At 41.4% G+C, this 441754-nt stretch overlaps 1 protein-coding gene across 4 annotated transcripts; it reads right to left on the reverse strand.

The window, feature by feature from the left end:
* Positions 1–129880: 129880 nt before the first annotated feature.
* Positions 129881–355322, reverse strand: EFNA5 (ephrin A5). Of its 4 annotated transcripts, none has more exons than XM_082191503.1 (5): positions 349629–353197; positions 171686–171978; positions 141395–141460; positions 140911–140991; positions 129881–134109 (listed from the first exon to the last, which is right to left on the reverse strand). In XM_082191503.1, exons 1-5 carry the CDS (start codon positions 349751–349753, stop codon positions 133988–133990), a joined length of 687 nt encoding a protein of 228 aa, XP_082047629.1. In that variant the 5' UTR covers positions 349754–353197; the 3' UTR covers positions 129881–133987. The 4 variants fall into 4 exon arrangements, with proteins under 4 accessions (XP_082047629.1, XP_082047627.1, XP_082047630.1 ...); XM_082191501.1 differs by lacking the exon at positions 349629–353197 and adding an exon at positions 278815–279065; XM_082191504.1 differs by lacking the exon at positions 140911–140991 and having other exon boundaries at positions 349629–355322.
* Positions 355323–441754: the final 86432 nt, after the last annotated feature.

The following is a 441754-nucleotide window of genomic DNA, read 5'->3' on the forward strand; positions in this document are numbered from 1 at the left end:
TAAAACCTTCCAGATCTAGGACATCTGTGTTCTCTAATAAAATCCAATCCTTCATCCAGCAGAAGGCTGCAGCTTCGTAGTATAACCTTAAATCTGGCAGGGCAAACCCCCCTCTTTCACAAGTCCACCACTCTTAACCACTACACCACGCTGGCTCCCATAGGGATGTTCTATTCATTCATTCATTATCATTATCATTATCATTATCATTATCATTATCATTATCATTATTTTATTTATGCCCTACCCACCTGACTGGGTTGCCCCAGCCATGCCTAGCAGCTTCCAACATATATAAGAACATAATAAGACTTTTAAAAACTTTACTATGCCTTCAGATGTCTTCTAAAGGTTGTATAGTTACCTATTTCCTTGGCTTCGAAGTCACATAACTCTATACCCTCCAACATTTTTCTGCTGGAAATAGGAACATCCTAAAGAAAGAGGGACATTTCGGGATCAAATCAGAAACCAGGACAGCTTCTGTAAATCCAGGACTGTCCCTGGAAAATAGGGACACTTGGAGGGTCTGCTGTTTTTGCCTGGTATCTAAAGATATATATGCAGTGAAAGTGCCAGGCAGGCCTCCAAGAAGAGAGCTTCCCACAAGCAGGGAGATACCACAGGCCTGTTTTCATGTTGTCGCCCTCCGGTCCTCTCATTGAGGAGGCACGTGAAGAAGGGCCTCAGATGCTGATCGCAGCATCCAGGTCTGTTCACATGGGGTTCTTACAGGTTCATCAAAAGGCAGCCTTCATTCTAAGGACATTTCTAGATTGTCACTATTTTTGGATGGAATACTGGCAAATTTAGGTTGTGCAACTGAAGTAGATTTGGAGCAAGAAATCCACTTCCCTCAAAGATCAGGCCTTTTTTACAACAAGGAATGGAATGGGGGAACACACTGGGAAGTTTGTGGTAATGCTTCACGCAACCTTGTCTGGCCTTGCTGAAAACAAGCCAGGATGACTGTTCAGAAAATAGCTGGTGCCATTCAACTTCCCTGGAAACAAAACTGAATGAATACTCAACAAACGGAGCATTTGAGAGCAATCTAAGAATCCCTGGACTCTTCTCCAGCTTCACTGCATGACCAGTTGTTAAGTATGTGTCAGGGAACTGGAACCAGAGAAAGGGGAAAGAATGGGAACTTACCAGGAGAAGGGTCCTTTAATAAGTAGTTGCTCTTCCTCGGATGAGGAGGGTGAGGAAGAGCTGTCAGGAGGTAATGAATCTGAGAGGGGGGAGGTATTTCCGGGGACAAGCCACTCTCGTCAGAGAGGAAGGAGGGGGGCTGGGCTTAGAAAGTGGTTATGCTGGGGAAAATCGAAAAGAAAGCCAGTCGGGAAAACTGACCCGCCATGAATGAGTCAAACTAAATTCTGTAAATATGGCTGGTTTCCCGGACTCTTATCTTCGCTAGCACTCACAACTCACTACTGACAGTATGGCAAGGGTATAAGGATATAGGAAGCTTCCTTCTACCAAATCAGACCATTGGTCCATCTACCCCAGATTGCTGACACTGGCTGACAGTGCTTCTCCAGTTTCCAGACTGAGGAGATTGAACCTGAGACTTTTCTGCATGAAATGCATGTGCTCTATCACCAAATTAGAGCCCTTCTTGAGGTGACAGACTCACCAAGAGGCTACAACTGCCACACAGTGAGATTATATGCAGCCACTAGAAGCACCCCCCCAAAAAAAATCAAGTAGTTATTGTTTTTAAGTGCAAGTCATTTGCTACTAAAATTCTAATTTGTATCTAAACTGTTTAGTGAACATTATTGCAAATTGTACCACTATGTCTTTCTTTACATGCATAAGAGAGCGAGATTAGAATAAGCTCGTGGCAGCTGGTGCATTTTTTATTATTATTTTAAGATTTCCAGCTTCAGACACTAATAAAACTTCTTTGCCTTGCTTCAATTACTAATGAAAAAGAAAATGTCTTAGTTCCTATCAAATGCTAATATGCAATATTACAGTACTTGATTCTCTGCTTGTTGGTTGCTGAATGTGCTCCGAATAATAATTTCCTGGTTTAATGGTTACTAATGATGCCTCGCGCACACATACACATACACGCTTGAGCACACATACACAGCAACCAAATATGTATACTAAATAACTCCACAATGCCAACTTTCTATACTGAATTAAATAAAACAGCTGTTAAAGCAAATTTTCTTATTAACAAACATTTTATTTAGTTACGCAATGTTTGCAGCCTCAGTTGGAATGCTATGACAGTTTGTGTGCTCCTTGCAACAGGTGGAAAGAGGCATTTTTAAGACCTGCTCCCCAGTTTTGCTGCACAGGGAGGCTCTTCCCTGTATGGAAGGAGAATACCAGCACAGTAGACTCCTTTTAATGGTCACTTTCAGTTATTCCAGGTATCCTCAAGATCCTTCCCCCACCTCCACTGGCCATTATGCTGTATTTGTGATGTACCAGTATCTTGTGAAATGCAATGCAGACATACAAAATTCAGTTTTAATGGGCAGGTACCACTTAAGGTAAAGGTAAAGGTACCCCTGCCCGTACGGGCCAGTCGTGACCGACTCTGGGGTTGCGTGCTCATCTCTTCTTCTTTTTTTCAAAAGATATTTATTAAAGTTTTTAAAATATAACAATGAAAAAAATAAAAAATAAAAAGAAACAAAATACAACATAAAAACAGTTAAAAAACAAATAATTTTCCATAACATATCTTCCTTACGCTTATTTCCCCAGACCTCCTCATACCTCCCTTCTTTGTATTCCACTTCAATTTGTTAGTTCAGCAAATCCTTACCATTAAGCTTTTACCCATTTATAAACCTTCTTCTTTCGTATCTCCTAAAGCATTACAGCTGGAAACCCCTTAGTTTCTATCCAACATCCTTCTAACATTCATTAATTTTACAATATTTCTGTAAATAGTCTTTAATTTTCTTCCAATCTTCTTTCACCAACTCTTCTCCCTGGTCTCGGATTCTGCCAGTCATTTCTGCCAATTCCATGTAGTCGGGTTGCGTGCTCATCTCGCTTAAGAGGCCGGCAGCCAGCGCTGTCCGAAGACACTTCCGGGTCACGTGGCCAGCGTGATGAAGCTGCTCTGGCGTACCGGCACCAGAGCAGCACACGGAACGCCGTTTACCTTCCCGCTATAAAGTGGTCCCTATTTATCTCCTTGCACTTAAGGGTGCTTTCGAACTGCTAGGTGGGCAGGAGCTGGGACCAAACAATGGGAGCTCACCCCGCTGCAGGGATTCGAACCGCCAACCATACGATCGGCAAGTCCTAGGCACTGAGGTTTTACCCACAGCGCCACCCGCGTCCCGGGAGGTACCGCTTACACATCATCAAAAAAGGGTCTATCACTTTTTTTAAAGAGACAGGTTTCCATTAAATGAACATGAGCTAATACATACATATAGGTGCATATTTAGAAATATGGGGAAACCGGGAACAATCTTTGTGTAACTTACTGATTGCCAAGTATACCCCTACAGTACATTTGAAACATCAGCTTATTTAGAAAGATCAAAGACAGTGTTAATTAACTTCAACTTTGGATGGAAGCCCAGAGCCTTTTAGAGCAAAAATCAGCAGAGAAAGGAGGGGTCATTGAGGGAGGACTATGCTTCAGAATATTATGACCGAGAAGAATATGGAAAAAATTGTCATGTGACAAAGGTCTTTGACAGCAGAGGCAGTAAAGTGTAGAAAGTGTTGGGAAAATGCTGAAAAGTGCAGACTCATTCAGCTAGCTGACTCATCCTGACTCATCCTCTACTCTAGATGACTCATTCCTTGTACAAATACTGTATCATTTACAGTGCGCTTCCTAGCATAGTCTAATCTTCTTCTGTTTTTACTTTGCTTGTTTGATTCAGTAAAAGTTTTATCATTTACTGTGAAGACTCTGCGTTTTGACTTTGCTGCATGACAAAAATCTGCCCCCTGCATGATTATATAAATATGGAATTGTGAAACAGGACAGGATAGAGAATTATAACAGTGACTGATTGAGAGAGGAGGATGGTCAATATCGGGATTGGAAAATCGGGAAGTAACAAAGAAGAAAGTAGAAAATAAAGGATGGACGTTAGCTCTTGAAATCCAGAACCTGGGAAGTCCCACTGAAATTATTTAATTCGGCCTCTATAATTGGGGTATTGTTTTTTGTTTTTGAATGTGGCAAGATTTGGCTTGATTTGTTATTAGTGTGAATTTTTTTAAAACTGGAAAATGAATAAAAAATATTTATAAAAAAGAAAAGAAATAATATTGAAATAGAAAATACAGTACATAGTTCAAAGGACAGAACATAGTGGGGATGGCTGGCTGGGTAACCTGTGCACCTCCTCAATTTGCTATGCAGGTTCTAAGTTTTGATGGGCAGTTTCAAGGCCCCGCCAATTCTCCCTTTTCATGGCTCTTTATCTTTAAAATGGACAGGGATCAGAGAGGCTTTCAAATATATTAGACTGTAAAGTAGGACACTTGAACACCCATAAATCTCACACCCACCCACCCAAACTATAGAGGGTATTAAAGTTTTCAGAAAGCCCCTTTTCATAAATATGCAGTAAAGTGAATATAAGATACCACCTACCCACACCAAATTATTTTAAAAGAAGGTTTCCTCTCCATTTTTATCTCATTCCATCCCATTTTCTGTTCCATTTCACAAGCTAGATAATGTTTGTTGTGACCAATGCTATTAATACTAATATCAGATATTATCATGCAATGGGCCTGCAGGATATGTGTGGCCAGCTGAAAAAAGAATTAAATAACATTTTGAATTAATGGGGCATAATAAACCAATTTTCTCTATACATCCATTTCAAAATCTCTATTCGAACAAGGCTATCAGGAGAAAAAGAGAGAGTTAAGATTTCCACATACTTGCTCAGGAGCAAGACCCAAAGAGATCTCTAAGCACATATGTATTCTACAAAAATGATATACAGTCAAACCTCGGTTGTCAAATGTAATCCGTTCTGTAAGCCCATTGTCTTCCGAAATGTTCAACAACTGAGGCACGGCTTCCGATTGGTTGCAAGAGCTTCCTGCACTCAAGTGGAAGCCGTGTTGGACATTTGGCTTTCGAAAAACGGTCAAAGATTGGAGCATTTACTTCTGGGGTTTTGGCATTCGGGAACCAAAACGTTCCAAAACAGAGTCATTCGGGAACCGAGAGTTGACTGTACAGTGGTACCTCGGGTTAAGTACTTAATTCATTCTGGAGGTCCGTAATTAACCTGAAACTGTTCTTAACCTGAAGCACCACTTTAGCTAATGGGGCCTCCTGCTGCCGCCGCGCCGCCGGAGCACAATTTCTGTTCTCATCCTGAAGCAAAGTTCTTAACCTGAAACACTATTTCTGGGTTAGCAGAGTCTGTAACCTGAAGCGTATGTAACCTGAAGTGTATGTAACCCGAGGTACCACTGTACTAGTTTAGCTATCATGACTTCCACAAAAGAATCCTGTGATTATAGTATGGTAAATGTTTTCAGAATTCTCTAGCTCGGACAGTCTGCGGACCAGACATTACTATTAAATCTGGTAAATCTATGGTGCAAAAATCTGGGTGGGGTTTCCTGGCATATTTTATTAACAACTGTGCTGGAAGTAGATTAACACATTTGTATCCAACTCAGTCCAACCCAAACTGAATGCAGGGGACCCAGTTCAGACATGTCTTTTCCCAGCGCATCAACATTCTGATTTTAATGGCTGCGTTTGACCTTCACCTGCTGCAGGTTGGCCAGAAGGCAAAAAATGGCTGAGAAAGTTTACTCTGATTGGCTGACCCAAGATGGTGCTGGGTCAGTGGCAGTCATTAAAAACAGCAGACTAAAATGCTGCCAGATCCAGATTCAAACCAGGGATTGTGAAAGTAGCCGGAGGCAGAACAAGGTTTTCTGTCCATTATTGCTCAGCAAATTGGAATGCTGTTTTGACAGTAGGCAAATGAGCCACAATATATCTGCTCATGTGACTCAGCCTATCAAGCTCTGCATCTGATGGCTGATTTACACATGCAATGTGCAAAGGATATACATAGAAACAAAAATGAACATTTCATTCCTCTGCTCTCATTCAAGCACAGTAAATTAGAAGCAATCAAGAATAATGTACGCTCGCATTCTCATTGTGCATCAATGAAGCATCAAGGAAGTCACAGCCCCAGGACAGACTTTGATCTCTCCACAGGTGAGCAATGCTCGTCTTTGATTACTTCCCAGAAGGCTGAGCCAGCTACATTCCAGCCCATTATGTTTACAACACTATATGGGGAAGCGCAGGGGCTTATATAATGACATTTGCATATTACATTTGTGCAGTGCGAGAAGTGTGCTAGGTGCTGCACTGGGGGGAAAGAGATCTATTCATTTTCCAAAGAGCTTATTATCCACACATGGCGGATGTGAGAAAGAGGTACATTTGTGTAGTTGACACAGGTTCTGCCATTAGAATGGGGCTTTTTCAAAATGCTATTAAATCACAAAGCATTGCAGATTCGTGTTAATGGGCCATTTCATCCAAGCAGTACCTTCACACCATGCCAGGAACATAATGCTGCAATCCTAACCATGTCTACTCAGATGTAAATGGAGTTAGGTTTGCAGCCTAAAAAGCTGCCTTTGCCACACGAGGCTGCCACACTATTGCCTATTTTGACTGGCAGCATCATGCCAGCTCACTGTAGAGGTGGAACCTTCTTCATCCAAGATATATGACTGGTCACTGCAGTATAGATCCACCATTAGGATGGGGCCACCGGTTTCCCCAAAGTCCTGGCCCTGTATTGAGTCCACTGGTTGACCTGCGTAGTCTTGCAGACAATCACATGGGGATTGTCATATATTTCAATTAGACCTAAGAATCATGAAATCGGTAGTAATCCAAATTAGGAGTGTGCAGCCACATGTTGCATTTCATAAAACAAACCAATTCAACACAGACCAAGCCAGAGGCTTCCTGGTTTGTCTGGGAGACCCAAATCCACTTTATCCCCCCACTCCCCCCATCAAAAATAGCTATAACTCAACAATCAGGAGTGCCAGCTTGGTCCCGTGACTGTGGGTGCCCAGGGCCATGGGTGCCATACAGCATATAAATTTGTAGGTACCTGGCCCCTTCATGGGGAATTTTGTGGATTCTAGGGCACCCAGGGTCCAAGGGAGTTGGCACCTATGTCAACAATAGAAGAACCAGACTGAAATACCTCTGAAGGTATGAGGGAAATAACATATGCTATATGGGTTACAACCAGTGCTATTTTCCCAGAAAAAGAAGTGTCAGGACTCACCATGAACACCTCCCTCATTCTCTTAGAATAACAATGTCACCCACCTGAGAGGTGCCAGAACTAAGTTTCAGTGATTTCCAGCTGAAAAAAAGCACTGGGTACAGCAATGTCTGAGTGTTTCACCAGACATTTGTTGTTGTTGTTGTTTAGTCGTTTAGTCATGTCCGACTCTTCGTGACCCCATGGACCAGAGCACACCAGGCACTCCTGTCTTCCACTGCCTCCCGCAGTTTGGTCAAACTCATGCTGGTTGCTTCAAGAACACTATCCAACCATCTTGTCCTCTGTCGTCCCCTTCTCCTTGTGCCCTCCATCTTTCCCAACATCAGGGTCTTTTCCAGGGAGTCTTCTCTTCTCATGAGGTGGCCAAAGTATTGGAGTCTCAGCTTCAGGATCTGTCCTTCCAGAGAGCACTCAGGGCTGATATAAGAGAGCAATTAAAGGCATAACAATAGAGGCACCTTCCAAGAAACGTGAACTCCTTTCTTTAACTAAGAAAATCAAGACCTTGTTATACCAAACACTCAGAATGCTCAGTGGAGAGGTTATATTAAGTTTATGTTTATGTTTGTACACTGAATGTGTAAGTTTATGTCTAATGTCAATGGATAGAACAAACACCATTAGACGTACCGCTGGATAAGTGTTTACTGGAAAAACAATACAAATTGTTAAAAATAATAATAGCTATAACTTTGTTTCCTTTTGACAGAAGTGGGTGAAATTTTCAGGCTTCTTAGCCTCTCCAGAGTAGATTGTGCCTACCAAATTACAGTCAAATAGGTGCAGAAGCATTTGTTTATTATTATTTTTGGACAGAATTGGATTAAATGTGCAAGCAAGGCCAATCCTTTGGAGGACTTGCATTCTGCAATATTTCAGAAGGGTACCTGTAGAATATTTCCTGCAAGGGCAGCCATTGCAGTTTTATAGTGGGTGAAAAACTTATCACTTAATCTCCCCAAGCATTTTGTAGGAAATTGACCTGGAAATTACAGACATGAGAGAGGTGCCCATGGGTAAGAAACCTGCCAAACTGAAGACAAATTGGCCCAGGGACTTTTGTGCTATGAATCTTTGAAATTTGTTTTTGGGTGGGAAAAACTAAAAAGGGGTTTTCTTTCTGGTTAAAAACCATTCCCTGTCATTCCTGCCAGTCACAAAGTAGTTCTCTCTCCCTCTCCCTACCCCAATATTAGCATTTCTCTTAAGTTTAGAGGCATACATTTTGCAAAACAGAAGAATTGAGGGCACTGGTAACTTCATTCCCAGTGGGTCACAATGCAGCTCTTCCTCTGTACACTATCCTCATTCAGGTATTTGCTCTCCCCTTTCCCCTATCATCCCACCCTGGAGTTAAAGCATAACAGTAAGCTTAGAGGCCTTACATTGGCTTTCAGCAGGCTCTTGTCTGCAGCTCTGGTTTGAAGTCCAGATCACCAAAGCGCCACATAGGGGCCTTTCTTTGACAGGGCTTTTCCATGCTTACCTTTTACAGTGGTACAGCTGCTGCTTGATCTGATTGTTAGTATTATTTTACTGACTTTGGAGCTAAGCATCTGCAATGTTGAAGACAGCTTCCTTGCAAAACAACATTTGTAGGACAGTTCCAAGCACTTTTACTTGGGTGTCGCGCTACATTCGATGGGGTTTACTCCTGGGTGAGTGAGCGTTAGGACTGTAGTCTTAATGGTCTACAATGTGTTCAGACTTGTGCCCCTTTTATAGACTTCCACCCGTGTCATTCCCACTGAAGTTTATTGTGGACTACAACTTTCCGAACTAGTGCAAGCAATCTTTATTGGCGAAAGCCGAAAGGCCTCTGAAATCTGGAACTAGGGATCCATAAGTATTATTAACTTGTTGAAATACAAAAAAAGTGCAGAAACCAAAATAACATGGGACCACATCGGTTAAAAAAAATGAGTTAGCTCTGCCACATTTTCCCACTGACACAGTGTTATTGTATATTTATAAAAATGATGTCTTGTCAGCCATCACTGCAGTTTTCGAATAGGTATATATTAATGCATTGCTTTCCAGTTTCCCAATGTGAGAGGAAAAGACATACTGACAGCATGACAAAGATAGCCTGAAGCAGTGAGCAGCTGAGATTATCAAATCAAGTCACAAAGCTTACATAATATTTTAAAAATATTTTTGATTCAGGAGTTCTGATGTTTAATTTTGAGTGCCTTAGGCACCACAGTGGGTGTTTAGAAATAGTATCCCATCCTTGTTCACTCTTATACAACCACAATCTAGAAACAGTAACAGCTTTATGAATATATATATATTCCATTTTAAGGTATAAAGTTCTACCTTGCTTTTCTATAAATTTATTTTTGCTCATATTTTTCATAAGTGTTTTTTCTGCTGACAAGCCTAGGAGATTGTAGATGAAGGTCCCCAAATGCCATCGTATGTGAATTAAACAGAAAAGAAACTTATAACAGAATGAAGTTATTTCGGTGTCTTTAAAACTAAGAGCTAATCTACCATGATTTCAATTCACAGTTAACTAAATAGAAGCTCACAGAAGAAGACCAATAGGCAGTTGAACCCAAGTGTAACTGTAGCTTTGAAATTCTGCAGGGTATGGAACATCTTTACACACAGGGTACTTAGATATTTCTAATGAATACAGTGGTACCTTGGAAATCGAATGAAATCTGTTCCAGAAGTCCGTTCGACTTCCAAAATGTTCAGAGAGCAAAGCGCAGCTTCTGATTGGCTGCAGAAAGCTCCTACAGCCAATCAGAAGCCGTGGAAGCCCCATCAAACGTTTGGGTTCCAAAGAACATTCACAGACTGGAACAATCACTTCCGGGTTTGCGGCTTTGGGCTGCCAAAACATCCGAGCACCAAGGCGTTTGGGATCCAAGGTACAACTGTAATCCTTTAGCATTGGAAAGCCAAGCATGGAAACATGAATACAAGACCTTCTCCAACTAGCAGCCCATGAAAGGCTTCTACATGAAAGGTTTCAGTGTATCTGAAGAAGTGTGCATGCACACGAAAGCTCATACCAAGAACTAACTTAGTTGGTCTTTAAGGTGCTACTGGAAGGAATTTTTTATTGCTACAAAAAAGTCAACCTTCCAAGAGACCTGTAGTGCATTTTTTGAACTCTTCCCTTAGTAATGCCCACAACTAGAAACAACTATAATAGAAAGTATAATAATTAGAAAAGGCCAAAGCCTTTGAGGAGCACAGGTTAACTAGGGAAAACTGTACAAATTTTGGGGCCCTTGTCAAATGCCCCAACCTGCAGACCCTAAATATCATCCCTGCTGGGAAGTGTACATGGTTTATCCCCCTATCAATTTTCTCTCACTGTTGCATTCGCAAACCATCCTAAACATGCTTTGGTAGGAGGCAAAATCACCTACCAGTTTACAGCTAATCTGTGAGGAAGTTTAAGCCTGGCCCAAGGTCACCCAGTGAGCTGCATGGCTGAATGGGGTCTTTGAATCTGGGTTTTCCTGATCCTCATCCAACACTCTAACCACAGCACCAAACGGACTGCTTTTCAGTTCCTGCTCTGGTTCTGAGCGTGAATCACATCTTTTGCTTGAAGTCTTAGCTAATCAGGAGCAAAACGGATTAGAAGTACTTTTCACTCCATTAGCAGCATGGCGTTGTTATTCTTTGACATACGACAACATAAAAGTATAATAAATTGAAGCATTAGAGAATGAGCATATCTGAACCTTGGATCATACTGACGCTAAATCTTGGATGAAAAACACTGGAGAGAAAGCTTAAGGCGCTGCTGTAAATTCTTGGACACAACATCAAACACACATTGATCTGACAGAAATTATAATGATGATTCATGACGACGGAGGTTGGGGAGTCAAAGAAAATAATGAGAGTGAAATTAATGGTCTTTACAACTAATGAAATATATATTATGATAATATTGTGCTGAATTTAAAACAAAAATTTCTTGGAAATGTCCATTGATGGCCTTTTTTAAAAAAAAAAATAGCTAATGTGAAAGTAGAATCTATTTGAAAAGTTGCCTTTTTAAAGAATTTTTACCGCTCCTTTCTGCATTTAGAGCCCTCTTTAGGCATTCCTTCTTCTATGCAGTAAACACTGCAAACAACTGCCTCAAGAAGATTTACACATGAGATAATTAAAAACAGTTTAAAACACAAATACAAAAAAAAAATGCATTTAAAGTAAAAATAATTACATTCTGCATTTGTGTAGGGTTTACTCCTTAGCCTTTTCTTCTTCCGAAAATGTCCCGCAAGGCAGCGAGTACGGATTTTTCCTCAGGGTTTACTCCCGAGGGTATTCTACTTCTGGAACTCCCTTGAAACTTTCAAACCATAAAAAAAATCAGACTTCTAGAAGATGTGAGGAGCCTATGTAAGCTGAGCAGGCTCCCTGTTGCAGAACGTCACTCTCTGACTCATTGAGGGGGACACAGGAATGGCCATGGAGGGAGTCTGTCTGGTTTCTTCCCCACATGATGTTAATCACATGGTTACAGGAACACCTGAAGGAGAGATAAAGTATTGGTGCACCCTATAGCCTTCCACAGTGGTGGGAAATCTCTAGACTTTCCATGAGGATAAAGCCTCCCAACCTGCTTCCACAAATGCGCTGCATATAGGAAACCAGTTTCTATATTTACAGAAGAAGATTCAATGGAAATTTCAGTGAGAAGCTCACCTGCTGTCGCTTTGCATTGTGAGCTTTTCAGGAATCAGTGTGAATGCAAAGCAAATAAGCTTGCTCTAACATACTTTCATTTCTTACCATTCAAGATTTACTTCTGTCAGAACAGTGGGAGATTAACAGCCAGATTTCTAGATTCCACCCTTCAGGTAATACAGTGACAGTCCCTGGAACCAAACACTAAAAGCCTCTTTCACCAGAAGGATCTGAGCTCCTGCTGTTCACTTCCTGCAGTGGGGATGAGGGGAAACCCTTGCCGATCAGAAAATCGGAAACGGTTTTACAACCACAACCTGCACAGAATAGAGCAGATCACAAAGCTATGGTTTCGGCAATCCAAAGGCAGATTCTACTTTTGGTAGGGCTGTCATACATCCAGAATTTCCCAGACATTATTATTTATTACTTATTGAATTTATATACCACTCTATACTTGGAGATCTCTGGGCGGTTCACAGTCTCAGGGCGGTTCACAGACATAGCTGGGACGGCCTTTGGAAACATTATCCAGGCGGGAAATTGCTTAAATGTCCGGGAAAACTTGAAGGTATGGCAACCTATGTCGGAGGTGTACACTTTGGTGGATTCCCATAAAAATAGCTCAGAAACTTTCTTTTTTTGAGATTTTGCAACGAAAGCTCCAAAACGTTGGTCGAAACTTTAAAAAAGTTCATCAACCTTTGTGTCTGGATTTTCACTTTTTGAAATATGGCACCCTAACATTTGGAAACTTACGATACACAACAACTAGGCTGTACTGCAGCCTAGTGTAGCCCCCATTGGTTTACTTTGCCTCCTTTTGAAGAGATCTGCCTGGTGCAGGAATTGCCCCAGTGAGAAGTGAAGGCAAATTGTTCGCCTCGTGCATGCATATGGTCCTCAGTCTATAGATTCTGGTTATAGGAATAAACTCCATTTCCTTCTGGTGGCATCATCATCATCATCATCATCATAGTATCCTGCCAATCTGATTGGGTTGCCTCAGCCAATCTGGGCTGGAAATGAAAAGAAAATTTTAATTAATATTACTTCTAGCTTGGTCCTTAGATCAGCACCATACAAGTACAGTTGACTTTGTTGAAAACCAGGGTGACTAATTTGTGGCCTTCCAGATGCAGGTGAACTCCAACTTTCATCAGCCCCAGCCAGCATGTCTACAAGAACTTCTTATAAGCACTAAGCAGAAAAATAATATTTCAGTAAGCACAGAGTAGGCAATTTTGGGAGGGGGGATTAGAAATTGTCTCCCTCCCCCCAAAAAAACTGCCTACCTTTCTGTTTCCACCACCAGTTTTGCTGATTTCACATGTCAAAATTAGTCCCGTGTTTTGGCTGAATTTCAAGGCATGTGAAAGTCTGGTAAATGACCTGTGGGACAATTAGTACAGGAGCTAACTGAATTTACGTTTGTGGATTTCCCTGCCTAACTTGTTTTCCTTCATTCTGTTTCTTAAGTGACGAAGGGTCCAAAATAATATTTTCTTCTTTAGGGAGGCGATCGCACCTAAGAAACTGAACATCCAGAGACAGGAACAAAACAGGTAATGCCTTATTTATTTCTCACAAGTTATATGACAAGGTGTATGTGTGTGTGTGTGTGTGTGCGCGCGCGCACACACACGCGCATTAAATTTAAAAGACATCTTAATTACACAGGAATTTTGCCCTGCAGAGAAGATAAAACATATCTTTCTGTTTAAGAAAAGGTGGAGGGGGGGCGAGCTGACTGGTAAATAGATCTCATTCCACAGTCTGCAGACACAATTAAATAAATATTTGGGAAATCAGCCATGGGGCATGCAGAAAGTGTTTGCAGTCTACAGCTTTTGGCCACAGATTTGAGTCTGCAGGTGAAAATAAATGTTTTTCGAATGAGAAAAATCCTTTAAAAGAAGGGCAAGGATAGAACAAGATAGAATAAAATCCTCTAGCACTTTGTGCAAATGTTGTGTCTCCAAGATGCAACCGAATATTCCAGGAAGAAAATGTGTAGCCTTCCGATGAGATCTAGCAAGTCGGGGCACAACAGATAAAGGGAATACTCCTTGCCAGCTCACCTAGAAAGGAAAAAAAAGGACTCGAGGCACATTATATGGAGATAAGGTTATATTTATTTAAATAGAGCATGGGGAATCTGCCAAAGAAATCTGAGAAATAAACCCAATCAAAATCCTGCTCCAGAGGGTAGGACCCAAACCAATGGATTCAAACACCACGTACATACAATCTGCTATATAAATAATAATGCCATGTACTTAGATTCAAAGCACAGAGATAACAGGTAGCACAAATCTCAACACGATAATTTAATGGGAAAGCCTAGTACCTCTCTGGTTGAGCATACATCTTTCCTCTACTAAGAGCTGAGGGGCAAAACTATGCATTGCACACCCTTAGATATAATTGTAACCTGATGTCTCTTTCTGGAAAGGTAAGGCCACTTCTTGGGGAATCAATTATGAGAAGAGCAGGTTGTTTGTTTCTCTTTCTTTCCAGCAGCAGTTTCTCTAGACAAGACTGACACTGTTACCCGTCTCTTCCTACGGGGCTCCAAATGCAAGTTTGCAATGGGGGAAGCATCTGTTTGAATTGCAGATAAAGAAACCCACTTCATGGTGGTGATGTGGAGCATTGAAACAGGGCAAGGAAAGTGTTAAGCACCCTTTGCTGTCCACTGCCAATTACCCCCCTGAAAGCAATGTCTACGTATGTTTGGCTTATGGCTGCCAACTTGAATAAAACCCCACATAATTGATCACAAGACACAGCACATACACACCATTTGACTAGCAATGCCCATCAACTTTGGGGCCCCCAGGGCCTATCAAATATATATTGGGGGCCAAATGGACCTCAGCCCCTAGGAGCTGGCTTCTATGGTTTGGTTCATCTTGCCCTTGTGTAATTCCACACAACTGGGGAAGACATGAGACTTTTTTAAAAAAAGTAGACAGAGCCAATAACTTGGGTCTTTCCCATGTTATTCAGCCCCCTTCCACACATCATGTTTCTGCCGGATGAGAAAGACCCTTGCAGTTACTCTCACATATGGAATTACCAGTATATTATTCACACAAACTCCCCAAGGATGTGGGATCACCCTGGGACAGAGTTTTCCAGGATACACTGAGACTACGCACAGCTCAATAAGCAGTATCTTTCCATTTTAAGCAGCTGCGCTCACATGGTCAAGCACCCCTGGTCAAACACTTGCCTCCTTTCTAATGGTGACACGCCTCCTGGCCCAACGTTTCCAGCAATAGTTTAGAAATGACCAGCATAAGTCTTTCTTGAATTGAAGCTGCCAGGCACTAACAACTGCCAAACATCTGCCATTTCCAAAGTTCAGCTTCTTCATTACTAGGCATCAGCATCCATCTATGAGAAACTGTGTAAGTCAATGAAAAACTAGGTTTTGATAAGATAATGGGTGGTATGCCACTAGCTTTTACTCATAGTAGACCCATTGAAATCAACAACATTAGGTCCATTGATGTAAATACTTTCTGCAGAAACTTAGCTGAATACCACCCAATGTATTCTCATTCCAGGAAGGTAGACTGAGACAGACTACTGAAATCAAATTGTTCAGAAAAATATATGTGCTGTGGTCACAGTTAGGTTGATGGCCATTACTATATCTTGTGGGAGCAGATCCTGCTGGGATAGTTCAGTTGGTAGAGCATGAGACTCTTAATCTCAGGGTTGTGGGTTCAAGTCCCACATTGGGCAAAAGATTCCGGCATCACATGGGATTGGACTAGATGACCCTCCTGGTCCCTTCCAACTCTACCATTCTATGATTCCATAGTTTAACTATGTGCAGCATGAGGAATCACTTCCTGTTTTCTTTCTTGAAACTTCTAATATCAGCTTCATTGGATTACCCTGTATTCTAGTAGTGTTATGTGAGTGGGAAGTAATTACACTACAAACTCATAGCAGTCTTATTTGACTGTAACTGTCATGGCTCCCCCCCCAAAGGATCCTGGGAATTGTAGTTTCATGAGGGTTCTGCAATCCCTAGCTCCTCTTCCCAATGCTCCGACTCAGTGGGTTCCTGGGATAGAATGAGTGGCTGTTAAACAATTTCAAGTCCGGGTAGATAGATGCAATGTAGCTGCTGTCTCCTCTATAACTGTTTTTCTTACAAACTATCTGTACATCACCACAGCAGATTGTCTTTAAATGAATGAATCATGACATGATCCCAGCTACTTAGCTACATCTGTTATGCAGTAAATTGCCCTGCACACTATATGCATAATAAAGAGGCAGAAGAGGGTATTTGTTCCTAATGCAGGCCTCATTATGTGATGGTACACGAGTAGTAAGGACAGATGGATCGGCTGCAATACCATAAAATTTAGAAATAAAACTTGTTTATATTTGCCAGGAAAGGAATGCAATCAATCAAGTTTTGTGAGAAAATGAGGTCTTCTATATCCTGCTATTTAACTCCCTAGCAGGTTAAAAAACAATGCTTATATAGCACAAATAATTAAGGTGATTCCTTATGGGTGATATTCCCAACTAAAAGTTGGCTTCCAATACTTTTAAAGAAGCCTGTATTTAAAAAAACAGGCTTTAGGTAGTTGAAAATATTGAGTGCCACTGTCATTTTCAGAGGCACTGCATCCTGTTCTAATATTATTTGGGCAGGGAGAAAAGTGAGCACAGATTAAAAGTAAAGAGAGGTGAAAACATTGAAGCATAAGGAAATAGGAGCCTGAATATAAGTTTATATAAAGCACAGGCTGTGTGCACACTAAACATGTAAAACACATTTCCCTCCCCACCAAAGAAGTCTAGGAACCATATACTCCTCACTGAGTTACAATTCCCAGCAACATTAACAAACTACAGTTCCCAGGAATCACAGGGTGTGGCTGTGGGTGCTTTAAATATATTGTGTGTATGCAGCTGCACAAGAAAAAAAGCAGTTTTAACACACACACTGAAACCGGTGTCTTAATGGCCTACTAAACAGTGAGGCAAAAGAGTGTGGATGTCATTAGGATCACAGAGTTTTTGAAACGTCGAATAAATTTATTTTAAAGCAAATGGGATTATTTCAGGCATTTCTAAAGACCTTGCTTAAATGCTCCAAGCAATGGAGATGTATATTTTCTTTGTTTCTTTTAAGGTATGTCACACAATTCTACTGAAAAGGTCTAGGACTAGGGTTGCCATACATAGTCGGAAAACGTCAGAATGTTGAGGAAAATCTGTATGTATGGCAACCCATGTCGGAAGTAAGCAAACTTTGGGCAAAGCCAAAAACAGCTCAACAACTTTAGCAAAATAAAAAATAAAATGTGCTTGGTGGATTGGGCCCCTAACTTGCTGAGGGGAGGTTTAACCCAAAAGGTGCTTAAAGAAGGGGTGCAGGTCCTTGTTGTTTTCCGTAATTCTTCTTCGCAGCAAGATCTGCTCGTTTATAACTGTTTGCAGTTTTAAAAGAAAAGATTTCTTGAAGAAAAAAGGCAGAGTAAAAATGCAAGAGGCTGACACTGGGATTGATGGATAGGAAAAGGAAATCGCTGTTTTAAAAAGCAATGCTCAGATATTAGGGGCAGGGGAGAGAATATGCTGCATTACAAAAATCCGGTATACACAGATGACTCTATCTGAACTATTACAGAATCATCAAGTGTCTTTATGTGTACCTTAGCAACTGCCTTTTCTTGCAGCTGGGAGTCTAGCCCTGGACACCTCAGGGCACAATCCAACAACTGCTATTAGATTACCATTGACTGCTTGAGAGAGCGAGAAGAATGCACTGGCAACTTTAAAACTTGAAATTCTAGTAAGGATAACCCTGCCCTTCTCTATGCATTGCCAGTGGACAGAGGCCTTGTGTGTGACCACTAAGAAGATAAAATGAAGAGCTGGAAAGTGGTTCTCCAGCTCATACAGGCCAGTCTAGGGACATTATTTAAGGCTGGATGTCCCATTTCCCTCATGCTGAACACAGATGGGGAAACTAAATCGAGGCTCGTTCCCTCCTGTGGAAAAGCCAGCACAGGTTAAAGAAGAGAACAGTAAGGGTAAAGTATTAGGGAGAAATAAAGGAAGCTGCCTTATACCAAGCCAGACTATTAGGTCATAAAGCTCAGTTTTGTCTACACTAGCCGTGGCTCTCTGGGGTCTTTCCCAGCCCTACCTGCCAAGGTCTGAATGCACACCCTCCAACACGTTGAAGCCCCAAACCAGGACATGCGTCTTGCCATCTGTGCTCCCACACGAGTCACATGACCCATGTGAGATCGTGGACCCTCAAATATGTGCTTTGGGAGGGTCATAATCTCACAGCACCCAAAAATGTGTGTTTTGGGGCACCGTGTGAGATCATGGCCCCCCAAAAATGTTTTTTGGGGGGCAATATCTCAGTGTGAAATTTCTTGATATTACTTTGCTCAAAATGGCCTCCGTGCTCTTGCAGGGAAAACCTGGTTTTTCTGGGACTCTTGTGGAGTATTGTGGATATGGGGTCTTTTCCATGGAAAACATGTTTTCTACGACTGAGCTATAGGCCTTCCTGTAAATATGTGTATCCTGAAATATCACTTGGAGGGCAAAGGGGTCTTCTTAAGACTAGAAGTTCAGGGCTACTTGGCTTGTGGAATCAGGAATCTAAAAGCCCTTGTGGTCTGTTCAGCTTACCTACCCCAAACTAATCTGCTCATGCGAGTGATGTGATTTCTGTTTCTTTATGCATTATTGAATATAAAGTGGAAGCAATTCTCCAAACTTCTCCAGGGCACGGAGCCTGTGTAGGATCAATCAAAGTTGGGAATAAGGTAGATGGAAACTTTGCCTTTACAGTCACAGCTCAAGTGGTGCCAGTACTTGAAGAAAATAATGGTGCTGCAATCCCCAGAGTTCCCTGTGAAGAGGGAACTTTGGGAATTGTAGCACTATGAGAATTGTAGTACTGGGAGGGAAATAAGGGTCACCTCACAAGTCTCAGCACCCTTAATGAACTACAACTCCTGGGATTATTTTGAGAGGAAGCCATGACTGTTTAATGATAGGGCTTTAAGTGTATAGTGAAGCAGCCTGTCTTACTTAAAAGCCGTTTCAATGTGCAAATATTATGATGGAAATAAAATGTGTCTGCAAGAGACGAAGCTGAAGTGTCTCTCTAAGACCTGCTTGCAAGGCTACCATACTGTTAAGTATTCCTATAGGTGTTCTGAGCAAATAATCACAGCACTTAGCCATTTTTGAGACCCACGGCACGCACAAATGTTGTATGCAACAGAAGCTCAGGGTCACCGGGAGCAAGAGAATGCTGAAGGGTAGTTCAAAATAAATGTTTAAGATCTGTCCTTGATCTGCCAAGCAGTATTCCTGCTGTTCCCAGCTTGTTTTTTTATATACTTTTGCCTTTCATCGGAAATGAAACTAATTTAAATAAAAGGATATGTTTTGCCCTTAGTATACAGAAAACACAATAACCATAGGTTCCAGTGCCCCCATTAGGCTATACTAAGTGTTAAGCCAGAACTTATTGTGCTGTTTTACAAGTGAACAGTTCTTATGTCTTTAAAAAGACAGCTGAATGGAAAATCCTTATTTTTACATGGTAATGACCTATCTCAACCCTTTCGGAGGCATTTAAGCAAATGTTTCAAGATTCTTCACACCTTTCCATCAGTATCACAGTGGAGAGGGTAACAACGTTCAGATTTTTGGGCATTGAATTACAAGAGGATCTGTCCTGGAGTGTCAACACAAGGGGGCTTGTGAAGAAGGCGCAGCAGAGACTGTACTTTTTGAGAATTCTAAGGAAAAACCATCTTCCGCAGAAACTGCTGCTTGCCTTCTATCACTGTGCCATTGAGAGCGTGCTCACTTATGGCTTATGTGTGTGGTACGGAAGCTGTACTACCCGGGACAGGATGGGGTTGTGCAGGGTTGTTAAGGCAGCAGAGAGCATTGTTGGCTGCCCACTCTCCACCTTAGAGCAGATTTATGCCACAAGGTGCCATAGGAAGGCACTGGACATAGTAAAAGATCCATCGCATCCTGGTCACTGTCTCTTCGAGCTCCTGCCGTCGGGACGGAGATACAGGACGATGAAGACAAGAACGAGCCGTCTTAAGAACAGCTTCTTCTCCAGAGGGATCTCGGCCCTGAATGGGAAGCCCGGACTTTGAAAGTCATCTAATCTCCCTTGCTGTATTATACTGTATTGTTTAATTAGTGTTTTTATGGAGCAGCCAAGTAATTTCGTTGTCCCCGAAGGGGGCAATGACAATAAATATATTATTATTATTATTATTATTATTATTATTATTATTATTATTCCTCAAGACATTCCTGATTTCTTTTTAAAAACCTTGTCTCTTTTTAAAAAATATGTTCTAACTTAGGGATGGGGAGCCTGTGATTCCCCAGATGTTGTTTGACTAAAACCTACATCATCCCTGACCATCACTGGAGAACCACATGTTTCTCACCATTGAACTTTATTCTACACACACATATAAACTCCATTTCCTCTGTTATCTTTGCTGTTCTCAAAATTTAGACTTAAAGCTTCACAGGGATAGGGAACATTTTTTTCCTCCCCCCCCCCCTTTTGCAACTCTGTAAAGCACATTTATTGTGCTGTGGTAATTTTCAGCAGCAGGACTGCCTCAGAAGAGAGTTAAGAATTACAGCTGGAATGTACTCTACAAATACCTTTGATTAGAATGCTTCCATCCATGTCAGCTGACTTGATCCCACTGATTTTAGTCGGAACAAGCTCGTGTAAGTGCAAGTAATTTATCCTAATGGTTTGTAGATGCTGTTAGCTCTGTAAAAGGGGGGAGAGAGGGAGAAATGGTTTTGGATTATGTAAGTATGGACTGGGTCATGCCAATCCACAGCTGTGTACACTTGAATGCATTGCGTAGAGCTCCTGAAGCATATACTATAACTATTCACTTCGGTAGAGAAAGTGACCCCATGTACATATGAGCCCCAGCACCTCCAAAAGATAAAATTTGCTGTCTCCTCCACCCCACATTTAAACAAAAAACAATGGAAAGGCTGCTTCTGGGAAGCACACCATCATAGGAATAGTTGGAGAGAGGTTGCTTGCCCTTCGCATCTTTCGTTTCCCCATTCTAAAATTATTGCTCGTTAGGTTCCAGATGTACACATGCCGGCATCTGAAATTCTGCAAAGGGAGAAAGGGACTTTGAAGCTTCTTTCTAGCAGCTTTTCCGACTTAAATAAGGCTATTGTGATGTCACTGCACATATCTGCATAGAACAACTAGGTTGGCCTTAACAGAGATTGGAAGCAATGCTCCCATTTAAAACCATGTTTACTTGAGTCACATGTAATAAGGAATGGAAACAACATACAGTGGTACCTCGGGTTAAGAACTTAATTCGTTCTGGAGGTCCGTTCTTAACCTGAAACTGTTCTTAACCTGAGGTACCACTTTAGCTAATGGGGGCTCCCACTGCCGCCACGCCACCACCACCCTGTTTCTGTTCTCATCCTGAAGCAAAGGTCTTAACCCGAGGTACAATTTCTGAGTTAGCGGAGTCTGTAACCTGAAGCATTTGTAACCTGAAGTGTCTGTAACCCAAGGTACCACTGTATTCAAGATGGGTGTTCCTTCTAAGGATGAGTGGCCGCTTCCTTCTCAGGAAACTGAATGTTAACTTACACATCCTTCAGCTTATCGAAAAGGCCATTTTAAGCTATAGATCACATGCCATTTTAATCAATTTATTAATCAATTAAGCAGCTAAAATGCAGGTGATCAAGTGGAAAAATACAAAAGTGGCTCGCTGCCCTAGCAGCTGCTACCTGCACATCTAATACAGGCCAGCGGATAGACAGAGACAAAGATCAATCTGACAAGCCAAGGTAGGTGTGAGCATGCTGTCAAAACAATCTACTTTAACCCTTCTTTGTTCACAAAACAAAAGTGAAGTTACTGATATGCTACTGATCAACTGTTGTATATACTATACCAAAAGCTGGCTTCCCTGCAGCTCCATGGTCCTGCTCACTCAGCTAGAAACAACCTGGTCTAGGCTGAAGCAGGTCTTAATGCATGGTTGCCTGGCTCTTCCCCAAATCATTGAAAACTGTACATAAAAGAAGATGAGGAGAATTGGGAAGGAACAAGGGTGGCATGCAGGAGAACACAGAACGTAGGAAGCTGTCAGACTACTGGTCCATCTAGCGCCATACTGCATACCTTGACTGGTAGCAGTTCTGCAACATTTCTGGAATATACTTAGAGTCCTGTAGTGATTTCACACTCTTTATTGCAGCTTGTAAAACAGTGATTGAATTGCCCCCCAAACCTCAGGTTTTTATATACATTATTTACACAATGAGTCTTGTCTGATTGGCTGATTCTGCTTCCCTCCTGAAGCCTGATTGGTCTTTTCCAGCAAGCCAATCAGTTGTTGCATTCTAGGATCCTACTTGCCTATTGTTCTAGGATCCAAGCTTAGTACATAACAGTTTCAGACAGGAGGCATTCCCTCCAGCTCAACCTGGAGATGCCAGGGATCCAAATGAACCCCCTGGATGTAAAAGCGAATGCTCTGAGCTATGAGGGAAACCACCGCCCACTTCCCAGAATGCTCCAAAGCATTTTTGCAGATGTGAGAAATAAAGCACAGCAGGCTACTGGAAGTATCCTTGCAACCCTCCTTTGACATCTCTCCTGGCTTGCTTGAGTCACAGTGCCCAATTGGTAATAATCATGAGAGTGGGCCTGGTCACACACTGCCCAGCTCCTCAGTGGGGCAAGGCTCAACCAGGGTGTAGGCCAAGGTGAGGTTCAGGCTTGATACATGCCAATGTTCAGGCTGGATATGAGGCTCTGAAGTTGATCCAGCGAGGAACATTGTAAAATCCATTCATGGTAGTAGCACCAAGTGCAGCCTTAGTGCCACCTATGTTGCAATAACCTGTTGTACTTGAAAGGGCCCGAGCCTCGCTAGTAACTTACTGTGGTGGAGCAGGGGAGGCCCAGATATTCCAGGGCCATCTACACTGGAGTCCTTGGAGTCAGAGAACAGACAGTAGTGCCACATCCTGGGCGTGGGATGGAATGGGGCACTGGCCCCACAATTTCATTGAAAAAAGCAGCACATGGGCCCTGTAGGCTCTTCCCCCATAGCTGTCAACTTTTTCTTTTTCTTGTGAGGAATCCTATTCGAAATAAGGGAATTTCCCTTTAAAAAAGGGAAACGTTGACAGCTATGCTCTTCCCCTTTGATGCAAAGTTGCTTCATCCATCTTCAGATGAAGAGGATGTTAGGATATTTCCGTTCCTCCTTAAAAAGGGAGCAGTGTGTCACAAGCCTGCGTACTTCCTGCTAACAGGGAGTTTCCATTTTGTATATAGCTTTTGTGTCTGTCTGTTGCCTCGACACGAAGGCAGTCAGTCATGTTTTTCCTTTGTTCTGACCAACACTGAATAAAGTTGTAAATATGCTCTTCTGGGTGCATCTTCTGTTGCGGAGTCTGCTGCAAGGGCGTGCACGAGACCTGGAATGTGTCTGAGGCTCGTGTCGCTAACTGACTGACTCTGTTCTACGGGAGACCAATGGATCGTCTGGAGATGACTGTCTCCCTGGCACTACCCCAACAGAGGAATCTGCCCCCTGGTCTCTGACACACACTTCCAATTGGGTTCTTCCTACTCTCCTCCTCCCTCATATGAACAATTACTTCAAATGAAATTATTTCACATTGAATTGTATCAGTTCCATTGGCTTGGGTTTCTGTTGTCTTTTTAAGGAAAACACAATGCTCTTATGAGAACTATGTCACTTCTAGGAAGATTATTCCTTCCCAATTCAGTTCTGACACCCCGCAGTTTGTGTCCTTTACAAGTACGAGCAGCCAGTAGCAAAGATGCTTAGAAGATGCCAGCAAACATCCAAAGCAAACCTGAAGGGAGACTGGGAAGGGGGGACCGATGACCCATCCAGTTTGTGCGAAGCCATGGCAGCTTGTTCAATGTGAGTTATTGCCTTAGGAGCCTTCTCACTTTCTATGACCAACGGCAACAATCCTCAATGCCCAACAAATTCTCCGAGGAAAGGAAAAGCACCAGGAAAACACTCAGCAATTGCACCATTCCCTCTCGTTCTTGTAGAAATGAGACAGCCCTGCAGCACTTGCAAGAGCAGCCTCTGCAATCTGTCACTTCACACCAGTTAAAAATGCACTCAGAAGCAGTTTCTGGTTGTGAACTTGACATTTGCCGAGAAGAGGGGATTGAACTTTTCCATTTCGCTTGAAAGTCAAGCTCCACTTTTCCTTCATTTCAGCACAGCCCTGTTATCCTGTGTATTGAATAATGTTGAGGTGGTCAGCCTCGAAAATACCCTTCTAAGGAAAAGGTGTAAGAAAACCTCAACTATTCAGTCAAAGCAGCCTTTCAAAAGGAGTCCACAGAAGCTAGTCAGCCACCCACAAAAAAAAAATGTTTACTAGCCCACATGTCTACACAAACCCATATAAGGTATCTGTGGCTTGAATGGGGAACTGGGGAAGCAGAACAACATTTGTTAAAGCTTTCCTTTCTCGGACTTAAGGGCTGAATTAACACGATTGATTTTTAATGGAAGCGAGAAGCCTGAAAAACTTTCACCTGGGTACACATCCACATGCTAAAAAAATAAAATAAAATGACAATATGGAAAGTGTGGTCAGAGCCAGAAGTATTTCCAGGATTATAGTGGGTGGAAGAAGCATTTCCAAGTATAATAAGTGATGTCCGTGCTTCCTCTTCTTCCTTCTTAATTGGCTTTCTGAGCTTTCTTAGAAAACACTGGGGGGGCGGGGGGCGGGGGTTTCTAAGAGTTCTCAGAGAAGTTGGATAGCTTAAGCCCAAGGAAATTCCTGCTCACTCTCCATCATCACCTGCCAGCTTCCTGAGATTTTTGAGGACCAACTTTTACTAATTGCAGGCAATGGGCAGGTGGGAAGAGAATGCTTGTCTGTTCCTGAACTAAACTCCACCCCCATCACCATGGCGAAAAGGCTCAGAGAACAATTCCCTGTTGGTGCAAGGGGGAAGCTTTTTTTCTAAGTGTTATAGTTGTGGAGGTGTTAGCTTTGACACGGGACGCTTTCAGACTGTCACTATTTTCAGGTAGGATTCAGTCACATCCCAGCAAATTTCAGGTTGTGCAATTATAGTTGATTGGGAGGTCTTGTGCAACAAACCCAGTTCCCCAGAAGGTCAGACTTTTTGCAGTAAGGAAAGTGATGAGAATATGTGGAAAGTGTAGATTATACTTGCTTTGATCCATCATCATCGAACCTTCCCACAGACCAATCAGAATGAATGCTGATTAAATAGACAGAGTTGTCTACTCTCACCAATCAAGATGGTGCCTCAATAAACAGACCCTTTGAAAGCAACCCAAGTTCCCAAAGGGCAAGTGATATCACCACCCTCTGGGCACACAAAGAGGTCTGGCTATTCTAAATTATGGAATGAATTCCAGATGTTGCAATACATGTCATGAATTTGGATGGAATGCAATGGATTTATTCCATGCTCAGCTTAAACTTGTAAGTAACCTTTCTGAGAGTACTGTAGATGACACATAAGCACATCAAACCAACAAAATAAGAAAATGCCCTTTCTGAAGTGACCCACGAACTTAACCTTCTGTCAATTAGTCATGGACTTTGAAACAACACTGCATAGGCACAGATTAGTTGAGAGGTCTTAGCACCTTTTGCAAGAAGAGAGATAACACTTTCTGCATATGAAGCGATGTCAGAAAGTCACCTTTATAAACAATCGACAACAGCTTTGTGCAACGTTTTGTTGTCTGCAAACAAAGACCCAACCTGGTAACATTCTAAAGTAAAAGGTGTTTTATGTCTAATGGACATGAAGAAAATCACTGTCTACTGAATAAATTCTCTCGGATTGCAACATAGTCATTTCTCCAATGCAATGATGCTCTTTAACCTACTTGATCTAAGCAGGTTATATAATGTTTGGGCATAAGAAAGTTCTCAGCACAGTTGTTCTGGCGCAAAGAGGGGACATAGCACAGTGACAGAGCATTTGGTCTGCATGCAAAGGAACTCAGGTTCAATCCTCTAGGCTAAACTGGAAAAGATAACTGCCTGAAATCCTGGAGAGCCACAGTTGGCCACTGTGTAAATAAAACTCAGCTTCCTGTGTTCCTGTGATTGCTGGTGCATAGTGGTGTCACTTTGGAGAACTGCTAAAAAGAGGATTAATCTGGAGGTGGTGTGTGATAGATAGATAGATAGATAGATAGATAGATAGATAGATGATAGAGAGGGGGAGAGAGAGAGAGAGAGAGAGAGAGAGAGAGATGATAGAGTGTAAAACAATGAAACAAATCTGCCTCCAGCATTAACTCACTAGGTAAGTTCTCCTAGGTAGACCTATGCAAGCAGCTACTTCTCAATGTCAGACCTCCATCTACAATAATGGGAATGTTGTAATTGTGAAGTTCTGTGTGCAGACAAAAAAGTATGCAAATACTTGATGTAGATGATGTTATTATGATCTACTAGATATTTTGGAAATATGTTGGATCACCATGCATTTGTACATATCTCAGGATATCAGAATGATGGTTCCTGAGATCAAAGAGGAGGTATTTTATGTATGTTGGATACAATTAGACACAGTTTTGACCCAAGGTGGTGGATCGAACTTTTCAAAACTGCACTGATTTTACCCACTGATTTCAAACCTCCATGGTGTGTGTGTGTGTGTGTTTCCCCTTCTTAAAATCCTGGATACAAGGCTGCAAGTTATTAATAAATTTGGAAGTAATATTTTTATGGAAAGCACTAAAATCTGTCTCAAACACACATAGTCTCTAGTATGCCCCAAACATAAGCCTGATCTGTACTGTACTGTATACAGGCTCTATTGTGGTGTTAACCACATATTCCCATAGTGACAGAAGTTATAATGGAAGAAACTTTATTCTGCAATCAGATCTTTCTGCTTTCTCATGCCCCCAGTTTCTCAATTAAAGTAGACACAAGGTCAAATGTCAGTACATATATAACATTAATTTAGCAACAGACTCAGAAACCTCTAACAAAGTTTTGTCAAGAGTTCAACAGCAAGTGACAAATAAGGTCAGGTATTCAAGCGGGACTAAACCACCACTGAAATCCTGCAGGTTTCAAAGACCTCCAGGTAGCACTACTGATGTTGAGATGAAAACATTGTCCTGGAAATGTAAACCAAGGGTGAAAAAACTTCCCACACAGGTCAGTTTGTGCTTTAGAACAAATAGTTGTTCAATCAACTTTTTGTGCAGCCATGAATATGATTTCTTTCTATTGTAATGTGTATGTTTTTGCTAAAAAGTTTTTTTTTAAAAAGAGAGTTGTGTTTGTTTGACTTTTTGCAGCTATCTTTCTTCGTTAGGAAACTTTCAGGATGTGTTGGTAGCCTCAGAAGCTGCGCAGTTGACATGGCAGGAAGTGGGAAGAAGGCTTGAAGGAAGACACTGCACCTCCTAAATTAAGAACAGTGTGGATGAATACAACTTGGTGTAGGGAAGAGCCATCGCTCACTTATAGAGCATCTGGTCTCCGTTTCCATCCCTGGCATCTCCAGATAAGGCGGGGAATATTCCCTCTCTGAAACCCTGAAAAGTCCCTGCCAGCCAGTGTCGACAATACTAATATAGATGGACCAAAGTTCTGACTCAGTGTAAGGCAGATAGTGACGTAGTGTGGCTTCTGAGTTTGTTCAGATGCTGATACAGCTCTCATCATAATCATCTGCCGTGCAGACCACATGGGTCATTTAGCACTCTCATATGCATCTCATGCATGGATGCGGGACCATAACTCTGTGGCAGGACACATGATTTGCATGCAGAAGTTCCCAAGTTCAATCCCTAACATTAGTGAGAAAGGTAAGGTAGTAAATGGTATCATCATATAAAAAAAACCTTTGCTTGAGACCCTGAAAAGCTGTCACGTGAAACAATGTAGGACTAGATGGGGCAATGGTTTGCCCGAGCATGGTAGCTTACTATTCTCCTTAAAATGGTCCATGAATTCACACTAGTATAAACAGCACAACCTAAAAATGTTGGTTTGTGCATGCCTGAGCACAGCCAGGCACTGACTTTAATGGCAGTTCCCATTTCTGAGGGCCCCGGGGGTGGGGGAAAGACAGAATGTTGCCTATGGGATTTCATGTGCATTCCAGATTGGATCACTGATCTGTTAAGACTAATGTTCTGCCTACAGCAGGGACCATAAACTAATGTTTGAAAGAAAGGTAAGAAACATCAAAGAGGTTATTTGTTTGCTCTGAAACATGAGACTCGATTACCTTGTCATTATCTACCCTTGCATAGATAAAGCCATTAAAAAAACCCAACCCAGGTTGTAAAAGGTATTGGGATATGCTTGAAGTCATTGTTATGCTTAAAGAAAAAAATAAGGGCCAATGGATATTGCTACTAATCTGATAAATTCATTCTGTATTCTGTACCATGGATAAAATTAAGCACAAAATCGTTTCTGACATCTCTCCAGTCAGGGCAATATCTTACAACAGTAGGCTTAAATGAGATCAAACACTAGAAGTTTCATCTCATAATGATTGGACTGAATGGATTTAAGGACTTTTTGAACAAGTACGATGTATCACATTTTAAAAGGGAAGGACCGCGGTTTTTTCAATCTTGTCAAGTCAGACACTTTGACATGGAATAAGGCATGAAAAAACAGGTAGACAGAAGGAGGCTAGTAATGTGGTTGAAAGGAGAGGCTTGATTAAGAAAGAACAATGGGTACCTGATATCACACTGGTTGGCCCAAGCTAAAATGTTGACAGCAAAATCCTGGAGAAATGGTAATCTCCCCAAAATCGATAAGTCGCTAAGAAAAGTGTAGGACATGGTAGGACATAAACAAAATCACATGTTATGAGCAGATTTGATGAGGAAGCATACAAAAAATTCAGACTTTGTAAAACTGATGAGGCAATGAAAAACATTTGTGGTGTGATATAACTGGTTGATATCTGCTTAAAATAAGATATTTGATATGATATGTGAACAAACCATGTATGATTTAAACATACAGTACTTTATTATATATATACGCACACAGAGAGAGAAGAGTACAACACTGAATTCCTCTCCCATGTTTCTTTTTCTGTAATTGTGAGCTATAAAAATGCCTCTTGCTGAAGCCCACTATGGGCGCATTCAGACAAGAGGAATATTGTGTCAGTTTTCCTGATTATAATGCCAGTGCTTCTGCCCCATTTTCTAACCTTTCTTTCATGCTGTCGTGCCTGTTGCAATATGGAAATGTGTCTTTTTCACTGATATACACTACCAGCATGTTGTGCTAAATTTCATTCACACCAATGGGCATGGTGTGGCACAATGACAAATGCCACAACATCGGACAACATCACTTCTCCCCCACCCTTTCCACACGTGTGTGCTTCTGTTCGCCCATGATTCACCTAAGAATAGGGCAGGAAGGAACTATATGCTGGTATACTGCCCCTAATTTTTCCACTCTACCCCCACAATTTTCTGGGTTAATGGGATTGCCAAACGGATTATTTCTGGAACCAATTAACATGGTTAATTTCTGGATGTGGCTGTTATATTGTGTGAAAACTCAAATTTAATATGGAAATTAACCATTAGAGAAGCAGAATAAACCACTGTGTAAATGCAATCTATTTTACCAGGTGGAGGACACCCTTTTTAGTGGAGATACCTCAAGTTTAGAACTCCCACACACCCTTCTGAGATGCAAGTTCTTTTGAATTTTGGCACCAGCTGAAGACTTTGTTACTTGCCCATACCTCTGTTGGAGCTTACTGCTATGAGGAATGTTCAATTTATTGTTGGCAGGTTATAATTTATCTGCCCTAATTCTAATCTCCTCTAGAAGGTCCATGCTGGTTTCAGCAAAAGAGCAAATAAAGTCTTCCAAAGTGCAGGACCAGGTGATTTCTTTCTTAATTTTGCTACTATCTTGATTAGAATCAAAGATAACACTGCAGCACATTTTGCCAACGTTTTCCCTTGTTTGTTTTCCACTCAGAAGAGCTAGTCTTCTTGTTGCTGTTGTTGTTGTTGAGGGTGAAACTTTTGACGTTCTTAGTAAGAGAGTTACATATAATTAGAGACACTGTGAAAGAAAAACCCAACAATTGCAAAACAAACAAACAAACCCATGATAAAACAGAAGTAGTTGTGACAGCCCTGAAGCCAACATATTTTGCCTGCATTGGACAGGGTTGCGCAGCTTATCCAAACTTAGCTGGATCACCGCAAAGTTCATGTTTCCCTTAGCAACTATCAATCCCATTTCGGATGCCTGTGGCTTTGGGACGTGTATCCAAGTCATTTAGATTTAGGATACAGTCCTCACAAAGAACTTGCTGCAAAATGGTTTCATTGAAGTCTTGTTGAATTGTAGCTTCAGGCAGCAACCCACAAGCCATTTACTACAGAAGAGGCCTATAAAAGTCAATGAGACTGCTACAAAGCAAGTGGTTTGTGGACTGTGTGCTCTTCATTCTTTGGAAAGAACATGCAGCGTAACACAATCCTTGGCTTTCCAAAAGGGCACTCGGTTTGCAGTGTTCTTTCCCCTCTGGCAATCCTGATCTCTACAGTGTTTTTCCTAATTTCATTTAGGGATTTCTGAGATGTGTTAATGACATCATGCCTTACATTAAGCTTCCATGTTAAGGTTAGTCAAAGAGCATTGCCTGTCCTTTTAATTTCAGCCATGACCTTCTAGCTGATGAATGCCATGAAATAACTGGAAATGCTATAAAACAAAATATATGGACATGGAATATAAATTTCCCTACAAACGATTGTACAAGGTTATTTGACTCAGTTTTCTCTCGAGTTGGCAGAATTTTGTGAACAATAGTGGATTTTGTATTTTTCTACGTAATACAGCTGGCATCTTGCAGTTTTATGAGGTGTCTGTAACTGCCTTGTGCCAACAAAGTAGTTTTCTCCCCCTTGCAGATTATTTTCACTGATGATAGAAAGAGGGGTTTTTTTTCATCCTGAGTGCACAGAAATATGGATCCTAAAGAAACACATTAAACTTCAGCAGTCTATGTTTTACATGTGGCTAATTGTGTCAAATGTAGCAACAAAAATTGCAATAGCTCCAGGAGCGCTTTGCACAGATGGGAAAGTACATGCAAAATGGCAGCCACACAGACTCTCAGAGATGTCAAATTCTCCCACTCCTATAAAATTAGACCGAGATACAATATTGTTTGCTAGTTTTCTGGGTTATGGGGAAAGTTTGGATTGAACATCTTGTAAGGACTTTGATACATCTCTTGGGTCAGTTCAACAGTCATCATCACAGATATGTCCTTGCATGTGAAGTCTTTTTTCAGATGTTATCTGAATGTGTGGAAGGGGGAATATGATCATGTGTTCCTGACTTCCACATGTTCATAATGTCCAAAAAGCATAGAGGCATTGCATCTAGAGGGCTCTGACCATATAACCAAGAACCCCACGAAAATGGGGTTCATGTCCACAGCTATAGACACAGCAAATCTCTTCAGACATCATGAATGCACAGAGGTTAGAAACATGCAATTCTCCAGCTCTATGTGTCTCTGATAACATTGGAACAAGGCTCTAACTTAAATTGATTGGGCCTCAGAATAAGAGCCCAGTTCATATCACTCTTATTATTATATATTAAATTTAGATACCATCCTTCATCCAAATATTTCAGGACTGTTCACAAGACAAAAATATAGGATAAAAGCGCAAATAAATAGAACAAAAACAAGGCAATACAATAACCTCCCTCGCACAGACGCATTTAAAAGGCCATAGACTATTAATCAGCAGGTCTGGATGAAGAGGAACGTTTTGCCTGGTGCCTAAAGATGTATGATGAAAGCACTAGATGAACCTGCCTGGGGAGAAGATTCCAAAATGGGGAGCCACTGCAGAAAAGGCTGGTTCTCAGATTGCCCTTCCTCCAGACTTCTTGTGACTGAGGCACACGAAGAAGGGCCTTAGATGATGATTGCAGGGTCCGGGTGGGTTTATATGGGGAGAGACAGATTAGTGAGGTATTGTGGTGATACATGAGTATGTTCTCCTAGCTAGATTTGAAGACTTACAAATTTGTATTCACATGACCAAAGAGAGGTAAGGCATACCCTTCAACATTTCTCTGATGCAAAACCAGGAGCTCCCAGCAGGTAATACTGAACAAGATGGACTTCCCCAGTAAGCTTCCCTTACTATATGCTATGATAATAGAATGCATTGTTGTTGTTGTTTAGTTATTTAGTCGTGTCCGACTCTTCGTGACCCCATGGACCAGAGCACGCCAGGCACTCCTGTCTTCCACTGCCTCCCGCAGTTTGGTCATGTTGGTAGCTTTGAGAACACTGTCCAACCATCTTGTCCTCTGTTGTCCCCTTCTCCTTGTGCCCTCAATATTTCCCAACATCAGGGTCTTTTCCAGGGAGTCTTCTCTTCTCATGAGGTGGCCAAAGTATTGGAGCCTCAGCTTCAGGATCTGTCCTTCCAGTGAGCACTCAGGGCTGATTTCCCTCTCCCAAAGCTAAAGAGACTGGAAGTTGCTAAGCCAACTGCTGTGGTTGGCAATGATTTCTCTCTTTTTGAATGGAAGCCATTGTTCCTCCCTCATTTGTAGCTGTTGGTCCTTACTTAAAACCACAATTATGGCATATTGCCACCATCCAGCCGTGGACATGGGAGTGGGTCATAAATCATATGCAGCTTGCCTTTCCTCTCCCACCTTCCACCCCTGGTATGCCATATTATAGATTTTTAAGTGCCTTGGGAAAAGTTGAACCAAGCAGTTCAAGCAAAGATTACAGTCTGATTATTAAAGAGACATTATTAGCAACCCCCTTTACTTACAATGAAATGGCGAGCAAGCTTTCTTTCTTTCTTTCTTTTTGTTTAGGGCCAAACTACACATTATACTAAATGCATAGCTAGGAAGCATGCCAGTTTTTTTCTTCTTCTTTAATTATAGGCGCAAGGCCCCTGACTTGCTGCACTTAGCCTTGAGAGAGAGCAGGGGAGACTTCCATTGGCACCAAAGGGAGCTTTCCCCCTACTAAGGATTATTGCGGGGGTGGTGGGTATACTTGTTGAGGTTGCAGCTGGAGAGAGGGCTAAACCTCTCGTCTCCTTGTGTTGCAGTCTTGATGCAAATCATGGGCTCTCACATGTTGTATCAAAGAAAAGAAAAAAATGGTGTGCCTCCTAACTATGCAACGAATGTCTTTATTTGCCCCTTATTTTGTCTGGAATGCAGAGGTCATTGCAAACTGCATTTCTGCTGGTCCTGCATCCAGCATTTTCCAGTATTCTTGATACTCACCATCTTTCAAAAAAAAAACCCTTCAAAGACCAGAAAGGAACTTCGGTTTTACAATCCTCTGTTGTCAAAACTTTCTTTCCACCTAACATGATATATTTGTGTCTGCAAGCCTGTACAGGAAAGAGCGATTGATGCTGCGAGAAATGTGATTGTTGCTCTTGCTGCAGCCGGTCCTGCTAGCAAAGAAACAAGCTGCTTTTGGAAACAGTATTACACTTCCAATGCTATCTCCGGAGTCCTCCTCAACTTGCAAAATGTCATGACTTATGCAACCATGTGCATGCGTGAATTGAGTTTAGAAACCTTGGAATGTTTCTCAGAACCAGAAGAATCTTTATTTGCATCAGCCACTAGCCAAGGTAATAGAATAAAATAAAATGTACTGAAGATAGAGGTAAAAACTTAACTATAGAAAATACATTTTGGGGATTTACATCATCAAATAATAGATCTTATTCTAATTGCCCCCGCTAAAAACCTTGCAGTTTTTGCTGTCACCTGATCATCTTGATCTGCCAGAAGAAAGGACACAGTAGCAATGGTTGAGTGACCCGGCATGGACAATAATAGAGGGGTGATAACCTCACTCCTCAAATCTTTATAAAGAGTGCATGAGCCACTGACTCAATACTGCCATCTCCACAGGGACATAACCGTTTTTCCAGTGGAAAATCAACCCTCAAGTACAGCCGAATGTTTTTCAATGTAGCTCCATGTTCTTCAGACTTTCCACATTCAGGGAAACTTTTCTGCTGCGTGTCTGCCATGCATCCTATGTTCCCTGTGGAAGATTCTAGAGCATGTTCTCAACTGATGAGCTTTCTGGATTTATGTGAACTGGGACTGCACTTGGAACAGAGTCAGCGTTCTCCCGGTGGCTGTGCATTGCAAGGAATGTTAAACAGTGGTAGACATACTATCACCCCCAACAGACTCTTATAGAGCCATAGGCAGAGACGGATTTAGGACAGTGCAACTGGTTCCTCCCCACGGGGCACCGAGCAAAGGAGGTAAGTTCTTGCCTCCTTCCCAAAGCCTAGTTAGCACTTGCCCAGCTTTGGGAAGGAGATGGAAGGGCTCTAGACCCCTGCCTGAGCCCTCGTGCCTCCTTTCCAAAGCCTGGCACCTTGCTTACCTGCCTTTGGGAAGGTGGCACAAGGACTGGGGGTGGGTGTCAAATTTTGGCCTTGTAGAGGACACCATATTACCAAGGTTGGCCCCTGCCATATACCCCTGCTCTAGATACTTACTGTTCATGTGGATTTGTCTTTCTTTCAAGGCTTTCATCAAGCAGTTGCTTAAATGGCCCCAGATCAACTCTTACAACTAATTCCACCCTGTTGCTTGGGCCTTCAGGTTGCTATCAAAACCATTAAGTCCATGAAACCACAGTAGAGTTTGACTACCATACTTGTACTTTTTTATATTAAAAAAGGAAGGAAGGAAGAAAATAAACTGATGAAAATGCACATGGAAAATCAGATGTGGAATGTTTCCGATGGCTTTCCAGTGAGCTAAATAAAAATAATAATTTCTCATCAGTTTTTTGAGTATGTTCAGAACTAATAGAGTGCAGGCCCAGATTAATGTTTGGCTTTTAAAATACAATTCTAATCATTACTTGAAAATAGAAAAAAATATAAATTCTTTATATGCTGTTCAGCTCCCAGGAAAACAAGTTTCTCCTTCAAAATGCCACCAGCTTGTGGTACTGTAATTTGTAATGGCAACTTGGGCAGCAAAAATATGTGTAATGATGTGTTTTTCATATAGTAACAGTAGGAAGTCATTTTTATACACTTCTAGTGAAATATACATTTTAATAGAGTCGGATAATCTGGCTCTTTCTCTCTCTTTTTAAACAGCCAGAACACTGAGGGATCTCCAGTGGATTATTAGTTAGTAATAGAAAATCTAGCAGCTGCTATAATGAGTGATAACTGGAATTATAGTGGAGTACTGTAATAATTTGAGTAAGATGCATAGGTTGTAGTTAAATGATGTTCAGAGTTCATGATTAATGGACCTCAAAAGACTTGAAGATTCACTTCAATTAGGATTGAAAGCTGAAGTTTTTATCCGAATGCTATCATTCCACCAATCTAAACCCTGTTACAGGTCCATGTCATTATTATCTGCTGTAGATTCTCTCTCAAAAGAACATTGCAGCTCCTATGACTCGCCTAGATTTAATTAAGTAGGGTTGGGTGGAATGGTGGTCTATAGCCAACAAAATATCACTGGTTTGTTGATTTATTATTCAAATACATTAGTAGTGGGGCTTAAAAGAAAAGCTACCAAAACAGCATAAAAATAATCCAGTGAATGTGGGTGTCATCCAAGCTGCTCTGGGGTTAGTGTCCCAAATCTGGGGTACAATCACTGCAGGCCTTCTACCTAATAAGAGCAGAGGAACAAGTGACATCATCATATGGCAGCAGAACCCAGAGAAGAGCCCAGTTACTCAGACCAGTGAGAAGCCTGGCTCAGAACCTTTATAAGGGCTTTATTTAACAATCAATATTAACTTACACAGCAACACACTACATTACACAACCTTACAAGTATTTCCCTATCAGCAATATAGATATGTGGACTTAGCCCCTTCTCATGCTAAATAGCTAGAATATGCATTTGCTAGGTTTGACTACTAATCTCCCACAGTTTCCTTGCAAGTGGGTCCTCTGCAGCCCACTCTTCAAGAAGAGTTGGGCAGAATTTCAGCCTGATATATCCCTCAGGCCATGAGCTTCATACCTGATGCTCCATACCTGGACCAGTCAGAGTCAACATGGTACTTCCATATATTGTTGGACTGTAACTCTCACCAGTCACAGCCAGCGGGACCAAGGGCCTGGGATTAACTGATCTGAGAAGATCACATTTGTTATCCCTGGCCTTAATGTATAGTACATAAATGTGTCACTTATTGGTCCAGTTCATACATTTTGACATCCAAAGTGCGGTCGAGCAGCTGAAATGAGTATCACATGCTCCTTGCCTCAGCTGTTCTCTTGCTTCATCCCAACCTCCTTGGTACATTGGTTCTGGTTAACTACAGCTCCCCACTACTTCCAAAATAGGGAGCTGCTGTTTAATGTCAGTTTACTAACCAGGATCCCAAACCACAATTTCTTTGTTCAAACCAACCACTGCGTATAAAGCAAGCTTAGTACAGTCACTTGGCATCCCAATTTAAAACTATTCATGTGATGGAGACAATATTTCACTTTCTAATGTAATGTTTCAAGACTTGCTGGGGAAAAGACAGTCAAAAAAGTCAATCACATCAAGTTTAAATTAAATTTAATTTTCAAATGTGAATAGCAAGTTCAGACAAGTTCTTGAGTCACATCCATTCTAATTTTGTCACAAACCCTCCCTGGCTCCTCAACAAAGGTTGTCCACACACAGAATGATTTCTGACTTTGCTTGTCAGAGGCCAAAACTTTCCTCATGCGCACAGCTTTTGGAGTCCAATCTGAAGCTCACAGCTTGTCTTTTGTGTGTCATATTCCATCAGGAGGCAGTGTGCAAATAAAATATTTCCATTTTAAAATCTGGGGGGGGGGGAATGTTACAAAAAGCTTTTGGCATTTACAAGGCTCAGACAATCGCACTTACACCCTCTAATTCTCTCCACAGCTAATTTCTTATGTTCAGTATATACCCTCAGCAGGAAACCAGGAATAACTATTAAAGGCGGGGGAAGAGAAGAGTGTTTCTGCAGCATAGCCATTAGTGTGTGCCAGTAACAAGAAGGGAACATGTTGTGTAGCAATATTGACAGCTTTTAAAAAAGAAATATATGGCAAAAAAAAATCAAATACTAAAGTTCAGATAGAAAGAATTCAAACATCATTTCAAAAAATACATTTAGAACTCTGTTTGAAAAACGATCACATATGTCATTATATAGACAATTATTACAACTCTTTGCATAAATCAGCTATTTCCAGCTCTTGTTTTCAATGGATAAACAGGGAAAACAAGTTAAAATCAGGGTTGAGGCCCTACAGAAGTTTCGGAAACATTTCCCTAAATGTGAAGCCTGTTTTCCTCCTCCACCGTTTTTCAGCACAAGAACAAAGGAAGCTGTCTTATACCAAGTGGCATTGAGGACTCCCAGACTGCTGGTTTGGAGAAACGTTTACATCCATGCCAAGGTGACTGGCTTTGGAGTGGCTCAGGAATTCATGGCTACCACAATGACCATTAGGTTGTCCCAACATGTCATCAGCCCAACGCATCTGGCAGGCCACACTCTGTATCTTGTTTTCTCAACTGGGCAGCAAGAAGGTGATTTGAAAGTGGGGAACATTGACATCAGTCCCTTCTCATGATAACATCACTTCCTGTTGAGGTTAAGCTTTCAGCATCTGTCCTCCTCTGCAGAGGTGGGGAATCTAATGGGTTTCCATATGGCTCTGAAGGATCTTTTTTCAGCTGATACGACTTGTGCTCCTGTTAAAGCCCTGGGCAGCCTCTGGGACATCTAAATGACTTGGGCCATTGACACGATCCCCCCTGAGTGCCATCTCCCACTTTGTGGAGCCCGTTTGGCTCTTTGGTATACGCCAGAGAATAGGGTGAGGAAACAAGTTGGGATGCAGCTCAGAAACAAATGGAGGAAAACTCCAGTCAACTGCAGTCAAACACTGGTGAGGGCTCCTCATCCAGCCTCCCTAGTGGAAGTGAAGGCGTTTTCTGCAAAACAATGCCCCAATGAGGCTGCACTTCAACCCAAATGCCTTCAGCATCTTCCTTCACTGATCCACTGGTCACCTTTCATGCAGCTGCAGTGAGCACTCATTCTTTCCTGCCTGACTGTGCCAACTCCCAGCTAGGAGGATGGCAGTGACCTCACATTCAGCAGCAATGTACAAATTAGGCATGTGCAGGAGATCCTGGCTCAATCTGTAGCACAGTGGTACCTCGGGTTAAGAACTTAATTCGTTCTGAAGGTCTGTTCTTAACCTGAAACTGTTCTTAACCTGAAGCACCACTTTAGCTAATGGGGCCTCCTGCTGCTGCCATGCCGCCAGAGCCCGATTTCTGTTCTCATCCTGAAGCAAAGTTCTTAACCCGAGGTAATATTTCTGGGTTAGCGGAGTCTGTAATCTGAAGAGTATGTAACCTGAAGTGTATGTAACCTGAGGTACCACTGTATGTCCATCTGAAGTTCTCAGATAGTAAAAGTGGGAAAGAACCACAGCTTGTGGCTTTTGAAAAGTTTCACTAGCCAAAGGGGTACTACAAGGGGCCAATGGTCTGAGTCAGAAATGAAAAGTGGGGGAGAAGGATTACACCTTCTATTCCTGCCCTCAACTTCCCAATGTTCATCTGAACTTGTGTAGCAAGCATGAGAGGGTTATCTACACTAATGCAAGTTTTGTTTAACAAGAGCTCTGTTGTTTATATCTTCAGAAAAAAATGTGTGGAAGCTGAATGCATGGCCAAAAAAGTGCAATTTCTGTCTCTGTCCGCATAGAGGATCACATAAACAGGTCTACAGTACAAGTCTAGCAAATGTTATGATGAATTGCTATGACTAGTGACTTGCATTCCTTTCCTCTAAAAGGTATCCCTTACAAAACAAAAGTACCTTTCTCTTTCTATAGTTCATGCTCAAGAGTTGCTGTTTCAAAACTAACAAGGAAAAACAGGCTATGCAAACTTTGAGTCTGTTGTGAGAAGCATCAAGTAGAAGAATTAACTTTCAAATACAAGTGAGCATTCTTCCACAGAGAGAACAAACCATTTCGCTGGGATTATGTCAGCAATACAGAGATGAAACGCTTTGTTGCCAGTGGCAAATTGTGGGAGCAGTTCTGTTCATGTGGAATGGGAATAAGTATTTACTCAGCGTAAACTATTACTCAAGACATAGTCTTTTGAAATAGCACAGCTCTAGGACATGAAAATCTAAACTGATCAATCACACACAAGTCTTCCGAACAAGGCAAGGTAGAGATGTAAGGAAGAAGAAAACCAGCCAGAGGCTGCATGGTTTAAAAGTGAAAAACAAAATACTTCCAGCATTTAGATTCCCTGACATGGAAGCATTCCCACAAATCACTCTCATATTTGAAAATGTGATGTCAGCATGTTAATTACATGGTGCTTTCTGCAAAAGAATACAGGTATTTTAAAGCTGTTCTCAGCTACCACACTTGCAGGAACATCCCTACATCCCAATTTCTAAGTACCCCCTAACTTTCAGGGAGGGTTTTCAGGGGAGTTATTACAATGAAAATGAGGGCTGGAGAAGCCCAAATAGTCTACTCTTCCACATTCTACTCTTCTGAATATTCCACTTTTCCGAATATTCTACTCTCATGCCACACTCACACCACATCGCTGTGGGTTTGCAGTGGGTGGAAATCCCCTAAAATTCCTGCATGCCAAGGTTTCCCCATAATTTCTGAAATTTGTAAATATGGGGTTTGATCAATAATAATAATTTTATTGTTTATACCCCACCCATCTGGCTGGGTTTCCCCAGCCACTCTGTGCGGCTTATGGCATATCTAAAAACACCAAGCATTAAAAACCTTCCCATACTGGGCTACCTTCAGATGTCTTGTAAAAGTTGTGAAATTATTTATCTCCTTGACATCTGAGGGGAGGGGACCACTAATGAGAAGGCCCTCAGAAGCCCAATGGATTTAGCAAGACCTAAAAAAATATGTCAAGCCAGCTTCCATAGCAGCTTAGCTTAGAGATGTGCCATCAAAGAACTAAGAAAGATGATGGCAGAGTCATTACCTTGACGAAAGGTGAGACATTCGGTGTCAGACAAGATGGGGGGAGTGGAGTTCTTCCTCTAGCTGTGTGTGAGTTAGCAAAAGGCAATAGCTAAGTTGGCAGGGGAAGTTGCCAGGGTTACAGAGGGAGTGATGTCACCACAGGGAAAAATAAGTGTTTTTTACATGAGGCTCATTTGGAGCAAGGGTTTTTCAGGAGGAAGAGGAGGGAGGAGCCAAAACTCCATGTGCACTGACTGGGAGAGGCTGCCCTGAGAGACTGGAGAGCATGGCTGGTTTCTACTCCGGACCCAAGCTTCCTGAAGGTATGAGAAGAGCAACAGAAGATGCTACTGGGGTATCATGTTCTGCACTCCCTCCACTTAAACTCAGGTGCAAATATGTAGGGGGGGGAGGGAACACCCATATTTCTTGAAGACACTACAATCACTGCTGTGCCTCGTTCCAAAGGAACACAAACCCTGGCCAAGTGCCAAGGCTCCAGGAATCTTGTGTCTGCTCAGTAGAGATTGGGGTGGCCTGTAAGAATATATTTCAAGCACTGTGATACCACTTTAAACAGTCATGGCTTACCTCCCCCAATAATTCTGGGAAATGTAGTTTGTTAAGGGTCCTGAAAATTGTTAGGATACACCTCGCAGAGCTACAATTCCCAGAGTTCCCTGGGAAGAGGGGTTGGTTGTTGTGGCTTTAAAAGAGGATTGGACAAATTCATGGATGATAAAGCTATCAATGACTACTCTGCCTCCACGGTCAGAGGAAGTCGTGCATCTGAATACCAGTTGCTGGAAACCACAGAGAGAGGGCGCTCTTGTGTTTGGGTCCTGCCTGCCACTTACCCACAGCCATCTGGTTGGCTACCATGAGAACAGGTTGATGGACTAGATGGGCCATTCATCTGATTACATAAAATGCAGAAATTAACAGGTATGGAAAGTTCATGAAAACAGAAAAGGTGCTGTCTGAATGTAACATTAGGCTTTTGTCTAACAGTCTGCCTTTCACAACCTTAGCATTGTAAGTATTTATACAGGGATATAAGTCATGCATGATTCAAGAGCATACCTGTTTCCCCACAAAGAAGAGACAAAATCTCCATTTTTGCATATCTTATTTTAGATTGTATATCTAAGAAGACTCCAACAGAACAAGAAGGAGACTGTGAATCTCATAGAGAATAACCAGTAACAAAATTCATTGTGGCAACATGAAGCTGAGTGCTGTGACGTACTGCAAGTTTCAGAACAAGTTTTATCACAGCCAAAGCAGCTCGTTTTATTTTATTTTATTCTTACATTGCTTCATTTGAAGAAAATGGTAATTAGCCATTGCAAATTATCAATTGTCTTGGGACACTTCTTTCACTAAATGGTGTGTTCTCATCTCAGCTGGTCTTCCTCAACCACAATCCGCAAATGACAGTTTTTAAATTAGCAGCCACTCTATTATCACAAAAGCAGACACAACAGACAAGCTTACGACGAGAAGCTGGACTGCATTGTCTTTCAGAAGGGAGAAATGTATAACTTGCAATGAGGACCCTAAAGAAATATGACGTTTCTCACATTTCATAATAGAGCACCTATAACTCAACAGATTGAAGCAAGACACTTATAGACATTTATGCACAATCTTTGGAATTTTTACTGTCAATTCAGTGAAGACTGAAATTCTTTGAAGAGCTTCAAATTTAAAGGGTGACAATATATTTGTTGTTGTGGGATTGACAGCTGTGGCCTCTGACAGCAGCTTTACTTTATTATAAAGATGGCAGAAAGATGTATTTTAGTACATTTATTCAAGGTAAGGGGAGATTCGGGGGGGGGGGCTAGCTGGGTTTTTTGCCCTGGGTGAAGCTTCCAGAGGGGCGCCATTGAGGCTCCCAGCCTGAGTGTGTGTGCATACACAAATGCACGTGGGGTCTTTAACTGAGTCTTTGACCCAGGTGAAATAAAACCTAGTTTTGCCCCTGGGGAGACACACGACAATTTCTTGAGACAACCTTGCACCTTTTGTCCAGTCTCAGACTTCTGGTGCTGACTTTGAACTTCCTAGTCATGCTTTTGGTGATCTGTACCTGTAGCTTGACCTGTACCACTCCAAGCCTTGAGTAAAGATTTCTTTCTTATTAACGTGTAAGAACATTTGTAGCATTTGGGTCAGACGCCCCACCAGCGAGTAGAAGGTACAGCTGCTGTGCACAGTGTCCTTTCAAAATCTCCCCTATCCATGCCTAAACTCAAACACTTACCCTCTAAGCAGATGTTGTTGTTGTTGTTAAAAATGAAAACATGAAATATTTGCATGTACAAAAGTCAGCTATAAATAATAGCCAAATAGTCTACTCTTCTACACTAGTTAAGAATTTCCACCCTCCCAAACAAATATCTGAAGATGTTCCTCAATTTACTTTGTAGGCCACAATAAATGAATTTGCAAATAGATGTGCAGCACAATCCTAAGTATTTTAGCTCTCTGGGGTTGACCCCTTGGCTAAGTTTGCAGTCCTAACCTCACTTACATGAGAATAAACGCCACTGGATTCAATAAGACATACTTCTCAGTAGACACAGTTAAGATTGTGCTCTAAGTGTGTTTAAAAATGTGACCTGATAGTTTGTCTCCCAGGTCAGTTCACAAACTATTTAACTATTTAATCCTGACTACTTGGGTGTAATTTGATCCCATCAAATAAGGAACCACTTCCAACCCTTATCCCATCACCAAGTAAGAGCTCAGAATGAGTCACAGCAGCTGTGATCCCATCACAATATCACTAGGTATGACGTTACTACAATGTTGCAGTGATATTACAAGCATGTACTGCACACATTACAAGACAGCTGGCACCTATAGGAAATCAAACAGCTTAATTCAAAGTACACTTGATTAATTGATTTGCACATCAAGCTCTTCACAAATACCATTTTCTCAGTTTTGGCACTCTTGGGGCTTCATTTAGTCTTGTCGCATTTGCCAACAGACTTGCAGACAAAAATATTTCCACAGTTTCCCAAAAGCAATCTAAATAATCTTTTAAAAAATAAACCAATCGGGACTATATATATCGTCAAAAATGCATTATTGGAATGCTCATCCTACAGCCTTGCTTCTTTCTCTTTTTAAAGTAGAACTTTGCATGTTGCCAATTGAGTTCATAGCACTGTATGTGCACCTCAGGGGGTGAAGTCAAACCACTGGAGAATCACAGCGCCTGCTGTGGCTGCAGAGACTGGTAACTCGTAACTGCTGCCTCCCACATTGCTTTTGCTGTGTTAGCAGCACCATAGTGATCTCTCTAGGGCACAAGTCTGGGCAGTGTGTATGGAGGTCCTAGGCTCCCCCAGATGACAACACACCCCTCTCAGCCTCACTGATGTGAGCCAAAGGAAAGGAGAGCAGGACATTTAGCCCCTGCTTGGTTGCAGGAGTTGCTGGAAGGAGGCATGCAATATGCCATCCAACAGCCTTAGGGACTCCATTCTGGATTTGTGTAGAGTTTATTCCTTAGCCTTTTCTTCTCCCCAAGATGTCCTGCAAGGCAGCAGGTACAGATTTTTCCTCAGGATTTACTCCCAAAGCTTTTCTCGTGAATAAGTATAGCTACAAGGCAATGGAGGTTTAGGATCAGAGTTTTCCCTCTCCTGGTTGGCTCCCTTCCCAGGCTGAGAAGCTCCATCTGCACCTCACTTTTCTCTACAGCAAGTGCAGAAACTGCCTTCTTGATTTTTGGACCCACTATTGGCCTCATCTGCTCAATCCACTGAAGATTGTCTTCGCATGCAGGGAAAGTTCCTAACTCACAGAGGGTTTGAGACCCATCAGATATCCTCACCTGGTTCAGCCTGCCAATCAAAGTCGTTTCCCATTGTGTGGCCACTGTCACATGCTGATCACTTTTAGGAGCCACAGGTTGAGAGCTGAGTGCAGGATGGCGACCAAAGGTGGTCAAAGTACCACAGAATGTTTTAAATCAGCTCACTTGTAACTTTCTCCATTGAAATGTTTTCTTATGTTGCAACTATCTCATTTGTAGTAAACTTCAGGCCATGGGCTCATACACAGGAACATCAAGCAAATTGTTTCCAATTGTTTGGTTCTGCAGTGTCACACTTCATTATTTGCTGACGTTAAGCAATTGTGACAACCTGTTAGAAAAGGAAATTTACCCAGCAAAAGGTTACACAAAGCTGGTAAATCACAAGTGCAGATTCTACACAACAAGACATATTTGGTCATAAACATTACATGTCTAAACACATAGGGCAATGTGGACATCCAGGAACTCTAGCAAAGGATGCTACAGTGGGTTCAAAATAACTGAAGGAAGACACAGCACTTGTCCCCAAGAATTTCAGAGCCAGGCTAGGCTCTACAGTAGACTTGGCCTGGATGGTGGAATTCAAGGAAGGTATCTCTGCAAAATATGGTCTTCCTTCTAGACCATTGAAAAAAAATCACAATATGATTTATAAGAGTGGATTAATACAATAATAATAAATCATAATGAAATGCACCAATACAATAAAATGCCATCAAGACAGCAAACAAGAAGATTTAAAATGGGCTTCAATAGTCAGGGATTAACGTTGGGGAAAAGTTTTTAATAAACAACAAACTCTGTGGTGCCTGCTGTATTGTGGGGGGAATTCATTCCACAAAATAGGCACCACCACACTGATTGGTATGTATCTTGCTTTATATGCAAGGTATGCCTGGGCATTGATAGATGTAGAAGCCACCATCGAACACAGACCTAGATGTGTGCCTTCTGCTGCATGATAACCCAAAGGATCGCCGAAACATTTTTACACCTTTCAAGGCTTCCTCCAATAATGAAGCTGAATGTTCAATTAAAAGAAGAAATCAAAAAAATGGGGGAGAAGGGAGCTGAAATATACTCGGAGTCCTGTAGTGATTTCATGCTCTTTATTGCAGCTTGTAAAACAGTGATTGAATTGCCCCCCAAACCTCAGGCTTTTATATACATTATTTACACAATGAGTCCTGTCTGTTTGGCTGATTTTGCTTCCCTTCTGGAGCCTGATTGGTCTTTTCCTGCAGGCCAATCAGTTGTTGCATTCTACGATCCTACTAACCTAATAGGCTGATTAACTTCCTCCTGGAGCCTGATTGGTCTTTTCCTGCAGGCCAATCAGTTGTTGCATTCAGGATCCTACTTGCCTATTGTTCTACGATCCAAGCTTAGTACATAACAGTAGCAAAAGTCATTTTAGGGCATGATTTGAAAAGATGGTGCCTGAGACTATTATATTATAGGCTGCATGCAAACCACACATTTAAAGCACATTCCCCACCCCAAGGATCCTGCAAACCAGGGCTTTTTTTCATCCAGAACTCACCAGATCTCAGTTCAGGCACCTCTCAGGAGGGTGCTATTGCTATTCTAAGAGAAAGAGAGAGCTGTTTGTGGTGAGTTCCGACACCTCTAGTTCTACAAACATAGCACTGCTGCAAACTATATCTTAACCCCCTTCACTTTAGTACAATTCCAAGCACCTTTAACAAGCTAGAGTTTCTAGGATTCTTTGGGCAGGATGTGTGTTTTAAGTGTATAGTACATACACAGCCTTAGACATACGCAAGTGAGCTTTTTCTAAGTGCAAAACAGATTTCAAGTGACTTAGAGCCAAGGGAACAGATTAGGGATGACCATTTGCCTTTGAAAATGGGAGTGCTAGATTCCAACTTAAATTTTAAAATCCTAGAATGTAATTCCAAAAGAGAAATAAAATAGCTACACTAAAATAGGAAGTTGCTATTTTCTGTTTTGGAACTTATACAGAGCACATCTGATTTCCAGTTTACATATGCATCATAGGAAGACATTAGCAATTATCCAGAAATATTAACTTAGCTGTCTCTGTAAAATTCTCTGTGTGCTGTAGCAGTCTACAGATTATTGTACACAAGTGTGCTCTGGCAATAGCATGACAGGTAGCCCAGGAGAGGGGGAGGGGGAGGGGGACACAGACAACTGCTAGCATATTACATCAATACAGGTAATAAAGTTGTAATGTCCTATCAATAAAAATATGGATTTTTCTGAAACCACTTGGGTTACAGTATACACAAGAACTAAAATAAATTGCATTGACTTGAATGAACTCTAACGTCACGACGCTACCAATCATATTTGCTACTCCATAACTGTCTTGAAATCAAACAAGGGATTAAAAAAAATGTTTTGACCACATCATATAACCATCAGTCACTCCGCGTACCTGGAAGTCTCTATTTGAAGGAAGGGAACTAGCAGAAGGCTCAGCAGGGAACTCTCAGTCCTCTTGCACACAAATTAGAAAAAGAAGCTGGTTTGTAACAGGAAGGCCTTGAAAGGAAGCAAATGTGAGAAAGCTGCTGTGGGACCTCACATTCGAGAACCCCCACCTAGACTCTTTGCTTTAATGCTGTACCGTACCGACTTTGAATCAGAACGCAAACCGAACAGCCTGGTTCACCGACACAGCAAGACAAATTATGCTTACCAGAACAACACAAACCTATGAGCTTCCAGAAAAGAGCCTGCAGCCACTTTGCTTCTCCTGGGTCATTTTGGCTGCATCACCAACCAAGGTCTGGTTTAGTCAGTAAATGGTCTGGACCCAGGCTTCTGGTTAAGCTAGAGCTCATGGTCAAGGAAGAGAGAGCTTAGCCACAAGACCACATTCAGGTCACATGCTAAGCGGCAGCAAAAATAAAAAGCAGACTGGGGAGGGGCTAAGCAGTTGCCAGTTTCTCTCTGGGAGCTCCTACATACATGTAGACCCAGAAAGCCATAGTTTGGCTTACCATGTCATGCAAATGAGGTGAATGTGTGTTTAAGGTAGTGCTTTTTTTCTTTAAAAAATTGTTATGGGGTACTCTCATTTTGACTCAAGAAAATCACCATTTTATAGTTCAACTCAGGGAAAATAAATACAGTAAATGGACAAAAGTACAAAGAACTTGTATTACCCCATATTACAGAGCTGACAGTTCACAGTAACGCTCACTTCCGTCTGAGACTCAGGAAACACCGGGAAAAGAAATGAAGCCACCATCAGAGGAGCTAACAACGAAACTGACCAATCACCGTGCTAGGTTCCAACTCCTACTCCACACATTAAACGCTTGCTTCCATCTGAGACTCAGGAAACACTGTGACAGGAAATGAGGCCGCCATCATGGTTAGCAACGGAACTGATGATTCACCATGCTAGAGAAGAAACTAAACCTTTTTAAAAAATTTAGTTTCTTCTCCCGTTAGATTCACAAAATGTTTAGGGGTATGCGTACCCCTGCATCCCCCCAGAAAAAAAGCACTGGTTTAGGGCAAACTCAGAGAAGAACGAAACACGAGGGTGAGTGGTTGTACTGTTCTACACACACACAGACACACACACACACACACACAAAAGCTCAAGAAAGACTGTGAACCTTTCTCCTTCTCCCACCCCTCATGCCATAAAAGCTCATCAAATCCCCTTGTACCCATCATTGTCAGCTAGGGATGTAAGAGAAGACATCCTTTTCCATGCCACCTTACATTTGTCCCATGAAGCAGTTCCACTGCAGTTTGCCTTCTACCCAATATAGTGGTACCTCAGGTTACATACGCTTCAGGTTACAGACTCTGCTAACCCAGAAATAATGCTTCAGGTAAAGTACTTTGCTTCAGGATGAGAACAGAAATCATGCTCTGGCGGCATGGCAGCAGCAAGAGGCCCCATTAGCTAAAGTGGTGCTTCAGGTTAAGTATAGTTTCAGGTTAAGTACGGACCTCCGGAATGAATTAAGTACTTAACCTGAGGTACCACTCTGGGGTTAATTGACTTACCGTCCTCTATGGCAAAATGGTGTAACTTAAATAATTCACCTAACTGGGTGAGGAAGCAAATTCCATAGGTTAACTATGTGCTGTCATTCTTCATCCATAAATGCCTAGCCTAATTTAGAGGACATCCTTGGGATATCTTACAATTCACCCAGCTTTTATCAGATTCATTGTCAACTGGGCACTACATGTAATTGGTGCAGGAAGAGGTCTACAGGCTTTTGTGCATCTCTGTCAGCTCAGCAATCCAGAGGATCGCAGTCTGGTCCTTACTAGAATGGTACAACAGAAAGTAGATGCCATTCATCAAAAGCATCACTCCCGACCTATTTTTTTTTAATCTGTGTGTTTCTCCTGTGCAATAACTCACAATTTCACAAGGAATCAGGATGTCAGGGCTCCTCATCAGTTCATCCTGATGGTACTTCGGGATGCTTCACATCAAGAGTTGTCCCCTCCTGTACTAAGGATGCTGGGCCTATTCTACACCTGAGAGAATGACTTCTCTCATACCAACCTGGCCTGTCTTTAAGATCAGCTAATGGTGCCTTCCTGGTGGTCCCTGTGATGGATGTTGTTAAAATTCCAGAGGCCTGTAATAGGGACTTTTCAGTGGCAGCCCCAGAACTTTGGGATGATCTCCTCACTGAAATGTGCCTCACCTCAAGGAGGCAGGTGGAGATGTACCTCTTTTGGAAGAACGTTGGAGGTGTCATTAACTGACCTGAGTGTATGGTGCCTGCTATCTTAGGCCATCTTGTTATTTTAGCTTATGCCAAGTTCATTTTGTGACGGTATTTTAATTGGTTTTAGAAATATGTATTGGTGTGTTTTAATATGTTGCCTTCCATCTGAGAATACCACTAAAAATCACATGTGCCTGTGACGGATAGTATAGGTATATTCGTGTGTGACTACTGAAAATCAATGTTTCTAAACTTAGCCTTACTTAGACAAGCAATATTTTCTTCAAGGTTTGAGAAATTACAAGCAGCATCCAGCCGCTCTTAATGTACCGAAATCTGATCAGATAAAAATAAAAGCATAATCATCATAATTAAAGGAACCCACCAGAGAAAAAATTAAATGGTAAAAGGCTTAAATAAAGCTGCCATGGGTGGTTTAATGGCTCTTGAACAAATAGAAATCCATTTTAAGGAAAAAAATGAAAGGAAGGAAAGCAATATAGGTAGCTTAGAGAGAGCAGTAGCTGCCTCCTACTAATCAGCAATAACAAAGACTTAAATTAAATGATTGCTACTCCAAGAATAACAATAAGGACAATTTTTAGTATCACTTGAAACATGAATTATTAATGCCTTCAGTGTCTCGCTACAATATGCCTCCTGTCATACTTTGCTTCAGCCTATCCATTAATAATATTTTTTCAAAAAAGTTTGATGAGGTAAATTTTAATTGTAAAAGGTGGCTGTGGGGAAAACAGGCTCTCTAAAGACAGGCTGTCTAAAGAGACTTAACTTTGGCATGACCATTCACAGGGAGAACCTAATCCACCCCTTTCAAGCTTTCTACCTTCAGGGAACCCTTTCTGTACCCAATAATCAGCAAAGGTACCCATTCTGCTCTTCAGCTGCCATGGAATCTTCTGTGTATACCAGGCCCAGTATACCTGAAGGAGTTTCCACCCCCATCGTTCTGCCCAGACACTGAGGTCCAGCACCAAGGGCCTTCTGGCGGTTTCCCCACTGCAAGAATGTTTAGGGGTACTCTCATTTTCCTACTCATATTGAAATACTGCCCATCAACGAAGCCAAACTTAGATTCACAGAATGTTTAGGGGTATGTGTGCCCCTGAGTCCCCACCAGAAAAAAGCACTGTTGGAGGGTATGGTAGGATGTCCCAATTTTCATCAGGAAAATGGTGGAGGGTATGGAGCTATGCGACCCCCAAGCCAAGGAGATATACAACCTTTAGAAGACATTTGAAGGCAACCTTGTCTAGGGAAATTTTGCAATGTTTTATTGTGTGTGTGGAGAGAGAGAGAGAGAGAGAGAGAGAGAGAGAGAGAGAGCTGCCCAGAGTGACTGGGGCAACCCAGTCGGACAGGCAGGGTATAAATAATGTTTATTATTTTTTTAGTATGGAATAGGACATCCCTATTTTCATTGGAGAAATGCTGTAGCAAAAGGGCAGAACGGGGTCTGCTGGTAGATTTTTGGGGGGTGGTTCAGTAGGTCAGCCAAGGTTTGGGGCTCCCAGCTGTTTGACAATAGCAAGGAGAACAAAAATCCTTTCCCCACTTGTTAGGCTCCTGAAATGAGGAAACTGGGAGCAGACCTTCATGTGAAAAGTCTGTGAGTTCAGCTCAGTTTTGGTACTGAAAGCAAATGCCTAGTCTCAGAATGTGCTCAGATGCTGTCTGTGTGTCATTCACAGCTGACTCTGGCTGGTAGATTTTGGGGTCCTGTTCATAAGTAAAGTAGATCAGACAAGTGTGAAGTCCCTATTAGATCCCATCCCTGCACTATAACACACAATCACGTACTGAGGCCTCTTCCTCCCCCTGTGTAAACAAAGAACAAACAGGGTTTCTTTATGCCAAAGAGCAGATTATTTTTATTTCTGCCATATTTGTCATTGGTAGATGTCAGGGCTGCCTCAGGTCTCAGCTCACGAAAGACCAACGCCAAGTTCTTCTTATATACAAGGACGTTTATTGCAGTTCATAGTAAGTTCCACAACCGAGGCGCGCAGCCCCCACGTCTGTTAACCTTAGACGGTAGAAGTCCCCTCTGAATCGGTCCCTCCCCTACACCAGCTTAATAGGCTTACGCTGCTCCACCTTTTTCTCTCTTTCCTTTTCCGCAGGGTCTTTCTGCCCGCCGGGGTTCCGCCTCTCCTGGATTCTCCTGAAGCGGAATCTCCAGACTGCTCTTCCCCCCTCCTGCGGGCTTTGGGACCTGGCCCCTCCTCCTCCGGACTCCCTGTTCTTCCGCGCGCCTCCTCATTTGAACTTGGCGCGCGCGCCCAACCTCTAACCTTCCTTTTGACAGTTATGCTACTCCCCTCACTGCCCTCCTCCCCTTCCGGGAGAATGGCTTGCTCTGACCCCTCCTTGTTCTCTGCTGCCGGAGCTGTTTCCCCTGACAGTAGAGAATTGCTGTTCAGCAAGAAACCAAGCAACGTCAAAGGAGAAGGTTATATGTGTGGAAATATTAGCATCACGGATAACGACAACTCACTGCCACTCTTACAAAAATTCCATTCAAAATTTAGATTTTGAAAATTGTTCCTTGAAATGAAGAGGAAGAAAATTGAAAAAAATAAATAAATCAATAAATAAATTATAAATAAATTATAAATAAACACTAAAATATGTTAAGTTTTTGAAGTGTAATTTGGAAATTTATGTAATATTGAGCAGCTAATAAGGGTGGGAAATGAAATAGAAAGATGGTGGGGTGGGAAGTCCCTTTTAAATTGGTATTAAATTTGAATTAATGTGATGTTAAATCTGTTATTTAATTTATTTTTTGAAAAGCAATAAAAGATAATGGGGAAAAATGTGTTCCCTGAGAAGTAGGCTACATCCTTAGCCAGTGCACTGATCACTCTGAAATCTCAATATGTTTCCTTTCCAGCAAATGTCTCCTCTACCTCCTTTCAGCTGATGATCCATTGCTGTCGCTTATCTGTCTGAGAGTCCCGTAGGCGAGAATGTCTGGGCTCCTACTTGGAGTCGCATCAGTTTTGCTCCAGGGTTGCCGCAGACTGAGCTGATTTCTCTGACATGCACAGGTCACCTATTGCTTGGTCATGCAGAGGACACTCTTCCTTCTCGAGAGATTCATCCTGTTCACTGCTAGGGATAGACCAAAGGTACAGATGAAGATACGAGGGCAGAGGGAGCATTGGGATGGCTTCATTTGCATTAATCACATTGAAATACAGGGAAGTACCACAACGCTCGCAAATGATAATGTAATACACACAGAGAAGGAGACAGACGATGTCTCATCTGGCTTCAAGTTGGAATTTCACACAAGAAAAATAGGCAGAGAAATTGTGCTGGAATATAAAAGATAGCTGTCAGTCTGATTTAAAGGCTAAGGAATACATGAAATTCTTTGTTCAGCGAGTCCTTGAGGGCTTGCTAGTAAAACACAACTGGGAGCCCAGCAAAGGTAATTTTGTGCAGCTTTAATTATGTACTCAGTACTTGGAGACTGGGTGAGAATCTCTTTTCCCTCTTTTCCTTTTTTTATTATTAAAAAAAATACACATAAAACCTGCTAGAATTCAGTTTTTACAGCTTGATGGTGGATTACAGGTATACAGCCTCTGCAGTTTGGTGCATCAAAGTGTAATGTTGTTGCTCCCCCTCCCAAAAAAAGGGGGCATTTCTGGGAGAGAGAAACCTATAATTGAGAAACCACTGAAAAATTAAGGCAATCAGGATCATCTGCTACCATTCCTACTGTCCGCTTTTAATCCTGATAAAATATCCACATTCAGTGAGGCTAAATGTGAAATTCATAGACCCAAGCCCTCTTCAGAGACTTTAGAGAGCAGCCTTGTGAATGGGTGGAAAATATTTACTTGCACAGGGATCGAGAAATCCGTCTTTCAGTATGGCAATAACTGTCCTTTGGACCTCCCTGCCTGTTGATGTTAGGCAGGTATCCTTGCTATTTTGATCTTGGCTTAAATCACATAGGCATCCTTCACATGTGCAGAAGAATCTCCACTGCAGACATTCAGTCTCACAATTTTATTTTGGAGCTGGCCCCGGAGAGGGCATGGGTAGTGTGCTCCTTGTCCTGTTCCCTGGCTTGTGTGTAGGATCTGAACACCAAAATAAGAATCGTACAATTGTAGAGATGGAAGGGACCCCACGAGTCATCTAGTCCAGCCTCCTTCAATGCAGGAATCTCAGCTAAAACATCCATGACAGATGGCCACCCAACCTCTGCTTAAAAACCTAAGGCTAAAGTTACAGTAGTTTTGCCTAACAGGGATAAGCTATTTCTTCTTCAGAGAAACAGTCACGAAACGTTTCCCTACTACTTAAACTGTATTTTATTTGATGTGGCTCCCTCTTTGGCAGGGACTAGTCATCTAGGCCATTCTGCGTGCCAATTTCCAGCATTCTCTCGGCCTGTTGTACGGTTTCCTGCTCCAGCCTTTAATCTGAGCATTCACTTCTTCCATCAGCCCCCAAATCATGTGGGAGAAAAACCCCTTTGCTGCTCTTTTCCTGCCTTTAAAATCATAATGCAAAAACATCATGGAATTCTAGAGTTGGAAGGGACCCCTGCAATGCAATAATCCTACCCACAGCCATCCCTGTGTGGGCTCAATCCACCAACCTTCCGGTTAACAGCCAGATGCGCTAACCCATTGTGCCACATGTTTCAGCATGTAGGTGCTCTTCATGGCAGCAAACCTTCATTCTGGAAATGCTAAAATGGTTTCACTTTATCCTGTCTCCATTCAACCCTTTCTTTAAAGATAGGTAAACCTAGAGATGGGAAGGCCTGGGGGGGAACGGAAAAATGGGGGGGCTGTTTTTTTCCTGTTTTTCTCCAAAGCCATTTTTTAGAAGTCCATGAGAAAAATGACAAAGAGGAAGAAGAAACGGAAAATGATAGCAGTAGTTCAGAAATGAGATAAAATAAACTGCATGTATATGTTGTGCCTTCTGATGTTTTTGTTTTTTTTTTAAAGCACTACTCAAAGGGTAGACCTTCTATGGAGCTTAAATATTGAGGTGGACCTTAACTTTATTTGCTGTTGGTGCTAAGGGGCAAATCTGATTATTATTTATGTTGATGGTTTCTTGCTTTTTTATTGCTTTTGAGGGAAAGGGGGTGGTTACCTGTTTTATTGCAAGCATAATACTTTTATATACACGCAGTTTGTAAAACTACTCCACACTGAACTTTTTTTCAAAAATTTCCATTTATTCCAGAAAAAAACAGGGGGGGGGGATGTTTATTTCCTCATGGCTTCAAAATTTCCAGAAATTTTACATCTCAAACTCCTTATAAAACAACAGCTTATAATTGTGTAAGGAGCACATACTATACCCAAAAGCGATAAACAAACAGAACAGGATTTTTAAAACTTGGGCATATCCAGTGATTTTTAAAGAAGGCTTCTTTCCTTTGACACTCCAGGAGACATGGGAAAGTAAGTATTCAAGAAACACACACCTTTGGACCTGTCCCCGTTGTGTGGGTTTTGCATTCAAGCCTATTTCAGGAGCTTACGGTATAACAAGGCAATCTCTGCTGAACATCTCAGCAGAGAATCTGCAATATCTATATGTTTAGCTATACTTCTTAAAACACCCGTGAATTTGCAGGCTTAAAGTCTTGAAGGTGAAATCCCAATATATGATTATATAATTGTTGAAATAAATCCTGTAATCCATCTTGCTTTAATGTGTGTAATGTGGGGTATGACATTTACTCAGTACTCTAGTTGCACAGGACTCTAATAGGATATCCTCGTGTGGCTAAATGCAGCTTTTCATTCCTGCTTCAACACTGGTAGTATAAAACGGCCAAAGCTGATTTAGAGAATTTGTAGTTGTATATGTACATTCCATAGAGCATGTGAGTCATTAGTTTAAACTTTCTCTATTATATCTTATAATGCAGACTAATGCTAAAGGATTCATAGAGACTTGCTTTAGTATGGATGTGTTCCTTAGGCAGACTACATAATATGATCCTGTTGGATTAACTTGGATTAACATTAGCTTGGCATGGAATGTTCTCAGGGTTTTTTTAAGTTGAGTTTATCCACTTCTGAACTACAAAATTGCCAGGAGAAGGCAGTTTTTGGTTAGATTGATAGCCACAAAATCGATGGAAATGCTACTGAAGGGTATTCAGGAAATCTTGCTTTCAACCTCAGAGGCCTTGGCCCCCTAGAAGCCCAAATGAAACTACTAGAAACAGAACGAAAAGAAATCAAAAGGACTTTTCTGCCATTCGAAGTAGCTAATAAAATGCAGTTGTGCAATATAACAAAACGCCATAAAAGAGGTCATCTCCATTACATATTACCCTCATGATGGTAGTACAGTAGGTATTCAGGTCATGCATATGGGGGCCCAAAGTGGGGGAATGGAGGAGTGAGAACACGTCCCCCTCCCCATATACCTGCACATCCCAGCTCCCTTCAGACCTTCCTGCCCTGAGAAAACTAGTCAGAAATGGGATCCTAAATGCATCCAGGTGAGCACACTTAGAATCCTCCTCATAATCAGGAAGCCAGATGAGGTGAGAGCTCCCAGTCATGGGCAGGAAACTATGAGCCATCAGATGAATGCATGTAGAATCCACTTTCAGACCTTTTATGCTTGTCCCTACCCACCTTATTCCACACTCATCCAGGTAACTCCATCAAATCATTCCTGAATCTGCAGCATTAAAACAGGGATGAGCAACTGCACTGGCTGCCCATCAGCTACCCTCTAATTGTCTGGGACATCCCAGATTGACAGAAGCCTCTCATCCCAATCCTGAATGTCCCGCTTTGGCTCCCGTGCTCTGGCCACACCAGAGTGCAGGACCAAAATATGGGTGTGTGTTTTCTGTCCCACACTATGGCATGAATGGGTTGTCTCGCACCAGAGCATGGGACCAAAAAATGAATGGAAAGGAAACTTACCTAGACCCTGTGCATTGCTATTCTTCCTCCTACTCCCATCGCAGCACTTCTGGAAGCTTCTGGAAGTGCGGTGCTGGATGAGGTACAGAGGCCACGCAGGCCAAAGTGGCTTCCCCCTGGGCCGCACTGGCCAGCACAGCATCTTCCAAGGCTGCAAAAAGAGGAGGAGGCCATAGAGGTGGGCCAGGGAGGGGGCAAGTGGGTGAGTCTTGATTTCCTCTCCCAAAATGTTAGCAGGTATGCCATGTATAAGGTCTTGTTTCTGAACAACTCAGGACCAGTTTACCACAAAGACCACTTGCCCTTGCATAGGCCTGTAAGGTCACTTTTGGGGGAAACTTTTGCATAGCGCTGCACTCTGCAGAATGACCCAGAATGGCCCTGCAGCATGGTGGGATGCTCTCCACACATGAACCATACATGAAGCACCATCCGTCCAGCACTTCAAACAGCTTGCAAAGACATGTATTTTTGCCCATGTTTTCTCTGACCTGTGAATCTGGACCCTGCTGTGTGACTGAATTCTTGTTTTTAATCTGTTTTTAATAATACTCTTTTACTGGTTTTTATGTTGTGTCCCTGTTTTTATGACACCATTGCTCATATGTTGTATTTTTGTATACGGCTCAGAAATGTTGAAACGTTAAGCGTCTTAGAATGCAAACACAGAAATAAATTCATCTTGCTTACCCTAACTGGCAGAGGAGTCTTGCAAGTGGTGTTTAATCCTAAAGTTGTTTACTAAGAGATAGTTCCACTGATTTCAGTGGGGCCTGCCTTCAAGCAGACCAGGTGTGCATACAATTACAAACCTAGAAATAAGTCTGGCAAAGTTTGTTCTGCCTGCCAGTAACATTTTAGTAAAAAGAGGGAGATGCCCTTCATAGGCTGCCATAGCTGTGTGGGGAAAAAGTAGTTGTGCAGGTTCTTCCCACCTGATCACTGCCATTGCGAGATGACAATTGTGTAGAAATGAATGGTCCCTGCCTGCATAGTGCCAGACCTTTTAAAGATTACATCAGCGGCGTGGAATGAAGCTATAAGCAACTAGTTCCCACACTGCTGCTGTACTCAATGTATGATGGCCACTTTGAAAAACTCTTTCTTTCTTTCTTTCTTTCTTTTTTGGTAGAACTATAGTTGAAAAGGACTAGAATAAAAGCAGGCTGCCGAGTGCAAAACAGTCAAAAGAGATGTAGTTCAAGCATGATATTTGGGATGCATTCAGCAGAGAAATCAATTGGCCAGTTACTACAAAAGATAAATTAAAGGAGAGTGCCCGTACATATTCTAGCATATTCAGACAATTGGTGAAATACAGTTCTTACTGTATGAAGTTAATTCTGTTACTGACAGTCCTAACCAGCTGCATTCTGGTGACTTGGAGCGGCCACTGAGACCCACATAACACTGGTTTTGAAAGATCTACATTGGCTCCCTGTACGTTTCCGAGCACAATTCAAAGTGTTGGTGCTGACCTTTAAAGCCCTAAACGGCCTCGGTCCTGTATACCTGAAGGAGCGTCTCCACCCCCATCGTTCTACCCGGACACTGAGGTCCAGCGCGGAAGGCCTTCTAGCGGTTCCCTCTCTGCAAGAGGCCAAGTTACAGGGAACCAGGCAGAGGGCCTTCTTGGTAGTGGCACCCGCCCTGTGGAACGCCCTCCCACCAGATGTCAAAGAGAACAACTACCAGACTTTTAGAAGACATCTGAAGGCAGCCCTGTTTAAGAAAGCTTTTAATGTTTAACAGACCACTGTATCTTAATATTTTGTTGGAAGCCACCCAGAGTGGGCGGGGTATAAATAATTTTATTATTATTATTATTATTATTATTATTATTATTATTATTATTCAGTATTAAGAAGCTAATGGAGGCTGTCTGGGAAATGCAGATAAAATTCTTCTTAGGTATAAGATGTGCAACTAACTCCAATTTTGAAATACAGTATCATGCACAAAGCACACACACCCCCACTTCAGAATAGACCAATTCCCACTGAAGCCCCAAACAATAAATTTAAAACCCCAGAAAGACATTTGTAAGAACCTCTGAAGGACACTGAAATTTGGTGCTACACTCTCTGACCTCTAGTATCACATCAAAATAGTTAGAAAAGATAGCTCATCCATGAGGAAACAATATCAGAGGCAGCAGAGTGGGAAAAGATCAGGAGCTCATCACCTTCATCTGAAACTGTTGAGAGGTGAAATAAATATTGTCTTGCACAGATGTGTACAGGGTGTGTGTGTGTGTGTGTGTGTGTGTGAGAGAGAGAGAGAGAGAGAGAGAGAGAGAGAGAGAGAATGCACCCCAAAGCCTAAAAGTAAATCTAATACCCAATAGTCTAGAAGCTAACGAAGGCTGCCACATTGATCTGAAACAAAAATCAACACTTTTCTTGTTTGTTAAACTCCCATATCTCCTAAAAGAAAATTTCAAGACTCCCTGTACCTTCACTTCTCATAGTGAAGGAATTGCCAGAAGACCCTCGGAGGCGGACCTCAGTGTCCGGGCTGAATAATGGGGGTGGAGACGCTCCTTCAGGCATACTGGGCTGAGGCGGTTTAGGACTTTAAAGGTCAGACCAACACTGAATTGTTCTTGGAAACATACTGGGAGCCAATGTAGGTTTTTCAGGACAAGTGTTATATGGTCCCGGCAGCCACTCCCAGTCACCAGCCTGGCTGCTGCATTCTGGATTAGTTGTCATTTCTGAGTCACCTTCAAAAGTAGCCCCATGTAGAGCACATTGCATTTGATATACATAAGATGTCACACACATCCCTCCAAAGGTGGTAGGTGCCATTTTCCATCCTCCACAAATAATTTATTAGTCACTTACTATATAAAGAGTGGGGACGTGGGTGGCACTGTGGTCTAAACCACTGAGCCTAGGGCTTGCTGATCGGAAGGTTGGCGGTTTGAATCACCACAATGGGGTGAGCTCCCATTGCTCGGTCCCAGCTCCTGCCAACCTAGCAGTTCAAAAGCACATCAAAGTGCAAATAGATAAATAGGAACCACTCCGGTGGGAAGATAAACGGTGTTTCCGTGCGCTGCTCTGGTTTCACCAGAAGCGGCTTAGTCATGCTGGCCACATGACCTGGAAAAACTGTCTGCGGACAAACGTTGGCTCCCTCGGCCAGTAAAGCGAGATGAGCGCACAACCCCAGAGTCATTCGTGACTGGACTTAACTGGCGGGGGTCCTTTACCTTTACCTTTTTATGTAACGAGTATAGCATACCATAAGGTCAAGGGTTAATCCTTAAGAGAGAAAACATGTCCTTTATTTTTCCAGAGAAAACTTTAATAACAACAGCCCTTTTTAAGACTTGGTTAATTGATGTTGGGAAAGATGGAGGGCACAAGGAGAAGGGGACGACAGAGGACGAGATGGTTGGACAGTGTTCTCGAAGCTACAAACTTGAGTTTGACCAAACTGCGGGAGGCAGTGGAAGACAGGAGTGCCTGGCGTGCTCTGGTCCATGGGGTCACAAAGAGTCGGACACAACTAAACGACTAAACAACAACAAATTGAGCATATGGATGCAACCCCATCCACTGCCTTCTGTTATCATAGATAACACTATGATCTTAAGATCTTAAATACAGTCAGAAACCCTGATTGCATCAGATTTAGGATTACATGCACATGATTCCCTTATATCTTCTGCTGAATGCGTGATGGTTGTGGTGGGATCATCAGACCTGGAAAAACAAATGATATTATTCCATTTCTGCCTCCATGTGTTCAGTGAATGTGTGAAAAGGGGCTAATGCCTGCTGTATGTTGAGATGCTGGAACCGGGAAATACCGTATTTTTCGCTCTATAAGACGCACCAGACCACAAGACGCACCTAGTTTTTGGAGGAGGAAAACAAGAAAAAAGGTATTCTGAATCTCAGAAGCCAGAACAGCAAGAGGGATCGCTACGCAGTGAAAGCAGCAATCCCTCTTGCTGTTCTGGCTTCTGGGATAGCTGCGCAGCCTGCATTCGCTCCATAAGACGCGCACACATTTCCCCTTACTTTTAGGAGGGAAAAAGTGAGTCTTATAGAGCAAAAAATACGGTATTTTCTATGATTTCCTGACTTTTTTTATTATAGGCTTTTATGCACTAAAACCACAGCTACTTGGTACAACTATAACTTATTTTTAGCCTGCACAAATAAGTGGATGCATCCTATTCCCTGTGCCCTAGGGCAGAAAATGATGTGGAAAGTTTCTACATAACTTTCCACACAAATGTGGTCCCAACTATTTCATATACAAGCCGATCTCTTTTCTTCTGTTTGGCAATGAAAAGCCTACTGTAGGTTGCTGTGTGCGGTGCTGGTTTTTTGTTGTTGATGATTTACCACATTTATTTATTTAAGATATATTTAGCCCACTTTTCAATTTGTAATCAAATTCCCAAAATTATGTTTCGCGCTGAAGTTTTTTGCCAACTGCCCAACAGCTAGACACAGCTGTGTTCATTTATTTTTGACTCAGCTTTGTGCATTTGAATTAGGGAAGTAAGAGCTCCCGCCCAGGCAGGATTTAGATTTAGCCCCAAAATTAAGAGCAAAACTGAAGAGCACTCAGGAAAAAAAGTTGCTTGCAATTGCCACCCTCTCCTAACCCATGAACCTCAAATCCCCTTAGCTGGGAATCATGGGTGTTCTTCCACACATGGTTGCAGAACCAGCTCCTATGTTATTTCTATCCCTTCTCCCCACCTTCTTCTTCCCCTCCTCCAGCAGAGCAGTGGGGAGGCAGGTCTCAGTCCCCAGCTCTCTCTTATGGGACTTCCAGACTGTTGCTATTCTGGGGTGGAGTTCAATCACATACCAGCAAATTCAGGTTCTGCCATTACAATTGATTGGACAACAAACCTGCTCCCCCAACAGATCAACTGTGCTTGGGAGTAGTGGTGAGTGGTGCCTGGCACTGGTAGGACACAAGGCAGGGAGGCCAACACTAGGTGGCGCCAGAGCCCATGACAGTCAGGGCTAATTAATTCTAATTTTGACCCCATCCTTCTCCTTGCTCTGTTCTACAATGATGAAACTGAGAATAAGGGCTCGTCCACATTTCCATTTGTTCCATATTGCAGGTATTAACATTACACAGCATGAAGCAACTGAATGCATAAAAAAGAACTCCTTTTGGAATAAAACATTGTCCAGACCCATTAGATTGATTCAAGCTTTAGCTGCAGAACTTTATTCAAAACAGAACAAGTGCATCAAAGATACATCCAAATAAGTCCATACAATACCTTGTGCAAGTTCAGCACAGGCTCACCATCTTCTTAGAAGTAAAATAACTTGTAACCAGAGCTGGGAAACATAGCTCTCTCACATACAGGCTCCATGAGCCGGCATTCCAGCCCCACAGCTATGCCTGGAGAGGCATCTTACTCCCACTGATGCCTGAGAACATAGCTGCCCCCCTTCCAAGATGCCAGATTTGCAATTCAATACCTTCATCACATGTTCAAAGGTAAACATTCAGGATTAGAGCAGAGAACATTCACAGTTCATTATCAACTAGTTAAAGCTCAGTATGCTGCTGTGGAAAACCCCAGTGTTAGGAATACACATTTAGCCATTCTCCATTTCAGTGTCAATTGAATGATTATACTTAACATGTCATGCCCATAAAGCATGGGCCAAGCGGTTTTGCCTTTGCCCCACTTTTAGTGCTTTCCCCCAGCACTAAAACAGAACTAATGGCAGGTGGACTTGGAGGAATCAAGATTGAGGTTGATGGGACAGTGCCCCATCAGCCTTCCACTGCAGGACTGCTCTAACTTGCCAGAGCTAACTCTAGTGACCTACTTCCTATTGTGCCAGAGCAACACAAGTGCCCTTGGCCACAGCATTGCACTGTAGTTTTTAGTTCTGTAGTTGGATGTTACTCCAGCCAAGGAACATCAGCTACTCTGCATCTCCAGACTCTCTTAGCAGGGCATCTACCTTTGTATTAGTCTAGGAAAGTGCTGGATTACCAAATAGGCAGTGTAGGCACTGGCCTATGGGCCCCATGCCCTTTAGAGGCCCTGTGGCAACAGATCAAAATAATACAGATTTGATCTTGAAAGAAAATTGCAAGCAAGCTTTCTTAGTTCAATGTTATTCCACTAGTGCACATGCACGAGGAGGACCCCAATATTTCAACTGCCTAGGCCCTAGAGGACTCTGCATGGCTTAATCCAGCACTGGTCTTGGAGTATCCACTAGGATATGCTATTTCCTTTTGGTCCTACCTACGTATGCACCCAGACTGGTGTTGGGTTCCCCAAGCACAAGCTGGTGCCAACAATTTTACACAGAGAATTATAAGTCAGGTCCCTCAAATTTTCATTTGTCTAGCAAAAATATAGGCCATTACACTTGCTAATTGGCCTAGGGGTGAACACTGTCTTTATATAGATTTCCACAACCCGCACCCCAGCCACCCAAATAGACTCATCACTTGCGTGAAAGGCATGTAAGTAACTGCAATTTGTTAGATGAGTTGATTTGATCGTTTGGAAATCCTCCTATACCGTATATGAAAAAAGAGTGTCAGCTGGATATTGAAAGGCATAGAAAGCTCTATAGGAAATGTTAGAAAAGCATAGGGCTCTTAAGTGCACACCCTAGGAAAATAGATACTTTAAGATTGGATCCCTGCCGTATGAGCTTTCCTAGATGATATTGGTAATTTTACAAAACAGTACAATTCAGGGACCCTATTGACCAGAAGTCACATAAAATTTATCTAAACTCTGTAAAATATAATGTATTTTATGTATAAGGTAAATGATTGAAACTAACTGAATGTCAAATGTTGCCTCAAATTGGGTCATCCATTTGGAGACAGAGCCTAATAATTCTGCACTGAAACAATGTGTGACACAGTTCGTCCTCTTTTTTAAAGTGGGATTAATTAGTAGGAGCATGCTTTTTGATATTTTTGAACCCAATTCTCCTATTATAAAGCTGAAGAGTTGCTAAAGAGATTTCCAGAGTATTAAGATAATTTAGAGAGGGGGTTGGGAATCACAAGAATATAAATTTGTCGTGAGTAATGACTATCTTTTTATAGTAGGTTAATTTGCAAAGAATATTCTATATACAGCTACTGAAGAATGGTACTTAATGTAGTAATTCAATATTTACAGAAGATTGATTGATTGATTGATTGATCGACCGGCTGACTGACTGACTGAATTTATTTCTAGCCCATTCTATAAGCCAATTGTATCTTTGGATAGCTTAGGGCAGATGACACCACTATACTTTTAAATCATATTCACATTTAAAACACATGAGTTCCCCCAAAGAATCCCGAGAACTGAAGTTTCCTCCTCACAGAGCTACCATTCCCAGCACCCTTGAGTAAAGTTTGTTATGTTAAAACTAAAGTCATGTGCATTGAATGTGCTTTAAATGTATAGTGTGGATCTACCCAAACTAAAAAATACAGTTAAGAAACAGAGGTTTCACTTTCAAGGAACAATAACCACAGATTAAACTAATATGCAGCCCAGCAAAAAATGAGGAAAGCCTGCTGGAGCTGGCCAACAGATCATTTGGTCAAATATCCTGTTGTCCCAGTGGCCAGCCAGATGTCTTTGGGAAACCTGCAAGTAAGACGTGAGCACAACAGCACTCTCTCCACCTGCAATTCCCAGAAACAGCCTCTGACATTGGAGGTGGAATATGGCAACCGTGGCTAGTAGCCATTGATAGCCTTATCCCCCATGATTTTATCTAATCCTCTTTTAAAGCCAAGCAAGTTGGTGTCCATCACTGTGGAGGTGAATTCCACTGATGATCTGTGTAGATCCCTGTCTCAGAATTGGACAAATTCATGAAGAGTAAGTCTTGTAGGCATTTGCCATTAGGTACATCTCATTTGCCATTAGGGACGCGGGTGGCGCTGTGGGTAAAACCTCAGTGCCTAGGACTTGCTGATCGTAAGGTCGGCGGTTCGAATCCCCGCGGCGGGGTGAGCTCCCGTCGTTCGGCCCCAGCTCCTGCCAACCTAGCAGTTCGAAAGCACCCCTAAGTGCAAGTAGATAAATAGGGACCGCTTTATAGCGGGAAGGTAAACGGCGTTTCCGTGCGCGGTGCTGGCTCGCCAGATGCAGCTTTGTCATGCTAGCCACATGACCCAGAAGTGTCTTCGGACAGCGCCAGCTCCCGGACTCTTGAGCGAGATGAGCGCGCAACCCTAGAGTCGGTCACGACTTGCCTTCGGGCAGGGGTACTTTTACCTTTACCTTTTTACATCTCAAAGGGATTTACTTCTGAGTTGAAGCTGACACTGTAGATATACCTTGGCTATTAACCATAACAGCTAAATGGAAACTCTGTGGGTTTGATCCAAACTGAGTCAAGCTTAGAGCAGAACCATTGAAGTCATCGGGACTTTTCTTGCTGATTTCTGTGCATTGGAAAAGATACAGTAACGAATGGGATATCGCCAGGTCCATTGCATTTGTGTAGACCACAAAACCCATGCTGGTTGGCCCCATTTTCTTTCCATTTGCGGTGCAGGCAGGTGCAACTCCAGTAGGGGTTCATCTGAGAATCTGTACGATTTATGGCAACTTGATGAATTGATTCTTAGCCTAGAGAACATTCAGTTTAGCCATTCACGGGGCAGCCATTCCTCTGCCTTTCAGAGGGTTTCCGTGTTCAATTGGGGTTCTGTGTTTGTTAGCATACACCCCACAGGCAAAGTGAGATGAAAGGAGCTAGCATCTCAGAAAGCAGATTCCTGAAGGCAGCACACATAGATCAGTAATTAAAGTGTGGAGTCATAAATTTCTAACTTCGCCAAGAAATAGGAGGGTTAGGTTACACAAACAATCAACCAAGGCAGAAAAACACCCCTGAACACCAATATACACATTTACTCAAACAATATCACAGCCATTGGAAACTTGGTAACTAATCGACTTGGATTAATGATATGTTGCACGTAAATCAGCTGTATTGTCAAAACACTGCTCCTTTAATCCCTTGTAAATTATGGGGTTTATAAAAGCAGATTTTTATGGATCACTGAATATTGTTTAAATATACATATGGAATGGAGTTTAAGTGCTAATCCGCTGCCATTTAAATAAACCAAGTATCCATCATTGGACTCTGTTATGTCCCAGCACCTAATCATTTAATAAACTCACAGCTAGTCTAAACTCGTCTATGCTGGAATCCAATTTTGGATTTACGCTTGCATGTTCCATACTGCAGCACAGAATATACTGTTAAGACCCGTGTTGGTTCCTTTCCTTTTTCTTTTTTTTTAACTGTTTGTTTTCATTTAGTTTTGTCCTACTGGCAAGCTACACTTTATAGACCAATGGAGAAAATAGATCTGCCTGACAATATTTGCACTAGGTGCTTTGTAAATGAGATTGTATTTTATTGAAAGCTGAGTCCTACATCTGCTTTGCTTTATCAACAAACCATGCAAACATGCTGATGGTTCCAGTCCAGAAATCTATTTGTAGACTAAGAGGAAATGCAGAAGGTTCACGTAATTGGTAAAGGGAAATCCATATGTGCTCTTCGATTGGGTTTTTTTTTGGGGGGGGGGTGTTTTCTTTTTTTACCCATGACTACACCGTTCTACTCTTTAAATGATGACGTTTTGATGTTGAATGTTAAACACAGTCTAATGCTGAACACAGATGTTACTGAAATAACCTTACATGCAGTGCTTCCAAATAAGTCTTTGCCAGTAGCTATCAGCATTTATATTACTCATTCCTGATCTCAGATCCATCTTATTCATTCCTGGTTTCTACTCAAAATCTAGATCTTGCAGCAGAGGATGTTAGATGTGCTTGTTCATAATTGAAAGGGCATCTTTAGAGAGTCTTGAAAAGGGAAGTTGGAGCCACCCTTAACCAGTTCAACATTTTCCTCAGTTGTGTCATAGGGAGGCAGAGGACAAAAGTAGCCCCCATCTATGAACTATGGCAGGCTGAACGTCTCTTGTGGATATGGATCTTGTGACTCCTGTTCTATTGCCTTTCTGCTTGTTCCAGTGGAAGATGGAAACTGTCAGGAAAACCATCCTGTATCTGATGATGACAGTGATGTTGCCTGAGAGTAAATACGTATGAGACACCCCCATCCAAAACCCCCCCCCCTGCTCTTTAAAATCAAACCATACATGTGGACTATTCAAATGTCAGGGTGGTTGCTTTCTTGATTAGCCTGCCATTTAGCCTACCATGCAGGGATTTCTTCCTAGCCTTGGTTCTATATTTCTAGGAGCCTACAGTGCTACTTTTCTTTTCTGTCTTATTTCTTCAGTCAACTTTGGAGCTGGAAGAAATCCCACAGTCACACTTTATTGCCCCTTGCCAAATGTTGTCTACATGCAGATATCCTCCATGGCTGAAGGCCTTCCACAGATCACCAACTCCACTCACAGAGGACCCCTCTCACTTGGAAATACTTGCATCCTGTGTCCCTAAACCATTTATTCACCTCTACACTTTAGTATTCTAATATTAAAAAGTAAGAATACCAAATCAATAATAATGATATAGCTAGGCATGTACCTGATTAGGCCCTCTGAAGAGACAATTCTATTGCCCTCTTCAAGAATATACCAGTTTTTGTTTTTATTCTCTCAGATACAGTCAGATAAACTGCAGTCCCTCGAATCAGGGTGCACTAATAGCCAACAGTTCAATTCAGATATATTTTAGTGTTAACTGGTCTACAGTTAGCCAAGACAGCTTAGGACGGTTCAGTAATAATGAGCACTACAAATGCATTTTCAATATAGCAAATTAGTGGTATTAATTGGGCTCCTAAGTGGAGGCCAAGCATTTCAATTTTACAGATATATAAAGCACTGTAATGCTTTGCTCTTATTTAACTGCAAAGTATATTGATTCATTCATTTGCTGGGATTATTTAAGAATACACTTCAACTGTATTGTACATTCACACTGAATAATAAGTGACTGACACACACACACACACACACACACACAAGATCCACATCCACATTTAATTTCAAATGGAAGATTGAAGCAAGCTCACATCTAGAATCCCGGGAGAAGAGAAGCCTAAAGGAGGCTCCCTGGAGTGCCTCAAAGCAATTGTCAGTGGGAAAAACATTCTACATAGTTTATTACCCAGAACAGAGCTGATTGTTCAGAGAGACAACACAGGAAGGACAGTGACGCAGCTGGAATGCAAAAGATGAGACTGACAGGAGCCAAGAACACACCTGCTGGGGGTGAGAAGTATGCAGGTCTCAAAAAGAAGGAACACTCCAGGACCTTTAAAAGGTGGCATGGTATCCTGCCAGTCAACTTATTGTCATAACCTGCTATTCACGGTAAACTATCTAAAGTGTGCTCAGTACCTTGGACAGCTAGAGACTGGTACAGAGGGAAGACTTTCTTGGGGCTCTAGGAAGTAGTGTGCCACCTGTCCTCAGAAAAACATGATTGTTCTACTTATGGAGAAAAATGTCCCCTGTCCTGTTCAGACCTCAAACAGGACAACTTTTTCATGCATTTGAGCTCATCCTCCTCCTCCTCAAAACTGTGTGGGCAGAGGGTTGGTCCGGTGGGAGGAGGAGAGCAAGAGCATGAGTGGGAATTTCTGCTGGCAGAGAGTGGTTCATTACGAGCAGAACTAAGAGTGAAAGCGAGAGTTATCGTAGGACACAGATAGGGGGTGGGGTGGGGCCGGAAGGAGGAGTTTGAGAGAGAGATTTTGTGCAAGCAGAGGGTGGGTTGAGGCAAGCGAGAGGAGGTGTTTGAAGGGGCCTTGTACGATGTGAGAGAGAGAGTTTTTGTGGGAGGGAGGATGGGATGGACTTGGAGAGTGGAGTTTTGCATGGGTCCACTCTGTCCATCCGGTGAAGAGCAAGAGGAATTGGGAAAGAGAGTTTTTGTGCAGGCAGAGGCAGGTGGGTCGGAGAGTGAGTTCAGAGTTCACTTGAAGTCTTAATTAATAATGGTCCATTTGCAGAAACCGGAATCAGGGAAATGGTTGCTTAGAAATCTCACTAGCATAGTTAGTTTGACCACCATCAAAGTAGATTAGCAAGAAGAGTTATATTTTAGTTCAAAGGGGAAAACATAGAAAAGCAGAGAAGTACATAGTCAGGAAAGAAGGTCAGAAGGTTCTGGGGTGGTCAACTTTTCACCCCATAAGCATTCTACCATCAAGTTTTCTATAGAACTAACTGAAGAACAGATATATACATTACTTGATTTCACCATCTGAGAGTGTCTTTTTAAATGTGAGTAATCATGGAATAACAGCAGAGACATGTCACCACATGATACCATTTCCCTGTAAAAAGTGAGAGATTCCCTGTAAAAAATGATCTCAGAAGACCTAGGAATTCATATGCGGATCTACATTTTGCAGCTGGTCCATGTTCTAGTCAGCTACTCTAAAAATTCAGCTAAACCATTAACAAGTTCAGCTGCAGTGCTGTAATTTCTAGTTCAGGGCTATCTCTAATTTTGGTATGGACTCATAAATCAGCCTGGAATGCTGGAAGCTAAATCCAGACATGGACCAGAGGTACATGAACCTTAACAAATCTTTGAAACAATCTGGCTTTTCCCCCTGTAGAAGAATCTCAAATCAACCCACTCTGTTTTTCATTATGAATATCAACCAGAGTTCCAATGGGAACTAGTTCATTTTAAGAAGATGGCAAAATATTAGACTAGGAGACTGCACATGTGCTAAGTCATCCTCTGAGTTATGGTTATGGCATTCACGAGTAGGCCTGCCCAACACTCCCCTACAAGTAAATGTACGTAAATGGTAGCCAACTGCTTGCATTTTAAATATTTATCAATAAAAATAAACCTACTCCTGCCAGATTGATTTTGGGACTATTAGAAAGCACCTTTAAAATGATCTCACAAATAAGTCTGCCCACAGAAGTATCTATATAATTTCCTTTGCATTAGAGGCATGCCAGTAAGTGCTTCCTGGAAGTATGTGTAGCCTAAATAAAGCTTGGAGATTTCACCTTTGTTCCTTCTACGTGCTAATGCAGAGATATAAAAGCCAATGACAGTATATGTGAACCAGAACATGATCAACATCAAGCCTCTCTTTTGTCATTTTCTTTTTAATACAAAACCCAACAAAGCCAAAATGTCCATGCTTAAATAGACATGGATCCAGACCAAAACATTAGGTTGGAATAAGGTCAAGCAGAGAAATACTTAAAATTGCATCAGGAATGTTCAGTGGCTCTGCTCCATCTCTGAGATATATCTGCTGATGGAGCCTATTAACTGATCTCTATATAAATCTGCAATTTATACCATTTTATGGTGCTAAGAACTTGGTTTCTCTATCTTTTATTTATCCTGTAAAGCTTTGTTGAAAAAATCTTATCATACAACAGTGTTTGTGTGCAGTGGCCCAATTAACATGGCCAAGGAAGATGGGAGTTGAGGGCCAACAATATCTGAAGGGTCACTGCTATACAAAAAAACATGAATTAAGTACCCCAAGGTATTATAGTGAACATGCTGGCCTGGTTTCTTTGGTAACTATGAATATTAAAGACAGCAAGTGAACCTGAAGTCTCATCCATCCAACTATTCAGTTGTTGTTTTTGGACATTGTTGTACCAGTGAGGACACCAAATGCATTCTTCTTCTTCTTGGGCCCAAAGCCTGTTGTCTTTTCTGCATGCCTCCCACATGCTTCATCTAGTAGAACGTGAAACTTATGTTATCACCTTTCTCCATTATGCCATTAAAGTTTATCCACTTAGGCAGCAAAAGGATTGCTATCTGTTCCGCTATATGTGCTGGCCATTTCCCCAAAGATGGATTCATACAGTGATCTCCCAAGGTACGCCTATTGTGCTATAGGTGGCAGTGAAGGGGGGAGATTATCCAGGACAAGCAACTAGAGTAACTCTGCACTGCTGTCCAGCTCTTAATACTAACACTCATCTGTTAGGAAATGATGCTCATTCCGATCTCTGTGTCCAACCAAGGTCACAGGAACATAAGAAAAACCTTGCTGGATCAAGCCAAAGGCCCATCTAGTCGAACACCCTGTTATCACAGTGGCCAAACAGATGCCTATGCAAAGCCCACAAGCAGGACCCAAGCTCAAGCACTCTTTCCTCTTCTGCATTTCCCAGCAACTGGCATTCAGAAGCATACTGCCTACAACTGCGGAGGCAGATACACTGCCATTATGGCTAGCAGCCACTAAAGTCCTTATCCTCCATGAATGTTTATAAACCTCTTTTAAGGCAATCCAAGTTGGTGGTCCTCACCGCTTCCTGTGGGAGCGAATTCCAATAGGTTACATGGAATTCAGCATCCTGATTAGAACACTGGCCAGCCAGATGCTCTGAGAAACCCCACAATCCACAAGGCATGAAGAAGACAGAATTTCCTCCATTGTATGTTGCCAACTCCTGGTATTCAGGGGCCACAGCTACTGTTTGGTGCTAAATGTTGCGAATTTCCCCCAATCCCATTTCAAAGACACATCACCACATCTTGTGGCAGCAAATTGCATAAGCTAATTATCTGTTCACAGATACATTTGTGCCCACACCAAAGAGGTAATCAGTGAGGTCTGGGCTGACAGCACTTATTACCATTAAATGGAAGAGGAGCATTTAGCACTGAACATCTGCTCTGTCGGCAAACATCGCTCTGTCGGCGAACATCCACGGCTGCGCAGCTGTGGAGGGCTACCTCATTTCACTGGATTGGTATAACTGGATCCTGAATGCTATCTCCCTGGAAAAGTGTTCCAACCAAAGTTAAGCACTTTTCAGTGCTATTAAACATTATCTTCAATATGCTCAATTGAAATTAATGGGACTTAAATTAGGTGGACTATGTCCCAATTTTGTAGAAGACCCTGTACATATCAGTCCTTTTAATCAGAAACACTTATAATTATTTCCCAAATTTTCATACCTTAATATATAATATCATTCAGTCAACAACCAAAATGCTTTGAGACAGAGAATTCACTTCTATTTGTGTGCGCTTGTATATGTATCACTATGTGTTTCTGCATATGTATCAATTTAAAAATGAAAATACAAAAAAGAACACTATAATAAGGTTTTTATACAAAATTACAAAGCATGGTATTATGTTTCACTTTTTTATGCTTAGAATTTTTTGAGCAGCACCAGGAACAAGATTTATTCAGCTTTATTCCAATCTTCAGGAAAAATAACTAAGCGCAACCCTATATCTTCTATGACACCTTTAATGTGGTTCTTCGGGATTGTAGATTTTGGTTGCTAACGCACACAGAGAGGGGAGGATAGCGCTGAAAAATCAATACAACTGAATGAAATACTCGGCCACAAGAAAGCGCAAATCTTTCACAGTTAAGGGCTGAAATTTACAGTCTACATGCAAATAAAATCCCCATATAAATGAATGATAGATTTACCTTGGCAGGAAACAAAAAGACAGGGGCTAAGAATAACTTATTTTAATGACAATCAGGAATATTATGTGCAAAGGTGGAATGTGAAGTGAGGGAAATAGAAGGATATTTTTCTGCAGACAGCCTTTGAGAAAACACTCTCCATAACATTTGGTGTTGTAGAGACAACAAATATTCTTGCCTAGGAAATCCTGACAGATATGTTTCCTCTGCAGGAAGGAACAAAGGCAATAGCCAACATTGTGAAAAGGCCATGGTGGTTATGGGTGGTGGCTGTTGCCCATTGGGACTGGAAGAATGAAAGGCCCAGCAGTAGATGGAGCCAGAGCCAGTCACATGCACAACAATGATCAATAACAGTGCCATTCTCTGGACTGGACTGGATGTAAGTAAGAAGGGAGGCAGGTGGGATATGTGGCTAAGAGGAGACTCAGATTGGTGGGGCAGTTATAGGACTGTATCCAGCATTGCATGAGCTTGTGCAACCTATATTCCCCTTGTTAAGTATAATTGGTTTAATTGACACTGAAACGGTGAATGCCTTTGTATTGCTGAAAATTCTTTAACATGGGGATTTTCCATGGAGCTATATTAATGCCAAGAATGGGCTCTCTGAGCTTTAACTGAGTTGTTAATTAACCATTGTTGTTTCCTGCTAGCTAGCACGTGAGTGTTTAACCTTAGATCACATGGGAGGTTATTGAATTGCAAGTCACCATTTTGAAAGGGAGTTTCCAGGCATGGCCAAACTTGGCCCTCCAGATGTTTTGGGACTACAGTTTCCATCATCCCTAGCTAGCAGGGCCAGTGGTCAGGGATGATGGGAATTGTAGTCCTAAAACATCTGGAGGGCCAAGTTTGGCCATGCCTGCTTTAGTCTTTGTTCTCAGACTCTGTGTGAGTGAGGATGTAAATGAACCTCCCCAGGTAAATAGCCCAGGCAGGATGTAGGCTGGAATGCAGGCTGTGGGGAGAGACAAGCCTCTGCTTCTAGGTCTGTTGGAATTATTTCATATTTTGTAAGATGCTGGTCCTATGCCCTCGACCAGCATAGCTCTTGTGGAACTGTTTGGATGTATCATCTGATGTTTCTGTTTCATTTTGAATAATGTTCTGCAAGTAAAATTTTGAACAAGCTAACAGGTCTAGACAATGCTTCTTTTCAGAAGCAATCAGATTTCATGCATCCATTTGCTTCAAATTATGCAATATTAATATCTGCAATACCCCTCCTTTCTCCGCCCAAACCCCTCCCACCATAGCTGTCAACGTTTTTAAAGGGAAATTCCCTTATTCTGAATAGGATTCCTCGCAAGAAAAGGGCAAAGTTGACAGCTATGCCTCCCACATTGTGAGTGGGTGGGTGGCCTCACCCACAACTGGATAAAAGAATCTTGAACTGCTTGCAAAAGGTTCCAGTTTGGAGCAACTCCTTCCTCCTCCTCCGGCTACCATGTAAGACACAATCTGCAGTGCTTGGCAGGCCTCTGTGAAGGTAAAGAGGATAGTTCACACTGTACAAGGGGCTACAGGAAGGAAGAGAAGGGGAAAATTAGTTGTTTGAGTTGCCTTCTGCTTGTACAATGGTGGAGATCACTCATAGTTTATCTTTTTCTTATTAATCTACCTTGTGCAGTACATTATACATTTTCATGTATCATACTGGGAACTAATTTTGAGAAAAATTGAGGTGCTAAAAGAAAAGAAAAGCTTATTTAGGGTGTGTGTGTGTGTGTGTGTGTGTGTGTGAAAACATTTGCCCAGCCTATGTATTCCAGGCTTGCTGGAAAATTGGGACTGTCTGTCCCCTACCTCTAGGTCTAAATTTTCAGCAACCTTAATTTTACCTCTAACAACCTGATAGGCAGAGAGCCGGGAGGCTGTCATCTGCAGAAGGGTGCAATGCCTCCTGGCTTCACAGCAGGGAGGTGATAGGTCTCCCTATGATTGACTGACAGCGAGGGAGATCGAGCAGACTACCATATGTTCCCTGAAAGGAGGGAACACCAATTTGGCGAATAAATCACACACATTTTTCACATTAACTGTTGCCATCGAACAATTTTCACATTGAAAATGGCATTAACAAAGGGCATGTGCATTAGCTATGGTGATTTACTCTCTACCATATGTCTGTTAAGTGACATGCTGTTTGTGTGGGTGACGGTGCTATATGTAATAGTATGTAAACAAAACACTCATGAAAAGGAAAGAGAGAAAATAAAAGACTGAATGCCTGCCAAACCGAAAAAAGGAAGTGAACAGCAGGGAATGAAATGGCTTTCTTTCAGATTTCTAAGAAATGATTACCAATAACAGAGGGTGGCTTTTTTTTTTTTAAAGGTCCTCAGCAAGATATTACTTGGCAAACTCTTCTTGTAGGTAGATAACATGCACAAGTATCAAAGGATGATTGGAGTGACTTGCATTGAGTGATCCAACAAACCCAATTGTGTCCAAGAATACTGCAGGGTCTTTCATGGATTTCTACTAATGTTTTTCCAAACTTCAAGAATGTCCTGTCCCCCCCAATTTCTGGATTTGAGGCACACTTTACCCTTACACACAATGAAAGTTTGTTTTCAGAGTGTGCAAAGATAAGAGGCACTCATCCTCAAAAGAATCTTGCTGTGCATTACAGAATTTTTCAGAAGCAGCGTTCTTGGGCAAATTACCTCATGCCACCAATATGAGGTTCAAACAGTCCTACTTGCATTCCATACTGCTTTCAGCCATCCATTGTGTTGTGTCATTGGACCCACTGACACTATACATCTAAAGCAGTATCGTATCAAATCTGAACAGCGATGGCTTCCCCCAAAGAACTGTAGTTTGTTAAGGGTGTTGAGAGTTGTTAGGAAACCCAATTCCCCTCACAAAGCTACAATTGCCAGAGTTGATTAGCAAAAGGATTAATTGTTATAGCACTTCTCACAATTTTTTGGAAACAAAAAAATCCAACACACACATGTGTTTCCCTTCTGCCCTACAGCCCAGTAACTGGAGGTGCTTTTTCTACTAGCAAGGCTGGAGGAAGACCAGGCTAGCCCCATCCAACAGCCAGAGCCGGAGCAGCTGCCTTGATGTTCTTCCTGGGAGGCAGTAAGTATAACCTCTCAGTGGCCCTTTGTCTTCATCTGGTGGCAGAGGCCATATTGTGCTCTCCTCCTTAGAATGAAGTGCTCCCACCTATATGAGAGAAGGGAGGAGGCATGACTCTTAAGGTGGCACCTGCTGCCCCTGATTTTTGTTACAGATTTGCATTCAAAGTAATGAACAGTTTCAGGCCAATTGTAAAGAGTGAACCCTAAACCTGTGTGAGAAGACATCTTAATGGTGCCATAGGAGTTTAGACCCACCTTTAATACCAACATGAAATGCAGCACCTAAAAAAGAATCATTTATTTCTACATCTCCCAATATGGCAGGAGCGTGGAATCCTTGGCCATCCAGATGTTGTCCAACTACATTTCCTAGCATGCTAGACTATTTGCCTTGCTGGCTGAAGCTGATGTTGGAGTCCAGCAGCAGCTGGAGGTGCATATTCCCCATCCCTGTTCTGCAGGGGGCATAGGGATGCTTGATATGCAGAGTGTCCCAGTTTCAATCCCTGTCATCTTCAGTGAGACAGGTGATATGGCAGGTGATATGGCAGAACTTTCCATGGAAGCTTCTGCCCACATAGAGAATTTTGCACTAGACAGACAAATAGTCTGATCCGGCATAAGGCAGCTTCCCATTCCACTTTCTCCCTCTGTCTGCCTAACTCCTTTCCTTGCTCCCAATGGCTCTGGATCTGCTAGTATGACCCACCTTGGGTCAATTCACAACCCAGTTGTTGGTAGCAACCTACCAGCTAATGATCAATACAGTCAAGCAGCCTTCATCAACCTGGTTTCCTCAGCTGTTTTGGACTACCAAGTGTCCAGCTGTTCCAGCTGTCAGGTGAGTTGCAGCCCAAATCAGCCATAGAGCACCAGAGTTGTGGCAGCCTCACTGGAGGTCAGAGATCCTGAACCTTTAAAGAGCTTTCTTTTCTTTCACTGTTTATATACCACTTAATTACAATGGTCTCTAAGCAGTGTACAGTAACTCAGTATGATAAAAATCAAAACCAGTTAAAATGACAGGGAAAATAAATAAAAAGTTCAACAGGGTCTGTTTGACCTCAACTGGAAGGGGATTCCATAAAATAGTTGATGAGAAGCAGAAGTGGAGTTTTCCCTATTCTAACATTACAGGAAGGCAAGGTGCACTTGCTACACAGTGCCCTTTGGACTAGCAATGAGAGGCACAGAAGTTTTGCCTAATGCTGAATCCGAGTGACATATACCTTCCTTTTCCCAGAACACCTCCAACATTCCTTCATGTGCAGTGCAATGCCAAACCACAGGGAGCCCTTCTCCTGACGCACTGCCAACAGCTGGAATCAAAAGAGAGAATTGTATCAGCACAAACCGCAGGAGTATCAAAACCTAGCAGCACCTTCATCCATAACCTATCCCCATTCATCCGTAGCCTGGATAAAGTGCTGAGATAAAGTGAATAAGCTGTGCCTGAGTATTCTCAGAAATGGTTTTAATAATTCTCCTTGAAGATCTTTTAAAATGTGCTCGAGCTCTTGTAAAAAACACACAGCCCACCAACGCCAAATTCAGCAACGTAATGAGATTCAGCAAGAAAAGCTCACAATCAACGCCAGCTGTTGCCCAATTAAACTCAACAGTTCACAGGTGTTCGCCTGAGAATACACAGTTTTGCCGAAGCCAATCTATGTTCTTAACAAACCCTTCAGAGAGGGAAGGGGGAAATGAGATGTGTTTGATAGGGTGATCTCTTTCAAAAGTTGGTTGTTTAAAAAAAAATTGTACGTTCGTGTCAAGAATCTGATGCACAGCAACCCCCCCCCCCTTCAATTAATTACAGTTTAGTAAAAATGGAAAAGTCAGCCTTAATAGCTGAAGCCTATGCCTTGTCATTCTCTTCTGGGTGCTTTGATTTTCCCTTAATAGGCTTTGGTGTCTGTCTCAGGTGCCACCTCTTTATGCAGAGCTAATATATTCATTGATTCACATTTGGGCTGTGTTTACATTATACAGGCAAATAGTGCTGGCCACTTCTGTAGGAGAGTTATATTGGAGCTAGGTTTCTAACTTCTATAGGGTGCTCAAACTTATATATTGGGCCTAGAGTGTTTACCTCTATATGGTGCTCAAACTTCCCTTATGTGCCTTTCCCCCCTTTATTATTGGTTTGCTTTTTGGAGATAGAAAATATTGAGGTAGGAGAGGAGTTAATGTGTGCCAAGGCATCTATTTTCAAGATCAGTGGGCACAAGACCAGGCCAGAGGTCTATCTCGTTCACTTCCTGTTCTCACAGTGGCCAACTAGATGTCTATGTGGAAGCCTACAAGCAGGACTGAGGGCAATAGCACTCTCCCCACTAAATTGAAATTTAGAGACATACTATCTCCAGCAGTGGAGGCAGATCATAGCCTTCATGCCTAGTAGCCACTGATAGTCTTGTCCTTCAGGAATTTGTGTAGTCCTCTTTTGGAGCCATCGGCCACACTTCCACTTGTTCCATACCTAGAAAGCATGGGTCCAAGCAGTTTTCCACTTGTTCCGTGCTTTCTGGACATCATGCCCTCCATTTTTTTCTGATGGAAATAGGGGCACCCTATTCCGTATTTAATTTATTATTTATACCCCGCACATCTGACTGGGTTGTCCCAGCCACTCTGGGCGGCTTCCAACATATATAAAAACATACCGGTAATAAAACATTAGACATTTTTTTTAAAAAAAACAAAACCTTCCCTATACAAGGCCACCTTCAGATGTTTTCTAGAGGTTGTATAGTTACTTATCTCTTTGGCTCTGATTCAGCAGTAAACAACAGGTTTACTTGGGTGAATATAGTGGGGCAAGTAGAAGTATGGATGAGCCCTAGGTTGGTGGCCTTCAGTACATGTTATGAGAATGATAGTTTAAAGAAGTACTTTCTTTTGTCTGTATTCATTTAGTGTACTCAAGCCAAAGAGAACTGATTAACCAGTCACCTGAAGCAGAAGCAGTACTTTTCAGCCTACAAATGAAGTAGTTTTCAGGATAGCAGTCCCCAAATCCATTGTAATGCTGTAGAATTGTAATTCCTGGAGTGTTGTAGACCCTGGTTGTCTAAGTTATAGGTTATAAGGATTAAAAAGTGGTCAGAGTTTTAAGTTAGCAAATGACTGAGAGAGTTGTTTTCATATCGGCCTCTGTATTCATACCGGTTCACTTTTATTTGTGTCTATGTACAGACAATTGGTGAAAATGCTAAGAGACATGGGGTTAATGTTAAATAGAAACTCATGGTATTTATCCTTAAACTTGAGATGAAAGCACTTCACCCCACCCCACAATGAAACGCTGTTCCTATGTGTTCTGCTTCCAATTTCATTTAATAATACTTAATAATAATAATAATCTTCAGAATGATGCACTGCACTTCCTTTGATCTTCAGCTCTCAAAGGTACTTTATAATCACATATTTCCACCACACCCTAATGATGTCGGAATCAGACCTATAAACACATGAGATTAACACTTGGCTCTATGAAAACGAGTGGGAATTATTCAGCCACTGACTTCAGCGGAGACAGGAAGCTTTACCTTAAATAGGAAAGAAAATTTAACTGTGTTGAGGAGATTTTTATGTTCTTAGTGTTTCTGCTATGAATTTGATGATGCTAGAAAAATCAAAATAGTAAAAACATTGTAGTTGTATTAGGGATTATGAATAAGATTGAAATGTAATTGGATTAAATAAGATTTTGGAAGCAAAATTAAATGAATTTATCTTACCTTGAAATCTAGCATGTGAGAGGCCATCTAAAAAGTATAATTGGCTTATCAAATGGTTTATTTTTGAATTGTAATTGTAATTTGGTAATGTTAAAATGTGATTTATATTGGATATATGTAACTGAAAATTAATTAAAAAATGTTTACAAAAGAAAAAGAAAACTAGGAATAGAATCAAAACATAACGCTCTTTGGAAATAATACTACAGCACTTACGAACTCCAGGAATTTGTACTCTGCGCATGTGCAGCTTGATCTATGAAAGGTTGCTGGGGTAGAGGGATTGTACTGCCTCTTGAGGCAGGGAAGGACTTTGGTAACAATGGTACCCTGTGTGAGGCTAAAATTTGATGCGCCCACCCCCTGACCTTGTGCCACTTTCCCAAAGCTGGGTAAGGGAGGTGACAGGCTTTGGGAAGAAAGCGCAAGAGCTCTGGGTCCCACAGCCCTCACACCTCCTTCCCAAAGCTGGGCAAGCACAAACTAGGCTTTGGGAAGAAGGAATGAGGACTCTAGGACTCTGTCAGAGCCCTCACACCTCCTTCCCAAAGCCAAATGATTGCAGTTGAAGCACCTTACTCATCTTGACCAAGAGTGCAAAACCAGGATGCCCCATCCTGAAATGAGAGCTGTCTGGATAAGACCTTCAACTGTGCCACAGAGAAAATGTGAAACATATACATTTATATCCATTAGGGATTCGTATATAAAGGAGTGTGTGTGTGTTTCTTTTTGAATATTCTTCCCTGAGATTAAAATACACAGACAAGCAGTCATAGGCTGCCTTTCTGTATTATCTTGCTAGGCAGTCTCAGAGCAATGCTGCTGATCCTATGGGCCAAATTACCATCCTTTGGAACTTGCAAGGGAACTAGAAGTTCAGAGAGGAGATGTTTAGAGTGCTGACCTTGCCGAGAGCGGAACAGCTTGGAGTGCAGCGCACAGAGGAATAAATGGCAAATGAAAACTGGATTATTGTAGGGGAGAAAAAAGGGGAAAATGAAAGAGCATGCAGGGAAATTATCAATAGATGCCTATTATCAAGAGCCTCATTCAGAGAAAGCCTCAAGATAATAGCGCACAGCAATAAATATGTGCTCTTTCCGATGAAAGGGGATGCAACCTGAGCAACCGAGAATGTCATTCATTTCCTGTCAAGTTCTATACAGGAGGGGCTGAGCTCTTGCAACAAAAGTGTCAGAGGGCTCCAGGGCTTGAACTAGGAAGGAACTGCCATGGCCTGAGGTTGGGAACGAGCTTTGTAAGCGACCTGGGAATGTGTGTGAGGAGTCCGCTTCAGGGACAGAAGGAAACAGTGCAGCGCTAGTGATTGGCAAGCAAAAGACGGGCTAGCCAAACCAAGTTTAAATATGAGACATTTGACAAATTACGCTGACATTTGTTGGCCGGTTGGGGTCATTAATTATTGTTATTTAATGTGATTTTTAAAAAAAATATTTCAAATATGTGGTTTACTTCTTTGTTTGCTTCAGAGGGGGGTGGTCTGGAAATAGGTGGGGGGGTGTCACCCAATTGTCATGCTCAGTTCCTGGGGAGGTTTGGACTTACAATGACAATTCTTCCCTGAAGGCATAGGTGCTATATCTAGGGGGCCTGGGGGGCCTTGGCAACCAAAAAATTTCAACTGTGGGTGCTGGGCTGGGTGACCCAATGCGTCGCATGTCATGACACCACATGTCATGACATAGGTACCATTTCCATGGGGCCAACAGAAGCCTGGCAGTGGAGGTGAAGGCCCCAGCCCAGTTGCGGTGGCCGCGATGGAGAGCGAACAGAGGCAAGGCAGCAGGCAGCAGTGGTGGGTTGAGGCCAAACAATGTCGTGCACACATGATGGCTTGAGTGACGTCATGACATCACAGCATGTGCATGCGCGTAATCTGGGTCCCAAGTCAGCACCTCTGCCCGCAGGGGTGGGGAACCAGTTAGGATCGTCTGCATTATATTACCATAGTTCTGTTCTTAACTTCAGGGCCATGTTTAGAGAGTAGCAATGGATGAGGACAGTGAGTGGCGATGCTGCCAAAGAGAAAGGATATGGCAGCCATGACAAGCAGGGTCAGACCTCTTTAGTTTATTAGCTTATTTCTATTTCGCCTTTCTCCCAAGCTGGGATTGTGTGTGTGTGTGTGTGTGTGTGTGTGTGTGTGTGTGTGTATGATGTTTATTGAATTTCCTTCCCCCCCCCAAATTCTGTGTGTGTGTGAGAGAGAGAGAGAGTGAATGTGTGTGTGTGTGTGTGTGTGAGAGAGAGAGAGAGAGAGAGAGAGAGAGAGAGAGAGAGAGAGAGAGAGAGATGTTTTATTTGAGACGGATCCAGTGCTATTTTCATAGAAAAAGATGTGCCGGAGCTCACCATAACTTTTTAAACACCATGATCAGCATCCCAAAAGAATGAGCTGGACTGCAAGAGTTACAACTCAGTGATAAAGTCCTGTGGGCAAATGGGTGGGCCTTCTAGCATCCTGAGCTGTGTGTGTGTGTGTGTGTGTGTGTGTGTGTGTGTGTGTGTGTCAGAGAGAGAGAGAGCGCGCTTCTCAGGATGCTAGAAGGCCCACCCACTTGCTCAGAGGGCCTCATCACTGTGTTGTAGCTCTTGCAGCCCAGCTCATTCTTTTGGGATGCTAATCATGGTGCTTAACAAGTCTAACTCAGAATCATTGCCTAGACAAAGAGACTGGATTGGTGAGCTTGCTCTCATACTTTCTACCCTCAAACCTACATCAATACCAATTGCCCCCATGGCACTCCAGTGGTCAACATCCTCTGCACCTAATTGTCAAATGGGAAGGTCTCATCCTGCTGGCAGAAAGATAGAGGGCAGAAGCTGCTCTAACCTCTCAGGCAATTTCACAATATTGCACTGCCACAGGAAAAGCTCTCTCTCATGTCACCGCCAACCATGCCTCAGATGTTCATGGGACTGAGAGGTGCTCAGCCAAGGATCTTAGCACCCAGGCATGTTCATAAAAGGAAATACAATTTTTCAAGTAACCTGGTTGGGGGTGGTTCATCAGATGCCAAGGCTTCCCCAAGTTTGGTTCCCCAAGTTTGGTAGGCCTGTTTCCTACATGTCCCTTCAGTTTAAAATACCCACTATGTATTGCTGCTTTTCAAATCTGTCTTGTCTGTGTGCTTCCTTGCTTACAAGACATTTCTGGCTGTTTTATTTCACCTTGTTTTTGTGACATTCACTGTGATGCTTATTTTTCCACTTTTTTTAAAAAAAACACCATCAGTCGAGAGGTTTGATATAGAAGGAAGACCCCTGCCCCCAAATTCTCTTTATCTATCTGGTTTCAGTGAGAAAGTACTGTCAGGGGACTAACTCACATTCTGTTTGAGATAAGTTTCATGGGCAGTCTTTCCCGTTCTACTAGAGAGCAGCAAAAGACATCTGCAATGGTCAGTAATGCACATAGTGATTTAATTGAACCTCGTCCCCTGAACTAAGACCCCCCAATTCTTGGCTTCACCCTCTCCCCCCACACACATTCCAACTCAAGCAAGTTGTAACAGTCTCCTCCTGAGCCAGGGACATCTGTTTGCTGTGACTTTAATTTTTTTTTAAATTGCATAGTTTATATGTTGTAACTTACAAAATGGTCCTTCTTCTGGAATAGTCCCAACAGAGTTTGATATAAAATGGGTACCACAGCCCAATTCATACACAATGAACACATCTTAACGCAGCACAAATACATTTTTCCACGACACTATAAAAATGCCACGTAATTTAATGGGCTGCATATTAATGTTATTGATTTTTCACAAACTCAATTACTTTTAATTTGAGTGGAGGAGCAAGACATTAGGTATGTCATCTTATTAATGACTTGGATGAAAAAGTGGCAAGCATACTTATCACATTTGCAGATGACACAAAACTAGGAGGCAGCTCAGAATTATCTTGATAAATTGGAGAAATGGTACTGGAAATGATTTATTGATATTACACAAAGGGAAAAAATATTAGATATAAAATATAAAGCTGTTTAGTGTTTGCATGCTTCCAGTGACCAAGAAATTATAGAAGTCTGCAAAGAATCAGTAATAAATTCTAATTTAATTGTATCTGCATTTACATTGAGCAAAAGTAGAATTTAAAAGGCAAATTTTAGGCCTCATTCACACCATACATTTAAAGCTCTATGATACCACTTTAAACAGTCATGGCTTCTCCAAAGCAATTCTGGGAGCTGTAGCTTGTTGTAGGTGCTGACAGCTGTTGGGAGACCCCCTAGTCCTCTCACAGAGCTAACAGTTCATAGCAGAAGCACCAAGTTCCACCCAACATTGGGATGGAACATTGACATACACATGTGACATCACGTGCATTGGGAGGAGGCCTCAAGACCCAATGGGATCCTCTGCCAGCATGGGTAGGCCCGGTGGGTCCCCTCAAGATCAGCCCCTTCCCCACATACTTTTGGGGGACTGAGCATTGGCCCTATAATTCATAGAGTGGTTTAACAACCAACTTCTTCCCAGGGAACTCTGGGAATTGCAGCTGCCTTTCCTCATATAGAGCCAAGGGCAGCTAACAGCATTCAAAACACACAGCATGCAAACAGAATTAAAACCACAATTTACAATTAATTAAAATAACACCATTTAAAGATCAAAGTATCCATCAGTGGGACAGAAAGTGTTTTAGACAAAGAGGGCCATTTCCTACTCCCTCTGCTCTGAGGACCTACAAAAATAAACGTGTCTTAAACTGATGTATGAATGAATATCATGAGGAGGAAGTTCAAAAGAAGGATTTCAAACCCTTGGTATTTTCTTGCAAGGTTAGGGGTCTCTGAAGTCTCCTCCCCAGTCTCCCCACATTTGGACTCTCAGTATATTTCCTCATTATGCCCCCACTTTAGTAATACAGTCGTACCTCAGAAGTCAAACACCTTGTGACTCAAACGTTTTGGCTCCCAAACACCGGAGTGTTTTGGTTTGCAAACGTTCTTTGGAATCTGAATGCCCGGCATGGCTGATGCAGCTTGCGATTGGCCGCAGGAGCTTCCTGCCGCCAATCAGAAACCACACCTTGTTTTCCGAATGTTTTGGAAGTCGAACGGACATCTGAAACGGATTCCGTTTGACTTCCAAGGTACAACTGTATGCACAAGGAAATTAGTGGAACAGGAAGAATCTTCACTAATACTTTTCTTTACTTATCCTAAGGCTACAATCCTACTTGCCGGAAGTAAGGTCCATTTAACCAAATAGGAGTTACTTTTGTGTAGCGACCTACAGCATTGTGTTATAAAAACACCAAGGTCCAAGTAAATTATTAAGTTATTAAGGTCCATTATCTACTCCAACAGTAATAGAAGAAATGGAGCTCATTCATTAAGACCCAATTTGGGGAGGGGGGGTCAACTAGCAAAGTGAGGTCTCTTTGAGATGCTACAATGATACCCGAGGTTGTTTGGTCAGTTAGTTGCATGGACTGACCTTCACATGCTGCTTATCTCAAGCAGCCCTCATACTACTTTGTGTAGACTAGCTCTAAATTAATAAAATTCTAAAACTGATATTTACATCCAGCAATTTTTTCCCACCCCCCTATGATAAGGAAGCCCCATGAATCCTTTCTATCCAGTTAATGAAAACATTTGGGGAAAGCTTTCCCCCTCCTATGTGGTGGGGGGAGTCCCTTCATTTCTAGCAGACCACTTTTATAACATTGCTGGTGTTGGCTTGGATCCCAAAGTTGCTTAAAATACCACAGTTTTAAATGTAGCATAATAAAAAAGTAATAGCGGAACATTTCAGTAGCACACTTCAAGTCGTCAAAGCACTTAACATGCCCTACCTCAGTAACATTTACAACACTACAAATGGTTGGCCAATATTATTAGTGGCATGTTGAAGATATAGAGAGAGATGCCGAGATAATGGCTTGCATAAAACTTCCCAGAAAGCTTACAGGTGATTTGAGCTCTGAAGTGGGGGCCAGCCTGGCTATTAAGCAGAGTGTAGCAATTGCCTCAGGAGGCTCATGCTGTGAGGAGGTGGTAGTGGGAACCTAAGAAGGGCCTGCTAGATCTGTCTCATAGCCTATCTAGTCCAGCATCCTATTCTCACAGTGGCCAACCAAATGGCTGTGGGAAACCCGCAAGCAGGACTTGAGCACAGGAACACTCTTTCCTGCAACTAGTAGATGCCACCACTACAGCCTGTCATTCCTCCCAGGTCTCCTGGTAATTCAACTCCATGACCTACTTCAACTGCCAATTTGAAGGGCTTAGAACTGAGGGTAAGGAGGACTATCCTGTCCTTTTCTTCATGTGGCAAAATTTCATGGGAGGACCCTGCTGAGGACTTACATTACATCCTTAGCCACTATGCTACACCAGCAGAAGTAGAAGGAAAGGTGGCATTTGTTGGATTTTTACACAAGCAGGCATAGACATAGGACAGCCTTTCTCAACCTGTGGGTCCCCAGATGTTGTTGAACTACAACTCCCATCACACCTAGCTAGCAAGGCCAGAGCTCAGGGTTGATAGGAGTTGTAGTCCAACTACATCTGGTTGAGAACTGCTGCCATAGGTGATGCTGGACTGACAGCAGCCATGTCTGTTCAAAAACACCCATATGTCTCAGTGAAGAGAGAGCAACTTTGAATATTTATAGTTTTGCATTGCAAGGAGTTGGGTGTTTCATTAATCTGCATTATTGTTGATAGAGTAGGGCTTTGGATTTACCTATTAATGTTCTTATAAATCTCATTAATGGATGTAATAGAGGTCTTCTTAGCAATGTGCCCTAATTCTGCAACCATAGCAATAGAAAGCATTAAACTGTCTTGAGATAATTTTCAGGGAAAATAGTACCTCGGTGACTAGGAAGAGAAAATTTATCACAACATTGTTTTATGTCTTTATCTTTATTAATGCTGTATTAGCATTGATATTGCTCCTGTAGGGAATTACCATGTTCAGAGAATGCCTCAATAATGAAGAGGGAATTTATTTACTTGTTCTTATTAAGGTACGAAGCATATTTGTAATGACTTGATGGAAGGAGCCCATTCTGATTTAAAGATCGTGATCTTGAGATGAGTCAGGTAAACAGTCATTTCAGATTTACAGCTGACCTCAAGTTTCTGCTTACTTCAAAAGTCGTTGCTAATTTAGATTTTGTTATTAGCATCTAAGTTGAATCTTTGGCCAAAAGAATTTAAATCACAGCAGGAGATATCTCCTAGGCACTGCTGTTGCTGCGGCCGCCAGGGTCCTTGATACAATTACACACTCTTATTCTCATTTATTGCAGTGGGAATTTCGTACACATAACTGCATGTGGGAACAAATCCATACTTTTTAGAAAATCACACTCTCTACCCTGGTGCTGCAAATATTGGTCATGTTGGTGTGCTATCTTCCTACATGCATCAGCCCAAACAATACATCCATACTGTCAGCTCTAAAAGGTCCAATCACATGAGAGGAAGGTGACAACTGTGTTCTGTTTCTTCTTCTCCATACTGGTAATAAGCACTGCCAAACCTTGACAGATTACCTGTTCTGAGTTGCAACTGCACTTCCCAACTGAACAATGGGAAGTGTGTGCACAGCTTGGTTCTGTGGTGTAGAACCACACATACAACTTCCATTCCTGGTTCCTTATCAACTTAGGATAGACAAGCTAGTTAAGTGAGGTTGACTAGAGACTGCAAACTATGGGTAGATAGACTGAGACTTTGATCATCACATGGAAGTTATAAGCAGATCATTTATAGACTTGCCATGGAATGAGGAGGACATTTCCACCCTCTATTCTGGTGCAAATGTAAGAGAAGACATTTTAAAGTACACTTTTGTTAATCACAATAATCATTCACATAATACAGTGGTACCTTGGGTTAAGTACTTAATTCGTTCCTGAGGTCCATTCTTAACCTGAAACTGTTCTTAACCTGAAGCACCACTTTAGCTAATGGGGCCTCCTCCTTTAGCTAATGGGGCTGCTGCTGCGCCGTCGGAGCACGATTTCTGTTCTCATCCTGAAGCAAAGTTCTTAACCCGAGGTACTATTTCTGGGTTGGCAGAGTCTGTAACCTGAAGCGTATGTAACCTGAAGCGTATGTAACCCGAGGTACCACTGTAACTCTAAAATCTTTTGAAGTGTGTCCATTGCCAACATCCGAAAAAGCAGGGTAGATACTTGGCCCTGCCATAGTTGAATGATCACCTAGGCCTAAACCTGATGTTATGTGTGGCGATTCTCAGTCACGCAGGCCCCCTGAAACTCTGAAACCACCAATCAATGGGAAGGATAGCTTAGAATTACATACCTGGAGCTTCTCGCTGGGGAAAGAGGCCTGGTTGCAATAGAGCAAGGATGGAATCAATGGGTGGATATCAATGGATATTACAGGGAAGCAGTAAAATGTGAAGCTCTGTCTGGGAGCAGATGTTACATGGTCATCTGTCAGGATGCTTGAGTTGGACTCTGAACTGTAGCATACCCTCCAACATCCAGGGGATCAGAATTGGGATGCTCACTTTTTGGTCAGCCACTCTGGCACAAGCCAGCTGATTCTTCCCATTTTGCTGAACCCATTTCTTGAATGTGAGGCATTTTCCACAAGCATTTGAAAAATCTCGCAAAAGCTCAACATAAAGCAGGTACAGATAACTAATAGCTACCTCAGTAATTATGACTGAGAGAAGGGGCATAAATATTTCAAATCAGTAAATAAAATAGATTAAACATACCCTCTCTGAAAACCAGACCTCGGGAAATGTTTTACGCCGCTTGCAGCAGACACTTCGATTTGCAACTTGGGATGGTTTTCCACAAGAAAGGAATTGCACAGTAGTGGGGCTCCCCCCCCCCCCCCGGCCAGATTTGGCTAATCCAAAAACCAGTCAGAGTCTCTTCAATAGTATTTTACTGATTACAGCAATGAGATATTTGTTATGCCCAAATTCTTTCCTTAACATTTATTTGCTAATCTATTCCCTTATTCCTATATAAGAGGGACAATGACTAAATTACTAAAATAAAGAGTATTAAATATTTTTTTTTATTTTTTTTATATAATATTTTTTATTGCTTCTTTCCAGGCACAGATATATAATCAAATATACAACAAAAGCAACGTTACAGAAAAAGAAAAGAAAGAGTTAGAAAAGAAAATATTCATCTTTCCAAAACAATTTTTCATGATCAACCGGACTTCCCCACATCTTCCACACCCTGCATTCTTTACAATAAAAATAACAGCAAATTGTTACCTTGTTTCATGCGTTTTTTGTACTTTCAACTAATTATATTTTAAGTTTAAGGTACCTATTGTTAACTTACTTTTTTCCCATGATAAGTCCTAAAAATTACTCTAAACTTTGGTATTTTCATAGTTATAACTCAATTTCCCCCATCTTCAAATTTTATTGCTGAAGCTAATTTTCTCCAAACCTAGCAAATTCTCAACATTCATATAGCTTATAATATTTTTGTAAATAGTCCTTAAATTTTTTCCAGTCCTCTTCTATTGTTTCTTCTCCCAGATCTCGGATTCTGCCAGTCATTTCAGCCAACTCCATGTAGTCCATCAATTGCGTATGCCACTCTTCCAGCGTGGGTAAATCTTGTGTCTTCCAATGTTTGGCAATAAGAATTCTTGTTGCTGTAGTTGCATATAGAAAGAAAGTTCTATCCTTCTTTAACACTTTCTGGCCGACAATGCCCAGGAGGAAGGCCTCTGGTTTCTTGTGAAAGGTATTCTTGTATTCTTCGCCATATGAATATGCAGCAAGAATATGTGATTTGTTCATTATAGCAGCTGTGGAAGCACATTGGAGAGAAAATGCTTGGCTTGCTATGCTGGACATAAGCTATTGAAGTATGTATAAACTTTGTAGACAGTGCTTTATGTTGTTCTGGTATTATTCTTATTTTAAGAGAAGACCAAATTCCACACACTTAACAATGCTAAATAAAATCATGATATGGCAAGAAAAGTTTGGTCTAAGCTTTCCTTCTACCTGTCTTTTACAATAAAAATTAACTGAACTTGTGCCATGTTGCCAAAGGCTGCACATTTTGACATCAAATACCAGATTCCTGGCAAAAGCAGCTATCCTTCAAAGCAGGCCTCTTCCAAAAATGATTCTGGATTTTTTTTTTGTTGCAACTCTCAGCAGATTCAAGGATAATCTAATGTAACATTTAAAATGCAAGTTGTATTACTCATAATCATAATAATAGAATTTCTCTAATGTCCTTCAGTTGACAATCACAGGGCAGTTTATAATATGAAAACAAAAATACATTTCATAATAACAAATAAAAACAATACCTCCACGCAAAGGCCTTGGAGAAGAGGAATGTTTTTTGCCTGACACCTAAAGATATGTTATGAAGGTGCCAGGCAAGTATGCCTTCTTTGCAGCCTTCATTGCCACTAGGTGAGCTTGATGAAGAGCCTTCGCCTGTGTTTGACTGCATTCAACTGGAGTTTTCCACCACTCATATTCTATCTAGCCATCTCCCAACTTGTTTCCCCGCCCAAAGCTCTGGAGTATACCAGGGAACCAAAGAGACTCCACGACGCAGGAGAGGGTGCTCAGGAACGATGATGTCAATGGCTGCTGCAGAAGTCCTCTTGATAATGGTCTCCTGATTTTCATTCTGTTTTGTTTTAGTGTGCATCTTTTCCTGAAGTGGAGAAGAGTAAAAACATGGGCTAGGAAGCTAGCATTCAAGGTTGCCATAACCTGACTTTACAGCACAATCCTACGTATATAAACCTTAAAGGTCATTTGCATTGAGTTGGAACCCTTTAAGTAAGCACAAAACTGCAACCTAATGTCAGACAAATGAAGAAGGCACTTAATTCTGGAGAATTTGGATTTGAAGTATTCAAAGATCTGAACAATAGGAGAGTGACATATGGAACATCTCTATGGAAGGTCCTACCATTCACAAGATAACATTCACTAATAACTGAACAATTTTTAAAAAAAAAAAATGCATTGTGCTTGGGGATGGGAGGGATTGATTGGGCAGAGGTGTCCTTCCTCCCAGTTCTTCTGAATATGCCAGGTTCTTGCCAGTCATATTCATGGAAGACACTCAGCTAAGAGTGATCGCCAAAGCGGAAGACCAGCTACTGCCAACAGAATGGTGCAAGTACTACTCCATTGGTGCAGCACTGCTCTTTGCACCCGCTAATCATGCTTCCTATCCATTCTTAAGGAAATCAGCCCTTAGTGCTCACTGGAAGGACAGATCCTGAAGCTGAGGCTCCAGTACTTTGGCCACCTCATGAGAAGAGAAGACTCCCTGGAAAAGACCCTGATGTTGGGAAAGATGGAGGGCACAAGGAGAAGGGGACGACAGAGGACGAGATGGTTGGGCAGTGTTCTCGAAGCTACCAGCATGTGTTTGACCAAACTGTGGGAGGCAGTGGAAGACAGGAGTGCCTGGTGTGCTCTGGTCCATGGGGTCACGAAGGGTCGGACACGACTAAACGACTAAACAACAACAAAGAAATAGGGAGATGGGGCTGAGCCTGTCCTAGTTCCATTGAATCCTGAGCTGTTCTCAGAGTCATCCTGCAATAGCATCAGACTCTATGCAGGCCCAATTGCTGCACCAGCTCCAGGCTGGCAAAGTGATCTTACTGCCCAACCTTCTTCCCCAGCTTCTGGAAAGCCTCAGAGAGGAGGTTTGGATTGAAGTCTAGTTCATTTCCAAATATGATATTGTGGTGAGTTGTGGGGCAGGGGGGGGGGAGGGAGATAGGCTGTACACATGAGTCCCTTCTAATTCCCAGATCCAGCAAGGTTTCAGTTGTTGGAATGGCTAGGCTATTATTGGTGAGATAATGGCCCCCTAAGTATGGGTCATTAGGGTAACAGAGGAAGTGGATTTGTGCCAGAGGACAAAAGAGTGTGGAGGCTCCTCTTTCACCTGGTTTTTGGTGAGAAGGAGAAGAGTCAGAGGTGAGAGAGAGCGCTGGGTGAGAATCAGGCAGAAGGCAGGAGCCTGAGAAGGAGAAACATGCTTGATTTCTGTTTGAATCCAAAGCTGTGGCTTGGGAAAACTAACATGCTGTGAGCCCCTCCATCATAGGCTCAGGCTGTATACATGTGTAAATAAACTATATAAATCCTAAAGACACCACAGTCTCTGCTGCCACTCATTCCAAGAAAATTGAACTCTGGGTAAGTGCCTGGAACCGCTGGAATCTTGCACCACTCGGAGATTGGGTTGGTGTGCAACAGTATATTAGAAAGTTGTTTTGTTTTACAATAAACAACTCCTCCTCACCTGACCATTCCCATCACCTGATACAGTTGATAATATAGGACAGATTAAATCACTATTTACCAGGGTTTCCTCCCCCAATGGCCCTTCTCGGGTCACTGATGGTGTTTGTTAGTTGTAGCAGTTCCATCCTGTTGCCAAGAAAGACTCATATTTTTCTCCTTTTAGCAACCTTTTAACTTGACAGGTTCAATGTAGCTCCAAAAAGAACATGACTGTTAAAGACAAAGGCCACTCTTACAAGTGACACTTAAAGTGGTTTCTGTATTTCCTACATCAGTAAAGCAAGCAACATGGACTAGAATGTAGTATATCTGATTTTTTTTTTAAAAAAAATGGCTCTCCCCTGCTCCCACTATTCACAGTGAGTGTTCATAGGCAAGGTCTCATCCTTAGAAAGGATCCCTGGGAAGATACTTGGAAAGATAAATCTCAAGCTGCCTCATCACTGTCTGAAAGAGTATGCCCCATTATTCTTTTCTTCTTTTTTCTGTAAATAACTTTTATTGGTTTTACAATTTCAAATTCAACAATTTTTTTCCATCAAAAAAAGGGGGGGATAATGAGAAATGCAAAATATCAAACATGGAATATAAGAACAAAATAAAAAATAAAAAACATCTTTCCGGAGGTTCTCTTTAACCTCCTGACTTCCCTCCATTTCTTCCCTGGTTCATTGAATATATATATTATTTTCTGCATAATTATACTTAAACATCTTTTTTCTTATCCTTGTTATTTTATCTTAATTAAATACCATCAGTTTTTATTGTTTCAGTTCAAATTTCCTTCCATAAACTTTATCTTATTTTAACTGCTTGCAAGTGTTTAGTCAAAGCCTGCCAATGTTTCTACTTGTTTACAATATTTTTGTACATATACAGTAAATGTCTCCCATTCTTTTTTTTAGATTTCTCAATGTCATTGTCTCTGAGCTTTTCTGCAAGTTTTGCCATTTCTGCATAGTCCATCATTTTCAATAGCCATTCTTCTATTGTTGGTGTCTTATCTTCCTTCCACCTTTGGGCTAGTAAGATCTGGGCTGCTGTTGTTGCATACATAAACAGTTTCTTCTTTTCCTTCGGGATTTGATTTTCTGTTATTCCTAGTAAAAACACTTTACCAAAAAACCAGAGTATGCCCCCATTATTCTTAATGAGTAAAGATTCCTAAGAGGGGTACAGGCCGTCAAGACAAATTCCCAGAAACTCAGAGTCATATGAAGATTTGGCTTTGGTGGATAACATTTGTGGCTTCTCTTCTGCTAGGCATATGTTGTTACAATATTTCATTCTAAGCAGAGATGGTAGCAGCACAGGAGATATTTCTGAGGAATTAATCAGAGGTTCATGGGTCAGAAATGGGGGAGCTGAATGACATCACAAACACACAAAAACAGGACTTTGCACAGACAGGCTAAAAGAAATTGAACCTTTGTGTCTACAAAATACATATTTTTCTTGATGGATAGTTCAACCATTCTGAACTCTCCAGCTGAAAGGAGTTTCCTTTTACTTAAAAAACACACACAACCCCAGCCCACATCTGCTTTGAATGCTAAACTCTGGACAAGCACATGGAGATTTAAGGTTAATCTTCACATAATCTAAAACACCAGTTTCTTGTCTTCTCCAAGATGAGGCAGACATCTGCCATATTTGGTGTTTAGTAACATGGTGGACAAGGAAGACATCAGCTCACTTGGAATGATGAAACATTTTTAAGAAAGAAAGAAAGAAATCATGGATAATTCTAACTATGCTTATTATAAATCACAAAAGGAATGTTCTTGCATATTATGTCAGCTTGTTGGCAGACCTTTCCATAGCCTTTAATTTTAGCCTAGTCGTGCCCATGTTTACACAAAAGTAAAATTCAGTGGAGCTTACTTCTAAGTAAACATCCATTGCAGCATTTGAGAATTCATATGTCAACTGCCATTAACAGAGAAATTTGAAAACAGGTTCTATCACATCCTTGCAGGGTAAATGGTTTATTATTACTATTACTATTATTATTATTATTATTATTATTATTATTATTATTATTATTAATAGAGGAGTTCTGTTCTCCAGATTAACTTCCATGCATCACCTATGCTAAACTCAGGCCTGTGTTATTAAGATATACTTCCCACTACAGTAATGGTGCTGTGCTAGCAAGCACCATTTAAGACAGTAAAACATACTACTTCGCAAGGGCTTGTCTGAAAGTTGCTAATAAAGGGGAAGTCTGGGTTGAAACTGATGTGCAGAATCTAAAAACATCATTGGGTCTCAAGTGCATTAAACTCTATCTTCTCAAATGCATTTGCTTTGTATGATTCAGCCTGCTTATAAAATATGGATTTCCTTGGCCCATGCACACCTCTATGGGGCTCAAGTATGTCTTAATATGAGGAGAATTACTTGGGATTTACTAGAAGTAAATATTAAAAGAAATTTTACTTTCTTGGGCTCTATGATCACTGCAGATGGTGACAGCAGTCACAAAATTAAAAGACGCCTGCTTCTTGGGAGAAAAGCAATGACAAACCTAGACAGCATCTTAAAAAGCAGAGACATCACCTTGCCAACAAAGATCCGTATAGTTTAAGCTATAGTTTTCCCAGTAGTGATGTATGGAAGTGAGAGCTGGACCATAAAGAAGGCTGATCGCCGAAGAATTGATGCTTTTGAATTATGGTGCTGGAGGAGACTTGAGAGTCCCATGGACTGCAAGAAGATCAAACCTATCCATTCTGAAGGAAATCAGTCCTGAGTGCTCACTGGAAGGAAAGATCCTGAAGCTGAGACTCCAATATTTTGGCCACCTCATGAGAAGACAAGACTCCCTGGAAAAGACCCTGATGTTGGGAAAGATGGAGGGCACAAGGAGAAGGGGACGACAGAGGACGAGATGGTTGGACGGTGTTCTCAAAGCTACCAGCATGAGTTTGACCAAACTGCGGGAGGCAGTGGAAGACAGGAGTGCCTGGCATGACTAAACAACAACAAATATTAAGTATAGTGATTTAATTTACTGAAACTGGTAATGCTTAAATGCATTGCTGCATGTTTAATTCTGGAATGTTCCCCAATAACTCTGGTCACATGGGAGGTATCTTATTACATTCTCCATTTTGTTTTGGGTGTGAGTGACTTGACTGCAATGGCTGCATCTCCATGACCACTGAAGAAGAGACACTGTTAAATAATTCTCTCTCTCTCTTTAAACACAATAGAGGAGAGGAGTGCTGATATTTCTGTGTGAATGTATGTGACAGAAAGAAGTACAGAAGTTGATGTTCTCCCAAAGAAGCAATAAGGAGCAGTCTGCTGGAAGGAGAAAGTGGAAACCTTACAGAAGGAACTGCCTAGCTGGTTAATATACAGAAGGCTCAGTGCAAATACTGGAAAGACAGAAAGCCACTGTTTGAATGTTGAAGGATGAAGCTGTAATAATCAACTAAGAAAAACAGCCCATGCACAGTATTGCACATGATTTGGCTTCCTAGCCGCAATTTACCTACTCTGCCAACAATAGAGTTTTGGTGAGAGGCTGTAGCTCATTAGGAAAGCATCTGCCTCCTAATATTCAGGTTCAGTCTCCAGCATCTACAGGTAGACTTGGTAGAGGCCCCTGTCTGAAACCCTGTGAAGTCGTTGCCAGTCAACATAGACAATAGCTAAATGGACCAATGGTCTGGCTCAGTATAAGACAGTTTCCATTGTTCCTATGTAACTAGTTGCTTGGGATGATGCACAGACAGATTTTCCTTTCTGCTGAGCGAACAATCATTGCCAGATACTCCTAGAAAAGTTTAAAAGAGTTACAATAAATTTCATACTTGGCTACCAAAACCCAAGCACAACAAAACATACACATACTGTGCTAGTTACAAAGGATGCGTGCCTGTGTAATTGATGGCTTTTCACTTCAAATTACAAACAGGCAGTGAGTTTGGTGTGTGTGTGCTTTTAGGGAAAAGCTAAAAATCATAAAACAAGCTGACACAGAATGATTGTATTTAATATCTGAGTACTGGGACCAAAGACAAAAATAGCACAAACTGCTTGACTTTTTAAAAAGCCAGATTCTTAAACTTGATTTGTACAGAAATATCCACTTGTGTATCTGTGCTTTCGATAACATCATTTTTATAGCTGGACATTGTTTAAATCCTTGCTGCTAACCAGTCCTATCTAGATTTTTCAACTGAAGCTTTTCGGCTTGTCTCTGAAACCAGCGACTACCAAAATTATTTCCACTTTCACAGTTTTAGGTTGTTGAGCCTTGCAGAGACTGCAACACAAGAAACTGAAACCAAATAAAACTCGGCTTTGTGGAACATCGGCAAAGACGTGCCATTGTTGGAAGTTATCTAAAAGCAAACAAATACAGTGGTGCCCCACAAGACGAATGCCTCACAAGACGGAAAACCCGCTAGACGAAAGGGTTTTCCGTTTTTGAGCTGCTTCGCAAGACAATTTTCCCTATGGGCTTGCTTTGCAAGACGAAAACTTCTTGCGAGTGTTCCGATTTCCCCCCCCCTTTTTCTAAGCCGCTAAGCCGCTAATAGCCTTTTAGCCGCTAATCCACTAAGCCTTTAATAGCCGCTAAGCCTTTAATAGCCGCTAAACCGCTAATAGCGCTAATCCGCTAAGCCGCTAATAGGGTTCCTTCACAAGACGAAAAAACCGCTAGATGAAGAGACTCGCGGAACGGATTAATTTCGTCTTGTGAGGCACCACTGTGCGTCAGGAAATGTAAAAATGGTGCAGATTTGAAATTGGTTTGGGTGTTTTAGGCCACCTCTCAATAATCACATGAACCAATATCCTCTACTCATCTTCATTTACTTTTTAGAATTGAATTTACTGTGATGTTTCCCTTCAATTTTCATCTGGTGAAATAGTCTCAAGAAAGGAAATGGTAGTTGCTGACTTGTGCGTGTACTGTTACACTTACTGAGTGACGATCTTATGTTAAATGCATAGTTGCCTAATGGTTTATTGTGACTGGTTGACTTTGCACAAATGGGGAACTCATGATAGGATATGCTGACATGAGGGACAGGTCCAGGAACTTGTCAGTCTGGGAAAATGACATCTTCTAGCTAGCCTGGCAATGTGGGAAGTTTTGAATTTGGGATGGAGGAAGTGGGGTAGGGAAATCTGTAAGTTGTTTGAAGGAGAAGCACCCTGGCTCCTAGGCCTGCCTTTGGGAATCTGAAACAGGGTTATGTAAATCAACAATGGAAATGGAGAAACATTATTAGAAAATGGGAAGATTAAAGGATTTATTTTATAAGATGCAACCTAAGGTTGGAATTTACAGAAAAATCAATGTCTGCACATAAGGAGACTGTGGAATTGCACACTAAAAAGAGAAGGATATTGACAAGCAGAGGTATAGTTAGCTGAAAGAGCAAGTTCCAAAGCACTGGAAAAATACGGGTGAATAATTTAAAATGTGAATTTGCAGAATGTCCCATTTGGGACCCTTTTAAAAAGCACTTGGAAAATATATAGTCAATCCTTTAATCACCTTCCTTCAAGAAGGTCTTGGGGTTTGTTTGTTTTTTTGCTTTTTAAGCTACATGGGTATCTTGACAAATAACTACAGAAGTATTAAGTCAAAAAGCCTTCCCTGATTGATATCAAAACTAGCAGCAATTATTAATAAAATATACATTTTTACTTCTGAAGTGTTGTACCAAATACATTGCACATAAGATACACAAGACAATGAAGAAGGTCCAGTGTTTCTGCCATATTATTTAGCAACAGCAAAGTATCACATCTCAAAGGCTAAATTTATGATGGCATGTGTTTTTATAAAGTGGAGTTTGCTTCAACAGATATTTTAGCAATGTAGTTTCTCGTATCTAACAGAAAGAACTAAGAAACAAAATACAGCACATTATCTCTCTGTACTGGAATTAGGAATTCAATTCAGTTTCTGTTTAAAGCCAAAGTTATTTAATTTGCCCTTTCCAAAGCAATATGTTAGCTGTAACACCGCTATGTTTTTAGATTTGCACTTCTCTGAATTTTGCAGTACAGTTCTCCAGACAAGTAATGTGTACAGAAATACATATACTCAGTCCTTTTTTTCTTTAAAAAATGTTTAGGGGTACTCTAATTTTCCTACTCATATTTAAATACTGCCCTTCAATGAGGCCAAACTTAGATTCACAAAATGTTTAGGGGTATGCATACCCCCAGAAAAAAGCACTGCATATACTACAACAAAGTGGGCACAAAAATGCAAAAAATACCATTTAAATTTATTAGGGGAAACAGCTTTGCAAAAAGATGTATATCAGGCAAGATCCAGTACAAATATGTCTCTATTAAGAGTTGAATCTAAAATGCTGATGATTTTTCATGGCTTTGTTTTTTTTTAAAAAATCACAAATTGATGTGGAAATGTGGAGAATTGAATTTAAGATTGGAAAAATGAAAACAGATAGTGTGAACCTCTAGTTGTAAGTTTGTTGGAAGGTCTCATTTCTGAGGAACTTGCATCTCCTGCAAATCAACAACACAGGTATATGTCTGTATATTTAAATATTCAATTCTAATTATCCTAATTAAGAACACGCATGAACTTTTAGGAAGTGTTATTTTTTTATGTGAAAGGAGTAGCAAGGGCCAACCCTACCATTAGGCAAAGTGAGGTGAGCAACTCAGATAGCAGCTGCTGTTTCTCCTAGTAAAGGTAAAAGTTGCAAGTAACGGTTACCTCACAGCAGTTAATATCCTGCTTGTCCTTTTAACTGTTCCATCCTCTTATGTTCCTCCTGAGATGAACCTCTTCAACAACAACATCTCTCAAGGCCAGCTCTTGGTTTGAAAAGGCCCTTGGCAAGGTGCCCATCTGAAGCCTCTCATAACTCAGTATACTTCAGTGCCATGGGCTTACCTGGGGCAACTAGTAGATTACTATCAGCCACTATTTAAAGTTCCCAGGAATCTTTGGCATGATTGTCATTGGGGTGGTCCAGGGCATTGTGGGAAACTTCAAATGGGAACTCATAGCTCCCTAGCGTGGAGGTCCCAGTGTACCAGGAGACCCTGCCAGGGAGCTGGGACCCCATCAGTAGCCTGAGTGCACTGGGGGGCTGGTCAAATCCACCCTATACATTTAAACCCTATACATTTAAAGAATCCTGGGAACTGTAGATGGCTAAGGGTGCTCAGACCTGTGGCTCTGCAAAGAGTAAACCCCAGTTCCCAGGAATCTTTGGGGAAAGCAGTGCATGTTGGATGTGCTTCAAACATCTGGTGTGGATGTGACCCATGTCTGCTTGCATTTCCTACTGTTGATGCAAGCAGGACTCTTTCCCCATATTGCAGGCAGGAGAAGAGGGGGATGAGGGGGACCAGAGCAGGACTTCAACCTTCTTTTTCCTCCTCCTCCTTTTCTTCTTCTTCTTCTTCTTCTGGCAGCAGAGCTGTTATAAAGATATTGTGGGTTTCAGCTTGGCAGCTCTAACTGCAGACAGTAGAAATGTGTCTGGTGAATATATGTTAACAAACATCTCTGTGATCTTGAAGTCTTATCCTGACAGCCACAGCAGCAGGACCCTTTCCCATTCAACGTGGCTCGTTATTCAGCTTATACATTGCTTCATTCAGCTGAAAAGAGTCTCAAAGTGAGGGCCCCACGTGAGACCTTAGGATGCCTCTGCTTCACACAGGCACCTTCACATCAGGACTACTGAGTGGGGCTTTGTACATGGGCAAGCTTCTTAACACGGGCCTGCATCAGGCCTTCTCCAGGCCAAGGGAAGAGAGAAAGAGTAAATTTTGGAGGCTAGCCTGTCCTTCAGGAAGCCATCAACAGTTCATTCAGTGTGCAGACTCTGTCCCAAATTCATGAGAACTAATGCTACAGCAATAAGAAGTGCCTCTTCTTGTGGCATATTGGTCTTCTTTGCTTGCTGCACCAGGAAGTCTCTGCATCAGCTCTCAGGCACCGTGCCTTCAGTTTCTGTTCTATATTGCAAGCCGTAGTCTGCTTCATGTTCTTTATTCCCCCAGATGCCTTTTGAATTGAGGTTCTTGTTGATGAGGCATCCTCTATGTAGGTTCCTCTTCAAACTTTCCACTTCCCAAGTGACTTTCGATGCAACTTCAGAAGGAGCTGCAAAAGGCTGGCTCCTGTGTCATTCGGGTGATGTCAGAACAAGCCCTAGGAGAGAATGCCTGTTAAAATCTCCCTGTTAATTCTGAAAGGGATGGGAATTTATTCAAAGAACTTCCTGTTCACTGGACACACGAGACCAGTTCTGAAAAATATTAATTTTGCAAGTTACTGCAGTGGTGATAAAAATGACACCACCGCTGTGTTATTCATTTCATGCAGACCAACTTATTTGTGGCTGTGAAAGAACACACCATTTGAAAAGCTCCTTCGATATATAGCTCTTTTCTACTCCTGGCCCCTTAATTTTGCTCAAGTTGTTCTGCTTCCTATCTGATAAGATTTTCGGCTCCTTTCTTTTCCAAGTGCTTTTTAAAAAGAAACCTTCACTCACAATCCCAAATTGGACCCAACTGCCCCAGGCAATTAAATTCCGGGACCTCAGACTGAGTGTTGGTATTTTAGCTGGTTGATTAATAGCATCCCCATTTAAATGGTCACGGCTAGCCTTTGAAGCCATTAACACCCCATTAAGATGAATGGGGCAAACCATGTGCCTTTTGTTTCAGGCTCCTTGAGTGGGACAAGGCACAAAGGCCCAGTTTAATGATTTACAGGGAGAAGTTTCAACTCCAGTGAAGAAAAATACAGAGGGGAACTTGAATATTCAACAGTGCTAAATATTTATATTGTTCTGTTCCATTTGGAGCGGTTTTATGTATTTAATAATTGTAACGATTTTCTCATTTTCTCTGTTTTGAGAATTGTATTTTCTGTTGCTGTAACCCACCCTGGGATCTTATGGCGAATGGAGAGTAAGACATTTTATACTCAAACAATGAAGTAAAAATAGCCTGTTGCCCTTACAACACCTGGAGAGTCAGTGTTCCCTTAAATGATCAGGTAATTGCACTAACACAGTTTTGCAAACTGTCTGGGCTCATTGTCCCATGCATTTCAGGGGAAACTGCTCCAGGGGAAGGAAAACACAAGTCAATCTAAAGGCAGTTTGCAGCATTCTGATGCAAATAATTGTCTGTGTGAAATTCCCATCTAGCATCTTCGCTGAGCAAAATAAGTAAAAGCAGTAGTTAGCTTTTTCTACAGGGAAAACAGCACAGTGGATTTCTGTGCCTGCTGGTGCTCTCATATATTTTTGTTTACAGTTATAATAATCTTGTCCCTGCATGCATCTCCCTCCTAACAGGCCAGTAATGATGCGATGAAATTCTAGCTGAAATTAAATGGCTTGGGTCTTTATCGGGAGTCACTGGAAATGAAATATGGATGCTGTTACAAGAAATGGACTCCTATCTGAAATACCTTCCCATTTGAGGTGGAAGGTGTACTACCATCTCTTTTACAGATATGTGGTCACTATTTCCATATTTTCCGTCACCACCACCATCCTGTCGAAACACAGAAAAGTAAAGGAAAGGAATGGAAAGATTTCCAACAAGAGCCAATAGAGAGAGGAAATGACTTACCACGGTCTTAACCTGTGCAATGAGGTAAAAAGTTCAAGATTAAGCATATTATGTGGATGATTTGTATATTTGATTGTTTGTTGATATATTTATTTATTAAAAGCATTTTTACCCCTTAGAAATTCTCAAAGAGGTAAACAGACTACAATAAAATGTGCTACAAACAACTAGCAGCCTTCTACTAGGTGTCGCTTTATAATTCAAAGAGATTTTTTTAAATCAGCGGAGTTTTGAAAAGTCAAATCCACCATCTTGATTCAAACTGTTGTCCTAACATAGATGAAAACCTTCACATTGGCCTCGGGAACCACCATGCAAAATTTGGTTATGACCTTAAGCGGTATCAAAGTGCATAGTGGACAAGCAACTTTCCGTCAGTAAAAATGTAAAGCAACAATGTAAAATCCATATGGGTTAAGCATTTAGCTTTGTTTGAATATACCCATTGTTTTGCTTCTGAAACAAGTGTGGCATACTACAGTGGTGCCCCGCAAGACGAATGCCTCGCAAGACGGAAAACTCGCTAGACGAAAGAGTTTTCCGTTTTGGAGGTGCTTCGCAAAATGAATTTCCTATGGGCTTGCTTTGCAAGACGACAATGTCTTGTGAGTTCCTGCTGGGTTTTTTTCCTCCCCCCCCTTTTTCTAAACCGCTAAGCCGCTTATCAGCTGACCCGATCAGCAGATAAGCCGCTAAAAGCCGCTAATAGCGCTAATCCGCTAATCCGTCAATGGGCTTGCTTCGCAAGACGAAAAAACCGCTAGACAAAGAGAATCACAGAACGGATTCTTTTCGTCTTGCGAGGCACCACTGTACTGGATAAATGACATTTCCAAGTATCATAGTTTTATCTAGGACCTAGGACTTTCCATCCATTAATTACTTGACACCACTATACAGCCTTATCTTTTGCCCATTTTTAAAAAATATGCCACCAAAAGCTCTTCCAACAGCTCAGAATTTCAGGTCTGCAAGGATTCTGATGTAATACCTTCCTGCTGCTTTTATATTTGGCTCAAGATGCTGTTAACCCTACCCCACAATTACTGTGCGTCCAGATTCAGAGGCAGCAATGGGGATAGTTCTCTTGTGTTCAGTTCCTGCCTGTTGGTTTCCCACAGGCATCTTGTTGGCCACTGTGAGAACAGGGGGCTGGACTAGATGGGTCACTGGCCGGATCCAGCAGGCTCTCCTTGTGTTCCATTTTTGTTTTGACATTTCCGTTTTTCTTTCATTATGAAGCCGCAAGGAATCCATCAAGAGAAATGTTGCCCTGCCAGTTCTAAATTTCAGATCTGCAAGAATTTTAACATCATTACTTTCCAATGCTTCTATATTTGAACAAGATGGTGCTAACTGTGAACGCCTTCCATTACTTTCCCCCTTTTTGTCTTTCAGTGTGAAGCATCGGGGAATCAATATTTCCCCACAAGGTTTTATGCAAAATGCATAATGTTAAGGAGCCATCTGAATTATCACCGCATATGGTCCGAGGCCTAGGCATGACTTGGTATCAGAAACCTCATGTTGATTATCAAACAGGAATGCTCTGCTGCCTCACCGCATGGGTAGTAGAGATGGGCTAAAACTGGCAGAAGTTATCTCTTCCCTCCTAGTTTAACTGAATCAGACAGGGCAATTTTTGTTGGAAGAGTCTGCTGGCAATCAATATGTCTCGGCTTGCTTCTCTGTGCCTTGCTGAGAGCGGGAGAGAGAGCTGTTGGAAAAGAATCAAGACGTGAAACTTCTTCAGCTCTAGTTTAAAGCTTATGAAAGCAAATGATCTCCAGGGCACTAATCCTTTCACCTTGGTAAACATGCAATGAATTTAAATGAACACAAAACAGAGAGGCTCCTCTTTCCCTCCTGCTCAAGCATCCCTCATACCTTAAAGGCTTCAGACAATATATATGCCTAGCAGGACTTTCTGCTAGGGATGCCCTACACAACTCAAGAGGAAGGGGAGTGTGAAAGCAAGAGTCCCTTCGAGGCAACTGAATGTATCGTTCTCTTAAAAACCTTGGCTTATCTCCTTTTACTCTTGGAATATGTTTTCTTTGGCAAGGGTGCCTTACTAAATACAATGAGATTGTGCGAATCCCGAATGTGATTTTATTCTGTGATTCTTTTCTGACAGAGCAATATAGCAGAGCATAAGTGTTTAAAATACATACTGTGAAGACATATTTATTTCAGCATTTAGTTAGATGCTGGGCAGGATTTTTCATTCTTGCTGTTCTTTGTTTTAATGTCATCCCCACTGATTGGGAGTAAGCCCCATTGAACTCAATAGGACTTACCTGTGAGTAGACATATATGTGTCTGGAAATCACGCTTGATGTTTTTATTTGGATAGTTGGATTGGGTGCCTTCTGTGCTGCTCTTTTCATTTTTCTATGATATTGATTGTGAGCCACCTTGAGAGAGTGCCAAACATGACTTTATAGTCCTGAAATAAATAAATAAGGGGCCATACAGAGTATTTTTTTTATTTAAAAAAATCTATAGAACTAAATACAATAGTCTGCTTTGCATTGGCACCAACTGAAACATGGCACAAGAGAGTTCAACTCTGAAGCACAAAGCATAGATAACAAAATGTGTGCTGGCTTTAAAAGGGAATTAATCAAATTTACAGAGAACAGGACTATGAGTGGCTACCAGCCATGATACCTAAATGGAACTTCCAGAATCAAAATACAACTGAACATGAAATTTGAGGGACAAACAAAAGTGAAGGACCGTTCCCTTTCCCTGACCATCCCTGAGGCATCTTGCAGAACACTGCTGTAAACAGGACACTGAACTAAAACAGAGCTGGAGAACCTGTGGCCCTCCCAATGCTATTGGACTACAACTCCCCTCACCAGTGACCACTGACAATCCGTTGATTAGAGGGCCACTTGGTCAGATGTTTTTTATCTAAAAATTTATAAACTGCATTTTTCTTAAAAGATATCAAAGCATCTTACAGCATATAAAATGCAGTAAAGCACTCTGCCAATATCTCAAAAAACATAATAAATAAATAATACATCAGTATACAATTTTTGGTTAACGGGGGCAGGGGGGGAATCATATTGTGAAGGCCTCCCCAAAGTATACAATTTTCAGAAGACATTTGAAAGACGGAAGGAACAGATTCTGCCGAACCTCCACAGGTTCATCCAGGGTGTGGGGAGATGCCCCTCTTGCCTTGCCCTTGTATATGCCCATGAGAGCAAGAATGAAACAGAGCTATAACAAATTTGTAAGACAATGACATATTGCACCTTACAAATTGTCCCAGGTTTATGGAACTAACACTGAAATGGGACCAACTGCAGTGCTATTTTTCTAGAAAAGGAGATACTAGAACTCATCACGAACGCCTTCCTTGTTCTCTTATAATGGCAATGCCACACACCTGAGAGATGTCGGAACTCAGTTCCAATGAGTTCCAGCTGAAACAAAGCCCTGGGCCCAAGGAAGAGCTTGTCATGAACTGCCAAGGAAATTGGCTTCTAGTAACTCAGCATTGGTACCACATCGAGTAAGATTTGAAAGGTTTTTCTTATTTTCTTACTTGTTTATTCAAGTATTTATAATCCACTTTCATAGAAGTGTAACAAGGTGATCTACGGCATACAAGATTATAATGAAATCAGTAAATGCTGGTAAGTTAAAAAAAAGAATCGCACTGCAAACACCTGTCTAAACCATTCTGTTTTCAGAAGGCATCGAAAGGAAGGCAGAGATGACTCCTCCTGAAACTCTTCTGGGAGTTCTACAGAGCACGGCCCACCCTATTAAAGACTTTGTCCCTTGTGATGGCCAACCAAACCTCAGAGGTGTGGAAACCCACCAGATATGCCCCATCAGAGGATCTCAGTGATTGAGGTAGAGAATCAAGGGGTCAGGTGCTCCTTAAGATACTTTGAGCCCAATATCTTTTGGGCTTCGGAAATTCACATAAGAACCTTAAACCTGACCTGAGAGCAAATTGGCAGTGTCTTAAAGTCTACTTGTTTTTAGTGCACTTCGTTAAAGTGATATAACTTTATCAACCGGGCCTTTCCTAGAATAATGCTTTTGGCAGGGGAGGCTTTGAATTGTATGAACACTGTTGCCTTTCTTTTTCTTTTCTTGCCTATTGTTGTAGGCAGCCAATAGATTGAGGTGATGCTGGCAATTCCGACGAAAGCTTTCATCTCTGCAAATCTAATACTGGGTCAAAATAAGGAGAGTTTTCTTTATGCGCCAGACAGCAGCTCAAAAATGGTATTTGATTTAGGTTTCCAAAGGTTAGAAGTGAGACAAGCATGCAATAAACATTTTGCAAAAGCTCAAATCAAGCATGCTACCCTTGAACTGCAACAATGTTAGAACTCCTTCCTATGCGAGGGTCAGTCTGTGAACTTGTTTACCAAACATTTTTTCCCATGAACTGCAAATCTCATTCGATGTACATGTCCTAAGAGTGGGAAGGAAGATGCTATGAAACTGAGGCTATGAACTGAACTGAGTTTAGATGAGAGATATACAGCTGGAACCAGACTTCGAAAGAAACTGACAAGCATCCCTGTGTCACCAAAAATTGCATCATTATTATTATTATTATTATTATTATTATTATTATTATTATTATTATTATGCCACCCATCTGGGTTAACCCAGCCACTCTAGGTGGCTCCCAACAAAAAACAGTAAAAACACAATGCATGGAACTGGCCAGCAGAAAAATCCTCATTTAAATTACTCTCTTTTTTGCAGGCTAGTGACAGTTAGCAATTCTAAAGAAAAATATCAATTGGTATATTGGCTAATAGGAACCTGCACTTATTTCACATATGCAGGTACATGAATGTATACAATGTGACCTTCAAGTCTGCCCTTTATTTATCATCCTATAGATTACACTTTTATCCCTCTTTCCTCCAAAACTCCCAAGGCAGCATACAAGCTCCTATTCAGCTCATTTTATTCTCACAACAACCCTGTGTTTGGGTAGAGAGATAGTGAGTGGCTCAAAGTCACTCAAGAGAGCTTTGTGGCTGAATGAGGATTTGAGGCTGGGTTTTCCCAGTCATAGCTGGACATTCTAGCCATTATCCCATGCTAGCTGTCTGCGTGAGTATCCCCAGATCTGTGTATCAGAGGGCATAGAATCCCCCCCCCCATACAGAACAGCTCAAAATGCCGAAACACCTTGTGTTGACCAGGTACCCTCCAGATGTTTTGGACTATATGACCATGCTAGCTTGAGTGGATAGGAGCTGTCATCTAAAACATCTGGAAGACACCAGTTTTGGAAAGTTTAGATCAAAGAATTCTGTGTACCTGATGGTGATCTTCTGATTGATTACTTCCTACTTCTTCCACCCCTCACCTTCACATCACATGTTAAACTTAATTTTTTACAGACCTAGGTGCTCCTCCTTAAATAATCAAGTATAATTTCCTAGTGTCATATGAGCAACAACTCTAAGCAAAAGATGGATTCACTGGAAGTCTGGAAATGGAGGGTGAGTATAGAACACAAAATGTTATTTGCAGCTTGTTATATTTCAGACATGTAGCAAGCTAACTAAACCCTAGCCTACAACAGAAATTACATGGATCAGCAGAATGGAAACACTTTCATGTTGAAACTCTCTCTAAGGTTCACAAGTTCCAGCAATGGACCCTCTAGTGCTCATGTAAAAATAGGACAAGCTAGGAAGTCCCAGTTCTGGTATATAACGGCAGATGTCGTGTTTCATGTAAATGGACCATCACTAAGCTGGAATGTAATTCTATGCAGGTTTAGTTCAATAGGGCTAAATCCCCAGTATGTATATTTAGAATTGCAGCCCAAATATAGGAGAGGGGTTAGCAAACATCAGCCATAATCATAAAAGTTAGAGTTTAAAAAAGTAGAATAATTGTATTTTCCTTTTCTTGTCTCCAGCAGACAAAAAAGGAAAATGAACCAGAAATGTATCCCTGTTACATTGCTCCTGCTGAGTGCTAATAGGTCTTGGAATGAAATTGTTTTATTAATTTGATTAAGTTGAAGGAATATCTAGGGTCTCCCATGAATAATTCAGATTCTCATCATATCCTCGGAAGTCATATGTAAAACATTGTTATACCTCAATGGTCCCTTACAGTCTAACCTACATTTAATTTTCAATAATGTTGATTTATAGTTTTATAAAGGCAAATAATAAATATAATAAATTGCCCCCATATTTCTTGATCCCAAGCTCTATAAAATAACCCCTGTAGTTTTACATTTCCAGTGTGAAATATTAAATACATAAATCAAAACAAGATTATTTTTCATCTGGAGGTGGAGACCAGTTGCAGAGAAATGACAAATTCATTTTGGTTAAAATGAATGTTTTAAGGCAAGTTCTCCATAGAGTGTCTACCAACTCTAAAAATGAAACAAGCGATGTTGGGTTATTTATTTATTTATTTTAAAAAAAACTAATAGCCTGCATTTGTTGGGTTCTCTATGAGAGATATTTGTGTTCATGTAATACAATAGGATGATTCCCCATCTTTAAGGCATAAAATGACATGTTTCCAATTCATTTTATAATCCCTTATTATTAGGAATGGGGCATTTTATCTCTTTTTTTACTCTCACGCTTAGCAATGATGTCTCTGTAGCCTGGTACCAGACTGGCATATTAGTTACCTGAATGCTGTTGTTTAGGTTTTCCTCCTTTTTCTGCCTTAATAATGGTGCACTAACCAGAAGAACATTATAATAAGACATTTCCAAGAGAGGTTGAGCTTCTAATTTCACAAGCAGATCCATTTATAGTTACACGCGCAACATCTCAGCCAGAACAAGAAATATTGTTTTGCATCCTTGATTAAAAAGAGTAAAACTAATTATAAGGATTCATTATAACATTTAAATACCTTTCAGCTCTCGGAGTGCTTAAAATTTTCTGTCACCAAAAGCTTTCTGGTGGAATGATGAAGCCTGAATGCAAAAGGCTTTGAAAGCCCATGAGTGAATGAAAGAGTGAATAGATTGAGCTAAACTAATGGGTTAGGGAGTCTCGGGATAGCTGCACCCACCTAAACATCCTGATATTGGAAATCTGAACTCAATCCATCCATTGAATTAATCTCTCTGAGGCTTTGTTTCAAAGCCAGTGAAGATTAAATTTTGACAGCTAGTATGAATAGAATTCTGCCCATTATCCTGGACATTCACATGCTCTTTGGTGAACTACTCACATGATCACAGCCATGGCATTAGAGACATCCAATACTGATGTATTGAGCACTTGTGAACAGGAACAGATAGTCTTTCAATTCATGCTCATGCTGCTACAGCCCTAGCTTTCAATTAAGAAAATGACTTTTCGGGAAGGTGGGGGTGACCTTTTGAGATTGCAATCTTGTACGCAGTTACATGGGAACAAGCCCCATTGGACTCAGTGGCGTTTACTTCTGAGTCTTCTTTTGGGAGCATACATAGCCGAGTAAGATTGTCTTCCATGAAAACAGTCTTAATAGTAGACCTGTCTAGGGTTGCACTGTAAATTTCTCAACCTAACAAAAATGTAAAGCACAGAGCCCACATGCTATTTTGGAAATTTCTGGGGAGACAATAAACTTTTTTTCCTTTGTGCGTAAGTGCAAGAGAACAAATCATATTATTATCCATCCGGAAGGGGAAAGAGGTGTGAAGAAATATCAAGATACCATTTCTGCTGTAAGCAAATAGGATCCCAAAAGCTGCTGTCACAAGATACCACATCATACTAGTAGAGACAGCTGGGGCCGTCATTAGCCGTAACAGGAACTCTAGGGAAAATCCATATATTTAACAGAGTTAAATGGGCTACTGTCTTAAATCCGACACCTTTTGAATTTTGTTAGATAGCTACAACATCTGGATAATTATGCATGGATGTTGAGCATGTGGCCATCAGTATCCTTTTCTTTTAGCTTGGAAGTAGAAAAACTTGAAGACATTAGCCTGTTGATCAAGTGTGCAGTCTTGGCGGTGGAAAGGCTGCAGCACAACATTGCAGAAGTGCTGCCTAATAACAACCCATTTCTGAGGGGTAAGAAGGTGAAGTCTCCCAAAAGTATGACAGAGGCCGGTGGAGACTGTAGGGCTGGTCACTTTCCCCTAATCCAAGCCAGTGCAAACGGGATTGTGGCCTAAATGTGTTTTCAGGCCCTCTGGAGGTTGATTTGGAATAGTAGTCTCTGACCCACAAAGCATGAACCAAAACTAAACCTAGAATGACAAATTAACAGGTGGGGTGAACCTGTGACCCTCTTGGTGTGGCCCCAGCCCATAACACTACCATGAGCATCTCCACCCCCATCGCTCTGCCCGGACACTGAGGTCCAGTGCCGAGGGCCTTCTGGCAGTTCCCTCGCTGCGAGAAGCCAAGTTCCAGGGAACCAGGCAGAGGGCCTTCTCGGTAGTGGCACCCACCCTGTGGAACGCCCTCCCACCAGATGTCAAACAACTACCAGACTTTTAGAAGACATCTGAAGGCAGCTCTGTTTAGGGAAGCTTTTAATGTTTAATAGGTTATTGTATTTTAATATTCTATTGGAAGCCACCCAGAGTGGCTGGGGAAACCCAGCCAGATGGGTGGGTATAACTAAATTATTATTATTATTATTATTATTATTATTATTATTGATGTTGATGATGAGCTATGGGCCCTTTGCCTTTAGTTTCTATTCCCTGGGCTATTTGGGGGCCACCCTCAATCTTGATGCTAAATCACGGCACTTATCTTGCAGTTTACATTTATTTCAGGTAATTTATCAAAGAGAAACAAGACATGAATAATGTTTACAGCTGAAACTGAAACCACAGGCCTGGATTCTGCAGATTAAACTGCATCTCACCTTGTGTGCTGTATAAACTAAAAAGACATCTCCCTATACCTGTGGATAGACAAGCCATGATGGTCCTCTATTCAAATGCCATGAAGGTGAGAACAGTGTCAGGACTATGACTAGATATACTGCCCCAACATTCCAATTCCAGTGGCCATGAAAGTTGTCTCATGTCACATCATAATGCCTGTTCCTCTTTACAGATTCCTCTAAAGATCTTTCTTAGCTAGAAGCAGGACACGCTCAGACAGATATAGCCTAATGATATTTTACCTTTTGTCTGGGACATCATCTAGATCATTTGACAAAGAAATAGTTGGAATATTTTTGCTTCAGCCTTTTTTTTTAACTCGGGTGCTACAAAGGCAGATTATGGTGCATAAGTGACAGCTTGCTGCTTTACATATAAGCTTATAGCATTGGGCCTACACGACAATGTACCTTGCATAACGGTTAACCAGTGATATCTCAAGAGTGGACTCTATGGGACTGTAGTGCCAATCAAATTAGCAACTTGAGTCCATTGGCACTGCAGTCACATAGACCACTCCGAATGTTTCCTCAAATTAGCCATTGGACTCATTCCATTTTAGAAGGGAAAAAAGTGTAATAAACAAAATAATTGATCGTCAAATCAACAGCTATACAACACTGACCTCAAAACAAGTCTCTGTTGAATATTTTATGAAGATGCTTAATGAATACTGCAAATGTTTATAATGCATGCATATATTACATTAAATTCAACATCTGGTCCTTCATCGAGTGTTTTCAGCAGCCTTAAGTAATTTCCCTTTTCTCTGGACTTTTTAAAGAAGACTTTCAACAGATATCTTTTGCTGACTTTAGGAAATAGCAGAACAGTAGAAAATGGAAAATGGGATCTTTCTCTTTCTGCTCTATAGATATCCTTACCAGCTGTTTGGGCATTAGCCCCATCATACAATGTGTTTATCTTTCCCAGCCTTATGTTTGAATTGCTTTCCTTTTACACGAGACTCTTATACCAAACTTCAAAGTAGCTTCCCCTCCATATGATCTTCTTCCCCTTCCCCCTCTCTTTACAGCTGCATCTAACTAGATTCAAAGATATTGGGTTTCTACCAAGACACATGGTTAACATTTGAGAGCCAGTGCTCTGCCGTCATTTAGAAAACTGCTTTTAGAAGCAAGAAAGAAACTATTTGAAGACAAGAAACTGGAAGAAGACAGTACTAAATACAGCTTAGCAATGTCATATTTAGTTGCCATAAATTTGCTTGCCAGAACTGGGGATTTACAACGATGTAGGGAAGTTGCCTTGTTAAAAGGTTAGACCCGCAAGAGAGGATATTTCAGAAAACATGGAAAAATAACAGCAATCAAGAATTGGCCAAGAATGAAGTAAATGCAGGCTGGCTGAAATAGTGTTTATCTATGTGGATATTCTTATCAAAGCAAACTAGGTGCCCTTGATAAACTGATTGATTATTGATTATTATTTATTAGAACTTACTTTTGCATTTATTATTTGTACATCATCAAATGGTCCCAGGTTGCAGCAGTGATGCTGGGGTCACTTCTCATGGCCTGGCACATGGGTGGATCAAATCACACAGATCCTTTCTGCATAATCACCTCCTACCCACAGACGGGCGATGACCAAATGATAAGGTCCCACATCCCTGTGATGGCAGGTATGGAAACATTACAGCAGCACCATGCAATGAACCCATGGAAGACACAATCTCCTACACTGTTGCTTAAGAAAACAGTTCCTTTCGTCACATCAACTGGGGAGCAGAGGGTAAGAACAAGGATAGCAGCTGCTTAAGATCACTCCATTAGAAGCTGGAAATCAAATGTTGATCATTTATCTGGACAACTGGAAGTGAAGAGCTGAATCCATGCATCGTTTCTATTAGTCTATATTTTTAAAAAAGGTAAAGGACCCCTGGATGGTTAAGTCCAGTCAAAGGCAACTATGGGGTTGAGGCATCCATCACACTTTCAGGCTGAGGGAACTGGCTTTGTCCACAGACAGCTTTCCGGGTCATGTGGCCACCATGACTAAACCGCTTTGGGTGCAACGGATCACCATGACAGAAACCAAAGCACATGGAAACGCTGTTTGCCTTCCTGCTGCAGTGGTACCTATTTATCTACTTGCACTGGCATGCTTTCGAACTGCTAGGTTGGCAGGATCTGGGACAGAGCAAGAGGAGCTCACCCCATCGCGGGGATTCAAACTGCCAACCTTCTAATCAGCAAACCCAAGAGACTCAGTGGTTTAGACCACAATGCCACCCGCGTCCTTATTAGTCTATATTTGCAGAGCAGGAGGATAAGAGTACCAGATGGAACAACTCCAGAAGGTGTAAGCCTGCCCAAGTAGGAAGGATGCCAAACGAGGTCACTTTGCAGGCCTTTTCTTTCAGATAATATGCATTGTGTGTGTGTGTGTTTTCCCCATAGCCCATATTTTCCGAGTAAGGTTAGCCTTCCTCTAAAGTGACAGGGATCAAATAACTCAACAAGAAAAGCTTCCCAATCACTTAACTCAACAAGGAAAACTTCCAAATTCCTGTTTCAGCCTGTAATGTCAATTAGCTTTCATTAATCAGTGACAACCAATCCTCATATACCAATATACAGCCAATTGCTCATGTTAAACTTCAAAGCAGTAGCTATAAATCCTGAACAATGTGACATTTGACACAAATGAAGCTTCAAGCAGGTTCTGTTCAAGCAACTAAGTGGCAGAAAGGAGACATTTAGTTCTGATTGTATGGAATTTGGTCTACATAGGAAGTTTATACATCTCACTGCATGGAACCGTGATTCTTCACCAGAGGGTGGCAAACCATGAAGATTTATTTTAGCACGGGAGGGAGAGACATTCTATATATCGCACATTTGAATCCCTATATCTTTCTGGAATGAGGACCAGCATGAAAGCATGCATAGTGAGGTGGACTTAGATTGTTTGCTTAAGTCTACAGAATGGGAAGTCCAAGGGAGGTGTGATACTTGAATCAGAGGTCTTTAGAATCCATGTCAGCTCCCAGTTGGTACAATGGATACAATAGTAATGTAGTTTACATGATTAAACAAAATAAATGGGAGTGAAGTACTCAGAAGGCCTTCTTGCAGTTAGTGGTAGAGTGGGTGAGGTTGAATAAACTTAATTCAGAATAGATGGAGGGGATAATGAAGGGGAGTTTATGGATTCACTGGTTGGAAATATGCCTTTCCTGGATAGGGTTGTACACCTCTTGTAAGGACCAGATTGGGAGGTTACTACTTGAGCTGACATCATTCATGGATGATCAGCTTTGGCTGATTTGATGGTTCTGTCTACTGCTTACAGATGAAGACTTGGGCACCATCACTCACTGTATGGTGACAGAGTAGAGACAATTAAAATGTGTTCTACTGGCATTGTATATGGTTTGGATGCTATAGATGGTTTGGTTACTGCAACTGGGTTGAATGATCCACTCTGGTAGTCACTCTGTTTCCAGGCCCAGTTGAAAGTGCCAGTTTTTAAATTTATTGTTTTTATTACATTTTCTTCTGGTGAGGAACTTCTTCAAAATTCCATCTCATTAACCACCAGGAGCAGGGCCATTTCTGTAGTGGCCTCAGTGTTATGGAACTCCTTTACGAGGCTGCTAGAACATACTCCTCCCTATTTTGGGAGTTTCCCTGTTCTTTTAACCTCAGCCAGTTTAAATCTGGACTCACCTATTGGGTCATTATGGTCTTGGGAAAATCATTACCATTCTGTCTCAGCTTCTTGTTCATGCAATAATAAATAACTATTATGACGATGAGAGACCTCACTCACAAGGCTGTCACATTCAGCAAAAGGTTTTCAGAACATCCTGCACATTAAAAGAATTTTCTTAAGGAAAAGCAGCAATGATGCCATGAGTCAGATGTCATCAAAACATTATTCAATTGGGGGGGGGGGGAACGACAGCAAAGCAGAATCAGTCAGCTCATCACCCAAGGTGAAATAATTGGGACCACACTTTTAAAAAAAAAATAGGATGAGCCATGCCTTTAGTCAGACACAGACAACAATGCCATTTATGAATCTTTGTAGCACAGCATGTACCATTTAGTTCACCAAGGGTGGCTCACACCCACTGTGACAGACGCCTAAGCCTTGTACAACTGGAGCTCATCAGGCTCTAAGAGAAATGAATAAACAAGGCCATAAAGGTTTTAAAAGCTCAAAGTTGCTATCTTGTTAGTACAGGAAATCTTGAGTCATTATGAATCTCTCAACAAAGGCTGCTACCAACTCTGCAATGAAACTATAAATGTATTGTGACGCTTGGAAGGAGACCACCCTGAAACAACATGCATTTGTCTACTTGGTAGTAGTGGAGCTCTTGGGTTATATTAGATGGTGTATTCCTTCAAAATGGGGTAAGTAATTGCTGCCATTGGCAGAGGTGGGTGTGGGCTCTTGCTTATTCTGCTGAGTGTTGTCCTAGACTTCTGCACTGACAGCACAACAACATTGTGATAATATGCAAACCAACCAACTGGAAGGTCTACAACTTAGCCTCTCCCAACATACATTATGCCATCAATCATTATGCCATGGGACGTGGGTGGCGCTGTGGTCTGAACCACTGAGCCTCTTGGGCTTGCTGATCGGAAGATTGGCGTTCCGAATCCCCGTGACAGGGTGAGCTCCCATTGATCTGTCCCAGCTCCTGCCAACCTAGCAGTTTGAAAGCATGCCAGTGCAAGTAGATAAATAGGTAGCACTGCGGTGGGAAGGTAAATGGCGTTTCCATGCGCTCTGGTCTCATCACTGTCCTCCGTGTGCCAGTAGTGGTTTAGTCATGCTGGCCACATGACCCGGAAAACTGTCTGTGGACAAACGCCGGCTCCCTTGGCCTGAAAGCAAGATGAGCGCCACAAGCCCATAGTCGCCTTAGTTCTCTGAGGATTGAAAGTTAAATCACTCTTTGAACTGTAGCTCTGTGGGTGGAAAAGGACTCTAACAACTCTCAGCACCCTTAGCAAACTACAGTTCCCATGAGACTTTGGGGACAGCCATGGCTGTTTAAAGTTGTCTGATACTGCTTTAAATGTATTGTGCAGGTGGGACCACTTGCTTCCTTCAGAAGAAATTATATAGGCAATGCTGCACGTCTGTAGCCACAAGATAAATTAGAAGATTACAGAGACTAGTCAACAAATCTTAGAGCTACTTTTGGGCAGCTCAGCCCCATGAATCTAACATAACAGTAGCGCTGCAAGAGGTGATTGATGCCATGACACCAATGAGTAATTGATGGCAGTGTCCGTCTGCCCAGGGCATTGCTAGGAAACACCCCTTCTTGCAAGATGTGAACAGACTTTGTTTATGATAGCCTCTACAGTTTTGATAGGACTCAAAGGCCTCTGCTATAGGATGTTATAGAGGCAGACTTTCCAAGTCTTCACAAGAGCATTTTTATATGTTCTGACAGCATACAGCTGTGCCTCACAGACCAGCTCTGGTTGGTTTCCAGTGGTGCAGTGTGTGTATATGTATTTTATTGGAAACCAGCAGTGGTATTGTTTGGGATATCTCAGGAACCAAAAGATCAGTGCCGTTCTGAAAGGTTCAGTCCCCATCTTGATTCACAGTGAAATGTAACTGTATCCAAACATTGACAAAAAAATCCCTTCCCCTTGATCTCAGGAACCATCAAATTATATTGATGGTATCTTGATGAGGTGTCCAAATACATAACAAACAGACAGACAAACAAATAGGTTTCCTAAATGTGTCGTAGATACATAAGTCCTTTGAAAGTTTGGTTGTATGGATTTGTGTGAAAAGGGATATGGCATTTCATGTGCACAGGACTCCTGAAACATGCACACAATCCATCCTGAATATGCATTAAAATATGTTACCCGCTTATACCAGAACAATGGAAATATATGTTAACGTGATACATGAACTCTCACTGGAGCTATATATGTATATAGAAAACCCATGTTAACTTGGCTGAAAGTCTACTCACATATAGTTTGATCATGAGGTAGAAGATGAACTGCATTAACCCGCTTAAACAAAGCTCCGTTAAATTGTGGAAACTAAAATAAATCAGCAGCCCCATCTACAAAAGCAGCAAAGATCTGTAGCCCACACAGCTGCTGCCAGCAACCAACCAACTGCTGGCAGACTTCCTCCCACTCGAGACTTTTAAAAGGAATCCTCCCTTTGGTTGCTGCCCACAAGAGCAGATTTTCTCTCTTGAAAAAGCCATTAATCACACTCAGTTCTTTGTACTGGTGGGGTGGGGGGTGGGGAGGTAGAATATCCCCAGATAGAGAACGAATATAGCTGAAGGAAAAAACACACCTGATTTTAAGCTTAAACTAAGAGAAAGCTTTCTGTTTTGTTTCTTGACGAAATATCACCAGGGCTTAAGCTTTTGCCATAAAGAGTTGTTAAGTCCCTAAATGTATGTAAGTGGGAATCATGCTGTTGATCTTTATTCCACATGGTAGCAGGAAATAAATCGGAAAAGATCCCCCGCATCACCTCATCTTCTCTCCTGAAACCCCAATAATAGGCTATGCTGAAAGGGAAGAGCACAGATTATCTCATCAAAAGATGAAGATCCAATGGAAAAACCATTTCACCCACCACAGACATCCGAAGCATGTTCTAAAGCAAATTATTGTTGACACTTGCATACTCCAAACATCACTGTAATAGTTACAAATATAGTGTGCTCTCTAAATGAAACATGACTTTAACTTGCAATCATTGGGCATAGTTTAGAGTGGGATGGCTGCTAGGGAAGGTGCTGGGCATGAGAGTCTGGTGGTGGAATTTCTCTCATTATGATGACTTCAAACATAAATGAAAATAGAGATTCCGGAGCACTTTTCCCAATCTAGAGTTCTCTAGATGTTTTGGTCACCATGCCTGACCATTGGCCGTGTTGGGTGGATCTGATAGGAGCTGTCATCCAGAGGGAGGCAGGTTCTTTAGAAGGTTGGTTGGTCTGTTCCAGAGAGTAAGAAATCATAAGGGTAAAGGTAAAGGGACCCCTGACCATTAGGTCCAGTTGTGGCCAACTCTGGGGTTGCGGCGCTCATCTCGCTTTATTGGCCAGGGGTGCCGGCGTACAGCTTCCGGGTCATGTGACCAGCATGACTAAGCCGCTTCTGGTGAACCAGAGCAGAGCATGGAAACGCCGTTTACCTTCCTGCTGGAGCGGTACCTATTTATCTACTTGCACTTTGACGTGCTTTCGAACTGCTAGGTTGGCAGGAGCAGGGACCGAGCAACAGGAGCTCACCCCGTTGCGGGGATTTGAACGCTGACCTTCTGATCAGCAAGTCCTAGGCTCTGTGGTTTAACCCACAGCGCCACCCACGTCCCAGATACTCCTTTGCAAGTGTGTAGGTATTGATAAATCGATCACTGGGGCTGAATTTAAACACTCTTCTTTCAAATGCCAGCTCTTGGAAATGCCACCTGGGAGCTGAACTTTCAAGGTCAAGTGTGCAATATTTTTTGGAGGATGAATTGAGGGGGAGGACTCACTTGTGTTCTAAACCTTTTGGAGCCAGACTGCGCTCCAAGTGTTTTTGTGACTCTCTAACGCAGAGATTTAACCAGCAGATGAGAACAGACAACTTTCAAAACAAAGTTCACACAACAATTTGAGACATTTCACAAGGGACCACCTCTGTTATGCAGGCAGAAAAATCAGGGACCTCTCATCTCTTATGATGAGAGTACACGATAGCCTTTTCAATTCTGGGCTCAGTTGAGCTATAGGAAATTTGTAGTGGGTCATTTCCATTTAAAATAGACTAGATCCGCAGACACCAAGCGCATAAAATTCTTAATAGCTGTTATGATGTATCCTTGCTAAAGCCACCAACAGCTCAACAACCCTGAATCCTCTGCCTGCTGACAGAGATGAACTGGGAAGAAACAAAGAGAGAGGGAGAGAGGTAAGGCACGCAGTGCTTCTGTGCCCTCTCAGAATTGCCGTTCATCACTCATTCTTTCAGCGGCTCACTTGCTCCTTTTCTGAGGGAGGTACCATCGCCTAATGAAACAATTAAGGTCTGACAGTTTAAATATGCTCTTCCATTCTTTTCAGGCATAAGTGCCAGCCGTCAAGACAAACTATCCCCACTGCTGTGCTATCAGCAGAGTCGTTGCTGGCCCAAGATAGAGTGCCCTAAAAATAAAAGCCATTCTCTGTGAGGAACTTCATCAAGTCAGGTCATGTCAGGCCCTCAGGGCAAACAGCGCTGAACTCATTTTATTATTCTATTTTTAAGCACCAGCTCCTTGCATTATTCCGTGTGCCCTATATAATGCCCACAAAGCTCACCCGCTGTGCTCAAGGTTTAAATAATGAACAACAAAGGGTTCTATCCCAGTTTATATGCATATTTTTGAATGCAGTTTGGGTAGTAGGTTTTATCTAGACCAAAAATGGGGAACCTGTGACTCTCCAGATGTGGTTGGACCAACCCTCTCGTCCCTGACCATTGACAATGTTGGCTGAGGGTAATGGGATTTGGTGGAACACAATCTTACTCGGATATGAGTGATGGCAAAGAAGAAGAATGGAACTTGGTGTCCCAACAACATCTGGAGGGCCACAGATTTCCTGCCCCTAACTTTGAACTTAATTAGGGTGCAATGCTGTATACATGTATCTGGGGGAAAGCTTCATTGAAATTCAGTGGGTCTTACTTCTGATTAGGCATGTGCAGGACTGTACTGTTTGTTCCACTAATGGCCAGGATTCACCCTGGCTGTAATTAAGAGCCATAGCTGAGTCAGTACTCCTGTCCAAAAGCATGTAAGTGCAGCTGTTACTGAGATACGTGTATTAGACAATGAGTCTTGCTTCTATGCATCCTTTCCACATCTGCAGTGTATAATTTTGCTGCATGTACAGAATGGCTTCGCCAGTTGTAGTGATAAAGTATACTGATTTTTTAAAAAACAAACAAACATAACTTTATTTTAATTTTTTTGAATATTACCATTTTCTGCTTCTCAATATTCCCGCCCCCCATCAGTGTTCCTTCATGATTTCCCTGTGAAACATGGCAGTTCAGGCAAAGAAAGGCAATATACCCAGGGAAAATAAGCAGCTCTGCATTGAACATTGTTCTGAAAAAATGGCTTGTGTTACCACAATTTCCCATACAAACAAGACCCACACCTATTTTTCACAATCACTATGCTGCTGATGTACAATATATCTATATCAAATAGTTTCTAGGGTGCCATATGTGAACGCTCTTATCATCTTGGCAGTTTTAAAGGATCATTGTGACAAGTGGTGCATGTATGCATCTGTGCATATAGCATAAAATAGGATTCCTCTTATTTTTCCAGAACTTATACATTTGTGCCAATTGACATGTGATGGCTGCAGAAGCTTCAGCAAAGCACCGCCCATCATCTCTGCCATGCAACCAAGTCATTGGCCCACCTGTGATAAACTGAGTGAGAAAATTCACATAACCCCTCGTAGACAGCTGACTGTTGATGGTATCTAATCACCAAGTGGTTGTTGAAATCACCACCTAACAAGCTTGTGTGAATAGACTCTCCCCCATGACTCTGTGACCTCTAAAAGAGCTGTACATTAGCAATAGTATTTAAGCTACAGGAGTCTAGTCAAATTCCTTGGCTTTTCTTTTAAGAAAAACTTTTCAGTCCAAGAACTGAACCATCTAGATAACACCTAAGTGAAACAGTTTGTATAGATACTGAATGCAGAAATGCCTAAGCACAACACACTGTTGTTGTTTTTAAAAAAAGCGAAACAAAAAACTGAGTCAAATTGCAAGCTAGTAGGTGACTTTTTGTCCACTACACTTTCTCCCTGAGGTGCTAGATCAAATGTTGTGGGTTCCTGTTTTTTTCAAAATTTCTCAGTCGTTAACAAAAACCCTTTGCCTGCAGCCAGGGTGTAGACATTTCATCCACTCCTGACAAGAGAGCTGAAGCAATCACAGGGCAGATGAAAGATGGGCGAATGGTGCCACAGATCTTGTGAATACTTGTGCTCATGAAATACAGTTATAAAAGATAATAAGGACATGGTCAGTATTTGGCATGGACATGTTAAATAATTACAGATCCCTGGCAGACAGGTGTGTCAGTTATAAACTAATGGAGACAGAGCTGATGCCTCACTTTCAAGGGGAGGGGAGCTGGACTAGCAGACTAGAATTTTCTGTTAGCTTTAGGCTTTTGCTGCCACCGAGACATATGAAAACATAAGAGCATAGCTGGACAGTTTGGCTTACGGAGCTTACGGAATGCATGGGGCAATATTTAGCAGAAGACCAAACTTAAGGGGGACACTTCTCCCAGTTAGCAAAACTATCAGTGTTAAGCTGGGGGAGGTGTATGGGAGGAGAATTTATTGGAAGAATGAATTTTGCATCCTACATATGATGGCAGAACCTAACTGCTCCTTGGTATTGTAATGCAAAATTATCCAAATGAATGAAATTACCTAAGTACATGTTGCCCTGATGCTTTCTTCTATCGTCACTAGTTGAACTGTGTGCTTATGCTAGCTATTACAAGACAGAAGCGTAATGTGCCCTTTTACTGGATGCTGCATAAACAGCATCCAGCTGTTGAACAGTTGGCTATCAGAAACCTTCGCCATTCTACTGCTGATCACCCAGACATTTATCCGTAGATCCCAGGCTACTTTTTGCCCATTCCTGACCTAGAGGAGCTACACTGCTCCATGACCAGGCGAGTAAAGAGGCTGCAAAATGAAATACAGCAGGAGGGGGCGGAAAGTCCACCATCGCGTGGACCCCGTAAGTGGTGGGCTCCTAATCCACTGAATTTGTCCATGCAATCTGTTCACCCACTTTGTATACATAAGAATACCAGAATGGCCCGTCTAGCCTAGCATCCTGTTCTCTCTATGACCAACCAGGTGCTGATGGGAAGCCCAGAAGCAGGAGCTCAGCACAAGAGCACTCTGCCCACCTGTGATTCCCAGTAATGAATATCCAGAAACATACTACGTCTGACAGCTTGTCAGTATTGCAGAGACCACCACCACCAGAGATGAAAGTTTTGCTACTTGTGCCTTACTTAATAGGCTGGAGTAGGGTTTCTTTCTATTACTGGCAACACCTAGAACTGGCCCTGCCTCCCTCTGCAGTGCTTCAAAAGAGCTCATTGAGTTACCAATTGCACCACCTTCACACAAGGGGAGAGCGTTGCTATCTGAGACTTACCAGCCAAGCCAGATGATGCTCTTCCCTGTTCCAGCCAACACCTGAGTCTGAAGACTGCTTCTGCCACCTTCATCAACCCCTTTAAAGGGGCCCTGCTGCTACCACCAAGAACAGAACCTACTTCATTTTGTTCTTACAGATAAGTTTTATCAAACAATTGTGATATGTTTGATACTGATGCTGTGTTATTATTGGTTTGTTTATTTTATTTTGATAGGTAATAAGTAAAGGTAAAGGACCCCTGATGGTCTAGTCAAAGGCAACTACAGGGTGCAGTGATCATCTCGCTTCAGGCCAAGGGAGCCGGCGTTTGTCCATAGACAGCATTCCGGGTCATCTGGCCAGCATGACTAAACTCTTCTGGTGTAACGGAGCACTGTGATGGAAACCAGAGTGCACGGAAATGTCATTTACCTTCCCACCACAGTGGTACCTATCTATCTACTTGCACTGGCATGCTTTCAAACTGCTAGGTTGGCAGGAGCTGGGACAGAGCAACGGGAGCTCACCCCGTTGTACAGATTCAAACTGCTGATAGGATTTATATGCTGCTTAATCATAAAACTGTCCAATCAGTTTATATATTATATACATTAAACCTACTGATAAAACCAGCTGTTAAAAGAAGTTGACCTAAAACTTTCAAAATATTAGTAAAACCACTAGTGTTACAAATAAAATTGCATGTTAAGATGCATGTCACAAACCTTGGTCAGCATGCCTAACCATAGCACTTTTTCAGCAGGTGCCAGAAACTATGCAGCTGTTATTATGAAATTATTTTGAATTGTCCTGTATCAGCATTTTAGACAGTGATGTATTTGCTCTTGGGTTCCTGGTCATGCTTTGGCGTGAACCACTTTGAGTGTAATGTGGAACAGCAGTATACAGCTAAAGTGCCAGTGACTAACTGCACAGGTGGGTGCAGTTCTTCTGAGAGCTTGGGCTGGCTCAGAAAAACTAGCTTGGGTAATTTATGAGTTAATGTGACGCTGAATCTACCGCAGTCACAGCCTGTTATAAACACAAACTGTCTACAGGATTGTGCCCTTACAGCACCCTTGCCCTTGCAATAGCCTAGCAAGCACAACAGTTAAATAGTTTAGCTACTGAACATCTCACAGTCCTCCAATGGAATGGTGGCATTTCAGCCAATGCATGAGGTTTCCGGGCTTGTGTCCTTTTACTGTGACATCCCATGAAGAGATTTGCAAATATGCTGTTTGACAGATTGTTTTAGAAGAGGCCTGCATTGAGATGAGTGTTTCTGGAGTGCCGCACGGCACGAGTGGTTTCAGCCTCCCAGCTGTGCCCCTCGACAGATGGGGATGGCGGACGATGCATATGATGTGACAGCACAGTATTAAGTTGAAACCGCAATTACAGAACGGACTGGAGACGAAAACAAGGCCAGTGTCCATCTGATGGAAATCACACTGGATAAACATTTATAGTGAGAGGTCAATGAATTCCACTTTATTTTTGTTTTTTGAAACCACAAGTACTCTAGCACTTGGAGGTCATCCTTCGAAGCTACTAGGAGCAGCACCCCCCGCCTTTTGCTTGCCAATCTTGCCTAGCTATGACGCAGAATGTCTCAAGAGATGTGCAGCCCTAATCTGCTAGCAGGGTGGTGAAAACAGGCCTCCTTTTCTTCCTTGGCCTCTCAGTGAATGAGAGCCAGGGAGCAGGAGGGGAGGTCTCCTAAAATAAGCAAGTATAGGGCCGAAAAACCAAACGTTCAGTTTTGCAATGTGCCCATATGCATGACATCCTCGTGGAGCAGAGGAATATAAAAGCAAGACACCTGTTTGGTAATTCCTGGTTAAAGAATGTGGTGGGAGAGGAGGAAGTATTATCATTTACAGTGGTGGCTTTTCCCCAGAAAGACTGGTGGGTTGAAAGGCAGGGAGGCCAGCAGCAGGCAAAGAGAACTGATTTTAGTTTTACCCCCATCTTCTTCCAAACTGAGTCCTACAAGCACAACACTGAGGAGGAGGAGGAGGAGGAGGAGGAGGAGGGGGAGGAGGAGGAGGAGGAGGAACTTGACAGCCAGGGATGCTGCCTGGACTGGTCAGTAAGAAGGCAGGCAAGTGGGTGCTGTCTGAGGTAGACTGGGATTAGTGGGGCAGTGCCTCATTTGCTCTAATGGACCATCCTCTACTGCTGCCATTACTGCTCCATGTATATATACAGGAAATATAACACCACAAAAAGTCTGATCAGCCTGTGATAAAATGGCTCTAAACTGGGATCTAAAAGAGATCTAAGCTGAAACTTGTCTTCACTGCAATCCCTAATAAATTGTTTTCTTCTTCAAAAACTTCCACTGCGTTCTCAACGTGCCGGCGTTTGTGCCGGCTTTCTATTCCCTTTCACAAGACTTACTGGCCTACTTGAAAGACAGTGCAAAACTTAAAACTTCAAGCTATTGTAAGGACTTTCCAGTCAGTTGCTCCTGAAGAGAATGCAAAACAGCAGCTCCCAACTCTGCTTCAGACGCAAAAGCTGCCCTGAGAATTTCGGGACTAAACCCTTGTGTTCCAAAGCTGAAGGTCACTTTATTGTTGAAACCCTTGAGCCTCCCCAAATGAAGTGCACAGGAGGTGATGATGAAATACAGAGCAGCTAAAGCTCCCGCTTTTCTATGAAGCTGTGTATATCCTGTCTTACTTGTCGGTTGCAGCTGAAGGAGGAAAGGGCAGGGGCGGGAAGGACGGAGCCCCCCCTGCTGTTCCCGGTGGGGTTTCCACACTCAGTGACATCACTGTTTTGTCCCGATCTCGTTATCTGTTCTTGAGAAAAATACCTTTAGTATTCATGGATGCAAAAAACAAAACCCACCCCAAACCCCTCACCATTACACCATCATAAATATTCATAATGCTATGCAACTGGGGGCATTCCATTTAACCTTTTGGCAAAAGTTCTTTGGAAAGGACAAAGGTTTGGAGGAAATTTGGCTAATGAGAACGGCACACAGGAAATGCAGTCAGGCTGCCCCGCTGAAAACAAATGCCAGATAAGCTGTTTTAATAAATAAAAAAAGAAGTGGAGGAAGGGAAGTGCAACCACAAGCACAAGGAACGTCTAGACACTCATTTGCTCTGCCTCTTTAGCCTTATGTGGGAATAGCTTCCTAAGTTCCATCTCACTGCCATCCCCATTGCCTTCCCACTAATGTAAGATGAAGGTCTAAAGCCAATGTAATGCCCTGAAGATGTCTTGTGTACTATTTTCCATCAGCCCCAGCCAGGACAGGATAGGATGATAGGAGTTGTAGGCCACAGTATTTGGAGGGCAGCACCTTGGCTACTTCTCTGAAGTGGGTAGCTTTCTGTATTCATGGAGGCTGCAGTGTGTTTCAGAGTCCCGGAAAAACCAGGCTTCTTAAACCCACAGGTGGCCGAACTACATGAGTCTCAGACCTTGATACCCAGTTGCTGTTGGGCGATGCACACCTCTGCTTGCAGGTAATGTCTGCATGACAGCAAAATGCCTGCATATGATTTAAGTCTTCATGATAATGAGATAATGATAGCAAGAGTCACACGACTGCAGCAACAGGCAAAGGAGCTGTAGAAGTAGCCTGGAAGCAAAGTAGTCACGGCACTAGCAAATCTGCATTTTGAAACCTGGATCTGCCTTGAGCCCATAGAGAAGTTATTTTTTCCTTGTTTTCTTTAACAGCAAAAGGATTACACTGCAGAGGCCCTCAGCCCCACATCTGAGGTCTTTAATGGGACTCCCTGATCCTCAGGAGATGTTTCTTGGAAGCTGGGATTTACAGTGGAAAGAGTATGGGAAATTTTCTTTGTGTGCTTGTTTGGATAGGATCTAATATGTTGGAGTTGACAATATAAGTGTTCCCTGACATTTTTTTTTAATCTGGGATCTCTCATTCACACAAGCAATTCAGCAGTTGACATTACCAGTGAATGAAGATGCTTCTGCAAAGCAATCTTATGCTGCCACAAACAAGTCAGTTTCTCACTCAATCAACACAACGTTTAAAAATCAGGCTGCAGAAGGGATCTGAACACTTCTGCCAATCCCACACAGAATGTTTTCCTCCTAGCCTCTTATTTAAATGGAGTGGGTGTTACACTTATTCGTAGGGGACTTAAAAGAGTCTCTGGGGAGAACAATTATACCAATGTACAGTCATCTTGCAGTGCGGCATGTTTCCTTGGTATTAAAGACGGCATTTCTGATTGAATGAGGCCCATCTTTTGTCCCTCATAGTAGCCGATGAAAAGACTAGGATACAATGAGGGACTTGACAATGCCATGAACTTAATTGCCCCAGGGATATCTCAGCAGGCTAAGTTCTTCCACAGTCAAAGCTGCACATTTGGGGACAGGATGCAAAGAAGGACGAGAATATTCTACTATATAGAGGAGCAGCTTCCATCTGCTGAAGCTTTCCTTACCTTGGTAGCTTCCCAAAGTTCTCCAGCCACCATAAAAGGTACTTGAGCCCCATTTTCGCCTTCAAATTTAGTCCCTCTAGCTGGGGAGATGGACCAAGCTATTTTGCAGTCCTCGTTTCATGTATTTTAGTACAGAACAAAGGGAGAAATCATTTTAGGGTTCATTCAACATCTTGTTATTGGTTGAGGATTTTACCACTTGAGTTAGGAGCACAAGAAGCTGTCAGAACTTTAGTTCATCGGTCTTGCTATTCATACTGACTGGAAGAACCTATCCAGAATTTCAGTTTGGGGTCTTTCCCAGCCCCAGTGGGAGATGCCAGGGACAGAGGCTGGAATGCTCTGTGTGCAGGGCGGATGCACTGCTACTGACTCATGGTCCTTGCCAGCACTCTTGAGTTTGGGGACAGTTTTATTTTCATTGATCTAGTTCTTTTTCTCAAAATACAGGAACTGTTTAGATAAGTTTGAGAAGGGTAGCCAACAGTGTAGGTGGCACCTTAAAAGATTGATTCTTGCATAAGCATTTGGAATTTCCTTAGATACATGAGGTAAAATCCTAAAGTGGAATGTGTTTTGGGGTGGGTGTGTTAAACTTGGGAGCCAATTCTGTCATACTTCTAATCAAAACTCAAATTTATTTAAGTAACCATTGCACAGAAATAACTTGCACTAAAACGATTGATCACTGTTGCTTTGCTAATTTAACATATGTAGTAGTGCAATCAAACAAACATTTTGGTCTCAACTGAGTCCTAAACCACTACTTCATTAAAAAAATTAAATTGCTTAAATATGTTTAAATAAGGCTTTTTAAAAATGTGACTATGTGCAAAGTGGGGGGGGGGAATAGATCAAAGCAACAGCTTAGTTGACCAAAAAACGTAATTTAATGTTGCCTATTGTTTTAGTTTGTAAAATGAGTGACTGTTTAATTATAATAATGCTGGTGCTGCAACTGGTTTAAAGAATATAGATGCATTTCTCTCATTCACAACTGTACAAAAAGAGTGGTTCTTATGTTACTTTGACTTTGCTTCCATTATACTGAAACACTGATTTGAAGGGCTTACACTGTGTCAAATATAACTGATTTTTTTTTTAAGAGTACTTGAGAAATACTAGGTATCCAGCTGACATAATTGTATTTAAAGGAGGCATAGCAAGGCTTCTGTTAGCAATGTACAGATGGCTTTTTTCATTTACTTTGGAAAAAAAAACTCCATGTATTATAATTCTTATTATTTATTAGTATTAGTAGTTTATTTACTTATTTGATTTTTTTTACCTTCAGCATGAGGTCCCAGGGCTGCTTGCTATTTAGAAATGCAATATTAAAATTAGATAAAACAAATTACAGTCAAGAGAACAGGGTGGGTCCTAAAATATTTCTGTATGCATGTATCAGGTGTCAAAGGCCGTGGTAAAGAGGTGCATCTTCACCACAGTGTAAACTACACAAGGAAAGTGCCGGACACACATATGTGGGCAGTGATTTCCACAGCTTCCAGCAGGTTTGTGGTCCTCCAGATGATGCTGAACAACAGCTCCCATCAACCCCAGCATGCATGGCCAATGGCAAAGGATGATGGGAGTTGCAATTCAGCAACATCTAGAGGACCAAAGGTTCCAGACACCTGGCTTAGGGGCTGCCATATTGAATGCTCTTTTCCAGTCTGCCACCCCACAAATCTCTTGGTATAGCTACCAAGAGAGCGCTATCAGTTGAGCTTAAGTCAAGAAGGTCTGTAGGGAAGGAGGCAGTCTCTCAACTATTTCAGAGATTATCATAGCAACTATGAAAGTGGCAGACACAATGCATATGGTAACACACATTTTTAAATACCCATGCACCATACACTTCTCAGAAACCCGAGTCAATCAAGATTCTTAACATACCGTACTTACATGGATGTTCATAGGTGTGTGTGCATGCAGGCCTTTTTCTATACTTTGTGTTTAATGCGTACACACACACATACACAGACCTACAGATATGTTCATTTAAAAATATTATTATTTTAAATCACAGTACTTTACTCTGGTCTACATTTGGACCTTCCTGTTATTTTAAAATTCATAACCATGTAAAAACTTGTGCAGTGCTGCTCTTTGCTGCACTGCACAGTGTGATGATTAAAAAAATTAGGCTGGACATTCATAAAATTATTTACACACAAACACACACAATCAGCGGTTTAATATCTGCACAAGCAACACGTAGGGAAGAATGCCCACCCCAAGGTAGTTTTATGAATGTGTACAAAACAGCTATGCAGAATACATAAAGTAAAATACAAACAAAGCATAGAGAACTATTTACTCAAGCATATTATTACTTTAAAACTCACCTTTTTCTTTTAGTTGAATAACATGAAAGAAACTGGAGATCTAATTGTAAACAGAATGAAGTCTTCATCATCAACCTCAGAAGGGGGTACGTAAAAGTAGCCAGCGTAGCCTTTTTATTACTGCAATAATGTACCTAGCTTGTTTCTTGTTTTTCCTCTTGTTTTCTTGTCAGAATTGACAGGCATTCTTGTGCAGGCAGGTGACAACCAGAACTCACTTGGATAATCATCACAGGAAAAACGGGATGTTATAAAGTGCATTATTGACTGCAGAAGTCGCCTGGCGTACAGTATTCCTCTGCAAAGATTATGAGTGACAGAATTAGAGACGGTACTTTCACAGGAGAAGAAAACAGATCGAGCTTCTTTTCGTGAAATGCCAATGAAGCTTTGATTTTTCTTACCAAATCCTAAATGAAACTACAGTCCTAGTGCATTAAGCACTAAACACTGAAATACACCGTGCATATTATCATAACCAATAGTTGCAGTAATCAAAATGTCCAGACATCTGCATGCGTAACTGGAAGATTGGTTTCTGCCAGTGCTTTGATTAGGGACATATCATTGGAAGTACCTCACAATAGTACTCTACTTTTCTCCTTACAAGGCAAGTTGTGGTCATCTGAAGCTCTATTTTTTTAAAGGCCTATATTACCTAGGATTCTGGTTCCAGCACAATCTTTATCATCCATTAAGCACTAGCTCTTGCAAACACCAGTCCAAATGGCATCATCATTCTTCCTTCTTATAAAAGTGATCTTAAACTGACCACTTATATTCTGAGGAAAAAGCAACACCAGCTTCCTACTAAAAGAAAAATCACCCAATCCAAAGCTGGTATTTGCCCTGCAAAGCTGCTATTTGCAGTCAACAACACCCTAGGAGAAAAATAGCAGTTGGGAGAAGGTTTTCAAACTGCAGCTGGAAGATCATTTGACTGCTCCTTCACACTGGGCAAAAAAGACCTGAGTGCTGCAGGGGGAAGAGCAGTGAACCCAGACAAAGGGTTTTGTTTTCTGAAGATTTTTTGTTTTTTATGCACTCACAGTAATAGCCCTATGCAGAAATTCAGATTGCATGAGGGACCTATGTGCATTCAGCTGAATATCAGAATATGATCAACATGTGTTCAAAGGTACACATAGGGAGCTATGCAGACATTCAGGAGAGTAAATGTACATACATCAGGGAGTGGGGCCTGACACAATTCTGAGGCCCTCGTTTTATATTAAGTCTACACAATTTGAACATCTGCGATTGCCATTGACAAAAAGGTTCAATACTGCACACATTCTTTTAGTTTGCTTGATTCTTCTATATCAACCAAGCAACTTAGTTCCTCCACCTCATCTCAACTTTCAAACATTGGACTGCAATTCTAAGCACTCTTGGTTGGAAGCAAGTTCAATTTTTAAAAAAGGGGGAGCTCAGTTTACTTCCAAGCAAATAATGCTTAGGATTATCCCTTATAATCAAGGCACTAGATCCTACAAGGCCTCTTTTAGCCACGTGGGAACAGAAATGTTGGAGGTCTCACTGGAGACAGAGGAACGGAAAAGATGAGAGTGAAAACTACTAATACCATCCTCCATCCAGAATTCAAAGTCCATTCTCCACCCAGGCAGTGCCTGCAGAGCAATGACCAGTAATTGTGAAACTCGCAGTATAATTTGGGGCTATTATGTTAAGACAAACCAAACATGTGTCATTTATAATCTTACATTCACACTTCCAGAGACAAAGGTTCAGCACACCAGTACTTTTGTGTTAAACATGCATACGCCTCTCTTCCTCTTCTCACTAAGCTGTCACTCCTAATTTGTAAAGAGAAGTCACAGCAAGTTATAATTAGTACTTGCTGCCCTGTCAACCAATTAAATGTAATAAAAAGCTTTCATGGCGGTTAACGCTAACACGGGTGTAATTAAACCTTGTATTTTGAAATGCAGAGTGTGTGTATCAGCTGCCTTTTCTGTGTGTCACCCTTTCAACCTTATTTTTCAGGTGAAGTTCTTACACACCCTTCAGATCCTTCGCAATCCATTTCCCAATTCCAGCATATCAAGGTCTTCAGGAACTTGCCCTAGCGGTGGTGAAGGATATGTAACAATTGCTGGTGGAGTGGTGAATGATGGGAGGCAATTCCTTCATCTTCGTCACAACTGGTACTGGAACCCTTGTGTCAGTCCTCATTTCCCATGAGCCTCCAGTCAGGTTAACTCCTCAAAGTTTGTTTGTTTTTTTAAATGCCAAACATTCCAAAACTCTTATTTTGTTTTGATTAAAAATGGATGTGAAAAGGTACCACTCTGCACTAGCATGTTGTGTACTTGCATGTTGCGGAGATGTACACAGCTACCCAAGCTGAACTGATCTTTGAGGGATAGTTCAGCATTCAGAATTCACTTGGAGGATGAGTTGAAGAGAATACGGAGGCCATGTCTGCAGATGCGCTGGGAATTTTCCTCAAGACCACTTTTGAAGCTTGCAGAACCCAAGGGCACTATGGGTAAAGGGGAGCCATGTGTTGTCTGCCCTGTTTGCAGTCCCTTAGACCACACCATTCCATGGTACGAAGAATATGGTGCTTTATACCAAGTGCTCAACACTGGGGGGAGGAAAACTGGACAGAGAACATCTAGATGGATTTTTACCACCAGCATCTAGGATAGGAGTGGGGAACCTATGATTTTCCAGATGTTCTTAGTCTGCCCCATCAGTTCCAGCCAGCATGGCCAGTGGTCCAAGTTGATGGGAGTTGTAGTCCCGCAACATCTGGCGAGCCTCCCCCATGACCTAGACAATAGTATGCATTGTCACACCAGAAAGTTTATAATTAAATAGATGACTGGATTGGAAGTGGGAGGGAAGAGCAGAGAATGTGACAGTAGCCAAGGTACAGATCTGGCCGGATCCTGGCAGCTATGGCTCCAGCCATTTAGCCCAAGCAGAAAGTGCATTGTAACTGTTTCGCAGCTGTGAAGTGCTGTATTCCTTGCAGCTTTCCGCTGCCCGAAAACATTTATAGGCTGGAGGACAGCTGGCCCTGAAACAAAGATGTCACTCAGCAAACAAAAATATAGCCTGAAAGAATCCATTAAAATGATGAAAATCTTTAATTTTTTTTATTCAGATATAATTGTACGGACACGTGTATATACAAATACAGATCTTATGGGTTTGTTTGTTTCATTTTTACAATTTCTGTTAAGTTCATATAATGTAAGCATTTCAAGAACAGCACTCAATGAATAAGTGCAAAGAAACTGCAAAAGCAGGGCAGTACAAGCACAGGACCACACTGAGCTGGACTTTCATACCCAGAAGGACACACAATGAGTGGCTTCAATAGGGTGTCAAGAGTAAGTATGGAAAACGGATTTTGTAGACTCATGGGTAACCTCCAACATGCCAGCATCTATTAAACTGTACAGACAATGGCAGCAAGTCTATTGTAGGGAGATTTGTCTCACATCTGAAAAACTCAGGGGTGAATGCATGGGAAAAACTTGGTAATGCCAAATCAGAAACAGATTTGCCCATTCACTGCTCCAAATTTTAAACAGGGTGGGGGGGGAGAGATATATTTAAAAAAAGAAACTTGCCAGGGTTACAGAATGGGGAGGAAAAAGAACACATCTGATGCAGGGCATTTGGGAAGTAAGACTGATGAATACACATAATCTGACGGCAGTATGAATGAGTTCCATATTTTTCAAAACTGACACAGCCGCTGCTTTGATAAAGCAATTGATAAATATCAGTTTTTTTAAAAAAAAAAAAAACAACCAAACACATTCCCTCAACAGCTACTGTTTCTTTCCCTCAGCAGTGGTTACACAGGAAAGAAAATTATTTACATATGGCCCCTCTCAAATTTGTTGGCTTTATTTTTTTGGTGTGAGGGCACTCCAGTCACTGTAAAACGTCACATGTGATGCTGGCAAGGCCCCTTTTGAAACAAACCATCCATGAAAAGAATTTTTTTTAAAAGACAAAGAATCAGAAGGAAAACCATCCTCGCAAGAAATAAGAATAAGAATCCCAAAGCCATTGAGAACCAACATGCTAACTCAACCCCAAAGGGGAAGGTTAAGCCTAAACATCACAGGGCTCCAACGTCAGGACATTAACACTGAGGACAAAATATCGAGCATCAAATGTCGCACGGCTCCAAGTCTTGACATCGTGAAATCTTGAGCGTCTGGGTGCATGGGTTTCATGGGTGAGTTCTGAATGGTGACTTGTTGCGACTACTTGCCATTTGGTTCTCAGTCGCCACAGTGAATGCTTCTGTCATATGATCAGTGGGGGTGCGTTTTTCTTTTATTTAATTTTTAATATCATGAAAGTCTATTTATTTTCTCACTTACAAAAGACATAAGAATCAAATTAATACTTTATTATCAAACACTATATACAACAGAGGCTGCTAATAATACAGAATTTAAAGAACAAAGCATTTTGTTTGTTTTAACTCGTCTTTCCTTTGCCATCCAAGAAAGTACAGTACAAAACAATTATTTCTAAACTAACACGAAATGTTACCTTGTCGTCTATTAAAGGATACACAGTATCCACCAAACAGATCAATCCTTATTTCCCCGCTACCCTTTGCAAAGCCCTCGGGCAAACTGGGAGGGGGTGGCATAGGGCACACTTGCCTGGGCTCAGGGGCTGCCGTAGCGGAATTTGGCTCATCGGACTTCACGCCGGGGGACAAAGGCTGCTGTAAACTTCCACACTGGCATCTTTTTCAAGATGTCGAAACGACACGCATACACACACCAGAGAGATTCAAAAAACCTTTAGACGTTGCTCATTTGGCATGATTGAGATTGCCTGATGCCATTAAGTATCCAAAGCAGAGGTCCTGCAAAATTACTGCCAACAAGGATTGCGCTGGATGTTGAGCAGTTGTCAGCGACTTTTGCTGTAAGGCAGTGCTGCCTTTATTTGTTAGGTTAGCAGTGCACTGTGGCAAAGCAAAGGGCTGAATTCACTGTGGTGAAAACTTTGTGTTGCTAAAAAAAAGCGTGCTCTCGAGACAGAAGTGAGTCCAGTTTTTCATTACTTATAGATGAATTATGGAAAACAGATATAGTCATCCTTAGGACATCAAATCAGTACTACTCATGTTTGCAATTGGCATGGAACCATCTCAGGGACATTATCTGGTGTGCTCCACAGCCATGACTTTTTCACTATCTCCAAGGTCATTACTTGCTAGCTACCTGTGCACTGCCATTTCTGAGATATATGTGCACCAAGTGCATTATACTGAAGAGAGAAAATTTATTTAATGTAAGGACAGTGCCATCTCTCCACATAGGCTGTTAGTGTGCGGTATTAGACGTCTCTGTGCTTTCAAACACAGCCCATACTGTATGGTATCAGGCAAGCCCAGAGTGCTCTAAATTTACTTTCTGCTATTTTTGGATCGTGAAATCCTTCAACTTTTTTCTTTTTTAAAAAACACATCCTGCTTTCCTCTCTTAAACAAACAAACAAAAAACATTCACAAAATGCTGTCCATTTGCATCATGATTTAGTATTAAATTACACTTTTTGTTGTCCTGCGGAATCTAGCGCATTCTTGTAAGGCTTTGTTCTCAAGAGTTTGCGGTAAAAGTCAACTTTCCAAAACAATCACTTCCATGATGTCTACTCAATCTCCTGCAAGTCAACGCCTGCCTAAGCCAATGGAAACCCACAAGGAAGGCATTTCCTGGTAAATGGTTTTTATTAGTCCCTAACAAAGTAGTTTTCAGGTGCCTAAGGGTTCAGCCCTGATTCCAACCAAACAAGACAGCACCCCATAATCCTCTTACCACTTTTATCATCTTTAAATAGGACAAGCATATATAATTACTTGGTATATCTAAATAATGCATTTTCTATTCTAGTGGGTTTTCAAAAAAATATTTAGTTCAAGGTCTTTGGGAGTCCACCTACGTATCCTCCTGCTGATAAAGGTATTTCTTCCACTTTTCAACTGTGTTGGAAAGGAAGAGAGCTACAAAACCAATGCTTCAATGTTCACTCCAGAGTTCAACACACTCTTCCTAACCTTTTCCTTCTCCCTAACCCACAGCCCTCTGTGACAAGTATCCTGGTCCCTTTCTGGCAGGAGTTTACTCCAGTGGTTGCCAAACTTTCAAAGGGAGGCAAATCATGAGCACCCTGGAGATTTTGCATCTCTGACCATGTTTTCTCCACCCGGTGCTGCTATCATCCTAGCATGTACCATCACTTAAAGAGTGGTATCGAAGGCTACCGGCTAGTAAATCAGCCTTGGGAAAGGTCACTTTATTCACACAAAGAAGAAGAAAAAGGAACAGAAAATGCCTCTTTGCATTTGAAGAAAAATTATTGTAGCACCATGGTGATCTGTTTCAAAAGAAAAATAATCTGGTGTGCACTATCCACTTAGAGAGATACCAGAGGCACTCACACCCCAGCGAAGCTTCCTCTATCTGACCTTGCTTGTGTGCTAGCTTTCCTCAGTAGCCACTTTCTTCTCCCCTGATGACAAGAGTGTCTGTTGTGGAGCGTAAGTTCTACTGTGAATGATCTTTCAAGGCAGTTGCATACAAAACAGTATCTCTTTCCCTATGAAAAGCCTGTTCATTGATAAATTCCTGGAGGGAATGGCGTTACGCTATATCTGTTCTCAGTATCTCCCCTCCAGTCCTGACATGGTGATACAGTGCCTTGCATGATCGTCTTACAGCACTCAACGAGGAGACATAAATATTGTATCGGAGTGAGTAAAGACTCCTCTTGGTTTTCCAAACAAGTTCCTTATCTTCCAAATGACTGCACCTGCTACTATTCTTCCTTCTCCACATACAGGTGGGCCCAGAGAGCTAACCGAGGCGGTATCTTAAGAGAGGCTGCAGAGAACGTAAGAATCACTAGTGTCAATATTGAAATTTGGCATTTTCATTTGGAGTCCTTTTATTTTAGAAGGGGTCAAGGAAAGCCACGGGGAAGATCGGGAGTGGCAAGAGGGTTAGTTATGCCTCTTCAATTTTTGCTCACAGTTCAGGTTGCAGAGGAAGAAGGGGAGGAGATTGGGGAAGGGAAACAAACCAACATCAGCAAAACCAATATAATGTCCCATTCTGGGGATGAGCAATTAAGCGGATCTTTGATGTTCCAAGACCCTGATGTTGTCTGTGACAGATTACTATAATATGTGCTATAACGTCAAAAGCATTGCCAGGAGGAACAGGAGGGTTGCCAAAAGCCGACTGGATATCCTCGGTCTCTGTGCTGCGTTCTCACCACGGGACGGCTCAGCAGACTCATGTACGGTATCATCTGTTCAAATGGGGGGGGGGGGAGAACACACAAATTCTAATGAAGCATTGCATCTTTAATGAGCCTCGAGATTACAGCTCCAGCATTTCAGTACAATACAGAAAATCAGATTTTGTTCTGTGTGGGGCTTTAAAAACCACAACACCCCATCATTTATACACATGTGATGCACAGTTAGCATACAGTTCTCTCCCTCTCTCTCTCTCTCTATATATATATATATATATATCAATGTGAGCAAAAAGCTGCTAGCTGAAATACCGGGCATGTGTTCAATTCCTGGCATAGTCTTGTGCATTAATATCTCTGTCCCAGTTGCATTACCCCCAAATCAGCATGTGCTTCAACTCAGGTGGCCTATGTGAAAGTTATCCACGTGTCATAGCGCAGTGGCTGAGCTTGTGGCTTTGCATGGGTTATGTCCCAGGTTCAATCCAGGTAGGACTAGAAAAGACTTCTGTCTAAAACCCTGGACAGTTGTTGCCAATTGGTGTAGACCAGCCTCTTCCAACCTTGGGTCCCCAGATGTTGTTGGACTTAAACTTCCTTCATCCATAGCTAGCAGGACCAAGGATTGGGGAGCCAAGGTTGGGGAAAGCTGGTGTAGACGATACTGAGCAAGACTGATTTATACTAAGTTAGCTTCTATTTGCACTGAAGCTTTTAACCCTGTAATTATTCATATAGAAAAGAAATAAAAACAGAAAAGGCCTGTAAAGGATGCAGTTGTGTTTGCAACTTTTAAGTGTACTGAATTTGTGGTTTGTAATATTAACTCTAATGGAGTTGTGATTCTAATTCTAAAACTACTGATGAGCAAATCTGTTTTTCCAGAATCATAGCATGCCTATTTGAAAGCTTTAGATTGACAACACTGTCTTTAAGTTACTCAACACCTGAAGGCAGCCCTGGTTAGTAAAGTTTGATGTTTTATTGTGTTTTTACTATTTTGCTGGGAGCTGCCCAGAGTGGCTGGGGGTATAAATAAAATTATTATTATTATTATTATTATTAACAAGCTCAGTGGGTCTAAAAAATCAAATTGAGTTTCACTGACGAACATAGCTTTAATTGTCAAATATGTGGACAGTGATACTGACATTATCAGGGTCACTATATGCAATGGACAAATGGTAAAGGGCTGATAAAAACCTTCACCACTGATTTTTGCTGAATACCAGAATGGAATTAATACAATTTCTGGTGAATTACAGCTAATGAAAAATAACCAACATTAAAACTTTGAGAAAGCCAATACCTATTAGTAGTGAAACAGGTGGAGCAGAATATTATATTTCTCTTTTGAACACATCTCAATGATATCACAAAAAGTCAGATGCAATTTCAGGGTACATGTCAGCTATTATTAAAAGAGAAAATATTACTCATGTTAATTTTTATTGAATATGTCAGACATACTAGTTGGATCAGTTTATGGTGTCAGAAAAATTTTCAGATTCGAAACACTCTCTATACTGTATATGATACTTCAGGCTAAATTTTTAAAGCAAGTTTTATGAACTTGCATCCCTGAGTAAAATCCCTAGTATAGTAGAAGAACTTTTCTAAAAAAAATCCAAATACATAACACATTTTGAACTGACCCCTAAGTTACTTAAAAACTCAAAGTGCATTCATTTGTTGATTCATCTGAATTAAGCTAGCAAAAGCAAGGCACTGGTTTCAACTCCAGTGCTTAAAATCTCACTTTAGTCATAAAACAGATCCTGGATGCATGAGTTTATTTATTGATGTATCATGAACATTTAAGCCCTGCTTTTCTGTTTTAAAAAAGCTGAAAACAAGACAATAGAAACATAATAAAATACAAAATTAATGGCAGGTAAAAGACAAAGATAAGAATGGCAGATGAAACAACTTACAAATAACCACACTGGGAAGATTAAGAACAATTTACAAAAACCACAATGGGAATATTAAAAAACAACAACTAAAAACTTAGTGGGTCAAATGTCAGCTGCAAGAGAGAGGTCTTCGCCCACTGGTAGCAGAAAAGAGGCAGATTCACTCTTGCTAGAGAGTATCAGAACCTCAGAGATGCCATCTTGAAGGTTCTCTCTTGCATGCTGGCTAAATGCAACATAGATTTGGCTTGGATGGGGAATAGTTTTTCTCCAGGTAAACTTAATGAATGGGCAGACTCAAATGGAATCCCTTTTAAACATCCTGGTGCTTATGTTCTTTTACGGGGTCTTATTGGAGCCCTCACATTTTTAATATTGTATGGGCCCACCAAGATTATCTGCTTCAAAGCTTCTCCAAGAAATCCCTAGCACCTAGAAGTACTAATTCACACTAGAGAATGAGCGCTGATGATGTCTTCTTCAATGTACTGCCACATCCTACATTTTAGGAGGCAGAATGAAGTCAAGTTGCCCGTCTTGTCTTAATGGTTTATTAGAGAGCTAAGCAGAGATAAACCATGAATTTAAATGGTAGCATGTTATTGTTGATTAAACCGCTGGTGTAAACCCTCTCTGAAATTACTGCCCTAAAAATAAAATTTAAAATGTTTACTTTGTGAATTATGAGTTTCAACTATTCAGTTTCCGCCTTATTTATGATTTTGTACAAAATGTATAGAACCATAAATTAGATATAATTCCAATTATTAAGCAATGATGGGTAGGTAAACAAGGTGGTTACCCAAGAAACATCTATTACTGTGGGAACAACCAACTTTGGAAGTCAGGTGCGTGGCTGCCAGCTTTTTAGGTTCATTTCAAACCCATACAATGTTATTTTTTGGGTGCAATAAAATTTCAGTTGCCAAAGTTTCAGTTGGCATTAAATTCCTGGAAGATTGCTGTATATAATTACTGGTTGATGTTATTAAATTGGCTGCTGCTCCTATTTTTATTTATTCATTTTAAATCTTATTTTAATTGGAATGGGTTGATTTTAACTAATTTTTGTTTAAGTTACTTTGGAGGAAAGGTGGTGGTGGCGGAATAAAAGAAGAAATTTGACTGCTGGGCAACTGCCTTTGTCCCCACCCCACACGTAAAAGACAAAAGGAGAGCACACCAACCAGACACGTACACTACAATACTAGCATGTTAGTACACAGTTTAGACAGCATGCAACAAAACTCAGTGGGACTGTCCCTGTTAATGAAGCAGCATGTTAATAGCAAACTGTTAGTGAGCTGGGAATTACGATCAAATATCTTCTCAGGTAATCTTGTGAAAATACTCTGTGGATGGGAGCTGACCCTGCTCTAGATCTCTGTACATGCTGCAATGTGGCTTCTCCATTAACTTCAAAGTTGTTGTTGTTGCCCTATACCGGCAACAGGGATGCAGAGGTGGAGTTACCTTGTCATCAAAGGTGGGAGGAAGGCTTTGATTGTATGAAAACTTTCTCATGCAAAAGAAGCCTCTGCGTCAGCGTAAATGTGCTTTTCATTTAGGCATCTCCCTGCACCACCTACTCTTCTTCTCTCTACCAACATTTTGCATTGTGTTTAGATACCACACGCTAATGACTCATTAACATGGTTTCGCCGCTCTTCTGCCAAACAGATTCCTGGGCATTTTAGGGTCTTCATGCTCAGAAGAGGAACATTCTTACTGATAAGGCTGACAATGAGACACATAAGGCTGACAATGAGACACAACTGCTCTAGACTTTTATGGAAACTGAACTTTTTGCATAAGTATTTTGCCTATCGATACTGAGAAGTGTGTGTTGGAACTGGTTTGATTTTGCTTTGCTATAACACATTTGTGTCTAACGTAGTATCTTAATCATAATGCCTTGCAATTGAGCAGCTGCCATAGTACATCTGGGGCCGCCTATATGCTTAAGTTTCAAGCAGTTGATAAATTCCAGCCGAAGGCACTTCCATTATGAAAAAATGACATCTAAAACAGGATAAAAGCATTTTTAAAAGTATTTAAATTCTCATTTGTGAGTGCAAGTAGTAGTCTTTTTAAATAAATGCTTTAAATATAAGGTGGACAGTAGCCGGCCAACACAAAGGTTTTGGCTGTAAGAGTGAAACAACAGCAACACCCTGATATACCAGCGTGATGAAAACCAATGTCACCTGTGTCCTGTGTCAGGAGTTAAATGCACTATAATTACTCTGCATTGATAAACAGACTTCGGCAAATTTGTCAGGATAATGATGGCAAGGGGTCCTTTCTCCTCTGGTGAGTGAATGAGGTGGTAATGAAGCTTTCAGGTTCTACCTATTGTTCACAATGGATTAGCTCATATTCAAAAGTTGAAGGGATAGATAAATGCATGTTCAGCTACTTTAAAACTGTTAAGAAAAAATGGAAAGTGTAGAGAACTCAGATTAAAAACAAGGCTCAGATAATGGAAGGTGGAGCTTGATTCTCTCATTCTTCTCTATGAAGTCATTGAGACAACTGAAAAGTCCTGTCCCCCCCCCACTGAATTTCTACTCTCTGCTAGCACAGGGGTAGAGAACCATTGGCCTCCAGGCAAAATTAGGTCTGTCATGTGCCCCAGTTTGGCCTGTGAGGCTGTTTTTCCTAACCCATGCCCACTTGCCACACAACAGACATCATATGTGATGTCTGGTGTGTGGCAGTTAGATATCCAGCAGTCAATGAAGAATTTGGAGCCTTAAAATGCACTCGAAAGTGAAAGATAAATAACTTTTCATTCACCCTTTTAAAAAAGATAATATCTGTTTCAATACTGGTAAATGTGTGTGTACATTACTGTGGTGTCATAGTAGGACATGGTTGTAGGACCTAATGCTTGCTACCAATCAAGGCTTGTGGTAGCTCGTACAAATGAGACATAATTTGTAGATATGTTGATCAGACTGAACATAGCTCGTTACGTTGTAATTTGAGGGGGCAGAGCTTAAAAGGAAATTTAACAAACCGCAGAGCATCAGCAAATATGCTTTTCAGCTACTAAAATAATTTAGGAATGTGACACAGTGGTGCGGGGTGGGGATTATATTATTATTTTTCCTTTGAGGTTTTTGGGAAATATATATTCTTTCAAAAGAATGTGATTTTTGATAAGTTCTGTTGCAATGCTTGTGCTCTGCTACTAGGTGTCACTATAGAGCTGTTTGTGCGCTTGAGTCAATGCAGACCTAAGCCTTTCCAAGCTCCTTCTTGTGTATAAAATCCATTTTCTTCTTTAATCACGGTTAAAGCTGACTTCAGCATCAGATTTAAACATGGAGAAGCTGCTTAGCAGACCATGGTTAAGAGATATCCTAGTTAGCATCAACTGTGGTAAAACAACAACAGAGAATTCACATGCAAGGAGCAATGGCTGGAAGGAAAATGTGCAATTCCATGGGCCACTTCTAATCTCTTAACAATGATTAAGTGACCGGTGTGTTATATCTGCACTGGCTCTTAGAGACAAATCAGTAATAGAACATACAGCACAAAATAGTTGTCCCTTGCAAACAGTTGCCTCTTCATTAACTATCTGTGATAGGGACTAGTTCCTTAGGATAAGACTATGTTTCTTTTACAGGGCAAGAGTATACTCAAGTATGGTAGAATAAATTTTCCACCCCACAGCCTAGAATACAAATACAATTATCAACTAGCCATATAGGCTCACTCTAAGATTCTGTATTTAATGGATAATGATTAAAATCTCTCATGTAAAAGCAATGTCCACAGGCACGTTCATGTTCAGTAGACAGTTTAGCTTTCAAAAGTTCTTTAATATTTTCACTATAAAAACAGAACTGAAAAAAAAAAAATGTGTTTGCAAGTAATTATTTGAAAAAAAGAGTTTACATATATTTAGTTGGCAGAGTGCATATATAAATCCATGCACACATAAAACATCTATAGAGATGCATATTTTAATGAGCTCCAGCTATAATTATGTACATTGGTTTCAATGGGGACAGTTCTGTTTAGGCTTAACTCAATCCCATTGAATCAAAGAAATTTAAAAGCATTTAATTAACAAGATTGCACTCTAAATTTACAGAGCAAAACTTCCAAATGTATGTATATCTTATTCATATTTATGAAAGCATTTGTACTGCAGGCAGTCTTTTAAAGCATACATATATATTCCCATCGAGATCAGCCTGAATAGTAATACTCATTTGCACAAGGATCTTTATGAACACTTGTAGACAAGTCTTTCACATATGCTATTAGTTTAAAGGTACAGAATGATATACAGCCATTGTTCTCATTTTAAAGCCTGAAATAATTTTGATTTTAACCAGTAGAACTTATTGCATATTTGTTCTACCATATAGATCAAAATGTGACACTTTTGGAAAGGTAGCTTTATTAAATTTATAAGATTCTGTCCACCCATTGGACAACTGACCTATCAATGATGTTATGGTCAATTGCTTGTTGTGGGCAGGGAAACCACTGGTTTAAATGCTTCTAAATACATAGATGTGTAAACATGTAAACAATATCGAAAGTATATAAACACACACACACGTTTCCTCTCTTAATTATTTATGTCCTGAATGGATACAGTGGTGTTGCGGCAACTTACTGCAAAAATGGGGTGGGAATGGGGACAGAGGAACTGCTAATTTTTAAAAAATTGGGATGCCATGTTTGAGTAAATAATTTGTCATGGAAAAAGCATACTTTGCCTCCCATCCATTGGACAAGAATACTAGCACTAGCAAATGAGAAACACCATAAGCAATATTAGCATTGCGGGAAATGAGTAAAAGCAGAGTCATTTTACCATGCAAACTATGCAGAGAGAAAGAAGGGAAGAGAAGCAGACGCACCAGAGGATAGAGGCATTTGTTAAAAGAGATTCTCTAAGCATACTAACCTGCTGGTTCTAATGAATTTTCTACTTTGTCGTTAACATCGAAAACACGGTCATGAACACCTATAGTTTTCATACAGTTGTCTATAACAAAAATAGAGATAACAGCCAAATATGTTAGTGAGACACCCTTAAATCCCCCATTTTCCTTTTTGTTGTTGTTGTTGCTCTATGTGATTTCTATTTCTATTATATGTATGTATCTCTTAGTTGTGGCATGCTTCCAAACGCCACAATAATTGTCTTTTTGTACAACAGTCTAAGAAACAACAAGTTAGCAACTGCTGTGTACTTGAAACAAATAAGAGTAAAAGCTTTGTGAAAAATGATAAAAAGATATGGTGAAAACAAAAACAAAAAAGCCGCTATATAGAACAGATACCACACAGGATTCAAGAGTAAAAAAAGAAGTTTTTACTGCTGTTTACCAGACCAAACAAAGCATGTGCTATTAAGCCACCCTCTAAGCAAGATCTAAATAACTTACTTGCAGGCCGTACAAAGACTTTCAGCTTTAGACAGGACCTCCTCCCATTATCAGGGATTGCAGATGCTGTTGAAGAGAAGGGGGAGGAAGCATAGTTACTCTTTGTCCTACAGACATAATGTAGTACATTCTTCTTTTCCTAAGATAACACATCTGCAGCACATTAAAAAAGGAAGAAAGTAGATGATATGGGGCAGTCTGAATAGCAATAAACTGAAGCTTCAAGGCCACGCCACTGCTCTTTTTGCAAAAGAAAGAGTGGCGTAACAACTGTGCAAAGTAAGAAGCCACAGAACCCACCCACCAGACTCTACCCTTGAACCCCAATAAGACCCAGGCCAACAACAACCATAGCAACAGCAGTAGCAGCAGCAACAACAACAACAACAGCAAACCAGCTTGCTTCTACAAATTCGTTCTAAAAGCCAGTCTGCATGGCCACTTTTGATGTAGTAAGGTGGGTGCAGAAAATCATTTTCACATGCTAACATACTAAATAATAACTACCTGAAAGCTGCAGTGACTTAAAAATTCTAATGGGAATCATTTTTTCCTGCTGCTACGGAGTATATTTTTCAAGAACTACTGGTATGGGGCTGGATGAATGGAAGAACTCCTTCCATTCACAGAAGGGACTGCAATCTATTCCAGCAGAGCATCTTCCTGGCTGAATTTAATATACAGTGGTACCTTGGGTTAAGAACTTAATTAGTTCCAGAGGTCTGTTCTTAACCTGAAGCACCACTTTAGCTAATGGGGCCTCCCACTACCGCCGCGCCACCGGAGAACGCTTTGTGTTCTCATCCTGAAGCAAAGTTCTTAACCCAAGGTACTATTTCTGGGTTAGCGGAGTCTGTAACCTGAAGTGTATGTAACCTGAAGCATATGTAACCCAAAGTACCACTGTACTCCTTCTTCTGCCAGAATTCCCCCCGCCCCATGCTCTCTCCCACACTGTTACAAGGAGTTCTCCGACCCTCCAGAGAGAGGTGCCACAGTGAGAAGGAGACCTTGACAAAGTATTTCTCCTCAAACAGCAGGAACACACTGAGATTGGAGTTCAGGTCACAGGAGCTCTGTATCCAAGAAACACAATGATCCAAATATGTGTAAAATATGTCCGCATTGTGGCAAAGAGATGCAAAAGCCAGGATGAACTTGCCCTGAACTTTGGGCTGAGGCTTGCACTAAAATGGTGTGGAATTGCCACAGAGCAAATAGTTACTTCCACTGGGGCTGGGAATGTAGTACAGACATCTGGCCCCACTTGTGCGCAATCGACTCTCGTACGACTGCATATACGCGTTGCACCAGGAAATCAATCAATCAATCAATCAATCCTAAGCTGAAATGGCTAAAGAGAGCTAGAAAATCCTTGTAGCTCACAAGGATACCTTCCCCAGAGTCAGAACAGGATGCCAGTAAGCCAAAGGTCCAGGCTCCAAAATGGCACATGGGAGCTCTTGCTGCTGCTGCTGTGCTACCCCGCTCAACAGCTGTTTGGCCGGAATCTGTATGTACTGCAGTAGGCTCCCCACTTACTCTCATTTTGCTTATGTGGGGTGGGGGCTGGAACGTAACCCCCGCATAAGTGGGGAGTCACCTGTATTAAGAAAAGCCAGTTAACTGTTGAAGATTCTGATTATAAAGTTACTAAAACTGTGGTCCTTCTTCACCTCAATAAAAGTGTTTCATTTCTTCATTACTGGTTCTAGGGGGTAATCCTGTGATGCCGTTTAAACACTGGAAACTCTGCTACATTTATGAAATCCCTGCTTTCAGCAAATCACGAATCTGCTTTCAGGAATCATGAACTGCTAATACAGTGGTACCTCGGGTTAAGTACTTAATTCGTTCCGGAGGTCCGTACTTAACCTGAAACTGTTCTTAACCTGAAGCACCACTTTAGCTAATGAGGCCTCCTGCTGCCGCCACGCAAAGTTGAAGCAAAGTTCTTAACCTGAAGCACTATTTCTGGCTTAGTGGAGTCTGTAACCTGAAGCATATGTAACCTGAAGCGTGTGTAACCTGAGGTACCACTGTAATTATATGCATTGATGTGGAAATTAGTTTGCCTCTAAATTAACGCATGTGGTAGGTCATATGACTCATTGAGTGGTCCAAATGTGCACATTTTTAGTCATATGACCATGCACCACAGGGAAATGGAATCATGGTTTGTAGCACATCCAGATGTCAGTCTGTCCACCAACAGGTATATTATTATTTGAGGATATAACACTGGATGAAGATAAGTGTCGTACTGATTGTGCTACATAATTAACCGCTGCTGTTGCTTTTATAATGCTGTAAAGAAATGCAGTAAATGAAAGGGGGAAAGCCCAGGTGAGTGAAGAGCTTGGTGGTGGGTATTATGAAAACAATCCATTTGTTTGATTATGGATGCTGCAAAGAATCCAGCTGCCCTGTACTAGACAGCTGGCTTGGAGAGGGTTCGGCAGACAGCGCCCACGAGACTGGTGCTAAAAAAAGGCCTTTGTGATAAGGCGCTGGTAAAAGGCACCGAGGGATAGTATTTGTGACAGACTTGAACTGGAGCTCGATGACAAAAAGAGATTAGTGGTTTGTGTACACAGCCAGCCAATAACCAACACACTAAGCCTCAAGGTAAGTGGAGCTTATAGGGACTTTGTGAAGACTTGCTTAAAAAAATACGTGTGGCTTTATTAAGCAAGTGTTCTTGTTCCAGAGCATATTCCAAGTGCTTCCACGATCTCAGAAGATGCTAACTTTGATAATTTTGTCTTCATTGAGCATGCATGATGCCCTTATTCAATCTGCTGCTCCTTTGTATAGTTGATTATAGGTAGACATTAATTTACTGCATCTTCATTATTGATATATGCAGATGTAGACGGTAAAAGAATTATGAACCGGCTCCTTCAGACTTTAAATCATTGTTTCCATTGTTTCTGGAAAAAAATGACAAGTTCAAGGAGGGAAGGGAGGAACACAAGAGAAAGAGGGGGTGGCAGTTCAAATAGAGTAAGCCAGCACTTGTTAGAAGTGCCCCCCTATCTCTTTTAATCACAAAACAAAACTGAACAGCAATGGTGCTTTCCTGCTCTGCCTGGTACTCACTGACAAGCAGTTAAGAAGTGCTAACAGCTGGCTTGGCCGTAGGCTCTCACTAAATCAAAGTTGGTAAAAAAAACAACCAGCAACCCTCTCTCTACTGACATTTACAGTAACTGATGTGTTACAGGGCACTGCATTGCACTCTGTAGGGGCATCCAGGAAACTGTGTCCTTCCTGTGGCCCCTGATGAATATACAAATCCTTCTCAAGACAGGACAGGATGCTTAACAAAATCGGAATACTGTACTCCTTACCTAACAAGCAAATTTGCTTGCCCTGTTAGCCTAAGCAAAAATGAGTATTTGATTATTTCCTGCTCCATCCAGACTTTTAATTGATTTTTACAAATGACAGCCTACATACTCAAAGGCAGGATGTCAGTTTTATGCTCTTACTTTGGAAGCTATTATTTGCCTTTGCAAAATAAAGGCAGCATGGATTTTGCTATCCTATAAACTACCTGGTGTATTTTTTCCTCTAATAAAACAGAAAGGCAATCGTTTCCATCTGCTCTCTTTATGATTATAACCCGTTTTACCACAACTAAAGGGAGAAAATGCACAAACTGCTGACAGATTAGTGCTTATATGGTAGCTTTGCCCCTGCATATCATGGGATAGTTCTAATCTTTCATGCCCAAATAGTAGTTTTGCATTCATTCACACACTCCTGACGAGCTCTGTGTTTGTTTGTTTGTTTGTTTGTTTGTTTCTTACTACTTTTCACAGAGTATATCTCCAAGAATAAATGCAGACCCCTTTCACTCTGAATGATGTCAGGTACCAAGAATAAGATTGATATCCCTTTAGTAACTTGAGCAGGGTGATTTTGAGCTTCTTCCTTGCTTTGTTCTTCTTTTACTTTGAAACAAAGCTACAATAATTGCATTTAAAATGCATTAAGCAATCCACAAAAATTAAACCACTACCAGGCATTGCTAATCCACATTCCAAAATGCTAGCAGATGCTAAACTTTTCTAATCAGAAAAATAGTATCTTGACAAATTAACTGATCTCTACCTTTATTAAGTATTCAGAATCTGAGCAAGCACTGATTCCGTCTATGAACCCTTATTGATTAGTGAATTCAAGGTACATCTGCAATCAGGGGTGCTAACATGGATCTTCTGCATGTCAATTTAGCCAGACACCTCACCCTCAAAATCAAGTACAAATGTGCACATGCTAATTTAAAGACATATGCAAATTTAGAAACAATGAAATACAAAGTGGCTACACACAAGCAATCAGATGTCTTAAAAGACAGAATGTCATCAATGGAAGCTTTCACCATAATTGTCTTTCCATGCTTAAAAGCCTTAATCTGTTGAACTCCTGCCTGCCACACAGCTGTTATCACACAAGAGCCCTGCTCTCCCACAATGCCAACCCTAAATCATGCAAAGAACTGAGGTTTTGTTAATTGCAATCCAGTTATGTTACTGAACAGCTTTCATCAAATTGATCTTAGGCTAACAACCTACATTCAATACAATACCAGACATGATGTTTCAGGTAGGATGGGGCTAGTCAGAGTCAAAGCATATTTAAGATGTTCAGTCAAGGCTCAAATGCCTATGCATTGATAAACAGTTTAAAGGCAAGCAGCTAATACTATAGCAAACAGTCTTTCTTTCTTTCTTTCTTTCTTTCTTTCTTTCTTTCTTTCTTTCTGAAATAACAATAATTTGACTCTTTGACATGGATATACCTATTTAAGTCCCCCAATTCCCTCTCCTCAATAGGCAAGAAAGCAATTAATCACACCACACTCTTTCCCCATTGTGCTTCCTGAATCACACTTTCTCAAGTACAATGTTGCACACACCCACAATATGGGTATATTAATGGTGCACTTTATTTACATTTGCATTGGCAAGAAAAATGTTTATTGTTTACAGGGGGGGATACACTTCTTGCATGAAATTAAATTGGAGTTAGAAAGAACACACAGGGGGATTCAACTAATGAGCTTCAGCAGCAGCAGCCCTGTGCAAAAACTTCCCCTTTCAACGGGGCTCCCCCCCTCCCTTCTCTCTGTGTCACCCTCTCAATTGATTTTGCAAGGGCTCAGGAGAACCCCTGGAACAACATGTGGGGGGGGGAAGGAGGGAAGGATTGATCCATCTGGCAAGCCAGCATGCTTGCATCAATGGATCAATTGCCTTAGCATGGCATTCAATTCCTTTCATGAATTCCTGTCTCTTGTTGCTACCTTTTGCTTTGGGCTGGATACACCCAGTCACACTAAAATCCTGATTTCTCAACTTTTTTTGGACAACAATCATTTTTCTACAAGAAAAAGAACTTTAGGGCGAATCAAGATTTCCTTTCCCATTGTCTGGAAAAGGGCTATCTGGTTCATTCGAAAGCTACTTTTTAAATATTCCCTAGTTCATATAGAATAATAAAATTGTAGACCTGGAAGGGGCCCAGAGAACCATCCGGTTCAGCAGGCCTATCTCCAACTGAAAACATTAACTATCAGTCACTATATTTGACAAGCCTAATCAGTAATAATGGAGACTTTCTTTTGACTAAGCTGGATGGGGGAAATCAGAGTCTATTGAAACTCTGTAAAACTAGCATAGGTACAAAATAGCAGTAGTGTCTTTCTGGCCTTTTAGGCACTAGCAAAGCTGGTGATTAAGATAAGTGGATGTCAAGGGATAGACAGAGATATTTTTCTGCCCTCTGTATAACTTGCATCTGCTTAGAAGAGAATAAGAACAGTACCTGCTCTTAAACAGCACATACTGTATTTGCTTAAGCAGTTTCCTCATTCCAAGATACGGTAACTTGCTTGCAAGAAACTTTGAGCAACATTTTCTTACTCTTTTGTATAAAAGGTAAAGGTACCCCTGCCCGTACGGGCCAGTCATGTCCGACTCTGGGGTTGCATGCTCATCTTGCTCTAGAGGCCGTGAGCCGGCGCCGTCCGAAGACACTTCCGGATCATGTGGCCAGTGTGACGAAGCTGCAGCTGGCGAGCCAGCACCAGCACAGCACACGGAAACGCCGTTTACCTTCCCGCTATAAAGCGGTCCCTATTTATCTACTTGCACTTAAGAGTGCTTTCAAACTGCTAGGTGGGCAGGAGCTGGGACGGAATGACGGGAGCTCACCCCGCCGCGGGGATTCGAACTGCCAACCATATGATCGGCAAGTCCTAGGCACTGAGGTTTTACCCACAGCGCCACCCACGTCCCTCTTTTGTATACCCAGGTCCTATTGTAAGAATGTTTCGTGAAGAGAGATCATACTAAGTTACTCTTCTGTGAAACACTGTCACAGACAATTCAATTTGTTCATTATGTTGTTAATCACTACTGTATATTCCTTACTGAATTCTGCTTTTGTCTTTTCTTTGTATATCTGCTGCAAACAATTTGCACTACTGAACAGCTAATCTTAAGGGCTCCCTATTATTCCCTGTTTGGTGTAGTGTCACAGGCCAGATGTAAACCCAACGTGTTAAATGGTGAAACTGACCTAGAAGCACCTGCTTCATCTTAAAATAACCATGCAGAATTATTAGCTCCATTAGGATGTCATTCCATGCTGGGAGAGTGAAATCTGAACCATGAGATTTTTCTCTCTCTTGTCATTCTAAAAAATAGCTGTCTACAAGACTGGAATAGATACCCAGAAGTCACAAAAACCAGTCAAGCGGTCCTAGTCAGTCTGCAAACTTTGAAGGCACAAACACAAGAACAGAGCCAACTCTATCCCACTACAAGCAAGTCTGAAAAGGATGTTCAGGCAGTTTTCTGCCTAAGTTATAACGACAAGCTCTTTGGGGTGTGTGAAAAAAGTATTTATAGCAATGATTTGCCTTTAGCCATTTCAAGCACAATACCATTGACATTAGTCAAATCCAAGATCCACATAACCTTACATAACCCTCAAATCTTAATTCTGATAGCCAGAAGCACCAAAATATCCAATACTCTGTGTCAGCCCCAGAGATTTGGGAAGTTTCATTTTTAAGAAGCGCCATCTGCTTCCTCCTTTGTAAAGAAATGAGTTTGTGTGGGAGCATTAAAAATGCAGTTTCCCATTATGTTTGCCATGGGCAATATTTCTCAATTTGCGGGAGTCAAAAGAAAAGAGAGCCTATTAGTTGTTAGCAGAGCTGAGCCTTTCCCCTGTAGGATTTAGTGTGATTTACAGTACAACACAAATGTATGTAGATTAGCCAGGTAAATGCAGTATTAAGCATTAATATTCTTCTCACAATGCAAACTAAAAAAGTTTCACATTTACATAGACACTATTGAAAAGGTCTACTGAAATTTAATGAACCAACAAAAAGTAAGTATGAGTATGATACACTTACAAAAGGAATTCTGTACATTGAAACTATTTTTTACAAAATTAAAAATCATAATGCAGAGTATTTCTACCCACAAAGAAAGCTCCATCTCTCAGAAATCTGCACGCTTTAAAGATTTATCTGGATTGCCATATATTGATTCCCATTTCCAACCCAAGAATTAATTGTCCAGTTGTGTCTAAATCTGACCGCTCATAGAGACTTAAGTCTTGTACATTCATTACTTGGCTCATTCTTGAAACTTGCTTTATCAAGCATGCATCCTGAGTAAATTGCTTTCCTACATAGCCGTAGGAGGTGACTCAACTTGCTGGCAACATTTGATCTCACCTAGTCTGCCATATCTCAACATTTAATCATCAACAGGGTCAAGCTACTGACAAAGCGGAAGATTTTGAATGTCTTAAAGCAAGAGACAGGAGGATGCCAGCTGCAGATGATACAGCTCTAACAACTACTGAGAAAAATGCAAAAGCATTGGTAGAACATCTGCCTGACAATGTTAATTGAAAAAAATGTTTTAATAAGTAATGCATTTACTACTAATAATAATGATGATGAATTAATTAAATATGTGCACTCCCTTTCATCCAAAAATCACAGGGTGGTCCACAACATAAAAATGAGAACACAAAATACATAATTAAAAGAAACAAACAAACCAGTAAACCCTTCCCACAAACAACACTCACATGCACATGGGAAACTGATTTATCTGCCTTCATCAGCTTTGATACGGAGTTACTGAATGCGCCATGCAACTATGTTCTACTGCAGTACTTATACCTGAGGAGATACTGCCTCCTCTCTCCTGAAAGAGGGGTGTAGTGAAAGTCCCCTAAGATACATTTGTTGGTGTTTCAACAAGAACATAGAATGAAACACAAAACAGAACTCACATGCCTTAAGGGCGGAGCATAAAGACAGCAAATACCCCAGCTCATACATCCCATGGGGCAGGCACTTAATTCACATAGCAGAGGAGCAGCACAATCCCTCCCCGCTACCACATCAATAGCATGAATTGAGTATTGCGTGTCAAGGCCCCCAAGCCAGCCCCCCAGAAGAAATAAATTCACACAGACACAGATTTTGGTTTAAGGTTAATGGGCAAAATTTAGGCCACAACTTTATTGATTACAGCAAATGTGAGTGGTATTTGCTTAGGCATTGGCAATACATTCTATCTGACTCCTCCCCACCTTGCAGGGAGTCAGGATGGGTAAACCACCCAAAGAGGAAGCCACATTGGGGGAACCCGCCTGCAGCTCGCCCCGGTGTTCCCAGAGGCCTGGCATGGCCCTAGCCCCTCAAGCGGACTTTGGACAGGATCCAGGCCCCAGATTCCTTTATCGGAATACCCTTGAACATGGAGGGGCAGGTGATGGCCAACCTCCCCTCCCCCCCCCCACATCAATAAGCCAATGCCTAACCTTATGAAGTTGTAGCGGTTGCTAAGAGGTAGGCAAAAACCAAGTGGCCAGTGCCAATCTGCCAAATGGAAAAATTCCTACCCCCCCCCGTCCCTAGACAGGCGACCAACCAAAGTCCAAAGCAAGGCCAGAGGGCACCTAAAACAAAAGGGAGGGTGGACGGGTGTTCGGCAACGTGAAGCAGTTGCTCAGCACATGTCACACTGCTGCTTTCATAACCCCCCATGATCACCCTATTGAATTGTGATTGACCAAAAGAGGCATGGGGTGATCGTGGTGCCACCCTGGCATAAAGGGCATCACTCCCCCCACAGCAGGGAGGGGAGAACGGTGTTGTGGGCCCACCAACAACCAGGACCATCCTTTAAGATGATCCTATTTCCCACAAATGGTAGACTGTCTAGTGCACATGTGGGCAACCCATGGCTTGCATGCAGCCCTCAGATGCCTTTTGTGTAGCCCACCATTGGTGCCTAAGCTAACACTGCAATCCCATCCCCTGGGAACCCCCTCAGGGTGATTATGTTAGAAAGAACGCACTGGGGAAGGACATAGCTATATCCCCCAACACAACTGTACTATCTCAGTCCATCAAACACTTGAGGGGCTGTGATTTGCATGTGTAGAGAGAGATGAATCCCCTCAAGTGTTTGGCAGGCAGGACATTACTGGAATTATTGTGGGTGAGTAGGTGCTGGGGAGGGACGTACTCACTCCTTCCCAGCTCACCAAACAGTGGGTTTGGTTTCCATGGGTCAGTTGGTATACAGGTCATACTGCAACTCTTTTCTTTGGAAATTGTGTGTGTGTGTGTGCTGACTGTATTTCTGTGTATGTGTGTTAATGGTTCCTGAGCTCCCACTTCTGCGAGTGGCCCTTGGAGATGAGGGCTTGCTCACCTCCAAGGGCTGGTTCACAAGCAAACATTATCAGCATACTGGAAGAACTCACACTGTTGAGCTACTACAGGAATTAAATGCCCAGGGGATATATGATGTAGGTCTCTAATTTTACACTTCCCCTGGAACATTTCAATGACAGTGTGACTTATAATGTCCCAGAATCAGAAACGTAGTTAGATAACTGTCAAGTTATTTTAATCTATTAACAGTGCATAAAGGTACACATTTTTTTTCATTTTAAAAATGAAATGCTAATCCAAAGAAATAATAACTCAATTTTAATTAATTTCATCTCGAGACAAGATAGGACTAAATCAACTGATGGACATATCATTGTCACATTAGTAACAGCAAATCCCTATCATGTGTGCTATCATGCAATTTGCTAGGGTTAGATTATATTTCTGTACTTGATAAATCAATGGTTTCTGTTTAACTCAATCTGTTGATTGTTTGATTATAATAATGACCAGTGGCTTCCCCACCATTATAAACTTTCACTTTCATAGATTAAAATGGTAAGCAACTCAGAAACAATTTTTTAGTTCACAAGGTGAATTCTGATAACATTTTGCCTTTATCTACAACTACCAAGTGCATAATCAGTTAAAGCAGAGCAGTTAACAGCAATTCTACTGCTGTGTTATACCAGTTTACAGGTTGTAGGATTTGGCATCACTTTGCTGATGGAACAGAAGATGCACCACCATGACAAATATATCAGGAGTGCTGCCCAGACTTCCCAATGGAGTGGCTAAAACAATATGAAGTAATGAGTAGGATGTACACTTCCACTATACTCACTGTACAGGAGTTGTATAAACTTACACCCAATTGACAATACAACTTTATACAAGCTTGAATCTGGCACAATTCTACTCCTGCACTGCTGACCCTCAATACCGTGACAGATCATAGGTGTCAGGAGTCAGGGAATCCAATCTCCTCAAGGTAGGCTGCTGGGAGAAGATAAGACAGGAAAAGTTCTTACCAAGGTCTTTTATTCAATCTCCACCCCCCCATCTCTCCTCAATTGTCAACATCACCACCCACCTTACGGTGGCCGCTTAGGGCCATTTGTCTTTGAGCCCTTTGCTCTTCTACTTTCAATGCGCGCCAGGTTCTGGGAGAAAGGGGGGGGTCTGGAATGCTTTCTAGTGATAGTGTCAGCCAACTGCTCTGGCTCTGCCTCCCACTCCTCTTCTTCCATTAATTCCCAACTTTGTCCCTCATCTGCCTCTGACCTGTGACTTCCTGCAAACCACTGTTGTAAATCTATACTGTCTTTCTCTTCCCTGGAAGGTTCACGCTGGGGAGGAGGGGTTCTCCACCATTCCTCCTCTGTCCAGTCCCTAACACTAGGATACATTTCAACCTAGCACCCAATATATTTCGCATAGAGACTACAACTCAGATGATAGGGTATGTGGCAGTGATCTCTCTCTCTTTCCCATGCTGTGCACACTTTGAGCTCACAAGAGGGAACCCCATATGGTGAGGTTCTTCTGGAGTTTCATAGGCTACTTATATCTAGTTGATTTATTTGGTATAATTTGCAAGCTTAACTTCTTCCAACCCTGAATAATTTAAACAGCACTATCCCCAAAACAGTTCTTGAAATGGTAAGTGCAAGTTCAGCTGGATCAGAGCAATCTAGTCCAGAATCCTTTTTCTTAGCAGCAAGCCATATGTCTTGAGGAAGCTCACTAGAAGGGAATGAAGCCAATAGCTCTCATCACTGTTATGCCTTCGCAACTCATATTCAGTAGTCTATGATGGTACTTAATCATAATAGCTAATAGCCCAATAAATATTGTTCATGCATTTGTCAAAATCCTGCTTTAAAGCCATCTAAGCTAATGAACATACTTACTTCTTGTGGCAGCAAATTCCATGAATTATGTATTTGTGTGAAGTACTTTTACTGCCTGCCTGAATGTACAGCCAATCAATGTCAGTGGGTGACCCAAGTTCTAGCATCATAACAGAAGGAACCTTTTCCTCTGGTCACTGTCTTTATAGACTAAAAGGTAACAAACAGTTCAGACTTCCCTTGTAGTGAAGGTGCTCCAATCCTGTGATCCAACCTTTAATCTTCTATGTTATGAAAAGCTAAATGAATGTATAGAATGGCAAAAACTGAATAATTGTTGATATAGCAATCTGAACAATTGGCAAGGCATGAATCGTCTTAGAATAGAATTGTAGAGTTGGAAAGGACTCTGAGAGTCATCTAGTCCATGAATCACAGCTAAAGAATCCATGACAAATGGCCTTCTAACTTCAGTTTAAAAACCTCCAGTGAAGGAGTCCACCACCTTCTAAGGTAGTCCGTCCCACTATCGAACAGCTCTTCTTTAATGAAGTCATGCTGATTCTCCCTCAGAAAAGTTCTTTTTCTACAATATGTTTAACATACCAGATTAAGTAATGCTCTCTAAAAATTAATCTGGGTGTATACCTTGGTAGATGCTCTCTTCTTGAAGCATGTTGTGAAGGAAAATTTAGAGGTAATCGTATGTCTATCTATCTATCTATCTCTATCATCTATCTATCTATCATCTATCTAATAAAATTTAGTTTAAAAAACTCTTCCACAATGGATCTTTTAAAGAACTCTATTGCATGCCCACTGGCTTTAGTAGTTTTTTAAATCTTAACTTGTGAACTGGTTCTAAACTTCTAAATATGTTCTTATCTCTTGATCAGGGAAGGCCAATGCAGATGATTTATTTAGCTTCAGTGTAATTTCCTTGTCTTCGTCAATGTTCCTCTTACACCTTTGTCATTACTGTCCACTGCTTGTCTCGTTGGCTTCCTGCTTTTAACATATTTGGGGAAGAAAAATAAATTGCCCAATTCTCAGCAATTTGGTCTTTACATTCCTGCTTGGCTTGCCTTACTTGAATTTGCAATACAAATGCCAATGGTTTTCTTTCTTTCTTTTTTCATTTGTACATTTACAAGACACAGTTCCTAGTTTCCTTGATTGTTCTGTTTACTCACATTAGTGTCATTTTCGAGAGTATTTCTGTGCTTAAGCTAAAGTATGTCTAAGAAAATAAAAGTTTACTGTGAAAACCTATATATGTCTACCCAGAAGTAATTCGACTGAGTTCAGTGGGACTTATACAACCATGTGTACAGAATGGCAGGCTTAAAGAGTAAATTTAATTCAGCCCAGAGGTAAGAGCACAGAGGAAGAGTGGGTTGGACACTGCATCCCAAACCCTGCTACTTGCATCAACCAAGGCAGAAGATGGGAACAATTTTTATTTTTATGTTGCTGTGCCATCTGTCCCTGGCAGGTGCAGCTAAGAGGCCTAGATTGGGCCCCTCACAGGGATGGAGAATCCTAGGATACAGTGGTTCATGTCTGGCTGTGCTCCACCCTGGCTCCACAACACCTTATATTGCGGCTCTACCATTGCTACCACCGGCAGTAGCTTCTCAATGACTACACTTTGAGCAAGCTAAGCTGGGACCTTTCCAACAGCAGAGCCCGGTGGACAGATACCTCCTCCATATTCTAACCCAGGGGTAGGCAACATAAGGTCCAGGGGCCAGATGCGGCCCAACTGCCTTCTCAATCCAGCCCGTGGACAGTCCGGGAATCAGCATGCTTTTACATGAGCAGAATGTGTGCTTTTATTTTAAAATGCATCTCTGGGTTATTTGTGGAGCATAGGAATTCATTCATTTTTTACCCCAAATATAGTCCGGCCCACCACATGGTCTGAGCAAAAAGGCATCCCTTAGGTTTTATAGAACAATTAAACAACTTATCTGAGCATCCATAAAATGTAAGGTCAACTATAGCTCTTTTTTTTTAAAAAAAAAAAAAGAGTGTTAAAGGCTGGCAGATATATTCCACACATTTTCAATGAACCTCAGATTTCCACTTCAGTTTTCTACCTGATTTTTAAAAAGTGTACTCTTTGTAAAAGTGCACACACCCACACTATTAGAACTAGAAGAGGCATCACCCAGGAACTGCTTGTACACATTCCTATATAACTCTCCACGCTCACTTTTTGTTTCTTTCTAATGTGCCTACATTTTTCAAGCAATTCTGCAAATGAATTCCTACAGAGAGAATACAGGGCTTTTTATTTTAAACATGTCAGGAAGAATGTTTGTCCTAAAACTGAGTTGTAGGAAAAGAGCCCGTCTGAAGTGCTCACTTCTTTCTGCAGAACTCAAGTGACCATACCCTTTCATTCTGAAGTGAAAAAAAGGGAAAAGATTATTACTATGCTACTTTGGGAAGTCAGCCCTCCTGTAAGCGATCTCCTTTGTTATGAATATGGAACAGATGGAGCTAAATCTATCTGCTCTGTAGGAACAAAAACACTTACAACCTAGCTCTCTCTATTAAAGACTCTACTTAGCTCCTTTATACCACTAGCTTTCTGTGCACCGCTGTGAGGTTTTGACTTTATAGAAAAAGGGACTTCATAAAAGCAATAGCTCTTATTCTTAAACCAAAGTGGCCTAAGAACTGCAGAAGACGAATACGGGAGTTTAACCCGCATGGCTCCTTGGAGATATGCAAATATTCAATTACTTTCTCTCTTCTTCTTTTTTTAAGCTGGAGGAAAGATTCTGAAACAAAAAGGAATATCCATATACGCTACAGACTTTGTACCAAAACAGTAAATCATGTGGGTGATAACATACAGCCCACATTACTAGAAGGTCAAGAATAGCTCCATTGTTGAAAGTCAGGAAACCAGGATTTAATTTGTGTATGTCAGGATGAAACAAGATGACAGTCCTTCAGCCGAAACCTTATCAAACTCTCAAAGTGCATTTAGTATAATGCAAGTGAAATGTGCAATTAGGCTCCCATCATGCATACACAAAAAGACGCTGTATTGGATTACTTCAAAGAGCTGAATTTTTCACCTTTGAGCATGTGTGTTGACTAACATCTGAATACAAGTCTACATTTATTAAATTAACAAACTGGAAGTAAGCAGCTGAGAAGCAATACACATGCTTATTTTGTTTTCATCTGTAATGTCAAAATGCCCTGAGAGACCAGAATGGATATCAGTCCAATTGCCTAAATATAAATAAGAACTACATTCATAATTTCCCCCAACATTTGTCACAAAAGTTTTAGCAATGGATTAAGCAAAGCAGTGACCTTGTTTACCAATTAAATCTACCGTATTGATACATTTACTGCCAGTCTCTTGAAAATAATTGAAAAAGGATTTGAAGGCAGGGTGCTTTAATTCTGACTAGATCAAGACTTCAGGCAAATTTCCCCCTGCCAGGGAAAGCACAGCTTGCCTGAAGTCGTAACCTTTGTTGGCGGAAGGGAAGTGGCCTTGAAACAGATCACGAAGCAGATGTTTAATGTCAAATCAGAGTCTAGGGATACATAGGCTATTGCAAATAAAACTCTTCTCCTGTCTGCTTAGTCTTCCCAATTCCCTGCCATGTGAAATATGAACTCGCCAACAAATGGCCAGTGTGCTATGCAGCGCAGCGAGCAGAGCGACTGCCACAGCTGAGCCAAAGACTGGAAAATTCCATATATTTTGCAACATTTTCATTATCCTGCTTTACAGCCGTGGATTCAGTCATAAGACAATGCAGTTATCCTGCCTATGGAAGTTGAGAAGGATTGCTACTGGCATCTAATAATGGATGAGCACCAGGCTTTAACCTAAACCTTTAGATTAAGGAGTTTGGTCATTAATCTAACCAAAAACTTTTATCCATTGCCTGGCCCAAACTATCTGGCAGTGCAAAATAATAAAGTGCCATTTCCTAACACTGACCTATTTTGATACAGTGAACCATGGGGATGCAAAACCCACACCTAACTTAACATAACGGATGGGCCTTGTTATTTATTTTCTAAAATGAGAAAATCAATTAATCATGGAATTTGTATATTTAACCTTGGAAGCAATTCCTCTGATCCAGATGTGTGGGAGCTGCTGCTCTAATGTTCATGAGTGTTTTAGGAAATTCTGATTGCTTTATTGTACAACATTTTACAATTGTAATTGTGTTTCACTGATTGCTTATAGATGCCCTGGGAATTTATTTTGATAAATGACAGTTCAGAATGTTCAATAACTAAATAAATAAACAAATATTGGATGAAGTTGCTTAGTAGAGAAAGAAAGCTCTCTGATGCAGAACATTATTCAGGAATTCTATTCTGGAACAGAGAAGGAAGAGTTCTGCAGGGTAAGAATATAGGAACAGAAATATTACATGCCATATGCCCTGCCTCATTCTTCCCCACTTGCCTGCCTCTGCCTCCTCCTCCTCCTCCTCCTCAGTAATAACTACAATCCTGCACTGAGAAGGAAATATGATAAAGAAAAAGTGGAATAAAATTGGCTTAACCTTTACTTTCCAAGATGCCAAATTTACTACAGGCAATCATGTTTGGTACATTCCCCAGCAAGCATTTTGCGTGAATAAGAAGCATTTATATATGTGCACTGGCGGACCAAAGCCAAATCAGGGCTCCTAGGTGCATGCAGACAGATGTTTAAGGATTTTGTGTATTCGCTGCAGAAGACATAGTTGTAACACTGGTATTACTCACAACAAATACCAATGCTAAATGAAGTGCAGAGTGATTCTTGGAAAGCTGCATTCTATAACCTGGCTAGTTCTACTTATTCATATGCAAATCTTTTAAATCAAAGATGAAACACTTGTAGTATGTGTGTTGGATACAACCCACTGAACAATTTTATCCAGCCCCAGCAGTTCTACCAAAGTTTTAATTGGAAGGACTAGTAAAAAAAAAAAAATGTCACGGTGAAAAGAAAAGTGCTCTCAAAAATTCTGATACGTATATTCCTCACTTTAATATCATACATTTCTCCGAGTTCTATAGATCATATACTGGCTGATGACTAATCAAAAAGTTTTTATACAAAATGACCACTACATGAAGGTTGAATTGTGTAGTGCAGTAAAGTATGGGTTTTTTTTTAAATGTCTGACTTACTGTATAGGAATCAGTCAACTCATACTCACTAAACACAACTGAGAGTTTTTCAGCCCACAATTTGGACTGCGCGGGCACAGAATTCTGGGTTATATCCAGGTGTGCCCCTCTGTTCAGAGAAGGCACTGTGGCCCCGAGGAAGCTTCTGTCAAAGGATGTAAGAAGGATCTGCAGGATCAAGCCAGTGGCCCGTCTAGTCCATCATCCTGCTCTCAAAGGGGCCAACCAAATGTCTCTAGGTCCCACAAGCAGGACCCAAGCACGTGAACACTCCCTCCTTGTTTCCAGTGACAGGTAGATATCTGGTTTCCCCCCGAATCCTCCCTTTCTTCTGCACCCCTTATACTACCTCTCATGGTGCTCTGAATTATTCCCCAGGCCCCTGAAGCAGATTTTCTTTTGGGGAAAGGGGGTGCACAAAGAGCCCCAGAGAGAACGGATCTGCAAAAATTTCTCCCCTCCCTTTTCTGTCCATGGAAACCTATACCAGACTGAAGAGAGAAGGGATACAACCCAACTTTTATTTTATTGTCAGAGTAATAATAATAATAATAATAATAATAATAATAATAATAATAATTTATTATTTATACCCCGCCCATCTGGCTGGGCCTCCCCAGCCACTCTGGGCGGCTTCCATAAAAACCAAAAATACAATAAAATATTACACGTTAAAAACTTCCCTGAACAGGGCTGCCTTAAGATGTCTCCTGAATGTCAGGTAGTTGTTTATCGCTTTGACATCTGCTGGAAGGGCGTTCCACAGGGCGGGCGCCACTACCGAGAAGGCCCTCTGCCTGGTTCCCTGCAGCTTTGCTTCTCGCAATGAGGGAACCGCCAGAAGGCCCTCGGCGCTGGACCTCAGCGTCCGGGCAGAATGATGGGGGTGGAGATGCTCCTTCAGATATACTGGACCGAGGCCGTTTAGGGCTTTAAAGGTCAGCGCCAACACTTTGAATTGTGCTCGGAAACGTACTGGGAGCCAATGCAGGTCTTTCAAGACCGGTGTTATATGGTCTCGGCGGCCGCTCCCAGTCACCAGTCTAGCTGCCGCATTCTGGATTAGTTGTAGTTTCCGAGTCACCTTCAAAGGTAGCCCCACGTAGAGTGCATTGCAGTAGTCCAAGCGGGAGATAACCAGAGCATGCACCACTCTGGCGAGACAGTCCGCAGGCAGATAGGGTCTCAGCCTACGTACCAGATGGAGCTGGTAAACAGCTGCTCTGGACACAGATTTGACCTGTGCCTCCATGGACAGCTGTGAGTCCAAAATGACTCCCAGGCTGCGCACCTGGTCCTTCAGGGGCACAGTTACCCCATTCAGAGTACATGCAACCCAGAAGATGCCACTTCAATATGGGGTGGTTGGCCAGTTTTTCAGTTTAGCAGAGCCAATCCTGTGAGGAAATAGTAAGGATGGGAGTTCATTGGACCACAGCATGATACATACCTGCACTGAGCAAAGATAGACTACAGTGTTTTAGTGAGCTAAAAACATCCATCCATTCCATGCCATAAAAACTGGCAGCATCAGAGTACCTGTGAGAGGTCATCTAGGGAAATGTCAGGTAAAGAGGGCATGCAGGAATGAAGGACTCGGGGCCACAGTGGGCACCATATGGAGACAAAGGAAAATAGCCTCCTTGTGGTAAGTGATGTTCCTACCCTTCAAATAGCATATGCAAGCACTTATCACAGATATTGTAAATTATGATCTTCCAGTACTTCTAAACATCATGGCCCTGGCAGGGATCATTTGCCATATGATTGCTGTTTCCAGCAGTAGTGCCATAAATGATCATAATGTACATACACAATCTATTGAAGGCAGAGGGTATTTTTAGTTATTGATGTATGTGTGTTGTATTTCAATTAGCTCATACAAGGCTGTACATAATTGATTCTCAAAATCTTTTCCACACATGGGGGCCTTAATCTTACATAAAAGGCAAGCATGGCAAAGCAGTTAATAAAAGAATAATGCACAGGCAATGATCACACAGCTGCAAGGTACAATGGTATGCACATTCTGCAACTAACACTTAATGCCAGCCCTGTACCTCTTCAATATGTTTTTCAGCTGAAACTCCTATAATCCGTTACCATTGCACAATGACAAATGGGGAATACCATCGCCATCATCTGTAATTACACTGACCTCCCTTTCCTGGTGAACTAGTACAGCATATTTTCTGATAGGGTTATTAGAATGGGTGTCAATTGCATTGATAACCATATCTAACACATCTAAAAGGCCCGAAATATTATTAGCAAACTGCCCAACACTACGAAGGCTGGGTGTGTGGAAGGAGGGCCCAATTATTGCAGGAACTGCTAAGGGCCATGCAATGTTTCTCTGTATCCTCTACCTACCAGAACACATTCTTGGTGGAGCGGTTAGACTTCCAGAAGTCTCATTTGCACTTAACGCTAAGTCTTAGGCTTATGTGCCAGCTCCATCCCCACTTCTCCTCCAGTGTGTTGATGAGGAAGAGACTGAAGCTTTCATTTCCTTTTTCAGATTAACTGCAGTTTACCATTATATCCAAATCCTAACATGTGTTTAATCTTAACAACATTTTGTTGAAACAAATCAGCTTCAGGTCTCACGGTTTGAAGATGGTTTGCATCGACAAACCATATCTAAGCCACCGTTTGTCTGGATTCAGACATCACAACAAGCTTCAGTTAATCTAAAATAGAAGGGAAAGCTCCCAAAACTCCTCATTATGGCTGTGCCGGAGAAAGTGGGAGGGATGTGAGAACAAAGCTTGCGGTGCCTTGTTCTTGCAACACTAATCCTCATTTCAACAACATGTGTGAATGCAGCCTAAATTGTGTTTTCACTTGCACTGTTGTACTGCATACCCAGAGGCAACATTTCATTTCTCCCCATATGAGCACACAACATCAATTCACTTCTGTTTTAAAAAGGAGTGCTTTTGGGAACACCATTTAGATGGCCGCTAGTCATCCACCAGAGCCTCCTGACTCTGGATCCTAGGGAAAGCGGCAAGCCTTGGCCCTTTTTAACTGTGTCCCAAATTAAAACCAATTTACTTTGTCCTATGTAACTCACTGTGAGCTGCTGCAAATAAAGTGTCAAAAGCAGTCCCTATCTGCATGACCCCTACCCTTCTTATGTAAATCTGGGACTGTCCCTGGAAAACAGGGACATTTGGAGGGTCTGCACTGCACCCAAGGCAAGTTAAGATCCTTCAACATCACCAGGATATTATAATCTGGTACACAGATATCTCAAGTCACTATAATGGAGGCGAAGATCTGAAAATTGGATATTTATGTATCTCTCCTTTGCAGTTACATGGCTGATTTATTACTCTTTTTCAAATGGCATTACTACCCCAAGTCAGGGTTAAAATAATGAAAACAAAACAAAAACCCAGAACCCATTTATTGATATGTCCACCAAAATCTTTAGAGGAACAGGTTTGCTCTGTTTCACAGTTTCTAAAAATGATGCTGTGGCATTTAAAACTGAAGTTTATATTCCTACACTTTCTCCCAGAAGAGTGCTTAAAAATAGGCACACATTAGACAGTTCAACAGACCTTACTTTCCTATCACTGAATTCATCAATTGCCTGATAGCAATCGAGAACTTACAGCTCGTCCCTGGATTTTGAAGTGCTCTGTGAAAGAGAAACCTCCCCATCGCAGGGCTTCTACGTTTTATGCTGAATAGGATTCTTCTCTTTTTCAGTCCTGATAACAGACTTACCAGGTTTCTCTAGGGAACTACACCACCATGGCAGATTTTTATCATGCCCTTTTCTTCTGAAATATTTCGCTGAAAATAATTGGAACGTAATGATCCTTCAGAGGAGTCGCAAGACAAGGGGGGAAAATGAAATAATACTGAAGAATGTCATGTTGGAGACTGCATTTTCATTTTGCAGAATCTTCAGATGTCCAGTGGGAACTGTCAAAGACACGGATCAATTAATTTTCTAATCTCTTCATAATGAGCTTCTTCCTACCTCCCACCTCTTGTTTGTGTCTTCTGTAGCAAGCAATTTGATCTTTATGGGTTTGTTTTGATCATCTTCTTTCTCCCTTTCAAAACTTTTCCATTGTCTTAAAAACAGAAAACATGTTTGAGAGCAGCAGGAGGAGGAGGGAAATGTGAATTCGCCCTAATAGAATTAAGCATACTAGTAATGTCTGTTCTTTAATCCAACGGAACAATAGAGATAAACCTCTGAAGCTTGTATGTGGGGAAATTGATTTCTGCCTGTAGAGTACATGGAAAGTGTGAAGGTCATATTGACAGCCTGCCCTGCATTGCTCTTAGGGCCAGCTGTATTCATTCTGACTTCTTTCTTATCATTCCCATCAGCTCCACACATTCTGTCCCATTATTCATGGATTGCTCATACAGAATTGGTTGCAGAGGTACAGAATATTAAATGTCTTCTGATAGTTTTTCCTAGGGGCTGTAAAGTAGGTCTCTAAAACATTCTCAAGAATGAAAGCTCCAGGAGAAGGGAGAAAGTGAAGCTATATCAGGGGTAGCAAATCTGGTGCCCTCCTGATGTTGCTGGGAACATAATTTCACTTGTCCCTGACCACTGGCCATGCTTGGTTAGGGCTTGATACAAGCTCTAGACCATTACCATCTGGAGGATACCATGTTGAAATCTAGCACTCTAGATCTGCAGCCAAAGATGGCTGGTCTGTTTTTAAATTAAGGCTCTCTTGTTTCCTTGATCTCCTTACTCCCTAAGCTACCCAACTCACAGTCCCTCTCAATTTTGTACTGCTCACCTGTCTCTATTTCTTCTTCTTATTGGTCCTGCAAATCTTATGCAGCTCATCTGATTCTTAGGTCTGTGTTAATTTTCTCCATCCTTCCCTGCCGCCTCTTTGCCCTCCCTATTGTTTCTACCTCCCTTTTCTCCTATATTCCCATTTCTAATCCTGCTGCGCCCTTTCCTTTAACTATTCCATTTCTACACATGCTTTCAGTTTAGAGCATGAAGGCCAACAGGAGACCCAACTGATTAATTTCTAAAATCAAAGAGTTCTGGGGTTTGTTACAGAATTTGATTCAACTGGAATTTTGCACATCCCCCCCCCCAATAGTGAGTGCAATCGATGCTGCTGGAGTAATCAGAGAGAACACCCTGAGCCAGTGCTGAAACCTATACACAGCCAACGGCAAACAGGAATCGGTTTTATATATATATCCTGAATTGCATCCTGGAAGCCAATACAGAGGAACTTAATCTAGACAAAATGGAAGCACTGCTAGTGGAAGCTAGTCTATCCATGGAGGTAAATTCAATCTGTTCAATCTTTGGAGATCCTCCACCAGGTACTTTTGCAGTCTGAATTGAGGTGAGTGGCAATGGGGGAGAGAGGCTTCTTAGCTGCGGTGCCTCACTTTTGGAATGTTCTCCCCAGGGAGCATCACCTGGCACATACTTGTGGTTTTGGTTCAGCCTTGCTCTGCTTTCATAATTTGCCCGCTTCTCTGCTCAGAAGGAATTAAGTCATCTTGCGTGTCCATTTCATTTCTGTCAAACAATTGACTGATCACTCCCATAGTGATAAACTGCAACTGAGTTAAAATAAATGTATAGTAAACTACATTTACCCTCAGGTGAACTGTTGAAACTGTTAATCTCTATATAAGCACCAATAATTACTGTTTTGTTTCCTGTAGAAGGGTGGGTGGGTGTATTCCAGAAAGCACTTTAGCAGCCAATCTGCATGTTAATAAAACTTGGAGAAACATTTGTGATTAATATAAATTACGAATCCCACTTTTATGCCTGTGTGTGACAGGGACTAATTCATACAGCTTCGCTTGAGCTACCACTGTGTATTTCAAAGTGGGAGGGTTAACATTGTGCTATCTCAATCCTGCACAGTTCTGTTAACAATTTACATGTGCAACTGGGGGTAGGTGTGGGTGTATCTTAAAAACAACCTTACTTATGAGGTTTTTACATATTATTTTGAAAACTGGGCAACGGGTGCTTGCCTGTGCATGCAACCTTAGCATATCAGCAGAATGCTACTAGAGTGCTTATGTTATGGGTGCCAGCAGTCCCCAGTCCCCAGGCTCCCATGACATTTTAATGAGAGGGCCAGTCACCCACAAAGTGTGGCATGGCCGCACATGTATGCCACGGGGGATGCACACACTACGCCATGGCACCCTGCTACATGCATCACCAGAGGGTGTGATGATGTTGTATGTGCATGCCAGGGGGCATGATGACATAGCACATATCCCATGGTGTGTGTGCTCGCCCCGGTGATTGCACATAGCCCTGGGCACCTGCGGTCACAGGGGCAAGCCAGCGCCGTTGCATCTTGCTCATATGTGATGCCAAGGAACAGGTAAATGCCCCGAGAGTATGGTGTTTAGGCTTTCTTAAACAAACTTGCCAACAGTGGCAGCAATTGCCTACTAGGGCAGGTGGAGCGAAGGGCAGGGCAAAAAAAAAACATGGCACCTAATAGCAGGGAGTGCTGGGCGTAAGAGGAGCCAGAAGTCACAAAAGGTAGAAATGACAGAGCACAGGCAAATCGACTGTGGTGTGGATCCAGCTAAGTCACTGTGCATAGGGAACAACTCTCAGCAGCACAATAGTAGTTCTCTCACTCCAGCTCCCCACCAGTCCCTTCACTACACTCAAATGTGCTCAGAAGTCTTGGGAGAAAGTTTTGGGGGAGTGCTGGAAGATAAGAGGGGAGAATACCATTGTGCTCAGGGACGTCATTGCATGCATGCAATAATTTAGTTGGGTCCAACCCTCAGTGTTTAAGTGGTGGTAGAGGAGGAAGAGAGAGAAACAGCAAGGTTGGGTCCTTGGAGAGAGAAGAAGGGGAGAGGCTGAGGGGAAAGAAAGCCAGGCTAGGAGGGAGGGGAGAAACAGTGAGGCTAAGGGGTAGGAGCTAGACTAAAGGATGGGATGGGATGGGATGGGAGAAAGAGAGCTTCCCTGTTCTGCATTGTACAAAAACAACTCATTTTCTTGGTCCAGGCCAGGGACAACAATCAGAGCAAAATTGCATGGGTTATTTTTAAGTGATTCCAGTGGATTGGTCACGGGTGTAGGTCTGGAACAAATCACTTTATGCATATTGTTGATATCATTTCAGCCGGCATCTATTCCACATTACACAAGGCATACAAGCATTTCAGCAGTTCATTCAATTAGTGCGTTATCTCAGAAACTGAATTACCTAGCGAGAACACTTCTCATCTCCACAACAAGAATGTAACAGCACTATCATTTCCCAAAACTGGTTTCATTAAAAGAATGTCTGGTTTGGCAAGTCCTCACTAAATTCTTGCAGGGTATATAGTACAATACCTGTACTCACATTTCATATCCTGCCAATTCTATTATGATAAAGCAAAGGACTCCCCACAGTACAGTAATACTAACCAGTTCTAGCTATGAAATGATAAAACATCATAACTAATTTGTAGTACGAATTTAGCTAGGCTGATTACAGGATGAAATCCAGCAAATACACTAATTAATATAAAAGGTAATGGGACCCCTGACCATTAGGTCCAGTCGTGGCCGACTCTGGGGTTGCGGTGCTTATCTCGCTTTATTGGCCAAGGGAGCCGGCATACAGCTTCCAGGTCATGTGGCCAGCATGACTAAGCTGCTTCTGGCGAACCAGAGCAGTGCACGGAAACGCCGTTTACCTTCCTGCTGGAGCGGTACCTATTTATCTACTTGCACTTTGACGTGCTTTTGAACTGCTAGGTTGGCAGGAGCAGAGACCGAGCAACGGGAGCTCACCCCATCGCGGGGATTTGAACCACCAACCTTCTGATCGGCAAGTCCTAGGCTCTGTAGTTTAACCCACAGCACCACCCACGTCCCTCTAATTATACATCTAATCAATAAGGGCAGAGGTTTACATGTTTTCACAGAACATGCACCAGTAAGCTTAGTTTAGCATATGTTCATATATGTGCCTATGACCCCACTTTGGATGAAACTTGGCTGATTAATTTTGTAGTCAAGGTCTCGATTTTCTTACCGGTATATCTAAAATAGGCACATCTTTATATCTCGCCTAAAACTCCTGTTGCATTTGTTGGTTCTCACAACTTAAATCTAACGTTCAGGAAGAGGAAGAAAAAACTCTTTCCCCTTTGACTTTTTTATTAACCGTGGAAAGAAAACTATTCATTCAGCCACAAAGGCCAAGACCTCTTACAATATACATATGAGACAATTCTCAAAGATGCACATTACAAGCACAGCCCATCTCCTTTCTATACACCCTGTTCCATTGCGTTAATGACACTTGAATTTTTAACAGCAGGAATCCAAATAATCTCTTTTCAATTAGTTATCTGACAGGCTTGCGGGTGGGGGGTGGGGGGAAGGACCTGCAGAAACAAATGCTAGCACTGCTTTGGTTCATATCTCCACTCTCTTGCACAGATATTTATTCAGTCCCAAATTATGCAACAGCTTTTAACACTCCCTTTGAGGGTTTTAAGAACACTACCGACATCAAAATCTATTAGACAGTGGTGATTGTTCCAGCTTTTCTTTTACAAGACTAGCACTTAATTCTTCTAATAGCAACCAGTCCTTTAATCTGCACACTAGATTAAGCAAAATTCCCTTTTAAAGGTTACCTTGTCTGTCTGTTTAATGTTTCATGAACAAAAAATACCAATAATAAAATAAAAACACACATCTATCAAACTCTTCCAATTACTCTGATTTCACTCAGAATGTCGAAAGCAATTTGGGTGAACCAGCTATCAGAGTCAGGATTCCTTGAGTCACTTGAGCAGCTCAACAGCTGTCAGGGCAGCATCCTTGTTTATGCTGATCAGATCTCCACTAAAAAGTTAAAAGGGCATCTAGCAATAAAAACAATACCCTGAAGTATTATTGGGACATTAAAAAGCTCTGAATCTAAATAAATTTCCTTAGTTAGTTTTCATTCCTAAAGGTCAATTCAGATGTTCCTATATGTGAATAAATTGGTAAACACAGTTCTCTCAGATCACAGTGGCATGAGGCCCCCGGAGGGGGAAAGTGTTCCACAAATCCAGAGGAAATTTATATTATCCCAAAAGATAACAACAGAATAGGTCCAGTTGCATTTGAGGTTCCCTTACTTGGATCACAGCCAACAAATAAATTGTTAACACACATGACTCAGGGTCAAATTAGATGCGGATGCAACAGCCATACGTCTGTCTCGTTCATTTATACAGTGGGGGGTAGCAGAGTTTATTGAGCACCTTCCCATGCTTCAGGTATCTTTCACCGATCACTTACGGTATCGCAGGTAGGGAGGGAGAAAGTGCGAGCCATAATAGTGTGTTTACGTTTCAGTAAGATGGAAGTGGGAGGAGAGGGTTCAGTTTTCACTTTTGACTTGTCACATGCAGCATGACTCACAGAGGAGCACCTGCTATTTAGATGCCATTTTGCAGTTTCCTAATCCATGGGATCAGGCCCATGCGTATCGGGGGGCAGCTGTCGCAGGCATCAGTGGGCTAAGCTGGCTGCGGCCTCCCCACTAGGGATGGCTGATTTTGTGTTTGAGCTTATAACTTTATTCTAACAAGACTCCTGCTCCAGGCCTCAGACAAGCTCTACATGGGCCTGGATGGCTATCTAGGACTGTTTGACTGGGAATATGGCCAGTGCTATCACTGATCAAAGGAAGAAACATGTATCCCAAGGATGAAAACAACAGCAACGGTCATTGACACAAAAATGGAACATCATTGTTTAAGATTATGCACATGCCAGCAACCCAAATAGAACCGATGGCACCTCATCCAGCCTCTTAGTTTTGTGTTTAGTTCAACAAGTTGGCAATCTAGAATCAAATTAAGAGCCTATAACCTCTGAAACAAACAACTGCTTACCAAAGAGTTCTGCGTCTTAAAAAGACATGCCAGTAACTCAAAAAAGTATGTACCGATTCATAATCTTGTACATTCAAATAAATGTGATAAGAAGGCAAAAAAATCCATCACAACGTCCTTGAGGTTTTTGACATTTAACTGTTAGATAATGCAGTGAATTTAACAGTCAGTAAGTTTCCAATGATACGTACAAGTTCAAATTTATTTGCAACAAATAACCTAATGTTTGTTTAATCCTTTAAAAATCTGTTCTTTTGGGGAATGTTTACTGGAAACCACTGAATAGTTCATACTACAAAGATGTAGTTCAATCATATACAAGAATTACACAGATATGCTGTAGAAGATGTGATCCAGTGATATTTTGCGGTGCGTGGAAAATGTTTTTTTAAGACTTTAAGATTCTGAAATATGGCGAAAAAATTAATCTCACCAATTGGAATGCCAAAATGCTGCTGCTAAAAATATATCATTGCATTCCTAATTTTGTGCTATTTTACCTTTCATTAAAAAAGTAACTGCAGCTTAGATAAAGAGCATAAAACTCTTGATATTTCAAAGTACTATGAAACAATTACGTTAATGGGAACCATTGACAGTTAAATGATTCTACTAAATGAATGTTATAGAAAACACAATGACTATTTTAAAAAGAAAAATATTGAATTTAACCACAAATTAGAAAAAAAGGTGTTACAAGCACTAGGGTGCATTTTTTGTATTAATTCAAACAGCAGCGAAGTGCTGCTTATATAGTTCAACGGATTCTGTATTTTCTAATAAGCAAGTTAGTACATAACAATGAGATTTTTTTTATCCTACTTCCCTATGAAAGGTCTTGCTGCTGCCTGGGAGTGCACTGCTGCCACACTGGGTAAAGAAACCCTTTCCCAGAGAGAGGACATCAACTGGGACAGGGCTGGTGCTCAACAGCTATTCCTGATATTTTGAAGCACTTGAGTTTGTACTGAACTGCATTAATTGTTTAAATGAATCGGTTCGTTTTTAGCCTTCTTTACATGCTACTTCGTTTATAATATTCATACAGTGATTGGAATGTCTGCTAATTTTTGATGCAATTGTTATTAGTGTGAGCTGCTGTTAGCTCAATGTTTGTTGTTGGAAAACAGAATACAAATATTAAAAATTAAAAATCAAATGGTGGTTTTGACTAAACAGTTTGTACATGCACCCTGCAATCCTGTGGTTTTGGGGAGGGAGTCCCAGAGCCCATAGGGCAGAGCACATTTTTCTCTGTGTGGGTCAAGATAAATCTGCGCTCAGAGATGGAGCATCAAGTAATATTTTTAAAACCCCTTAAAGGATTTGGCAGACTTAACCTGCTCAAGAAATTTCCCTGCAAATTTCAAACACTTGAGTGAAAAGGCAGGGGAGGAAAACCAGATATCCATCTCTAGATTTCTAATTATGGTCAATAGAGGTAGAACTGAGCTTTGAATTTAACAGATCAGAATTGAACCCAAATAATGAATCAAATCAGAATAATACAGAGCAGATCTTAAAACAGATGAGGCTGCTTCCAGACGCTACATATACAAGAGGAGCTTTTTGGTTGCTGCACACACCCAGTTATACCTCACTTTAAATTTCCTTGGCTAGTTTAATTGTTCGTTAGAACTTTCAAGCAGCGAAGTTCACAATAATACCTAACCTATTGCTCACTGCAGTGAGATATAGTTCTGCATCCCTTTAGAGACACAAACTCTCCAAAGTCAAGGGGGATGTTTGCATAAGTGAGATCGGTACCATATGATGTAAATTAATTCATTTCACAACCATCTCCACTTGACTGGGATTCCTTTCGTATTTACTAACAGGATATGAACCAGAGTTTAGTTCTGACATGTTTTCACATGACACATCTCCGAAAGTAAGCAGTGAAACAATTCAACTGTTACTGTTCCAATTTATTTTCATTACGCTTTGGCACGTGGAGAGAGTGTAAGATTGAGAGCGAGCACACAAAAGTACAAAGAGGTACGTTTTCTTGCGATGCCTGGTTGCTTAAGTAGAAGAAGCATTCATGTATTTCAGCAAGAATGAATTTCCCTATTTATTTTTAAGAAACATGAGACTGAAGGCATAAAGTAAAAGAATAGATGCTACCAGTTTAGTGAGATAATGGTTTCACCGAGGAAATAACAGCTGGAAAAAAATGGCTACTGCAGTGCTGAAACTAATTGTAAATTATTGGACTCTAGATGCGCAAGGTAAAGGAAAGGAGGTCTATGCTAAAGAAGAGCTCATTTCATTACTTTCGTATGCAGCTAAAAGGCTGATGCTTTTTCTGGGATTTGTTTCTCCCACGGCATCACCTAAAGGCCATAGCAGGCTTCAAATCTCCTTGGGGGGGGGGAGTGCCTTGATAGTGAGGGAGTGTGTGCTTGTTTAAAGGATACAGGTGTGTGAAATCCTTCATAACTACAGTGGTGCCCCACAAGACAAATGCCTTGCAAGGCGAAAAACTTGCTAGACGAAAGGGTTTTCCGTTTTTGCGTTGCTTCGCTAGATGAATTTCCCTATGGGCTTGCTTCGCAAGACGAAAACGTCTTGCGCTTTTTTTTTAAAGCCGCTTGAAGAGGCGCAGTTGCGACGGACCGTGCTTCGCAAGACGAAAAACATCGCAAGATGAAAAGACTCGCGGAACGAATTATTTTCATCTTGCAAGGCACCACTGTATTTGCTTGAAAACCTGCTCCCAATGCATTTTGCATCCCCCCACATGCTCAAAGAAACAGCTGTTCTGAGTAAAAAGTCTCCTTGACTTGGTGAAGATTGCCATTTATCTCGAGACATTACTATGCTCAATAATGCTGGACTGTGGTATTTGCAGATATAGCATTTGGAACATTTCTTCACTGATGACCATTTTTGTGTCGCCAAGGATATTGCAACAGCTTCTTTGAAAAAATGAAAGAATCTTGCATATCTGGAGTGGATAGTCTGTTACTATACACTTTCTGCAATGACACTTTGCACGTCTCCAAACTGAGAAGCAGTTCAAATGAACATAATGAGGTTGCGTTCACAAGAACATTAACACTTAAGTTTACAAATGTACTCTGCACTTTTAGCAGCATCTCCTGCTCCGTTCACAAAGAATAATATGAAGTAAAGAACCATCAAAGGGGAGTCATACTGACATTTCTTCACTGTTACAAGCATAGAGTTCACTCTACATCAATCCATCAAAATGAGTGTAGCTACTATTCTATTGAATCAACAAATGTTTGGGGACATCTCTTTGCACCTGAATGCGAACCTTATAAATGAAAAGCATTGCAATAATGATATTGTTATTTAAATGCCTGTGAACCAGATTGTATGTGGAAGTAAGAGAAGTTCTCTTGAATAACCTCAATGGTGTTTCTTTATTTCACATGAATGCAGCTGGACATGCAGTTTCATGTGGGGAAAGGCAGACATATTTTATATCTCATTTTTATTCCCATACTCCTGATGATTTTATCTAGGGATCCCAAGATCTATAAGTATATACTCAAGACACATCTGTAGCACATACAGACTGGCCTTTTGCGTAAGTGAAAAACTGCCATGGTTTCCTCCAGCTGCTATACAACATTTTATAAATCTCCAAATACTCACAGATGTAGAAATATTCCCGGCCTGGCCTGAACTCAAATCCTAATGAGAACGGAGTGAAGAGTTGAAATTTTTCTGAGAACTTCAATGGTCCATTCGGAGAGTGAGGCCGATTGCACTCCCACCTCTTGAATCCTTTGGAAGTGTGATCACAGGAACTGTAGCCATCAAAGTTCACCATGTAAAGGATGTAGCGTTCAGTCTTATCTTCTGACACTGAATCTTCATAATGAGGACAGAATACATCCAAATAGTCATTGATGCAGACATCAATATGGTAGTCACCCCGCTGGAATCTAAAAGGAAAAACAAAACAAAACCAGTTCAGGAAATCTTCATGACAAAAAAATTACTTAAAGTCACAAAAAATTAACATCTTGATCAGGATTCACTCCCTCAGAAAAAGCCCTTCACAAGGACTTCCACTTGTGCAATGGGGCTTTCCCATCCCCTGTATTGGCTCTGTGTTTGTGTTTCATGAGAACCCCCAGGAGGAGCACACAAGGGAGAGGAGAATTGTTCCATCAGGCAACCTGTTATGTCTGCGTAGAGGGAACCTTTGTAACAGTGCAATGTTGAATACTGCCCTTGGGGTATTTCATTTGTCAAAAGCATGGGAAATAGCTCAAGAAATATTTCAAGCCATAAGTTTGCACTCAGTACCCTTTAACTGAAGGGCCACAACCAGTTCCTGTTAGGATTGTCCTACTCTCCTGTAGGATCCTGGCAGAGACACATGCCTGACTGGCATGATATCAAAAGGCATCAGCACACTTAGGGATCCACAGACTATTCACAGTTTGCGTAGCAGAACTCAGTAGCACAGCATTTTGGCTAATCTGCTTTATTTACATATAATACACTTGGAGCATTCTGACTTAGCTCCTTCCTCTTTCTCATCAGACAGCAAAGAGAGAAAGAACAAAGGACAATAGTCCCACTTCACGAACACAGTAACATAAACATCCTGTCTCCGTCACTTCCCACACTGTGGAATGAAAACATACACCGCCATGTGACAGACAACAATCCCATGACTGCAAACACAGAGCAAGACTCCTAACAGTTCTTGTTTGTATCCTTTGCCCTACAATTGCCTCCGGATCAATATATTCTATATGGGGGGAGGGGGACTGTGAGAGAAACTCCGTTTCATCTCTCTTTATTAAAGAGAAAAACCAGAAATGCTATACATACGTTCATACAGCACAAACACCAAATGGGAGATATCACTTCTGTACCACAACCAAATCTCATTACAGGCACATGCATTCATCTTTGCTTTCTCTTTGCTGCTGGCAACGTTTAGTCAAGATCCAAGAAAGCAAAGTATACCTTTGAAATATTTTTGAAAAGCAATGTTACTCCACTGCCAAAGTGCATAGAAGAGATACCGCTGCTCAGATAAAAGAATTCTAGCCTATGAATTATCAGCACTCACCTGACAGTTTGGAATGAGAGCCAGATGAGAAAGGTAGTACAAGGCACTTTCACTGATGCGCTTTTATTATCAGCATTGGTAAGCAGTATTAGCTGCAGCAGTAGTGAGGCTGTTTTTACTGTCATTGTAATAGAAGTGCAGGAGCTTAGTGCCAGGTAGGGCCAACATATTTCTCGCCCAACTCTCAGCTGCGTACTGCAGGTGGGAGTTGTATGCACTGCATATGGAAGCTTGCCAGTCACCTGAGAGAGTCACTTTCACACACAGCCCAGACGCAGCAATTTAGTCCCACTGAGTCCTCTCTACCTACTACTCTCTACTCACAGGAGTGCATCTTTACAGCAAAACACTCTTGGAACATGAATCAAACATACATTCACTGCAAAGGTTAGAGACATTCCATGAGGTAACTGTGCCCCTGAAGGACCAGGTGTGCAGCCTAAGAGTCATTTTGGATTCACAGATGTCCATGGAGGTCAGTTGTGTTTCCAGGGCAGCTGTCGACCGGCTCCATCTGGTATGCCGGCTGACACCCTTCCTGCTTGCGCACTGTCTTGCCAGAGTGCTCTGGTTATTTCCTGCTTGGGCCACTGCAATGCGCTCTACGTGGGGCTACCTTTGAAGGTGGCATGGAAACTACAACTAATCCAGAATGTGACAGTTGGGCTGGTGACTGGGAGCAGCCACCGGGACCATATAACACCAGTCCTAAATGATCTACACTGGCTCCTAGTACGTTTCTGAGCACAATTCAAAGTGTTGGTGCTGACCTTTAAAGCCCTAAATGGCCTCAGTCCTGTATATCTGAAGGAGTGTCTCCAGCCCTATCATTCAGCCCAGACACTGAGGTCCAGCTCCAAAGGCTTTCTGACAGTTCCCTCACTGTGAGAAGTGAACTTACAGGCAGCCAGGCAGAGGGTCTTATCAGTAGTAGTGCCCACCCTGTGGAACACCCTCCTATCAGATGTCAAGGAGATAAATAACTACATAACTTTTAGAAGACATCTGAAGGCATTCCTGTATCAGGAAGGTTTTTGTATTTGATGTTTTATTCTGTTGGAAACCGCCCAGAATGGCTTGGGCAACCCAGCCAGATGGGAAAGGTTTGAATGAATTAGTAGTAGTAGTAATATCATCAGTGAAAGCTTTATTTTCACAGGTATCGCATAATGTGGACATCTGTTAGCAGGAATATAAAGTTAACACAAGCTGTCTTGTGAAATAGTGGCTCTAGACCACACTGTATACCTGCAGCATATATACTTCCACAGGGACGTCGGTGGCGCTGTGGTCTAAACCGCTGAGCCTCTTGGGCTTGCTGATCGGAAGGTCAGCAGTTCAAATCTATGCAACGGCGTGAGATCCCATTACTCTGTCCCAGCTTCTGCCAACTTAACCATCCAGGGGTCCTTTACCCTTTTACCTTATAGTTCCACAGAGACAAGCATCGACTTCTACCAGCTATTCTTTCCACGCTGTACTTATTCTTACCACCACATTATCCCTACCTATGGCTTCTATTCCTCGACAGCAGCCACTGTAAAGTGCAGAGATAGTAATAAAGATACCGTGACATATTTAACTATAATGTCCCTTTTCACCTGAGGCACATATTTTAAGCACCTGATGGACCTGAAATCTGCCAACTAGATACTTCCATCCAATTTAGGGCGGTGAGGCGGGGGGAAGCAATGATCATTGGGTCTTCTCCAAGGATATATTCAGAGCAATCTATTCATCTCCTACAATCATTTAGCTACCATAAAATAGGTTTTTAACAAAGGAGAAATTGTGTTTAGTGTACGAACAAAAGCCTGCTAAATCTAATTCTGGCCAGTGCACATCACCACATGGTTTTCTCTTGAAAAGGGACTTTATTTCAGAACTCATATCTGCCATAACCACTAAGGCAAAGTAGATGAGGGATTTCCATGACTGGAATTCCTAGGGCCTATTTCTTTGACAAAAAGCAGCAATGAAGATTCCTGATACTGGACAGGGCTGCCATATAACAGAGAAGGAATTTAAAACCTTTCTTCCTGTGATTTCACCCCACTGAAAATTCTAATCCCTGGAGCTATTTGCCCTCTGTGTTCCCTTGAATTTTGCCAATGGGGATTTACAGCAGGTTTGTTGGAGGAATGATAAATTTCAGAAAGAAGATCAGGACCTCTCATATTATGAGTTAATCAAAGCAATATTTAGAAGGGGCAACGTACCTACTCAAGGCTGAGAAGAAAGAGGCAACTTATTCCCATCCTTATTTGGATATTTGTATTAAGTGTGTGTAAGTACTAAAGTGGATGGCTACTAATTAAAGCTATTTGCTAGAGAGCTTATACATTTTATATTTCATTTTATTAGTATCAGGCAATTTTAAATTCTTGCCAAAAACCCAGACTATTTAAATCATATCTGAAACTTGAATACAGTGGTACCTCGGGTTACATATGCTTCAGGTTACATAGGCTTCAGGTTACAGACTCCGGTAACCCAGAAATAGTGCTTCAGGTTAAGAACTTTGCTTCAGGATGAGAACAGAAATTGTGCTCCGGCGGCACGGCAGCAGCAGGAGGCTGCATTAGCTAAAGTGGTGCTTCAGGTTAAGAACAGTTTCAGGTTAAGTAAGGACCTCCGGAACGAATTAAGTACAGTGGTACCTCGCAAGACGAATGCCTCACAAGACAAAAAACTCGCTAGACGAAAGGGTTTTTTGTTTTTTGAGCCGCTTCGCAAGACGATTTTCCCTATGGGCTTGCTTCGCAAGACGAAAACGTCTTGCAAGTTTGTTTCCTTTTTCTTAACACCGTTAATACAGTTGCGACTTGACTTCGAGGAGCAACTCATAGAACACAGTGTGGTAGCCTTTTTTGAGGTTTTTAAAGACTTTTGTGATTTTTGAAGCTTTTCCAAAACTTTCCCGACACATGCTTCGCAAGACGAAAAAAATCGCAAGACGACAAAACTCGCGGAATGAATTAATTTCGTCTTGCGAGGCACCACTGTATATTGATTAGCAAACAGAAAGCCTAGTTTACTAGATCAAAGCTAAAAGTCATTATTTCCTCCTCAGAAACCCCAACCTGAATTCAAAGGAAATATTTTTAACTTTCAGAGACTACATTTAAGGTATACTATAAGAAAAATAGCCAGCTATCAGAATGAGATGAATGTTTCAGTTCAAAACTAATTTACCTGCTCTAAACCAAGACTGAAAAGTGCAACAGTGTAGGAAAGAAGAAATTAGTTTACAAACATGTTTGAGAAGATGATTAAAAAAGGCTATAGAGCTCCTTCCTCACATTTTGCTAGAATGCAATCCGTATGCTCCTCTATAGTATTCACAGAGGCTACAGATTTTCCTGGTTTTGTCATTTAAGTCCCAGTCTTGTAGATCCCCCTAAACAGTATGCAAATGAGTCCCCAAATGTCACTAGGTTGGGCAACTAACTTCTTACACGTCTACTCCATGTAGAAAGCTCAGAATACACACACCTACTCAAAGCTAGCTGAGACTATAATGTAAGGAAGGAATAAGTCAGTCTTTTCTTAAAAATGAATAGGCTAGAGAGCTAAAATAAAATTCCTGAACCGCAAGTGTTTCCCCCCACTCCAAATAATGCATTTTGCCTCCTTACATTATCAGTTGCATACAAGAAAACACACTGCTATTCTTCAACCCCAATTAACCTTTACATTCAGTCAGGTGACGTTCATACAGTGTCATGGAAACTTGCACGCTACTGAGTTAGATAATAGGCAGTAAAGCTCTAAAAAGGCATGGCAAAGCCTGAGACAGTTAAGTAGCTCCTCAGCCAAGGCACCTCTGCAGCAAGCAAATAAGAATTCATATTGATTCCAGGCCAGCAAAGATTGGTTCAGATCATCAGATGTAAGGATACTTGCTACTCAGAGATCTCCTATTTGTTTCAGCTGCAGGAATGCTGAATATGGGGGGCTGACACTTTCAACCAAAGAAATACTCAAGACTGACAAAATGTTTTGAAATTAATTCCTGTGCTCTGGTGTTTATCCATCATTACAAAATGCAGGCACGGCTCGTACCATGTGCATTTTTTCATAATTGTAATTCTGAAGCATATGCGAGTCTTGTCTTGAATCTAATAAACTTTGTTGGCTATGGCTATAAGAGGTTTGCTTAACTAGATATTTAGAATGCAGTAGCATTTTTTGCATGTTCCTCTCTCTTTCACTTCCCTCCGTTAAAAAAATAAACAGTATAAAATCCCGGCATAAAAAATAGCACCACTGACACTAATTGCCCATTATCATATAGATGGATAAAGAACGGCAATAGCTTCTGCTTGTGGCTTGTCCCATACAAAGAATATATATTAGTCATATTCTGTGTTTTAAGGTGCATATGCTAGCAGCAGCACCTCTGTTTCAAACTGCTCTCTATTTTCAGATATCATGGAAGAGTTTTCTTTACAGAGAAGGGAAAATCCTCCTGTTTAAACACAAGCACATTATAAGTATTAGGATGGCATTCTTTCTCAGATCTCAGAATGTTCAGACTGACAAATCAGGTATGTGATTATTCACATTTGAATTGGGTAACAATACTTTCGCCCCTGGGGGTGTCAACTTGAATAAAATATTGGGGGAGCCCAGGTAAGGCCCCACACAAATAAGTGATCACATGACATGGCGTACACACACACACACACACACACACATTTGAATAGCAATGCCCATTAATTTTTAAGGGGGACCCCTCAAAAATATTTTATAGGGGGGCAAAGGGACCTTGGCCCCTAGGAGTTGACTCCTATGTCTCGTCCTAACATTGCTAATTTAATTAACAGCTGCCGTGTGAAAAAGTTATTACAATATACAGTTGCACAATTACACTGGGCAACAATTTTTTACTTTTTGAATGTTGTCTAGATTTCTACAACTGATTTAGGGTATTTTTGCACTGCTGAATCAGGAAATGGCATCCAGGTCAGGTCAGGTTTACTGTAAACTGAATGGTGGGCATTGATAAAGGTAAGTACACGTAAATTGCATGTTGCTTCACCATTTTTCAAACTTCAGGGCTAGAACTTCCATTTCTTGGAACTCCTGGAATGCTCAGTGGCAGGGAGGTCTCTCTTCAGAGTCCAACAGTAGTCAGCCATCATGACTGCGTCCCAGCGACCCTGATACCTGGTCTCCATCTCTCTCATGTCCTGATGGAATCTCTTCCCCTGCTCGTCACTCATTGAACCCAGGTTCTCAGGAAACCGGTCCATATGTGAAAATAGGTAGTGCATCTTGACGCTCATGTTGCAGCCCAGGTTTCTGAAAGCAGTCAGCATGTTGTTGACAAGTTCTGTGTAGTTTCTGGCCTTATTGTTGCCAAGAAAGTTCTTCACTACCAGAACAAATGCTTTCCACGCTTCCAGTTCCACTTCGTTCATTGAGTTTCCGAACTCTGGATCTCTGATGAGCTGACGGATTTGAGGACCTTCAAAGATGCCAGCTTTCAACTTCTCCATGGTCAATCCTGGAAAAGCCATCCTTGTCCAGAGCCTTGGTGAACTGCTTGATTAAGCCGAGCTTGATGTGCAGCGGTGGGAAGACTATTCTGTCTCTGTCCACCAGAGGGTCGTTGATGACATTTCTTTCTTTGCAAGGCACCAATTCCTCCCACACAGGCCAGTCCTTCTTCGTGTAATGCTGAGCACAGTCCCTACTATCCCACATGCACAGAAAACATGGGTACTTGGTGAAGCCAGACTGTTGTCCCAACAAAAAGTTCACCATCTTCAGGTCAACACAAATAAATCACTTATGCTGATCATAACCAATTTTCTTCAGCACATACTTCACCGCTTCATAGTTCTCCTTCAGTGTACTCGAGTGAGCCAGGGGTATAGAGGCAAACTGGTTGCCGTTGTATAGCAGAACACATTTCAGTGATCGCTTGCTGCTGTCAATGAACAGTCAGCAATCTTTGGGTTCGTACTGTGGCACTCCAAGCTTGAGCAGAAGCTGCGCAATATCTGCACAGTACACCAAGTCCTTCTCTTCCGAGAAAAAACAGAGGTACTCTTGATGCCTGTTGTGGAAGAAGCTGATGCGAGCACTGTCAGAGAGGAGGTTTTTTCCCCTTCAATCTGGATGCCAACAGTTCGGCAGAGTCCTTTGACAAGCTGAGGTCGCGAACTAGATCATTCAACTCCTTTTGGGAAAATGGATGTGGAGCATCATCTTCAAGAACCACTTCTTCTTCTTCATGTCCTTCAACACTGGAGGCATCTTCGTCACTAATGTCAGGAAGTTCTCCGAAGACAGGCACTGGAATTTCATCACAATGAGCTACAGGACGACATGCTGATTGAAGATCAGGATACTTGAGGCTGCTCCGGTTCTTTCTGTTGATCCCAGCCGCACCAATTTATGGAAGATTTTGAGGTTTTATGACTTCAAACTGATCCCTTTTTGACATAATCACCCAGACCTATCGGACCTGAATACTTCTTCTCATTAAAATAATCATTTCCAATCAAAACAATTATTCGACATGGCATTTTACCCCCACCAACTTCTTCTAAAATGCTCCACACAAGCGTACATGTGAACAAAAACGTAAAAAAAGACATGTGGCCATAGCTCAAAAACTTGACCTGATTGAGCAAAACCAATGTGATTTTTGGATTCAGCGCATCAGATTTGTCCTAAATTAACTGAAAAAACGCAGACAACAAATTTGTTGTTGACCAGTGCTATATATCTTACTTAAAGAAGTTTTTTATATTAAACTTACAAGCCTATCATAAAACACTGAAGGCTGTGTCCAACAATGCCACCTGTGGAAATTGCCAAAAACTGGTTTATTCCCCCTTACTGTCAGCTGAACAAGACTATTAGATGCACTCCTAGGATTATGTTTAAATGCATTTCATATATAAACCTACATAAAGTGCTGAATCCAAACCCTTGGATGGCAGTGATGGGATTAATAGTGTGCTGTGGATACCACCACATCCACAACACTACTGCTCACACCTTCCAAGGTGGAAGGTTGGGCAGAGGAAGGAGCGGAATTCTCTTTGCTGTGCCAATGAAAAGGCTCAGATGGGGCCTGTTGCCTGCATGTGATCTGCACAACATAGCTGTCAACTTTTCCCTTTTCTTGCGAGGAATCCTATTCGGAATAAGGGAATTTCCCTTTAAAAAAGGGAAACATTGACAGCTATGCTGCACAGGATCCAGCAGGTCCTGTCCTGGTTCAATCCTACCCCTTTCCTCCAAAATGCCCTATTTTAGAAGTCCCCACTAGCTATCATAGGCAGTAATGTCTGTCCACTATTTGTCTGGGCAGGGGGCATCTCTGCCTCAACCAAATCCACTGTAGTACAGCATTGCTCTGCAAACCACCCATCTCGTAGCTTAGTTAACAGACTGCCAGTGGTTTATAGATTACTTGAGGAGTATATGAATTCAAACCCATAAGTCAGCCAACGTTCAAGATACACCCAAATACCACCCAATGTGAGCTCTCAACAGAAGAATCATCACTCCATTATTCTTTTGAACAGCTCAATACATTCATTTTCATTTTTCTCAATACGCTCTCCCACATAATGATTTAAAAAGCTAGAGGTTAGTAATTAAGCTTGCTGGAGGATAAAACAATTTATTTAAAGATATTGCAAAAATAGTGCTTGCGTCTATCATTTGGATGCTGAGAATTTATACAAAAGCACTATTTCAGAAATACCCATAAACAAGCTCCTTTAAAGAAATCATGCCCCTTTTGTCAGAATTGCCATGCCTCCCAATAAACTGTTCACAGGCAGTGCTGAAAACATCATTGATTCCAACTCAAAGAACAACGGAATAATCAGACAAAGTATTAATTTCAGTTCTATTCACTTTTTTAAAAAAGCAATGCATTATTCTAGTTGCAGAAGGCAGCATATTGGAAAGGTTCCATTTGTTACTTAAAAAAATAATAATCAAGTAGGACAAAACGAATAAATTAGGGTAGTGAAGTACCAGGATGATGACCATTGTTAGATCGTCTGTTTTATGTCCCAAGGTAGTTAAGAATGTCTTGTACCTTCTTGTTAACACGCATTGAATCCCAACTTGGAAGAAAGGCAGGATATAAAGTAATAATAAGACCTCTACAATAACAGTACTAAAAAGTCACGCTCAGGCCAGGAAAGCACTGAGACAGAGGGAAAGTTTTTCTTTTTATCATTAAGTCCTCTCTATTCAATTACTATTTATCTGGGTAATTAAACACTGGGAAAGGATGCCAGGCTAATTGTTAGATTATGATAATTACCTGTCTCTGCTGTGCTGCAATGATCAAAATAAAACATGGATACAGGCATAGAGCTGCGGCTGCTCTGTAATCGTCAGGCTTCCATGGGAAACCAGGCCGTTTATTACTTGTTCATTACAAAATCAGACAGAGCAACTTATCATTTGTAACTTCTCTCATCCACCCCCCCTTCACTTGCTCTGCTGGAACAAAACTCCCAAAAGGTTGCGCCAAAGCTGTTGTCTCTGATTGGCCCACTTCCATCACAATTACACAGTTGAGCAGAATCAGGTCCCTGTACTTGAGAGACTTCATCAGACCTGAAATTACTGCCTTATAATAGACTGCAACGACCTATCACATTTTCAGGAACAGCCAAGACTATCTTGCTACCCAATTTCCATTGTGCCCACGAGTCAAAGATCTAGCTTCACCCTCTTATTCCTATTGTAACCCTGCACTGGCACCTGAATGCTTCAAATTAGTTGGATCATATAAGTGGGATGCAATCAGCAACAATGGAAGGGTGGAGGGGCGGGTAAACAGTAATGATTTATTGCTGAAAATGAGCACTAAGATCCCTTTCTATCTCAGTTCATAGAAACCAGTCTAACGATGGATCAGCTTCTGCTATGATCACCAAGCTTTTAAGCAGTTAAATAAAATCCACTTCATCTTATCAAAACTTCAATCCAGCTTCTTCTTCTTTTTAGAATACTGAAATATAAAACACAAGGCACACTATATGGAACAATGTGCACAGAGTAGCATGCACAAAAGTGGGGTGCCATTGCCTGCTGTCCCTTTCCATAATAGTGGGCCTCTCATACACATTGCAGTGCACAAAGTAGGGCCAGGAATAGCCCTGATATTAAAAGCTACCCCTAACTGCTCATAGGAAATGCTACCAGAAACCATTCCTACTACAGTAATACAAAATGTCTACAAAAACAACAACAACAAAGGGTTGCTTCATTTTCATATCCAACAATTAAAAAACAACAACCTGCCAATGCTGGGCAGTCAACCAAAGTCTGCCTACTCTATCTACTAGGCAGACTGATTAAAGCTGGGCAGCCTTAATTTTATGCATGTCTCTGCCTGCAAGAAATATGCCAATAATGCAGGAGCATCCTCTGTATATTTCGAACCAAGAGACACCTGTATTATCCTTTCTTGCACTGTATTTAAAGACAGAATCAATTGAAGAAGAGCAGCAACTCATAAATGTTAACTCATAAATAAGAGCCCTGGGTTTGAACAGAACAATAATGATCAACAGTGGTGACAGAATCATGGGTGGGTGCAACAGCTACTGGAAAGCTTTTAACATGCTATGTCCTTTTCTCATCAAAACCAAGCTACACTGCGTGAAAGGACATGCAAACGAAAAAAATTAAGCTAAGTATAATGATTTTTAATGTAGTTATTTATCAAAAGGTGCAAGTTTGTTTCTTGAATTATCTGTGGTTCAATCCCATACCTATAACTTTTCGTACAGCTGGATCTTGTATCACAGCCAAACACCGCAGAAAGCAATATACATAAAGAGATAATGTAAGCATAAAAAATTACTCTTTCCATAACACACCACAAAAACAGTCAACATTTACTTCCCATCTATAAATCTAGCCACTTTAGTACCAACTGGTCAAATACAGGAACACTTTTATGCACTTAACACTCTTATCTTCTCATGAACATCCCTTCTCTCCCTTTCCTCTCTTCTTTTGATCAAATGGTACTTTCCAGAAGCATGTACAAGAAAGGCAACCGCTCTTCAATGTAAACACACATAAGCCACCTCTTGATCTTTGGGACTTCTTGTCCCATCCTTAAGAAGTGTGTGCTTGTCCAGGCCGCGGGGCTTCAGGAGAATAGTTGTGCCAAGGCAGATGGATGATAAAGCAAGAGGGCAATCAGGGGCACATTCATGCTGTGTGACATGTCAGAGCATCGATTCCAAGGAGATCAAGCTCTCATCCTCAAATTCTCCCAGCTCCAATAGCTTTAATCCCTGCAATGGCAACCTCTACCTGCCTATTGATTTTTCATTGCTGTGGGCATTTAGCTTAGTGAGGGGGATGGAGAGAGATGGGAGGGGGAAGAGTACACGACAAGCTCTTATTCTTTCAAAGGCATCATTTAGACTTATGAGCTGAACTTTAGTATCGATGGCCCGAGTCACATAAACTGCAGGCAATCACACCCAAGCAGATACTGAGGTCCATCAGCGATCACTTGCAGTCTGTTTCCAAACTACAGAAACCCAACATCCAAGTCTATGCCAGCTTCTTTGCCAGGCTGATTTACAGATATGCGCTCTCATGAATTTCAGTTCCCAATTACTTCCTTCACATTAGTTCTATCCAGTAGTACTTAGGGTCTGACTCACAACATTTATTCCACTTTATTTTTGGCAGCAGCAAGGAAGCTCATAATTCACCACCACAGATTTTGCTGTCAAATGCTAGCAGTGTTTGCATGCCTAAACCACGGCTTAGTGCTACATCAGTGAGCCCAAGGGAACCATCAAGCTCATATACTCCCCCCCCTTCCTGCACAGCTGGGAGGAGGAGCTTTGTAGAGTTGTTTCTTTTTTTTAGCTACCCTAAGTTCCAATCTACCTTTCTCCTACTGCTTTCCATCTATATTTTACCCAGATTTAGGTATTAGTCAAATGTTCTTTTCAGAAACGTTCTGCCTTCCCGGATATCATGTGCTCTAATTAGGGATGGAGGGCAGGGACAGGCAAGCCTGCTATTGAATTTCTGTTCATGCAGTGTAGATAACAATATTTAGCAATCAACAGTGTATTACATCCTATCACTTTAGAACATACTGGTATGCATGTATATAATTGTCTCTGTAAATATGTACATAATTTGTTATTTTGGCCATTGAGGCACACTTCTAAGGCTGCAGTCATGATGTCTATTTTTAGGAGAAACAAATAAATGTGTACATTAGAATATTATACAGAGGGGGGAGTACGTGTCTGAACCCTACACTCCACAACTAATTATATCATAGCATAATACAAAAAAATGCAGTGAACTGATATTAAGTCATTATAACTCTTTGATTCCTACATTAAAACGCCAGTTCTAAGAGTTAATTGAGAGGCACAAAACAGCAAAAAGGAAAAAGCACCCATGGGTATGGTGCTAAACAATGCAGACATGAGCTGCATAACATGTGTTGACCATGTGTCTAACTTAAGAGCTACAGTCCATCAGATTTGATGGAATGCGACAATGATTGGTATTTGTTAACCCTGCCCCGAGGCATTCGCTGACATCTATTAATGGTTATGGAGAACAATGGCCCATCTGCAGAAAGGTCTTGCTTTTCACACTCAAAAAGCCAAAAGGAAAATCACTTGCACAACATTCATAATGACCTTCAGTGCGATTGATTCATATCAACCGTAATTCACATTGCCTTTCCCTAAGCAATTTACACAGATACCGGCACCAATAGCTTTTATAATTTGTATTTCTACTCTTCTATACAATATTATTGATGAATGAAAATGAAGCAAATACAACAGGAAAAAGTCTATTAAAATGCTTTTCTGAAACTTACAGTAATTAGGTTCTCAGGTCCTCATTTTAACATTGCATAGTATGTCACAAAAAATAATGACTGTGACTGTCCACATATACATCTGTGCAACAGATTATATCATATATGTATTAAGAAGCCTTGTATACAAGTTTTGAAAACAAAAACTAACCAGCTCCCACAACATAAACCACAGACAGCATAAAACTGGTTAACTCCAATCTTGCACAATTGCACACCTTACTTAAACATTGACACCGGACATTTGATTGCAACAAGAAGTCAAGTTTATTAGCTGTTCTTAATGTTCCACCAACAAAGATGACTTTAGTATGTTTCTACCTGAAATCCTGCTTAAAAATATTTTCTTCCAGTTCCATGCCTCCTCTGACAGATCTGCTGGCGCATAAATCCTAAGGTATGTCCCCTTACCATGTTCATGAGACAATATTTTAGTTCCAGCCCACTTTCAAGAATGGGGCTGGTTTATGGAAGGCCATATGGAGTAAGGAGTAAAACTCCTTTGATTGAACCACTTCATTTTGGGTATGCAAATATTCTATTGAATCCTCATGACTTCAATGACACACTAACAAAAATGTCAGCAGTAATTCCTCTGAAGCACATCTGTAGCAAAATGTTCTATGTAAACTACAAGTAATGTGCATATTTTTATATTGTATTCTCATATGTAGATATGATGTAAATAATATACGGTGGTTACACACAATGCTAATTACGTGTGAATCATTGTCTTTACTGCACCCATTTTTATTTATAGGCTGCACTTGTAGATTAAATCCAGGTTTGATTTCCCCCTCAGTGAAATTTGCAGCATTAGAGGCATGAACATAAAATCTACCTTCAACAGTTTTCATCTGTTGAATATTCTGCAATGAGCACTAAATTCCGCCTTCCTAGAATTGCTTCCTGCTGTACAAGATGAAGATGACAGAATGCATTTTGGGACACGGCTCTGTATGCAGAGCCCAGTGATACTCTTCGGGCCTTGCTGGTTCCCGGTCTCTCTCCAGGCCTTCTTCGTTCCTAGCCTCTGAATAATTATTTTAAAAATACCATTCAATCATTGCCCCCTTAGAAATGAGGAATTGTTGCACCCAGAGCATGATTATAATAGTAGATTGCCACGAGGGACAAGCATTCAAGATATTTTTAATGGAAATTATGTCTGGGTCCATCACTCACCTGAAGTTTTAGTTGAAACATTTGTGAAAAGGTCTTAAAAACTAGAGCGTAAAGCATTTCCTGAGCAGCCACCATTATGTTACCTCCTTTGCACAGTAAATGTACATTAGACTTTCCAAGTGCTGGCCAATCAATGATCTTAACCATGACAACCTTTACGGCTTAATTTTGCACAGTGTCACAGTTTGAAGGCCCCAAGAAGTTGTCTCTTTGCTGCCTAACACCTGCTGTGGGAATTTTACAGCACAGCACGCATAAGCAAACCTGTTTTACACCTGCTTTCCTCAACTAAAACCCAATGGTAACAAAAGATCTGCAGAGTCTTGTTTGAATGATAAATCTCCTTCAATTTGAAAACTACAGGGAGGCAATTAGGTCTTCCAAGTTCCCAGAAGCAAAAGACTCAAGACTTTGGCCTTCACCAAACCTTTAGGCAATATATTCAGCAGATGGAAGTCTTTTTATATCCTCAACTTTCTTCTATGAAAAGGACGTATTACTTTATAAAGGGCATTTGTTATTTTATATACGAAAACCTTTTTTCTAAAAACTTCCATTGCTCATGCTACCCATCCAGATGTGGCATGCTCCTTTGTGGAGTACAAACATTGAAAGGCCAGTTTGATTAAGGTGAGATGGGTGACTGCTCTCTCTCATGGCTAGAAAGCAAGAATTGGGAGCGATCTCATCCACCCACCAAAGTGTTCTGCAGTTTGATCTACATCCCCACTTAAACGATACACCCACATGCCTCTGGTTGATTACTGCAGGAAAACTAGAACTCTGCAGGACCCTGAGGCCAACTGCTGTTGGTCCCTATTGCACCCAGCAAATTTTAAATTATATCCATTAAATACATGTTATTGTACTTTAAAAGAAAAAGGCAAGCCAGACATACAGGCAGATCACACATTTCAATTCATGAATTTCAGAGCATCAATCAGGTGTTTAAACTCAGCTGTTATTGTCAAGTCTGGAAGGCTCTTTCTTTTGAAAGACAGCAAGTTCCTTCAGTCTGAGTTTAATATAAATAAGTATGCACAAAATCAAGCACTTCAAGGGATAAAAAGAGTCCTAATGACAGCAGGTGGAGTTGAATACAGACTATCGAAATACTTGTTGGCATGATTCAAGAGTGCTCAAGGCCATCTGATGCTAAGGGCCATATGAGAAATCAGCAGAGACCTAACCTAGCTAATTGTCTCCCCTGATTGTGACGGCTCTGATTAGAAGAATAATCAGCTCTCAGCAGCCTGTAGGCAAAAATGCCATCCAAGGGTTTTTCCCCCTTTATGATGATGCAGAGCAGAATTCCAGATCTCATCATTACTGCACTTTTTCAACACATTAAAGGAGTTTCTATATGAACAAAGAAAATAATTCCCTTCATAATTAGCTAAAATATTTTGCTCCTGGTTTTGCCCCCCCCCCATTTTTCTTTTCTGCAACAGCTTTCCTACAGAAAAAAGAGATAGTGTCTGGATACTGATACCCAATTTACTTTCCACAGTCACAAAACATGCTTGTGTAGCTCTCATGATGAGGCGCATCATAGTATAAGGAGGCTTATTATCTGTGTCTACTTATGATTAGATGAGGAGTGCAAATGTGCTCCCCACAGGGTGTGACATTAAAGCAGTTGCAGGTATAAAATTTAAAACACTTCCCACATAAAAAGATGTTATGCCTACATAGAGCGAATACCCTACCAAGATTGGGAACAAGATTGGGAACATTTTCTCATGTGCATTTTCAGAGATGTTTAAGCATTATATATTCAGTACAGGCCATGGCCGATTTATGTGCAACCAATTGACGTGTGACATCAACTGGTTGTGTATCGCGACGACCCAGAAGTGGCCAGAAAGAGGGGTCGAATGGGGGCGGGGGTAGAACAGGGTGTAGTGGCCCTGTGTGTATTCTGTCATCATGCACAATGACCCAGAACACAACCCCTGCACAAATAGAGGGTTGCCTATGTGTTAACACTAACTATGGGCTTGGTCAGAAGCTAGGTTGCTGTGTCCCACCAAGACTTTCCTGGTAACCCACCAGCTCTCCAACCCAATTTGGCATTCCCTATGAAGCTACCGGGATGCAGGTGGCACTGTGGGTTAAACACAGAGCCTACGACTTGCCGATCAGAAAGTCAGCGGTTCAAATCCCTGCAACGGGGTGAGCTCCCGTTGCTCGGTCCCTGCTCCTGCCAACCTAGCAGTTCGAAAGCACGGCAAAGTGCAAGTAGATAAATAGGTACCGCTCCAGCGCGAAGGTAAACAGTGTTTCCGTGTGCTGCTCTGGTTCGCCAGAAGTGGCTTAGTCATGCTGGCCACATGACCTGGAAGCTGTATGCCGGCTCCCTCGGCCAATAAAGCGAGATGAGCGCCGCAACCCCAGAGTCAGTCACGACTGGACCTAATGGTCAGGGGTCCCTTTACCCTTTACCTTATGAAGCTACCAACATGAGTTTGACCAAACTACGGGAGGCAGTGGAAGGCAGGAGTGCCTGGTGTGCCCTGGTCCATGGGGTCACGAAGAGTCGGACATGACTAAACGACTGAACAACAACAAACAACATGAAAAAAAGGACAGAGCACTAGTGGGAACTACATGCTGTTGCCACCTTTGGCTTCTTTGAGTGGAAGGGGATATAAACTGAATTACCTAATAATGATAGTGATAGTGATGGTGAGGATCCTCACTGTGATGCTGAGAGATTTCAGATCACCCCTTCCCCATCCTAAAGTTCAATAATCACTGAGCAGGAAAGCTGGCAGTACTTGATCTATCCATCTGTCTGTGTGTGCGGTAGAGAATACGGATTTTCCTTATGAATTTGGCCTTATCAAATAAAATTAAAAAAAAAACAGAATCAGAAAACCGTAAGTAGCGCTGAAATTGTATAGAATGATACAATGTCTAGGGCTTCAATCCTAACCCCATTTACCAAGAAGTAGACTCCACTTGATTCAATAGGATTTAGTTCTCAGCTGGCCTGCTTAGGGTTGTGCTGTAAATTAACATCTGTAAATGGGCAAGCATTACATGTAACTTGAAGTAATCTTTAACTAAAATCTTTCACAGGTAACATATTAAGACCCATTAGTGATTTTTTTAAAAATTTAATCCCTTCCCAGTTTGTGGCTTCTCAGTTCAGTTCAACCCTTTATAGCTTTTATTCCTTATCCCTAGAAAAGCTTCCAACTAGAAAAGCAGCATATATTTTGAGTTTTGCCTGCTTGTTATTTTTCTGCTGTACTTTACCTCTTCTGCTTTCAGAATATAATGACTTCATCTTTCCATTAGTTGTTTTCAACAGGAGAAAATCACAAGTATTCCTTTGAATGCAAAGTAATATGCCACAACAATTATGGTTTCTAGGCTAGCAATTTCATGAAGCACATCTTGTCATTTTATCTTGCAGCATGGCAAGCTTGTTACTCTTTGTATATTTACCCAGAAATGTGTAGTTGATCACACATAACCGGGGGAAACCTAACACAAACTGGAGAGAACATTCTTTCTTCCCTTTGCAGCCCAACATCTTTTTGCAACGAATGCAATTTAAGTTCAGGTGCTGCATCTGTTTTGACAGAAAGGTGATGCATGACCTTTCATCATAAATAATTAAAGATTTAAATCATTAAGATTAACACAATGACGTGCTGCTCGGCAATTTTTACCCTTCTGCCAAGCGATCAATTGATACTGTAATGCTAACTACCGTATTTTTTGCACCACAACACTCACTTTTTTCCTCCTAGAAAGTAAGGTGAAATGTCTGTGCGTGTTATGGAGGGTATGCCTACGGGTGGCATGCCTACGGATTTTCCTCCTCTAAAAACTATGTGCGTGTTATGGTCAGGTGCGTGTTATAGAGCGAAAAATACGGTACATCACAGTAAGCCATGAGACAGCTATAAAAAGGTAAAGGTAAAGGACCCCTGACAGTTAAGTCCAGTCGCAGAGGACTCTGGGGTTCTGGTGCTCATCTTGCTTTACTGGCCGAGGGAGCCGACTTTTCTCTGCAGTTTTTCCAGGTCATGTGGCCAGCATGACTAAGCCACTTCTGGCAAGACCAGAGCAGCACATGGAAACGCCGTTTACCTTCCCGCCAGAGCAGTACCTACCGTATTTATCTACTTGCACTTTGACGTGCTTTCAAACTGCTAGGTTGGCAGGAGCTGGGAGCTTACCCCGTCGCAGGGATTCGAACCGCCGACCTTCCGATCAGCAAGCCCTAGGCTCAGTGGTTTACACCACAGCACCACCCGCGTCCCATACTTCGAAGTTACACTTTGAAGCTATACTTCAAAGTTGTATTTCTTAGCTATACTTCGAAGTAAATATGACACCCTGGAAGCAGAATTTGGTAAATGAACCTGGAAAATCATGCATTGAAATAAATACCAGTTCTCCATTATTCATTTCTTTGTTTGTACTAATAGTCAGGTGAGTAAGGACGGACAAGGAAAGGAGCATAACCAACTTCTGGTATCACCCTTGAAAGAATCCCCAATTTGACCAGCAAACAACATGGTAAAGTATCTATACTTGGAAACAAATAGGGAGTTTCTATCTCCAACTTTCTCTCTACTTTCCAGTGTATGATACAAACATGAAGAAGCATTTTATACAGTAAGCCCACCCATAGGTGTTAGTTTACCACTGACAGGAAATGTTAAAACAACAACCCCACAAGCAAAAGGAATATCACTATGTTTATTTGGACTCAGCTGCTAATGCATGGGTTGCTAAAACAGTGCCTGTAGGCATAGGTGTGTTCACAGAGGCTTTTCCCTAGTGCCCACTCCTTACCCTGCTGAAATTAAACTCAGAAGAAGCATGTTCAATGTTAGAAACTGAGATACGAAAGACAGGAGCTAAACGGCACCTTGAACCTAGGCTTTTGGCGCAAAAACGGAATCTATAGGCACACCTTTTTTTGTAACAAGAATACAAAGCTAAAAATGAATGAACTGCAGCTAAACTATTATGTTCATTTTTCACATGGTCTAGTCCTTCCCCTCCCCACCCCCTTAATATTCTTAAGAGGGTCTCTCCTCCAGTCTTCAGAGAGTAGCTGAAAGTGGGGAGGCAGAAAAAGGTCCTGCTTTCCTTCCACTCTGCAGTTTTAATCTGAACTCTTAGGCGCAGTACTGCGCCCAGAGCTCAGAAGCTGCTCGCGCTAATGAAATTCCCTGTTGCAAAATGTGCCTAGAACAATGAGAGTTTCGAACACTGAGCATGCTCATGTAGCTCTTCCCCTGCTGTAATCCCCACCCTCAATATTCCCTCTCCCCCTGCAACGAGGCTGGGAAAAAAGCCTTCCACTGGCTCAATCAGATGGCTTTTTTCCGAGGCTAATGGAAGCAGGCATGTGGGGGGATCTTCCTCAGACTGCAGCAGGGCTGACATGGTTGAACATTGCCTCTCCAGTTGCACACTCCATGAGAATCACCCCCTCCCGATAAAGCTTGGGAGTAGGGCAGTGAGTGTGTGTTCATGTGCCTGGTTATAATGAGTAGGGCTGGGTGACATGTTGATATATACCATGATATATATCGTCCAAAACTGGTTTGAAGTCCATATTCTGATATTGATTTCATAGTTTTTGACCTGGCAAATAGATCACAAATCATGTTGTGTGTTAGGGCTAGGCAATATATCATCCAAAACCGGTTTCAAATCCATTTCATGATATTGGTTTCATGATTTTTGACCTAGCAATATATTGCTAATCATGATGTGTGTGTACGTGTGTGTGCTATGCAAAAATCACAATGTGGGAAAAACCGTGAAGCTAGCCAATGCCTCTACAAAGCTCCATCCTTATTTCAGACATTGTGATATATCAGTATATCGCAATGTTTAGCTGGTGATATATCGTGATGTTGAAAACCAGATATTGCCCAGTAAGTGTATGATTGTGTTGAGTGTGTGCTACCACAACCGTTTCTCTGCTTTTCAAACATGCCCACAGTCCCAAAAATATTGGCAAAGCCTGTGCAAATGGGTTTCTATCCTGAGGAAGATCAGCAGAAATGTATGTTTAAACTCTGGCGAAACGTATTGCCAGAAACAGAGAAGGAAATAGATAAATATGTGGAGGGAAAGTAATTCAGACTCTGTTATAGACCTAGTATGTCAGGAGCACCGCCTGTTTTCTCCCAAATAAAGCTCTTAATTTTCTTCCCTGCCTTAAAGATGGTATGCAGGCAAAAGCTTGTTTTATTCCCCAATTCTTCCCTCCACACAGACATACAGGGATTTAAGAAAATCAGTGGTGTCTCCTTGCAGTTAGAGCTCAGAGCAATTTAGTAATGGAAATTTTCTTCACTTCACTCAGTGCAAATTGCTTTTCCCCCCTCACAAGATCCCCAATGAACTGTAAAAGCCATCACTTTGGTCCAGTTAGCATCTGCATCCATTCAGAACCAGCATAATAGAGACCACAATGATTTATTGAAGCAGACTGTCCATTCTTGAAAAAAAATTAAAATAAAAAGTCACCCATTTAACAGAAAAGAATGCCTCCAATTGCTCCCATGCACATTACATTTTACTATATCTAATGAATAAATCTGAACCTATTGACAAACATAGGTGAAGTTCCATTTCTTTCCATATGCATAGTCATGCTGCAGACTCCCACTCCCCCAGCATGAAATGTACTAAACACAAGGGGTGATTTATATCTGCACCTAATTAAACAATTTTTAGAAGCTGTCCTGGCCCAGATTTGGCTTCTAATGACTTGTGGGTGAAGCAAGCCAATGGAAAACATCCATATGAAAACATTATGTGACAAAAGAAATCTTGGTTTTTCTTAAATCCTTAAGTTCTTTTTTAAAAAAGGAATCCTTTCACATGATTCGTAGGTATTTTAGCAACAATAAGTAATTTTAGTAACAAGTACTAAAGTAAAATCAGAAACATGCAACTTTCAAAGACAACTGTTGGCTTTTAAAGTAACTTGTCGGATTGTGAAATGGAATATTTTGAAAACAGTAGACCATAAAACATTGTATCATGCAATCCTTGCTACACTCAGCAAAACATTGTTGAAATATTTCCATGTGAAACAACTTTCCAAGTAAAGGAAATTCCTTTTGTGGCAGATTTACTCAAGCTACATAACATTAGTAGTATGCTAATGTATTATGTACCGGTGCATCAGGGCTGGAGAACCTATGGCTCTTGAGATGTTATTAGACTCCAAGTCTTGTCATGCCTGATAATTAGCCCTGCTGCCTGCAGCTTCTGGGAGCTGGAATCCAACATCTGTAGGGCCACATGTTTCCCAGCACTGCCTTAACACTCATGGAAAGTCTTTTGATCCAGAGGATCTCTCTGCTAACCAAAGGGAAGTGGAGGAATTGTTTTGTCTAGTTAGCTTTTCACTTGCAACCCCATCCCATGTCAACTTCCACCAAATTCTCTTAAGCTCATTTTAAAGGGTTGTGGGGACTATAGACCGGAGAGGGACAATTAAAAATAACCTCCCTCCTCTACTCCTGATAGCAGAGGCATCTGCTGGCTCTATAACCCTTTCATGAGAACAAGGTCAAAAGTTAGATTGCAGCCTATGTTTCGAATGCCACAAAATGGGACCTTTGCCAAAGCAGTGACATCCACTTCTCAGTCTTGAATCTGCACTTAAAAGCGGGTTGCTGGATGAACATTATTTTTGATCAAAGGTCTGCTGAAGTTTCAAACAAGATTATGTGCAGTCAAAATGTAAATGAGCCAGGGCAGTGCACCAAAAACATTTTCAACAGGGATATGTTCAAGTTGTTGCATTAGCTTAAAATATATTATGGTGACTTAACACCAAGGGAGTAACTTCAGTATTCTCAAGACTGTAGGAAGTATGAATTTTGTATTCCTCATAAAATAAACAGGCTTGGAGCTTGGCTCTTTAAAAATACAGGATTTATAATATTGGGAACAAACACATTGTAGATAAGTTGCTTGTGCTCCATGTTAGATAAGTTATGTTTTCCTGTGAAGTAAACAATTTTAAGCAATTAATTTATTTTCCTTTGAAAACCAACCCACCCTAATATCAGGTGCAACTTGTTTTTGGTGTAAACTGCATATTGAAAAGAAAACTGGGTGGGTGGGTGTCTAAACTTTCTTAGAAGCAATACAGTCTCTGGAAAGATCAGATAAGAGGGTACATCCTACAATATGTGAGCACACAACCATAATTTTGTTATCTTTAACCAACAGCATTCAGAATAATAATAAGGGCAGACTTCTTTAGGCAATTCCTTTTACATATTCAGTGAATGTGTGACAGGAAAGTGAAGAAATGCCAATTGTCTAAATCCCTAATACAGTAGTGCCAGCTGGCCACTCATTTAGGAGCAATGTGAAAGGGTGTGGGAGCATATATACAACTTCTCTCATCTGTATGAATGTAGGACCTTTCACGTTCCTGCTCTTTCATTCTGCATTTAATACATATGCTTGGGGTGTCTAAAGAAGGCCACTGTGCCCTGTGAATCATGCAAGATGTGCAAAAGCAGTGGCAGCATAGATGGTGCCCTCCGAGTTATTAGACTACAACCCCCATCATTCCCAATCAGCCATGCTGACTTATGTACAGTGGTACCTCGGGTTACATACGCTTCAGGTTACAGACTCTGCTAACCCAGAAATAGTGCTTCAGGTTAAGAACTTTGATTCAGGGTAAGAACAGAAATCGTGCTCCGGCGGCGCAGCAGCAGGAGACCCCATTAGCTAAAGTGGTGCTTCAGGTTAAGAACAGTTTCAGGTTAAGAACGGACCTCCGGAACGAATTAAGTACTTAACCCGAGGTACCACTGTAAATTATAGTTCATCTGAAGGGTACCATGCTGGAGGCTCTTGCTCAAATGTAAAGAGTTGAGAAGAGACTCAAGGGCATCCTGATCAAATTTGCAGATGACACCAAATACAAGATGGGGGACACCAAATACAAGATGGGGGACACCTGGCTTGAGAGCAGTACATGTGAAAAAGATCTAGGAGTCTTGGTTAACCATAAACTTGACATGAGCCAACAGTGTGGCGCGGCAGCTAAAAAAGCCAATGCAATTCTGGGCTGCATCAATAGGAGTATAGCATCTGGATCAAGGGAAGTAATAGTGCCACTGTATTCTGCTCTGGTCAGACCTCACCTGGAGTACTGTGTCCAGTTCTGGGCACCACAGTTCAAGAAGGACACTGACAAACTGGAACGTGTCCAGAGGAGGGCAACCAAACTGGTCAAAGGCCTGGAAACGATGCCTTATGAGGAACGGCTAAGGGAGCTGGGCATGTTTAGCCTGGAGAAGAGGAGGTTAAGGGGTGATATGATAGCCATGTTCAAATATATAAAAGGATGTCACATAGAGGAAGGAGAAAGGTTGTTTTCTGCTGCTCCAGAGAAGCGGACACGGAGCAAGAAAAGAAAGAAGATTCCACCTAAACATTAGGAAGAACTTCCTGACAGTAAGAGCTGTTCGACAGTGGAATTTGCTGCCAAGGAGTGTGGTGGAGTCTCCTACTTTGGAGGTCTTTAAGCAGAGGCTTGACAACCATATGTCAGGAGTGCTCTGATGGTGTTTCCTGCTTGGCAGGGGGTTGGACTCGATGGCCCTTGTGGTCTATTCCAATTCTATGATTCTATGATTCTATGAGATGGATTTGATATAATCTAAAACTCTTTGCCTATATAGGAAGGTGTTTCTCAGGCTACCTGCCCACTTAATTGAATGAGTCCTATGATTTTAATTTCTGTGAAGATGAATACAGATAATTAGGAAATTATATGGAATGCAATGGCATTCACTTATAACTCTTGAAGTTACACTTCAGAAGGCTACTATAAGATTCCCCCAGCATTATGTCTGAAAGAATAGTATTGCACTGTGTGTCAAAAATGAAAAAGCAATGTTTCTGAACACGTTCAAGCAAAGCGCACAGTAAAGACAAGACAATGAGATGCATGAATGACTGAATTTCAGAATTAAACCTTTTTGCACTCTAGAGAGCATACTGATCTGCTAGTATACTGTCTTCCTTCTATTCGTCTAAATTTATTTTTGTTTTTTTAAAAAACATTTACTACACTAATAAGAAATCATGACTGGTTTCGAAGGATATAAATACAAGATGAATTGCAGCATCAGTACAAACAAACAAATCATTAACTAGAAAGAATAAAGCAAAAGTACAAATTGATTTAGAAGCAGAATACGTCATAAAGCCTTAGTTTACAATTACTGTGGGCCATGCAGGTGCAATTAAAAGGATGCTCTGTGATAGCATTTTATTCTGGATGAGGCCTTTTCAGGAGAGGCATGTCAAGTCAGTGTCTCTCAACAGAATTACATCCAACAAGCAATTACATGTAGACATGGCCCTCTTCTGCCAATCAGACAATGCAAAGACCTTTTCCAGACCCCACTTTAACTCTATGCCTGTTACAATGTAAGAGGATTGATTTGTAAAGTGCTAGAGCATCTGGTTTTAACTTAGCTACCGCTTTGTATATATTGACGAGGAAATGTGAGCGTGTACGTGTGTGCAAGCATATACTTTTTTCTCAGTGAAAAAGAACCTGGGGCTACAAATCCCAGGAATGTAGGCTTCAACCTTCTTTGCTCCACATCTCCCATTATTGCCTGCTGACTATTTATGCTCACAAGGGAGCGTGAACTATCCATGAGTGCAAAATGGATACAGCACAAATTGATTCAGTAACATCACAGAGACATGTATGAATAATGAGATTCAGTAGCAGTCTGTCACACAGAAAGCATATCGGTCTAACTGATTTATTGAAAACTTGACTTGAGTAAAATCTAATTCATCAGAAAGAACGTATATAAGTAATCTAGTCTTGGTATGCTTTTCCTTCATAGGTGCTTGCTGGCAGAACACATACATTAATTGAAACAGAGATGACATTTCAGTTTCCATATGGTGCTTCCAGAAGAGAAGTAATGGGATAACAGTGTGTACACACACACACACACACACACACACACACACACACACACACCTTGGGTTTTCCTCCTAGGCACTGTTAGAAACTGGGATAGAAAAGCTAGGAGACAAATGGCTCCTGAACCTGGGTTGTGGGTGCCAAAACAGAATGTCGAGTTGCCATGGCCAGCAACACTTTTTATTTATTATTTTGATAAGTATGAACTAATACGCAATTCCCATAAGTGACACATTGTTAATTGTTAAATTGTTAATACATGTTTAATTTGGTGTTTACAATAAAAAGATTGGTACCATACAGCAGTTTTCAAAACACTCTTACTCTTTATTGTTAAACTCCTTAACATATTGCCTATCCTTAACACAGGCATAGGCAAACTTGGCACTCCAGATGTTTTGGGACTACAACTCCCATCATCCCTGACCACTAGAGATGATGGGAGCTGTAGTTCCAAAACATATGGAGGGCTGAGTTTGCCTATGCTTGCCTTAACATATACTTCAATACTTCAAAGCGCATACATTTCAGTAATCCTTGAGTGTCAGCCAGGCACAAGAAATGGCATCCAGACTTTTGGAGGTACTCACACATGGAGAATCTTTAGGTGGAAAATGTGCCTGGCACCTTGCTAATTTTGAACCATGCTCCTAGGCTAATGTTGGGGTCTCCCAATTTTCCTGAGGGATTATTAAGTCCCTGGATATTATTTGATTACTTATAGATGAGAGAGTAGGACACGGGTGGTGCTGTGGGTTAAACCACAGAGCATAGGACTTGCCGATCGGAAGGTCGGCGGTTCAAATCCCCGCGGCAGGGTGAGCTCCTGTTGCTCGGTCCCTGCTCCTGCCAACCTAGCAGTTCGAAAGCATGTCAAAGTGCAAGTAGATAAATAGGTACCGCTCCGGCGGGAAGGTAAACGGCGTTTCCGTGCGCTGCTCTGGGTCACCAGAAGCGGCTTAGTCATGCTGGCCACATGACCCGGAAGCTGTACGCCCACTCCCTCAGCCAATAAAGCGAGATGGGCGCCGCAACCCCAGAGTCGGCCATGACTGGACCTAATGGTCAGGGGTCCCTCTACCTCTACCTAGATGAGTACTGAAAACCTGTAGTGTCTTTGTACTCTTATTTTCAAATATACATGCATGGCCTACTAGAAATAAGCTAAGTCCCCCCAAAAGGCAGCAAAAGTTTGATCTTGTATGAAATTCCCAAACCCAACTATGTGGATCCAGCACCCCACAACTTGACTGGGGGCAGCCTGAAATGAGGGATGGGGGGTGGAATCTGGTTTGGTTCATGTGTCAATGCAAATCTACCTAATTTTCACTTCCCCAAAAAATATAGCTATGCTTTGAAATTCACGCTTCTAAGAATTTTCCAATGCCATTCTTTAACTGATAGATGTACACGTTCATGAAAGTAATGTAGAAAAATGCACATATTAATGAAAATAAGATACAGAAAGTAGTATTAGAGAAAATGGTGTATAAAATGGAGAAATGTGCACTAAAATGTTGACTTTTTTTGTGAGGATTCACAAACTGATGCAGAAATGTGGAGAAATGAACTTAAGATTGGAAAAATGAGAAACTGAGAGAAACCAAAACTGACAGATTCATTCATCCCTATCAAAAATTTCCAGCTCTGTAACTCATATTTTCTATTATAATAAAGTTTCCGAATCTAAACAAACCACCAAATTTGTCTCAAACTGCAAACTTTTCTTTATGACATGTGCCTTAGATAGCATTAAATGCATTAAATGAAGGACCGGAATTGTTTATGTGAATAAAGCACATGGGATTTAGACCGGTGAGTTAATTAAGTTATGATTCAGTTTCATCAGGAGAATAATATTCCTATGAAAAAAGGGCATTTTAAAAAATTAAATCCAATAAGAAGAATTTCAAAAGAAGAATTTCAGATGAGTGGGTTTTTTTTAAAAAAAAAAAAGGCAAAGAACATTCAGGCAAGCCTCTGTTACCTGAAGTTTGGTGTGTCCTTCAGGACCTAAATTTCTTGATTATTCAAACCCTTCCAAATATTCTGAAAGTTTGCATACACAAGACTTAGTATAAAGGAAATGAGAAGCCATATCGCATGTTGCTAATATTTTTTTTTAAAAGCGGGCCAATATGATATAATGGCAGTTGTATGAATAAAAGTGGCCTGTGCTCTGAGTTTTAACCTTCTTCCCCCTTTTTATTTTCATAAAATGCGTAGCAAATAAACACAAAATAAAACACCTGCTCCAGTCAACTTGGTGTCGCTATTTTAAGGTCAACAGAAAGCCTTGTCCACAGTCAGCCACCCACATCGCTGAAAACCACAATGATAAGATTCTAAGAAAAATGTGCTTGCAGGCCATAATGACAAGGTCAACACCTGTGAAGCTGGGATTTTGTTGGAACCATTTTGATGAGTTTCCCATATGCCGCTATGAGTTTTCTTTATTACATGTTCAATATCAAATCAATTTCTAGTACAGCATTCATGGTTAGATTATTAAAAAAACAACAACATGAAAGTGTTAAATGTGCCTGTTTTTGCTAAGTTTACACTATTTGGCTGCAGTGTTATATTTTTATTCCAGATCACACAGGAAGTCCCTTCCAATATGTCTCCTATCCCAGAAAGTCAGCTGTTCAATATTTTTCTCTTCACATGCTTGAGTATTTGATTTTACTTGCCAGATTTTCCTCTAAGAAGTTACAGTGGTATTTTCATTTGTTTATTTCTAGAACCTCTTCATACATTACAATTCACAATAGAACAAATGAAGAGCAATACATATATATTATTTTCTTGAGATGAGTATATAGTATGAACAGCTACTACTTTACATTGGGGGCCCTGAACTGTGAACTTGCATATAGAAAAAACCTAAGTCCATGAACACATCATTTAAAAATTGCATTTTTTTATTAGTGCGCAATCTTGAAGTAGCCTAGCATATGCAACAAACAAAAATGTGTTTAATTCATACTAGATAAATAATAAAACAAACACAACTATACAGTTAGACTGACAGAAATTTTAACACACTGGGTGGAATCCCTCAGGACCTTCCATTTGTGAAAGGCACTTGGATTCAATTTTTGCAGCCCCCCTTTCCCTTCTTCCTTACCAGTTCTTAGGTTCCCTACTCTGAAGAGATTTCTGTTCACACCAGTGGTGTAGCGTGGGGGGTGCAGGGGGGCCCGGCCGCACCGGGCGCAGCATCTGGGGGTTAGGGTTAGGGGGCGCAAATCCATGGGTTAGGTGGCGCAAATTACTTGCCTTGCCCTGGGTGCTGACAACCCACGCTACGCCACTGGTTCACACAAAAGGCTGCTGGAAAAATATGCAAAAATAATCTCCCTATTCTGTTCATGAGAGCACCCCTGTCCACGAGTAGATCTCAGCTCATGGATCTCTGGATCAACCTACTGTCTCCAATACAACTAGACCTGAAGTGTAAGTAACTATTTTTAGAATCTGCCCTAGGAATGCTTATCTTGTGGATATCAGGCGTTGGTCACCCACTGAGAGTTGGGTGCTTCTGCAAGCAACTGAGAACATTCACCCAGGGCTTTCCTGATCATTCATATCAGCTCCTGGCATTCCTGGTTACTTTAACTGTAACTTTATATACGTGTGTGTGTGTGTATGTGTGTGTGTGTGTTTAGAGTGTGATTTTCTTATTTTCTAAAAAAGTGAATTTAGAACTTTTCATACACAACTTTAAGTTTTCTTTATTTTAGTTTTTTTTCCACTATAACATGCTTTTTCCCTTTCTTGGGAAATGAAAGATAACACTTCATTCCTAAGTAACTATGATTTTGAATGACTCGACCTGCTTTAAAGACGCAAGGGTGCAGTTGTGCTGTGCGATATATCTGAGAATAAACTGCCTTGTTGGCAGATCTCCCTTAAGTGTAGCTGTAATTTTCTTGCATGAGGTCCACTTTCAACCAATCCAGAAAAGGCATTGTGTGGGAGAGAGAAAAAAGAGAAGGCTTCTACATGAAGGGAAGTTATTCAAAGCAATAGATTAAATGCAAATTTACTGATGCAGCATATGTATTAAAAAAAGCAATTTTTTTTTTACTCAAGAGATGGATACCCTTTGTCTCAATTCAGATAATGACTCCATAGCGTTTCCATAGAAAATTCTACATTGCCATGGAGTTCTATCAGAACTCTCTAAGTGAACATAAATCTATTTTAATCTGTGGTTCGGAATTCCAATTTTTTTCTGTTCATAAACCATAGTCTGTCTCTCTAACAATGTTAATGTTTCAGTAACCATGTACTAATGTATGGGGTGTTAGGAGACAGGTGGCGCTGTGGGTTAAACCACAGAGCCTTGGGCTTACCAATCAGAAGGTTGCGGTTCAAATCCCCGTGACGGGGTGAGATCCCGTTGCTCAGTCCCAGCTCCTGCCAGCCTAGCAGTTCGAAAGCATGTCAAAGTGCAAGTAGATAAATAGGTACCGCTCCGGCGGGAAGTTAAACAGCGTTTCTGTGCGCTGCTCTGGTTTGCCAGAAGTGGCTTAGTCATGCTAGGCACATGACCCGGAAACTGTACGTCAGGTCCCTCAGCCAGTAAGGCGAGATGAGCGCCGCAACCCCAGAGTCATCCACGACTGGACCTAATGGTCAGGGGTCCCTTTACCTTTAATATCTCTTGTGGAGGACACTCCTTCTGGGGTAGCTTGTCCACCTTTAGTCCCCACCTTGCATTCAGTTCTAACCTGTGGTTCCTAGAAGCTGTCAGCATGGGAAATGGCTTCAGGCTAAACCAGGCTAAACCGGCAAGCTAAACCAGGTGAGGGTAGCCAATGGGTCTTAATCCCTCAGTGAGCTTGCGACTTCCCCTGCATGAGAAGACAGGTTATGGCAGAGTGAGCAAACAAGACCAAGAGTCTGTCCCAACAGTCAAGAAGGCAGTTAGTGCACATGCTGTAATGGGAAATGAGGGTCAGATGAGGATCGTCAACCTGGGAAGATAGCCCATGTAGGAGAAGGAAAACTCTGATCCTAAATCTCCGCTGCCTTGCAGCAATAATTCATGAGAAAGGCTTTGGGAGCCTTTCAAAAGCCTATTGCAAAAGAAAAAAGGAAGGTTGGTACTTCTAACTCAATTTGAAGCTATAGTATGAAGATAATATTATGTAGGCAAGGCTGTTTTTTGGAAGTCAATTAGGGAGGGGAGAGCGAGATTCTATCCTTATAGTACGTCAAAATATCTGATCAGTCTTATTTAACATCAGAAAGAACCTGTATCTACTGTATCTTATGAAACATTCTGAATCTTACAGAATTCTTTTCATCCTTCTGTTTGTCTCTGATACTTATTGGCTTGGGAAAACTGCTGAAGGTTTTAAGTTTCATTCTGTACCTTTAAACAAGTTCAAGGTGGAATAATAAGGTGTTTATGAGACAAAACTAATGAGTCACAGAGCAGAAGAAAATGAAGCTTGTTGTTTCTCACTTGTCACTGCACAGTTTGATAAGAAATCAACTCATGCCAGGAAAAATCCTTTATACGGCCATTTCTAAACTATAATTATGTCAGTCAAAGTTATTTTGAGTAGGGGGCTCCCCTTCTAGAGGTGTCTTTGAAATATTCCAGTGTTGAGCTATCACAGTCCCACAAAATAAGGAGTTCCCCAGGGTTTTTCAAAAAGTCCATTAAAAACTCTCTCACACACACATCTTTTTTGTTTTTTAACACCAACTTCAGAATCAGCAACTCTGGCAAACCCATTGTGCTGAAATTACAGGTTCAAACAAGATTAACAGTTCACCTTCCAGCTAAAGTTTACATGAGCAGCTCAGTAAAATACGTGCAGCCCTGTTTGGCTAGTGGACAAACCAGAGTACGTAAAGAAGTTTAACAAAATACATATTCAGTCACCTCTTGCTAATTCAATAAAACTAAGCAAACTACAGAAACAAAGCAAGAATTAAAATAGGAAGGGCAACATATTTTTCCATTCTCTTATTACTTGACAAAAACTGCTACTCATAGTCTACCCACAATAAATAATTACAGTTTTTGGTCTTCTTGGCTCCTTAGGTAAAAAGATCAGCAGAAAGCCCTAAGAAATATCAATGTTAAGTTGGTGTATGGATAAGGTTCTACTGTACATGACTGCCATATTTTTTAGTTAACAGAGACGTATAAGAGACACACCGTCTCTGACTTGCATGGACTTCTCTCCTCTCTAAAACAGAAGGAGAAGCCACTGTTCACCCCATATTTGATATAGCTTCTCATCAATTTCTTGTTTTTCTAGCTTCTCTAGGCCACATGACACCACAAGCTGGAGTGATTGCAACTTTCAGAGGTAGGCAACAGACGCTGCTAGACTGCAAACACATCTCATTTCCCATATCCTTCCTCCTGAAACTTTTTTTACCTCTGGAAAATGTGCCCTTTCCCCCTCTCTCCCAAGCCTTTTGCAAGCCTCTTCTCCCTCTTTAAGATCAGAGTGAAAGGGTGTGGGGATATTCTGGGAAATTTTCCTGCAGATTGAGGACATCAAACAATCTATCTGCTTTGCATGATAAGAGTAAACAACTCCACACGTTTTTTTCAGAAAGGTAAAGGTGATGAGACTTACAAAAGCTTCAACAGTATTTAGACAACCCAAAAATTAGAGGGGGAATCCCAACTTGGTCTCCAACAGAAGTACAGTGGTACCTTGGGTTAAGTACTTAATTCGTTCCGGAGGTCCATTCTTAACTGTGAAACTGTTCTTAACCTGAAGCACCACTTTAGCTAATGGGACCTCCCGCTGCCACTGCACGATTTCTGTTCTCATCCTGAAGCAAAGTTCTTAACCTGAGGTACTATTTCTGGGTTAGCGGAGTCTGTAACCTGAAGCGTATGTAACCTGAGGTACCACTGTATTCTTTCACCAGAGGGAGTATTGCTGTATACATAATTTCTTTGGTGCTGTTCCTTCTAATTCTTCAGTGTGCCTTTTAGAACTGCAACTCTTTAACAGATCGGAAAAAGTTCTTAAATAAGTCTCAATACCTTTTAAAAAAATATTGCAGGTGTGTGTGTAAGTTTTCATGTAACAGCTCTTTATCACAGTAGTGTGTGTGTCCCTCAGAGGCATATTTCAGATATTTCCAAATTCTGTTTCTCACTCTGCATTCCAGATGTAACCGTGCTTCCTTTTTTAAAAATTTAACAACCCTTTATGACAGTGAAATATGAAGAGGTGATGATTTCCTCTGAATTAGGAGGATGTTAACAATTAAGTGTTTATGTGAACATTCCTACACTAATGCAATTATAACTATATTCCACAAAGGGTGCTAGGAAATAATTACTCTGATTCTCAAGTGATAGTTCTAAGAAAATTAGATTCTCAATCTTAAATTCATTAGGTAGGTTCTGCAACTCTGATTACAAGCCTCGGATTGCAACAGTCTTTTTTAGTAATAGTTTCCTTAGTCATTGGAGTGTAAAGTCCTCTGCTTTGCCTGACAATGACTGAAGGCCAACTAGGATTACCAGACATTGCTTATTCCAGACTCTTCCAGTTCACGAGATTCCATAAGTCAGGCAGCCACTAACAGGTGCAGAACTGCACCTTACTTTGGTGGCTTTGAAATCATCCCAAATTAAATCTTAAAGGCAACAAGATTTTTTAGCAAAACACTGCAGTATTCAGGATCCTAGTCTTTTTTCTTTTTCTTTTTTCTTTTTTATGAAGCTGGGAAGAGTCCATAGACCACACTACATACTGGTAACATCCTTGATCAATCTGCAATAGATGCAAACAGTTTGAAAGATAATCATTATGTTTAAGTTTAGTCAACTAAGTTTATCAGCTCATCTTTGCTAAAAGCTAGGTGAAAACAGCCTGTTTTGCCAGGATATCTTTTTTGTGATTCACTTTTCTTTTACTTATGATTTGGATATTTATATCCTTCCTTTCTATGATAAAATCAAACTCAATACATTTGTGAATCACCCAGTAGCTGTAGCCATCCCAATTTTGTACCCTTCCATTCTGTTGAATACATGAAGTTAACAAGTGAAACTACAAATGTTTTAAAAGGAATGTATGACATCCCATGCAGATGCAGCTCAAATAGTCTTAATGGGGCAACTTAATCATACTTAATTCAGGATCTTGGAAAGTACAGCTTATAATTGCAGTATTACCTTTGGCTGACAAAAGCCTGGCCTACGAAGGGCGTATAGTATGCTTTGTCTTCTTACTGCATGAGAAAGTTTAAGCCTTTTCCAATTTGGTACATTTTTCTGCAAGTAAGTAAGCTTAACGAGCTTCATCTAGTTAACAGCTCTTAATGCCCAAGGAATACTCTGTGTTTCTCTGAGCCACCCAAGTCACACCTAATCACATTACCAACTAAGAAAGCTTATTTAGCAACTAAGATAGTTTTAGGAGGTTTACCCAATAGAGGAACTCTGCCTTGGTTTTGTACTTCCACCTGAGTTGATGGGAGCTAATAGAGGCTTTTATACATTATTGTACATTCTACTCCCATTTCATCTATAATTGTGATGGGTATCAACCTGGGCCATAGCTAGGGGGTGCTGAGGTGGGGCCCCGCCAGGGGCACAGGCGAAGGGGAGCACAAAATTGGCTTAAAATATGTCCATAAATATGTCTATAAATAAAAATATTGATTATTGCCTCTGAAGAAAAGGTTTTAAATAAAAGGTGAATTGAATGGGTGGTTGGGGGTTGGAGGAGAGGCGGAAAGAAGAGCTAATTTGTCCATGGCTAGGGGCACAATCTGGATGGTTCTGCCGGGGCACAAGATCACCTAGCTATGGCTCCGGTATCAACACACTTCATCAGTTTCTAATCTTTTCCACTGCTACTGTTTCCTCCCTCTCATCTGATTTTCACCTGTCAAGTGATTTAACCTTCTTATTTCCTTCCCCAGTGTATTTGATTTTTTTAAAAATAAATAAATCAAAATCTAGAATTTAAAATAAAAGCTTGAGTTTCAAGATTCAATTGTTTTGAGTTTCAAGCTATTCGAAATGCTAAATCTTGAGGAAGTATAATTTACTCAAGTTCTATCCATCTTTGTTGCCACATTCAGAATTGAAAAATTGCATACAAGGGAAATTTCAAAAGGTTTGGCTTTTTCCATTACTTAAGCACTATAGTGAACAAAGCTGCAATTGATTATGGTTTTCTTCTGTGTAGCTCTTCCAATTGTATAGAGGCTATCTCAGAATTTGGACCTGGGAATTGTTACAGCTACTTTGAGGCTGCAATTCTATGCTCACTTACCTAGGAGCAAAACCCACTGAATTCACCGGGGCTTAATATTTATATATGTAAGATTGGCCTGTGGTTTAATTCACATTTATTGATAGAAAGATTTTGTGTTTAATAGTAACACGTTTCTGCTCAGGCGGCCAGTGAAGCTCACAGTCCAATCAACTCTCTGAAAAAAACCTTTCCTGCCATTTAATCCTATAAATACAGAGCTAAGACTGTCTCCAAAACACTGTTCCAAAGTTACTTGTTTTTGGTGTGCTGCTGTATTTGAATTTTTCAAACGGGATCTAACGGCACATCTCTTATGTTGCTAAATCAAAGTCGATACTGTAATTGCTCTCCAACGAGAAATTCTTTGTTATCTTTTAGTGGCTATCACTCTACACTCCCCATATTAAACACACAGGTACAAGATGGACTTAGTCATTAAAAAGAGCTTGCCAAAAGGATGTTAGCACAAGGAATGTGTCAGGTGACAGGGTAGAGCCTCCAAGGACACTGGGATCCGTCAACCTTTGTAACTATATCCTGGTGGCCTGTCATGGTAAAGTTAATTAGAGACATCTGTAGCATGGAGATCAAGCAAAGGCACTAGTGGCAGCTTATTTGCACTAGAAAGGTACGACTCATGTGGGAGGTAAAAGGAATAGAATCACCAACAGATATGGATCAGTAACATGAGCCTGAACAGTTATCAGAGCCATATTCACTTCTGAAATACAGCTACTTGATTCAGTGATGTGAATGCAGAGCTGATGAAAAGAGTGAAATACACTGTTAGCAAACACTTTGATATGCTGGAATTTTAACACTGTAAATGGAGTTCTAAGCCACCTGCCAGCACTTTTCATGGAGTCCATTCTACACTGGCTTACAAGAACTTTTTGTGCTTATCTTTCCCTTTCCATTGTTCATTCAGCCCTTGTTTTTTGTAGCACATGTTGGCTTTCTTCCCATGATAAATCTGGAAAGGCAACGCTGGACTCCTAAACAAGCTTTGTGCAACTCTTTCTCAGACATTGCCAGATGCTGGATGCAGCTTATGGACCAATGGATTTGCAGAGCTGATGCCATATTTCATTTGTATAATTCATTCTGTCATCATGGCTTTCAGCACTGTGGAAATAACCAGGATATTGCTGCCAGATAGCACAAAAATTGCTAAGATGAAAATAATAAATAGCTACCAATGCAAACAACATCTGTTGAATAAAATATAGTAATCACACACTAGTTAGGACAACTACCTAAAGACTAACGTATTTCTATGTGGTTAATTAAGCCACCAACAACTATACCTGTGCATTAACAGAAATGTTACCTATAAAACCCTAGGTGTCACTAACCATTATAGTACCACTGGATTATTTTCTAACTCATGATAGAAATTGAAAGAGGTTGCAAAGGTTGGCCAAATGTGACCTGCAAAATGTAGTTTAATCTGGTCCTGGTATGCTGTTTTTATAGATGATATAGATAGATATAGATATAGATATAGATATAGAGATTCAGATAAAAGAGATTGCAGTCACTATTCCGTAAATCATGCATTGGAACCATAAAGCACTGAATGTAAAGAACCATACGAGTGCAGAAACAGACTTCTACAGAGAGAGAGAGAGAGAGAGAGAGAGAGAGAGAGAGAGAGGAGAGAAGTTTGGCACTGCTTCTGCTTTTATAACATTCATAGTTTTTGCAAACACTGGATCAGAGTTTAAAATGTTGCCCAGAACTGCATCAACATAGCAGATGGCAATATATGTTTAGAATATACACAATATACCAGATGCTTCACAATAAGATATGATTAGACACCAACATGTTCTACTGGATTGCACTGAATGTTTGCATCAAATTCTTTCAGGTTAGGCTTATGGTAAAAATAAGTGGCCCCCCCCCACCCTGAAGTATGTCACAAATACAGCTAACCAATATTACCTGGGTCAAACTATTGTTGCATCACATAGTAAAGTAATTGAGTTCCCTGTGGCTTCCTAACTTTGCCTAACAAGCCATCAATCAAAGGAAGGTATTTAGAAGAAGACAAACTGATTGGTTGCAGTGGGATTTCTGGACATTTTAAATGATACCCAGTGAAAAATACATGAGAAAGATTTCAAACCTTGGGAAAAAATTGCCTGACAAAAGCTATGACAGATAATGCCATGATAGAAATACTACTCATTATGTCATATTTAATAACCCACTGATGCCACATTACACAGCTGTTTCTGTTACGCAGTGGTGCCAAATAAGATTTCTTATTTCTTAGCTCCTTTTTCTCCCTAATTAATGATGAATAAAATAATACCAGCAGCAGCGTGACTGTGCAGGATATGAAGACCTGGCTGTAACAGGGGAGGGGGAAGAGTAGGGGGGAGAGTCTAAACAACCAGACTAGTAATTTCCTTAAAATTTATGCAAAGAATTCTAACTGCTTGCTCAAATTCATTAATAGAGAATCTGTTCCCACAGGTTTACATGGAGTAATTAGCAGCAAACAAATACTGGTTGAGATTTCTAATGTGCAGGTCCGGCTGTGGGATTACACACAAAGGTTTTGTAAATTTCAGAAGCTATCCTCACAGATGTCTGAGGGGAAAAAATATTCAGGCCACATACTGGATGCAGCCAGAACCCATTAAGTAGTTTAGGATTTGTTAGATTCAGATTGTCAATAAATGTTGTGGGGAAAAGTCATAAAAACGGATAGAAAATATATATAATACAGAGGGGGGCCGCACATAAAAATTGTAGTTTATACACAGCTTGTAAATCTGGAGTGGGGAGTGGGGATGATACAAGAGGGAAAGAGTAAACAGGCTAACAAGAGTTCATCAGTCTTAATAAATTGGCAGAGTCACATGGGCTTCCTTCTGGAAACAACATAGGTCCCTTAGTATCTAATTATTTTTGGGGAAAGGACTAGGGTTTTATTCCTCCATTAACTTTGTCAGTGCTACTGTGAATCATTCTTCATTAGTCAGCATTTTAAATGAAATATTCACATTTAGATAGCTATACCTTCTTACGCTCACTGAGATTTTTTTTAAAGAACACTTGGACATATATTTTCACGTGCTAAGAACTATTTTAAAATGACATTATATAGTAACAGCTTTTATTTTCAGGTTTACTAGCCAGAAAATGAAAACTGCAACACTTTAAATGGAACCCCGTAAGACATAAAACTGCTAAGAAAAATGTCTGAGGATAGAAAAACAAACAGGACATGTCACTTGAATACTATGGATTTCAGTAATCAGATGTAAGTCGCTCACTGTCATATTTTGAAATGACAAACTGCTTTCCACACCATGTACAAGATTATACCAGACAGAATTCTCAGCAGCCAAACTCATGGAGGAAGAGCACTCGGGATTATGTAATTCTTTATCAGAAGGAAGTAAAGATATACAGAGGAGAGGTAATAAAAGGGAGGCATTTATTCTACTAACACTAGTATTTAAAGTACATTGCTTTTTATGGTCAGGCCAACAGTGCATTAACAGTCTCTTTAACTTGGTATCTTGTGCACCAGAGATGAAGAAAACTGCTTTTATGGTACGGCAATTAAATAAATAAGCCATCTGTAATCATAGGAAAGAAAGGCAAGCAAATACAGTAAAATAGGCCAGGAAATTGGCTGATTCTTCCCATTCTGGTGCTAATTATCACATGGTTTTGGTAAGTAATGCTGAGCAGACTACTAAGAAATACGAATTCTAAAACAACCCTTGAATTCAAGCTGGCTTCAGCAGGCAAAAATAGGACAAAAAAATAATTCTTAACATTTAAGACAAATAATTTCTGGGGTGAGTTTGCCCTGTATGATTGCAGATGTGTTAACCTTAACTGAAACGGGAAATGAGTTAGTTGCACTCCTTTGGAAAAGAACACAAAATGTAGACAGTGAACACCAGCAAAAAAACAAAACAAGTTATAGCAGCGCTACAAGGCAAACAGGAAGGAACACAATGGAGAGGCAAATAGTTCACCACCACCTTTTGTTTGAATTGAAAGTTTGGGTGGTGATGGCAAGGAATGTGCTCTTATGGATAGTCTGTGCTGAAACTTTCTACAAAATCTAATTTTTAGACATTATTGGATCTCTCCACTGATCCTGCGCAGCCACGTCCATTGACGTCATCAGCCAAAAAGAACCCTTCACACTGCTCAAACACACCTTGAACTCATTTGTGTTCAAGACCATAGTCAGGATATATATATGTATGTTTGTCATTGCCCTAATGGAATGTAACATTAGTATGCTAGGAAATACCAAATTAATTTACATTGAAAAGCAGTTCCTTTCATTATTGTGTTCCTGGCTTCCCTACTATCCTAGGGCTTTTTCAATCATTGGTTTGTTTCTTTTTAAAAAACTGAATGCTCCACATACACTATTAGTAATTTGCCAATTAATGATTTTAACTATCCCTCACATATGCACACGTGTACATACACACAAATCAGTAGAATATAAATATTTATGTTTGGCACATACATATTTTAAAACAGATTAAAATATTTTTGGCATTCTAAGGAAACATTTAATGCCAATGAAGGTCATGCACCCATGTGCCTGAAGAGATGAAGGTATAGCTGGAAACAGAATCCCTAGCACATGAGACTTCTTCAGCTGCTTTGTAAGAGGTTTAAAAAGTTTTTTTGAGGGGGGTTTTCCATGATATTCCTCCCTCTAGTCAGACCTCCATGGCCTCCTCTTGCAGTGTTGTGAACAAGGATTCATACCAGAAGACATACACGACTCCATCACTCTGACCCTCTACAAGAATAAAGGCGACCACCATGACTGCAACAAATACCATGGGATCTCTCTGATGAGTATTGTGGGGAACGACTTTGCCCATGTGGTTCTCAAAAGACTGCAGCCACTCACTGACAGGGTCTATCCTGAGCCCCAATCCTATTTATAGCTCAGAGGTCAGCGGTCAACATGATCTTCTCACTGCGTCAAGCTGCAGCAGAAATGGTGAAAACAGAGACACCCCTTGTACGTTGCCTTCACAGACCTGACAAAGTCCATTGACGTCATCAGCCAAAAAGAACCCTTCACACTGCTCAAACACACCTAATCTCCACACGATGTGTCCTTCCAAGGGAACACGTGTAGCACTGTGAAGTATGATAGCTCATCCAGTATGAAAAGTGGTTTTCTCGCCCCAACTCTCTTTGGCATATTCTTATCCCTGTTGCTCTCATATGCCTTCAGCTCAACTAAAGATGGTGTGGACATCCATTCAATTATATTAGCAACAATCCGCCATTCTCCCTAAGCTAGCATGTCCTGCACCTCCATAGGTAGCTTGCAGTTTTCAGGTACAGCGAAGGATGCCATCCTGTTGCCATTGTTGAAGTAAGATTCAGCTGCCAGTCTGCTCAGATGCTATATGTGTATTTGCTGGGGGGTTCCATCTTGTCCCAACAAAATGCCTTGGGTAGACCTTGTATTTAGTTTATTGTAATATTGCCAGCATCATTCATTCAAACTGGTAATGACCACACTGGGTCTTTTAGGTTCCAATGTTTATACACAGTTATAAACATTGCATGCAGTAGAGAAATAATGCATGCAAACAAACTGATGCAATGTAAGTTTTCAGGTTATTTAGCAGAGCTACTAAAATACAGGGACTGGATCTTCAACTGTAGTGTTGCAGTGGCCAATCGTTTAACATACAGTGGCCATGTCTGGACCACCACATCTTGGCTTAATAAGCAGAAATATGAACAAGTCTCATGTACCCGCATGCAGCTGCTTTGCTTCTCCTTTATAGTTGGTTATTACCTGCTGTTACATTGGAATCTATAAGCTTTCAACCATGGCTTGTTTGTGAACCATAAACCATAGTTTCCTACTTCAGACATACTGGAAAACTACAGTCAACTGTGGTTTGTTTCCTTGCTTGCACAAATGAGGAGCAAACCGAGTGCAACAGGCTCATTCATATTTTGGCCTATTAAGATGAAACATGATTGCCCAGACACAGCCAGTGATAAACAGCCTTGGATCCATCCACTTGTTTGCCACATCAGTTGGTGAATGCGTCAGTTTAAAAGGAAGAAAACAACAGAACGTACACAAAGTTTTCTGTGCCAAACACCTGCCCCTGATTTCTTGCCATGCAGACTCTCCCTCCCTTTCCTCTCTAAATACCTTGATACTGGGCAAACTAATTAATAATGCGTCAGCTCGCTCATGATTAGTTTAACTCGGAGCTGCCAAAGTGGCTCTGAGCAACAAAAGGAATTCCTGTGGGTCTTGTCATGACATCATTTTTACAATATAGCTGGTGATGGCAGAAAATGAAGCTGGTATTTATACAAGGGTATTACAGGAAGGCCCTCCCGCACCAGGCTTAAAATGACAAAATGTCAGCTTCAATCATATGCCAGGCTTTGGTCTCCCTTCTGTAACCTCTTTCTTTTTGGTTGCTTTCTTTTTATATAGGTATGACACTAACAGAAAAATAAATTGAAAAGAGCACTGAGGCAGAGTGTATTTCACGCACTGGTGCCAATGTTTCATATCTCATGAACCTCGGGAAAACAATTCATCGAACTAATTAGTTTACAGTGTTTAAGCAGCTTGTTTCCCGTCTTTAATCTTCTTTATGTAATACTGTGAACAAAGCCATATTATCTTTTGACTTTTTTCCCCCCTCATACAGTTTAACAAATATAATCTTTTTGTTTCTGAAGATTACTTCATTTAGACATCAAACTGTCTCTTTTTCTTCTCCTTTCCAGGGCAGAAGATAAACAAGGTAGCATAAATTCTGGTGCATTTCAAATGGCCTCACACATGCAAACAGTACTGAAGCTCTTTTCTTGTTAACGAATCCACCTCAGTTACTTATTAAGCCTCCCCACCACCACCCAAAAAAACCCCAACAGCAACTATTGTAATATGAAACTATGCACAACGCCACTGGAATGATGAGTCTCCTGCCATAGCTGCTGCTACCACTTCAGTCAGCAACATCTCCCACTCCCTCACTTAACCCTGACTATTAGACAGACACAAATACATGTTCGTATCTGTACACACACACACACACACACACACACACACACTTCCTGTAGCATCTGCACAACCAGGAATGTGGCAGCTAATTTGCTAGCAATACCTATGGGTTTCTGGCTGAATGTAAGAATGGCACATACTTCTATACCTTTACTGCTGCAACCACCACCCAAAGCACCAAGGACGCAACATGTATAGCTTTGGTAAGTACTCCCACAGGTATGGTGCTGAAACTGGTGAGGACTAAATAACGAATTTCCTGCTTGGAGGGGTTATCATGGGTGGGGGCTCTTCACTGCTATTGCTACAGCCATGAGAGCCATGGGAGAAAAAAAGAGAGGATAAAGCCAACAACTTCACACATAATGCTTTTATTAGGACTACATGCTTCAATGGGAGCGAGGAGAGTTTAGAATGTAGAATAAAAAAACAAAGGCTTTTATATCATTATGTATAATAACAATAATAAAGTTAATGATAATAATAAATGATTCATAATAAGATTATATTAATCATATATTAAACTAAAACTTATATTAAACTAAGATATTAATCATATGAAGACTGAGTTGTTAATACAGTAACTACAAAGGCCATGGCCGACAGAAGACAGATTGGAATTGCTACTTGCCCAAGAACTTCCCTCTCCCTTAATCTCTCTTGTTCATCTACTTTGCATGAGATAAGCATCTTTATAGAGAAAAATTTGTCTTGGTGATACAAGGCTTTGACAATGCCATTTCTGGATACTTATTCCTGCAATAATGACGGAATACCCAATTTAGACACTTATTTCAGGCATTTTACTCCGCATAGCATTAAAACAAAGTCCATGCTGTCAGCAGTATTTCCTGTGCTGACTTTTTGCTTGCTTTAGAACTGTTTACTGTCCCATAGTGCCTATCTCCACTAAAGTTCATTCTGTCCTTAATTGTCAGACAGATTCATGGTAACTCTTAATTAGTACAGAGCAGGTAACACAGCTGTGACTTTGTGAGCCCCAAATACTTTGGAGATCTCTGACCTAGCTTGCTCAGGTGACACTTCCACTATCCCCCAAGGTTAATGAATGTAACGTCACAAAAAAATACTAGCAAGTATGCAGACGATGTAACTGAAGATACCTGAAGTCATATAGCTACTTAGGGAATTAAGAAGTGACTGGAGAAGGCTTGCCTTTGAATGCATGAAAGGTTACAGAACTAATTATGTCAGTGATTGAATTACTACATTCTAACATTCGTTTTAGTGAAGGCTAAAATAGACATCCTAAAGAGATGTGTTTTTAAATGTTATCTAATAGAAAAATGGTAAGCAGGCTTCGTATCAGAGGAGACATGTTTACAGTCTTTGTATAAATAAAAAAATGTTGATTCTTTTAACCAGGGCAGAACGCAACACATTATTTTACAGGAGCATTCATCTCCCATGAAAGTGGGAGGATGTTGGGGACGGGGTGATGAGGAGAGTTATGACTTTCATGTAGAGGGTTCTTTATAGTCAACAAGGTGGCAGTGTGGCCAAGGGTTATCCCCATCCCTTTCTTTTTAGTCTAACCCATAAATGAGGAACTTATAGGTCTCCATAGGTTGTTGGTCTGCAACTCCCATCATGCCTGGCTGGAGATGTTGGAGGCTGGAGCTTCCAGAACATCCAAGGGCAACAAATCCCATCATCCTTATTTCAAATAAAACGACAATCACTGTTCAGTAATCCAAGCAAATTGAAAATGAGGGTTTATGGGACTGACACTATGTTTGCATGGGACCAGCCATCTTTCTTTTTACTAGGAACGCCTATTTCCATGTATTGTCGGGGCATTCAAGCTCTTATTTCCGATGTAATCAACTGCCAAGCAGTCAAGTCAAGTGACAGCATAACTTTGTTTTAAGGGTGCTGGCGGACAGATTGAAACTTTATCCTTCAATTCCATCAAACATTTCTCTAAAACTCAGTTGTTTAACAGGCCTGTTTGGAGGCTTGACAGTTTCCCTGTTCCGTTGTTGAATTGCTGTTTTAAATTACAGAGCTTTAACAATGCAGTTTAATGTGTTCCAGTCTTCATCTGTATTATTTTGTTGTCTTTTGATTTTAAGATTTCCATAGGCCAGTTAGGGATGTTTACCAAAAATGCTAAGAGGCACACAATTTTTCTGCATAAATAAACTAAAGAAATATCATGGTTCCTGGGTAAGTAGATGTGTTGTTTCTGGACAAACCTATTTGCTGAGAACACACCCTCCCCTTTAAAAAGGGTGCACAGAGAAAGGTTGTTGGGGTGGTTTTTTTGGATGTTTAAAGTATTTATTTTAATAAAAAACCACCCTACTTGCCATACATCCAGATTTTCTGCCTGGACGCCATTTTCGTAGCCCGATTCCTGGATGTGTCTGGTAAAACCAGACATATGGCAGCCCCAGTATATGGAAGCCTAGCAAACAGATGTATTTTGGAAAACAAAAGGCTGTTCCGTAGAAAATGGTCATCTCTCAAAAGCTATTCTAAAGCAATAAAAAAAGGCCCACTTTGCGCAAGCAATTTTTACACACTGTAGTTTTTAACAAGAACATGCCACTTAGGGAAGTTCTACATCTTTGGGGTTGGATCTTAATTTGTCCTTTCACAGATGGGCTTCTTCCACTTCTGGAAGGGACTTTGATGTAGTAGAGGCTTCCAATAGAATTACTGCCAGTTCCCATTTCTCCTTACAATCCACCATGCCACCTCCCACACTGTTCGAGAAGGTGTCTCAAACTTCCAAAGCAGTTTTTTTTAAAAAAAAGCAGGGGCAGGGGCAGGGAAACAAGAGGCTGCATGAGAAATTCATTAAAATCACCTTCACTTTTTAATGGTTTTAGCAGGTATTTTAAAAAGGTTGGTATGGGTGCCCTTTAAAATGACAATATGTTCAACAACTCCCTGTGAATACAGGCAAAAGCCACAAAAACAAAAATGTTACAGAGATTTACGAGCTCAGCAACCTTCCATAGAGCACCTATTCTTACACTATCACCATGCATGTTGATAATAGCAAATATAACATCAATGGGCTCTAAGACACACACACCAGGACATGCCCAAGGCTGTGCTTATAAGTAATTCTTGGAACAGCTTCTCACCACAGTGCAACCCACATCTTAACTGTCTTCCCTCAAAAACACTGTCTACCCTTGAAGAGAATGATCGCTTTAGGGGCTGAACGACCAACTCTATTTTGTATACTTGAAAATGAAACATAATATTTCAGTTTTGTAACAGAAGTCACACAAACATTTTACCATTGTATAAATGACATAACCTGACAGACCCTCAAGGAAACCATAATCAAAGTTAATTGTAAGACATTCAAATTCTCTTCTTTCAGGTTTATCTAAAAGAAGAGCCTTTGGATTTTCCATTTGCTGTTTGCAATTTGAATCAGAAAGGCAATTAATTAATTTTCATACCGCCCTTCCGAAGACCCCAGGGTGGTTCACAACAGAAAAAAATACAAATTGTGAATACATAATGAAACAAAACCAAAAAAACAGTCACATGTATTTGCAACGCTTTGCGAACAGACACATACACATAAATGTTATTGCTCTCTCTCTCTCTTTCTATTTCTCTCTCTCCCTGTGTAAGGAAAAATAAGAGAATACATTTTCAGAGACGTTTACAAAATTCAGTCAGACTGATCAACTTACTATCAGTCGTATCATGAATACGAAATTGTTCCTACAGAAGCAAAAAAAAGTAATAATGAGAAACTTGATTCTTATGACAATAATCTGAAACCAGCATAAGATGGAATTGGATGGATCTGTTCATCCCTAGTCCTAACACATCATCAAGTCATTCTTCAGGACCAGCATAAATCTTGGCAGACAATTTAAAGCAGCCAGGTCCATATATTGTGTAATCTGTAAAGCAAGAAAGTTGCTCATTTCTGTAACAATGGGTGAACCCCTTCTTCTTCATAATGATGATGATGATGATGATGTATTTTGGACTAAAATGGTGCTAAACTCTTATGGATTGGTATCATTACCCTATTAAGCTAATCAAAACAAATTAAGAATCCTCTATAATAATTATGCCAACTTTCAGCCCAGCTGGATGGCACAAAGCTATAGCGGCTTATCTCACAGACAAGTCTGCTTATGATGCTTTCAAAAGCAGAGCTTCTCACCCCAGCACAGTACAAACAAGTCACTCAGTAATGAGCCAATCACTCAGCATGGTGCAAGCAAAAATAAGACACTACTGTAGTGCTCACACAACAGTCCAAAAGAGCAACGTGTAAATCTGTACATAAGCAGTCATTTGCCTCTTGGACTTCAATATAGTTTCTCTGGTTTTATTCTGATAAAATATGAAATGATGCCCCCCCTTTATATATATTTTTATATATAATTTTAGGTGCAGTTAGTTGTAAACCATTTTGCATAGATGTTTTCTTGGGGGGAAAGAATATACTGTACTATTACCTAAACAAAGGCTTCTAATTTCAGGTAATTTCAGGTAAATCCAGCTACCAGGCAGTATTTTTTTATTATTTTGTAAGTTGCTTCGGAACTTCCTTTGGCTGTGGGAAGTGATGAACTGATTTATACCCTAATTAAACTGTTTTATATCCCATGCCAGTTTATTCAAATAAATTATAAAGACTTATATTATTCCTTAATATCTTTAATTATATTTCTACTATATGGAATGACTGAAAAAAATTGAAATAAAATAAATATGGAAAATCAATGACTACCCAAGTGAACTTGCTTCATTTACAGGACAAAGATATTTTCCTAACTACTAGCTCTGCAAACTCAGCATGGCTTCTAAAAGTCAAGCTGTGCTCTTTTGAGGTCACCCATCTTCACCAATGAAAACATTCTGAAAATATAAAATGTGTAACAAGGATACAATCATCATTGTTGAGATCCTTTCGGAGACTACCAAAATGAATTCGAAACCCAGCAGAAAAATATCACAACTCCATGCAACAAGGGCATAGAGCTCACCATGTGGTAAATTAATAAAGTACCTAACTATTTGTTAATTACATCCTTCCACCACTCATCATCCCAAGTACCTCTACTTTGTGACAAGTATCATCTCACAGTATGGAAAAAGGAAGATTTCATGATCACTATAATCAGTATTTGCTAACAACAGAAACAAAAAGCACCTTGGTAAGTACTCTTACTTGAAGCTATCTTTGTGGAGAGAATTTTAATAAATGTACACAAAGCACTGAAGACTCCTTGTCTGTTTTAAAGATCATTATAACCTCAGGTCCAACACAGGAACCTTTTGGCTTTTTAAAATGAGTATTTCATACGTTCTTCTCCCAAGACAAGACTTTACTCCACGAGAAGAAAGATGTGTCATTTCAAGTGAATACAAATTACAATAAGGTCAGTCCTTCAAGTCTCACTTTTCACAGGAAGAAAGGCTTCACTTTAGCAAATGCCTACAGCTTTGCTACAAAGATGAAGGCAACCATAGATAAAGAGAAGGGCAAAAATTAGAAATCTGCCTACCAGCAGAGAACAGAAATATGCTCAAGAATTTGTAACCAACTTATTATTATTTTAGACAGAATTATTGTTTTACAACCAAATACAGTTGCAAACTGACAAAGGCTTATAAAAGTTGTTTCCCCTCTTTTTCTTGATGTCTACTGTATCTACAGAGATGTAGTGTAAGATGAATTACTGATAAGAAAATCAATTAAAGGTTTCAGCAGCAAACTAGGAAAGGGTAAATGGAGTCTCGACTCCTACAGCAACTTTAATTTTCCTGCTTTAACACACATTTTATCCATACCACTCCATTTTCTTATTCACATACTTATAGCATGATTTAAACACTGTCAAGTTTAGCACAATTTCCCAGCATTTTAAGCATTACTTCTTGTGAGCTAATAATCTCAAAGTCTGTATTTGACACTCTAATTTGCTTGCTTTATTTTCAAGATTTTCCCAGCACGACTAAGAATCTTGAAACATGTAAGCTTCTGAATCTTGTAAGCTTATGAAAGCTAGTAATTTTACAACATAACCCAGGTCAAAGCTAAGGCAGACCCACAGAAGGCAGTTGGGGAAGGCCCAGGCACCAGGCATGCTGTTCCACTGACACTCAGATCCAGTTCCTGAGGGCTGCAGATACCTATACAGTGGTACCTCAGGTTACATACGCTTCAGGTTACAGACTCCGCTAACCCAGAAATAGTGCTTCAGGTTAAGAACTTTGCTTCAGGATGAGAACACAAATCGTGCTCCGGCGGCACGGCAGCAGCAGAAGGCCCCATTAGCTAAAGTGGTGCTTCAGGTTAAGAACAGTTTCAGGTTAAGAACGGACCTCCGGAACGAATTAAGTATTTAACCTGAGGTACCACTGTAGTCCTTTCTCCATTACTCCAAGCATGCAGCTGCTTAGTTATGCCTTCTAACAGGGTATGATGAAACCTGTGCTGGAAACCATCACAAAGAGGTTACTTATGCAAAGAAAACTCAGGGTCCCTCCACACCTAGGCCACTGCTTGGAGATAGCACAGGGTATTTATTATTTTTACCAGATACAAGATCTTGAAAACATAGAACAGTTCAGGATGATCAGTTGTTCAGGTGATGATCAGTTGTTCAGGTGATGATCAGTTGTTCAGGTGATGATCAGTTGTTCAGGTGATGATCAGTTGTTAAGGTGATGATCAGTTGTTCAGGTGCCTCCTGCTAGCCTTTTGTAGTGGTTAAATACGAGTCAGTCCTTCAAGGTGGACACTATTCCACACATTTTCTAGTCCTAGTCAAAAGCTTACTCCATGAAACCACCTGCACAGGAGCTTGGCCTATAAAATTCAAAGCACCATCCCACTGAAGTTTGGCCAGTTCTGTGTGCTGCATAAGACACACAAACATTTCTCTACATCCCATGGAAAACCATGGGAGCTGTTGGACTGATCTTCAATCATAAAATGTTACTTTGCTTACAGGATCACTGAAAAGATTTATTCCTTTGGTATCTACAACAACCTTCAGTTATATTTGCATATGAAAAGAAATAACAGCTTGGCAGTTAACTGCTACAGGTATTTTTCATTAACCTTAATTGCTTATTCTATCAGTTTGTTTTTCTATGCCTGCTACTTAAAATAATTTCTTCCCCAAGTACGACACACGTGCCTGTTTTCAGCCACCCCTTGCACAATCCCTGACATATTTTCACCATACAGTTCTGGCTGTCCTCTTTTGTAACTAACAGAAATGGACAGAAGATGAGAAATTACAAACCCAGAACTGATGTGCATGACTGGGTTAAAATTTCTTTGGCAGAACTCTTCATCCAGCTCTGCTGAGTGAATATTGAGTGGTGACTAAACCAGAACCTAAATACTCCCCAACCTAAATGCACTTTTATCTTTCCTGAAAATTTCCTTCCCTCTTGTGCCAGAATAAACCATGTTTACTGTAAGTCTTATTGCAACAGTGGGGGGAAACAAGACTATGGGTGTCCTAAAGTGGAAATATTACCCAATCTGGCTGCATCAATCTTCTGTGTAAAGAACGACACACAGATCACAAAGCAAATAAATCCTGCAGAGTATGTTGGGGAGACTAAGCAAACCAAATAAGGTCAGTGTTTTAGTACTGCCTTGTTTTGAAGTCATTATGCAAGGGATATTTTCCCCAGTGAAACTGCACTAATCAATACAGTGACTCAGCACTGTGGCAGTCTATTTAATAGAGACTTCTGTTTTTTCCCTCAAAATGCCATACTTGAGCAGCTGATCCACTGCAAGAACAATCAGCACATGCTGTCTTTATCTACTACCTGTATCAGCTCAGAAATGTGTACAGTGGTACCTCTGGTTATGAACGCTTCAGGTTATGAACTCCGCTAACCTGAAAGTAGCTACTCCTGGTTGTGAACTTTGCCCCAGGATGCAAACAAAAATCACGCGCCAGAGCGGGAGGCCCCATTAGCAAAAGCACACCTCAGGATAAGAACGGTTTCAGGTTAAGAACGGACCTCCGGAACAAATTAAGTTCATAATCAGAGGTACCACTGTATTCCTACATTGTGAGATCTTTTGTTTGTTTAGTTTCTCTGGAAAAGAGCAAAGTGTTGTCCAGAACAAGGACAGACAAGAAGTGGAGAGAATGGATGCTGAAATTTGTGTATTTTACTTTTCATTTTCCAGCTATGACTTACACAAATATAATTCATGCTTTCTTCCCTACATTTTATTACCTCTCCAACTAATATATTACCACTGTAATATGTTTTAAAAATAAAACTTAGTATTCTGTGATGTGGTAAATCACTCATGGTCTGAGTAATTTTGGGAGCATTTTCAAACATTTAACCAAATAAACTAAAAAGAGAGGAAAGAATCACGGAGTGATGTAAATTATGAAGGAATAGTTTGATCCATTTAATCCTACTGGAAGAATGAAGCTGTTTAAAGAATCACAAAGGCCTTTCCTTTAAAGCCTAAGAGCCGAGCATGCATTTCATACTTCTCTGTGACAGCTGATATTTCAACACATTTTATAGGCACGAAAGAACTTAAGAAGAGCCTGTTGAATCGGGCCAATGGCCCACCTGGTCCTGCGTCCTTTTCTCACAGTGACCAACCATGTGGCTTTGGGAATTCTGCAAACACGACCCGAGAACCTGAACCCTCCTCCAGTTTCCAACAAGGCCCAATAGGTGCAGCCAGCAAGGAACATCGGAAGCTGCCTTAAACAGTGTCACATAGTTCAGCGTTATCTACACTGACTGGGGGTTTATCCATACTTTAACTTTTGCCCTGCTCTTTCCAGGCAGAGGTCTGAGCTAAAACGCTCCACGTCCAAGCAATTTTATTTTATTTTTCATATACTTTGCCCTGAGCTTTCCCCTGCTCTTTAAAGCTGAATTGGAGCAAACGTCAATTTGGGTTTTCCATGGGTTGATGTTCACTCTGATTGAGAAAGGTGAGTATGGATAAGCCCTGACAGTGGCTTTCCAGTGTTTCAGGCAGGAAGTCTTTCAAAGTCCGACCTTAAGATGTTGAGGGTGAAACCTGGGACTTTCTACACACAAAGCAAACGCTCTACCGTATACCTGTAGTAGTTCACATGAACTGACTATGGACTGCGAAACAAGGTCCAGCATCTTTCATGCCTCGTTTTACACAGGAGTTTCAGACCCACAGATTTCCTCAACAGATTACCTGCAGGATATCTGGCATGGACAAAATGTTTGAAAACTGCTTTTATATGACAGCAGTTTACAGCACAACACTGTTCTTGTAGATGTGTTTGTTATTAGTGCATTACGGCCGTATAAAGGGAAAATGGATTTATGGCAAGCAAAGGTACCGGTACTTATTAACTCTACATCTTATTTGCATACTATCAGCGAATACATTCACTAAAATGTAATATTACTAAATATTACTAAAATTTGTGATATTCCATCCATAACCAACAGCATCAGTTAATACACACACACACACACAGAGAGAGAGAGAGAGAGAGAGAGAGAGAGAGAGAGAGAGAGTGTGTTCAGGTTACAGACACTCCAGGTTACAGACTCCACTAATCCAGAAATAGTACCTCGGGTTAAGAACTTTGCTTTAGGATGAGAACAGAAATCGTGCTCCAGCGGCACGGCGGCAGCAGGAGGCCCCATTAGCTAAAGTGGTGCTTCAGGTTAAGAACAGTTTCAGGTTAAGAACGGACCTCCGGGACGAATTAAGTTCTTAACCCAAGGTACTACTCTCTCTCTCTCTCTCTCTCTCTCTCTGTGTGTGTGTGTGTGTGTGAGAGAGAGAGAGAGAGAGAGAGAATGAAATACCCTTTTTGCAAAATGGTTGAGCTATTGTGACAAGTTTTTGTAATACTGCTGCTTTCATACACATACTGAAGGATAGGCTCCCACTAATTTATGCAATAAATCAGGAGCATAATGGCTTGATCAGCGCAATTTGTTTCACCTGCTTCTGCATCCCTATGACTTTTATGACAGACCAAAAGTTGGCTAGTGCACTTGTCAGGGAACTGACATCAGGGGAAAGGGAGTTGGTAGGGCTCCCAGAGACTGGGAGAGAGTCAGCAGCCAAAGCAGGGACCAGTAGGGGGAGCGAGGGGTCTCTGGAGGAGGATCTCAGTAATGCTGAGAGAGACGCAGCAGCCCAGGCAGGAAACAGCAGGGGAGAGAAAGGGGTGAGAGACACGTCCAGCGAAAATAGCGGGGAGGTGTCAGAAGCAACTGCAGGGAGACCCATACTTCGTCGGAAACTGTCACGTCGTGAGTCCAGGAGACGCGTTTCCGTTAAGGAGCTTCTTTGCTGGAAGCGCTTCCGCAAGCAGCCACTGTCAGACTCTACTAGTGACTAGAGCAGACATGTCTGAGGAGCTCTGTCACACACAGAGGTTTGTGGGGCCGCACAAACTCTGAGGGGGCACAATTTTAAGCACAAGCAGCTAATCAACCCCTGACAGCAGTCTGACAGTCTTTGTACGCTGCCTGTGCAGGAGAAAGCCATCATGAGCGACCCAGCCGGAACCGGAGAGGCAGGGGTTGGAGCTGGTCCAAGCTTGGAAGAAAGGTATCAAGCTCTGGAGGTCCAACTTGCGCTGCAGACGGCGAGGCTCGAGGAGAGAAGGGCTCAGGATGCAGACAAAAAGGGGAGAACCACTCAGTTCCCCAGAAAGGTACCAGGATTGGTGCAGAAGTTTGGGGGGGACCCCAAGGATTACCATGCCTTTAGGACAGAGATGCAATATGCCCTGAATGTGCAGTTTGAGGAGTTCCCTGATGAGGAATCGCGAGTTGCTTTCGTAATTGGGCATCTTGAGAAGGGGGCGCGGGACTGGGTTCGACCCCTGATGGCAACGCACAATGATATCCTAAAGGACACTATGAAGTTCTTTCGTGCAATGGATATCATGTTTTCCAGCGATATTGAGGAAGGGGTGGTGCGCAGACAGCTAATGGCTTGCAAGCAGGGAAGCAGATCTGTCCGTGAGTACTGGACTGAATTTACCATGCTGATTCACAGATTGGGGTGGGATTTATCGGCAGCCCCCATTCAGATGCTATTTGAAGAAGGTCTTTCTTCGGCTGTGAAAGACGAGCTGTCCCGGAGCCCCAGGGCGGTGTCTATGGATCAGCTGACCAAATCTGCGCTGACCATTGGAGCGCGCCAGGAGGCAAGAGCCTTGGAGAGGCGGGAAGGGAGAGGGGAACGTTGGAAGGAGTTACGCATTCCAGACATTCCTGAGCCAGCTTTCCCGCCGGCAGAGCCGATGGAAATCGGAACAGCCCGCGCGCGCGCAGTTTCAAAGCCCAGTGAGGGGGCGAAGAAGGAGGGAAAAGGAGCCCGGAAATGCTATCTCTGCCAACAGCCAGGCCACTTTGCCAGAGTCTGCCCCCAGAGGAAGGAATGGCAAGGGATGGTGGGAGCGGTTGAGGGGGGAGAGCAGGGAGAAACGGAGCAGGTAAAAGCCAACGCCTGGTTGCCACCGTCAGGGCACTGCAGCCAGGCCAAAGAGCAGTAAAAGTGCCCGTGCCAGAAGCTCCTCGACCTGCTCTAGTGATTGAAGTGTCGCTAGAGCTGCAAAATGGACACCCCCTAAAAATAAAGGCGCTGTTGGACTCAGGCAGCTCCTGCAATTTTATGAGCAAGGAGTTTGCTGCTGAACACCAGATACAGACTATCCCTTTAAGCAACCCCCTGCAGGTGACCACGATCGATGGCAGGGAACTGTTGGGAGGAGGAGTCAGCTTGCAGACCGTCCCAATGATAATGAGGGTGGCAAGGCACACAGAACTGATAGCGTTTAATGTGGCCACCTTGGGAGGCGCTCCCATTATTTTGGGAATGAGCTGGCTAGCCCTACATGATCCGCTGGTGGGCTGGCATCAAAGAGTGGTTTCCTTCGGTTCAGCACATTGCTTAGAACACTGCAGGGGGGAAAAGGGGTCAGCAGGGGCCCAAGCCACCCTGGCAGGGACTGAAGTAATGGGGAAGGGGAAGGTGCCACCACAGTATGCTGATCTCAGCGACGTGTTCAGCGAGAAGGAAGCTGACCAACTACCCCCGCATAGGCCCTTTGATTGCCAGATCAATTTACTCCCTGGAGCACAGCTTCCTGTAGGCAAGTTGTATGCCATGTCAGACAGGGAAATGCAGGAGTTGCGAGCGTTCATTGACAAGAACCTGAAGAGAGGCTTCATCAGAGAGTCCAAGGCAGCGGGGGGTAGCCCAGTGTTTTTTGTGGATAAAAAAAACACGGACAAGCCGAGACTTGTATGTGATTTCAGGCGGTTAAATGCAGTGACAGAGCCGGCGGCTTTTCCTATGCCCAGGATTGATGATATTTTGACCAGGGTGCGGAAAGGAAAGATTTTTACAAAGCTGGACCTAAGGGGGGCGTACAACCTGATACGTATAAGGAAAGGGGATGAATGGAAGACCACCATGTTTACCCCTTTGGGGGCATTTGAATACCTCGTTATGCCTTTTGGATTACAAACAGGCTCCGCGTGTTTTCAAGCCTTCATGAACCACGTACTGGGGCCTTTGCTCTACAAGAATTGCGTGGCCTTCTTAGATGACGTGTTGGTGTATTCGGAGAATGAGGAGCAACATGTGAAAGACGTCAGAGAAGTGTTGAGCAGGCTGCAAGCCAACAGGCTGTGGGTGAAACTGGAGAAGTGTCAGTTTCATACCAAGGAGGTGGAATTCCTGGGGTACCGCTTGTCAGACAAGGGGTTGGCCATGGACCCCGGCAAGGTTCAAGCGGTGCTGGAATGGAAAACACCCAAAACCAAGAAGGATGTGCAGAGGTTCCTAGGGTTTGGAAACTTTTATCGTAAGTTCATCCGAAACTTCGCCCACCTGACGGCGCCCATCACGGACTGTCTCAGCAGTAAAAAGAAGTTTGTTTGGACGGGGGAGGCGGAGCGAGCGTTTGAGGAACTGAAAAGGGCCTTCGCCTCTGATGAACAACTTCTACATGTGGATTTACAAAAAAAGCTGAGGGTCGAAACAGACGCTTCTGACAGAGCCATAGGGGCGGTGCTTCTTCTGCAGCCGGGGAAGGAGGAGTCAGAGTGGCGACCGTGTGCCTTCTTTTCGCGAAAGCTGAACAAATCCGAGAGGAACTACACGGTGTACGACCGGGAACTTCTTGCGATTCATGAGGCCTTCCGGAGATGGAGGCACCTGCTAATTGGTGCACAACATAAGGTTCAAGTGTGCACGGACCATAAGAATCTAGAGTATTGGAGAACTGCGCGAGTGCTCAACCAACGGCAGTTGAGATGGGCCCAGGAGTTCTCCAAATTTAACTTTGAGATTTGTTACGTGCCAGGCCCAGAGAACGTTAGGGCGGACGCTCTCTCACGCAAACCTGAATATTTGGAGGGGGAGGGTGCACCCGAAGAGACCCATGTCATTCCCGAGGACCGCTGGGTGTGTGGGGCGGCATTGGTGGGGCAAAGGGAACTGGTAGAGGGAACGGTGCAGGATGAATACGCCCAGGACAAACTCAGGGGTCTCAGGAGGGAGGGAGACAAACCCGGGGGTTTTGAGGAGAGAAACGGGGCGTTGTACTACAAGGGAGCGTTATATATACCTGAAGGGGAATTGAGGGAAAAGGTACTCAAGCAACTGCACGATAGCCCCACAGCAGGGCATTTTGGGCAACACAAAACCATGTGGCTGGTTACCAGGGAATTCTGGTGGCCCAAGGTCAGGGAAGATGTGCGGGAGTATGTGAGAGGGTGTGACCAATGCCAACGAGCCAAGGGGGAGAGGCGGGCACCGGCAGGTTTATTAGAACCACTACCCACGCCGGAAAGGCCATGGGAGGCAGTGGCAATAGATTTCATGACTGATCTGCCCAGGTCCAGAGGGAAAACAGCCATCATGGTTGTGGTAGACCTGTTAACCAAGATGGCCCACTTTATAGCCTGCTCACATGCGGTCACAGCGGAAGAAACCGCTAAATTGTTTGTGGAAAATGTGTTTAGGCTGCATGGCGCCCCCTTGAGGGTGGTTTCTGACCGAGGGAAACAATTTACTTCCAGGTTCTGGAGGAAGCTCATGAGCTTATTGCATGTAGAGGTGAATTTCTCAACTGCCCGTCATCCAGAAACCAACGGGCAGGCGGAAAGAGCTAATGGTGTCCTCCAGCAATATTTGAGGTGTTATGTGAATGACAGAGAGAATGATTGGGTGGAGAAGCTGGCGTTGGCAGAATTTGCCTACAACAATGCAGAGAACGTGTCCACGGGGATGAGCCCCTTTTTGGCTAATCACGGGTGTCATCCCCGAGCCTTCCCAGGGGGGGAAGGGGAGAACTGGAGCGTTCCAGCCGCAGAACAGTTCGTTGAAGAAATGGAAGCGATCCATCGCCAGCTCCAACTTAATTTAAACAGGGCGAAGGAGGAATATAAGAGGCAGGCAGACAAAACCAGAAGGGAAGGGGAAAGCATTAGGGTGGGGGACCAGGTGTGGCTGTCCACCCAAGGGTTACCATTCAAAGGAGGTTGTAAGAAGTTAAGACCCAAGAGGCTGGGCCCATTTGAAGTCACGCAGCAGGTCAACCCAGTGGCTTTCAGACTCCGGTTACCGAACCACATGAAGCTGCACCCAGTGTTCCACAGGTCGTTGCTGTCACCGTATAAAGGGGACAGAGAAGGGAGGGTCAATAGGGGACCAGCTATGGAGGAAAAAGAACACAGCTACCATGTAGCGGAGATTCTCGATTCCAGGTGGAAGGGAGATCAAGTAGAGTATTTGGTAATGTGGGAAGGGGAGCCGGAGTCGGAAAACACCTGGGTCAGGACAGAGGATGTAGATGACGAGGTTTTGATAGAAACTTTTCATCAGAGATTCCCTCGTAAACCTCAGCCAGTGGCGAGGTTCCGGAGGGAATACTTCGCCACCACCGACGAAGAAGAAGAGTTGGAGGGGTTCTCTGATTCCGAGGCGGAGGAGGATTCAGCGAGCCGGAACGAAGACCGATGGAGGGAAATGTTTGAGACGTCGGAAGATGAAGAGGATTCTTTTCGGGGTTTCAGCTCCTCACCGCCCAGAGGAGAGAGTAGGGGCGGGGGGGAAGGGGGCCCTGGAGGGGAGGTGGATGTCAGGGAACTGACATCAGGGGAAAGGGAGTTGGTAGGGCTCCCAGAGACTGGGAGAGAGTCAGCAGCCAAAGCAGGGACCAGTAGGGGGAGCGAGGGGTCTCTGGAGGAGGATCTCAGTAATGCTGAGAGAGACGCAGCAGCCCAGGCAGGAAACAGCAGGGGAGAGAAAGGGGTGAGAGACACGTCCAGCGAAAATAGCGGGGAGGTGTCAGAAGCAACTGCAGGGAGACCCATACTTCGTCGGAAACTGTCACGTCGTGAGTCCAGGAGACGCGTTTCCGTTAAGGAGCTTCTTTGCTGGAAGCGCTTCCGCAAGCAGCCACTGTCAGACTCTACTAGTGACTAGAGCAGACATGTCTGAGGAGCTCTGTCACACACAGAGGTTTGTGGGGCCGCACAAACTCTGAGGGGGCACAATTTTAAGCACAAGCAGCTAATCAACCCCTGACAGCACTGAAACAACATTTTAATGTCTCTGCAATAAGCGATCTGCTTACCAGTCAGCAATAATGCAGCATCAGATGTTTCCAGACTCTTCACTGGGTCTCAGTAAGAAGCCTTTACATTGAACAAGAGAAATCAGGACTCTCCCAAGATGCCATATCTCTCTGGCCTGCAATTCATCCTCCTAATCCCAGATAGGTGCAACATGACTGTTCAGTGATGAAGGACAGGCACTCTCTCTTGGGTCACTGGGATACAAGTTCCAGACCTAGTACTGAGAACTAGTTCTAGGCTAAGCAGGAAAATAAACACATTGAAAAGGCCTTTTGGATAACAGGTGGCTCTCATCAGCAAGGCTAACTACAAACAGCATTAATTACAACACATTCAATAACCTCAACAATAGTCTACGTTTTCTAATATGGCGAGGTCTGTCTCAAACTGCTTACTAGCAGTAGCCTAACACTTTACTCCATATTGTTGAGAACTGGAAGTAGTGAAAAAGAATAAAAAACAATACGGTCTTGACACAAAAGAGTTGCTCACGTTACAAAAAAGCAGCTGAATCTTGTATTTACAAGAGGTCCTTGGACAGCATATAGCTATTACTGTTGAACAATGGGCACATATGTCTGCAGATTTAAGAAAAGGGGGGGGAGGAAAGACTATCAGCCTTCGTTGTAGAAAAAACCACATTCAGAATTCCTTTCTAACAAACACCCGTAGAAATACTTGATGAATGGGCCCTGAGAGAGCACTTCTCATTGCCCTAGCATGGAATGGCTTATAGGCATACAACACTCCATCAATATAGAGAGCTGGCAGAATGAGAGGCAGGAAGGATGCTCACAGACAGCATGCATCTGCTTACTAATCGCATGGAGTGCCTCAATTCTCTCCCCTCATTCATCGCCTGAAGAAAGTTCACCATATAGCAACACACCATCAACAGATGGCCCCTGGCTAACGGATTACTCAAGAGCAGCTTGTTAATTTACCCCAAATAAGCAGAATTACTGTCTTCCATTTGAATCCAAAATCCAGATCTGGGGTAGCAGTTAGGGTGCTAATATATTTACAAGCTTCTTCTTTTTTTAAAGTTTGATTTTTTTAAAAAAAAAAGTTACTGCATACACTTCCACAGCATAAGTGAGGCATTTTCTATTTATCTATGTTTTGGAGATAAATGCTACATGAAGTGGATTTTGAGACATATGCTAATTAAATCATTTACCTCCTACCTCTGTTTTCCCCTCTAGGAATCTTTTGCATTGTACGTTTTAATTTACAGAATTAAACTTTTATCACCTTTACCTTATGGCTGTTTAAAAGTAACAGCACCGTGCACCATTCTACTCTCATAAACCATGTAAAATATCCATTAAAACCTAATAAGCATTTAAAAATAATGTAGCTCATATTGTAATATTTGAAGTTTTCTAGCAGCTGAAAGCATCATTAACTTAAAGGTGTCCGTTTTCTTGAAAACCACATTTAAATTCAGAATTGTGCTTACTAAAGTTCTCTTAATACCAAGGTTAAAAAAGGGAGGGTGTTTTTTGTTTGTTGTTTCTTTGTTTTAAGTAGATTATGTGGACATCCACTTTAAACTTTTGCCATCTTTTTAACAACACTGTATGAACCCAGTGATTTTTTAGTTACAGTGTGTGTGTGCGCGCGCACGTGCATATAGTCAAATTATACATCTAAAAAGTGGCAACAATTTTCATTGTTCTCTATTGGGAATTTGCACAAACTCCTCAGCTTACTGAATGGTTATTTAAAAAGATCTGCGAAATAACATTGTCAATGAAATTAATATACTTTTCAAGGAGTCAATAGAGATCTCAAATAAATGGTCTGTTTATAAACTTTTGATCCATACATCTTTTAAAACTATTATGGAATGCTGTGGAGATCTCAAACTTAAACCTAACTTTGTAGAACTACGTTAAAAGCTATTTTTTTCATAAAATAAAAAAGTATTTAAGAAAAGGTTTGTAAATCAAATCACACCAGAAGAGCAGGTAAGGAAAGAGACACATTTGGAAGTGAAGAACAACATCACATACTGAAACTCAAGAGTGAACTTCAAGTCGTCATTCTTCTAAAGGCAACTCAACCATTGTTGGCATGGAGGGAAGGCTTCCCTCTTTCACACCTACTCATGTAAACCCCTTAATTGAAGTAGATACATTGCTTACCTGAAAATTCAGCAAGCTGCATTTGTTGATTTGGTGAGACTGGCCATTGCTTCATCTCTTACAACATGTGGGCAACACATAGTCCTCTGAAGCCTTTCATGTCTGCCCAGGTACCCAAGCCACATAAACATAGCCTCTCCTTCCGTCAAACTTTTGGCAACTGTAAAGGGGAAGAAGGCATGTGGGAGAGAGAACCCTGCATGCCTTCTACCCCATACATGTGGTAGTCCATCAGACAGTATAATTTATCCCTTCTGTGGTCCACCCTTCACCCTAGCTGGGAGCAGCTAGTATCATGCTGGGTGTCACAGGCGGAATCCCTGCTTTCAAAGCATTTTCCTCATCCTGCATTCATAAAGCACTAATTTTTCATGTGCACTATAAAATGAAAGCAATATTAACAAGCTGTAAAGGTTTATCACCTTTACTTATCTATTAATCAGAAGAAACATGCAAAAACTAAAGCAGGCTTTAGCTAGCTGCTTCTGCTTGGTTGTTGTGTTTTGTTTTAATCTGATGGCATTCTGACACATCTAGTTTGGTGGCATTGCAGAATTCTTTGACATCCAGTCAGCTGTGCCTAAAGGTGCCATTATTTTAAAAGGCAGAAATTTAAATTACAGCCATTGAAACTTTTGCCAAAAAGACATTAACTTCCTGTTAGTTCAGGCTTTTGAATGGTTCTAGACTTAATAAAAATCACTCTTAGGCAATCCTGATGGAAAGCCATCAGAGCTATTTTTCATGCTTATGGAATTAATGTTGAGAACTATTTTCTTTCTCCCCTGGTAGAGTGAAACAGCTGCTCAAAGAAAAAGAAAAAGAATTTCAATACAAGCAATGGGATGTGTGTGTCATGTTGCCAATATGGCTTGTTCTTACTCTCAATGGTATCCATTGTATAAGAAGTGGTTTGGTTTGGAAATAATACCTTACAGCTCTTCTTTAAGGGCTTTACAGCTCTGGGCTCACGTTAGTCCTTTTTGGAAGGGAAATTCATTAACTCACCTGCTGTTTTATGATGTCTCCAATGAAGTTCTACTATTACTGGCTTTTGTTATTTTAATTATTGTTGTTTACTGTTTTGATAATTTAATGCAATAATGTTATTGTATTACAGTGCATTGCTGTATTGTGATATATTGTATTTTTATGGTAATCTACTCTGGCAATTATTTTTAATAGAAAAGGGGGTTTGAATATTTTAAGTAGATTTTTAAAAACCCACTTGTTAAATAAGCCTTTGCATTTGTGGGTCTGGTGAATTCGAGGTTCATTAGGTATAAACTTGTTCTTTATGCAAACCATCCTATGAGCGGATATCTTTCTACCATTCTACAGTCTCTTCTCAACATGTCTGCTCTACCAACAGACATATTTGGTGATACAGTAGCACAGGCCCAATGCGTGTGGCAGTAATAAATGCCTCCTTTACCAAGGGTTTCATGCCTTTGATATGGAAAGAGGCAGTGATATAGTGCCTGATCCTGGAAATGGAAATCTACTTGAGTAGGGATCACTTTTGGTTTTTAATATTCCCATTGGGTATGTGCATAAGTTCTAGTAATGTAGCTCCAGAGCTTTGGATGAAAGTAATGATTGAAATCCCTTCTAGACTGGACTTCAGCCTAGTTTCAGCATGGAAACTGCCTTGGTCATCCTAGTGGATGATCTACAAAATGGATAAGAGGGTGTGTAGGCTCCTGGCAGGGTTTGACACCATTGGCCTTTGGAGTCACCTTGAAGTGATAGAAACTGGGGCCATGGTGTTGAAATGGGTCTGTTTATTCCAGGGATTTCTTACCACACAGAAGGTAGTACTGGGGGACTGCTCTTCTTCCCCATGGCATGTCACCAAGGAAGTTTCATTAGGTTCCACCTTATCCCACTGTGCTATTTAACACATACATGAAGCTGCTGGGGAAGGTCAACTGGAAATTTGGTTCCTGAAGTCATCGTGTACCCATGTTTATCTTTCACTTTTATATGAAAGGAGGCAGTTGAAATGTTGAAGCACTGCTTGACAGTTCTGAAAGACTAGGTGTGGTACAACAAGCTGAAACTCAGTCCAAACAAGTTACCATTGGTAGATGAACCATTTACAGCTTTCCCTAGTTTAAAATGGTACGCCAGCTATGCCCTTTGCTGATGAAGGTGGACCTTGGCATGGGCGTTCTTGCTTCAGTGACTTCCAGATTAGACTGCTGTAACATGTTCTATACAGGGCTACCCTTGGAAAATGTTTAGAAACCTCAATTAGTGCAGAATGCTGTTGCCAGAATGCTGGCAAGAGCTAGGCGGTCTGATTTATCGTGCCATTTCTTTATGTCTTGCACTGGCTGCTGATTAGTTCCCAGGTCAATTCAAGGTGCTGGTCTTAAATCTTCAAAGCCCTTGTTGGCTTGGCACCTGTCTACTTTAGCAACTACCTTCCCCAGATGTTCCTCTCCATATGCTCAGATTATCATCTGAGACTCTAAGTCCCTCAATGTCAGGAGATGTGGCTGGTGTAAATTAGGGGTACAGCCCCTTTTCTGTTGTGCCATCTACCCTATGGAAAATTCTGTCAAGTGGCCCCTTCACTATTTAATGAATTCATAATAAATTTATACCTCCCTTTCCAAGCAAGCTTCCCCACAAAGCAGCCACACTGCTTCAGGAGGTTGGTGCAGACCTGCTTTTTTAAAAAAAGACCTTTGGTTAATCATGTAGTTTTGCTGCCTCAGATCTGTGCTATTTTTTTCTGCTGCTGAAATTTGATATACAGATTGGATATAGTTTTTTATTATTATTATTTGAATGTCTATTGAGAGTTTTGTTTTAGGGATTTTTAAAAAACTTGTTTTATTACTATTTGTTAGTCACCTTGAGTCTGTCAAAATAGTCAGGATAGAAATTTTAAAAATAAATTTGAATAAAATAAATATGTATTTTCATTGCAAGCAATGATGTGCTTGGGAGATGCAAAATTTGCCTGGAAGCTAAGAAAATCCAAGCTTAGTGTACAAAAATAATTGGATGACTCAAGTGATATTTAATTCATTATTTTGATTTAAAATGCCTGTACTGTTATTTCCTGATGACCAAGCTCACACTTTTTAAAACCAAGGTACTAAAAGTGACTGCTACATGTATTTTTTTGTATTTCTACATGCATACAGCAGTGTGCTGTTTATTTTATGGACTGTAATGTCCTTTGGCTTAAAGTGATCAATTTTTTCCATATTTTTTGATCTACTTTTTCACTCAAATCAATTTCATTTTTTCTACTATTGCACGCCAGAGCAGCCACCATAACAGTTCCAATCCCAATCAAAAGTAACCTGAAGCTTCCCCCACACATTGTCTGCATGAAGCACAGAGACTTCTATCTTGTACCCCCTTTCAATTTTAGAGGAAACTATGGTGCAGTGTTGTGCTTGCAGATATTAACACAAAATCTCCCTCTTGGACTACTGCAGTGCACTCTACGTGGGGCTACCTTTGAAGGTGACTCAGAAACTGCAATTAATCCAGAACGCGGCAGCTAGACTGGTGACTGGGAGAGGCCACCAAGACCATATAACACCAGTCCTGAAAGATCTTCATTGGCTGCCAGTACGTTTCCGAGCACAATTCAAAGTGTTGGTGCTGACCTTTAAAGCCCTAAATGGCCTTGGTCCTGTATACCTGAAGGAGCGTCTCCACCTCCATCATCCAGCCCGGACACTGAGGTCCAGCGCCGAGGGCCTTCTGGCAGTTTCCTCACTGCGAGGTGAGGTTACAGGGAACCAGGCAGAGGGCCTTCTCGGTAGTGGCACCTGCCCTGTGGAACGCCCTCCCAGCAGGTGTCAGAGCAATAAACAACTATTTTACTTTTAAAAGATAACTGTAGGCGGCCTTGTTTAGGGAGGTTTTTAATGTCTGATGCTGTATTATTTTTAATATTTGGTGGAAGCCGCCCAGAATGGCTGGGGAAACCCAGCCAGATGGGCAGGGTACTAATAATAATAATAATAATAATAATAATAATAATAATAATAATAATTAACACAACTAGTATCAGACAGTAGTTTCAAGCATGGTTAGAAATGTGGTTGTGCTAACCATGATCAGTGTTAGAGAATCAAATTTAGAAGCGCCTTCAGAAGTCATCCAGTCTGTGATCAACCTCTGGATGCTAGAAATCTACTCCTACAACAAGCCTGAAACATAGTCACCCTGACCTTACTTAAAGAAGAGCCCACCACCTTCTGAAGTAGTCTCATCCACGGTTGAACTTGTACTGTCAGGTATTGCTTCCTAATGTATAGTCTAAACCTTTTTATTGTAGTTCAAACCTACTGGTTTCAGGTCCTATCTTAACTGATTTCAGTGTAGCCATTAACACCGCATCACTGATAGCTCTGAAACAGCTGAAAAGGGACAACAGAAATACCTGGGGAAAGGCAGGCGGGAAAAGATAAGGGAAATTGATATGAAACAGTGATCTGTGTTAAAGAAGTAATTTTACTGCTTCCCCAAGTCCTTTCCCTCCCCACAGCTCTGTAAAATATTTTTTTGGGGGTTTAATAATTAAGTCACATTAGATGTTTTGCACAGGAAGAAAAGAGATACATGGAGGTGCTCTGCCTTCAACAGAACTGGGAAAATGACTTATGCATTGAAACAGGAAGACCTTAACATCTATGTGCATTTCATGTGAGCATGGGAAAAGGATGGAGATCCTTCTCAGCCTTGCTTGCTCCATTTGGGTTTTCTTGTGGTATTTTGCGGAAGGTAAAGGCCAGTATTGGGAGTGACATTTATGAACACAAATCGCAATGCTGAAAGGTACTTTTAAAAAAAGAAAGGAAAGGAAAGTGAGTGACACTGTAAATGGCATTCCCCCACCCCAACTTACTTTAAACTATTTTAAATAGCAAATTAGCCTGGCGCAGAGTGGATTTTTTTTTCCCCTTACAGGAGAGATGAAAGGTTAACTGTCTGAGAGAGAATAATATGTTTGACATCTATTTAGGGAAGAAAGGGTTTGTTAATAAAAGCAGAGCCCCACTTGATGTTCCTAATGCTTCTTAGTGTTTGCATACACTTCCAAATAATTAGGGAATCTTACACCCCCTTCTTTCCTTACAACAAAAAAAGAAGGGTAGGAACCCAGAATGGAAAATAAAAAAGCCATTTCAGACCCCAGTGCCTTGTTTGCTGGCTTTGACAGAGGTCCTTGGAGGTCGGAGTGACTGACAAGTCTTTGGTAGCTGAGGGACTGCAGATAATGCACATACCATCTTTTGAGACACAAGAGCTCTGAGTGCTACTCACCATATTTAATAGGGGAAGGAGAGGCAGTGGTTGGAACAATGCAGCAAGCAGGATGACTCAAAGATTACAAATAGCTTCCTCAGCCAATTAGTTCCAATTAGAAAAGCAGGAGGGTACTGTAAACCTTGCAGACAGCAACAAGTGCCTCCCTTAACTCGCTCTCTGGCTCTCACAGAGCTACTTTGGTAACCACTTTCTAGAATGCATCTCTTAACTGGCCAAGAATACTTGCCTCGGCTCACCTGAGAGAAAATGTGTTGTACATGTCACTACACCAGTAAAGTTCCTTTAAAAAGGCAATTGCAGCTGGGTGCAAAGGCTTCAGTTTCAATAACCTATGGCTCAGACTGGGATTTCATAAAGTGCAACTGAGAGAAAACCACAGTTTAAATAAAATGAGAAGCAGCATTGTCAACAGAACCCCATGCTGTGAGCGCACAACGGTCCTAGCAGGCAATCTTTTGAACAGGATAGCTAGGAAGAGCGAGGGGGTGGCATGCTATTTCTAGCACTAACACTCTGGATTTTGCAATATCTGGGTTATATTCCCTTCATATGGATTGGTAGGCACTAGTTTTTCTTTGCAAGTTAATAGGATGCAATTACAAGAGGAAGTTTTGTTCCTCTCATAGAATCTGAGCATGCTTTCCTTCTCTGTCTTTCTGACTAATAACATCAAACTATTGCATTAAGCAGACTTTACATTTATTGAGGAAAATATTACCTCCTTTGGTGTGTCGTTACATTAGCTTAGAGGCTGTGCTTTTCATTTTGCACCAAAAAAAAGTACTCTCATTGCACTGAAGTGTTAAGCATCAGTTCCTACTTGTTTCAGACTATTTTTCCATCCTTAACTCCCACACACAACTGGAGACAAGTAGCAGCATCAACTGCTATGTTGAACTTCAGGTGCCTGATGAAGACATGTTAAAAATAAATAAATCAGCAGGCATTTTAAGTAAGCTTTTCTGATTTTCTGGTTAATTTTAGCAAATCAGTATCCATTTTGTATCACTTAGAAACTACGGTGCTAAGAGGTATAAAAATGTCTGAAATAAATAAATACAGAAATTTAACTTCATGTTATGCAACACGTACCACAATGGTTCTCAATGTGAGACATAAACACACTCTGCCCACGTGGGCGCTACACATATTTTAAGGTTTCCCCTGTTCCTGGGAGGCTTGCTTAGACAACACTGATATATGACATGTCTAGGCAACAGTTGGCCATGCATTTATCTCAGGACTGGCATGTGCAGCCATAGGCACATCAGGCATTCATGAAAGATGCAAGTGTCCATGAAAAATGCAAGTATTCAACCACATTCCACAAACACTGCCATTTTTATCAGCCAAAATGACATCACACCAGTCATATTCAAACAATCAGAGTGCTCAGTGTTTTCTAGAATACATTAATTAGTTAAAATGTTTTGGGGATACCTTCACCAAGAAAAGACAAAAGACACTACTATGAAATACAAACAGCATTATTCTACATTTAAAAAACAACACCTGCTGTTACCAAGGGAACATAGGAAGCCCTCTTATACTGAGCCAGGCAACTGGTCCATCACATTCAGTGTGCCTTGCACTAACTGGTAGCATTTCTCCAGAGTCTGAGATGGGACATTTCCATCCCTACCTGGTGATGCTGAGAACTGAACCTAAGTTATTTTAGGTTATGCTTTGCTGCTGAACTAGCATTTCATTTATAGGTATTGAAAATCAACCAATATATTTAAGGGTCAGTTACTTTATAAACAAATCATGAGTAGATGGTTGAAAAAGTAGTTTCATTTAGGTATTTACAAAGCAGAGAAGACACGTTAGAAGTGTTTTCAGTTCAGCAGCGCTAAAATCTAAACTAATGAAGGGAAGAAAGCCTACAGTGTGTTTCTTCCCACCCTGCTTTGAACGATAAACGCTGTTCTGCTGTCAGTACCAAGCTAGATGAAGAGTGCAGCTATGACACAACACAGGCACTTAACTTTTACAGAATTTTTCCAACTGTGGCTTCATTTTCCATCTTTGGAAACCTTTTTAAAAGGAGCCCTCATTTAGTCACAGAGGGACTGCCAAGCCATTTCAACGTCAGCAATGACCCAGCCGTAATCACAAAACACACATGTAAATACCAGGTTTCTTCTGAGCCAAGTTACTTTGATGCTTCATAAATCACAAGGCTATGCTGAAGTAAACAGAAAGTGTTTTCACAGTGTTCTGAAACTATATTTCTTCACACCAGCTAGGTGTGATAAGGTCTGCATATAGCACTGTGGGCTTTTCACTAAGGGCCATAGATGGAGAAAGGCCACACAAAAGCCCTATTCATGGATTCCAAAGAATATAAGGACTTAAATCGAGGAGGGGGGGGGTATCCTGACCTTCAGAGGGACGTTCCTATGGGAGTTTTGAAGTGCATTTAATTGAATGTGCTTACAAGTCCCTTCCGTATCTTCCAGCTCTATGTGAAGCACATATGCCCACTGCACGCAGAAACATTGGAGGCAGTGGCTGTGTGTACATGCATGCTCCTTGCTCCACGATCGATTTAAGCCCTCACAAGTTCTTTTGCTTTCGTGAATAGGACTAAAATGGCCCAAACCTTCCAGGAGAAATTGCAGATAGTCACGAATGTGTTAAAATCAGAGGTGCGCACAGGCAACGAGGTCCAGTTCAAACCCTAACTCAGCACTTGGGAAAACAGCAGTTTGGCTTGGAATGATTCAGAGACAGGCTAACTTGGGAAACCTGACTTGGGAAAACAGAAGCTGCATGCCCCTGCTGCTTAATATTATGGGAAAGTAAACCAAAAATGGCTAAAACATTTTTCCCTTTTTAAGAAAATTTGATAATTTGATATTAGCAAGCCTATTTTATCACAGTTATTAAAATGTTATGTGTTAAGTGTATTTAACTTAAGGCTGCTGCATCAACCTAGATTTTCAGTCATAACTGTGAATTTCCTTTGGCAGATTTAGCACCGACCATTGCTTTTACTTAACTGTAACGGTTTGTTGTGAGAAGTCATGACTACATGCATCTTTGGGCTGCCTGCACTATGCATTACCTAAGCCAAAGGAATATCCCCCTTCCACCTATCTGTAATGTGAAGGCCTTGCTCTTAAATGGTGCTGCCTGAGTTCAGGGTGGGAGCTGTTCAGGACAAAAGTAAAAACTGTTCTGAAGACATGGCTGAAACCCCGATCCTTCCCACCAAAAGGCAGAATTCTTCAGTGCTAAAGGGGGGGGACCTAGGACTGACCTCTACATTCATAAAGATGAGAAGAATTTTGGGCGTGAAAGACCTGAGTAGACATGCTTCTAAAATATGTCTATTTATATACATTATTTCAATATACCCTTCATGCTACCATAGCATTTCAGTGTGTCGACATGACTTTTCGAAAATGCTATCTAGAGACTGTTCAAAGCACATGATTGAATAACATTCCTACACTTCTCCACAAATTCAAATCAGTAGTCGATGAACATATTTCCAACAACATAAACAAAGAGCATTAGACCAAAATTATAAAATCGTTATATTAGTCCTACAAGAAGAAGAATGAGGCTTATTTATTGTCTGTAATCAAATTTTTAACGGTGCAAGAAATTACCTACTTAATAAATTCATTTGCATTCCTCAGTTCTACACTTTACTATCAGCGTGGTGAAAGAATAAGTATTGTTAAGCTACAATATGCATTTCAGAAGTTCCCACACTAAGGAATGTAAATGGAATGTCAAGCAGGATGGTACTTAAATACTCCCACCCTCACCATATTTAAGACTCTCATTTAGCATTTTATCTACCTGTTTAAGTGACAACTCTGCCACATAGCTATGGAGAGGAGCAGGGTAAACATCACTCTATAGTAACACGTCCTCCTTTAAAATATTTTTTTTTAAAAAAAATAATAATGACAGAATGACTGTGGCCTTGAATCACAGTACCCTCAGGTCTAGCTAGGGGCATGTTATTCAGATCCTATTGAATGAAAATAAATAGTTGAATTACCTGAAAATAAGAATTGGTAGCACTCTTCCAATTAAACATTACAAAGCTTTTCCGTAAAAGAATTGCGTTTAAAAAAATGTAGATATGAGAGTTAATGTACTGCTATTAACTTTTGTTATTATAGTGTGATCCTATTCATGCTCACTCCGAAGTGAGTTGCATTGAGCTCAACTATATATAGGACTCTGGCAAGAGACGTAAAACTTGACTGCGTAGGCACATCTCTAGCTAAAGGGCGTTCTCCCAGATATACTTTTTCTTGGTTTTTAAAGCCACACGGAGGGACAGAAGGTATATACCACCTAATCCTATGAAGACTGAGGATCTGCAGAGAAATCGGTTTGTAAGCTGTAGATTCTAGGTCACAAACCCCCAATATCCCCTCAGCCACTTATTTTTCCAGCTTAGTCAGTGCCTTCCCCACAGAGAGGGACAGATGGCACCAAGCAAGCATATCACAAGATAGATATATTTTTTTGTAGTAGTGATTAGTCTGGATTGGAAAACAACATACGGTGAATAATTTGCTCTCTTTTTTCTCTTACTTGTCTTAACCCAAACACATTGACCTCCACCAAAGTCAGAGGTCCCAAATGTGTCCTTTCCCCTCAGACCTTTCATCTGCTCCTTTCATTCCATTCTCTGGGCACGGCACAAAGGTCCTTAAAAGCTATGGCATAAAATAGCAACATACGACAGCTACCATGTGGAAATGAATGAATCACACAGGTCAAACTGGAGCCCAAGCACAACATCTGGGAAAGCCATTCATCACTAAGGCAGTGCTGTGCAGACTTGATGAGTATGTAGCTGTCACAGATATGCAGAGCCTTCCTCTTTATCTCCATCAACACATGTATCATCTTTCCTACAATTCTAGCAATGAGGCACCTGGTCTCTAAAGATGGGTGGCAACTACAGTAAGTTATTGTCCAAACTATTCCAGCTGAGCATTACAACTGGACAATGTTAGCAAGCTTCCCTTTGTATCTGCCATTGCATCCTTCTGGACAGTCTGGAATATTTATTTCATCCATAGATTTGGGTTGTGCTAATATATATCTCGGATCTGGTTTGGAACCTTCAGAGCAAATCTGTGAGGGCGTGTCCTTGCAGGTGTTCCACATTCACAAAGATTTAGTTAGTTACAACCCTATGTTTTTATTGATTCCCAGTTAACATGAAAGCAATTCAACATCTGCAAAAAATAACTACGTGATCCAGAGAATAAGCAAGCCACCGGTTTCCATGAATACAAAGAGGTATGTGCAGGAAATGTGACCATCACAGAAGGCTCACTAGCATTCTTCTTAGTTTTGCATGAAAAGTTGGGTTGCCCAGATAGAATCATGGAATTGTAGAGTTGGAAGATCACCCTGAGCCCCATCTAGTCCAACACTCTACAATGCAGGAATCCTGCCCACAGCCAAAGGCTACAATGCTAACCATGTCTACTGAATTCTGTACAGGCTTCTTCCAGGCTAAGTGGGGCTAAGATAGCAGCCTAACTATTTTTACTGCTACAGATATTCACTTTTTGGGGAGATTGATTCTATGGTGAAACAAGCCTTGTCGCTCGATTCTTCTCACTCTTTGTTCTTTCCAGCTGAGTTTCCATTCAGCTGCCCCTGCAGTTGTGTGCAAATCTTTGGAGTTATATCATCCTTTCCCTCCAATCCGAAATGTATTTTTCTACAAGCTGCCAGAAAGGTTGCTTTTCAAAACAATGCCTCCTGTGTATCCTTTGCTCAACTGCATGGGGTTCCTCTCAGTTCTGTAATAGGATAAAGATGGTACAGCATTGTTACAGCAACAGTATTACTCCTTTGAAATCTCTTGCCAAAAGATTTTAGAGTGCTGAAATTAACGTTAGTTGCCCACAGCCCGTAATGTACGTTCTGGCTGCCATTCACTCACATTTTGATACAATACCAATTTGAGCAAGAAAGAAATCACCAGAAGTCAAAGATAAATGCACAGTATTCTACAGAAGAGGAAAAAAAGAGACCTGCCTGTTTGATCAAAAACACCAAATGAGCCTAGCTACGCTTTCCCCAACTTCTTTGGCAGGAGACTGAAGTGAAGATAAGAGAGCTTACATAGCATAATTCACTAATTTGCAGAGTTTAATGCAAAAGATGCACAAAAATAAACCAAAAACCAGATGGCACTCAATTGTGAATGATGAAAGAAGACTGGATGTCTCTCACTTTATTATTTCGTGAGAATTTTAAAATTAAATTTATAACTGGCAGAAGCACAGTTTGCCATAGTTTTCAGGATACAGTTACTTCCTTCTCTTGTCCCGAAGTCCAGCAATATATGTATATATTGACTGAAAACATGTAAAGGGGAATCTTGGTCATATCAAGACTCCCTTTTGTCATCATTTTAATAAATATGCTTAAGTGCTGCTGTACACAGGTAACCTGGGCAAAGTGGGCAATAGTCTGAAGATAGCATCAAATTAAAAAAACAGAAGAATGGCAAGTTGCTAATGCAGTGGTGTAGCTCCACAAACAAGGGCATGCAATTCTGAACCTAATTCCCCAAAAGTGGTGGGGTGGGGGCAAAGTGGCTAGAGAGAATTTATCATACATCTCTACTGATCACATTAGTTCACTGGAAGTGAATTCACTCAAGCAAGGCCAGTGTAATAAATAACACCCTATTAGTTTTTAAATCTGATCATTAATTCTGAGCTGTCTGACCTGAGGTGTCAGGCACAAAGGCCCATAGTGCAGAATATGCCCCCTATGGATACATTCACCACAATATCAGTATTCTAGACCAGTCTGAGCGAAACCAGTTTACAAAATGTAATAAGCAAGCAGTTGGGTACCCTACCTTAACTATACAAAACGTGAAACAGCAGGGAGCCCGTCTAGATTATTGAATTTCACTGGCAGCGTCAATATTGACAAGAGTCGCTGAAAGCTGAGAATTACCTTATCCATTTTACTAGATAGACTGAAAATTGGTCAACAAGTGAAAAGAGGAGAACAAGGCAGATGGCAAAAGTGAATGGTGTTAAGAATTTTGTTGGTGTTAGGTATAAAAATAATTTGTTGCAAATTAGGTTGCAAAATGTGACAAAGATTGGTGTGGAACTTCTAAAACTATGCAAGTTGTATTACATACTAAAGGTCTCGACCTTCAACATCACCAATTTTTTTTTTAAAAAAAGGTAGCAGTGGAAAGGCTTGTCAATGTCTGAGACCTGGAAAGACACATCCCACTCAAAACATACAATACTGTGGTAGATGGATATCTACCAATAGATATCTACTGTGATAGATAGACTGATCTGCTAAACGTCACCTGCCTAAGCTTTGTGCACACAAATAGAACCGTGAGTTGCACTCTCATTCTTTCTTATCCCACTTGTTCACTCAAACAGAAACCTGTACTTCACACCTGCTACAGTTATATTGGACACACTAAATTTGTATAATTCATCAAATATTATATTTGATATTTAAGCTAAGTCAGTCAGACCCAAACCTCAGAAGAAGTCAAGTCCAGTTTGCCCCTAAGCTACAACCTTATTATTAGTGGAACTGCAGTTCTGAAGATTAATAATATCTACCTGAACTGTCTGGTCAAACTATATCCTTAATGTTAGCATTCAACTATCTATCCGACAGCTAGCTGTAATAGCTAATCACATGTAGTCAGTCCCATTAAGAGGAAACAATGAAAACAAAGTAGCAAAGATCACATTCTACATGTAGCAGAGTTAACAGTAGCAGAGTAAATCCAAAGGCTTATAAATGAGTAGCTTGGCATGTTACTCAGCCCAGCTGTTTTAATGAAATAGGTGCACTATACATGCAGATATGTATGCTGAATATCTGTTTATGCTGAGATTTCTACATTCAACTCACTTTGCACAGTACACAAATAGTATATATAGAGCCAAGCTCTATTTTAATCACTCAGTAGCTCAGCGATAGACCTCATGCTTTTGCATACAAAAGACCACAGGTTCAATTCCTGGAATTTTTAAGTAGGGCTGGGAACTATTCCAGTCTGAAACCCTGCAGATCCACTATTGACCAGAGTTGATCAGGGATGCAAAATGTGTGGTCTTCTAAATGTTATTGGACTACAGCTTAAAACATACTTGGCCATTGGCCATGCTGGATGGGCTGATGGGAGTTGGAGTTCAACAACACCTGGAGAGCTGTAGGTTCCCCATGCCAGTTCCCCATCCCTGCTCAAGACAATAAATGCTAAGCTAGATGAATTCAAGTTATGATCTCATATATGGTAGCTTCTTATGTTCCTAAAATCACCACCCTCCCCTACGAAAACGATTTTGAAGTATTATTTTAAGAAATTATATAGTTTGACTTAGAAAATGTATGGAACTGGAAAACCTTTTGCCAAGCAAGTACTGCTCTATTCTATTGGTCAGACCACAGCTGGAGTACTGTGTCCATTTCTATGCACCACAATTGAAGGAGGATATTTACAAGCTGGAACATGCATAGAGGAGGGCAACCAAGATGGATCCAGGGTCCGGAAACAAAGCCTTAAGAGAAACCATTGAGGGACCTGGATATGTTTAGCCTGGTCAAGAGGACACTGAGAGGAGATATAGAATCGTGGAGTTGGAAGGGACCGCGAGGATCGTCTAGTCCAACCCCTTGCAATGAAGGAATCTTTTGCCCACTGTGGGGCTTGAACCCAAGAACCTGAAATTAAAAGGGCTGTCACATGGAGGATGGAGCAAGCTTGTTTTTTTTCTGTTCCAGAGGGTAGGATCTGAAGTAATGGCTTCAAGTTACAAGAAAGGAGATTCCATCTAAACAATAAGAACTTTCAGAGGATAAGAACTGTATGACCATGGAACAGACTCCCTCATAAAATGGTGGGCCCTTGGAGGTTTTTAATCAGAGGTTGGATAGCCATCTGTCATTAATGCTTTAGCTGAGATTCCTGCATTGCAGGGGGTTGGACTAGATGACCCTCAGTGTCTCTTCCACCTCTACAATTCTATGATAAATCTAAGGGGGGGGGTTAAAAAAGGAGAAAAAAATTAAGAACAACAATAGCTTGTGGTCAAATTAAATGCTGGAACATAAAACAACATACATTCTCTTGATCACACTGTATATGCATGTTTTATTCCCCCTTCCACTTATTTTCCACTGCATATTTTGGGTAGAATTCATCAGACACTGGTTTTCTGTGTTCTCAATTCATTTCAATAGGGTTTGTGTGAGAAAGATTCTACCAGTAATCTACCAATGCATCTCACTCCATTCATGTGAAACAGAAAAGCTTTTCTACAAGTTTATAAGGGAAGACACCAATATGCAGATAAATTGGTACTATGAAAAGAACAAAAGGTGCATTTCAGAGCTGTGTATAAAACAAAGTAGTAGGGAATAAACTGCTGGGCAAAAGATACATTATTTTCAATCTAAATGCACTGTCTGGATTACAAAAAAAAAAAAAAACCTTACTGCCAGAGTAACTGGTAAGTAAGTGGATTATATGCCACCTAATAATAATAATAATGATAAAAAATAAAAATGTCATACGTTGGATTTCCCCAGACTTTACCAGGATTTCAAATTTGGAACAGACATCCAGTTGGGAGGATTTCAAAAAGCAATTGAAAAACCACTGGGTTGTTGTTGTTGTTGTTTTTGGCATTTTTGTAAACAAAAAAGCTCAATTTCAGTGGTTTCCTATATATTAAAAAGGCTCAATAATTTTGGGAATTTATAATAATAAATTCTTTATACCCCACCCCACCCTTCTGGATGGGTTGCCTCAGCCACTCTGTCCAGCTTCCAGCACATATATAAATAATAATAAAACATCAAACATTAATAGTAGCAATCTGATCCAACATAAAAAGTCACAATAAGTCAGTCTTTCTATCCTCCTCCTGATAAGGCAGTGTGGTCAATACTGCTACAGCACAAAGTAACATCTTTTATTGATAATTTTAATGCTGGGGGTGGTGGGTTGCAAACCATGAAGTGCTATACAAATTTTGTTAAATGAAACAAAGTAATATAAATGCCTATTTCTTATCTATAGCAAGCCAAGTCCACTGCAACTCGAATGCTGCATTAAATACAATTATTCAAAATATGCCTTAAGGTTACTTTAACTACTACTTGTATCTAGGGATACCGTTCCGTTTGAACAGCCTAAGAATGTGAACAGAATTCTTAGAGGATGAGGTCAACACTTGTGTGCTTGACCCTTGACCCTCCCTTGCTGAAGGCAGACAGAGGTCAGTAGCTGAGTGGGAAGTGGGGGTGGTGATATGTGTTTACTTGAGAGAAGGGAAAATACTAACATATTTTAAAGCAGCTGTGGTAAAAATCCTTACTGGATCATCATAGTGGATAATTTCCAGACAGATTATAATACTCCATTTTTGCATAAGGTGTTGCATGGAATGTAGAAACCCAGTTATTATTTTTTTCTGAATTAAATAGATAACATGGATGCATTTTTGTTTTTTTCATCTAGTTTCAGATTGCTGAGATGGAATTGGTTGCCCTGGCAGGTTATCTATGCCAGGAATGAGACAGGGAGGTAAAGGTAAAGGTAAAGGGACCCCTGACCATTAGGTCCAGTCGTGACCGACTCTGGGGTTGCGGCACTCATCTCGCTTTATTGGCTAAGGGAGCCGGCATACAGCTTCCGGGTCATGTGGCCAGCATGACTAAGCCGCTTCTGGCGAACCAGAGCAGTGCACGGAAACGCCGTTTACCTTCCCACTGGAGCAGTACCGATCCGCGGACCTTCTGATCGGCAAGTTGTAGGCTCTGTGGTTTAACCCACAGCGCCACCCACGTCCCGAGACAGGGAGAGTGTGCCCCAATTGGTTCTGCTGGATGTCATAGCAGCTTTCAATACTGTCTGTCACAGTATCCTTCTGGGCTGCTTGCTTCAGATGGGACCCCGAGAAAACTTCCTAGAAGATTGTGGTGCAAGAAACTTCCACTTGCTGTCTAGCAGGATTCCACCTTGCTGTTCAATACATACAGGAAACAAATAGAGGGCATCACCTGGAATCTTCTGTCGTCAATATGCTGACAATATGCAGATCTACTTACCCTTTACATCTAACTCTGTGCAGAAGCAGTGGGGATTCTGAACCACTGTCTGAAACTGGTGATGGGCTAGATGAGACTAACAAACCAAAACTTATGGGATTACTGTAACATGCTGTACATAGCCTTAGAAGACGGTTCACAAACTTCTGCTGGTTCAAAACACAGCAGCAAAACTCCTTAATGGGTGCTGGCACAACTCTTCTTTTATACCAGCTGCTGTGGCTGCTAGAACATTTCTGGGATCAGTTCAAAGCTGAACTGCTCTGGCAAATTCCATCTGCTACATTTAGGGGGAGAGGCCATTCTGTGTTTACCATCGCCATCAGAAATATGCTCTCTCCTTACGTTGTTTTTGTTATACAGTACTTGTTTTCTTGTTTCAGGAACCCTTTGACCTCCCTTATGCAATTTGGTTTTTCCTCCCAATAACTTTTTTAAAACTTGTTGTGCTTTTCTGTTTTCAAATTGTTATATTGTCATTAAAAAAAAAAAAGTATTGGGTTAATTGCTTTAGACATTTCATTAACAAGTCAAAAGGAGGGATAGGTAAAGGTAAAGGGACCCCTAACCATTAGGTCCAGTCACGGACGACTCTGGGATTGCGGTGCTCATCTGGCTTTACTGGCCAAGGAAGCCGACGTACAGCTTCCGGGTCTTCCGGGTGCTTTTGGCAGGTGCAAAAAACAGTACCGCATACATACCTAATATAAATGGACAAGGAGTTCCAAAGTCTAGATGCTGCCACACTGAAGGATTAATTCCTTGTAAGTGCAGAACAAAGCTTTGACACTTGGGAAAAAATTAGATCTGTTCTTAAACAAAATTATGTCTGAAATAAAACATGAATGTGCCCAGTGCTATCACAAACCAGGGCTGTTAACAATGCATTTTAAACATAATGAAAACTGTTTATTTGGCAGTTTTGCCTAGTAAAGGTAAAGGGACCACTGACCATTAGGTCTAGTCGCGACCGACTCTGGGGTTGCGGCGCTCATCTCGCTTTACTGGCCAAGGGAGCTGGCGTACAGCTTCCGGGTCATGTGGCACCATGACTAAGCCGCTTCTGGCGAACCAGAGCAGCGCACGGAAACACCGCTTACCTTCGCGCCAGAGCGGTACCTATTTATCTACTTGCACTTTGACGTGCTTTCGAACTGCTAGGTTGGCAGGAGCAGGGACCGAGCAACGGGAGCTCACCCCGTCGTGGGGATTCGAACCACCAACCTTCTGATCAACAAGTCCTAGGCTCTGTGGTTTAACCCACAGTGCCACCCATACATAAATACAGTTAAGTTTCCAATAGAGGAACTGCGTGCAAATTTAGGCTCCCCCACCTGTCCTTAATCTCTGAATTATAGTTAAGGTATGAGCTGATCTATGTCTGCATCAGCCCTGTGTCCCTATTGACAAGGTCTCCCTCTGTGTTTGTGTGATGATTTTCTTTTAGCTCAGTTCAACTACCAAAGTTCAAATATATCCCATGTAACGTGAAAGTGCTCACATAACAATAGATACTACACACAAAGTGTGGAATGAAGGTGAATGGGGCGGGGGGGGGGGGTTGAGATCCATTGAAGGGAACAGGGAAGGAAATAACTTAGTTCAACATCAAAGGGTAAATTAATAATAATCCTTCTTTCAGAGATAAGTATTTTTTCCAAATTCCTGCTCCTCAAACTATCCAGAATGTACAATTACGCGTGCACGCACACGCACACACACATTATAATTGCAAACAAGAAGAGCATGGTGAAATGTATCTGTGCATTTCTACTAAAAATAATCAAGCATAGACACTTTAAATATTGTAGTATACAACATCAAATTATATTTTTTGCCAATAAATGCATCAATGTTTAAGCTGAAACATGTTAAACAATAGGCCCTGCCCTCAAACATTCACTCCTAAATATATTAATGGTGTGAGCGTTAATTTATAAGGCATTGTTTTGTTACCTCTGAAATCAAAACTTCTGTTTACTACACAGGAAGATGCTTTACTTAATATGCTTGCTGACAGATGTGTCCCTCCCCACTCACCACACCTGAGTCACAGGTTTTCCTCCTTTTGTTCAAATTACTGGAAGAGGGTTGTGGGGGGATAATGGAATGATGTGGGATTCCAATGTGTAGTTTTGAGATAGCTGTAATAAGTTTGAAGCTTATTAGGAAACTTGGATAATTGTCTGAAAGCAGTAAGTGATGAGACAAGGTTTGTTGGGAACACAAGAGTATCGGAAATCAGTGGGTGGCTACTGATGAAATAAATTTAGTGTCTATGAATGATTGACTTCTTTATGTAAGGAATCTGGAAACATTTTTGGAAAACCACACTTCAGAAAACTGTAGCACTCTAAAAATGTCACATTATGCTTTGCATCCAATCAATAATTCTAGAACTAAGCACTTGTATGTAATAAATAACATTTTGGCCACTAATTTCAAAAGAGAAGATCTGTCACTTGGCAAATCACTTCTACAGTTTGACTTACAGAATTTATCAGGGTTTCATTTTGATGTCAGTTCAAATGTAACAGCAACCTATGGTTTGCTGCAAGTAGTGGGAACTGTAACACAGAGTCAAATAAAAACTGGAGGATTATCTGAATGCAGCCATGTGCCTTGGTAATAACTTATTGTGAAATACTACAAACTCTGGTCACAATATGAGGAAATATATCTTAGGAAATATATTAGTCTGCTATCATGCAAAGAAAACCTTGATTTGAGAAGGAAATGCTAGCAAGGTAAGATCCTAAACCTTGCACTTTTCCTTTGGCGACATTTGTGGAAACCATCAATAAATTTGGAGGAAGCATTTAAACCTAGCATCTGAAAAACTGGCCTCTGGAGCTTTGTATTTATGAAACTTATACTAAGAGTTCTTTATAGTTTATACTTTGTAGTATGGCACTCTCTCAAAGGAATCCTTTAGCAGCCAATATGACAGAGATGTCCATTACCCAAATGGACAGCACTCTGTATTGATCACTGCTTCACTTAGCAATCCCATTTGTCATCCTATTGTTTCTGCCCTGATTTGCATAAAACAAAAAATGAGAATTTATTGGCTAATTTAATCTATGTACAAAGCACAACTGAACTTTGTGTAATTTTAAAGGACACAGAATAACAGAATGCAGTATGATGGTTCCACATGTCGTTTTAAAACACACAAAAAACCTTTAGGAAAACTTACTGTCAGAACTGGGTGAAATTCTGAAACAAGCCAATCCTAAAGATGCGTACAGTAGCTTGCACTTACATTTATACACACATGGGGGGGGCAGAGAAAGTCAAATGTCACATAATCCTTTCTCCACAGATTTGAATAATGCCTTGCTTTTCTTCAATCAAGTGCTACATTAGGAAAAAAGCCAAAACATCCATGAAAACAGAAGAACTGCCTAATCAGCTAGTAAATCACTTAGGGAGGACTAAATGCAATTAATTTGGTCTATGTCTTGAGATAGTAGCAGCCAACGATTTCAAACACACTGTACCTTTCTATATAGCCTTTCCATGGAAAATTTAATTAGCCACAAGAAAAGCAATATTGAAACATTTAATATCCCTCCCACAATATTAAATATAACCTTCCATGTCAGAAAGATATAAGATTCAATGCAACGAAATAAACAAACTTCTTTCAGACCTGAACTGCATAGTCATCAGACAATAGCCAATTATTATACTTGCTACTGGAGTCTGACCTGCATTTTACTCAGGATTTTTCTACCTATTTCCATTCGGAAAGTCATCCAAATCCAGATTTCCCCTGAGAACACTTTTATGATGCTATAAAGACTATCAACCAGAGATGGAAATGCCGCAGCTCCTGAGATGCAGACAGAACTATCAAATAACATTTAATTGTCAGATGACATTGTGTGGCTGGACTTGAATTCTCATCTCCAAATGTTATCTGTGCAACTGTCTGTGGAGATAAGGTGGTGATGATAGAAACAGATAAAACCAATTAAACTTGGAAACAGCAAATGCTGCAAGATGCTTCTTCCCACAGTAAGGTTTAAAGACGTAGTAACATAAACGCGCAGCAATTTGACATCATTGTGGTTTGATTTAGATTCAGATTCAGATTTGAGACCTAGTGCAGGTTTTACATGAAGTGCACACCTGACAGCTTATTTTTCATTCGGAGTCAACCTGAATTCAGTGGTCTGAGTGGGTAAGATCGGTATTTCCATAGGCATTTCAAGAAAGGCACTTCTTTCCCAAAGGCTTAATACAAAAGTAAGCTGAGAGAGGGGGGGGGGGGGAGAGAGAGAGAGAGAGAGAGAGAGAGAGAGAGAGAGAGAGAGAGAAATAGGATATTAAATAGATACTTTTAAATGCTAGTGGAACTCGCTAAGGGAGGAAATTTAGAGATTGAAATAAAAGTAGGAAGTGATTGGATTATAGAAAGGACACTTGAAGAAGTTATCAAATAGGAATACACATTCTTTTCACACTGTAAAGAGTAAACCCCACAGTCATGTTTGAACACATCCATTCCACAGAAGCCCTCTTTTCATGGATCCCTCCATGTGTTCAAACCAGCCCTGTCCTCTAACCTCTGCACACTTGATGGAACATTATAGAATCACAGAACTGTAGAGTCTCCTCTTTACCAGCTAAACATACCCATCAATCAACCACTCCTCATAAGGCTTGGTTTCCAGACCCTTGCTTATATCAGTTGCCCTCGTCTACACATGTTCCATTTCTTATGTTTCACCCCATGGGCAGAGGGTGGAGCCATGGACAGTAAGTATCCTCACACTACTCTCCATGTGTTAATTGAACAAGCATGAGAAGACTAGTATGTGCAATGAATATAGCTGCTTTATGCACACCCTATTTTAACCAGGTTTTTGTTGAAAATGTATGTTTAGCCTTTTTTTAACCCCTCACATGACTAAGAAATGGGAAATATTTACCACCACCTCCTTTAAGAAAAAAATAATCACCTGGGCTGTGTTTTCTGTGATGATTCAATCCACATATAGTATAAAATTCAGATGACTTTGTACTGAGAACGTTATACTGAGACTTTATACAGAACAATTCTGTACTTCTACAGAAAAGTCCTGAATCCAAAGCACAAGGATACCACTATGTGTTGCTGTTTTTAAAGTCATGGCTTAACTAGAGTTACTCAGTCTATTTAGTTCAAGGACTAACCTATGCTATTTGGCTTTTCACACTAAAGCATTCATCAGCTTCCTTTTAGCTCTGTAATGTTTTGTTCCAAAGCTATGCAGGATGGTTAGGAAATTATGTGGCCTCATACAGATGGCTTGACAAGATATGCTGGGGAAGAGAGATGATATAATGGAAACAGAGGAAATTCAGAAAGAGGGAAGGAGGGAAGCTGGAAGTCTGGGTGCATGTGCTATTACAGTGGACTTGCTCCATAGGCACGTCATATATACAGATGGGGAGTTTTTTTGGGGGAAGGAACAAGTCTCTCCTTTAAGTTAAATCCCCTTTGGGTACAGAAGTTAATTTAAATGCCGTAATGATAATTCTTTTCAAGCAGCAAATCTGAATTCATGATTTTTTGGGGGAGTAGGAAGGTACTTGCATTTATTGTTTGCTCAGCAAGAACATTTCCATTCTCTGTGCTTTCCAACCATTAAAAAAAATAATCCTGCCTCTAAAAGTACCAGGTAGAAAGGATGTTGAAAGCGTAGAAAATTTTAATATTGCAAATTACATTCACACAATGCAATGGATGGAAATTCTTTCCTCGTGTTCTTATTGACTTTTTCCTTCATTACACACACAGTGCTAGTATAATGGGAAGAGTCAGGGAGAGCAGTCATGAGACACCTGTATGTTCAAACGTTAATGTAAGTATAGACTAGTACCACTAATAGGGGAAGGGGAGACAGTCAGGTTAGCTTTCTTTTATTTCTCTACTCAGTTAGGGTTACTTTTTCCACCAGATTATTTCAGAGGATGTGTCAGGGTGTAATGACTTGGCAAGGCATTACAAGAACGAGTCGCCCTTCTTCTCTGGTCCCCAAGTGTGTTCTGTTTGATTGTCATTAAATGTAACCCAACCAACTGTGGGTTGCTTGAGTGCTGCACACCAGGATCAGGGAAACAACATTTTTAATAGCACAAATTGGGACTTCCCCCCTCCTTTCCTCTGCATGCCCTGTACCCTCACCAAATGTGTTCTGGAGGGTTAGAAGAATCTCCAGGGTAGATGGTGGAGGTGAAGTCAAGGAGAGGAGAGGGAGGAAAGTAAAACAAGCAAAAGAACATATTCCTAGCATGAAAAACTGCTCTTGGGCTCTAGGATAAATTTATTGTTGCAGCAGAGAGGCAGCAGCCTGTTAAGGGGGGGGGAGGTTCCCACGCAACAACTGCGGAACAGTTGCAGCTTTATTTTGCAATAAAATTACCAGGTGTAAACATTCTCTATCTTCACCCCATTGCTCTGTAATTAAAGTAGCTCATTTCCTGCTTACACATTCACTCTTTAAAGCTGTTCTCAAGGCATGTTTAAGCCTTAGAACTCACCACTAAATACACTTCTATCATAAAAACCTCACAAAATATTAAACCAGTGATACAACTTTCAGTCCTTCATTACTAAGCTTTCGGCGTCCAGCCTACTGACATTTTCCATTCACATAGCTTATTGCTGGAGGAACCACGGTATGCTGAACGACAAAATACACATAGGTTATATTGGATTTTTAAGAACTATGTGTAAATATCTTTATTAGACCAACCAAATCACAAAACAGCGTGCAAGCTTCAGAGTTACCGAAAGCCTACACCCTATTGAAACTGAAAGTCTACAAGCTATGTTGTGATGGCTTAATGAAGGTATTTTTTTACTTACTTACAAACTGCATTTACATCCCACCTTCTTCTCCAAAGAGCTTGAGGTGGTGTACATGATTCTCCTCCTCCTAGTTTAATCCTCACAACAAGCCTGTGAGGTAGTTTACCCTGAAAAAAGACAGTGACTGGCCCAAGGTCACCCAGCGAGCTTCATGGCCCAGTGGGGATTTGAACCCTGATCTCTTAGGTTCTAGTCTGACATTCTAACCCAGACTTGGCCTTCCAGATGTTTTTGGCCTAAAGTTCCCATGATCCCTAGCTAGCAGGACCAGTGGTCAGGGAAGATGGGAATTGTAGTCTCAAAACATCTGGAGGGCCGAATTTGAGGAAGCCTGCTCCAACCTATTGCCCTAAAATGGATTCTGGCATTTGTTATGAGCCGACATGGTAACTGTCAGTTATTATATGAAAGTGGCTGTGCAAGAGAATTTCCATAGCTAAGAACTTCCCCCTCTCTCCTCCTTGTGTACATCTTGCCATTTTTATTTTTATTTTATCTTTGCGGTTTTGAATACTGCATGAGGTTGTAAGAACACTGGAAAAAGAAAAGAAAAACTGGGCGTAAGATGTGCTAGCAGCAGCGAAGGAGAAACTTCTTTTTTGATGCTTGGCTATTGGTTTGATGAGAGGCCACTGTTCAAAAACAAAGGAAAGCTTGGTGTCAGAGGTAAGAGACAGATTCATGGATGTGTCTGAATGAAGGCGGGAATGGTGAACTCTAGGACGTGGTGAGAAGCTTGCCTGCTGAGCTGCTTGTCCCACCCACTGTTGAGAGAGAGATAAAGTGCCATGTCTACTGCCAGAAATCAGAAACAACATGTGTGAGGTCAAAGCAGCAACCACAGCAGCTAATTCAATCTTGTAAACACATAGAGGATCTAGGAAATCAGAATGGTGTCTTGCAATACATCCAGCATGTTGTTTATTGCAAAGTTTGTGAAATTAAAACTTTTTTTAAAAAAATTCAAATCACAGGCAGCAGATTCAATGTAGAACTGTACAAGATCTAGAAAAAATGGGTAGTGTATTGGAATGCACCCAAGATGTTCTTTGTCACAAACTTTATACAATTAAACTTTTGTTGGTCTAGTTCTTCAACATGGTTTAATTATATCTGCCTGGCTATAGTACAGAAGTTGATATTGGCAAGCAGCCTGAAGCAAAACCCAGACAAGACTGAGGTAATTAGCGTCAGTAAGGTAATGAGACATAAGGGAAAGGAGACAAAAGGGAAGAAATGGACAGGTACAAAAATAGAGGCTTTAATACTATCCTCTGATTTTGACTTTGGAATGGTTCAAGATGGAGCGAAAATGGTGATGGCAGTGGCCAGAAATGTGGGGGGGGGGACTGGGAGACATCTGGTGTCTGAAGTCAACAAAATGGCACCTCCCCCCATTCCATGTACAAAAGCCAACCAGACTGCCCTCCATTGCAATTGAAATAAGCAAGCACTCTTAGAGGGCATAGGTTAGGCCAGATGGCACACAAAGCTCTATCAACTCCCCACTCCTAAACATTTGCCACCCAAGGCAGCTGCCTCACTCTGCCTCATGGTAGGGTAAGGCCTAGCCAGGAGCACTTTTCGCAAACTCCATCAGACAAAAAGTCTGCAGCATTTCATATACAGAGACTGCTAGTCTTGCTTTCCTAAACTTTAAGACTACTGTAATGTGCCTTACATGGGGCCACTACTGTTGACTGGTTACAGGCTATATCAAGAATGCCTTGTCCTTGCTGTGCATAAACTTCACTATCTATGAACCACAGGCATGACCAACACAGTAAGTTTTGCTGTGCAATCAGTGGTCCAAAAATCTCTATCCCAAAACTCCTATCAACTCAAGACTAGTGTCGCACCAGATGACCCTGAGGCAAATTGCCTAGATCATATTGATGTTCCTATCATGTTGAGGTTTACTAAAGTTTCTCCTGAAGCATTGAACAACCATTTCTAACCTGGGGGGGGGCAGGAAAGGGGAGAGACAAGAAAATATTTTAAAGCAGGTGTTATGCTACTTAAAGCCACTATTGCTATATTCATAGCTGATAAGCTATGGGGTTTTATGTCCGGTTAGCCAGGGACTGGCATTGGCAGCTATCATTCATTTTTATTTCCCCAGCCTCCTGTGTAACACAAATCTAAACACAGTTAAATGCACTGTGGCAAAAGTGCTATATAATATTGTTCCTTAAAATAAGCATAGAACTTGATTGTTCACTAAAATAGGTGAGATGGAAAGGAAACTCAATACATTACTACTACTGAGATCACCTGAGAGAAACGGTCCCCTTGTTCTCGTTTATGTGGTGTGCACTCTCCATAAACATGAAACAAAAATAATGAGCCATTGTCCTTACCTCCTTACCTTACTACTTTGTCCTACATGTTCACAGAGTACTCATAGTATTTGAATGTAGCCCCCATAGCCCCAATAATAGTTAGACAGAAGTACATATGGGATAGTCATTGTTATCTGTGTACATTTTTGCAAACTGTTTTAGGAAACGTTGTTTGAAAAGCAGTCTATAAACATTGCAAAACAAACAAATGACTTGTGTGCATGCAGGCAGCATTTGAATGAGGATAACTATATCTATGAGGAGCATTTGACAGTTTAACAAAAATAAAAATTATGATCTCATAAGCATTTGAGGGGTCTAGGTCTTAGATATTTACAAATTATACATTATCAGTCAAATCCTAGCTTCTGTTTCACTACAAGCTGATTAATTACAACCAGTAGCATCTGCCCAAGTGAAACACAGGACCAGACAAGCTGAGGTGACTTGGATCAAAACTTGACTGTATGGATAGACACGCTTGAGGAAATCTGTTGAAAACCTGCTGTTAATATGTCTCATTCACAAAATGTGCTCTCGGGCTCCAACTTTCATCAGCATTAAATTAACCCACATGTTTAAAGGCTAAAGGGGGGTGGGAAAATTGAGATCCATCAGGCCTACAACTGAAGACAGGTGTCAAAAAACAAAAGATTTCAAATGATAAGAGCCAGAAAAAGAATTTAAAGTAGAAGTGTCGATCACATCTTATACAAAGCCTAAAACAGTATTGCTCTAGATGCTATTGCAGGAAGAAGCTTGTTATATAAAGATACCACTGAGAAAATATTAAACATTGACTATGTAAGATTTTGATTTTCTACTACATTGAAAGGCATATTCTTTTCTCCATTTTGGAAAAAGCAGCAGACACTGGCACCGTATTCAAAGGTTTCTGGGTAAAGCCAAACAATGAATTGATATATGGTTTAGTACCTGGCATAAAGTTAAAATGGCAGCAGTAAACAAAAGCAAAATTCAGGGACAGCCTTAACTGGCTGGCTAACTTGGCAGGATGCTCCACTAAAATCACTGTGTAGGATTGCAACTGTATAGCCAAATCAGATTACTGTACTAATTTCTTGGAAATAAATCCCAATGTATTTAATGGGACTTGGCCCCAAGTATGTGAAAGACTGCAGGCTTACTGTGAATAAAACTGGAATCTTTTAATTAATCCACCCCACACAATTATTACCATTACCACCAAACTATGTTTGGAATGCTGTTCAAAGTTCTGGCGAACCCACACAAATACAACAGAAGCGACCAACTTCAATAGCAAAGGCTTGGAGAATCTTCTCTATGAATAAAGGTGAAAGCAGAAGATTAAAGCATCATAGAATTGTAGAGTTGAGAGGGAGTCCAACCCCTGCCATGCAGGAATCTCAACTAAAGCATCCATGACTGATGAGTATCCAACCTCCGCTTAAAAATCTCCAAGGAAGGAGAGTTCATCACCTCTCATGGGAGTCTATTCCACTGCTGAACAGCTCTTACCATCCAAAGGTTCTTCCCGGTGTTTAGTTGAAATCTCCTTTCTTGTACCTTGAAGCCATTAGTTCAAGTCCTACCCTCCAAAACACAAAAAAACCCAAACTTGCTCCATTTTTCATTTGACAGCCCTTTGGGTATTTGAAGATGGCTATCATATCTTCTCTCATTCTCCTCTTCATCAGGCTAAACATACCCAAGAGGCTAAATACCTAGGAAAGCTAAGAGGGCACATAATAAAGGTTTCTCTAATTATACTAGGCGAGGAAACAGAAAAAACAAAGTGTCTCCCATAATATGACAGTTTAAGACAGACACAAAGTACTTATACATACAATGCATATCATGTGTAATTCTCAGCAGTGATGGCTACAAGGTTAGATAGCATTAAAAGGGGACTGTACAAGTGTTTGGAGGTATATCAATGGCTATAGGCCATTCAGTGGAATCTCCAGGTTTAGAGACCTTATGCCTTTGAATACTAGTTACTGGGGGGTGGGGGGACACATCAGTGGAAGACTATTAGTTTTAACCTTTGTTTGCTATGTTTATCCTGTGCTATCCTGAAGTATCTGGTTTAACATCATGAAAAAAGAACGGTGGACTAGAGAAAACACCACATAATTCTGAGTGAATGGAAGACCCAATGCTGAAAATTAGCACCGTTCTATGAATGCTTTATTTAATTACAGAAGGATGGCACCGCTGGCTTGAGCCAAAAACAGCTGGAAACAGAGAACAGTAGTTATCAATCTGCATGTTAAAATTCAGAGAAGCAAGAAAACATCACAGGGAAATGTATCAGTCCTTGATGGGGGAGAGGCAGTGCAGAGCTGGCAAGAGGAAAGGGAGTACACAAAAAGGGAGAGGCCATGGAATGCACTTGCTATGTCCATGTTGTTACAGGCGTTCCAATGCATCTGCCAACTTGGCTAGGATTTCCTGGCAACGCTTATTTCACAATGTCATTATGCGGAACTAGGAGAAGAACATGATAAAGAACTAAGTGTTCGTTTGTAGCATCAGATCTTTCAGCCACAACATTTTTTTCTCACTGGCCTTCAAAGGGCTAAGTTAAAAGAATTTGCACAACCAGAAAAAAAGAAGAAGATTGCAACATGCTAATATTCATTGCACAATTTCCAAATAAATATGAACTCATATAAAGAAGGGAGGATGAGATGAAATGTAAGTGAACTTTCAGGCACTTACAAGAACATTCCATTCAGAAGCCAATTAAATGTCTACACCACTTCTAACTTTGTGCCTAGTTGCAATCCTCTTTTCCAGTTCCAGGATGAAGAAACAATCTCAGATTGTATCCCTCTCCATCCCTCCCCACCCACCCCCATTTCAGTCTGTCATCATGACATAAATTACAATAAACATATATAGAAATGGTGGGCTAATAAAATATTTTTGTGGGCAGTTCATTGTGGTCCATGGAAGAGACTGGACTGAGAAGCCTACGGAAATTGAGAGGTGAAGTTACAGAACTCTTTTCCATGGAAAAGTGATTCATTGAACTAACATCCACACACACACACACACACACACAAAAAAAAAATTGGTTCTTCATTCTGTTAAAATGATATGAAGTCAAATGCAGGTACAGTGGTACCTCAGGTTAAGTACTTAATTTGTTCTGGAGGTCCGTACTTAACCTGAAACTGTTCTTAATCTGAAGCACCACTTTAGCTAATGGGGCCTCCTGCAGCTGCTACCACGCCGCAGAAGCCTGATTTCTGTTCTCATCCTGAAAGTTCTTAACCTGAAGCACTATTTCTGGGTTAGTGGAGTATGTAACCTGAAGCGTATGTAACCTGAAGCGTATGTAACCTGAGGTACCACTGTAGTGAAAAATAGATGCTGCAGACTATAATTTGTGCCAGGACTGGCTATTCAGGCCACACAGAAGCACTACTGCAGCACCCAGTATTCACCTCGCTTTTTATGCTAGTCTGAAAAACAAACGCTTTTGCTTCTGAGACAAGTGCTTACTAGAAAGGAAGCAGAGAAGAGGACTAACTAGCATTCAATCAACACAGCTCAACAAAGCAGAGGAAGTCTAGAATTTGCAAAGGAAAAACAAAGAGTGTTGAGTACTTGTACTTAAGTTTTTGTGTTTCCTATGAGAACTACATTGAGCAGAGCAAAACTCTTGAAATACAACATCCATGGGAACCCTAAACACCTGACAGCCAATCTGAACAAGGAGAATATACCTCTAAGTACCAAACCACAGCTCCCACGCAGCCGAGTGACAAGTTATTCCCTAGGAGACAGGCTCTCTTGTAAATGTTTGCATCACAGAACAGCGTCAGTTGGGAAGAGTGAATATTTATATCCACCTAAACATGCTGAAGCTATGACTTAAGCCTCCAAGATATGAAGAAAGTAAGGGTTTTCAAATGCAAAACCATTTTAGCAATTTAAAATGAAATGTAAAACCATCTCTCACACCTGCACATGCAATAAACTTATCCCCAACTTGGCTTATGTTCTGAAGAATGCTTTCTGCTACTATTTCATTCATTCAAAATACAGAAATTAAGTGACAGGAGCAATCAGTTGAAAATGTGAACTCAATTATCCAGAGCCCCATTTATTATGATTTCCTCCAATTTTCAATAATCCCATGCACCCTAATAACTATTATGTCTTTGTGATCACACATCAGGGCATTTATCGATCATGCCTTCCTAAACTACATTGCCATGCTTAACTAACATCTCCAGGTAGCAGTTTTGAACATACAGTCTTGATTGCCTGCTAATGCCTTGCTTTCAGTCTTCAGTAAACAGGGAAATAAAAGCTGCTCATTGAGCTGCTCATGTTACCTAATGCATCAAATCCACATTTTTCACAAGTATTACCTGTTTGTCGAGATAGCAGGTCTTGGCATGCAAGAGAGGGGTATGTTGATTTTGTGATCTTGGCTGCAAGCCAAACATGCTTAATCCATCAACTACAATTTCAGAAGCCTTGTAGTTGTACAATTCCAAACTGCTGCTATGAAGTGTGTTAATTGTTTGCTTTGTCTGTTAGCTAAAATGAAGAAGAAAAAATAACGTACAAGGGGGAAATCCATCCACAGAGTAAATATGCTATGTTCCTCCCCAAACTACACTTATGGTGTGTGTGTGTGTGTGGAATTCCAGCATAAAAGCAAATAGGAAGGGGGGGGGAGATCTATAGATATCTCAATGCAAAAATGCACAATGTAGTAGGGACTGCTTTCTCTTCCTGCTCAGCTCCCAGTTTTACTGACTCAGGAGTCAGGATTCAGCTACATTAGTAAAGAAACGACAATTTGAATGTGCTATAAACATGCAACACCAGATGGCTCCAGAGAGCAGAAAAAAACTAAAATGCAATTTTCCATAGAGATTATTTTTTTCCTTTTGCTATAACGATCTGTTTTCTGACTTATTTATAGCGGGGAGTTTCCCCCTGTGTCAAGAACCACACTCTGTCTGTCATACAATGAACACACCCACACATCCTTGAACATGCCCACATTCCACTGGATGCCAGTATGGACATCCATCCTCCAAACTGTTCTGAACAAAGCAGAGGAGCAAAGAGCTTTTGTCTTCAAGCAAGTGAGACAGTGCTTTACATAAGTGTCTATTTCCCAATGATAAGGAGGCATATCTGTATCAATTTCTGGAAGCTGCCCTGAGTGGCTAGGGTAACCCAGTAAGCTACGTCAAGTATAAGAAATATGGAGTTGTTGTTATTTTATATTGCTGTTGCTGTTTTATATCACCATCATCATCATTTGTGGTCCTCCCTTTTTCTGCTCTTTTGGATGTAACAGCCAATTTGCTCTCAGCAGATGTTTTCTAATTTACACTCTCAGCAGTTTTCAGAATTCCAAACGTGCCTGCTAGCCAAAAGGTGACAAGCCCCGAGGATAAAATCACTCACATTTCCTCTAGGTCCCACTGAAGATTCACACTATGGAGACACAAAACAGGGTCTTCTCTCTGGTGGCACCCTAACCTTGAAACACTCTCACCTTGGAGAGTCACTTGTCCCCCTCATTTTACGTGTTTAAATATCAGTTGAATTTGTTTTTGTTGACTCAGATTTTTGTGAACTGTGATTAGGCCATTTTAATACCTAACAGCTACAAAGCAGTGATAACTGAAATGGTGTATGACTATAAGATCTGGAATAGAGACATTACAGAGTGTGTACATTACACAGGGTTGCAGAGTATCTACAGCTTTACCAAAATACCACCTCTCCATCAGACTTCTCTTTCAATTGTTATCTAGCTGAAGCTATTCTATCAGGCTATAACAAAGGGAGAAATGGAACTGCAAGGCTTCTCTAACCTGTTGAGAGAATAGGTCCATTGGGCTATATCTCCCCTTCAACACTCTCTCCATTCAAGCTGGCTTTAAGAAATAACTTTAGCTTAATTAATCCTCTGCCCATCCCTCACTATTTATAAACCTGCAAGGGTAAAAATTCTGCATATTAATTCTGTATAAATAAACTAACATGCAGCTTTCCGGAGATTCCTCTGGAACTAAGCTATAATTTTCAAACAGTAATGAAATGAATGACATATATACTTTCTGCAAGAACAGACCTTATAGGCAACAACTTACCTGAGAATCACATTCACTGACTTCCCTGGGGTTTGTACTATATAGGATTACTAATGTTTATGCAATCAATATTCCTCCAATCTTGTTTTTCTTCAAATCCCATTTTTTTACAAAATCTGTCATTTTGACAACTTAAGTGTTCCTCTTCTCTCCCCCCCCCCTTTACCTCTGTTCATACAGAAAACAAGTTAACAAGTACCTACCAAGGAAAGATGTATGATAATTGTAATTAACAGTAGTTGTGCACTTGTGGGCTTTCAGGTAACACAGAAAATTAAATACTAAATAGCTCTTTAAAAGGTTACAACAAAGAGGTCTCTCTCAGAAAGCTGCCTTTGCCCTTCTCCTGTTAGTGCAGGAACTACCTGCCTCAAAGCAATTGAAAACTTGCAGCTTCTCTTCATCCTGCAACCTGGAGAAAGCCTTACAGACAGGAGTCATTAATAGGAAATGGGGAGGAGGAAGATAATACAATAGCCATTCTTCCTCCCAACCCTGGTGATGGTGCTGCATCTATTTCTGCTGATCAATTTGACCGCCTCTAGCACATCTGCTCAGGAGCTGAAAAATGGCAATTGTCCTCTCTGAATTCATAAATAAAGTAACGTGCAAGCTGACAAACAACTACAAGGGGAAAATATATGTGCCTTTCATAAGCAAGACAAATCACTTGTTCTTACTGAATGCTTCCAGCAGGAGCTCACTAATTCGGTATTTATTTGCAAAGCATATGCACTGTGTCCGAAGCAGTACATTAAGAGGGATTTGAGCCATCCGGTCGCTTTGATTAGCTTATTCAACTCAGAGTTACCTAAGATTCAGTGGCACACTTTTGAAATAAGGGACTGTTTATATGGAAAGCAGCTTACCGATGGTTCTTAGGATTTATTGGTGCTTCTTACTCTGAACAATTCTTTCAGACCGAAAAACTAAGTATGAGTTATGAAACACAGCAATAATTTAACAAAAGGTTTCATGTGCCCTCTTCTTACCCCAATGCTATTTTAAAACAAAAACACTGCTAGATGGTATTTTGAAATTCTTTTTGATTTGGTCATGAGATTTTCCTTAGACCAGGAGATGCCTGGATTGCAATAGTCTACCAGTTTAATCATAAGCCTCTTAAATTTGAGTCTGGTAGGCACCCAATGTCTTAACAGCACCTAGCAGCAGTTGAATTCCTTCAGTGATGCTCCAGGCAAAGAAAGAGAATCAGGGAGGGAAACATTAGACATAACTTCAAATGAATAACAGCACAGTCATCCTTCTCAAATCAGCAATGCAGATACCACGGATCACCCAATGGCAATGATACCTTAACTGGGAACCCTGATCTTTCAGCTTTCCAGAAATTAGTGTCCAGTAGAGGACCTCAATAGATGACTAGGAAGCAGCTGAAAAACAAGCAACTTTGAGGAATTTTCTGCTTGAATCAGGAATGCTTCCAATGTTACATGTTTCCTGCAGATTCTATGGAATGTACTTTTACACAGAATAAAACATACAGCTTGTATGCACATGTGATGGTCATGCACATTTAGTATCTCACTGTGTGTACATTTGCCTGGAAGAAGTGGCCAGGGACAGGAAATCTGCATGCTTCCCCTTCAAAAAACAAAACAAATAACTGCTATCCAAGCAGGTAATTCATCATATTGTCATCTGTCTGCCTTCAACTACAAGATTTCAAGCCAACTCCAGCATTCCTGATAATTAGATGTGGACCCTATGACCAGCAGGAGCCTCAACTGCCATAACAAAAAACTAGTTACTCTTGTGCCCTTCCAAGTCTCTCTCTCTGCCTGGGTGTCAAGGGTGAATTTGCCCAGGGAGTTTCTGTTGATAAACCACAAATATGACAGGCATCACAATACAGAATTAAGGATAACAAGCAACTTGAAGAGTCATGTAGATTTAATGTGTAGTATCACAGATCTGGAAAGGAACCAAAAAGCCCTATTCAAGTATCAGTTTCTGATACAGTTGCTTCAAATAAGTGTGCATTTTTATGTTCACAGTATTCCCTACATTTGTCTAAGCAAGAAAGGGTGATAACCTGTGGGGCTCCAGATGTTGCTGGACTCCAACTCCCATAAGCCCCAACAAGCATGACCAATGACCAAGGATAATGGGAGTTGTGGCATAGCAACATCTGGAGGATTTCCCCATCCCAGCTGTCTTAAAATCAAGACATATGTGGATTTCTTACTAAAGAAATATGTTTATCACAAAACTGATTCAGTAAGCAAGTAACAGATTTCCCAATGGATTATACAATTTCCCCCTTCCAAAGAAAAAACAGAATGCATTCCAAGTCACAGCATTCAAAAGAGACTTAGTCAAGTCTCCTGCTTCAAAAACAGTCAACCTTTCATACAGTTGTTCAGAAACTTCCAGGAGTGTATATTCTATACAGTCCAGAATTAACTTGTTCTTGATACCTAATTAAAACAGATGTGTAAAGTTCCTGGAAATTTTGAAGTCAAGGGGGGGAGGCAAAAGCATTCCTGGATTACGAAACAGGAGGGACCTACAATATGGAGAAAAACAGAAAAATATGCCCTACTTACATCAAGTAAACTTCACTATTTTAATAGCAAAACATACTCAGCAGTACCGTATGCTATTGGAGAAATCTTGGGGACCAGTTGCTGGAAACCATTGGAGGGGAGAGTGTTCATAGAATCATGGAATTGTAGAGTTGGAAGGGACCACAAGGATCATCTAGTCCAGTGTTTCCCAAGGGGGAAATAGGTGAAAATCATGTAAATGGGGAGGCCATAGCACGAGGCTAGGAGGCCACAGAGGAATGTGAGAAGTGAAGGGGGGATCTTTTTTTTCTTTTTTTTAAAATAATAATCTTGATTTGACTGGCTATCCACTTGAAAATCAAAGCCACAAGGTCTTTTCAAGTGTGGACACTGCACCACGTGTAGGTTTGCATTACAAGTAAAATAATTCTCTAATAGTGAAGGCTTTAACTTTACTATACAATCATTTGCAACGTGTGCCACAGCACGGGTTAAATGCACTTGTGGCTTGTGGTATGTCGGCCAAACCATAAGACCAATGAGGATCAGGATTTCAGAGCATCGCTCTAGAATTAGAAACAAAAATGTAGAACAAAAATGTACCAAAGCACCTTTGGTACAACACTTTATTAAAGAATCACACACGGAAGATGATTTAACATTTTTCATTCTTTGGGCTTACCAGGGACCTCTAGATCAAACAAGGAGGGTCCTACATCAAAAAGAAAGTAGGTTTATTTTTCTCTTGAATACACTTCATCCTTCAGGGTTAAACACTGAATTAGATTATAGCCATTTTCTTCAGCTATATATTGGGCAAACCTTTACAATCATATAGTATGCTTGTTGTAACATTTTACTGTTTGCAGCATGTCATTGAGCAATGTTCCTTTAAGAGTGAATGAACATGAATTATCTGCACCTGTTGCCTTAGTTAGTGTCCGTTCCCCCCCCCCCTATATTGTACTCATACTTACTGGTTTACCTCGACTGAGAACCTATTACGAATAAGTTCTATGTAGCTGTTATATACAGTACCAGTATGTGCATTTATTATATCCTTGAATGTTTCTTTGGAATTTGTGTAGCTATTATATTACAGAGTGTCTATGCTTATATGATTTAGAACTACGCACAGCTGATGAAGCCCCTTCAGGTGAAACAGGGGAATATCCAGGAATCCTTGTCTTGTCTGCCTGTGCCAGCATCTACCAGTATCAGTTTCTTTTGTCTACCAACTTTATCATCTTCATTAGATACTTAGAAGATTATTTCATGTCACTCTTCTAAGGAATACGTCAGGCAGAAAAATACAAGAGAATTTGAAGAAATTAGAAATGAATGTATTACAGCACTGACAAAATAGGATATGTAATTTGTACATACTGGACTTGGTGGTCAACTGTATAAGCTACATTTTAATATATTATGTCACGATGTTGATTTTGACACTATGAGAAGCTGTATCTAATTTTTGAGAAGTAGTTTCTAGTAAATAACTTTGCAATTGTTATCACACAGCCTATTACATTTATGTGGGTTTTTTTCAAATGGCTATCCACTTGGCCAATCACAAGTGGGTAAGTGAGTGGCCCACCAGGGCCTAGAACTCCTTTTTGTCATGTGTGTTTTCTTGGAGCAGTCATGGATTGTTTCCGGTGGGAGAGGGCAATCACTGAGGCTCCCATTTTGACCGGTACAGCCCGCGATCCCAAATCCCCATGTTGGCTGAGTGAGGTGGTGGGGTGGCAATGGGTAGGGCTGGGTGAGCCGGAGCTGCTTGTTGCTGCCACCAGTTCTGGGCCCGGTGGCAGCCTGGGCCTGACTCTGCAAAGTGCAGGGTGCAATCCACCCCAGCACCTAGCCGAACAGGGCTGTCTGGTGCTAACTTGCATCTAGTAAATAACTAAGTGTCTACTTAGAAGAAAGCCGCACTGAGTTCAGTGGACCTTATTCCCAGGTATGGGTGTGGGGGGCCATAGTGTTTTATCTAGACAGTCAGGGTTCCTCCAGATGGCAAGATCTTTTTGCACAAGGTCAGTGAGGACCACTTGCTTTTAAAATTCTCCCATATATACAGAACTCCCTGTGTGCCCGTGTGGTGTAGTGGTTAAGAGCGGGAGACTCGTAATCTGGTGAACCGGGTTCGTGTCTCCGCTCCTCCACATGCAGCTGCTGGGTGACCTGGGGCTTGTCACACTTCTCTGAAGTCTCTCAGCCCCACTCACCTCACAGAGTGTTTGTTGTTGGGGAGGAAGGGAAAGGAGAATGTTAGCTGCTTTGAGACTCCTTCGGGTAGTGATAAAGCGGGATATCAAATCCAAACTCTTCTTCTTCTTCTTTTGGACTGTATATGTAGGTTTCTCCCTCTGTGTCCAATTAACTGGGGTCAAATAAGTATTGTTTCCTTTTTATAATACATGGAAGACGGATCTCCCTCAGGAGGTTCTGGACTCTCCTTCCTTAGAGGTTTCTACGCAGAGGTTGGATGGCCATCTGTCATGGATGCTTTAGCTGAGTTTCCTACATTGCAGGAAGTTACACCACAAGGATGACCCTTGGGGTTCCTTCCAGCTCTGTGATTCTACGTTGTTCTGCTTCAACAATATTTAATTATGTTCCTATCATTTTATGTAATTGTATTTTGTACGAATCATAAAATTATAAATAAAACATGTTCTGTTTACAAACAAACCATTTTAATAGCTATCTTTCTACCGGTAGGAGAGGAAGCATGGGCATAGCCAGGATTTCTGTTAGGGGGGCAAGCTTTTGTTAGGGAGGGAAGAACCTCAAATTTGTATTGATTTTTACTTATTTGGGGAGGGGGCAACTGCCCCCCTGCTTCCCCTTGGCTACGCCCATAGGGGGGCCCACAGGAAGGAAACAAGGTCAAAAGGGAGCCACAGTCAGAAAAAGGTTGGGAAACACTGATCTAGTCCAACCCACTGCAATGAAGTATTATTTTTTTCCAGCATGGGGTTCAAAGCGATGACTCTGACACTAAGAATATCACGCTCTACCAAGCTGAGCTATTGCAGCACTCAAATATGGGATGGACACACCTGTTCCCCCAACACTTTTTCTCAATCAGACCTTACTCCCGCTTTTTCTAAACCTCCCTGTGATCTTCAGAAGAAGGGCTGTATAGAATTGTAATACACAAATAAACCTAAGTCCAGCTTATTTAAATCGGAACCACTTTCCCTTCACCAAGCAGCCCAATCACTTTTTATCTTGCACAGTTATTTAAGCAGGGACTATCAAACTGAAATTAAAAAGAAAGGAAAGAATTAGAATAGAAGGAGAAGGAGGGTTTGAATTTTGACTTCCATTAGGTCAGCAGGTTAAGAGTCAATAACCCTAGTTCCATTTCTTGCACAAAGCACTGCTTATCAGACAAGGACTTTTACATTGTTTCTGCAAGAACACACACACACACACACACACACATAATGAAAAAATAACTCCATATCGTTTCAGGCAGAATTGAAAATAGAATTCAGCTTTCTAATATGACTAAAGCAAATCTCATCCAGTCAACCATACAGCCTTTCAAAGCAATTATGCAAAATCTTTTCATTTGGCTATGCTGCCTGCTGCAACTATAGATTTGATAACACTTTTCATGCTATGGAGAGCACTTAAAACTGCTATTAGCACCCACTTCTACTCCTTTCCTATCTAGTGCCTGATTCTACACTAGGGGCTGGCAGCCAAAGAGAAGAGAAGAAAAGGGGGGAATACACATACTTCTCTTTCTTTACTCCTAATGTACAAGTTCTAGCATAAACAAATGATTCTGGTTTCTTGGCATATCATGGACAAACTAACCCAATAACGTAACAACTCTGCTTGCCTACACATTTAGGATTCACATGCAAAACAGGCACACAGTGATTTTATGGTAAACATCCACAATCCAAATATAGCCAAAACAGTATTTGAAGTTCAGCTCCACTTCATGTACAGTAGAAGCAGGCCGAGAACTGTAGAATAAAAAAATGTCATGCATGTAAGCAGCTTACCACATGGCACTCTCATGAAAAAAATATATTCCTCTACCTCACAGCAATAGCTGAAAAGGCTTTTCACACAAAGAGATGGTTCACAACAACATGCTAAGCCAAACCTTGTCTTAGGAAAGATTGTGAAAACATGTGAGTTTGCAATCCCTAATCTTACAGCACAGGCATATTTGAAAAAGGCAGCAATGGTTATACTGCAGATTTGTTGTTGGTAAGGAACTAAATGATTCAGAAGTAAGGACAACGTTTTTAAAAGCATTACAAATCTAAGCAGCAGAAATGACAATATAAACAGAGGTCTCCTACATTGCCTCAAGTTGGTTAAAATAAAACATATTAATTATAAAGCTTAGCATACCATTGACTTATTAGTCGACACTGGTTCATAGCTGACTGGAAATTTCAAGACTGATTTGCTTGTCAAACAGGCAGCACCATTACATTTCCTTGATAAAGCCTTAGGACAGCTATTCCCTTTCTCATCATCCAGTTGGATGTCATATGAAAAAAACTGTACAGCCACTGAAGCAGAGAATCATCTGCCATTAGTTTTCAGCTGCTTTCACTATAGGTGAAGATGGTAAGCAGCAATAATGTGTTTTTCTGCAAATAAAATTAATCTTGCAATCTTAATGTGATGTTTTTGATCAAGTTGTTTCAAAAAAGAGTTTTTTTGCATTTTATATACTTTTTATCCTTTTTTGGACGAAGCACTGAATTTTTTTATGGAAACTGGACATAACTTGTGTTTAGCGACTTGTTACAAAAGGAAAACCTATATATTGTAGTAACAGCTTAATCTGTTCTCCAGATTTCCAGCCAAGTGTAATGGCTATTTTAACTGATCACCAGCTGAGAAAAATGCAGAGCTGTTTTTAAAGTCTTATTTTTAAAAAAAGAAAGAAATATTTTTAAAGTATTACAGTTTTACAAATTTACGCACTACTAATCTATCCAGACAATATATTCATAATAAATTAGTACCTCTTACAATGTATTCGGATAAAGGGTGTGTCTTCCACAGTCCAGTAATTATTTATAAAGCTGCTATGTCAAGCATCATCTATTAGTTAGGCTTAAGACACACTTGGATCTGTCAGATACGCCAAGTGTTGGATGAGTAGCCAGCCACCACTTCTCCTGCTAAAGTGCTAACCTGCTGTTTAACTGCTAAACAGTTTCTTTACTGCATTGACAGCCACAAGCAGCTGTTGGGCACTCTTCAGCTTTGCAGCACAAAGAAAATAATGGGCATGGCTCAGTGCAACTCAGTTACCAAATCTTTGCATTCAGGAAAATGTGTTTCAGACAGACTAGAATTCAGGTCCTTGTGGTGCAAGCCTCATACCATTCAGTGAGACTTACTTCTAAGTAGACATGTGTACATGAGTTGGTGTATAGGATTGCCCAGTTAATCAAGAAGACTTAATTTCAGTATGCACTTTTGAATAAAGCAGTAGCTCTAATACAAAAGATTAATGTGGAGCACAAAGATCTTTTTTATGTGATACAAGTATGTCTAAACAGTTACACTATCCTGTTGTAAGTGCAGTGTGTGTGTGTGTGTGTGTGTGTGTGTGTGTGTGTGTTAATATGTTATTCTAATACATGGGTAGGCAAACTAAGGCCCAGGGGTCAGATCCGGCCCAATCGCCTTCTAAATCCAGCCCGCAGACGGTCCTGGAATCAGTGTGTTTTTACATGAGTAGAATGTGTGCTTTTATTTAAAATGCATCTTTGGGTTATTTGTGGGGCATAGGAATTTGTTCATTTTTTCCCCCAAAATATAGTCTGCCCCCCCAAGGTCTGAGGGATAGTGAACCGGCCCCCTGCTGAAAAAGTTTGCTGACCCCTGTTCTAATACTATGCAAAAGCAATTAATAGGTACAAGTACCGTGACTGTATTTTTATTACAAACTTATTACCTAATAAATCTTGGTAAATTCAGACAATGAAAGTATTAGAAGTTGACCACTGGAAGATATCATGTTGATCTAAGGCATCAATATGTGCCTGCTCTATTTCCAACTATAATTTTGTACTGAGAAATAAGATTTCAAAAGTACTTTGCCATATAAGCATTTTATAGGTGGAACTAAGGCAGGACAGAGAGGGGTCAAGGTTTCATGTTTTGTTCCCACATAAAAAACAAGAGATACAGTATGCCAAATGTCTGTAAAAACAAAATATCATCATAAACGTTGGCAATCTCTCTCACAATCTCAAACATTCTCTATCATTGTTATTTTTCAAAATGAAGACTGACTGTATTTCCTTTGGATACATGTTCCAGAAGTCTCTCAACACATTGCCTTTTTGCAACAGAAGTATACTCAGAAATAATTTAACACACACAACGAAAAACATGCATCACCATACCTGACCCTTAGTCACCACCAAGCTCTCCCACACAACCTCCCACTTTCCAAATAATTCAACTAAAAACAGAAAAAGCAACTTCTTGAAAGAATTAGAAAATAACTAACACCATGGAAACACACCAAAGTTTTTCTTAAAAAAACAACACAACAGTATAAATGCTGATACAGAAACCTATCTATAAATTCTAGGTCAGAAGCTACTTTATAAAGAAACTTATTCAAACATTATCACATATATTAGAAACTGAAAGCTTTTAACACAATATTTCTGCTCATTTAAAATTAATGATTTCCTCCATGGGTTCAAACCAAGACCACACCTATTCATTGGAAGTTGTAGCAAATGAAGTTGAGTGAACATTAATGAATGAGTGAGATCTGGTCCTATTTAGTGTTCCTATTTAGGAACACTGACTAATCTATAGATACATCAGAAGATAGTTATTAGGGTTCTGGTAGCAGGTGACAAGCAAAAAAATTAACCCTCCCCATATGTGGAAGCTGTGGATACAAAATGAAAAGATCTAGGACAAGGCTTCCTCATAAGTCAGGGGATTTTTTAAAAAATCCAAAGAGCTTTCTGCATACAAAAAGCTAGTAAGTTGAGGTATGTGCTTTTAACACCATGTAAGCTTCTATTGGGACGCGGGTGGCGCTGTGGGCTAAAGCCTCAGCGCCTAGGGCTTGCCGATCGAAAGGTCGGCAGTTCGAATCCCCGCGGCGGGGTGCGCTCCCGCTGCTCGGTCCCAGCGCCTGCCAACCTAGCAGTTCGAAAGCACCCCCGGGGGCAAGTAGATAAATAGGTACCGCTTACCAGCGGGAAGGTAAACGGCGTTCCGTGTGCGGCTCTGGCTCGCCAGAGCAGCGTTGTCACGCTGGCCACGTGACCCGGAAGTGTCTCCGGACAGCGCTGGCCCCCGGCCAATAAATGTGAGATGGGCGCACAAACCCCAGAGTCTGTCAAGACTGGCCCGTTCGGGCAGGGGTACCTTTACCTTTACCTTTAAGCTTCTATTAAGGGTTAAATTAAGAAAGTTAACAATTTTCAGGGGATCAGTAGGTCCATTTGGAGTTGCTTTTTTATTCTGACACATTGGTTTTCTATGCCCCTATGAATCTGTTCAGTCACAATAACTAGACTTTATTCTAAACATTTCAAGAGTAATGATCTTCTAACTGTTCCTGCAGAAGCTCTTATATGTTCATGAACCCTTTCCCAACACTCTCCACCCCAGTTCTCTCTTGGATATCAAGTTATAAATATGATCAGGACAAAGTAATGTGAACCAGCCATTTGTTTAACATAGCTAACCCCAAGCTGTTTGTGCTTTTACAAGCTGTTAAGCTCCATCATTATATCAGAGTCTCCAGGAGCCCAAACAGAAGAAGGTCACGTCTTTGAGAAACTGTACACTCCTTGCTTTGTGGTTTACCCTCTTGGGTTTGGTGCAATATGACCTTTGACATGACTTGGGGCTTGAGGTTAGAAGGCAAAGCTGTTCCAGCAGATTTTGAGGCCAATAGCAGTGTATCAGCAACCCCAAGACATAGTTGCAAAGTCTGCATAGGATATAATTGTAACAGGTCAGTAAGCAGGATGCTATCCATTAACTTATTCTAAATACTTTTATATTATACTTCTAGGACAGTTTACAAAAACAACATAATACATAATACCAAAAAATGCCACAAAATAAGAAAAGCAACATTAACGTTGCATCTAAAAAGCTCTGGAAAATAAAAATGTTTTCATTGGCACTGAAAGCACAATAAAGTAGGCGTCAGACAAACCACATTGGAAAGAGCGTTCTAGAACTGTGGTCCCACCACCAAGGCTGCTCTTGTAGCCCTCAACCTCACCTCAGATGACCAGGGCACCACACAAGGCTTTTCTTCACTGTAAAGAATGGGATTGTATCCATTTCCTCTCCCCGAAAATCTGATCTCGAGTTTCATTTACTATAGCCTCCAAGTAAACAGTTTTGTCCATCCATTTAAAAATAGTCCTTTGGGCCACTGAGAGACAGAAATTTCACATATGTCCTGTCTTATTTGATTATATATCCTGCTTTTGCTTCATATGCAAACTGCATGCTCAAATCTACTAAAGCCATGAGCTGGGCTGAAAGTTTGAAATAGTTCGCGTATGTTAACCACCATCAACACTTCAAGCAAAACAATGCAGCCAAGAGGAATGCTATGTCTTGCTTTGGCTATTACACATCTTGTTTCTTTCAGAGCTCCAAGAATAAATGAGGAGTGATGCACTAGCAAAAGATAAAGAGGGAAAGAAATGCTGGAAGTGATTGCTGTGAAATATTCACAGACAATTTTTAGAAACTCTCATGTGCAAATGGATAGGGAGAGGTTAATTATAAGTGACACTGTATAATTTCTATTGAAGAGAATCCCGAGGCATGTAAAAAGAAAGGTTACGCTGAAGTCTAATAAAACATTGCACTGGAATGCTTCTTTTTTATATACAGAAGGAAGCTGCTATTGTTTTCTGGCTGGCTAGGCAGCTGGCACGACACTTTGACCTCCAACCCTGACTCAGCAAGGAGCTCATTTATGACCTTAGTAGAAATCAATCAATTAAATGAGATCATTCAGGAGAAAATCTCACAGACTGTTTGTCTTCTACCCACACAGCTATCCTTCCATTCCCAGACACATGGTGGCATACCGGTCCAGTCAAGCCGTTCAATTCACTTGCCTTCATAAACTCACCATTTTTCAAGTACGTTTGATAGGTTCTTTCCTTCAAATTCAAAGCTGCTTTCAGAGACGTGTAAGTGGGTGCGAGCTTTCTATTCTTGCTGTGGATTTGATTAATTTGTGGCATTCATGTGCCTATTTCTATTCAGACAATGGAAATAGACTGGTTTCAACTCCATCTACAAGCAATTTATGCTAGAGACATTTAGATCTAAAGGAGAACAGGGGGTTTTCAGAGCGATTTCTAGCTTATGGGAAAAATCAGGAAACACAGGAAATAAAAAAGAGGGACCTATTTTTTTTAACACTATTACTAAAAAGAGGCACCTACTTTATTTTTTAATCATTCATTATTACTAAAACACATAGATAACTAGCTGCATTATCACAGGGAACTATTTTAAAAACATACAGCAGAACCATCAAACCTTAAATGGGGATGTACAGAGAAACTTTTACTCCACTGAAGAGCTCAGCATGTCATGTTCACAGCACACAAAATGGGCAAGGCTTACTTATGAAATAGGCCAGGCCTAGGCAAATAAGGGACGTGGGTGGCGCTGTGGGTAAAACCACAGTGCCTAGGACTTGCCGATTGTATGGTCGGCGGTTCAAATCCCCGCGGCGGGGTGAGCTCCTGTCCTTCGGTCCCAGCTCCTGCCCACCTAGCAGTTCGAAAGCACCCTTAAAAGTGCAAGTATATAAATAGGTACCGCTTTATAGCAGGAAGGTAAATGGTGTTCCGTGTGCTGTGCTGGTGCAGGCTCGCCAGAGCAGCGATGTCACACTGGCCATGTGACCCGGAAGTGTCTGCGGATGGCGCCGGCTCCCGGCCTCTAGAGTAAGATGAGCGCACAACCCTAGAGTCTGTCAAGATTCTATGATTCTATGATTCTATATGGTGTTTCCTGCTTGGCAGGGGGTTGGACTCGATGGCCCTTGTGGTCTCTTCCAACTCTATGATTCTATGATTCTATGATTCTAAGACTGGCCCGTACGGGCAGGGGTACCTTTACCTTTACCTAGGCAAATAAGCATACATACCCCTTACCAATTGTCTTCTGAAAGTCTTTCATAGGCCTAGGGTGCTGTTGTGGAACATGTCATGGGAATATCCCAGATGCAACAATAGCCCACGTTATTTGGATTCACTGTGATCTACCAACTTTCATCGATTGAACTGTGTGAGGCAATGCCATGGCACCCTAACGGAGGTCAGGCAATCTGCTTCCCCACTGTTGCAATATACAGAGTAAGTCACTTTGATGTGAGCTGGTTTGTTATTTTTTTAAAATTTCCCCTAAATATATCACCGAAGAATATACAGTGGTACCTCGGGTTACATACGCTTCAGGTTACATACATTTCAGGTTACAGACTCCGCTAACCCAGAAATAGTACCTTGGATTAGGAATTTTGCTTCAGGATGAGAACAGAAATCGTGCTCCGGCGGCACAGCAGCAGCAGGAGGCCCCATAAGCTAAAGTGGTGCTTCAGGTTAAGAACAGACCTCTGGAATGAATTAAATACGTAACCAGAGATACCACTGTATAATGACTTGCATTACTTACAATAAGCCAAGCAGACTATTGACAAAGCAATATTAAAGGGGAAAAGAGTTTTTAAAAATATTACTTATTATAGTTCTTACCTCCTTCCTTGCTTTAATTATTGTTATATATGCATTAAAAAATATTAACTGAATTATTATGCATCAGTATATATAATCTGTGGCTATGAATAAACAGTTGTGAGCAATTCTGTAATGAACTTGTTTGCCCCCAATAAACCAAGATCACAGAAAGTCCAAGATTATCCCTAATCTTCTCTCCAACATTTTTTATTTCAGTTACTGCCCTAGCAAAAATGTTACACATCCTGTAGGTTTTGAATCTGCACAAGCTGGGCCCTGAAGAAAGTGCTCTTTAAACAGGTATCCTATGTACAAGGGATAGGTGATCTGTGGCTCTCAATATCCTGCTAGACTTCATCAGCTCCAGGCAGCAAAACCAGTGCTCAGGAATACTGGGGATTTTATTTTAACACCTGGACAGCCACAGATTCCCTAGAGCTGTTATATACAAAAGCATTAGAATAAAGCACTTAGCCCAAACTGTAAAACAATAGATTCTAGAATTCTACCAACAGAAAGAGTATTTACTTGCTGATGGTCTGTAATACCAAAGTTATCTACTTTTGCTGCTGCTGCAGTAGCAAAACTGCATTAGTATTATTATTTTTTTAAGACAGATGAATGGTACGGAAATGGGTTGTTTTATTAAATCTACAGATTTAGTCATTTTTATTCATTTTTTTACTAATTGTTCTCAACTGTTAAAGTTTTTATATTTTTGGCATGATCAATGGCTTTTACAATTAAATTTTATTTCAAATGAAATATATTGACCTGAACGTTGGACTGAATACAGTGGTACATCGGGTTAAGAACTTAATTCGTTCTGGAGGTCCATTCTTAACCTGAAACTGTTCTTAACCTGAAGCACCACTTTTGCTAACCTGAAGCACCACTTTTGCCGAGGTACCACTGTATGTCATAAGACTGATAAACTGTGGTGTTTAAGATGGACACAAAGCAGGGCTGCAAAACGTACTTCTTGCAATAAGCTGACCTCTCAGTTTACAGAGATGCTGTATGCTTTTCACTTCCTTAAAAGGCTGGCAATTCACTATGGCTGTCACAGTAAGCAAGTTAGTAGTATAATCTGAATGGGCCAACTTGCACACTTTGCTCTTCCCCACTAGCATGCAGAAGAAACAAAACCAAGCCCCAAGGTTTAGGGTTGCATAGAAATCAGGGCTTGTGGTTTCTTTTGTTGGCTGTATTACAAGGAAACATTTACTTGTTTCTGATCCATTAAAAGTCATCCCTTGTCTGTGCTCAAATAGGGAAATGAAAATAGTGGCATGCAAAAAGATCCCAGGTTTAACCCTGGTTTCTCCAGGTATGACTAGAAAAGTCTCTTGCCAATCAGCATCAACAATACTGAGAAAGTTGAGCCACTGGCCTGACCTGGTATTAAGACAGCTTCCTTTTTCCGTGACTCAAGGCAATATTAAAATAATGAGGCTTTCCAAATTTATGCATTTTATCAGTACATTAAAAGCAGTATTAAAATAGTACAAATGCAATAATTTAATTCAACAGGAGTAGGAAAATGAGGAACTCTTTGAGGTTAGGCTCTGTTTTGTGTCTATTGCAAAAGTAGCAGAATTCACAAAAGTATGTGTAATAAACATATTAATCCAAACATAATAAACAGTGGCAAACTATTTTTTTTTCAACAGCAAGCTATTGACAAACCATATGCCTACAATTAAGAGTCTGTGTAAGTGTTCCACAGATGTGTGTGAGGAATAATTCAATAAATTCTCTTCTCTTTCTGTATGCAGCTCTCCACAAATTTCCTTCTTGGACCTCTGTAATCACCCAAGGAGGAGAAATTAAGAAAGCAGCAGCAGCTCTTACCAAACGCTGCTGCCATGTAATGGCAAGTTGAGTTCTGCATGAAGTTCCATTTAAAAAAAACCTACAGCCTGCAGAGTTGCTTCTGTTTACATCTGCAAGAGTGTGAAATTCTGCAACCTTCACTTTGCTCTTAATCCAGCAAAGGGGCAAAGAGCACTGGAACTCACTGGGTCAAGCTTTCAAGCCAAGGCTCTTGCTGATAATCCTCACTGTGATTTCAAGCTCTGATCACATAACCAGTGAACTTTTCACTGTGCTGATAACTTGCTGTCTTGGTAGAGTAAAACATTTCCTCCCACACCCACATCATTTACCAAAAGGGAAGAAGAAGAAGAAGAAGAAGAAGAAGAAGAAGAAGAAGAAGAAGAAGAAGAAGAAGAAGAGTACATAGTCTCCGAGAAATGGAATGAAAGAAGGCTTTGTTCATTTTGATGGTTAAAAAAAAATTAAAATGGTAAAGTTATCTGCTACCTAAACAAATAGCGTATAAACCAGACAGTTTCCCCCAGGCTACAAAAATAAGCTTGAATAATCATTCAGTGGAACTTTCCTGATCAAATTGCTAACACCTTTTGTAACCTCACATCCACAGGGAGATAGTGTGGAGCTCAAGCATAGAGAGAGGACTCAGAGCATTCCTCCCGTACAGTGTAAGAGGTTTACCTTATTCCCAAGAGATGAAAGATCTGACATTCTTTTGCAGCTACATAATGTAACGGATATACTCCCATCTGGTAACTTGTTCTGGATCCCTGAAGAATATTTTTTTCCCCTTTACTGCCCATCTCTGGAACATCTAGAAGGGAAACCTCTGTGGGAGAGGCTGTCACAAAGAGAACTGCACTGAAAGGGATTTTAAAGAGAGATGACTGACTGGCGTTGCCACATTTGGGCTGCATTCTCCACCGATTGCTGCACAGCCACAGATTATTAAACAATAATACCTGCTTCTTTTGGAGATGGAAAGCGTAACTGAAAATGTTTCACCGGCAGCTGTTTGATCTAACAAAAAAAGGGTAGACGAGTACAAATTGACTGTAAGAGGTTTCTTGTTCTTTCATGGTATTATATTCATACAGTACCTGGCTTTAACTAGCAATGGCACCCCCTGCTGGCTTCCACTCTGAACTTCCTCACTTTGTTTCTGGCTCCACAAGCATCTGATACAGCCCGAGCCAAATCAAAGCTACCAGGTCACAAATCATTGTTTGCATCAAATCTCCATCCAAAGCTGCTTCACCCAAGCCCAAACTCCCAGGTATCCCATCAATCCTGTGCACTCAGCATTCACAGCATCATATGTGACAGAAACAGACGGATCTACTGTATTTTGCTGAATGCTATGGAAACCACTCTTGCCAACAAAAAAATGGGGCTTTCTACAACATGCATATGAAACAAAATATCTGCACTCACCACATGCACAAGAGTAAACTGAATTTCCGACACAAGTGCAGTATCTAACCCATGGGGTAATAGAAACCCACAATGACAAAAACATTCGTCCAAGAGTACAGATTTAGAGATTTTCAACAAAGCACAAAGGGGACTCAAGTTTTGACCCAACTATTTTCGTTTGTATTTAAGTCACAAGGGCTGTGGAGAAATGTAACCAGATTCACAGTGATAGAGCTGCTTCTCACATAGGATTTTGTATTCTTAGCCTGAAAGCTAAGTTTAAAAAAATATAAAGGGATGTAAGCAAGTTTGAAACACGGTTTCTCTGTAATATACACAGCACCTGACTCCAGTATTGCTTATTGCTAATATAGATGCTTTTTTTTTTAAGTACAAAATGTCTAATAAAAATCAGCAAAATGTATTCTGGCACTGACGTTGAGTAGGCAGGAAGCTGGATTTCCTATTTTATTTTTATTTTTTAAAAAGCACTCATCACAGAGATCTCAGAGCTTTCCAATGTACAGAACTCTGTACTTCCTTTACACTTTCCACCTCCAGAACTCTGGACTAGATTACCCTCGGGATCCTTGCCAATTCTATAATTATATGAAATGCTAGAAGTGAAATCCTAAGGACACATACACAAAACTAAAACCTACTGAAATCAGAGGGACTGCCTTCTAAGAACACTTGTTTAGGATCGGAGAATAAAAGTTCAAATGGTACAGTGTCTATCATTGCTTGGGAGGGGGTATTAAGACAAGGGCAACTTTAAGTCCAGTTCACATCCATATTTACGTAGCTTAGCCATCAGCTACCAAAGAATTTGAGAGCAACCTGCTGTTTCACAACTTGCATTGATACTGCATAACAACATCTTTCTGCCCCACAACTACATTTCCCCCTTTTCATCACCACTGCCGTAGTAACTCAGCGCTCTAACAGAAAATATGGTGTAACACAAGCAGCGAGATTGTTTGAAAGCACATTCCCACCATCATCAATTGGAAACGCTTACTTAAGGAAAACTGCCGCTAATATGTTCCAGTCAGCAATGTCCCTAAGATGACAAAAACCAAGTGTAAAAATATGTGTCGCTTAACCTGATGGCAGGAGCTTTGATCATCTTTCGGGACCATTCATTCTTCCTTCTCATTGACTGATAAACCATCCCATAGTTTCCTGAGCAAACTCTCCACCTGTTAGTCACAGTGAGGCAAAACAAACCAGTGAAGCTTAAGCTGTACAAACCTCCCTAAAACTATACTGGTTTCCATCTAACCTAGGAACGAGCAGAGACAAAGTGAGTGGGCAAAAACTAACAAACTTCTGGCCTTAGGATTCTTGCTACAGTTTCCTGAGCAAGGGGAGAAGACTGCAAAAAGACAGGCTTATGCTATACCGGCTTCTAGTGATTACTGAGCAGTATGTAAGCTGAAAATGCCAGCAGTCTCAATTGTTTATTCTCACTAAAGAATGAATAATGGAAGTGAGCAAAAAGGAAGCCAAAGAGGTTCAACTGTGCCCTGTGCTTACAAAGTATTCCATGCACATTTGACCACTATCACCATTAAATGTTGTTGCAGAACACGCATTTGAACAAGACCAAGTAAACTTTAGTATACCTTGTACTATCTGAACCTTACATTATCTATCAAAAGGTCTAACTCAAGGCATCAACAATTACTGTCTCTTTATATGGTCAGTTACAAGAAAACGTCGGCTCCCTACTTCCCCAACCAAACTTCTAGCAAGACAAAATTAGCAAGGGGTGTGTGGAGTGGAATGCTACTAAATCAATTGGATTGCTTAAGGTTCTATGTCGCCTAATTTCCTCACATCTCCCATATTTTAATGCTGGCATACTTCCAGGACTTTGCAGTGCCAAGATTACATATGTCACAGTCCATTTCATTGCATGGAATAGCAGTCTAAAGCTTCCTTTCAAGTTAATTAGCTATAATAGTCAGTTGGGGGGGGGAAGGGGGGGAAACCTCCAAGATAATGTGACATCTAGTCAACAAATTTATAAAACAAGAGAAATTGTTTTGCAAACTGGACCGCGAAACACATATCATCAGTCAATATCATCCAATTTTGCAAGAAACACAAAATAAGACTGATAAATGAAAACCACCTTCATTGGGTTTAAGCTAATACACCATTAATATGAAAAGAATTTGACAGTTTACATAAGGGATGTGACCTGGTGCCAACAACCTCTGGCTTCTCCATTTTCCAGATGGAAGGAGATTAGTCTAAAGCCTTTATTCTCATAAGAAGATTTTCCCCCCATGGAAAAACTATAAAGGACAATTCTGTTCCAAACTTCAAGTCTCCTTCACAAACGTCTACTCAATTCTGGTCCCTTACTAATGCCTATTAAAAGAAGCCCTTGGGCCTGAAGCTGTTGGGAGAAAAAGACTAATGCAAACTCCACTTTAATGCCTGCCTTTAAAAGATCTATTGACAAAAGCAGTGGGGAGAGTTTGGACCAATGTTAACTTAAAGAAAAAGGTTGGTGAGTTTCAATTGTGGATGTGAACGCCTGCTTGAGTTTGATCTTGATGGGCTTAAGGCAGAGAAAAGTTAAGCCTACTTGCATATTAAAAATGCATTAATTTTAAATTCAGTATGTACCATTTCTCTCACTTTGATTTATAAGCATCACTGGAAAAGACTTTGAAGGACATTCCTGTTTAAAATGGTAAAGAGCCACAGCACAGGACACTTTCTCTTCTTTGAAAATGTTAATATGAAAAATTGTCCATTGACAAAGCATGACACCATGTCCCATTAATCCTTAAATACAGTAAAATGGAAAACTAGAGTCTTTCATTGGTCTGTCCAGTGGAAGACATGGGTAGTTAATCAAAGAGAAAACATCTCTCAGATGACTTATCTCTTGCATACAAAAATTCATAACTAGTACATCTAATCAGACAACACACACACACACACACAATATTTATCCTTACCACATCACTATGCAAAAACAGTTGCAGAGCCAAGCAAAAAATTATCATCACCAAGAAACATGGTCTTGTCCCTGAACTTGTAGTTAGTGTCTGAAATGAAGCACAAGTTAAGGAGAAAAATTCCTGCTCTTTTCTCCAGAATGAAGACTAAATCTTGGAGGAAAGAGGGCAGAAAACAAGTCCTTGCCCCCCAACAGTAGCTAGAGAAGGCCAGAGCCTGCTCTGACTTTGCACACAGTAGGCACTTACAATCTGGAGTAACCACTGGGTATGGAGTGAACCTAAACAGTTTCACCTTCCCAATCTAGCTCAGAGATGCCTTTGTGAGTAACATGCACCCTGAGTGTCTGTTGTGAGCACAGGCAAAGCTACATAATTCTGCTTCTTCCTTCGACCCAATGTCCACTGGATGCAAAAGCAAAGCAAGCCCATCAGCTTGCTTTTACACTCAATTGACATTGTGTATCTGACAGGTGCACAAATCTCCACCTTCCTTTTCTAGCTTCCAGTTGGAGGTCAGAGGTTTGTCATGGCTCTACAAAAAAACAAACAAACAAACAAACAAATCCCACATTTCAGCCAACCTGTTGGACTGTGGGGGCAGAAAGTTTCGTTCCTTCTCCTCTTCAGCTCCAGGCTCAAAGGAGGCATTAGATTTATCTTGTTCTCCAAAGCTTGACTCCTGTTTCACCGTGGCAATAGAAGGGGAAGCAAAATTACTGAATCCCAGACATCTACAGGGAATTCTGCATGCCAAGTTCCTACACGCAGTGAGAGCAATTTCTCCCTTCTATTGGGATCTTCAGTGAAATTAATTGCAACTGCGTACGATGCAAGAATGTTCAAATATGAATTTTGCAGAAGACCTCTACAGTTGATTGTGCATTTTGTGACTTCTAGTGCATGGAGACATTTGTCCCTTAATACTCATAATAAAAATCACCCACTAAATGCACACTGACCCAGCCATTATAGGACCATCTTGAAATATTAATCAAACAAGTTACTCAACCTTAAGTAACTTGAATGAAAGCCAAAAATTAGCTATATTTAGCTTGCTGTAAGAACAGAACAACTGTCAATTTTACCTTCTTTTAATACACCCCCACCCTTTGGAACAACCTTTATAGATAAAGATAATTTTTCATTCCCAGCTTTATAAAAGGAAAGATAAGCGTACTCTAAATCCCTTCACAATAAATGTGCTCTTCTAAAACCTAATAACTGATAAAGTTATGGCAATCAGATAACCAGTTTAGAAAATTGTTTAAGGAAATGAACACTAGTACATCACAGTACTAAACTTCCCTTTAATTGATAGTGTGCTTTTTTGTCAACTGATCACTTTTTAAACAATCAAAACCTGCAGTTTTATTCATTAAATTAATTTAGAGGTACACTAAACATCTGGGGGTAACCCAGTTAGTAATGTTAGTAATCCAATAACACTTTTTACAAAATCCATGTCCTGGGGGGCAGGGGAACGTTCCTTTGTTATTTCTGTTAAGTGATACCTGAAAAAAATGTTGCCATGTGGAATGGTTTTGTTCAGTGCTCCAGCCAACCCACCATGCTGTCTTCCAGGATACAACATTCCACTCCCCACCACTCAACTCAATCCCACTTTACACTTGCACACTGATACCACCCTCTAGCTTCTCAGTGCACCTCACCTTGGAAACACTACCAAGGCGGCCTAGTCATGGGTCAACACTTACTGGACAACACCCAGCAGTGACACTATCAATAAAGCCTCCCCTGCCAACCAAAGGGTCTGAGATGGTTGAACTTGGCAGATGCAAGCTTAAGGACAAACCCTAAATGGTGTGTGAACGTAGTACTAATACCTTGAACCGGGTCCAGTAGTAGCTCTAATGCAACTTACGCCCTTGTTTGTACTCAAGAAAGGCCTTTCCTGCAATATAAAGCTGATCTCTTTGATCAAGTGGAGAAAATCATTTCCCCTACCAACAAAGCACCTGGTATTCAGTGATTTATTGCTATGGATTTTCTTCTTCTGCCATGAACAAAGACTTTAACAACAACAACAAAAACCCCTCTTAGATTGCAGTGATAGCAGTTCACAAAATGAGCCTTCACTCTCCATCCAACTATCACGGGCTGATTACATAAACTAAAAACTGACTTTTATAATCATAACCGTCTCCAGGGTTGAAGATACCTTTATCTGTTTATCTGTTTACACTTATGAATTACTATTTTTAAGTGCAGAGTGGGAAAGATATACTGCAACAGCAAAATAAGCATTCAATAACAGGGAAATCCTAATGTTTCTTCAACTATCTGTAAATACGTGCAATAAGAGGAAGAGGAAAAGATACCATTCCAATTATTGTTTAATACACATTAGATAAGAGAAGCAATGTCCTCAATAGAATTTCAGAGGAAGCAGTATAACAAACAGTGGGTTTTCCTTCACTATGAAATGTTCTATGGCTGAGAAGTACAGGGGGGAAAGTATCAACTCTTTACAAACTGGTGTTTTTTTTCTATTGGAAAAGCAATCCTAATCCCTGATCTGTAATGCTGAAGTGTTTGGAGTGGGTAGAGAATTCAAAGATTAATAAGCCAAGAGGTATGAGGTGAAGAGGGTACACAGTTGGGGCATATAGCCACTGCCACCTTGCCCACATCGGCTGACTGTATAAGCTGAAACCATCCCCTCAGACATTGGGTACTTCATCTGTAATTGCAGCAACTGCAGATCATTCTGAAGTCGAGCAACTTTAGCCTCAAAGTGTGTAGACAACTAGTCATAACGGAGACCCTTCTCACACAGTCAGATTCAGTAACCTCTGGACCAGAGGTCAGCAAACTTTTTCAGCAGGGGGCCGGTCCACTGTCCCTCAGACCTTGTGGGGGGCCGGACTATATTTTGGGGGGAGAAATGAACGAATTCCTATGCCCCACAAATAACCCAGAGATACATTTTAAATAAAAGCACACATTCTACTCATGTAAAAACATGCTGATTCCCAGACCATCCGCGGGCTGGATTTAGGCGGCGATTGGGCCTACTCATGCTTTGGACCTTCCAAAACAACTTTGCTGGCCAGCTACTAGAGGATGCAATGCAAGCTGCAAAATGAGCCTGCTTCACAGTTCACCCTGCCACAAGGTACACATGACTGTATACACTACCCACTTCTCAACTAGAGCCAGGGCTTTTTTGGCTGCGGCTCCAACCTGGTGGAACACTATGTCACAAGAGACAAGGGCCCTGCAGGACTTGACATCTTTCCGCAGGGCCTGCAAGACAGAGCTGTTCCACCAGGCCTTTAGTCAGGGCGCAGCCTGACTCCCTCCTTTGGCAATCTTTACAACACTTTAGTTTATGGTTGCCATCAATTTTGATTTTAATTAATTCTTATGATGTTTTTATAATGTTGCACTATTTTAGTGTTGTTAGCCGCCCTGAGCCCGGCTTCGGCTGGGGAGGGCGGGATATAAATAAAATTTATTATTTTTATTATTATTATTATTATTATTATTATTATTATTATTATTATTATTATTATTTTCAGCCTCTGCATGGATACTTAATTTACTCAGAATTACCGTCCTGAGGTTCCCCAACCATGCTAGAGATCCCTTCCCCCGCCAGCTATGTCCCAGATCCCATTTGTAATTAGAATGGTCAATATTAGAACAAAATCTTTGTAAGTCCCTGCTACCTGCCCACACAGACCTATTTGAGCACTGTTATCTGGCATTGCCAAATACAACTGAGAAATTTGGGCCACAGATAATAAACTAAGGCCCAGTAGTAGGCACATCCCACACTGTCAGGCGGAAGATTTTAATGCCACCACTCCTCTCAGTGTCCCTTACTCAGAAGAAATGCTCACCAATCCAAACCTCCACCCTCCCAGGCTCTCACCCTGGGGAAGAATCAAAGGCCTAATGTCCACAGTGCCTAGGCTAAAATTCTGTATCCTTGCTGACAGGCAGGGCACCCTTCCACCTCACCAAAATCATGTCCCAAAAGGGTTGCCTACCGCTGAGCCTGTCCTTAGGCAGGCTCTGGGCCACACCCATATCTCAGCTGTAAGCACTCAGCCAGCTACCAAACATTACCACACACTGCAATCAGCCCAACTCTCCAACTGATGCAGACAAAACACAAACACTCATTTCTGTCTGGGAGAGCAGGCCAGGCAGGGCCCACGATAGTGCCAACCAGCCTCTCCCTGTTTAGCCCTCCTGTAGGTCTGTTCCCCTCAAATAAATGCATACAATAAAATAAAAATAGTGGGTACCAGAAGACATGAAAGGCACTAGTTAGCAGTTTGACATTTCTATGCAGATCCCACATGTATACATGAAGAAACGGTGAACATTCACAACCGTAATATCTGCAATAATACCATCTTTCTAGTTATACTGTTTTAATTTTACAGCTGTAATGAGAAAGAAATGCAGAGACCCAATTAAGCTTGAATAGAACAGAATTTCCTGACAAATCCCAGCTCAGCAATTTCACACTGGAGCCTCCCTTTGTTGGGAGTATGGCGAATGAGGTCAGGAACAGAGTCTCGTGAGAGACTGAAATTATATTCTATTCATTTTGAATGTTGCTATCTTTTCATTTGACTTTTTGTGTAGAGACTAACCTGACCTAGTCAATGTGTCTGTATCTGTCTTGGGTGATCCATAGCTAAGTATCTATGTTAGATGGTGTAGTTAGGTGTAAGCCACGAAAGGCCTGACATATGAGAGAAAAATATTATCTAGGACTGTAGAACATTGATGATACCTTGAAGTGGCTTTGGCTGGGAGCTGCAAACAACAACACAAAATATTTTGTCACTTTTTCTTCTGGGTCTCAGGCATCTCCTGAGTACCAGTCTGGCCTTGTCAAACAGTTTCTTCATTTCAATGAATAGGCATTGTAGTTATATAAAAAAAATCTGGTGTAAAAGTTGTCAGGTGCAAGTCCCTGTCTGAGAAACAGGAACAAATGTGCTCATTGTTTTCATCATCTGAATTCACATACTTTGAAATACTGAAACAGTATAATGCCACTTCACATCAATTGTGTGTTTCGCACCATTGTGTTTCAAGTGTCAATGCAAAAGGCAGGCTATCCGTATAAATTAGGCTACAGAGTTCAGGCCTTAAGGAAATGCATATTTGTGTGCGTAAAACAACCCAGGGGGATAATCCACTCTGTAAACAGCTTCATCTGCCAGACGTATGGCATGAGAATAAGCAAATTAAGAGGGGTGGATGAACACTTATGTGCTTACAAAATAAGAACAGGTGCTTAACCCACCCTGCATGACATTCGTTTTACTGAACACCCAGCACGATGGAATATGTAGTGTGGGTGAGTCGTTTCCGGCCTGGCAGGAGGCAAATTGGGCAAACATGTTTTCAGGATTTCTATGAGCAAAAGAAAATTCATAAAGTCAACTCTTTATGATGTACCTAACTTTTAGATTAAACTCGGCAAGGTGCCTTATCTTGAAACACATCATTGGTCCATCTAGTTCAGAGTCTCCACTCTGTTCGGAAACTAGCTCTCCAAGATTTTAGGCAGGAGCTTTTCCCTATTCTACTTGAAGACACCAGGGCTTGAACCTGGAACCCTGAACTATGGTCATTCCCCAAGGATTTCATACACCTCTCCAAAACTGAATCAGAGAAATCATTATGATGAAGGACTATTCGTTATTTTAAAACAGTCAGTTTTCTGTTTGTGGTTTTTCACTGTTAATGCTGCAGTTACTTCTTTGCAGTTACTTCTAGAGAACTCAATTCAGTGCAACTGACATGCAAATTTTTGTCTACCAATAGTTTAAGACACACAGTTCCTCTTTTACCATCAAAGATTTGTGACTTGCCCTTGGTGAAATTATGTCAGACTACATCTGTAGAAGTGGTGCTCGATTTCTCCTTCCCAAGAACATTATGCAATCTTCTTGGCCAGGAGCTCTAAATAACCTCAGCCTCCTTCTTAGACATTGAAGTTATACTTGTCACTTGGTATTTGATTAAACAGGGAAGGTAGACGCTCTGGTATAGTGGCAGACAATATAAACTGCTCCACTCCTTTAAAATGCTGCATCATAAATGACCAATAAGCAAGTGGAAGTCAGCATGCTAAAAATATTAAGCTCCTAGCCAGTCCTCACAGACACTTGCAAGATGGTTCACTAAGTAACAAGCATCACACAACTTTCCCACCGCTTCCAAGCAAAACGTTTTTTCACCAAGATCAGCTTATTTCCATTTCCGATGTCCCCAAATTAATCCTGTTTGCTCCTTCAACCTTCTCATAGACAGTGTCAAGCCTTAAATTTTACACTGTAAAGTAATCATAATATTCTCTGCTTCATAACAATACTTGAGAACTGCAAAAAGATAAAAAAGTTATCAGGCACACAATATGTAAGTTAATACTGTTTTATACCATAAATTGTTCTGCACTGGTTGATGGCTGCTGTAATTACTAGGTCAACAAGGTTTGTGTACCTGGCAAAAGAAAAGTGCTTCAAATTCGGAAACAGAAAATGCAGAACAAAAAAAGTAACAATTTGCCAAGAATACATAGAGAAAATTATCAAATATACTAAGAATGCAAATGGATACATGTCACAAGCCACTGCTTAACTTGAAGAGAAGTTTGCTCTTTTGAAGTCCTGCCAGAGACCTCAAAGCTGCAAATCAGGCAGCTTCAAAAAAAGTTGTAAGAAAATAATAATAATAATAATAATAATAATAATAATAATAATAATAATAATAATTTATTATTTGTACCCCGCCCATCTGGCTGGGCCTCCCCAGCCACTCTGGGCGGCTTCCACAGAAACCAAAAAACACTAAAATATCATACATTAAAAGCTTCCCTGAATAGGGCCGCCTTAAGATGTCTTCTGAATGTCAGGTAGTTGTCCATCACCTTGACATCCAATGGGAGGGCATTCCACAGGGCGGGCGCCACCTGTGGATCATAGCTCCACTCGTCAATAGGAATAATATTACAGATGTCAACAGAAGCAGGATCATACCCATTGTGCCTTCTAAGAACACAGCTCAGTTCTCAAACTGAATGCCTTTCTTGTTATCCTGAAAGCTCAGAAAAATAATCAAGGCATTTTTCATGTAAGCAAGCACACTCTGTTCTAAAGCAACATTGGTAATAACATGTGACAGCAAAGAATTTCACTTCTGAAGCAGAATTTGCTTGGAAAACGTTGGTATCTTTTCTCCTCGCATTATGACAATGCACAGATGATCCACCCCTTCATTTTTTTTAAAAAAAGGGTTATTGAATATAGATAGTCTATTTAAAATCCTGTAGTGCTATGGGCTGTTAAACAAATCTGTAAAGTTAGATTTCAGAATCTGTGAGCTACAGATTTATCGATTAAAAAGAAAATACTTTTTGAGGATAGTTGAACACCCTACTAGCTTATCTGAATTTTTCTCAGTGACATTGCTATCACATAATAAATGTAAATTTAATATTTATTTCTTGTGAGGATACAAAGAATTGCTCCAGACATTATCCAAAGCATTGAAAGAGATCATGAATAACTCTCTCCCCACTGGCCATTTTCACGTGTGTGTGTGAGAGAGAGAGGGGGGGAGGGAGAGACAGCGCTTATCTTTGGATACGAACAGAACAAGACGCATATGAGAGGAAGTGTACAGCCTTTAGTTCCAATTACTTAGAAATAAGTAACAGTAAATATTCCTAAGAAGTAAAAGGTAACCACTGTCAAGTATAGGATCAATCCAAATTACCAAACATTTTCACATGAGGGTTAGGTGAGGGAGATTGGTTTTTCTGGTATCCAAAACCAGACTTGCCAAATGAAAAAGATTACGGGGAGCTTCATAGCTCTTCCTGCCACCGCCGCCACCCTCTCCGCCAGCGCAAAAGAAAATAGCAAATCTAAACAGCAGCCTCTTTCTTAGAGAACCAATGTGAGCTCAGCTGACATCAGTGGGATTTATAAAGCTATAAAATTGTGTGCCGGCTGTAAGAGTGCTCACTGGCAGCTGTCACTATGAACTTGTTGCTTACATCGGAATCTTCCAGTCTATACCTTCCATGTAAGCGGCAAAACCCTTTCTGTGAATATGACTGTCAGAAAACGCAGTTAGAACTTCATTATCAAGCCCTACTCTGTGTGGTGGTGGTGGCAGCAAAGAAATTCCTCACTGGTTACACAGAGTGCCTCAAATGGTTGAGGGCATTCTCCAACCCTGATATGCATGTTCCTGAGAGCTCCTTCACATTTTCTAAGCACTTATAAATAAAATTGCTTATATCTGCTACAGAACAGATGCCAAGATTATAACAGATCAGTTTAAAGTTGTGTCTAGAGCTTGTGTTTTGTGTTACCGGATGAATTTCAGTTGTTGAAGTGTAAGGATATGGACATGGTTCTTGTACAAGCATGGCCTACCAACTGTACTGTTCAACCAATATTCATCTTGGCTCCTAAGCAGAGAGATTGACCAGATGGGCTTGGGAGGTGGAAATTATGGAGCCATCCCAGCTGTCCTTTCACAAAGTTGTGAAAAAAGTTTTTTTAAAAAACTCCCTTGTACCCAGAATATTATAAGAACTGTATTCTGATTACTAATATTCCTTCCTAGGCAAGATATTTAAACAGGCGTGGGTTGTACCATCCAGTGAGTCCCTGACCAGAGGGAGTACTTAAAATCTTGAAGTTTGAGTCATTCTGGGAAAACTAACGGAGGTGGAATTAGAAAGAGAGTAATTGGCATCTGGGTTTCTAAATTGGGAAGTGAACTTAGATAAGGGTATAACAGCTGCCTTACACAGTACAAATTTAAGTAGGTACCTAGTGAAGGATATTGATAATATTTAGTTTTATATATTTCCATTAATATACACTGTACATTAGTGCATAATATACTGTATGCTAGCATATAAACACAAACAGGCACAAAGGTGCCCTCTTATTATTTATGTATATATGGTTTATATGCCAAAATGGGCAGATCGGCAGAGCAGAGATGGTTATAACCCCGTATCTGCTCAACAAGATAATCAGTTAGTCAGGGAGTACTGTTTCTACTTTATTTTTATTTATTTTTTTAAAAAAGAAGTTGCACCTTCCACTAAAATTGGTGGGTCTTTGAGGAGGGAGGAAAAAATTTTCAGGGTAGGAATATGAACCCCTTGAATTGTGGATTTAGCCATCCCCGTCCTATAGCTCAATAACCTGCCATCGTTTCTTAAAAACTGGCAAGGCAGCTCTTCCACATTTGCATTGCCATCAGTGGATACAGGAAGTAGTAACTTTCATCATTTGCTGTTGTAGAACAAGAGTCATAATACGTCATAATACAAAAAAATAAAAATGTAGGCACCGTTCTAATAAACTGCCTGGGGAGGGGGAAAAGCCTGCTATCACCTTTCAGTGGTTTTAGCCAAATCGTAAAGTCTGAGTTGTGCAGCACACCAGGTCTAGAAAATCTTGTAGGCACCCTTGCACATTTCAGAAGGTTTGGTGGTATATGAAGATACCAACATCTACAGTTGGGTGACAGCAGTGGGAGCTGTCCTTCGCAAGAATTAACCAGTTGGTTTCTTTTGAGACTTGCCGGCTTTGTCAAATCTGTGACAAAGGAAAAGATGGGTCAGTTCCAAGATAGTCTAAAGTTAAGAGCAGCCAGCTGTGTGATGGCAAACACCAACAGGCAAACCACTGAACAAATAAGACGATAATCAAAACCAAACAAATTCGGAGGACTAGGCAATTTTACATATTTGAGCAAAATGAAGGGAAACAACACACAATGGCCCTCCACCTCTCACTTCTTTTTTTAAAAAAGTCTTAGCTACAAAGTAGACAAGCAAATTGAAATAATCATCTGAGAAGACTCTAGGTCAGAAAAGCCACAGATCACATCTATGCTGTCAGAAATCAAAACAAATAAGATAAGTCTTCAGCACATGAAGACGCTTAGAATTATGGAAGAATCAGAAAAGTTAGTAGCCAAATAAAATATTTTGTGTCCAGTATAAAAGTGACCTCATGCAGATCTCCCTGTTCTTGATCTCTTCAACTTCTCCTTAAATATTCATTTCCCCCCTTAGCCAGTTACACTGTACTGACACTAATCTGCCTTGAAATTGGCTGATTCTGCTCCAGCCAAAGCCAAGTTTCATCTGGTTGTCTTCGCTCCAAACCCAGTCTATGCTATATGGCAGAGGTTATTATTAAAAACTATATATTATGTGCACATGCTGCAAGAGAGTTCCTAGCTTGCAAAAATAACTATTATATCTATTTTCCATTCTCTCAAGTCAATGAGAGAGATTGGTAGTGGTGAAAACCTCGTATGGAAATTGTTCTCTAAATCCATTATTAGCCATAAATGCCATTTAGCAACTGGCATCATACCTATTTAATATTTTTCCCCATTTTGTTTTGTGGATGCTAAGGTGGGGTAAACCAGGACGGAGTAAAGAATGCAAGGTCCATTGACATTATGCTGAGCATTAACCACAAGGGCAGAGAAACAAAGGATTCACACAATCAATTACGTCTGGTAGTTTAGTTTATTCCTTTCAAATGAGCAGGTGCTTTGGCTCCAGCAGAAGGGAAAAGATTCTTAACACCACTCCGTTTTCTAATGATACAAGTATCATTTGACCAACCAACTATGAATCAGCATTCTTCCCCCTGCACAAGAATAAACATTCCCTTTTATTATTACTAGATTAAGTAATATAATACGGGTTCTAAAGCTATGTGAGAAGCATGAAGAAATGAATTCTAATTCAATATATAAATGTGTATATACTAGCTCATACCTCTGAGAGAGTCCTTCCTGCCCACCTTCTCTTCCTGAGCAGATTTTCTGGTGAGAGGTATAGAGCTTTAGGCTGTGCACATATTACTTGCTTAAAATACAGCTGGATAGTTCTTTTTTCTCTCACTTTGCATCAAAGCTGGTGTAAGGGGAAGTGTTTCATACGAAACCATTAGACAGACACATGATATGGATTGTGGCTAATGTCATGTCCACAAAGCTTCCCAAGCCAGCTGTGGGAACACACGAGTAAATGGATGTGAGTCCACAGCTTCATCTCAAAGCTAAGAGACATGCAGAATCTGCAACTTTTTTCACTTTAGATGAAACCCCTCAAAGTGTCCCGTAACTCTTGGAACTGAACAAATAACACCCAGCTTTGAAATATATGTATTGCTTTAGTTCCCACCCTCATTTCAGATCTATTTGCATACAGTGGTATCTCTGGTTGCGAACGGGATCCATTCTGGAGCCCCATTCGGAACATGAGCAGAACGCAACCTGCATCTGCGCGGGTCATGATTTGCCGCTTCTGCGCATGACGTCATTTTGAGCGTCTTCGCATGCGCGAGTGGCAAAACCCAGAAGTAACCCTTTCTGATACTTCCAGGTTGCCATGGGATGCAACCTGAAAAGACGTAACCTGAACCGAACATAACAAGAGGTATGACTGTACCTAACAATTTACAGACTATATTGAATGGAAAATCATCTGTCACACTTAAAATGCAAAGGGGCAAGTATGAATGTGGGCATGCCAAAGTGAGCAGGAGTCCAGCACACAATTGTGTGGCAAAGCAGAACATAATGCAAGAAGTACAGAGGTAAGGACCAATTTGGGGGGGGGGGGAATCAACTAGAAAGTTAACTGGAGGTAGCTGGCACTCATCAACAACATCCCATAAAGGTAAATTCCCTTTACCTTTACCTTTACCTTTACCTGTTCCCTGCAGATGGTCAGATATGACACACCAGCTCTACACAATGAACTGGATCGACTCATTCAGGTTTCACCCAGGGATTCAGAAACTGTGCATGCACCCAACTGGTCTCTGAATTCAAGGCCCCATGTGATATACTGTGCACAAGAACCAAAGGTCTTGCATTATATAACCCTTTCCATCACGGTGACAGAGGCTGTGCTAGTGCTGTAAGACAAAAAAGTAATGGAGACAAAGTTAACAAACTCTAAAAATAAGAAAGGTTATTATATAATCAAAACACAGAGTTGTTCATAGGAAATCAGGTCCACTTAATTCTGCCAAAGACGTTGATCGTTTATTCTGGCATGACTTACACAGGCTGATGTGCTGACATATATCACTGATCTGAACTTATGCTATGCTATCGGGGCTCCCAAAGCCCATATTTCAGTTCAACAACCAAGAGCTTAATCTGTTTCCAAGATGGATTTCTCTCCTTACATCTCAAGCACATTTAAAACACTGTTCGAGAAGCATGGGATTCTTGAAAGGGTGGGTGGGGGTTGAAAGAGAATCTAAGATACCATGCTGATCGCAACAAAGTTATAGGCCAGTGTCAATGGCAACATCCCCCATCTCTATTAAGTGTGATTATTATTTTTACTACAAGATGCTCTGTTGAAACAGTTCTCATGAAGTCACCAAAACACACTTTACTGCTAATCCATTTTTTAGAAGCTGTCTGATACAGAGAGATAATTTTAAATATAGTGATGTTAAGGGAATAAACTTTGGACCAAGGGCATCCTGGTTTAAATCCCATTCCAGGCATTAATAAATTCCAGCCTTCAATAAATCGTTGAATAAACCAAATAACTAAGTTTATGCTAGCCACAAACACCACTGTTTACCTGTTACAATACACAACTTAGCTTTATGAGTAAGTCAACAAGACTTACTAGCCTTTCTGCTCATGTGATCAAGTCAAGGTGGTGGTAGGGGAACCAACAACACAGGAATCTACCTTCTTAAAGTTTACACACGTCAATAGATAATTTGGTGTGTGAATGTTTCAAACATTTATCCCCATGAATACAGTGATTTTAGTATGGTTTTGTGGTTACTGATAATCAAATGGCAACACACAGTCAAATAAACACATCTTAAAGTACCAGTCTATTACACAGAGATTCTCTTTTTCAAACAATATATGGGATTGCGCAAATGTTGAAATCCTTTTCAATAAATATACTGTATATGTAACTTTACCTTCACTGTACAAACTCATGTTGATAACCTAATAAACTTAGCTAAGTTTGCAAGTGATTCAAAACTCCTGCTTCCACTAAGCAAGGCTGAGCTTTTCCTCGAAAAATTAATAATAATAATAATAATAATAATAATAATAATAAGAAGAAGAAGAAGAAGAAGAAGAAGAAGAAGAAGAAGAAGTTATTTCTACCCCGCCCATCTGGTTAGGTTTCCCCAGCCACTCTGGGCGGCTTTCAACAGAACATTAAAAACAGAATAAAACTCCAATCATTAAAAACTACCCTAAACACAGCTACCTTCAGATGTCTTCTAAAAGTCAGATTGTTGTTTATTTCCTTGACATCTGACAGAAAGGCACGACTACAGAGAAGGCCCTCTGCCTGGTTCCCTGTAACCTCACTTCTCGCAGTGAGCCTCACTTCTCCCAAAGAGGCATTTCAGAAATTTGGACATTTTTCTTTTTCATTGCCCAACAGTCAGCCTTAGTTCTGATCCGCTTACAATTCATAGCAATCCCCCTTCACACACACCCCTCTCACACTATGGCAAGGCGATACAGCAGGAAAAGACTTTACAGTACTGTGCCTGGCAATCAACTCCCTTCCCATTAGCTACAGATAGTTTATTGGATATAGCATAATGGAGAATCTTGGTTTTAAAACTATTGTTGAAGTTCTCTTACACAGTTGGGTGATTTTATGAATATAGTAATAACTATAACCTTTAGAATTCAAGATGAGAACAGCAGATGGAACCTAATTAAGAGAAAAATTATTAGTCTTCATAAGAAGCAGGAAAAGTCAAGGTACTTTAGAAAACGGAGGTCTTTTGTGTCATTCCGTAATTGCAGAAGCAGTTTATCGGATAGACTGTAGGGCTCTTTAAACATTACCCTAGTCATACTGGAGCCACTTTTCTGTTAGCAGTTCTAGTGGGGGCTGAGGCTAGATCTAAATTACCAACAATGTGGGATAATTCTGAGTGTTTTTCCCAATTGCATGACCAAATCTAATGCAATTGGACTGCACCAATGCTTGGAATGCTTGCATGTTAGTGCAGCCGTATGAGAGATGTTCATGGAAATGCAATATATTAAGCCACACAATTTACGTTCAGTGGATCTTGTCTGAAGCCAAAATTATGTACAGTATAGTCAAAAGCCACTGGGTTCAATGGCAGGTGAGATAACCAATATCATCTTTTTTTTCTTGAACCCCTTTTTTGCCATGCCCGTAAAGCTGAATGCACACAAGTTAACTTTGTGGGCTTAATAACCAACACAACTACAGTAACAACTAGGGAAAACATTAAAACGCCTCATTAACAGGCAGGCAAGTGTCCAGAAGTTAAAGCTTGAGAATCCTGATATCTAAATGCCAAATAGCAGAACCGGAATACCTGGGTTGTCCTTCCCATCTTAGCAGGAAAAATTTTTTCATTGTATTTCCCCCCCCCCCATTTTATCTCTGTTTTTAAGAACATGTATCAAAATATCCGTTGGGCTTCATGGAAACCCTCTGTTACCCTTTCCTGCTCAGAACTGATGAGCCATACTTTAAAAGGCAAAAGTGAGTAACCTTGCGGGGGGGGGCATCCCCAGGAAATCTATGGATTTGAAATCGCATTTCTTCCTTTTTGGTGGGGGTGAGGAATAATCCTGTTTTTTATTGTTGTTGTTGTTTTTGTAGAAGTAGAAAAAAATATGGAAGCAAGAGACCACGGTAGGTAATAGTGGATCTCACGTGTGTGTGTGTGTGTGTGTGTGTGTGTGTATCACACCCACCCACGTATAGGCAAAACGACACTTGAGTGTAAAATAAAAAAACAGTAAAAATAAACACGCTGATAAAACAGCACCGATGGGATAAGAAATAGTAAAGTTGTGCAGAAGTAAATATACACTGACAAGCTTACTCACCCAATACATCATTCCACACATCAAAACCAGGCCTCATTAAAAGATAGAAAAGTACTAGGATGATCTACACTTCCAGGGATTGCATCACCGTGCTTATTGTTTAAAAAGTCATGATTTTCAGAGGTTTGAAGAGATTCACCAGGAAAGCATGTGATAATTATTTGATGGCTTTTTATTTTATGTATTCAATTATTTTTTAAATAATAAAAAACTTGTATCATGCCTAATTTGTGAAAAATTCGGGGCAGCTAACAAGTCAAAACATGAGAACAATATATTCGATGTAAAACAATTCCGAAGTTGAAACCAACCACAAAAACCACATATAATCTGCCAAAGAGCTTTTTTGGACAATCACATCTTTATCAGCCTCCTGAAATCATATTGCAATGGAGCCTGATGTGCCTTGCTTAGTAAGTCATTCCACAGAGTGAACACAGCTACAGAGAATGTCCTAGCCCTGCTTACTATTAGCTGTGTCTCATGAGATATAGGGATTTGGAACAGGGCCTCACATAATGGCTGGGGCATGCAGAGAGACACACACACACAAAAAAGGCAGTTCTTCAAAAAAATGAGTGACCAAACCATACATATTTCCCAAACTGTGAATGTGCATTCATTTCCCATTGTGTTTACATACTTATCACCATACGTATAAAATCACTGCAAATGCCATGAGTTCACGGGAAATGATTTCAGCTCAAGGGGTAGCTAGCCATATGTTCAAATTTATTTATAGTCCCACATTATAATATTATTATGATTCATTAACAAAAGGAACGTCTCCAGGTTACTTAAAGACAAACTTGTAACTGTCTCAAGAAAACTTGACATGGCAATACTTTTCTGCTTTGTACAGGCATTCCAATTTCAATTCCCATTTCCCTTCCAGTAGTTCCACCCCAAACACGGAATAATCTGCCCCTTTCTTCCTACTCATGACACCTGAAAACCTAAAGTGAAATGACAACTGCCTGTATTGGTTTATTCTTCATTAACTGTTTGCTTTGGATCAAGTGAAACCGGCAAGGAAATGGACAACTACTCCGTTGGGAGAAGAGTCATGTGGGACAAATTAGAAGCTGCTGCATGATTCTGGAGTAGAGGGTGGAGAGGGGGAGTACATGGCTAACTGGAGGCAGCTGTCAGGATGTGGATTTTATGTTTATAATCTGCCTCCACCCCACTCCCAAATTCCTTGTGGATATTACGAGAGAAAGTGTGAGCCTGACCTATGAGGAGAGCAGCTCCGGTCTTCATCATAAAGTCATGAGAACATAACCTTACCTACAAAAGGCAATTGCCCAGCCAGCAAAGAAATACAACCAAAACAGGTTTTATATGCCTTATTCTTCTTCGCATCTTCTGATATAAATACCATAATATATTGCTAAAATTGCCTTTAAGGAAAAAAGGAAGATACCTCTTATAGGCTAAAAGCTTTGAATGCAGAAGTTCCCAGCTCAAATCCTTATCAACTTCATATACGATGGAGGGAGGAACCCTGTTCAGAGAGCACTGCTAATACTGGCCTAGATCAGGCCAGTTAGCAGGACCAGCGGTCAGGGATGTTGTGAGTTGTAGTCCCAAAATAGCTGGAGACCCAATTTTGGGAAACACTGGCCTAGATGAACCAGTAGTCCAACTTGATATAAAATAGTAGCTTCCTAGATTCCTGGGGTAAAATCTACCCACCAGCAGATGAACATCGTTGGTAGACAAGCTTCCACCTTTCCCCCTGCAGTCTTGATTATGAAACTCTGTGGAAGATTTGGGGAGTAAATAAGGAAAGGTAATCTGCTTCTGGGACACAGGATGTCACCCCTATGCACAGCATAATGTATGACGGGCAATGTCTTCTCATGTATTTCCACCAAACTTCTTTCAGAAAGAACACACACTACTTATTCACTATATTGCTGGCATTTGTCTTGTCACGAGAGACAATGGAAGAGTGCACCTTTCAAAATATAGCTGATTAACAGTATCCATTTGAAAGACACTACACCCATCACCTCCTGGCAAATAGAAGGGGAAGAAATGGAGGCAGTGAGAGATTTTACTTTCTTGGGCTCCATGATCAGATGGTGCAGATGGTGACAGCAGTCACAGAATTAAAAGACGCCTGCTTCTTGGGAGAAAAGTGATGATAAACCTAGACAGCATCTTAAAAAGCAGAGACATCACCTTGCAGTCAAAGGTCTGCATAATTAAAGCTATGGTTTTCCCAGTAGTAATGTATGGAAGTGAGAGCTGGACCATAAAGGCTGATCGTTGAAGAATTGATGCTTTTGAATTATGGTGCTGGAGGAGACTCTTGAGAGGCCCATGGACTGCAAGAAGATCAAACCTATCCATTCTTAAGGAAATCAGTCCTAAGTGCTCACTGGAAGGACAGATCCTGAAGCTGAGGCTCCAATACTTTGGCCACCTCATGAGAAGACTCCCTGGAAAAGACCCTGATGTTGGGAAAGATGGAGGGCACAAGGATAAGGGGACGACAGAGGACGAGATGGTTGGACAGTGTTCTCGAAGCTACTAACATGAGTTTGACCAAACTGCAGGAGGCAGTGGAAGACAGGAGTGCCTGGTGTGCTCTGATCCATGGGGTCACGAAGAGTCGGACACAACTAAATGACTAAACAAGAACAACCACACCTTTCTATAAAACATCCAAGGTCTTCTGCCTATTAGAACATATGAATATTACAGAAGAAAAACCTATTGCTATGGCTAGTGGCTAATGCAAATAAAGTTTCTATCTATCAAGGAAGCAAGGAAGCAGAAGAAAAAACCACAGATATAAAACTTACAGTGCAGTTTGTATACTGTCCACATCTGACGGTATAAATAATAAATATTATTATTAGTATTACCTTTACCATTGCTACGCATAACAGTGTAATGTAAACCAAATATCCAAGCAAGCGTAATGTTTAGAATGCTGCAGCAACCTACCCAAAGGAAAGAATAAAAGTGAACTTATTTTCTTCAACCACAGTGAAAAAGAACAAAAAAAACCAAAGAAGTAAATCGGGTTCAAACTGCAGTGACTTTATGCAAGTGAAACAAACCTATCAAAAGTAGTTTTTCTTTAACAGTTCAGATGGTTTGATTTTCCCTGCTGGGTGAACAAATATATGAATTGGATATGCTTCACAATGCATCCATGCTTCTTTCAGTTCGATGCAGACAAATAATAATAGTATTCATCACTATACTCTGTACCTTAAAGTTTGCAAGATTCTTTAATATGAATCTTAACCCTTACACTTGCAAGCAAAATATTCATAAGAGCAATACAGACATTAACACTGCAATTCTATACAGAATGCTATACAGTACTCAGAAGACGCACCAAGTTAAATGGGATTTACATTCAAGGAAGGTGCATAGGATTGCAACCTAAAAGTCATGTGCAACATTTCTAGGGAATGTTTCTACATTTGCATATCTACTTGGAGCTTCAACAATAGGCAAAGCATTTAATAGAATCATAAAATTGCAGAGTTGGAAGGGACCCCAAGGGTCATCTACTCCAACCCCCTGCAATGCGAGAACCAATCATTTGACTATCTAGAAATCAGATAAATTTTCTTAAGGTTTTTTTTGTGGGGGGCGGTATATAGATCTTAGAAATATGCCACACAAAGGGTGGGAAAAGAAACTCTTTTCTCCCGAAATGAAAGATTAATTATCAAATTGTTGCAAAAATAAAAGATTTTATATTTTCAAATGTGTTTTTTTTAAACTCCATTACTCAAATTCCCATATATCTCTCGCACCAAAATTAAAAGGTTTTATTTCCAGTGCTTATTTCGATGAAGTAATGTAATAATATGCATAAACAAGAAATTCATAGTAATTTCAACTGAAAGAATTAAGCGGTTTTCCCCTCACACATAGCTAGAGCAGACCTGAAATTAATATTTTACATCTCAGTTATTCCCATGAAACACAGATGTTTTTTTAAAAAAGATATCACCTTAAAGTGATTTGCATCAGGAAACAAAACATAAAAAGCATAACATGATGAGAGCATAACAGCCAACAACTCCATCTATAAAAGCTGGGAAATTACTGGGTGCCAAGCATCTCTGGATCTAGCCATTTCAAAGTAATTAAACATATTTAATTAAATACTCAGCTGATGAGAAAAAAGAACCCACAGATTGCATCTCTCTCTCTCTCTCTCTCTCTCTCTCTCTCTCTCTCTCACACACACACACACACACACACACACACAGAGAGAGAGAGAGAGAGAGAGAATTAGGAGGCTGAATTCTTTGCCATAAATGAATTCATACTTCACCATCAAAATTATCAAAACATTATTTATAGTTTATATTTAAAATTTCTTCATAGTAACAAAAAAAGATGAGGGGAAGAATTTGAACTGACAAATCAGAAGGGTCTTGAAAAATAAAAAGGGAGTTGAAAAATAAAATCTAACAACACAGCTTTGACAACACAGCAAGTTATTCATCAGCCTATGGAATTTTCATAACAAACTGAAACTTGCTCAAAAATAATTTGCAGAGATGTGTTATTCAAGTTATTTCTTGAGCCAGAAGCAGGCAATACTACTACACGATCTCAGGGGAACTTGAAGTGAGGCAGGATGAAGACGGCAGCAGTTTAAAGACTGCCAGTGCAAAGATCCAAAAACTTTTGTACTTATTGCAGAGTGGGAAGTAGTCAACCTTACAACTTCAGCACTTTGCTTTTTGTTTTACTGCCATTCTGGGGAAAATATGTTCCTGTACCAAAGGTCTGGTTTATTTTTTCCACCTCATGGCAGTAAAGTGAAATTACACAATGGAAAACTATAACTGAAGTTCAAAAAGTTATGCGGGAAATTACTTTACATTTTCATACTCCTTACTGTACTTTATCTGATGCATCCTTTTCCATATGGCATAAATAATAAGGATAATTAGAATTTTGTCTTCTCCATTAAGTAACTAGTAGTAATCCGTTATCTCTTTCCCCCACCCCTCCAGCAGCAAACAACAATTCTCTCTTTTTAGGCTCTGTTTAAGAACAAAATATGTCATACATCTCCTTCAAAAAAGAGCATGAAAGACACTCTTGGGGAAAATAGTGTGTGTTTGATTCTTTAATTATAATAAAAACACTGTTTTTGGGTAGAGATGGGCAAAAATTAAAAGTGACAATTCTGCATGTTAACTACTAATTTTATTTAAATTATTTTTTATTAAGTTGTAGCTAAAAATTCACATCATAATTCAAAACTTCAGTAAGGAAGTCTTACAGAATCTATATTTATAGCATGCTCTTTTAAAATATACTGCTATTTATTACTTTTCAGATGGAGAAACCTGTCGTAGAAAACTCAAGTCTTACACTTTTGTGCAACCTCGAGCACTTATAAGCAAACATGTGAACAAGAATTCGAATAATGACCGAAACCTTTGCATAGTCCCACATTTTATTAAAAATTTCTATTACTGAGGCTACAGCTTTTAAATAAAGAATTAAAAGTAATTGTGTTCATGCCAGCTAGGGCTGCCTCACTTCCCTTTTCCAAAGGCTTTTCTCCTTTGATCTGTCCATCTCTGTTATTAACAGAAGCTGCAGGGGCAGCAAGTTCAAGTCAAAATAAGGTAAATAATTCCTAAGCAGAAGGCTGAAGCCAACGAGCAGACAGACGTCGAACGGCGTTAAAAATAAAATCTTAAATTGAAAGAATAGAAAAGAAATCTACTCGGGTTATAACCAGAGGTCAATGGATTGCATCGTTAAGAGAACTGCCTGTCAGCATCAGGGCAGCCATAGCTAGTCCTAAGACTGCAACACCTTTCGTATGTCTGCCAACTAATTCTATTACCATAGTTCTTTCTTATCCATAGTGAACATCTAACTGATAGAGTAAGTGCACATTCAAAGTATTCTTTTCAAAGTATCAGCATTATTGCTCCACCCACAATGTAATTTAGAAAATGACAGAAGCGCTCGTATCATAAAGATTCGCAAAAGGGGCAGACCCGAATTTCCTATTAATTTATGAATGATATGTCAATGTTTGATGATAAAGAAAGAAAGAGACAGCAATTGCTACTTTGTTACCACGACAAAAATATCTTTCCAACTTTCTCATTATGAGGTAATTCACTATAAACCAAGCAATACTTCTTTATCCAACTATCGGAGAGTTTCATGGTAATACCAGAAGGGGGGTTATTAGGCACCATGGTTTCTAAGCGTAACCAAAAGAATACAAACCTGTAATAGATTTCTCCTTACATCTGGTCAGGAAGACAATCTTTTCCCCTTATAACACAAACTCTAAGTTGCATAAATCAATCCACATCATCCCTAGGAAAGAGCTCATGCCACTTATTTTACACTTATTTTAACAATCTATAGAGTAGAAGGGATTTTTTTTTTTAATTCTCATCTTGCAAAAAAAAGAGTAATGTCAGTTATTTTTACTTACTCTCAGAATCATAATTCTTTTTGCCAACGGAGGCTACAAGCCTTTATTTCATTTCATATTTCCCCTTGAAACAGGGTTACATAGACAAGAGAATAAAAGTCACTGTCCTATTGGTATACTCATCCATTTTAAATATTTCAAAACAGCAGATTTCAAGGAAACTCATTTGATGTTTCAGACATGAACATCCAAGGTCAGTAACAGTTAGCACAATTATTGTGTAGCTAACTGTATGCTATTGTGTTTAAATTGCTGCATTGCCGACACCTTATACAGCAACCTTTAAACATCTAAGAGAGGAGGAAAGAAGCAGGGTATTATTTCAGAAACGAAGGGCGGGGGGCTGAGGAATATTCTAGAAGCGCAGATTTCGATCTGTACTCTCTCAGTCCCATTCCCCTTGCGCATTGCGTGCCAAGAATACCAGAGGAGTTGTACAGAGACTTTCATGATGACGCAATGTATGGTCACGAGGCACAAGCACTTATCCCATTCGCCCACTCCCCACAATATTCTGTCTCAAATCATTTCCATACTCACACAAGCATGAAAGAGGGGCAATGACAGATTCGTAACCTAGCACGAAATACCAAAGAAATGCTCCTATATGCACTGGAAATTAACCCTTTATCAACTTGCACGATTTTCACACAAAGCAAGATGGGAGGAGGCGCCCATATATGCAGTTGCGTTTGAAACACACGATGATAATTTGGGAGGACAGAAAGAAACAATGATAAACTATACAGAAATATTTGGGTAGGGGATCTTATTATATATTGATTTATACACGCAAGTGTAGATTGTTTCCACTTCACATTTCACTGATAACAGTATCTGCCATTAAAGTCCTGATCTTCTTAGAAGAAAACATGATCTATGCTGAACTAGAGTGATTAATATCCCAAAATCAAAACAAATATGAGCTCAAACTTTCTTTTAAATCTGTTTTGCTCTGCAAGACAATTACTGGAAAATACTAACTGTTTCGTTCCGCTGCAAATTTTTTCTCCACTGAACATAGTCTAAATCACAACATTATGAAAACAAAGCAAATTTATATGAATCACCTACATACAGGATCACAACAGATTTACACTAAAATTAAACTACTTTAAAAAAATAGCTATAAACAAAAAAGTTGATGGAGATTAACATTAAAACTGATAACTTCTCAAGTAAAACAAAGAATAATTTTAGTGAGCCAACCAACCACTACAGACAAAGGAAAGCTTATTAGGTATTTTGACTTCATTTACTGCATTGTGTACACACCCTTTACTGAATCTTACAGTAACTTTACTGGGATTCCTTTCACTTTTTTGGTTACCTGTATACGGTTGTATGAAATTTATCAAAGGAACTATAGCTTAGAAATTAAGACAACTGCTTGCAGAAATTCCAACCTAGTGCAAATTAATGGATCGCCAAACTTAGTACCTCAACATAGCTCAACAGCTATTCGGACAATTCTATTTTATCAGTTGGTCTAGTCCCAGATATATTAGAAAGTCAGTTCTTGCTATAAGTGCATATATATTGAAGGAAGAACCACATTTTTCCGTGTATAAAGACTAGTTTTTTTTTACCAAAAAATTGTGTTTAAAATTGGGGCTCCTCTTATACACGGGTAGTGCTGTGGGGTGTTTTCTTAATTTGGAGTCCCCCAAAATAGGGGGTGTTTTGTACATGGGGGCATCTTATACACAGAAAAATATGGTATATTGCAAACACAATGAGATCTACTTAAGTTTAAAGGTTTTAGACAAAGTATCAAACATGCCTTTCACCTTCCTAGCACACATGAAGCCTAAACGAGGCACGATGGTAAAAGAGCAAGGGTGAAAAGAAAAGTTTTTTTTTTTAATGCAGAATTTCACTTGACAAAATAAATACAGATGGTCAAAACTGCAAGGAGTCAATAAGTCATTGTAAGAAAAGAACACCTCTTGGTGTTTTCTCTTTCATTAAGTAGGGTGCAGTGTATTGATACAATGGCTGAGAAAGGAGGAGAAAAAAAGAATACATTTTCTGTGTACTAGACTGTAAAATTAGCACTAAAAACTACTTAAGGAATGAGTAATGCACTAAATGGTGAAGTGGAAAAATAGAATTACCCGGATGAAACTGTTAAAAAGGGGGGGGGGTACTTTTTCTTGTTCACAAGTTCAACAAGCCTCATTTTCTTCAAACCATAAAAAATATAAGTAAAGAAATTTTCCGAGATAACTTGGACTATATAAGCATAATAAATTGTCTCTGCAATAAAAAAATGCTAATAATGGAAAACCTTAGGAAATGCAGTTTTTATTGGTTTTATTAACTTACCAGTATAAATTTGAATTATCTCATTTTGTTTATTTGCTACTTACTCATTTCTAAGTGCCTCTGTACTAATGAAAATAAAATCTCAAGTGCTTGATAAAAGCTCTGGGGCTGGCTGAAACAATTAGAGATTTCTTTTTTATTTATACAAAGATGCTGAGCGTCTCACACATGAACTCACACTCTACTGGGTTTTGGGGTTTTTTAATTATGATGCAACAGATAAATTTTATTTCTTCCGAAAATTCTCATAAGTATTGAGCAAAACATATTGCTTCGTATGCCAGTATATAAACCTGGCAGTAAAGCCCATTTAATACACTGCCTCTGATGAAGTCTGTATAGACAACAGCTGCAGTCCTACACTTACTTACCTGGAAGTAAGTCACACTGAACTCAATGAGGCACAGTTTTGAGTAGACACGTATAGGACTGTGCTATACAAGTGGAGGATGAAAAAGACACCTTTCTCCTTTTAAAGCAGCATGCTACAAAGTCAATTCATCTTCTTTTTTTCAACTCCTTGTGTTCACGCCAGATTGCACTCACAGCAAGATTTTTTACTAAAATCCTATTTCAGCTGATTCCAAGCTATTTAAAAACTTATTACTCCCTTCAAGGGCGTTTTTATTCAAAACACTTCAGGAGTTAAATTGCCAAGTTAAAATCAAAGTAATGACCCCAAGCAGAGATTACCGCGTCGCAGAGTAAATTCATATAAGGGAGTGGGGGGAGAAATCAGACTGCAAAGCATTTCCTGCTAAAAGATACCATACTGATTGAATCTTGTTCTGGCACTAAGTATTCCTTATGGTTCTAACAGCCCATCACTCACATTAAGACCTTCACAAAGAGAAAGATTACTGAACGAACCCAATCAGAACTTTGCCCTCAGAGCTGTGAACGCCTCCGATTTCTCAAGGTTTCCAGACCACTTGACTGACTGTCTCGTAAAACATAAGGATAATTAAACTGACATGAAATAACGGCCCTGTTTAAATTCTAGGGGCAGTTTGTCTAACCTTTGACCCCCTCAAAAGACCACAGTCATTCCAGCACCTGTCCATGAATCTTATTGCTTAAAAGCATATGTACAGTATAAACATCTGCAGGTCATATTTCTGTTATACGTTAACACAAAAATTGTCACAAGAATGAGCATATCCAAATTATTAGCCTGCATTAAGCTGTGCTCTTCACTGTTTAAAATTCCTGAAAAGTAGGAAATGAACACTCAAAACTTGGCTAATGACCTTCATCATCATTAAGCTATTTGGTTATATTATTTATACACAGACTATTGAAATTCTATTTACTGCTTGTTTTATAACTACTATAATGAATATCCACCATTCAGAGTAGCCCTATCAAAATAAATGGGTCTACACTGAAAACAGCTTACTGGATATCACCCTGTAAGCAGAAATGTGAAAATAAACGATAAAAAAAAAGATTACAGCATAAATACTTCGTCAAAATTTGCATTTACTTCCTTAGTTTCACATGAATACACAAGAAAGTTGACAAAAATCACAATCTATATTCTGTAATTTTAGAGTTGGCTATCTACAACAATCTCTACAAGACATTATGTGATTAATTCCATCCATGTAAGTGATTTCAAACAAATCAAAGTGAATTATTTAAAGTCAAAGTTCTCAAAGAAAGCAAAAAAAATAAAAAGTATATATGTCAAGGGAAATGAATATTCAAATTTGATCCAGAAATCTGGAATTCGTGTCAGTTATAAATTAAACCCAATTAGCTACGGGGTTTTTGGACTTAATACAGTGCATTCCAAGAGGTCAGACTGACATTTTTCAGTCTACCATTCAAAGCCTCACATTCCTCAATATGCAAAATTAGCAAAAGCATCCTATATTGCTTTTCTCTTTCTTTGCTTGATCGAGCCTTCCTAAAATGCAAACCATGTCTAAAATTACTATAAATTAAATTTAAATGGAAATCAAGGCTTAATTCTTCAAGTCTTAACATTCTCTTTGTTCCTGTTATTATGACGATTCCCAAGACAGGGATTTCCTTAGCAGCAACATTATCGAGCTGCTGCTTCATTCCAATCAAAATATATAAAGAAACCTGGTTCATGAAAAGCCTGAAATGGCTCAAGGCTCAACAGTTCCTTATCTGTTGTTGGATATTAGATGCAGGTGCTGTGATCATGCAAGTAGCAGTTCCCAAGGAAATCATGGCATGCATGTTCAGCATGATCACAATAATATATTAGGCTTTATCGAATACTCTTAAAATTCCCTCATTCCATTGCATTGCATCCTCCAGTGAAAATTACCTGTATCCGTGGCGTTAACAATGCTACTTCTTAAAATTGCCAGGGACACTTTCCAACACTGAAGAAGAGAAGCACATAAGCTTCTGAACTAGAACAAAAATTGAAGCCTCACAAGAGTTGCATAACAAAGTTAAACCTTCTGCAAAATAGGAAGTTTAGTGAAGAAATGGCTAACATTAAGAATCCAATCCAAACCTCACCAACGATTAGTAGTGGGTTGGCAATCAATTGCACAAGAATGGAAGTCTTTACAGAACCTGGATCTGCCTCTACGACAAAGGAATATGTGGACTCTCTCTCTTTCAACAAAACAAAACCTTATCATTTACGTTCTTTGAAAGGTACTGCTAAGCCTAATGCATTTCATGCTGCATGGTGGAACTTCGTCACATATGTTACTGGCCATCATCTACAGCAAAAGTTCTTGACAGTATCCCTGGAAATCTGGAAACAGTTTTGAATTGCTCCCCCGTCTTCAGTTTATTTATAAAATGGAAATCCCCTACCCCACATGCCAAGTTTTCTGTTGAAAGTGTTCTGTTACCAGATCTGGGTAATTTCTCTGTTATCTGTGGTGGTAAATAAAAAAATACCCTTTGACAAAAGCTTACTGATTTTTCTACTTTGCACTATGGGTAATAGTAGTGAAAGTGACCAATATTAATCAAAATGGATCCTAATCTTCAAAAACTGCTTCTGCAGCTTTCCCAGTCTCTTGCCTCCTCAGAGGTGCTTGCCAGGAGTCAAGTATATATGAGTGCTGGCATTTGCCAATATCCCCTAAGGAAAAAACTTCCATATTACAGCTGCATATTGAGGGAGTGCTTACTGCAAAAGGCCACTTTAAAATGTGAAATATTGTGTGCTGGGGTCAGGGCGGGGGCACTTATGCAACTCATCACGAGCAATATCGCCAAAAAATGTCCAGCAAGTTAAGCTGACGGAACTGCACTCCATGATGCACAATGGCAATGTTTTCCATAATGGAGGAAATCCTAGTTTCAACACTGGGAAATGAGAGTATCGTGGCGATTAAAATATATGAACTTTACATCAAGTATCTTCATTAGGGTAGTATCTTGTTCCTTTTGTGTAACATCAAGCCTGGAGAAGATTTATGGAGAACTTGAAAGCTTCCCACACTTTTGTGACATTTTGGTTGGTTGCAATATTACCCTAACAATTCTTTAGAGAATACCAAATAACCAGGGATAAAAACAAAACAAAACAGAGGAAGAAGACCTTCGACACCTAAAAATGGCAATTAACTTTTGGGAGTTACATGCCCTTCACAAACAACCACAAAGTAATGCTACTGAATTTGGATTCTACTTACTGTTTCCTAGGTACATCAACTAAAATTAATATACAGATTTGTTAATATAAAATATGTCTCATTTTGCTTTACCTCTGTTTTCTGTTTCACAGGGGAGCTGTGTGTTCCCACATATATTTTATATTTTAAATGAGAGGGATAGCAGCTATTGGTTGTTTCTTTATCCCAGCAGCACTCAACACAACCTGAAATCTATTTTGCAATTAGCACAGTCCAATCAAATTAACTCTACAATCTCTTCCTTCATTCCATTTAAGGCTATTGCAAACAGGAGATTTGGGGGCATCAATATTATAGCCAGATTCCTCCCCCAGCCGAAACATCTTTTTGCTTAACATCCAGTCCAAAAAATGTTTGGGACAAATTAGAAAGATTGCTCACTTCTATGTGACATTTGAGGTAATCCTAATAAATGTATCAGCCAACATTTCACACAGTAGGCTATTATTTGTTAATACAAATACATTGTTTAATGGTCAAGAGAATGCATGTTGCAGTTGGATAATGCCTTTGTCAAAAAAAAATCAGGTATTTTTGCACTAAGTTCCAGAGGCATAGCTGCTTTTGCTCTTGCAGCAAAAACTATAAAAAGTATTGTAGCACCTTAAAGAATATAACTAATTTATTATGGCAACTAATAATAATCTCTTAAGTAGAAAATGTATTTTTGATTGATCGAGTATGTCAGTTTGCATAAAACCTACAGCTAATTTTGAACACAATAACATCGCAATAGCATTGCAACAAGATATCAGAAATTGGGCATTAGAATATAAATTTGCCTCCAGACACATTCTTCCACAAATGTAAGGGGACCTTCAGATCATAGAAGAGACTCTAATTCAGCAGAGGCTCTCAGCAGGAAAGGGGGGAAATACAATTTTTACAGATCCTCCATGCAGCCCTTCACTTCACTCCCCACGATGTTCCAAAAGGTTCCCTAACCCTCGAGAACAGCTTTTCAGAGACACAGGGGGAAGGAGAAATTAAACTATACCATTTCACACTAAAGTATGAACAACTACAGTAGCTGATTGTGCATCTTATAACAGCAAAGCCAATATGCAAGGAGAAATAGGATGTCATTTGCATCATCACAGAAACAAATAATTGACACTCATATCAATTCTATTGCAATAAAACCGTATCTCTGAAAGCCTGCAGTAACTGAGATAGTTGCATTCATGTTATGCAATGCTGGTTTGGCACAAAGCATGAAAAATACTTTACAATTTGGCTGTAACACTTTTTAATAGTAGCAAAATGAACAGTCTGCTATTCTTCGTCCAAGACTATACATGTACTTTTCTCCACAAAGATGATATTATCCCGACTTGGGAACTCGTCATGTTTGAAGAATCTTTCAGACAAGACATTGAGGACTAAGCTACTAAAGGAAAGGGAAAGGAAAAAAAGTTGGTTTTGGCTACTTTACCTGGGGCAGGGAGATTCCGTTACTGCAATTCTATTTCCTGGTTACCCAAAATATTAGTACTTGTTGTTTTTTAAAAGAATTATTACCAAAGAGAATTACTGAAATTTGAACACATCAACAGGATATTTAATGTGCTTGTTTACAGAAACCTAACACTATTATGGTTCTCGAAGCTACAAACATAAGTCTGACCAAACTGCGGGAGGCAGTGGAAGACAGGAGTGCCTGGCATGCTCTTGTCCATGGGGTCACGAAGAGTCGGACACGACTAAACGACTAAACAACAGCAACACTATTATGAATAAATAGCCTTTATTTAAATACACTTTGGGCATTAACCATTGTATATAGTATTGGAACCATGCTTAATAAACCTTTCTGCCCTCTTACAGATCTAAATTCAGCCAGGAGAATCTCCTAAAGTTAAATAAACCACATGAGATCAGTGGCCCTGCCAACTCTTTGCTAATCTTAAGAGGCAATTTATACCTAAAAGACATTTGTAAGTTTACTATTTTATCAAAACATATGAATGCAACCGAGCCAGATGCATTCATTAAGTGACACTAAACATAACTTTTCAAAAAGCATTATGCAGGCAAGCTGGTGAGCAACAATGAAAATTTATAGTTTGGAATCTTCTATAAGCACTTCTAAATCAGTTTTGAAAGAAAATTGACTGGTGGGAAAAACAATAAATTATTCTGACAAAATAACACTGTCTCTGGTAGATGAACTAGTTCTTCCTGTGCTCCATCAGAACAAGATAAGCTAAGTAATGAGGGGTCAACTTTAGCTGCCTTTTTCAATGTGCTATACTACGCTACCCAGGCAGATGTTTAAATATGTTCAACTCTTCTCTCACAATCCCCCCTCCTCTTTTTAATTATCCTTTCCATTCTCTCTCCCTTTCCTTAGCAGCCATATAAATGTTTTCTTGGAAACTGTGCATCCTTTAATGCACAACCAAAGTAACTGAGCCCAATAAGAACACTTAATAATAATAATCACAGTTCTATAGGAACAAAAGTAGGACAACGAAGTTCCAATAATTATGGGAACAGGAAATTCTATGTGATGTTAGGTTGTATGGAACTTGAAAGGAATAAAGTATGCTGCACTTTGCTCCCACCTATGTGGAACCAAATTCTTGAAAACATTTTCTTTCTACCGGATAGTTCAGTTGGTTAGAGCATGGTGCTGATAACACCAAGGTTGTAGGTTTGATCCCCATGTGGGACAGCTGCATATTCCTGCACTGCAGGGAGCTGGAATAGATGATCCTTAGGGTCCCTTCCAACGCCACAAATTTATGATTCTAAGTACATTAATATTCCGTTGCGCAGTTTTGCTGGCAGCATTCTTTCTAGACAAAGTAGATTCCTTTATGACCAAATGAAATAATGGAAGTTATTCAGAACTAGGAAATAAAGAGAAATTTGGAAACTCTCCAATCCCAGTTGTACTTTAAGCTGCCTAATTTCTGAATGGGTAATTGCATATGGGGGGGGGGCTTTCTGAACCAATGTGCATTCACTCTGTACAGATTGCGTGCATAGACAAGCCTGAAGATCACGGAAAGATTTGACGCTTGAGTGAGTCTAACAGTTGAAATGGCAAGGAGTGAAGGTGGCACCATTACAAATATATCACACTGATACACAAGTGGTTTGGGCTTTGTCAGCGGTCCATCTTGGCAACATTTCACAAAGCTCTCTATATTTGCTGGCATCCAGGATGCAGAATGTGTCACTTAGCGTTTCCCTCCTCTCCGAATATGTGTTACCTGAATGTCCACTTCATCCACACAAGGTAGATTCCATAATGGTTTGTATATATTTCCAGTGAGACATCATAAGAAAATTACAAGGATAACTATGTAAGGCCAAATAAAAAATTAAAAAATACAAAAGTTCCCTTGCAGATAGCAGATCCATTAGAAATGGCAGCCAAAGAAATGTAAATATGAACTGTACTCCGTAAGTAGGAGCTAAAGAGGCTGAAATCAGTTCTGCAATGCTTCCATGTTAACATGCAAGAATATAATTCATGTGCAGAAAAATACCTATAAGCTTTACATACAGGAAATATTATTTTCAGTATTTTGCTGTATGAGCACATTTTGACAATGGGCTTATTAGTATATAACATGGTCTATTTCATGCACACACGTCAAAATTAAATATCCCTACTTATGAAAGAGAAATATAACAATACTGACGTAACAAGCGTAAGCACAGGTAAGGTTTGACACAAATTCTTTTAAGTACTTTTAAATGATATACAATATACTAATAACTTTCCTGTGAAAGTTTCTACGTGAAAATAGCAATCCTAGCTGTTATAGGGAAATCCAACATTTGACACCACAATCGCCTTTGAGATATGTGACTTTTATAATCCCTAGTTTGGAATAACAGGAAAAATGACTGAATACTATGTTTCTTACGGCTTCCTAAAATGTCACTGAGAAACTTCCAACTCCTTCCTAAATAGTATCGTTTGCACTAGGAAGAACACAGATAGTGAAATGTGGGAAACAATATAACCCCTTCCACCAGTGTGGATTAACAGGTCCCGGCAGTGATGGCAGCACTGAAGAACAAAGCACTTCAAGAAGAATTACTTCCTATTGCAGAGGATTATTGCTAGCATAGCTGTTTTGACACAACAGTAGCTGTGCCACTTTTTTCTGATCCTGCTTCTCCATTCAGGCTGTTGTGCATAATCTAAGTCAGAGCATCAACCACCCATAGCACACTACCTCTGGGAACCCCTTATAGAAAATTTACACAACAAAGGCTTTTCACATCACAACAACCTAGTCATTGAAAATTTTAATTCTTCATAGGCCATCTTTCAAGTGCTCTTTTCAAGACACAGAAGTATAGTAATATGTTCAAAACATGGAAGTACTTAGCAGTTTTGTGGAATGGCATGTTTAGTTTCACATACAGATTTTTGGATCTATGTTCAAACATATTTCAGAAGATTTTAATATTATTATTTTTGACTAATTCTAGTCTGATTTTTAGCCATCAGCTCTTATTTAAAGAGTGAGAAGTTAGACGTCATGGAGTCTGTTAGCTTTCAGCAGTTTGCAGAACACACTATGGTTTGGTTTGAAAACATGCTAAGCCAAACGACAGCTTCACCAGAACATGCAAGCTCCATGAACGGAGCTTTAACACCATTCTGGTTGTTTTGTTGCCACACTGTGCTGAACTGTGCCACATTTTGGATTAGTGTGATGTTTAGTGGGTTCATGGTATAGCTCTCCTGAACAAACCACAAGCCATAAATCATAAGACAATCCCACTCATGATTAGTATAGACATAGCTAAGCAATGAGACTAGGTTAAGATGACAGTCTAAACTAAACTAGGGACATTATTGAATATTTTTAATGGATAACAAGATAATAAAACTGTGATATCACTAAAACAGGCCATCAAACTTTAATACCCATAAAAGCATATAAAGAATAATGCACTTTCCTTCAGGGAGATCAATCTATGTTTAGGAGCACAACCATTGCTTGTAACCGCATAAACTTGTATCGCCCAGTGTTTTGTAGTTTTGAAGAAGCCACCATTCTTTTTTCCATTCTAGTGGGACTAAAGAATCAAACCGGGATGTTACCAAATGGCGTCCCTCTACTGACAGAAGGGTAATTGAGCCAGCAGAGGCTTCTATCCGTGGATCAGAAAATTAACAGAATTTTTTTATATTCACCCTCTTCCCTGCATCCTCCTCCCTCCCCACCACCACCACAAAAAACCCATCTGCTTCAAAGGTTAAAGGACCCTTCAGATCAGAATGGGAGATAGGGACTACAGTACAAGGGGAAAGGCAAAGAGGTAAAAGTAGCCTTTCTCACATTCCAAGCGCCTCGCCTCCGTCTTCCATTGGTGAAGAGGCAGCATTACATACAAGGTAGTTAGCCGATAACAATTTAGGCTCAGAACATGTCTCAGGAACAGAATTATAACCTCTACCAGAGAAGAAGCATGTGTGAAGGTAAAAGCAATCCCAACAAAGGCACACAAAAGGCTTTGATCTCCTTGTTTGCAACCAGCAGCTCAACCCTTTTGGAGAAAGAGATCAGAAAGTAGGACATATCCCTACGGTCTCATAAGTGCCAATAAGTAATGAGACGTTACCTAGAGCAATCAAGTGGACAGTATTAACAATGCACTCGGCCCACACCCGGCCACAGTGGAAGTACAGAATAAAAAGCAGCAGTTATGCACACTGTGTTGCAGTTGTGATAAGAATAGAGATATATTTTTCCCCATAATGGTAACTTTAAATAGGAGAAATGCCTTGTGGGTGAAAGAAGATTGCTGCCTGTTAGACAGAAAATAGGAACACTGTATGCTATTGTTACAATGCAAGTGGAACACACATCTAATGGCTATTAATACTAAGCCTCAGTTTGATGTGCAATGCACAGCAGACTACTTCTTTAGTCCATGCAACTAAAGAAGTAGTATTCATACTACTTCATCCTTCATGCAATACTACAACAGCCAGTATTTTGAAACAAGTCAGAGACGCCTTTAATAATAAAAAAAGCTTATTAAGATATTTTATAGCACCATCATCAGAGAAGCTGAAAGGATTTGTATTGCTTCATTAAATGTTACGAGGCTGTCTTTTCTGTGTGAAATATCATGTCATATACCTTTTCCTACCATTTTTAGTATTGTAATAATCTTTGTATTATTTCTTTTATTCATCCTTCATTGTTCTCCATTGGTATTTGTTTGTTTGTTTTACTTGGCAGAATTAATACAGGAAATGTTAATGAGGCAAGATTATTAAAGAATGGGGATAAGTTGATCTGGGATCTCTACACTATTCTTCCCAGCAAACAAAGAACAAAGCATTCATTTTCACAGCACAGAAATAATAAAAGTTATTAGCCACTTTATCACCTGAAGAATTGTCACAGAGGGAGCATTTAGCATACAAATGCCTATATCAATACTACCTCTGTGTAAAAAGGTAATCCAAGCAGACATAGAGTTTAGAATAGTATGATTTCCTTAACACATACCCCTTCATATTTAGAATATAAACTCATAATGATTAGTTGCTAACTCTTAGTGTTATCACATTGTACCAAATTATACAAATGCATCAGCTTACATTAAAAAATATAAACAAAAAGCAAGCAAGACCTGTTTAATTATTCCCATCATGTATTCCACATAATTAAAATGGAGATACCATCTTATCAAATATATTTAAGTATCAGCATTTATTTTCACAAGAGTTGAGAGTGGCTCTATTCATTATGAGGTCTCCAGTAGATGGTTTTAAAAATCAAAATGGTATTTAGCTGTGAAAGACAAATCTATTGAAAAATAATAATTTCAAGGTTGCAATGTGGTAGCTGGAAATCGCAACCCAGAGACTTGTCAATTCCTAAAACAGCTGTTTCTTATTCATTGTCTCTATTAAAGCACTCACTTTACTTACTATTTCAGTACAGCATTCAAAAACAAAGATGTTTTTGCGTGAGAACCTCAAACTGGATTTCTGCCCCTGAAACGGGACTTCTAAAGGGGACTCTAGAAGATTTTGAGGCTACACAGTGGGACTTGCAAGGGCTTGTTCTGGTTATGCAGAGACAGCACAGAATACAACTGGAATGATTTTTCCCCACCGTTCATAGTCAACAACAGAGATTTGCTTCAACTTTAGTTTTCAGTACAGGCTTCAAAATAGTTTAGAGGTGAATAATATTCAAGGAGTACTCTTTATTTTTTTCTAAAGAATAAAATTTCATTGGGGGTGGAGTTTATGTGTCCTAAAATTACGCTGATTCTCCTTGAAGATAAAATTTATGAGTTGCCTCCTTAATCTTTGGCTTTTATTATAGTTAGATTCACATAATCAATCATTATTTAATTGATTTCTTACCCATCCTTTACCATAAATTCCCAGGGTGGTGACAATATAAAAATATAGTATTAAAAAATTACTTAAAAGAATTATTAATATTAAGCCTTAACATGCCCTCTGCTCCAGATATGTAAATATGCCTACGATTTCAGCATGCAGCTATCAAGATACAGTGCATTAATGTCTTCATTTACAAATAAGTTAATGAATGGTTCCATATAAGAAAGAGTCATAGGTTCCAGCCATGCCATCAATGATATACAGTCCTTTTTGATAAGTTGTTAGTAGTAGGCCATTATGTTCTTGTCCTCACAACCAAAGCATAAAGGGATTAGATGAATTCAGTTGCCATACATTAATTATTTCCAGTTGTTAATTAATTTTAGAATAAACTAGCCACAACTGGAATAAACAATTTCTAATACTAGTTTAAAGCCAATTGTTACATCTTCCCAGTTTTTCCATTAGTCATATGACTTGGCAGGAAAAAGTCAGAAGTGCTGACTCCTTCACCCCCCTTCACCCCCTAAATATAACTCCCAACAAGATGCTAGAATCAAGACCTGTTACTTCTGATGCCTTTCCCTTGGTGGGCATGCACACGCAATCCTGTTGTGTCTCAGACCTCTCAGCCTCGATAGGCTATACCAGCTGGAGCTGCCTCACTGCACATTCGCATCAAATTACTTCCGCTTTTCTAACTTTTCCACTTCTGAGCACGATCAATTATGCACTAGAATAACTGAGGCCTGGCTCGGCAATGTAAAATGTAACATAAAGGCCGATTATGAGTGTAAATAATTTAAACACATGCGTGCCATGTTCCTTTTACCACTGATATGAAGCTATTGGAATGCAACTCATTGCTAGAGAAGACTCAAGTCTCCTAATGAACAGACAGATCCCCAACTCAAAGGTGGAAATGACCACTACATAATTTAGCCCTTAAGGCTAGTGCAAATGATTGACCTGACAAAAATTAAAATGTAAATTTTGTTAGAAAATTATTCAAACAGCAAATTCCATTATTTTGGAACTGAAAGGGGCCAAATGCTATATGGGAAATCTGCAATACACTTGCACCACAAGTGCAAAACTGTGGGATAACACAAAAATGGGAAACAAAAGAAGTGTGATAGTCTTCAGTACAACACATGTACTACTTTACAATAATATTAGAACACAACCAAGGCTTCTCCAAGAAGCCATATTTGGAGCAAGGGAGTGTTTAGCATTAACATTAACTATTCTTATTCTTGCACATGGAGCTCATATTTGAACTATCAATACGTACAAAAAGTATGGTTTCCAAACTCTGAATAAATCTTGTTTTTAACAGAGGATTCTGGGCTATGCCAATGATTCATTGTGCAAAGCTACCCTAAAATTGTGTTTTTAAAAAAGGCTCAAAATAAGGGTCTTGCTCAGACAAAAGGTAACAGAAGAACAAGACTGAAATAATGTAGGATTAGTTCTGAAACACACATGGTTTCATTAGAAACACGCACCAATTTCATGATTCAGCATTTTGAATACGAGCAGCTTACAGCAAGAAGCACAGTGTAGCTACAGCTCATGTTGTTTTAAAACAACTTGAGGATATTTATAATGAAGTGCAGTTGAGAGGGATAGATTTAAATTACACTTTCTGTTTGCTTTTGAAATCCACTAATAACATGACATCGCAAATGGAATGTTTCCATTTGAAAAGTACAGTTCACGCTTCAGTAAAATTCATTCTGAATAAGGATGCTGTAAGCCTTGCTGCTGTGGAGTTCCATCAGACAGATCTATTTCATAAGTGAGGTTCGAGCGGGGAATGAATAAAAGAGAATAGAGGAATGCTAACAACTTGAAGAACATTAGCTTTACCCTCCCCCTGCCCACCACCCAAAAAAAGAATGTATGTGTGGGGGGGGGGAGACTGGGGCAGGGGGAGATATGTTTATGAAGCATTGCTTCCGGAAAGAGTTGGGGTTTGGCCATGCCAATTTCAAATGGAGCAGTAGTAGTTACTTAGAAAGAAAGAAAAAGTTAATGGCATCCATATGACAGCACCAATCAGCATGGCCAGAGTCAATAAACAATCATGCACTTTTTTTTTTACAAAACCCTTCCATTATTCGCTGTCGGTTAACTATTTGTAATTAAGGAAAAGGGATTTCACATTTCTTCTTGTTAGATTTATCTTCAAGTGGCATCTTCAATGCAATAGGAGAACAGGTTGTACAGAAGCTCACAAGCTTTTTCATTATGAACACGGCAAAGCCTTCTTCTTTTTTTGTACATGCTAGGGCTTGCTTAACCCATTATAGTGTTTCTTCAAGGCCATTTCGCATGCTTCACATGTATCCCAGAATTATCTGCACTAATATACTCTGACCAAGAATATTGCCTCAATCTAGCAAAGCCAGTTATACTTAATTTCCCAATACAGTCGTGTTTCATGAAGTCTTTGAGAAACAACATAAAGGACATTTCTGTTGCAAAACAGACAAGAAACTGGCCGACTGCACATATGGATTTGGCATATGCACAAATGCCCTTCCACTACAGAGAGATCCACTGACCTTTATCAATATCCTTTCAAATACAGAAAAACTGAGATGGCCCTTCTTGTATGCAAACAATTCTACTTAGTACAATGCTTAATTTTTTTATCTACCTTTTATTTTATGCTGAGTGAAATACAGCAAACAATCCCCCTCTTAGCAGTCCCTTTAATCCAACACATTTTTATGTGTTGTAATGAGAGGCATTTTATAGACGTAGTAATTATCATGGTTTTTAAGCCTTAGGTAATAGACAGCCACATAGTGAGAGGGTTCAGTAAAGGCAAAGTTTCTAATTAAGTAATATAAATGCATTTCCACTAAACTCCACATAGAGAGAATGACAGATAAGACCAAATTTGTAAAGCCAGCCACCCATGGGATGAAAGGAGTTAGTAGAAAGCCCATGAACAAGGTGACTGTACGCAGAAAGGCCTGCAAAGGATAAAAACTCCACTGTAAAGTTACACATGTCCACTTTAGCAACATATTCCTAAATGCCTTCTTAGCATATAGGTCCATCACACTAGACGTCTTTGACAGTGTGCTCTTCCTCTTGCTTATGGGGCCAATGCTAGCCTTCCTTCCATGCAAGCTGACTGAAATAAAAAGACCAACACAGGACATGGTTGAGGTGGGGCAAAAACTATTCTTGCCACAGACACTGGTGACCCAAAGGCTGGTGTGGTGATAAAACAAACTGCTACACAGTTGAAAAGCATTTTAACAGCCAACAGACAGCTTCATGAGTTAGGGACGTTTATAATTCTGATGGCAGTCAGTGGCGTAGCAAGGTCAGGTGGTACCCGGTGCGGAAAACTTCTTGTAACACACACACATTGAAATTATTAAAAGAAGGAAAAATAAGATACTTACAGTTGAAAGTGTTGTTCTCTGGTTTATTTACTTAACATTGTGAGCATAAGCACTTAAAACCTTTTTTTCGCGATGGGAATTTCTTATTTTAAAAACACATATTTTTGCCATTTTGTCACCCCCTCAGTGATGACACCCGGGGCAGCCTGCACCCACCGCACCCCTCTTCCTACACCACTGATGGCAGTTCAGACAACAGGAGGACTCACAAACAGCAACAGCCTCTTCCTAGGGCTGTTGAAGTATCCGAGTTTGTCCTTCCATGGCCAACAGCAGCTCCAGAAGGCTAATCTGGATCAGGACCATAACCATGATGTGTTACCATGGGTAGGCAGACCAAGGCCCAGGGGCCGGATGTGGCCCAATCACCTTCTCAATCCGGCCCGCAGATGGTATGGGAATCAGCGTGTTTTTACATGCGTAGAATGTGTCCTTTTATTTAAAATGCATCTCCGGGTTATTTGTGGGGCATAGGAATTCATTCATTTTTTTTCTTCAAAATATAGTCTGGCTCCCCACAAGGTCTGAGGGACAGTGGACTTGCCCCCTGCTGGAAAAGTTTGCTGATCCCTGTGTTATACCATCCCTCACTATTGAACAAGGACCCTGATTCAAATCAGAAGATCCTACAGCCTCTATTAAAAATTAAAAACACAGAGATCCCACGTTATTTGCTGTTGACCCAGAGTCACATAAGTAAATTGTTTATATGGACCCTACTAACTCCACAAAAAACTCCAAACACTAGACTTACCCAAAAGTAAACAATAAGTGGCACACATGCTTTTAAGGCAATTTAATTATTCCGTTGTGTTAGGCTGCAATCCTATATACACTTCCTTAGGAGTAAGCCCCATTGAACTCAACAAAACTTACTTCTGGGCAGGCATGTACAGGATTGCACTGTCAATTTCATTTTCAGACAAGTATTTCCATTAGGAGGCCAGTGTTTTCAAAGAATACTAAGGAGTCACCCACATCTGAGGGTCCACCAATATCTTCACCTTTCTTTCTTGGGATTTTTTTCCCCCCTTCATTCTCCATGTGCGTGCCAAAGTCTGCCTGCCCTGCTTGTCTGTAAGATCGCAAACAGCCTTTAATATTTAATTCGGCCCAAAGCACAGAGCGTGCTCAAATTCAATACAAGGAAATGCTTTATCTCCTCCATCACAGGCTAATAATCTGACAAACCCAGAAGCACGAGGGAATCGTGGCAGGTTTTGAGGAAATGACGTGTAGGTGCTTTAAAATATTTTTTTGCTGCAGTTTAGCCAATAACTAAACAAATAAGTAAATGAAATATAAGTGAAATCTGATTCACAGTGCTTTCCACTAATCCACATTTATTCTAACATAGCAAAAGGGCAACTGAAAGGGAAACATGAAAGAAAAGCATTGCCCAAGGTTAATTTTCTTTTTTTAAACTGAACAGGCATTACCTGAGGCAGAGTTGCTGAAGAAATTAAGAGTAATATTTAAAATTCTTGAACAAAAGTTTACTAAAACTGTGAAATCTTCATTAGCATTGTATTTCCTAAACATACATTAGTTTATTTTTAAAAAAAAAACTTAATCAACTGGCAGTTGTTTTGTGCTTATTGTTTTTTTAATCTTTTTGACAGAAGATGCAACAACTATAAAAGCAATTGCTCTTTAATACTGAGATTTTAAAAGAACTACTTCAATTGTATGTGTGCAATAAGAGAGGACTCACATCTGGTCTTGTCCTTCCTCTTCTATCCACCCCCCACCGTGGCTCCCCCCCCCCGCCCCCTCTACTTGTTGTTCTGCCTAGTCAACATTATTAGCAGTCTCTTCAAGCAACTAAACTACTTGAAGGTTTTCTTGCAATTAAGCAATATATAAATCTTGTTAAATAAATGAAAGTATAAATTTCATTATTACACTGTGTGGTTTGGTTGTTGGTTTTTAACGAAACAGTGTAATGTCTTCTCCCGTGTTCCTCTACAAACTTAAAGAGTTTATATGAAACAAGAAGTCACTATATTTATTAACACCTTTTAGGGCACAATTGCCTCTTCAAGGCTGTGTACAAAATGTCATAAAATACAACGAAAACAACAAATGATAAAATAACTATCTAATTAAAACTACTTTACGTCCCCTTAAAATGAAACGGCAGCAGTTAAACCATCAAGATAAATTTTAAAAAGGAACTTCAATTAATAAATAGACAGCAGAAGGCATTTGTAGAGGTGGCAAGTCTGGGAAGTTTGAATCTAATCAGGTTATAGAAAGTCCTTTCAGCTCAAAGCATCTAGAATGACAAATACTGTAGCACAGCTTCCAGCCTACATTAAAGCTTCTAGCATCTGGCAGTGGTATATACTGTGAAGCAAATCACAGCTCAAACTCAATTCACCAGTACAGAAATGGGGGGGGGGGGAATGCAGAATGACAACAATCCAATAAACTCTGATGGAAGGAAAATAATAAATACTCCTTAAACCTATTTTTAAATAAGGGAAGATTTCTTGTTTGCCAAGAATGAGCGTATATCACCCAACTTTCCAAAGTTATTCTCAGATATCCTAAATGTTACAGAGAGAGAAAGTACTCATTTCTCTTCAGAATAAAATGAGACATCATATCGGTTTTAGATCATTGAAATTAACAGTTTTAGAAACTGAGAGGTCAAAGAAAAATGCAAGTCAATTCAAAGACTGACAAGAAAAGGGGGGGGAGTTTTATTGCTGCTACTTGTTAGGGCTAGTGGGGCAAAAAGGAAGACAACCAACTGGTGACATGTTATAAATAAGAAAAATGCTTGATGAAAATTAGAGACCAACAAGACATGATGTGGAAGGAGAGGGAAAGGTCTAAAGAAAACTTTAAAAATGAGAAAGCAGCGGTAAGAACTTTACAAAGACATGAAATGTAAATAATAATAAAAATCACTTATGAAATATATTTAAAATAATATTGTTACAGTCAGTTCTCTCCAATGTGTTTTTTGGGGGGAGAGTGACATTAGTATGGTGTTTGAATGTATTACTAAACAAGTAACACACTTAGGGTATGGTCTGGGAGAAGGGGAACTCCATAATACAAAACATCTCCAGTTATTAGGAGGAGCGCCTGCAGCATGGCGGAAACTTGGAAGGCTACCATCATTGTACAAGATGCTCCCTCTCATCTTGTCACTTGCCTCAGATTCTCCCGTAATTAAAGGTAGCCCATCTAGAAGGAAAATTCTGATTCTAAACATCTGTTGTCTTGCAGGATATCTCTGGTAGAAGAAAAGGCTAAGAAGTAAAGCCTACACAAATCTGAAGCAGAGTTCCTAAGACCGTTGGATGGCACCCAGTACGCATCCTTCCTGCAACTCCTTCAGCCAAGCTGGTGCCAAACATATTGCTCTGCTTCCCTTTGGACCATATCCACAAGGCTAAGATGGGGGCCTTGTTGTCTGGACAGCCCAGGACCTCCATATATGCTTTCCTGGTTTGTGCCCTAGAGAGGTGTTGTTTGACTTCACCCCTAGGCACACTCCATTGTCTCTCAAGACAGACGGATGTCAACGAGTTGGGTATCATAGGATGTAGCAACTTTGAGCTACATCGCTGCATATATTTCTATTTATTGTGTAAGTAAAGAAAAAAAGACTGTTTATACTTTTACATTAAAAACAAATAATAAAATTGCACAATTTATGTGCACCATACATGCACATTTTTGCTCACAAAGTAGTAAACCAAGACTAGAATTAGTAAGAAAGTAACAATGCAATTCAAAATATGTCTACTGATAAGTGCACACTATTGTGGTCAATGGAATTTAGACTTAGATTATGTATGTAGAGAATTGCAGCCCAAGTGTTGAATATATTTTGATCCCCCACCCCCATATCTGTTGTCTTTACAACCACCACATCCAAGAAGAAATGAACTTATATTTCCATTTCTTCTAAATTTTCAGATGTTTTACATCTCTAGCTGGTAGACACTTTTATTCAAAGCCCATTTTCATACAAAACAAGGAGTTGAGGTTGGAGTTTTGCATCAAAATAAGCATTTGGGCTTTATATAAAATTAGACATGTACCGGTATAAAGAAATAGGTCTGATATTGTCCCAAGTAGTTTGAGCCTTAGCTGGGTAGGCATGAACAAAATTCACTTATCAGCTGTCTGGGGGCATTTGCCCCCAGCCTTCTGTCCAGCAAGGACACCCAGCAACACAGATTCCTAACCCACAAGGTCTGGTTTCCATTGCAGTTTATGAAAAAGCAAAACAAACAAACAAACAGCAGAAATCCCAGACAGTGGGAATCAATCCCACAGTTGCTTACTTTCATGCACTACAAAATTGAGAGAGCCTCTCTCTTAATAGTCATCTGCAGCGTGCCAGCATATGCCAGGAAGAATCAGTGGCAGCCACAAATGATGCCTAGCCAAAGAAAACCACCACACACATGCCAACATTTGTGGACCTCTGCGCCCTTAGTAATCCCCAAATTGAATTCTAAACTTGCTACAAGTCAGCTCCAGAAATATAATAATCATCTTGAGGAAACTGCTGAAAATAAGAGAAAAAGATTGTCAGAAACATGTGTCCCGTACAAAATTTGTGTTAATAGTGCAGTCTGATAAATGTCTGCTCAGAAATAAGTTCTGCAGAGTTCAATGTAGCTTACTTCCAGTTATGTGGATACAGGATTGCAGCCTCAATGCTGTAAATGTTGCATCATTGAGTGTTTCACTTGTTCTGTTCTATATTAAAGACTGTCCCAGCATTGAATTTTTTTTTTGGCGGGGGGTTGCATACATGTAACCCATTTTAAATTACTATTGTCAATGATTGTATAATAATTTACAGCCGAGAACAAAATAGGAGGTTTCATCAAAAAGAAAACAACAAATATGACATAAAGTTTGGATGCAGGATATGCAATACTTATATACAAATTCAAAGCAAAATTGGGACATGTCAAATTTTTACTTCATGCCAGATTGTAGCAAGAGGTAGCACATCAAGCTTGGACCTTGCATATTTGATAACTTCGTACAGCTTGATTAGCTAATTATTATATAAATTTGGTGAGATACAATGCATATGGGAAAACAACCTGCAGAAAAGAATGGAGAAAAGCAAAGCTGGATATTCTCTGTTTCATAAGACAACATTCAAACAACCACGCCTGTCAGTTTGAAAGAGTCTAATGAAACATTATCTGTAGTTGAACCAACTGTCTTGCTGTATTATTGTCTATGTAACAAATGTTTTCTTAGCCACTGAGTTAAGGTCAAATAAAGGCACATTTAGAGACAAATGAAGGCTCAGGGGCACTCTGCGGGAACCATAACCAAATGCAAAAGGAGTGACATGATTACTGAGCTTCCTAAATTATATTGCAAGTAGTAAAACAAGAAAACTAGTTATAGCTAAATGTATCAATTCCTAAACAATAGTTTCAACATATTTACAATTCTGAACCCATTATTATTTTCATTTATGCACCCCTTACTATCTGGAGTTCTCAAGGATAAAAGAAGCAATACTATACAAACTTGCTTGGGAGTAAGTCTTTTTCAGCTTAAAATCAAAAGTTAAAAATTGCTACGTGAAAAAAGTAACAATAGAACTGCAGGTGAACAAAAAGGGTTTGTGCACCTGTTGGAAACATTTACACAGGAGCAAGCAGTTTCTGTTTATCCTGGATAGACACTTAATTTAGCCTCATATGTTTCTGATGTAATGTGAAGTAGATTCTAGACGCATACAGCATTACTTAGGCATGCTTAAAGTTAAGGATTACAAAGAAGCATTACTTATTGGTACATTTGCAAAGAAGGGCAAATATTCCAATGAAGTGGAAGGGAATTTGGGAAAGTCTATTTGGATCTGGTAAACAACACATAAGCTTAACAAGCCAATGTCCTTCTATTTATGGATCCTCACTCTACAGTCAGACTTATTCACTACTTCCAATCACTTTTTACTTAAAAAGTATAATGGATATATCATAAGAGCCAAAATAAATTACTCTTTCTCAGCTAAACATGTCAAATATTAACCTTAATTAACAGTAGCATAAAATGATTCTTCTGGCAAGAGAAAGTTCATCGATTAAAAATGTAGTATATGTCCCTCCAGATGGAGAACAAATGTTCAGTTAATAGTTACTCTCTATATTTTATAATGAAGCACTGTGCAGCCAAAATGAGTGGCTCTCAGGAGTCGCTACTGCAATAAGATAATGATCAAAACTACTAGGCTAGCTTTCAAATGTTCTCATCCCGTCTAAAATGATACTTGTGTGTGCTAACAGGACTCTGACTAAAGAGACTGCACAGAGTTCTAACTTAGTTAACTTTAGCAAAGAAACAACCATCTTCTTGAAGTACCCTATACTAAAAACAACGGGTTTTTAAAATCCTCCCTTTTTCCCTTATGTGAAAGGATAACCAGTTCCTACTCCATGAACTCTGAGTAGGCCACAAAGCAGTTATCCAGTTGTAGCATGAAGAATATCATTTTTATTGTGAGATTATTTCTCTCTTGCAAGAGATGAAAACTCAGCATCCCATTAATGAGAACTGCAAATGTAAAATAAAAAATAAAAACATCCCAAACTCATAATGTGAACTGTATAAACAACTAACTGAATTTATCATCCTTCTAGAGAGTTGTGAGTTTTAAATCTAGTTACCTATAAAAGAATTAACAAATTTATCTTTGATTAGCTGTATGGAGCACACACACACACACACACACACACACCATGCCATTCCTTTCTTTCTTTCCTCTCTTATTTCCCCGCCCCTTCTTTGCTCCAGTGATCTGTTGTTCATAGAACACTATCTGCCCATGTGCAGAACCTCACCCATCTGGGCTGCTGAAGGGCCCTCAATTCCTAGTCCTGAATGGTAATTGTCTCAGAGAGCACCCTTACAGGCATTTCAAGCATCAGGGCTTATTAAAATCCTGAAGGGCAGTAATCCCTGAATGCCACTAAAAAGATCTCCAGCTGCTACCGTTTATGAAGTAGGCTTGACAAGAGAGAAAAAAGGGGAAGGGGGTGCAGAAGGAGAAAGGAAGAATTTAGAAAAGGGCAAGTTATCCAAACAACTCCCTGTTGGGGAGGGAGGTGGGGGGTGGGAAGAGTCATGTTTTATCAGCTTAGGTTTTCTTGCCTCAGTTCCCAAAAGGTATTTTTCTCCCCGCTGCTTCCCCTTTCCTCACAGCACACAAAATACACACTCTTGTTAAATCTTCTTTGTATTTTCAAAGATCTCATTAGATATGGAGGCAGGAAGTCTAAAACTAGGTGAAGAAGACAAGAAAAGAACAGACCAAGAAGCCAAAATCAGAACTGAATCTTGTTTCTTCCTCAACCACTATCATTAGCTCCTATAAGTTGTTTATGTAAAAACATCCCCCCAAAAACAAAAACCCACCCCTGTTTCTGTATGCAGCTCTTTCCTCACTCTTTTGAAAAGGTCTTTTCATCTCATTAGGGTAAGCTGATTAATAAAAATTCAGCAGTTTACTCATGGCTCCTTCAGAAAGAGGTGCAGCAAGTTGAAAGATGCAGGCGGAAGGTTTTTGTGTTTGAAGACAATGTATGCGATGACTTCTTAAAACCTTCCTTGTCATCCTCCATTAGAGACAGTCAGACACCTTGGATCAAATTCCTCGGACAAACACTACTTGGCTACACTCCTCTATCTTCTATTAACTTTCATGAAAGGATTCAACCATTTCAAAGTGCAAGGGTTTTTGTATATGCGTTTTGTAAGTCATCAAAACAAGGGAATGCTCCCATTTTGACAATTATTTAGACATGCCGCTGAAAAGGCATTACTGATAACATACCAGAAAGGGGGAGAACACAGAGGAGGATTCTGATGACAAATAAGCTAGTATTGGGTCTAATAAGTGGGATATATCATTTAAGAAAAAATAATATTCATCTATAGAAATTTCAATGACAGTAAACCAATTTCCTCCAACACTGGATTTATATGTTCATGTGGTATGTGTGCATAAACATTTCCTATATCTGTTTGGAAAATAATATTTTCTGTGAATCAGTTATAATTATATCCCTGCGGTAATCTAAGCAGCACACTAAAAAAAATAATAGATTTATTACAGATGCCAACCATCTGTATTAGACTAAAATCAGCTAACATGGATAACAGCATTTGTAAAGTTATTCCAAAGTATGCTGATCATTTAATGATATATAGGGAACAGGACAGTGATGTGTGTGATTACTCAGCAGTAAGTTGCATCATGTTCATGGTCTTGCTCCCAGGTAAGTTTATATAAGACTGAAGCTTTAAACACTTAATATAAATTGTTTAAGATTCTGAAAATATGATATGAAATTTCTCAACTGAAAGACGAAGCAAGGGTGCTGATGGGCAGCCATTAGCCCCTCAATGGAAGTCATCAACCAGGCTCTGCCAGGCACAAAGGGAGGTTGCCAGGGTAACGGGGGGGGGGGGGCTTTATGTCACCACAGGAAGAAAGGGTACACTTTTACAATAGATGCATTGGGAACAGGGGTCGCTGGGGAAAAGAAGCAGGAAGTGGACAGAACTCCATGCAGAATTAAGTGCATGAGACATGTCGGCTGGCTGTAGCAGGCTGTTACAGAGAGACAGAGGGATGGAGTTAGGATGCTTCTGAATCCATTGCTGCACTGCTGGGAAGGACACGCCCCTCTTGGGGTGTAAATGCTGTGAACTCTCTCTCCATAAACTCAATTCAAAACGCATGTGAATAAGCCATATTTCATAAAGACAGTAGCCTCCGTTGTGCCTCATTTTCCCCAAGGAAACACAACACTGGGTGAGCGTCTGGAAACGCCACTGGAATTTTGCTGCTGCTCAGTAAAGATTGGGGTGGCGTGTAATCAATCACAGGCAGCAAAAGTAATGTAAATAAGGCATGCAACATTTTAACCACAAAATGAACTACATATTTCCATCTGCCATAGTGTTCCTGACATGATGTACCGAGATACCCATGCCAATGTAAAAGCTACTGTATCAACTACCAATTACAGATAGGGGTTTGCATCATGTAAATGGATCAGTTCACTTATGTAGAGTTAGCACAAAACTACGTCTCAGGTTTACATTGCACAGAGAGTCGCACAAAACTGAAGTTCATAGAAACTCCTTGGCAGCCCACCAATAATGCTACACCCAAGGGTCAGGGTACCCTGCTGAATGGGTGTGCTATGGAACAGGAGGCCAAGAGGAAATGGGGAGGTGGCAGAAAGAAGTTAGCTTCCCTGGTCATACACAGCATTCACCTTCAGGTCCCTCTTCCATTCCACCCCAAAGCAGCTGTCTCCTCTGACCCTTGGAGAAGCCTTTCTGGGAGGCAGCCGGGGGGGGGGGGGCTGGCAGATTTCCAGATCCAAACCCATGTGTTACAAACAACGTACTTCAAAAACATGTTGTTGTATTTACCTTTTATGGATGGGGGGAATGATGAACATACACTATTGTGTTTGTCTTTTTCTTTTTAAAAAAATTAACATGCAGAGGAGAGCAGCAACATCTCTTGAAATGCAAGAAGGCGCCGTATTAGATAACTTTAAACTAGTGAGTTGGTTGAAAGTATCAACATGGCGCAAAATCTGTATTTAGCTCTATTGCTATCATCCTTTCTCCTCCAGCAATGGACATGCTGTCTCAGCCAGCCTTCTAAAAACCTAGATGGGTGACTCTTCAACATGCTCCACATTTTTTATTAGTTCACTGCAAAGCCAACCTGCCACAGGAAATTTATTGAATCTATTCCAATCAGTCCCAGAAACTGATTAAAATAATCTGAAATGGAAGCTGCTGAACAAATGGATGCTGTAATAGGTTTGGCACCTGTAAATAAATGAGATTCCCCCCTTTCCTCATGAAGTAAACCTATTTCAACCTGTAGCACATGTAGACAGTTGAACAGGTGCATTAGGCTATGCAACTCAATACCACCGCAACATGCTTCTGCATACATTAGCACAATACTCATGCAAATATGTTTAATAAGCACCCAGATTATTTCTATCTTTGTTGACTTTCTGAGTAGAGTTTGTAATTGAATCACTGTTCATTTAAAACCAGCAGATTTCTATAACAGATTCATTTCCTCGAAGACGCTCTTGTATGTTTAGGGGAAAAACACAAGCACAATAAATTCCTGGCAACTAATAATTTTTGTAACAAATCAGTATGAAGGTATCCAAGGTTTAGAAAATAATTCTGCCATGAGCTTAGCAGTATTATGTCTGAGAAATACGGAAGGGCCCACAGTTCCTTCATGACACCTTCAGAAAACTGAGTTAAATTAAGACAAATCATTTATTTATTTTAAATGAGAGGGAAACTAATTAATATTGGATTTCCATGTTTCACCCTTCAAGTTGATTTCTCCACTAGCAGCTGCTGATGCATGAGCATGACCAAATATGCCCACAACTGTATCTGAGCAAGATAAATGAAACTGGGATTTATTTATATGCGTCATCACCTAAATTAGTTTCTTCGGTCATCAACACACATAACTCCCAGAATCACAACTCACTCCTATGCACACGTGTAGTAGACAAGCAATTTCTCTTTGAGAAAGTTCTGTTTTAAGGTACTGTATGTGGCACTTCAAGCTGCTGTAGAAATAAAAAAAAGTCACTGCAAGACAATGCAATTGTGGAAGGCAGGCATTCAAAACTGCAAGACAATGCAATTGTGGAAGGCAGGCATTCAAAACTATTTCGCACACCATATGCCAGTAACACTTAAGAATCTAGACGCTTTTCCAGTGATCCTCTAGATTAGGCATCCCCAACCTGCAGCCCTCCAGATGTTTTGTCCTACAATTCCCATGAACCCTAGCCAACAGGACCAGTGGTCAGGGATGATGGGAATTGTAGTCCAAAACATCTGGAGAGCTGAAGGTTCGGGATGCCTGCTCTAGATCCCTTCTAATCTGAATCTATAGCAAGCCAAACACAATTCAATATGTTTGGTTTGACCCAAAAAGGCATAACTGTAATAGGCACAACTTAAATACAAAATTATAACCCATGTACCACCGTGGAGTTCCGAAAAATGGATAACGAATGCCCTTCTTGCCATATTTGCCATGCACCATGTACAGCTACTCCTGGATAGCTCAGTTGGTTAAAACATGGTGCTGATAACACCAAAGTCACAGGTTCGATCCCCTTAGGGAACAGCTGTGTATTCCTGCACTGCAGGGGGTTGGACTAGATGATCCTCAGGATCCGTTTCAACTCTATAATTCTGTGGAAATATATGGCCATTTCATACAAGTGTACAGGATCATCACACCACATTCATAGTGTCTTTCTCTTGGATGTGCCACAAAATTCAAGCACAACTACACTGAAAGGTTACTGAAACTTTCTTGGACTGACTTATAGTAATAAAGATTAAGCTAGTTTGAGGGATTTTAGTTCAAATTCTAATCTGGCTCAGATTTTCTGGGGTATGCATGTGCTTTGTGTGTGATCTATATTTCACTGCAAAATTTCAAGGTAAGCTAGTAAATTTAACTCATAAAAATTAAGCAAAGCAATTGCATCATATCACAAAGCTTTTCCCAGAAGCATTGGTAAGTTCCAAACAACAGTAAGACATTGGTTAATAAACCGAAAGTACCGGTATGTAGGTAAGCAGCTATCAACACAGCACATTTATGGCCCAATCAGGTAAATGACAATCATGTCCATTAAGGAAGAGGATACTAATGCCATTCATCTGATGGGACTACTACACATGCACAGCTGCAACTGCTGGATCAAGTTTGGAAGTCATGTGTGTGATCCTACACCCACATATCATTCTATATACATATGGCTTCTACCGTATGTACTTAAATACTGAAGCATAAATACTTGAGACTAAAGGTATCTCAACTAGTAATAAAGCTTGTGAGGATTTTCTAATGAAAAGCTGGTCCTGCGGTTGCAAGATATGATCAAGCATATATACCTTTGGTTTGGGTGGGTTGCTTGTGAATTCCTCATTTGGTATTTTACCTATATCAGCCTCTCTCTCTTTTTAATCTTTATTCCATTATCAGAATAGAGCTAGTTCACATTTCTGAAGGAGAAAGACCCATAGGCTAATACAGTGGCACCTCGGGTTATAGACGCTTCAGGTTACAGATGCTTCAGGTTACAGTTTCCACTAACCCAGAAACAGTACCTCGGGTTAAGAACTTAAGGATGAGAACAGAAATCATGTGGCAGTGGCGTGGCAGTAGTGGGAGGCCCCATTAGCTAAAGTGGTACCTCAGGTTAAGAACAGGTTCAGGTTAAGAATGGACCTCCAGAACAAATTAAGTTCTTAACCCGAGGTACCACTGTATATTAGGAACTCAATTCCAACAAGATTTTCTTACCATTTATTCAAAAGTAGATTTTAAGACTATCAAAGCAGTTTGAAGAATGTCAGATTTTTGTTTGATTAGAAAAAACACACCTTTTTTAATGCCATAAATCTTCACAAGGAGGGTTTCTAAAATATAGTGACATGTAAGTAACAGTAAGCAAATAAAGCACGGAAAATATGCTTGAGCTGTTTGATTCTTCTTCTTAAATGAATATACACCCGGTTGACTTTCCTTATACTTCCAATTTTACTCTACAGAGTTCTTTGCACGTATGTCACAGCTATATCAATGTGATACCAAGAGGGAGTTGTGGAAAGGAATTAACTGTAAAGCCTATTCACTGCTCTGGCAAAGCTATAATATAACTCCCCTACATACACACGCGCGCACACACACACACACACCTTGACAACTGCCAAAACTGTGATAAATAGGGTGAAATGGGCCCTGTGTGTTGCAGCTAGAACTGTACGTGCAGCAGACTAATTCCACCTTTTATCTTAAAAGTTCAGTATTTGTCTTCTACACTCAGGTGAAGAGAATTCCATACACAGCATCCATACCTTACCCAACATTATGAGCAGGGCTGCTACATATGTCAGGGGTAGCCAACAGCATGCCTTGCAGATGCTATTGGCCTCCAACTCCCATCAGCATGGCCAACAGGTTTGGAGTTTTACTGCAAGGACACCTGGGAGGGCACCATGTTGGCCTTTGCTAGCACACTGCTTCATCTACACCATTGCTTCTGGTCAGATATGGCAGCAGGAGACACATGGGGCAATGGAACAGATCAATGGATCATTCATCCCTTTTCCAAAAATGCCCATGAAACTTGAAGGTTTTGGCAATATGAAAGGCTCTGGGTGTGATCGGGCCTGTGCAGGGGGGGGGGTGCAGCCAGGTACATGTGCCCCAGGTCTCTAGGGGCTAAGGCAGCTAGGGGGCCCCTCCAGGGAACAGTTGCTTTTTTAAAGTTTATTCTAACTCCTGCTACAGGCATCAGACAAACTCTGCCCAGGCCCGCAGGGGATCACTTGAAGATGCCAAGAGTAAAAACTGGATGGAAAAGTTTTATCCATGGTAGTAAAATAAGGTGCAAAATATAAAATTAAATACTTTTTCCTGTATGCTTATCTACATAAAGAAACACATACACAGTCATTTTAGCGTTTTCTTCCTTATTTATAGAACTCATACAGCACACTACTAAAGATTTCATTAGATATGGCTTCGGTGTCAAAGGCACACAACGGACTGATTTACCAACAGAAGGTACACTAAAATCTACATATAAAACACTGCTAGTTCAATAAAAAAATATTAACAGCAAAGGGCTCACTGAAAAACAAATGCATCCAAATTTTTCCAAAATGCCTACTAAAAAGGCCATGGCAGCTAATATTTAAAAAATGAAATGGTACAGTACGGTTCTGCTGTAAACAATAAAATACAGTTCATTCTGTAATATACCTGCAAGAGAAAGGGAACGTGCTTCAGTGCTGTATGTTGTTAAAAAGGACACAGTGGACTAATGTTGTGCTAATGCTCTGTATAAAAAAAGTGTTCATGACAACTGAATTATTTACAATCATAGTGCAAGCCAGGCTTGATAAGAAAACCAGAATACACAGAACAGCCATATTCACTTTTCATCTTTTTAACTGACATCATATAATACATCTAATTTGCATTGGAACAATATTGTAGCTACATATACACATCATATGATATCTATTGATATATTTTGCTTTTAGTTCATATCATTCTTTGCTTCCTTCCCTCCTTCTCTGAATTTATGCAAGTTTATGATGAAACACTGAGACACAACATATGTCTCATCAGTAAGAATCTTTGATGCATACTTTATGAATTTCACTTAAATTGTGCTATTAAAATGTATTACCAAGATGCGTTTAGTAAAAAGCATTCCTGACATTTTTTATGAAATCTCTCTGGCACTGCATCTAGGAGTTAAATAGAACATTCCATGCCGCCACCAGTTTTACAGAAGGATCATAATTATCGAAAACAAGAATTAATAATATTTGACCTGAATTTTCTTCAGCATCCCATCCACATTTGCGCTGATATCCTCTACAAGTATTTGAGATGCACGGAAACAAAATTTAACTCAAATGCTAACTAGGCCCCCAGCATGGAACTACATCTACTAACTGCTAACTCGGATAGAGCCACAACAGCGTTCTCTGTATGTTGTTGGGACTACAACTCGCATCTGCCACAGCAGACACAACCAATGGTCACAAATGATGGGAACTGTAGTCCAACAACATCTGACATGCTCCATGTTGCTACCCTCTAGATAACTGTGCTAGTGCAGAATCCCTTTTGGAGTCAGGTGCTGGTGTGCATACGGGAAAGTAGTCAGTGAAAGTTGATCCAGAAGCAATAAATGAAAGGTCGCTGAAATCTTCAGTCACTATGGGCTACTTCACTGCTTTATTTTAAAATCTAAAACCATCATCAAGGCTCCCCAAAATTTCAACTACCTTTACAGTGAAATCCTACTGAGGCCTACTAAGAAATAAGTCCTATTGAGTCCCAGGTGAGTGTGCACAGGATTGCAGCATCACAACAACCTTCTATAAAATGTATTCTCAGAATGTAGTTCAATGAGGCTTACTTCCAGGAAAGTGGAAACAGGATAGTAGCCCATTTTAGTCATAATTCATAATAATTACTTCGCAGTGGAAGCCTTGGTAGAGCACAAGAATTCTTAATCTCAGGTTTGTGGGTTCGAGACCACGTTGGGGAAAAGATTAAGAGCGGTGGACTCGTAATCTGGTGAACCGGGTTCGCTTCCCCGCTCCTCCACATGCAGCTACTGGGTTATCTTGGGCTAGTTACACTTCTCTGAAGTCTCTCAGCCTCACTCACCTCACAGAGTGTTTGTTGTGGGGGAGGAAGGGAAAAGGAGATTGTTAGCCGCTTTGAGAATGGGGTGAAAGGCGGGATATCAAGTCCATAAGGATTACTTCCAACTCTACTATTATATGATTCCATGAAATAATGAAGCATCTGACAGCACACTATATCATTTGCAACCTTATTTGCTCAACAACCCCAATTAAAGTTTTATATGTAGGGGGGAATCCAATATGTTATATTTGTCATCAATGTAGTAAGGCTAATTAATATTTGTAAACAGATCAATCAGTAATGTAAGATGGGTCAACTCAAGCAGCAAAAAGTGGCACTGCATGTAACACATTAGTGATTAACATGCAGTCGTACAATTGAGACTTGCCAAGATTGTATGGCCTTGATAATCTACAATTCTCAATGGTACATTACATGAAGAAAATATAGGGTGCCTATTGTTTTGTTTTTTAAAGTAATTATGCAGGACCAAACCATCATTCATTTTGGCTTTTTTTTAATCACACTATCTATTGTAGTTATTGCAGCCATTTCCAAAGTCCGTTATGGGGGCCTAATCCAGCCCACTGGTTGGTTTAATCCATCCCCGTTGCAGTCCTGGGGTAAAACCCTTAAAAAACCTCAACAACTTCTTCCTTTTTTTGCGGGGGGAAATGTATTACATAACCCAAAACTGAGGTGGAGGGAAGTCAATAACTTACATGTTTGTTTTTGTTTTGTTTTCTTATAATTAAGTTATGTTGTTCTTATTATTGGTTTTTTTCCATGAAGAATTTATTTTCTGTACATATGTGTGTGTATGTGTGTATGAAAATTAATGAAGAGAAATAAACAAATAAAAAAACCTCAACAACTTCAATCCTAAGAAAAGCTGAACAACCTTGGTTGGCCCGTTGGTCGGCCCTCACAGCCCTTCACTTCATCAAATCTGGCCCTCTTTGGGAAAAGTTTGGACACCACTGAATTACTGTGTAAAGGCTATGAGTATTCACTTTCTCGCTTATCCTTCAGCATTGAATACACTATTGAATCAAGAAAAAGAAATGTTTCATCTAGAATCTAATAAAAATCCAGATAAAGATTTGGACATTTCTCACACCTATAACTGACTGAACTCAGCCAAAAAAATCTATTACATATAAAACTCTGAGTCTAACACCCAAGACCAGCATATATGTAAGCACACAGCTACAAGGGTGTGAGAAGGTAGCAATTCAGCAAGAATCCACCACAATGGTCATCACCTAGTACAATTAGATTAGGAAGAATAGGCACCTTTTTGAACAGCTGGATTTTTATAATACCAGCCAACATCAAAGGAACAGCTTCATTGATTTAAATGGAAACAATACCTGGAATTATTTTGACACAATTTATTCAATGGAAGCAGTTAAAAATTCAGGCTGCAATCATAAACATACTTGCTTGAGAGTAAGCTCCCATAAAAATACTACGATTGCACCATTAGCATTAACATTAAGAGAGAATCAAGTTGCTTAGATGGGAAAATGCACATTTTCAAGCACTGCGGGCTTCTGAGCAGCTCCCACTAATTTCCACAGCCTGGAAAGATCAAATATTTAATGTCACTTAGGTGTTTTATTTTGGCATTCTGTTCTCAAATAATATAACATGCACATAAAGTAATTTTAAGTGTGGACTTCCAAAGGGGTAGTTGTGTTACTCAGTTACAGGAAAAAATGAAACAAAAGAAGTATTGTAGCAGTGGGGGGAAATTAGTCTTTCAGATGCAACAATGTTTTTACAAATGGGACACAAATATATTGATTGCAGTGTTTGTTAGTAAAATAACTAGTTTGCATTTACTTTCCCAACAACAATTTTATACTGATACAATACGCAACAGCAGTGCTGCATGTATTTTGTACATTAGCAGTAGTTCAAGGACAAAAATAGAGTATACTGTTGCACACATATTCTAGGTTTTTCTAGTCACCTTTCGTACTGTAGCCTCTTGCACACATGCACACACATACAATGCACAAACACAAAGAGCTGAGTATCATCTGTATTGGCATTTGATATTACCTAAAAACCACCAGAGAAAAGGAACTTTCTGCACAAAAGCACTTTTTTGCAAGCAAATCTTTTGAGATCCTAAACTTTTAGTATGATCCTTACACAGGTCTACTCAAAAGTAAGTCCTATAAATACATAAAGAATTGCAGTCTAAATGGAACAAGATAAAAAGTAGAAATAGGCTTGGCATTGTTTTCTACAGATGAAAGTCACAGAAACCCAAGAGCGGTCATATCGCCATTCCAATGGATGAGAAACAACTAAGCATCTGACTTTGTGTTTTAATTCAACTATAACATCCTTCACATTTGCCCCATTAGCGGTCTGTATGATTACACATGTAGACAGCAATTTTATACAAAAGCTTACACCAGGAGCTGTGCATTCAGGATAGCCAAGTTGGTTGGAGTGTGCTGCTGATCACACCAAGCTTGGAGGTTTGATTGATCCCCATATGGGACAGCTGCATATTCCTGCACTGCAGGGGTTGGACTAGATGATGCTCAGGGTTCCTTCCAACTCTACAATTTTATGATTTTGTGATTCAGAATTGTGGGCCCAATTTTAAGGAACTCCCTTTCTACTAATGTCAGACAAACCCCCTTACTATTGAACTTCCAGCTTTTTCTTTTCCAGCAGGTATTCTAACAGAACTCTAATACTTTTAATTTTTGATCTTTACTGTACTGAATTACTTGTACATCACTTAGAGAAGGGGTAGGCAACCTAAGACCCATGGGCCACAAGTGTCCCCCGGGGGTTGTTTAACCAGCCCACAAGTCGCCCCCAAACCGAGCTGCCTGCTAAGCGAGTCCCCACGTGCTGTGCTAAACCGGCGCGGCATGGGGATTCGCTTCCACAGCACCGGAAATCATTTCTGCGCAAATACAGACACCAGAAATCACAGGCGCACACATTCATGAACATGCACAATCCGGTCCACAGAGGGATCTCCGCTGGAGTGAACCAGCCCAGGCAAGGTAAACCTTGCCGACCCCTAGTTTAGAGATTACGGTGATTAACGGGAATATAAATTGCTGAAATAAAAATAAATAAATATTAAAGACCCCCAAAAAATGCATTCAAGAAGAAAAATGATCTTCACAATTCCACTAGTTTCAATGGGACTAACTCCAAGAGAAGTAAACAAAAGATTGCACCCTTAGTTGACTGGTCTATTTTTAATCTTAGTCTACTAGTTTTTTATCTATTTATATAATCTATCTGAAACACAGCAACCATACAGGATAGGATAAATATGGATTGGGCGGGGAATCTTGAAATCACCCCAAAATTAGCTGGTTTTTATTTTGTAGAAAAAAGCAACAGCAAATCAGGCAGTAACCTGATACAGCTTTATCGAGTCAAATAGCGTGTATAGCATGAATTTGATGGTTTTCTAAAATGCCAGTCTGAAAATGGTAGCAGCCCAATATGCAATTAGTTGTTTTAATCGTTCCCATGGCAGCTATAGCTCTGCAAGCACCCCCTGCCTTTCCCACTGTTAGGGGAACCGTGCTAATTATGGTCACTGCAGCCATTGCATGGTCTGTGCCAGGAGTGATTGGCAGCCTTGGACACCAGAAATTAAAATAAATATATAGCTTGTTTTACTTTCATAGTCAATTATTGCCCAAATGACTGGGAGAGAGGAACTACATCCCTTCCCCCCATTACTAACATTACAGTAATACATTCCTTAGTGATACTAAAGTTGGTGCTTGTTAAAAAGTTCAAGTAATTGATGATAAAGTCAGCAAGATAAACATTGTTCCACTAACCCCCCCAAGAGCATTATACATTTCAAAAAAAACCAGCTGATGGGAAGGGAAGCTCCATAAACACTTATAACTACATTGGGCTATCGTATCCCTTTAATTTGCCATTCAGTAATATTTATTCAATATTTAGAAGAAATTGTCTCTGCCTGCCATGGCAGCTCTTCTAGTTGTTGAGGTACTTTTTCACCTAATTAGCAACTGGGAGACACACTTTTGGCAGCTCTTTCATCCCTATTATTTCCTGTTGCTTGGCACAAAAACCCTGTCAGAAGCAACCACCACTTGTACTGTACCCCTCTTAGTGATGGATCACTAATTTTTAATAAGCCAAGCTACCAAAGAATGGTAAAAAGATGTAAAATGTATTGAACCAACAAGAGTAAACAAATAAAGGAGGCTGTTGCCATAACATGGAGTCCTAGAACTTTTTCTGGGCTCTGCTTCTGGATGGGTTTATCAAGAGTAGCACAATCAGGAAACAATAGCGCTCACATTGATGCAGAAGGCAGAAGCCTGTTTAGACAAGTGTTTTGATTTCTTGTTGAAAAATGTATCTCTCTTTCTATTTAAAAAAAGGCTACAATAGCAACAGCATTTTTCTTGCAAGAGTTTTGCCTTCACAATGTTCATTAAGTTATCCTACAAATTCTTCTCCCAGGAAGAATTACCACAGAATCCTAACCCAAGAGGGAGAAAATCTATGCAGCAGTTTACAAATCCCCTAGATACATCAAGCATAATCCTTAGTAGTAGGTTTATTAAGTTGTATTGTTGACCATCATGCTGAAAGCTTGCAAATAGCTGTGGAATCAATACTGGGTTCAGCATCTAGCTGTCTTTCATATCAGTAACATAAAAAATATGCAGTTTGCCATTCTGGTGGCTGCAGGGGACTTTATGTGCCAATGCAGCAACCATGCTGTGCTTATGTGTCAGATTTCAACATCTCTCTCTCTCTCTCTCTCTTTCATGAAACAACACATGCACATGCAGTGCTGATAGATCCTGCCTTATTAAGCCCACTATGGCTAAACAGGCAACAGTTTTAAGATTTTAAATATGTGGGTATCTCCTTTTTTTAAGTCCAAAGTAGTGCTAATGAAGGATTCTGCAAATACTGACATCCACTCTATAGGAATATATCTAATGCCATATCGGTGATAACCAGCATATATTTCTATATTATCTCAACAGTGAATCCACTGAAATGAATCGTGCTTAAGTTTACATGTTATTAGCCTCACAAAATACTGCAATGTTGCCATTTTAGTACTGACAGAATTATCCATATTCACGAAACAAATGGCAAACTTAAAGGCTTGGACCAAGAAACTAAACAAAGGATATTGCTGTAAGGTGGTACTTTATAAAACTCAAAAACGTTTGAGAAACAAAATGTGAACAATTGTTTTGGTAATTATTTATTATGAACAGCATATATTATGCATCTTTTGGGAATTGTAAAGAAATAATGTGTTCATTCTACCAATGGAAAGGACCTTCTGTTCTTGGAAGATCCAATTGTGGATCCAACTCCTGCAAGACAAAAGAAATTCCCCCTTCCTCCTACAAAATCCAACACCTCTTCTAACACTGTTCAATAGGGCACGGGTGTGGGAAGGTATATGCAAAAGACACCTTCCCCTTCTCCAGCCGCTCCCAACCCCAGTGGGAGATGCCACCCTATGGGAAATTTGGATCCAAGGCAGAAAGAATATTTCTGAATCTGAAGGCAATTCCATTTTTCAACATGAACCAACCTTCAACCATTGCTTGAGTCCTATACAAATCAGTAAACAATGCAACCCAAACATATACTTAATTATGTTCGCAAAATAAGCTGACCTGGAATGCAAAAACTAGATAAGTGAAATATTGACTATTACTCTCTTGTTCAATATTCCTCTGCCTCTAAGGAAGCAGCTCACCACCAAATGTTACAACACACTCCAATAATTGGAATAATAAGACAAACCCAAAGCAAAGTATAAGATGTTAAAAGCAAAACCATCGTATTATTTTGTATAGTGTATGGTATAAAGTAGTAGTACTTCTGTGCCAGAATAGAGGCCAAGGATTCCATCCAAATTTGTATGTGTGAAATTGTACTTTAATATTCACTGTGCTCTAGCATATTAATTGCTATTCATATATTTAAAAATTAAAATGTTGTTTCCTTCATGATAGGAAATAGGAATAATGGGGAAATTTGCCGAGTATGCAGAAATTATGTCCAATGTTAAACTAAAGCCAGTTTTACTTGTTAAAAATATATGTATTCAAACAAAAAGCTAACTAGACAATGAAAACAGCATATTAAACACAGAACAAGATGACTTTGAATTAATATGCAGCGCTAAAGCTATGCTATAGCATTTTAGTATGGTTTCAGCAAACTCAAAGGCAAAATAGAGACCTCATACATATACTGTATTGTATAATTCAGAACACCAAACATCTAATGTTTTAGTCTATGTAGTCTTTCCATTCCCCATTTCACTACTCACAAGAGCTGAATAGAATAGAGCCATCCAAAATGGAGGTTTCAAAAAGAGCTTGACGTGAACTGAATTAAATTGGAGAGTAAAAACTAGCCTTGGAAATGGCATCAGCAGTTTGGCAACACAGCTCCTTGCCTAAGAATTGTGTGTGCGCACACAGGCATGAACACACATGCACAAATTGGAAATCTGTGGGATTGGTCATATAATACAAAATGCATATAGGAGTTACTCAATATCTGTTCCTTCTAAACTGATGATAAATTGCCTAGCAGTATTTTATATGGCTCTGTTAAGAGCCAGGAGCTACAGGACAACTTACTTTTTGTCTCAGTGTTTCCCCATCATAAACTGCCCCCTCGCTTGCCCCAATCCAGTCCAGATCCTCAAACTTCTCTTTAAACTTCCAAGCTCATTATTTTATTTTTAAAAAAGAGGTTTGGGGATTACACGCAAGAGAAAGTCAAAGTGAAGTCAGGGAGGGGCAGCTGCAGGTACATACTAGTAGTATTTTCTCTTTCATCAACTCTTGCACTTAATTCCCCAATCAATGTATGCTTTTAACTCAGGAATCGATATAGGCAGCAATTGAACTGGGTACATACAAGTCACCCCCAGGATCTCCACTTATTGGTGTAGTTTTAATAATTGTTGTTCAGTTATTTACTGTATTCCCGAGCACTTCTTTCATTCACTGCATTTTTCAGAAAGATACTGGATTTCCCGCCCCCCCCAATAACTTACAGAAGACAAAAGCTCTTCAGTCAAAAGATAAAACACCAGCAGGTTTTTACTTCAAATTTAGACTCTGAACTTTTAGTAAGGTTTAAGAACAAAAATTTGACTTAAATTTTATTTTCCGCTGGAATGACAAATAAGAATTTGACAGTACATTTCCATCAGTCAACCGTCAACTATATCAAAGATGGCAACACAGAAAGAAGACATTATAATGTGTCTTTATGATTAGTGCTGTAATAGTCACTGTAAAAGGAGAATGGTATTTATTTTATTTTCAAGTAGGTCATACTCAGAGTAAACCCACCAAAATCAATCAATTTCAGTTTATCTATTCCGAGTTTGACTTACTTGTACATCACACATTAGTTCTCATTTTTCTGCTTTTGAGGGGACAAAAGTATGAGTACTTACTTATTCTCTAGTTGATTCTGTTACAATGTATACAAAGCTCATCCAGTGCTATTCAGATGTTGGAAGATGAACAATGTGAAATACTATTTTTGTGTATGATGATGGGTATTACACTCGAGTTATATTTCAACAGTTGTAATATCACTAGAAAGTGGTTTTAAAAATATTTCTCTTATAAACTCAGCATCTAATTTCTCAATGACTACACATTTAAACATAAATGGAAGAGAAATGTATACAAAAGGAAATTGTTCTCAAAAGTAAATACATCACTGTCAACCTCTGAAAAATTAGGTTAAAACAATTCCAGAAGTTGAATAAATATATGCCGAATAGCTAACATATAAGGAACTGTTTATTTGGCATTTTAATACAATCTAATAAAAATAAGTAGTAATATGAGCTGAATTTATCATCTTGGATAGTCATAAGTATCTCTAAGTACTGTTCCCACCTAGTAATAAGAGAATCGCCCCATAATCTATTCTTGTATAGGTTTTATAATACTAATAATAATAATAAAAGTTCCAATACTTTAGCAATGTAATGCATTTTATATTGAGTCATATTTTAACAACCAACAGTGGCCCATAGTTTCATATACATTAGACACTTACTGATGACAGCAAGATACAAAATAATGAGAGAACAGCTGTCAATTTAGGATCCCAGTCAATAAATAAAAGTCGTGATGCAGCCAAGGCGAAGCACTCAAATCCTGTTGCTTACAATGGTAAATATTCAAAGACTAACTCTTCTACTGAAACAGAGCTATGAAAATCACTGGGATTTAGGCTGCAATCTTATACTCACAATGAGTAAGCTTCATTGAACTCAATGGGGTTTACTTTGGGGTAGACCAGAATGGGATTGTGATGTTCAGTATTTAACTTTTGTTGAACTGTGCCTATTCAGTTTGTAAACAAATAAAAAGCATACCTGAAATCCAAGTTAACAAATATTCCTATAAAAGGTTTGGGTCTTAAGAAATGAGAATACTTCGTCAATTTATATTAGAAGCATTATTGCTTCTTTTATTTTTCAGTTCTGTATCTCTCTAACATTACATTTCCCCTTACAACAGTGTCCTTGTATGTAGCCATGTCTCATCTTTAAGTCATCAAAAGCAAAAAGGTCAGGATTCCTGATGGACTCGCTGCATTCATTTGTTTTCTCATCCCAGCATAAGCCGGAATATTGAGGAAATGGACAGTAAGGAGCATATTTGCCTGTCTGCCCCTCACAGTAGATTAGGCTGTTGTGTCCAACACAATGACGTATCACCATTAAGAATTTGCTTGCTTCCTTGCAAAAGAGTAAAATGGGAAAATAATTAGGCAGGTGATATTTTTTCATCCCTCTAGTCAGTACCATCTCCTTTAAAGAGGAAGGCACATATAGCTATGGCTCACTGGATAGGTTTCCAAGTGAGAAGCTGAACTGTATGGGAGTCCATTTTAAAATACCAAAGGCCTTTCAGGGCCACAATTTTCAGGGCAACACAGTCAAGTAAACCGCATTCAACGACCTACTAAATGCTTTCTCTTTGCACTTTTAATCACAAGAAATTCACTGATTTTGAGATAGCAGTCCCTCCAAATTGTAGTTGCCAATAAAATTAGCATTTGAAATATTAATATTCCTTATACATAAATAGACTTTCTTAAGAAACTAACACTGCAACCCTATATATCTACTTCAAATAGAGACTGCAATCCCTACAACACTTAAGATAGTGGGACTTTAGAGGAAATATTAATAGGTTCATACTACACAAAGTTAGGTCTTCCCATTTAACCACAAAGGCTTTTTTTTCATACAATAGTATTAATAATACACAGAGAAATGATGTAGGATTTGGAAATAAAATAAAGTAGAACCCCTCTGCAAACCACTGGGCTGAATATTTCTGAGAAACTGCCAAATTCAGTTAAAACTGAAAGCATTCAACAGCAATAGCATTTCTGAAAGCTAACCTACTTTAAGGCCTGAGTTACACAGTGAAGGAATTAAGTGCAAGGTTCAACTTAAGAATGCACTTAAGTCCATTAATTTCAGTGAGACTTGGATCAGGAAAAAACTCCTATCAAATGTTTGCAAGGCCCTCTACATTGCAACAAAACCTACAGTGTTTTGAAGATGATACATGGCACATTTTACACTTATGCAGTCTCCTTCACAACAACTCTGATAAAGCAATATTTGTGGCAACCAGTCTTAGTGTATCTGACAATTTGATTTTATAACTGTCTAACTCAGAATTAAACCCCACTGAGTTTAACAGAACTTACTTCCAAGTGTGCATGGGATTGCAGCCCAAGACTATAATCATACACACATTACGCTCTACTGAATACAGTTGGATTTACTTCAGTGTAAACATGCATAGGACTGCACTGTCCATTAGATAAGCGCCATTTGGCAAAATTTTATATTTCTCAAAATGCATAATTAAAAGTGTAATTTTTTTACTCAAGCTTACACGTGCACCAGTGTGGAAATATAATTAGTTTTTATTTATAGGTATACAAATATTCCTAGGTTTAATGCATGTTTGACTTTAACGTAATTACTTATATAAGCAAGCAGTGTTAGCTAGCTTTTGTACATTATGCAGCCTGATATAATCTAGATATTGCAAATGGGGAGACAGTTGTGCAAAACACAGCACTAGGGATCGTAGACCATCTGCAATGTCTGCTTGACACACTAAGTATTTGAAGGATAAAGCCCTAAAACAGAAAATGATTTCTTTATGCAATTTTCGGGAAACATAATACTCATTTGCTTCAGAAGCCTATACTTCACCTCTCAAAGCTGCCCAATCATTGTACAAGGGTTCCAAACAGCATTCAGCTGTTCTACATACAATTCTTCAATGTAGACGTTTTAGCCATAAATACAGCTATAAAGTCTGATGTCCATATATGGTCATTTATAGTCACAAAACTATGTACATCATAGTTTTTAGGACAACTTGCCAAATACTTCCTAAAGTAAAATCACCCAACCATTTTAGAAATTACTTACAATTACTTTCCTGATTAACCGCTACTATTAACTGATATTAGTTACAATTGTATGTATTCAATTAACTTACATTAGAAAGGAAAACTAGGTACAATTATTCCAAGATCTGCTTCTCTTTCATGATGAAGAGTTTTACTAAAATATCCAAATACTACTGAAAAAATTATGTCTATCCTTCATATGTATACGCTGACCATATAAAAACTTAAGTGTACCAACTTCTGCACCATACTGAGGCCCATATATATAGCAAAATGGCTTCTTTCTGAAAGTACTTAGTGATAAGTCATTTATTGTTCATCTGTTTAATTTGAAGTCTTTTCTCTGATGCTATATTTGATGCTTGGATTATATAAAATCTAAATATATGAGCTTTTTGGGAATATACATTAAGCTTCAGAAATTGCGCACAAAATATTAAGTGTTCTTGTACGTAAATATTTTGCACTTGAATTACTTCTCAAAAGTTTTTGTGGTTTTCCAAATTTGAAGTACAATACATTAAAAAACAGTATTTTCTTTGTCAAGTGATAGCCATCATCTATCACTCTGCAATTTTTAAGAGTTGCCCAGTTTATTAATTTAAAAACTCATTCTTGTAACCTATGATGGCATCTTTTAAAAAATAATACCATTATGGGTGCAGTACTTCTTCACCTTAACCATGAATTATAAAAATACATGGCAAGTTCTCTTAACTTTTAATATCTTATGAAGCAAGGTTTTTCAGGTTCAGTAGAGCAAACAGCGAACATAAAGTATGCAGATATGTTAACAATTCTAGAAAAGAAAAGAAACTAATTATATTGCGTTAATTATGAGCTTATAGTGACTGTGAAAGAGCCTTATAGTTTAAAACACTTTCAATAGTACAGTGTTCTAAACCCTTAGTTTCAGGAATTTATTCCCACATCAACCTTTAAAAAGTTCCATAACTCATTACTCTAGGGCTATTTTTTTATCTCCTCTCTTACACACCATTTTATTGGCACAAAAGTTATCATTTAAATGGGCGTCATCCATGTTCACTGGTTTAAATGCTCTAGTTTTGACCCCAATGTTCCATGGATTATTTATAGTGAAGTATTGTACCTACATCACATCTTTAATTAATACCATAACAGGCAGAGAAGCAAACATTTAATAGGATGCTTTGATTTTCGCAAAAGAGCAACATGTGCAAGTCATTTGGTCAAATTCAAAGCAGCAAACATTTCCGTTTCACAACTACAGTAGGGGAATTTGGTTTATTATTTCACCATCTTCAACAAATACACTTCATTTTTTAACTTTTATTCTAAGATGGGACAATCACCCTTAAGAAGAGACATATTGGGAGGGAAAGCTTCCAGATCTCTGCCTGTTGTAACAGTTGACCAGTTTTACTTGTGGCTGCAGTTTTCTCTTTGATATGATGGGAGAGAGGTGGCAGGTTTTGATAACACAACTGTTAATAACTGTCACCAAGAAAATTAAGTAGCAGGAACAGTATTAATTGCCACACACACTACCGCATTAATGTTTGTTTTGCTTGAAGTACCCCACACAAAATTAACACGCCAAACTGTCTACTGAACTCAAGGTACTTAACAAGCAGTTTTTAACTTTGGCATCATATATTCTGAGGCCATTCTCACATACAGAGCAAAACAGACTTTGGCAGGCACCACAGATCTATAAAAAAACATGACCTGCGACAAAAATCAATGTGCTAATCTCAATTCAAGCAGCCAAATCAGCAGCGTAGCACAAAGATAACATAAAATAAAATGACCAGAAACTCACTTGAAGTAGCAAGATAGGTTTAGAAGAGCTAAGAAAAATTACTTGTCCACTTTAACAATGCAACCCCCTCTCCAACAAAAAACAACAACTCCTAAAGTACTGAGGTGCCTTATTCATACTGGGGCAGCACTGGGAAAAGATTGTAATTTCTGCTACTGAAAAGGGGGAGATGTGAGCAGCTCAGCAAAACTTCCTAATTCAAAGAAGATCCATCCATGCAATCTTGATGGGAGAGTTTAGAAACAGTAACAAAATAGGTTTTATTTGCACTTACTATATTTATTGAAATGCAAATAGAACAAAGGAACACAGTGAAAGTTTGTTTTTACACAATCTTAACTGGATACTTTGTCCTAAATTAGTTTTATTATTAAACATGTCTCCCATAAGAGAACATCCTCTCTCAAGCTCTCAGTATCATCAACTCTCTGCATAAAGGAGTCTAGATTCACAGCAGATTTCCTCCGCATTGTGAGAGTATCACCAACCATTGGACTTGAATTTGCTCTGACAGCTTGAGACGCCCTTTTCCATTAGAAACCTGCAAGTCTAGGGATCATCTGGCTGCACTGAAACATTTCAAACTTGGGGGATATCATTACTCAATTAACCCAAGTCAGCTTATGAGTAAGATTCATATGCTCTTACCCCAGGCAAAGAGATGGAAAGAAGAGTAGCTGGAAAGCAAGGGAAATACTTCTCCTTTACTGACTCTAACCCTGACACAGAACAGGTGCCACATGTGGCTACAGGCAACCACAATCCACAAAAAACTAAGTCTAACGAAAACAGAACCACTCTGGCAAAAGTCGTAAGACGCTGAACAACTTTGATGTTCTCCCTGTAGACACTTGCAAAAAAAAAAAAGTTCGCTAGAGTAAAAGGATTAGAATTTCTCTGTTCTGTAAAAAAAAAGATCTACCAAAAAAAAAAACCAGCCCCTGGTAGCAAGGTACTAAGGGAAACACACACACATATCTATCACAGGCACACGCTTCCTAGGTGTATGAGTTCACCTATTTGCTCTCAGGAGTGATTCACGACAAGTTAAGAGATGCGTGCCTAAGATAAGAGGTGCATTCCTTAGGAACGATCAACAGCCAAGGGTTGGAAATCAGCTGCGCTGATGCAACCCAGAAATAACAAGGCGCAGGGCGATGCCTCCGAAACTACAGAGCAGGGAGGAAAAGTTTGTCCCCTTCTTCCAAGCAAGGGTTTCCCCCGCAGGAGGATGCCCAACGGCTGGGGCTTCCAAGGGAGAAGGCAGCCCATCATCTCCTTCCCTTCCTACATCCGATCCTCGAGTAGCCCGGCATCCCTGAGAAGCATCGGCGGGGCTCGGCCTGAGAGCCGCCTTCGCCCTCCTTACCTGGGGTTGGTGCTGTTCCAGTAGACGGCGTAGCGGTCGGCCACCGTCTTGGAGCTGGGATCCTGGCAGAAGACGCACATCCAGAGCACCAGAAAGAGCAGCGTCAACATCTCCACGTGCAACATCACTCCCGGCCAACGAGACACACACAGACACGGCGGCGGCAGAAGCAGCACAAGGGGGGGGGATCGGGGGTGGGGGGAGAAAGAGAGAGGGGCGAAGGAGGCAGACAAGGCGCTCCTTTCTCGAAAGACAGACGGCGACAAGGAGGAGAGAACGAGGGAGGAAGGAGACAAAGCCACACCGGAGTCACAAGACACCAAAAAAGAGACACACACAAAGAGAAGGGCGAGGGGCCGCCAGGAGATTCCCCCGCGGGGGGAAAAGCCTGCGCCGCGGAAGGATCCTCAGGGAGTCTGCGCGCCCCGGCCGGGGGAACTGGGCAGCAGCAGCAGCAGCAGCAGACGGAGGCTGAGGCGGCGGCAGGAGCTCCTTCAAGGCGGCGAGTCCTGTGGCGAGCCCAGGGCGAGACATGCACCGGCCCGGCCCCCGTCCAGCGCCCACGATGGGCGGCCCCGCGGGCCAAGCCTCCTTTGGCCGGAGGGGTTTCCTTTCGCCCGCCCTCGCGCTTCTTTCCCTCTCTCCTCTCTCTCTCTGAGGCGCCTTTCTTCTCCTCCTCCTCCTTCCCGCCTTTTGGCGCGAGGGGCTCTGAAGGGATCGCTCCGAGGCCGGCTGAGGAGAAGCGGGCAGGAAATCCTCGGAGGAAACGGGGCGGTGGGGGGGGGGGAGAGAGAGAGAATGAAGAGGAGTGAGGAGAAGTCCACTTCTGAGGCGCCTCTCGCTCGCTGGAGTTGGGGAGTTGAGGCGCCTCGCTCGCCTTCCCGTCTCTTCCCCCCCCCCCTCTTCCTGGGTGACGGACGACCAGCAAGCGAGAGGAATCCACAAGACCCAGACCGGACTGGGGGGCGGAATGCCGCGCAGGAGTTGGCTAATCCTCAGGATAGGTCAGCGCCGAATCGCCTCAGGAGCGGCTTCCCTCGCTGGGTTGGAGGGGGGAGGAGGGGGCGGCTGAGGGAGAAGGGAAGGGAGCGCGCGCGCCCCTCGCCAACTCCGCCGCTGTTGCTTCGCGGTGCCGGCGCCTCGTCTGTCGGAAGGCAGGAGTTGCTGCTGCTGCTGCCCGAGCCCTCTCTCCCCAGCCCTCCAGGCGAGGCGAGGCGGCGGCGGTCTCGCTTCCTTTCCGCTTCGCCAAGTGTCTCGGGGAGCCGGGCAAGGTCCAAGTCGCCCCTCGAACGTCAACTTTGCAAAAGAGAAGAGGAGGCGGGAAGAGAAGGAAGAAGCCTCCCTCGCCGACGACTACATTCGGGCGGGAGGCACCTTCGGGGTCTGGCCCGGCAGCAGGCAGCTGCTCTCAACCGTCTGCAGCAGCAGCAGCAGCAGCGCCGAGAGAAGCGGGCAAATGTCTCTCTCGCGACTCCGGCGAACGAAGGAAGCAGAACTCGAACGCAGAAGCAGCAGGGATCGGAGAACGCAACGAGGAATGGAGAAGCAGAAGTCAACAGACTGCCAGAGAGGAGGAGGAGGGGGGGAGAGAGAGAGAGAATTTACGAGGGGGGAAACATATTTAAATAGTCACGCCCCCTTTCTTTTCTTTTTTTTTGCAACGACCGGCTTCTTCCTCGCGTGTAAATCCGGCGGCGGCAGCCTAGGCAAAGCGAGGCGGCCGGCGGGGTTGGCGGTGCCTGCGCGCAACAGACAGCTGCATCGATGCCTACACGGGATGTGTCCGGAGAGAGATATATATACACATCCACATGCGTCTGGGTGTCAGGAGACGAATCTGGAGAGAGAGAGAGAGAGAGAGCCTCCCTTGGTGGAGGTGCGGGGGTGCGCGCCCGCGCGCGCACGGAAGAGGCGCAGTCGGCTAGCTGGGAGCAAAGGCGCTGCTGCTGCTGCTCGATCATGTGGGATTTTTTTTGCATGCAGTTTACTTGCGAGGTTGGCGGGGGGGGGGAGTGAGCCGGAGCAGCCAGTCACGGCCCGGGCTGCTGTTTGCTTACAGATGCCTTCTTCCCCGGCGTTCTCTCCAAGGCGATTGGGTTCTGTGCCTCGGAAAGGGGCGTGGCCTCTCCCCGGCGCCCCGCCCCCGCGTTCCAAAGAGACGACACCCCGCGCAAGCCCCGCCTTCTGCAAAACCTGACTAATTGAATTACAAGGAGTGGTTCCCTCGGTGCCGCAGGTAACCGTTTCCGCGCGGGAGACGGCGCAGGATCGAGTTGGGGGAGAGAGATCTTTTCCTTGCCTGCGAGATCGGGGGAGCGAGTGGTTACGAAAGCCGCCTCCCCAGTTCCAGTGGACGGGGTTGCGGCATCAGCTGCTGGAGGGAGGGTGGGTGTTTGCGAGATCAGAGGGGATCTAACCACAGGCTGCAAGTCTAATCTCGCACACGGTGTATAATCAACATTTTGAAAGTTTAGCAGTCTGGAAAACAGACTTCTGAGCTGCTTTGTTCCGCTTTTAATCCTCTCCCCCCCCCCCACCAATGCTTTTCTGCGCCGTTGAATGACGGGTCGGCAGTGCGGCTTTAAATTAGTTTATTTAAGGGGTTTATAAGCGAGAGATGGGGTTGCCCTGCTTGGGTAGCGCAGTTGAAAGCAAGATCCACGCAGCCGGAGAGACCTCTCTGCTAAGTATTTAGCTGAATGCGGCAAAGGGATTCACCTGAAAACCTCTTTTCCCCCTCTCACATTTATTTGCATCGAGAGAAGTAGAAGCCAGGGGTCCTTCTGCAGCTATTTTTCATTCTTAAAAGGGCATTCGCCTCGCCCTCCGCCAGCAGCTGCCCTGCTTACGCTGCGCTACCGGGAAACTAGCCCAGGTGACCTTCCTCCAGAAGGCAAACGAGAGGGCTGTTTACACACGAATCCGCCTTCGCATCAAACCACACCCTGCTGATGCCCATTTGAAAGGTGATCGCCAGTGGCGATCTGCAACAATCCATGAACAGGTTGTTCCGAGGAAGGCGCTCCCCTGAGCCCCCTTTGAGTTAACCTTTCATCCTCCTAAAACTGAAAAAGTGGGGAGGAGGGAAGAGAAAATAGGGGAAAAAACTTTGGAAGAGAGACGCACATTCTGGTGTCCGGAATCTTTGAGGTTTGAGGTTGCCTTCCTTCCTTTGAAACGGCTGGCTTTTAATTTGAGGCGAAATGTTTTCCAAGCATGATGTGGCTGTATCTGCTGTGGTTTCTTCAGCAGATGAACAAAAAAGAAAAGAAAAAACCCACCCAAGCATCATCATACTCTCTCGTCTTTCATCCGCTTGGCTCCCTACTCTGCTTTCTCTAGGCTTTTCAGTCGTTTGAAAGTGCCCAGACTCCCTCTAGTGGCAGATTTTAAGGCCGCACATTTATTTGCTGGGCATTTCTTAATTCAAACCTACAGGAATTTTCGCGACGCTCACAAAAATCACTGAATCTGTCTGAAGGCTTGGGCTGGGAATCCAAAAAGTTCTTCTCATTCCTGCTTCACCCACTCACCCTCAAACGGTGCAAACAAAAAAATATCCCAGGACCAAAATGTCCCTGCATTTTGTCTTTGCCCTTAATTGCTCCTGGAAAAAATAAAGAAGAAATTTATGTTTCCCTATCATTAAGCAAACTTTTTTGAATTAGGTATAAGCACTACATAGATGTCTGTCTGTGGAAGCATCTTTGTTGCTATCACAATAGTTGCATGCTGTGGTGTCAGCAGTTAAGAGGGAGATGGGAACTACGTATCAAAATAGGTTGCATTATTAGTTCCAAAATATTACTGGCACTGGTAATTTTCCTTTTAGGAGTACCTCCTAAAACGTAGCCACAATAATGTCCTGTGCCCACTGTGCCTTATCTCATAAGAACACAACAGTTAACCTTCACAGTTGCACCACAACAGCCACTTTCAACATTATATAACAGGCACTGCCTGTTTTAAACAAATTGAAGGCAGTCCAAGGCCAAACTGTAGATCCAAACACGACAACAGAACTTAGCTACAAAGACAATAGTTGATAGTGCACAAGAGCATTTGGTTGCTTATTAAGAAGTGCTTTCCTTTTTTTTTTTTTTTCATCAATGGGACTGAATCCAAGTTTTGAATGCATGTGCCATGGGGCAAAAATACTGTTAACAGTATTTCAGGGAGAGGGCTCAAAATTCTTGTCATCCTTCTGGATTTAAAGCAGGGGGAGTGTGACTCTGGTGTAATATTTTGTTATTGTTGCTTGTTCTTGCTGTTCTTTCATTACATACAAACACATGCCCTGCATATATAAAAGGATCAAATAAATAATAAAGTAATGTTTCAGTTTTCACTAACAGGTGTTAAAGTGAGAAAACAGACTGCAAGAAAAGTGTCCCAGGTCTATTTTGCACTTGTCACTGAATAATGTACAGGTACAGTACAGACAGAATAACTATGGATCAAGTAAGCTTGAGTTCTTTCATTTTTTTAAGAAAAAGTCAATAGTTATTAACGGGACTATTGGATTAGCAAATGTCATAACAAAAGCAATTCTTGTGGGTGTATTGACTAAAACATCCAATCCAATGTCAGCTCATCTGATCATAGAATTGTAGAGTTGGGTGTCCCCTCCCTTGGTGACATTAAACAATTATTGATGTCAAAGTTATAGACTATTTGTGCATGCCAATAAACACCTCCGACCTTGGTCTGTAATTAATGGAATCAAAAGATCCATGAAGAAGTGGTGTTTTTTTTAAATTTCCAGGATTCACATCCGTTATGCAATTTGAACTATGCAAACAAATATAATTTGAACTATGCAAACAAATATAACCCAATAGTCGTGTCTTCCCCCAAAATGCTTATTATTATCATCATCATCATCAGGGAATGTTAACAAATGTTCTGATTCTGTATAAAGCATTGAAAAGAAGAAGAAGCTTGAGACTGGTTATTGCCAGGGAATTTCAGGAATGACACTGAGAATACCTTTAAGTCTGGAATGCATTGCCTTTGGCTTGTTAATGGATAATATAATGCATGTTACATATAGCCAATATAAATTCTGAATAATAAATACAAGTGGTACCTTATAGTGAGCCAGACCACTGGTTCATTTAGCCCCCATAATCTACACCGACTGGTAAAGGTTTTTGCAGGATCTCAGGCATGGGATGTTTTCAGTCCTGTTAATTGAGTTCCTTTTTACTAGAAATGCCAGAGATTGAACTTTTGCTGTGTGCCTCACAGGGATGCGTAGTTTGTGTTTTACCATGAGTTATTGGTCTTTACCAAACAAAAGTAAGCAAAACTACACGACCTAAGCCACTGAGCCAGCTTCCAAAAGGCCAGTTTTAAGGACTATTTCAATTAACAAATGTCAGGATGAGAATTGATTCATAGATCTTTTTTTATGTAGCAGTCACTGCGAATTGACATTTAGAGATAATTCCACATGTGTCCCGTAGATGTCCTGACATGTTTTGAGACAAAAGATTACTATTACCCAGAAATTCATTGAGCCAGAAGCTGGAAAGTTCCTGTTTCGTGTTAGTGCATACCCCAGCCTTGCCATGTACCAACATGTTCTTAAAAAGTAAACGTAGAATTGATTTCAACTCTTAAAGAACTGTGAAGTGCATCTCTCTTGATGGAGACTTCCAAAAACAGACATACACAGACTTTAAGAATGGGTGGGGGGTGGGGGGAATATTCTCTTCCCAAAATCAGTTTGATCATTTTTTGTGCACTGACTGGGCCATTAGTCATTCCTATTATTATTATTATTATTATTATTATTATTATTATTATTATCATCATCATTTTCAAAAACAGGAATATATTTAATGCCCCTCCCCTCCCCCTGTCCCACTTACAACTTCGTACCAAATACAGCATGTACAGTGGTACCTCGGGTTAAGTACTTAATTCGTTCCGGAGGTCCATACTTAACCTGAAACTGTTCTTAACCTGAAGCACCACATTAGCTAATGGGGCCTCCTGCTGCTTCTGCGCCACTGGAGCACAATTTCTGTTCTCATCCTGAAGCAAGGTTCTTAACCTGAAGCACTATTTCTGGGTTAGCGGAGTCTGTAACCTGAAGTGTATGTAACCTGAAGCGTATGTAACCCAAGGTACCACTGTATACATACACCATATGACTTCCCTTCCACACTGTTCCTAGTTCCTTTGCTTTTCTACTACTCTGTGTAATCCACATTTTAAAAAGATGTGGTTTATCCATTCTTTCCACTCCAAGAAGCTGAATGTTGCGACAAAGTTTTCTAACCTCTTTTTGCTACATAATATGGCAACACTCGGGCGAGAGAGAGGTGCTCTTTCTGGGGGTTTTTCACCAAGGACCTTAGAGGACCATGTGACTTTTATCCTTTGGTTTGACTTTAACCTACTTAAAAGTAAGTACCACTGCCATTAAGTCATATTACTTGGAGCCAAACCCAGACTTTTAGCTATACTTAGTAAGAACCAATACAGAAAGTCTAACAATTTTTCCTTTGAGATTGTGGGTATTTACATTCTTTCGAGCTGTTGTAAATGCTTTAGCAGTATATAATTTTTTTTTTAATAAACAAAATGAATAAACTGTTAATGGAATATTTTAAACCACAATAAAATATAGGTGTAGTTTCATGAAGGGCCAGTGCATATTTTTAATGCTTACAAGCCTACAAAAGTCTGCGAGTTTTTATATATTGATCCATTTTTTTATCTCAGTCCATAATATTTTTTTTGACAGTGGTTGTGTATGTTAGATGCATCATACCCATCATCTTAACATTTTATAATTAATGCTACCATTCCTTTTAAAATATAGTTTCAGAAGCTTAGTTTTTTTACTTTTCAGATTTTAAAGGATAATTTGGTTCAAAATAAATGTTTTAAAGCTTTGTTGAAAAACTTTAATGAAGGTTTCTTTTAAACAGCTGTTTATGATTATTGATTTTGATAGCTCTATATACATTTGAAATGGCTGTTTTTATGGCCTTAAAGATATGGGGACATCCAGTGTCTGAAAACCTGTTTTGAGTCCCTAAAGCTGTTTCTAAAGAAGGCCTTTAGAAAACAGCTTGAGAGCCAAGGTTTGAAAACTAATTGTTACATGGCATGGTTAATAGTTATAAATCCTCCCTCCTTTTATTTTTAATACATTGTACTTATAGCTTGTAATTAAAGAACAAAACATGTTTAAAAGTATTTAGGAAAAATGCTTTAGGCTAAACATTACAAGAGCTTTCTTTGTAGCGTGCTCGTGGGCGGATTGCAGACTGCAAATATTAGTGAGTCAAAAGTTTTTATTTCATTAATTACCTTTTTTGCGCAATGTAGTCCTATACTGAAATGAAAGGCTGGAGGAGATTGGCTTCTGAAGATCTTGTGTCCCTGGAATTCAGTCTGAGTCAATTTGAACTTCAGGAGGAGGAATTAAGGACAGGGACAAGAGAACAGAGTCTGCCTGTAGCTCCTTGGTGTGTACCTGGGAGGGAAAGCATGGTAATTGGACACTAAGGTCCAAGGATCACACAACTGGTCATCTGAACAACTATGATGTGCAGCAAAATGACTTCAGCATTGCTCTTAACCAAGCTATCTTGTGAACCAGTATGTGACTGAAGCTGCGTGATACCTCCTTGCCTCTAGCTATTGCCTCTTAATAATGTTATATCTTTTTCTTCTTGACATGCAACAACGGCAGTCTGCCACCGCTACTACAGCTGAGACATGTGTAATATATAAATCATAAATCCATTTCCAAGGGAACCTCCAGAAGGCATCGTTTGGTACAGCTGCTATCTTCTAGTGTTTCCTGGTCTCCTGGCATCTTTAAAAATTCTGGTCAATGGAAGAACCACTTGGCCTGGTCAGAGGGCCAAGTCTCCTGGATGTTGACAACATATGTGTGCATTGTTAGCTGACACTTATAAATAAGCTTCAAGATTAGCTCTTTGTTGGACACAGGACATGAGCCCAGTTTCAAGCCATGCATGCATGTTGCCAAGCCTAGAAGGCTTGCCACCTCATCACATGTACTTGGCAGACTATTGTGATTTTTAGTGGGGGTTGTTGTTTAGTTGTTTAGTCATGTCCGACTCTTTGTGACCTCATGGACCAGAGCACGCCAGGCACTCCTGTCTTCCACTGCCTCCCGCAGTTTGGTCAAACTCATGCTGGTGGCTTCAAGAACACTATCCAGCCATCTTGTCCTCTGTCGTCCCCTTCTCCTTGTGCCCTCCATCTTTCCCAACATCAGGGTCTTTTCCAGGGAGTCTTCTCTTCTCATGAGGTGGCCAAAGTATTGGAGCCTCAGCTTCAGGATCTGTCCTTCCAGTGAGCACTCAGGGCTGATTTCCTTCAGAATGGAGAGGTTTGATCTTCTTGAAGTCCATGGGACTCTCAAGAGTCTCCTCCAGCACCATAATTCAAAAGCATCAATTCTTCGGCGATCAGCCTTCTTTATGGTCCAGCTCTCACTTCCATACATCACTAATGGGAAAACCATAGCTTTAACTATACGGACCTTTGTCGGCAAGGTGAGGTCTTTGCTTTTTAAGATGCTGTCTAGGTTTGTCATTGCTTTTCTCCCAAGAAGCAGGCGTCTTTTAATTTCATGGCTGCTGTCACCATCTGCAGTGATCATGGAACCCAAGAAAGTAAAATCTCTCACTGCCTCCATTTCTTCCCCACAGGTACTAGTATATATCAATAACACATCCATATGGAGATAAAGCTTAATATACACCAATAACACATTTCCTACCCACACCTCTGCAGTTCACCAAACCTCGGTTTACTATATTGTCCCAATTCATGTTCAGCATCTCTAACTCAGAGATGTAGGACTTGTAGTCCTCCAGATGTTAGGGGCTAGAGCTCTCATTATCCCTACATAGGTTGGAGCCAGTGGTAGGTGAAGTCCAACAATATCTGAAGAGCTGCAGGTGCCCAATTCTTAGTCTAACTATACATAGGCCTCAATTTTGCCAGACACTGCGTTGCCACTGAAACTCAAGAAAACAGTCAGAGGAAGAAGGCGAGCTGGTTGTGCCACCATGCCAAAAGTTATTTTTCAATGAAGGCAGAATATCTGCAGATCTGAAGTTCTCTCCGTGAGTTTCATTGGTGGTGGAGCAACATAATTTGTTTATCCAGTCTGCTTGGAAGCATGTAGGGACACCCAAGCAGAAGCAAATAGCCCTTTCTATCTTCTTCATTTGAATTTTGAAAGAGGCGCTTTAGTAGATGTTCACACATCATTTCAAAGTGAAACAGTCATCAGAGCTTGTAGAACGAAAGTGCTGAATCAGAAAGAGTAATTGTGAGATGCGTGAACATTGTGAGGCTTCTCGGAACATTAGAGCACAACAGTCAAAAGCTGTATAATGACTGACAAATTAAAACAGGAGGCTAATTAAATCACAAGGCAGTCGTCTTAAGGAGTAAAAGCAGTAACTTTTACAAAGTTGAGTGTTTTTCTTTACAAGTACATATTATTTTTAGCTTTACCTTTGCAAAATCCATCATCAGAATGAGATCTGGATGAAGCAGTCAGTAGCAAATAACCACACCGTACAGGACATTTCCTAAGCTTCCAGCTCCTATTGCAGTATAAAGGCTTTTGTTTTAAGAAACAACTGGTGTTATCTACTGTGCAAATATTAGCACTTTTTCTGATAAAAGGAAAGGAGAGCAATCCTTTCCACAATATTTGTTTGCCTCCATTTTTTAAGAACAAGAACTAGAGCAGTGGGATAAAAATAATTGCATTAACACTTTCTATGTATACATTGAACATTACAATTTTTATCTGCTGCATATTAAGCTACAGTTCATAGTTACAATTTTACCAATAGACATTTATCTGATACATTTATCTGTTTCCCTTTGCCATTCGTAACATTGTTTTGCCTTATATGCATAGCATAAATCTGGTCCTTCCCACCCCCCCTTCCCTGGGCTTGGCTGTTGTACGTTTACCAACAGAAACAATCTTCTTGTGCCTCAAATAATAAATGTTCCATTGACTTTAGGAGAGTATTCCACAGTATTACATACCAAATATTGAGCTGTGTGTGTGTGTGTGTGTGTGTGTGTGTGTGAGAGAGAGAGAGAGAGAGAGAGAGAGAGAGACTGACTACATGTTAATTTGTGTGTTTTGGGTTTTTTTTTACTTTTTCTTATTGCATTTCATTCTTTGTCTCAATGCTAAAAGCAATTCATCTTCATCCATGGTGTTTAAATATTGTATTTAATTTTATTCAGAGATACTCTCCGAAACCAAAGTGCTCAAATGTGGTTTTGTCTCTTATCTCATAAGGCTCTATTGATGTGACCTAGCCCTTGGTGATTATGTAGTTAGCCTACAGGGGGATAGAAACAATTATATTAAGCTCTATGCACTTCAGCTAATGCACCGGTGAGGTCATCAACAAGGAAATAGTATTAAGTGCATTTCTCATATACACCACAGTGAGGAAACAAGAAAAGTTTTTTAAAAAAATAAAAAATTATTGAGTACGCACATTCAGCCTAATTATTCTGCCTCGACTATGATTTTCTGAAAAACTGAGGTCAGACATCTCTTGTAGCCACAACGCCTCCTGCTTGGAAAATTCATGTAAATTTATACACAATGACAACAATATTGTTTTCTGAGCATTCAAAGCATTTCACATAATCTGGAAAACCCTTTGAATATTTGTTTGGTTTTTTGTTTGTTTGTAAATTAAGCCAGGATAATTATTCTCCTATTGCAGAGCATAATGGTGAGACCCACCTCTTTTGCTCAATTTATATTGTTCTATTTCATTTCAAATGCTGTCAAGTGTTTTATAACTGTAATGCTTTTGTTTGTTTTTATCGTGGTATGTTTTATTGTTGTGTCCTGCCCAGGAATCTTATGGTAAAGGGCAAGTAAGAAATCCTATAAAGATGAAAGAATACATTATGCAAGCCCACTGACAAAAACAAAACAAACCCCATGCCATTTCAATCCAACATTTAGCGAGGCAAAATGTGTGACATGATATCCTTCTGTTTTGAGAGTTTCCCTGACCCTATTCCGTTTCATGTGCTGATTCTGGAGATATGTGTAGGGATAGCTCTGCCACAGTGACCCAGGCAGTGGTCACTTCAGGAATCAATTGCTGTAATGTGCCTTGAATGCTGCAAGAGGTTCAAAATCCAACAGCTAGGTTACTGAATGGAACTCCTGACTATTGGACAAACGTATAACACCACAGCATGAGCTGCCAATTTTCTGCTGGGCCACGTTTAAGGCATTAGCCCTAAACAACCTGGGACCAAACTATCTGAGAGAATGCCAGATCTACCCAGTCACTAAGGCATGGGTAGGCAAATTAAGGCCTGGGGGCCGGATCCGGCCCAATCACCTTCTAAATCCGGCCTGTGGACGGTCCAGAAATCAGCGTGTTTTTACATGAGTAGAATGTGTCCTTTTATTTAAAATGCATCTCTGGGTTATTTGTGGGTCCAGCCTGGTGCTTTTACATGAGTAGAATGTGTCCTTTTATTTAAAATGCATCTGTCAGGGAACTGCCATCAGCTCAGAGGCGAGGGCAGCTGGATTACATGGAGACTCCAAAGATCGTGGGAAGCAGCACTTCCTCAGCGGAGGAGGGAAGCCACACCTCTAGTGGAGAAGAGATGCAGGGCTCAGAGGATGCAAGAAAGAGCCAAGACACCGTGCCTGAGCAAAGAGGGGGGAGGGAGGTCCCCCTTTACCGAAGACGTCCTTGCGCAATAGGTTTACGCGCAGAGAGGGGAGGCATCAGATGGGGGTCAAGAGACTACTCTGCTGGGGAAAGTTTAAGGGCTGCCCACTCTCAGCTTCTGCTAGTGGCTGAGCAAGACATGGAATTGAGGCGTTCTGCACTGTAAATGTTTTTGCACCAATAATAAAGCCTTTGAAAAGACCAGTGGGGAAACTGCCTGTTCGCTCTTGAGCAACCACATAACAGGCATAACAGCATATCTGGGTTATTTGTGGGGCATAGGGATTCATTCATTTCCCCCCCCCCAAATATAGTCTGGCCCCCCACAAGGTCTGAGGGAGAGTGGACCAGCCCCATGCTGAAAAGGTTTGCTGACCCCTGCACTAAGGTCTACGGAGGCCATCCTGTTTGTGCTGCAGTCCCCTACAGCTCAGCTCTTGAAAAGAATTCTGTTGTGGTGTCCAGTAGTGGTCAGCGAGCATAGCAATGCAGGTGGGTCAGTATTGCTTACCTGCCTTCCCAACTCCCCAGTGGGGAACACAGTGCGGTCCATGTGCAGCGGCAGAGCCAACACCTGCACTGAGTTCCTTGTGCCTAGGCCCTCTCCCTTTCAGAAACCAGAAGCAATGGGAAAGGAGATGAGCCATGCTGCCCTGCCCGTGCCCCCCTGCCTACCACAATTGGTGGTGTGCACTCTTTAAAGTACCCCTCCCCCCAAAAAAGGAAAGAAGCCGTGTGCGAATGGTGATGCAGTTTTGAACTGACGGTTAATGCTGCTCAGTTTATTGTTTCCACTCCAATTGTATTTTATTGTGAAGCACCTTGAGACGTTTTAAAAATAGGTGGTATATAAATATTTCAAATAAATAAAACGGAAACTGGTAATGTGGTAGCATCCCTTTATGTACGATGGGGTGGGGTAGGAGAGCTTGGGGGGAAATCCACATCAAATTTTCATGGCCCTGTAGCAGCTATGGTGACTTATTTACCTGAAGTAATGTATTTAGGGGACGCGGGTGGCACTGTGGGTTAAACTATGGAGCCTGGGACTTGCTGATCAGAAGGTAGCGGTTCAAATCCCCATGATGGGGTGAGCTCCCGTTGCTCGGTCCCTGCTCCTGCCAACCTAGCACTTCGAAATCACGTCAAAGTGCAAGTAGCTAAATAGGTACCGCTCCAGCAGGAAGGTAAATGGCGTTTCCATGCGCTGCTCTGGTTCGCCAGAAGCGGCTTAGTCATGCGGGCCACATGACCCGGAAGCTGTATGCCGGCTCCTTCGGCCAATAAAGTGAGATGAGCGCCGCAACCCCAGAGTCGGTCACAACTGGACCTAATGGTCAGGGGTCCCTTTACCTTTTTAATGTATTTAGTGTTAACTCTGGCAGTGTAGACTCAATTCTGAGCAAACTAAGCCTCCTGAGGGGTATTGTGCTCTAGGAGGCTTAGTTTGGTCAGAATTGAGTCTACACTTCCAGAGTTAACACTAAACACATTACTTTGGGTAAATGAGCCACCATAGTGAGTAGAGGTGCCAAGAAAATTTGTGTCCCGGGATTTTTAGACTCTTCTACCCATGTACTATCTGAAACCAAAGGGGAACATTGGTTGCCAGATGTGAAATATATTGGCATTATTTTCAGCTCCCCTACCCCACTAATGAGGACAAGGAGGAGTCAGGCTGCTGCTTATGTCATTGCCGCACAATGAATATAATGTATAATTTTGACCAAGGACCACCTAGTGAATTTATGGCAGAAGTGTAATTTGAACCAGGGATTTTCTCTTTAGCCAACACACTCAATGAGATGTAGGTACTGCAGCCCTGTAAAGAAGCAGTGTAATGTTCTGGGAGCCAGTCTGATGTATTCTACACACTTCAAGACATTTTCAAATGCAGAAGTAACTTGCAATTGCACTGCTGTACTTTGACATTTTAAGGTAGACAGTGACCTTTAATCCAATGTCTTTGCATCAAGGAAAAGAATGCATGCTGGTCAAAATAATGTATGCGCATCTCTAAGGCCACCGAGGAATAACTATAATCAGATATATTAATGAGTTATTCATTTTTTAAAAAATTGCTGGCATATAAAACATACCAAAGTAGTGTCCTATTTCCACACACAGTCTTAGGAGCCTGCTTTCAGATTTATATCTCTCTACTCTCATGTTTAAGGGTGAAAACTGATTAAATCAAATGTTTGGGTCAGGACAGATTCATGCTAATTTCAGCATTACAACAGTGACTGCATTCACCAAATCAGTATGTCTTTTGCTTACATAACTTTAAATCTTATTATCACTATTTATCTGCAGATAACATTCATTTCACCCCACATCTGTTATGTGTATCTCTTTCATTAGTACAATGTACCCAATAATACCACTTGTCTTCATTACAGAATATATGCTTCCACTCAGAAGTAATTGCTAGACAGCCATAGGAACTGACGCATCCATAATCCAATATTAATTAACCCACCAGATTCCTGATGCTGGATTCTATGCAGATTTGAACACCTGTGCTCCACATCTGGTCCCGCAGGATCACAGAAGTGATACTAGAAATCGTGTTCTGGTCTGCCTTACACTGGGATCCTCTCTGTGTGCAAAAGGGCAGTATATCTAACAGAAGTTAAAACAGGCAGAAGTTAATGGCCCACAGACTGTCACACTGTATAGGAATATGACCATGTAAAAATAATTTAAACGTTTGTACTAGTCTGTCAAATTTCTTGGCTTCACCAACAAGAATCCTAGTGAGAGAATAAGAGTTCATATCTGGTCCTTTCATCTAAATACAGTATTTTTCTAGGTGAAAGATAATTCTAGGAGCACCTGCTGAAATGTAGAAATAATCTCATCCATCACAACTAGTTTATCTTCCTCCAGAGCACTAACATTAACCACCAGCATTACTTCCATCTTTTCTGAATTAAACTTCAGCTTCTTTAACCTTGTCCACCTAAATCACAGCCTCTGGACACTTGTTTAGAACTCAGACAGCTGCTCCTTATTGCTTAGTTAATTAAATGTAGAGCTGAGTGTCATCCGCATTTTAATCAGGCAATTCAGATGTATTAATGGAGGCAGTGGTTTCAGTCTTCACCTGGTCTCAAATTGAATAAATATCTTTAGACCACCAAGTGGTAAAACTGGGGTGAGGAATCTGTTGTCTATCAGATATTGTTGGACTATGAGTCCCATCAGCCCCAGCCAAAATGGCTAATGATCAAGGATGCTAGGAGTTATAGTCTGGCAACATCTGGAGGACCAGTGGTTCCCACCCCTGCAGTAAAGGGGAAAGCTTAGTGGAGAAATGGAAAGCTGGTAAGATGTGGTGGTGGTCACCTCACTCTTCAGAGATCATAATATTAATATAGTCCTTTCCACATCTCCTCATTGAGCTGGAAACTGCTCTGGGTAGATTTATCATGACACTCTGTGGTGGCATGAGCTACACCTGTGAAAGGGAAGAGAAGGGAGCAAGCCAGCTAACATAAGCTCCCTATCTGTTGCTCCTTTCCTGTGGTTCTCAGTGTTGCCACCAAAGGAACTTCTTGGCTATCTCTGTTAAACCTGTCCTTTGATGATGGAGAACCTACCCTGTTGCCTTCCAGATATTGTTGGACCACAGCTCACATCAACTCCAGCCAGCATGGCCAATGGTCAGGGATGATGGGAGTTGTAGTCCATTAACATCTGGAGGACCAAGGGTTGGACACCCCTTCTTCTGTTACTACAGACTTCCTTATTAGCCCAACACATGACCAACAAAACTATTAGGTAATGTGGTGAGATATTTTGGTAATGGGGTGAAAATCAAGGCATGAGACCAAGGTTAACCCAACAACATACAGTGGTATCTCGGGTTACATACGCTTCAGGTTACATACGCTTCAGGTTACAGACTCCGCTAACCCAGAAATAGTACCTCGGGTTAAAAACTTTGCTTCAGGATGAGAGCAGAAATCGTGCTCTGGTGGCGCGGCGGCAGCAGGAGGCCCCATTAGCTAAAGTGGTGCTTCAGGTTAAGAACAGTTTCAGGTTAAGAACGGACCTCCGGAACGAATTAAGTACTTAACCCGAGGTACCACTGTATTTAGGAAATGGTGGTGATCATATGCTTTGAACAAGAGCAGGAAACCTGATTTTAAGAAATTGTATTAATTTAATTTGGTTTGATTTGTAATTATCTGGAAAATTAATTTTTAAAAATTTGGGGGGGGGGATAGATTGCAGTCTTCAAATGAATGTGATACAAGCCTGCACAAAACCTATAGACCTTTTGGGCTGTGCAGGCTTGTATGTAACCCCTTGGAAACTAAACTAGAGAAGTTAATGAAGGAACTAGACTGGCATCCAACACACAAGCAAGCCTCACCAGTGAGAATGTAGTCAAGCAAAGCGCTGGTGGTCCTCCTGTCTCATCCACTGATACCTCTTCTGACCCATGAGTTTGGAACTCTTTCGGCAAGTAGAGAAACAGCAATTAACATGGTAGAACATTATCACTTTCAGAGGCTGGCAATGAAAGGACTGGAAGAGTCAGACGTGGCAATTTGTTTTATGATTAATCTTAAAAACACACATTCAACCACGAATGCTGACAGAGACCCAGACAAAGGTGAATGGAGATTAAACCCGGAGCTTAGCTCTGAGACAGATCATTAATAACTGAAGCCTATAAAATAAAGTAAACAGCTACAAAGGAAGTAAAGTCAATGCACGTCAGAGGTTACCCCAGCTAAGGAGTGGTGCAATGTACACAATGCTTTTCCTCTTTGCACAAGGGGGGTGGGGAAGTGAATCTCACACTCCAGGCAATGCTAATATTAAAAATTGATGAGAATTCACAGCATGCAAGGTTTTTTTTTCTTTCTTTCTTTCTTTCAAGGAATTGTTAAATAGTTCATGAGAACTTGGGAGGAACACTCCATTCCAAATGGGAAATTTCTTCAGAAGTATAATTTAACTCAGGCTAATTTTTTTTAACACATAAGAGATGTGCATTGATTGTTGAATACTAAAGTGATGTGAACACCTTTGGAAACTTTTAACGCCTCATAAATAAGCGATGAATAAGGAACTAAGCCTACACACACATCTAATGAGCTGCCATGCTGCAAGTCATTGTCATAATCAATGATGATTATCATCTTGCCTCCTGCTTTTCTGGGCTTCTTTTCACCGTGTTTTCTAAAAGAGGAGCCATGATAGTCTACTGCAGCATAAACAATGAAGAGTCTACAAAAACGTATGCCATGATACATTTGTTTGCCTTTAAGGTGCCGCAAGACTCTTAGAACAAGGTATATATCAAGGATAGATGCACTGGGGTGGGAGGATAAGACATTGTCAATATTTGAGCCAACTAGCATCAGTGCTGGACTTTGACATTGGCATACCTGATGCAAACAGTAAAAATGACACTGGTCTGCTCATGTGTTTAAATACTACACAGAAACAAGGAAACTATAAGCAGGAAAATAGTGTGTATGCACATTCAAACACATAAATGAAAGCATAAAACAGTTTTATGGCCAACTCTGAGCTGCACCATGTGAAATCTCACATCACTAAATTCAAGAAGAAGAAGAAGAAGAAGAAGAAGAAGAAGAAGAAGAAGAAGAAGACCCACCATCCAGCTGGAAAATCAGTCTAACTTCCATAACTGTCAGAGATGCTTCAAGATCCCAGCTCACAGAGGATCACGCTAGCCAGCGGTTACTTAGTAAAAGTCTTTATTGAATTACAGTTTCCATTCTCAAGCTGCTGCGTGCAGCTCTACGTCTTATGGGTTAGACCGGCGAAGCTCCGTCTGAGTCTCCGCCCCCTGTACACCAGCTAAGTACCCTAGCCTTACTCCACCTTTTCCACCTGACCGTTCTTCTCTGGGTCCCTCTGCCCCCCGTGGTCTCTTCCTTTCTGGACGCTTCTGACGCTGACCCCCCGGACCCTTCTGTCTCCTTGCGTCGGGCTTTAGGACCTGGCTCCCTTTCCAGGCTGCTTACTGCGCCACCTTCCTGTGTATTTGAACTTGGCGCGCGCGCCCAACCTTCCACTTGCCGCCTGACCGTTTCCTCGCTCCCCGATGGAGGTGTGGCCACTCCTGACTCATGCCCTCCCTCCTGCTGCGAGCTGCCAGAGCTCGGTACATGGCGCCCTTCCTCTCCACTACGTTCTGTTGGTGATGCTGGCCCCGATTTCCAACTGCTGCTCTCTGAGCCCCCTTTGGACCCTTCTTCCTGGGGTGTCCCCCTAAGCTCCCCCCTTGCTCTGGCCACTGGCGCTCCTTCCTGTGAATCTTCTGATTCACTGGAAAGACTCGGAGATCTCGGGTCGTCGTCATCACTCATCTTTTCTTCTGCCTCCTCCCCTTCGCTCTCTGTTTCCTCCCTTGCCCTCGCCTCTGCTCCTGAACCCCTGACAATAACTATTGGCATTATCAGAAATTTAGGTGGATATCCAACAAAGTAAACCCGTTAGTGCAAGGGCTTCTGGTTGCACAACAAAAATAACTCTCCCTCTCCACGTGCCCCCTAAATGTGTTTTGGGCAGTAGCGTGCAGTGAAATTTTCCATAGGCGAACAGTTGCGGCCAGAGGTGCCAGCTTGAGGTTGTGTGTGATGTGTGCATGATGTTGTGATGTCTGGACATCATGTGTGTGAGCAGTGACAGACAGAAGCTTCTCGGGCTTTGGGAAGGAGGTGCCAGGCCTCTGACAGGATTCTGGAGCCCTACTGCCTCCTTCTCAAAGCTGGGCCAGCTTTAGGAAGGTGATGGGAGGGCTCTTGGACCCCACGGGAGCATCGTGCCTCCCTCCCAAAGAATTTACTGAGAACATTTAGAGGACTAGCCGAGTCCCCCTAGTCCACTGACTGCATGACACTGGGGGTTCTGCAATTCTTTGGAGCTAATTTGGGGGTGGTGTGGAGGCACGTGGGAAGAGAAGGAGGGGCATTCAAGCTGTGCCAGTGAAAATCCTCATGCTAATGAAACTCCTTTATTTGGCCATGCCCACATTAGCTGATATAAATAATCTCCCTCACTGTGAGAAGTGCCAGGGAACAAGGCAGGGGGCCTTCTCAGTAGTGGCTCCTGCCCTGTGGAATGCCCTCCCATCAGATGTCAAGGAAATAAACAACTATCTGACTTTTAGAAGGCATCTGAAGGCAGCCCTGTTTAGGGAGGTTTTTAATGTTCAATGTGTTATTGTGTTTTTAATATCCTGTTGGAAGCTGCCCAGAGTGGCTGGGGAGGCCCGGCCAGATGGGTGCGGTAGAAGTAATAAATGGTGGTGGTGGTTTCTTTAAGCCATAATACAATTACTCACAATGCTGCAATAAATGTGAACATCACAACTAAGTCAATATACACAACCACTAAAACATGGCAAAACCCAAACACATTACAGCAAACAAAATACTGCCCACGTACATTAAAACAGCAGGCTACCTTGTTATCAGGTGGTGAAAATACAGGTGGACTCTGAACTTCCCTGGAGAGAGAATTCCTGAGTTCTGTTGAAAGGGCCTACTCCTTAACCTTGCTGTTGTAAACCTGACCTCAGTGAAAGAGGAAATTCTGAGCAGGGCTTCCGTTAAAGATTACAGTGCACAGTGGAGTTCAGAAAGATGTTTTCTTAGATACCTTAGGTCCAGGTCTTTGGTTTGCACTTGGAAACCAATTTGGTTGCCCATGGTGTCCCATGATCCTGATGACTTGTAGTAGTAGCAACATTTTTAACCTAATTGTAGTTTGCAAATGACCTTCAAAGGCAGTCTCATGTGGAATATGTTACCTTAATGTTTGAAGGTATGCCTCACGGTGGCCAGGTGGTCATCATTTTCAAGGAAGTGAAGCATCAGATAAATGCTGAGGATTCATTTGCCACAACCAGCAACTTCTGCATGATCTTGTTTAATGGATAGGAATGTTTACAAACTCATCATTTAAGGTTATTCCCACAAGGCAATGTGACCTTGCCCTTGACAAGATGTCAGAAATACACAGAACAATGTGTGCTTATTTCACAGCTATATAATAAATTGTAGGGCTTGAAATGTGGGAATTCTTTGTGCAGTTGGTAGTCTCAAAGTCAGTCTGATAATTATCTCTGTTGGCTCCCCCCCCCCTTCTGTACTGTATTCTTACACAATTAAAGTAATGATCACGTTTGCATTGGTTTCTGGTGCTTAAATTCAATCCAATTCAAATAGCTGCTTTACGCTTCCAAAACGATATCAATAGCATAATGATTTTATATTGTTTTTCACTAGAGAAGGAATGGTGTAAAAATGACTGCAATGTTTACACATTTAAACACAGCAAATTCTTCTTCTGAAAATAATTCATAGTAGTTTGTCCCCATTTTACAAAAACATACACACTTCTGTGTACTGTTGCCTCATTTGTGAAGATAACCTTGAGTTAGTGACATTGGAGTAGGCTGGGAGATTAAGGAGGAAAATTATTTTCTAGCTCTAAACAAACCAAATATACTTTATTTTGCACCAAAGCTTTTATCAGTTCTTGCTTTATATAAAATCAATCCAACCCTTCAAAGTTTACTTTTTCCTGGGGCAGAGGGGAGGTAAAGTTTGCAATGGTAAATATATGGAGGAAATCACTATAATTGATCCTTTTTATGATAAGTCTGCATTATTCATAAGACAAGTTCTGTATTTTTATTTTATTGGAAAACTGAACATCTGGATAGTTTTGTAAATAATCTGTTCAGAAGGGTGAAGTTTGTGACATGGATTTCAAAGATGTACACTGAACGACTTTCAAGTTGAGGGTGAAAATATTGTCAGAGGGTAAAAAAAACCAAGCCCAAGCATTGAGGTTCTTAATAATTATTGATTATTTTGTTAATTGCCATGTCAGTATGTTTTACGTAATATATTAAGCAAAGTACAGGTCCCTGCCCAAATCAGTTTACAGTCTAAATTGGGGCAGTGCAGAAAGGAATAAATTACTGTAACAAAGGATGAATGTGAGGATAAAATGAGTGGCAAAGTTTCCTAGTTTAGGGAAATGACAGAGGAAAAGGATCAGGAATTTAAAATGTATCATCTCCTGACGTTTTCAATATTCTCTTGAGCTATTCAGATGCTCAGCAACATACACAGGAATATCAAATGGAAGCTTGTGATGAACAAGGAAAATTGCCAACAGTTGACAGCAGGGAAGGTGGAAACTGGAGCAGCCATAGAGTGGGGCAGAGGCAACAGATGAGAAGCATGTGGGAACATACTGGTGAAAAAGCCACAACATCAATTGACCAAAGGTCACAGAAGAAGCAAGAGGCAGAGCAAGGTTGGATGGGTACTGAGCAGCGCTGGAAGAGACGCAGTGATATTTCACAGGGGGAAGTCCACAGCAGAGAAGTCAGAGGCGGAGCAGTTCTTAAAGAAGCCAAGATCAAGAAGGAGCCCATGGCTCTGAGGCGAGGAGTCAGCCCTGGGGTCAGAGAAAATCACCGAGAAGGATGAAAATATTGTCAGGGTAGAAAGAAGAAGCCAAGGCATGTATTGAGGTCAGAAATGAAAGCTGAGCTGGAACTGAAAGGGATATATGGTAGAGGTGGACAGAAATAATTTCTAATGCAAAGAAATAGTGGGTTGGGATGTGAGGAGACCTCCAGCGAGAGGGCAACATCAGTGTTAAAAATTCCCTAGGGAGAAGTTTTAGGAAGGCAAGTTTTGGAGGGAATGAGAGAGGAGACTATCCGGCCCATGGGTCAACGTTTAAGCAATGCAAAATTGAATGTATTACCCATATTTTGTGACACTGCATACCATTAAACAAACTATAATTACTTCTTACTACCTTTGTGAAATATTTAGGCTGGATTTCTATATGTAGATTCACTTCTGAGAAAACAGACACAGGGTTGCACTGGGCTCAAGACATGATACATTCCGTTTAGATACTTCTTATTCAGCCAATGCTGCATAGCAGTTAGAGTGTTGGACTACGACCTGGGAGGCTGGGGTTCAAATCGCCACTAGACCATGAAGCTCACTGAGTGATACCTTGGGCCAGTCTCTCAACCTAACCCACCTCCCAGGGTTGTAGTGAGGCTAAAATGGGGAGGAGAAAAATTATGTACCCCACCTTGAGCTCCTTGGAGGAAAGATTGAATGTAAGTGTGTATAAGGTAAAGGTAAAGGGACCCCTGACCATTAGGTCCAGTCGTGGCCGACTCTGGGGTTGCGGCGCTCATCTCGCTTTATTGGCCAGGGGTGCCGGCATACAGCTTCCAGGTCATGGGGCCAGCATGACTAAGCTGCTTCTGGCGAACCAGAGCAGCGCACGGAAATGCCATTTACCTTCCCACCGGAGTGGTACCTATTTATCTACTTGCACTTTGACGTGCTTTCAAACTGCTAGGTTGGCAGGAGCAGGGACCGAGCAACGGGAGCTCACCCCGTCGCGGGGATTCGAACCGCCGACCTTCAAGTCCTAGGCTCTGTGGTTTAACCCGCAGCACCACCCGCATCCCTGTCAAGTGTGTATAATACATAATAAATTGAAAGATTAAGCAAAAAAATGGCTTTCAAATGGCTTACAAGCAAAACAGAAATAGGAGTAGGGAGAGAGAAATATACATACGGTATCTCAGATCTCTCCCTCAAATATTGTAAAAAATCTGGGATGATCCAATAGGCCTGGATTCCTAATAGCAATCTACAATTCAGTGTACAAGCTCTTAAAAGAAACTGGTTAACCTCTGCCCCTTTGAAACGAGAGAAGCTGCGACACCAAATATGATGGGCTGAAGTTTCAGGTGTGATTAAGAAAAAAATGGCCGTCTGTGACACGCATCTTTTGTAAGCCACTTCGGTCAGAAAGACATCCCAGGAACAATAGAGTGCCTTTGTTCATATATTATGCATGCACCTGCGTGTTTGTGGGGGTTGATGGGAGGCCAAAGGGAATTGTAGTGCAAATAGACCAAAAGAAGTAAAAGCTATACTGGCAGACAGAAAGCTTTAGTGTCGGCTGCAGGAGCTGCTGGAACTGATACTTTGAGCTAGGGTTTCTTAGCATTGAAGCTTCTTTCTCCTCTTCCTGAAGCCTATTGTGTAAGCCAAGTTATAGGTTTAAAGTAATTCAAAATCCAGCCTTGTGTCACCTATTAAACTAACAGATGTAGATGCACAGCTGGATAAATTACTATCCGCTTCAACAATGCTTGATTCATCTGCAGGAATTGAGGTGTTGTGTGATGGTTGGGATATTTTTTTCCCCATTGGCGTTTTCACTCGAGACACACTTTGCAAAGCACTAACTCTCTCTTTGCCTCTCTTGGCCTTTTGTCTCTGTCAGAAATTTTCTATTAAAAATAAAAGATGTTCCTAACAAGATGATACCAATTTGGGAGTCAGCACCAAGAGAGGTAAGTTTCATGTGTATGTGTGTGATTTCAGATGGATCTCTTGCCATTTAAATTGGACCAAGAGTTGCATTTTTTAAAAGAGAGAGAAGAGAGAGAAATATATAAAATGACTACACCAAGTTCTTGCAAGCTTTTAGAAAGTATAAGAATTCCTAGCATGCATATGAAGGGACTCTTATGATGTACACACAAATTGCAATAAAAGGAAGGTATTCACATAGCATTCCCCTTACTCTGCAAGAATCCTGTGCATGTTTACTCAGAAGTAAGCCCCACTATAGGGCTTACTCCTAGGTAAGTACTAATAAGATTGCAGCCTCTCTTTTGCAAACAAGAATGCAGTGTGTTCACCAGCTCCTAATGCTCCTCTAAACTCCTTGTTCCCTCCATGCTCACACTCACAACTTGCTAGCAAGAGAAGTCAAAGACCTAGGCCAAGTGAAACATCCCAGCTTCACCTCTCACAAGTGATGATTCTGAACTTTCAAGTTTAATAATAATAATAATGATAAATTTTATTTATACCCCACCCTCCCCAGCCAAAACCAGGCTCAGGGCGGCTAACAACTGATATAAAAACAAATTGATTGAAATACAACTTAAAAACAAGATTAAAATACATTAAAACGCAGCCTCATTTCAATGGAAACTCAAATCAAAAACTTTTTGGGGGATGAAAGCATCAGGTCTTCACCAAGGCTAACTATCCAGACTGGTCCTACATGGGCCTGAAAAAAAGCCAGGGAAGTCCCCAAATAGGAGTTCCATCACAGGAGGAGAAAGGAAAAAAGAAAGAGGGGGAGGGAATCAAATTGATTCCAAGCCAAAGGCCAGGCAGAACAAGTCTGTCTTACAGGCCCTGCGGAAAGAAATCAGATCCTGCAGATTGCCAAGCGAGGGGTTCTGCAGGAAAAGATCAGTGTGCACAGAGCATAAGCTAGATTCTCTGCTGCATCCACAGCCTTTGCCTCCAGTATGCTGCTGTCACCCAAAGCAAAAGAGAGGGAGGAGGCAGTTGTACAACTTATTTTGCTGTGCCCATTTGCAGGCTGGTACTGCCAGCAGCCTGGGTCAGGCTCTTCTCTAGTAAACAGATCAGCATTGCATCCAGCAGGTTAATCACCCGGTCTGCTCTTCCTGCACCCCACCACCAAAACATTGGGGGGCTTATTGAGGCTTATTCTTGCTGGCTGTAGCACACACTCCACCACCTTTTAGGGTACAGCGGGGACCTCTGCAGCACTGGAGCCCTTGCCACCCCACTCTGGCAGAACATGGAAGAGGATACCTCTGTTGGATCCAGAGGCATCCCTTGGCAAAGAGATTTATTGGTGCCTCTGAAGCTGGGAGAAACCATGGACCAGAAACTCAAAAAGCTTGCTTTTTATCACATTTCAGTGACTTCCTCTGTGGCCATTGGGGTCTGCTCTATAGACACCAACTCTATGGAGCTGAGGACAGCTCAGCTCCCCCAATGTAAGTGGGGATGGGGCTGAGCCCCCTCCCACAATCTTGAGGGGCAGCAGCAGCAGAGAGCCTCATTAAGCTTTCCTGAAGCAGTGAAGGGGCTCGGCTGGCCTACCTGTGGTGGCCTCCTCCCTGTGCATGTGATTTCACACACATGTGTCGCACATGTGACATCATTTGCATGCGACAAGCGCCCCCCCATGTCGCATGGAACTTGGCACCTCTGGCTCAAGTCTGTGCTGCTTTGCCTCCCCAACTTCTCCTCCTCCATTGGTCCATCTGTGCACCTGCCTTCCTGCCTCTCTCCTCCCACTGGCTGCTTTCCCTTCTGCCTCTCCCCCCCCTCCACCTTTCCCTCCTCCTGCAACTCTGGCCTGCTCTCTCCACCTTTCTTCCCTCTGAGCCCCGCTGGGTGTCCCACATACTTCTAAAAGTGCCGCTGGCCAACTGGGGAGGCGGCTCCACAGAGCTGTTGCAATGGCCCATGCTGCCCAGAGGAGCCTGCCCACCTCACCCAGAGCAGCAGAGGGGCAGCCTGGGGAAGATGCAAACAGGCTAGCAGGCTCCTGATGACAGTGGAGAGGTGCAATTTTTGCCGCCCTGGGCTTGCACCCTTGGTGGGGGCCAAGCTAACCAACACCTAGGTATATAGCTGACTGGATCCTAACTCACACCTGCATTGGATTTGGTATTATAATTGCTCTGCTTAAAGATCCTTTTTGCGCCGTTAGCTATCAGTTCTCTCACACTCAGTCAGTAGCAAACAATCTAAGTCACATGTGACATGATCAGATAACCCCATACTTCGTTAGATTGATTTTATTGATTTTGTTTGCAAGGCTCCATGTGCAATTGTTGCCTTCCCTTTTCTTTAATAAAATTCTTTGAGTTTTGACATTCAGCTTCATTGGTCTTAAAAGTCATTTCTCTGGCATTTTTCACTAGAATCTTGCCCACTAATGCTATTCTTCCTGATATACAAATGTTTCATACAATTTTGTTAAGGTCTGTGCCCATTAGGCTTTGGAAACATAAATCCAAAGCTGCTCTCACTTTTAGTATTTTCCTAGACCTGGGCAGATTAGGGTGTGGCAGCTGGTTCATCTTGTCTAGGGACAGCCTATCATAATCCTTTGAAAGGGTTGTGGGACTCTGGTACAAAAAGGGAATCTGCCAGTACAGAAAAGTCTCACAAGCCTTCCAGTATAGCAAATTTGCTGCCTGGCCACGTTCTGTTCCAGAAGGAAATGGCAACTCTCCACTCCTAGAGCTGCTATATGTCCAGATTTTCCTGGACATTACCGGGATTCCAAAGGTGGAATTGGCATGGGGGGGGGGCGGATTTCTGAAAGGTGGTGCTTTATCCTGGATCTTAGGCAAGTCAATCTTTTCGGTGTTCCCTTAAAAAAGCTCAACAACTTTCAGGGTGTCCTGGTTTTTACTTTTTGAAATATAGCAACACTATCAATCCTGAATTCACCAAATTCAATACGAGACAGTGGCTAAAGTGCTGAGCAAGCTACCTTCAATCTCCACTCAACCATGAAGTTCACATGGGTAAAGTCATTGATCTTACGGTTGAACCTACCACACAGGAAGCTAGTGAGACTGAAATTCTGCTTTGGGAGAAGGTTAAAAGGTAAAGGGACCCCTGACCATTAGGTCCAGTCGTGGCCGACTCTGGGGTTGCGGCACTCATCTCGCTTTATTGGCTGAGGGAGCCAGCATGACTAAGTCGCTTCTGGCAAACCAGAGCAGCGCATGGAAACGCCGTTTACCTTCCCACCAGAGCGGTACCTATTTATCTACTTGCACTTTTGTGCTTTCGAACTGCTAGGTTGGCAGGAGCAGGGACCAAGCAACGGGAGCTCACCCCGGCCTTCTGATCGGCAAGTCCTAGGCTCTGTGGTTTAACCCACAGCGCCACCCACATCCCTATTGGGAGAAGGTTGGGATATAATAATTATAACCCAGTTTAGGTGAATCAGGAGTAAATGGGATGGGAGCAATCCATCAACCATCCACGTTAATGAAAAATAACCTCACTATAACTGGCTTCATCTGACAACACCTTACCATGCATATCCTCCCTCCTAATACAGGAGGGTTTGTTTGTGCAGAATATGTATTGTAACAATGGTGGGAAAAGGTGCAATACCTCTCACTTAAATCCTGAAGCTAAACATTGCAGGTGATGGCACCCTGCCATTGTATTCTTTTGGAGACAAATGAAAGAGACACGACAAGGCTTGATTGGCACAGTGCAAATTGTCCAAAAGGGCAAACGGCAGTTTGTTGGCATCACCCGTCAGGTGACTCAGTGCCACACAAAACTTTGCAGGGCATAATAGATTGGTCCACTTCAGCCCCTGATAAACATATCCTACAAGATGTTTGGTTTCCACCACCCTCACCTTTCCTCACATAAAGCTTACTACAATACTTTCTCCCACGATTACATATTCCTCATTCATTTTAAAATGCCCACATTTTCCAGACTGTACCTGACTTGCATCTCTGTAACAGTCTGCGGAGGAAAATTACTTTCAGTAAATGTCAGTACGGAATGTCTGGTTGATTCTGCAGTGTAACATTTTGTCTCTGCTAAGCCAATTTTTTAAAAAAAATGTTGGATGCTGGAAGCAATTTAGATCATATTATGCTGAAAACAAGTTCAGGGGCAAGTCAAATGCCACTTGGACCAGAGTTGGCCTTACTGTCAACATCTAAACCAGGGGTGGGACGCTTCAGGCCTGTGGGGTGAATGCAGCACTCTAGATTGCTCTGCCTGACCCTCTGGACTCTCCCCTGGCCACCTCACCTCAGTGACCCCGCTCCATCCCTTCCTCAACTGCTTCTGGATATGTCCTTGAACTATGATAACCTTTCTTGCTTGCCAGAAAGAAAGATGGAGACGTGTGTAGGAGTAGAAACTTGTAGAAACTTCTGGCTTTGACATGCATGGAATGTAGTCTCCTTGTACCAAGCTAAGAGTCACAATTGCCCACGCTTGCCTCTGGCCTCATGTGCTTTTTGGCCACCTCTGGCATGGGGCCTCCAGAAGGTTGTCCATGAGAACACGCAGCCCTTGGGGCAGTAAAGGTTCTCCACCTTGATCAAGGCTTTAAAAAATAGTGGGAGGACTGATCTGCAGCCAAATCACAAATGCATGATTGCTAGAGAGTCACAAATGTGGGACTCTACGATGTCATGTAAATAAAACAATGTCTCCTACTCATCAAAAGCCACCCAACATTTTCCGGCTTGGTAACATTTTGTAGATTGTGTAAGAGCCTCAGCTGGTTCCCACTGGGCACTTCAGTAAAAGTGTTCAGACTATTACAATTATCCTCTTCAACTGCTACTTAGAGTGTAGAATTCCTACTGTATAAAACAATGTAATTGTGTGTGTTTACTTTATTTTAAAAATCGCTAAGTGGTTTACATAAAATAGTATAAAACATTCATTAAGAATAGTGATAGGCATTAGAAACAGCTGACATAATACAACTATCAAAATATAGATAAATCAAAAATTTTATTAACAAATGTACATAATAAAATCACAGGTCTGGTTAGGCTACCATAAACAAAAGAGTTTTCAAGTGGGCTCTCTTGCCATAGGAGAACTGTATAATGTGCTTGAACAGTCTTCATTATTTCAGCACTTATTGAGGCTGGGAATTACATTTACACTGAATCAGAGTAATGTCTTATCTAAGCCTACTACGGCAGTACTGCTTCAGGATTTGGGGCACAGACTTTCCTCCAATAAGTTTCTTCACTGTCACAGCAGGCAGGAAGCCAAAAACACACTCAGATTTAAAGCAGACACAATGCATCCTTCACTTATTTGGCTCAGAGATTCGTTAGCTGGAGATTGCAGGGCTGATATGACATTTATTTGGTTATTTAAACTGCAGGTGTGAGATCATTTGCTTGTCTTTGGAAGGGGAAAGAAGTATCATATTATCTCACTATCCTCTCAGTCTGTTTCCCATCATTCTGGCACAAGGGGTTTAGGGCTGTAGAGGTGCTGCGTTTAGGGTCTCACTTTTATATGGCTGCTGCACTTAGGTTTTGCAAGCAAATGTCAATTTCATTATATAACGTTTGCCTTGACATTTGCTTGCTCGCCCAGCAAGGGAGATGTGTGCAGAGGCAGCTTCTGTACATGGATTCCTTTGCTGCATTTGGAATCATGTATGCCTCCTTGAGGGATGCAGGTGGCGCTGTGGGTTAAACCACAGAGCCTAGGACTTGCTGATCAGAAGGTCGGCGGTACAAATCCCCGCAATGGGGTGCGCTCCCGTTGCTTGGTCCCTGGCTCCTGCCAACCTAGCAGTTCGAAAGCACGTCAAAGTGCAAGTAGATAAATAGGTATCACTCCAGCGGGAAGGTAAATGGTGTTTCTGTGCACTGCTCTGGTTCACTAGAAGCGGCTTAGTCATGCTGGCCACATGACCAAGGGAGCTGTATGCCGGCTCCCTCAGCCAACAAAGCAAGATGAGCGCCGCAACCCCAGAGTCGGCCACGACTGGACCTAATGGTCGGGGTCCCTTTACCTTTACCTTATGCCATCTGAACATGGATATTCATCGGGGTGGCATCTCTGCATTGCAATGAAGCTGAAGATACAGGACATCCAATATGGCATTGGAAGGCCAAGTAAGGGATAGAGGAAAGCCACAACATTTAGAGCTTCTGAGTTTAGGGGGGACGGAATAAGTCAGATGGAACACAGAAGTTTATTTTTTAAATTATATATAGTGTAAAGGCCATGGATAGAGAGTAGCATTTTTCTCCCTCATAACAGTGGAAGCAAAGGGCATCGAGTGAAGCTGACTTGCAGGAGATTCAGGACAGGCAAAGGTAAGTAGTTACACAGCTCGTAGTTAAGGAATTTTCTGCCAGAAGCTGTAATGGCTGTTAGTTTAAATGGCTTTGAAACTAATGGAGGATGAGTCTATTAATGGTTGTAAGTCATGTTCTGCTACCTACGGATTGAGAGGCAACATTCCTCTGAATTAACAGTTGCTGTGAAACAACAGTGGGAGAAAGGACCATTGACTACTATTGGATAAAGGCTGCTGGGTGAGATAGGCCTATAGTCTACGCCTGAGTCACTCTTAGTATGTTTTTATGACATTCAGCAATAATAACACAATAACAGAATTACATACGTGTTGTTGTTGTTTTTAAAGAATACTACAGTTGTACCTTGGTTCCCAAAAGCTTTGCGAGTACAATGTTTTGGCTCCTGAATGCCCGACGCTGCTTCCGTGACTTCTGATTGGCTGCAGGTGCTTCCTGCAGCCAACTGGAAGCATCACCTTGGTTTCCGAATGTTTTGGAAGTTGAGCGGATTTCCGGAACAGATTCCGTCTGACTTCCAAGGTACAACTGTATAATTGCCCAACTGGTCCAGACCAAAGATCTAACTCGACACCTTCTCTAGCTCTTCTTTGGCCAGACAGATGCTTTTGGGGTGAGCACAACAACAATGTTCCCCTGCTAATTGATCTGGTAGTCTGCTTTTGACTGAGGATAGAGGAATCATATAGACAAATCTATACTGTAAATCTAAGCTACAATTCTATACCCAATTACCTCAGAGTAAGCCCCATTGAAATCAGTGGGTCTTACTGAGGAATAGGCATATGTATGATGGCGCTGTAATTCTTTTTACAGGCAATCTAACCCCATAGATACATTATATCATTACATATTTTTTTGGGAAGGGAATTCCAGAAGGTAATTATGTATCATATAGAGAACTATTTCCTTTTGTCATCCTGATCCTTCTGCCAATCAATTTAATTGGATGACCTCAAGTTCTAGTATTTTGAAAGAAGGGAGCGAGAAATTTCTCATCTCTTGAGCTTTCTTTCTAGGGAAGATGCCCTGATCATTTTAGTTGTCCTTTTCCTGCATCTTTCTTAGTGGGGAACTGAGCATCTCACAGGATTCTAAATGCGGTTTCACTATAGCTTAATATAATGACCTAACACTGCTTTCCCTTTTCATTTTAATTCACCCAATACTTTGCAACATGGACAGCACAAACTTAGGCATCTCTACTTGGAAGCAAGTACTACTCTTTTAAATGGTGCTTCCTCTAAGATAAGTGTGCTTAGCCTGAAAGCCTTAGGTGGCAATCTCATGCATACTGCATGGAATAATTATACAGTATGATGCTATATCATATAAGCTGCCCACAAACAAATTGGAATGAACACTGACTTAAATAGCCCCTGAAACAAATCAGGATAAATGCTCAATAAGCAGGTCATTTGAAAGTGACCAATGTTCCTCAACAACTCACAAGGGGAAAGGGGGGCAGTATATAAAAAAAGATAAAGGACCCCTGGATGGTTAAGTCCAGTCAAAGGCGACTATGGGGTTGCGGCACTCATCTTGCTTTCAGGCTGAGGGAGCCAGCGTTTGTGCACAGACAGCTTTCCAGGGTCATGTGGCCAGCATGACCAAACTGCTTTTGGTGCAATGGAACACTGTGACAGAAACCAGAGCACACAAAACGCTGTTTACCTTACCGCCGCAGCGGTACCTATCTATCTACCTGCACTGGCATGCTTTGAAACTGCTAGGTTGGCAGGAGCTGGGACAGAGCAATGGGGGCTCACCCCGTCGCGGGGATTCAAACCGCCGACCTTCTGAAGAACAAGAAGAAGAAGAGGAGGAGGAGGAGTTTGGATTTGATATCCCGCTTTGTCACTACCCTAAGGAATCTCAAGGCAGCTAACAATCTCCTTTCCTTTCCTTCCCCACAACAAACACTCTGTGAGGTGAGTGGGGCTGAGAGAGTTCAAAGCAGTGTGACTGGCCCAAGGTCACCCAGCAGCTGCATGTGGAGGAGCAGGGAAATGAACCCGGTACCAGCGGCGTAGCGTGAGTTGTCAGCACCCGGGGCAAGGAAAGTAATTTGCGCCCCCTAACCCGGGGCAAGGCAAGTAATTTGCGCCCCCCCAAACCCCTAACCTGCCGATCTGAGGTGAGTTGCCGCTGGCGCTGCCACCCAAACCACGCCGCTTGCCCGGAGGAGGAGGGGGGCAGAGAGGCGAAGAAAATGCAACATGGCCCAGCAGCAGCAGCGGAGGCGGGGCTGTGAGGAGGGGCTGCCTGGCGCGTCCTCCGCGGCCCTGACGCACGGGGCTGAGAGCCGCTGCCTGCCGGACGCCTTCAGCCCGGGCGCGCGCACAGCTCGCCGGCTCCACGAGACGTGGGGCTCTGTTACAGCCTGCGCCGGAGGCTCTTCGGCGACTCCGGAGGCAGCGAGCGCGCCCCCCCCAGATGTTGCGCCCGGTGCGGCTGGCCCCCCTGGCACCCCCCACGCTACGCCACTGCCCGGTACGCCAGATTACGAGTCCGCTGCTCCACACTGGCTCTCAGCAAGCCCAAGAAGCTCAGTGCCACCTGTGTCCCATATACTTTTATTCACCCATGAAGGTGAGAAGCTGAGGCAAGAGCAAGGGCTCTCCTACAAATGCAGAATCCACCCCACATCCTTACAGACCAAGAGAACATAAGAAGAGCTTGCTGGATCAGACCAACAGCCCAGAATTCTGTTCTCACAGTGGCTGAAACCCGCAAGCAGGCTTCAAGCACAACATCCCTCTCCTGTCCTGTAGTTTCCAGCAACTGGCATTCAGAAGCATCTCTGTCTCCAACTGTGGATCCAGAGCACAGCCATTGTGGCCAGTAGAGATCAATAGCCCTCTCCTCCATGACTTTGTCTAATCCCCTCTTAAAATTGATGGCCGTCACTGCCTCCTGTGGGAACAAGATCCAAAATTTAACTATGTGTTGCCTGAAGCGCTTTCTTTTGTCTGTCCGGAATCTTGCAACACTTCGTTGGATGCTCACAAATTCTAGAATTATGAGAGGGAGGAAAAAAATTTCTCTACCCATTTCCCCTGTGCTGTGTATAATTTCATGCCCCCACTTACTCACCTTTTCTCTAAAAAGTCCTGAATGCTGCAACCTTTTTTTACAGGAGTGCATCCTCAACCCCTTGAATGGATGCAGTTTCAAGCAAACTACAGTTGCTTTAAATGTATGGTGTGCACACAGCCCTACTTGTGTGTCCCCCCCCCCCCGCCCTTCCCAGCTTCGCATGCACTGAATATGGGAGCAGCTCTGTCTGTGTAGCAACCATGTTATCCCCACACCGGCATAATATAAATATGGGATTACTCTTCCTATGGCTGGATTGGTGCAGGGCTTTGTTTTAGTGCCGTCTATATTTCGTCCTAAATAGTTTTAAAATGCTGTCGCCTGCCACGAGGCTTCAGAGATAAAGCAGGTTAAAAGTGGAACGGAAATAAATCAAAGCCCCAGCTCAGACAATGCAGAGCTTGTAAAGCCTATCTGGGGAATAATATATGGCCAATTTTAAAAACCTCTTTGGGCAATTTTGTTCAAATAGCAGTGTCATGGGCAACTCTGCAAAGAGGTCATAAACACTTCTTGTAATTGCAGCCCTCATCGGAAGGAGGCAATTAGGCACGCAGATAAATGGTGCAAGTAAAGGAAATGCACGCTGGATCAGCTTTCTTGCACAAGTGACTGTATGCTTTGCTTTCCTATTTGCTCTTGAAACATTTGCTCTACAGCAGAGAGGTGGGGCCTCAAGCCCAGGGATCAAAGCCAATCCAAGGACCCTCCTGGTCCTTGGTTCTCTTCCCAGGTCCCACTCTGGTCCTGCTTCAGATCCCTAGTGGTTTTGCCCAACTGGAATTCAACTCTCGCGCACACACACACACACACACACATGCGTAGAAAGCCTTTTAGCCTATTGTACAAAGATGCAATTTGTATTTATTGCCAGTGTGGTGTAGTGGTTAAGAGCTGTATTCTCGTAATCTGGTGAACCGGGTTTGTGTCTCCGCTCCTTCACATGCATCTGCTGGGTGACCTTGGGCTAGTCACACTTCTCTGAAGTCTCTCAGCCTCACTCACCTCGCAGAGTGTTTGTTGTGGGGGAGGAAGGGAAAGGAGAATGTTAGCCACTTTGAGACTCCTTAGCATAGTGATAAAGCGGGATATCAAATCCAAACTCCTCCCCCCCTCTTCTTCTTCTTCTTCTTGTTCTTCTTCTTCTTCATTCAAATGTTAAATTTTGATGTATTATTGCATTTTGTGCAGATCGTGTTGATCAGATGAAGGACAGGCTTCGTTGGCACCCATCTGTCTCGAGAGATAATGGAGTGACCTCCCTGGGACGCAAGCCTGGACAGGGTGCATGGATGTCCTGGGCTGTCCAGATGACAAAACTCACCCTCCTCAACCTTGCTAACGTAGTCCAAAGGAAAGCAGAGCATTACGATGGGGGGAGGGGGACAACAACAGCCCTGTCCATTTTTCCTTGTTTATATTTTCACTGTGAGGTCATGGCCTTCTCTGCTGATGAAATTTGAGGGCGCTGACCACAGCTGTGGAAATATGAATGAGGTGTCAAATTAAAGCACAAGCCATAAGGATTTGCATGCAAATAGTGCGGGTGGGGAGAAAATAAAGGACAAATTCCTAAAGTGAGCACAAGCTAGCTATTACCTATCAGTCCAGGAACCTCCCAAGCTATTAGATTGTCATGGAAATCACAATGACAGAGAGGACAGATTATTGAAACAAACACATGTTAATTCTAGGCATCCCGATATGTATGAAAGCTTGAGCATACCAAGGTGAGGAAATGGGTTAGGATGAGTTACATAGCTGATGAGTTGGCTGACAGACAGGATTCAATAAAGAAGGAAAATATTGAGGTCTGGTCTACAGGTCACATGGACTGAAGTGGGAACAAGACGGCAGCCATTTTTTTATGTATATATAACCACACAGGAAACAATGTGCATTCATTTCCTGAATCATGTCAAGAAGTGTTTTTACCCGGGGTGATGGAGGTGCCATTCCAAGCTGCTTTGAAGTTTAAAAAAAAAACAAGAAAGAGACAGCAAGACCTCAGTTCACCACATGCTGGCAGGGCTGATGGAAATTGGAGTTCAACAACATCTGGGGGGGGCACAAGGTTGGGGAAGGCTGGCTTTCCCTGGGACAAAAATAATGCTTAACCTGTACCATATCTGCATTATCAGGTACAGAAAGAATCTCGCCAGAACACACACAGAGAATTCGTAGCTAATGTCTCCTTCCAAGCATAAATGAGAGGAGAAAATGGGAGAACTAAGCAACAAAAGTTGAAACTCAAAGTCAGTTTTCAGACTCCCGTAATGACTAGAGACAACGTGACACCGGAAAGCAAAAATAAAAAGGCCATCTTCTAAAATGGCATCAGGTGAATATAATGTCAGAGTTTCTGTTATGCACCTTTTAACTTGACTTTTCTTACAGAAGGAAGTTTGCTGCTGTTGTGGAACTGAAGGTTCCTAGCTGCACAGTGACATAAGGAACGTTAAAGAAGCAGATTAAAAAATCCTTTAAGATCTACGATTAGGAATAGAGGAATAATAATAATAATAATAATAATAATAATAATAATAATAATCTCTAGACAGCAGCCAGTACTAAAGTCTTCAGAAAAGGGATTGTTGGAACCATGTTTTTTAAATTGGCTGCTTGAAACCCCAGGGGTGCAAAGCATTCAGAAGTGATTATCTCGGATTCTGTGAGAAGTTTGCCTTTTGGACATATTGGAGGGCAAAGGGCAAGGAGAACAGCTCTGATCCGATGTACCGTGCTTGAAACATTCAGTGTCAGGGGTTAAAGGTTGGGATCTAGCCAGATTAAAAAAAGGGAAAGAAAAGCAACAATAGAAGATAAAGGAAAGTTTCTCTCAACACTAGAGAACCAATTTAAACCATCAGTTTACCAACAGAGTTTGCCAAGTATTGAATATAACAAAACAAACAATTTCTGCAGAGACCAGGGGTTTTATTTTCTAATCATGTAACATTCAATATCCGAAACCCTATATTGCGTAAAGTTTTTAAAATACCTTCTTTAAGCGTTAATGATGGACCAACTGCACTGTGGCTTGCAGTGAAGGAAATTGAGAGGACCACAATTAAATGGGTTATTTCAAGCATCATGCTAATTGCCATTCATATATAAACCAATATGTACCAAATAATATTAAGGATCGCTTACATCTTTCAAGATGAAATATCTCCCAATGTAATCAATGAGGATTTGGCGTTGGAGGTTTGAGGACAAGGGAGAGATCAAATACTGCATTAACCTGCAGATTCTGTATTTAAATGAAGCTAACTCCCATTTCCAGTTTAATTATAATTCCTTTTTTTAAAAAATCATTGACTAGAAAAGTGCCAAGTTAATTGGACAGTAGTGTGTGTGTGTGTGTGTGTGTGTGTGTGTGTGTGTGTGAAAAACCTAATTACTGTTTGTGCTTGGGAACTATCTTTCCTCCCCAAATTTAATCAAACTCTTAGGATTAATCAATGAATGTTTCTTTAATCAAGCAACAGTCCTACTTACGCTTCTTTTGAGAAGATGTGTTTAATCACAAGACCCACTAGCCCCTCTTCAAAAGAACATGATGGGGGCGATCACTGGCTCCACTCCCATTTCCACACACCCAGATACCATTGCCACTCTACCTCCAGACGTTTGTGTTTCGGGAAGAAGGTCTAAACACAGAAGCTATGTGTGTTCAGGTGAAAACGTGCAGCCTTCTCCGTGTAACCAGGAGCCCAAAGCATGCAGAATCCCCGGTGACACGGAGAAACCTACACTCGATGCATTTTGGTTCGGGGTGGCATAATTCGTTAGCATGTGTCAGGGAACTGACATCGGAGGAAAGGGAAGTGGTAAGGCTCCCAGAGACTGGGAGAGAGTCAACAGCCAAAGCAGGGACCAGCAGGGGGAGCGCGGGGTCTCTGGAGGAGGATCTCAGTAATGCTGAGAGAGACGCAGCAGCCCAGGCAGGAAGCAGCAGGGGAGAGAAAGGGGTGAGAGACACTTCGAGCGAAAATAGCGGGGAGGTGTCAGAAGCAACTGCAGGGAGACCCATGCTTCGCCGGAAGCTGCCACGTCGTGAGTCCAGGAGACGCGTTTCCGTTAAGGAACTTCTTTGCTGGAAGCGCTTCCGCAGACAGCCACTGTCAGACTCTACTAGTGACTAGAGCAGACATGTCTGAGGAGCTCTGTCACACACAGAGGTTTGTGGGGTCGCACAAACTCTGAAGGGGCACAATTTTAAGCACAAGCAGCTAACCATCCCCTGACAGCAGTCTGACAGTCTCTGTACGCTGCCTGTGCAGGAGAAGGCATCATGAGCGACCCAGCAGGAGCCGGAGCCGCAGGGGGTGGAGCTGGTCCAAGCTTGGAAGAAAGGTATCAAGCTCTGGAGGTCCAACTTGCGCTGCAGACGGCGAGGCTCGAGGAGAGAAGGGCTCAGGATGCTGACAAAAAGGGGAGAACCACTCAGTTCCCCAGAAAGGTACCAGGATTGGTGCAGAAGTTTGGGGGGGACCCCAAGGATTACCATGCCTTTAGGACTGAGATGCAATATGCTCTGAATGTGCAGTTTGATGAGTTCCCTGATGAGGAATCGCGAGTTGCGTTCGTAATTGGGCATCTTGAGAAGGGGGCGCGGGACTGGGTTCGACCCCTGATGGCAACGCACAACGATATCCTAAAGGACACTATGAAATTCTTTCGTGCAATGGATATCATGTTTTCCAGCGATATTGAGGAAGGGGTGGTACGCAGACAGCTAATGGCTTGCAAGCAGGGAAGCAGATCTGTCCGTGAGTACTGGACTGAATTTACCATGCTGATTCACAGATTGGGGTGGGATTTATCGGCGGCACCCATTCAGATGCTATTTGAAGAAGGTCTTTCTTCAGCTGTGAAAGACGAGCTGGCCAGGAGCCCCAGGGCGGGGTCTATGGATCAGCTGACCAAATCTGCGCTGACCATTGGAGCGCGCCAGGAGGCAAGAGCCTTGGAGAGGCGGGAAGGGAGAGGGGAACGTTGGAAGGAGTTACGCATTCCAGACATTCCTGAGCCAGCTTTCCCGCCGGCAGAGCCGATGGAAATCGGAACAGCCCGCGCGCGCGCAGTTTCAAAGCCCAGTGAGGGGGCGAAGAAGGAGGGAAAGGGAGCCCGGAAATGCTATCTCTGCCAACAGCCAGGCCACTTTGCCAGAGTCTGCCCCCAGAGGAAGGAATGGCAAGGGATGGTGGGAGCTGTTGAGGGGGAAGAGCAGGGAGAAACGGAGCAGGTAAAAGCCAACGCCTGGTTGCCAGCAGGGCACTGCAGCCAGGCCAAAGAGCAGTGAAAGTGCCCCTTCCCCAAGTGCCAGTGCCAGAAGCTCCTCGACCTGCTCTAGTGATTGAAGTGTCTCTAGAGCTGCAAAATGGACACCCCCTAAAAATAAAGGCGCTGTTGGACTCAGGCAGCTCCTGCAATTTCATGAGCAAGGAGTTTGCTGCTGAGCACCAGATACAGACTATCCCTTTAAGCAACCCCCTGCAGGTGACCACGATTGATGGCAGGGAACTGTTGGGAGGAGGCGTCAGCTTGCAGACCGTCCCAATGATAATGAGGGTGGCAAGGCACACAGAACTGATAGCGTTTAATGTGGCCACCTTGGGAGGCGCTCCCATTATTTTGGGAATGAGCTGGCTAGCCCTACATGATCCGCTGGTGGGCTGGCATCAAAGAGTGGTTTCCTTCGGTTCCGCACACTGCTTAGAACACTGCAGGGCGGAAAAGGGGTCAGCAGGGGCCCAAGCCACCCTAGCAGGGACGGAAGTGATGGAGAAGGGGAAGGTGCCACCACAGTATGCTGATCTCAGCGACGTGTTCAGCGAGAAGGAAGCGGACCAACTACCCCCGCATAGGCCCTTTGATTGCCAGATCAATTTACTCCCTGGAGCACAGCTTCCTGTAGGCAAGTTGTATGCCATGTCAGACAGGGAGATGCAGGAGTTGCGAGCGTTCATTGACAAGAACCTGAAGAGAGGCTTCATCAGAGAGTCCAAGGCAGCGGGGGGTAGCCCAGTGTTTTTTGTGGATAAAAAAAACACGGACAAGCCGAGGCTGGTATGTGACTTTCGGGCCCTAAATGCAGTGACAGAGCCGGCGGCTTTTCCTATGCCCAGGATTGATGATATTTTGACCAGGGTGCGAAAAGGAAAGATTTTTACAAAGCTGGACCTAAGGGGGGCGTACAACCTGATACGTATAAGGAAAGGGGATGAATGGAAGACCACCATGTTCACCCCTTTGGGGGCATTTGAATACCTCGTTATGCCTTTTGGATTACAAACAGGCTCCGCGTGTTTTCAAGCCTTTATGAACCATGTACTGGGGCCTTTGCTCTACAAGAATTGCGTGGCCTTCTTAGATGACGTGTTGGTGTATTCGGAGAATGAGGAGCAACATGTGAGAGACGTCAGAGAAGTGTTGAGCAGGCTGCAAGCCAACAGACTGTGGGTGAAACTGGAGAAGTGTCAGTTTCATACCAAGGAGGTGGAATTCCTGGGGTACCGCTTGTCAGACAAGGGGTTGGCCATGGACCCCGGCAAGGTTCAAGCGGTGCTGGAATGGAAAACACCCAAGACCAAGAAGGATGTGCAGAGGTTCCTAGGGTTTGGAAACTTTTATCGTAAGTTCATCCGAAACTTCGCCCACCTGACGGCGCCCATCACGGACTGTCTCAGCAGCAAAAAGAAGTTTGTTTGGACGGGGGAGGCGGAGCGAGCGTTTGAGGAACTGAAAAGGGCCTTCGCCTCTGACGAACAACTTCTACATGTGGATTTACAAAAAAAGCTGAGGGTCGAAACAGACGCTTCTGACAGAGCCATAGGGGCGGTGCTTCTTCTGCAGCCGGGGAAGGAGGGGTCAGAGTGGCGACCGTGTGCCTTCTTTTCGCGAAAGCTGAACAAATCTGAGAGAAACTACACGGTGCACGACCGGGAACTTCTTGCGATTTATGAGGCCTTCCGGAGATGGAGGCACCTACTAATTGGTGCACAACAGAAGGTGCAAGTGTGCACGGACCATAAGAATCTAGAGTATTGGAGAACTGCACGAGTGCTCAACCAAAGGCAGTTGAGATGGGCCCAGGAGTTCTCCAAATTTAACTTTGAGATTTGTTACGTACCAGGCCCGGAGAACGTTAGGGCGGACGCTCTCTCACGCAAACCTGAATATTTGGAGGGAGAGGGTGCACCCGAAGAGACCCATGTTATTCCCGAGGACCGCTGGGTGTGTGGGGCGGCTTTGGTGGGGCAAAGGGAACTGGTAGAGGGAACGGTGCAGGATGAATACGCCCAGGACAAACTCAGGGGTCTCAGGAGGGAGGGAGACAAACCCGGGGGTTTTGAGGAGAGAAACGGGGCGTTGTACTACAAGGGAGCGTTATACATACCTGAAGGGGAATTGAGGGAAAAGGTACTCAAGCAACTGCACGATAGCCCCACAGCAGGGCATTTTGGGCAACACAAAACCATGTGGCTGGTTACCAGGGAATTCTGGTGGCCCAAGGTCAGGGAAGATGTGCGTGAATATGTGAGAGGGTGTGACCGATGTCAACGAGCCAAGGGGGAGAGGCGGGCACCGGCAGGTTTATTAGAACCACTACCCACGCCGGAAAGACCATGGGAGGCAGTGGCAATAGATTTCATGACTGATCTGCCCAGGTCCAAAGGGAAGACAGCCATTATGGTTGTGGTAGACCTGTTAACCAAGATGGCCCACTTTATAGCCTGCTCACATGCGGTCACAGCAGAAGAAACCGCTAAATTGTTTGTGGAAAATGTGTTTAGGTTGCATGGTGCCCCCTTGAGGGTGGTTTCGGACCGAGGGAAACAATTTACTTCCAGGTTCTGGAGGAAGCTCATGAGCTTATTGCATGTAGAGGTGAATTTTTCCACTGCCCGTCATCCAGAAACCAATGGGCAGGCGGAAAGAGCTAATGGTGTCCTCCAGCAATATTTGAGGTGTTATGTGAATGACAGAGAGAATGATTGGGTGGAGAAGCTGGCGTTGGCAGAATTTGCCTATAACAATGCAGAGAACGTGTCCACGGGGATGAGCCCTTTTTTGGCCAATCACGGGTGTCATCCCCGAGCCTTCCCAGGGGGGGAGGGGGAGAACTGGAGCGTTCCTGCCGCAGAACAGTTCGTTGAAGAAATGGAAGCGATCCATCGCCAGCTCCAACTTAATTTAAACAGGGCGAAGGAGGAATATAAGAGGCAGGCAGACAAAACCAGAAGGGAAGGGGAAAGCATTAGGGTGGGGGACCAGGTGTGGCTGTCCACCCAAGGGTTACCATTTAAAGGAGGTTGTAAGAAGTTAAGACCCAAAAGACTGGGCCCATTTGAAGTCACGCAACAGGTCAACCCAGTGGCTTTCAGACTCCGGTTACCGAACCACATGAAGTTGCACCCAGTGTTCCACAGATCATTGCTGTCACCGTATATAGGGGACAGAGAGGGGAGGGTCAATAGGGGACCAGCTATGGAGGAAAAAGAACACAGCTACCATGTAGCGGAGATTCTCGATTCCAGGTGGAGGGGAGAGCAAGTAGAGTATTTGGTAATGTGGGAAGGGGAGCCGGAGTCGGAAAACACCTGGGTCAGGGCAGAGGATGTAGATGACGAGGTTTTGATTGAAACTTTTCATCAGAGATTCCCTAGAAAACCCCAGCCAGTGGCAAGGTTCCGGAGGGAATACTTCGCCACCACCGACGACGAAGAAGAGTTGGAGGGGTTCGCTGATTCCGAGGTGGAGGAGGATTCAGCGAGTCGGAACGAAGACCGATGGAGGGAATTGTTCGAGACGTCTGAAGATGAAGAGGATTCTTTTAGGGGTTTCAGCTCCTCACCGCCCAGAGGAGAAAGTAGGGGCGGGGGAGAGGGGGGCCCTGGAGGGGAGGTGGATGTCAGGGAACTGACATCGGAGGAAAGGGAAGTGGTAAGGCTCCCAGAGACTGGGAGAGAGTCAACAGCCAAAGCAGGGACCAGCAGGGGGAGCGCGGGGTCTCTGGAGGAGGATCTCAGTAATGCTGAGAGAGACGCAGCAGCCCAGGCAGGAAGCAGCAGGGGAGAGAAAGGGGTGAGAGACACTTCGAGCGAAAATAGCGGGGAGGTGTCAGAAGCAACTGCAGGGAGACCCATGCTTCGCCGGAAGCTGCCACGTCGTGAGTCCAGGAGACGCGTTTCCGTTAAGGAACTTCTTTGCTGGAAGCGCTTCCGCAGACAGCCACTGTCAGACTCTACTAGTGACTAGAGCAGACATGTCTGAGGAGCTCTGTCACACACAGAGGTTTGTGGGGTCGCACGAACTCTGAAGGGGCACAATTTTAAGCACAAGCAGCTAACCATCCCCTGACAGCATGCTTCTTTTCCACAGTTGATTGTGCCGAAAGCAGCTTGCAATAAACATAAACTTATCATCAAAATTACAACTTCACATTCCAAAAAACCCAGCATGTTACGAAATACTGGCAATCTCAAGGAGGGGAAAATCAACAATTCAGCAAACATAACATAAATATGTAAAAGTCTGGGTGGATCCATCAGGGATGGGGATTTGGGTCCCTGCTCACTGTCGTCGTCCCCAATATTATGGCCATGTGTGGAAAGTAACCTCTGAAAAGGGCTAGTATAGTCCTCTGCACCATGAGTTCTCCTACCTCAGAGTTAGCTGAGGCCATCCAGATGTTGCAGTTCCAAACATCCCTTACCATCAGTCCTGTTGGATGGGAGTGATAGGATTAAGAGTCACCTGGAGGGCCACAGATGCCTCAGTCCTGAAGGAGCATCTCCACCCCCATTGTTCAGCCCAGACACTTAGGTCCAGCTGCAAAGCAGCTCCTTCATTGTGAGGTTACAGGGAACCAGGCAGAGGACCTTTTCGGTAGTCATGCCTGCCCTGTAGAATGCCCTCCTGTCATATGTCAAGGAAATAAACAACAATCTGATTTTTAGAAGACATCTGAAGGCAGCCCTGTATAGGGGACTTTTTGATGTTTGCTGTTTTACTGTGTTTGGTATTTTCATTTGTTGGGAGATGCCCAGAGTGGCTGGGGAAACCCAGTCAGATGGGCGGCATATAAATAACTTCTTCTTCTTCTTCTTCTTCTTCTTCTTTCTGCTGTCCCTCATCATAATGGGGAAAGGGGAACAAACATGTTCCTTCCATCAGATAATCATGGCAGCAGCTAAAATGCAGTTATTGTGGCAAAACGTCTCAGCACGTGAGACTATTGTGGGTGCACAGTTTGTATTTTCCTAATACCATTGCACCTTAGTTTTGCCATACATTACTTCTTCAAGTGCACTCAGAGAATGTGTATTGGCTTCTCCTGTTCACACTATATCCCCTCCTCTCCCCCTTTTTTAATAGGAAGAGTCATTCTATATTCTCTTTGGGAAAGATTCAATTTGGGATGAAAAAGAACAGTGATCTTGGTGCTCACTCAAATGGTAACTCACCCAATTAAGCACTTGGGTTGAGTTGGACTATGAATATATTATATGTACAGCCAGGAAAGGATGTTCCAGTTGCTATCAATCACTTTCTGTTTCAAGGTATCCTTGCCAAGACATGCCTGTCTCAAAAACGCTGCTTTTCACTTTCAGAGTTCTACAAAAAGCACCATTTGTTCTGTTATGACAATCCTGCACTGGCCTTTGTATGCTTCTTGGTTGACATTTAGCACAACCAGTCCTTGCAAATCGCATGGCACCTGTGAAAAAATCGTTAGGGGTGCCAATTTTTTCATGAGTCTCTGCTTCTTTGCCTTCGATAGCAGCCTGATCTGAAGACGTAGCAAACAATAATGCTTAGCTCCATACTACCTGCTGATTCCTGCAAATCGGAAATCACTTGTTAAAAGCTGTCAAGAGCAAGCGAGACAGGCTGGTGGTTTTTTTTCTTTTTCCCCTGGCCGACTGACAATCTTACAAATTGCACAGATCCCCTGTATAGTCATGTAACTGTTTGGGGGACTAGTTAACATAGGCAGCGTCCGGTCGGATTGGACCAACAGCCAATGCAATCCAGTTTTCATTTTCTAAGCTTAACTTGTCAGATATTCCTTGGAAACTCACAGCTAGGGTGCAACTGTGAAGCTGATGGCGTTATCTGATTGTCGGCGCCTAGCATTTCATAATCCATGTTGGCAGAAGATGAGACTCTTAGTCTCTGGGTCGTGGGTTTGAGGCCTATGTTGGGCAAAAGATTACTCAACAAACACACAAGACGTAACCGGCTGTGTTCTTAGATAAATAAGGTATACTATTCATTGTATCAAATCATAAATTTCAACAGAAGTAACTCATAAAGTTCAACAAGCGAACAAAGCAGAAGACCCAGTAGATCAGATCATTTTCTAGTCAGTTCATGCATAAGGTCCATCCGTGTAATCGTGTCTATTCCACCTGTCTGTTCATAAGGTCCAAAGAATTCCAGGATTTCTGGAATATTGGCCTTGTTTCGCCATCCTGGGCTTCATCAGTAGTTAAAGCTCATATGCGATATTACAGGACAGTGGATCTTATGGCATAGTAATAGCTTACGTGACCATAGGTTGGTTGGTTTGTTGTTGTTTTGCTAGGGCAAAAGATTACTGCATTGCAGGAGGTTGGATGAGATGAGCCTCATGGTGTCCCCCCCAGCTCTACGATTCTATGAACATGGAGGTTTTGTGCTGAACACCCACCCCCATGGTGCCCTCCAAATGCAGGAAGAGTACTGTTGGTGCACACACGTACACATTCACACAAATATACACTGTGCGATATCTTTATCCCTCCCTCCCAAACTGTTTCCCCCTTGTTTTAGAGCAAACTGCACAACACAAAATGTGGGGAGCTTCCACCTGCCCTTAATGTCCATAATGGGGTGGGGGTGGGGAAGGGAAGGACCCTGGCTCCAGGTTCAATCCAGAGCATCTCTATGTACAGTTGAGCAAGACTTCAGTCTGAAACCCTGGAGGGGCTCTGTCAGTCAGTGGAAACAATACTGAACTAGATTGGCCCATGATCTGACTTGATACAAGGCAGCTGACTGTGAACACTTAAGAAAGAAAAAGAAAACACCCTCTTCCACTGTTCTTCTTCGAAGAAACAGAAAGGGATACATATATAATCCCTGTAGTAAGATTGCAGTTTATCAGACCGCCCCCCACGCCCCACCCTTCTGTGTTAAGGACACTCCCATGAAAATGATTCATTCACGAAAGGACTTTTATGATAGTGCCGAGGTTCAAGTTTTCAGCTTTTAACATTCTCGCTCTGTGCATACTGATCGCATTACCTCTGGGAAAGCTCTTATTAATCTCGGTGTCAGAGCTGTTTCAACAAATCTACTGTAATAATGAAAAGTCATCTTATCACATTTTCCTCTCAGTAAATTTACTATTCTTTGATAAGGTTGCAAACAACTGGTAAGTAATTGATCTGTAATTAGTGTGGCAACTGCGCAAGATAGACTGCGCTGGGATTTCCTCATTTATCTGCCTAGTGCTGTGCATTCTGCTCGGCAATAAATTATTCAGCCTCTCCTTTAAATACAAACGGTTTCATGCAGCCCCCATTATTTAAGGCACTTTCTGAAGGTGGGAATGCCATTTAAATTTCTGATTATCTGTCACCAATGGAATTCTTGTAGGAGAGATCATTTTTCACACCCGACTTGCCATGCACTTACTTAGCATGCCATTCCCTGCCTGATTCTTTGAATGGAAGACTAAGAGGGTCTCTTTGATCTGTTCCTGGCTTGCCCCATTTATCACTTGGCTGCACTAAGCTTCTTGATAAATGTCATTTCTTGGAGCTCAGCTCTTCCAGAGCTACCCCGGCTAAGGAGGCACCACCACAATACAGGATAGTATCGCCGCATTGTCAACAGAGAGTTTTCCATTACTTAAAAAAAGCTCTATCAGCCACGATAGTTTATAAGAATATGCTATGTGCCAAAGCTCAAAGAATGGCCCTTTGACCTGATATTTTCACAACTTGGGACTTTGATCACTAGACAGTTGGCCTTTTTCAGTACTCGGAACAACTCCTTGATAGATATTTAAGGAATGACTTGAGGCCATCGGACAAGTCATGCAATGCCCAGGAGGAAAAGCACTGCCAACCTTGTGGGAATACCCCACACTAATGCTTCATAAGGTTTGGGGAGGCAACAGGTGCTGGCTACTACTTCCTTCTGGCAATGGAAGCCAGTATTTCCCATCAAGTAGCAGCTGTTCATTGTCAGCAGCTGATTCACAGGGACACATGCCACTGGTATGTCCTCACAGGCGCTGTGAGAAAGATGGCCTAGGATGTTTTTAGCAGGCGAGTCTGAATTCTGTTTTTCATTTCCCAATGTCCACAATGCAAATGTAAAACCTGCGTAAGCTGTAACACTGGGTCAGTTTAAAATGAGTAGTCATCTGAAAAATATTTACACCAAAGGTTCAAAGACTCTGAAAATGCCACATATGTATGTCTTATGTGTTTAAGGGGAAGGGTGTGGAATGGAAAGAAATAAGCTATGACAGGCACATCCAACAGGTAGATCGTGGTCTACCGGTAGATCACTGGACATCTGCAGTAGATCACTGGTAAAGGGGGTAAATCACTGCCAGTCTTTAACTGTGAGTAGATCACATACTCTGTGAGTAGATCACAGTCTCTTGGGAGCTGGCCACCTCTGAGCTATGAGAATCACTTTTAGGATATTGTGGGGTGCATATAAATAGAAGTGTGTGTGTGTGTGTGTGTGTGTGTGTGTGTGTGTGTGTTTAAGAGTGAGGGAGAGGTTTTAAAAGCATGCCATGTAGGAATATCTCTAGGCTTATTCACACATGGCATTGAACACAGGTACAAGCTGTCTCTGTGCACGGGCAAGTGTTTGTGTGGAAGAGTATACATTTGTTTATTTGCACAGCTCTGCTTTTGTGTGCACAGACTGTACACCTGTGGTACATGTAAGATGTGAACACCCATTATAAAATGGGACAAGGGGGGTCTGGAGAATCATGAAGCCAAAGGGTACAACATTATTAATGAGGCCTATGAGAAGAAGCAAAATCTAGACTGGCAGGAAAATTGACAGAGCTGAGGGAATATGAGAAAGGAAAGTTGGCTTTTCGTTTGCACAATTCTTTCTTCTTGAGTGATGACAGTTCATTTACAGGAGTAGCATTTTTAGCGTTACTCGGTTCCTTCTTGCAATATTCTCTTTTTCACCTGACCAAAATCATTTTGCGTCCGTTGTAAGTATTGCCACTCTTCTCCCTTTTCCAGTTCATTATTGGTAAATGTAATATGTGTGGGTTACACTTCGGTATCCTGTGGTGAGCACCACTGTCAACCACAGATTAAGTTAAGACAGCCATGTTTTTCCCCCACCCACCCCCACCCCCTATATCGGCTTCTTGCATTCCTGAGTGCATGAAGATAGTTATTTATTATTATATCATGTTCTTTGTTTGGATATCACACTCATATATGTATCCAGGATGAAAATGCAAATCTTTCTCCCAGTTTGAGCTCCTTTCACAAGTGTCATATTAAAAAAAACCCTGTTAAAAGCGGCTTTTAAAAACGCATTAAAAATTAAACAATACCATAAAAGCAAAATTTAAAATGCTGCAGTGCAGTATAAGCAGATAATAAAACAGCAGAATGCAGCAGATTAGCAGATTTAAGAGTCACACATGAAAAGTGAGCTAAATTGTAAGAGATTTTGGAGATGTCTGAAAAGAAGGTGCCTAGCAGATCTCTATGGAAGTGGCATTCCACAGTTTTGGTAACATGTGCATTTGATTTCACCAAAGGATGGGGCAGAGAACAGGGCCCCTAAAGCCAGTGATTAAATTGTGGACAGGCTCATATGAGAGTAGATTGCGCGTGAAAGTGGCGGGAAGGGGCAGTTCTTCCCTCCCTCAGATGAATTGTAATATGCAGTCCCTCAGCTTGCATTTACCCAAAAAAAGGGGGGGGGTACATTTCTAGCATTTGTAGAACCTGAGATATGACACAAAATGTGCAGGTACTATTCTTGTTTTTTTGTGAGAAACTAGCCCGCTGCCCCCCTTTTCACTATTTTACATCCCGTGACAATGGGAGACAAAGTAGAGATGTGCTCCAATCTTCAGATCCCAGATGACGTTACGAGTTCTACCTTTTGGACTAGTTGAAGTGTCCTGTCATTGCAACTGGGAGGGGATAACTGATGCCTACTAGCCTGTTTTCTCCAGAAATTATCTCCTCTGGCAAACCAACCACAGCTGGTAAAAGTCACTTCACACAACTGCTGCTGCTTGAGAATCCAAGAAAAGCGCTTAATCAATGAGCACCCACAGACTACATACCTGCTCCTTTATGATGTGTGCAATCCCATCTAGAACAAGTTGTATAACCACTCTCAGAAGACTAGAATTCCTAACCACAGTATCTCTGGATTAAGGTTCCATTTGGTCACCTGTATGCAACCCTGAACTGAAGCCAGGCACGGTTTTGTCACCGCTACTGCTTCCCTGGGACCACGTGGCAGAACTGAATGTCATTAGCATACTGATGAAATGGGAGTAGCATTCATCATTTCGTGTTTTGAACGTGAACCAGCTTGGCCAGAATGAGAAGCAGATGTGCTCGTACTGTGTCAGATTTCAGGTACAAAACCCAAGGAGTCAGGATGCAAAAATAAGAATGTGGGGGACACCTGTTTAACAGTCCATTGGTGCACTGTGGAATAGAAGCATGGGGCAGGGTGGAGTTTAATTTATCAGGTCTTATTATTCAGTGTGGTGGTGTTGAAAGCACAGGCACAATTCCCAAACCAACAAGTGGAGAGACTCTTAACACACACATCCCTGTGCTAATGGTGTGGGTGTGGGTGTGGGTGTGAGTGAGAGAGAAAGAGAGAGAGAGAAATTAAATGAAACCTTAATGATATGCACAGTAAATCAGTTATTAGGCCAAAGATGCTTAGAATGTGAAATTAAATGGGGGTGGGGGGAAGCTTTGAGGTCTAAACAGTTCAAGCTGCTTTGCCCTTTGCTGTTTTCCCATTAGATTTAGCTGAATCTGGTGCATTTCAGATCTGATTGCATGGAATATCTGCCCTTCTCTGGCTCCTTTGGTGTTGCTTGTTCGGAATTGCATATCAAAGTCAAACAGCTGTAGAACCTCATTAATCGGCACAAATGGAAAATGGCAAAGAGGAATCCCAGGGTGCTTAATGAATGACTGATATGTGGTGTGTGTGTGTGTGTGTGTGTGTGTGTGTGTGTGTGTGTGTGTGTAGGGAATCCCTCCATATGAGCCAAGAGGAGAGCTATGAGCATCACCGCCTGCCACAGAACAAACAATGGCGCCTGGGAGCGAGATACCTTTGTTAATCCTAGACAACTTCTTGTGGCTAACCAGACTGGGCAGAACTATGAAAGCATCATTCAGACCATGCATAAAACCACCAAATGGAGTCAAAGCAGGCTCTGTTCCCTTTTCTTCAATGGCATTTAAGAACAAGCAGCCATTCTCCAAATTCTTTATTATATAACGTTTACAGACTGGAAAGTGGCTGCACTAGCCTTGGGCTGTTATCTACTGCTAACACTTTCACAACCCACTTTTCCTCCAGAGCGCTCTGGTTCTGTTCCTCCCCATTTTATCTTCACAACAGCCTTGTGAGTTAGCTTCCACTGAGAGAGACTGTGACTAGCCAGAGTAGACCCAGTGGGTTTCATGGGTGAGCAGGGATGTGAACCTTGGTCTTCCAGATCTTAGTCCAACACTGTAACCCCTAAACCACACTGCCTTAGCTTTCTGTTAGTAGTCAGGTTGTGGCAGCAACTCTTCTGCTTCTCTACTAAGCAGAAATTGGTGGGGTATGGGCTTTTTTATTTCAGGGGGGGAGGTACAGTTCTCAGCTACGTTTACTGGCTTGCACTTGAATATATTCAGCATTCCTGCTGCACAGAGAGAAGAAAGTATTTTGAAGAACATTTGCTATGCTTAGTTGTTTATACCTTTTAACTGCCTTGGCAATGTAATTCCATATCTAACCATCACTCCCACCTTTTTTTTTCTTGGTTGTTGTTTTTTAGAGCAGGCAATGGGATTTGTGTTTTTTTTGGAATCCACTGTTTGCAGTAATTGTGTATGGAACTAGTGGAGAAGCCAGAAATGTAGGTGATCTTGAGGAATAACAATATACAGTTTTAAACATTGTGGGGTGGGGTGGGGGATATGCACGTCTCCTTAAATGACATCCCCTGGGTTTATATATTTAGATGTGTGGTGCTGTGGAGCTAGCAAGTGGGATTTGAGACTAAACAGAGCAGGATGAGTCAAGCTTTTCCTTCACTTTTACCAGAACTTCTGCAGCTGCTTTTACTGTAAGTTCTTTTGATGGCGATTAATTTTTGAAGGCTCACTCACACATCCAAGTCATTACTTGATGCTGCAGTCAACGAGGAATGAACACAAGCATGAAAAATGGCCTTTGGACAAATTGGAGTTGTGTTCAATGCGGACATGGCATTGGCAAGGCAAAGTGTCTACCATTGTCTCGTGTGTGTGTGTGTGTGTGTGTGTGAGAGAGAGAGAGAGAGAGAGAGAGAGAGAGAGAGAGAGAGGGGAGAACATGCTTTCAATCAATTTGTGGACAAAGAAGTAGATATAGCCCCTCAGCTGTTAATCTTTTCAGCATGGGGATCCAGTTGCCAAGAAAGCTATGAGGTCATGGCTAGGGCTGGGAGATATCAGCTTTTCAACATCACAATGTACCATCAGCCAATACATTGTGATGTTGAAAAGCAGAGGGAGGAATGATCTGCATCGGCCCCAGCCCTGTGAGGTACTGGGGTGAAAACACCATCGCACCTGTGGGAGCTGAAGTTTTGTCCAGACTTTAACTTTAGCAGAAGTCAAGGTTTGTTCTTGGCTTACCACTCATGGCTTGTTTGGGGAACCAAACCATCAACCTGATATCGGACAACACAACAGGCCAATCCACAGTTTGTTTCCCGGTGGCAGCCATGTTTTTGTTTTATTTTATTGCATTACATACCTACACTCTGCTTGTTCATGTTAAACCATTGTTTATTTTAACTATACTTTAATATATGTGAGCTAGGCCATTGTAGCAAAGAAAATGTTTCAGTGGACACAGTGGCATATCATGGGTTGCCAGTGCCCGGAGCTGCTCAGAGGGGTAGGAGAGAGGAAGGGAAACAGACAGAGTATACATGTGCACTCAACTGCCTAATGGGGCCCATGCCACCCAAGAGATCGCAGCCACAGAGATAAGAAAAGAAGAGAAGTTCCGTCGTCTGAAGAGGTAACTTCCTGGATTGCATAGAGAAGCAGTTTCAACAGAGCTCAACAATGGAAGCACACATCTGTAAAGAGGCAGCACCATGTGTTGAAATTTTGCTCCCCTCACAATTTTGCACCTGGGGCAACTGCCCGTGTGCCCCCTCCTCACACTACGCCACTGAGTTGACAGGCATCCAATAGCTGTTACAAAAGTGTAAGCAAGTGCAAAAGTGTCAGTCAGCAGCTGGTTCACACACCTGAGCAAGGGGCATATAGCCAGTCACTGAATTATTGTGATAAGGGTGGTTTTCAGGATAAGCATGGTGGGCATCTTCCATTTCTGGGTTCTCCAAGTGAACCCAAAGTACAGCAGGTTGGCTGCCACAGCCACAGCCTTCTCAGAGGTTACATCCCAATTGTAGGATGCGCTCCCCACAATAGCTTTCCTAGCACCTACTTTTTCATCCTATCTCATCTGCTTTACCTTGACTAGGGTTTTTGTTTTATGTTGCTCCTAGTTATGTTATTGTTTCTAATAGAGTATTTTGTTTTGATGTATCTGATCTGTTTTAATCTTGTAAATTGGAATGCTTTTGAAGGCTGGGGTCTAACACCCTTCAAAATTAATAATAATAATAATAATAATAGTAATAATAATAATAATAATAATAATAATAATAATAATAATAATTCTATCAATTATATCAAAATACTGCAATACATCAAACATTAAAAGCTTCCCTAAACAGGGCTGCCTTCAGATGTCTTCTAAAAGTCTGGTAGTTGTTGTTCCTGTTATGTCTTGATATAGAAGGCTAAGATACAGATTGGCAGGCTTAACACTAGACCATGTGGATGCTGAGGGGTTCTAAGAGCACACGAAATAACATTTCCCTTAACTTTTCTCCCCTATAATAAAACTTTCCCAGTTCTCTTCTACTGTACCTCGCATTCTAAGTGCTTCATCATTTTCCCCGAATCCTTTCCAAGGCTTCTTAATTTGTGTCAGCCGAACTGAACATGATGGTCCAACAGAGACCTAAACAGCGTTGCGTGGAATGGTGGCATTATTTACTCCCCATTACATCGATGCAATTTTTCTGCTAATTTATCCCCAAATGGTGTGTGCCTCCCTTTCGCAATGCCATTAAACAATTCAGACGCAACTGTCACATCTACTTTCAAGGAAAGATAATAGGCATTGAAATGTGCATGAAAGTAAAACAAGTTTTTGTATGTTGGGAGGACTGAGAATTGGTAATTAAGGGGTTTCTTTGTCTCTAAGTCCCTAACTTAAATCAAGCTCAGAATAGTAGTTACTAAGATTTGTTAATCTGTGTTATCTGGGGATTTTATTATCAAAAAGACAAAAAACAAAAATCCCAACCCATTTGTTTGGAGATCTAAACAGATAGATTAAGGGCTGGAAGAGCATGGAGCTTCCACAGAGGACACTGCCAGTCAACGGAAATGAATGTTAGGCAGTGGTAACCGGCTTGCATTCTCCGCAGAAAAAAACTGAATGAGCAGAGTTCCCAAGTAGAGAATTTGATTTATGGACTATCTGTAGGTAAATTCCAATGACAACTATATCAGAGTTTATTTTTCATGTTTTATATCAGTTTAAGGGCTAACATATGTCCAGATTTTCCTGGGATTTCAAAGGAGGAACTGATGTCCCGGGGGAATTTCCGAAAGGTGGCAAGTCAATCGAAAAATTGTGTTTTGGGGGGCTCAACAACTTTTGGGGTGTCCTGGTTTTTACTTTTTGAAATATGGCAACCCCACATCAGCTCTCCCCCTCCAAGCAATATAACCAAGGTTCCTCATTGAGAAGATCAAGAAATGGCAAACAAACATATCTGAAATATGGTTTGCATTCACCTCTGCTGACATTCTCCTGCAATGTGTGGCCAGAGGAATGTATTTAGAGTTTTCTGGAGCACTCTCTTGGTTCATGCAGGGTGACAGTGAGACTTCACAGGTCTGCCAGGATTTCATGCATAGCTGTCAACTTTCCCCTTTTTTTAAGGGAAATTCCCTTATTCCAAATAGGATTCCTTGCAAGAAAAGGGAAAAGTTGACAGCTAAGATCTCATGTGAATCTGTGCAGAATATGCCACAGAATCCTCTGCGTAGCAGTTTCAACTATCAGAAAATCTGTATCATTCCTATGGGGCCTTTCTGTAAACCAAACCATGAAGAATTACATATTTGTCAGTACAGACCTCTGCCTCCAGTTAGCCATAAAGTCAAATGTAAGACCCTAGATGTGAGAGGCCTTCCTCTTCATTCTGGTCATAGCAACACCGTACATTTAAAGCAGATGGTTTTCCCCAAAGAATTCTGGGAACTGGAGACCTGGCGGGGGGAGGGCTTGCAAACTACAGTCCCCAGAATATTTTGCAGAAAGCCATGTGCTTTAAATGTATGGTGGGGAACTGGTGTCTGAAAAACAACAACAACAACACTAGATTGAGCATAATTAGTGAGCGATCCATTTTGATCAGCCTTGGGGTTTGTTTCATTGGGTGTCAGTTAACTGAGCTGAGTTTCATTTCCATTGATATTGCAATATATTATGCTGTAGGAAACATTTTCTTCTTAGAAATGTAGGCTAGATCTATGCGCTATTATGTGACACCACGGTATAATAGCAAAGTGACAACTGGCAGATAATAAGCTTGGTTTCTTAGCATTTTAGTAGGCTTCTCGTAGCCCAGAAAAGTTGTAAGGAAGGCGTGGCAAAGGTTTGGCACAAAGTTTAAATTTACGGTTGTTAGGGCTGAGATATAGGCAGCCGTTACAGTAGAATCAGAGGCCGGATATCAGAAATCATGCACTAGGACCCAGCGGTTATGCCAAGAGATCACAGATGATGGATTCAGAACCAAGGAAACACAGGAAAGCCCCCAAAAGAAATCAATCCTTCATACAATTGATTTAATCATGTGTTCACAGCTAACAAAAGATGTGCTTTATAACCTATCCACCACCCCATAATGCACATGTGGTGATAGAATGGAGTCTAAAGCAGAAAATGTTGTCTGAGGAAGCCACACCAGGGTTGATAACCGAGCACAAATCAAAGCTGATTACATTAGATACAGAAGAGACAAGTAAGAGGGGATTGCAGCGAAAAGCAGCAAACATACAGGCCAGCTATTTAAGTGAGAGAGAAATGAAGTCAAATTCAATGACCTTTATTTTCATTAGCTCTAAATCTGATGCCCGGACAGTGGAATGCACTAATCTCACCACCAGCAAAATCAAGAAAGGCATAAAATCTTCCCAGGCCGGTGAAGCTAAATGCAGCCAGCCTTCCATTTAATCTTCCCCTCCCACAGTTCCTTTCCAAATAAAACTCCAAATCGCCTGATGCTTTGTCAAGGACTAATAAATGAACAAGAAACTTGCAATTCAGTAAAGCACTTAAAAATGCGAATACTTCTGACAGAAAGAGAAGTTCACTCAGCAGAGAATTGTGAAACACTGGGGGATACTTTTTCATATTAACAAAAAGAAGCACTTTCCCTCCATATAAATATTTGCTTTATTGGAAAGCTTCTCAGTTCATTGTTACACCATTTGATATCCCCCCGCTGAGTGATATGGGACTATTATTAGAAAACATAGCAGCAAGGGGATTTAACCGAGTTCCAGCACAAAAAGGTCTGCTTCCATTTTGTGAATGCATAATTATGAGTACTGTTGGTTGTCTTCTTAAATTTTCACACATAGGGTACTAATTTACACTTATATCGCACCTTCCATGCGAGTATCTCAAGATACTTTGCATGTATTAATAACCTACATCCAATGGTGATCTTGTCTATTTAGCTCTATTTTATAAAAATGGAAATTCAGTATAGAAATGTATAGATTACTCTGAATTATGCCTGCTCTGTAAGGCCTAGAAATCTTGACTCTTCCCCTCAAGCCAAGTGCAATGATCTACTAACACTTGTTTCATGAACTACTAGTAGATGAGATAAATGTAGCAAATGCTTCACAATTTGCTTCTCTGTTAATCTAGCTTGTCTGTTTTCTGACCACCTGGTATCACAGATGGGGGAGCTTCCATGCCAGCAGCTCTGGGTACCAAAAGTGTATAGCCCTCAGGACCTGCTCAATGCATTTACTGCCTGATGCGAATCAGCAAAAGGCATCCCTATCCAGTCAAGAACTGTGCATAGAACCCAGTGCCAGACAAATTACTGAGGAACTCGAGACAGAAGAAAACCCCATGCAGAGACCTTCTCTGGCTATCTTGTACCTGTATTTTTGGAAGCAGTAGGCCTCTGAATACCCGTTCCTGGTATCCATCATACAGGCTGGACACTGAGGTCCATCTCCGAGGGCCTTCTGGCGGTTCCCTCACTGCAAGGTAGATGTGAAGCTACAGGGAACCAGGCAGAGAACCTTCACAGTAGTGGCGCCTTCCCTGTGGAATGCCCTCCCATCAGATATCAAACAGCTAAACAACTATTTTACTTTTAGAAGACATCTGAAGGCAACCTTCTTCAGGGAAGTTTTTAAAGGTTGATGTTTTACTGTGTTTTTAATATTTTGTTGGGAGCCATCCAGAGTGGCTTGGGCAACCCAGTCAAATGGGCTGCATATAAATAATAAGAGTTGTTGTTGTTCCTAGAAACTGCAAGTCGGGAAAATGCTGTTGGACTCAGATTCTGCTTGTGGGCTTCTCATGGGCATCAGATTGGCCAATGTGAGAACAGGATGCTAGACAAGATAGGCTTTTAGCCTGATTCAGTAGGCTCTTATGTTCTTATGCCATATCACATATGTCCAGTTGTTAATCTGCAGTTCTACTCAAGACATTCAGTCGATACCTAGCACTGATTACTGCTGAACAACATAATATAGTACAGTCACAAAGCTGCACACAAGAGCCCTTCTTCAGATTCCTTTAAAAAAATCCATGATGTGCACTCCACTCATTTCAGAGGCTCAAGCTTAATGCTGCTGCAGCCTTGCTTATTACTGAAGCACACTTAATGATCCTGCCCCCTTAGCAAGGAATGCATTCAGCAATCACAGACTGAAACAGTGAGAATTTGAAGACTCTACGGAAAATAACAATGCAATTCTATCCAATGTCTCTCAGAAGCAAGCCCTCAAGTTCAATGAGACTTACTTCTAAGTAAGTGGGTGTAGGACTGCAAGCTAATGGGGCCTTTTGCTATTTTTATGAGTGCCCTAGAGAGCTCGGCTCAGGATCTGAGCTGCCCAGAATCAGGACCAAGCAAGAGAGATTAAAGGAAAGCATTGTCCCCCTTGAAATGGCACTTTCTGTTGTGAAAAATGACCTTCACCAAAACCCAGTGCAGCTCTGCTTTTAACCACTTTATCTAGTAGATATTTCTTCCCAAAGTGGTCCTGTACTGTAACACCTAAATTCTATCATGTCCTGTGTTAAAAAGCTCTGACTCTGATGAACCTGTGATATATCTCTGATCTTACCACATAGGAAAACTTCTAAGAAATGTCAGTGTTTTCACTGTGCTAGAAATTAAGATTGTAATTTTTACTGTTAGCTTTGGTGTGTTCTAATACACGTCTACTCAGAAGTAGTCCCCATTCAGTTCAATGGGGCTTATTCCCAGATTAAGTTGTTTCAGTATGTTTTAGGTTTTAATGAGTCTCAGTAATGCCCAGTTGTCTCTGAAGAATGGTAATAATGAAATTGTTGTTTCTTACCTTGTGTGTTAAGAGATGCAGCTTTGCGAATTAATTGTAGCTATTGTGCCAATATATATTTGAGGGGAGGGGAGCTGTATATATTTCCCGGGATATAGATACTTTGAGTGTGAGCAGATAGTGGCTAGATTCCAAAAGGATGTCAGAAAAATATGTCACAACAGGCCTGCCATCAATGACTTATTGTCAGGACCACAACATGCTTCCCCTTGTATAAAGATATATTGAGTAGGGGAGGAATACAATAGTCTCTTAAGAGGTGAGTGAAATTGAATGATCCAGCAGAGCTACTGACAAAGGGAGCATGTAAGAAAGCAGCAGACATGGCTTGGTATTTTCTCATGCCACTGTGAGATCTCAGCATGAGATTTCTGATTTTCAGGATAACAGTAGATCAGAACTCATGCACAATGGAAAACGGTTGCTCAAGAATAAGCCTGTAATATCAAAAGGCAGTGCCAAAGAATGCTCCAACTACCGCACAATTTCACTCATTTCACATGCTAGCAAGGTTATGCTTAAAATTCTACAAGGAAGGCTCAAGCAGTATGTGGACCGAGAACTCCCAGAAGTGCAAGCTGGATTTAGAAGAGGCAGAGGAACCAGAGACCAAATTGCAAACATGCGCTGGATTATGGAGAAAGCCAGAGAGTTCCAGAAAGACATCTACTTCTGCTTCATTGACTATGCAAAAGCCTTTGACTGTGTTGACCACAGCAAACTATGGCAAGTTCTTAAAGAAATGGGAGTGCCTGATCACCTCATCTGTCTCCTGCGAAATCTCTATGTGGGACAAGAAGCTACAGTTAGAACTGGATATGGAACAACTGATTGGTTCCAAATTGGGAAAGGAGTACGGCAAGGCTGTATATTGTCTCCCTGCTTATTTAACTTATATGCAGAATTCATCATGCGAAAGGCTGGGCTGGATGAATCCCAAGCCGGAATTAAGATTGCCGGAAGAAATATCAACAACCTCAGATATGCAGATGACACAACCTTGATGGCAGAAAGTGAAGAGGAATTAAAGAACCTTTTAATGAGGGTGAAAGAGGAGAGCGCAAAATATGGTCTGAAGCTCAACATCAAAAAAACGAAGATCATGGCCACTGGGCCCATCACCTCCTGGCAAATAGATGGGGAAGAAATGGAGGCAGTGAGAGATTTTACTTTCTTGGGCTCCATGATCAGTGCAGATGGTGACAGCAGTCACGAAATTAAAAGACGCCTGCTCCTTGGGAGAAAGGCGATGGCAAACCTAGACAACATCTTAAAAAGCAGAGACATCACCTTGCCAACAAAGGTCCGTATAGTAAAAGCCATGGTTTTCCCAGTAGTGATGTATGGAAGTGAGAGCTGGACCATAAAGAAGGCTGATCGCCGAAGAATTGATGCTTTTGAATTATGGTGCTGGAGGAGACTCTTGAGAGTCCCATGGACTGCAAGAAGATCAAACCTCTCCATTCTGAAGGAAATCAGCCCTGAGTGCTCACTGGAAGGACAGATCGTGAAGCTGAGGCTCCAATACTTTGGCCACCTCATGAGAAGAGAAGACTCCCTGGAAAAGACCCTGATGTTGGGAAAGATGGAGGGCACAAGGAGAAGGGGACGACAGAGAATGAGATGGTTGGATGGTGTTCTTGAATCTACTAGCATGAGTTTGATCAAACTGCGGGAGGCAGTGGAGGACAGAAGTGCCTGGCGTGCTCTGGTCCATGGGGTCACGAAGAGTCGGACACGACTAAACGACTAAACAACAAAAAAACAACATCAAAAACATGGATGGGCTTCAGAATAAATTCAAATGTTTAACTGTTTGTCACCAAGAGGCAAAGTAAACAACAACAACATGTGGTTTAAAGTTGAATAGGTATTACTCATCATCTGTCTTAAGGGCATCTCCAGATATCATTTTTACTGCGTATTCATTATGATTTGTCCTCATGATGTTATTGGGGCAGTCACACACAATCCCATTTTCAATACTGTTTGTGCCTGCAAAATTTTGGGGACTGTGGTTGCAGTGCTTCACTGCAGTGCATATCCCATAACTTCCTAGGAAAATCCCATACCTTTTATGCCACAAATATTCTGTTTTATTGTTGTCCCTTTTTTGCCCTCTGGATAGCAATAATGTAGTAGCTGTTGTAATACACTGTTAGACACTATCCTAGGACGAAGTGGCTCCAAGCCAGGTAAGGTGGGAAAAGTCCTGCCCCCTCCTTCCTGGAGAACAGCATCAATTAGTGTCACTTTGACAACATAGTTCACTTTTTAAGATAGTTAATTGACCAGCTAAAGTCATTATCTTATAAAGAGACTGGTGTGACTGGTTCAGCAGGTTCTTCTATTAGATTCATTGATACAGTTACACAGATAAACGTCATATAGAAAGCCTGGAAGGGATCCACCAACATTACCCCGACCTCACACACCCCTCTCAATCATCAACATTGGGATTCTAGAGGATATTTAGCCCCATAATGTGCTACTGGCTTTTACTGTTTCCCCAGCCCGCCCTCCCAATTCACAACTTTCCTTGGGGTATGAATACCATAAAGTCTGATTGATTTTCAAGCATTTCCACACTCAGATTTACTATTTTATGATATCTCATTAGTGGCTTTTACAGCTAAGATGTTTGCTTAACCTTCTTCCCACATGGTGTTAAATCCATGCTGTTTTAATAGCTGCAGGTTACAAAATCAGATCACTCTTTCGGAATATATGTGAGGTAAGACGATCCAATTTGCCAGCAAGTGAGGTTGCAGTGCCTTGTTAAGTCACTCATTTTGATGTTTACTTCTTCTAGAATTGCTCCCAGGGGGTAGATCTCCTTTGCCCCAACCAGATCCTGAATTTGCACTCCATAAACTGCTTCACCCTCTCCACCAGTGACTGCTTGGGGGTAAAGAGATTCATTTCTAATTCTCTTTACACTTTCACTCTTTTGGAGGTCAGTTTATTTGGACTGAACTTTCTGCATACTGGAACTTTTGCCAATCTGATGCATTCCATACGCTTTGGATTACAACTCCATGGGTCTCATGTAGCATTACAGTGGTAACTCGGGTTACATACGCTTCAGGTTACAGACTCCGCTAACCCAGAAATAGTACCTCGGATTAAGAAATTTGCTTCATGATGAGAACAGAAATTGTGCTCTGGTGGCACGGCAGCAGTAGGAGACCCCATTAGCTAAAGTGGTGCTTCAGGTTAAGAACAGTTTCAGGTTAAGATTGGACCTCCATAATGAATTAAGTACTTAACCCGAGGTACCATCTGGGTAGCATCAGCTTGGCAGTGCCTGGCATATTGTATAAATGACAACCACATCATAAAACCATCCATATCTTTCCTGGGCTCTTAAGAAGATCTGACCTATATGTTTTTGTATGGCAAAGATAGTCAGTCCATACTTTCTAGTAGCATCCTATAGAGTTATCTATATTGATATAGGGTTCCAATGCCTTGCTGTGGCAACTTCTCCTCCAGTTGTCAAATGGAAGGAGGATGACTAGACTCACCAGGAGCTCTTCAAGGTGTTGATGTAGTTTCCTCAACTTGTGAGCTCTGTGACTATATTCCTGACGCAATTATCCCTGCTGCGATTGTAGAGTGGAGCAAGTACCCACTGTGACTACACCTGATGTGACTGTTGCTACTATGACTATATCTTATGTGATGTGAACTGCTGAGTTTCTCCTCAAGTCCTGGAGCCTTTCAAATGAGGATACCAAGATCATTTCCGATCTTCCTCTTTCCTTATTCTTCTGCATCTGCTCTGCCTCCTCACCACACATAAACTTGGTTTTGGCTTATGACTTTGTAAATTTTGGGTTACTTTTCAAAATTTTCAGTTAACTTATTATACATGCTGCCCGACACTGAGTTTTGTTTGGCTAATCATTCAGGATGATCAATGGGAGCAAATGGCATGCTCCAATTTCATTTCTGGGAGTATCAATGTTCCCAGCTGAAAGGTTTAAACCAAACTAAGTGTCAGAGAACAGAGGCTTGACAACCATATGTCAGGAGTGCTCTGATGGTGTTTCCTGCTTGGCAGGGGATTGGACTCGATGGCCCTTGTGGTCTCTTTCAACTCTATGATTCTATGAGAAACAGCCCAATATACCAGTAATCCTTTAGCCAGAAATCATTGTTCCCTCAATTTTTTTTAACATGCAGTTTGAAGACATGGAGATCTACCTTAGAGCCTAATAATAATAATAATAACAATAATTTATTTGTACCCCGCCCATCTGGCTGGGTTTCCCCAGCTACTCTGGGCGGCTTCCAACAAAGATGAAAAATTACACTAAAATGTCACATATTAAAAACTTCCCTGAACAGGGCTGCCTTCAGATGTCTTCTGAATGTCAGGTAGTTGTTTATCGCTTTGACATCTGATGGGAGGGCGTTCCACAGGGCGGGCGCCACTACCAAGAAGGCCCTCTGCCTGGTTCCCTGTAACTTGGCCTCTCGCAGTGAGGGAACCGCCAGAGTTAAGCTGGAGCCTACCATATGTGTTGGCCTGGTTCCAAACTGAGGATCCTCTGCAGCAGCTTTGAGAAGAAAATTAAATTAGATTTCCCAAGCACAGTTCACCCACATAACTTCTAGTTAGGTCCCAATATATCTCATTCTTGTTCCCTTATGATGCCAGTCACAGAAATAGTTCACCCATCCATGGAACCTTAACTACACAGTAGGATGCTATATCTCACCATTTTATTTATATGCCATGTTTGCACACACAATCGTGCTAAAAGTGGATTACAACAAAGTGAACAGCAACGCCTCTCAAAATCAAAGCAAGAACTCTTTCAAATCAGGCATAATAAAACTTCCACACAATAGCAAATATAACAATATACAGAAAACATTTCAATCAGCAAGGCATTAGCAACAACACACCTCCTGTCAATAACCAAAGCAGCAAGAAACCTTCACAGTACCACTTTTGTCTGAGAAACACCCCTCCCATTACGTTGCGCACAGTACCCCTCCTGTACCAACTTCTTATGACACTTCCAAAGGCAGCAGGTGGGATAGCTGGAAAAACCCTTCCCATGATGTTGCTTCCATACATTCAACTGGGTGAATGCATCCTGTCCACTTGGCAGCCAAAGAGTTGGGTTCCTGGAATGCTTGGAAAAGGGGTCCCTGGGTATCTGCTCTGCTTGCAGAAGGTTCCTGGTTCCATCCCCAGCATCTCTAGGCAGACCTGGAAACGGCTCCTGCCTGAGAACCTGGAGGGCTGCTGCCAGTGACTGTAGACAATACTAAGTTAGATGGAACAGTGGTCTGGCTGACTGGCAGCTTCTTATGGGGTCCAAAACCAGATGTTGTGAAGTAGACATGGTTAGGGAGTTTTGCATGTTTTCAATTCTGCTGGAAGAATTGTGAAGATTTAAAGCTGATGTGGAAGGTAAGACTAAAGCAAAAATATTACTGGTGAACTGAGGAGCTGAGTGATTGAAACCTATCCAGATGTGCATATTTAGATAGTATCTGCCTTGCATCACGGAGGCTGTAAATAGCCCCCACAAGGGCACTGCCAGAAGGCTGAAGTGTTTACAAGATTCCAGATATTTTCACCAAGTTCATCATTCCCGTTGCCACAACTGCTGCTGTTATTGCGGGATGAGCTCATTAAAGCCTGAAAATAATTTTGTTTCTGGATCTTTTTGCTATCGCAGACAGTTCCTGAGAGGGGAAATGGGTGTGGAGCAACATGATTTTTAATGTAGGCTTATTACACGCCATTATACTGCCAAGTCAGAAGAGTCCTGAAAGGTATGTTTATAAATTGCTAATGGTTTCTCTGCTGAGCTGCAAACAGCAACTTCTCACTGAAGCATTTAGTAACAGGCACAACTCAGGAGAGAAGGAATACACGAGGGAAGCGAAACCCTTCACTTCTTTCAGGAGTGTTTGGCCTTTAAGCTTCCAAGCAAAGAAGCAGTTCAGGTAGGCTAGAAGGAAAATCACTGCAGCAATTGCTTTGGGCATGAAGGGTGAGAGAAGCAGCTCTCTCTTCCCATCAAACCCTAGCGAAAGTGAGGCTTCCCTGTACTTCGTGGATTAACCAGTTTACCTCAGTGGTGGCTTTTCTTGCTGTGCTAGCATGGTTATGTGGTGCATGCTCTGGTTATCTCCCGCTTGGACTACTGCAATGCGCTCTACGTGGGGCTACCTTTGAAGGTGACCTGGAAACTACAACTAATCCAGAATGCAGCAGCTAGACTGGTGACTGGGAGCGGCCGCCGAGACCACATAACACCGGTCTTGAAAGATCTACATTGGCTCCCAGTACGTTTCCGAGCACAATTCAAAGTGTTGGTGCTGACCTTTAAAGCCCTAAATGGCCTCGGTCCTGTATACCTGAAGGAGCGTCTCCACCCCCATCGTTCTACCCGGACACTGAGGTCCAGCGCCAAGGGCCTTCTGGCGGTTCCCTCACTGCGAGAAGCCAAGTTACAGGGAACCAGGCAGAGGGCCTTCTCAGTAGTGGCGCCCTCCCTGTGGAAACCCTCCCACCAGATGTCTAAGAGAACAACAACTACCAGACTTTTAGAAGACATCTGAAGGCAGCCCTGTTTAGGGAAGCTTTTAATGTTTGATGTATTAGGGTATTTTAATATTTTTTTGGAAGCCGCCCAAAGTGGCTGGGGAGGCCCGGCCAGATGGGCAGGGTATAAATAAATTATATTATTATTATTATTATTATTATTATTATTATTATTATTATTGGGTAACTCGCAACCAGGCTGCTTCAGACACAATGCTAAACCATAGTTTAGCAGTGTGAGAAGAAGCCAAGCCATTTCCCGCCTTTCATCTTCTGGAGAGCCCCTGAGGAGGCATGTGGAAGCTTTCACTTGCATTATTAAATAATTCCGGCTTCTGTGGAGTCTGAACCCAGACTAACTATGGTTAATCTTTACTATGGTTAGTGGAAACAATAAAATGTGAAGCCTTAGTTTGTGAAGCTGGTGTCTTTTCAGACCACACTGCCCAGGCTTGTGCCCCAGGGAGGTCACTTTGGTGTCGCTGACATGGTGGTTTGACTCACCCCTGGAGGTGCACTGCATTGTCTCTGGAGAAAAATGGGTGTCAACAAAAAAATGAGGTTAACTACCAATTAGTGCCATCATTTAGGATGACACTCTAGACTGCAGTCAACAGGGACTTCCGGGTTGGCGCCATCGCCGAATGGCAGACTCCCTCCGAGCTCCGGAGGGAGTCTGCTCGGCAGGGGCTGGGTCCTACCGCGCCGGCGACGCGGGGACCCTTAAAAACCATGGGCATGGAGACCGTGGACATGGGGACTCGGCTGGTACCGTCAGCGCCCTCCCGACTCGTGAAGGAGCCTTTTTAAAGGCTACGGATCGGGTGCCAGGGAGCGGCGTGGTACTGTGAGTCTATCGCTTCCCCTGCCGAGCGCAGCCGCATGCCATTCGTCGGAGAGCGCTGGCTTCTTCTATTTGAAATTAGGACATTTAACAACAACCCGTGAGTAATTGGGTAACCGGGTATAAAAGGAGGGAAAAAAGGAATTTTTTTTCGGATTCGGCACGAGCGGGGGGGATCTAAAAAGGAAGTCAGTCCCCTCCCTGATTGTAAACATGCTAAAACAAGGACTGAGAAACCAAGATCAATTCAGAAGTTTATTGCTGACAAAAATATCAACCCCACGATGGGATATTACAAGAATTGTGCTGGAGGAGAAAAGTCGAGGGTGAGAGGGAAAAGGCAAACCCCCCCCCCTGGGAACCGGGGCGATTCGGAGAACCTGGCGGAGAGAGATGGAGAGTTTGACAGCTGTCAAAGTAGCTGTCAAATCTTGAGAATACAAAGAGGACTTGGTTACAAGTATTTTGCTGGTTAATTTTGATACAATTGGACATAAATATGGATACAAAATGTCGGGGGGGGGAAAGAAACAACAACTTGACTTTTGGATTAGAGGACACAAAGTTACTGCAACCCCCCTAGAGGGGCTTTGGGACATTACAAGTGGCGTATGTGGAAAACTACTCTGGGAAGTGTACTGGTCTTAGCTCCTGGGAAAGTAGCAAAACTGAAATATTGTTTTGTCTACAGAGGTGACAACACAATAGAATCTTTCTATTGAAGCAAGGTAGGAACTGGACGTAAGTTTTTGTTCCTGAATAACAAACCTCTGTAGAGATACTAGATTTCAGAATAAGAATGGTTTTGCAGCTGAACAAGATAGAAACCTGAGAAAGTGAGAAACAAAAGAACAAAGGACCAACTACACCACGGAAAGAACAATGGGAGGAGCAAAAATGACCAAGGGAAATTAAAGGCCTCTATTAGACTGGATTTTTGAAATTAAACATTATCAAAACAAGCAAATTTAAAGAAAACCGGCAAGATGGATTGAGAAAAATTTGGCTGTGGACTTGAGACCTCCAGGCCAACAACATACAGACTGATGGACATGGGGAATCCAAACCGGGGAAGGGAGGGGGAATTCTAGAATCCAAAGGCTATGTAACCAACTTTTGGAATCTTCTTCTATCTTCTATCTTCTATCTTTCTATATAACTTTGGTATTTTGATTTGACATGTTTTGGAAAAAAAAGGGGGAATTCGTGGAAGGAAACGGGGTAGATCTTGGGGGGGGGAATCTTTGTTCTATTTTGTTAAAGATGAGGAGTGATGTTAAGATTGTAATTTAAATTGGCTAATAGGTATAACATATTAGGTTTAAATGGGGAATGAGAACTTGTGGAACCAACGTAGGGAAAGGGGAATACAGTCGGGAGGGGAAGGAGGGAGTCCCAGAAAGAAGGTTATGAAAAGAAGGGTTTAAAATTGGTTTTTTTCTTTTTCTTTCTTTTTTTTATCTTTTCTATTTTTTCTATTCTGTTATTATTGAAAATTTTAATAAATATGATTATAAAAAAAAAATAGACTGCAGTCAACAGAAAACAGAAGCAAAAACTTCCCAATCCCTTTTTCCTTGCAATCACACTGGAGGAGGAGAGGTTGTGGGTGGGCAATCAAACCCAAGAGAGGCTAGGCTCATTCTCCTTAAAACTAAACACTATATATTGTACAGTGGTACCTCGGGTTACAAACACCCTCAGATTACAAACACTTCAGGTTACAGACTCTGCTAACCTGGAAGTAGTACCTCGGGTTCAGAACTTTACCTCAGGATGAGAACAGAAATTGTGCGCTGGCGGTGTGGCAGCAGTGGGAGGCCCCATTAGCTAAAGTGGTACCTCAGGTTAAGAACAGTTTCAGGTTAAGAACGGACCTCCAGAATGAATTAAGTTCTTAACCTGAGGTACCACTATATAGCATTATGTCTGACCCTCAGTCAGTTGTATCTTGACTGGGCAGAAATCCGCTCTGGTAGCTAGACCATAGTGGAGGTACAGCCAGAGTACTGACTCCTTTTCACCTTCTTTTAGTAGAAATATTATTCATTAAGTACCAATATTTCCCACCTTCCTTCCAAAGAGCTCAATGTGGTTCACAAAGTTCTGTTCCCTTTTTATCCTCAGAACATACTGTGAGGTATGCCAAGCTGAGCAAGAGAGAGAGGTAGAGTGGCCCAAGTTCATCCAGCAAGTTTCATGAACAGAGTGTCCAGCTCTCTAACCACTCCACCCCACTGGCTGTTATGACTTATCATATGGTGGGCTGGAAGGATTGTATAGCATCACCATTGAGCTTTTCTTAGACTGTGTTTAGATGTTACAAATCAATGCCACCAGTGATCTACATTGTCCCATTTGATAGATACAGCCTATTTGGGTGCTTCAATGGGCAATCTGTTTAGAAAAGTTGCACTAGGCACCCCTTTGGGACATCTTAAGGGGGGAAACTATCAAGGAGACTGCATAGGCTCAGTTTTGCAATGACTGTTTGTACCTCCGTGTAAGATTAACTACCATCTGCTATAGCAAAGAATCTTGGAGCACCTTAAAGATCAACAAATTTATTATAATAATCCTTCATGGATTGCAGTCTACTTCATGCAACTGATGGACTGTGGTCATGAAAAACTATGCCAAAATATTCGTAGGTTTGCCTTTTAAGGAGCTCCAAAAAGCCTGGTTAAAGGTTACAGCTGGCTGTCTCAGTGAGCAAGCTAAGAAAGCTGTTCAGGAACTTCTACCCAGTACAGGGAGTGAATCTCAAGGTGGGGAGAAAATCTCTGTGCACAACAAAAGTCAAGAGAAAGTGGTGATATCTGGTGTTAAGCTGGTTCCATTTCTCCTCAACAGGTAGGATGTGAACCCCGAACACAATGTTGACAGCTGGTGAAAATGAACACAATCTGGATGGGGCTTCAGGTGTTTGTGTTTGCTCTTGTACCTTGTATACCAGTAACATTAAGACAGCGGGGCAGATCCATTCTAGATCTCCATTGAATTATACAACAAAAACAGAGGCGGCCTTCCAGAAAACACCAGTCATGTGGTCAAGGACATGCCTGGGTGTCCCAGAAAAATGCCACCAAAGAAACAAAACAAGGCACAAGAGAAGCAGCTGGTGGACAAAAGTCCTGCACCACTGGTTGACCATCAGTAGGATAGTGGGACAGAGTGGGAGAGCCACCTCCTCATCACCAGCATCACTGCAGCTTTTCTGGGTGGGGGTGGGACAGGTCAGCAGTAAGGCTGTGATTGTGTGGGTGAACTGGTGGGAGCATTGGATTGGTGCATCCTCTGGTGCACCCATGCAGTCCAGAACTTGCTGCTGTCCTGCTTCTCCCCAGCTCTGTCTGGGTATGTTGCAGTGACACCGATGTTGTGGTGGGGACGGGCGGCTCTGTCCCTACACATGAGCCGCCACTGCTCACCACCACCAGCAAGAGGCCCAAGCAGAACCGTGGAACCAGGTAGAGTAAGCAGGATTCTCATTTACCCTACAGCAGGCTGGTGAGTCAGACCAAAATAACTTGACCAGAATCCCACAGCTACATCCTTTTTCATTGTTCTAAGACCATTCATTTACAATGGGTGAGCAGAATCTCTGGGGCAGTCCTTAGTGCAAATATTCCTGTAATAGGTGCCAGGGACCGTGCTGAGGAAGGCTGCACTGAGGAGGAATGGTGGGAGCCTCCCCCTCCCCTTGCTCCTGATCAGGACCCTGAATCTTCCCAGGAGCAGTGGGACAGTATAGATTTGGAACAGTGGTTTGCCGAGGGACATAGTTCAGAAGACCGAAGTTGGGAAGAACTGGGTGGTGAACAGCTAGGAGAAGAAGCACTGGGAGAGAGAGAGATAACAGAATCACTTTTACTGGAGAGCATCCATCCACTCAGCCTAAGGTCAAGGAGGGCAGATAAGGTGGCCGCACAAAAAGCACAATGGTAGTGAGATCAGGTTGCAAGACGCGGAAGTGAAGTGGGTGACTGGGGGGGAGCAGGTGAAACCCTTAATTGGGAGCACCTTCATTCCTAGAAATGGATTCTTTGTTCTCTCACTATGATCATTAACATTTCTAATTGGTAAGAGACCCCTTCACTTTGTTTTGCTTATCTACTGCCAAAAAGGGGGAGGAAGTTGAGTCCCTGAAACCCGACAATAGGCAGCATTTTTACATTTTAACCATTAGTGATTCTCAGAACTGACTTGGGAGCCATGTTGAAAATTCTCTCTCACCTAAATATACAAAAATCTGAAGTCACTCCCAGATTACCTGTTTAATGAGCCTTCATCCTGGTTTCTTTGCATACATGGTGGGGAGGGGGGTTAGAGTATGTCAACTATTAAGCATTCATTGTGACTTGTTTGTAGGAAGTTTATGCAACATTGCATCAAGTTGTTGTTCCACACTTGCATTTCTCTGTCACTTTTCTTATTGCAAAAGGTCTGATCTGATTTGGGGGGGGGGGCAAGTTTGTTGCTGAAGAAGACCAAATTAACTATGGTTGCACAAATTTCCAGGATGTGATTGAATCGCACAGTGATTTTCTAGATCCAAAGCCACTTGCGACTGCCTCAGTATTAATCGGACCTGCCCCATCCTGCAGCAGGCTATTGCTGGTTTGTGGTATGCTTGGAAAATACCCATAAATCTGTATTTAGGGTTAAGGAACACTTTAAAGCCATTTCCCTGCCTGAAGGTTTCGCTGTTGCTGTATGTAATATTGATATCAGTAAGTGTCTGCATTTCCCCACCCCCCTTCCAAAACAGAGGCATCCCTGCTGGAGCTGCTCTGCTAACCTGGAATCGGCTATGCCTAAACAATTTCCCATTAATTTTATTTGAAATGCAAGAAGGGTGCCTAGACTTGAAGCATATTGTATCCAGAGCTCTAAAAGATGCTGCTTCAGGGTATCAGTGCCTTCATGCTGTTATTCTGCTGCTGTTAGCTGAGTGCAATCACTTTCTAATTTCTAAAGCAAGAGAGGGGGGTGGACAGCTTTGGCAACAGAGTAGGGCAGGCTCAAAGAAATAATCACATGGCAAGAGAGGCAGAGGGAGAGATCAGAAGTATCTTCTCCTCTTGTGGCTTCCTCTCAAAACCTAACTATACTTGATCTCCAGTTGGGGAAGAAGCAGCAAGCAACGCCCCCAGTAGGCCTCGAGAAATATCTTGTTTGTGCTAGCTACCAGGAGAGCTGCCACTCTTAACTGGCACAAATGCAATTCAATCAGAAATCCTGCCGTTTAGGCATTGAGGAATTAGAAAACAGGGTAATTAATACTTCGCATTTGTATAGCACTTCTGAGTATTTGCTGCACTCCTCAAACACTGTTTCAGTAATCCTTAAAGGGAACCCAGTAATCATCAGCATTTGTTTGTTTAACACATTGATCAGCCACGGTTCAGATGAAGCTCTTTGCACAGCTTACAAAATGAATGAATTTTTTTTTATATAAAAAAAAATATCACCACAGAGCAAAACATAAAATAGCAAGCACAACCCTAGTCCAATTCACACCTACAAAATAAAATGGCCTAGATTAAGGCCAGACCACATAGACGATTTCAGCAAGTGCCTAAATGACAAGGGTTTCTCCAGGTCTGCCTATCTGCCTGTAGTTCAATCACATGATTTTTTTCCCACCCCATGTAAGTGTTGGAGGTTCCGTACGACCGAGCTGAAATAGCTCTCTTCCACGACGTACTTCGGAATCCATCAGGCTCTCCTCCTCTGACGGTGATTAACGACCTAAGCCTTTGATGAGGCTTCAGGCACGTTTCCCCACAGAGTATCTAAGCAGCAGAAGGGCGAGCAATATGTGCTACATCGCTACGTTTATTTCTAACTATGCAGGACAGAAAAGAATATGCATCTGCTCTCTGTGAGAGTCAGTGAACAACTGGAACAAAGAAACAGGAAACCAGTAACATCAACATCCGTCTCCCATCTCCCGTGAGACTTCCAACAGTCTGGAATGTAAACAGAGTCTTGTGACTCCAAAAATTGCACAGTGGCATAAACAGAAACCTAACAGTAAGACCAGGGTACTCTCTTATCCTATACCTATATTGAAGCGGGCAGTTAGTAATTTTTTTCCTTTGAATTGAGAAGGTAACCACACAGTATGCTTTTCCTCTTTCTCTCTTTCACTATAATCCTAAAAATGCCATTTTCTGATTTTTGTATACCAAATAGGGCTCCTACACTTTATAACTTACATGATAAGCTATACCTGCCGAAATCCCCCCTTTTCATAGCTATTTGTTGTGTCTCGCTTTGCACCTGGACACCCTAACACCACATGCCAATCTGTGACTTTTTTATATATAAAAAGTGTGTAAGAAAACCTATATCTAAATATGTGTCACATCATCCACGACAGGTGTTTCCACAGAGCTCTCTGCCTTTCTCAGCATCTCCCTTGGCCTTGAAGAAATGGACTTGTTTCCTGAGAACCATGTTCTCATTACACCAAGCCCCCCCCCCACACAACACCCAGCACACAGATAGTGACACTCTGTGAAATACATTGGATAGTGCCCCTTACTAGCGTCATAGCTATTTTTGTTTACTGAGCTTATTCATATTGACGGAATAATATGACACTGGATCAGCTCTTTATGTTTCAGCACACAATAAGTTAAAAAAAGGAAGAAAATGGAAGGGAGGAGACAAAAGAATTGGCAAAGGATGAAGCAGTGTACAAATTTGATGCTCGGCTCTCTGAAACAATTTGGCAATAAAAAATCAAATGTGACAAGAAATTAATCCATATTGCGTTCTAATTACCGTTTGAAAAATGGAGGAAGTGTAAGATGTCGGAGGTACTTAACTTTGAAAGATGACTATTATGAAAACTTTGTATTTACTACTTCGGGTAAGAACATTTACAACTCTTTGATATAAATTACTTCAGTAGCTTTTCAGATGGTATGCACAGTGACAGCCCCTGCACTCATTGCCTTCAATGGGATTTCAACAGCTTAATTGGGTGCACAATTACCGCCCCATCAACATGTCAGTCTAGTACAGGCGCCTCTTATGCTGTATCTTGGCATGTGGGGGGTCACTTAAGATTCCAGATTTCTGCCATTATTCAGAATTCCGAAGCCACAGCTTAATGGCTTTGCATGCAGAGGTTCCCTTCCCAACATCTCCACATAAGGGCTGGGAATGCCCCCTCTCTGAAACCCTGGAAAGCTGCTGCCAGTTATTGTGCATGATACAGAGCTAGACAGGACCGACCCAACCATGAGGCAACATGAGGTGACTGCCTCGGGTGGCAGAATCCACGGGGGCAGCCGATCCAGCCTCCAAAGAATGCATCGCCTGCTGCTGCAGTGACGCATTTCCTAGAGGTCAGACCTGCCACCACATCGACAGCCCTCCACCCATAAAAAATGCTGCCTCTACAGCAGTCTCTTGGCAAAGAGGAGGAGCTGCTGGTCTCCTCTCCTGCTTCTCTCACTTCGCACACACACACACAAAATCTGGCAGTTCAAATGCAGCTTGTAACTTTGCACTTACATGACAAGCTATTGCCTTGAACATGTCAACTCACCTATGAGGTGCTCAAAAACAAAGCAATAGAAAACGCATCCAGCTCAACACACCCGAGTGACATTAAGGTTATGAATCAAGTTGACAAGAGTCTGCTGACACCCGGAGTATCAAAATGACCTGAGACAGGACCTTGAGGAAATAACTCTGCAATTTCCTGCTGAATGGCCCAAGTACTTGGGGAAGCACCTTCCATTCCCTGCTTGCTCTCGTGGCATTCTGGTGGCTTCAGCATGGTGAAACTAAAACACTGGAAGGGAAAAGTCAGTTTAGAGCAATTTATAGATTAAACATCTTGAAATGGTTATTTACTGACTCAGGCAGTAAACTTGCCACCCAAGTTTCCATTTGGTTAATTTTGACTTACGCGCTCAGTTTCAGGCATTCTTTAGCTGCAAGAACCTGTCATGCTTGACTTATGGGATTGAGTAGGAACAGGGTCAACAGCATGGGGCACCCAGCTGGACCCACCCAGGGGGGAATTTCCAGGGAGGGAGCCATGCTAGTTACTCCTTAGGGACCAAGGGCCAAGACAGACATCAGGATCAATACATCCTTGCATTTAACAAGCATTTTTTAAAATGCAAATAGCCCTTGAAAGGGACTGATAAATATCAGGAACACAGCAAGTTGTGGTGGTGGTGGTGGGAGTTTAACCCTTTCCTTCTCTGCTGTGGTCCTGATGGAAATTATTTATTTGACATTGATATTTGCCTTGGGAGGAAATACTCCTTTGGTGTTAGTGCAAACAGCAACTTCAAAAGAGCCATTTTTATCAGCAGAGAATGAAAGGGTTAACCCCCCTTCCCTTTTGCAACCTCAGTAATGTTCATTCACATGCACCCAGTTTCTGCTATTTACGTCTTCTGTTTTTAATGTCCACATTAAACACAAAGGCACATTGTGGAACCATAGTGATTTGGTTTTAGCCAGGCTAAGAACTGAATGCCAGATGTAGAGAGCATGTAAGCAATGAAGAGGAAATATAGCATTCACTAGTAGTTAGTGGACTCTGAAAGGACCGATCGCATCCAAGAGGTGTAGTCAGAGGTGCTGATAGGTTGCATAGAGATGATAGTTTTGCAGCTCTAAATCTGCCAACATGATGAGGATGCTCAAATGACACATTACTCTTACTTTCTTTTATTTAACTAATTGCCAGCACACCTTCTCCCCCATTATTAATGGGACCATAGCACACAATATTCCTCACTTCCAAAATCAGCCCACCTTCAGCTGTGAGGCTAAGGGATGCTAAGTGGTCTAAACCACTGAGCCTCTTGGGCTTGCTGATCAGAAGTTCAGCGGTTCGAATCCCCACAACAAAGTGAGCTCCCATTGCTCTGTCCCAGCTCCTGCCAACTTAGCAGTTTGAAAGCACACTAGTGCAAGTAGATAAATAGGTACTGCTGCAGCGGGAAGGTAAACAGCGTTTCCGTGCGCTCTGGTTTCCGTCACAGTGTTCCGTTGCACCAGAAGCAGTTTGGTCATGCTGGCCACATGACCCAGAAAGCTATCTGTGGACAAACACCGGCTCCCTCAGCCTGAAAGCAAGATGAGCACCGCAACCCCATAGTCACCTTTGTCTGTACTTAACTGTCCAGGGGTCCTTTACCTTTACCTAAGGAGAATAGGTCCAGTCAGGGAAGGCATACCTCTCCCATCTGCTGGCATCCCAGGAACAATCCTGTGACAGTAATTAACTAAATGCAGGGGGAGAGCTATGGTTGCACAATACACATTCAGCATAAAGTGTCATTCGACTCCAAGATATACTGGGATCCCTTTTCATTAGACTGCTAAGCCAATAGTTTCAATGGCAGCATAGTTACTCTGATAATCACCCCACATAGCTGGTCCTGGAGGTTACCACGGTCAATGCATGGTGTCAAAAAGTCGCAGAGAGATCAAGAAGGAGAAAGTTCACACTCCCTTTGTCCCATTCCCAGTAAAGCTCATATCTGACCTCCACGGCTCACAAGAGGTCCATGCCCCCCTCTCCTCTCCTTCCAAAGGATGTGATAGTCCTTGCTGTATTGCTAAGGTATGTTTTAGGACGTTCAGCTAGATCAGCTCAAAGTCCATAAGGAACACCATTTCAGATAAAACCACAGCGGACCTTGCCACCAAACTCTGCCAATTTGTCCTTACCCACAACAACTTCAAATTCGGTGATGACTTGTTCCTTCAGATCAGCGGCACAGCAATGGGCACCTGCATGGCCCCACAGTATGCCAACATCTTCATGGTAGATTTAGAACAACGTTTCCTAAACTCCTACCCACTCAAACCTCTCTTGTACCTGTGATACATTGACGATATTTTTATCATCTGGACACATGGTCAACAGACCCTGGACACCTTTCACCAGAAATTCAATGATTTTCACCCCACAATCAACCTTACAATGAATCAATCTATGCAAGAAATACATTTTTTGGACACTACTATAAAAATACAGGATGGGTGCATAGACACCACCTTATACCGTAAACCAACTGACCGACAAACATATCTACATGCCTCTAGCTACCATCCCAAACATACCAAACAGTCCATTGTATATAGCCAGGCACTACGTTACAGCCGCATCTGTTCCAATTCTACAGACAGAGACTCTCACCTAAGAGATCTACAGCAAACCTTTTCAGAACTAAAATACCCAGCAGATGAAGTTAGACAACAGATCAACAGAGCCAGACTGATACCCAGAGAGAACTTGCTGCAAGACAGACCCAAAAAAGAAAATAACAGAACACCTCTAGTCATCACATACAGCTCCCAAGTTAAAACAATACAACGCATCATCAGAGATCTACAACCTCTCCTGGACAATGACAGTTCTCTTTCTCAAGCTCTGGGAGGAAGACCTTTCATTGCCTACAGACAGCCACCCAATCTTAAACAACTCCTAACCCACAATAATACTACAACCAGACTTAACACGGACACTGGCACCAGATCCTGCAATAAACCCAGATGCCAACTTTGCTGCCACATACACCCGGACAACACCATTACTGGCCCCAACAACATCACACATACCATCTCGGGACTATTTAATTGCTCATCGTCTAACATTGTGTATGCCATCAAATGCCAACAGTGTCCTTCAGCTCTCTATATTGGACAAACAGGCCAAACCTTACGCCAAAGAATAAACGGACATAAATCTGACATCAAGAATCACAAAACAGAGAAACCAGTAGAACACTTCAATCTCCCAGGACATTCTATACAAGATCTCAAAGTAGCTGTTTTACTACAAAGGAATTTCAGAAATAGACTGGAAAGAGAAGCTGCTGAATTGCAACTCATTACCAAACTTAAAACCATGGAGAGACCTGGTCTGAACAGAGACATTGGATTCTTATCTCATTATACATGACTAAGCCATTTCTCACCTTCTCATCCCTTGCCTTTTCCTGTAAGACCTATTACAGTCGTTAAGAGTTGTCAACAGGCTCATCTCAGCTATCTGCCAATCTCCCATTCCCACCACCCTTCTGAGTAATACCCCTCCCCACCTTCTCACTATATAGAAGGATCTGGCAACTTCTGTTTCAGTGTATCTGAAGAAGTGTGCATGCACACGAAAGCTCATATCAAGAACTAACTTAGTTGGTCTTTAAGGTGCTACTGGAAGGATTTTTTTTATTTTGACTATGGCAGACCAACACGGCTACCTATCTGTAGCTCAAAGTCCAGTGCTTGCTCAAAGAGGGGAAGCTATGCCCTCGGCTCCAGGGTCCCTGTGTGCTCAGGAAGCAACACTGAAGGATTAGGAAATGTGAATTCTACACAGCAAAAAAAGGGGAAGTCATCAAAGTCTGAAACTCAACAATCTCCTGTTATTCAGAATTTATTGTAGCTGACTTTGTGTCTTAGCATATAGGTCTTTTTCCGTTTCCAAAGTCTAGTAAATATTGGAAGAAAATAAACAATAGTCATTACAGTGGAGGAAGTAGATTTAATGGGGGAAATCCTGTTAAGAGATTAGAATTCAATTTCCACTCAGCCATTTAACTGATTTCCAATTTCCATTTCCTTGTATGCACTAATAACCTAATTTGTGGTCCTGAAAATATACATTGCGGGTAATGTAATTTTTACTTCAAAGCATTACTTTATGAGAACTCTACCTTTAGAAATACAGGCTCAAAAATACAAGCACAACTTTCTATATTTGGTAAGGAACCTTTTATCGTGAATATTAAATTATCCTTTGAAGCACTTTTTCAGGTTTTGTGCACTTCTACAGAAGTGTTCCTGTCACCTTGCACCTGGTCACATTGACCTTAGTGCAAAAACAGGTGCAAAGGGCGGCCTTTGAGTCTGATCTTGCTCAAAACTGCAAATGAATGGGAAAGGAAATTTGTGTCACATTTGTTTCATTGCATAACTGTAGCTGGCCAGAATGGCCTCTTACTTGGTACAGCAAAGACTGCCTGTTTTAAGAAACAAACACACAGGACAGAAACTGAAAAAAGAGATGTGCACATGTCACACCTTTTCCTTTCATCCCATTGCATTATAAACTTGCTGGTGGGGACAATTTTGTTTCTTTAAATCTTTGTATAAAGGTAAAGGGACCCCTGACCATTAGGTCCAGTCATGGCCAACTCTGGGGTTGCAGAGCTCATCTCGCTTTATTGGCCGAGGGAGCTGGCATACAGCTTCCGGGTCATGTGGCCAGCATGACTAAGCTGCTTCTGGCGAACCAGAGCAGTGCACGGAAACGCCATTTACCTTCCCGCCGGAGCGGTACCTATTTATCTATTTGAACTTTGACGTGCTTCGAACTGCTAGGTTGGCAGGAGCTGGGACTGAGTGACGGGAGCTCACCCCGTCGCAGGGATTCGAACCGCCGATCGGCAAGTCCTAGGCTCAGTGGTTTAACCCACAGCGCCACCCGTGTCCCCCAAATCTTTGTATAGCACATAGTTAATTTTAGTTGCTTCATAAAAGAAATACAGAATGCAGAAATAAAAATGGTATCCATTGCTGCCCCAGCGGGCTTCCGATGGTGCAACAGGACTTTTGTTTCATCTTCCCACCCCACCCAACCAAAAATTTGTAAGGGAGGGTTCCCCAATCCTCCGGAGCTGATTTTGAGGGTGCATTGGGAATCAGGAGAGGAAAGACAGGAGGAGAGGGAGTTCCATTGCACATGGAGGTCACTTGGACACAACTTATTATTATTATAATTTATAGAATGTATATACCGCCCTATACCCGGGGGTCTCAGGGCGGTTCACAGAATAAAATCAAGATAGAAAACCACAAAATACCTAATAAAAAGAAGAACAGCAACCTAATACTTCCCTCCCCCCCCAAAAAAAAAAAACATTTTAAAAGGGCATAGGATATAAATTGGGTCAACCAAATGCCTGGTTAAAGAGGAACGTTTTTGCCTGACACCTAAAGGTATATAATGAAGGCACCAGGCGAACTTCCCTGGGGAGAGCATTCCACAGACAGGGAGCCACTGCAGAGAAGACCCCGTTCTTGTGTTGCCAGCCACCCTCCAAACCTTTCAAGGAGAAGGCACACGAAGGAGGGCCTAGGAAGATGATCTCAGGGTCCGGGTAGGTTCATATGGAAAGAGGCGATCCTTGAGGTATTGCGGTCTTGAGCCATTTTATTAACAACAACATGTGATTATTAATATGCGGTTACACTGTTTCTCTCCCACCCTTTCTAAAAATAAAGGGTTTAATCACATGTCACTGAACACTGCAAATGTCAGCCTTGGTCTTGGCATCTGCCTATGGTGCTAAACCTGCTTATTAACAGCTCATATTTGGATGGTTGCCAGTCCGTTGGCTGAGGAGACCTGGATCCGGTCCTTACGCAGCGTATTTAGCTCTGAAGTCTTAAAGACAAACTCTGCCCTCTGTGGTACTGCTGCATATATGATGTGGTTCCTCTTGCAGCAGTAAAGCTACTGAGGGTTTGGATTTGTAAAAGCTGTAACGGTATTTGATCATTAAGAGGTATGCTCTCTGATTTATCCATGCATGTAATTTCCCTTGACAACCCCTCGAGGGGTGGGGTCATTTCACCCTGACATGAAAATAGACATCAATATGGTTTTATGTGACCTTTCGGGAGTGCCATATTTTGTCAAGCTGTTCTTTCATTAGGGCTGAAACTGTAAAGAAAAACAATAGCCTTTTCCCTTCAGAAAGCTAAGACTTTGGAGATGACTATATAAATAATTTCCCAAAGTAAAAAAAAAGGGAAGACAATTCTTGCTTGTTTACCTTCAAATAAAAATCCTCTCAGAAGAAAAGCAGCCCTCTCCGCCCACCAAAAAAACCACGAGCAAAATGTGCTCCATGATAAACAGAGCGCTGAATTTCAGGAGCTTCCTGCCTTGATTGCCACTCTGAGATAAAAATCATTCCTCACACTTTGAGACAAAAGTAAATGGCAGTTTGCAATGTTAAGAACCCCTGTGGAAATAAGATGAAATGAGACGAGGCTTCCAGACCTGTGAGAAAAATCAATCTGATGGAAAATTGACAAACTTGTTTAACGTGTCGGCACAAGATCCGAGAGCTGACCCGTAGAGACCTCCACTTAGACACACTGTGAAGTTACTGTCAGTTCTCTTAATCTGTTCAATTACACAACAGGATCTCAAAGGGGAATTTTTACCAAACATCACTTTAAATTAACTTTTTCTCCTCTGTGTTTTAAACCCCCAGCCTTACCTCCCATCCCAAATAATGCTTCTCCAGCATCTCTAATAATTTTTTTTCTAAACCCAATTGCCTGTCAATGAACATTTTACATGAAGATCAATTTCATTTTTTTTTATTAGTTGGAGAGGAATCTACGAGGCTTTATTTTTTCAAAACAACAACAACACATCACATCAAAAAGATGAATTTCAATATTTCATGACAAGTTTAACCCCGGTGCAACATTGCTAACTTCTCAGCTTTCACTCATATTCACGGATGGGAAAGTTATTAACAAACAATCCTATGCATGCCTACTCAGGAGGAGATCCCACTGAATTCAACAGGACTGACTTCTGTGTAGACATGCATAGGATTGTGCTGTAACAATTTCTGCAGGGTGGATAAAATAAATGTCATTTGCCGGCGCTACAAGGCAAAGTCACAGAAGAGTCTGAGAGAGAAGGAATAACTGGTCTGGATTGCTCCCAACTGCTTCTGAGTTTCCTACTATTTTTACATAAATGCTCACTGGGCAAGTGAGGTTCTGAAATCAGGACTGTAGTCCTATGCATCAGTTACTGAAAAGTTAAACTCTCCTTAAAGAATGAGGTTGTAACAGTATTGAAAAGAAACAGTCCTGGATTCACAGAAACAAATTCCACACCACACGTTCCATGAGATGAGGGCATTGGAACGGCCACATCAGATAACGAATCAGAAGAAACCTTGGCTACAGCTTGTGGTTAGTGAAGAGAGCACATAACTGCGAATCTAGGTTTGAGTAACATGCCAGGACAAGCCTTGACTTAGCTTGCTGTGGCACTGAAAGGGGAAGAACCAGGGAGGAGCAAAAGGGCTGCAGGCTGTTCTGCAGGAACCCACATGTCCATGCCATTTCTGTAAGACATACAATAACCCCTTGTTTTATGTTTGCGTTGTTGTCCCTCCTTGTTTGTACCAGGGCTGACCAAAGATGTCTGTCACCTGAGGTGAACCACAAAATGGTGTGTCCTCCTTCCCACCAGAGAAGAAGGGATGAGTGAAGATCAGGAACAGGGGTGGTGGTGGTAAAAATTGCTCTGGAGATGTCCTGCCCCTATAGATCCTGTTGTCTGAGGCAGTCGCCACACCTTGCCTCACGGGTGAGCCAGCCATGGTTTGTAGTGAACTGTAAGCCTCTCAGGGAGCCTTTTTAAGGCAGAAGAGTGGGCTAAACATTCTTTAAATAATAATATAAAAAGAGGAGCACATATAAGCACCCAGTGACTCTAGATGTGAAGAGATTTTGTTTTGTTAATCCATCGTGATCTTTTTGCTGATATTCTTTGGCTCTTCGCGGTGCAGTGTACAGGCAGGAGCAGAGGAAAGGTATCATAGAAACACTTGTACTTTGATTACAGTGACAGCACAGCGATGTCTCGGGAGGAAGTCACAACCAATACCAGTCCACTGAATTTCTGCAAACTGTGTGGACAGGTGTGGGGTACTCCAGTACGCATGTCCTACAGGGATCGGTTGCTCTGAAACAGTCTATCTAGCCAATTTAAATTGCAGCTGCCTGAATGTTCCCCAGATGGAAAGAAGTGCTTTATTCTAGGGGCAGCAGACAGATAGACAGACGTGTGATATGATAACAGTCCTGGCCTTCAACCAGTGGAAATATTTAGCTAAAAGTAGGATAAAACTAGACAGCCTGGAGGAACCCTGAAGAAAAGGAACAGCTGCAGGGCCTTCATGAGGCATAATGAGCATAAAAGAACTTTCCAAAACACCTGGATTACAAAGCACCTCTGATAGCAATGGAAAACTCTCCAGGCAGACGCAAAGTGTTCTCTCTCATATGCAAAGCAGCATTTAGATTTTCACATCAACCTATATGCAATTTGCTGTACACACAATGTCTGTCCCTTGGCCGACAGACTTATATTGGCTGGATTGTTTCAATTAATGTTAAAAAGCTGCTTGCCGTATTTTCCTTCCTAAAATATTGCTTCCGTTCAGCAATATGGTTTGACCTGACTATACTTCTAAATAAGATGGAGGAAGAGTTCAGACATCTTGTTTGTTGCAGCCTTGTGGCAAAAGAAGTAAAATGTGACTGGAACATAGCTGTCAACGTTTCCCTTATTTTAAGGGAAATTCCCTTATTCCGAATAGGATTCCTCGCAAGAAAATGGAAAAGTTGACAGCTATGGACTGGAATTGTCCTCCGCTGAAGCTGAGGGTCACTTTAAATGACTCAGCCACATTTACAGGAATCAATTACATGGCATAAATACAGTAGAAATTAAAGTCTACTTTAATTTCAATGTAATTTCAATTTTAAAGTCAATGTAGGTCTTTCAAGACCGGTGTTATGTGGTCTCGGTGTTATGTGGCCGCCGAGACCACATAACACCAGTCTTGAAAGACCTACACTGGCTCCCAGTACGTTTCCGAGCACAATTCAAAGTGCTGGTGTTGACCTTTAAAGCCCTAAACGGCCTCGGCCCAGTATACCTGAAGGAGCGTCTCCACCCCCATCGTTCTGCCCGGACGCTGAGGTCCAGCGCCGAGGGCCTTCTGGTGGTTCCCTCATTATGAGAAGCAAAGCTACAGGGAACCAGGCAGAGGGCCTTCTCGGTAGTGGTGCCCGCCCTGTGGAACGCCCTCCCATCAGATGTCAAAGAGATAAATAACTACCTGACATTTAGAAGACATCTTAAGGCAGCCCTGTTCAGGGAAGTTTTTAATCTGTGATATTTTAGTGTATTTTTGGTTTCTATGGAAGCCGCCCAGAGTGGCTGGGGAAACCCAGCCAGATGGGCGGGGTACAAATAAATAATAATAATAATAATAATAATAATAATAATAATAATAATTATTATTATTATTATTAGTGTTCCATGAGCTTCTGATTCAGTGGTTGAGATCCCACAAGGTAAGTTATGTCCACATGATTAGTTTATTTAAACCAGGGGTGGGAAACCTCAGACTCAGGGGTTGAATGTGTCTTCCAAGCCCTTTGGGATTCTCCTCAGGCCACACCCCTCATTCGCCATACTTTCCTTGAGGTTGGCTTTTTCACTGGTGGTACCAGTGTTATGGAATGCCCTCCCTGCTGAAATATGAGAGGCCCCTTCAGTGTTGGCATTCCGCCGGCTTGTCTTTAGGCAAATAGCCCCTTGAACTGAACTTTCAGTGTTACGATTTTTTTTTTAAAAAAAACCACAAGCCAATAATGGCCACTTACCTGGTACAGAAGTGGGCAGCGGTTGCAACTCTCAGCACAGTGTTCCCCCTTCCTTCTGAAGTCATGCCATATTTGCTCCGACCGTTGGCTCCTCTCTTCTAGCCGCCGTGGTGCCTGCTGGGTTCCTGCCAAACCCAGTTTGAAATTTCTGGCCAATCCACAACAGCCTTGGGGGCGGGGCAATCACAGCGGACCACAGTGGAGGGGGCTTCACTCTTATCTGCTCCAAGAGAACAGTCGGCCCCAGGGCATCACCGACCCAGCCCACCCTCTAATCTTGTTTTTTCTTCCCAGGCATGCAGGCATTGCTATGGTTGTACAACAGCTGCTGTTTTTGCGGGGCCGGGAAGGAATTTCCCCTGCTCTGCAGGTTTTGCCTTTTCCATAGCAATTGTCACCACTTTGGTGGTTTAGGCCTTAGGTGGAATCCTTTAGTCAAGCATCTGAAGAAGGGGTGAAGTGGTGACTCACCCACTTCCTGCAGTGGTGATAACAGGGTATGCCGTTAGAGGGGTCATGAGGGTAGTCTCTGTCCATAGGCACATGGCAGAGGGGCCTAGGGATACCCTCAGCGATTTGGGGAGGGACCAGCTGTGTAAAATCATGTTTTGTGTTGGTCCCATATTCCCCTAACTGACCCTGACATGCCTCAGACCCTCAGCAAGGGGCTGAGAGGGATACACACCCAATGCCTATATCAAGGTTTGCCTACATCCACCTGGCCCTGGGACTCCTCATGAGGAAGCTGTTCCTGGAGGAAGAACTGTGGGGGGAAGAGACTTCATCAGGCAAGGCTTCCTTCCACCTGCCTTGCTCCACCCTCTGGCCCTAGGAGTCCTCATAAGGGAGCTGTGCCTGGAGGAAGAACTGTGAGGGGAGAAACTCTATCAGGCAAGGCCTCCTTCCACCTGCCTTGCCCCACCCTCTGGCCCTGGAACTTCTTATAAGGAAGCTGTTACTGGAGGAAGAACAGTGAGGGAAGAGACTTCATTAGGCAAGGCCTCCTTCCACCTGCCTTGCTCCACCCTCATCCAGGGGTTGGCAAGGTTTACCTCACCTGGGCCAGTTCACTCCACGGAGATCCCTCTGCGGGCCGGATTGCACACATGCCTGCGATTTCCGGAGTCTGCATCTGCACAGATGTGATTTCTGACATCTGTGTAGATGTGATTTCTGACATCTGTGCATGCGCAGATGCGATCCCCGGTGCCACGGAAGCAAGTCCCTGCGCCATGCTGTGCCAGTTTAGCACAGCACACAGGGACTAGCTGAGCGGGCCACTTGGTTTGGGGACGGCTTGTGGGCTGGTTAAACGACCCCCATGGCCGCTTGTGGCCCATAGGCCTTAGGTTGCCTACCCCTGCTCTAGTCTCTGCTTCTCAATCTGTATTGTATTATTTTATGTACTGTGGTTTGCCGTTGTTTTATTGATTATAGTTTAGAAATTATTTATTGTAACTGTTGAGTGGATTTCTGTTTAACTTTTATATGTTATTATTATTTTATACTATTTTAATAATTGTTGAATGTTACTTTTTGATGTAGGTTGCTTACTTATTTTAAAGTTTTGTTTTATTATCACATTTTTGTATTGCATTAGATTGTTATAAGAAGTACAGTGGTATCTCGGGTTAAGTACTTAATTCGTTCTGGAGGTCCGTTCTTAACCTGAAACTGTTCTTAACCTGAAGCACCACTTTAGCTAATGGGGCCTCCCGCTGCTGCCACGCCGCCGGAGCATGATTTCTGTTCTCATCCTGAAGCAAAGTTCTTAACCCGAGGTACTATTTCTGGGTTAGTGGAGTCTGTAACCTGAAGCGTATGTAACCCGAGGTACCACTGTACATTTTTTGTTTCTTCAGCTTGTAAACCGCCTTGAGTATTGTAAGATAGAAAGACGGTATACAAATTAAAAATGATGATGACGATATGTTGTCGTGTCTTCTCCTTTGACTGTGAGGCCTGGCTCCTGGGAGAGGGGGTGCTGTGGGTACGCAATAATCATGCCTTGGCAGAGCTAACCGGGTCCTGCTAGCTGACTGTAGTGTCCTTACTATGCATTACGTATTTTTTAAAAAGTGGAACAAACAATATTCTTTTCCATCCTTAATTGCATGTACCTAAATGAATTCAGAATGTTGATAGGAATCCAGAGGCCTCGAAGGTTTGAGTACACTATTCATATAGTCAGCATTTACAGTGCATTTATAATGAATATAATCTTCCTAGAAAGATAATAAAAAATAAAACCAGAGATTGAGTAAATACACTGCTCCAGGCATAATCAACCTTTGAATATCAAGGGGGCAGTGCTTTCAAAGCTACGCTCATGCCCATGTTCCTTCCGAAAGGAAAGAAAGAAAAGGTTGCCTTGCCATCAGTGTACCCATGTGCATTGCTCCTTGTTTGAATTATGCTTGTGAAGTGCACATCTAAGCAGTTTATATGGAGGGGGAATGGAGATCATGGTAGAGCTCTCCCTCCCTCTTATCTGTTTCATATGGATGGGACATTACGGTACTCCTCCAGAAAAAGGGGAATTACAGGGAGTGTTGTGCTAAGGGTAAGATGTGCCACTGAAATCTGCTTTGATTGATCATGTGGACAAGCCCTTGGCTGGTGGCAATTGAGAATTACTGCCCCATAATTCAATCAATGCCTTTCCTTTATTTTGTTCACAATGAAGGCTTTTAGTTCCGAAAAGACGTATAATTCAGTGTCTAAGAGAGAGAGGGAGCGAACGAAAAGCAGGTTTAAAAGAGTAAATCACTCTTTGCCTTACTATAAAATTAACTACTACAACAGAACACTAGGGATGAATGCAACTATTTTAATGCATCTCTTGGGGGGAGGGGATATTGCACCAGCTGGCAACTGCTATAAAAATGCCGAGATATTAGCGGTGGCTTTCCTAGGAAAGAAACATCACTGAGTGCAGCTCTGATAACAAATGGCAGGATTTCAGTGGTGGCCAAGGGCAAGTCAGTAAATACAAGAAGGGAGACAATCCTTGCCTTCAGTTCGCCTGTCAGCGAGTTGATTGATTGTTGCACAGAGCCTTGAATCCCACTCCTGTTGTTATTTGCTTCACGTTTATTTAAAAAAAGGGTGCCAGTGGGTAACAATCACATTGGCACCAGGAACTTTCAATTATGCAGGCAGGGAAGGCAGAAGTAAATCTATTGTTGCACGCCATCCCAATCCCAGAATGATGTGTGCAAGATTCCAGGGTTCCAAGCGCTTGGCCAGCATTAACGCCCCAAAAAGGTCTCATTTCTCCCATAGACATGGCCTTGGAGTCAAACAGAAATCGACCATTGCTCAGCTTCTCTGGCTTTCCAGGCTGCAGCTTTTCTTCTGGGTCACAATTACAGCAAACTCTCAGCTCAAACCCCAGCTTTGTTGGTTACAGCATGGGGCTGGCAACGCCAAGGCTGCAGGTTTGATCCCCATATGGGACAGCTGCGTATTCCTGGATTGGACTAAATGATCCTCGGGGTCCCGTCCAATTCCATGAGAATTGGGGGAAGCCCCCCCATTTGCATTTGGCACAGATTCCCTTCTCTGTTTGCTTCCTTAATGGCCCATCACCTTTCCTTTGTTCTCTTAATGACCCATCACTGCAGACAATTATCTCAACACATCGAGCTAGCCTGGCTTATTTAGACTTTAACACTTACTGGCTCCAGGCATTATAGGTGTCAGGCACCCACAAACTAATAACAGTATTCAGCTTTACCTGTGGAGTTGTTATCGTCATTGTGCCTGCCAAAGTGTTTTTCTGTTTCTGTGAGTCACCTGTCTACCTGAACATATTGTGGTTCTGTTACCCAGGAACTCCTGTGTCAGATCCTACGGTTACCGGTAATTGCTTGCTTGGTTTCATGGAACTGTCAGGGCTGGGCTATTAGTACAGTGGTACCTCAGGTTAAGTACTTAATTCGTTCTGGAGGTCCGTTCTTAACCTGAAGCACCACTTTAGCTAATGGGGCCTCTTGCTGCCTCTGCGCCACCAGAGCACGATTTCTGTTCTTATCCTGAAGCAAAGTTCTTAACCTGAAGCACTATTTCTGGGTTAGCAGAGTGTGTAACCTGAAGCATATGTAACCTGAAGCATATGTAACCCGAGGTACCACTGTAGTAGTGTGGAGATAGCCAAGAATTGGTCCAAGGGCAATCAGGATCAAGTAGAAAACCAGAAGACTGGAATGGAGAACAAACCAGGTGTCAATAAAGTAGGGCAGGGATGAGGAACCTGTGAGCCTCTAGATGTTGTTGGCCTAAAATTCCTGCTATCCCTGACCACTGGCTTTGCTAGCTGTGGCTGATGGGATACCAAGAATACCTGGACAGCCTCAGGTTCCCATCCTCACAGTAGAGGGATCAGAGGGTAAATCAGAGGAGAGGACCAGTAAACAAATTGGGAGTCAGGGCAAATAACAGAAATGCAAAAGACTAGATTTCTGGTTGACCTGAGTGCTCAAGCAGGGCTTAGCTGGAAAATGAAGTCTGTTATATGATCCAGTGGCCAGGCCAGAACTGGAAGGTTTCTCCAGGGCCAGCGGACAGCAGTTCCTGACACCAACAAAGACAATAGAAGAGTAGGGAACACTAAGGAAGAAGAAAAAGGGAGGGGAACAAAGCTAATCTGTTTCAAGATGTTGTTGTTGTTGTTTAGTCGTTTAGTCGTGTCCGACTCTTCGTGACCCCATGGACCAGAGCACGCCAGGCACTTCTGTCCTCCACTGCCTCCCGCAGTTTGATCAAACTCATGCTAGTAGCTTCAAGAACACCATCCAACCATCTCATTCTCTGTCGTCCCCTTCTCCTTGTGCCCTCCATCTTTCCCAACATCAGGGTCTTTTCCAGGGAGTCCTCTCTTCTCATGAGGTGGCCAAAGTATTGGAGCCTCAGCTTCACGATCTGTCCTTCCAGTGAGCACTCAGGGCTGATTTCCTTCAGAATGGAGAGGTTTGATCTTCTTGCAGTCCATGGGACTCTCAAGAGTCTCCTCCAGCACCATAATTCAAAAGCATCAATTCTTCGGCGATCAGCCTTCTTTATGGTCCAGCTCTCACTTCCATACATCACTACTGGGAAAACCATGGCTTTTACTATACGGACCTTTGTTGGCAAGGTGATGTCTCTGCTTTTTAAGATGTTGTCTAGGCTTGCCATCGCCTTTCTCCCAAGGAGCAGGCGTCTGAGGTTGTTGATATTTCTTCCGGCAATCTTAATTCCGGCTTGGGATTCATCCAGCCCAGCCTTTCGCATGATGAATTCTGCATATAAGTTAAATAAGCAGGGAGACGATATACAGGTTTCAAGATGGATCTCATGAAAACTGAACAATGGGGTCCCATGCGACGAATGTGTTCTTAAAGAGTCTGTTCCCACAGCGCAAAGAGGGATCCATAGAACCTCGGGGTATTTGTGAAGTTAGTTCAATACCAGTCTCCTGGCTATTGGTATTGTGTGAACAGGTTGGGATGGGCTCCTTGTGCATAATTATACAGGAAGTCAAATGAATAGAAGATTGAGGGCAGTGGAGCTATTGAACTATTGTTGGATTTCATGTGCAAATCCTGGGTGGAGGTTGATTACCTTAGGAGGCAACACTTGCTGGCATGGAGCTATATTCCCATCAGAATGATCAGACAGAAGAGTGTTCTTATGGTGGCTGTGTGTAGAAGGAATCACATGCAGAGTAATGTATTTGCATATAGCTGAAGTCCCTACATCTCCATGGCTACAGAGGGTAATCCTGCCTCCTGTTATGAAGGAGAACAAGAGCCCAATGCTCTTCACTTCCAGTGGAAACTGGTCCATTAGGACAAGTGGAGCACTGCTCCTCCAACCTACAAAGTGTTAGAATCTTATTTGAAAAGAATTGTACAATTGTTTCAATTGCCTCTTCTCGCTTGCTTGCGGTCACCTATGATAAATAGCTTTTCTTGCTGTTGGAGAAAAAAACACTTGAGATTCATTCAAGCTCTTGCCCTCAGAAGAACAGCTACCAGATATATGTTACTTTATTCGCCTATATTTACGATATTGTGTCAAACAAGGTAGATCATTCTCATGTTTTAAACAAATGTATTCTGGCAGCATTTTATTTTAAACCCTAATATGATTAATATGGGAACCTCGCAGGGTGCTCCCAGTTGACATTCTCTGCTCTCAACCTATGTACTGCTATAAAGAAGAAAGAAAAATAAGATGTTACTCCAGGGCAGGCATCAATCTCCATAAACAGCTGCTGATTCATCATCAGCTATCTTGCATTGGTCTGATGTATCCATGATGGGAAGACCCCAGAAGGAGAAATTTTTAGTGTGGTGCCTAAATTTTCTTCATGTTGTCATGTAAAAGAAAAAAGAAAAATGCTCCCCACTGATTTTTCCTTCTTTTATTGCATTCTTCTTGGTGGAATAAACAGAACCTGGAGTTTTCAAATATGCATAGGTTGTAGGGAACAGTGACCCCAATTCTCACATCACTCAGACTGGGTCACCTCTGAAGTTACTTTGAGAAGTGTCGTCTATATGGCCACTTGTGCTTTTGCTTGATTTAAAACTATGCCAGAGACAAGATACTATGCTGAGGGGGCAATCTGGGCTCTTTAATACACCCTAGAGGACTCTGGGCACATAAAATAATAAATAGATTTTTTTCTTTTTTCACTATTTATTTCTCTTTAGGTGTCTAATATAATTCTTCACACACTTCTTGTTTGAACTAACAATAAAAACAGAAATGACAGATTGTTGGTCCATTGATCGAAATAATAACAACAAAGCCACAATAGGGCAATATCTAAGCTATCACAAAGCAGAGAGCAAACTTTTGAATTCTCCAGACAATGTATATCTGTCCTATTGAAATCAATGGGACCCAGAGGTACTTAGTTTTGGTTGGTTTGAGTTCCATGTATGTTTTATTTTGGTTGATAGAAGACCCACCCTAAAGGTAAAGCAATGTATGGCAAGCCAATCCTATGCATGTTTACTCAGAGGTAAGTCAATGGGACTTACTCTCAGGTGGCCACACATGCATGTATTTCCAAACTTGGTGTCCTGCAGATGTTTTGGTCAGATTCCATCACCCCAGCCAGTATGCTCAATGAGTAGGGATGATGGCAGTTGTGTTTCAAAACATCTGGAGGAAGCCATGTTGGGGAAAGCAAATGTACTGCAGTGTAATTGCTAGACCCTGCTACCTCCTTGTAAAAGTTATTAAAATCCAGTTTTTACAAAGCTTATTCAAAGCACTATAGTTTTGTCTGCTGAAAGATAACCCTCCAGAAAGGTACTAAGTAATATTGGTATTATTTCATGCTGATTAAATTGACATCCATTCAAAACGATTATCCAGAGCTAGTGCTTTTGCAGTTGTTATTGGAGAGAGATTTGCATGTTGGATGGACACAGCACACTACAATTGGGGGGGATCGATCCAGCACTACTTGCGTATAGTTGTATATCCATTTATCTCTGTGACATTATAGTTTTATCTGAAAGGCAGCAAACTTAAGTTTGGCAGAAGAAGTTGTCTTTTTCCCCAGCTAAGTTCTGAATCCCTAAGAAGATAAAGCAAGACATAACTATCTATAAAAAACAGGATATTTCTCTTACCTTCCCAAAGAGCAGGTCTAGAAGCACTAAAATATTCTGAAAGGGAAGACTATCATCAGCTGGTAGAAACTTTAGGCCAGGCATGTCCAAAGTCTGTTTTGGGGGACCTAATCCGGCCTGCTGGTCGGTTTAATCCAGCCCTATGGGAGTTTATTTCCTGGGGTAAAATCACAAAAAGCTCAATTCAATCCTAAAAAAAGGTTGGCCCTTTGGTCGGCCCTCACAGCCCTTCACTTCATGAAATCTGGCCCTCTTTGAAAAAAGTTTGGACACCACTGCTTTAGGCACTTGATGAGGGCTCATGACTTTTGCAAGTCCTCCTCCAGTGAACACCAGACAGTTGTTATAGGAATTGCTTACAATGCTTTGCAGGAACCAAATGGGCAATTGCAGTGGCAGCCAACTTGCATTTATCAGAAACGTGTTGATGCTCCTATCGCCTTCCCCGACTCCACTTTCCTGGCTTGTAAGCCTGCCAACTCCCAACTCCCAAATACAGGAGGAAGTAAAGGGGAGGAAAAGGAGCAGAGGCGCCAGCCACCCAGCACACGCTGACATGGTGGGCTTACAGGAACACTGGGCTCCCCCTGCCCAAGAGGACAACATGCTCAGGGACACCTCAAAGTTTCAGAAACTCATCGCTGTGTATGATGTTTCTCAAAATTAAAACATGCTCGCCACAGCTCACAAAAGCAGAGGCTGCGTAAGATATTTTACTAACAATTAAAAGACACAACAAAACTTGTATAGCCATATCAACTGCAGTTTAATTAAAACTTCTCATATTAATAAATGAATAATAAAATTCAAAACCCCACTGATGCTGTAATTCATAAGGCCTAACATTAAAAATACAAGAATGTAATCCAGATAACAGCAAATAATGCATCTCCAAAACTGAATATTGACCCCCAGCAACAACCTCTAAATAATAACCCCACCCTGATAGTCTCTAGGTTCTTTTCAGTGGCAGAAGCAGAATAATCCCAGGCCAGGTGGAAATGGACAGAGAGCAGGGCAAGGTCTTATAGGACTCCCAACAAGATGGTCTCTGGCACCTTCAATATTATTTTAGGGACCAGGTATAGTGGTACCTCTGGTTATGTACTTAATTCGTTCCGGAGGTCCGTTCTTAACCTGAAACTGTTCTTAACCTGAAGCACCACTTTAGCTAATGGGGCCTCCTGCTGCTGTCATGCCGCCGGAGCACAATTTCTGTTCTCATCCTGAAGCAAAGTTCTTAACCCGAGGTACTATTTCTGGGTTAGCGGAGTCTGTAACCTGAAGCATATGTAACCTGAAGCATATGTAATCCGAGGTATCACTGTACAGTATATGTATAGTTGTGGTCCCTTTTGTATTTATTTTTTAGGGGGTGGGTTGTGTCGGAGTTGCCTTTTTACATATATGTTATGTTATATTAGATACATTTTAGATATATGTTATGGGTGTGTTTTGGGGGTTTCTTAATGTTAGGTTTTGATGTTTGTATAATTTGGATCATTTCTTATGAAAGAAGCAAATAATAAATATATAAATGGAATGACTTGGAAACATGGCTCTCGGCTGTTTGGGTCTTTAAAGTTTCATAGATGCCGTTTGAATTGAGCCTGGAAATAGACAGGGAGGCAGCACAGATGACAAAGGGCTGGTATTATATGATCCTTTTTGTTTGCTTCACTGTTTTGGACAAGCTGAACTTTCCTGACCATTTCTAAAGCAGTGTCATCATAGTTGGTATATCAGCTGAAGCTGATAAAAGGAATTCTGAGCCATGAAATTCACCTGTTCCTCAAGGGAGTGTGATGGCAAAGACACACCAGATCTTGGGGGGGGGGGCGGCTGCCGGTCCTCACAGAACAGTTTATACACCACTCAACTGATCAAGCAAACCACCCACTAAGAGGATACACAGTGGTATCCAGTAAAGTTTTACTGAGAGTTGATTTGAAATTAATAGATCTAACTTAGTCATGTTCATTCATTTCAATGGCTCTACTCTGAGTAAAGCGTAGTTGAAGACCACTGAAAATACTATTGCTATTTGTCATTGGCTGTGCCTATGCTTTTTACAGTCTCAGTTCTAAAATATTCAGGACACATCAAATAAAATTATTTGATAAGCAGAACGAGTTGAAAAGAAGTTAAGTGTGTAGCCTAGACTTACATGTTCCGATTTTTAAAAGAGACTCAACACATGTAAATTAGACGTTTGTTCTTTTCTAGACCAGTTATTTGGGATTTACATTTCTGCCCTGTTCCAGCAAGAGACATCCCCGAGCTCACCTGATTCGGATTCTTTTCTGGTCACCACCAAACTTGATTGATGCATTTGCTTGTAGACCAGCCTTTGCTAACTCAGTTTCCTCCAGATATTTTAGACTAGGGCTCCCATCAGATTCTGCCAGCTGCCATAGATGAACATGCACATGTCTACCTGGGACTGCTAGTTCCAAAGCATGGTAAGATTTGGATTGAGCCATTCTGTTCTAGTCTGGGTTTGTTTGCTTTTAAGTAAAAAAACAAAAACAAAAGATTTTAAAACTAGTATGAAAGACTTATTGATCCATGACCGTATGGAAAGGTCTCTTCCCTCCCTCTCAGCCTACACCTGGTCTTTAGCCCCGTGCCAGTTCCCAGCGGTAGAGACAAGATGATAGAGTAGCTGGAAAGATTACAGGTGTGTGGAAGGTACTTTAATTTTGCAGAACTTTAGTTAGCTACATGGTTTGTTTCCTCTAATCACACGATTACATGACGTTTCTACGGGTTTCTCCAGAAAACCCAGGGTGGGGTATAAATTTTATTATTATTGTTGTTGTTGTTGTTAGTCTACCAAATATTTTTAAAGACCACAATTTAGTTTCAGATTTTGTTATAAACCTAAATCTTACGCTGTTTAAGGATATGCATATCTTAACACACAACAAGCCTGTCCTTTTCCTTAATTTGGATCAAAG

Source organism: Podarcis vaucheri, assembly GCF_965113315.1.
Source record: "Podarcis vaucheri genome assembly, chromosome: 11".
Classification (NCBI taxonomy): Eukaryota; Metazoa; Chordata; class Lepidosauria; order Squamata; family Lacertidae; genus Podarcis; species Podarcis vaucheri.

Coding starts and splice junctions, on each gene's coding strand:
- EFNA5 (XM_082191501.1), bottom strand. CDS start 279,050: ATGCAGCCCAAATGTGGCAACGCCAGTCAGTCATCTCTCTTTAAAATC. Junction 141,461..171,685: donor CCGGGAATATTTCTACATCT/GTGAGTATTTGG, acceptor TCTCTTCAACAG/CATCTGCAATCCCTGATAAT. Junction 134,110..140,910: donor AAATTCATTAGAACCAGCAG/GTTAGTATGCTT, acceptor CCATTTGAACAG/ATGATACCGTACATGAGTCT.